Here is a 481,036-nt window from a genome sequence, read left to right as displayed (position 1 = left end):
ATAATGTGTCTTAGGGAAATGTCTTATTAGTTAATAGTTAGGGCTTTTTAACAGAATGTCGGGATCTTGGTTTCGTAAATGAGACTCCTCTCCCCACCCTGTTCTCACTGGTACGTGGATGGCTCTCTGCTTGGCACGGTCTGCTCTGAGCTCATCTCCGCAGGGGAGCACCTCCTGGGTTCAACGGCAGAACAACGCCACCGCGTCTTTGACCTTCACAGGTCGGGCAGGCGTAGAAACGCTCCCAACTAAGTATGGCCTCAGACTTTATTTAGTCCGGCCTGCCGCCCACCCGAGGCCGCGCTGAGCGGTTCCTCAGCACACGGAGGGCGGTGCCTCGTGGCTCACACCCCGCTCAGACCGCGGTCAGACCAGTCACACCAGCAGGAGACGCCACCTAACGTGGAGCCCGAATGTGACGGACCCGCAGCTCTCTCCTCCTCACTTACTTCAGTGCAGTTGAACTTGGCCGTTTCCTTCAGTTGCGCTTTACATCAGTCATAGCCCAGGAGCGGCAAGGAAACCAAGGCTGGCCCTCTTCCTTTCCCTGCTAGTGGAAATGAGCAATTCCTCCACTTAAAAACACTTAAACAGGCAGATCAGCAATTTCAGAGACGTAGATGCACAGTGAAGAAAATAAAGCAGGGTAGAGGGTGACTTAGGTGGGGGACTAGGTGCTAATATCCTTTTTAAAGTATGTTTGTTGGCTTTAGAAAGGGAGGCAGGGAGGGACAGAGAGGGGGGAGGTGGAGGGGAGGGAGAAACATCATTGGCTTCCTCTCACACGCGCCCTGACCGGGGATTGAACCCGCTACCTTTCAGTGTATGGGATGACGCTCCAACCAGCTGAGCCACCCAGCCAGGGCAGTGGTAAAGCTTTGATAATGTGGTTAGAGAAGGGCTGTAAGGAAGATGCATTTCCATTACACCAGATTCTAAAGGGGACGCAGGCCATGCCAAGTTCAGAGGGCAGGACACTACAACGAGAAGCCGTGGAGGCGTTACCCGCACTAAGCAGAGGTGGCACTAGTCTGACTGAATGCCTGGGGCCACATAAACACCCCTCTGGACCACCCTGCTCTTCAGGGGAGACGAGGGCTGAGCACCAGCGACAGACTCTGAGCAGTGCGGGCCACAGAGGTCTCAGCAGTCACGGCTGCGCTTAGTAACCTGAAGGCACAGCTAGCGTGCGTCATCAGCTCCTGACAACCCCGGCCCCCAGCACCCACAGGGGCTCCCCCCGCCTCTGTGGAGCCAGCCACATCTGACGGAAACACAGGGGCCCCCATACTTCCCATCTGGCGTCAGTACTTTGGTTTGCGTAGGCTACAGCCCCCCGTTCCGATTTCTCCTCTGTCACCGCTGCAGTCCAGCCGCCCAGCAGTTCTGTGTGCTGCTCGGCAGCTCTTGGATGAAGACGTTCCACCCAGCACAGCCAGAGGCGGGGCTTCGCGCTCCGCTCCGGGAAGCCCTCTCCCCCTGCCAGGGCCGCGCCACTGCCCGCCGCCCGTTCAGCACCCAGCCAGGGAGACGGTCACCTAACTGGTGTAACACGTGGTGTCGGCGACAGCTGACGCTCCGGCGGAGCCACCCCCGAGCCACGGGATGCGTGGCTCTCGAAGCCTGCTGGCACGGGACCTTCTCAGGCCACATGTTCTCATTTTCAAAGCCTCGCCTGAGACGACCTGCCTAGAGAGAGGCGACAAGTAAGAGACCCCAGGGGGCCCAAGAAAATCAGAAATAGCCCCACTTGCCGCCCAGCTCCGGATAAACATTGTACCCACCCTCTGAGGAAAGAACTGTCAGGGGCTGCCGGGGCCAGTCCAGACCCTCCTTACAGCCGGAGGAAGCCAGTACCACAAGGGAACGGATGGGGCTGCCCTGCCATGCGCTGCCCTGATCAATACTTCATTATCAGTTTGCTATTGTTTGCAGGAATTTCCCCTTCAGACTGCTAACAGCGGTCAGTACATCTTGCTGATCAGTGCAGCCTTCTGAATCATTGTTCCCAAAGTTGGTAAAATGGGCAGCCGTTCGTGTACCTGCTCAAGTTCTCCCGCTACCCCAGGCCTCGTGCAGAGCCCACTCAGTCCGAAGTCCGCCCGCGACCCTGCAGCCCTCTTCTGCGTGGGAAGTTACAGAGTACCGGGGACATCAGGTTGTCAAGAAATGTAGGGAGAAATGGTTTCACGTTGTATTTCCTAAATCCATCCATTTGTTAATTGATTTGACAAGTATTGAACCTGCTATGTGTCAGGCACTGTGCTGAGTAGTCAGTAAAAGAGAATGTTTACACGGATGGTAATAAATGGAGTTAGTGACTGGGATATGCAACGGGGGAACAGACACCTCAATCAGGCGATACCTTTCTCAGAAGAATTATAATTAAGTGATGACCTGCATCAACTATAGGAGCCAACCATTGAAAAAGAAGAAGAAAAAGAAGAAGGAAACCTAGGGAAATATTCCAAATAGAGGGAAATACAAAGGCAAAAGCCCAAACTCGGGAAAGAGCTTGGGTGATGTCAAAGCCAGACAGAAGGTCAACGGCAGTTGCTGTTTATTTCATGACAAGTCTTGTTTTTACCATAACAAAAATAACAACAAAAAACAACTTTTTCTTTTTGAACAAAGCCATGATTCCAAACATTTGTTAGGTCCTTGAAGGATAAGAGCGAGAGTCAAAGGAACCTGAGCTCCCAGGTGTCACCATGGAAACTGCCATCAAAGGGATGGGCCACAGGAAGGCAAGGTGGGTGCACTTTGAGAATTCTGCACTGATCAGGGAAGTGGGTGACGGCATCCTCTCATTACTCGTCCCGAAGCCACTGATTAAACATCCACCACGTGCCAGAGCCTGTTAACTCTTGAAGACACAGTGATGCACAAAAATGGTCAGGACAATATGGAACTCATTTCAGGCAAGCCTGTTTAAACTGCACCATGGATAATACGTGAGAGGGGGAAAACATTTTCGTGGACACTGCCAGAGTCCTTGGGGGCACATCGCAGGGACATACACGGGAACAAAGCTTACTCAGCAGTCAGGACACCCCGCACCCCCAGGTGGGAGAGCGTGCTGGCTAGACCAGGTCCACAGATCAGGGAGAAAACCCCCACAGTTGAAGATGGTCCCGCAGCTCAGTTTCAATGGCCGGGTTTCCATCACAGAAAAACGGGGCCTAGACACGTGCAGGACCAAGGCCAAAGGGAGTGAGTCAAAGACCGTGACACCTTTCAGTCGTCACAGCTCACAGGGCCCGTCTCTGGAGCCCTGAGTCCTGATGCTTCAGGACACTTCCTAATAAATTCAGCCTGTGTTGGATGTTTTGGGACACTTTTCCAGAAAAGGAGACTCAGGGGCTCTTAATGGTCTCTTGATGGGTATAAAATACAAGTAAGGAAAGGAAAAAAGTATATATATTTTTAAAAAACTATTCTGACTGATCGCTGGTTGAAGGCCATTTCTGATACCACACACAAAACCCGGCACTGGAATGTGCAGTTAAGACCATCGCAGTGGTCGGTACTGCGTGTGTGTCCTGCTTCTCCTGGCCAGTGGGTTTTTTATCATGTAGACATGTTGGGATAAGCCTTTCCCTGTCTGTCCTCCTTCCTTCCTGTTACAAAACACGCAGAACATCTGCTCCACATTCTGTGCATTTACTCCACTCGCGGACACATCCGATTTTTCCTCTCCCCTTCCCTTTAGGTAAATTTCCCCTCTGCTCTGTCCACTTCTGTAAGCCATCTTTGAGCGTCTGGGGATGAAATCCAGTAAAGAAGGAGGCAAGCAGGATACGGAGGGCAGAGGCAGGATGCAAGAAGAAAAACCACGACATTTTGACATAAAGAAATGGTCTGTGTCTATTCAAATTAGGCTTGCGGCAGAACTGTAGTGACAAAAATGTGATTGTAACAGATCAAGAATTAGAAAATAAATGTTCAGGAAAGAAAGGGCATAAATATGCGTCATTCCTAAGTGCACAAGCAGTGGTGCGAGCCCCAGAGCCTGGACTTCGCAACAGTTAACTGCCAAGACAGCCCCAGCTCAGCCAAGCAAGCCTCAGTGGTACCGGAGCTTGTGAGCATCTCATCCTTTTCTTCAACCTCAAGTAGGGGTGGTGGGCAGGGAGTTAGGGTGCCCTTCTTTGGCTATTCTGCAACGGGTCTGATGCTATGACGGGGGGGGGCGGGGGGAGGCAGCACCCAAGCAAGCACACAGAAGATGCTAGATCAAAAAGGTCTGTGTAAAGATGGTACATAACCAGCCCCCGGGCATGTCAAATATTTATAATTCTCTACATATTTAATCCTTAAGAGTTCTTGAGACTCTGTTTGCAGAATGTGATGCTAACACACTTGGCTCAGCACTGATACTATCAAAGCCATTGAAGAACCAGAAGGCGAGAGATGAAGGGAGTATATGAAAAAAGGCAAAATAACCCAAACGCCTGCGGCAGTCCACATGGCTAATCCATAGACGGACAGAATTGAAAGGGACCTTGGAAGTCCCGTGGGCTTGTCTCACAAGAGAACGCTAAGACATGGGCCGATTTCCCAGCATGTCCATAGTACTCAGAATTGTGTATCTTTGGGGACAGAACTTAGCTGCTTTCAAATGCGATACACAAACAGTGCCAAAAATCACAAAATATGAACCCAAACAGCCATCATGACGTCAGCTGGACTAGCACATACCTCTGTACTGCTGTGGGGGAGATATTAGCTATACAACACTGTCTGCTATAATCAGGAATGTACATCCACGTTATGGGTTCATCTCTGCATCACTTGAGTGCAGAATTTTCAAAGTGCACTTGATGAGGACACCACCCCTGGCTTCAGAGAGCTTCCATTTTGATTGGGAAGACGAGAGGAAATCGCAGAATAATGGAACAGACAGTTCACAGCTGTCCCACGATCAAGCTGTATGGTCTGTGACATGATGGAACTCATTCCATGCCACAGTTCATCTTGTCCAGTTCTAACTCTCTAAAGGCAGAAACCAAATCTCCTCTCAAAAGCCCTACAGGGGGCCATCCAGCACCTGCTTAATCTCCTGATTGATGACAGATTTTTCCCAAGGCAGCCCATTCCATTTCAGAACATTCTAAGTGCTAACAACAGCCCCCTTGTAGGTTGAGTCAGGACTCCCCTCTGTAATTCAGGGTGTATGGTCACATAGGAGAACTGTGTTTCTCCTTCTGCATGGCAGTTCTTTAGATAGTTTCAGATCCTCACTGTGGCTTTCTTCCATCCCCAAACTGAATTTCTCCCATCACTCCTGACATAACATGGATCCAGGTCCCTCCATGAGCCCGTGACAGGAGAGCTTCCCAGAACCCAACCCAACACTGCAAGTGTGGACCTGTTGATTCCACCTGGAGTGGGATGATTGCCTCTTGTTCTAAAGAGTCAGTTCTATTTCTGGTCTTGTTGCTTAAAATTGCGTTAGGGTTTTGGCAAGTACACAGTTGACTCATCCTGAGCTTAAAGTCAATGAAAACCCCCGTGTCTTTTTCACATGTGTTATTGATAAATTCCCCCCAATTATTCATATGTGAAATTGTTGGTTTTTATTTTCAAATTTAAATTTGAGTCTGCTAAACTTCATGCTATGTTCAGTACATTGTTGCAGCTTTTGGAATGTTTACTTTTTTAATTTTTTTTTTTTTTTTATTCCTTTTCAGCTCTGTGTCACTCACATGGTGATTGGGCCACATGTGTGCTCATCTAAGTTAAAAATAAAAAGGCTGATTAGGTGTAGGCCAAAGTCATGATTAAAGAATGTTTTTTTTCCCAAGGTAAAACCACTCCACTAGTTATGAGCCTTTGGGTCTTGTCACAGGAAAGACAGACTTGGACATGAGGCAGCCTGCAACTGGCCAACAGATCACAAGGAAGTTACCTAATTTGCCGATAATACTGGGACCAAGCCAAGCTACGTGTGGCCTTATTTGTCTGTTTACTTAAGAGTAGGTCCTCCAATGGTAATTTATAACAGGGGTCGCTTTTAGCTTGTTGGGGAAGGGTGAGTGGCGAGAATTACAAGGATTTAGTTCAGCAAATTAAAGTTGCTGAAGAACTCCAGTTGTTGGAGGCAGCTAGTGCAAATAAACAGAAAGATTAAAAAGGAAGAGGCAGGGGGAGCAGACGTGGGGAGGGCTGCAGGGTCTGCACAATGGCTCCCGAGTCTGGAAGGCAGCACCGGCGTGTGGTTGAATATACCTCCTGTCCTCAAGGATGAAGGTGCATTTGAACTGATACGTGGAAGATGATAAATAATAAATGGGCCCATATTTGATATTTGGATGAAGGAAAATGTTAATGGAGTTAGGGAAAGTTTGGCTCCCTCGTTCCAAACAGCTAGGCCTCGTTTATTTAGGGATTGACCAGCCAGTCTCCAGGGACGCTGGTGGGTATCTCTCTCTGCCAGAGCGTGGGGAAGGGCTGGTCACGCCGGAGGGCCTGCGAGGCGCGGTCCCTGGCCGAGGGTTAGCATTTATAGGTCCAGCTGGCTTCCGAGTCCCCACTTGTCCTTAGCAAAGCTCAGTACACGTGAGAGCACTTTTGCCAGCTTCCACCTCCTCCTCTTTCTTCTGAAAAAAATAATAGTACCTACTCAAAGTAGTCGTACGAGGGCCCTCAGCGGGCACAGGGACCTGCAGTGAGTATTCAGAGCCAAGGGAGTTGCACAGCACAAGCAGCATACGTTTTACTCCCATAAGTGGACAGAGCATATTAATTTCATAACAGATGTGAAATGCAACAGAAGACAGAAGTTCACACTAATTCTAGGAACGAAACAGAAGCATGGACGTGAAAGCACACACTTGGCCTCCACAGCCAGAGCCTGAGGCCATCTCCTGGCTCCCCTCTGCCCGAGGTCCCCATGGGGGGCTGAGGTGTCCGGGGAGCAGCGCCTGCAATGTCTGTGGCTGCCGTGTCGGCGTCAGCAAAGAAGTCACTGCTCACCTGTCATCTTACCCTTCCCCTTAAGTATTTTTAGTACAGAAAGCACACGGTGCTCCCAGTCTGCAAGGAACCGACTCGGGTTTGGAACTGGAGCTTCGCAGTGCGGGGTCGGGACCCCACGTGGGATCACGGAAGCATCTCTGAGACTCGGTACTTACTAACCAGGGCTTTGAGGAAGCGGGGCTGGCTCTCGGCGCGGAGGAATGAGCTCCTTGGCTGGCCCTGGATATATTCAATGCGCTGTGTCACCGCTGGTCACGAGCACTGGCTGGGAAGACAATACGTATAGGTGCCCATTCTGTAACTCAACTCATGCCCCTCAGCGGAGAATTCGTTTGGAAGAGTGAGCTAGAAAGGCAAGGAGCTTGGACTCTGAAAGACACCAGTGCCAGTGGAGTACTCTGGGTATAGTACATGCTCAATCAATGTTTGTTGAGCGAATGATTAGATTTTAATTTCCTAAGATAACATTACGTACACTTGTAAGATGTTTATTAATATTACAAGCAACATGCAATCCCTTACAGAATACATTACTGGCTTTTAAATGCTGCCTGGGAAAGAGATTAATTGCTCTGGGATACATTAACCTGCACAGCAAAGAGGTGAGGCTTCAGACACAGGACAAGAAACTACCGTAGCATCAACTCATACATTAAAAACATGCTAAAATGGAAATGCTGACTTCTGGAGGAGACATGCCAGCTTTCAGCCAAGTTCAAGCCCAGTTCACATCCTAGCTATCTGTCGGGAACAACGCTGCTTTCACCATGGCAACGGCAGAAGCCAGCCCTGGCCTCCCCCCGGTGGGAGCACGTGCAGTTTCCACGGGGGCAACAAACCTAGTTATGCAGAAACAGCCGCTGGCAGGTGGCGCGGCTTGGTTTTCCTATACGGCAGTGAACATGGGGGAAAGGCCATTAAACCTCGGGGTTTTCTCCATTTCCGTGCTTGGGGGCAACAGAAGAGGTGAGCCCAGAGGTTAGTCAGCGCTCACAGCCGACGATGCAAATACGTAAAAACGAAGCGCAGGTATCGAAATGATAGGTTTCCTCTAACCTGGTACTTGCCTGTGTGTTCCAAATTTTAGAATTGTAAGTGAAAACCAGAGATTTAAAATAACTAAACATTCTCTACGGGCAGCTGTAGACCTCCCTTCAGTATCTCAGCTCTGAGCTGGTCTCCCTGCACGCTGACACTGATTGGAAACGTCTCGGAGGCTGTCTGTACTTCGCAGTATTTGTAAAAATCTCAGTGAATGAACATCCAAAGGGGAGTGAATAGTTTGCTGGTGTCAGTACGTGTTTCCACCAGCACAGGGAGTCATCTGTAATTCGTACCAACTCTTCCTGCTGGATCCAGGGGGGACGCTGTGCAGGACAGAGCTGCTGACCCAGGGGGCACTCGGTGTCTGACTGCTGAGTGTGTGGCTGGCCGGTGACAGGCCGGCTCAGTGGGGCACCGAGCGCCTGATGGGTCAGAGATCACCAGGCCAAACCGGGGCTCCTGCCCCACCCCGCTTGCCTGTGAGGGGGCAGGTGGAGGCTGGCCTAGCTGCCAGTGGGGTTGGATCCGTGTTCCAGAGCGCAAGAGCTGGTTCTGCATGACCCACATGTGGATGCCCCCGTGACTGTCCCTGTTCATAAGCAACTGGGTTCTTTCAGAAATGTGCTAAGCCTGTGTTTCAATAATACATGAGCGTGGGTAAATGAACTGAATAATACATTGGTAACATCCTCTAAATCTTTGTGCAGCCAGATAATAACTGCCTTCACTATAGTGGCTGCTTTCTGTAAATGGATCCCTGAGCATGAACAGCTTTGGGAGAAGACTTGGCACTGGATTGATATCGTATGGCATGTATAAGAAACAAAGTCACCCAAGAATGGAACGAGATCTGCCCATCTCCCAGAGATCTGCCCACGTTCTTACTGGAAGCGACTTGAGCTTGGGCCGCACATCCAGCCTGACTCAGGACTGCAGGACGCTCTCCATCACTTGGGCTTCCCATAGTGATGAACATGTGTGCAATGGCTGACAAAAGAAATGGCTCTTTCCGCCCCTACTCTCTGCTTCCCCGTTCTCCCCTCCTTTCCTCCACCTCATGTGCTGGGACTTAGACTCAGAGCAGGCATTCGGGAAGCTCGCTGTCAGGTGACAGGGACCCACCGGAACTGCGATAGGAGCAGTGCAATTTAAAGAACTGCTGCTGCAGGTGGGTAGAGGAGATACCGAGATGCTTAAATGAACAAATTTAACTTACACATAATTTCATTTTAGTACCAGCCTCAACACCCACCCCCTGCAGCCACAGAAAACAATCACCACCCCTTAACGTCAGGGGTACGATCTGAGAAATCAGCGTTAGGTGACTTCGTTGTGCAAACGTCACCGAGTGCACGTACGTACGTATAGAGACCTAAGTGGTACAGCCTCCCGCACACCGCACTCTGTGGTACGACCCATTGCTCCCCGGCTACAGGCCAGTACAGCATGGGACCGAGCAAAGCAACCCAAGGTTAAGTCAAGCACAAGGGAAGATGGTGGAACCAAGAGGGGTGGTGACCCCAAGAAGGGTGACCTGCTGCAGGCAGCAGACTGTTTTACAGCAAGCTTTTTAAAAATACAGAAGTAGAAAGAGTATGCACAGAACTCAGGGTAAAAGGTATCGCACAGTGAATGCATAAGCCAGTCAGAGGCATCTGTTATAATCACCAAGTGTCACGCACCGTACGGAACAGGCAGGCAGGTTCGTGTACACCAGTACCGCCACAAACACGTGAGTAATGTGTTCCCACATTACGTCAGGACGGCTGCAGCATCACGAGACAACAGAGGTTCCACTCTGTTATACTCTTAGGGAACCCCTGTCACAGATGCAGTCTGTCACCGACCGAAACATTATGCCTCATATGACTGGTCTAGATGGTGAGATTTTAGGAGCATTTTTAACCTCAGGATAACGATTCATGGGATCTCTTTTTTTAGAAAGAAAAAAATTTCACAAAGATTTGTACAAGAACTTGTATCCAGTATTACAACTATATCATCTCCAGTGTTTAATTTGACACTTTCTTATTGTCTAAGTGAGCCGACCATTCCATAATTCATTCAGGAGGCCAGAAAGGACTTTTCTCCTTATTTCCTTTTCTGTGATTCGTTTCATGAACAGTCCATTATCTACGGCACCACCACCTTGAGCCTGAGCCTCCAACTACTGTGGAATTCTCCTCGTTAATTCCATGTGTCTACGTGTTTGAACATTTCAAATTACACCAGATTTTTAAAGAAGAGTCCTAAAGTCCTACAGACAAAGAATGTGGAAGAACATGTACACACACACACACAAACACACACACACAAAACCATGTGACTACAGAAACATGAACTCTAGGAGAAAGGTAATAGTTTCTCCAGATTCTTGGTTAGAACTCACAGAAAAGGGGGGGAAATAAACAGACTGTAAAACATCTTCCTACTATTTCACTCTGATTCCATCAGACATATTAACAAAGTATTCCCCCCACACCATGATGAGGGAGACCCACTACCCTTACTATTCAGATATGACAGCTGAGGCTCTGAGAAGCTGAATAGCTTTCCCACCAAAATTCATCAAGGACTCAGCAGACCTGGACAGACATCAGTCTTCTAACACATACACGCTGCCCCCGTATGTACGTACACATGTACGGACATGCATAAACAAAGTCACTTGGGTGAAACTCTAGTTTTTTTACCAGACAGCATCCTACATTATTGATTCTATGAAATCAGTCTCCAAATCAATCAATTTTGTTAAAAAACAAGCCGTGAGATTGAACCTTCCACTTTCCCACTGCTCTGATGACTGTGTACACATAAACACACGTCCCTGTAAATACATCCCCGTGTGGCCTCAGGTGTAACTAACAAGAAACACAGAGGAGAGGCAGAGAAGAAAATTAAAAAGTAAACAGAAGGCAACCTTGAGGAGTAAGGGAAGCAGAGAGAATGACCGTCTGCAGGGGATACAGCACGGGGGGCACCGCCCCCTGGGGTGCACTGAGAAGGACTTGGGGCAGGCCGGTGGGAAGGCTGACATCGGTGGGGCTCCTGTTACGAGACAAGGATGGTTAAAGCTCATTACACGGACCTCACCGTCCCAGCCAGAAAAACGCACACCATGGTTGTTATCCCGTTTGTAAAGATAAGGAAACTGAGGCCCAGGCGTGTTAAGCAACTTCCCAAGGTCATGAAACAGTAAGAGGCGAACGGAGGCTGTGACCCGAAGCAGCAAGTGTGTGGGTGCCTGAGCCCTCTTCCAGCATCTGGAACGAAACCCCGGGGGTGCCTGGCAGACAGGGCACAACAACATGGGGCTCTGGAGTCACCCGTTCAGAATCAGACTTGGGTCTGCCACGGACTAAGCACTGACTCTCTGGCCAGTTTCTTTACGTTTTCGGTCACACTGACCTTTTCTCTGAAATGTACATGAGACATGCATGCGTTAGTGTGTGCATAGTGTGTGCGGCCTCACCTAACAGCTCCCAAACCGTGAGCTGCAGAAGACGTCATGTCATCACTGTGAGAGCGTGAGCGCACGGCCCTCGCCATCCACAGGGCCCATGGCATCACGGGGACCAGGAACACGTACACGGGTGATCACAATGGAGCGTGACAGCTGCCCCGGGGAAACGCAGGTGCCAGCGTGAGAGGCAGACGCGTCCCTCCCACCTGCAGGCGTGAGACCCAGCCTTCCTCATTTTCACAAACCGCACTCAGGGTTATTGACACGGCCCCGGTGACAATTCAGCAGCCTCGGCTAAGCCTGAGGAGTGAGGGAGAGATTGCGCCAGGGAGTGCAAACCTGGCTCTCAAAGGGAGCCTCGTGTGGTTACATATGAATTCCATCAGAAGCCCGGGAACGATTTCTCAAGTTCAGAATTCAGGCCGCCTACCTGAAATGAACCGTTGTCAGACCGCGGCCTCCCTCACAAAGCGTTATTTGGCATTCCTCTCTCACACTGTAATTATCCTATTAATCCAAAATAATCCTTAGCTTAGCCTCACCATCCGCCCTGTGCACATGACAATTACTCGGGGGCTAAAAGGAGGGACTGTTTCAGAGACACGCCCTGTCGTGAGAGCAGACATCATGTCTTTATGGCAGCAAGAAAGAAATACAATTTTAACATGCATAAAAGAACTAAGATGCATAAGTTATCTAAGAAATATGATAAATTATAGGTTTTTAAAAGCCTTCAAAGTTCTTATAGTCTCAAGAAGCAAGCTGACTCAGTTACTGGGTGGATGAGGGCCTTTAGCTCCTCATTCCAGAAGCTTCTATTTAGTTAACTGAGGACCCTTATATTTTTACGCTTGGTAAAAACAGCTGGGGCGCCTGGTAAGGCCAATTCTGGAGCCAGACTTGAGGAAACTCTATTCTGAGTAGGTCTGCAGGGTGGTTCCAAGGCCCAGGCTTACAAAGCTCTGCAGGCGATGCTGAGGGCAAAGCACGGAAACCGCCACCAAACGCAAAGTGCTCACCTGGCTCCGTCCTGAGGTCACATGGGCTGGTAGTTAAATGCAGACTAGCAGGCGCCTCGCTGTACCTGAAACTCGGGGTTTGGGAACCGAATGCTCTACTTTGTCCACGGATCAGCCCTGGCTGCTGCTTAGTGTGAGCTCACGCATCGAGGCTCTGATGTCAATAAATCAATGATCTGACATTACAATCAGTTCATAAGGGGAGAGAGTTCTGAGTTTAATTCGGACACTTCCTTAACCACACAAAATCTCAAGACGACTCGACTGTGAAATAATCACAGGTTACTGCAAAGATTAAAAAGGAGAGAGTACAAAATCACTAGTAAAATAGCAGGTAGTGAAGACTGAATATTCGTTTCTTCACATTGAGACTTTATTTTACCTAATATGAACATAAATTCACAAATAAGAGGAAGTCTAAAACAGAACATTGTGATCAAGAAATTATGCAAAATAAAAGATCATATTTCACTTTTGCTATAGAATAAAAACTGAAAAATAATGATAATACACTCACACATTGCTATGAGCAATGTAAACTGGCAATGTCTTTTAAGATTTTTATATGCTTTTAAATTATAACAATGCTCAGATTTTTTGACGTGGTCATTTCCTATGGAAATTGCCCCAAAGATGGAAAACACTATTTTCATAAAGATGTTCATTTCAGCATTACTCAAAATAGTGGAGAATTTTAAAATGTCCTGAACGTCCAACCAGATATTTAAGACAAGGGACATCTATTTATATGCAATATATGAGGCCACTAAAAGTAATAATCAGGATTACAGAGCAGTAAGAAAGGCTGTCTGCCTGGGACAGGAGAGAAGCGGGGCCTAAAGCGGTATCTGTTCTGTGATTACACGGGTAAAATATTTATGAATAGCAGACATGGAAAATGAATAATTAAGCTATTATGAGACGGAGAAGTTGTGATTTTTTTCCTTTTATTTATACTGCTGTTATTGATATAGTATGTTGCACGACTACTTTAAAATATGGCACATTCTTTCTATTATTTACAAGAAAAAGACAGCTCATAGACATGGCTGCAGCCACAGGGCATCCTGATGTAAACCCCCTTCACTGGCTCTGACAGTTACAGGAGAACCTGGTCTGTCCAGCAAGGCCACCCCGGCATGTCGCCCACGCTTGGAACAGAAGACCAGGGTTCAGTGAAGGAAGCCCACACAGGGGATGCGTGTGGGAACGTGAGTTAGGTCCCGGTGACCAAGGACAGGCTGGCGAGGGAGGGAGTGTCAGTCTGCACGACCACCGCACCTGCGGGTGCTCAGAGGCGTGGACGCGTTTCACGGCACGGAGCTCCCCTGGCGCGAGAGCTCAGAAGGCGAAGCAGCAGAGGCCCATTGCCGTTTGCATTCTGAAAAGGGTCAGCGTCAAGGGCTGACCAGGCACTGCCCGGGTCGGTGCAGAGAAGAAGGGGTGGGGCCGCTGCGCCTGTGCTCCTTCTCCCCTCCCCCTCCCAGACCTGCCCCACCTCCGTGCCTGAGCCCGCTGGCATGGGTGGGACATCACTGAGCAGCTGCTGCCTTCGCTGGCTAGGGTGGGTGTCATAACGCGTGCCCCACACTGTGCGGCTTAAGCACAGACGCCTTTCTCACGCCCAGGCCCCCTTGCCCTGCCTAAGGACGTGTGCAGCGAGCAGTGGTCTGCACCTCTGTGTCCCCTCCGAGTTCGCGGGTTGACATGGTGGCCCCCAAAAGGGCCGGCATCAGGAGGCAGGGCCTTTGGGCAGTGACCAGGTCATGAGGATAGAGCTCTCGTTCGTGGGACCAGCGGATTCCGAAAGAAGCCCCGAAAGGATCCCCAGCCCTTCCCGCACGTGCGGAGACAATGAGACGTCTACGACCTGGGAGAAGGGCCTTGCCCAACCGCACTGGTACCCTGGCCTTGCACTTCCAGCCTCCAGAACCACAAGACGTAATTTTTTGTTGTTTATAAGCTACCCAGCCCTTGTGATCCTGTGATAGCAGCCTGAGCAGACTAAGACACAGCGGTCACCCCCTCCGTCTGTGACGGTTTTCCTTCGACGTTCACGCAGCCAGCTCCCCAAGCCTCACGTTCTCTCACTGAGGCCCATCCGGATCCCTTCATTTGAACTTGCAAGCCGTTGCACCCCCTTCTAATACAGTCTAAAATGTATCTACTTACTAGGTTTTGGTTTAGTGTCTGTCACCCTCCACTAAAATAAACACAAGAGAAGAAACAAAGCAGACACTCAAAAAAGTCTACTGGATGGATGGATGGTTGGGTGGTCTACCCGGCCAAAGCCGGGGCAATTAAGCACCATCTGCCATTTGCCCCAGTGTGCTTTAGTTCCCCAAGAAGTAAGGGTCAGAGGGAGAGAGGAAGAAAGAGAAAAAGAAAGGGAGAGAGGGAAAGAGAAACATTGATTTTGTCGTTCCACTTACTCATGCATCATTGGTTGGTGCTTGTATGTGCCTTGGCTGGGGATCGAACCTGTTAACTTGGCATATTGGGCTGACATTCTAACCACCTGAGCCCCCCAGTCAGAGCTTGGTTGGCTTTTTTGTCTGTCTTCTACATCATATTATGAGCTCATGAAATACAGGGATTATTTTTCTCCTTTCTCACTACCTAATACCAGGTGTGGCCCAAGTCGGTTACCTGTGACCGCTTGAATGATGAATGACAAAAAGGATGAAATGTAAGGTGACATGCGGGCGAAGGTTCAAATTACACGAACTACATGCAGGTATGTGCAGAGGGAAAATAATGCCCCAGTCTCCTATCCTCACAAGAACAGGTCAAGGCTGCATGCAGGTCCTAGCCCTGTGGCAGAAAGGGAGTCAAAGACCATCATGGAATTGGGTTCCGTCACTACAGAGAGGAACTAGGCGCCAGGACTCTGCAGAAGATGACGGACTTTGTGCCTCTAGCACTTGGGTGGGGGCTGCCAGGAAGAGGTAAAGACGAAGATGTCCTGCCCCCCTCTCCCAAGCTCCAGGGGGACCCTCACTGCGCAGCGCAGACCCCAAGAGGAGGCCCACGCCAATCACCACCTGTTGAAGAAGGCGGATTTATTTCTACGAAAGCCAATTCCAGGTCTGTTCCCATTAATCCCCTGCTTGATGAGAACGGCAGGATGTGCTGCTAATGGTTTCTGGTTGCTTGTGGGCTGATGTGAAATGCATGTGATAATTAGCTAATTAAATTAGTTCTGTTCTCATTATTTTTTATATAAAATGGTTTCGTAGGGACAACGTTTGTACAATGATTTCTGGTCTAATTTCTCCTGATCGCCATTGAAAAAAGAAAAACGGGTAACATTTTTCCTCCCATTCTCTAGGGTCTCTCTCCCACTCACGACTCTGAGACCGCCCCAGCCTGCCCGTGTGTGACCTGTTATGGATATTAAGCACCAACATCCTGGGGGCGCCTCCCTCTTCTGTCTGCTCTTTTGTACCATAGCACCAGTATCGATGTTGAATTTCCTCTTGAATATTCACAGATTAGTGGAGGTTTTTCTTCAGGGCTCTAAGTGCAGAGAGACGCCTGAGAGATGTACGAAGAGCTCTCTGCCAGCGGAAGCACTACAACTCCCCACCCCAACACGGCAGCGCCCCGGGCGGAGGGTGCGAGCCAGTGTCCGGAACCGCCCACCTGTTCTGAGTCCCGGCCGCCCGGTGATTAGGCAGGAAGAGCAGAATGCGGCCTGGCTGTCAGGTTCTGGGGCCTTACAGATGCCTGCACATACAACCTGCTCTGGAGAGGTCCCTGGAGGGTCTGCACAGAACCTTGTGTTGAACAGTTCTAAATTAGTCGAATTTGCACCTTCTTCCTTGAGGCGGTTTCGTATTTTTGAACAAATCAATAGTGGGCAGCCTTATAAGAGAGCAAGCATCTAGATAATGTGAATTTGATTACATGAATTCGCCTAGCAGCATCTCAGCCGCTTCAGCAAAATAAGATATTCTCTAGGATTCAATTACCTAAAATGGGGTAAAAATGGATGCCGTGTATAGTTTATTAAGACTCGATGTTCATACTAACTTAGTAACCATAGCATATACCTTTGAAGATGGCCGTAGATCCTCTGACATTCTTCCATTGACAGGTGGGGTCTAATTTCATCTGCTTTGATTTGGGCTGCCTTGGTGACCTACTTTACCAAAAGAAGTGACCTTCTGAGAGTTTTGAGAAGCCCCGCAGCCCAGGCTTCTTGGTCTGCTCCCTTCCCTGTCTGGTGGACGCCAGACACCATATAGACCCTGGCACGCCTCACATGGCCATGCTGTGGGAAGCCCATGGTCACCGGGTGAAAGGTTGCGTGGAGAGAGAGGTACCAGCCAGCCCCTGCCCAACAAGCCATCTCAGCTCAGACACTGACATGAGACTGCAGGTGCGCCGCCCCGGAGGTCCGGCTCTGTCGTGGGCAGGCAACATTATTAGCCCCAGACCAACCCTAGAAAGTCTGAGCAAGAACCATCCAGCTGAGCATATCGCCCCACAAAGCCAGGCGAGATCACGGCGAAGTATGCTTGTAAGCCACTACGTTTCAGGGGATTTGTGCAGCAGCAACCGTGAGCGAGCAGCTCAGTTTCCTCATCTAGGAAACAGGAACAATGGTGCCTACTCAGGTGAGTGTTGAGAGAACTGAAGTATGAACAGGTAACTTCCCTAGCACAGTACCTTGCAAGAGGAGAATCTTAATAATGTCCCATCCCCTTCCCTCCCAGCTCTAGCACCCTATAAATCTGTGATGGCTTTGCTGTACGTCAGTGTTTGGCTTCCCAAGGTCACCTGTCTGAAACATCCTCAGAAAAGGTAAACCCTTAAAATCATCTATTTATTTAATTAATAAGAGCTAAATGACAGCCATCCAGAAACTTCCAAAAAAAAAAAGAAAGATTAATCTAGATGGTCAACTTTTACAGAGAGCTCAGGGCACATTTTTGTAATTTTCAGAAGTCATTAAGTGTAATTCCGAAGAGAAACAGTATAATTATTTGTGAGAATTATCAGAAAATATAACGTTCTTTCTTCTTCTCACCTATAGATCCCTCTCATCTTTCATTCTGCTTAAAATTAAGTGGAAATCATTGAATAAATTAGAAAATTCCATAAATATCATTCAGACATCGTGTATGTATAGCTCATAATTTCTACTAAAATTTTCTTTGCCTATTTTTTTTTAAAAACAAAATCTCTTCACCCAAGCCTTAATTAAGCTTTAATTGTTCAAATGTTTGCTTTTCCTCTTATTAACCGGGGATTTAAAAATTATCCTGCCCTTTTATTTTGAGCCCTGGTCCAGTTTGCACTTCAGTCATGAACAGGCTGACCAGCCTACGTTTCTAGTTTTCGTTCCTTGAAGCCGTGGGTAACTTAGCTCCCAGGGGAGTCAGATAGCCCCCTGGAGAACTTAGTCTGGTTTTCTGCGGCACATGTGATATCCTCAGAAACCCCAATTTAGTAGGTTCACAATACAAAAACTGGAAGATCAAAATACAGATGCCGCTAACGATCAGAGTGTACAGCTAAGGATCTTCTAATTTTGTTTTATCCTGTGATTACACAAAAATGAAAAGTAATAGAGCAACTGCATTGGTTTTGAACTTCGGAAACCCTAATTAGGATGATTTAAAAACTGCCCTTGTTAACAGCAATGCTACCCCAAGGCCACTACTGCAGAGATCGCAGACAGAGGCAGAATCGAAGCCTTTAGAAAAGATGCTGTTTATTTTTTTCCCTTCACAACTTCATTATCCAGAGGAAAAACCATACCTGGCCACGGCAGCGAGAAACAGGGAGGGCAAGAGAAAGGACAAGTGAGATCCATGTATTGTTAAGAAATGCCTGGCTCTAAAAACAAGACGCCCAATTGAGAGTGTGGCAAAACAGAAGTGGCCTTCTAGGACACAAAGACAGGTGAGGATAGGACTCATAAAACTCTTAAGTGGAAACTCTTAAGTGGTCAGGAAAGCAGTAAGCTCGGAAGGGGTTAGTCAGGATTTTTAATCCTGTTATTTAATAGGCTCTGATGGGCCCAAACCTGAGGTTCCTCCTCCTTCGCCACCAGGGCTCTCAACGCAGGTTGTTTTTACAGGAATCCGAAGTAATCAGACAGCAACGAGAGGCCCACGGGGGCAGCTCCGGCGGGGAGGCAGGGCGTCTGTAATTCACAGCTCCCGGCTCCTGTGACAAAACCAGCGGCCTGGGGAGGGGGCCTTTCCCAGGCTTGTCCCTGGGCTTCACACGCCGCCATTTACTTCTGCCTTCTTCTTAGGAAGGGAGGGAGAAGAATTTCTGGTCTGAGTTCCAGAAGGAGCTCGGAGCAGCTTTTCAACGCGGTGCTGATGGCCCCCACGATTAAAGTCATCCGTCACGGAATCTTCCTGACTGAGCAGGGCCACAAAGCGGACTCTCATTTCTTTGCCCATGTAGGATTTTGTCTCCCGGGTCTGGCTGTTTTCTCTTTCCCTCTCATTTTAAAGGAAAAGAAGCATTATTGCTTAATTAAACCGAGGGTCAGTGTCAGAAACAGAATGTCTGTGCCGCTCCAAATCCATATGTTGAAGCCCTGACCTCGTGCATGAGGGTGTTTGCAGCTGGAGCCTCTGGGCGTTGGAGTTAGATGGGGCCACGGAGGTGGGGGTCTCACCGTGAGCTTACTCTCCTCACGAGGAGAGAAGACATGGGAGGATGGGGGGAGAAAGCACTCCCACAGGCACGCACTGAGGCCACGTGAGGACACAGGGAGATGGGGAACAGCTATCAGCGAGCAGACGAGGCCTCGGAAGGCTCCCTCCCTGGCGGACACCTTGACCTTGGGTTCCCAGCCTCCAGAGCTGTGAGCAGGAGACGTCTGCTCTTAAAGCCAGCCAGTCTATGGATGTCATCGCGGCACCCAGGCTGACTAAGACAGTCACTGAGAGGCCGCCTGCCAAGGAAAACGACAGAACAAAGATGCTGCTTTTGTGACCCCCGAGGACACTGTGATCTCATCCCTCTGGCCAGGATGACCGGCTACCTGATGAATCAGCTCGTGACTTGCAATCCATTTTTGGTGAACGAGATCCCGTTTCTCCCTTGGTCGTGAAGGAGGACAGCGGAGGCCCGGGATGCCGCTGGGGCTCCACGCCCGCGGAGAATAGCCCGCCCGAGGACAAGGCCCACCGCGGACGGGGAAAACAGAAGAATGGCAGAGAAACGGGCCTGGAGTCTCGGGACAAGCACGCCGGAAGTCTGAACTGCTGCTAGGTTCTCTCATTAAGTCATCCGAGAAACCCGCTACGTATCCCTCAGCCAGTCAGAGCTGGATCTTCTCTTCTCTGTGCCCAAAGCAGCCTGACTCACAGCGATGGCAGGAAGGCCGGCTAGGAGGCTGCTGCTGAGCCCAGGGAGTCTCCTGAGGGGCTCACGCAGAGGGTGATGGGATTGGGAACAAGAGTTTCCACGTGGACCTGAGACAATGCAGGGCTTTGTCTTGAGTGGGAAGGGAGGTCGAGCCTGTTGTGTGGATCAGGGATAGAAATAAACTCCAGGTCTTCCGATCGGGGAGACTTTGCGCTTGCTGCTTCCCTCCCAGACCCCACGTAGCTAACCGCATGCACACACTTTCTGTCTCTAGAATAACCCTCTTTCTTTCTTTGTTTTCAATTTTTAACTCCTGTCTGAGCCTCACCCTTTATCCATTTCTGGCCCACAATTTTTGCTGCCCTTCTTACATCAATCATCTGCCATTAAAAATAGCCGAGCAAACATATATAAATAAAACCCTAACAATCTAAACTTAGAGCACTGACAGAATAACCCTTTTGATAATTCTTTACCACAAAAATAATTGTTTTTTCAACACCGTCTATGACTAAAGGGCTGAGGATATCGAAATGAGAGAGAAATGTCAAGATTTTTCTGCGCCAGCACAAATGTCAATAACCTTTACCTCAGAAAGATGCTTTATGCCTTGTGGGCCATGCAATCTCTGTTGCGACGCAACTCAACTCCGCTATAGACAGTATGTACATGATGGGTGTGGCTCTGTTCCTATAAAACTTTATGTACGAAAACAGGCATCTGGTGAGATTGGGCCTGTGCGCCATAGTTGGCTGACCCTGGTCTGGACAGACATCTAGTAAGGAAATGAAAACGCCACATAGTGGGTGCATGAGGAGTCTCCTGTTACCAAAGTGGACTGAGCGCTTCTACATTGCTAGAGGGTACAACGGAGAAGCTAATTAAATAGTTTCATGTTGACTTGTTGCTGACCTTGCTTATTGGCTCCTGGATTCACTGGGCTGCTCAGAAACCAAACGTGTTAAGAATCGTTAAGGAATTCCCCTACCTCTTCAGAAAGTATGAATTAAAAGAAATATATGAGAAAGTAATTTTGTTATTTCTTACGACATATAGTAGGAAATAGTGGAAGCAAAGGATCTTGACTCCCTGCTGGGTGTCTCCCTCCCACTGTCCTAGAAGTCCAAGACCATCCACTGTCCTTGAGTTACCCAAACCCTAGAACGAATTTATGGGTGCATTCAAGAAGAACTGAACTCCTACAAAACAGAACCTTTATATCTGTAAAAGATGTGCCTTTCCTTGCTTTCAATTCTTCTTTTATGCCTCTCGGTAGAGTTTTATCATTTTCTTCCAGGAGACACAAAACATTTCTCCAGTTTATTGCCAGAGAGTTTATCATTTTTGTTGCTCTTGTAATGGGATCTTTCCTGCATTTGATTATTAACTTTACTATTTGTGTCTAGGAAGCAAGTGATTCTTGTATATTAATTTTTTAACCATACAATTTATAAAAATCTCTTACTGCTAAAAGTTTTCCAGTTAATCATATTCCAAATATATGATTATGTCATGGGAAATACTAATAATTTGACTATATTTAAAAACTGAATACCATAATTGAATTTCTTACTGCATTCATTTGTATTTCAAAATGAAGTAAAAGTTGGTTTGTTCCTTATTTTAGTGGTCACATTTCTTGTATTTCACTTTTCAATCATGATGCTTACCTCGATTTTATGTGTATTTACTGAATTTTTATTGGCAAAAGTAAATAAAGGATCCAGAAATAGATCCCTGTATACATGTGAATTTAATGTACCAATATTTATTCATCAAATCCGTGGATAATGATGGGTTACTTAGTGAATATTATCCATCAGAATAAAGTATATGCAGACCTCTTATTTTATACCATTTCCCAAAGGATTTTCAAGTGAAATAAACAATTCAATGTAAAAAGAAATGCAATATTGATGGGAAAAATATACCATTAACAAAGTCTATAGGTGAGAAAATCAATAGATAATAGAAATAATTTTTACTAAAATTCTTTCAATGTAGGTATTTGAAATAGCAGATAAAGCATTCATGTTTATAATGCCCAAAGAATATGTAAACTTACTAGAAAAATAGAATCTAATAGAAAACATCTATAAACAAGAACTAGGAGGCAGGAGGTGTGGGTCCTATTTGATATTAAAGATCAAGGCTGTGATGGGAATTAATGTGCGCCCAGGACAGCCAGTAGGTCATTACTGCAACCACCCGGGCGCAGGATAGAAGGGGTAGGAGCTGGGCCACTGACTCAGACTAGGATGCGTGCAAGAACGGTGAGGACGTCCTAGCCAGAGAGAGTGGCCGAGGAGAAATGACTGCTGAGTGCTGGGGAAGTTAATGAGAATCATTTCGGAGCCAGGTTCCTGCTTCGGTCTTGACTGCTTCCTCAGTAGTTTGGGGTTCTGGGTGTCTTCAGCAGAGGAGGCAATGCAGTGGTTGCCCACCGAGGTCTCCCTTGCTGAGACGGCAGCAAAGACAGATGATGGACACCCTTCCCTAACCTCACTGACGCTGCAGCTTGGGGCAAAAATGCCTCCGATCTGTGACTCTTAGTATTTTCTTTTCTTTTTTAAATTTCACTTATTTTTCTGCTTCAAATACCATGTGCTAATGACAATGGGGAAAAATGTTCTTGAATTGCTTATAATTTTTTTTCAATCACAGCTGACATTCAATATTATCCTGTATTAGTTTCAGGGGCACAGCATAGCAGTTAGACAGCCATATACTTTACGAAGTGGTCCCCCCGATATTTCTGTACCCACCTGGCACCACACCAGATACTACAATATTATTACCTATTCCCTGAGCTGTACTTCACATCCTCATGGCTATTCCGTACCTACCTATGGGTGCTCCTCACTCCCTCCACCTTTTCCACGCAGCTCCCCAACCCCCTCCCATCTGGCAACCGCCTGTCTGCTCTCTGTACCTGAGTGTTTCTGTTTTGTCTGTTTGTTTACATCATTCTTTAGATTCTACATGTAAGTGAAATCATACAAGTACTGGCCTTTCCCTGACTGTTTCACGTAGCGTAACACCCTCTAGGCTCATCCGTGCTGTCGCAAATGTTAACTTCTTTAATTTATATTTTCTCAGCTTTATGGAAACATAATCAACACACGACATTCTGTGAGTCAAGCTGTAAATGCGAGAATGTGATGCGTGTATGCATTGTGCGGTGTGAACCGCGACACCCTCCAGCTCCGCTACCGGCTGCTGGCTGTCGCGGGTGGCACAGGACTGTCGGGGGCAGTGAGCCGCAGGCGGCACCCTCCAATCCCAGGACCCATCCGTCGTGGAACGGGAAGGCAGACCCTTTAATTTCGTTTTTCATGCAGTACATTTCTGAGCGCTTTTTAAATTGTGGTTTCCATTTTGTAAATTACCTAGTAGCTGTCATACAAATTATTTGTAGGATGTGATCCACAGTGTTTTCATTTAAGAATGTGCTGGGAGAGTCTTATTGCCAGCCACGCGGTCAAGGTTTGTGGATGTTCTGCGCATGCCTGAACTGATGGCGCCTTCCTCTGGGAAGGAGGGAAGATGATTCTCTGTTGTCTGCCTTGTAAATTGCACCTCAGATTCTCCATATAATTTTGAAAATGTATCTATTGCATCAGTCATGGGATGGCAGAGAAGTTAATCTGTGCTAGTTAACATTTTTCTAAAGTTGACTTTCCTTCTATTGTCTGCAATCCTGTTGCACGTTTTAATTATTCTGCTATTTTGTGCACGAAGAGTCATGAGCATGTGACCTCTTATCTGTTTGTGTCTACTCTTTATAAAGCACTTTTGCCATTTATTTTTATCTTGGATTGAACTTTAATATTAATATGGTGACCTCTGATTTATGCTTTATTTGTGTTTTCCTGGTGTGATTTTATTTCGTCTTTTCACTTTTAGTCTTTCTGAGTCAATTTCAGATGTGTCTCATCTATATAGCATGTAGTTAGGTTTTATTTCTTGATATTATCTGAGTCTTTTTCTTTTAATGGGTTAGTTTATCCCACTGACATTTGTGGCTGTAACGGATAGTTTCGTTCTGAATTCTATCGTTTATGTTTCTCCATTTTTCTTAATGCTTATTATAGTATCTGCTATTTGCTCTGTGGTCTCTGTTCTCCTTTACTTTGTGTGCATGAGCATGGTTTTAGTCTTCATTGTTTTTAATGTGTATAGGCTATTACGCCATTGCCATTATAACTTAAATACCATAGTATATATAAAAGTCGTTATTAATCTATCAATTTTAAGTAGTATCAAATAAAAATGAGAACAGTAGCCTCTCTTCATACAGAGTGCGGGGTTTATAAAGTTACATTGTGACTTTCAAATTGTCAGGATTAGAAAGAAGCACCAGCCTGTGCTGAGACGTGGACGGCATGTGCTCGCCCACAGCCCTGAGTGTGACGGGACGCGCGCCCGCCGAGCCTGCCCCGCGCCGTCCTCTGGCCCCCCATTTGCTCCTCGAACGTCACCGACTTTACAAAACCACCCCCCCCCCCCCCCCCCCCCGGCGCGGCCTCCCTCCCTCGTCACCCTCAGGGTTTCCCCTTCCCGGCAGCCCACAAGCCGCAGCCCTGGGCGCTAGAGGCGGGCCTCCCCACCTGCGGGGCCCTGTGTGCACCCCGCACCCCGCCTCCCACCGACCCCTGCCCCGAGCTTCCGTCCCACGTGCGGGGACGGGGAGGTGCGCGCTCATCACAGCTCATCACAGCGCTTCACGGTCCCGGCCCCGTCCTCACTGCCAACGCCTTACCTCTCCTCCCTTATTTCCTGCTAATTCTAATTTATTCAAAAAACTCAGGTCACAATTTGTATTTCAAGCAAAGCTGAACTGAGATGTAATTCGCACGGAGCGCGCTACACATCCTGGCTGCCCGGCGGACGCCTCTCCCGCAGAGACACCCAGCAGCGCGCGCCGCGCCGCGCCACCCCGGGCCGGCGGAGCAGAAACGTCGGCCCGCACTTCGTAAGCTCTCCTCGGCTCTGGCTCCCTCCGCAAGGGTGACCACTGCCCTGACGAGTTATGTTTGCTAGTTTATAACACATATGCGTGGTAACATAGCACATGTGGCATCTGGCGTCCGAGCCCACGGACCCTGAGGTCTCTGGTCACCTGGGCCCCTCCGCAAGCCCCACCTGGCCTCTCAGTGCCGCCCCGAGCCTCACAGGTGTGGACCAAGTCCTCGGCCTGCGGGCCCATGTCATCTCAGGAGAGAGAAGAAAACCAAAGAAACAGAAAACAAGGAAAGGGGCGGGTATGAAGTTATTTTTTTTTTAAGATGACAAAAGAAAAGCAAGAAAAAGGAAAGATCTTATCTACGGCACTCTTATTTTGAGGTTTTGAGATTTTCAGTTAATTTCAAGTAATCACATATTATAGGCCGTCTGTAAAATTCTCCATCTTGCATTCTACTTCTCAACATAGTTAAAGTTCATTTGGTCCGTGTCTGGCAACTTCAATATCTGCATCAACAAGGGGTGTTTATATTGTCTATTTCTCCTCTCCGTTCTTTCCTGGGAATTCACAAGAATGTATAAAATAATGACAGGTGCTATTATGCAATGGCGCCCGCACTGTGTATACAGAGTCTCCGGACGGCATGTTCTTGTTTCAGATACTGTCTTCTTTAGGTTACATCCTGTTTCAGCAGCTGGCCATCAGTGTGGGACTGCACCCACTGAGAGTGATTTTTAGACAATGTAAGACAAGCTAATTCCTGTTGACCTTTCTAGCCTTTCCAGGGCCCCTATTTGAAATCATGGGGTGTTTACCAGGGCCCCTTCCCCTTGATATGCTCTGATCTAGCATATTATTCTCACTCATGCCATAAAGCGGGTTGTGGCCCTGTTCGACTCTGAGAGCCTTAGCGCCTGCTACTGGGTTTCTCCACCTTTTGGCCATGTAAGTTACACATCAGGGGATGCACCAGGAGAAAAGGTGTTCTCAGTTCTCCCCTCTTCCTTCTCTTTGGGATCATGGGCACTCAAGAAATAACCCATGAGCTCAGTCTCTTCTCCTTATCCCCGCGAGACTGCTGAAAGCCCTGCTAAGCGTTTTGGCCTTAAAGCAGCCATTTTTAACCTGGTTCTCCACAGAGCGTGTGAAGGAATCAATACACTGCTGGGGTGAGGACGAACAGTCAGGTATTGGACTCATGACTCACCTCCACACCGTTCCTTAGAGATCTGGGCATCTCACATAGTTTTTACAAATACATGTTTGCCAGCATTTCTAGCTGTTCTCATGGGGAGGGCTGGTCTATTTCACTCTAGTCCGAAACAGCCATGAGCAGCATTCAGGACAGGACTTTTAAGCAGGACAACGACTAACTCCACATCCCTCCTGAATGCACTCTGAAATGTGCACCATCTGCAGTCGCGGTGAACACAGCAAATGTCTGTGGTTCCCCTGTCTGAGACCCTGACGTCCCCAGATGCAGAGCTGGGGCTATACATCTAGTGTCCTCTAACAAGGGCCGCGCTCCCAAGTCTAAAGCGAGCAGGCAGGGTATAGAATCACAAATGTCCATTAACATCCATTCACCCGGGAGGCCAGAGCTGACTTATGGGTGGTCTGCAGTGACTGGGTCCTGCACTGAACTGGGTCCCCATGTGACTCCGACCAACAAAAATTACAGGTCCCGAGGGCACAAAGGGCATATTTCTTTTTTCTTTACAGCCAAGCTTTCAGTAATTGCTAGTTCAATTGTGTGCCCTCATGACTCCCTCAATGCCTAGTTTCATTAATGCGATAATTAATTTGTTTTTCTCATCAACTTAGTACATGTTGGGTGTGAGCTTCACCCCCAGGGAACAGCACAACCTGGGGAAGATAGTTGCCCACGCCCTGAGGTCGCCTGCACTCCTCCTGTAGGTGTTATAAACACCCCTTTGCGGGCAGATGCTCCGGGGCTAATCATTAGGCAGTGTAAGTGTATCAGAGCACCTTACGCCTACCCATGTTACATGTCAATTATATCTCAATAAAGCCGGGGGGTGGGGGAAGAAAAAAAGACAGAGCTATGAGAAAGAGGATAGATAAAATCCAGAATTGATTCTTTCCAAGAATCAATAAATTTGATGACATCTTCAGCCAGACTGATTAAGACAACAAGGAGTGAAGACATTTAAAATACCAAAAATGACATCACCAACATCTGTATATACACTTTAGGCAGGCAATAAGGGAATAATGTAACTTCATGCGTGCCTCCTGCTATGGTCTGAATGTTTATGACCCCTCCAAATTCCTGTGTTGAAATCCTAGCCCCTAAAACGGACTGTATTAGAGCGGCCTGAGCCTGGGATCCCCACAGAGGCCCTGCCGCTGCCATGAGAGAACACAGCCCTCAGTCTGGGACCTGGAATGCCTCACCCCACACCGCACGGACACCCTGACCTCAGACGTCCCGCTTCCGTAACTGTGAGAAATGAACCTCAGTTGTTTCCAAGCAACCCAGACTGTGGTGCTTTGGTACAGCGGCCAGACAGACTAAGACACCCATCAATTTGACAATTTAGATGAAATGAGCCAATTCGTTAAAATATATAAACTGCCTAGAGCTCACACATGAAGAAATGATAACCTGAATGTTTTACAGAATTAACCCTATACAATTTTATTAACCAACATTAAATTCAATAAAATATAAATAAAACAATAATTATTCAACAAACATTCCAGTTCCAGGCAAACTCTACCAAACATTGAAGTACGAAATAATACCAGTATATTCAAACTCTTGCACAAAGCTAACCAGCTCATTACCATAATACCAAAGCCAAAGACATTACAGGAGAGAAATTACAGCACATAGATGTCTAAGTCCTCAACAAAATACAGTAAATAAAATCCAAAGAGATATAATAAAGTAAGGTTTATCCTGGGAATGCAAGACTAATTTAAGATTTGAAAACAATCAATTGTTAATGCATCACTTGTGCCTGTGAAAACTATCAATTCTCTAATCCTTGAGATCAAGAAAGGGTGGAATAGACTGAGTGACACTCCACAGGCCTGAGAGGTAAAGATAAATATCTTCCTGTGTCAATTCTTGTCCAATTAATAAATTATTTTGCAAGCTCATTAAAATGTCAATTGATATTTTTAGATAGCATTCAAAAACAATTTGAGAAGAACCTGAAGCAATAAATTTACATAAGAGAAACAGAGTAACCTTAATAAAAGTTTGTCCTACTCCATGTTTCAAAAACTTTTTTTTTTTTTAATTTTCACCCGAGGGCATGTTTACTGACTGTAGAGAAAGGGGAAGGGAGGGAGAGAAAGGAGAGCAACATCATCTAAGAGGGAAACACTGATTGGCTGCCTCCCGCACGTGCCCTGCCCGAGGACCAAACCCGGAACCCAGGCGTGTGCCCTGACTGCGTATCAAAACCATGACCTTCCAGTCTATGGGACGATGCTCCAACCCACGGAGCCGCACCGGCCAGGGCCAAAAATGGTTTTAAAGAATAATATGCAATTTGGTGCTAATACAGGAAGCAGCTCCTGTAGCAAAGGAGCTCCCTCAGTTCTCCCAGACTGCTGGACAGCGCCTCAGCTTTCTGTGCACTTGGCTTGCGGCGCTCCCCAGAGCTGGCTTTTGCGGCGACACATTTTGTTGCGGTGGCTGCGCTTAACGGCTAAAAGGCACTCCCTGCATCACGGCCCTTCGGGGGTTCAGCTTCTTCGGACTGCTTTTAACATGAGATCCACTTTGGTATTGGGGCCATCATTTTCAGGGCCATGCTGCCTGAGATGCAGAAGTGCATCATGATTTGCTTTCAAGTTTTCTTCTTTCCCTTTCCAGGTTCTTTCTCTCTTTGGCTAAAGCTTCACCTCCAGGTAGTTTCTTCAAGAAAAAGTACACGTTAAAAACTGTTTTTGGACTTCTTGCCCATTTGAGCATGTTCTCAATCTGTATTCACACTTGACTTACTTTTGATAGATGTAGAATTCTAAGTGCAAAATTAATTATCCTCCCTCAATCTTTCAAAAACATTACTTTGTTTTCTGGCATAGAGTGCTACTGAAAAGAAGGGCAAGGTCTGTTTTCTTTTTTCCTTTGTGAGAAACACTATTTTGCTTTTAAAAAAAATTTGTTTGTTTTATTATCTCTTACAAGTCAGATGCCCCCCTTTCCCCATTTTAGTACAGATGTGGCTTTTTTCCATTCCTTTGACTTGGTAGTTGGGGTCTTGCAATATGAAAACTGGTTTCTTAACTCTGATATTTATTCCTTTAGATTATTGATTATATTCTCCGGTCATGTTCATTTTCTTTCTTAGAAACTGTTTTATAAATGTTAATTCTACTCTTAGCTTATTTCTCAAGTATCTTTTTTCTCTTGCCATACATTCTGAACTTTAAAAAATATTTAAAAAAAAATTTACTCTTCTAAATTAACGTTTAGCTTAAATGACATATTCACTGGACCTTCCAGGAAATCTTTAAATATGGTATGATTTATCTTTTCAATATTTTTTAGTTTTCTAATATATCAATTTGATTTTATCTTTGCAATTTATCACATTCTCTCAAGCTATTTAGTAGGGGGCTTAGGGGGAAAAGGATTTCTATTTCAAGAGTTAATTTTCATTTTCCTAGTTCAATAATTAATGAGCGCGTTTCTAAAAATATTTTTTTGCCTCCTTTAAGTCTTCACATATTTTTATTATTCTAGTAGGCATTAACATCAAAGCCTGTAACTGGGTATATCACTTTGTCTTTGATCCTAGAGCTATTTAGTGAACTATTTTAATATTTTTTCCCCAATTTTGAAGTTGGTATATATTTACTAAACATATTATAATGATCATGTTTTTATTATTGAAGTACTTGAGTCTCATTTTTTGTAATATTTCATCTTCTCCTTTACTATTGTTGTATTGAATAGTGAGTTATATCTCCAGGCCTAAAAATTCTTTCTAATATAAAACAATCTGGAAAATTAGATATGCAACTTACTATTTGAGTATCTAAGCCATGAAACTCAGGACAAAACTTAGGGTTTTTTTTTTTTTTTTCTGCCTGCTTCTAAATTTGGGGGACAAGGTCTAAATAAAATTCCACAAGGTACTTTCTTTTTTAAACAGAAAAACTAACTGTTGTTTTACTCACTGACTCAAAAATAAACCATAATTCAAACAGGTTTTCAAAAATCCAACCATTTGGGCCAAAATTAAAAACATGGTATCCTAAGAATAAATGAACTCTGACAAGAGTTCTGTCCTCCAGTCCTTTGAGATAACAAAATACGCAGTCAGAGAGGGGAGCCAAGGCTTAGCAGAGGCCGACAGAGAGGAAGCTTTCCAACACATCACTAAAATGGAACGGGAAAGGCTATGCTGTCTCCAGGGCCCTCCTCTATGGCTTTGCCTTCTGACCATTCAGTAAGAGCGGGCTTGTGGTCCCCCCGGAAGCTCAGGACTTGGAACTGGGCGTCCGGGACAGCTGCTCTCAGGGACCCTGTGTGCGTGGGAAGATACCCGATCTCAGCGGGAACTGGGCTTTCTAGAGAGACGCTGCTGTTGCTTTGAAATGGAAAACACAACCCAAAGCGGTCTGTATTTTCTTTAGTCTCACTAGTGTGGGAGGGTGAGTTTGTGGGATGAGTCTGAACTCAGGGCTTTGGTGACTTTGGCCTTCATCACACTTATCACTGGAAAGCCAGACCCCAAATCCTTCCCTTTGGATTCCAAGAGCCCCTCGCTTGTCTTATATTCATGCCCAAGTGTCCACAACAACCGTTCTCCTCGCCTTCTGGCATCCAGCCTGTTGCCTTTCTCCGCTGCCTACGTCTCGGCACCCGGTCCCTACGTGAACGTCACTCTTAGGTTTACGAATGCATCTCCTCGCGCCCAGTTCATGTCGGCTGTTGCTTTTATTTCTGTCTCATAATCACTGCCATTTTCATGAGCAGCCACGTCTCTGTTCTGCAGAAGCAGGCGGTATGTTTACCTACGCAGAATCACAGGAAATCCCACTGGAACAGCATCACGAGACCACCATCTTGCCCGCTGTCCTACAGGCGCAAAGGAGACGCGTGGCATCTGTAAGCTCCCAGGCGGCCTGCACACAGCAGAGGCCGGGCTGGAACCTGGCTTTCCTGGATTGACTCCTGTGAGCTCCCTTCTCCAGCGGTCAGTCTGTAAGCCCAGAACACTTTAAATACATTCCACTGAGTCAAAATATAAAACCCAATAAAGAGAGCTACATTAAAATAAATGCTGAACCAGAACAGAGGGTCAATTAATCTATGACAGAGGAGGCAAGAGCAGACAATGGGGTAGCGAGAGTCTCTTCAATAAACGGAGCTGGGAAAATTGGACAGACATATGCAAAAAACGAAACTACACCACTTTCTTACACCACATACAAGAATAAACTCAAAATAGATCAAAGATTTAAATGTAAGACTCGTAGCAATAAAACTCCTAGAAGAAAACATAGACAATAAATTCTTTGTCATTGCTGACAGGGATCTCTCTCCCTCTCCCGCCCTTCCTTCTTTTCTGCGTATGTCTCCTCGGGCAAGGAAAACAGAAGAAAAAATAAATAAATTGGACGACATCAAACTAAAAAGTCTTTGCACAGTGAAAGAAACTATTAACAAGATAAAAAGACATTATAGTGAATTGGAGAAGATATTTGCCAAAGATACATCCGATAAAGGGTTAATATCCAAAATATATAAGGGACTAAAAATACAACTTAACATTAAAAAAACCCAAAGAATACAATTTTAAAATGGGCAGAGGACCTGAACAGACATTTCTCCAAATGAGACATATAGGTGGCCAATGACATATGGAAACTCAGTATCACTGATCATCAGGGAAATGTAAATTAAAGGCACAGGGAGGTACCACCTCATACCTGTCAGAAGGGCAATCATCAATAAATCGACACACGGGTGCTGGCGGCGGAGAAAAGGGAACGCTCATGCCCTGCTGGCGGGGATGTAAACTGGCGCAGCCGCTGTGCGAAGCAGTGCGGAGGGTCCTCAGAACGTGACAAACAGAGCTACCACACAGCCCAGCAATTCCACTTCTGGGTTACTTATCAGAAGAAACCTAAAACAGTAACTCAGAAAGATATATGCACTTCCCTGATCACTGCAGCATTATTTACGACAGCCCAGACAGACGGATAAAGAAATGGTACACATATACAACGGGATATTACTTGGCCATAAAAAGGAATGAAATCTTGCCACCTGCGGCAACACGGATGAACCCAGAGGGCACTGTGCTGTGAAGTAAGGCAGAGAGAGAAAAACGCCAGACGCTTTCGGTTCTATGCAGAACCTAAGAAACAAAACAAAAGGGAAACAAACTCACAGACACGGAGAACAAACTGACGGCCGCCGGAGGGGCAGGGGTGCTGGGAGACGGGGGAAAGGGGGCAGGGGCTGCAGCACCGACCGCCAGGTGCAGACACGGTCACAGGGGAGAGAGTCAGTAACACCGTAATAACTGTGTGCGGCCAGACTTTAATGCCTCCTCACGTGCTGTACACATGAAATTAATATTATATGTCAACTGCAACTGAAAAATTTAAAAAATAAATAAAATAAAATAAATGCTGGAAAACTAGACCCGACTGTCGAACCTTCCCACCGCTTCTCCTCCAGCGGCCCCGAAGCAAGCTTGCGAATATTCAACTGCAAAGTTATTGCTACGGAAAACTTAAACACCAGGGGCAACTGTGAATGCTAGGACAGCGGAATGGGGAGGAAATGAGGACACTGAACAGGGCACTCAGGGCAAACGTCATTGAGAAGGTGACACGTGAGAATGATTAAAGCAGGGGAGGGCGCGACCCGTGTGGCCATCCAGCGGCAGAACATTCCTGGGAGAGGGAACGGCCGCTGCAAACCCCGAGGTGCACATGCATGAGAGGGCGGCTGAGCCAGATGTAACGAGAGCGCCCCAGTGACAGACGCTGCCGCTCAGCCACCTTCTGTATCAGCCGCATGGACGCAGCAGCCCCTCCCAAGCCTCTCACTGGACAAAGACTCACCCGACCTTAATTTCCTTCACTGTGTGTGTTTCCCCATAGATCACGCATCCAATAGCAGGAAGCTTGCCGCCTGGCTTGTCCTACATAATATCACCCAGTGCTACTGCTGTTCGACACCTGGTCATCACTTGGGCACCTATCAAACCCAGAACATGGACCTGCCTGGACAAAAATATTATATGCACACATCCAGGCAGGCTGCCTCCAAAGATGTAGCATCCACAGTAGGGCAAGCTGCTCTGAATCTGAGAAGCTGTGTCATTTCTTTGACCAGAGACGCAAAGAGGCCTTTCCCAGGAACTGAGCTTACTGAAGCGAACGGCTAGTCCATCAGATATCTGTCCCACCCCGGACTCCCAGGGCTCCTTGGTTGGCATTCTGGTCCTGCCTTCTTTGCGGCGCCGTCACATGCTCTCACGGCTGCATGAACATGCGTGTCTTTGTCCTCGACCAGACTGTGAGTTCGCTGAGGGCACATGCTGAGAACTGACGTGTAACTAACAAACGTGTGAATGAGTCACACTAGCTCATCCCTACTAGGTAGGTTCATGCTGTGTGAGCTGACAGTTTGGACAGCCTTGGAGAAAACGTCTATGCTGAAAATCAAAAACTGAAATCTGCTGATAGCTCTAGTCATTGGGATTATACAGAAAAATAAATGTTCTTGGGTGTCAGCCAACACGAACCGTATTTGTATGGGACCGTTTTTGATAATAGAGGCCACAGGTCTCAGAGACTATAATCATCACCCTCATTCAGCAGATGAGGTCCATATTTCAGGGAAATAATGTGCCGCACCAAAGATACATGGATTTATTTATCCATGCCACATGGTTACTGAGCTGTAGGCACTGTGGCAGTCACCTGACTACACCAGTGGGAAAAAAGGACCCAGACCTCTGCTGTTACGGAGCCTGCACTCCATCTGTAGTTAACGGAAATAATTCACTGATGTCTCTTTAAACAGAGCAGAAGAAGGGAAATCAGTACATCCAAAGGGTTAGGGAGCAGCAGATTTTAGTCTTAATAGAGCAGTGGGCCTAATTGAGAAAGGCGACTTTAGAAGAAAGTGTTAAAGGACTAGAGACCTCGTAAGGAACCCTAGCTCAGCGGGGTCTCCTGTGATCTAGCCCTCCTGTCGCAAGGAGCCCAAGGAGCGGCCTCGACAGCAGAGCAAACCCAGCCAACACCCCCGGCCCCGGTTGTTCAGGTCTCCAAGTATCAGTAGCCTGCAGAAATGACATCCATAAAATATTCTAATAGCACAGCCATCTCCAAGATGAATCCGGTCCATGCATTTTAAAGATAGCAAAAAACATTTCCATCACCGCAGTGCTTTGCAAATATTTTTAAAGATCAAGGAAATTGGCCAATTTGGAAATGCTTAAAATGAAACAGTTTTACATCACCTCGTATATTACCCTCCCCTCAACGGTGCACTTCGTGATGCCTGCGTCCGGGGTTCAGGTGTGCCCCACTACCGTACCACCTCCTGGGGTGACGGGGCTGAACACGTGCTGCTGGAAAAGGACCCAGTGATAACGCATTCAGGACGAGTTCCCCGGAAGTCGCTGCGCTGCTCCTATCAGACTTTGCCACTTGGAGAAAATTGACTTGGGCAGAGCTATCATTGTTATTACCATTATTTTATTCTTTCCAGAAACTGCTCTTTCAAAGTGTGTTGCCTTCTGGATTGAAAAACAAAATAATGAGCCTGCTTCGATTTCCTGCAAGGCCACATTCATTTACATTCACTTACTGTTTGGACTCCCCAGGTCTTGCAATTTGCACAGCCCTCCTAGACCCAGGCATGCGATCACAGCGGAGAAGTGAGTCCCCACCGCAAGACGCCTAGCTTGGGCTTACACTAGCTCACGGGCCCCGCTGCCTTCAGCACCGCAACCACACGGATGTGCTGGGACACCGCATGCAGAGCAGTCTAGGTCCCTGCGTGTGCGAAGTCTCTGCAGGGGCGGCGCCTCCCTGCTCAGAGGCCCGTCTGCGCAGGCCAAGCGCCACAGTGCTCTCTGCTGGATGGAATGCCGCAGGCCCTGACCTGGGAGATGTCCCACTTACTTAGGCACCCACTGGCCGCACCCTAACTGAAGATCAGACCCACAACCTTGGCATTTCGGGGCAACGCTCTAACCAACTGACCTGCCCACCCACTTTTTTTTCTTTTGTGATAGATTACTAACACTAACTTATATTTATATAGCACGATTAGATGGATAGTCTCTTTGTCCCTGACGGAATCAGGCTGGTGGGAAAACGTGACTCAGTAACAACACACTATTTCTTGTCTTTCTCTGGCCCCATAAACTCTGAGTACCAGGCCCCAGCACCCCTGCCTCTGGGAATCTGCACAGAAAGCCCGTAGACGTACCTCGCCCACTCGCTGCTGTGAGCTATGCTTGCTTTTCTCTGCCATGTCCTGTGACGACCTATGTCGGCTGCACAAACCAGCAGAGGGACCGAAGGATGGCTTCTGTCCCGGTTCTCTACTGCTGCCTAACAGACACACTGAAACCTGGTGGCTGCGAACGGCCAGCATTGTACTCGCCCACGACACTAGTTTGCAAGCTGGGCTCAGCTGGCCCTGCCCGTGCGCCCCGCTGTGACCGCGCTTGGTGAGAGGCCGGCTGCGAGCTGGCTCAGCGGGAGGCTGGCACGGCCGGCCGTCTCTGCCCCGGTGGTCTCAGAGCCCCTCCCGTTCCCCGCGGACCCTCCACTTTGTCTTCCTGGTGCTCTCGATGGTACTAGGATTCGGCCACTCGCTCAGGCTCCCAAGAGCACAAAAGCAGTAGCTTCCAGACGCTGGTGATTCAAGTCTGAGCGAGCGGACGCTTTACCTTTGTGCCCTGGGTACCTCCCTTGCCTGACCGCAGGCCTGGCCCTGCTGAGAAATGGACCAGGCATGACAATCATCAAGCAGCTGGGATTTACTGGGGACTGCTGCTAGGGGAATGCAGGACTTAAAGATTTTAGCTTTAGTTATAGGTGAGAGGCTTGGGTGACCATTGCACGTGGAAAGCTGTCATTCCAGGAACTGGAATGCATGATCTATGTACTCCAGGAGGTGGCCAAGCAGTTCAGCCTTCACGTCCCAGTGGGTCCGCGAGCCCTGGAGACGGTACCTGAGCCACGGAGCCCAGGGAGGAAATGTCCTTGATGCAGATAAAGAACTGCTGATCAGCAGATCAAGAGTTACCACAGGAAAATCACTGCTGAGCTGAAACGCTTATCGGAGTAACCTCTTCTGAAACCCCTTACCTACCGCTTCTTCTCCTTATAAAAATGTCGGCTTGAGATGAGGTGTTAAGACAGTGTTTAGGGTCCATAACCCGCCACTTTCTCAGATCACCAGCATCTGAACAAAGCTCCCCTAAAGAGTCAGTCCTTGTCTCTGCTTATCTGTCTGGGAGTGACAGGCAGCACGATGCCGACTCCTCTGCTTTCACCACCACAGCACCCAACCCTTCCTCTGGCCCAGTGACTCCTCCTCTTTCCCCACCTCCCACCCACAGGGGCCCAAACGGTATGACCCGCTGTCCCCACAGGTGGCAGTGTAGCCAAATGTTTTGCCACTAAATTCCTATATGTCTAATTTATCCTTCCATCTTTTAATCCATTTCATTAAAATGGACTCAACTGGAGTATTTAAACCATTTATATTTAATGTCATTAGTAATAAAGCAAGATTTAAACTTATTACTCCTTTGTTTTCTTGCCTCACTTATAATTTATTACTGTTCCCCTCTTTTACTTACTTCTTTTGGATTAACTGTATATTTTAATGCTCCAACTTTTCTCTAACTTTGACTTATTAGATATACCTAAGTTTTAGTGGTTGCTTTACCATTTAAGATAACATTTAAGCCACAGCATGGTACCTTCTGATATTATCATACCACTTCCTATACTTACAGCAGTATGTTTCTCTTTCCCCCTCCTTCCCTTTGTCCTGCTGTTACTTCATTTCTATATATGGTATGAGCTTCACAATACCTAGTTATTATTTTTACTTTAAACCCGAAGACACTGTTTAAAGAATTTTTGAAACAACACACCAGTCTTTTATATCACAATTGTCTTCTGTGACTCCATGTTTTCACGCGGCATAATTTTTCTCCTGTGAGAAGGGCCTCTGTGAGCACTTCCTTCAGTCCTGGAGATGCGGTCCTTCCACTCTCATTTGTCAGAAAAAGTTTTCATTTCATCTTCGTTTCTGAGACCACTTCCACTGTCTATAGAACTTGGTCTTTCAAAAAAATTATTTTCTTTTAGCGGTTTTAGGATGCTGGTCTTTTATCTTCCCCTTGCTTTGTGACAAGATGTGTATGCTCATTTTTCTTTTCATTTCCCTATAAAAATACGTCTTTTTTTCCCCCTCTGGATGCTTTTACTATTTTATCTTTATCACCGATTTTCAGAATTTCAATTATGATACCCTTTGGCGTAGCATTCTTTGACGTTTCCTTTCTTAGGATTTGACAAGTTTCTTGAATTACTGAATATATATATTCCTCCCCCCACCACCAATTTGAAAACTTTTTTCCATTTCCCCCAATACTGATAGGTCACAACAAAATAACACATAGGATTGAAATTAATTTTATCTATTTGTTTGTTCTTTCTTTAATGTGGCTGCCAGAAAAGTTTTACTTGTGCACTTAGCCCCCATCATAGCTCCAGTGGACGGCGCTGAGCCGGATTCGTAGCCCCTTTGACACCGGATGGGCAAGTATTGTGAGCAGGACGCACGGCACCGCCAACGCTGTCTGCGCTAGCTCCTCCTTGGGACCCCTTCACCACGTCTGTGAGTTTATCTCCACCCCTGTGCACGTCGCTTTTCTCCTCAGAAGTAAGGCCCTCCAGGCGGGCTGCTAGCGTGGGATGCGAGGGAAGGACAGTGGACGCGGTATTTAGGGCAAGCATCCTCGTTCAGCTATGCCCCCACTGAGCCTGGCAGTACGGCTGGTAAAATAATTCCTCTGCCAAAATGCTCAGGAGGGAGACGCACTGAGACACCGGGGTGCTCTTCTGGACCTCACCTGGCTCAGCCTCTGTAATGGGCTATAATCACATACCCGCTAATGCGAATGCTCCTTAACAGGGAATCATAATAGGTAACTCGCCTCGCTCTGATGTTGTAGAGAAACATTTTATGGCCCTAGGATACAGTTTCATCAGAGTTATTAAAGACCCATTACATCATGTTTTCTTCCAAGGAATGCCAAGTCCTCGAGGGACAATACTGCAGTCACGCTCACTCACCTCTCGGAAATAATTTACACAGAGTTGTGATGCTGCACATAAAGCCCCCGCTCTTCCTTCCCAGAGAGGTGGGAGGATGTGCGCGCCTGCCTACAATCACACAACAGGACTCGGCAGGGAGAACTGGGGTGGGATTAAGCACGCCCCCTTTCCCGTGAGCGACCACGCGTGGCCTTCCTTTAGGAGGACATGAGAGCTGTATATTGTCCTTGGAGATGAACAGGAAACTACCATTCGGTGGCCAAGTAAACTTCCATCAAGTGAATACAATGAGGTTTCTCAACATAATTTTGGGGCAGCCTCAAACCAAGCAGCCTATTAAAAATAATAATGAGAGAAATAATGATTATAGTACAGTGATCCCTCACTTATTGTGGGTATTATGTTCTAGACCACCCCCCCTGCCCCTGCGATAGGTGAAAATCCGCGAAGTAGGAACCTTACATTTATTATAGTATTTATATATATATTAAGGCTTTATAAACCTTTCCCACATACTTATAAACTGTTCCCATTCCCTTATTAACCTTTCCCACTCCCTTATTAACCTTTCCCAGACTTTTTATAAACACTACTTACGTTCTTAAACATATTCTACTCTTAAACCTACGTAACTTTAACAACATATGTATACAGTCCTGCAAAATCCCACAATATAGCGAAAAAGGCAAGATAATTAAATATAATATTTTTTAAAATCCCACAATACAGTGAGGCCACGATAAGTGAACTGCGATATAGAGAGGGACTCCTGTAGTTATTATTTATTACTTACTATATTTTGGGTAGATAGGAAGCATTTTTATAAAATGAATGACCACCTCTATAAGATAGATTTCATTCTTTCTCTGTAGGGACCCAACAGTCAGATGCTATTACTATGTGGAAGGTCACACAGCTGGGGAGGGGGCTCCCACAATTGAGAGCGAGCATGTCCATGTCCAAAGTTCAAGACCTCCCTGCTCCCCACACTGCGCTGGAATGCCTGAGCTGAGAATTCAGCAGAACTCTGTTGTGTTGAATCTACACAAGTCATTTAGTATCTGCCTCACAGAGTGAAATTCTTCAAATGAAGACAACACAAAACTCAGCGTGTCCTTTTGCTGTAACTAGGCTGAAGTCTTCTGAATGTGGTTGAAAGATCCAAGCCACCTCTAAGCAGCAGCAATCCCTGCTCCTGTTGCAAGTAAAGGGGGAGCTCAGTGAGCAGAGAGCCCCAGGCTCCACGCCCGAGACCTAGGACGCGTTCAACACCGACGGAAAGCCCAGTGAGGAAGAACAAAGACGGGGCGGGCGGCTTGGTCTCCCCCAGTCTCTCCACTATGCCAAACCTTTGATAACAGAGCACACATGTTTAAATTTAAAAGGTTTTTCTTATGATTATTTAATAAAATGAGGATGAAGCAAGCAAATAACTGTTGAGAAGCATCATTTAATTTCCAAGAGTGCCCTGAGAGACCTATCATGGAGTGAAGCCATGACAATTACTTGGAAATTCACTGGCAGGAACATTAAACTAATTCAGGCTACAGAAAAGTACCCAACAGGATCGTGAAGTAGGTGGAAGTGGCCCTGGTCAGAAAATAAACAGAGTCGCAACAGCGCACAGGGCTGGGGTTGAAGATGAAACGTTCCAAATCAAAGGCGAGGTGCCCAGCCCCTCATCTCCCGGCTCGGCACCATGTAGCACCCAGTGCAGGGCTGGAGGAAGATCTGAGACCCCGTTCTCGGGTGCTGGGCTCCCTCCAGGTAAGAATGCGTTTCAGCCGTGCTGAACTGATAGATTTTGATGTGTTTTTAATTTCAGCTTTCACTTCCTATTTAGCTCCTAGCTCCCCATCTCGTTTGCTCTCTGGCTCCAAAGGTCAACAGTATTGCTTCCTCATTGGCCACACGGAGCACGTTCAGGATGGGATTTGAAAGTGGTTCCTCCCATCTGAACGCCGATATCGGAAGGGAGAGTTGTCAGGACACGGCCTGGCGCACAGTCAGGTCCCCGGCTTCTCAATCCCCCTCCTGCCCTGGGCGTCATCGGTCTGCTCACAGGGGACAGCAAACAACTTCCTTCAAGGTCAGCCACCACCCAACTCATGCTGAGCCTCTCCCCTCCGACCCACCCAATAAACATACAGCGACTGAGGCTCACTGCGTACACGGTATGACACTTTTTCACCTGTACGGCTATTTTAATCCCTCCCCACCTGGGAAGAAAGCACCTCGGAAAAACAGTCGATGTGGAAATGAGCAAAATCAAGAGGTTATCTTTATGCTACCACATTCTTCTTGGAGTTTTTACTTTGAGCTGACCACTGATGCATTCATACACACACACACACACACACACACACACACACACATATATATTACACGGTTATATATATATATATATTTGTGCACACAGGCACAGTAAGAAACTAACATAAAAGGTCACCTTGATTTAAAACAGCAATCCTGAGTCTGTTCTTCTCAGCATTTATATTTTCAAATAGAACTATAAATATTAGAGATAGTAGCCTCTGTTGGGTCTTTTATAAACTTCAACTGAAGAAAATTAAATTGGCTATTGTTTTTTTTTTTCTTTTTTTAAAGTGTCATGGTGAGATAACCCTATAGAAAGTAAGTGGAATATGTACCAGCTTGTTCTCATCTGGAAACTTGGATGACTCTTTTATAGATTTTCTGCAAAGTAATTAAAGTCCAATTAATTGGAAAAATATACACAATGGGTATTCTGAATATTCTGTCTGCAATGGAAGCCAATTTTATGACCTTAAATGAGTGGCTAAGCCAGTGTTGCAAGTTTCAGTTCTGAGCTCCCAAGCAAGTATCACAGAAAACACACTCTTGCACTTTGGTGGCTACGAAACCATCTCCGCTGCGGGGCAGAAGCGCCTCCCCTCCCCAGGGAGTTGATTACAGCGCAGTCAGTCCGGGCAGCCCGCTGGTACCCTGTTCTCATCTAATGGCTGTACAGAAAAATTATGCTGTGAATATAATGATTTTCAGTGGAGAGAAGAAGTTGGCCACGGACAGGAATCTCAGGGGAATACACCTCTGGTATAAAAAGTTTACCGAGTAATTAATCTGTTGGCCTCTAATTAACACTTCCACCTTCTCCACGTACATAAATTCAGCTGCTGGCCCAGAGGGCCCCCCTTTTTTGGTCGTTTCTGTTCCGTTTGTACATAATTCTAGCTGTAGCTGCAGTTCTGTACTCTCCGTGGGTGAACATAGGACAGGTTTCTTTTTCACTCTGGTTCCACCAGAGACAGGATGGGGGTGGCCTGTGCTCCAGGAGGGACTCAGGCTCCTGCTGAGTGGTGGTCCTCAAAAAGGCAGTGCAGGGTTTCCCTGGCACCCCCAGCTGGCCCGGGGAAGGGAGGTGGGAGCACGCAGGGAAAGCAGACTTACGCATAACCTGCCATCACTTGCAAACAACAAACGACTTCCTCTAAGGCCCCATGGGCCAGAACGGCTCACGCAGGCTCTTCCGGGCAAGGGGGCCGTGCTGCAGTTTATCTGCACCTACGGGAAGAGGACCTGGGGTCGTCAGGGACCTCACCAGGCCTCTTCAACATTTTTTAGGCTCTGCCTCTGCTTGACCTGCTCTTTCTCCCTCCCTAGCTCTCTTTTCCTTCACCAAAGAAACCTGTCGTTGGAAGCTGATAACCCAAATAGTTTTCTTGTGACTTAAGATTCTTTTCTCTTATGAAGGCGACACGGATGCAATGTCAGACTCAACAAACGTCACTCAGAGACTGCTGCACAGCGGGCATGAGACAGAGAAATCACCGTCCACAGTAGGCTGTTTAATACAGAAACACACAGTAGGGTCTGGGTCTGCAGAGACAAACCTGAAGCGCAGGAGCCGATGCGCACACACACGAGAAGTGACGGCGGAGCCAGCCTTCCTGTTTGCGCCCATGACGGACTGATTTCTCCATCTGCCTGAGCTGCTTCTTTCACCAGAAAGCATCCGATGTTACTTTCTGGTGCCCAGTTGTTTTCTTAACTCCTCCCTGAGTTTTACTCACCCGTCAACTTTTTATCTAGTTATCTGGAAACAAAAACACTCACCGCTCCGTGTCCCCACTCATGCCCATCATGAACAACACCAGTGCCATCGATACATATGTATCAAAAAAGAAATTAGAAATAACAATCTAAAACTAGTGTTATCAATTTTTAAAGCTCTTCCAAAAGCCCAGAAGCCCAGAAACTTTCCATTAAAACTAATTTTCTTGAGGAAATAATTTAGTTTAGCAGTTTATTTTTCTCCCTTATTGGGGGTTCACACTGCTGTTGTTGTCTAATACGTTATTATGTCTGGAATCGCATGTTCTGGTATTTCCATTACAAATGTGTAGCATTTCGGCTGCAATCCCGTAGCAACTGCTTCCCTGGAAAAATTTGCTGTGTATTCCAAATGACTACCAAAACTATTTCCTGCACTGTTTTTTATTAAATGGACATCATCCCTGTGGTCCTACTTTGAATTATTTTTGTAACTTTGTCAACTGATTTCTACCTAACACTAAAGACTTGAAACTAACTTCCCACCTTCCTGAGAGCATGGTTTACAAAGACCATGACTCAGCCCTTCCTGACATTATTTCCTCTTGTATTTGGGGGCCACTGACACCCACCCATTCCACCTAACACTCAAGCCCTGTCTCATTCCTGACCCATGGAGCCAGGACTCACATCTGGGCCTCTCCTTTTCCCCTGCGCCCACTCTTCACAGGACCCAGCCTGGGTTTTAGAATCCTGGCTCTGTGGGATCCTGGGCAGGCTGGGCTCACTTCTCTGAACTACTTTTCCATCCCTTTGCAATGTGGAGTCATGGCTACATCCCAGCCTAAGTCACATGGTGCAGAACGGTTAAGACCAAATGAGTTTCCATACATCAGGGCCCTCTCTTCCAATGGCCTTCCTGTGTTAATGAGCTATTGCCACACAGCAAATTACGACCAACTTACTAGAGGCTTAAAACAATATGCGTTTATTATCTCTTTTCTATGGATCAGAGTCTGGGCCTGACTTCATTGGGCCCTTTATTTCAGGATCTCTAAGAGGCAACAGTTAAGGAGGGGGTCAGACCTGGCACCTCCTCTGAAGGCACCACGGGAGGAGAACCCATTTTCAAGCTGACGTGGTTACTGGCAGATTCAGTTAGTTCTTCACAGCCTCTTGGACTGATGGCCTCAGGCCCTAGACGTTTGTTAGACAGAGGCTGCCCTCAGTTCCCGGCCTCCTCAAGCTGGCAGTTAGCTTTTTAAAAGGTGACATGAGGGACAGTATGTCGAGAGAGTCTGCTAGCAATACGGAAATTACATGCTCTTGCAAACCATCACTGAGGTGATATCCCATTACCCTTGTTACACTCTGTTACTTAAAGGCAAGACACCAGGCCAGGCCACCTCAGGGACACGCAAGTGCACAGACAAGGGGTATCAGAAGGCAGAGGCCATCACAAGTCATCTGAGACGCTGCCTGACACACCTTTCTATGACATTTCCCCGAATTACCGCAGCAGATCAACACTGAGCTTCTACTGAGCTTGGCCAACATTTCGGTTATTTCGTATATAAATATAAAACGTGGTTCCCTGTCATTAAATAACTCACAGTCCAGGGGTTTATGTTACTTTTTCTATTAAGCCTCTTTTTAAAAAGGAGCAGAGATCTTAAGAGTGTGGTCTTTACGAACAGGCTTAATGGCTTTCTCTGTGCAATTTAATAATTGAGTACTGGGAACCCTCAAGAAAAGAAAAACCTAGCAAGTCAATCCATCATAAAATCAGACTCTAGACCTGGAGGAGACAGTCAATCAACCAACGAGCCAATGTCTGTTGTGCTCCTTCTATTCTCAAAGCCTTTGCTAGTTGCCAAAGTCCGGAGTCTGAAGGGGAATAAAAGCTGCAACAATTGAAAAGGAGCTTGATAAATTGAAACGGAGAATTAATTTATCCTTCAATTATTTTTATACATAAACAAACGTGGAAGCGGGCTCCTTAGGGGCGGGGGGGATTGAAGGAGAGGACACTTCAGGGAGAGGGACGGAGAAACACTGCAAGACTGAAAGAGTTCACGGAAGAGAGAGTTCACTGCCAAGAGGCCGCAGGGGCCCGGGGACTCTGACCGGGGAAGCTGCGCACGCAGTTGCTTATCTCGGAGATACCACGTGTGGCAATAAGAGGCAGGCACGCACAGTTAGCCCGGAGGGCGCTGTGGGAGCAGAGAATATGATTAAACCACATACAAATCATTTAAGTCCAGGAGAAGTCTAGTAGATGAGGGACTAGGTTCATTTAAGATGCATAATTGAGCACATACAAATTAAAAACAGCACAAAAGAAAAAAGTCGGCTGTGGGATTCTACTCTTCTTCCTTTCTTTTTTTTCCAACTGCACCTCTATAAAAATGATAAAGATTTTCAAAAACCATGTTTAATAATGAATAGGTTCTGTACATGACTTTCTCAAGGAAAGTTGAAAGCTGAATGTCCATTGAAGTATTAAGAGGGAATAAAAAGAGACAAGTGCTTTGAAGGCTTTTTTCATCCAGGGAAACAAGAAAACATCACCTGGGGCGAGACTGGGTGAACAGGGAGGGTGGGGCACAGGGGTCACGCTGCTTTTGGTCAGAAACTGCGGAACGCTCGGTGTGGTGTGGGCAGACGCGCTCCTACATCACCTGCCGTGAAGTGGGCGAACGCGCTGAGTCTTCAGGACAAAATTCACTGAAGCCGCACGCAGCCCTTCAGAACCACATGAGCTGGGACGCGGAACCAGATGGACTCCTAGAACGCTCACCCAGGGGCCTGCCCTCCAGCAGGCAAGTGCAATGTTTTTGGGTCCCCCCTCACACATACTGTATACCAAAACAGGCAAAACCAATATGGCAATTCGGGGTCAGGACGTCACCTGTTACTGGGAGGGAGGTTCAGTGACAGAAAGACCAGAAGGCGGGTCTCTGAGATGTCCGATCACATCCTGACTCAATACTAAATAGACAAAACCTTGAAAAGACACATCACCGAAGAAGCCTGAGAGATGGCGGCTACACATGCGGAAAGACGCAGCACCCTTCACTAGGGACAAAGCAAGTCAGAAGCATACTGCCATGTCAGGGCACACACCTGAGTGCTGAAGTGAGAGAGGCCGACAATGCCGCGTGCCGGGGAGAGAAGGAGCAGCTGAAACCCTCGCATACGTGGCTGCCGGGAGAGCCCGAGGACGCAGCCCTGAGCACACCGGCAGGCAGCCCCGAGTGAAACGTCAGCGGCCGCAGGAACCAGCCACTCCGTTCCCTGGCATTCAGCCAAGAGGACTGAGACCAGAGGCCCACGCAAGGACACGCACCTGCATGCTCCCAACGCCCTTGCTCACGATGAGCGAATCCCCGAGGCCACCCAAATGCCCGCCCACGAGAGAACAGACAGGCCCACGGCAGCACATCCATGCGGTGCAACACTGTTTCACAATAAAAAGTAGGAAACTCCCAAACCGCGGAACAACTGGACGAAGCACTATGACGAGCACAGGAAATCAGATGCAAGAGTACTTACCACATTCCCACTGATACCAAACACAGACAATGCAAACTCACGGGTTCTGGCAGAAGGCAGATCGGGGGTGCCTGTGATCAGCCAGGGACGAACTGCAAAGAGAACGACAACTTTCGGTCACGGTGGAAGGCTTTGTACATTTACTGTGGGGGTGGGGGGGGGGTTAACAGGCGGATGCACCTGTCAAAACCGTCATGTGTGCACTTTAAGTGGATGCTGCTTCTTGTATGTAGATCATGCTTCAATGAATATGACCAAAACGACATCATTAAGAAAATGAATATGCATGTCACTGACTGCAAACATATTTCCAGTATACACCTATGCATGAACCTCTTATATCCAGAATATATGGAGACGCTTTTAATAATAAAGACTCAGCTTAATTTGAAAAAATTTGTTGACAGACTTGTTAACGAGAAGATGCATGTGAATGACAAATCAGTACAAGAAGAGATCCCCACCAGCGTTAGTCCTCATGGAATGCAACTTAAGAATAAACTAAACCTACATGCTGGATATGGATTAACTGAAACATTCAATGAAGCACTCATGCATGTCTGGCACAAAGGTGACATCGTACAAACATATTAGAAATATAAAACACAGATTGACATAGTACAGTTACACACTACAGTTTTTAGATACAACCCAACAACTTCCCCTTTAGGTACATATCCAAGATAAATAAAAGCACACGCCTGCACAGAATATGTGCCCATACTGCCCATAAATAGTCAGTGTAACTTTATTAATAATTGCTAAAAAGAAACAACTTACCTGTCCATCGACAAGAGTGTGGGCACGCAAACTGTCGTGTACATTGAACTGCCACTCAAAGCTAAAATGGAACTACACGTCTACACAGGCAATGACATGGAACACTCTCAGGAGTACCAAGGACATGCTCATACTGTAAGATCCCATTTAGATGAAACCTGAGACCACTCAGGACTAACCTACAGTGACAGCTTCTGTAGGATGCCTAGGGCGTGGGCTTAGGAGAAGGGCTGCTGATTTCAAAAGAGCACCTGAGAACATTTTGGGGGTAATGAACATGCTCCATAACTTCATCACGGGCGTATAAACTTGTCAAAGAATATCAAACTGTAGCCTTAAACTACGTGCATTTTATTGTATGTAATTACATCTCAACAAAGTTGAGTTTAAAAAATGCAGAAGTGCGGTTAACATCGGAAGGAGAAAAGGGCATTAGGGGGCTTCAAAGCCATGGCTGGTGTTTTTATTGCCAGGTGAGATGGCGTGAGTGAAATACAAGGGTTTGTGTGCTGTTGTATTTTAAGCCTTTATAGATACATATTTATTCTTTGTATGGATGAAATACTTCACACATAACAAAACAGATTAGCCATGCTCTTGGCGATGATAGTGGCCGTGCATATAACTGACAGATATTTATACACTGACTATATTAAAAATTTCTGCAAGTCAGTAAGCAAAGATAAACAATCCAATAAAAACTGGGCAAGATGTATGAGTAGGCAATTCATATAGGAGGAAATATGAAAGTCAACACACATATTTAAAAAAGCTCCATGCAATAGTCACCATGGAAATGCAAATTAAAACCATAGTAAGACATCAGTTATCACAACCAGAACAACACTAATAAAATGGTGTGGTGCTAATAAATTCTGATGAGGAATATAAATTTAAATTGGTAGAACCGGACTGAAAAAAATGTTCAAGCCAAGCTGAAAAAGGGGCATATTCTGACCTAGAGAAACGTACCCACAGGTGCTCCAGGGTACGTATAAGTGTCCTTACCAGCAACGTTCACAATAGCAAGAAGTAGCGGAAGCAAACCAGCTACATGCCCATCAGCCTTATTCTTACAACAGAATACTATGAAACAAATATAAATGCAGGTAAATTCCAAACAATGTTGGGCGAAAATTTTGTTCCCTACTTAGGAAATCTGAAACATGTATATTGCAAAGCATCAAACCACCCTAAATATGGCTTAGGGTTCTATAACTCTGTAATTACAAAGAACTTCCTAGAGATAATGAAGCCCTTCTGAGGGAATCAAAGGGCATGTGATCAGCGTGACGTACACAGGGGCCTTAGATCTTCTGGTGGCGACTATTTAAGCTGCCTAGTCACTACGTGAGCATTTATCCCAAAGGCAATGGAGAATGTGGGAGCGGCTGTCTGGTCCTAGGGAGCGGCATCCTGGGGGGAAGATATGCTTCAACTCTGCCTCTCCTGAAAAACTCAGCTCAAAGAGCTCTACAAGACTAAGCCTTTGGAATGGCGATGGACCCTCTTTTGTTCTAAGACACCTTCAGTTTTCCTGGGCACAGAAGTTGGACTTAATAGAAAGCAGGTATTTTTTAATGGGAATTCAAAGGAAAAAATCAAGTAAAGACCATTATTTCAAATTCACAAAAATGCAGGTAGACCGAGAGCTTCAAAAGTATCCTACGTTGATGTGCCTAGTAACACAGAATCAAAATCCATGGCAAAAGTTTATACCATAACTATGTAAAGAATCCTTACAAGTTACAGAGAGAACACTGATACTAAGATACATAGACAAAGACAATAAACAAAATATTCATAGAATAGACACAAAGAGCTGAGACACACATAAGAACATTTCTTATAAGTTATTAAATCAAAGTCAGCTTTTCTATCCATCCGAGAGACAAATGTTAAAAAAGAATATATTTTTGCACGGGGTTCAGTAAGAATGACACCCTCCAATGTGGCTAATTGATAAAATCTTTCTGGAAAGCACATTGTTAAAATACATTGTTTTAAAATATTCATGTGTTCTGGTTAAGTAATTAATACGGTAGAATATATCGTAAAGAGAGAGTAAGAGATATGAACAAAGGTTTGTTTGCTTTTGAGTCTAACTTGCATGTTATATGTTTTTAAACATCATGGATATATTTTAAGAAAATGACCAGGGAAAAATGTAGAAGTCAGCTAGGAGGAAATTTTAAAAATTCTAAAGGGCTGCCTCTTTGTAGGTTAATATTCAGAAAGAAATGAAGAACATATATTTATGCAGAAGTTTTTAAAGCATCATTTATAATATTTAATAAGTAGGTAAAGCTTAACTGTTCATTAGCAAAATAAATTATGTTTATATAGCCACTGCTTTTTAAACAGTACTGTATGTTATAATTTTGCATTTTTTAATAAAATGGATCACTCAGGAATGAGTAAGGATACAAAATATGTGACGAGAAAAGCCTACAGCCAGATCCTGCACCTAGGATGGAGCTCAGTGTTGCGCTACATGTGAAGGGAGAACAATATTTGTCTGTATATGGGTGCAAGCTTCCTAAACAAGTCGCTCTAACATCACAGTTTCACTTTGCAATTTAGGAGAGGAGTTCAAAACCTCCGCGGAGACGCGGAAGTGGCTTCTGAACCATCATTGTCAGAGGATTGGACTTCAGGGGGGAGCTGCCGCCTGAGCTGGATTTTCTGGGCCATTTCCCCGTCACAGTTTTTGTGGCTCCTCTGCGGTTTAACTGACTCCGACATTCATGTACCCAGCGACCAATCCAGTTTTCTGAACGGCTCCCCCAGGTGGCAAAATCTCTCTGTCAAATAGCCCATTAAATATAGTTTAAAATTACAGGAGCGGAAAAAAAGCCAGCAGCGTTCCATTCTAACTCCTGGCCACCCCTATAAACAGGTGCTTCAATTCTTGTGCCAACCGATTTCTCAAGGGGTACTGGCGAACACACCCCGTCTGGTTTAAGAGGAGGATCGTATTACTGAGTTAAGCTGCTCTAGGAAGGTAGAAAATTCCAGGTGTGGGGTAAAGACAGTCATGATGAAGGTTTCTTTCTTTTAAGAAATCTTCCTCAACCTCAATACCAACCATTTTTCAAGCCATATTTGAAAATATGGACATTAAAGGAGAAAAGAAGGGAAAGTGAGAAATCACTCTTAAGTGTTAAGGTGATTTAATAGATCCTGGTGGAAACCTCTTAGAAGCCACCTCTGTGGGCTTGGAATGGAAGAGGGGGAGAAAGGGATGTGTATAGGATTGGGGGGGGGGGTCCTTCATGCTAAGATGGTTTCAAGTTCTTGCGCAAAGCGTCACCATGTTGCTTTTCATTATTGGCTCGCCTACCTGCGTGTTTACAAATCATCTTGACTCTACAGTTCCTCTAAAATGGCCTCGTATATCACATGTATTAAGATGACTTTGTAATTTGAGGCCATTTGGGAAAATATATGGGCTTTGCAGTGTGAATGCTTACGCTGCTCTATTAGACGTCAGCTGTCCCCGTGCCGATGTTGGCATTCTGAACGCTGCCCTTCATTTTCCATATTGCCAAAGGAAGTTTTCTTACAAAGAGGCCGAGTCTTCATGGTTTTATATGTTAAGTGCTCAGATAGAGATATGTCTTTCCATTCTGGCAGTTCAAGGCCAAGTGATGAAAATTTACAGAAATTGTCTGGTTTTCACGACAGGTTTGATGACGTTAAGTAACACCAAGCACGACAGGTCGGATGTGACCGCTCGGTGCTTCATGCCAACGGACGCGATGAAGGCTTCCCGGGCCCAGGACGCTCAGCCTGCGTGTTCCGCTGATCGCGCCGCCTGACGGGAGAGGCCCTGCGAGGAGCCCGTTCCCTCGAGATCAGCTAGGCTTTCTGACCCGAAGTGGCTGAGAAGTGACATGAAGTCAGTTGAAATTGCTACCCTAGTTCAAATGCCCTTTTAAGGAATTATATGTAAAAGAGGCTTCTCACCATCAAGAAGCTTCAACTGTTGGTGGCAGAGCAACGAACCACAGCTGATTAAGTCACAAAAGCAAGCCCAGGTCTCGGGGGCATGCAATCATCAGGGACCCGATGCTGCTCACAGGTCACTATGTTCGTTCTCCGTGGGGTAATTTAACGCCATGGGGGGTAACGGAAATGGCTCACAGACGCCGAGGGCTCGCGAACAGGACTGCCAAGCACACCACTTCACTACTTCATGTAATTTTTATAACACGCTTAGGATGTCGTTCATACTCACTGTTGTGACTATCTCACAAGCACCACGCTGAGCCTCAGAAGGTTTGGAAGTTCCCCAAAGTCCTACTACCGGAAAGTTGCAAAATGTGATTTATCCGATTCAAATTCTTTGCTCTTAACCCTTCAGCTACACTGTGGATGACTAGGTAATAATGAAAGGAACAGACGGGCACTCCAGAAAGTTGGTTCTGGGTGGACTTCATAAAGACACTGGATCTGCCATTGTTCAGGGAAACACAAAGAAGAAAAAAGAAGAAGGGGGTGGTGGTGGAGGAGGAAGAGGAAGAGGAGGAGGAGGAGGGGAAGAAGGAGAATAACCAATAACAACAACAGGAGCAGCAGCGGCACCACCGCCAGCAGCAACAACCACTACCACCAGGAAAATTATTTGAAGGGTTGTGTAAAAGTAAGTTTTAAGAAAATAAAAACTGCAATATATTGATGTAGGATACAAGCGAGAAATCTCCTAGCTTTTGTAAAACAGAATCATCGCAGTAGCTTGATCAGTACACTCATCCCCCGTAAGGAAAGGGGAAGCAGAGAAAACAAATATACATATGCTTGGTGATCATGAAATCAGAGAAACGCAAATGAGTTTTATAATTCAAATACTTAACGGTAGGCAGCCAAAAGCTCCAGGCATCGGTGCATAGAGTGAGGACAGCCTTGACAATCAGACCCACAGGGTCAAAGTTCAAAGGACAAGACTCCCCATTTCAAAATAGGGATTATACACTTAATAACATTAATACAATGAACATGCTTTAACTGAAGTAAGTATCTGTATTTCCCACAGATCACTCATCAACTAAGCCTGAATGAAATCTAAGTCTTGCTCTGGGCCTACATCAAAAGATGTCACCGCCTTGTGGGAACCGCCAGAATTCACCTCTTCATTGTGCGTGGGGACAACTCAGCCTATTTCAAGGGTGCCAGCTGCCGTAACTGTGAAGCTTCCTTCTCCTTTCCTTCTTGGGTAAATAATCTGTGACAGAGTTGGCAAGGGGGGTTCACGGCATGGGAACCCTGTACCAGCCCTCACTTTGTGACACACGTTCAGATGGATTCTGAGGAATTATCCGGGGGGGATGGAAAACTAGTATGATCAGACGGTGCAATTGCCCAGGGAGGGGTTGGCCGAAGTCCAGATTATTTATCATCTCTGCACTAAAATGGAAGTCTAATAAACTGACTGCTATAAGCAATGGGAGTCAGACAGAGAAGAGGAAAAAGCATGTGTTTTGTGTTCTTGGTAACAAACTGGATGCAGGGAGGGATACCAGCAACTCCTATTTTGTCTTTCACTTTCCTCGTGCAGTTTGGTGTTTGCTGCTTTTGCCTATTTGTTGAAAAAGCGCAGCCCCTTCCCGGACACCCGTGTGCCTGGGTTAGTAAAAATAATGGACGTGAGGCAGGATTTTGCAGCATTTTTGATGTATTAATACATCTTATGAATACCTCTAGGAATGAATGGATTATGAAGCATTTCCCAAGTTTAACCAGGCATTAAAGAAGTGGGTCCCTCGTGGACGATCATTTTGAATACTGTTTCAGAGAACACTCAAATCCAGAAGTTCGTCGTATGTGTGATCCCCATGCCCACCCCAAATCCTCTCCCCAGCTCCTATCCTGGTCCAGAGCTGGAAAGTCCGTTTTCACTGTGCTGAGGCTTCTGTGTAACGGGCCTGCATCTACATGTGTTTATAAACCTGAGTGCTACTTGCCCTTCTTTATGAAGACTGCCAAGCTTACTGGTTGGCTGTGCCCAGGATAATTGAATTTAAGAATTGAATTTGCAGTTTGTAATAGAAAATTGTAACGTCGTATGACTGCAAATAAGGACTCGCCAGCACATCACAAGAGGCTCGTTCAGTGTGTCCTGGGGAGACACGCAGCCAACGACGGCCTATCTTCACCTCGGGCTACTCGGATGTTCCGCTCTGCGGTTGGAATCGGGCCCTTCAAATGGCCGTGGCTGTTCTGTGACCCCTGCCGCCCCCTCCAGCAACTACCCCAGTCTCTGCGGTGCCAGAACTGCGTGTTAACTGACTGTCTGTACCCCCCGCAGAGTGGAGCTGCCGCGTGGACACCCACTGGCATTGCTGTGCTTCTCAAAGAGAGAAAGGGAGCTCCGACTCCAGGTGAATCTGTAAGGACAGTCACAGAGGTCATGACCCTGACCTTCCCTGTGTCCTCCCAGGGGAAGCCTACCTGGTGCCCTATGCAAACGAGGCTTCTCTCATTTCCTAAGACAGTGCTGAACTTGGTTCATCCGTTATGAAAATTCAAACTTGTCAGTAACACAGGATCGATCCAAGTGGGTAACCCTGAGTCCTGTGTCCACATCTGTTTAATGACTAAGAAAGTACTGAGTCAGACTATGAGGAAAGCAAGGTAAAACAATTCCCTGTGCTTCTTAGTTCTGTTTTACTTATTTTGAATTCAACACAGAAAGATTAAAGAAGTAGGAAGCCTCCTATTGAATTACTTAATTTCTTGGATATGCTGTCCACGGAGTATTTCTCGGAAACTTTGAGAGAGTTCTTGTATATCCTCAGAGACAATGCATTTACAGCAGAATTAATCCCGTGTCCCCCCATGAGACAGTGAAAGGGGCGGCGTGCAGCCCGGGGGCTGTGCGAACATGTAACCGGTGACCACGGGCGGAGCTCCACCCGGAAACGGAGACGTGAGGAGAGACCCACGTAAGGCTAAGGTGCCTCAGAATCTTGCCTGTGGGAGAAGAGGAGGCCGGGGAAGGGACAGGAGAACAAACGAGGACAGGGGTGAGCGTGCTGAGGTGAGGAGAAGAAGGAAAGAGCGAGGAGGAAGAGAGGAGACGGACTGACCTCCTGGGTTAACAGGGAAGAACAAAATAGTGCTGACTTTTCAGACGGCTGTAACCCAGAGCTTGAGCTTGGATTCGGCCCTGCCGGAGAGTTGCACAGTGAGAGGAAAGGAGGCTTTGAACCTGCGCTCTGGGATGAGGAGCGCATTAGCAAGCTTCTGCCAAGCGAGAGCGAGAGGATCCCTATGTCCAGTCCCGTCGGTACATACACACCAAGGGGGAACGCGGCTGGTGAAATCGGTGACTGCCCTGCCCCCAGGCACAGCCAGGTCTGTAGGACAAGGCTGTCAAGTTTCAGAACTGGAAGTTACGCAGAGGTGAGTGACTGTCCTTCAATGCTGTGACCATGCAAAGCAATTACTAAAATGCAAAACCGAGTGGCTGCCCACCCCCAAGAACATGCACCGTAAGCAGGAACCGGGCAGCTTATTCTTTAAAATAAGCAAAGGGAAACACCAATCTGGTATTTACCCCATCCATCTTCCCCATCATCCTTTCCATATTTAGCATTCAATTTGCAAAGAAACAGCAGTGGAGGATTTTTGTGTTCCTAGCTGATTAATTCAGCTCTCCCTTGCTAGATCTGAGCCCAGGCAGGGATGAGGTCCCTGAAAGAACTGGAAGCCTGAAGGAGCAGACACCATACCGATTTCTGAGTCATAAGCAGAGGGCATGCAAAACGTTGAATTAATGCTTAACTCTCTTTACTGCCCCCCCCAATTAAATTTATTAATAAATGAACAGAAGGCTTATAGTCTCATGTCTGAATTTATGGAAAAAAGAGATTAAGTTAATGCTTTAAACTACATAAACTAGCTTTAGAATAAATTCCACTTCTGAACAAAGGAAACCCTCAATATTACATTCTTACAAGTCAGTGAAGTCTTTGAATCATGGGAATCAAGTCAGAATTTTTATTAATTGCAGTGTTTTAATTTTCTGCTGATCAGGCAAGATCCAGTCTGCTAAGCACATCCCTTATGCACATGAAGTTTCAAGACAGAGTTTCCAGAGACCCCCTTCCAACCAAACAGCAGGCCCTTAGCACGGTCTATAACAAAATTTAGAATCACAACTAGTGACCCAGGATGACCCAATGAAAAGCTACTTCAAAAAATAAATTTGAACTTGATGTTGGGAGGTGGAAGTTATAATTCTAAGAAATTTCACTTCAAAATCTGTTTGACTTTGGGCGATTACATTAATTTTTCAGAAATTCTGATTCTGAAACTGTAAAATGAGAATAATACCTGTCTACTGTTGAGCAGATCAAGCCAGATAACGCCCAGGAAAGCACTGTAAAGCGAAAGTGATACACATTTGGGGAGAATTATTATTCTTTGACCCTGAGCTGCCCTTCAGCTGGATCCACTTGTAAAAACCTTGGTGAGGTACAGCAGTAATTGTTTAAACTACAGCCCCCCTAGACTGCTGACGGGGAAGAATGAGTCAAGCTAGAAAATTTAAGTACTGTAAAAAACACACACACATACACACAGTCTTACATTCAGCATCAGGCTGCCCGATTTTAATACACTATAGATGTCTCCCACTATCTTTTCCCTCACACTGTGAATGGAAATACATTCTTAAACTTTCTTTCCCACATCTTGATACATGGTGAATTCTCTCCATTGCATTAAATCTTCATAACATTATTTTATCAGCTGCTCACTATGCATCATTTTCCATGAGACTTATAATACCTATCTGTCTGTTTATTGCTCGCATTTGTTTATTTACTTTTCCATTGTGAAGAGTGATGTGACGTGCCACACGATACTCCCAGAGAAAGTCCCTGAGAGCAGACGGCCCTGTTTGCCCAGGACGGAGCCAGTTTACCCCTTGCTGCCCCCCACTCTAATTATTTACAGCACATCCTTTCACTTGCAAAAGTGCCATCCCAGTTTGCTCAATAACTTATGAGGTCGCTCTGTCTCAGCGATTCGTAATCATTACCCCAAGAAACACTCCTGAAAGTGCCATTGCCGAGCGAAAGATAATGATTAATTATACCTGCTTTCTAAGTAATATGAAACTTACATTCATCTCTTTAAAAAGAAAAAGCATTGCAAATATTCTGAGCACATATGTAGTAGGGATTAGGTATTCTTGGAAGATTTCAAATACTGTAGCGCTGCCTCTTCTTATTTTATGAATTCCACGTGCCCTCAACATAGCTAAAGCCCCGAGCAAAGACGGGTCCAATATAAAAATACCTTGGGACATATGTATCTCTCCATCATCAAGAACGATTTTAGCCCTGGCTGGGTAGCTCAGTTGATTGAAGCACTGTCCCCATACACCAAAAAGTTGCAGGTTTGATCCCTGGTCAGGGCACGTATGAGATGCAACCAATCCATACTTCTCTCTCACATCAATATGTTTCTCTCTCTCCTCCTTACTCTCTCTCTAATCAATTAAAAACATACCCTTGGGTGAGGATTTAAAAAAAGAAGAATGCTTTTGTGTTAGTTCCTTGACTCTCAGCCCAGTATATTCCCAAAGCGGGCCACGATTTCTCTGACATGCTCGATCTTTCCTCCCAGAGCGCACCTGCCCTCGCCTTTAGAGAAGCCCCTTTCTGACACAATGCTTCTTCACCGTGACATGCTGATCTTAAAGTCTGTGTGTTCCAGAAGCAGAAAGACAGAAGGCTGTCCACTCTCTACCAGACGCGGATTAAATGAATAATGATCTCATCACTGAGACAGATTTAGATTAGCCGGCACTAATGTAAGTGCTCTGATAAATCATCTCAGCTCGAACAACAAACCTAGGAGGTCTGTATTATTTTTATCATCATCATCATCATCATCATCCCCAAGTTACAGATCCACAAACCAAGAAGCTGAAAGGTTAAGTAAGTTTCTCTGAAAGAAGATGCATTTCAGAGCCAGAATGGAGGGGTGGCTGAGGAAGGTGGAAATGCCATTTGGACAGTCACATTCTAACCCTAACTAGCCTTTAGAATGCACATGAAACCACCACCTTCACGTCCTCTGAGGTCTTACTCCCAGGGTGGCTTTCTGCGACCCCACGGCACACCAGGAATGAGACGTCCTTCCTCTCCAGACTCGACACCAGCTACATGCCAACACAGGCTCTTGATGTCTCCATAAACTCCCTCCTGACAGAGCTGTCGATGGGAACCTGTGTCCCATTAGAGGCTGTGGTACTGCCTGGCTGGGGGCTGTGACCTCCGGAGTGGAGGGGAGAGGAGGACGGAGGAGCGGTGTGAGGCAGGACCCAGGGGCACCAGCCCTGGAGGCGTCCAATTTCTCTGCTGTCCCTGCTATGGGGCCGGAGAAGTACCTCCACTTGGCTAGCTGGCCTTCTGGCAGAGAATTTCCTTCTCTGGCTCCTCCTGAGCTATCCGTTCCTCTGAGCAGGACCGGCTGCCTACAGCACAAACAAGGGACTCACGCGTACAAGTAATTTCAGTGTCACCCGCAAAAGCGCATCCTCCCCCGAGGTAACTCACAGCGCCGTCCACATTACTGTCGTAGCTAAGTTCCTTGTAAAGCACTGAGCGACCCTCTAATCGAGCTCAGGGGTCACGCAAGACGGGAGAGGAGACAGAAAGATTGGATGGAGGGGTCTGCAGAGTCCAGGAGGACACCGGCTGAGTTCACTATCACGCCCGTAATAAAAAAGCAATCTTTTTTTCGGCCTGGAAGATTATAAAATAGGGCAAGACCAATGTGACCCAGGCTGTGGTGTAAATTTATTCTTTGTATTTTACATTTTAACTGAAACTCCCTGTTCGTCCAATTTATTATACCCCAATTTGGGGGAGGAGGGAGGGCGCACCCAGGAGAACAGTGCAGACCACCGGAGGGCATTTTCTTCGGCTCGCCGCAGTTCCCTCAAACGCAGGGTCTAGAACGTACTGACGGATGCGTGCAGAGCTCACTCTGGTTGTCCTGGAAGACAGAAGCCCTGGGACTGCCCTTACCTTGTACCTGGCACCCAGCAGGCACCGGCGACAACGACCTTTACTGTGTGCGAACCAGGACTCGGGTGCCGCTCCGCGTGCTGCGTCGGCTGGTGGGGGGGCTGCAGGTGTAGCCCTGCCTGCCCTGAGCCCCCCAGAGGTGCACACCGCACAGCCGGTGTCCCACAAATGTCTGCGTTAGCTGTGCGCGACTTAGAGCACACCCCAAGAGCTTTGGGGGTGGTTTGTTTCTTCTGCCACTTCCTTTCGACCTGCGTGCAGTTTAAGACGGGAGAAGAAAGTCACAGGAGGAGAGAGGCCACGCGGAAAGCACAGAATCCACTAGCTGCTTCGCCCTGCCTCTCCTTGGTCCCACTGAGGACGCAGGCTCTGCTCCATCGTCCTAAATGGGGGACCGCCAAAGACGTACCTGCTCTTAGGCAATGGGGCGGTGTGCGGCCTTTTCCTCACTTGAACAGCTCTCTACAGAGTTAGAAATCATAAAGAATAAGTTGTACGATGCCCTTATTTTGTCATGGAAACATGTGGTTAACAGCGCTCTCCGCTGCAGACACACTCGGAGGGTTTAACAGAACGCGAGTCTCCTTCCGGCGGTAAACTCCTCGGTTCTTCCTCGCTGGCTTGCAGCAGCTTTTAGCTGCATTTCTTGATTCTGACCTGTGAACCCGGATTTGGAAGGATAGTGGATGGAAAAGTGTCTATTACAAATATAGAGCAGGAAGACAACAGCCCTGTCTGATGACCGTCTTGTTTTGTTGCTGTAACTGAGATGCATCACAGAATCTACAGATGAAGGACATTGCAACTGATCTTGCCGAAATTGCTCAATTTTAGACTGGAAACCTGAGAGATCAGGAAACTAAGTCCGTAGAGCTTGCTTCTGACAGCCAGCCAGACTCCTTTCCAATGGAGCAGTTACTAGGTCAGGAGAGCCTAGGTATCTGCACTGCACAAGATACCAGGAAAGGCCCTGGAGCATGTGGAATAGAACTGATTTTTAAAGGAACCAGATACACAGGAAGTGGAGAGAGAGAAAGAAAACAGAGGCAGGCCTCTGGGACATTATGGCTGAGGAAAGGACACCCTGAAGGTCACGTTTAGAGATCAACTTGAAGGCCAGTCAAGAAGCAGTCTGTGAAAAGTCTCAAATACCAGAATTCAAGGCAACACTATATTGTTGATGATTCTATTATTATTCATTCAATTGCATTCACAAATTATGCCTCAATATTTAGAACATTGATTCGAACGTGGCTTTTAAAAATCACCATGGAGACCACAGCTGGCTAATAATTCTATTTCCACCAGGAAGGCGCTCAGAGTCAAGGCTATCACATTTTTCTGAGCACTTAAATACTAGCTTTAAAAAAAAAAAAAATTCTTTCCATCAGAAAGGAAATCAGCCTGGATTCGTATACCTAGACTTAATGGAATGAATTTTTTTTTAAAGGTTAATTTCCGCCTTCTGCAAAACTTTCATAGTGGGCCATTATACGGTAAACAGTGGGGCAAGAGAATGGGGAGCATGCCGCAGCTAATGCCTTTGTCTCATGGGTTCACTACCCATGATCCAAGTGACTGTTTTCCTCTAAAGACTGGTGATTTGATTTATTCTCAGTAACTCTTTTTCTAACAGTTTTCTGGCCTCCACTCCCATGCAAATCTGTTCACAAGAAGAAAAGGGAAATTTATAAATGCGCTTTTCACATAAGCTCTAGCTAGACCAGTGGTTCTCAACCTTCCTAATGCTGTGGTGACCCCCCACCCATAAAATTATTTTCGTTGCTACTTCATAACTGTAACTTTGCTACTGTTATGAATCAGAATGTAAATATGTTATGCAGGATGTATTTTCATTGTTACAAGTTGAACATAATTAAAGCATAGTGATTAATCACAAAAACAATAGGTCATTATATATGTGTTTTCTGATGGTCTTAGGCGACCCCTGTGAAAGGGTCGTTCGACCCCCAAAGGGGTTGCGACCCACAGGTTGAGAACCGCAGCTCTAGACCATCAGATGAGCTCCTCGTCCACACGGTTGGCATTATGAACTAAATGACTTGAGTGACGGCTCAATATCCCTGCCCTGCTTTTAAACGTGTGGACAGAGACTCAGGTTCATGGTCAGGGCTATTCTTGTTGTAACACCATGTTTAGAAAATTACTTGGTTGTTTAAGTGCATGTTCCGGACTTGTACACGACCCATTAGCAACAGCGGATGTAAACGGCTCTTGGGGTGCGTGTGTTGGGAGAAGCTTTGCACTAGGTCTGGGGAAACCTGGGTGAGTTCTGGTTCTTCAGCTGACTGACCACGAAGCTCAGCTTCGTCTGGCCTCCCTCCCTCCATCAGTAAAGTGTACAAGCTGGAAAAGACACATTTTAAACTCCTTCCAACTTCATAGATCTGCAATTCCACAATTACATTTACTTTGTCCTTTAGAATGCCAAGCACAACCGTAAATAGGCATTTATTAAACATCATTAGATAGCATCATGTAATCTTTTTTTTACTGCCTGGATGTCTTCCCCAAAACCATTCCAGATTTTTCAGGTACTCAGCTAAAGATTTCGTAAACTGTACATTTCATTTTGTTTATATATTTAGGCACCTGTGATGCCTTCAGGGTTACGGTTATAAACGATGCTATTGGCTTGTATTTAGGAAGGAAATAACTCCGGGAAAATGTGTCCCAAGAGAATTCAAAGTGTTTCCACCCAAAGTCTTCCCCTACCCGGACCACACGCACATACTTGGAAGTGTCAGAATATGTAAAATGAAGAAGTCACATTAGCACAGAGAGAACGCAACAGAACAACAAGATTACAAAACCCACCCTTCACCATGCTGCTGTATTTTTAACTTTTTTATGTGGAGGCTTCTTTTGCCTTTTGGTAATGAGATTCCGTCGCTGGCAGCAGCGGTCCCCCCCTCCCCCACATTCTTACACAACACTGTTCCACATGCCGCCAAAGTACCACTTCTTCTGCTCGTGGTGGCCCCACATGGGAGGCAGGACAGGGTTATCTTCACCCTGGAGAGCTCAGAGAGACTTAATTACTTGCCTAAAGCCACCCCACTTCTCATCCCAGGGGCGCCAGCACCATACTCTCGGCCGAGGAAGAGCGAGCCGGGAGCTGTGTCAGGCTTTGGTCACTTACGTGTGCCTTTCTAAATCCGCATGTAGGGCCGGGCAAACACAAGGGCTTGTGGCCCCGTCCCTGGCCAGGCGGGTACGACAGAGGAAAGGCGACCGAGGGCGAGGGCATGGGTTGCTGAGGTTCAGGCCGGACACGCTGCAAACACCGTCGCCTTTCTGCCTAAAATCGGGGAAGGGCAAGCAGATGGCATCAACCGAGAGGCAGCTGCTGGTTTACACTGTTTCTCCATGAATGCTACCACACCCAGGGCTTCCGCGGGACTCCGGGGGTGAGTGCTAATGACCGTGAAGGTGGCGAGGGTGGGGACTCTGCCACTTCCACGGTTGACTCGCAGGAGAGCCCGGGGTCCTCTGAGGGTCACTGTGCTGACGGGTGGTACCCAGCAGCTCGGAGATTTTAGAAACTCGTGGGTGTCGTGCTGGTTACCGGAAAGGTGCCTCTGGCCGCTGCTCTCACATAATTATGGGCCTTTTTAGACGGGGAGCGTATCCGCTGCTGGGCACTGGTATTACTGAGACGCTTCTCCCTGAGAGGAGGGCCACGCAGGCCAGTGGGGTGGAAACTCACGGCCAGAGTCACACCTCTGAGTTGATTTTGGAGGAGTGTGACCCACTGCAAGGATTATGACACCTAATTATTCCATTTTGCATGTTGTCCAGAGGCCCAGGAAAGGGCAGTGTGAAACTCCTTCCTTAATCATAACGTTCATACTTTTGTTTTTGTCCAGAAGCTCTTGAAAGAGTATCTCCATGTAGGATTTTCCCTGCTCAAAAAAGTGCTGGATCGTGTTTCCCTACTAATACATTTATGTGAGCTATTTTCTTAACAAAGAAAATGGTTCAAGACCTGCTCTGGGGACACAGGCCAGCGGTAAATGAAATGAAATAGGACAGGCCGTAAGTGAACGGCGAAACGAACAGGAGGGAGAGACAGACATTAGAAAAAACTCTTGGTGACTGAAAAACACAGGCTAAATTAGCATACACCAGCCTCACAATAAAAGATAAAACAGAACTGAAAACGTCATTGATTTCAGAAACACTGTGATTAGAAGAGGCTGGGAAAGACCACGAGACAGAGGGGCACATTTTAAGTTGTCAAAAGAAGGCGACAGTTCACACACACATGCACGCACGCATGCGCATGGAACATGGAAAACACAGCGAGGACCGGTGACAGGCACAGTCCTCATTCGGACGCCTCCCTATCTTAGCGCACGTCTGCAAAGGCTCCAGAACAAGCAGCAGCGAAGCCAGCCAGCCCTGGATGCAAACAGCCGTTCCCCTCTGTGTTAGCCGAAGATCCTCGGGCCAGCGGCCTGGCTGCTCTGAGCCTCAGGGAAAGCCAGGGCTGCTGTCAGGGCTGACAGGGACGACAACTGGGCGAGAAAGATCTTTCTACAAAGCGGGTACCTCGTGGAGCAGCTTCTGCCCCACGCCCCAGCGTGAGCTCAGTGCGTTCGGTCTCTGCTTTTCTCATCCCTGGAGGCTCAGCATCTTTATCCCTTCAGTCTGCATGTCAGCCTCCAAGGCTTCCCTTTGGGTTGCTGACTTTTCAAAACTCCTGTCCCCTGAGGCAATGATATCAGTATCGCAATACAAGTTCAAAAGGCCCACACAGGGATCAGCTGGGCCTAGTTTATCCTCTTCTTGTTTTGTTTTTGAGGTGTGTTTCTATCTTAGGACGTGTGACTAACATTAAAAAGTATGTGACTTTCAAGCGCCTAACATATGCATCTACGTCCACGTCTCTAGCTGCTCCATCTGTGACTAGACTTTGCTGCCCTTGAGGGAGCTGCTCACTTCAGGTCTAACAATGCCAACGGAAGGGTGAGGCTGTGTAACGCCACGATAGTGCAACCTAGAATTTTCCTCCCATCGGGGGCTTTGAGAGGAGCCACTGCGCAGATGTCAGTGACAGCAGGCCAACAGTGGCTGCAACCTCCACCGGCACATGGGTGCTACCGATCATGACGATCAATTCTGGATGATATCATTGATCTTTCACCTATTAATTATAGCCTTTTCTCTAGCTCTTACTCTAAGACACGCCTCCTGAAGAGAAGAAAGTAAAAGGGAACAAAGTAACGGCAGGGAACCTCGAGAGGAACGTGCAGTGCAGGGGAAGCAGCAGAAAAGGGAAGGGCAGAGAAATGGGAGGAATGAAGGCAAAAGCAGATACAGCGCTCTTCTTCCCTGCTGGGGGAGAGTTCTGCCCGCCCTGGCCCAGGGACAGACCGCTCTCCTCTTCAGTGGGAGGAAGGACTCCTATCAGTGACAGCAAGCCTGTCAGCACCAGCCTGGTGGACAGCGACTGAGCTACCGGAGCGCGAGGCACGGGTCTGATTGCAGGCGCATCTATCTGGGTACCAGAGAGGTGCCCCCTCCGCGTTCAGAGATACATACAACAGAATGCACTGAAACTGGAGTAGGAAAAATTACTTAAGATTGCTTGTAGGACAGGTTTCCTGACTTAGTACTATGATTCGTTTTATTGAAGGGACCCCAAAGTTCCTATGTTAGATGATCACACGTCATGTCTGTTAGGAGAATGGTTCTCAGAATGTGTTCCCTGGACCGGCAGTATCAACATCACCTAGGAACTCCTTAAAAATGTAAATGCTCTAAGTTGTGGGTTTGGTCCCCCATCCAGACACATACCATCCCAGGTCCGGGTCTGCTCTGGGCGCATATGGGAGGCAACCAATTGATGTTTCTCTCTCGCATCAATGTTTCTCTCTCTCCCTTCCTCTCTGTCTAAAGAGCAATAAAGAAAAATGTCCTCAGGTAAAAAATTGCAAATTGTTAGACCTCACCATAGTCCTGGTGAATCAAAATCTCCAGGAGTGGGGCCCAGAACTCTTATACTGTAACAAGCCAACCACGTGGGTTTGTTTTTTTTTTTTTAATGTAACAGCCCCACCACAGGGAATGCTGTGATTCTCACTATGCGTGTGGTAAATACCGTATGCCCAGAGGTAAAGTCAGGTTGTCCAGGGAACCTGTAAACGATCGGATCTGCTTTCTTCCCCATGGCTCCCTCTCTTCCTGCCAGGCCCCTTCTCACTACTAAAAGCCAACAGGTTTCAGAGACGCCTCGCCTCTCTCTCCTGAACAGGGAACAAGCAAAAACCTGAAGGAAACAACATGCCTGCTGAGCACTCACCTTGTTCATTACACTTTCCAGGATCACGACTAACAGATGAATGGACACCTGGATTTTCAATAAAGATTCGCTTCAAAGCTAGTTTCACAGCTAACAGAGCTCTACTTCAAATGCATGCGCTGGCCATAACCCTAATGAGTAAGTTCCGGGCACCCTTGCAATAAGATGGAGCCCTGAAGCATCCTGATAAGTTGACACACCCTTCCACCCCATACAGGATTAGAAGTTCTTCCTGTCTTTGCCAATGAAGACCATTTATTATGCCATCGGGAACCTGTGTACAGCACCTATCATGGTACACACCTATACATGCACCCATGCCTGTGTGTGTGCACATGTGGCATGTGTGTGTGTGTGTGTGTGTGCAGGCATAAACAGGCATTCTATCTTGGCATCAGTCTTGATTTGGGGAAACTATACCCTGCTATGATCATAAATATTGCATGGAATTTCAATACAATAACTGAAATATACTTACGAAGAACCTCTCTTATATTTATAATTGTTATGCTTTGTTTTGGGGTATCATCTCAGTGATGGGTCAGGAAGGTGTAATGATACCATGGCTTCTTCAGGGAAGCAGAGGATTTCTGCCCAGCTCATAAGGTTTCACATTTGGATTCTGCCACTTATCAGCTGCATGACTTAGGGTAGGTTCGGGATCCCCTCTAAGCCTCAGTGACCTAGTCTGTACAATGAACCTGAAGTCTTACAGTCAGCCTTTCTGAGATAATAATATTGACAAACAAACTGTAACGAGAGAGTGCTACAGACTGAGTGATGCTACAAACAGACATGGCCTCGTTCTCAGGGAGCAAACGACGCACTTGCAGGGAAACGGCAGACGCGCATGAGGGACCCAGCGGCAACGGAAGAGACGGATGGCAATTAGTGGGTCACGTGCCTAGTAAATGCTTTAAGGGGTCGTAGATGGGACACCAGGGAGAGCTCACACACAAGCTCGGATGGAAGGACAAAACTATGTCTAAGAGGACGCAGTTTTGATGCTTAAGAAATCCTGCATAAACCTAGATCCAAGTTTCTTAGGTTCAAATCTCCGCTCAACCACACACTAGCTGTGCACTACCTCAACATTCTGTACCCCAGTTTCCCCAAATGCACAATGGGGACAGTAACAGTACCTACCTCATAACGTGGTTGTGCAGATTCAGTGACTTAATATATGTAAAATGCTTGCACTTGGCAACGTTATATAGTATTTGCTAATATTATTGTTTGTGGCAAGCAGAAGTATAAAAATAAACCCAATGAGTCTTGCCCTTATGTAATATGAGCATGGGTAGAACCTGTGAATATGACGAAATGTCCTAAGATTAAAAGGAAGATGATCAGGGTGAGGCTAATCCAATCACAGGAGCCTTTTAAAACAGTTTCCTCCATCTGATAGCAAAGAAAAAGTCAGAGATTTAAAGCACGGGGCGTCCAACAGACTGTTGCTGGCTTTGAGGTGCCCAAGACCAAGGCATGCTGGCTGCCTCTAGGGGCTGAGAACAGTCCTCGCTAGCAGACAGCAAAGGAATGGGTATTTCAGTCCTGCAATCCCGAGGAACTAAATTCATCTAACAGCTTGACCAAGCCTGGAAGCAAATTCTCCCCCTGAGCCTCCAGCTTAGATCCCTGGCTGGCTAGAGCTCGGGTCTCAGCTTTGGGGCGTCTTCAGCAGATAGCCCAGTGCAGCCTCCCTGTCTCTGCGGAACTGTGCGGTGATACACAGACGCTGCATTACGCCACACTATGGAATACCCCTAAGACTTTGTCTTTCCACCTGCAAAATGGGGATAATGACAGTTACTAACCGCTCTGGGATCTGTGATAGATAAACTATCAGCCACCGACTTACATGGTAAGTGTTCATGGTAACTTGATTACTAAGTTATCATTAATATCATTTTCATACCCAAATGAAAGGGCTGAAACTTCCAGGCTATGTTGTGGGAACTGTAGAGCCCTAGAATCAAACTTTGCAAATTTCATGTTTCTGCTGAGTTGTCTTTGACAGCATTCACCCATAGACTTTTTATCCAAAACAGACCATCTCATCTTCCGTTGACTTAAAACATCACTGGCACCTGGCTATCTGGGTAGCAGACTTTTACTGAGGATTCCAGGGTGTAAGGAGAGGGGAAAACTAGACCTGGCAAGGCAGGAAACAACTTAAGCCCAAGGCATCACTTTTTTACGTGTCAGGATTCCTCACGAGCCCTCTTCTCCCTGGATTTGGACCTGTAGCCCTGCTGAAAAGTCCTCTCCATCTCTCATGTTCCCCCTTTTCTGCCAGTGCACAGGCCCCAAATTGTCACTATTTAGTGCACGGAGAGCAACTCTCAGGGCTTCACCCCAACAGTGCCCACGTTTGCAATCCCCAGTTTCATGCAACTGCTTCAACAAACCCTTAGTGGCTCCGAGAACCGAAGTGGCCGGCAGGGTGTGCCAAGGGGATTCCCCTGCGCCGACCTGCCCTGTGTTGGGTGTCCACCGGCCGCTCTGTCCCCGTTCGTGCGACAAGAACTCGCCTGGCCCCGTGGCTGGGACAGGAGACCATGGCCTGCTCCACGTCCCCAGACCAGAGAGTCGTTTTGACTGAAAGCCTGCACGTGTGGAAAGAGGAAGCCCAGCCCGAATGTGAGAGACAAGGTCGCGGAGGGCAGCTGGCCGGGCCCACGCAGAGGCCTGGTGACGGGACGGGGGTGGTTACGCAGCTTCCTCTCCTCTCGGAGACCCGCGACAAGGGGGCGGTGACAAGTGGGCGGGTCCTCCCCGCAGCAGAGGAGTGAGGCCCAGCAGGTCTCGCCCCCACTGCACTGGACTCCCCCTCTCCCAGGGCGCATCCCGCTCCCATTTTCAAGGGCAGTTCCAACGCCGGAGACCAGCCCCCCACCGGCCTGCAAGCCTGTAACTGCAGGTAAGAATGAGTGAGTCCCCAGCTCTGCTGACTCAATGCACACCCGCCCTCCACACACACACACACACACACACACACACACACACACAGTAGTCTTTCTGTGTAGGTTGCCACTTGATTTCATTATTTATTTTTAGTCCTGATTTGGAAGCTTTTTCTCTGCCGAGCATTGGCATGGTATCAACGGAATCAGGCTGGGCTCTGAAAAGGTTATTGTGCGGCCGGGCCTCGGCCCCCTCAGGGCACAGAGCACCAGTGTGAGCCACCTCATGCTGCCTCTTCACCCGCCTGGCCAGCCCAGGGCCTGGTGGCATCCCCCACAGGCTGGCCAGCACAGCGCTGACAAATATTAGAAATGAACGCGACCTTAAGTTTTATCTAGCCCAGCCTCTTACTCTGGAATGGAGAAACCGAGACCCGGAGCAATGAAGGATCATCCCCAAAGTCACACATGGCAGTCACAGAACCAGACGAACTCTTAATTTCTTGGCTAATGCCCTTTCCTATGAACTAGGGAGTGACTTATGGGGCAAAACCGTAATTTCCTACATTTCAAGATGGATGCCTGCTCCAGTCATTATTCTATATATTTTTTCTGGATTCTGAACGCACTTACATACAAGAAAAAACCCCAGAAGTCTACGATGTTAGTGAGAGCTCCTCCCACTGTATGAACACACACTCTATTTCCTTTAAGAAACACAAAAACACTTTTTGCAGCGAGACCAGCTCAGCGAGCCGGGGCGGCCCGCCTCCTGGGACTGGCTGCACCAGCAATGAAGAAGGCACATGCTTCAGTTCCCAGGACAATGGTCCCTTTGACTTGGAATGTACTGAAGCAGAATTACAAGTGTGCAAGGATACACAAGGCTGGAGTCCATCTACGGTTGTTTTACACTCTGTTGTATTAAAGTCAATGCGTTTCCGTTCCTATGTGCGGTGCCTAGGTTTGCTTAATTGTAGACACCCAGGGTGAATACTAATGAAGACCGAGGACAGCCCCAGACTGGAAACCAAGGCCCTTTTCTGACCTCTACAGGCCATCTGGAAGAAAACGGAAGCTGCCTCTGGAAGATTACAGAGCAGGCGGGCGCTGCAGACCAGGGGCTGAGGGGGACTTCCCGGGTGCTTCCTTGCAGCTCTGAGTGTGCTAGACACAAGCATGCCCTGCTTTTCTGCAGCTGTGCTATCTAAGTCCAATAGGTTACTGAGGCAACGGGTAGGAGGTCATTCTCAAGAGGCCTCCGGAATGGAAATTTAGATCTTCATCATGCCAAACATATTGAATAACGGCCTGCCACGCCCTGGGCACAGTGCTAGGCCCTCGAGATACAGCCGTGAACGAAAGTGTCTTTGTTCCCCAAGAATGGACAGTCTGGTGGAGGGACATAAAAGTCAAAAGGCAATACCACGCAACGAAACCTGCGGTGAGGTTTCTAAAAGATGCTATGGCAACTTCAATCATGGAAGACTACCTGGAAGAGGACACATTTACTCACACAATAAATTAGACACACAGGTAGATGTAAGGGAGCAAAACAGTGGCTGGAACAGGAAGGGCCCAGTATCAGGTTCCATTTGGTATTTTATCTTTAGGACCCCGGGAGGCCACTGAGCAGCAGAAATAGCAACAGATTTTTATTTCAAGTATTACCGGGCAGTAGAGGGAAGAAAGGGTTGGAAAAAAGGCACAACAAAGGGCAAGGAGAGCAGTGGGGAAACCGTTGCTGAAATCCAGGTGAGAAATAAACCAAGAAGAAGAAGTGATGGGCAGATTTGAAACAAAGCTAAGAACAAGGCTTGACAAGACCGGCGGACTCCTGTGCTCGGTGCATATTTCATCGCCTGCCCTGATCAGACACTGCGCTGCGCGTTAGGCGCACAAAGAAACAAGGCCACATGGACTTCCCTTCGGATGATCAAGGGCAGGAGTTTGGAGGCAGAGACTTTGGCAGGAGGATATAATGAAGCCCTGACGTTGAGCCTGCAGAGTTTGAAATGGGATGGAAGGCAAACGGCTGTCATGTAGGGATGTGCAGGTGCCCCTCTTTGACTCCAGGGCTGAAAACCACATCGTGCCACCCTAGACTCGGGGAATTGCTACGTGTCCTCTAAATGCCCTTGAAGTCTTTGAAGAGACACCTTTCCTTGGGGTGCAGGCTCAGGTGCCAGACAGTCTGTGTTAAAGTCACGGCCCTGCTACTCACTCGCCGTCTGACTTTAGGGAAGTCCTGCCTCCTAAACATCTCAGCACAAGAGGGAAGGGACACAGCCGGGGGTCACCCTAGAGGCTGAGGCTGTGAGCCTCCAATGCAATAATCCGTGCAAGGGCCTAAGACTCATGCATACATATGGTACGCGGTCATACTCGGCATGTTTTTCTTCATGGCCTGAGCAGGCTTAAAATACAGACATGCTAGATGACCGGTTCATGTCACAGGCTGATGAAAGAGCCCCCCGCTCTGTACCCCAAAGGCCTCCGTTTGATTTCTGGGTGATGGGGTGGCATAAAGTCACCACCACCTCCCTGGGCCCTGCTTTTATAAACGTGACTGACACCACGCCCTCCCTCACCTGCTTTGTTTTCTTGTTTACAGACTTGGGCCTGCTGTGTGCGGGTGCACGCGTGCGTGTTAGGGAACTCAAGCTCAATTTCAAGTCCATTGTGTTGGAATGTGTGTGACAGATGATTGTAAATTATAGATAATTGTATCTTTTTTTAGTATTAGGCACTGAAAGGCTATATAACACAATCCTTTTTGTCTAAAAATTTTTTTTCACCCCTCTCTTTTTTCTGAACAACCCAGTCGGGCGCAAGTGAAGCCAAACTGTTACACAATCCAAAGGCAATCTGCTGGGCAGAGAGCAGTAGGTTCCGGACTTAACTGTTTTTGCCCCTAAATGCTCTCACGGGGAGCGCTCAGACAACTGTCTGCATGTCTCTCCAAGACAGGGGCCTTCCGGGGGCTGGGGCAGCTGTCACAGCAGGGCGAAAGGATTCCATCACCCTGACACACACGCAAGTGTCCCGATGCAGCACGCAGGCCACCGCCCCAAGTCCCCAGCAAGGATGGCAGCCAGCCACCTCATAGAAGCACCCTCTTTTGGCAGAGGCCCCCCTGGGAACCTGAAATCAACACTACAGCTCAATTACCCAGGCTGGGGAATGGAAGCTGCACCTGAGATCTTCTCCACGTAGGAGAGGGATGTGGCCTTGCTCACAGTGGCCACCTGCAGTGTGAGCTTGAAACTCAAGTATCGGGTTATGTTAAAATGTTCTTTGTGGCTCTGACTCTTCCTCTGGAGGCCCAGAAGGAAAGGCAGCCAGAGGACGGAGCCCATAGGCCCCCACGGACAGGACTGCGGAATGCTGGCCCTGTGCACACGGACATGTGCCTCGTCTCCCCGAAGTGAGCCCGGGGCCCAGAGCTCTGGGGGGAGGGCGGCAGCCCCCGGAGACTCGCACACACTCTGATCCTCTGTCCTCACCATTGCAACTGAACATTTGCACAGTACGGGCAAGGACAAGGCCACCCTGCTCCTTGTCAAGCTCGCCGCACGCGGGGATACTCTTCCATGGCAACCGCCAGCTCGAGGGGCTGGGCTGTACTTACGCTGGGCACCCTCTGAAAGAGACGGATTTCCTCGTTAATAACACAAACTTAAATGAGATGGAAAATGGACGGGCAGAAGGGAGATAGATGCGCTTTCATTAACACACTGGATGTCCAGGTTTGAGGCTGGGAAGAAGATGCCCTTTTAAGCACCTCCCACGTGCCAAGGTGCAGGGACAGAGAGGGAGAACAGCAGGTCTGAGAATCTCAGCGCTCTCTCCTGATTGGCTGGTGGGGATGAGATTGCAAAAGCCCCCATAAATCAAGCTGTCTACTGCAAGCATGCTCTAAAAGGGGAGGTATAAACAGTACAACAGGGGTACAGAAGAGATTAGATAACGGGGCTAGGGCGATTAGGAAAGGTTGTACAGAGGAAAGGTGATATTTGAACTGGGTCTTGATACCCTGAAATGATGGAAGGGGAGATGCCTATCAAGAGATGGAGGAAAAGGTGGGATGGCTTGAAAACTCCAAGGCCATTCAGGCTCAAGAATGGGGTGTGCGCATGTGCACACATGTTCATAAGGATGATGAGATGAAATGAAGCTGCGTCCTGTGGAAAACTGAAGAGGCAGGAGAAGAGCAGAACTTGAGTCTGTAACCGAGACTGGGGCCAGGCTGCGACGGGACCAGCTGAGAAACCTGGACTTACACCTGCAGGAATCGTGGAGCCCAAGTGTCTTGCCCCAGGGGAGTGTCATGAACAGTCAACAGATTCTGCCCTTAAGAGATCGTGGAAGTGTGAATCTGCGCAGATCACGAGAAGTCTTGTGCTTCTCCATCTACAAGACCATCTTAGAGGTGAAAAGGTGAGCTCCCACCTTTGCATATCAAAGATGGTACCCAAGGCCGCCCCAGGGAACTGCGGGTCCCTCCGTCCCCCAGCCCTGTCACACAGAGCACCAGGCGCCGGCTGGGACAGGACATGGCCTGGCCCCAACGTCACGCCCGTAGACTCTCATCCCCTCTGCACACTTCAGACCACATCTGCTCCCCATTACAGCTGACGACTTCCTCAAACTCCCATGTAATCTCACTTGGTCGGAGTTTGGTAGAATCTGTTTTGCAGAACAACTCACCACGGTGTGGTTTGGTCACCAAGAGACCTACCAGGCCGGGCTGGGAGAGGTGCCCCTAAGACTGTCTGGGGTTGACGTGCGAGGGAGCCCTCCCATGCCCAGAATTAAGACTGCTGAGCTGTGGCCCAGAATGGCCTTCAGCCCCAGCGGGAAAGGGAGGAAGTCTGTGCTCCTTCCCACCCCCCGTTCCCTCCAGGAAAGGCCTTCTCAGCTGACTGGGACCGGGGCTCAGTCGCTCACGGCTTGTCCAGGTCCCCAGCTCACTCGGTACATCCTTCCTTTTCCTGCTTCTCTTCCTGATGTGCCTCTGGCTTCGGGGGGGTCCTCTCCATCTGGACATCCGATTGGCCCCCAATATTCCACATGGCCCCAAATGACACTCATCATCTCATTTCAGCACAAACCAGCCCCTTTCCAGATAGGAGAACACCAGAGCCAGGGTAACCCTCAGACTACTGAACAACCAGCGCAGCAAGGGCGCCCATCAGTGATAAAAACTGGGCACGGATGCTGGTACACATCTGCCGATACTGGCCTGGGCCCGCCTCTGCGGGGAATTCCATCTCCTGGCACGGTCGGAATCAAGTCCAGCCTTTTCATGGAGGCATGTCAAGTGCTACCTGATCAGATCGATGTCCCTCTTCTCCATCTCAACGCCCGACACTCTCCTACTTTCCCCACTCGCAAGCACATCTTTTGAACCAACAGTCCCCAACCTTTTTGGCACTGGGAGAGGGGCAGACAGGAGGCTAACAGGCTCCGTTTGGATCAGTACCAGGCTGCAGGCTGGGGGTTGGGGACCCCTATTTTAAACCAGTCACATTAAACATTTCATCCCCAGCTCTAACCTCATCAGAGGGCCTTTGCACAGATTCTTTCCAGTTCCTAGCATGTTTTTGCGTTTCTTTTTACCAGGAAATTCTTACCCATGCTTCAAGAATCACCTAACTTATCAGCTTCTCTTGGGAGGCCTTCCCCACTTTCATCAGGTGACCCCACGTTATCCTCTGTCCGGCTCCACAGGGGCAGGTGCTTCGGTATCAGAACAAAATGTTTTTTGAGCATCTCCCACCGCACTGTACGCAACCTGGGGACGCAAAGGGGGTCTTTTCTCTCTGCATCTTCAGAGCTTAGTAAAATGCATGACACAGGGCAGGGGCATAATATTTATTTGTTACATCGCTGGATCAAAAATAGTCCATGTTCCGGGCTTTTGCTGACCACGCCACCTAGAAAGTCCCCTGTGCCAGTCACTTTCTCTCGGGTATATATCGGATGCCTAGACGGTCATACCACAGAGTAACTGGAGCTGAGGTGCAAACTGGTGATCGTGAATTAGCATTATTTCTGTCCCTCCCAGAATTTACATTGTTAACAGTATTACCTCCCAACTTCACAAGGCAATGGGAAAAGAAAAAACCAACCAACCAACCAGAAGCACTATTCTATCTTCTGTGTAAGAGTGGAAAAAAAGTGTGTGGGAAAAGTTAAGGGATGCTGTCAGCTTGGATCTGAACTGTATTATTTCCCTGAAACCTCTTATGTAGGTTACAGAAGTCCGAACGCCTTAATACAAAGGCTGGACATGTGATTTCTGAACTACAGCCAAGAAATCTGGGAAAGAGTTGCAGAAAGAAGGTGCTATCAACAGTAACAGCAATGATAACAACTCACATCACAGCACCCATGCCTTGCCCCTAGGGACTGGCTCTAAGTCATGACAAAGTTTTTTTCTGTGATTTATTCACGGAAAAGAGTATAATTACAAAGCAGCCAGCCTCTGCGCTTTGTGAAAGCAGAACAAAACCCGGGCACAGGGCTGCCGGGCTCCCAGGGGCTGGCCTTCGGCACTGACGCTGTGTGCACACGCGTCTGATGGGGAAGAAACGTCGCTGCTGGTCCAACGGTTGCAGACAGGGAACGCGGCGTGAACCTCAGGTCTCCGAGGTGGCTCTTCTCCCCTGCCCTGGGCCCTCCTCTTCTTCCTCGCCCTCGTCCTTGTGGGAGGCCCACTCCCGGATCTGCCGGTCCAGCTCCAAGAAGCTGCCCTCCTGGTCTGAGCTGCTGTCTGTGCTGTAATCAATCTCCTCCATGCATGGGGGCTCATCGTCCAGCTCTGAGGCGATGCTGCTGCTCCTGCATCTGCCATGGGTCCCCGCGACACATGGACAGGACAGAAAGGAGAAGAAGGCAGGGACGGAGACACGAAGGAGACAGACAGCGGGGAGGGGACACAGAAAGGAAAATGGAGAGAGGAAGAGGAAATGAAAGGTTACCCAGAGGAAGGAGCAGTTAAAGAAGTCAGACAGGAGAGGAGGCCTCATCTTCGAGGAGCGTGAAACTCAAGAGTCCCGGCTCCTTTAACCGCGCTGCATGCCCAGTACCCTGTTCTCAAACACTCCCTTAAAGAGAGGCAGGGCCTCATACAACATCGATCGGGACTTCCTTCTTCCTTGCCAGCAGAGTCTGCACTTCTAAGTCCCAACGGGAGGTTTGAGGACGGGACGCAGACAGTTCTTCAGGATCCTTGAGGCTCAAAGGGAGCGATCAGAGGAGGCCCCCACGCAGGGTCTGGCATGACGGCGTCACCCGCTCCCAGGGAACGGTGGGACTGCAATTTGGCCAGGAAGGACTCCAAATCCCCCATGTCTCCCACGCTAACAGCATGATGGGCCATGTTTCATAGCTTTCCTTTGTCATAATGAACAGTTTATTGGAGTTAGAAAATTAATCCAGGTTGAAATTAATAAACAAAGAGCAAGCAGGAAAAGAGCAGTCTCCGCTTACGTCTGGGCTCACCCCCCATCCGTCCCGCTCCCTTCCGTTTATTCACAAAAGGAAGCAGCGCAGGGGTTGCCCAGTGAGAGACCCAAGGGGCCACAGCATCGGACAGCAAACCTTCACCACATATCGCGAACGAGGCAACTTTCCTTCCAAGGAACGGTCCCTTCTTTCTGCAAGGCTTTCTAGTCACTTCTTACTTAAGGCTTCACCAATGAGGCTGAACAGCGCACTGGGTTCCTACTCTGGGGTTTACAGAAGGTAAGCACTTCATAAATCAGACAGAGCTGTCGACCCCCTGCCTCGCCATAGCAATGGAAGTGGGTAACCGGTGGTGCGGTTACACGTTAGCATGGGAAGGGGATCGGGGCCAGTTTCTTGTCTACTGATGGGTGAGAGCTGCTTCTATGCTCTCCAGACCTTGGGACCCTAAACTGCAGGTCTGGGGGCACCCTGCCAAAACAGAGAGGAAGAGGAAGCAATGTGAGTCTTGTCTCCACACCAGCATGGCGCTACATCATCACACTGCCCAGGCTGACCTGTGAGTGACAAAGAAATTGAGCAAAGGAAGGTAAGAGCTGCCTCAGCTGCAGCATGAGTTTAAGTCAACAAGGACCCCGAGGGCCTGTGACTTCATGTCACCACGCAGGTGTGGAGCTGACAGTGCCGTGTAGTGCAAGGACCCGAGTCTCAGTGCCGGCTACGGGACCTTGGAAACACCCCTGCCCTCCTAGAGAAGCAATGACAACCCCCCAGGAGGCGGGACTAGGAAACGAGGAAACGCAGGGTGCCACCGAGCAGAGAGTCCGCACAGTAAAGGCACCGGCACGTTTTATGTCCCCCGCTCCGCTGAGGGCACTGGAGGCAGTGAACTGTGGTGCTGAAGGACACGCACTGAGATTTGCTGCTTTACAACCGGGTCACGGCAGCAGCTCCTGCCAAGCCTTCCAAACGGGCCCCACTAATAACGTCTCTGAGCCTGAGTGTTGACTGCACCGTCCCCAGACCCAGGAGCTGGCGGCGACTCTCCGTGGCCTACGAATGCGATGTGGGCGCCGGAGGACGGGCTTTCCACGGGGTCCGGCGGCAGGAGCCCATGAACAAACAAGAGGTCGTCAGTCTTCCCCCGGCCAGGCCCTGCCTTTCCTCTGCCGTGGACTTGGCACCAGTCACTCAGGGCCATGACTGGTCCCACTGCAGTCACGCTGTCAGCCTGTCCCTGTCATGATCATTCAAACACAGCAGACTAAGTTTTCTCGAAGCCTGTATGCATGTAACCAGTTTCTCATATCTAAGATGATCTGCCAGCTCAACATCCAACTAAACAAGGCGTATGTTTGAAAAACTCATCTTAATTTCCGCCAAAGGACCGTTTTCATACCTTCATCTCTCACTGAAATTTTCTTCCTCTAAATACTAATTTTCACATATTCCCTTAATTTGTTTTGATCCTTAGTAATGTTTATAGTCTTACTGTGAATAATGCCCGTGCTTCTGTCTGATTCATGTTCACGTTATCTGACAGAACAACTAGAATGTACTGAGAACATAGACCTACAATAAACAGTTGTCAAATTGAATATATAACAGGTATGTACATAGAACAATCTATATTTTGGACCATGTGCGTACTTTTTTGATATCATTTTCAAAGGTTTTGTAGACGCATTAAATCATAATTGTCATGTTAGTGCATTTTAGATATTTTAATCAAATAGTCTCCTAAATGTATCATTAAGATACATAAATAAATATAATGTATAATATAAATGGGATATATAATCAATATATAGGATATAGTAAACAATGTAAAATATATTCTAAAAGTATGTTATACATATTTGTTTTATAGATATTATACATGCATGTGTATTCATATATGTGTACGAGTACATGCATGTGTATATGACTAATACTACACATACATGTGTGTGTGTATTCATATCTTTATACAGAACCATGCAGCCATGCGCCATATAACAACATTTTGGTCAATGACAGGACGCATGTATGACTGAAGTCTCATAACATCATAATGAAGCTGAACAATTACTATCACCTAGTGACCGCACAGCCATTGTAATATCACAGCACAACACATTACTCACATGTGTGTAGTGATGCTGTGTGTGGTGATGCTGGTATAAGTAAACCTTAATGTAGTCATCAGGACAAAGGAGGTAACCAGAGACATAGAGATATATACAGGGTGGGCAAAAGTAGGTTTACAGTTGCTCACATGGAAAATACAATAATAAATAATATGAGAATAAACTCTGTTTTGCATACTCACAACTGTAAACCTACTCTTGCCCCACTCCATATGACAATAAAAATGTCAATACATCAAGAAGTGAAAGCGCTCCTGTGTGTGTATGCCCCAGACAGAGCTGCAAAATGTGCAAAGCAAAAAACTGATAGAACTGAAAAAACAATTGAACAAATCTATAATTACAACCCAGGACTTCAGCACTCCTTTCTCAATGGATGACCAAACAGCTAGACAGAAAATCAGCAACACACCACCAACCAACAAGATATATTAGACATGATAGAATACTGCACCCAGTAACAGCAGAATACATATTTTTCCAATGTACATGGAACATATACCAAGACAGACTGTATCCTGAGTCATAAATGAACCAAACAAATTCAGAGGTGAAACTGTGCCAAGTGTTCTCTGACCACAATGGAATCAAGCTAAAAATCAAAAACGAAGACAAAAAGAACATTTCCAAGCACTTGGAAAGTAAATAAAAAACACTTCTAATTAATTCAGGAGGTCAAAGAGGGTATCTCACAGGAAAGTTAAAATAAAACACAATGAACTGAATGGAAATAAAAACAGAACATCAAAATTTGTGGGACACAGAGCCATGTGGTAAGATGAACATTTAGAGCAGTAAATGTGAACCTTAGAAAAATTTAAAAATTTAAAACCTTAGCTACTACCCCAAGAAAATAGATATAATAAGAAAAAATAACACCAAAACAACTAAAAGAAAGGAACTAATAAAGAGCAGAAACCAATGTAAATTAAAACAGAAAAACAACAGAGAAATTCAATAAAACGAAGAGCTAAAAAGATCTATAACACTGATCAACTTCTAATAAGGCTGTCAGAGAAGAAAAGGAAGCCGGCTACTTACTGCCATCAGGAATAAAACAGGCGCTATCACTCTAGACCCTGCAGGTACCAGAAGGACAAGGGGTACCACAAAACGCTCTATACACAGATTTGACGACTCAGATGGTATGGACCAAACCCTCAAAAAGCAAAAACTATCATAATTCACTCAATATGAAAGAGACCATTTAAAAAGCTCTATAACGCCTCAGGAAATTGAATTTGTATTTTGAAACTCTCAGAAAAGATGGCTAGGCCCAGACATTTTCACTGGAGGGCTCTACAACACGATTGAAGAAGAATTAACACCAACGCTATACACTGTCCTCCAGAAAATAAAAGGGGATGCTTTCCATTCATTTTATGAATCAACTATTACCTTAATCCTAAAACCAGGCAAAGACAGCAGAAATGAACTACAGATCAATACCCCTCATGAATATAAATGTAACATCCCTTACAGACTATTAGCAAATTGAATTCAGCATTATATAAAAACAATTATGCACCCTGACCAACTGGAGCGAATTCCAGGACGACAAGACTTGTCCCATGTTCACAAATCAGTCAAAGCAGTCCACAGGACTAACAGAACCAAGCACATTAATGCACCAAATAGATTTGAAAAAAATCTGACACCCATTAATTATAATAAAAGCTCTCAGAAAAGATAAAAATGGGGGGGGGGGGGCTATCTCTGCTTGATAAAGAACATTTGAAAAAGCCTACAGCTAACAGTATATTTAATGGTAAAAACTGAGTGCTTTTCCCTTATGGTCAGGAACCAATCAAATATGTCTGCTCTCATCACTGCTATTATTCAACATCGTACAGGGAGTCCTAGCTGCATAGCAAGACAGGAAGAAAATAGAAAAGGCACATAGATAAGAAAGCAAAAAATAAAAGTAACTCTATTTGAGAACATACACGAATAATATAAGATTAAATAAAAATAACTTCTTCACTATAAGTGAAGTCAATGAGGTCATAGGTTACAAGATTAACATGAAAAACAAATCAACTGTACTTGTGACAATGACCACGTTAAAGCCACTAAGCATTTCTAATCATTAAACAAGAATGAAATGCTTAGGTGTTAATAGAAAACACATACCGTACTTGTATGCTAAAAAATATAAAAAGCTGATGGGAAAAATCAAAGAAAGTTTAAATAAATGGAGAAACATTCTTAGCCTAGAGGACTCAGCATTGTAAAGAAATCAATACCCCCAAACTGACATACACATTTAATACAATTCTGATCAAAATTAAAAAAAAGATTTTTGTGGATCCAGACAAGATTACCCTAAAATTTATATGGGATGGTGAAGGAATGAAAAATAGCTGAAATAATTTTGAAAACAAGATCAGAGTGGGAGAGATCACTCTACTCAACGACAAGACGGATTGATTATATGCCTGCAAAAGACAAAACTGCACGCTTCCGGCCAGAACAGGGAGCCCAGAAATACATCCACGCAAGGAAAACCAACAGATTTTGGACAAACGCACAGCAACTCCATCACTAGAGACGTAGGACGGAAGCTGGAGGAAGGGAGAAATGGACTCATGGGGCACAGTGTGTCCCTTCCACACAAAGGACTGCAGAGGAGCCAGCAGGACTGGTTTTCTTTGACACAAACAACTAATTTAGATAACTCGTCTTCAGGGACAGAGGGATGGAAGAAAGCGAACAGATCAAGATTTGCAACTATTTATTAGTTAGCATGGCAGAGTGGCAAATATAAATACTATATCGCCAAGCAGAAAAGACTCAGGACAAGGGGCTTTTTGTTTTGTTTTGTTATTCTGCCTATCCTCATTCATTCATTCATTCATTCATTCATTCAATTATTTAGTGATCAACTATTTAGTCAGCAGCTACTAGGAGATGAAAGATAAAAGATAAAAGTACATTTTTTATAGCTGAACAAATAAAGGTGACTAAAAATTACAGAAACTATAATCCCATTTAAGCAGTAAGAATTAGGAAAGAAACTACTTTAAAAAAAAAGGGAGGAAAAGGGGATGGATACAAAAAGGAAATAAACTGCTGGTGGCAAGTGTCCCTGGCAAGGGGTCAGGGCTGCCATAGATCCTGCCACCACTCAGTGCATTATCTTATTTTCTTTGAACAAAATTGCTCAAGTCTAGCAAAACGCAATAAAATTGTCTGACGCTTCTGCCGATCCTTCCCGTCCCGAAGGCAAAGCTGGCATCCCACCTCTTCCAGCTCTTCCGAGAACAGGAGCAAGCTTCTCTACGTTCTTTCCTCTGTTCAAGCGACTTCTTCGAACACCGTCTCTGACACGTTACTGATTTTGCCTGACATTACTGCCTGCGGTCATAAGCAGTTTTACGTGTGCTGACCTCTACCAGCTGTGGACTGTTAGCTGCGCTGCCCTCACGCCCAGGGCAGTGAGGAGCACCTAATGGGTACTGTTCTGTCCCCATCTTATCAGCTGTTTGCTCATGCCCGGCAATTCCCCGTCCTCCCACAGAACCGGCCCCGACATTACAGGCCAGAGCAGCCAAGACAGCCCTGGTGTCCAAGGAGAATCTTCTTCTCAGGGCAGGACATGGCAGACAGGAGGCTCGAGTTTCTGAACCCAAACTGCCAGCATCCTTCGGAGGTGCCCTCTGCGGCTGATAGATTCGGCTCCCTCCGGGTGACAGGCTTGCAGGCAGGCAGAGTAAGAGTAATGACAGCAGTATCCGGGGGTCTGCTATTCTCCCTCTTGGTCTCTCTCTCTCTCCTATTTTTCAAAAATGATGAACTCAATAAGAAAAAAATCACCCTATGCAACTTAAATATACATAAAAATATTGTGCAGAAATTAAACTCTGTCTCCAGTGACAGGGTGGCCCTTAATACCCAAATGTGTGAAACGTCTGGAGAAAACATTGGAAATGAATTTCATTTCCTCCTTTTCACCTGACTGCTTTGAAATGCTGTAGACACCTAGGCAAAACCCACTTCGGGTGGCGTTGGGGGATCCCATGTGCAGAGAGAAAACTGTAAATCAGAAACCAACTATGAACCTGGAGCCAGACAAGCGATTGAGGTTTTGAATCCTGGCTCACTCAGGTGGGAAACTGGAATTTGCCTTCTCTGAATTTCATCTGTAAAAGGGGCACGTGACTACCAGCTTGAAACGACATGAGGGAGAGAAAATGTCACAGCACAGGATGTGACACATTAGCTCAAATACATTTTTATTCCCCTGTCCTCCTCACAGCACAGCGTTCGGAGCCAAGGCTTGAAAATGTCCTAGGCCCGGCCAGTGCATCACCCTCCTCCTCAAATACAAACCGACCAGTGCGGCTTCCGGTTCCTCAGCAAAGCCCGTGAGAAGCCCTATCTCTTGCAGTTCCTCCTCCAAGCCTGCCAGAACACCAATTTGCAACTTTATGATGTGATAAATACAATTTCTTTGTTTTGATTTTTCATTTGCATATTTATTGAGATATGACGCTCTTAATTAGTTCTGCTTTTTTTGTTTGGCTTGTTTTCCTGGTTGGGGAAAGACAGCTTCCTATAGGGCACAATAATTCTGCATGCTAACAGGGTGAACAAAACCAGCCTGGGGCACACCTTGATGTTCACGCTGGTTAAAATGCAGCTTTATGAATTCTCTTCTTCACTTGTTTTCTCTTTATATGCTGAGGTAATGATCAGGACGTGGGGGAATGTCAGGCCTCAAGAGGCAGTCCCCATTGAGACGCAAGAGAACACTTAAAACACCAGACACCCGTCCACATCCAGCTTTCCTTCCAGCCTACCTATCAGCCATCTCCCTCCCGAGGAAGCTGGGCCCCTCCCTGGGCCTCGCCCCAGAGAAATGCAGCCCCCCTGCGCCTTGGCTGCGGTACAGCAGAAGGAGCGACTGTGGGGTCCTGGGCGGCTGCCTCCCAGGGCAGTGTCTGGACGAGCTGTTTCCACAGCGCTGTTCCTCCCCGACCCGCTCCTCACGTTCCGCAGGCGCAGAGCCCTGTGAACGCTGGGCCCAGCAGCCCACTAAGTCACGCGCCGATCCACGAGCTGTGAAGCGGTACAGACCGTGCCCACGACGACGACCTCGCCATCATCGCCCAGAGCAATTAGCACGGTTCCCTGGTGTTTCCTAGTTTATTCTCCCCCCCGCCTCCTTTTCCTGTTAACACCAGTAATGGTGCGTTTCCTGTATAGAGAGAAAAGAACTACACACTGCTGGGAAAGGGAAAGAACTAACATTGCTCCTCACCTACTGTGTGCCAGGAGCTCGCATTTGCTCTTCTTTCATTTAAAATAGGGACAAACAGACAAATCTACGGCATGATGTTGTTATTTGTATTCCACAGCTGGGAAAACAGAGACATTGGGCATTTACAACGGTTTCTCATATCTTACAGGTACACAAGCACAGATGTATGATAATCAGCTCTCTTGCCTAAGGAAGCCCTGGGATGGCTATTAATTCAGCCAAAATCAGTCATGGACTCAGTCACGAGGTCTAGAAAAAGTCCAACGTCATTCTCACCCTGCCCCCCAAAACATAGAAACACATGTCCTCTTCTTACTGAATGACCAACTCCATATGGTGTGGGGATGTGGAACTAGAAATATAGAATGAAAGAGCGGGAATGGGAGTCGGTGGGGCTGCGAGAAAGAGTCAGAGCAAAGTGTGGGGAGGGAGGCAGGGAAGAGAGGGGCACGGTCCAAGGACTCGGGTGCCGTCCCCATGTCCACAGTCACCTCCTGCTCCTCACTGAGCTCAGGATGCCTGTGCACAGCAGGAACTCCGTGCCTCGCAGGAGACCGCAGCGGACCCCAGCTGGTGGGGGCACTCAGGCAGGTCAGGGGTAACAGGCCTTAGCTGGGTGTGCCGCCTGAGTGGCTGTTAAAGAAGGTGTGTGTCTTTAAAGCTGAGACTGATGGTTCCAATGATGGAGAACTTCACAGGAACCTAGGACGCATAGACAGAAAGGTATACATATAGCAGCCCTTTAACCTAACAGAGTTTAAGCTCCCATCATCTTCTATGCTGGGGACTTGGCACTACATACCTGAAGGGAAAAAGGAGCTTCCTCTGATCTCTACTTATTTCTTCATCCAGGTTTCCTAACTCGATTCTCCTACATAATCCATTAAAGGTAACTTGGTCTCTCACCTCAGCCCAAACACGCCTGGGGCTTTGGTGTTTTTCTGAGCTGGCTGACGCCAATTCTACCTGCAATGTTGTCCTTCGGGCCACTGGTAATTTCAACCCCCAGAGGTCTTAAGATCAAGTCCAGACGCTATCATCTTTGGAAAAGCATCCACAACTACGCAGACCAGAAATGAGGACTCATCTGATTTGGGTGTATTTACTCACCGTTACGTTCCTCACAGGTCAGATTAACCCAGAACTCAGAGCTCTTAGCTCTTAGCTCTTGCCTTACACACAGAAAATACTCCAAATGAAGACTCATTTAGGAATGACAGAAAACTACCTTTCTTAACACAAGAAAAACACACTCTGCGCCCCAATGATGGATAACCCTACGTCTCTCCTGATTTCCACCAGACACACACGGAAATGGAAGCGGTGAGGTGTTTAAGAGATTTCACACTTTACATTTTGAAACTGCAGACAAAGTGCTGGAATGGGCTGTTTCTTCACAAGATCATTTGCTACAACTTTAAATTACTCGGTGTTTTTACGTGGGATGCTGCTTGCCTAGCCAGATACTTGTGTTCTCCGCCCTGGGAATGAAGAAGTATCAGTACTAAGAACAAGATTTACAGTAAAGATGACTCGGGCGGAGAAGGCTGGAGGATGGAGGCAGCAGGACGTGGCAGAAGCTGCAGAGCCTATGAGAAAGCCCAAATCGGCTCTGCTATGTAAAGACTCTATTTTGTTATCTTGGGCGCTGTCTCCCAAATTCTGTGTTTCTATCAGGCTCTCAGGGTTCAGATAAAAGGATTTTGTCTTGCTATTGTTACAGACTAAAAGAATTCTTTACACAGGCCTTTCTGTTGTAAGAACAAAATCAAATCTCCTTGCCTACAGAAGCACCCAGGGATTTCGGGCAGTTTACAGAGCAATGAATTCTCATCTCAGCTGTAGGAAGAACACCAGATGGCTCTTGGTTTCTCAGCCCAGAATCATGTACGCTGCCACCTACCATTGGGTCTGGGGTAAAAACCACCATTTTATAGATGTTGTATTCTATTCTGGTTAAAAGCAACACATTTATGGACCTCTACAGGTTATTACTGTGATCACACACATTTTTCCTGACAATAAAGTTACACCAAACATCACTGGCAGAAATCACTGGATAAATAGACAAAGAATGAAGTAGATGTGTTTCTCAGATATGAAATGACAAAGAGCTGCACTCCTCTTCGCCAAGCAGATAAATAATCAATATATGGCATTTGAAGAGACATGAGGTGCTCAGAACAGACTCCCAGGTGAGGCAAGCAGACTACTGAGGAATCAAGTCTGTACACAGGTGTGTGAGAGAAAGCTGGCCATTCCTTCGGAAGGAGTCATGCTAGCTCCAAAGATGCCCTTTTCACTTTATCCGCATTCACGTCTAAGGGAACTTAATGAATAGGTATTAATTGATAGAATCAATTTCACTATAAAGATGACTAATGACTTTCAAGAAACTATTTTGATTTGAGCAGTTAACTGGGCACAGCTTGAATGAATGAAAACAAGTTGCAATTTTAAGTGACAATTACATTTTCTGTTAAATATAAAAATAATAACTCAATAGAAGATAGCCTCTGTGGACCACAACTGGCCATGACAAGACATGAGATTGTGACTAACCTGTCAGGAACGGGTCAGAGAAAGTTTGTCACAGGGAGTCAAAAAGTAAAATAATCACCCTAGGAGGGGCTGTGATAATTTGGTGTATGCGTCATACTAAAATACTTATTGCATTATATAATAGATGTATCATCTAATAAGTTTAATGCAATGTAAAATACAACACATAATTTGGCCAAAGGCAACAGCAAATAAATATCATTTATCACACCTTGATACTGTGTTTTAAAAATTATCACAAAAGGAAGATGATCTGTAAGTAAAACTTAACAAATTATACAAATTATATTATGTTTGTAATTACAATGTCTTTCAAAAGCTTCTTTAATGTAAATGAAAAGAGCATGGCTAACTAGATGTGTTAGCATCATCTGGTAGCATCTATTAGGAAGTTTTTCCAGTTACTAATTAATGATAACCTACTGCGATCACAATAAAAAGTTATCTCCTGTCTCTGAAAGCTTACTGAGAGGCCTTTTGCTCAATACTTCAAGTGAAATACCTCTCTTAAGTCAATGGCAGCGCTACATACTTGGTTTCTAACTTTTGATTTTAAAATGTCACTACTCTAGTCCTGCTTTGATTCCCCATTCACCTGGGCTGTGTAAATCCTGCACTCCCTCACTAAAATGCTTAGAATTACGAATTCATTGAACCCATGACTCCTTCAGTAAATATTTACTGGTTGTCTAGGGACTATCTTTTGCTCATTTATCTGTCACTAATTTACAAAGAAAATAGGGGGAAACAGCCTCCCATCCACCTCTTCTGAGCCGGGGGTTACTGCTGGGGAAGCGGAGAGAGAAGGCCGGGGTGGAGCGGGGAGGGCGGTCAGAGGGCAGTCACAGCTTGCTCGCTGAATGCTCTAGACCCGCAGCAGCAGGGCAGCTGGGAGCTCAGCGGATGGAGTAAGTGGCTCTGTCAAAGGGATGTGGGGGACGGGGGGGTTTCCCTAGGGGAAAACAGACGAGGCAAAGAGGCGAGGGAAGAACACCCCAGGATGGAGAGTAACGTGCCGAACCCCCGCATCGTGGGAGAGGGTAGAGTGGGTGGCACGTGTCTGTCTTTGGAGTGTTAAGAGCATAATCTTGTACGCGACTGCGGATGGGCAGGAGGCTGGGGGCGGGCAGAAGCCGAGGGACCAAGGGAAGGAGATCAGGCTTTGTTTCACAGGTCATTATTTTGTATTCATAAGGAAGATGCTGGAGCACACTTTATCCCATTATCATCAGACATAATTACTTAAATGTAACTTGTTGGAAATTAGCTGTTTAATTTAAAAAACGTAATTGGAGCAATGTATTAAGTAATAATATTTGAAATCATTAATGAGGGTATAATTATGCGTGCTATTTAAAAAATTAGTGCAATACCAATATTTTCTCACAAAATGAAGCAAAAATTATTAACTACAAAGCAAGTTGACTAAATTCATTCTGGAATTTACATCACACAGGTTAAAAAATCCTATTTAAGATTTGCTCATGTACGTGCAAGAAAAATGCAGTCACATCGTCACAGGGAGTTTTTTAAAGGAGGGGTAGATGTAACTTAAAAAAAGACCTCTCCCTCCTCTCAGACTGAGGGTGGGGAGAAATTGGCCCTGCAGAGTTGTCATTTATCTGTAGCCCAGCTCAAGGGACAAAGGATAGTCTGGTCCTGAATAAACTGGTCTTGCATTGACCCAATGAGTTCGGTGCTATTAAGATGCCTGATTTTTATATAAAGGAAAGTAGAAAACTTATGTGATTTGTCCAAGGTCACCCAGCTAGTCATCGAGGCATCAGGACAGGCACTGAGGTTTTGGTGACAATTCCATACGGGGAGAAATGGAGTACTGACTTCAGAAAGGATGCAGCTCCGTTGGTAAAACAGGGCAACATTAAACGTGCGCAGAGATACACTGGACTATTTGATTTGGACACTGCCTTTTAATGGTACGCGTCTGCTCCCCGATGCCTGTTAGCTATCGAATAGTATCTACGGGGAATGAGGGTCGGGAACCCCACTCAGGCTTATTTAATTCTGGAAAATTAATCAAATACGAAGTATAGCAATTTCCCCTCAAGAAAACTGTCATCATGGGTACCAACACAGACTTGTGAGCTAGATGGTGACATGGGGTGAACTTATTAAATGGCCATTTTTTCCAGGTCAAGAGAGGTCCACTATGGGCAATCTTCCATGTTTGAACTTGATATGATCTCAGATCTATTGAAAGGGCACCTGGGAAGGGTGCGTAGAGTGCAGTGGGGGAAACAGAACAGGAAGCCAAGGGAGAATGCTCTTGCAGCGATGCACGCAAGAAAGAGTGCCTTTTCTTGCAGTGACTGAGGAAGAGCCGGAACTGTCTGCACGCTAAACGGACAGACGACCCAGTGCAGACGAGGAGCCGCTGCGTGTGACTCATCAGGGAGACGCCGAGACTGCCCATGAAAGCAGCAGAGGGCATTGCATGATGTAAGGTTTCTCCCAATCAAGAACTAGTTTTAAAAGGATCGTCTTCCTGTCACTGCAGTTTATTTCACATTCATGCCTGATCCCATGCCAATTTCAGAAGCACGTTTCTGCTTTAAAAACAAACATGCCAAGTAGTGACACACCCCGGACCCCCCCAAACTACAAAACTGAATGTAGCACTCCTGGTAAAAACGGAGGTAAGATGAGTCAGCTGGCCATACACACGCCCCCCTGTGTTCATCAGTGGGGTGCATGATGCCTCGCGTAGCAGATGTGTGACCAGCACCTACCAGGAGCCAGCCTGAGGGCCGTGTCTGGTGTCTGCAGACAGTTACACTGAGACGCGTGTGCTGCCACCGGGAAGGAAGGGCAGAGGCTGTGATCTAGTGCGCCCTGGTGCTCCACACGCATGCATGAAGACACAGGCACCAAAATACACCGCACACATGTGCACACGCAAACTCACCTACACCCATATAAATGCACACAGGCACTCCCCACACATACATGTGTGCACATACACCCACAGAGCACATGGGCGCACAATTCAAATGTACACCCCCATCCACAGAGGTATGCACACGTGTGCACACGCAGCCACACACATGCCACACCTGGGTACGCAGAAACACACAACTGCCACCACATGTAGGGTACCCCATATAGGAACCTTCTCACTACTGTTCAAGGAACCTTTTCCCCCTGCCCATCCTTGGCCTTGCTGACATGATGGTCTTCCCTAAATGCCGCCACCCTCTGAAGCCGTGCTTTGAACGCCTACAGCTTCCCACCCCTGCTCCCCCTTTGGTCCCGATGACCACACACGGCAGCTCTGAGTGAGGGAGCAACACTGCCCATGGAGGGCAGGTCCGAGTGAGGGGTCTTCAGCCGAGAGGGCGTGAGTCCTGTCAGTGGGCTGGTTCCTGACTCTCATGACTGATGTAATTCTGGAGTCTGCCTTCCGTTTTCCCTCGGGCCAAAGGAAAGTCTTCCTTGGTACCCACAGCTGAGACTCGGCAAACTCTGAAATCCCACTGTCTGGTTTCACCAGGGAGGAAAAAAAGTACTAAAAACGTTGTTCTTCGAGTTTCTCCCCTGTCTTCTCTAGCAGACGGAGGCTCTACCTGCTGCCGGGGCCAGTGGGAGCACGTCCCCTGACTTTGCCCCTAAAATCCTCTCAACATCTGCCGTCTGCTTTCCATGGCCTACCCCCAGATTCCTCCCAAGTAAATTCCTCCCTGGGGCGGAAAGACCGAATAAAATCCCACAGGTATCCTGTAACCTCACCCAAAGTGGCAAAGGTGATGAGGCGTCCACCAGGAGTCCTCTCACTGGCCCCAGGGCCGCCTCTAGCAAACACCCGAAATCACGCAGCCAAGCCAAGGAAACAGCAACTCCACAATCGTCCCTGGCAGGCTGAGCTACCCTCTCTCTCTGCCTCCTCAGAAAAGAGCCTGCTGGAACAGAAAGCCAAAGGAAAGGGGTAATTTATTGTGGGGACTGCATATTAATTACTTTTCAGGAGTTCCTTGGCTAATTACAACCTGTACCACTTGTAATTGATTTGGCCAGATTAAAAATGGATGCTTTGGTGCATCAGTGAAATTAGCAAGAGGCCAAGGAGAAGGAAGGGGGAGGAGGAAGCGTCTTGCCCAGGAGACGTGGAGCAACTGGCCTCGGGCCAAGCCGCAGATGACACCCTCTCTGGAGCCCGTTACAGCCGGCGTCGACACTGCACATTCAGCAGGTAACTCTTCCCCCTGAGAGACCATCTGCGGTGGGCGGCCACGTGTCTCCAGAGCTGCTTTGCTACAGCTGGAGGAGTGGTCTCAAGGGACTTGTGAAGTCAGGTATCTACCTCAGCCCTGGCCTGACACTGGTCTGTCCAAGAAGACCACAGAGAAAGGCGACGGAGTGGTCATGGGGCTTTCCTGCACTTGAACAGACCATGTGTCTGATCTCACATGCATCTGGGAAGGTTTTCTTAAGCCCAGCGAATGAAACAAGCGCGCAGAATGTCCCTGAAGGCTCCTTCTTAGCCCAGGACTGGGCAGTTACTATTAACAATGACGACGACGGTTATCACTGTTCTCAGTGCTACTATGGTCCCAGGCCTCACATCACAGGGGTGGCATCAGGCCTCTGGCCACTCAGACCATTCCACAGCCCCTGGAGACAAGGGGACTGAGGCTCAGGGAGCCCGGGGACACAGTCTCATACCAGCAGCAGATCGTGGCTGGTCAGCTGCACTCGGCCTCTCTGTCCCTGACCCAGAACCAGTGGCAACCGTTCCCAAGGGGACTGTGTCTGCCATAAGCAGGAGGACCCAGGAGGAGTCAGCTTTCTTACCCCTGGAACGGCTGATGTGAATATGATTGGGGGAGCCCACAGCATCACTTCCAGGCTCCCGGGTACCCCCGGCTCTCACACCCACTATGGCTCCCTGTCAGGTCTGGAGTCCTGCCTGGAATCACGAACCGGCTTACTGGGATGTGATCTCTCCGCTTGTCCCCCGTGGTGCCTTACCTGGGGTCCAGCACCTACCTACCTCATTGTTCCCACCTGCTGGGCAGAGACTTGAACCCAAGATGCCAGCTCCCCAAACACTGAATCTAACCGTTTCCACCTCTCAGTCTCTTGACTGCTGTCCTGGATCAAACTGAAGTTGGCTGCACTCCCAAGAGGACCCCCAATACTTATGGGCAATGAAACCCTGCGTCCTGTCTGACAAAGGTGCCCGGGCGCCTCTACCAGCTGCCCGTCGGTCCGTGTGAACCGGCTGATGGCGGCGGACAAGCGAAGAGAAAGGAGTCAGCTCTCCTGTTGAGGTTAAATGGCATCTCAGCCTTGATTCTCCACCCATGCTCAGTGGTACCCACCTCCCCACACCGGAGGCCCTTTCTAATCCGTACTTTTAATCCAGCCTTTGAACACAGAAGCCAGAAGTTAAGGAAAGCCAGGGGCTCTATATTCTATGCGATCGTTAATTTCTTCCTTGTAGAAAACAAATCTATATGGCAGCACTGTGCTAACATTGCATCTTTAACAGCATGGCAGCTGCTTTAGGCCAGGAAGCATTAATAAAACCAGCTGAGTGGAACAGAAGCAAGGCAGACCCTGAAAACCAAGCTACAAGGTTCAGTGCTCATTCCAACCACAAACTCATCCCCTCGTCTTCTATTATGGAAACTTCTATTAAGAAAAAAAACTTTTAATGCCAATTAAGTTGTCACAAAGAACACACTGTGTGTCTAAGGGATGCTGGCACATCTGTCGAGGACAATCTGGAGACAGAGATGAGCTCTGGCCCTGGGTCGGTCCCACATACATGAATGTTTGTAAGACCTTACCTTTCTCACAGTGGTTGGGGCAGATCCTGGTGAAGTGGGTGCCCTGAGCCAAGGGCCGGGCAAGACTGATTTACGTTTTTATTGCTATTAAAGGATTCTTAGCATTTAGCCTGAAGGAAAGCAGGGGACTCTTTTTCTGGGAGTCATTAAGAGAAAGCCCAAGAAAGAAAGAAGGTGTATCTTCTGTTTTCCTGTGTTGTATTTTTTCTCTCTTCTAAATTCACAGTCCTGGTTATGGCATCCTAGATTCTGATTTGCAGAACAGTAACAGTCATCCCTGTCACTGATCAGAAAATGACAGATGAAGTCACGGTCTTGCAGGTCATGCCTGAAGAACCTCTGAAGCTGTCTTTTTAAACCGTGGGATGGCTACCCCTTGTTGGTCACAAAATCTTACTTTTTAAAAGTCAAAGAAACAACGGACCAGAAAGTAGCATATCTTGTCAACAGCAAAAGTTGGCAATGTTTCGTTAAGTTTTGTCTTTGATTGCATGCATGTGCATGTGTGTGCTGGGGCACTTCATCAAGGTACTTTATAGTGAGTTACATGTTATAAAACATTTGAAAAATTCTGCTCTGAAGGTTAAGGCTAGGTCAGTGCTGGCCCCGCTCCTTTTCCTCCCTGTGGTTTATCTCACATTTTCCTGAACCTGAGGGAGCTGCCACTGCACCGGCCACTGGTGTCTCCAGCTCCTCTAACAAGGGTCTCTGCGTGTCCTCTGGGTCCGCCTCACTAAGCACCAGGGGCCTTTCTCACACCAGGAGCAACCAGCTGGAATAAACGGTGGAGGGAGAAGGAACTATCATACGGTTAGTGTTGACTATGTGTTGGTTATTGGCCCCAGTGCATTAATATATATGAATGTCACAACAATCATAGGGCAGGTGTTTTACTTGTTTTTGCACATAAGGAAATTGAAGCTGAGAGACAAAGCACCATGATTTTCCAAAAGCCCTTAATATCTAAAAAATTTTCAATTAGTTTTTTCCTCTTATTTAAGTAACTCCTGGGACTATTACCATGCCCTACGGAAATACTGCCAAAGCTGTGGCTCTCCATGAAGACGCGTTACATTACTTTATAGGAAACAATGGATGCAGAAATACCTGGTTTACCAGTTCACAGAACATTTCTCCAGCCTTGTCTGACTTGACCTTCAGCACGTACCTGCTGGGTGGAAGAGTATTATTCCCACTGTAGAAGTGGGAACACTGATAACAAAGCTGGCTGCTGAGTCACATGTGTAACTGGAGACAGAGCCAAATCCCGAAGCCAGGTCTTACTTCCAAGTCCACTCTGCCTTCTACTATAACTACGACTCTATGACATCGTAAAGACCCTTGTCTAGACATTATCAAAGCCAAGGAGTAGAGCTTTTTCAAACATCTTTAAAAGCCCTGAACAAAAGTAGATTCTTAAAAATTTTATTCTCCTTATGAATATCTTCTGGCACTCAATGGTAACTAACCAGATTACGAACTCCTTTATAGATATTATGAGAATTTTGCTCATAAATCAACTCATCTGGCTCAGCAGGGAAACAGGAAAGACCAACACGCCTTTGCTCCCACACAGCATCTGCCAAAGCTCTCAGAATGAAAAGCAAAAGATAAGGGTTTTCTCTGTCATTTTAAACAGGGTAAATTAATTGCTCCTGCGGAGATGAAAAATTTATGTTTGCATAAAAAACCCAGTGCAAAATGCTTTGTTCTTCTGGTTCCACCTGTGGAGACCTAGGGTTTGGCAGCAAATTGGAGCAAAGTCTCGCCACAAAGACAAATACCAGATCTCTTCCTAATTAGGAAATGGACCATCTGGTAGACACTGTGGCTGAAGTCTGACAGTAGGTAACCGGGAAATGAGATGAGATGTATAGTATTTGCATGTCTGAGAATGAGTATCTTCACATCAGTTGCATATATATATATATATACACACACACACACACACACACACATTGCTAGGTCTGCCTAGTGCACTGCAGAGTGAGTGGAAATGAAATGAACGAGGCTTGCTGATCACGTGGTTACAAATTTGCAACTGTCATAAGAAGCACTTCTTCGTATTCTAATGTTTTCTCTGCAATAACAGGCAACAGGCTTCCAATACCATTAGTGGCAGATTCCAATACATTAATTCGTGAACGCGGAAAACTTGGCCTGGGGATCAGTGTGGCCCTAAGATTCAGGACGTGGGGCTTCTGCTTTCAGATCTCTAACGGAGTTGTTTTAGTCAGGCCAGTCCATCCGTTTACGTCAGTTTCCCCCATCCGAAAAAACGGGAGATGGGCACACTGCCCCTGTGACTTCCTAAGATCTATTAAGCAGAGAAGTGCAAAGGGCCTTCGTGGGAATTCAGAGCTGCTGCTTGTGATCCAGACAAGCATCCGCTCTGGCCCGGCGACCTGAGCACTGCAGTTAGTTGTCTTGGCAGAACGCCAGGCGTGTCCAGGCTGCATGGCAGTTTGGAATCTGCTCTTGGAGTTCTACGTGTACCTAATATAAACTTGAGAAATCCATTTCAGTATCACTTACACCATTTTCCCGTCTGACAGAGGAGACTGGGATATGAGTACCCCAGGGTCGGTGGCAGTATCAGACGTGAAAAATATGAACCAAGGTACGTAATAACTGTAGCAGTATTCCAAAACTAAATGTGTCAGGTGGCAATCATTCAAATAAACAACCTGACCAACACGTCATTTTTTCCCTCTAAAACAGAAAGTCTGTCTCCATAGAAAGAGGTGCTCAAACTCTCTCAGCACAAGTCGGGGGACGAAGCCTGGAAGCTAGGACCGCGGGCACAGAAATTGTTCAGAGCTGGGTGTTGTCTTAAAGAGCAAGAAGGTAAAGACCATTTAACAGTCCAGATGGACCAAAGAACCCAAGCACTGGAAGAGGGTGCTGAGCAGATGGGAACCTCAAGTTCAGGACACCGGTGAGGAAGGGCAAGAATTGGGGGTCCTGAAGGACTCAGACCACAGGCATGGCAGCCTCTTCCTAAGGAGCCTGTGGGAAGGAGGGAAGAAGTATGGGAACTCACTTTGCTCCGTCTACAGAGATTTAATAATACCACTGGTCTGGCAAGCCAAGGAATTTATGCAGGCTTGTTATACGACTGTACAATGTTCTGGTGCTGGACAGAACCGCTGTCAGACTGAAATCAACCCTGACCCCTCTGAGGTGCTGGCCCTATACCCAAGAGGTAGCTGTCTCTAGGAACCATGGAAACCAGAGACACATTATTCTCTGTCCGCAATCCCTGCTCACAGGTCATTTAAAAAAAAAAAAATTAAAAAGCAAGATGACAATGACTTTCCTTGCCTTGACTTCTTGAGGTGGCTCCTTGGTTAATACAGTCAAGGAAGTTAGTTCAGTTTAACGGAACGGTGTCAACATCAAACTATCACATGCGTTGCTATGTGTGCGCCGGCCCAATCAGTTGCTGGGTTCGAAACTTAGGCAGCCTCTCTGTCGAGGCAACGAAGAGGAGCCATAATATAGATTTCACTTGAGGTTAAACAAACAAACAAACAAACAAACAAACAAAACAAGTTTGTTTGCAAACTTCTGATCGCAGTTCCTACAGCCAACTGGCCGAATAGAAAGATCTCATGCAGTATCTCATCTCTGACGACGTGGTAACCTCAGGACATGGGACGCACTCCCCGCAGCGCTAGCGGCACAGCACGCCGGCGCGCCCCACGAGGAATCGGGCTGTAAGCACACCGCGCCTTCACTCCTTGGGTCTGTCCCGCGCGCTTATTCACCAGATGCTTCTTATTTTTTGCCTCCTCTCCTATTTTTGCTTTCCATATACGCATTTGAAATAAATCTGAAATAAGTCCCAAGGCTCCCAAGAAAATTTCTGCTCATGTGAACATGTGTACAACATCCGTCCTCACATTTCTACACAAGCATGCTTAAATGCCAAAGGGAAAGGGGGTTTTCCTTGCTCTTTGTTTTCTTTTATGGGCAGATACGCTTTATTTTTTCTTAGCACGCTTAAGAGGCAGGCCCTGGCTTCTCTGTTAAATGCTGTTCCTGAGGCAGAAAGAGGCAATGGAAAAGCTACACCCCGGCTCTACCCCTCACTCCCCCTTTGACCTTCAGCACAGGACTTAAACTCCATAAGCCTCAGACGTCTTCCCTGCAAACTGAGGATGAAAAATAAGACAGAGCGACAGTACTGCACTTAGACAATAAAAAAGCACTGGGTGTAAGTGACTATAAATCGATTTTCTTTTCCTGCCTTTTCTGGTTAGATGATCTGAAGACAATTTAAGGTCATGCTGTTCAATTATAAACATGAATCTCTTGAAAATCAAAGCTGTGTGTGTGTCAGACGAGGGAGGCCGCTGTGGTCGGAACAGGGGTGCGTATCCACAGCAGAAGGGGGGGGGGGGGTCACTTCGCTGCTGTTGTTCCAAAGCAGGAGCTGTGGGCAGTGGGTGGCCTGTTTCCCAGGTTTGGGGGTACACGCCCAGGTAAGCAGCCAGACTATCGAGTCAGAAAAGGATGCTGGTGTCGCCTTCATGAGCTCCCTGAGAACGTGCAGGAGTCCATTTAGTGCGGCTCCAGAGCTGGGAAGGATGCAAGTCACGACTGGGCTGAGACCTGGGCCAGCGGAGCCCCGGCACGCAGAGCGCTCAGCACCCCGCAGCCTTGCCAGCGTTCGCAGCCGCCGGCGCGGGGGAGGCGGGGCTGTCATGTTACTGCCAGTGCTGTTACTGGGAGAGCTCGCCTGCGGTCAGATGAAGGCCGGGTGTGGCAGCACCTTCTTTCCCGTCTCCTGGTTCTACCTACGTATCAGGTCCACAAGGTCTAAGTCAACATCCTGTGAAGTGTGCCTCTCAGGACCGTTGGACTAGGCTCCGGGTTCTGCCAGCAGCGGAATACTGCGCCACAGAGTGAGTCCCTTCTCACTCAGCTTTATCGTCTCTTCCGCTGTAGCGTCTGCAACTCCTCCTCTAAAGGAGAGTGAAGGCCAGGAAGTGCCCGTGGTCACTCACGCAAGGGTGTTCCGAGGCTCCGACGCCAGAGGACAGACGGACTGCTGGGGAGCCCATGACAAGCAGGTGCGGCCACACCACGATGGTGTCAGGGGGTCATGACACTGACCACTGGGGAGAGGCAGTGGGTAGCTTTTGGGTCGCTGTGCCCTGACCCCCAAGTTCCTCTCCAGTATTTCTCTTGGCACCCCTGACGTCTCCAATGGGGAGTTTGGGAAACAGAGTATTAGAAAATCCAAGTACAGTTGCATTGAATTTCGTCTGCTAAATGAGAATTCAGAAGCATTTATCACCCTGCCACCAAGGCAGCTGACAGCTAGGATACAAATGCTCTAAAAATGCTTTTTAAATTATGCGTTTGCTTGATCCTTGAAACTGTGTGATTTAAAGGCCTTGCCTTGGGCGCATCCTGAACTGTGGGCCACGGTGGGCATGCCACTTCCTTCCCTTATCTTCTGTTAGAAGCCCAGGTTGTTTAAATAACATGCATGTTTTCCCTGTTCTTTATATTTTGAGATTGCTTTTTTCCCCCCAACATCTGCTTCCTGTCACCATCCCATTGATTTATGTCACCCCGCCCACATCTACTAATGGTTCACAGGCTCTACTTCTTAGCAGTTTTACTGGACATCAGCCCAGATACAAAACAGGCAGTGCGAAGTTTAAAAAAAAAAAAAAGACGTTCTTCTCTTTTTTAATGAATGCCCAGGGTGAGCTGGAATTAATTTAATGTGGTTCCAGATGATCAGACTCCCTTCCAACCTGCTTTTCATGATGCCTTTACACACCTGTCTTTCCCCAACCAGATTTTAAAGCAGAGACTTCTGTGACAGCTGACTCTGTGCCATGTATCCTACCCTCCTGGGGAACGGGGCCCTTCTCCTACATCTGCAGGAATTCCTGTGGCTCAGGGCCAGTAAGAAATGGGCTGAAGGGCTTGCTAACTGCTTTACAAACAAGACCTCTCATCTGAAAAGACCTGAGAGGTTGCCATCTCGTGGGTTTGGTTAGACAGGTGACGGTCTTGCACACTGAACTTGACACCACATCACTTTACCCTCTGGTGACTTGAGGCTTCTCTTCCGACCCACAGAACGAGGCCGCGTGCATTTGGTTTCTGTACCTGCTCCTTTGCTTCTGTGTGTGTGGGGGGGTGAGGGGTGTCCTTTTTCAGCCTCACCTGATGCTGCATCCTAATCGCTCTCTTTGATCACGTTCTGAATTAGCCATCTTAACAATTCATCACTGCGACAAATTTAAGACATCCACAATCTGACACCTCTTAGGAAGCGTCCTGAGAGCACGACCCGGATCTAGGCATGTACGGAACACCAAGGCACGTGCTCACCTCTCTGTGATGACTGTCACTTCCTTTGTGTCCCATCAGAAAAGACTCACTGGGCTCTGTCTAGCTGGCGTGCCGTGCAAAGCTTGGCTATGTACATTGAAGGAGATAAATTAGTGCCACAAATCTTTAAACTCAATTCTATCCATTTCCTCTGCTTTAAATCACATCTGCTGATTTATTTTCTCTGTTTTCACACTAACATATAACCTGCCTCTTTGGTATGCCTGTTCATTTCAGTGCAACGGCACCAAGAATAGGACTGAGCCTACAAGTCGCAGTAACAAAGCCCTACCTACCCCCTCACACTCTGCCACCTGATCGTTCTCCTGATTTTTGGAGCCAGCCCCATTCCACACGTCTCCCCCCACCGGAGGGCCTATCTCAGGTCAACCACCATGTCTCTTCATCACGGTATCAAAGCCTATTACTGAAAATAATGCAATGCGGCACTTGAATTTCTCTTTTAACTGTTTTCTTCCCTTGCCATATACAGGAGTTGTCATTCCCAGAGTGTTGGTGAGTTAAAACGTGTGTCATAGAACTCAGAAAGTTATTCTCACCTACCCAGTAGGAGAGGTGACTTACAAAGTATGGAGTGAGCATGCAGCCAACTCTGAGCGAGAGGGAAATTGGGAGCAGAGTAAAATTCCAATTAAGCCTATAAGGGTAATGGCAGGTTAGGATCAGGAAGTCGAATGTATCCACCCTAGAGTAATGGTGAAACCCAGGTCCTTACAGCATGACATGCGAGTGGAATGATGTGACCTTTCTGTCCCCTATCACTCCTCCCACTCCCAACTGCACCTCACAGGACACTGGTAAGTAACTGTCTCCCAGGAATTTTCCCTTCTCAGCTCTTTGCAGACATTATTTCATCAAATGGAGAGCCCTGCTCTCTTCCCTACCTACCATTTATCCATCCCCCCAAATGCTCTCCTGACAGCCCCCTTCCTGACTTGTGCAGCTCATGTCTCATAGGAACACAGCAGAGCTTCTGCCTGGTATACCGCTCTATCTTTTCCTTACAATAAAGCTCTTTCTCCAATACATTTCTCAAGAGCGGAGAGAACACTCTACCCCGTGCCGACTCATGAGCGTTTAGCACACTGCCTTCCGCGGCAAGTACGATGTGCTCAGTAACCGCCTGCCGGAGGACGTGTGAAAGCGGCAGGGGGCTTGCACCGGCTCCCCCTGTCCCGCCTGCCTCCGCCTGCAGAGACGAGGGCTGGCGCACACGCCTCCTCTGCGTGCGTCATCGCTGCTGCCTAACAGGAAGTAATTGCTGGGACCATCGCAGGATGACATTTGGGACTGAGAGCCAAGAAACAATTCAGGAACAGAGCCTGAGCAAGTGACAGAGAGGCAGTGATCCTGGTCTAAAAAAAAAAAAAAAAATCTATTGCCTTTCATTTGACAAGATGACCTTCCTAATTCTTTCAATGGCATGTATATTTTGGGCCATGTTCCAGCAGGGAGAGAGTAAATGGCCTTGTTCTTCCATTTAGAGTGACAATGAAAGGGAACTGGGGTTGGAGGATTGAGAAGGGTGGTGTCGAGGGTGGCAGAGGGGGAGGTTCCCTACAGCGCGACCCTGGGGGAGGGACAGATGCTGAGGGAGGCCCTGAAGAGTAGTACTAATCGCATGTATTCTTTCTGAAAGGTAAATCGTAAGTTATACGACCTGCCTATAAATGCTGGTCTTTTATGCAAGAGACTTCCCTAACAACGGACTTACACAGATGACACTGGCTAAGCACTTACTCTGTGCAGGGAACTTAGTTTATATTTTTGAACTCACTTAATCCCCAAAGAATTCTAAGAGGTAGATTATACTGGTATTATTCTAATTTCATAAAATGAGAAAACGGACTGCCAAGGGTAGGTAGGACGATGACCATGTCCAGCTTGAAGCATCTAGAGGAGCTCGAGACCTTCGCCCATTGTCCTTCATAAGATTATAAAGGTCTTAAGTCTGAGAGGGAGGGACTGTTATTTTTTATTGTTAAAATAATTATTTAAAAAAAAGAAGAATATATAAAAGGGTGAAGCGGGAGAGCTTGTATGTACAACCCATGGGCACAGACTTGGGGGGATTGCTGGGGGAGGGGGGTGCTGGGCGGAGGGGAGCAAAAGGGAAAAATCTAAACTATTGTAACAATATAATCAATAAAATATACTTTAAAAAATTAAAAAGAAATGAAGCACTTTCCATTTTCTTAGTTCTTCTTAGTTACCAAGCACTTCTTTATGCAATTCTTTATTTGACTTTATTATCTCTAATTAAAAAAAGAAAGAAACAACTGAGACCCAGAGAGGTTAATAAATTCTACAAGGTCAGAGGACTATGCAAATGACAGAGTTGGAGGTAAAATCCAGATTTTCAGATTTCCAGTCCAATGTTCTTTAAAAAACAGCCAAATAAATGGGCATGAGGGATCTTTTAGGGTAACTGAAATGTTTTAAATCTGGATGTGGGGATGGCTGCACCACATCAATTTTCTACAAATCATAGTACACTTAATAAACATGAACACTATGGTATGCAGATTATATTTCAATCAGCTCTGAAAACCTAAAGGTGGCCAAGTATAGGGAGTGAGCTTAGACTCTGCTGTCATTACGCCATGGTCCAATCCTGACGCCAGCTCTTATGTCCTGAGCAACCTTGGACAAGTTCCTTAATTTCTTAATATTATTCCAGTTTTAGAGAGATAAGTTGAGCACCAGCCTGTGAACCAAAGGGTCGCCGGTTTGATTCCCAGTCACAGCACATGCCTGGGTTGCGGGCCAGATCCCCAGTCAGGAGTGTGGGAGAGGCAACCACACATTCATGTTTCTCTCCCTCTCTTTCTCCCTCCCTTCTCCTCTCTCAAAAAAATAAACAAATAAAATCTTTAAATGCCTCATAAATCTAGTCCCTCAAACGAGTGATCAAAAGTCCTCCCAAACACATCGTACAGGCAATGTCAGAGAACTATTATTGATTTTTTTAAAGCCCAGTTCCCTTATCAATAAAACAAACACAGCAATAATGAATGAGAAAAGGTGCTTCTCATGGTATCTAATTAATATAAATGATAACTATTATTGATGTTTCTGTTGACCAAAAACAAAAAACTGTGTAAGTTTTAAAAGATTTTGAAATGCTTCTGTGATATGAAGAGTAATTAATGAGAGCTGCCATGTGGTATGTATAATATTATTTTAAGCACTTCACTTATATTATCTCATGTAAGCCTTACCATGATGTTTCAGGTGGGTAATCTTATCATCCCCACATTGTAGATGAGGGAAATGAGCACAGACAATGTAACTAACCATGCCAATAATTATTCTGTTTTAATAAAAATGGAAGACTCCAGAGGAACCGAGAGAAAAAGATGTGTCTTGGTGGAAGAAGAAGAATACGAAGCAGGTGCCAACGAAACAGCGAGCAGCAACTGATGGCAGGTGCGGCATCTGTGCTGTTATGGCAACAGGTACGTGGTTCTTTGATGAAGTTAAATTCCAGTCACAAAAATAACACGTGACAGGTGCTGTAGAAATGGGTGACAAATGGGGCGTGGAAAGGACAGAGAGAAGATGAGCAAGTGAAATGAGGCCATGAATGTGCCCTCTGCCTGCTAGTGTGGTTCCTTTGACATTTAGTCCATGCCACGTACAGACACTGTTTAATGGAATAACGGGTGAGGCAACAAATAAGTAACGTCCACGGCCTCAGGCAGCAAGTGTGGTGACCGCTTGCTTCTCCCCCAGCCCTGACACAGCTGCACTTCTGCATCCAGTTACCAGCACAGTGCAGCCCATGCTGGAGAGGCGTTCCGCGCCTGGGCTACAGCCTAACCGTCTCCTTACCCTCCGTGGAGCCCGACTGGCTTGAGAGACTGAGCATCTATGCAGCACACAGGTAGGTAAGTACACGCTATGAAAACTACAAAGCAGCCGCACTGAGGTCTCCTGGGCCTCAATGACTGGCTGCAGAAGCAATGGCAAGAGAAACAAATGCTTCTTTATTTTAAAAACTGTAAACAGACTGAAAGAGAAGCCTCTTCTATGACTTCTCAGTAAAATAACAGCATATCATGAACAGAGGCCCTACTCACTTCTCCTGAAGCATAGAAGAAGCCTTTCTCTCGTTGGATGAGGGAGATTCCCCAAATATTTGGAAATTTAAGAAACACATCTAAATAACTCATATGTTAACAAAGAAATCCCTCCACAAAATTAGAAAATACTTTAAACTTCTTGGAAAGGGAAACAATATATCCAAATTTATAGCACGCAGCTAAAGCCACGATTAGAGGGAATGCATTGCTTTAAATGACTGTATTAGAAAATCAGAGTCAAAATCAGCACCTTAAACTTTCACCATAACAAACTAGAAAAATACAAATAGGCTAACCTGTAATAAAGCTGAAGTCAGCAAATAATAAATATTCTGGTGGAAATTAACAAAACAGAAAACAGAAAAATAATGGAGAAAATCAGCATGCCAAAAATTTGTGCTTTGTAAAGATTCACAAAATTGGCAAATAAGCTATTAAAACAGAAAACAAATTACCAAAATCACAAATAAAAAAGCTTTAAAAACTTGAAAGGTGTTACTTAAAAGAAAAAAAACCCCAGCAATTTAGATAAAATAAACAGATTCCTTGAAAGACACAATTTACTAAGACTGACTCAAGAAGAAATATAAATTTGGACAGACCTGTAAAAAGTAAAATAAAAAATACGAGTAATGTAAAAACATTACTTATAAGAAAAGCTTAGGCCCAGATGGCTCTACAGGAGTTCTATCAAAATCTTTCAAATGATAGAGAAGGATGATGTATTTTCCAACACGTTGTATGAACCAGTATTACTATGATACCAAAACTGGGCAAATACATTATAAGGAAAATAAAAACCAAACTACAGATTAATATTTTTTGTAAACATTAACATTAAATTCTTAACACATATCAGCAAGCTAAATCCAAAGTATAAAAAGAGAAGCTTACTTCACGACTGAGATTTACTTTAAGAATACGTACAAGATTGTAACAAAAAGATTAATTTTACGTTCACAACTCCACAAAATAAACAATACAGTGCATTGTGTATAGTGTAGAATGCATTGTGTACAGTCCGAAGGAAGAGATAGTGCAGAAATCTCAATTGCTTCATAAAAACAGGACTGAACAAAACCCAACAGCAATTAATTATAAAACTCATCAAACTGGGAACGGAACTCCCTCAACCTGATAAAGGGCATTTATGAAAACCCCAAAGCTAACACCATATTTAATTGTTTAAGACTGAATGCTTTCCCTCAAGAACAAGGCAAGGATGCCTGCCCTGTGCCCCTCCATTCAACAAAACTAACGCAGTAAGGAATTTAAAAGCGCCTCTGGATTGGAAAGAAGATGCCTTTGTTCACAGACAACATGATCCTATGCATAGAGAACGCTAAGGAATCTGCACACACACACACACACACACACACACACACACACACGAAAAGCAACCTTCCTGGAATAAATGAGTTAAGTGAGCTCAGCTAGGTCACAGGGCACAATACGCAAACATTACATCCACCAATGAATAATTTAACCCCCTCTGCCAAAGCATCGTCAAAGCCAGAGGGAAGGAGGGAGGGAGGGGCGAGGGGGGAGGCTGGAGAAGGGTGAGAGGCAGAAAAGCCCAGCCCCATGTTGCCTGCATTTACACTCGAAAGGTCCTGCTGTTGCAACCGCTGTCTCTCTGTCCCCAACAGGGCCATCAAGCCCTCTGGGCTGAGTCATGATGACCTCTCTGCTCCAAGGTGTGACATCTGACCTGTTGGCTTAGTCCTAATCCCTATTCTGGGGACTCTCAGTCTAGTGAGGTCTTTCAAAAGCAAAGGAGAGGGAGTGCATCCCCTCATTGCTCAGAGGTCCCCAGGGGCAAGTTGCCTTCTGGCAGAAAGGCTGCCCCTCCCTCCAGCACAAATGCAGGCGCACTGGTCAGGCCTCACAGCCTCGCGGAAGGCTGCTTCCAGCTGGAGCGAAAGAACCGTCCTTCCAGAGACCACTGGAGGAAAGAATACATTTTCTTCTGGATCTAGTGCTAATTGGAATGAGCCCCATCATCAGCTCACCAGCATGAAGCAGAACCCCCTGCACTGCTGCGCAGGCTGAGCATCTCCCTGTATGACGAGTCCCTGGGGCCCCTCCGGCAACAGGGGGATTGCCCGCTTCTCCCTGTCTGGTCCATTTCCTCCAGCTGGTTCCAGATTCAGAAAAAGCCTCGTTACGTGGGAATGGAGATGGAAGACCAGGCCTGGCCGCAGAGCCCGCAGGCAGAGGTGTCTGCAGTATCCCAGGGCAAGTGTCAAAGGTTTGATTCGTTGGGGAGAAATCCATGTCTCTGAGGCGCTCAGAGCCCAGAACAAGGTTGTCGGCAATCCCTGCGCAGCCACTTCCACGAAAGCCTCCCACGCCTGAGAGCAGAAACACTCAAGAAGGGGAGGTCACACTTTCCTCATCACGGACGGCTGCGGTCTCAGGCCCTTCCTGAAATACACTTAATACTTGTGCACTGTCCATGAGAGCCGGCAAAACAAAACTGTTTGCTTCATGTAACAATTAAGGTTATACTTTTTTCTTCTGACATATCCAGAGTTCCAGAATCTTTTATGTTCCCACCAACATATCCATTCATCCTTGTCTTAACTGAGTGTCTTAACATGAGCCAGGCTGTATTAATTGATTTGTTTTACTTTATAGATGAGAAAACAGAGTCTCACAATAAGTTAAGAACTTGTCCGAGTCCCATAGCTAATAGGTGGTGGAGTTAGTATTTAAACCTCATTTGTCTCACCCTAGAGCCCGAATTCTGATATGTATGCTGAAAATGCATGGGCAACAGCAGACCCTCCATATCACCCTGCCCAGGCTCTGTAGCTTCAGCTTCACTGGAGAGGACACTCCAGCGTCATCGTAAGATGTCGATTCAACACGGGAGGAGACAGATACCGTGTCACTCCCGAGTCGGACTACACAGCCATTCTTGGCTGAAAATGCCAAGTTTCAGAGACAGCTTAATGAAAATTTAAAGTAATAAATGAAAAATACAACTTTTTTAAACAAAGCATATACAGGCCACTGAAGTCACTAATGTCACAGCAAAACATCCTCTAAAATTCTCACCTTCCTTCAGCATGCACCCACATTCTTCCACATAGAATTCTCTACCTAATGCACTATTATTTTCTGCCCTAAATCCTGTATATATCTCACATCTTAATTATTTTCTTCTTCTAATAAAAATATGATACTCCGCATAACGTAGCAGAATGTTGTAAACTTCCTGTGCAAGAAGATGTAAGAAAACTGTGACTTGCTTGGAGAGACAGTTCAACACCCAGCAATTTCACGGAAAGAAGACTGAGCGAAGGTTTGCTGTTTATACGCACCCGACTACGGTAAAGGGAACTTCACAGGAATACAAGTAGGACGGTCAGTGTGTGAAGCTGCTGGCTTGGTGGGGTTGAAGGCTTTTTGCCCTAGATTCTTGAAAGGAATCAGGAGGACTTTTCTCTTCCTTTCAGGCATCCATCCTGTACCCCAGTGGTTCTCAACCAGAGGTGGGCCTGGCCCCAGCAGAGGTTTAGGAATGCCTGGGCACACTCAGCGCTTCAGCCGTCACAGCCGAGAGAAGGGGCGTGAGCAGAAGACAGGGACGCTGCTGGGCCTCCTGCAACGCACAGGACAGGCCCTCACAGCAGACTAGCACCCGGCCTAAAACAGAATGTCGGCAGCGCTGAGGCTGAGGGGCCCTGCTGAACAGTACAAAGAGTCTGCAGTGAGAGACTCCAGAACTCTGTGAGTCAAACTGGTCATTTTTTAACATTTTAACATGCCATGGATCAAATAAGAAATGTGCTTTAAGGGGATCAGCATCCATCCCCACGGAAGGAAGCAGAAAGAGTGGGATTTAGTGGAGCAATCGATTGTCTGACAATGTCGAAAGCAGGAGTGTTTCAATAAAAGGTATGCAGAATATCAGCTTTGTAGAGGCCAGTACTGGGGGTATGCATCAGGATTTCCTGGAGAGCAGGTGCGTTACCCACAATGTTATTGTTTGTTTCTCTGTCTGTCCTCGGATGGTGAGTTCCTACACGGTAGGCGGACGCAGCTGGGTATCCACTGCCAACTCTGTTACCTTCTACCCTCCACGTGCCCCCGCTCTGCCTGAATTCCCGTGCGGCTCCCCCTACAGGAAGACAATGAGCTCACCGAAGAGATACATTTATTCTGGTCTCCTAGGCTGTTACAGCTCACAAACTGATTTGACGAACTGACATCTTCCTTCCTTTGTCAGATAAAACCTTGGAGATCTGGTGCAGCTCAGTCCTGTGGGAGACACCCCGACACCTGAGGACCAACCACAGACCACGGCGAACCCTCAAGGATAATGCCCCCCCCTTGCAGAGGCGGCCAAACATTATCCCCGGGCGCCACCTCTTCCTTAGCCTAAAAATTGCAGCGCCAGGAAGATCAAAGGGCTGAAAAGAACTAGTGTAATATTCAGTTCTTTCACACTTAAAAAAAAAGATCTAAAGAGAAGCTATGAAAAAAGAATAAGGGTTTACTTTGCAACCGCTCTGTAGAGCCTTTTATGTAAGAAGTTCAGTGTATACGACACTACATTATAGGTTAGTGATTTGTCTTTTTATAGGAAGAGTACCTTGTTCAGAGTAGGAAAAGAATGTGAAATGTTTCAAAGGGGAAATATGAAAGTAAGATTTTTTTTTTTAGGGTAGAACAGGGAAATTAGGGCTACATTTGTCAATCAGCCAGAAAACTCCCAAATGGCGTGGTGAAATCTTGTGGGAATGCCTTGAGGTAAAGCCAATTCAATTAGATTCTGTGCAATAACTGGCAGGACCCCAAAACTAGGTGAAATAATGAACTGATTAAAGCCTGTCATTGCAATTCGATGGAGGAAACCATCCATCACGAAGACAGGCAGCGTCCCCTCCACCCCAGGCGGCGGAGAGAGGAGACACAGGCAAAGGCAGGGGTCGCGGTTTACGCGGCCGGGAGAGTACGGATCTCTTAATATGGCGATGCGAGGCCAGCCTGACACGGGAGCTGGGGCTTCATCCAGCTAACTTCAGATTTCTGGCCAGACCACCGAAATGGGGGTTCCCCTCTCATGCTCTAATCCAAGACCGTTTTGAGGCTATACCTCTAACTTGGATTTTACCCAAAGCAAACATTAGTCAATGTTCTCAGTTTCCCCCTGATACTGTGCAGGTCTCTTTCTCCTGTAGTTTTTTTCTTTGAACATACATTCCTTTGTATCAAGGGTCGATTTTTTTTTTTTTTCTGTAAAGGAACAGATAGTAGACATTTTTAGTTTTGAAGGGGTCACACTATCTCTGTTGTGCCTTCTCAACCCTGCTGCTGTGTCCCAAAAGCAGCCATAGGGAACAACGTAAACAAATGCGTGTGGCTGTGCCCAATGCCACCTTCCTTACAAATACAGGCAGGGCATCAACTTTGACCCAGGGGCTTTACACTTATCTTAGTAAGATAAGTGTAAAGCAAATTAATAAGTAAATAAAATAAATGGCCAGCAAGCCATACATTCCTCAACTTCTTGAAAGACATGGGAGGTTTTTGTTTGTTTTTTTTGCACTAAATGACATTTTCCTCTGAAAGCTAAATAGACTTTTCGATGAGCCTATCATAAAAGCGGTAATCAATGCAGGAATCCTGGGAGTAATCAGACCATGAAATGAGCCAAACATACATCGGTTCATTATTTCATTCATTCATTCATTCATTCACCGATTCACTCACTCGCTCAGCAATGTTTGTTTAGGAAAGGGTGTGGGTGTACCTATGTGCTCCAAGCACTTTTCTAGGTTCTGGGGGTACGACTGCAAACAAAAGAAAAACGGTTCTGGTTCCTTTAGAGATCATGTTCTAATACGAGGAGGCATACAATACACAGGTAAATACATTAAGAACATAATTTCAGACAGAAAATTACTACAAACAAAATAAAACAATGATGTTAGGCAGACCAGATGTAGGTGGAATGCCTGCTACTAGAGCTGGAAAGTTGGAGAAAGTCCCTCTAAGATGATCCTTTCAGCTGAGACCTGATGATGATCAGCTCTGTTAATTTTTTTAGAATTGAGATCTTGGTAGAAATTGGTATTTTAAGGTCCATTCCATCTGACGAAGTTACTTCTACCCAAAAGACCAAGGTCTGGGTCTACTGAGAACTGGTTCTTTTGTTATCTTAACTCTTACATCATCAATGTTCTATTCTAATCCCCTCGATCTCATCAGTTTCTATTGAAAGGGTCAACCATGTGACCTACTGAACACATCAGCTCCTGGATTTCAGAATACAGTCCCCAGTATTTTCATCAGTGAATATATTTTTAACCCGGTCCTAATTTCCAGATTAAAAAAAAAAAAATTTTCTGTTAGCAGTATAAAATTGAACCCATCTGTCATGTGTTTAAGGTTGTTTCCACTGTAAGAAGAATAAAATAAATATAGTTTAGCCAAGGAATAAGCTAGAAGAAGCATGTTTCTGCTCAACAGCAGACTCAAGAAGAGGAAGATGTCATGGAAACAAGGAACAGACTGACAGTGACCAGAGGGAGGGGGGACGGGGAGAAGGGGGGAAGCAGGGGAAGGGTTTAGTCATGGAATGAGTTTAAAGGAGCCATGGAGAGTGTGGGAATCACTATGGGAGAGGGGGGAGGGCAGGGGTGAGCAATAGGGAGAAAATGGGACAGCTGTAATAGAATGACAATAAAAAAAAAAGAAAAAGTGCTTCCCTTTACCTTGTGGGCAGGATGCGGCCTATATGTCTGTGTAAGAGCATGTGGACTTTCCCTGATATGATCCAGACGGCACCTGGAGGATGTGCGCCTACGCATGAAGACGCATCCTGCTCTCCACCTATCTCAGCGCAAGCTAACGTCCCACACCTCTGCTCCCTGCCCAGATCTCCCATCACAGTTACTTACATGCCAGTTTTCACAGACTTTGCATTCATACCCTCCATATTCACAACTCAGCCTCCTTGTGCATTTCACCCACCAACATGTTAATTTTTTCCTTCCTCTGCTTCTTCCCTATCTTCTCTGTCCTCCTTGGGAAAAAACCCCTGCCTACCAAAGGCACCTTTCATTTCTCTTACAGATGCTTTTTCTACATTATTTGTATTTCACAGAATATTTCACTGGTCTATCTCCTGCAAGAAGGCGCTGGCCTTTTTGCAATCCCCCCGATTGACCATCATCTCTTGGTCACTTAAAGTGGGGCTGTCTTGGGGCAGCAGTTCCTCTTCACCAACACCAACACCCACACCAAGACGCTGTGCTAACCCACCTGTGAACAAAGCCCAAGTCCTCCTCTTCTGTTAGCAGGAGCAGGGGGCTGCCACAACGGCATGCGGATCAGTCAGAGCAAGGTGTCAATGCAACTGAGCAGGTGACATGCAGCTCTGAGCCAGCCACTTAAGTCACTTACTCATGCCTTTGGGACTAGCCAGTCCCCAATCCCAAATGTGCCATTTGCACCAGGCAAACAATTCCAACCAATGGTGTAATCTGATAGACCTGATCATAAGGGACAAGTCCAGTCACAGCGCACTTGGTGCCCGACCATCAGATGCTCAGTCCCCGCTGGGTCCCATGGAAAAAACTGTGCTTTTCCAGTGTGAAGCATTTCTCTGTCATGGAAGGGGGGATCCTGCCTTAGAACTCGGGGGGTGTGAAGCCTCTTAGTCTCAAACCTCTGGGAGAATGTTGGACTACCTCATACTCTTAGCGTCTGTCTCCAAATCTTTCACAAAGCTTTGTGATCCATTACCCCCACCCCCCACCTCGGTCCTCAGTCTGTACCCACTAAAGTCTGACACTTACCTCCCGGGGCCAGTCTTGCCTCTTTGCTTCAATTAGGTGCCTCGCCTGCATTGGTAACTCCTGGTAACGCAGTTTTCATCAAGGTGGTGATCCTGACTTACTTTTTAAGGTTTTAATGATTTTCTAAATCATTTCCTCAGAAATGATTGGCCTCTTTCATCTCTCTTACGCACAGATATTTTTCCTCCCAAAGTCCTTCTAGTCTGAAGGAAAATCTTAGAACATTTTGCAAAGAAAAATACCAACACCATGCTAGAAACTGGGAGTGAACCCTATTAATTCCTGTTCATTGAGCTACCCCAGCTCGGTTCATTTACTTGAATATTCCCAATTCAAAAATTAAAAGAGTAAAAGTTGCAAAGAGCTCCTAAATCACCCAGTCAATAAACATTTCTTGAGTCTCTGCTGAGTGCGAGGTACTGAGATTGTTACTCTGGGGAGATTAAAGTAAAAGACAGTTTCTGAGTCAATCACTTCACAAATAAATGTCAGTTATTTACCGGAACACAAAATGTTACATTACAGCACCCCATAATTCTTTCCAGGAGATTCACTGGTGGTCAGCTGCCACAGAACAAACAACCTGCTTCTCTGACTACCCTGCATTAATTACTACTCAGGGACACAGGAAGGTGAAGGAGAAAAGTCAACCAACACTTGTTTGCAAATTGCTACCACTAAGGGGCTGGCACTCTGCTGGGGACTTGAATGCATTTAATGAGGTAATCGTCACAAGAACACGGCTGGCACTTTCTATATCCATTTTACAGAGGAGCAAAATAAAAGTTCAAAGGCATGAGAAATCTCCAAGAACGAACTTCTAAAATAAGTCAACAAAAACTGGTTGTCTTCCGTGGTGGGCCTTGGGACACGAGGAGGGTAAAACAAACGCCCTTTGCCCTGGTGGGATATAGAAATCACAGTGGTAACAGAATCAGATTTGAGTCACATCACCCAGATGCCGGAGTTCTAACTCATCCTCTAAGTCATACTTTCTCCTCTTCTGTTCCTTTTTTAACTCCTGGAATAGGAGGAATCGTCTCCTCTAAGCTCCAGAGAATGCGTTTCTGTGATCTGGTCACTCCTAGCGGTGAGCACGTGTGTGTACCTGCAGCACAGGGAAGGCGCCGCTCAGTTTGACCTTCCTGTGTGGGTTCGGTCCTGGCCTAGTGATGCCCTTTCTCTGTTCCTGTCGGTCTGGCCTCAGGCTTCGCAGACAGGCTAGCGCTGTTGTCAGGGGAGACCGGCCCGCAGTTCCGTGCCTGGCAGGCGTTCACGGACAGTCAGGGCCCCGGGCCCCGCCCGGCCGGACAAGGACGGGGCTGTGTCTCCCTGTCCCCCACAGCAGAGGCATGGTTCCTGGGACCAGGGCGCTGTGGCTCAAGTCTCAGCTCGGCTAGTCTGTTTTCTCAGGAACTGGAGCTCCCTCCTGAATCTCCTGGGGTCTGACCAGCCCTGAAGCCTCTGCTTATTTATTATAAACTCCCCCTTCACCCCCAACCCTGGAGTGTCGTTTCCTGTCCAACAGCTGATGGAGAGCTTATTTCAATCTCAACAGAGCTTCTCAGAACAAAGATGCTTGCTGACACCCACAAGAGCCGAGAGCTGGGTGCGGATTCCGGGGCCCGCGAGTGTAGGCATGGAGGGCAGAGGGCGCATCAGGGTCCTGCCCTCGGTGTCCATCTGCCTTCAGAGGCAGCAAATAGATGGACCGAGGCTCCAGAGAACACCGTGACTCTTCTTACAAGGAGGCGACAGAAAACAGAACCACTTCCATCAGAACATCGATTCTGATTCAAAAGTGGTATTAGGACTAACTCATTAGTTGAGTTTGTATATTTAAAAATATTCACATTTATTTTAATGTACATGAATTGAACGGTATGTAAAATATCATTAGAAGAACAAGGATGGAGAGCCAGGCTGGGTGTAGACAAGAGCACAGCGGAGCTTCACAAATATTTTTTTTAACTGAATGAGGTACACAGAGAAAATAATTAAGTATAAATGTGAACAAACTACCATACGGTTAGGCTGGAGATCAGGAGACCTGAGGTTTTATCTTGGCTGTCATTAATCACCTACTTGCTGTTGATATTATAATGAAAGCCCTTTATTTTGAGAGCACACTGAAGTTTACAAAGAGTTTTTCCATCTCTTGATTGATCTGAGAAGCAGGGCAGACAGCTATACCCCCGTTTTCAGAGTTCTGGAGCGGGTAAGTGGTTTGAACACGGGTGGAGCCAATGAACCCGAGTTAGCATGCGTGGTAGAGAGAGGACTGACTAAATAAGAAACTTAATGTTTATGTTTTCTGTAACTCTTTCCAAACTTAATGATGGAACTTACTGAGTTAATTTAAGAGGACTCACTCAAAGTAGTTGTCACCTCTTATATTGACCTATGACTCTCTCTTTTGCGATCATTCTTCCAATACATAGTCCCAAGAAGGCAGAATTTGGGACTGACCTCACTCAAATCTAGGGGCCTAAGAATATCCTGTGATCACTGAAGAAGTGCCATGGACTTAAATATGCAACTATATTTATATAAAGCAGAGGGGAATTTAAAGAGCTTTTTCATGCAGGGCCTAAAAAGGCACAGAAATCTTGTTAGAACACAAGCAATACAAGTCCATTAAAGAGAGACGGCTTTAGCGTCACATGAAAGAAAACATTATAGAGCCATGAGGCAGGAACGTGTCTGCAGCAAGAACAGTCACATCTAAAGCCTCAGCTGCCACTATGCTAGTTATTTCTTATCTACACTTTTCCAGTAGCCTCCTGACTGACCTCCCCTCTTTCATGTCCCTCTGGGCTCCATACTTCTACTCCACCGGAGCGATGCATGAAAAGCTCACCTGTTACATCATGTTCAATGGCACCCCACTACCTACAGGACAAAGAACAAGCTCAGTGCTTCGCAGGTGACATGTCTTTATTGAGCTGGTCTCGATATTCATGTTTTTCATCACCCCACCTGAACCCCTACTCTAGACATCCTGAATTACATCAGCTCCAATGGGTGCTCCCAGAATTAGTCACAGACTTGCACACTGCTGTCTTCCTCTCTGCTTGTAATAACCATCCTTGGTCCTTCTGCTTGGCGAACAGAAGCCAGTCGCTTGAGACTTGATCACGGTGTTACCTGCTCTGGAACTCGAGGCAAAGTGAAGCTCTTTGTCTCTGTGTGTCCAAAACCCTCGCTCCCACAACTGTCCCTTCAAGCCTGAGAGCTCCTGGAGGCGAGGTCCAGGCGCCGCCAGCCGAGTCCTCACCAGCCCCATGCACAGCGTCTAGCACAAATCGGGAGGGTATTTCTTGATCAAAGGCACATTTTAGAGACAAGAGGTGCGGTTTAAGAGTAAGGACTTTCCTCTAGCAAAGAAAGGACACCAGTGACAGGAAAGCTTCTCCTCTGAGCTGGCCACTCACAAGCTTCAGTACAAAGAGAAACCTGGACTCTGACGGCTTCTGAGACGTGGGGCTAATTAGTCACAGCAGCGCTGGAGACTGAGACAACTCCGCGTCGCAGAGCCCTGCCAGGCTGTGATACCCGGCACAGTGTACTTCCTACCACACTGTCCCGCCGTGCAGCGGGGCCTGTCGGAGGCGGTGACTGGGAGGGTTTACAGGCAGGCTGCAAGAGGAGAGCTGTAGGGCAAGGAGGCAGGCAGCCAGACCACCGGCTCCTCCAGTCCAGAGGGGGAAACGGTCGTCCCCTGGAGGCTGTGTGCGGGAGAGGCAGGCCTGCGGCTGGCTTGTAGCCAAGTGACAGGGGAGACCCCTCCAGGCTCAGAAGGGACGCCTGCTGGTCCAGCGTTCGAGGCGGCGGCCTCACAGGTGGCATGCGCTGCTCTCGCTCACCACAGCCAAACTGAAAACCTACCCAGTTGTAAGGGAGAGACGCCAGTAGCTTCTTTTCTTTCTTTTTTTTTTTTTTAACAAAACCTTCCCACTTTTGAACTCATGGGAGACATACCCAGCAGGATTGCCACAGCTCTTGCTTCAAGACGGAGTGAACCCAGGGCTGAACTAACGCGGTGTTTCAATGAGCTAAACAACCATGACCTGGAATTCAATTTTCCATTCCAAGTGCTTTTTTTTCGTTAAAAGTAATTATTTATGTTGTTAAAAATTGGCCAATCCAACAGAGCCCTGGCCGGTCAAACAACATGCAAAACCTCATACCAAGGAAACAAAAAGGTCGGGTCCATAGTTCTCTGACCTGTTAGAAATTTTCCAATCCTTCCTGGGTGGCCTGAATTTTAATAATCAGACTAAAAATCTGTGATCTACCCATGTTCCATAAATTGTTGGGTCTGTGAAATACTGTCCATGAAAGTCAAACAGCCCTAAATGTCTTTTTTAAATGGTCTGGTATGACTGGAAGTTCCCCAAGTCCATGTGTTCTTTCCATAATTCGCAGGAACTGCCTGACTCTCAGCCACAGCTCTTGTGGGTTAAGGCACTGTCTCTGGAAGGTTCCAGAAATAGCGGTAACACCAGAGGCTACTCACAAGTTCGCCCACACGAGTCACTACTCAGCTAGTTTCAGAGTAAGGATATGAAGGAATGGGACAAATATCAGACACCGATTGGGAAAAAGAATCCTGGTTATGGAATGGCTCGGGGGACCTGTATGGGGAGGGGTGGCTTTTAAAGGTGTTACCCTTTGACAGGTTGAGGACAGCTGAGGACGGGGACTGTTTTGGGCAGAAGGAATCACCAAAGTCAAACTCTCGCAACCTCATAATCTGTCTAGGGAAGACCTTAGCAGCAAAATCTCTGAAGTAACCAGTTCTAAACAAAGAAAAATGAGAAGAACATGAATTATTTCACTGCACTCCCGCATTACAATGAACCATTGTGCTTTCGTGAAACAGATCTTAAATGGAATCATGAATCTCTCTCTTTCTAGGCAGTGACCTCAGGCAAGTTAATTATTTTTCCTAATCCTTATGTGAATAAGAATGGAATGAGATGATGTTATGCAACAAGCCTCTCCTTCTCTGTGTATTCATACATAATTATTTTTAATAGAGAAGAGTGATTCATTAAAAAATGAAAAGATTACACCTTTGTTCTCAACATCATTATCTCACACAGTGGCCCCATTGGAGGTGACCAATAAATATTCACTCAGGATGTTATTGAATGAATTATCCAAAGGAAAGAGAAAAAAAATCACCCAGGATTATTGATGATAAAGGACAGAGACCACTAAGATTGAAGTCAAAAACAAGAGAAGTAAAGACACTGTAATTCAGATGAGAATAGAATGAACTAAATAAACAATGGAACAGAGGGAAGGGAGGGAAGGAAGGAGGGGGTTTTGTGCCCACCCGGCCTGCTGAGGACGGATGCCCTAGCGTCCTTCTGGGTGGCGGAGACCACGGCCCCCGGTTCTAGAATAAGCTGACTGACCGATAAGGCTACATTCTCACTGTCTGAGTCATGGAACACCAAGTGTCGCCATAATGGATTCTCCCCAGAGAAAGCGCTGGTTCCAAGTCTCTGGAACATGTATGTGTGTTTCCAGAGGCCCCCACCCTTCCTTCGGATCCGTAACCCCAACAGTCCATCACCCCCCACCCACCCACCCAATCAGTAGAGCCACGCAATGAATATGCTGGGCCTGGAGCCGCGACGAGTTCTCTGGGGAAGGAGACCTGAGGCCAACATACATCCTAGTGGTGTTTCCCAGCCCCAGCTCCAGCACAACAGACTGTTCCAGTCGTCCCTGCTGCCAGGAGCCGGTCAGGAACTAAGTAGGACTAGCACAACTGAAAGGACTTTGGGGAGTCACAAATGGGTTGCAAGGTAAAAGGGTCAGTGTGCCAGAGTTGGTTATGGGAAGCCTTCCAATGCCTTTCCTGTGCATTGAGAGCAAAGTCAGCATTTCATTTGGAAGAACATACTCCTTTTCAAGGAAAGTTGAGTCTGTGTGTGTACAGGAGGGAGGCTAGGCATTTGAGAGAATAGTGAGAAAGTCAAGGAGCATGTCTCACCAACCCCAAGGGGCCACGTGAGGTCCTTCATTTTTTCGTAACAGCTCAAGATCACCCCAAGCGGTTCCTGCTCGTCTTCTAGGAGCTGCGTTTCCTGCCAGCTTCCTAACAGGCACGTGTCCGCGTCACGCTGGAAGCAGCTGCTTTGTCGGCAGGCTCAGCAGAAAGGTGAGAGGCTGGGTGACCCTCAGCACGAGGAGCTCTGTCCTCTCACCAGATGGGGGTGTTGTGCAGGGGTGACTGGGGCAGAGGGTCGGGGCTCTTGAAGGCAGGCTTGCAGGAGGCCAGGAGAATTCACAGAGGCGGCTGTGCGCTGCTCTTACTCAGTTAAGTCCCTACCCTGGGCGGCAAGAGACAATTTCAGCCTCCGGGGTCTATTTGTCTGGTGCTCTCCTACAGACATAAAATTGATTTTGAGAAAAAGGGGGAAGAAACCCTTCTTTTTCCCTTTTTTTTTGGTAAAAATAATGGCTTGTCATAATTTGTCATTGGCCCATGGGTGAGGCCGCCCTGCTCAGCTCACCAATTATTGGGGCCAGAAAAGACCACCCGAGTCTTTGGCAGTCATTTCATCGAATGTGCTGCAAAAGCTTGGCTCAGGGAGTCCCGCGGCCCTTCCCGTGGGACCCTGCTCCTTCCCTGAGGGCTCTGTCTCAACAGCATTTCCCTTGCTGGCTAATCAAACTTCTCCTGCCTTAGCTCGGAGCCTTTGGCTCACAGTCTGTGCAGCTCCTCTCTGTGAGGAGCCAGCTTGGGAAATAATTCTTCCAGAGTGGCTGGGCTACTTCAGATACCAGGATCCTCTAGGCCTTCCTTTCCACGTGGGCATAACAACTCAGGACCTTGCCTTCCGCCCACTCCTCCCCGTCCCCCTCCCTGTCCCCTGCACCGCCTTCGCCGCCGCACAGGAGAGAACGGCACGGTCCAGCTGCTGGAGGTGTGCCCCGGGGCCAGCGCCTGGACAGCTGCCACGCCCGTCATCGGCCAGTTCATGACTCCACCTAAGTGCGGTCAGGACCCATGCAGAGCGTTCACATTTGGTTTTGCATCTTTCCTGAGCGGGATTTGCTATTATTTTTAAATATTTTTTTCCCTGTATTCCTGCCTCCCTCATAGGCTTCATGCAGGAAATCAGCAAAGGGGGACACACGGTGAGGTAGAAACGGGTTAGAAAGCTCTGTACTAAATTCTGATTGTCACTGACCGTGTGTGTGTTTGCAAACCTAGTTTCACGAGCGGAAGTAACGCTCCTTGGCCAGGGGCCATGCTCTTCACCGAGGGTAGGCAGCCTCCTCCTGCCCGCCACCCAGTCCCCCGCCCATTCACTAACATGCGGATGACTCCTTTCGGAAATGCAGGTGAGTCTTTTCACTCCTTGAATATATTCCATTAATTTTAAGCACACAAAATTAATTTAAAATTTACTCTGCTGGATTTTCTGTCCTTCCCTTTGTCTTCCAGCCCACAGGTGGCACTGCGCTCTTAGAAGCCAGCTCCTTTTCTCTCCCTTTTCCTGAGATGTCCTCACAAATTACTGGGTGACAGACCTCCTATAACTCTAGACCACACACTTCTTCTCCACACCAGAGTCTGTCACCTGCGGCACTGCTGCCATGTTGGACGCGGTCATGCTGGGTGGGGGGCCGACCTGTGCACTGCAACCTGTTGAAAAGCACCAGCTCGCCCGGTGACGAGCCGGCAGCACTTCCTCCTGGCTGGGACTGCCTACAGTGTTCCTACGCGGAGCTCATGGCCCAGCAGGACACAGTCGCCCCAGGTGAGAACCAATGTGCCGCAAGACTTTTAGGGTAAATTTGCTCCGGAAGAAGAAGAAGAAAGGAAAAAGAAAGAAGGAAAAGGGAAGAAAGCAGCAGCAGCAGCAGCAACATCAGTGTGCTGTTTAGTAAATTCCAAATAGGCCAAAGAGCCGGGAAAACTCAAAGGAGAGACGTCAATGCTCTGACCCAGCTCAAATGGATCACCCACGAGATGGCTGAGTTCCCTGCAGTCTTTTCTGAAATGAGGCGCATTCAGCATTAAGTCAGTATATGTCTTAGCGCTACACAGACACTCATGGTGTGAGATCTAAGTTTCTCGCCTTTGAATTGCCCCTTCATTTGGCTGGTGTTGCCTACAAACCAAATATAAAGGACAACTCAGTTTCCCAATGAAACTTACCGATTTTGGGGTGACAGTTAATAATAACCCAAACAACTGGTCAAATTTCTGTGATAATATCTTACACCATGAAAACCTTACCGTAGCCTTGTGCAAAGTGCTTTATTATATCTTTTTAGGAGATAGAGAAAATGGAGCACAGAAGAGTGAAGGGACAATTACAATATATCATAATGAGTGAGTGACTGAGCCACAACTGAAATCCAGGTCTGTCTGGCCACAAATGCTGATTCTTAACCCTCTGCCCCACTTTATGTCCAACAGCTTCCTGAGTTACGTTTATGGCACAATATTGAGACAATCTGTTTATTCACCTGTGCCTCCCATTAGACTGTGAGCACCCTGAGGCCAGGGACCTTCCATATCTATCCCCAGTTCGTACCTTAGACACTGAAACTCTTGACTTGGTTTCCTGTGCTAAGCTGGCATAGGAAGTGCCAAGAATATGTTAAGACTAAAGAGAAAGCAGATGTGGCCACATCGTGTTCTCTAACATTTAAACATGGTGCTGCTTTGTGATTTAAGGAGGAGCTGCCACAGATGTGTGGCCGAGCTCAGACAGTTACCCACTGAAGGCACAGCGGGGCAAGGCTGATTATGGAGTCCCTGCCAAGTGCCAGGCTCTGTGCGGGACACTGGGGCACGAGGATGGACGGGCAGACACAGCCGCCGCTATCATCAATTTCTGTTTACTGAACACTGAAAAATTGGAAGAGCTTGTGGGAAAAGCATCTGGTTCGTTTGAGAATGAACCCAGTACAGCCAAGTCGAAAACAATGTAATTCAAGGCTGAGAGCTAGTGAGTCAAACCTGGTGATGGGAGACCAGATGCTGCCCACTGGTTTGGTTTGATATATGGAACCATTCAAGGGGACCATCAACTGAGTATTCCTCCAGAGTCACAAAAGAGAACTTGGACAGTTTAAATCCCTCATTATCATAAAAAGTGTTTTTAGGATTTATTTCTCCCGTCTAGGGAGCTATTTAACCTCCAAAGGAAATGAAGTCTAATTCTTCCGAAACTTAACAGCATCCATGGGCTGCCGGCAGGGCTTTGCCACTTCTCATCTTCAGCATGAACCGACCAGATTTCAGTGACCACACTCGGCAAGTCTCTAGGACATGCCTCCAGGTCCTCTGTGCAGTAACAGCAGCAGTGGTCTCTCCACGCACTGGTTTTTGCTTTTTCACCCACAGCACCTCAATGACTTCAATCATGAAGCCACCAAATCTTCATGTGACACGTATTGGGCGAGACTTTAAGTCTCTGCTGTGATGGAGAGACCTCTGGGATAAAGGCTAGAACATTGTTTTAGAGAGAGAGATGCAGGCACAGATACGCCAGAAGTTCCTGGGAATACTGTATCTTACACCGTGAGAGGTGTCCGAAGAGGGGAATCCCTTGCAAAGGACAGAAGTGCGATGCGATGCCCATGAGGACTGGCATCTGCAGGCAGATGAAATAAACTAGGAATGGCCCGTCAGGAGGTGACAGGGTGAAATTCAGACAAGCAGAGTGTGTGCTAAGTCGTGAGGGCTATCAGAGGGTTTTGTAGCACGTATGTAACTAGCGGGAAGTTATTGACGGTGCCAAGCTAAGGAAACACATGCTTATTTCTTTTTTCTGAGTCTCCTCAACATTGTTCCAAGAAAGAGTTTTGCTCCCATGCAGAATGTGAAAAAGGAACTTAACAGAAGTAAGTGAACCATGGTGACTGTTACAGCAGGAAGAAGCAACCTTGGAAGTGGGGAGACGGTGGATGTGAGGTTCACTTTCAGGTTGGGTCCCTAAGAGGCATTACACATGAAAGCCCCCCCCCCCCCCTTATTTTTGTCTGAAGATAATCACGCACCAAGAAGACGCATCTATTTCACACTAAATGGCCCTCTGTTGAAGAAATCTGCTTTAAAAAGTTTCCCCACACTAATCTTTAGTTGGTATTTCACTTATCTCACATCTTAAAATATCACCTTCTATAGCCTAATTCAGAAACGGCTGCTTCTGAGAAAAGGTTCTTGTCTTCACACAGATGATTCAGTTCCCTCTTTCTGGCCAGCCTTTCTCTCTTCGTTGCCTTCTATGCAGCTTCTTCCTTCGCAAGTGACCTTTCTTACAGTCAGCCAGGTAACTGTAGAGCAAATATTTTCAAAGAGGGTAGACAGCACGCGCACCATGTTCTGAAACAAACTTGCCAGGTGGCGGCTGCTAACATATGCTTCCTGCTTCAGTCTGGCCCAGCTTGCCAAATTCAATTTTTTACTCATCTCACTTAAAAAACGTTCCCTAAAATACGTAAGAGACCAGTTTTCTAAACCAAACTTTTAAACTAGGTATGTGGAATAAGAACGGGTGTAACAGGGAACACATGAGGGGAAGTGTTAATACCAAATTTAGTATGGAAAACATGTTCCTCCATTCCAGATTTCAGGTTTCTCTCTGTCCTAGAAGCTCTTAAAGGAAATGCTGACCCCATCTAATCACCGTCTTCAGGGTGTGCCATTTGCAACGATATAGAAGGGGTAAGAAGATGAAATAAAAAACATGTTTTAAAAACCTGATTCAAATGGTATGTCAAGAAACTCTAAAGTCTCTTTATATAATTTCAAACAGTATGTAGTTCTGTGACATATTTTTCTTTCTTGCCAGCTAAGGCCCATGAAAATGTCCCAGAACAACACAGGGTGGGGTAAAAGTACAGTAATTAATACAATAATAATACAAGAATAAACTCCACTTCCCACACTCACAACTCTAAACCTATGTGTGCTCCGCCCTGTGTGTGTGAATGTGTGAATAACAAGTGCCTATTAATTGCCAGGATTGATGACAAAAAACCATAATATCCTGTCAAATGATATCATTCCAACGATTTCATGACTGTGCAGGTGTTTGCTGAAGAGAAAGTGTCTGTCGCCTGGAGATCAGTAAACAAGCGTGATGCTGGCTACTGTGTGACAGACACGCAAACAATGAAGCATTACCTGATGTTCTCCAAAGGATTCTGCTATTTTGAGAAGCCATATTATTTGAATGTATGAAGCTTCCTTTTCTACCTGGGTAATTATATGGATATTCTTCTGTTCTTCACTGGAACCTTAATTTTCTGATCCAAACACTGTCAGTTACTTGGCAATTAATCCTTGAACTGTTTGATGACTTCAGGTATTATTAAGCAGTAATTTGCAAAACCATTTCATTTCAAGGTAATGATTAGTTTTATAGGCAATCCCCTAGCACTTTTCAGCTAAGAATTTCAAAATGGCTTACAGGTTCAAGATAAAGTCGCTGGGGCCTTATTTCTCTATTTAGTCTAAAGTCAACAACAACGACAAAGATAGAAGTGAAGGTCATTCCGTTTCTCCGCCTGCCTGAGCCTGCGGGGCTCCTCTAGTGCAAGAACTCTATAACGTAACTAATTCAATCACAGCATCGCTGGGCGCCTTTAAAATAAGACCGGTGAGCCACTCTAGAACAACTGAGAGCATTAAAACCCCAGTGTCTGTGGAAGGAGGGGACGTGTGAGCTACCCCGACATGACGAGGAGAGAAGGTTAGTTACCGCTTGTGTAATGGCCTCATCGGGATGAGTCTCTTCGCCGCAGCCCCTCTGCCCATCCACCCACCCTCAGGACTGGCCACTTCTCTATGGTCGCACAGTTTTGAACAAATCAGAGAGAGAATTTTCAATGAAGATAAAAACTGACTAAGAACCTCTGCCCCTAATAATAGGCCCTTGAGAGTTATAATAATGTGTTCCAATATAAAGAAACTGGAACTCCAAATCCAGATTTTGGCTCTCCAGACACTGAGTGCTGGTAAAACACCCTGGTGTGGAAAAAAGATATTCCCCAAGGAAGACTCGCCTCAGGTAAACGCACTTATCTACTTTTCCCCAGGGTCCCAAATGAAGACTGCCAAGCAAAGGAGCTAGCTTCTTTCCCAGCTCCTCATAACTCCTCAAAGTTGCCCCATTCAGAAGGTTTACTTAAACAACAATAAAAACACCAAATGGCAACAACAAAAAACCACGACCACCATCAAGTACCTGCTCTCCTAATTGCCGTTTTTAATTTTTCCCAACTCTCCAATAAGCAGGAGAGCTGAGACTCTGGGCTTCACAACACAGCGCTCTAGGTGCACACCTTGGAGATCTAGACATACTACCAAGCATGCATGTGGTGTAAACGGACAGGTTACTCAATTGTCTCTCCTTCTGCTTTCCAAGGCTAAACTGGAATAAACAGTATTTCTCTCGTGCGGTTTGTTATATGACTAATGAATGGCATTTAAAGTGTCTAATTTTATTGCTACTACAGAGCAGGAGCCCACTCAATGGATAGTAACTAATCTTAGTAACAAAGGAAAGCTTGGTCTTCTTGATTCAAATTTCCAAGAATGTCCAGGGATTGAGATTTCTCCTGGGATAAAACAAATGACCACGTGCACATCCCATGTATTCTGCTTATGCAATCTTCAAAATGTAATTAAAATTTGATAGATGTTCATATATTGACTCAGTGAACTTGACTCCAACACTCTTGCAACATGCACTCTAGGTGACTTAATACTGTAAAGCTAAAGTCTGAATTTCCCAGACTCCCTTGCAGCTAGGGCTATGCTGTCACTCAGGACTTTGTTGGCAAGAGATATAGCGAGGCAGTGGCTGCCTGGGCCTTCTGGCAACCAATGGGTTGAGGTAGTTGCTTTTTCTGTAGAAACAATGGAAGTTCAGTTCTACGGCTGATCCTGCAATGGTTATCAAAGGACTGCAGGGACAGCCTCGGGATTTCGATTGGAATAGTCTCACTGAGAGGTCGGGTGTTTCTCCTGGCTGCACTACTTACGGATGGGTAGCACTCAAGTTTAGTTCTATGAACCTCCAAGAAATTCTGGATAACTGTCTGTCCCTAATAAATCCCTTTCTGCTTAAACGGAACCCCTGACTGATACAAGAGCCAAATATCATTTGACAACAAGGTCACAGAAAAAATAAAGAAAAAAGCTTTGCCTCACATCCAACTTCTGATCTTATCTTCAGCCCTCCACCCCCATTACTCACTGGTCCAGGTTTGTGTCCCAGTCCATTTGGCTGACGGGTCTTTTCCACGGCTCTGCTTAAATATGATGCGAAACTCTCACGTGAAGGTCCTGGCTTTTAAAAATGCATCGTACACCTGCACGTGTGTCTGTAGACACTCTGCCATAAAAATATCTCAAGGGGGCCTCTTTGTCCTGACCCATCTCAATTCTGATTAGTTGGAAGGATCGCTCGGTAACCTGAGGTGGTTGAGCCAAAGGGAGAGACCAATAAGCAGGGAGCTATCAGTAAATAGCAATTGCCTGGTGCATTTTTTATTCATCAGCATGGCCAAGTTGAGATGCCTGCAGGATAACAGGTCTCTGGCATGAAAAAGACAAAGGAAAACAAGGAGAGAAGAGGCAATTCTACTTTTTAAAAATGACTCTGCTTTTCCAATTCCAGCCTTAGAGCTTGAGGCACACAGCCTCCTGGAGGCCAGCATTACTGGGATGTAAAGGGCAACCTGGCCCCTCAGCACACCCCAGGGACAGTGGAAGCTGGTGTGTGTACCTCCAAAATGCCAGTGCGACGGTGGTCGTCTCGATGCAGAGATACAGTCTTCGGAGAGTCATAGAGGAAATATCACTTAATGAGGTGCTGCCAACTATCCCACCCTAATTTAATCTTCAAACAGCCTTCAAGGTAAGAATTACTACATAAACTTCGCAGATGAGGAAATTCAGAGGAGCTGAGCGACTTCCCTACGCATGCAGAGCAAGAAAGTTATCATTTAAGTTAAGTGCTTTCTGATTACCCTGTACAGTTCACTCTTAGTGCCCTGGGAATTATATTTTGTAGTGAGAGGGCACCAGAAGGCTGTTCCCTCCGCATCCATGAAACTGGCCTTGAAAACTTATTTCTGCAAAGGACCACGTAGTCAATATTTTAAACTCTGTGGACCATACAGTTTCTGATGCAACCACTCCCCTCAGCCTGGTAGCACAGAAGCAAGCCTCTGTAGACGACCTGTAAATGAATGGGTGTGGCTATGTTCCAATAAAACTTTATCTACAAAAAACAGGCTGAGCCCTGGATGTGGCCCTTGTGCCATAGTTTGCAGACCACTGCTGCAAAACCAAGCAAAGCCTTTCAGGGTTGCATGAGCTGCTAAGTGGCATGAAGAGAGGACTTTACAGCTCTGGAGCCACAGCTAAATCTCTGGCCCTCCCTGATGCTTGTCACGTCCTGGGTGTGAGGTGCATGTGGTCAGAGGGATTCTGGATGGCGGCAGCTTTCATCTTTGCACCTTGCACTGATCTGATGCCAAAGGATGGATCAAGACCAACGATCGCAGGTGCTCAGAGCCCAAGTGTGTGCTTTTGGAACTCAGGGGCGATCCTTTATGACAGAAATGAAAGGACAGAGGACATTACGTTCAAAGTCAGATGGCATTTGACTTTCTGACAGATCAAATGTCCAGTCAGTCCCTTGTCTCTTTACTTTCCCTGATGTGAGGTGGAACAAATGTGCCCTTTTGGGTCAGAAAGAGTGAGACAACAGCGGTTCCGGCAGGCACCTTTTCTGGATGACCTTGGGCAGACCATTCCTTAAGAGAACGGGCGTCTGAACTGGGAGATAAGCCCACCAATGGGTGCCTCCAGGTTGGTGGGAAAACTGAGTGGTTTAAGACTACTGCACAGTCTTGGGCACGGGGTGGACAAGTGATATTTTCTTGAGCCAGTGAAACTGAGGGGCCATATCTTCAGGAAAGGAGTGTATTGATTCCTTCCACCACTGAGTTTCCTCTTTTGGCTGCAAGACCAAGAAAAAGGCAGGCTACTTGCTGAGCAGTCAGATGCCTGAGCGTGGCGGGGAAGAGGGGCAGGGTGGAGGGGGACTGGTCCCTTCCCAAGGGAAAGGTCAACTCCCAAACATCACATGGAGCTAAACCTCTGATAAGCAACCCCACTGTTGTGTTCCCCAGACCAAGTAATGGGAGCCCCAGGGAACGTTCAAGAAGCCTTTATCTCAAGGATAAACATCTCGGAGTGCTCCACAAGATTCCAGTACCTCTCTTAAAGCCCGGAGGGCTTTATAAAAGATTGGCTGTCTGATATCACGCCGGGCTCCGCCAATCAACCTGCCTCCATGCAATGACATCCCCCCGATGTCTCCTTTTCACCACCCAGGGAGCCAGGGAGGAGTAGGCAGTCGATGGGAAGGGATGAGCTGGCAATTCAAGCTAAGGATTCCAACTGCAGCTGAAGTGCCAGAGCCGGACCCACAACCGTCCCAGCCACGGAGACTCGATGTCAAGTTCTGAGGGCCACCTCCTTCACCTGACCTTCAGCAAGTGGCCCCCAGCACCTGGTCCTGAGGCTGATTAGCTGACTGTCCCTAGGCTGTGGAGTCCGCCCCTTTTCCTCCTGCGGCAATTTTCTTGCTCTCTGGCAGTTGCTGGTCCACAGGTGGCCCTGTAATTAGGAACTTTCCGTGATGTAATAACAAAACTCTTCCTGTCCACGTCAAAACTCTACAGAACTAGCAAAACTATAAAACTAGCTGTTCAATTGTCTGTGTCCACTCCTGTGCTCGGAGAAAGACTGGAACCACCCCCATTCAGCTACTAAGGGAGTAAGCTGAACATTGCCACTATATGGAAAACCGCCAGGTATGTATCTAAGGATGGTCCCGTTTCAGAAAATCACCAAATATAGGGTTGGGGGGAAAATACCAATGTGGAAGTCGTAACTTGAAACCCCATGTTTTTGTTTTCCATTGCGGTAGAAGTCACATAACGGTAAAAATAACCATCTTAACCACCTGAAAGTGTACAATTGGGCAGCTTTTAGTACATTCAGAAGGTTGTGCAACCATCCCCACAACCTAATTCCAGAACACCTGCCCCAAAGAAACTCCATCCCACCAAGCAATCAGCCCTCGCGCCCCCCTCCCCACAATAACCTGGCGATCACTGTCATGCAGAGCTCTCGAAACACATTCGCACAGCACGGCTCTCTCTGTCCGCCCTTCCCGACCCTCAGCTGTTAAAGTTAACACGCCGCATGGGCGCCTTTCCTGACGTTCAGTCACCAAATGCCTCGGTGGCATAACATCTACTGTGTCTTCCCTCTGGGAAAAACCAGTGCTTCCCACTCCACCCTCCACGAAACTCCTGTGAGCATAGGAAATGACTACCAAGTGCAAACTGCAGCTCTGTGTACCTTCTTCAGAAGGTTCTGCATTCCCTCGGGTGAGAATGAAGTCGAAAGAATGGATCAAAACCTACCAGAAATAACAACAAATAGATGCGTATCTTTAAATAATGCCTAACCTTAAGAAATCAGGTAAAAGAGGAAGTGAAGACAGAGGAAATCAGGAACGACAGTGTGTTGCTGATTGAGAGGTATGGTGTCTCTGATCTCCAGTGACGATTTTCATCACCAGAGACTATTCAGATGATTGGAGTCATTTAAGCAGAATTATGAGGCACAGCGAGAGATCTGAGAAGACTTTCCAGAGGAACTGCCAGGGAAGGATGAAATATCCGAGGCCCCCTATCATCAAGCAGCATGTCTCTGGTCAAGTGAATATTTCTATTCTTTCAAACAACAAAGAGGGGGAGTCTCTGCGTCTTATGAAAACGACTAACCCTCACACATGTTTAAATCTCCCCCTGGGGTGATGCTGAGAACTACTGAGACGGGCATCATGGAAACGCAGGCGGCAGGGGCTGGGCGGCAGCGGGCCGGGCCACTGGCCAGGAGGTATAATTTAAAGACCCACTGTCTGTTCCTCTTAGCTTTCTGAGAGGATGGAGTCAGCCCATTTGTATTCAGCTCTTTGTACCCCCAAATGAGATCATCTATAAACTTGGATGAAATATCTAGCCAAGAAAATTTAAACAACCAGCAGCAACTATCAAAGCTCAGGCATGATGGAGGCTTCTTTGTTCCCTTTCTTGACCTTTTACTTTCAAGGAGGTGACCCCCCAAAAGATATCCCACAGTCTAAGGGGTATTTTCTATGCAATGAAGCAGCAAAGATTAGTGTCCAGAATAGCTAAAGGATTCCTTGAAATTAATTATTTTATAAAGAAAAAATTCAAAACAGAAATAGGTATAAGATATTGATAGGAAATTCTTGGAAGAGAAAACCTGAATGGCCCAACCTCAGCAGTAATCAAGAAAATGCAAATTAAAACCACAGTCAGATAACACCTATCAAATATCCAATTGGTACAAATGGAAAATCCCATCAATACTGGTATTGACAAGGAGGTGGAGCACTGAGAACTCACAGTGTCTCGGGAGTGAAGCTGGTACAACCCTTAGACTATTTACCAATATCTAGAAGATACATTATGCCCAAGTACATTGTGGCCCAACCTTCTCCATTCCTGGGGAAACATCTGTACAGGGGAACAGGAGGCACATGCAAGAGTATTCTGTGCACCCGAGTGTTTAGTAACAAACAGGGTACCCTGTGACATATTTATACTACAAGAAAATTAAAGGGCTAGACTCACATTTATTAAGAAGTATATTCAATGTATATAAAGATATACATTGAATGAAAATGAAAGTAATAGATGAAAGTAACAGGAAGTAACATAAAGACCATTATACGAGATAAAATAGGAAAAACCATGTAACTGTAGTTAATGGACATGGAGAGGTAGTAAAGGTAGAAGCCAGGCCTTGGGATGGGAAAAGCTAATTCAGTGCAGTGGTCACCTTAGGTTGGACCGAGGACGATGTATTAAGGCACAGGAATAGAGATCATCCATTTTTTGTGATGTTTTCTCGTTTGAGCTTGATAATAAGTTCACGTGTGTCTGTTATATGTTTTACATAATTTTATATGCCCTAAATATTTTATTAGTAAGAAATCATTGTACTTGAAACAACCTCATAGATACAGAAAACAAACTGATGGCTGCCGGAGATGAGGGCAACGGGGGGCTGGGTGCGAAAAGGGGGAGCGGATTAAGAAGCACAAACTCCAGGCTATAAAGTCAGTCACGAGAATATACTGGGCAGCGTGGGGAATGAGGTCAGTAATACTGCAATGACTGTGCAGAGGGACAGATGGTTACTAGTCTTACTGTGATTACTTCAATAGGTAAATGAATGTGGGACCACTATGATGGAAAGCTAAAACTAGTATAATACCACATGTCAGCTACAGTTTTTAAATAAAAATTAGATAGATTAAAAAGTGTTGTGCCTGCTGTCCTGTGTACCTCTTGTCCCCTGGACAGGGTGTCTGGCCCCACCCTTTCCCACCACCAATGCGTACACACTGCCTGCTTCATGGGACGCGCCCAGCGGAGGACACGTCTGGGGACTGCTTGGCACGAGCCCTATCTGGTCATGTTCTCTTCCTGTAACTCAGAGGCCCTGGTGGTCACGAGGCTGCAGAGCCAAGGAAAGTCAAGTTTATTAGGCAGTAGATTAGCCTGGATCAAAGCCCAGCATAGGAGTCTTTAATGTAGAGTCAATGGAAACGTCCCGGTCACCCTGTGAAAGTGCAGAACCCTGACCTCCGAGGCTTCTGCGTTTGTAACAGACTTCCTGGGCGTGTTACTCCCAGTAAGATCTGAAAACCACTGGGCAGTGAACATAGCCTGCCAAGCTGAAATAAATGTTAGCTTTTATTTCTGGAATTTGCATAGACACATCTCCTGTTTGCAGTCCACTAGTTCACAATGCAAATTAACGTTCTGGCCATGTTTTTCCTGAATTCCATTAGTAGGTTGCTTCTGTGGGGAACAGTACTGTGTTCCACCATTATTAATATCATAATTAATATTTCACACGGCATCAGGGGTTCATCATGTGCCAGCTCTGTCCTAAACACTTTGAGTAAGTTACCTCATTTAAAATCAACAGCACCCGGTATGGCAAGTATCATTATCCACAAGTTACAGATGGGGACTGAGGTTAGAGACTGTGCAGACGTGCACAGCAAACACACACTGGGTCAGAGATTCAAGTTCATGTCCCTCAGACCTCAAAATCTATGTCCTTATCTCTATCCCAGCCATGTCCTCATCCTAAATCACAGTGAAATTTTCTCAGTGAACAGGACAGAGCCCCATTGAACCTCACAGTGGGTTCGTCTAATGTAATTTTTAGCTTTCAAAAAAGAAAAGCTTCCTTGTGGTATAATTAACAAATAAAAATTGTAATATTGAGGGAATAAACGTGTTTTGACATGGATACATTGTGATGACCACAATTTAGCGAATTGGCATATCTATCACCTATAATAGTTACATCTTTCTGCATGTGGTGAAAACACTTAAAATCTACTCTCTTAGTTCATTTCAAGATTCAAGACAGTCACTACTAGCTGTACATCAGATCTCCGGCTCTTGTTCCGCCTGCAGAACTGAAACCTTGTAACCCGTGACCAACATCTCCCCATTTCCGCTCTGCTGGGAATTTTAAAACAGAGATTCTAAGGAAGCTGATGGCAGGGGGTCCTGGACCCCGAAGACAAAACGGGCTGCCGTGGAGGGAGGACAGTTGTGCACATAGAGAGCACACCCTTCCTCCCTGTTTGCAGCGGGGCAACATACAGGAAGACTATTTCTACTGCAAACCGGCAAGAAAAGGGGAAAAACAAATAGAAAAGTACGTTTCTATTTATGATGCAAGTATGATGCAAGCTATCTCTAGAGAGCCTCAGACATCAGAAAAGTCCAGAGCCGCTGACCAGCATTAACTGAAGATGAGAAAGAGAACAGAAGAGAGGAGCAGAGCTCTGCCTTAGAACCTGCAGGAGGAAAACGCACATGCACCCAAGCGGGTTACCAAGAAGGGAGGTGGCAGTGGGCAAAGGGCAGGGGAACCAGGCTACCAAACAGCAATTTCATTTAGTGGAGGAACTTCCTTAAAAAACTGGAAAGCATAGTGATTTGGAAAGAATGAAGCAATTTCATGGATATGGATTCCCCGGAGACCCAGCTGTTTTTCTCAGCCTTTTAACTAATTACGCGTGCCATGGGAGCGCGGAGCATCACTTCAGGGAAACAGACAAGCAGCAAGAGGCCAAAGAGTGTGGTTACAGCAAGCGGAAACTAATTTCCCTTCCGTCAAAAGCTGACATGGAAAGCAGTTAGCTTTTAGAGCTTTTAGCAAATTTAGCGAAGATATCTCCACTGCCTTTCAATCTTAAAGCATTTCATTGCTGACTTTCATGGGAATGAAATGTCTGCTTTACCACTGTGAGTCAGCGTTCCAGAGGATCTCGGCACTTACAAAAATGTTTTCTCAAGCGAAGGTTGTTTTTTCTTACTGACTGTCCCCTCTGAGTCAGTCCTGAATCTGCTTGATGTACCCACACCGTAATGGCAACTTGGAGCGGAGATCCATGCAGGTGCTGGGGCGTGAGCCAAGGTGAGCTTCACTCACAGATCGGTTTCTAACCACCAAGCCTCATCCTGGCTTTCAAACGCTCACACCGAAGGGCGAAGCAGTTGTTCGTGGAGCTCGCTTTCAGCTCCCCCAACAAGATCAAAATGGACTTCGTTGTTTTTCACACAAATGTTTAAAAATGGGAAGTAGTACAATCTTACCGTCTCTCCCATAGAGCTGACCCTTCAATTGTCCTGTCTGCCTTTGCAGAAAAAATATATCTTGCAATGAGAGATCAGATCTATTAGTTAGCACTGAACCTAATGAGTCAGATATTTATCTAAAAGGTATATGAGTTAGGGCTCAGACCCTGGCTGGTTTGGCTCAGTGGATTGAGCGTCGGCCTGCGAGCTAAGTGTCACTGGTTCGATCTTCCAGTCAGGGCACATCAGAGAAGGAAAACTCTGACTCCAAAAAACCTCCGCTGCCTTGCGGCATACCTCTTCAGGGGAAGGGCTAAGGGAGTAAACCCCGACAGAAAATCCGGAGCCGGAGTCCCTAAGGCGGTTTGACGTTGTAGTCAACACCGGCAACTCCTGCGGCGCACCTGAAGCCAAGCTGTATTGACTCCGTCTTTCCCTTGGACCCTTCAGCTGCGAAGAGAGGGGGGGTCTGCTGCATGGGCAACAGCAGACCCTCCATATCACCCTGCCCAGGCTCTGTAGCTTCATCGCAAGATGTCGATTCAACACGGGAGGAGACAGATACCGTGTCACTCCCGAGTCGGACTGCACAGCCATTCTCGGCGGTGCAGATAGACTCTTAAGAAGCTACACCATCGTCTCTAGAGATGGACGGCTGCCGACGACGATATGAGTATTGACAAATAATCCTCAAATAAAAATAAAAAAATATATTTTGAAATGAGTCAAGGCCCTTTGATGCATTCCAAGATTATGTTAGGACTGATATCTGAATGAATGCAGTTATGAGACAGTGACTTTAAACTCAGGAGTTTTGGAGATTAAAGTGACCATGAAGTCCAAAATCTGTTACTGTGTCTCGGCCCACGAGACCCACGAATCGTGACTTTGGGGGCGGGGGGAGGGGCGCGGACTATGCGGAGCCAGGAGAAACCAGGCAGTAGAAAGGAAAAGGCACAATCTGTTAATGAACTAAAGCACCCCAATCAAAAACTTTCTTTTGGGGGTAGAAGCCCCTTTGCGCTTGTTCTTTCCAGTAGATGACCAGAGCGTCACTGTCACTGTGTTGAATCTTAACGTCACGCTTAGTGAAGGTGGAAGAACTGTGTGCCAGCACGTGCCAGCTATACTGTCTTTGGAAGCCATTCTTGTGTAGCTACTCCTGGTGCTTTTAGTGACTTAACTTCATTCTCATGATGAAATGACTCACATATTAGTCCTTCAGTTATTGCAGGTCAGATGCCCAGTCCCAGAAGGACATGTAGAGTGTGACAGAGAGAGATAAGAGTGATTTTTGTATTTTGATAGTATCTCTAAAAATCAGAGTACTACCTAAAATGGTAGTTATGACTTTTACATGCACATTATGGGTATGTACTCAGAATGCATGGCCTCATTACTGCTACTAAATTATCACATCAACTCTCATAAAGGAGGTATTACATTAAATACTAGGGGAAATCAATATAAGAATAAAAGCATATTGTCTACCTTCCAAAACAGTAAAGAGTAAACTTGAATAAGTAAAACTGATCAACCTTATGCAAGGCAGAAAACATGGAAGTACAAGTAAATACAAAATCTGTTATGTGAAAAATTCAAAACAGAAGAAAATAAATTAGCTCATATCAGTAATGTAAATGGACTAAACTTGTTAGTGGACAGAAATATCAACTTGAAAAAATATTAAGCTTTGTTGTTTAAAACAGATATGAAACATAATACAGCATTAACAAAGACAGATAATTTTTAAAAGATACAATTTATAATAAACCTGTAAGTTAAATTAATAACTTTTAAAGATTTCTGACATGAGGACTTTTTAAAAATTACTGAGAAGGAAACAATTAATTGGAAGGATGTTCTCTGTTCACAAAATGCAAGATTTCATCTTGTGAGGTTGCAAATTCTCCCCCAGAAAGTATTTTTTGTGTATCTTTACAAGCTAATTCTAAATTTTTTTATGAAAATGCAAATGTCCAAGAACAAGCAAGGTCATCTTGAAGAGGAGAAACAAATTTGAAGGACAGACCCAAGAAGATCTCAAGGCCTCCTGTAAACTATAAAAAGATAATGTGATATTGACCAAAATAGATCAGAGGAAGAGAAGAGTCCAGAAATGGTTTTGAACATATACGACCCTCTTACTTATGATGAAAGTGACATTTTAGTGTGTAAGGGCAAGAACAGTCTTTTCAATAAATGATACTGTGTCAATTAAATATCCAAATGGGAAGAAAATGTACTTTGACCCCTACATCACACTACATACAGAAAATAACTAGACGTGGGTCACAGAGCTAGATGTGAAAGGCAAGATAGTAAAGCTTTATGATGAATACATAAGAGAATAGCTCCATGGCCTTGGAGTAGGGAAAGATTTCTTTAAAAGGACACAAACAGCACTAGCCATAAAGGAAAAATGGTAAGTCATGTTCCATTAGATTAAGACAAATTTTTACAATCATTTAGAAAAAATACAGAAAGACAAATAACAAATAGAAAAATCAACAAAGCTCATGAACAGGCGACTCCTGCAGGAAAAAACTCAAATAGCTAATACAATATAGAAAGAAAAATTCTCAACCTAATTATAAAAAATGGATGTTAAAAGAATGAGATAAAATTTAACTTTAGGACTGTCAAAAGATAACTACATGGGCATCAGCCGGTTTTGATGAGGATACACTAGCTGACACAGAGAAACTTTTGTTCCAGGTAAGAGTAGAAAGAAAGTTACTGCCTCTGAAAAAAGGAGAGGGATCTAAAAACCGTGGTATCCATGCAATGGAATATGTACAGCTATTAGAATAAATGAACTGAATGCAATTTTATCAACATAGAGAAATCTCGAGGGCAGCATTTTGAATGAAGATGACAAGACAGGAAACGATCAAGTAATGTTACAATGTGAGATTTTAAAATAAACTATGTGTCGTTTGTGGATTCACATATTACCTGGTGAATGCAGAGGTAGATGGGATGACATTCGCTGACTTAGACTGATGTTCAGGATGATGAATAAACAGCAATGATGAGTTTACTGCACCTTAACTGCTTAAGGAAGACACAGGATATAAAGCTAACTCCCTAAAATATTAATGATGGCTTCATATCAGGTATCTGTTACTTATAATTAAAATTTTAATGTAAAATCGGCTGGTATGAGTTAAAAATATAAGAATCTGCAAGTGTAGCTCTAGCCCATTAAAATGCCCAAATATAAAACTTTATAAGTGGACTTTTGCACCTTAACCTGTATGAGGCTCTCCTCATGCAGCTGCCCAGAAATCAGCCGTGACCTTCTGCTGCCAGTATGGGACAGTGACAGCTCTCTCCAAATAGCAGTGTGGCCTTGGTTTTGCACGCCACCTCTCTCCACTGCAGGAGTTAGTTCTGAGGGGCACCGACTGATGTGCAAAGTTTGAGTGGGTTCTTTCTTCTCCGTGGGACAGACTGAATCCCATCATGTCACTCTGTCCAGGGAAGTTTATGGTCACCAGATCTCAGCTGCTTCTAGCCTCCTTCTTCATACACTTGGTCACAGTGTCCCGTGACCTCCAGTCTCTGGCGTCTCTGAAGTCACTTTCTTCCTCCTGAGTCCACAGAGCCTGGGCAGAAGTCACCGCCATCCCTTGATCCCTTGTGTAAGGTTTGCTGGCTCAGGACTCAATGGTGCCCCCAGCCTGGAGCCTCTTTCTCTTTGTGTTCCACACTGATATTGCACTGAGCCCCCAAATCACTGTGTAACACGGTCTCATATGCTCTACAAGGGCAGGGATCACGCCTGCTCCACACACTACTGCACCCCCAGCGCTCGGCATAGCATCTGGCATAGAGCAAAGGCTTAATAAGTATTTTCTTAATACAAATAAATCACTGAATACTTTCTATAGTACAAACATGAGCATGCCTCCTTTTCAGTTACAGCTGTTCTATGGTTACTCAAAGGGTACCATTATGACAACTGAGGCACGTGTTTGAAGCCCCCTTCATGACCTAGCCCTTGCCAACCCCCCCTTCTCATCCCTTACACTTCTACTGTAGCCCTGTGAACCCCAAGCTATCAGTAATTCAACACGCACGCCCACGTCTCCCGGCCCCGATACAGACCGTTAGCCCTCCACGGAACACCGTCCTCTCCTTTGCCCTCAGCATGAACCTTAATTTTCCTTACACGCTACCTCCCCGCCAGCCTTTCCTGACCCCTCAAAGGTGGGGTTACCCACCTCTTCTCGGGGTTCTCTGACTTAGAGCTCCCTGCACTTACGGCTCCCTGCGGTAGCAATTACCATCCTGCCCTGAGATGACTGCTGATCTCAAGTAGGCTTTAAGTTGTGGAGCACAGATACTCTGTCTTGTTCAATAATGTACCCCCCGTCTATTAAAAAAAAAATGGCTACATAAAATTTGTTCAGTAAATGAATGAATGCAACGAACGAAACGAAAGGCAAACTGTGTGAAAAGCTCTATTGCACCTGTTCTGGGTCCCAGCCATCCTGTAATGACCCTCATGCGTTGTTTCAATGTCCCCCCGAACCCATTCCTCGCTGGCACTCACGTGCCATATGAAAAGACCAGACAGGCTCTGAGTTTGCGTGAGGAGGGCGCTCCTGCCTGCGGGACCTGCTGGGCTGGGAGCAACTGCTCACCTGGGGGAGCGGGAACAGGGGCACAGACAGCATCGGCTCGGTCCGGCCTCTTCTCACGCTACCGCGCATGCCACTAGCATCTCCCACAAAGTCCTCTCTCAGGATTGGAGGTGCAGGTGCCTTGGTTACTGTTGCTAGGTAAAACCATCTGAGATGGAGCCACCTGCCCTAATTAATAGACAAATTTTCTGAATGTGGGTCATGGGGTCCCGCCAACACCCCCGTCTCTGGGAACAGATTTCTGTGACTGTGTGTGTCCCTCTCGGAGCCAATCGATTCCTTTTCCGTGGCTTGTTAAGTAGGTTCCCATCTGTCAGAGGCTTCCCCGCCGAGCAGGTGTATTTAGTTCTTAAACCCCCATGGAGAAAAGCAATGGAGGAGAGATTCTTTTCGGTACATAGCTATTGGCTCTTACCTTTTCCTTGGTCAGTGGACAGAGAGCCCCAGCAGTGCTTAGGTCACGTCACAACTATAAAAGTCAACTGACCTGTAGTTTTCTGTATACTTACTCCATTAAGTGCATGAAGGCTAACTGTACTGCCAGCCATTTCTTTTTTTATGAGTTGGCTTTATGTATGTTATATTTCCAAAGAGGTAAACTTACACCCTGTGTATCCTTCAAGACATGGTTCGGCCTTGGCTCTGCCCCTCAGGAGCACCCCCTCTGGATTCCTTCACTATATGACCCTGCTGAACAGGAATCCTGTCTTTGCAAGTCTCCCTCCCCATCCAGATCACCAGTTCCCCAACACCAAAAATCACGTCTTGTTCAACTCTATAATCCAGACCCTAATGCAGGGAATATACTTAATGATTTTGGTTAAACAAAGAGCCAAGCATAGAGGTGCTCTTGATCCTGAGAAATCTAGGCAGAGCTAACCCCAAATTTCAATCTGGCAAGCGTGCACGTAGCTGATGCCGGTCCCTTTTTGCCAGTGGAGGGCTACGGCCCCAAAGCACCGCTCATTGTAACCCGCCTCCGTTTCCTGCCCCTCCACTTACTCCTCAACCCACTTCATCTGACTTCTGCTTTGATCAGGTTACTGAAACAGCACCCAAGGTCACCAACGGCAGGTAAACTTCAGCGAACGACAGTGGCTAAATTTGATTAGCATTTCTCGGCTCTCGGCTCATGAAACCTGTCGGGAGCGATGAACAAGGCTGACTACAGCACCCTCAAACACCTTGCTCCCGTCTCAGCGGCCTCTCATGTTCTTTCTTGCTCTGTTGTGGCTGGGGACAGTACCAGCGATGGGGACAGACAACAGTGTTGGGTCACGTCTGGGTCAGTGCCCAGTCTGAGAGTGGAAGGTGGCGCTCAGCCACAGCTTAAGTTCAAGGACTTGGAAGCAGGACAGGTGGTTTCCCAAAGAGGTGCTGGACAGACGGAAAACCCAAAGGCACCTCAGGGTCTCCCAGCGTCCTTTCTCAGCCTTGGAGACCCTGCTGTCTTTCAAACGCGCCATACCGAAGACATACCCACGGCCCGCCGCAGCCTCTCAGCCCGCTGCTGTCCACACCAGAGCTGCACACGGAAGCGCTCACTTCCCTTAACGGCTCTGTTCGGCTACCGGTAACTGTCCCTTCCAGCAGCCTTAGGGACCAAGCAGCTCTGAGAGGAGTCTCTCAGGGATAACGGGCCCTTGAGCACGATGCTATAGGTGGGCACTAGACTTCTGGCGGCGAGCATCTGTGGTGCACACAGACGTCCATTTCTAATGCTGCGCTCCTGAAACTTACATAGTGTTACAGACCAATGTTACCTCAATACAAACACATTTAATAGATAAATAAATAAATAAATAAGCCATCAGATGAGTAAATGGCTGAAGAGATTAAACATTTAAAACATGGTGTTATGTCAAACACAGAAGGACATGAGGTTGGAACCCACTTGCCAGCTAGCACGAGACCTGCAGACCAGACATAAAGGCAGTTTATTGCTCACAACTGAAGCAGCCACCTGAGCAATGTGTCACATCAGCTCCCAGGGACCCATCCCCACAGGCAGAGAGGGCTTCGTGGCTCCTGCACATACAGAGGTCCCTTCAGGAGAGGAACCACAGGGTACAGCTGCCCATCCTCCCCCACTAGAGAGAGGGGGGCAGTAAGGGGGAGGGGGAGAGGAAGGAGAGGAGGGAGGGGAGCAGGGAGGGGTAACAAGTCTCCTCTGCATTTATTATCAGGGGACTTAATAATAACAAAAAGTATGTTAAAGCTCTTATAGAAAGAGGAATACAGACAAGCAAGGAGGAGGAAAAGGCTCTCTGTCTCTAGCTTAGCTTTACTTATTTCAGAATAATTTATAACTTATAATGACGCAAGACAGAGGCCAATCAGCCTATGCCCCTGCCTGCACAGGTCACGCCTGCGCTGCTCCTGCTCTGGGTGACTGACAGCCAGTGTGAGGGTCTCGGTTTCCCTAGATTTTCAGGATTCATCTCTGCCATATAGAACTATCTGAACTTTGCTTACATTGTTGGCTATGTTTTTTAAAAAGTGATCCTTGTTAATAACAACTAGTTCAAGGGAAGCAAACATTAGAAACCACTGGATACTACGTCACTAATTGTTAAACAAGCTTGCTACGTGACACAACATACGTTTCCTACTTAAATTTTCATAATCCTTTTTACTAACTTACTCTAATCCTCAGTCCGAGCTATACAGTTCCTTTTTCTACTCCATACAGCCGAAGTTCTAAAAGGGCAGATTGTCAGAGAAGAGTGTTCAGTATGTGTGTCAAAAATTTTTTTTGCCAAGATTTTTCTTTAAAGTAAAGGAGATTATTTCTTTTAAAGAATTCTCATCCTCTCTGACCATTTCATTTCACAGTCTTGGCTTAACCAAATAAAGGAGAGCCTCTATTCCTCATGCTTCCTGGTCCTCGCGGCCCTGTCTCTCCCGTTAGAGATGGTGGTTGAGCCCAAGTGACGAAGAGATCTCTGTGGCTTAGGAGCACGTCTTTCTGATGTTATATCTCTAGTCCACAAGCAGTGTCCAGCATAGTTAACGGTCAGGAAATTTTTGATGAATGAATGAATGAATGGATGAATGGATAAGGGAATCTCTGCACTAAAATATAAATCACTATGACTTGTCCTCCTATATTAGAAATATTTTTATATGACCATCTATCTTTTCATATAAATTTTGTATCTCTTATAATTGATGGGTCTAAGATGAAGTTAAAATGCTGAAGGGAATAATTTCACTATCAATGTATTTAATGATGGCCTCAATTATTAACATGTCTGAGACACAGACTTAGACCCATAAAATCCTCAGGTTAGACATCAACAGTTTTATTAAGAACTAAAAATTTTTTAAAAAGCCAGTATCTGGTCTAAAGGAAACAAATTCGAAATAATATGTGCACAATCACACAAGCAAAAACAGGCAATATCTTTGTAAATGGAGTCATGAAGTGGCTTCACTATAAGAGGTGGTAGGCACGGGAGCGAGAGACCTACCAGGTGCAACTGGGGTGTCTCCCCCTGCCCCCCGCAGCACCAGCGCACGACTAACAGCAGAGCTCAGCTGCCCTTTCTCACCAGACTGCGAGCGTCTTGATGACAGTATGTGGGTTGGATGTACCTCTGGGTGCCCAAGCACCTGTCACAGTAACATGATACTTATGAGAAATAAACTGACTATCTGGGGGGAGAACACATCACAGGGAAATAGGGCGAGGGAACTGGATACAAAGAATCCCAACTGTCAGAAAAATACAAGTCACATGCTTCCCTGCCCCTGCGTCTGCGTCAGCTTCAGATGTGAAGACCCCAGTGCAGTCCTCACTGGACGTGCACTGTGACGTGGGGTAGAACCGGCCAGAAGATGAACCCTGGGGGTCGCGCCCAGTTCCTTACCCCTCCGGCTTCTCCTCAGCCCCCAAGCCCGCGCGCCACCTTCCCACCCGCCCCCTGCAACGGAAGCACCTGTCTTGGGGACGCAAAGGCTTCCTAGAGCAACTGACTACAGAGGCTCGGTGCTCCTTATCGTTGCAGGTAGGTTCTTTAGAGTGGAGACTAATCAGATGTTTTCTGTATCATCAGCACTCACCCAGCTCAAAGCAGAACCAAGTGAACGTGAGAAGCCACACTCATGTTCACCTGCAAATCTTAAAAATTTTCATGTTCATAAATGGTTTAGACATGTCACCTCCTAATGAACCCAGCAGCTGAGGCAAAGCAACCTTAAGAAATTTAAGTTAAAAAGTCAAGGCTTTGTAGAGTAGATTATCAAATCTACAACAGTGTTATCATTATTCTTGTAGTGGATAAATAATGAATTTAGTTGTCTTTTAAATTTTATTTTAAAATAGTCAATGTTAATTTTTATTTTTAAAATAACTAATATAAAAAGAATATGGGGGACTTATAACAGGTACCCATCTGCCCATTTTATACTTAACCCGTATTAGCATTTTACATGTGTGTCTCAGATGCTTTTTAAATGCACACATGTACACACAGGCATGTGCGCACGCACATGCATGCACATGACATTAGACACTCAGTTAAGTATGTCCACTAATGATGTCTTCTATCTTGCCTCCCTGCTAACCTTATCTGGCAACAGCACGCTCCTATCTTGTCTGTGATTGAAAGGCGTCCATGCTGGAGCTGACAAAAGCCACAGCTACATTGCCCCTCCCTTTCCCAGGTCCCTTCAGCAGCCCTTTACCTAAATCTGTACCCATTTCTTTTCCTAAAGGGCTTATCAGAGAGTATAACGTTCAGGCCCCAAAGAACTTGGATCTTCCCTAAGCTACATGAGCTTAAGAAAACCACTTCTGCTAACACCAGGAATTTTAATCATTAAATTAGGAAGAGAATCCTTACTTCGTAGTGCAGTTGTGCAAATTAACTCCTTTACTGTGTGTCAGGGTTCTTATTCCAGCACTTGAGATACAGTAAGTACTCAATGGGCATGTTCTTGCTATCACTGGCCTCCTGGTCTCATAATGGCGGATAAGAACTTCTGAGTTCCCACGTCCACAATTAATTAGGGATCAAAGGTAAAGACCTGGGGTGCCTGGCTATGAAAAACAAACAAGCCTGAAATCACTTTGGGTACATACATTAGGATCAAAAAGTACATTGCAGAAGCGGAAGACAAGGCTAGAATCCTTTTTCCTCCTGAAAACCATGCAATGCAGCTGTCAACACATCACAGTTAAATCAACGTTGTTTTTAAGGGTGACCACTCCGCTTGTTCAATTAGTTGGTTCAGTTTTCCTGAGCTTCCCACTTGACTCATCGGTAGGCCCTACCAAACTTCCAGTGGTAGCTTTCCCTCTCAAAGATTGGGGGGGTGGGGCGCACAAATTTGGGGAGACCCAATTAGTTTCCCACAGCTGGTTGTCTCCCACTAACCATTCAGCTTCCTCACCCTCCATGTCCACCGCATGGTTATGATGATGAAGGAAAGGCAGCACTGTACACACACTGCCCAAGGAAGCACACCTAAGTGGCACCAGGCTATTTATTTTCCACAGGGAAGAAAATAACAAGAGCAAAGGCTTCTTGCTAGCATCTGGCCTGCCTAGTTATTGATCATTTTGTTCTTATGTGGGTCCATTTACATTCACAGGAGCAGGAGGCAAGAGGCAGAGGCATCTCTCAGTCCTGCGTTTCCATAACATCGCTCCATCCTTCACCCCCTTCCGCGGTTTTGCTTTGCGTTTAGAAAGTCAGTGAGAAATGTTAATGGTCTGAGGGAAATCCAGCGATTGGGGAATGACGAATGGGCCAGGAGCGGAATGAGGGTGTGCAGCTAGCTAATGATTTCCTACAAGTGATGATTAAACATCGTTCCTCCATCTCTCAGCACCGCGTGTTCCCCACGGCTGATTTATGGAAGACACCCGGACCCACGGTCCCTGCAGTTTTATTAGCAGGAACAATTTAGCCACGAGAGGTAGTCGGCCCTGCTTCTCATTTTCTTCCAGTCCAAGAACAAAGAAATGATAAAACGTCAGGAACAACCAGGGCCACATTCTCTTAAGACTAAAAGGACAAAATGGCATAATACAAAGACCACTAAAGAGGCAGGTAATCACCAGCGGGGTGAAGCTGACGACGGCAAAGTCACTACTTCATGGAAGTCATTTTCTCGTCCCAGACATAGAAGGTTCCTACAGTTCCTATAAATGGAAACCTGCTGCTACCATTTCAGCCAGTCTAAAAATAACTGCACGCCTCGTTTTTCCAAATGTCACAGTGCCTGCCTTTACTCTTTTAGGGAAGGTTATAAGGTGACCCTAAGTACCCAGACATAATGTGGGGGTGTCTGTGATTTTAAAAAGTGATGACAGAAAGTATTCCCACTGTAGGCCCCAGGAAATTAGAATCACGTGAGGATCATCAAAAAGAATATGGAGCCACCACAATTTTTACCTCCCCGAAAAGAATCAACTTGGTGGTTTTCTGTCACAGATTTTAACGCCTTTCAAGATTCTAAATCCCTATTTTCAGTGACTGTCGAAAATGTCATCCAGAACACAGAGCACTGTGACAGGTGCCAGAAGGGAAGGGGTCTGGGGAGGACTAGGTGGAAAAGCAGAAGGGACTGAGAAGTAGATTGGTAGCTGCAGAAAAGTCACGATGATGTGAAGTCCAGCCCAGGAACTACAGTCAATAATATTGTCTTAATTGTGTGTGGCGCCAGGGGGTACTAGATTTATTGGGGTGATCTCTTTGTAAGTTATATAAGTGTCTAATTACTATGTGATACAGCTGAAACTAATTTAATATAGTACATCAACTGTAATTAAAAATTTTAAGTTATTAAATAAATAAAATGGCACCTAGAATCAGGACTTTCTAATAGGACTGTTGCAAAAGGAGCCTCGGTGTGTGATTTTCAGAGGAATGACGAAGCGAGTCAACTAATATTTTTTACTTCCTATCAATAATTTAATAACATACAGTAACCCTTTAATTACGTCAGAGCTAACACTGACTGGACACTTATTTGACGCCCAGTACTGCACTATTCATGTTGCGAAGATTATATTGTTTTACCCTTATCATGCTGCGGTGGAAGTTTCTATTATTATTTCTGTCTTACAAGTGAGGAAACGAACTTAGAGGACAGCTGAGTAACTCACACAAGGTCGCATCCCGCTAAGCAGCACAGTCTGAAAAGTCTGATGCCAGATCCGGGCTTACGGCCATGCACACGCACTATGTAATTCTCCGTACGCCTCTCCTGTAACACTTACCTTCCACTGGCCAGCAAGCTTCAATAACCATAAATTACTCCCCTCCCAGTCAGGAGTTCAGAACTAAACATGAGTCCTGTAATATTTTGGATTCAGTACAGAGTTCTGAACTGATGTGAATACACACACAGTTCCATATGAAGACGCAAGTAAAAACTCCTTTAACTTACAGAAATCTGGACTCAACCTCACACTCTCTAGTCCCACACATTTATTTTAAATTCTCATAGAAGCGGATCCCGAACATTGAGATCAGAAGAATTCCAAGGGCAGGTGAGTCAGCCATGGGGAAACCCAGAGTACTCACGCCAACTTCCAACAGATACCCACTGACTACCTCCCTACGTGCCCGAGCTGACCACGGTGCCCCAAACCAGGCTCGGTCTCTACCACGAGGCTTACGAGCCACTGAGTCAGACAGACCCAAACCATCACACTACATGCAAATAAGCAGGACCACTGTTACAAAGGAAGGATACAGGGGCCCGTGGAAACATTAATAACCCTATTATTCTATTACAGAGGCTGGGGGATGCATCCTGGAGGAGGCAGCCACTGGCTGGCATAAGAATGAGTTGGGGTCACCTAGAGGGGTTGCAAGAGGCTTCCCGGCAAAGAGAGACCATGCAAAAATCTTGCGGCAGAAGGGAACTTGGAGTGTCTGAAAAATCAAATGGCGGCCAGTGGGGATGGAACACAAGAAACAAAAGGTCCCCTGATAGCAAATGAGGCGGGGGGGGGGGGGGTGCAGGAGTGTGGGCCATGATGGGCTTTGAAGGCCAAAATAGAGTCTTTGGTTTGAACCATGAGCCTGGGGAGGCCAGAGGGATACTGATGTGCCTTCGGCGCTCCCGTACTTTAAGTAAGGAGGAAGGGTGTGAGCCTCTGCGTCAGAGGGGCGCGGAAGCCCCCACGACGTGCAGTGAAATGCCCAGAATCACGTGTCTTACATTTCAAGATCCGAGCTGGGAAGAGAATCTGGGTTTCTGAAACTCAGACCTGCACTTTCTTTCTTCCCTGCTACCAAATGGTGAAAGGGCAGAGAGGCATCGGTGGCAGAAAGTCATGCTTCAAAACGAGGAAGGACACATCAGCCTAGAGAGCCTCCTGGGCCAGATTAAGAGGACCAGGGTGGGGAGGGGGAACAAGAAAAGCAAAGGAAAGCAAGCCCGAGGGACTAGGAGGGCATAGCCAAGACAACTTTCAGGAATGGAGAAAATGACAATTCAAAAAAGGAAACAAAGTGTGGCCAGACGAGACCACTGAAACCAAATATGTCCGTTTTCTCTCCCATTTACGGTGGGTATCCAGAGCTGTGTGAACACTGGACAAGTCACTTAACTCCACTGAGCCTTGGCTTTCCCCTCTGCAGCTCAGGGCTAATAAATCCTGCCCAGGACGGGATCAAAAGTAACAGCAGAGAGAAGTGCCTGTCACCTGCAGTTGTTTAGTAGAAATTAGGGCACCTCTCTAGCTCCTAGCGGGACATTCCAGCTGACAGCTAAGGAAGTGGTCTGTTTTCTCAGGTGCGAGAAACAGAATTCCAATGCTCCCTGCCCATCCCACCCGTAGCCACACGGGGAAGTTCAAGTGAGAGAAGGTGGAGGGACCCTGGTGCCTCGGATTCAGCGAGGACAGCAGCGAAGGCTCAGGTGGGAAGTGGGCCGGGGGGCACTGGGCTTTCTCTCTGCAGCTTCAGACGCCAGCCCATTTACTCCCTCAAAACCCTTCCATGGCTTCCAATGAACCCCTTGATAAAGTCTAAAGTCCTTACCTTTTAAAAAGAAGAATACACTTGCCTAGATACCTGGAAATGATATGAATTTATAAATGCAGGGCAATTTTTAGCCTGTTGATAGGTATCAATAAATTCTCTGCCTAATGAACACTTTTTTAAAGATATTTTAATTCGTTTTTAGAGAGAAGGGAACAGAGGGAGAAAGTGGGGGAAAGAAACACAGAGGCGAGGGAGAAACATTGGTTGGTTGCCTCTGGCGTGCACCGTCAACTGGGGACCTGGCCCACAGCCCAGGCATGTGCCCCGACTGGGAATTGAACAGGCAACGTCTTGGTTCCCAGGCCAGTGCTCAATCCACTGAGCCACACCAGGCAGGGCTAACGAACAATTCTGAAAACCCAAGATCTGATACTCTCTGAGAGCTGCTGCTGCATAATTAGTTACAGCAGAATGAATGGAGGGTGGAGAGGGGAAAAAAAAGATATGCTAATTGGATTCCTACTTGGTCAACTTGCCTTGGAGGAAGCAACAGCCACAGGGAGCTATCTGAACTGCGAATGTTCTTCCTTAAACTCTTCAGTGGCTTCCAATTACCCCCTTGGTAAAGTCTAAACTTCTTACCATTTTTATAACAGGAACTCTGCCTCTTTTCCAGTCACGACTCTTGTCTTCCTCTGTCTACCCTCCAAGAGCCAGCCACATTGAGCAGCCCTCCTTCCACGCTCCCATTTCACCCTCTTGTAATTGACGCCACTGCTTTCCCGTATCTCCAGATGCCTTTGGGGGATGGGCTGCTCCCCCCTGAGAAACAAAGGCAGAACACCTCCGGTATCTGGGCTCTTGGCTCAATGGTGTGGCAAAATCCCCACCTCTGGCCACTTTCCTTCATTGCCACTTTGATGGTGACCCTTTTTAGGAGCCACCTCTCAGGAAACAAGTCCATGTATGTTAGGACTGGCCCAACCCTGCCAGTGGATCCTTCTCCTGCAAGCTGCCCCTTCTGTCCTCAGTAAGGACAAAGTTCTGTGCTAGAGAGAAGGCAGTTAACTCAGAAAAGCTGGTGTGCATAGCAGCAAGCCAGGCAGGAGCTATGGAGCGGTGAAAGCTAAAAAAAAGCGAAAAATCAAAGCATTCAGTATCTGCCTTCCAACAGGCGGGGAGTCGGGGAGCATGTAAAGAAACAGAGGCACGAGAGAAGAAGTTGACATGCACACAAAAGTAAGAAAAAGGAGCAGGTAAGCATGGAGGTGTACAGAGGGAAAGACAGTCAATCCAGGAAGACTACCTGGAAGAGGAGAATTCTGAGGTCCATCTAAAACAAACGGTCATTTATCTCTGAAAAACAAAAGGTCTTTAAAGAAATGGCATTGGTGCCCAATGCCCCTTGGAAAAGAGAGGTAACAAGATTTGTTCTGGGATTTAGACCTTTTCTGTGCCATTTCTATATGTTTTTTTCTCACTTTAAACGCAAAAAGAAAAGGCTTGCCCTCTCATGGAATCTCAGTGCTACTAGTTTCTCTGCTCCTCAGCTTTAGCGATAACCTGGACTTGACATGAATCACAAGATTGAACTTTCTGCACTTTCCATTCTGCGGTGTACTGGATGTTTTTACTCTAATTTTGAACAGGGACAGGATGAACTGACTTCTTCTGTTTCCTAGAGAGGCAGCCAAAAGCTGTAGGCCATCCATTCCCCACTTGTATTTGCCTTTTATCTTTCTCGCTCCCTTCCTTTTTCACTTGTCTTCTCCATAGAGCTGACACCAGTATAAAAGTCCACCAACGTATAATACTTTCTCCATCTGGTGCCTCTTCCTCAGACAAACACATAGATGATGCAATTTCCCATGTCATCATTTGCAGGGAAAGGTTTCTGATAAATCTCAAACTCTGGGACACACAACCCCTGGTTCTCTTTGGCTGTAAAGGTCCCCTGTGCTACAGGGAGGAAAATGAAAGTCTAGAAGAGGGACAGAGAGTGTAAGAGAGGTGCGGAAAAAAGGGGTGACAGCTGCAGTCATGAGGTCAAGGGAAGGGCAGGCTGTTTCCTCTCGAGCTTGGAGAGGCCTGGAAGCTAAAAGGTCAGCAGAGCAGAGACAGCACTAGAAAGGGGCGGAAGGGTGGGAACCCAGAAGACACTTTATGAAGAGAAGTGAGTGCTGCGAACAGCAATAAAGCGACACAACCACAGTGGACCCCAGCATGGACGATGGCACTGGCAGCGGCCCGGGTGACGCTGCTGGGATGTGAGGGCACTTGTCCCATCGGGAGGGGTGTGCACGTCAAAGCCCTGCAGAAACGTCAGCCAAGGACCCACGGGGCCAGGAGTCCTCTGGCTGCAAGAACAAACACAGGAGAGTGAACATGTGTGTCCTCTCCCTGCCAACAACCCCACCCACAGGGCACAGGGACCTCAGTCCCGGAACGCCTGCAGAGCAAAGACCACACCCGCCGTCAGCACACGCCCGGAGACAGGACCACAACCGATCAACACCATGCCGGCACCCCTTTGTATGCCGGGATTCAAAGCCACATGGGCTGTGGAACCGGCCTTTCCGAATCCTGTAGTCTAGCTGGGTGAGCGAGACAGGCAGGCGTGGGAAAAAAAGGATGTCAGTATGAATTAGGGCCACGGGTCTCAAACCGGGAGTGAGCACAGATCCCTTTTAAAGATAAATGTTTCCTTCAAGTTGTTGACTTAATTTTAAAAATAATAGTGTTTACGTCTGCACAAACACGAAGCACAATATTTAGAGCTCTTACATGACGAAACAAACAGCATCTGAGCTTCTCATTATAATTCAGCGTGACAGACGGTGCCGTTGCGCTGACACGGAACCAGCGATGCCGTTCTCCCGATGCGGGTCTCCCTGGTGCGGAGGTGAGTGACCATTGTCACAGCACATGTCACGAGTGAGTCTCAGCCAGACTGTGCTCGGAGGGACAGCAAGCCCTGCTCTCCGGTCACTCCCACCCTGTTTCAGAGAGCACGGGGTCCCCTGAGCAGGCCTCAGGACACAGGGGCTGACTGTGCTTCAGATGTCCAGGGTCCTGACATGTGACATGGAACACGCACTGTGTTCTCAGAGGGAGAAAGCAGCACCCCCCCCCCCCCCGCCCACCCTTAGCAAAGACTCACCGGATGTGACCGACAAGGAGAAAAGCAGCCTGGCTGCCTGCCTCCGATTGCTCTTTTGTGTCCCTAAGCAAGTCTGTGACAACGGAACCCCTTGGAACTGACCTGACATTTATCTGCTGCCTCATCACGGGCTGGACTCCTTGGCAAGCACAGCCAGGGCGGAGACCGAGGCGGCAGATCCCTGTTCTGGGGCTCCCTGGGGCCACACTGAGACCATATAATACAGTAACATATTATCCACACAACACGGACACACGGACATCCTCTAAGCGCCTCTAGTCTCGGCTCCTAACAGGCCTTTAAGCAAACAAGCTCATGGAGCCATGTGATATTAAACTGAAGCTCTTGTTGGGGAGGGGCAGAGAACCATCTCTCATGCACGGTGGCTTGGTTTTGGAAGGACTGCAGGGAAGAAGGGAGGCAGAAAAAAGTTAGACAGTAATTCTGTACTTAGGAGATGTGATTGGTGAATAGTATAAAATTGTGTGTGTAAATATTGCAATATTCTGGTCCATTAATTTTGCCAATTCACTGTCCCTTATGTAATCATATGCCCTTGATGTTTAGCTCAGAAAATGCACTCAATGAAAAAAATTGCACAAATATAACCACTCCTCATAAAACACAGAAGAGAGCTGGGTTTCATGTTTCCTTTCTCCCCAAATACAGTTTCTAATATATCTGGTCCTTGGAAGGTGGAGTAAGGCCATGGCCCTTAATGTCAGTCTTTTAAAAAAAATTGTATATGTAACAGTCAAGGGGGCATAGGGAGCCCTCCTGCCTGGACGCTGAGCCCTGGAAATGGGACGGTCCCGGGAGCAGCTGCAGACCAAGGGGTCCTGCAAGGTGGTGACAAGGGGATGAATATCCCGCCTTCCTCTCCTGTCACCACCTCAGCTGAATCAAGCTCGTTCCCTGGCGAAGTGCTGGGAAACCCCTCTCACACCAAGAGAAAGATGGATGACCTTGTGCTAAAAATCTGGCTGGATGAAGACATATTTCGAAAACAGATTTGTTGTGGATCAGCACCCAGCACACCACGAACCCGCAGGCTACAAACGCCGGTCCCCAGGAGACTGGAAAGATGGATAAGCAGAAAGCCAGGAAAGCTGGAACAGATACGGAGGCGGGCGCAGAGCTCGGAGCTAATGGGGTAAGCACTGTGAACACTGAAGGCAGCGCTTCGCAGTTTGGTCTCCATCAAGGCCACGCCGCGCACACAGAGATCAGCGCAGGTTCCCGAGCTACCGCCTGCGGTACATTAACTCCTCCCTGTGACGGGCTGCCGGGACAGCGCGGGGACTCACAGGGCAGCACAAGGCGGGAGTTAATTTATTCCATACATCTAACAAACATATTGAACCGAGGTTATAAAAGTGCTGCTTCAGAAACATCGTTGCAGAACGACTCAGATATATGGACGAGAGTGTTTTGTACATAGGTGATCAGCCTTTTAATGTCAAGTGAATGCTTCTAAAATTCTAGGATCTGTGATTAAAACATGTTTGTTTTGTTTTGCTTTTATTTGAAAAGGTCTTTTCATTGTGTAGTCCTATCTATAATACAATATGCTTTAGAAAAAGAAAGCTATTGTTTGTAGTTGAGGCTAAGACAGCATCCCAAGATAAATGCATACCAATAAACAACAACAAAAAAAAAGATATGCAATGATAAAATATTTAAATAAAACATGAGCTACGATATTTTACCCATCAGATTAACAAAGATTCAATATTGCCAGAGTAGCTGCTGGAAACAGATCTGCTCCGACACTGATCAATGTGACATGAAGGATAATTGAGCAAAATCTTACAAAGTACAAAATTCCCATAAGTCTTAGCCAAATCCTACTGCTTAATATTTATTTTGGAGTTCCACTAGAAGAATTTTTTTAATTGACTGAATGACTTGAGAAAGAAAGAGAGAAACATCAATTTGTTGTTCCACTCGACGATGCACTTCACTGGTTGCTTCCTGTATGTGCCCTCATCGGGGATCAAACCTGCAACCTTAGCGTATTGGGAAGATGCTCTAACCAAGAAAGCCACCCAGCCAGGGCTTCCACTACAATAATGTTAATGAATGTTCCTGTCAGTATTGATTTTAAAAGTGAAAACAACAACAAACACAACTGGGGAACAATCCGAAGGTGAATTAGTGGGGGGCCAGTTAAAGAAATGATGCTATAGCCACAAAATGGAGGGCCACACAGCAGATAAAAAGAAGGGCGTTGGTCTGTGTGTGCTGACAGAGAAGTCACACGGGTGACCCCTCACATGCTCAGACTGAGAGGCCTGGAGCTCCCGGGTCTTTCAGGGAAGGTGATGGAAATGGGCGTTATTTCTGTCACAAACAAGAGGATTTAACTGCCTGAAATAAAACACAACTCGCCACCAATGCAAGGAAGAGGCTTAGAAAGACCACAGACCGGAGCTGCAGCTCGGGCTCAGCTGCGGACACGTCACGTCCCTCTTTACGTCTGTTTCCTTCTAGATAACACGTGGAGGGTGGGGGTGTCCAATCTGATTTCTGAAATACGACATGCACGGGGGAGGATTTTAAAAGACACAGCGCTGTGCGCCATCTCACCTGGACTAAGATTTAGTCCAAACGACTGGGTCCCACACAAGGTCCAGAAAAACACTGAGCTTCCTGCGAGGGTAGGTCCCAGCTTCTCGCAGCCCCTTGCAGACCAGAGGTATGTGTAAAAGAATGGACTCTGGGCCAGACAGCCCTAAGTAAAATATGCGTCACTTAATATTGTAGCTTCCACACGTGTGTGGCCCCGAGCAGGTCACTTACACTTACAGAGCCTCTCTATCACGATCAGTAAAATGGGTCTAATAATACTCCACTTCAAGGGCTGATACATTTAGAAAGATGTGGTATGAGCCTGACACACAGAGCTCAGTAAACAGCAGTTATGATTGTTATTTTTTCTCTTTATTTTTATTGTTGACACTATTGCCAATGTCCCCATTTCCCCCTTTTCTTCCGCCCTCCCCCCTACCCCTCTCCCTGTCCCTCTGGCCATCACACCGTTGTCCCTGTCCATGGGTTATACACATACGTCCTGACTAACCCCTTCACCTTCTTTCGTCCAGTCCCCCCGCCTCCCCTCTGGCAGCTGTCAGTGTGTTTCACATGTCTGCGCCTCTGGTTCTGTTTGGTTCATCAGTTAATTGTGTTCATTAGATTCCACATGTGAGTGAGAGCATACGGTATTTGTCTTTCTCTGACTGGCTAACTTCACTCAGCATAATGGCCTCCAGGTCCGTCAGTGCTGTCACAAAAAGGAAGATTCCCTTCATTTTTATGGCTGCGTAGCGGCCCACTTTGTGAATGCACCACGGCTGTTTTACCCACTCATCGGCTGGACCCGGACACCATTCCTTGGGTGTCAAACATACGTCCCGTCTCAGCTCTCCCGGGTACACTGCGATGCTACAGAAATAATAACTGGGCCAGGTGTGCAGCAACAGGGCCAGGGCTGGGGTGCCCCAGGAACGTGTCTGCACCCAGTGGTGTTCCTGGCCCCAGACACTTGGTGTCCCCACTTCCAGCCCCATTCCCAATACTGCCGGCCTCAGTAGAAGCAGAGACCAGTGGCTGCAGACAAGAGATGTGGGACGGGGCAGAGCTGCTCTGCAGACCACCCGGAGCCTTCGGGGGGGCGTCCACCTGGCCCCTGCAATAAATTCCCAGTCAAAAATTAAAATGATGTGAAGATGACAAGCAGTCCATCTCTCAAAACTACGTCTTAGCTTAATCCTAAGAAAACAGCAGCCAGTGAAACATCCTGTGAAGGTGTGATGTTCCCCCGGATTAGCTCTAGGACTCGGAGAAAGGTGGAGTGGGGGAAGGGAGAGGACCCATGTGAACCCTCCCTGCTGGGGGTGAGGGTCTCCCATCTCATCTTAGTCTAACGTCGACCTATAAGGAAAGGTGCCTCTGCCCTTCGTTTTTGGAATCGGTGGTCCTGGGACTCCACTGTTCCTGCCCCAGCTCCCTGCTAGGTCTCTTGATTTCCTTCCTTTATGTGAGAAAACTCTATCTGCTCATTATCCAGGAAGGTCACTGGAGGGGAGATAGTTCTCCCAGCTTCAGTAGCAGATCAGCTGGCCTTTTTTCATCTCTTCCTTGGCACGGCAGGAGCCTGTGAGACCAGGGGAGGCCGGGACAAACAATGAAGGCGGATTTATTCCTGAGCGGGAAGCGTAAAGCGAGAACCTGGCAGAAGTATAAATATGCAAAGCAGGCTCACCAGCTAGTGTCCTCTGTTTCTATTTCAACTTTTATTTCCAAAGCTAATTATTCTTGTCAATGGGAAGTCCTGCCTTAACCAAGGTGGTGGAGACCATTAGTCACCAGGAATGTTTCTGTGTTTTAGCCCAGACTTGAATTTCCCATTATATTTGTTCCCAGCTGGGTCCAAGGCTCACCAGATACTTTATATAAACAAGATATGGCATTGTTATAAAAACTATTTTTACAAGAAAATTCTATGTATTTAACTTCTAAATCACTTTTCCTTACTTATCCATATTAGTTTGCCTTTTCTTTTGGTCAAAAACAGTGTGTTTGTGTCTTTAACTGGACGCATTAGAAGTGCCATGTTATGCAGGTAAAACTAGGACTGTCCTGACCAATGAAGCGGCCATGTCCAACCCAGAACCATCCCGGTGCTGCTTAGGCTCATTCGGAGTCTCTCAGCGTAGCCTCATCAGAAGTCCCGTGGGTGCTGCTTACAACACAGTTTCCTGGGCCCGCTCTAGCTCTCCTGAGACAAGTACTTCAGAGGTGGGACCCAGGAAGCTGCACTTTAAACACACTCGGGATTGGGATCCACTGGGCTGTTCAGATACGAATTTTCAAATGAGTGCAGGTGTAGGGCTATTCCTTCATTTCATGCCCTGACAGTAGGGGGAGCACTCCTGCCAGCAGCACAGCCTTCTAGGAGAAAAGTGGATTTGCCTCTGGGGTCCCAGAAGAGTTCACAGGTTTGATGATAACCTTTAACCTCCTTCTGCTCCACTACAGACTCCATCAGAAAAACACTCTTCCTTCCTTTCATTATAACAAAAGTTGAGTCGAGTAAATGCAACATTAATGATAATGTATTTAAATAGATGAATTTGTGATACATAAGTTATACCTCCATAAAGCTTTTAAAATAAATTTTAAAATAATTTTTAAAAATTGAATGAAATTTGAGCGTGAATGTTTTTGGGAGCTAATATGTTCAAGCCCTTACTCTATTTGTAACAAAATCCTTTGGGGCTCTTCAAAATGCATCCATTCACCCAACTAATAATTACTGAGTCCTGCTCTAGGTACAATCTGGGACTAGGTGATACAAAAGAAAATTTAAAAATTTTTGAATAAATTGTATATGTTATTACCCCCATAGTGTCTGTGGAATATGTCCGTATAACAAGCATCTAAGTATGTTGATTTTCAGTTTGGTTTCCTCGTTATTTGCTGAACAAAGCAACCTGCTTTGTTCAAGGCAGAATTTAATTTGATGACTAACAGCCCAAAGCAGAGAGAGCAGCATAAGAAGACTTATATTTACCATGATTCTATCTATCAGAGGAACTACGGGGGCCACTGCAGAGATGGCCTTCTTTTCTACGACATTCATTGCTAATGGCACCAAAGTCAGGGTCCAGCTCCCTTGCTATGACAATCTGGGCAAATCCCTGGGAAAGGCCTAGCATGAAGGCTGATCTACAGGGTCAAGACTGGACAGGACATGCAGGGGCCATCGGCAGGACATGCAGAAGATAAGGGGCAGGACCTCCTTTCCTTTCCCAGAATCCCACAACGGCACAACGGCACCTCATGATGCTCAAAGCTCACGAAAACAACCACCTAAGGAAGTACCATCGGCAAAGAACTCTGAGGTCAGATTACCTGAGTAACAACTTGGGCTTCTGCAAAGGGTGAGCAGAGACGGGTCACCCCTGCCACTCTGAGGAGTCTGGAAAAGCTGGGCACTGATCACATTCATAGGGGCTTGGCAAGAGTGCAAAATGGAAACTCTCGAGGAAAGGAGCTCTGAGTCACTTCTCTCTATCTCTACCCATCAGAAGAAGGCCCGCGTCATCAGTGAACACGGTCTGCTCAGTGCCGGGCCGCTGGGGCTGAGCCGGCCACCCTCTCGGCCCTCCGGTCTGTTCCAGGAGCCTTAACCCATCTTCCTTTCATCACGTCTAGCAGGATATGAGTTTGAAACTACCCATAGTTAGAAAAAATTCCATCACATAAAGATGGACACAAACCTAAATTTAAAAAGATCAGGGGGAAATTGGCACTTATAAAACACCAAGCATACACTGACCACTACAGCGGGCGCCTTGCGTTAACCCTTAAAACAACTCTCAGACATAAACACTGCCCCTCTGTTTTCTAGATTAAATAACTAAGGCAAGAGGAGCTGAAATAAAATGCCTTCTAGCCAACAGGAACGCCAAATTTGAAACTTGAACCTGACCTCTTTTCCATCAAGCTGGAGCGTTTCACCATTCTGTACATAACCAAACTCTTTCCTCAAGTGCCAATTAGCACAGTGTATAACGTTTCTTTACATTTCTGCTCCATTGCCTCCCGATCTAAAATGTAAGAGGCTCCATCAGCATGCAGAATGTTAATGTGTGAACACACGTCAGGATTTAACATGATCCCTGCCATCATGGCTAACAATTCATCACCCCATTTTTTTTTTTTTTACATTTTATATTTACAGTGCTGTTCTCTTTCTAATCATTCATCATTTCCTTGAATTTCAGAGCCATTCCTAACGTGGCCGACTTCTTCCTTTTCAGCTGTGCCTTAGACCACAGTCCACCCCAGGCAGGGGATTCTCTTCACAGTCCCAGAGTTTCTGCCCTCCACATTCCCAAGCCCGGCGTGACATCTGGTACTCGTGGTGTCCGCGCTAGTCCTTGTTAGGAAACCTTCCCCTGGTGATATAAACAGCCTGCCTCCTGGAGCGGAAAGTGCTCTGTACTCTGGGACCCTTTCCCTGGACGTAGCTGACTAGACCCCCACGGGCCCCTGACTCAGGAGGCAGCGATCAACAGGGAGGCCTACGACAAATGATGTGAAGGGTCCTGCCCACAGGGACAAGGACTTCGTCTAAGCAAGTCTGAGGCTGCCATGTGGGCAGAGCCCTGGCAAGATAAAGAACTAGCAGTCTGCCCTGCCAAGGGACAGGAGAAGGGGTAGGCCCTCTGGAAGATCTATAAACAGACCTCTGAACGTCCCCGAGGGTTGGAGTGTCACCTCTGGATCCTGAAGACTTTCACTTCTTAGTTTCTACTCATGTAATATTTGGTCGCATCTCCTCCCCCTGTCCACCACCTCCCATGAAGAAGACCTGAACGAAGGCCCCTCTCTGTTTACTCATCGCCTGCAAGCACCGGCAATACCAGGCCGTCATCACCGCTCCACTTCCCATGGACCGATTATCTTCTACTTCAGTCTCACGTCCGCAGTCAGAGAGCAAGCTCCTTAAAATCGGAGGTGATTTAGGATCAACTTGAATCTACGTGAATGTCAGCAGAACCCCCAGTCTTATTCCTTCCATCAGATCCTCAGAATAAAAGATGACAGGAGTGTGGGTTACCCCCAGCTCCACTTTCCCCCGAGTTCCGGACCATGCTGGGTGGGAGCTCGGCCCTCAGGGCTCACTCAGCAGCGACACCTGGAAGGTATGGATGGGGCAATCCAAACACGGAAACTCCACACAGGGAGTTGTATTCCTTATACTTTATACTGAAAGAGACAGAGCTACTCATCTTTGCACTGGCAGACGGCTGGCTAGGCCACAGTGAAACTCACGACAGGGCTTCTATTTCCTAAATCACTAAGGCTTTGGCCAGGGCACTTGGAGTCTCTTAAAAAAAAAAAAAAAAGTAATGCCTTTTCAAAGCTAGGTTATTTTTATAGCAATAGAACTCTCAGAACAGTAAACAGAAGGTGACTGTGTGAGGCTTTAAAGGTGAAAGGGATTATTTAAGAGTGTTATCAGAACTAGCCAGGTGCAAACACACAGAGTATCAGAAACTATAAACCTTTCCCTTCATAGTTGGGCTCAATTATTCAATTGGCCACCCTGCTGCCGGCGGGGGGGAGGGTGCGGGGAGTTTTTATAAACTCAGTGTCACACAGCCTTTGAAATGTCCAGCCCTCTCTGCCACTCCACAGTATAGATTAAGGAGTAAAAGTTACTCCTGCCACCGGCCGAGTGTTAGGACAAGTCTGTTTTGCTTATGGGAAATGACAGAGCAAGTCAGTGGCAGGGCTAGGAAGTGAACCCAGATTTTTTGGAGACTGCAAACAGTGATTTTAACCTGGTACTCTGATATTTCTCATCTGTCCTGCCCAAGTAACTAATCTTGATTGCCCTGTGGGAAATTTTTTATAAAAACCAAGGAAGAGGGCTTCATGTCAAATTATCTGCTCATAACTTCTTTTTGGAGAAAGTCTGCAATAGAAATGTTTGCTTTCCTTATGCAACTCAGGTTCCCAAAATCACGTGACTTTCGGAACTCCGTTTCACGTCACCAGAGACGAGGTTCTATTGCAGGGACATGGCTCGAAGGCATGCCCGACAGAGCCTTGGCAAACAGAGTGAGAAAACCCCACGCAGCTAAAAATAAAACCCCATGTTCCTTACGGAGAAACATGAAGAGGGCAGAGCAGCCGCAGGTGGGGCCTGAGCAGCTGCGGCCCCTTCACGGGCAGCTGTGCTCTTTCTCCCGGGTTGGCTCCGAAATGTCACCCAGCCGCAGCTCCGTGCACGAGGGACCCGGAGCCCGGCTCTCACAGTGCACCGTGGTCACGGTGAGAGCAGGCTGCTCCTGGGTCTGCCTCACGCACTCACAAACTGAGGTATCATCACAGGCACTCCGGGTGGCAGCCGGGTTTTCTCATCTGTAACTTAGTGACTTGAAAGACACTGCTTGGTGGAGGTGCTGTGATAACTAGAAACAATGTGTCTTCCCAGCCCCAGGAGAATTGACGGCTTCCTGTTCCCACATCAACCACCCAGGGCTTTAGTCTCCGGGAGACGGTCGGCTCTTTGAGGACAAGGCGCGTGCCACAAACTCAGTGTCTTCTACACACAGTGCCCAGCCCAGTACAGGGCATTTAAAAGCCCAATAAACATTATGAAAAAGGAGACATAAGGGGAAAGTGTAATACATTCTTGCCTACAGGGCATAAGCCCTCTAACTCGGATGTGACCTGTGATCCATCACAATTGGTATCAGACGGGTGGTCCGTCCAGTTCACAGTGCTCGAAGGATACTCAAACATGTATAGAAGCCACATGTTAATATTAGAAACCTGCTCACACTCACATTGTGCACACTTTCTGTGCACTTATTCCACACGGAGATAGTGCCAGATTTTACATAAACATTAAGAAGAAATAACAGATGAATCGGTGTAGTATATGGTCGTTAAAAGAGACAGATGCTCTAAAAATAAGAGAGAGGGCATTTATCTGTGACCTTATAGGGACATGACCTTGAACTCCAGCGATGTCACTTAACATCTTGGTGGCACTGGGAAAACTAGTTAAGCTCTCCTCTCTGTAAAAAACTGCTAATGGAGTTGAAAAGTTGTTCATGGGATTAAATTGGAGAAAATAAAAACATTAAAAATGCACTAAGCAGTATCCAGCATAATACAGGTATTCGGTCTATTTTATCTATTAATAAGAGTCTACATCACCACAGGAATCCGTTCCCTCACTGCCAAGCACTGCACCAAGGACATACTAGCAATCGCATCCGTACCTGTCGCATAATTAAATGAACAAATGATGAGAACCAAGAGCACCCTGAAACATGAAATACACCCGATCGCCTGTCACCAAGCGTTATGAAAATTCTAGCAGCCACACCCGTGCCATGGGGCACCTCTGCTATTGTTCATGAAGCTGGGCTACAGGCCAAGACAGTCGCGGTTTTTAAAAATGTAACACATTTATGCCAAGCATTTTCGAACATTTACTCTCATTTGACAAAATAAGACACTCTTTCCCCAAATACAAAGAGGCAAGTATGCAAACAGTAAATACATATGAATTGTTTTGCAAAAAGAAATACATACTTTTTGTATAAATATATCTATCTACATACAAATCTATACGACAGTATTAGTAACAGGAAAAGGTGCAGTATGAGCATGAGAAGGGCATTAGATATATATCATATAAAATATATTTTCTTAATGATTTTTAATATATGTGTACATTTTCCTTTTAAATCTGCCCACTCACAATTTTTTCTTTTTTTTAATGTGTCCGTGTGAAACAGCTTTAACATGGCTACAAGCCAAGGAACAATGTCCTCATTTCAGACTGAATGTGGAGACAGGGCAACTAGCCCTGCTGTGCCTCGGGAGTTGCATCTGTAAAATGGAGTGATAATGAGACCGTCCTGGTAAGACTGTCAGGCAGAAGTTCCTCTCAGTCCTCATGTGACAGCCAGAGAGAGCAGAGGGGCTGCAAAGGGGTACCGTTGAAGAAAGTCTCTTGAGTAAACGTGGGCAAGGAGAACGGGCTGGAGACAAGATGGTAATGGGCTGGGACTTTTCCTTATCTGGGCCCAATGGCTAAACTAGTGCCCTGGACCACAGTTCCAAGGCTTATTTCCCTCCTAAGATTCTCAGATCCCTGGCTTCCAAACCCGCTGCCTTACCCACAAGCAACCTTGACTTCAAAGGCATCCAGAAAAACTCAGGCTACTCTAGGCTGCCTCAGGCCAATGACTCATGCCTCTGCCCCCAACTCCAAAGCCAGTCTCACTGAGGGGAAGGTCTTATGTGAAAACGATAGCTTTCTCCTCTATCTGTGCTTCTTGCTGGCTTTCCTCTGCCAGAATTACAGGAGGAAAGAAAACCAGCAAGATTTCCTTTGTTAGCCCTGCAGGATAGAATAGGGCCCCAGAAAAACAAACTTCGAGACTTTGCTGCTTAGCAAGTGACCACCTGAGCCATCAGCTAAAATCTCGCTGCAGAACATTTACTGCTGGTGATAATATAAATGGCAGAACAATCACAGCATGATTTGGGGCTCCCTGGTGTGGAGGGAAAGCCTCCTGCCTTTGGGTCTGAGAGGAGGAGAAGCACAGAGCCCCGCTCTCCCACCTGGGAAGTATTCCAGGAGAGCCTCCAAGGCGCGTACAACTTCATTCTGGGTCAGTCGGGGTAGGAAAGAAACCCCGCCGAGCCCACTGTCATTCCAGAAAGGCCACCGAAACGATTCTACGATTGGGGACACAAAATCACATCTTTCCTCCTTTCGACCCTCATTTTATTTCGATACAAGCACAAAGCCAAAGATGTTTGCTTTCGCAGAGACTTGGTAATTAATTATACACTCTTAAATTGGCACGACTTTTATCACTTATAAAAAGTCCAGTGTCATGTCTTTTCATTTATTCCTTACCAAACTGTGATCACCTTTAACACAGCCAGATGGCAAAGAATTTTATGTCCAGAAACCTGGGGAAACGTGACAAAGGCTACAAACTAAGCAGCATGTGAGCTACTCTGCCGTTAAAATCTAGGTTTTCACAGAATTCTTTTAAAGTCACCACTGTCTTCTTTATCTGCTTAGAATATTTCACCTGCCAAGACGAACAACTCAATGCTCAAAGATTTGCCAGAGCTTAGTTATGGGCTTAAGAGACTCTATTGGAGGGAACTTAAATAAAATGTGAGAACTTAAATAATAAAATCTGTAGTGTTTGTTGCATTTATTTATCTGATCAACAAATATTAAGTGGGCTCCTACATTCTGCTAAATGCTGTACTAAACTTTATGGAACAAAACCCACAAAACCCCTGTTTGGATGGAGCTTACATTCATGACGGCTTAAGTCCACTTCCTAATGCAAACTAAATCTGGAGGTGTCGGTTAGAGTTCTCCAGTAAGTAGATACAATGTATCAATTTTTATGTTAATTTTGACAACAATGAACCCAAAGGCTACAGCATATTCAGAGAAGCATGGAATTGTATCCAATCTAGAATTCCAGGCACAAAATTTAAGGGGGTGCAAAAACAGAAATCAGGATAATATCTTAATGCAACATTTTTAATGAAAATTAATGCAAAAATCCATATGTTTTATGATTTTTCATTTTAAAAAATAATATAATGCAAAATGTTTCATTTTAAAAATTAAAATTAACGCAAAAAAAACCAATATCATATGCAGCCAGCACATGACTATACTACTCCACACTATGAGTACACTGTCGAAATTTTAAATAAAGGCAAGGTTTTCCCATAGCCTCAGGCTTTCCTGTGATTCCACGGGGCTTTGGAAAGGGACAGGTAACTGATAAGGGGCAGAAAGGCAGACTTGGCCACAGCTTCTGGGACCACCTGCCTGGCTGAGGCCCCTGAAAGCACCTGCTAACCCTACCCCTCGGTAGCTGTAGCTGTAGCTAAACCTGGTTGACTCTTGCAAATGTAATTGTTTTAGATACAAGTTTAGCTCCTCTTGCAAGTGAAGAGGAGCTAATTTTGTCAACTCTAGTTTGCACGTAGTTAAATGATGTTACATGACAGACTGAAAAGACTTTAATTAAACAGCAGGAAGCCAAGGGCCACACATTCCCCAGCCCCGTTTGTTCCCTGTGTAAGTTTGGTGTTAGTTACGTGGCTTTTCTGGGCCTCATTTATCACATCGGTAAAGTGGGCACAACTTTGTCAGCTAGGTGGTGCAGTCAGACTCTGACAAACTTGCCCGATTGAGGTTTTCCAGAAACAAGAGGGTATCTACTTGCCTTTACATAATGCCTTTAGAACCAAGAACACAGTCACTTTTGTTCAGGTTCACCGAATATTTGGGGTCAAGTCACCCTGTATTTAATTTTTATACAGGGAAACCGAGGAACCTGCCTCCTGCAGAGGGTTCACATATGGGTACAGAATGAGTCTGCACAGAAGCTACAGGTTCTCGTCCTAAGTGCACTTGTCCTGTGCTGCCCAGGAGACTCACGGAACAAGCCTGGCCAAGACGCCCCGCCTCTCTGGACCTCAGTCATCTCAGTGATGAAATCAGAACACACTTCAGAACCTGCGGGGCCTCTGCAGCCCAGCATTCAGTGATCCTCCGAGTCCATCCTGTGATGGCTCTTTAGTGTCCTTAAATTGGGAAGTCAGAATCAAGCTTCTGCCTCAATGAAAAAATACCCCATTATTATTATACAGATTGTTTTTACTGTTCCAGTTGCACTGGGCCCTGATGAGCTTCCTTCGCATTTTTGTTTTCTGATAAGGACTCTAAAAACAATTAGTTAATTTGTCCTGGGAAATGAAAACAAGGTCTTGGGGAGCACTATGCCCATGGTTTTCTCTTACCCAGTAAAGACCTTTCTCCTTAACTGACAGTTTGTCTTCAGGGTCCTAAGCTATGGGAACTACACTGAAATGTAATTTTTTTAAAGTGACATCTTCTGAAGGTGCCTCCTTCGGAGCAGTGGTGCCTGGGACAGGTCAGGTGTCACCACTTGGCACCTGGCTGGCACCTGTGAATTTACACTCCCAGACAGTCTTCCTGAGTCTCAGTTCTGGCGTCACCTCTGTGGTGTGCACGGTCCCCGGGTAAGGCAGGACGTCCCACCCCTTCCCAGGTCTTCCCCTCGGTAGGATTTGAATACTGTGATCATAATCCCTCTTGGGCCATCGTGTCACCGATTTTGCATCTTGTGACTCAGTGTCATCACTGCTAGCGTCCCCATGATTCCCAGCCCTGCCGCCTCTCTCCCCCTTCTGTTTGGTGCAGCGCAACCTAGAAGGCAGCTCTCCACGGTCGCACCCTTTCTCTGCAAGCACCTTTTCAGCGGCATCCCATGGGCATGAGACCAATGGGAAGAGCCGTGCTTCCACCATTTGTTGTGTCCCTGACACAGACTGGGCCAAACAGGAGGCGCGGGGAGGAGGAGACAGAGGGGGCGTGGAGCGGGCAGAAGGTTTTCATTTTGAATGCCTACTACTGCACCATGTCCTCCTGCATAACCCTGATTTAAAGCTCATGCACTGCCTGTAACTGCTGTTTGGTACAGGTGAAGAAATGCTCACGGAAGCATGTTAACGTGTCCAAGGTCACACGGCGCATGGACCCAGTGCTGAGACTTAGAGCACGCTGAGCCTGACTGAGGCCCGCTCTCCTCCCAGCGACCGCACACTGTGAGCCCGGCTCTCTGATGCAGCCGACACGACGGCTGGCTTCCCTGTTGCTACAGCACAGCGGCTTCTCCAGGTCGCGCCCGAGCCCAGACCCAGGGGGCGGAGAACCAGAGATCTAGCCCCAGCTCCTACAAGTCTCGCGGCGGCCTCGACTCTCTCACTTACTCACAGAGACACCGTTTTACTAAAGCAGTTGATAAACATCCCCTTTAACTCAGGGCATTGTTTATGGGATCTAAGAAGTCAGTATGTTCTTAAAAGTCTTAAAATCTAGAAAGCGCAAAGTCCTCTTAGGCTAGTACTATTATATCTCTGCTCCTGGGATGCATGGGTGAAGGCTGGAGGTTTCTCAGGGCATGCTCTGTGCCAGACGCTGCGCTGGGTGCTGGGGGCCCAGTGTGAACAGGACAGGGGTCAACCCTTCACGTCCAACGGGCGGTGCCTGCAAACACAGCGATACTTACAAGGCTTCAGTGATACCCTCACGATTTGTGTGTGTGTGTGTGTGTGTGTATGTGTGTGTGTGTGTGCGCGCACCTGCCTTTGTTCTTATAGCTGATCCACCCAAATGGCAGCACGCACGCATGTGGTATAGACACCTACTGGTGGCGCCAGAACACCGTGGGGTCTGAGTTAGTGGCAGCTGAGATCACCCTAACAGGGAGGGGGGGGCGCTCACTTAACAAAGAACAGTTCTGAAAGAGTGTAGCAGCATCCGAAGAGGAAGGAACCCACAGGAAAAGTTGCCACACGTGTTCATACAGGCACACATGCTGATACACAGATGAAGGTCGTACATGCCAACAGCTTCGGCTACCCAGAGATTCACCCCTTTATCCGCTGCTACAACATGGGTAAAGAGACAGCCACAGCCCTCAGGCTTTGTGTTCTCTCATGCCCCCTGAACTCAACTCAGGCTGCTTCCTCTGCTCAACAGCCCCCCCAGCAATCGCTCCCTTGTCCTCAGACCACTCCCTTCCCTGGGAAACTGTCCCAAGCCTGCCTCGGGGCTCTACACCACCCTGCAAGGCGTTACCCTCACCTTCCTGTGTTCCTTAATACTGAAAACACGCTTCTGCTCCTTTAAGCTGAAATTACGGAGTTTCTCCTTTATCCTGCCACACACTGCAGTCTAGAAGGAATGTAATAATAGTTCCTGCTCCCTCATTCATTGATTCAACCCACATTTAACTTTTAGTTCTATTGACCGTCCTTCAAGGACACGGCCTCCTTGCAGCACACAGATAACGGCTATTTCCCTCTCACGTCCCATCTACCACTGACCCTAAAAGTGGGGGAAATATCCTCCTTGCTCCTTAGTATCAGCCCCAGGCCACTGTTCCTAAACTCCACCCCACCCCTGGGTGCACGCGTGTCCAGCTTCCCCTGTTGATGCCGGTCCACAGTCGCGCCACCTGCGCACTTCAGGTCACCTCTCCTCCTCCTTGGACGTTTCAGCACTGACTCAACCCAGGGCCTGCCGCAGTTCCTGAGGACTTGAGGGTCTGTATGGGTGACCCCTCCAACAGCATGGCCTCTTCCTTCCTTGGTTCCTTAACCTCCAATGGCCTTGGTCTTTAATCCCATCTATTCACTCCCAAGGCACTTCGTAAATTTTATTATCTCAACTTTCCATAATCTCATCCTCAAGTTTTTTTACATTTCTTTTCAATAGCCACCATCGAGAACCTCGACTCCAACAATTCTGCCAGAATGTCCATGCCTTGGCCATCACCATCTCACGTCCTTCATCCCTTTCCCATTCTCACTTCCCTTCTCGCCTAGCTTCTACTCCGTGGTCTGTCATTACAATCACACCCGACACTCACTCTCAACAACCCTGCTGCCTCCACCACACGTGGCTGGAAAACCCTACGGTTACAGGTAACTGCTGCCCACGGTGGGCAGGACCAGAGCAATGATACAAAGCTGACAGCCCTAGTCACATCTTATGTTCACGACCACACATGACAGAACTTGCTCCAAGTTACATGTCAAGGAGTGGGCACAGTCAACCCTCCGCAGAAGGAGGACAGGATAAAGAGTTTGGAACTTTGATACAATCTTCAGTGGTAGCAATAAAAATTAAGCAGGTTGGTTCAAGATACATTTTGATCATAGAAATAACAGAAAGAATACATGAAGGAAGGGAACTAGTAAAAAAAAAAAATGACTCCCTGGTTTTGAGCTATTATTTATCTAGCTTAAAGAAGAAACTAAGGAGGAAGAGGTCCAAGGTTGGGAGGTGAACAAAGAGGACTTTATCACCACTAGTTAAGCTAAGGGAGCTGTCACAGCGTGCCTGGCCACCTTTGATTGTAATCTCTGTAGCCCGTTATTTGAATACAATAAGATGCCTTAAGGATAGAATGGAGATAAGCAAACGCTGAGGCCTCAGGCTCAAGCCCTCAGGCAGCCCACTGTTTAGAGGTCAGGTAAGTAAGCCAGTGAAAAAGCCCTCATCCTCCCTGGGTCTGGGTGCCGCTTCCTTGTCTGCCCCCCACTGTGCTGCGCTGTGGGGCCGCCTCTGTGTGATCACAGGACGGGTTCCAGCTGAGCCTTTACCCGCCTGACCTCAGAGACGCATCCCTGGCCCTGGCTGGGGCCACTTCTGCGTTTCTGGGGAAGGTTCAGGAGAAAGTCTACAAAACGGGTCGAGAAGCTCAGATTGAGGGGGTGCATAAGGACTGCGATTGAGGAACTACACATACGTATTATGTTTACAATGACCAGAAAGTCATGGCTTCTGGTCTTGCTGGATCCCAGGGTGCGCTTCATTCACCCTACAAATCCATTCTGTGGTGCATTCTCCCCTGAGGTTAATAACTGAAACTGAAGATTTGTCAGGTTTCATGAGGCCCATATTAGCCCACAGCTTTGGCCTTGATAGATTATTGGTATAAGTGGAGGTTATGAAATAGAAAATATTTCTCATTATGCAATGCTATCCCCTCTGTTCTCACATTTCCTCTCCAATTCTCTATACCCTGCTCTTCCTTCCCTTGTGATTTCTTCATCCTGAATGATCTTGTCACCTTGGACATCTTCCCATCTTGCCTTGATACTAATAATTAATATTTGAACATTTGCCACATGCAAGGCAAGTGTAAAGCACTTCATATAAATTACTTCCCAAAATATCCTTTGTGTTAGGTTATATTATTATCGCTACTTTACAGGTAAATACAAAACGAAACAAAATGACATCCTGAAGCACCAAGAGATAAAATAGCTTTTCCCAACTCACACACCAAGTAAAGGGATTCCAACCCAGGCCCACTGACCTCAGAGTCGGCACTTGCTACCTCCCTAGTTCAATTATATTCCCATTCTAACTCATGAGGTCTTGATGTTTTATCCAAAAACTAACAATCTGTAGACAAAAAATAAGTTTGGTTTATACATCTACTCCAAATATTAACCACAGTGGCCCTGGGATGGTGGAGATTTAAATTATAAACTCTGGATAGGATTTCTTGATTGCTTCAGGTCTGGGAGCCTTTTCTGCTCTTGTATCTGGAAGCTGTAGTTTTTTCTGGGGTTATCCAGGGACCTTTATTTCTGCCAACCTTCCCATCTGCTTCCCCGTCCCGAGTCTTTTCTTCTTAACAGCTTTACTGAGACATACCTGACACACAGAACTACACACACTGCGCACAATCTGATGAGTCTGGACGTATGCACACACCCACAAAACCATCATCGCCATCATGCTGAAAACACACACTTATCACCTTCCAAAGTTTCCTCATGCCCTTTTATTTTTGTTCTGTTGCTACTAAAACCACTTAACTTGCAATCTACCCTCAACACATATCTCTTTGCCTGCAGCACTGTTAACTACAGCCCCTATGTTGGTCAGGTCTCGAAAAAGTATTCATCTTGCATAACTGAACTGTTTTCAAGTCCTGATTAGCTGTTTATTTCCTTTTCACCTTTGTCTGGGATCATCCAAGTGATGGAAAGAATAAACAGCGATATTTCTTAATGACACATTCAGCTCAAATGGAATAAACCTGGGCAGAACGTCACATGAAACGGGGTGACATGGAGTCCACCCAGTTCTGGGAGAGATGCCGATCTACACGGCATGAACTGAAGGCCTCCAGGGGACCCCACTGCCTGTGAGCGGCCTGTCAGGTGACCCTGTGCAGCAACACTAACTAAAAAAACGGACTGGGTTGTGTGTCTAGCAATCCTTATAGAAACTTCAACGCAAACCTCTTGAGAAAGACCCAGACTGGGAACGCCAGTGAGCTTCCAGAAACGGTGGGGGAGCTCTCGCACATGAGTAGAAGAACATACTCCATTAATATCACAGTGGGGGTTTAGAGTGGCTCTCGTGGGTATGAACATCCCCACTGGAGAAATACCTAACAAGATTGTATTTCAGAAGACTAAAAGGAAAAATAAAAATTACTCCTAATTGTTAGGTAGTAGGTGCTTCAAAGCATAGATTACTATTACTAGAAATAGGCTAGCAAACTAGGATGCAAGAGAGATAATAACTAATTTCTTTCTGATTCAAAGAACCACCAGCTGATCATATAAAACTTATTAAACAGACTTTCTCCGGTGCTGCACTTTCCTCTTTCTTCTGTTCTCTTAAGTTCTTACTGCCGCTTATACTTAGTAATACAATGATGCAAACTAAGTAACCGATCCACCAAGCTATCCTCTCTCCCGAGAGAGTTCAGAGAATGGGATTAGTACAATTTTCACTCCTTATCATCAGTGTCACATCAGCCAGTAACTATTTTGGTTGCTAAAGGCTCCAAGAAGGGTTAAGTGAAAACAAATCACACACACACACACACACACACACACACACACACACACACAAAGAAAGAAAGAAGAAAAATCAGTTTTATTACGTGTTAAGAGAACGGAAATTCTCATTTCTCTGCAGTGAATAACCAGGTTTAAACTCTCCCTCTCTGAGGAGAGCACAGATCGTAGCTGTGAGCGAGTACAAGCTGAAATCCCAAACAGCAGTCCATCAGAGCAGCTCCCCTTGTGGCTCCTCTGCTGTGCGAGCGATAAGGATAATTGCCCTAATAGGGATTCTGAACAACAACTATAAAAAGCACACAGGTCCCTGCCACTAATGCACTGTGCAGGATTTAGATTATTTTCCCCCATTTTCTGGCTTCAGAACTAGTGGGACACTCCATTCCGAGCATTTGGCTTTTTCAGGCTTAAATCAGCCACGTTGCTGGGTCAGGTCAATTTCCTGTGTCTCCTTTCCTAAAAGCGAATGAGGTTCAGGGTTCGGGACCGCAGGAGCGCTATGGGGGTGCACAAGCTTGGTAGGGGTGGAGGCCAGGCCATAGGGACCATCATGAAAGTACTGTACTTTGAGTGACTGTAAACTTAATAATCTCAAAGTTTCAAAAGTGGTGAACACAGAGCTTAAAACATTTGGAGTGCAGGCTGACTACATGCCGCCTGGAAAATTTCAGGCTAGGGAGGTCCCATGCAGGAAGGATGTTCAGAGGTCCCTCACCCAAAGGTTCCTGCTTAGTTCCTGAGAGAGAATCCTTTATGTCTTGATAGACTGGGAGGCAGTAGCTCCCAAGAACATTGGTTGATAAAGAGACTTTTTCTCTCTTTGTAATCTGTACTGACTTTCAGCAGACCCTTGACAAGGTCATGGCCCTTGTCCACAGCAGAGGACTTTGAAAGTTGGGCCATGCCTGCTCTGGGTGGCTAACACCAGCACTTGGGGGCTGCAGGCTACACATGAATCTCAGTGGCTTCCATTTCTTACAGACCCCACCATTCCCTATCGTCTCACACCCATGCAGACCCACCATCTGTTAACTCTTTGGCCTTGGTTATCTATACACACTGATGGCTTTGCTAAAACAGCCTGGATTATCAGTTTGAATCTGTGTTGTGCTTCCCGTTCTGTTTCCTGCTAACAGGGCTTCTGCCCACTGACATCCAGCCCCAGCTCAGGGTCTGATTTGGATATTGTCTAAGCCTCAAAACCCTTTATCTCTATCTTCAGTGAAATGCACCTGTACCCCGAACTCCACAGCATATGGGTTGTATTTCTTGGGCACCTTACCGTCGCTACATAATTAATTCTCTTTGCATACACCCCCTCCTCCGACACTGAGGAGTTCAGTGTAATATTTATAACCTTTGTGCCTCCCAGCCAGTGTTCAGTATAAACATGTTGACTAGGAAGAACAACAATTCAGCTCCTGACATAGGTTACTGCTCTCTGCTGTGGCGGTTGCCCCCAGCCTGTGCGTGCGCTCAGGGAAAGGCTCCCACGCACACGCACTGCGTAACTGCTCTCTAGCAAGGGCGGGCCAGCCTGGGCAAATGCTAATTATTTAGTAAACGCGCCACTAATTTCCGTCTGCTTTACAGCTCTTTCACAACTAATTTAATTCTAGTGGATTTCTTTTAGTAGTTCCACGGTAACAAAAGAAAACAGAAAAATCCACTCTCTCCGCTGTTCGCCTTGGCTCTTGTCCCTCGGGGGGCGGTGCGCCGTGAAGGAGCAGTATGTCTGGCGCCCACACCTCACCTCGTGTGCCCACCTGAGGCACCTGGGACGGTCCTACCTTCTATCAGGGCCACTGTGCCTCCCTACTGTTCATGGCTTATTTAAAAGATTCTTTAATCTCCACAACTTCCTAGCACTATACTGGGCACTGGGAATACCAATGTAATGCTTATAATTCTAATACCCCATGCAGTCCAGACCAAGAGTGGGGTTCTGTTTGAAGAAATGCACTTCACTTCCCACAAGTACGTAAAACGCAGCAGAACCTATGGGTTTATACATTTCAGAACTTCCGCAGGCCCCACTCACCAGCCACCGCAGGCTTCACAACATACACGTCCCACTCGTTCCAAAGGTTCCTTCCACTCCGCCCCCAACGGCTCTCAATAGAAACTCTCTATAAACATAGCGCCTGAATTTTCTATCTTTGTCCTTCCCCACTCTCTTTCATAATTAATGATGTAGCTATACTTAGCCTCCCTCCCTCCTGAAGAGGAACAAAAGGAGAAATCAAAGGGCAAAAACGAGACTCTGCAGAGAAGAGGGGGACCTGTAGGGTCCGGTACTGAGCATGTAAGTAAGATAAAGGCCCCGGCCTCAACCAGCTGACTGTCCACTGGAGAGGCCGACGCTCAGCACGCTTGGACCTTTTGCATGAAGGGCTAGCATACGTGCCATGATCACATTGCAGGGTAGTGTCTCTAGGATCTGGTCATGCAGTTGGGACCGAGCTCTCCTGAAGAGGGCAGAGCTGCAGCATAAAGTGAGGCTGCAGAGGGCAGGGGGCCTGTCCCACGGGTCCTTAGGGCTTTTGTTCAAGGGGCGCAGCTTTATAAAGCTAGAGCCCTTGCTGCGATCTTTACTCCCAGTCTTCAAACTCTTGGCGATCATTGGTAGCTCCTGGAAATAGACTTCCAACTCTTTTGTTACCTAATGAGTCCAGAATTGAACCAGAGGCCTCAGTGTGTTCTAATGAAAGCCGTACAAAAGGCCCGGCACCCCAGGACTGATAGAACGGCCCTCTGCAGACAAGCTGGCAGCACGGAGCTCTCTCCATCACCCGGCACCCAAAATGGAAATGTTCCGTCTCAGAGTGCACGCGGATCTTTTCTCTCTGCCATATTAACTAATTAAGCACCGTTTAAACTGTACTTAGCCCGGGCAGCATTTCTACCCAAATGCATCACTTTAGCCACATTACATCTCGTATGCCACTTGGAAGACCATCTGCCTAATCTCTCAGAGTTTGTCCTGTGAAATGGTTCTATATTGGTTTCTTAATATTCCCTTTATTTTAATGTCATTGTTAAGTATAAAAAATGTGCACATCACTTCTATAATCCCTCCTATTAAACACAAGTGAAACAAGACAGAAATACAATAAAGAGAAACTGACAATTCATGGCCACCAAATTTAAACCTAGGCTGGGGCACTTTTATTTTGGTGTGTGTGTGTGTGTGTGTGTGTGTGTGTGTGTGTGTGTGTGTGTGTGTGAGAGAGAGAGAGAGAGAGAGAGAGAGAGAGAGAGAGAGAGAGAGAGAGAGATTTCTGCCCTGAGGCCATGAAAGAAGAGAAAACGGAGACACTGAGAACTTAAATGGCCTTCTCATGGCCACTTAGAATGCCCATGGCAAAAATGTCAGTAGCCTAGTGCGGTACAAAGATCCAAGGCTGTGGAACAGGCCGGTGGGGTGGAGGAGTGGTGACCCTGAGCTCAGACACTGCTGAGCCCTCCCTATCCTTACAGAAGTGACTTCCCTGAGGGGTAGTTTCCTAATCTGGAAGACAGAGGAAGACCCACCCTGCAAAGGCTCTTAGAGGCCAAATAACAGCACCTGGAATGCCTAGTCCCTACCAGGCTTGTCTGAGAGTTGCTGTGATGAGGAGGGAGATGATATCACATTATGGATTCCCATCTTCTAAAGCAGGAGTGGACAACGACAACCTTTTTCTCTCAAGTCCCTGAGACTAAATATGCAGACTGTGTGGATCCCCAGGCCACATCCTCTGTTACTATAGCAGAAATACAGACACAGGCAACATGTGAGTGAATGAGGACAGCCTCGTTTTTTGCAGGGTGCTCAAAGCAGGTGGCAGGCAGAACTTGGCTGGTGGACCATAGTTTGCTGACTCCTCTTCTATACCATCAGCTATTACTTCATATTAAAAAAAATCGATGTGGGTGCCTACAATAAACTAGCAACTCTAAGGGCTTGAAACAAGATAGAAACAAATCTTACTCTTACAGGACCTACCTACATTCCTGGGAGAGGAGGCCGCGAATAAGCAAACACCTGAGGGAAGTAAATGAGAAGTCTCACAACAGTGCGAAGGCCGTGCAGAAAGTCATTAAGAGAAGAGAGGGACAGGGTGGGTACGCGAGGCCTCTTGCCCTACCTCACCGCAGAGCACTTCCATGGAGTACTACAGGAGTCATTTCCTCAAAGGCTTTCCTTGATGTTGCTGGAGCTTTCATCTTAGGATTTTTTTTGCAAAGATTTTCAAGCTCCTTGTTTCCAAAGAACTAAGCTGGGCTTTGCTGTAGTGATCTCTTGAACAGGTGTTTACAGAGAGGGAAACCCTTGAAATATATATAAGGTACCTAGGGCTCAAAGAGCGAGCAGAGCTCGAACCTTAATTTTACCCTTGCATCTCCAATGGATACTGAAAGCAGTCCCCTCCCCACGCTTCCTGGAGTCCTGTGTGATCAGGGGGAGTCGTGTAATCATAAAGGGCTGAGAATTAGGAGGGAAATATCACGGAAACCGCCAGATGTCAGGCCCTGAGCTGTACTCTTTACAAACCATCTAATTTGCTCTTCTCAACAGCCCGGGAAGAAAATTATGATGATCTTTATTTTATAGATGAGAAAATTGAAGTTCAGAAAGGTTGTGTGTGACATCATAAAGCCAATAATTGGCAGTGCCAATATCTGACCTCAAGTCTGTCTGCCTCTAACGCCCTCCACTTCTGGCATTTTCTGCTTTCCCAGCTAGTCCACGAAGTTGCTGTGTCTTTCTAGACCCTCACTCCGGCACCCAGTCTACCACCACTTGACTACTTACTCATAAACCAGCCTGAAACTAACCCGTATGCTTAACACTGGTAAGGAGTACTGGCAGCCAGTTGTATTGAATTTACTTGTTTCCTCTTCTATCTGGTCCAATAGCAATTTAATTTTAAAAAGTAATCAAATGTGTTTGACATGATTTATTTTCACAAATCTATGCTGTCTCACACCAATTAAATTCTGCTCTTCCAAATGTAATGCTGAGTGGAGCCTTTAAAGTATCAGCTCAAATTATCCTCCCATTGAAAGTAATAGAACCACCTCGGTCCACAGTCATTCACTCTTTATTTTAAAAAATAATGGGGGGTTATTTTCTGTTTTATATTCAATCACTCATCATATCTTTTGACTCACTCCTAAAAATAAATGTAATAGGTGTGACTAACTGAAACGATGAATTCTCTCGTTAGGTGCATCGCACCAGGATATCATCCATCAGCACCAGGTGTGCTGTCTCCTGTGTCCTTTCCAGAGCATTGTCACGCACCTGTAGGGCTGGCTGTCTCCTAGTTTCTCTTTAAGGAGCAAATAAATTGCTTCCCGTAGGGAAGATGAGTTTGATGGAAAGCGATTGCATACAACATTTCCATTCACTAATACCTTTGCTATAGTACATCTTCCCCATTTTTTTTTTTTTTTTGCTCCCATTCAAAGCCAGCAGAGGGATAGGTTTTAGAACAACTTTGCATACTGCTCATCTCTGAAGCAGAGAGAAGCTGGAGCAGCAACAGACATAGAAAGAATATGGGTGAAGACAACGAGGCTGTCTATACAGTGATACCCAGTGGCCACAGATAGCCGTTAGGAGATTCATCAGCATTTACTATGAGCCAGGCTCATAAACAGGGAAACTAAGGCTGAGAAAAGTTAAGTAACTTCCTGTGGGAGTACAGTGAGGAAGTAGATAGAGAGAAGATTCAAACTCAGTTCTGCCCAAAGCCCATATGGCTTTCATCACAGCATGCTGGCTCCCTATGTACTCTATTCAAGATCCTCTATCAGTATCACTGGTGAGCAGAGATGAGACTGTGTTGGATATTTTGGGGGGTTTTGAGCCCACAAAAGTAATACCATTATGCATTCAATAAACCGATCTACCATTTAAGTGTCTTTGGAGCATTGGACTCAGCTAAAAAAAACACAGAAGAGGAAATATGTTCTTATCCAATTCCATTTCAAGTTTTACAGAGTCTTGGTCACAGTAATCAGTAACTACTTGTAGGTTAGTAGATTTGTTGGTTAGTTTGTTAGATATCTGAACCATGCATTTAAGAAGTTTTCTTTACTTTTTTGAAAAAATAATGCTCCGTATAGGACAACTATGGGAGAATATGCAACCAAATAGTAAATAGTTTCCCTACTTCGCTTTCCACCTCTTGATCTCAGTACATCCTCGCAACACACACACACACACACGAACACATATGCACACGCACACACATGCATGCCCGCAATGTCTAAAAACACCAAATGTGAAACACATATCCTCTCTTTTCCCCTTCTCAGTGATAATTATTCCACTTCTTAACTTCATAAAGAGTAAACAGGCTAAAATCCCCCCAGCAGAATGTCATCATTGGCTTTTCAAAGCAGGCACAAAATTAAAAAGCATTGTGGGTAACGGATGCAAATGAAGCGAGGCTGACACCGCCTCAGCAAAGTTAAACTGCTAATGTGCACCTGGCATTCCTTTGGGGAGTGAGCCTGGGACCCAGACATTGAGCATCTCATCCCACAGCCTATACCCTGGGGGGGGGGGGGGTGGAATTGGGGGAAAGATGCTCAGACTCGCAGCATGGCAGCATCCCATGTGATTCCTAAGCCTGTTGACTCAGACTGTCCCTTGGGACTGTATTTAAAAGTGAATAAACACCATCTCAAACACAAATGTTTTCACTGGCATAAATCGATTCAACCTACCTTGAATATAAAGTTTGGTGACATCAAGGGATAAGACATTTTTGGTGATGAGCTAGACTCCATGCAGAAGCTCCCTTGAAAACAGTAAGGCCTGACAGGGAATGTTAGGAGGCCTTGAACCAAGGGACAGAACGTCAGAGCAGCACACTCCCTGCCTGTACCCCTGGCAAGTTGTTTGTTTGCTTTGCACTTGTTTTTGGTCCAGATTTCCTCCGGCTGAAAATTGCAGTTTGTGAGTATAACTTAAAAGTTGTTGCTGCCAAATGTGTATGTGTTTTCTAACGAAAGACTCTATATTGCTGTTTCAAGTGTTCCATGTTGACAGAAAGACCACTGTAAGAAAGGGTGTGTGTGTGTGTGTGCGCGCGCGCGTGTGTGCGCATGTGTGTGTGTGCGTCTAGTCTGCTAAAAGAGTAACATGCACACCTAACACTTAGATTTTAGTGTCTAAATACCATCTTTACAAACAGGACCAGAGATTCTTGGAAAAACTGTGATTTCACAGATGAATTGGAAAAAGTACAAAACAAACTTAAAACACACTGCTGTGCCCAAAATAAAGATGTGCTCAAAGAACGATGGGGCATCGATACTACAGCCAGTATAAAGGTATTCCCACTCTCCAAATTCAGGACCATTTGAGCCTCAAAATTAATCATGATAGTAATGTATTACAACTATAACTCACTGAGAAAATAATAATCAATGAATCTGTAGAAATTAAGTAATTAAGAAGGAATAGTTCTTCCTGATAATAGAATGCCAGCTAATAAGTACAGAAGGAATAACGGAACTGGGAACTAACCATTTAGCTTCCACCATAATAACACCGTTTTCAGGCAAAAATCATCAATGGATACTAAAACCTATGGGTGAATGTCTAACGAAAACAGAACACAAATATTCTCAGGGTGCCTTCCACAAGATACTTATTAATTAAAAAGGGGAAATAGTAACTTAATAGTGGAGAAACTTGTCAGGTCCTGCTTAAAACTCGTGATCAAAGTACAACATCATCAGTAATGGGACAAGTACGTATCATGCGTCTCCTGATATGAAACACAGAGAACGGTACATCACCACTTTGATGGAATTCTTGCTACAAGTACATATCCCAAATTTAATCCTGAGAAGACATCAGGCAAACCCAGGATGAGAGACGTTCTCCAAAATAACTGGCTTGAAATTTTTAAAACAATCTGAAGGTCATGAAAAGTAAAGGAAGATCAAGGACACTCAAGCAAGAAATTTCACAACTAAATGAGCCTTATTATTCTAAATTGGATCCTTCACTCAATTTTTTTTTTCATTTTGCTCTAAAGGGCATTACTAAAACCATTAAACATTTTAAAAATAAGATCTGTGGATTATTTCTACAGTATCGGTTACCACTGATTTTTATAATCACACTGTGGTTATAGGCAGGAACAGCCTTGTTTTTAGGAAATGGGTAAGGCCACATGATGACTGCGACTCATTCAATAGCACAGGAAAAAATAACAGCCCGTGGGTATGCACCTGCGCATGGCGGGTGGGGAGCAATGAGGAATTGCAATTAAAGTATATGGATACTTTTGGCAACTTTTTTGGAAGTCTGAATTTACTCAAAGATGAACGGTTAAAAGAAAATGTATAGAAGAGGTCTGTCACCAGCACGGAGATACCAGGACCACTGAGCTGATCACTGAGAGGGCTGCTGAGTGACCGTCGGGGGTGGGGAAGCATCTAACTACAGGGCGGACATGCTGGACAAAGCAATGATTCGCATCCTGGGCAGGATGGAGCAGGACAGTGTGCGATGTCACTTCGCTAGTCAAAACAACACATAATTTAAAACTTGTGAATTGCTCTTTCTGGAATTTTCCATTTAGTATTTTTGGATGGCAGTTGACTGTGGTTAATTGAAACCATGGAAAAGGGAACCACAGATAAGGTGCAACTACTCTGAACAGCACTTTAAATATGAACCTACTCATCTTTTTAGCGTAGGGGCCTTAGGAATGCAAACAAGACAAGTTTACGGATTTTACTAAACAATAGTCCCAAATCAGATATGCCACACAGGAGCTACAAAGTGCTTCCTGAAGTGAAGAAGTGGAAGTTATCAATTTAGCTAGGAAAGAAAAAAACTGTATGCGAAGGTTGCTAAGATCTCTGGTAAGAACACATCTTCTGTCCATGAAATTGTGAAGAAGGGAAAAGAAACCTGTCCTAGTTTGTGTAGAGAGAGGGAGAGAGAGAGAGAGAGACCACATTCACGTAACTTTTATTACAGTATATTGTTGTAACTGTTTTATATTATTATTACTGTTTTTAATTTCTTACTGTGCCAAATCTATAAATGACACTTTATCATAGTTATATATGTACAGGAGAAAAACATCATGCATTTAGAATTTTGTACTATCCATGATTTCAGGCATTCACTAGGGTCTTAGAATGTACCCCACCCCCCCATGAATAAGGGGCAACTCTGGGTTAAGGATTAGCAATAATGTTTCTCAATATTTTCTACAATAACCTAAGATAAAAGGAGGGAAAGAAAAGAAGCAAATGGATTTAATACAGTAAAACTCTATGCTTATTGCCCTTCCAGAGGGATTTCATGCCTATGATCTAATTTGCTTTCTTAGTTTTTACTTCAATAGATTGTATAATGTCTGAACCCCACCTTAATTTGCTCCTTGTTGCTGGCTTCTCCCCCTCCCTTGCCTCAAACATCTGGGAGCACTTGACAAGGCCTGCCTGCAATCTGCCAAACCCTGCTGCATGTGTCTTTCAGGAGTCCAATTTTCTCCAGCAAGTAATTGGCCAATGCAGAGAAACAAAGTATCATTTTATTTTACATAATGGCACTATGTAAAATGATTCACTAATTCAGTGCTGAAAAATAATAATCACAAGTTGGAAGATTTTAAAAACACATGTGAAAAGAGAGCATCCAGGGAAATCCAGGCTCTCAGCACTTCCACAAGCTCACTCTTGCCCCCTGCAGTCTGCTGAGCGACAAAAGAATATTTTGTAATTAGCCTTGTGTTTTGCTTGCAAACTTCAGCTGAAATGTTCAGCTGTCTTATAAGGAACTGGCAGGACCTCCAGAAAAACACCACACAATAGTAATATTCAGAAATGATTTTGCTTCCATATCATGTAATATATCTCTGTTCTTCCTTGTCTCTACTTCTTGTTAATAGAGAAGATTGTCTTTAAAAAATGCAGGCTACAACTTAGTATGGATTACTATGTTGCATATTTCTTACAGTTAAAAAAAAAAAGAAAAGGTCTACATAAAAGAAAGATACAACAATATCAAATGATCTTCCCTGGGTAATAATACAACTTTGAAAAAGAGAAAGCTTATTCTTATTGCCGGCAGTTCCGTTTCACTAACAAGGTTGCTGAGAAAACTTCCCTGGAAGGGTCTTACAATTCAGCACCCACACTGCTGGACAGCACCCTCTCAGCGAGCATCTGCATAGAAGCACCCTGCTGGCTGAAACTGAGGAATTAAGCATGATTTTCTGTGGTGACTCAGACCTCCATAAACCAGAGACCCTCTACACCCTACAAACTACTCTTTTCTGGCTTGGAAAAAAGTCTTTGTCTCCTAATGGTATAAGATTGAATTTCAAAAAGATCCTTGCCAAGCAGCCACTCTTCAAACCAATCTCTGCCGTGGGTTACACCGTGGGTAAGGAATTCAGGGCCCTGGCCAGGTATCTCAGTTGGTTAGTGTCATCCCGATGCAACGAGTTTATGGGTTCAATCCCCAGTCAGGGCACATAAAAGAATTAACCAATGAATGCATAACTAAGTGGAACAACTAATCAATGTCTCTCTCTGTCTCTAAAAATCAACAGGTAAATTTTTTTTAAAAATAAGAAACTTAGGGAAGAATTCAGGGTTTCACCTATTTGAAAAGGTGAATGGGCTAAAATCCCACCCTAAATAAATTAAATGAAAATGAATGACTTTATTAATGTTATGATACATTTCCATTTGTATCTCAGATTTGTTATGGATGCTAAACATGCTATCATCCAAGTACCAATTCACATTCTCAAGTCTGTCCTGCAAAGTCTCCAAATGCTCTATGTGCCTTAAGTCAGCAAGAGCTCATTCTATTTGGGGGAACCTCTGACAATCAGACAGGTCTTCTTGAGCAAACTAGGTGGTATCAGATATCAATAGACATTATTTCTGTGCTTCAAGTCAAATGAAGACGAGCTTTTTTTTTCATTAGGGAATATTTGGAGACAGCTGGCAGAATACCCACTGCCTACTCCTCTCCCAAGCATTATATGCCTTTCTCTTTACATCATTCTTCTCGCCACTCCGCCTGCAATCTACTGAAGCCACTGTCATTTTTATAAACTAGGAACGAACTATAATACTTTAGGTTTTATGTTGACCAAAGCAAAGGAGGAGGAGACCTATTCCCATCTAACTCTGCATTTTAGATTTCTACCACAGCCACCGAATGGTTACTAGCCAGTAGGTCATTAGAACGCTGGAAGATTTAGCGCACCGAGCTTTATTGCATTCACTCTCAATTATTCCAACCTCCATGTAAACAAAACAACCGTGGGCTCTTCCAAGGGGGTGTGCTCCTGGCCGGGGGCTCTTGGAGTACAATATATCCTTATCTAGTTTCATTTTTTAAGTGTCATCCATTATTTCACTTTGTAAATATATTTTAGAATATCAATTATTATTATGTGTTGGAGCTTCACATAATATGGAAAAAAAGAGCTGTTAGGTACAGCCAAGTGCTTTGTTACTTTTATACTTTTTCTAGTCTCCTTTTTTTGTTGTTGGGTCTAATCCCCTTACCGTTCTCACCCAGCCCTCCTACCCACCACTTATTATTTTAATATATAAAAATTGTGGGGCAGGATATACATTAAAGCCATGAATATAAACCCCCATTCAGGTTGAAAAATAGCCATTAGTCAGCATAATTTGAATGTATTCCTTCAACTGATAACAATCTCATTGAATTATACTATTAATCAGCTCACAGGGCTCCACATTTTGCCATAAACATGAGATGAAACGCTTGGCAAGGACCTGTTCGTTCCTTTATTGCATCAGGCTTGTTCCAGGTGCTAGGAATACAGCTTTAAACAAGACAGATCAAGTTCCATCTTTCATGGATTGTACATTCTAGCCGAGAGAGACAGATGATATCAAATTAAAAGTGTCACAGTAGCAGTGAGTAGGAATGTGACTTTAGGCAAGGCGCTCATAAAAAGTCTAGCTGAACTGGTGAAATTTAAGCCGAGATTATGACATTTAAGCTGAGACTTGAATGTCACGGAGGAGCCAGCTATGCCACAATCTCTAAGAAATGCATACCAAGCAGAGGGAATCACTCGTGGGAAAGAATTAAGTTAGGAAACTGCTTTATGGATATATGTTTTTCAGACTAATTTACGCACATTTTTAATTCAGTAAACTGCTTGCATCATGCATCACGGACCAGCCATACAGCAGCAGCTCAGCCCTTGTCATATCCTCAACACCCTAAGTGCCCACTGCTTCATCCTTAATGTAACAATTAATAGTAGTAATAATGACTTCCTAGGGCTTGCTTTATTGAAGATAATGAGTATCAATCAAATCCTTATCACACCTCCAGGCACATGGTGTTCTACTATCATTATTTCACCTTTTCATTGTTTATTTTGTCACACAGGGAGCTAGTACGTGTCCCTGATTCAAAGCCACAAAACACAATGATAAATACTAAGTCATTATAAACATATTAGCTGTAATACAGTTTCCATTCCCATCGTACTGAAACAATATTGGCTTATGCTAAGTTTTCTCCATTTTCCAATAGACTCATCTCTCACCAACAATAGAACCATTAAGTCTGTGATGAGTGGTCACATGACTAAAGACTTTTTTTCTTACTAGGACACACTTGAGGTCTGCGTCAGACACACTTGTCTACAGGAGTTCAAGGGACCGAGAAGTGAATCACAGGGTCTTCCCCTGAAGCCCCCGCCTCTGGCAACAGAACACAGTACATACTGCAATTTCTGTTAAGGGTATTTAAAGCTCTTCTTCAAGGTCACCTTGTACCAGGTTCTAGTTCCAACACTGGGCGGCTGGTTTCACATCCTTCCCCAATAGCCTCATCTAAGTTCAGTATCTTACAAACCAAAAAGGTAAATTTTCTGTAATTCTTTTATACATATTCAATGGCCCCCTCCTCTGTCAATGTGACTGCATATTGCTAAAGTCACAATCGGCATGCATATGCCAGCAATTATTCTGCTTGTTAAATTTATTAATTGAAAGGCTATCACAGAAAGTAAGAACTTGAGCCTTGGAGTTAGAACTGGATCCAAAGCGAGGAGTCTCTCACTAGATCATGACATTTGGCAAGCATCCTGACCTCCATAAACCTTCATTTCCTTGTTTGTAACAGGCAATGCTAAAAATAGCATCTATTTCACAGAATTGTTTATGTGATTAGGGAGAGAACACTTGTAAAACTCTTAGCACAGCATCTGATTCATGGTGAGGTTCTAATGAGTGTTTCTGTTATTATTATCTTATATATGCATTATAATACTTTTTATTTTCATGGTTTACAGTATTCTAGAAAATTAATCAACAATGTCCTCTTTTCTTTTTATTACTGCTAGGAATTTAGGTGATTTAAATTTATTTGGGGATTTATGCCTCATTGGTATAAATATGTACATATCAAATATTGTTTTCTGCTAAGTTTATTTTCTTGAGGGATATTCAAATGGGAAGCACAGGATGAAATGGGAGGTTTTTATGAACCTTCTTGCAAGTTGCCAAATTCCTCTCCAGAGGAAACTAAACCAGTTTACAGATAGCTGTATGACATTATTAAACTTCTTTCCTCACACACACACACTGATTTGGTGTTTTCATTACTTTCATTTACTTATTGTAGAAAATCAGCATAAAGTCAGACCCAAAATATTCAAATTTGCCTTTCTGTAACTAATTCAACTGAGGGTACACGGGGAACCTCTGCACTGTCTTCACAATTGTTCTGTGAACCTAAAACCGCTCCAAAATCATAAAGTCCTTAAGAAAGAGAAAGAGAGAGAAGTGTTTATAAAGAATTTGCAAAGAACTCCAATAATAGTGCCTAAAGGGATTATATACCTGTTTATTCATAGGTGAAAAAATAATCTAATTCCACCAAAACATTGACAATGGCTCTAAGAGGTGGTGGGATTATAGGTAATTAAAAGATAGGGATGGGGTGATCTTTAGGTTCACGTTACATTTTCTCATTCAGAAAGACAAAGCCGTATTTTTAAAAAATAAAAATCATGTATCTTTTTAATTATTAAAAATATAATTTGTTTTCTGACATCTATGAAACCATTTTTTTGTGTGTGTACGTGTTCTCTTATCAAACTAAAGAGAGGAATAAATTAACTTCCCTTGCTGCTAAGGAAAGCCCTGGTTAATTTGGGATGCTCATTTGGGAGAATAAGCAAGGTATTGAGCTATTGCAAAGGGACAACTAGAAACTCTGAGTTTTCTCTTGTTCTTTTTTTTTTTAATTGATTTGAGAAAGACAGAGAGACATCGATTTGTTGTTTCACTTATTCATGCATCCATTGGTTGCTTCTTGCATGTGCCCTGCCTGGGGACTTAACCCCCAACCATGGCGCACTGGGACGACGCTCTAACCCACAGAGCTACCTGGACAGGGCCACTTGTTCTTAATGGAGAGACAAATGGAGACAGGGAGCTCAGCTGAGAAGACCAAGAGGCAATGAAGGGATACCAATCGAGATGAGGAGCGGCTGATGCGCAGAACTGTTAAATGACTTCGCGAAAGGCCTGTCACAATGGATAATGGAGCCTCCCGAAGCAGCAGCTTAGAATTCCTGCAGTGCACACGCAATTAGTCCAGGGGAAGACTGAGAGGAAGGAGAGAGAAAAGGGGAAGGGAAAGAAGATCAAAAGACGCCTTAATGGATCTGAAGACTTGGCTTAAATGAGCAGGTGGGAAGGAGAGAACTGTAAGAGAAAAACCAAAACAAAGCGCGCGTGCCCTTCATTTCAAGCTTCAGCCGCCAGGCAAACACCCGCCGTTTCTGCTCTTCCTCGGGTTCATCAGAACTAGTGAGCTGCTCTGTGGACACGGACCACTCTAATTGCTTTTACGGTAAATGAGGCATGAAACCTACTGTCAAAAACAGGATGCCCTGAGAGTACAGCCACACTGTGTCTTCCCCGCAGATCACTCCAGGGGCTAACCCCGGCTGTGGGGCTAAAAGACTCAACACAGCGTGGCCTCCCATTCCTTTAAGGCAAGACCTTCAGGTAAGAGCCCCTCTTTTTTTCCTGAGCAACAAAAATATCTTTCTGAATTACATAACTGCTACACAGAATGATGGCATCACACCCAAGGAAGAGGCAGGAGGGGAGGGGTGGGCAAAAGTCTCTCTCCTCTTTAAATTAAGCCTATGCGGAGTTGCGCTGACAAAGATTAGTTACACCCCTCGCATTATTGTAAGAACCCTGGTGCTAACAGAACTCCCAGGGTTTGCTCTGCTGATTATGACATCTCACGATTGAGTCCTATCAGAAACTAATCAGAGGGCACTCAGCCAGCCTGTTGCTGGTTTCAAAGCAACAGGTTTCATTTTATGAATGAATGAATAAACAGGGCAGAAAAAGGAGGTTGTTATGGTTGTTCCCGTGGAAAGGCAATACAACAATTAATAAATAACAATGCAAGAATAAATTGTTTCGCGTATTCACAACTGTAAGCCTACTTTGTCCCACCCTGTACACTCAGTGGCTAAATATTTTGAGGGTCGAGACATTTCCAGGGCGATTTTCCTCTCAACTGTGCAGTTCCCAGGTCCTGTGGGCAGGAACCACCATGTTTTGGTCACTAGCCTCAGTGAACACAGTCACCCCGCTGCTCTCCTCTGGACCCCACGCCTCTCAAACTTACTTCAGATCTACTCGCTCGCACACATGAATCCTGCCCTATGCGCAGGTGGCCCGTCCCTAAGAGGCTGCCCCCGCCTCCGTCGCCCTGCGCTGGCTCCAGCGGAAAAGGTAGCAGTGAGTTGTGTGGGATGGCACTAGGGGCAGGGGATGCCACCTTGTTATGATAACCCCCACGGCAGCCATTGTACTTGGAGCCTGACACGGAATACTTTAGACCCAAATTAGAAAAGGCACTTCTTTGATAGATTTCTTCTTGTTCCCGTTTACAAGCAACTAATCCTCCCCACACTGGATCAAACAGACGGGCACGATCAATTCAGGCAAAGCAAGCAATGCCAGGTCTGCTCAATCTTCCCTCAATGAACGGCAGTGGAGAGGCGTGGGGGGCCCGGGAAAGGACAGAGAGAGAGAAAATTCAGCATGCCTGCACCCCAGACTGCTTAGCGACGGCACACACAAAAAGAGAAGCTGAAATATACATCCTGGCAGATGGGAGCCCCAGCGGTCAAGGGAGAGGCTGAGACGCCACAAGGACAGAACAGGCCCACGCCTTGGGGCGCTGCGGGTGTGGAACGGAGCAGGGGCAGGGGAAATGGTTGTGATGTCAGAACAAAAGACAGCGGAGGCAGCAACTCTAAGGCAGGAAAGAGGTCTGCATCTACTTAGGTTCCCATCGTCTGTGATCTAGAGCACAGTGTGATGAGCAAGTTAATTACTGCACTCAGGTAATTAAGTCTTGGAGAAACTAGTGCCTTCTGAAGCAGTATTAATTTATGCTGCTAGACCGTTCCAGGCTTACTGGCGATTTGGTGAGAAGTCTCACTGGAATGGTGGCCTAAAAGTAGGAGAAAAATTAATGAAAATGACCTAGAAATAAGGCGGCCCTGGTATTCACGGCTTTCTCCCTGCCTCTGCACAGGAAGTACATGATGAGATTTTACCCTTATTTATCAGTAGGCACTTCCTTCCCCGATTCAATTACTCCATCCATTCCCTCGCTCAAAACGTGGCCGATGTTTTAGCCTTGACTTCTCTGACTTTTTCTGATCCCTTTTCTTGTATAACCTTTATATAATCCCTTCTTGCCCCTGAATCTGTTATGGTCAAGTCTAAAATATGTGTCTGCAGTGAAAGCATCAGAAGGGCTTATGTGGATAAGGGTTCTCCCCCCCGAGCCCCCTCTCGCCCTGCCGTGGCTCAGTCAGCCTCTCCGGGCCCATGTGGTCATCATCTTCACGTAGTTCCTCTCATGCTTATATTGTTCCCCCCCTTTTTTTTGTGCTAAGTAGTGGCTCCAAAGTGATATTGCACATATATAAACATATCTGGCAAACTGGCAAATATAAGCATGTGTGGCACCAAGCAGTATTAATAATACATATTTATAAATACAAATAGCTTTGCATTTGCTTTTATCTGTACACATACACATCCTCCTCGTTTGTCGCAGGAAGTGAGGACGCGCGGGGTCTGGCTCCAGGAAAGCACTGCTATCACTTACCTCCATTTGGTGGCTCCCCGAGATGTCTTCTTTGTCAAAGATCTCTAGGTCCACTCGACTCTCCTTTCTGAGATATTCTCCCATGGAGACACAAAAGGACACACTGCCCCACACCCCGTGAGCACCCTACCTCTGGAGGTGGTGGTCCAGAGCCTCGTCCTCCGCGTTCAGCAGGGTGGCCGCACGGGTCAGGAGCTGACGGCTGCAGCTGACGGACTTGAGCTCCAAGATGAGGAGGCCCAGGCAGAACATGGCTCCCATCTCCTCCAGCTCACGCGTACCAAACTGGAGCCCCTGCCGGGAAGACCAAGCATCAGGGTGAGGAGGCTGAGTGCCGACAATGTGGGAAGGGGAGGCAGGTCTCCCGGGCCCGTGCCTATCACAGATACTGAGCACTAGTGGTATTTGTCAGTCAGTTCAATGTGTTCTGTTGTGTGCTCTGTGGGTCTCAGGCCGCATTACCTCGGCAGCTGGGGTTTCAGAGAAGCACCCCAAGGTAGAAGGGCACATGCAGATGGAAAAGTCACCCTCCCCCACTTCGGTCAAAGCAGCAGTGCTTTATCTGCATTTGTAAAGGGTTTCACTGCTAAAACCCAAGTTTGTCAGTCATCTTACTAAGAAATGCCCTCTTTTCTCTCATACTTTTATGAACCAATGGAGAAAACAAGGGAGGATCCTTCATAGGTAAGTACTAAAAGTAAAAAAAAAAAAAAAAAAAAGTCAGAACCACCTTGTAGCTGCGTCGCAATAATATATGAACACAAAGGCATGGGATGCACTCTATGCTATGATGTAACAGAGAGTAATAACAATTTTAAGACCACTTTATTGAGCATTTACTATGTGCCAGGTACTGTTCTGAGCCCTTGCCATGCATTAACTCAGTGATTCCTCATCAAAGCCCTATGAAGTAGGTGTTATTTCCTTCATTCCACACAGAAGGACATGTAGATTTACACTTTGTCCCCAGCCTCACGGTTAGTAACAGAGACTAGTCAGTGACGTTTGACTGACTACTCAATAGAAAGCACTGCACATGGACCAGGAGGGACTCCTACACGTATGGCGGACAGCGCGTGTCTTCTGAGAGGAGACAGAGACTGGGCTCACTAGTGTCTGACTGTGTGATCCTGGACTTAATGACCTCTACGAGCTTTGATTTTCTCATCTGTAAAATGCGATGCCAGTTCTTCCCTTCACATACTTAGGCATGTAGTTATCAGGAATAGTTCAAAGTCCTCACAATATTAATATTAGCTCAATTTCTCCCCTTCTTCTTCTCAGTAAAGATGTTTAAGAGACAGAATTCAATGTGGTCCTGAGGTCTTCAGGTTTATAAATACATTTTGCTTAAATGAGTAAGAATCGAGAGTTGAATAATATTCTTTAAATATTATTCCGCATCCAAAATACTAGCCATATAAAGAAGAGGACTAGGACAGTAACAATTTTTAAAGCTCGGTCATCAAGGCCCCAAAGGAAAAACAAAGATCCGAACAGGGAAACCAGAAGCCTCACAGAAGAATTTCCAGGCGGAATGATAAAGGGAAGTGGGAAATTTTCCAGCTCCTTTCAGCGATTTGAAAATCTGATTTGCAGCGTGTTTACACACCTGTTTTCCTGAAGAAAGGAGATGTTACTTCAGAGTTAAGGAAGCCTGTTCCTCTGTAAACAGCAGCAGCAGGAGGGGGAAACAGATGTTTGACATGTTATTTTTCTCAAGTCTAGAAAAAAAATCACTTTTAAAGAGAGAGAAATCTCAGAGTCTCTTTCCAAGCGTCGAAGCACTGGGGTCCAATCCTGTCCCTCTGCCCTGCTTTCAGGGCTGCTTTTCTGCGCTCTACAGCGGCTGGCGTGGCGGAGAGGACAGAGGTGACGTTCACACCCGCCTCCTCAGCCACTTCGAGTGGCGGCAAGGGAGAGAAGACAAGGGAAACGTGAGCAAGGTTCCTCGTGCACCGTTCAATACTAGAGACAACGACGCTAGAGGCACAGAACTGAGGACAGCGTACTGTGGCTCAGAAATGCTGCTCACACGTGAGGGTCTCCGGAGGATAAACCCAGAGGAGAGGAAGCGCTGAATATGCAACCCACATAGGTAGAGTTTCACAGTTCTTTTTAAAATATCAGCATAACCCTGCTATTTATAATAGCCAAGACACAGAAACATCCTAGTATCCATTAGTGGGTGAATGAATAAAGAAAATGAGGCACACACAGAATGAAATATTACTTAGTCATAAAAAAGAAATGCTGCCACTTGCAACAACATGTAGAGGCCCTGAGGATATCATGCTAAGTGAAGTCACAGAGACAAATACTGTATGATCTCACTTATCTGTGGAATCTACAAATAAAAATAAAAATAAAAAAAGGACACAAACTTATAGATAGGGAGAACAGACTGATGGTCAAAAGGTACAAGCCTCCAGTTACAAAATAAGTAAGTCCTGGGGAATATAATGACTACAGTTTATAACACAGTATAACAGATGTGAAATTTGCTAAGAGAGTAGATCTTGAAAGTTCTCATCACAAGACAAAGAATTTGTAACTGTGCACTGATGGATGTCAGCTAGGCTTACTGTGGTGATCATTTCGCAATCTACACCCGCACTGAATCATAGTATAACACCTGAAGCTAATATAATGATATATGACAATTACAACTCAATGACATAATGGAGGAAACTATTAGCATACCCTAATACAAAACACTAATCATTATATCACATAAGGCAGCAAGCCAAACTCTTTCGTGTATATATATACATGTATATATATACATGTATATACATATATATACATGTATATATATATCCCAATTTTTTAAGTTATTGATGCTCAGAAATAGGAATACATCGCAACAATTAGACAACATCATCTGGAGCGTATTTTTCTAAGAATGTCACGGGAACGATATCACTAGGAAATTTACTAACGTAAGCGGTTAGTACATGGAGACCAAAAGGCAGAGGCGGGAGAAACAGGAACTTCTGGATGATGCGCCCGTGTCTGAGGCAGGTCCAAGTGCACAAGCCCAACAGGACTCTTCTGACACCTGCGAGCGGCACTGCTCAGTGGGTGCAAACACAGGCCCCGAGCCCAGATGCAGAGGCCTCAGTCCCAGAGGTGCCACTTACTACTGGCTTGTCTTAGGGGAAGTTATCTGACCCATCAGTGCCTTAATTTTCCCATCTGTATAATGGGAACAATAATAATAAATACAGTAATGTCGCCTATTTCACAGAGCTGCTGAGATCATTCAGTGAGTCTCTCTCTCTCACACACATATTTAGATTAGTACTTGGCTGACTGCAAATTATCCAAGCTTTTATTGTCAAAGTGTCCAAGTATTGTATTTACTACCATTAATAGCAGCAAATAAATAATTATATAAAACCAATAGGCAAAATCATACTTGATATACACAGTTTTTTTTTAAATTATGGCCTGCTCTTACTACTGTCATTATTTGATAAGCTTCAAACAATTCAATAAGATAAAGAAGAATGAGTTATAAATATTAGGGAAAAATCACATTACATTATTTGAAGACTAATTAGGTACTAAAACCAAAGGAATGAAGTGAAACAGAAAATCTATTAGATATAAGGCAAGAAATGAGTATGTAGACATGTTACAAATTAAATATCCAAAAATCAATTCTCTTTTATTAACCAGCAAAATAAATTATTAAGTATAATAAAAAATCCCATTCACAATAACAACACAACTATAAAATATCTAGGAATGGAACTTATAGTAAATACCCCAAGGGGCTGTATTATGAACCCCAGGAGATTACCAAGAGATAACAAGGAAAGTTTAAATAAATGAAGAAATAGGCTGAATTCTGAGAAAGCGAGGGCCAATACCATTCAATGTCAGTTCTTCTCGTGCTAGTTTATAAAAGCAAGGAAATAAAAACGCCAATGGGGACTTTTCAGACTTGGCAAACTAATTCCACTTCCGAAGAATACATGGCAAAAATATCCAGTAATATTCTCAGAATAAAGAGTAAAAAACAATAACGGGATCTTCTCTTACAGAGAGGCAGAAGATCTTGCACTCTCTCACAGTAATTAAATGCGATGGTGTTATTGCTGCAAAACATGGCAGGCAGATCAACGGAAGAATACGGAGAGTACCGAAGACCAGAGGATGTGCAAAGGTTCGATAAAAGATACCCGTGCCTTTCAAGTCACCAGGAAATGGATTGTGATGGAGATGAAACAGAAAAAAGTGATTGATGTTTCAGGGAAAAATATCCACAAATACAAAATTATTCCATTTTGGTTAAAGGATTAAATGGGTTTTTTTGTTTGTTTTTGTTTTTTGTTCGTTTTGAGAGAAATAATATAGATTCATATGTTTTATCATCTCCAAACCAGAAGGTCAATGTATGCATATCCACCAATAAGAAACAATAAAGGAAAATATAAATGATCACATAAATAAAATTTAAATATATCCAAGTAGCCTGAAATACCACAAACTAAACTAAAAAGGGAAATGAGTTGAATCACAATAAAGGGAAAGATAACTTCATTTGATATAAAATGTAAATTATTGTAACAGAAATATAGCATGAATCGTTTCTCACTTCATTTTTACCCTCACTCCGCACATCCTAATGGTTGGTTGGTAAAGTGCTAAAAACAGGCATATCATAGTCTGTTATTGGTGGAAGTACATATTACTTAACTGTTTCCAAAGGACAATTGGATAATATAGTTCAAAAGCCTTAAAAATGTCTAAGTGGTTGGAGTTAATTCAAATTCCAAAAATCAATCTTAAGATAAATGATCATAAGATGAACAACAGAGAAAATCCCAAATGCACACAGTATATTACTAGCCAAATAAACTTGATTGTGTTCACATCACAGGTTATTAATATCAAGACCTGTTTTGAATAGGCAGCACCAAGGGGACAGATTCATGACCAAGTGTCAAAGTGTCAAAGTTGACTATAGCATAGCATATCCACTATAATCCCAATAAAATTTTTTAATGATATATATACACTAAAATGTTAACTGATTATGCATAGTGAGGACACATCCTTTAAATTTTCTTTGTTTTCCAATCATGAAAACTAAGTAATTGCTTTTTGCCACTCATATTTATGTAAACAATGCATATTAGCCTAGAAAGAGTAGCATATCTGAATCAATAGCCTATTTTTTAGAAATTTTATTTATTTATTTATTTTTAGAGAGAGAGGAAGGGAGGGAGGAAGAGAGGGGGAGAAACATCACTGTGAGGTTGCTTCTCGCACACCCCCAACTGGGGACCTGGCTCACAACCCAGGGAAGTGCCCTGACTGGGAATCGAACTGGTGACCCTTTGGTTCACAGGCCGGCACTCAACCCACTGAGCCACACCAGCCAGGGCTAATATGCTATTTTACAGAATATGTGATTTTAAACTTATAAGTAAAATTAAATTTAAAATTCACTTTTATAAATTACTAGTCAAATTAAATTAAAATTAACGATTTTAATTTCAATACTGGGAAACGATCAAAGGCAAAGTGAGAGCTGGTTAGACATATTTAGTGTCCTGGGGGCCTGCTTCCTGCATCACTCACACTACCCGGCACCCCCAGCTTCCCCTCAATTTCTTTGGGTCACTGGGCCTGTGCTTACTGTTCTTTAGAGGCAAGCATCCTACAGCTTCGGGTCTAGTAAAGGTAAAGCAACAAGAAATCTATTCCTTTGACATTGTCCCTAGAAACACTGTCGGTATCTTTTAGTTTTAAACAAGTTTGGAGAGTCTGTGAACTGAATTAAATTTGTGTTTCCTCCACATGGACATGCACCCAGCAGAGGAGTTAAACTAAGCCAATCCAGCCATGCAGATCTGCGAACGCTTAATAGGTGGCCGAGAAGAAAGAGAGAGGACGGGGCGCCTAGGCTTCCCCACTCCCCGACTCCATCAGATGGACTCTGATGCTTTCCACTGAGCACAGAATCAATCGCTGAGCATGCTGGCGTCCCTGCCAGACTCCATCTGATGGGTTTCTCTCGACAAAGTGCCTCTGTCCATCCTTTCAGCCCGGGCTCCCTAATCTTTTCCTGATGATTGTTTCCTTAGTAACTGCAAAAGGCCTCATATTCGTGGGAACAGCAGGGCTGAAGGTGTGGGCTGGGTTTCAAATGTGTCCTTTACTCCTACGCTGGACCTTCCCTGGGTCTTTTATTGGCGCATTTGAGCTGGAGCCATGAATGACACAGCAGACAGCTAAACCCTCTGTGAGTGCCTTTTCCTGTCTTTCTGGACAATGTACAGGAGGCTAAATATGAATCAGAGACTGTGCTTTCAGCGGTCTAGAATTTGAGCATGAGAGGAATCTCAGCAAGCTTAACTCTTCGTTTTACAGATGCATAAACCAGCAATGCCTTATTCAAGATGATGCAGCTAAGGCCCACCAGAACCAGGGCTCCAATAAATGTTCCCGGACACTAATCGAACGTTCAGGTCAACATGCAGGGCTTTAAACTTCACACATTGTTTAATAAAAGCTTTCAGGGATGTGGAGGTCATCTCTTCTTATAGATGATACGCTCCGCAAGTCCCACCTGTCCCAACCTCTTTGCCTTTCTCACCGAGAAAATGCAATGCTCATCCAAGGTGGCACCAAGGACATGCACATGCCCAGTCCTATCCTGCTCACTGTCTAGGCCGGAGAGTGGACATTTTCGATACAGAATCCTTCTCTTTCCTATGGGTGTAAGTCTAAAAATCTCTGGTTCTTGGACCCAAGGGTAGGTAGGACGACGACCATGTCCAGCTTGAAGCAGCTAGAGGAGCTTGAGACCTTCGCCCATTGTCCTTTACAAGATTACAAAGGGTCTTAATATCTGAGAGGGAGGGATAGTTATTTTTTACGAACCATGGGTATGGACTTGGGGGGGGGATGCTGGGGGAGGGAGATACTGGGTGGAGGGGAGTAAAGGGGAAAAAATTGGAACTACTGTAACAGCATAATCAATAAAATATATTAAAAAAAAAAAAAAGAATATAGAAAGGAAACTCAAAAAAAAAAAAAAAAAAAAAAAAAATCTCTGGTTCTGCTTACCAAATAAAGAGAACATGCTAATCCTATTCGCCCAAGAGCTGCCGAGTAGTGACTGCTATGCTTGTGGCTTCGTGACTCCCCAAGCTTTGGGTCTGTGTGGGGAGACCTTCCAATGCCATGAGCACAGAATTCATAACAGTAATAAAAACAGGAACAGAGTAGAGCTCTGTCAGGCTGTAATCACTCTGGCAACAGAGCAAACAGACCTACCATTGACCACATGGCTCAGGAGGGAAGGCCTGGAAACCTCAACAAGGAGGATGTGTACTAGCAGACTTTGCTCACGTCAAACGGGGAGAAATGTCTTCCTTTTTAATGGACCTCTTCCCAATCAGTCCTGTCTCCTTCCTCCCTGCCTCCAGCCCCGTTCAGCTGCCTCATTCATGCATGGGGCAGGGGGGCAGGTTAGGGACTGCTGTTGGCAAAAGAACGCGGATGTACTATCAATGAAAAAGACTAAGAAGGTCAAGATGGAGCAGGAGGTAGCAGAAGACGGGAGCAAGCTGCTGAAGTTCTGCTATGCTGGTCCTGATGCTGCACACGGGAGAGAGAAGCCGGGTATGGGGCGCGTACCTGCAGGTCTAGACTGCAGCACCTTCGCTGGAGAGGTGGCATTTTCCCACCTCTTTCTGTCCTACTCTGTCCTGCAAGAGGGTTCATGCGAAAGGATGGACCCTTCCAAGACAGCTAAGCCTTCAACAACACAGGTCCTATGCAGACTTGTCTATAAATACCTGTACTGTTCTCTGTCTGTAGTGGGGAGCCCATGGATGCATAGGCCTATGGCATTTTGTATGGCGGACTTAAGCACCCACAGATTGTGGCATCTGCATGAGGTCCTGGATCCAATCCCCAGCTGATACTGAGGGACAAAAATTTGGGGGGGAGGGTAAGTCAAAAGTTATACATGGATTTTCAACTGTATGGGAGGTCTATACCCTAACCCAAGTAGTTCAAGGGTCAGCTGTGCTCATTAAGGAGGCAAAAGAGCCACTGAGAACATTTTATTCTAAAAGGTTCCGCAATATGAAAGCAGGAAGCTAAGTTTTACATGCTCTCAGCCCTCTTCCACTTCCAGCACCCACATCCATTCCTAGCACTGCCCCCTGATGCTGAGCAATGCATCGTGAAGGGGCAGCTTCACAAGAGCTGCGGCAGGAGAAAGAGATATCTGCGACAGATAAAGGGGGAGGACAAGGCAGAGCGAGTCCAGGAGTGCCCTTCCGAGGGAAGAGTGCATATCCAGAGATCGGGATCGGCCCCAGATCTGTCCCCCCGGACGCCCCTGTACCGACGGTGCCCACTGATCCAGTCAGCCCTTCCCTCACCGCCCTTAGGGTTGAATGCACCCCTTCCGGGACCATGAGCGGGAGTGCTGGCTAACACAAGCCATCTTCCAGCTGCTCTTCTGTCATGCCGTCCTGAAAGGTAGGAGCTGTTGAGAAGATGTTATGTTGTGACAGAGCAAATCCAGACCGAGAGCAATTCCAGAGTGGCCATCAGCCGGTGTCTGTGGCCACACAGGTAACCTGACCCGACGGTTACTGGCATCAAGGGGTGTGTCTAATCTTTGTTCCTCCATAGCTGGCTGCCTGACGTGGCAGGGCCGGGTCATCAGAAAAGCCTTACCACGAAGGGGACTGGGAGCTCAGTGACTACTGTCCTCCTCAAAGGAGAACTGTAGCGACACCTGGAGGAGAAGCTTGAAATGAAAAGGGTCACCCTGGCACCTGCCATCTGAGGTCTCCCAGGAATGCATGCGGGTCCTAACGCAAACGTTAAAAAAAAGAAGTCACTGCAGTATACTCACTTTTACTGCTTTTATCAGGCTCCTGGGACTCATGGGCATCATAAGCTACTTCTTTTCTAGAGGATGCACGGACTGCAAGTCCAGGGTCAAAGAGTGGAGCCCCAGCTGGCGGCCCACAGCTGCATCCAGCCGACAGATGTGTTTTAGTTTGTTATTTTGGCCCATGTAATACTTTTCTAAATAAAATTACTTTCCATGTTACAAAAATTAGAATTGTTTACATTCTAAATAAGTATTTATCACATATCTTTGAAAAATGGAAAGATCTGAAAATGCATTTCTGCTTGCCAACAACTTGGCAGAGCTGTTGGGAGAGAGGTGGAGGCTGAAAGAAAGGCGTGAATCCAGATGATCAAAGACCCCTCCACAACATTCTTCCCACGTCCCCTCCTTTTCATTCATTTGTAACATCCGTTTGGCCCCCTGTGACATCTGAGCTTCTGGCTCAGAATAAAATGCGGGTGTTTTGATTATCAGTGAAGCCCTGTAGTCATTCTGCCCAAGACAAAGTTTCCCCCGTGAAAGGACTAACATTCTAAGTGTGGTTCCTCTTCCCTCGCTTTGGGGCATGCTTTCTATCAAACGACTCGCATGCATCAGTTCTAATCTGTTTCCCTTTATACCACAGACTAATTGCAGCTCCTTCAGAAAACAGGAGCTGGGATATGCAACTGACCGAACACTGAGCTTCAGGGTTTAGTTGTCACGTGTCCTGTCTCTGGGAGTGTGAGGCACTGGCTTGCCATGGCCCAAGGTGTTGGCACTTATTTGTCTGCAGCTACTGAGCGCCAAAAGGGAGAGTCAGCATGATTAAAGTCATGGTTGAAATTAGTTCCTCCCCCTGGTACTTGACATGCCTGCGTGTCTCTCTTCCATCTGGGAGCCGAGACAGCCCGTGGGCACAGAGACGGTAAAGGCGAGTCAACTCATTAGGAACAACAAAGGGACAACCCTGGTTCTCTTACTGCCTTGGATTTGTGCTGCTTTCAGGGCTCCTGTGTGGGGTTTACAAAAAAGCAGCAAGCAATTACAGACTGTCCGCTACTCTTCGCTATATTTGACATCTGCTGTCTGTAAGGTTTCTACTGGATTACTGGCAGCGTGTTTATTTGCCTGAGCACAAGAAGTCCTGTGAGGCCCTGAGAATAACAGAGAGAAGGGGCTTTGTAATATGACCAGACTTGGGAGCAAGTTTGCACCCAACACTCTGGCAGGTGAAGGGGAAACGAGAGGTGACCAAAAAGCACAGTGTGTGGACCGTAATTTAAGAGGAGGTCACTGAAGAGATCTGGAGGCTGCCCCCCACGCCAGAGCTAATGATTCCTTCATTGTGAATCATGACCCCCTGGGATATTTAGGCTGATTTAACTCATTTTGTTTATAATTGTTGGGGGGGGGGGGGTTATGGGTGGACAATGCAAAAACGGCTCCTCGGCAATATCCCCTCTGGCTGACAGGCAAACTAGCCCTTCAAGAAATAAAACACATGTATCACCGCCCAGGAAAACTCTAAGGCTCTGCACTGGAGATTTCCTACCTGAGCACTACTGACACTTGGGCTGGAAATCTCTCTGCTGTGGTGACTGTCCTGTGCATTACAGGGTGTTTAGCAACATCTCTGGCCTCTGCTCACTACATGCCAGTGGTACTTCACCTAGTTATGGAACCCCAAAAGTCTCTGGATAGAACCAAATGACCTTGGCGGGGGTGGGGTGCAAATTTTTTCTTGTTTAGACAAGTGCTTTACCTGAACTAAGTGTGTGTGTTCACGTGTTGGGGAGATATAATGAAGTTATTCAGACAACTCCATGAGAAAACTCCAAACACCTATTAATTCCATGAACTGATTTGCCTCTTAATATGTTCTGCCAATCCTTTGATTCCAAAATAACATTCAGATTGAAGGGCACTTGCTTTAAGCACCGTTGTCCAAGTTACTGTTTTGGCAGAGGTTTATCTTTCATCATAAAGGGGAAAAAGAGGGGGGAAATACTGTGCAGATCATCCATGTCTTACACTATCCCAAAGAAACTGTTCTCAGCATATAGAGTACAGCTGAGCTGGAGACTATTGAGAACCATGAAGGTCTCTTTGTAATTTCTCACTGTGATCCGTGTGATGTCAACCTCAGAAAAACAGATAATCCTGGGCCTCACCACCAGACCCACCAAAGCAGGAACCCCAAGGTTAGGTCATTTTTATTAACATGATTTTATGCCCATTAAAACTTAAGAACTACTTAAGTTGTATATTGGACGGATATAGGAAACAGAGGAAAAGAAGTCTTGAAAACACTTGAGTGAGTAGTATCAGCATTTCCTTCTCAGCAAGGGATAGCTACAATTCATCTGTGAGTTCCCCTGCAAATCCAACAATGACACTGGCTTATAAAAGAGGTTATTTCTCCTTCACAGTTATTTTGGCCAGAGTTATTCCCGCTGGTGCCAGAGACCCAGGTTCTCTCTATCACACAGCTTAAATCACTTCCACTGACATGCACTTCCACCTCATTGGCCAAACATGGTGCCACGGCCACACCTGGCTACAAGGAAGTTGGCAAACGGTCTCTATTTCGGGTGGCCATGCACGAAGCATGCCCTACAAATTGGAGGGATTCAATTACTATGAAACAATGTGAGAATATTTGAGGAAAACTAACTGCCTCTTTCACAAAACTAAATACCCCACGAAGAAGAACAAGTATATGTAACCTGTTATGAAACTAGAATATGTTAATTAGTTTTCCTCTTATATGTAATACATTAAAAACTACAATTACCATTGGAAGCAGGGAGCAGTCTGAGACCCATAACCTGTGGCATTAAATGCTAACTCCAGGTAGACAGTGCCCTAAATCGACCTGAGTTGTAGAATACACAGCTCGTGCCAGAAACGAAGTCTTCAGTGTGTACGGGGAAAAAATTTTTTCAGAAAAATAATGAAGGATTTTTAAAAACAAGACATAAAAAGAACAGATCAAAAAGGCAAAAATTGATAAATCTGTCTATGTAAAATTAAGAACTTCAGTTTATCAATCAAAATACATCCTAAAGAGAGGAGAATGTCAAGCCATAAATAAGAATATATTTGCAATGCTTATAATGACAAAAATCAGAAAAAGAGTGCTTGTGATTTCGTTAGAATTATTTTTTACCAATCCCAGAAAAATGAGCAAAACAATGTGACCACCTCTCAGAAGAGAAAAAACATGAATAACTCCAAACCATGTGAAATGCATTTTATCTCATTTAGTAACAAGCAAAATCATGATTAAAATCACACTGAACATGTAACATAGTTCACCATGTAAATAAAACTTCAAGCCAGAAATCCTAAATGCTGCCCAAAAGCAATGAAACGTAAAACTCCTGATGGAGGGGGAAGCCAGAACAACAGCTTGGTGCTTATGCAGCAACACGGACCATGATCCTATCCCAGCACTCAACTCTCCGCCTCCTCCATATGTCCCCACACGCACCAGGAGCCACGCCACGCGCAAGAACAGTCACCGCAGGATTATCCGCAACTGTAAAACGACTACGACGAACGCGCCGACCAAGCCTGAACACAGCGCAGACACCACTGCGCACACGACGAAGCGAGAACCCGCGGCCCCGGGACTTAGCTTTAGGGCACCACTGACGCACCTGCGGGCAGGCGAGGGCTGGCGTCGCCCGCAGCTTCAGGGCGTCCCCGGGCAGCACCCCTCGGCCTGTCGTTCGCGGTTGTGACTCGGCTGCCACAGACGCACTCGCTGCATCCTTGCGGGCACGGCCGGGCTGCAGGCCTCCTGGGGGCTGCTCGCAGCCATGTGCCGGCTGTGGGCACGCGCGTCCTGCTCCCGTCTTCTGCCCTCACATTTAGTCTTTTCCACTGTGACTGGCGCCCGTCACGCACTGGGGCAGTAACTTTTGCAGTTTGAGGTGCGACAGCAAAACTCGCACATTTCTTCTCCTTCACAACTTAAGGGAGGGAAGTTTTGTTCCTACCGCAGATCTTAGCAATGTCAGCACGGCCGTGTGGCCTCTCCTGAAGTCGACGACGCGTCGGTTCACCCCAGAAGAGCACTCGCCCGCTTCTCTTTGGCACGTCTGAGTTGCCAACGTCACTGCTTTTGCGTTTTGGAGCCATTAATAAGGAAAACAAGGGTTGCACACCCAAACCATTGCGATACCGAGAGCGAGCTGAGAGCGGACGTGGAACCAAGATGGCAGCTAAGTGCCCACCCAGCTCCGTCGCGCATGCGCCCACCACCACCTTGTGCACGGCGCGGAGACCCGGAGAAAAGGCCCGGCACGTCTCGGGCCTCGCGAGATTTTATCATGCTGCTCAGAAAGCCAGGTGATTTAACTTAAGAATTCCCCATTTAACATTTTAACACTGCAGTTGACTGAGGATAACTGAAACTTTGGAAAGTCAAAACTGCTGATAAGGCGTGACTGCTATATTTGGGTGGCCCCTGGCTGGTTTGGCTCAGTGGATTGAGCGTCGGCCTGTGAGCCAAGTGTCGCTGGTTCGATCTTCCAGTCAGGGCACAACAGAGAAGGAAAACTCTGACTCCAAAAAACCTCCGCTGCCTTGCGGCATACCTCTTCAGGGGGAAGGGTTAAGGGAGTAAACCCCGACAGAAAATCCGGAGCCGGAGTCCCTAAGGCGGTTTGACGTTGTAGTCAACACCGGCAACTCCTGCGGCGCACCTGAAGCCAAGCTGTATTGACTCCGTCTTTCCCTTGGACCCTTCAGCTGCGAAGAGAGGGGGGGTCTGCTGCATGGGCAACAGCAGACCCTCCATATCACCCTGCCCAGGCTCTGTAGCTTCAGCTTCACTGGAGAGGACACTCCAGCGTCACCGCAAGATGTCGATTCAACACGGGAGGAGACAGATACCGTGTCACTCCCGAGTCGGACTGCACAGCCATTCTCGGCGGTGCAGATAGACTCTTAAGAAGCTACACCATCGTCTCTCGAGACGGACGGCTGCCGACTATATTTGGGTACCAAAAGCACAACAGCTTAAAAATGATTATAATGTCCGATCCAAGATGGCGGAGGAGTAAGTGGAACCTACACTAACCTCCTCCCAGGACCAGTCTGGATTTACAACTTAATTTTGGAGAAATCATCTGGAATAACCAACCAAACACTGGCTGGAGATTTATGTTACATAAAGTAACATGTTTTCTGTTTTCATAGAGCATAAGCCTATGATCTCATTACCTGAGTGATTGTCTGCACGTATAGGCCTCACTTAATCCTGTCTGCATCGCTGCCTCCTGAGACTCAACGGTTTGGCTGAACTAAGTGGCTGGGTTGGTGAAGTATGGAGTGGTCTGTGGGCTTCACTTTAAAACTGGTTTCTCTTTTCTATCCTAATGGCTTGGACAGAAAGGGCCCAGAGGTCTGAGAGGGGAGAAACCAAAATATTCCCCTCAGCCCAAACTAAGTATGGTGGGCAAAAGGGTTTTGGACAGATGAGATGTACCTGGCATACCTTCCTCCAAAGAAGCCCTTCTTTTCCCTAATGTGGGACATTGAAAAATTAATACCTGCCTTTTGTCATCTAGGGGTTATGGATTGAATGATGCCTTTAACCCTGTTGCCAAATCTGTTGCCAAATCTGTTGCCCCTAGAATACAGCAAGGATGCCAGCCTGTTAAACCAAGCACGCCGTTGTCTGGGGACAGCCAACTGACCTGGAGTCTGCATGATCCCTCCCCATGTGGGAATGCCACCCTCCCCTTCACACCCCCACTCCTATTAGGGATTTCTGGACCCAAGGGTAGGTAGGACGACGACCATGTCCAGCTTGAAGCAGCTAGAGGAGCACAAGACCTTCGCCCATTGTCCTTTATAAGATTATAAAGGGTCTTAAGTCTGAGAGGGAAGGATTTTATTTTTTATTGTTAATTATTAATTATTTTTTAAAAAGAAGAAGAATATTAAAAAAATGATTATAATGTGATCATCAAAGAGGTTCAAGTAAGTTATTAAAGAGACTTTTTAATTAGGAAGTAAAACTTCAAGAATCCAAACTCAAGAAGGCAAAAGTCACGAATAAATCATTCACAGAATAAACAAAAATGGCCCAAAAACATAGAGAAAAGATCTCTCTTGGTAATCAAAATACAATGAAAACAAAAGTATATTTGTATCAAAACATCAGAAATATAAAACCAATAATATTTGATGAAGTTGGGGGTTAGAAGTGAGAAGCAATTCTACGGACTCCTTGAATGACGTAATCTGGCAAATTCTTTCCAGGAGAATGCTTTTGCCAAATTCATAAAAAAATCTTTTAAAGATATTTAAATACCATTGACCTAATGCAACTTTAAAGACTCCAAAGGCAATAACTAGAGTTGTAGACAATGGCTTATTACCAAATATTAACTGGAACATTATTTATGTTGGGAAAGAGGTAGAAATGAAAATCTCTAAAACACAGGTGGTTATACATGTCATTACTTATATCTGCATGGAATATCATGTGACCAGTGAACTAATATTTTTAAGTATTCAATAATGTAGAAAGTTGTTCATGACAGAGTATAAATTCAACAAGACATGAACTCTCTATATAACTGTACACATATCTGGGCATGTATATATAGTACATACATATGAATGTACATATGAATGTATCCACATACACACGCACGTATAAAGGCTGGAGAGAAACATGGTAAAATGTTGACATGGTTTCTTCTGTTTTATGTTACCACTTTTTCCTAAATTCTTTACACTAAACTTAAAAATATGTTGGCTTCTTTTTTTTTTTTTTTTTTTTTTTTGACAACCTAAGGGAAAAGAGGCCAGTGCCCCTGACTAAATAGTCAGGTATTGCATGTTTTAAAAATTCAGGTGGCACACGGGTTGAAAATTGCTGCTCTACACCAGCCTGATGAGATTTAAAATTTCTGACTCACGATGACTCAGTAATCTAATAATACTCCCACAGTGAGGACATTATGATGGATTTCTGTGTTGTTGTTTTTTTCAAAAGTGTATTTTATGAGAGAGAAAAAAGTTTTCATCTCTGTCCTGGCAGTAATTTCTTTTGTTTAAAGGTGGGGGATAGTCTAGGGAAAGTATCTTCATCAATTCAAGAGTACATTTATCATGCTGCCCTTTCTTCCCCTTCCCTCTACGTTGGAATGTTTCAAAATGTCCTGTGACGGTGTGCCTATAAAATTGCCCAGCTAAAATAAGGAAAATATATGTATCTGAACAGACATCTGTAAAATGTCTCTGAAAAGGGGGAGTCAGTGCAGACATATTTCTCATGAAGCTCAGGAGGCTGAAGCTTCAAGACCCCTCACTACTAGGGGTAGTAGTAAATTATTGTAACGTTTGCAGAAGTGAGAATTTTCATAGCAGCGGGCTAACCCTGCCCTCTGTCCCCTCTGACACTACCCGTTTCCCGCTCCCCTCTGTGACCTTTCCCCTCACGTGGTGTGGGATGGTGGTACCCGCGGCATTTTGAGCACCATACCCTGGAGGAATTGAGTTGAGGGTGTATTTAGTTTCTGTTGGCTGGTACCCATTTACAAGGTTCATTGTAAACCATACGTGTAGTGAAGTCACTGCTGCCATCCCAGTGCAGAAGGAGTGTCCCACGCCCAGCTATGTGGACTCATTGATGATGTGGCATGCTGTTCAAGACCAGGCCTATTGTTCCATCTTACAGAACTGGGTGGAAGGAGGAAGGGAAGACACTGTTTCAAATCACTTATTTTTTTAATTTTGGACTGGTGGGATTTGGCAGCATTTATACCTGTATGATTTATCAGATTTTTTTGTGTGTGTGTGGTGACTCTAATATTCACTTTTGTAACTAATGTTACACTTATTTGTCATCTTTTTCTTACAGAGGATCCCCCAAATTCAGGTGAAGTCCCCGCAGAAGCTGGGTTTACTCCCAGCACCAGCACACCCACAGAACTACCACCCCCAGTAACCCTCAAATGTGTCAGGACCGTTAAGTGACCGGTCTGGCAAGAACAGCCTGCAGGAGGCTGGACCTGTTCATCTGCCTCCAACTGAAGAGCTTAAACAATGCCATAAATATACCTGCTGTTTACATTTCCGTCACTGCAACCTGAATAACAATTCCAGACAACAGTGTTTTGCCCTTGATAATTACCCAGAAATATATTTTTTTAAAGATAATACCTTTACTATCCAAATATAGGGCAAGAAATAGAATCATGGCCTTAAACCCAGGAGCAAGAGGTGAGCAACCTGAATGGTTTGCTTGGTCCACATAAGTTCCCTTCGTCATGAGGGCAGCTACGCAAACCAAACAGACTGAATTACCTTTTAGATTACTAGAAAAGTGGGGAACCCCAGGGGAACAAGGGAGGGCTGATAGTTTCTGGAAATCCTCAGCAAAGGAAGAAGGAAGAGGGGTGAAGGCAGAAGCAGGGGAAGAAGATATCGGTTCTTTGCAAGGACAGCAGTTGAAAGAGGAAGAGATCCAAGAACTGGGGGCAGGTGGGAGAGGCCACTGGATCCCTTGACAGCCTTTTGTGCATCCATCTGGGGACTGTTGTGAGACCAAGAAGCTTCCCATCATCCCATGAGGGACAGTGTTCACACTTCCAACAGGTTCCGGTATCCAGGCCGCTGCACATATCTCATGGGAAATGGCCAAGAGATAAATAAAAGATACTAGAACACCTCGAATCAAACCATGGGTCTCAAAGAATAAACAAATCAGGAACAGCATTTTTTATAAGTAAAGGAGAACGGGCTGTAGGTCTTCCCAGTAAACTTGGCTTTGGGTGAGTGAATTTCTCTGCATCCCTCTAAGCCCTTCTGAATGCTTTTATCCTTGATCTATGTTTCTCCCAACCTGCTAAGGCTGTTGCTAAGAGTAAAACCTGAAGTGTTTGTTGAGCTTAGCTCAAAGAGTGCTCAATAAATGTGACTCCTTTTCTCCTCCCCAAACCCCAGTCTTTCCCTCCTTCATCCTGGGGGCCTGAGACAGGAGGGAGCCATTTCTAAAAAGACGTAACAAGGGTTAGGACGAGCAATGAGGCCACCTCTATTGTTATCACTACATAATTCATACTACTTCATTCTCTCACTGGTTTCTGCATCATAAAAAATAAAATCAAGGTGTTGTACTTTATGATGCCAACACTGCTATTTTTTTTTTCTAATGATAGTAAAGCTATGAGTTCCTCTGGAGTGCTCTGAGCAGGCTGTAGCTGTTTCAGAAGAAGCTGAAACTCATCCCTGGCCAAGGCAAGAGAAAAAGTTTTTACAGCAATGAATTCATAGGCCTAGAACATATCCATCTGCGGGAGCCTGTGTGTTCCAATCAGCTTGGGGACAGAAGTCCAGGTCATTCCTCTGCAGGTGGACGCCCGAGAAGCACTGCACACCCTCCCTTCACCTCGGCACTGCTGCTCCTTGTTTCCTCCGCTACATCTGGGATGGAGTCCAGAGAGTCTTTGTTCTGCGCTCTGAGCCTCCATTTTAATCCATTCGGCAGTCCCTGGCAGTTCAGTGGCGTGACCCATCAGGGCTCAAGTTCACAGGCTATTGAACAACGGGGTGGCTGGCCCTCTTAGTGCTTGGCCCACAGTCTCACCAACACCCAAGAGGAGAACAAGATAAGGGTGTAAAGTGATCTGGGTTCATGCTGCCCAAGGCCCACACGCAAGCCACGGTCGTGCTCCCTACACAGAGGCAGCTGGGCAGATGCACGGCCGCTCCCTCACACCCTGTGACCCGCATCCTGACCACACTGCCGGGGGATCCCCAGAAGGAGAACCTTTGAGTCTCTTCAAAGCACCAAGCTGAAAATTTAAAGATGCTGGATTTAGTACGCAGATGACAGCCATGCATTTGCCTTTGCAACAAGCATCCGCCTTGGTTGCCACGTGCCCTAGTCTCATAGTTATTAATGTAAGGCTAATGCATTATCCTGATGAGAGATGGAGCGGAAGGGGAATGGCCAGAGCCCCATACAAATTATTCTTCTTCATTTGTGTTCTTTTCCGTCCCTCTTTCTTTCTTTCCTTCTCTCCATTTCACAATGAATTGATTAGGGCCTGAAGTGAAGGAAATGCAGTATCTGTCAACTGCTATAAATACAGACGGGCAATTCTAAGAGGGTATTTTTTTTCCTGTTTCTCTGGCATTTGTTTCAATGCTGGGTGGATTTATTCAGAAGTGGGCTGGGAAGCCAGTACTATAAAAATGACTAAACACATAAGAACATAAAAAATTAAACCTTTGGACCTTGAATGAATCTGATGGTTATCTAGCTGCAGCCTCAGCTCCATTTTTATTGGAAGCAAATTACAGATCTATGTAGGATTCACAGGGTGCTTCCTGTTATTCTTCCCCATCTGAATGTGTGTGGTTAACTTTGTTCGAGCAAGAAGATAAAGCTTGCTTTCGGGTTTCCATGTCATGTCCTGCTCATACAGACAGACTGACGGACATATACGATTCACACCAACTCTGAAATCATCTGCTATTTCACAGAAATCCTATGATTCAGACCCGATCCTTTGCCTACAATCATTCAGATCTCTCCATTTCTTAAGCAGGTGAAACAAAAACATCTTTCTCTTCTATGCTGCCTTCTCAGGCTCCACTGGTCTCTGTCTTATTCACCAACTTGAAGTTCAGCAAATACAGTTTAGGTGCAGATGTGAGAGGTCTCACTTAATGCTCCTATCATCCCCGCCTTGTCGGTACAGGCCTCGTCCTGTCTACGGGAGAACAGGCTGGAAGCCCACCAGCACGTAAGGCAGAGAGCTGGGATCCAATGTAGGTCTTCTGATTGCATATTCAGGGGGGACCTTTTCACTAGCTCCCTGGTTCGCTGGGACAGCAGCACCAGCCCCCCGCCCCAGACCCACTGAATCAGAAACCCTGGGGGTGGGACCCAGCAGGCCACATAACAAGCCCACGGACGACTGGCCATGCCGTTGGTGACAGGCTGCACTAGCCCGAGCTGCCTCTGTCTTGCCCTTCAGACTCCGCAAAGACAGAGGACACCCGTGGCCAGCAAGCATTCACTGAGTGCGTTCATGGGCGGGGCGCTGTGTTGGCGGCCACGACTACGAAGGCATGTCTCTATGTTCAGAGGAAATGACGGCGAGGTCACAACGGCGCCCCTAAAAGGCCGTCCCAACCTGCTTAAGAGCACTCCCGGGCCTTTGTCTCTGTCCTCCTAGTCCCGATCCTCACTTCCACTCCATCCAGAGGCCGTCCCCAGGGTTATATTTGTCGCCACCTTTTTTCTCTTTATATACTTCCTCCTGCTACTTTCCGCAAAGCTTCCGTTCCCCCTGCTCCCTCTGCCGCGGCCATCTCTTTGGCCCATCTCAAAACCCCAGAACCTCTAATCAGAGGCAAGTCCTTAAGTTCGTACCTCGGCATCTCAAACATCTCTTGCTTTTCATTCCCGCTGCCACCAGGTGGGTTCGGGCCTTCCCGACCTCCAGCAAAGAGGACTCCACTAACCACCTGTCTGGACGTCCCGACTCCTGTGTCCAGGATCCAGCCTGGCACAACACAGTACAGAAAGAAACCTTTGTAAAAATTACACCCCAGCCTGCTTCAGCATTCCTACTAGTTCCTCCTGGCCCACCAAGCTCAAATTGGTCTTTTAAGAAGATCCTCTCCAATATGATTCCAAGTGAACTTCCCAACGTGCTTCGTAACTTCAATAAAACAGCCCACCAATAAAACTTTTCCAAAGGCCACCCTTTCATTTTCACGTCTGTCCACGTGTTAGTTTCTTTGTATTATTACGTGACAACCTTCACTGCTCTTTAAGTCCCAGTGCAAGAACACCTCCTCCATGATGCTGTCCTAGGTTTGCCAGTGAGACGAATCCTTCTCCTGGGATTCCATCAGGACTTGGCTTGTTCTGCCGGGTCCTTGGTTCCTCTCCTTTGCACATGGGTATTGGAATGACCCAGTTATTACCTGCCCTAACCAGTAACTATCTCAGGGGTGAAACTCATTCCATGTTGGTTGAATGTAACTGAAATTTCTTTGCCTTCTTCCATTTCTCCTTTATATACCAGTGGTGCATAATCCTGTTTTCCTCCTAACACTTGAATTACAAATCAAATTGAGTTTCTATCCCAAAGGTCTAGAACTTTACCTTTCACAGGGTCTAATTCAAATATATTGTCTGGACCTTTTATGTCATCACCCCTTAAATTGGGTTCCCAGGACTCACGGGAAAGAGGTGTAGGTGTGCCTTGCGAATGAACATCTTAATTATGGTGGATGAAAACGTCTACCCTGGGTGACCTTCTCATTACCATTTGCTAGGCTGTCAGACACTCGGTGTCTGAAAAGGGGGTTAATTCTTCCTCCCTTGGAGGCTGTCAAGGTCGAACAAGACAATGAAAGGGACGCGTTCAGCAAAATAACACAAGCCAGGTCAGTCGGTAAGGTTCTGGAGTGGAAATGATTCGCTTTCATTCCACAAAGAAACAGAGGCCCAGCGCTGTGGTCGCCGGCTTCAAGAGAGCAGAGCCAACACCAAAATCATTGGCTCTTGCCTCCCTTGCCAGATAAATGATGCAGATCCCTTCAGTGGCAAACTGCATTTGATGAACTAGACCTATGGGGGAGGCTGCCCCTCCCCCATGGGGACAGCCTCAGCATCAAGATGTCCGGCTATGCAGGGAGCCTCCCAGGCTGAGGAGCCATCTGGCAGGCATTCGGGCAGGATCTGGTACCGGTGATGTGCAGGACCATTTCTGCAGCTGCTGGGCTGACTCCGGGCTGACTTGCTCTGCGGGGCAGGCAGGAAGGGTGGCCATGAGACACTGCCGTCTGCCCCTCCAGACCTGCTCTCCTGAGTGTGTCTGGGGCAGCTGTGACACCCTGTGGCCAGGCTGGCTCATCACAGCAGAACATCCCTTAGTAGCGACAGTATATGGGACAGGGGGAGGGGGAGGGAGAGCTGCTTGCCTGCGTTCGAGGACGAGTCAGCCTTTCAGCTTCAACTCCTGCTCACGACTCCTCCACCTCCCGCCCCCACTTCCGCCTACATTAGATTTACTGGTGATGGTTTGACTTCGGTTAATCTAGAATGCCGCCCAGACAGAGGAGGTGAAAAGGATGTCAGAGGTCAAGACCACAGATGATGACTCAGAATCAAACCAAATGCCTCTGGAGGGCAGGGGCCACATCTTCCTTTCCACAGCTCCCTACCCAACCCATCAAAGACACTCTCTATGGCAGGCACTTAATAAATGTTACTATTACACATGTCTCATGCCCAGCAGCTTGCTCAGGGGCTGATCACTGCCCTGTGCTGCTGTAGTAATTTGGATCTCTCTATATTACGTTATTGTCATACTTTTAACCGGCTCTTGATACACAGTGAGCTTCGAACCGCAGCAATAGGAAGCTTTACCTCTCGACGCCTTCCTGGAGATGCTAGAGGAGACGACTTTGCTGACGTAGGAAAAGGCAACCCGCCATCATCAGCCAGCGCCATCCATGCATGTCCTCTGCCCAGCTTTCCCTCTGTCCCCTTCCTCCCGGTACTCAATCGCTCCCCCCTCGCTTTTCCAGTGGCCCCTATGTTCAGCTTTATCTTTTCATGCTTGCTCTTGTCCTGTGAGAAAATAGTTTTACTCAATAATTGAGCACTGCAGCACATGAGGCCGGAAGGCAACGAAACCTAACTATGGCTCTCCTGGGCGAGCCGCAGGTCGGCACACAGCGGAGCGCAGCCTCGCCGCGGAGCAGACGGCGACCACTGTCGGTGCACGTGACCCCACTTAGGACCGGTAATTTTCTGAAGTAATTTAGGAAGGCGTTATCAGGTCACCTGTACTGGAGGAACTGACTGACTGAATGCATCTTTTGTCATGCGCTGATTTCTGGGAGAGTCTCGGACTATAACCGTCTATTTCCATCAGAGGATAAGTGGAAAATAAGATAGAGCAAGAACAAACAGCCAGAGATGGGGACAGTCCCACGCTCGCACGGTCTGCACAGAAAGGAAAGACGGTGTGACGTGGACAACTGCCCCAGTGTTGGGAGAACCAGCTGTGGCAGCCTCGGGCGGCACTGCTGGCTGCCTTTCCAAACTGCGGCCAGTGGTAGCTGTCCCCCTGGACACTGCCTGCTGTCACACTGGATCTTACCCAGCACGTGGGACAGGTCCATTCTCAGCCCTGGCTTACTGGACGCTACATGGCCCGTTTCCTTCCCTATGCAGCGCTGCTTTAGATACAGTGCTGTGTCCAGTTTTTCCTCCATCTGCCTCAGGGCCTTGGCACTTGCTGCGCCCTCTACTAAGAATGCATGTCTCCCAGCCCCTTGCTTGGAATGGCGCCTTCATTTCATTCAGAACTTGCCTGCAATGTTACCTTTTCACAGCTCACTCAACCGTTTGCCCGACATCATCCTCTCGTTTTCCTGTTTTATTTTTCTCTCATTTTTAGAACTACTTGGAATTCTATTTCATATTTATTGGTATTATTTATAATCTGTCTTTCCATGCAGCCTGGGCTCTTGTCTCCTAATTTAGTCAGTGTTTAGTACTGAGTAGTTGCTCAGTAAATATTTATTGACCAAAAGAATTGGGTAGGCCTGCCTTACTTTTGAATGAACCCCTTCCACTCCAAAATTTCCAATTTATCTTGCAGATAAATTGTTAGAGGGAACCTATTTCTCAATTTTATATAGTAACAGAGCAATATATCTTTGAAAATTAACTTTCCAGCCTGTGAAATGAGATCACATTTGTTTTCTAAAGTGCCATGCCACAGCAGTAATTGGAATTTGGGGGAAGGGGTATTTCCTGATGGTTTACTATATGCCCACCATATTGCCAAGAACGTTCCAAATATTTTGGGATTTATTTTCCCCCTGGCTGGCAATATTGCTATCCTTATTTTATAGATGAGGAAACTGAGACTCAGAGAGAAGCAAAATAACTTGACTAAGGTTGTAGTACCTGTGGATGTGATCTTACTTGGAAATAGGATCTTTTCAGATATAATGAAGCTAAGGATCTCAGTACGATGTCATCGTGGATTTAGCCTGGGACTGAAACCCAATGACTGGCGTCCTCATGAGAAGGGAACACAAAGACACACAGAGGAGACAGCCATGTAAAGATGAACACAGAGACTCCCAGGATTGCTGGTCACCCCTGGGACGTAGGAGAGGCGCCTGGCACAGGTACTCCCTCAGAGGTTCCAGAAGGAACCGACCCTTGATTTTGGTTGCCTGAAGTTCTATGAAAGAATAAGTTTCTGTTGACTTAGGTCACTTGGTTTGTGGTCATGAATAACCCGTTTAGCTAACACAAAATCTAGAGGGGTAAGTGACAGAGCAAGGAATTGAACCTGGGTCTGCTGACCCCAGAGCCTGACTCATTCCCCTGTCCCAGTTGACTTCCGCAAGTAACACAGCTGGGAGGCCATCCTTGCTTGACACGTTATAATGATAGAGACAGACCTGAAAGAGGAGCCCCATGACCAAATGAAATCCGCAAGCGTGGTTGCTGCCTTTGGTCATATTGTCGTCGACATCCATGTCCAATGTGAAAAGGGGGCCTCGCGCTAAGGAAGCTCTCGGGTGATTCCAAATTGAAAGAGTTGCAAATGCCAGGGAAGAAAAAAGGACGCACGCAGAGAAACTTGGTAGCAGTAGCAATGGGAGCAGGAAATAATAGAGAGAGATTTCACTGGAGGGAAAGAACAGCGGCTCCCTTTGAAGAGAAATATTCAAAGCACAGAGCCAGCTTGAAAAGGAGCCGTGGGAAGAGCTACGCAGGCGGCAAGTCAGATTTAGACCGGCCACGCCACCCAGCAGCGGGGGAAGGAAGAGCGCGCGTATCATTTCGAAGGTCACTTTCAGAGGTGGAAAAACCACGCAGCTGGCGGTTTGCAATGTCCCTTTCGACAAGGCTCTAATGAGAAGAGAAATGATCTCGTAGTCACTGCAAACCAGAAGGCAGAAAGGCACCAGAGCAAGTAGGAAACCAATGAAAGGGTTAAAAGAAAGCGAGGCAGGTGGGGGACGGATGCACTTCTGGGGGCAGGATACAAGCACTAATCTGTACACTTGACAAGGTCGCAGTCGAGGTCCCTGGGGAAGCCCTGGGAGCTGTCTGGGGAGGGGGCATGAGGGAGCCAGCATGGGGACAAGGGTGGGCTGCTTTGAGAATCCCACCTGGCAGGCAGGTAGTTGACAGCAGCGAGGAGCGAGGGCAAACCCCAGAGGAGGGGGCAGTGCAGACTTCCGGGCAGTATGATGTTTATTGCGTCCCTGTGTACCTCCCATTTCAAGTGGCCTTTCGCTGCTGGTCCACAGATGAAGTCATGTCCTTTGAGGAAAGGTGCCCTACCAACATAAATTTAAGTGTCTGTGGGACCGAGGGCTGGAAAATAAATACATCCTGGAATCCTCCTGTCCCATCTTCAAGAGACAGATTGGCTGTGACCTCATAGATCTTTCTTTTCATCTTCTCCTGATGGGACTTTACCAACATATCAATTTGGTGCACCCTGTGCATCTGGGAAACTCACACATACGTGATCTTACTGGAGCCCACGGTGTTTTAATAAAAACGCGCTGGGTCAGGTGCGACTCAGCTCATCAAGAAGAACAGTTATGTGCCCAATACTGGGGAATCTGGAAAACCCTTGCTCAGGAAAGACTGGGTTCTGACACACACACAAAAATGTGGCTGAAGTCCATACAGAAATACTCAGGAGCAGACTGTTGCAGAAATCAAGAGTTTGCCCATTTTCTCTGCATGGGCATTTTCATCCCGGTTCCTTTGCACAGGCAACGTCTGGTGTCTGAATCGGCCTCCTTCGCATCATTTGCAAAAGCGGGGTCATGTACTCTATAAGGGCTTACTCCAAAGCCCCCTCCCCTGGGAAGCCTTCCCTGAATCACAGGCCAGTGTGAGGTCTCTCTCCTCAACTGCTCTCTCTCCAGAGGCAGATTAAGGTCGGTTGAGGCCCCAGACGCAGAAGAAAATATTGGGCCCCTTATAAAAAGAGAGAGAGGGAAAATAAAAACACACGTTTTTGCGGGGCCCTGCAGAAGTCGGGGCCCAGGGCGCCTGCCGTTAAATCCGCCTCTGTCTCTCTATTTTAGTGCCTGTCACTGCCTGGTCTCTGTCTGCCTGCTGCCCTCTGTAGCCCAGGGCCTGGGAATCAAGGTCAGAGGGGGGAGAGCCATACCCGCCTCTGTTTGGCCCACAGACCACGCTTCCCAGCAGCGTCTAATGACCCATAAATAAAAGAGACACTAAGGATGATTTTCTCCTGCCTGTGAATTAACTAAAAAGGTCACCCCAAAATGTGATGTTTTTTTCTCCCCAACGAATAGCCATATCAAAAGCTAATGAAATCTGAACTTTTTCATTTTCCACTGAACTTGTCATTTTGTTTTAGGATACTGAGAGGGAGCAAGAGAGAAGCATGGAGGTAGGGAAGGAATGGGCGTCAGTGGTGAGGCCTAAGAGGCTCCTCCGTTCGGAGGTCACCTTCAATATCAGGCCCAACAGGAAGTGTCACTGTGTCATCTACAAACTGAAGACATTGTAGGCCTGGCGGAGACAGAGGTCACATCTACTTTGAAAGATATATTGAGGATCTATTATGTGCTTGACACTGGAATTGGCAATAAATAGCTTTCGGGCCTAGCATGGTGCCTTGCTCCTAGCAGGCAGTCAATACGCATTAGCTTTGGCATGAATAAATAATCAGTGAAGAGGTCTGAACCCCAGGGGGTGCTAATTACAGAAAGGTTCACAAACTTTTCTGACACTTGAAAGTCATGTTTCTCAATCTTCTAGGACCGGATGGGTCCCTCATGGTATTTACTGCTTCCGACTGTTTTCGGTTCTGAAGGGAGGATAATTCTACCACAAAAGCAGGGCAGCCCGAGGGGAAGAGTCGACAGCAGAGGCGCATGGGCCCAGGCGTGCTGGGTGCAGCAGGGTCCCCAGAATGCGGCGGATCCACAGAGAACAAAGTAAAGGCCCTTAGAATAAACTCTAAACTCTTCGCTGCAGGTTGCAATAGATCCAGATATGACCCCGTTCCCCATTTTCTGACGGAGGAATAAAAGTTCAGCAGTTCAGTATGAAATAAACCTGCATGTCACCCTGGCTGCTGTGGCTCAGTGGATTGAGAGTCAGCCTGCAAACCAAGTGTCGCTGGTTCGATTCCCAGTCAGGGCACATGCCTGGGTTGCATATCAGGATCCCAGTTGGGGGCGCGTGAGAGGCAACCACACACTGATGTTTCTCTCCCTCTCTGCTTTCCCCTCTCTCTAAAAATAAAATAAACAAATATGTTTTAAAAAAAGAATACATATCAACCAACCCTTATTTAAAAAAAAAAAAAAAAAAACCTGTACGTCTTCTTCATGCCACACCCTCTGGTCTCGTGGTTCCCCAGCACGAGATGTCTGAGAATTAGCAGCCACAGTTGCATCACAGTATTAATATTCGTTTATACAGAAGTTAAAATATTGGAAAAGGTGGTTAAAATGCAGATTCCCTGGCTCCATCCTCATTCAGCAGGTCTGACACGGGAGCCCAGAAATGGTGTTTTGTTTTGTTTTTAATTTTTCCAATTTTTTTAAAATTTATTTTTGCAATATGTGTTTTTAATAAACATCTCAAGTGACTCCAAGGAGCGTGGTCCTGGGACCAAACCTGGAGAAAGGTGTTTTAGCTCCATTTGCTTAGTAACCTGAAAAGGACCTGCCTGCGTCATCAGCGATGTAATGCGCCTTATCGGGAGTGAGAAAGGGCCTTTTACTTTGTGTATCTATTTACTTTCTTTATCCAAGGAGTTTTGTTTTGTTTTTAATTTCGGGGGGGGAGGGACAGACGGGAGAGGGCACCAATGTGAGTAACATCGGTCATTCTTCTCCTTCATGGGCCCCGACTGGGCATCGAACCCACAACTTTCTGGTCTATGGGATGATGCTCCAACCAACTGAGCCGCCCTCCGGGGCGAGGAAGGGTCTTTCCAAGGCCCTCAGCCTAACGGGAGCCGTTGACAAATGAGAAAATCACGGTACAAAGCAGTCTGTAGTCCTCAACCAGAACTGAAGTTAAAGGCAAGACGATGCCAACATGGGTTTGTCTGCTTGTTTTGTTTTTACCTCTGTTTCTTTACTGAAGGTCTCTTCTCTGGCATCAGACACAGCCACGTGCACAGTTTAGAATTAAAGAGTAACTCTGTGATCCATAATTGGCCCCTTTATTGACTATTCTGTGAAAATTCAATTTCTAAGATATGCATAAGAGACACTATGTCACAGGTGGAAGCCTAATGTAGTGGTAAGCCTGGCTTAATCGATTTTCGCTATATGACACTCATTCCCTCTTTCTGAGCTGCATCTTCAAAAAGAGGGTTAAAAGGTTTACCTCGCAGAAATATTATGATTCAATCAAATATTTAAAATGATTGACCCCACAGGAAGTCCTCCATTTATATTAGCTTCACTAATATTGCATAACCATTGATTCAATGGCAAGAACATGATTCGTTTTTTTATTTTCTTTTTTTATCTTCACCTGAAGACATTTTTTCATTGCTTTGAGAGACAGAGGTAGAGAGAGAGAGAGAGAGAGAGAGAGAGAGAGAGAGAGAGAGAGACATCGATCAGCTGCCTCTCAGACATGCCTGGACCAGGGACTGAACCTGCAACCTTTCACTCTGCAGCACTACGCTCCAACCAACCGAGCCACACAGGCCAGTGCTCCATGCTTTGTTTCTTAAATGGCAGATCCACATTTTACTATCAAAGTTCTGTTGCCCAGTACTTGTATTTGAAACAATAATTCTCAAATTCTCTTTCTCTTCATATAACTTTGAATCATATGCAGGTGATGTTAACAACCCTTTTCAATCTACGAAAACAGCAATTTCCTACAGTTCCACTTAAAATATAAAATAAGTCTATGGTCATGATTTTGATGACACCGTATCTCATCAGTGAAACTAAAATTTAACAATACTATTCGTAGCTCTGATTGTCAGAGTTTAACATAAATTACAGGAGATCAAATCAACACTCATGCCATTAGTAGACGGAGAGAATTTCATGCAGTTTCTCCTCCTCAACGCTCTTCTAGAGAGTTTTCTATGTTTCACAGGAAGCTGTTCTCCCTTTAGTCTGAGGCCTCCTTTTCCCCACTGTCAAAGCCAGTTCTTGGGCAGCCCTTTCAAAACTCCCTGGTCCGGTCCTTAAAGCGAAAGAAAACCAACCCTAACTCTGAAAGGTCAGAAGGAATGTTGTTCTCAGCCATCAATGCTGACAGCCAAACTGCTGTCAGATTTCAGGAAACATCAGTCCTGTTGAGTGACACTAGCCCAAATCCCCACCGAAGGGCCAATAAATGCAGTAAAAGCAGGACCCCTTGCAGAAAGCAACCAGCGATCAGAGCTGAAGGCCACGGCAGGCCACAGGCAGCCGGCCCCAGCTGGGAAGGGAGGCTGGGTTCTCACCTTTGAGCAGACATTGGAAAGGTGACATAGTAAAACAATTTTTTTAAAAAAAGTGAGTATGATACCTATTAATAGTAAAGAATTACAACACAAATTCTGTCCTACCAGCAAGCAAGTGTCCCTGGTGACAGAGAAGGCAGAAGAGACAAAGTAGCAAGGTGCTTTCTCACAATGCAAAGAGCTAAAGATATAAAACCAGTCATTCAGATAGCTTTCACTCTTTTTCTTTCTTTCTCAAATCAACTTTAAGTATAATTTACAAGAAGATGGGGAAACTGGGGTAGAGATGAACAGACAATATAAATGTCCACAAGGTGACAAATTTATAAGTGGATGGTAAAAATTCATTAATGAACTTGGGTAATTTTTCTATATAAAGCCAAGATTGATAATACTCCTGAATCTATGAATCTAGAGAAATATTAAATGATTTGACATGACATAAACATAGGCTATAGCTTTGCCAGGGACAGCAGCAAAGTCAAGTCCATCCCAGTATGAGACGGTGCAGTGTCCTGTGCTTGTCCACTCCGGCCTCATCTCCCATTTGTCACTCAGCCCTCTGCACTTTGTGCATCTGGACTCGGCAGGGACCTCCGACACCACCTCAATCCAATGGCCGGTTTTCCTTTTCCTCCCTCACTCTCTGTGCACACTTACATAATTTATCACACTCCAATAATTTTCATGCTGTTTCCATCACCAAATTATAAGCTCCCAAGGGCAGATACCCGTCCTAATCAATTTTCTAGTCTAGACTAGCTGTTCTCAACTGTGTGTGTGTGTGCGCACGTGTGTGTGCGTGTGTATGTGTGAGCATCTCCTAGGGCTGGTGGAAACACAGGTGGCTGGGCCCCACCTTGAAGTGTCTTAATTCAGTGGGTCTGGAGGGGACCCCATACTCTGCGTTTCTAACAAGTTCCCAGCTGATGCTGCTGGGCCAGGGATGCCCTGACCCCCCCCACGCCCTTGGAGAACCACTGGCTTGGAGTATAGCATAGTATCTATTTTACATTATGACCTCTACAAATATTTAATGAAATGCAAAAAAGCAAGAGAGTGGAGAGAAGGGAGAAACAAATGTGCTGATATTGGAGGCCTCTTGGAATGTCTCAGAAGAGTGTGAAGTGGAGCTTGATGTTCACAGTCTAAATCAGAGATCTTTCTCCACCTCACAGATTTGCTGGAAATGGTTTAGGAACCAGATTCAAGTTTTTCCCATTTTAAACACTGACTGCCAACACCAGCGGGGAAAGTCCAAGATCTACTCTGAGAGGCAGGACTTTTTTTTAACTGCATTCTTTAGTTCATCTAGGAAACTTCATTAATTCACCTATTTCTCTCTGGGGCAGAACAGGCTAATTTTTGTAACTCTCACCATGGTACACGCCTCATTCCCATTCAGGAAAGTGTCTCTTCACAACTGAGGACCCGGGGTAGACGTCCCACGCCCACCTGCTACATTTGAACATTCTCGTTTTTCCCTAGGGCACGCAGCGCTGCTTGACCTTGACCTTGGGCGCCGCGTCCTGCGGACCAGGGAACCAGCGGGTTGGCTACACTTCGCTCTTTGCCGGCGGTTGTGCCGAGCCGGTGTTGGCACACCACCGACCGAACAGCAGGGTGCTGCTGAAACCCACTCGCCCGCATTCTCCCCGTCACAGTTCTGTCGTGACGCAAGCGGTGTGATGAATGCCTTCGACGGAGCTGACTGGGCCCCAGAAAGGAGACACGACCTGGGCATTAAACCATCAGTCTATGTTAGCTCCTAGTAGAGGAAAACATGTTTATGCCCCAAAGGGACACTGAAGATTTGCTGTGTTGCTGGAGCGGGGAGGGAGGGACACACACGGCCTTCCTTGATTTATGTGTCTGTCACTTATGTGCTCTGTGAACTTGTGTGAGCAACATGTGCATTGACATTTGGTCTTACAGAGAAAACAGGTATGATCAAGTTAAAATGAACACTGGAGATAGTGTTTGTTAAACAGAATGCAAACACCAGCATAGTGTTGGCATTTAAGAAGCAGTAAAGGGGACACCAGATGAGTTGCTAGGGTCTCCAGTAGGTGCCTGGGCTATTGTTTTATTTTGCTTTGCTTTGCTTTGTTTTTCCTATAAGCAACTGCCACTGAAATTTCCTTTTCCTCACAGGGTTTTTAAAAAGATATGGATTCATTGCCAATACGTGAAAATTAGGAGAATTCATATTAAAATCAGACTTGTGGTTTTCCTTGGAAAAAGCAGATTTGCCTCAGGACTAGGCTGAAGAGCAGGCGTCCTTCCCAGTGGGTGATGCTGTTCAGTTTGCTGCTGTCACAGGCTTGGGGACCTGCCTGGTGCCTGCCGTGACTCCTGCACTTCAGCCTCATGTCATGTAGAGCAGACCCTCAGGGAAGGCAGTTCAAGGCCCACCTGGCTCTTCCTCCACCTCCTTTATAGGTCTCAGGACCCAAATATTTCACCTTCCAATGAGAACTTACAAGAGTACAGAGTGAGCCACACTTCTAGGCTGAGAGCCTTGTCCATGGAGGAAAAACACAGGCTGTGTTTGGGCAAACACTTTTCCTTGCTCTTGCGTTCCCCAGATGAAAAACCTGGGACTGAGGAGTGCTCAGAGGGAAAGGGCCGAGAGCTGGCCCTCTTACCACTTGGCTATTGGTCCTCCAGCTGATCCAGTGCACGCTTATCTCACGGTTTATAGGCATCATCTCAAATAACGTAATAATTTGTAAACAGCTGATAACAGCCATGCACTACCTAAATTGTGTTTACCTTGATTGGAGAAACATGAAATTTGCATAACAGGAACTATAGCCATACCTCGGTACTCATTGGCTTCACAACTTGTCAAACCCTGTACTAGTCGTATTTCAATGAGAAAAAAAGTGTTTCAGCTCTTGGAGCTCGTCGGGACTCGTCGCTCTTGCTGGAACTTGTGTGAGTCACGGTGCCACTCCGCAAGACACAATGCTCATGGGAAAAATCCATTGGGTACTCATTGGTTTCGGCCCTTGTCACGAGTTCTGGAACAAACTAATGAGTACCGAGGTACCGCTGTGTTTCTCTATGGGGGACACTTCCTTTGAGCCACCAGAAATCAAAAGCCAAGCACATCTTGAAACTCAACAGTAAGAAAACAAACAACCCAATTATAAAAAGGGCAAAACGTCTGAACAGACACCTCACCAAAGATGATACATAATCGGTGAAGAAGCATATAAAAAGACGCTCCACATTCTTTGTCACTAGGGAGCTGCAATTAAAACAATAATAAGCGTGTACTCCTCACCTATAAAAATGGCCAAAACCCAAAGCGCTGACAACACCAAGTGCTGACAAGGAGATGGAGCAACAGGAAGTCCCATTCACTGCTGGTGGGAATGCAAAATGAGACAGTCGTGCCTCAACATGCTCTTACCATATAACACAGCAATTACGCTCTTTGATATTTACTCAAACTAATCAAAACTTATGTTCACACAAAAATCTGCCTATGAATGTATACGACAGCTTTATTCATAACTGCCAAAACTTAGAAGCAACCAAGATGCCCTTGAGTAGGTGAATAAATAAATAACCTGTGGTCTCCCCAGACAATGGAGCATTAATCAGTGCTAAAAAGAAATTAGTTATCAAGCTATACAAAGACATGAAAGAACCTTAAATGAATATCTCTTAAGTGAAAGAAGCCAATCTGAAAAGAATGCATACTGTAGGACTGCAACTCTATCACACTCTAAAAAAGGCAAAACTATGGAAACAGTCAAAGGGTCGGTGGTTGCCAGAACGGAAGGGAAGAATAGGCGGAGCACAGAGTGCTTTTAGGGGAGTGGGACTACTCCGTAAAATGCTGTAGTGCTACAGACACTTGTCCAGAGCCACTGAATGGACAACACAAGGAATGAACTCCAGTGCACCTCACTGAATGATAATGCATCAATATTGGCTCATCAGTTTTTACAAATGTACTAAATAATAGACGATGTTAATAATAAAGGAGGCCAGAGTGGAAGGTGAGTATATGAGAACTATTTATATTCCACTCCATTTTTTTGTAAACCTAAACTGCTCAAAAATGAATTACTTTAAAAAAATACAAAGCATACTAACTTCAAGTCAATTAGAGAGGAAGAGTCAAAGGCTGGTTCAAAGTCTTGTCTCCAAACACTATTTTATCTGGGCAAAACCAGGTAAATGCTATTTTATAAGTGAGTCATTCAGCAATTATTAGTGTCTAATATGTGTCAGACATTAAAATACAACCTCTTCATACTCCTTCCCCCAAGTCTTAATTCGATGAAGGTTACTTTGGCTATCTCTGTTCTTTAATGAATACTTTACCCAAACTGTTCACTAATTCACACAGAAAACCCAGTGTTGTTCAATGTGCCACTGATGTGCGCGCACACACCCACACACACCCCCCCACACACACCGCATAACTGCTGAGCCCTATTCAGTACACTATGAACTTTTTAACACATTCTGCAAAATTAAAACCTGAACTTCAACTAGAGACTAACACTGAACCGGCAAAGCTAACAGCAACTTCTGTATTCCGTCTGATGTTAGGAAGGGATCAGGTACATCAAAGATTTGCAAAGAGAAAAGAACTTGAAATAGAAAGTCCACTGGCTTCCAATCCCCAGTTTTTGTCATTCTCCAAATAATTCTCCCCAATGCAGAAGTTGATGCTTTGTGGCTGCCCTGCATCAAAGGATGGTTTTTCAGCTGCGACATACATTTGTGCAATACATCCACAGAAAAACAAGATTTAATAAGGAAGAGACGTAAGAAATCAAAAAGCAAATCACGCTGATTTCACAGACAACTTAAAAAAAGGGAGATCCTTTTTTGGCTCTTTAAAGGGGTTACCAACAAGACAGAAAGCCTGCAATGTCCCATTTGTCATGGAACAAACTTTACTTTGGAAGAAAAGGCTTGCTGCTAAAAGCTTAAAGAATGTTAGCTTCATGTCTTTCAAGCAATGCTGTTTACTGTCTTCAACCTCCGAGCTAGTTCTCTGAACTACATGTATTATCTATACGTTACCAGTTTGGGCTGCTTCAGATAAAAGGTAGAAAAGAGCCATCATTGCCATCCACTGATTATTTATACATGATTTTCACTATCGGGGCTGATCACCAACCCACACCACCTACTAGCATGTTAGCAGAGGTAGTTTTGCTTCCTCTTCCTTGGGGCGGGTAGATGTCAGCCCAAGAATGCAGGTGCTGCTGAAAGGTAAAGCACCAGGAGCTATGCCACAGGGAGAGAAAGGGCGTATAAATAAAGCAGAGGCAGTCTGGAAGCTTGATCAGCCTCCGAGTAATTGAGAGTTAGCTGAGGCAGAAATGATATTGCCTAATCTGATCAAAAGACACAATTGAAATTTCAACCCCTTCTTTCTTTTTTTTAAATTTATTAATTATTTTTTAAGGAGAAAGAAAGAGAGAGACAAATGTCAATTTGTTATTCCACTTATTGATGCGGTCACTGTTTGATCCTTATATGTACCCTGACAGGGGATCGAACCCTCAACCTTGGCATTATTGGGACGATGCTCCAACCAACTGAATTACCCAGCCAGAGCATTTCTGCCTCCTTCTCCATTAGTTGGGTGACACTGGCTTTCTCTGAACCCACTGAGTAGGAATATTATCTTTTTTTTTATAGGGCTGTCGTGAGAAATTATTATAAGATACATAAAAGTGAGTAGACTTGACATACGGTGCATACTTAATAACTGTTATCTTTAATGATCATGTTAATTGTCATCTAATTGCCTACACTTTCACATCCTAATTTTCTAATTTTTGCTTCTTTGCTTGTTTAAGTTTTTGTGGCACCGCTCCCACACAAAAATTTAAAATCGCCCACTTTAACATCTGTGAGGTGGTGCCCCACAGGGTTACTGAAGGACGGATGTAGTTTTAATACAGTTTGCACGGGTGGACGGATGGCGTGGTGCGCTCAGGCTCACCCGAAGTTTCAGGCTCTATGAACCTCAAAGTAGAAACACTTGAAGTTAGCTCAGCAGTCCTGTCTCCAGTGGCAGGATCCAAAACACCCTTCTGAAGTCTCTAAGGGACATTATGTCCTCAATTCTTCTTGGAAAGGAAAAGTGGAAATTTGTTACTCGGAGGCTAAAGAAGAAAAGAGAGAATAAAAAAAAAAAATGGCAAGCGGACAGCTGCAAGGTCCGCAGGGCCCTCTGGGTTCCTTCCACTAAAGGATAAGCTTTCACATTTTTCTGGCACTTTCAGTAGAAGTAATTAAACTTTGGCAACTTCCAAATCTCTCTGTTTCTCTTTTCTTCCAGATGGAGAGGGTGGGAAGAGAGGGAAGGGGTCAGGCTCCCCTTCTGAGAGACCTGATCCAGCACCTCCCCCGGAAAACGATTCCTTTTCTGCTGGGTGAGGTGCCAGCTTGGCCCCGTGCTGAGGCAGAATGCCCGTCTTGAAGGAAAACGGAGGGGAATGAGAAGTAGGGGCTCGGGAAGAGAGGAGCACACATCCTTGCAGCATCACATACACGGAGCCAATGCCCGGATTCTGGAGGTGGGGACTGCGGCGGGGGATGGGGTGCAGAGCTCCCAAAGTCAAGAGAAATCTTAAATGGATTTGATATCCTTATTCCTAAGTCAGCTTCCAACTATGCCTTAAATCATATACAAGGGGATGTTAAAGCACACATCAGACACTGGGTCTTCTCCAGGGGAGGGTTTATGCTGTAACTGTATTTGGAAGGACACTGCCAAGAAAGTCCTGGCTGCCAGGGAAGGATGAATGCCGAGGAGCAAAGAGATCCTCCGGGTCAGAGAATAAGCTGAAACCCACTCTCCCGGCTGAGCGATGCCGGAAATCACCGTGCGTTCCAAAGGGACGCTGCCCGGTACGGCTCCCACCCTCTCACAGACTTGCAATGAACTGCGACTGACCCGTTTCTTCACATCCAGTTACAGGGCGGGTCCACACCCTACAGTGTGTCAGCGGCCAGGGCGCGAGGCCTGACTGAGGACGTGTCCGCGCTGTGACGGGCCCCCGCGGGCCCGCTGCGGCAGGTGCAGTGACCTCGCCGTTCCACGTGGACGCGACGCGTCTGATGTGGACTCCAGGAGACGAAAATCGTGACTGAAGCCTCCCTCCCACTCCAGACTTATTTCTTTTCCCTACGGATGTAGTTAAAGTCGGCGTTCTCACTTTCTAATTCAAAAGACATTTCTTCAGGCAAGGCCTGATAGTTAAATCCCTTCCCATCTTGCTGATACAATGAAGGCTACCTAGTCCAATGAAGCTCGATTATGAGTCTACAGACATATTGGTAACTAGGTCATTCACGCCACACAGTTTCCAACCCAGTGTATGTCTGTTCACACACCAGGAAGATATCAGAATTGACTGCGAGTTGGCCACAAAGGGCCCTAAACCCATGGACACACTTGGATCTCAAACCACTGCTGTTACAGTCTGTGACTCCACTGCCGTCCTTTGAAATGAGGATGCACTTTTGGTCTTTTAAAAAAAAAAATTTCAATTTCGCTGTCGCTGGGTGAGCATCACACCGCCACGCCACCAACAGCTACCGTTTATTTATTGAGTCCTTCCATTTCACAATGTGCGAGGACTTGTGCTAAGCACTTCACATAATGGTCGCGTTTAATCCTCAGAATAATTCTGTGACGGAGTTATTTTTATACCAACCCTGCTCCTACCATACTCATGGGATGAATTAAGAATGCAGAGCTCAGGGTTAGTGTTTTTAAGTGTGGGCTTGGGAACTGGTTATTCAAAGCCAAATATATACATATATTTAGAGTGTAAAGCCCAAGCTAAGTAGCCGAGCTGCCATACAGAATAAGAAAGGAGAGATAGAAAGGTCTTATAAGCCCTGAGGGGTTCCTCAAAGAGATTAGTAACGTTTACTAATGCCCATCAGGGAAGTGGGGGGAGGAGAGAGAAAGAGAGGAGAAAGAGGGAGAGGGGGAGGAGGGACCCAGACATAGCTAGCTACGAGTGGCTTAAAGTGGAGGGACATCACTCCTGAACTCTGGGCAGCAAGGTCATGCACAGCATGTGCCCCCGCCAAGAGGCCCGGGCCGTCGCTTCCGTCCAGGTATTAACCAGCTGCGTGATTTAAGGCACATTCTGTGCACTGCCTGTCTCCATTTCTTTCTGCGTGGGATGGAATAGTAATGATAATTTGCTCAAATCACCTCATAATAAAATGATATGGTAAATGTAGAAGGCTCTGGAAAATTAAAACTGCTATTAAGTGAAATACATGATTACTGCTGATTCTGCATTAAATGCCAGTGAAAATACTTCCCTTTCTTTCCTTTTGTTACAAATGTACGCCGTTCGTGCCTTCTTCCTAATTAGCCAGGCAGAAATCTGTCTATCCTTCCACAGACAGAAAGAACCTTAATCATGTCTTTTTCCCCCCAAAAGAAAAAAAATTAATTTGAGCATTCCTTTTTCCATTCATTGCATTAATTACCCACTTTTGCTCAACTAAACCATGATTGAGGCTTAAGTTTACATACAAATTTTTGTCCAATCACTTCATGTTTTCAAGCCTTCAATTCCAATTCAAAACATGCAAATTTAAAGAAATGTGAATTAATTGTATTATTTTAGCATGTTCGAAAGGTTAATACGCTTTTTTGGAAAAATCAAATAATGGGCTGCCCAGCTCCTTTCACAACAGCTGGTTAAGGACCTGCGCGTCCTTAGCTGAGCCCTGGCTGTCTAGAGAAGACAGCGCTCATTCTTAGCCAAACCTCCGTACCCCTCATTTAACCCAATGGCAGTCAGTGAGCAGACCCAGCACCCTTGTTCCCCACACCATCCCTTTGGACAGTGGGCTTCCGTGCCAGTCGGTCTGCTCCACAGGGCCAGGCTAAAAATGAACGTAAATAAGCAGAGGGAAAGCAATGGTTTCAGCTGCTACCCATCTCGGAGCATTTTAACATCCAGCAGCGTATCACAAAAGGGGAAGTCTGCAGAAATCACGAACGAAGGCGAGCTGTCTGTGTGTCCCTGCAGAATGTCAGAACTCACAGGGAATACTGCTAAGGCCCCTTCTTCTGCCTGTGTCCTTGTTAAGTTAGCATCTGCTCCCCCTGCTCTGCTACAGGAGTGTCCAGCAGGTTTCAGATGTACGTACGACTCCTTGGCACTACGCAAGTCTGCTCAGTTTGTCTTTCTTCTACATTCTTTCATTATGATTCTGCTTGGTGATAACAGCAGGTTCAGGAGTTGCTTTGGGGGTGAAGGCAAGAATACTAGGAACAGTGCAGCCCAGCCTCTGAGTCAGCTTCCTAGCCAAGGAACTGGTCGCCAGGCTGCACATATCTCTCCCAGTCTACCCATAGAAGGCGCCTGCAGCTGGAAAAGAAAAATCAGGCTGAGTGATGATAAAATGCACCCCGGTACTGCCAGGCATGACCTTCCCCAGAACACAGCCTAGGAGGTCCTGTACAAAGGGGTCCTGACAGGATGTCACATAGCAGTTGAAGAAACCACATCATCGGGACCCATTACAAAATCTCTTAGAATATTTTGGGCCCTCCCTGAAGTGCATTTTGGCACTGTGAACATTGCCACAGGTACGGGTGTATTTGTATTGGTGGAAGGCTTCATTCATGGACAATGCTGAGTGGACAGTAGGCAAGTTCAAGTCTGTGTTGGAAAGAAGAGACCGTATCAGTTCGGAGTAATCACTTCTCAGGTTAAGCATATGCAGTTTCCAAGATGATGGATGATGTGCTTTCAAAACCCCTCACCGATTTGTTAACTTCCTCTGAGCCCATTTCAGTTTTTTGGTGTCCTTCCCCAAGGCTGTGACCCCCCGGAACTGAACAAAGCATTCTAGACATCCTCAGATGAGTAATAATAACAGGAGGGAAGCTATCAATTCTTACTATTACAGAAATAATTCAGAGTTAAATCTAACTAAGATGTTAGACACAGTGCACCATCATTTTGGGACCCAAAGTATAACCCTTTAAAAATGGCTGCTATCCTTATAAGTCAACCTGTGACTGAAATTGTAGGAAGTACCTTCTCATACACAGCTAGCACCCACTGAACCCTGACAACAATATGCAGAACAGATCCTAGGACACTGTCAATCAATTTGCGATTAACCAATTGGAAGCCGCTGTTAATCCCCACTGTTTGGAATATGTTTTGGATTAGGGCTGATGATTATCAAATGGGAACCTGTCTGAAGGAAAAAAGATACCTGGATGTGGGACAGTGGAGGAAATGGCCTGCGGTGACGGAGGCTGGCAGCTTACTAGGTCATCATCACCATCCTAGCTAATCTCACTTACCTAAAGGAGCGCTGATCTGCCAAGTGATTTCCTTATCCATCCATTCATCCATTTACCATTTCATTTCACAAAGGCTCTGAGGTCCTTACCAGAATGCATCATAAAAGTAAATTTCGAATAGAAATATAGAGTCAAGACAATGTCATTTGGAATAGGAGACTGAGACCAGGGGTGATCTGAACCTATACAGTTAAAATGTGTAACTGAAGATTTGCCCCTGGGTTTTACACCAGCAAAAATAAAAATGAAAACATCTTCAGTTACATGATGCACACAGTCTTTAAGGAGAAAATACACCAAATTATTAGGGGAAGAACATATGACTATAAAAATTCTATACAGCAGCTGAAACAACATAAGGCTAGTAAATTTTCCCTTTATAACTCTGGCTCAGAGACTAAGCAAGAAGTCAGTTCAGTGTTAAACCAATCTCCATTTCTTTTAAATTATTACCCTAAAATAAGTCATTTTCCTTTTCTTACAGCCGTTAGTCATTAATCAGCATCTCTCAAGAATCATTCTGAGTCACAGACTCTTAGCCCTGAAAGAAACATTAAAGTTAATCTATTTCAACCTCCCATTCAAAGGCAGACTATTATCCGAAGTCCCGAAGACATTGCTGCAAGGCTAACAGCTGCCTGAAAGCATTCAAAAACGAGAAGCCCACTACGCTCTCCAGGCCGTCTGCACAGTCCTGCTTACCACCAAATTCATCCTTACACTGCCATTCAACAGTGAGCCATAGTTCTACTGCCTGACGAGCAACAAAATCCAAGTTGAATGTTTATGTTTAAATATTAAAAACATGTCTAAATAAATCATCTCAAAATGATAGTCTTAGTACAGATGCTGCCATGGTTTAAATTGACCCGTTGTTTATGAGAACAGTTGGAGCCATGCTCCAAAGAGTGGAAGGCATACACATAAAAATAAGAACTGTAAAAAACTTATCACTAACTCTGGCAGAAGTCATTAAGGCTACTTTATCCCCCGAGTTGGAATATAGCTGATCTCACTTGTTGATGTGAATAGTGGAATATAGTCACACTGGTCTACAATTCTTGTGAGCCAGCCATGATGGCTTCTTTGTCATTGCTAATACTTTTTATGTGAACCAATACTTGGTTCACAAAGGCAAGGAAGAACAGGCTGAACTTTGCACTAAGGCTACTTAGATCTTACAGGGTTGGTCCCCATAGCCTCTGGGATTGGTATTCTTGGCAATTGGGGTCCGTGGGTCCAAGCATCTTACAAGATGTTTGTCACAGTGGTAATAACACTGGCCCACTACACTGTTCTCACCAAACAGCTGTCCAGCTGCCTCTGAGTCTCGGCTAAACACAAGGGATGGGGGCTGAGCTCTGCGCCCCAGCAAGCTCTGCATCAAGAGCCTCTTGGTCCTCATGGGGGTATTCCTCGTTTATGTCCCCAAAACACTAATCCCGCAAGAATCCGTCTTAGGTATGACACTGAGTTCTATTACACACTGTATTTAGGGATCACATGTGTGGCAGCTTAAACATTGGTGGTAGGAGGTATACTTCCCACGGTTCACTGTGGCTGGGGTCGGGGGATGATGAGAAAACCCGTGATTCATAGCACCTTCAGATGTCTGTGGGGTAAATGCTCTTACCACAGCCAGTTTCAAGCTATCACTGGTTTAATAACTGGCTTGTAAAAATCCTGAATATTTAGTAATCACTTCTAGCAAGATGCAGTTCTGTAGTTTTTTTCCTGTGTCTGTCTGTGCCTAACACAGAGTAAATGCTCCAAAACAAGTAGATGAAAACGGTATACATAGAGACATAGGTACAGGTATAGATATAAATATAGATATAGACAAGTGGATGATGGGTGGTTAGACACATGATAGATAGTAGTGTCTTGTTCTGGAAAATGGGAACAGTCTGCCTAAATCAACCACTCAATGTGAATTAATGAAATATCTACTATGTGTCAGTTTGTTTTAGGTGCGCAATATATCAGTGAACCAAACAGACCAAGATCCTGGCTTTTGAGAAGATTAAATTTTAACGGGAGTACAGACAATAAATAATACATATAACAAATAAATAATTTCTCATACTATTAGAAGATGCTGAGTGAAATGCAGACAAAGGCAGCTGAGTAAAGGGCACAGTAGGCACTTCAGGAGTCGCCCAGGGAGGCCAAGGCAGGCTGCGGCGCATCGGGAAGGGAAGAGCTGAGTGTCGCCTGGAAGGGGGTCGTCAGCGGTGCAGATGTGAGGAAAAAGGTGGAGCGGTAGGGCAAAGCCCTCAGATGCGAGCGCACCAGGGATTTCCAAGGACCGCAGGGAAACTGCAGCACCCTGAGACTGGGACAGAGGAGGAGGAGGAGACGCACCAGGGAGCAGACCATCCAGGCAACTGTAACCTCTTGTAAGGGAATCAGAAATCACTCTCAGTTGGGGAAGCACGGCCGTGTTCTGAGTAGAGCGTTGCCATGACTGGAATTAGGCTTTTAAGGGATCCTCTTGTGAATGTCAGAATAGCATTAAAGTGGAGAGATTTTTATAGGAGTCCAAGAAAGAGATGATGGTAGGAGACAGGGGTGGAAGAGAAGAAGAAAGTGATGGCTGGTTACAGCTGACAGTGAAGTGGTAAGATTCTGGATTTATTAGGAAAGGAAAGCCACAAGGATTGGAGTTTTGGTGGTATGTAAGAGACACAAGAGTCCCCACTGATCCAAGTATTCGGGGCTGAATAACGAGGAAGATGGAGTTGACATCGACTGAAATTAGAAAGGCTGTGGGGGCAGTGAGGTTGTGGAGAGTTCAATGCAGACCATGAGGAGTTTGGGGTGTCAGTCCGACTTCTGGAGTTAGAAGGTCTGAGCAATGATCAGTGTAGAGCTGGCACCTGAGTTATGGGACTGGTTGAGATTATTGAGGGGACAGAGAGATGATGACTAAGAACAAAGCCTTAGGTCGTTCAACATTAAGGGTTCAGATACAGGAAGCAGAACGAGCAAAAGACATCAAAAAACAGCAACCAAAGAGGGAAGGGAAACCCAAGAGGGTGGGGTCCTGAAAACCAACTGAAGAAAACATTTCAAGGAGCGAGTAATCAATTAAGTCATATGGTGCTGATGGGTCATGTGACATAGGGGCTCAGAACTTACCACTGGAGTTAGCAACATGGAGATAATCACTAAGCTTGGCATTAAAAGTGAGACCGGGGTACGCATAAAGGTCTCGATAGAGTAGGTTTAAAGAAAATGAGTATGAGTATAAAAGTGGAGAAATCAGGTAAATAAGTTGCCATGCATGTATAAAATGGAATACTCAACAGTACTCGTGTATTTACTGATGTAGAAATATATTCCAACATATTGTTGACTTTTGAAGATTAGATTTTTCTTTGTTATACTTCTGGTAATGAATGTATCATACTACATACCTGCCACCAGATTATAAGTTTCAATATTAAAATAAATTTAAAAAATATATATTTGATGATACTGAAGAGTACCAAACGCTTTATAGAGTTATTAAAAAAAGCATTCCCACCAAAAAAATCCCAGGCCCATATTCCATTGGTGAATCCTATCAAATAGTTGAGGAATGAATAACACCAATATTCTCCAAACTATTTGATGAAATATAGGAAGAAATAACATCTTCTACCCCAGTTTATGAGACCATCATTACCATGTGTGCAAAATTTATTGAAGACAATACAAGAAGTAAATGTTAAAATATATATACCTCAAAAACACAGATGCACAAGTCTTTAATCAATATTTTCAAAATGCCTCTAGAAGCATATAGAAATAAAATAAATCATAAACAAATATGGTATACCCCAGGAATGCAAGGTTAGTTTGTCATTCAAGAATCAATCAATGTCACACAAGAGGAAATATCTCAAAAGCATCATGCTGAGTACAAAGAGCGGAAACAGGAGCACATACTTTATGAACCCATTTCCATCAAGTTGCAGCAATCACAAATATAATCTACAGTGACAAAAAGGTGACCAGTAGTTGCCTAGAGCTGATGTCAGATAAGGAAATCAGCACTCAGACAGGGGACCGGGGAACGGAACATCTGTAGGAAAGCAATTGCTCCCGATAATGAGTGGTTTTGACCCACAAGGGGACAGCTGGCAATGCTTAGATACATTTTAGGCTGTCACGACTAGGGAGATATTACTGGCATCTAATGAGTAAAGGCTAGGGATGCTGCTAAACACCCTACAATGCACAGGACAGTCCCCTCAGCAAAGAATTGTCCAGCCCAAAATGTCAGTAGTACTGAGGATGACGAACTCTGAGCTAGCGAGATCCTCCGTGCTTCAGTAATGCTTCCAATGCCTTATGCTAACATATATCCACATTCATTGCCTGAGAACCTCAACGTGCAAATTAAAACTCATATCCCGTGTCCTCGAGCAGGAGAAGACCACTGGTTTCCCTTCATGGCCTCCCTTGGAAACCCCTTTCATGTTTCATGACTCAGACTACAAATGGTCTTACTTCTGTGCTGATGTTGAGCTAGTAGGAAGTATCTATATCAGAGATATTTGGGGAACAGAACGATTTTATTTCTAGGTTATATTCTGGGGTTGATCATGAACAGCTGTTCACAACCCATCCGTGGCTGACTAAGGAGTATCTGAGGCGTGTTAGAACACAAAATTGATTTGTTACAGTTACTGGCATGATTGACAGCGGTTAGTGAGATTTCATATGAATGATGAAATGATGATCCAATTTGGAAGTCAACCTGATGGCTGTTTCAATGGCCTCTTTTAGGATATTATTTCACAAAAGCTAAAAAGAAACTGGCAAACCCATGAATTGCTTTCTATGACAATATATATGAATCAGAAAACCTAAAAGCAATGTTGCCACTAGATCTTACCATTAGCTTATCTGGGGAGAAAAGAGTAAAAAGAATGCTATTAAAATTAAGAGACACCAAAAATTGAGAAAAATATTTAAAATAATTAAGTAGCTATTCCATTTCTATTCTGCATTCCTTCCTATCTTTAGTTGCCCATTATTCAGCTTACAGCTGTGAGTACGTGAAACAGAGAGTTTATTCTTATATTATTACTTATTAATTATTGTATTATTTTCCATACAAACAAGTGTAAACGTACTTTTAACCCACCCTGTATATGGTTAAACTAAAGCTCAAGTGGAAAAACAACTTCTCACACTGATCATGAGCAAGGGGTCAAGGCTACGCCAGGTTTTAATTTGGTGAATGCTATTTTTCTAATATTAAGTTCTATAGCATTTTCTTTTTTTAGAAAAAACAACTTTGACCTAGCAACTCCCCTCTGGAATTCTTACCTATTAATTGAAAATATTGGTGATGAGTTGGAATAAGTTTATACATGAAGATATTATTCCTAGGGTTGCACAAAATGACAAAAAGTTTAGAAGCACCCTATATTTTAACAATTTTCAGTAAACTCTACTTAAAATTGTAGAAGTAAATTTACTTAGAGTTCTAACAATTTTAAGTAAATTGTAGTGCAATACATGTAATGTTGGAAAAATGAAATTGTTAGAAGCATGAAGTCTTGAGAAAGATGTGGGAAATTCTTATAATACAATTTTATCTTTAAAATGAATAATCCACAAATATATGCACTGATTGACAGGTCTGTAAAAGGCATACCTATGACCAAAGTCTAGAGAGATACATCAAAATGATAAAAGCAATAGGAGACACAGGCCCACGCATTTATGGGCTATACTGTTTTTCATATTTTTTCCCTAAACTTCTCTATAAAATGGTTAGGGGAAAAATATACACATATCTACATATGTCTATATCTAAACAGTATACACATAGCAGTATATAAGATAGGAAATGTGAGAAATCGTCTTGCGGGCATGTGTGAAAGAATCAGGTTTGACCCAGCTCTTCCTTCTTCAATGAAAATAATACCAAATGGATAGATTTGCATTAGGAAGTTAGTAGCAATAAGGAAACCTGTAATAAGAATTTTGGAGTGCACAGAAGAATAAGCATTATAATTTAAATTAGGCCAGAAAGAGGATAAGGTCAGTTGTCTCGAAGCAGTAATGACTGTATTACTAGAAAGTCCCTCATAAGGTTAATGCAGCAATTTCACGTTCCTTCTATTAACGGTCTAGTCACAGAATCAAGCATTTCACAGAGGGAATTTGGCTACAGGATTGCTCTATCAAGCCAAACTCTGCTTCTTTAGTTTCTTCCTTCACATCCAAAGTAGTTTCCCTGACTGCTTCACTTCCCTTGCATATGTTCATCTTTTCTTTCTAACACATGCCTGCAAGATGATTTCTCCTCTTACATTTCCAATCCTGAATCCAGTGCAGAAAGCTGGGAGTCCATCCCCTGCTACCGCATCCAGCCCATCATTGGCTCTGGTCAGTCCCATCCCCTGAATATCTCTTGAATCGTCCTTCCTGCCTTCTTCCAACCAAGAACGATTACAATGGCCTCCGACTGGTCTCTCTGTCCCCAGAATCATCACAGTGGTTCAGAGACGGGAATGATCCTTTTCCTTCTCTCTTTAAATCATACTAACGCCTATTATCTTTGAAAACAAACCCATCTTGCTTAGGATAGTTCAACAGGCTCTTTCCACCTGACCAGTACATATTTCTACCATAACTGCCATAACTGCCTGAAAATCACATCACATTACTGAAGGGAACAAATTTATCCCAGCACAATTAGAGCAAGCTGGAAAAAGCAGGAATATCAGCTTTCTCAGGCTAAGCATTAACATCACTTTAATGTAATCTAATACCACATTCACATTTTAACATAGTTCACATTTTAATCATATCACATTACCAGTAAGTAAAAATCCCTAAATATTTTTTATGAACCTTGTACTTGAGTGATTTTTTTTTGTTTGTTTTAACCAAATGCAGCATTCCCTAATTATCCATATTAAGTTCCTCTTTTGATTTTTTGCCCAGGATTACATTTTGCTAAGATCTTTTGAGACACAAATTTGCCATGTAACACGATAATTACTTGTCGCAGCTTTGCGACACCTGAAAATTTCATAAACATGAGGCAGCATGGTGTAATTAAGGAAGAGAGGACTTAGTGTCATCTAATTCTAACTAGAACAGCTTAAATTCTAATCCCACCGCGGACCAGTTGTCAAGCATCTGGAACGCCACCTAAAGTGTTTTGCATCTTGGCTTTCACATCAGGAGGCTGAGTATCACTGTAATTAAGGGAGATGATAGAGGAGGAGGAGGATGGTCTGAAGGTGATGATGGTGAGGACGATGGTGAAGACGTGCCCAACACTATATGCTGAGAAAGGTGCAGTCATTGTCCCGATTGTTCTGGTGACCACACTCAAGGGTAAAAAGGATAAATCATCTACTGCAAACACGGTGGAGAAGTGATGGAACCAGCTTACAGAAATGCCGAAAGGCCGCGTGAGTGTCATTAGTTTCTGCCTTCTCCTATGTCATCTGCTGCTCAGACAGACAACTGTTAATTTCACTGATCCCCCAGCGATGGGAATTAAGGTGATTTCTACTCTTTCCTTAACAAGCAGTGACAGCCTTGTGCATGGATCTTTGTGTACTTCTGGAGTTAAATCTCTAGAAGGAGAGCTTTAGGTTCAAAAGTTAGGAATATTTTTGTTGAATATCATTAGTTTGTGTGATAACTCATAACTAAGCACATTAAAAGATTTTCTTGGAACTTGTATAGGACGTATCTTAGGCACCTCAAGTGGCGTCAGCTCCTGCAGACACCCTCCCCGTAGGGGCTTTTCTTCAGGAGCCACCAATTCCGCTGGGCCCCACGGTTCCAGAACCCGGGGCTGACAGGTGCATGTCCGGGAGGACTTCCTTCACTGCAGCTTCTGTGCAGCCAGGCCAGCCCACGCGCACCCTGAGCTTCTGGCTTCTCCCACCATTTCTGGACTTGGGTGAGTGGCTGCAGACGGCCCAGACTGGACGTGTGAGTTTATCTCTCTAGGGACACACTCTGACTAACAGGAAACAGGAAGGGTGCTGTGTGCAGCAGGCAGGGAACTTCTCTGAGAAATGGCTCCGCATACGGCCTGTCCAGACGCATCTCCCACAGCTGAGCAAACCTACCTGATGGCTTTGACCAGCACGGGAGGGCAACACGCTGCCTCACTTTCCACCTCGTCCCGGCTCCCCTTCCTTACCTCCCGCTGTCCCTTCCTCACACTCGGCCTGTGGTGAGTCGCTGACTCACCTGAGATACTGAAGTGTACGGAGTGCTTGGTGAATTATAAACCACGAGGCAGAAAAGGGAAGGTATTCACATGACTGTGACGTTTGTTGTTTTCAGGGATAATTGGGGGTGGGGTACAGCCAGAAACTCATTTCATACAATAATCGGGATTACCCTTATGTACATTTCACCCATCATTTCCAGTCTAAGAAGGACTATGAGATATGCTTGAGCATCCTGATTCTGGGTTTGCCTTCAGGGAAGGCTCGTTACGAGGAGTTCAGAGGTGGAGTTAACTCTGAGCGCCAGAGAAACACCGTGACACACAAATTTCCGTGGGCACCTAAGAACGGCACATGGGAAAACGTGCGTGGGTACCTGGCACCCTCAGACACGGCCCAGCGCACGCTCCCAGCGAGGCTCCACACGAGGCTGAGAAACAGGGAAGAGACAGAAGGAGCACGGAAGGAAACCAGGGTGAAAGACACGTCAGAACTCACTCACCCTGCCCTGCACTGAAACAATTACCCTCTACTTCCCCAATTTCACACACACACACACAGAAGAATGCGTGGGTGACTCACAGCCCACCCACCCAGCACTCAGTGAGGGCATAACTGATCTCGGCTGCGTTCTCTACCAGCGCCCAGTTGCTTCCATACGACTCTGCCGTTACTGCTTGATGAACGGCCCTCTGGCTCAACTGTAAACTCTGGGAGAGGAGGGAGCTGTCAGTTCTACTCTGTCATATTCCTGGCACCTAACATGTGGCCTAGCTTTTTTTCAAAATGTTTATTGAATGATAAATGAAAGAAAGAATGAATGAAGAATGAAGATAAATTGACCCCGTATCGGGACTTGGTAAGTGTTTTTAGGTTTCTGTCACAAGCTTCAGCTTAAAACAAAGTAGATCCCCTAATAAACATGTTAAGTAATTAATAAAACAATTATAAATTTATATAAAAATATCCCACGCCTATCTTCTAACAACAGGGTTCAGAGTACTCCAAAATATTCTCTTCCCATTTACATTCAGGGAACACGGCTCTAGAAACAAAATTACTGCTTAGTTTTCTAAAACAGAAATCTTTAAGGCGTCTCCATTGCAGCGAAGACAGAGTGGGGGATATTAAAAATTTGGCTGGAGGAATGGAACACGCGCCTGCTGCTCAAAGTCAAGGAGGGCACTGTGGTGAGGGGTCTCCTTCGTTTCCTTCATTTCAAAGAGAGAGAACACCCCGCGGGAACACTTTCACGACCTGCCGTTCTCAGCAAATCTGTAATGGACGCTCCTCCAAGGAACTCGGCCATACACCAAGAGCCGAAGACACTTATCTCACGTTTGGCAACAACTAAATAAAGCTCTGGATTAAGTCAGTCCTTTCTTTGGTTTCCTCTCTCCTCTTTTAGGGTATCTGGCCCATTGAATTCACCTTGGTCACACAGGGAGAGTAAGATTTACGGAGATAAGCCACCTCTTCCTCTTCTCGGTCCTTTGAAGCCAAATTATTTTTAAAGAACCAGAGGATTGCCCCAAGTGCCAGAGTCTGTCCTTACATTTTGATACAAGGACCCACGGCTTTGGCAAGCCGGCTTCCAACAGCTACAATTTCTGGGGATGGACACACAGGTAATGAGTGCCTGGGCCCTGAAGGAGATCTGGGAGGTGGACCACAGCATCCCCTCCCCACACACACCATGTGTAACGGCGGAAGCCCTTCTGTCTAATCATCATCTGTTATTAGGATGTGGCCCCATGACCGTCCACACCGGGACTGGAACCATCTTACCATGGGCAAGCGTCCAGCAGATGCTCCCAAGTCACGTATCCAGTGACAGGTTGGAAAGGTGTCAGCACTGCGTCCTTATGCATTTCCCTCTCACCCACACGCTTTCCAGCTCCACCCTTCAGACCCCCATTCCCAACGGCTTCCCTCCCACGTGGCCCACAATGACTCCTGTTCTGTCACCCACGGGCTGACAGGAGACCCTTCTGACTCTGCCTGGAAATCACCACTCGGTCATTTGTTCACTTCTTTATTCACTCACCTGTCAGTCATCACACACCTTTCACACCTACTTTATGTAGAACTAGGTACCGAAAATTAAAAACTGAATGAGGAGACTGTAAAAGGCCTACGTGTCATGCTAAGGGGTTGGATTTCATCGAGACATAACGAAGCCATTTGGAAGGATTGTGAGCAGTCCTGGGACTCGCACAGGTTGGTGGCAGAAAGGACGGATCGCTGCCGGACCCCCAACACAAGGGGGCAGGTTGTAGGCAGGGAGTTCAAACACAAGCTGAGTCATCCACCTCCTGTCCTTCTCTGACTGAGCCCCACTCGGCTGCCCCGCAAGTGAGCAGTGTTGCCAAGAAGTATGTCGACAGCCTCCTTGGGTGGGAGTTAGTCACGCTCTTCATCTAAGCCACAGGCAGCCCACAGGGCCCCGTCACATGCCTTTGTATGTGCAAACACACCACATATGTGACCGCAGATCACGAGCACTGTGTGAAGCGCGCAGCTGTCCACACAGGCTGGACGCCTCGAAGAAATGTGCCCCTGAAGGATACATCATTCCGGTTTTGCTTTTCTCTCAACAGCCTCAATAGCTTTGGGCCAGTCTCAAATAGCTAAAGTCAATCTCCCCATGGGTGGGACTTCCATATTAAATACAAATTATGGATCTAAGTACAAAACCTAGCAAAAGAGACTATATCCCAAAGAAACAAAAGCAGGAAAAAAAAAATTTTTTTTGAACTAGCTAACCATACACTGGAAAATAGGAGAGAAAATACCATATTAATAATAATTATTTGAAGGTAATAGCTTAGGTTCTTTAATGCGGTTCCAACATAAATGTCACTGTAAGAAATGATATTTCATTTCAATACTAACAGATCAGGTAGTTTGTGTGCTGGGGGAGAAACGATTGGAACGACTTTAAAGCCGCGTTAACCAGACAAACTGCAAAAATATTTATATTCTTATGAAGGAAGGAAGGAATGCCTCCCGTGGGTGCATTTAAGTATCCGCCATCTTTTGGATAAATGATAATGCTAAACAAAGAAGGGAAAGATGACCTTATAATAATAAGCTCAGGACTCAGCTGGGACTCAGACTCTCAATGTACAAAAGTCATTTGCAATATGTTCTGGATGGAAATTTCTACACTGTTTTATAGCTCACAGGCTTCACTACATCCCTCAAACAAAAATCACCAAGACACCTAACTCTGGGCTGGCTTCCTTCCCAGGGGGTGGGGAGCTGCCCCCTAAAGGTAAAATTACTCGGCATCATCTTGCGCACTCTCTGCAGTTCTGCTCAGTTACTCAACAGCGTTTGGAAGGACAGAGAAACAAAGGGAAGACGAAAACCAATCCGTCTGGAGAGGGGTTTAATCCTGGGAATGGGGCTGTAAAAGCAAAACCACGTCTAGCTTGATGAGGGCTTCCTTTAGCCAGCCCCTTCCCCACGTAGAAAACGTCTCAGGGAAAGTGTTGAGCTGAGATCTGAGAGCCGCCCCACTGGGTGAGACTCTTGCTGTCTGTCATTTCCAACAGCCACTGCGGACAGCGGGTGGAAGACGGGGAGCTGTTGCGGGCCTAAGCCTGTGAGTCCTTCAGTTCTCAAACAACCGCTGCAAAGGACTCGGGGTTTCCTGTTGGTTTATCATGAATGGCACTGATACTTACGCGACCAGAAGCTGGGAGCCTGTACTGGCGCTCGGAGGAACAAAGTCCGTGAATGTCACCAATGCAATAAGTCTTGCCTTTTAAGCAAGGAGCTGGCCCCTTTCCATCAGGAGGCGAACAGCTAGAGAGGCACAAGTCTAGAAACTTAAGCTCTTAGAGACACAATATTCCAGGCTTTTTTTTTTTTTTCTTTTCTTAATCCTATGGGTTTTAAATATCAAGAGAGCGAACAGATTCCTGATGATATAATCTCCAAGGACACTGACATATGCATCTCTTTTGGTCTTTACAAAAACCTTGTGTAACGTGGCGGGGAGGAATCCTTCTTAACCTCTGCATTTGATATGTGAACCATCTAGAGGCAAGTAGCTTGCAGTCCTGCTGGGAAGTTGAAGAGTGATGTCTTTTGACCCTCCAATGACCTCCCTCTTCTTATTCCGCACCAACATTAATATGGGTAAAGAAGGATTAATTCAGTTGAATGATTTAATCGAATGATTAATTGACAAAAACCAATAATCTTGCAAGCAACTGGTCAGACTAACTGCCTATATAACAGAATCAAAGGCTCAAAAATGGCCGTTCAGTAGCTCCGGGTCCAAAACCCTGTCCGGCCAGGTGGGAAGTCAGACCACGTTCATCACCTGCCGCTCCCCGCAGGTCCTCTGATCGCTAACAGATTTCCACAAGCACAGGGCTGCGTCCATGCCAAGAGTTTCCCGGCTGTTCCGGGACAGCATCACAGCCAACATGATGAGCTCCGATGCCAGTGAATTACAGGTATTCTGGGGCTTGAATGGAAGTCAGCAAGGAGCAGCCTGTCGGTGTGCCTAACAAATTTTTTAAAAGCCTATCACACTGGCACTGCCGCAGCATCCCTGGTTTACGCTCCTCTCGCCTGGGAGTGGGGACTGCGGCTGGAACAGCCCGCTGTAGCGGTTAGTTCCCCGGCTGCTCGTGCAGTTAATAGAGCTGTAGAGGGAATGTGATTTATACGACCCCTTCCCCGCAACAGCAGCTACAAGTCCAAGAGCCGCTCGTCCTGGGGAGATGCACATCACGCGCATACTTCTGTGTGCCCTGGTGACGGCAAGGTACCAGGGAACTGCTGGTGGAGACCGGCACGGAAGACAGAGAAACACAAGGCTCAGACATATCGACAATGTCGCTGCGCCCACCTGCGGCCTGTGTGATGCATGGGGGACTAGTCAGTCTGCTTGCGGTGAAACGCTCCCGTGCGTGTAACAGCGCCAGGCGGGGGTGCGTGTCTGAGGGAGGCTCCCTAGCGCTCACTGGCACAGGCCGATGACTGAGAAACAGCATCAGCACGCATGCCCGATGTGCTCCAGGATCAACACAGACCACTGCCAGGGAAGGCAGGCACTGAGCTGGTTTTCCGCGGGATCAGAGAGTGGGGCCAGACGGCTCCCCCCGTGGATGCGGCGCTGCTAGACAGAAAGACTGTGTGTGTCCCGCCGCCTCACATACCTTGTAGGGGCCCTGGTTGCACCCACAGTAGCTGCTCTCCATGGTATAGCTTCTGGACACCCCCATCTCTCTCCACACCACTACCCGGGCAGTGGAGGCTCGAGACTTTTCCACGATGAAGCTGCAGCTGCTCATTGTGAAGGCTGGCGCTAGCTTGTCAAGGATTTTGGGAAGAGTCTACAATTTAAAAAAAATCAAATTACAATGAGCTGCAGATGACTGGGGATAATAACAACTGACTTCTCAACATTTATTAAGCATCTCAATATGTCCAACACTCAACATGTGCAACCCTAAGAAATGAATATCATTTTAATAATCATTTTAAAGATGAGGTAACTGAGGCTTAGAGGTTCAGAAAGAAACAGCTACAAGAGGCCTGGCCAAGTCCAAAGACTGATCTTTCAACGTTATCTTTCTGCATCGCTGTGGACCGATGTTGCAAACATGTGTCCAGTCTCCTACACTGCAGACCTGAGCCCAGTGGAAAGCCACAGCCGTCACGGGGACCTGCCATTTACAGCCTCACTGTTCTCTAGCTCAAAGGGTCAAACTCAGAACTGTGCACTTATGTCCATCATACCGACTCTTAACGGCTCTTGAAGAGAAACACTTGTTTTTCTGGGAGAGTGTACCTCCTCAGTCTCGTCCTCTGGTCCGTAAAACCCAACCTGGACCAATTATAAAATTCCTAAAAATCCATTATTTTTTAGGTTCATATATGCCATTTTTTTCTCCCTAGGGTACAAAGCTTTCGGTGAGACCACTAAATCTCCATTTACCAGGCATCTAGCCCAGCTGGGTTGCTCAGCTGGTTAGAGCATTGTCTGGATACACCAAGGTTGTGGGTTTGATCCCTGGTCAGGGCACATACAAGAAGCAACCACTAAATATACAACTAAGTGGAACAACAAATCCAGGTCTCTCTCTGTCTTTTTCTCTCTGACACTCGTTCTCTCTTTCTCTCCTGCTTCCCCTCTCTCTAAAATCAATTTAAAAAAAAAAGAAAGCACCTGTACACCCTTGCCACTCCCTGAAGACAGAGAGGGCCTTGCTGTCACTAGACCTCCCCTTCCCCCCAAGGACAATGACTCTGAGTCTGTACACCAAGACTTTGGGTTAGCAGAGGCACTATACTTAGCCCGAAGCTTCTGTGCCATTAATAAGAAGGGTTCTCTCACTTCAGTGTTGACAGAATCTCCACAAACTAGCACGTAATATAAAATTATGTACATTAGGTAACAAACAGCAAAATGTCAGGCGTTTGGACAAACTGTAGGAAGAAGGTAGAGGAGCAGAACATACTGATGACCATATAAATTAAGGAATTACTGTTAAAGAAATGGAGTTTTGTTCATTTCTAGGACATTGAGTGAAGCTCTTATTATCTCTGGTTCTTCCTATCCTCATGCTTAAAAGCACTATTAATTATATTAACATAAAAATTAATATAATTTAGTTATATTGCTATAAAGATTAAAGCAAATGTTAACTATATTATGAGCTACATGACAGGTAAGTATATATTAACATAATTATTACTATAATTTACCATGGTCTCTAAGTCCCCACATCATCCAGACCTACAGCATCATTTGAACAAGGGCAATAAGATGCTCATGTCTCCATGTGAGTTTCTACAACTGCCTCCTAATTGATTTCTTCTGTCCACTCTCGTCCCCCTCCCCTGTGACCCCATCACCCCAGTTCCCCTTCAAAATGTTCTTCACAATTACCATTGTTATTATTTATATAACTAGTTGTCTATCTTCTGTCTCACAGCCTAGAAGCTCCATGAGGGCAGGTCTTTGCCTTGTTCACATGAAATTGCTGCATGTGAAGCCACGCCGCTCACAGAGGGTACATCCAGACCCCGAGGGGACTGGGTATTAGACGTAAATAAACTATTCAGAGATACTGCTTCTTCGGGAGAGCACGGACGGACCTGGAGGCCATTATGCTGAGTGAAGTTAGCCAGTCGGAGAAAGTCAAATACCATATGGTCTCACTTACATGTGGAATCTAATGGATAAAATAAACTGAGGAACAAAATAGAAACAGAGGCATGGACACATGGAACAGACTGATGGTTGTCGGAGGGGAGCGGATGGGGGGGACTGGATGAAAGAAGAGGAAGGGATTAGCTAAAGTACATATGTGCGTGACCCATGCACACGGACAACAGTGTGGTGATGGCCAGAGGGACAGGAAAGTGGGGGCTGGGAGGAGGGGCAAAGGGAGGGGAAATAGGGACATCTGCAACAACAAAAATAAAGAAAAGGTAAAAAAATAAAATTCTAATGATTCACTGAAAAAAATAAAGAATACTTGAAAATAATTTTAGTTGATCGATGTTTGACCTTGGTGGAAAAAGCTGAATGACATCATTTGAACGATCTCTTCATTGTCAGGCGAACTTGGTTTTCTCAGCGGGTGTAGCCGCTGCCCAGCCGCCCCGAGGACCACACGTTCAGATGAACGGCTTGTACCTTGGAGAGCTTCCCAGGCCGTGATCCCTGCCCCGGAGCCCGGAGGATGGGAGATTTACAAGGCGCCACTGAAGGACTGTTTACATCTCCATGGCGACCGTTCACCCATTCATGAAAGAACTGATTCCAGAACTAGGACATTGACACCAGAGTTCTCATCCCACCTGCCTTCTGATTTCCCACAAACCGATCCACACCGGGGTGGAAAATGGCGAGGATGACAGCTGGGATAACTGGGTAGTGCTGGTTTGGTCTGGTTCGGTGAACGAAGAGGAAATAGACGAGCTCTCTATAGGACTGGGGCTGTACTTCAGTGTTCCTGGAGTTCTCCTAGCTTGGGTAGGAAAAAGGCCTGGGACATTCAACTCTTGCCCTGGCCCTTCAGCTTGATCTGAGTTTCCAAAACTTGATATTTGTAATAAATATTTTTCCCTAGATGCGTACTATGAATTTTACATGCATTTCACTCATTTAATCATCATAAGTGTTTAAGGTAAATTCAGTTGTTATTTTGTAATAGACAGGCCTGACACATTATGTGGTCTCAGAGCTAGTAGGACAAAGCCAGAGTTTCAACCCAGATTCAGATCACATGAGCCTCAGGACAGCAAAAGCAGCTTCTTAAATGAGGTCTTATTCTCCCCCAGATTTTAAGAGCTTTAAATAAGGTGTCATCTGTTGAACGTGCAATAAACATCTAATATATTCTTATTTATAATCATTATATACAAATCCCAAGAAAAACTCACTTCTTGTGGCTCTTTTTCATTTTCTAAAAGTGGCCTTCAGAATGCTTACTAAAGACCACCGAGGAGCAGACAGCTGGAACCGCGACCCAGAACTCTGTCTAGACACTAAACACCACCCATCCTAGAACAGAAGTCAAGGAGCCAGACAGGTCAGGGCCAAGAGTCCAGTTCCCCGGGGGACTTGCTGAGTGACTTCAGAGAAACTCCTCAGCCTTCCTGAGCCTTAGGGTCCCTCATCTGGAAAATGGGAGAACTCACAGAATGAATCTCCTGCTTCCTAGCAGACCCCGAATCCCATTTGTCCGATGCAGTGGAGTCGGGTGCAGCCCTGACAGATGGGGGAAGGATTCTGATTCAATAACTCTGGTTTCAAGGCACACTGTAGAAGCCTGAATGGCATTTTAATTGATCTGCTTTTTGCTGACTCTTGTCAGCCCTGTCTGGTTTTCCAAATTCAAAAAAGATGACTGTGGTTATAGTTTTGAACTCATGTAAGTATTAAAATCATGTAAAGTTAAATCTTTATTCTTCTCTTGTAAAATCTCTTTGGCTATTCTAATTCTTTTTGCCTTTTCACATAATATCAACAAAAATGCCTGCTGAGATTTTGATAGAAATTGTATTTAATCTATGGAAAAACTTGCTAAGAATGACCACCTTTAAAATATCAAGCCTTCCCACCCACAAACTTAGTATTACTATTTCTCTATATATTTAGAGAATAATGTTCTCTAATAATGTTCTCAATAATGTTTTGTAGTTTTCAGTGTATTTTTCTGTGTATTTCTAATTGACAATCTTCTTGATACTATGGCAAATGGCTATTTTCTTCTTAATTTCATTTCTAGATTGTTTACTGCTAGTACACAAATAAAATCAACTTTTATATTGGCCTTGCTACACTTGTTTATTCGTTCTAGCAGTTTATTTCCTAGATCACTAGGAATTTTTCTACATAAATATTATAGTACACAGTTCTGCTTTTTTTCAATCTTCCTCTCTTTAATATTTTTTGTGTCTTATTGAACTAGCTAGAATATCCATTAAAATGAACAGAAGTGGTAAAAGCATTCCTGCTTTGTTCCCGATCTTATGGGCAAAACTTTCGGTCTCTCACCATTAAGTACGATGGTAACTATGAGATATTTTTAGATGCTGAATTTTAGGTTGAAGAATTCCCTTTCTGTTTCTAGTTTGTTGTGAGGTTTTATTTTGAATGGACATTTAACTTTGTCAAATGCTTTTTAAATCTATTGAGAGAATGATGTCGTTTTTCCACCTGTTTATTCACAAGGAGTGGCAGAGTATTTGATATTTTGTGTTAACATAATCTTACATTCATGACATGCACCCCACTCTGTCACAGTGGATAATGATTTTTGTACGCCGCTGGACTTGACTTGCTAATGCTTTGTAAAGGATTTTTGGATAGGTGTTTGCGAGAGATATTGGCTTTATTTTCTTGTGATACCTTTTCTGGCTTTAATATCAGGCTCAGAAAATGAGTTGGGGAACTGTTTCTACTCTTTTGAAATAATTTATTTATACTCAGTATTATATATTTCTTTACGATTTCAACGGAATTCACTAATAAGCCATTGGGCCACATTTTATCTGTGAGAGGATTTTGGTTGGCATATATGTCGTTTACAGTATTCTTTTGTATTTTGGAAGGTCGGTAGGGCTGTCCCCTTTCATTCCTAATTCTGGCAACTTGTGTCTTCTTTCTTCATCTCACGAAAGGGTTATCATTTTTGTTAACCATTTCAAGAAGCCATTTTGGATTCACGGATTCCCTAGAGTTTGCATATTTTCTAGTTTATAGATATTGCTTTGGCCTTTTCCTTTCTCTCTATCCAGATCAGCACTTCAGACTCACCCTGTAGCTGACATCTTCCAAGGCTGCAGATGCAGCCACAGCGGACCCTGCCTGCCACAGGGTCTCCTTGATGCTGCAGCCGTAGACGAACACGTTCTTCTTCTGGGAGTGGCCATGGAAATCACAGAAGACCTACAAAGGCCAAGCAAAGAACAGTAAGCTCGGTCACATCTATTGATTCCTTAAGAGTTGAAGCCCTGCCTGGTGTGGCTCAGTGGATTGAGCACCAGCCTGCACACCAAAGGGTCGCTGGTTCGATTCCCAGCCAGGGAATATGCCTGGGTTGCGGACCAGGTCCCCACTTGGGGGCATGTGAGAGGCAGCCATACATTGATGTTTCTCTCACTCTCTTTCTCTCTCCTTCCCTCATCCCTAAAATAAATAAATAAATAAATAAATAAATAAATAAATAAATAAATAAATAAATAAAATCCTGAAAAAGAAAAACGTTTAAAATGTCACCTGTCTCAGGTAGATAGTGTTCACTGAGCAGAACCAGCCGTAGGGGTATCATGGTGACTTTGGTTAAGAGTTGTGCTGGTCAAGTTATCAGGGAAAAGGTTATATTGGAAGGGGTTTAGGATGGAACAGGATGTGAGGAAACAGACTTGTGGCAGGAGAAGAAACAGGGTTACAACTAGAAGAGGAAATAGAAACAAAAGCCTTTTAAAAAGGATTTTACTTATTTCTAGAGAGAGGGAGAGAAGCTGAGAAACACTGATGTGCGAGAGAAACCTCTATCTACGGCCTCTTGTACGCCCTCAGCCTGGGACCAAACCTGCAACCCAGACACGTGCCCTGACTGGGAACCAACAACTCCCCACTTGGCAGGATGACACCCAACCAGCGAAGCCAGGCCTGTCAGCGTGGACCAAACGGTTTTTGTTGTTTTTTTTTTTTTTAATGAGAGTTTTAAATAATTTTAAAAGTCGATAGGAAATATTCATTTAAAGTCTCTAGAATGTTTACTCATATGAATGAAGTCAGCTAAATCCCGTTTGCCCTTATTAGTAGTTTTAAGACTCACAGAATTCATTCCAACACATTGCTCAGATTTCTGATGACATGTATTAGCAAAGATTTGCAATTTCTTTGGTGTGCAAGCTACTTCCTGCTGAGTCAGAGTGTTTATTTCTCTTTCAGGATCATACTTATCTTTGATCCTATTTATGAGATCTGGGAGAAGCAACCTAAAGTAGTGGTTGTGTATCTTCAAAAAAAAAAATCTCTTTCAAGACATTTGCCCCAGGTGAGTTTGTCATAGGCTGTTTAAGCAGAGGAAGACTAGTCTCCTCAGATAGTGTATCACTGAGAAGTGAGGCTCAGATGACTTGGGGCCCCAAATTGTCAGTTTCATTTGGTACGAACACATGCTCCCCACTGTCAGTTTAATTTAGAAACCTACACGGATAACTTTTTGTTTGATTCTCAGCAATACCAGGCCCTATGATTACAGGAAGTCAGATACTATTTTATGGCTGTCATAGAAGTTCTTTGGTTCTCAAACAATACACTGAATTGAAAGTTAAAAAACTTATCTTGTCAGTTTCTTTCTGTAACCACTCAAATGAATTAAAAGATTTATGGGCTGACAGTCCTCCTTCTGCCATAACGATTAGTTGTGGTCGCCACCTGGGCCCCCACGGCACTGGCCGAGTTGACACTTCTTAGACTCAACCAAGGATCGCTGCTTAATCAACTGTGACGGCACTGCCTGGCATGCCTTACTAGCACCCCGTTTACCATCGGCCAGTGCCGATCCGAAGGACATGACCCAACTCATGACCAAATCCCACCTTTCTATACACCCAAAACAGAAGAGCGAGGTGACGCGATTTTTAAATAGGCAAAAACAAAAACAAAACAAAAACTTGAATCAACATTTCACAAAAGAGAATGTCCAAATGGCTATCAAGCAAATGAAAATATACTCCACCCCATCAACATCAAGCAAATATAATGTAAACACCACAGTGTAATGCTGCTGCCTCTCGTGGACTGATAAAATCACAAAGAGAGACAGCGCCAGGTGCTGACCAGGACAGGGAGCAAGGGGAACCCTTGAACCCAGTTTGTGTGGCTATCAATTGATACCACTGCTTCGGAAAACAAATCAGGGGTGTCTTCTGAAGCTGAATATATACATTCTAGAACCCTTCCAACAGAAAAGCATACATTGGGTCCCAGAAGACATCAAGAATGCACATAAAAGCACTGTTGTTATTAGTCTAAAACTGGAAACAGTAGAATAGGTTAATTCATTGCAGTATCATGATTCAACAGAATATTCTCCAACACTGCAAATGAAAGAACAAGCTAGACCAAAAAAAAAAAGGTACATTTACATTATTTCCTCCATGTGATGTTCAAACACAGGCAAAACAAATATGGAGACAGAAATTGAGGTAGCATTTATGTTCGGGGGGATGGGACTGTCTGGTGTCTCCGAGCAGCTGGTAGTGCTCTTGTTCTTAATTTGGTTGGTGATTGCATGGTGTGTTCATTTTGCAAGACTCTGTCAAGCTGTATGGTTGTGATCTATGTATTTAAAATGAACATATGCTACAGCACATGTGTGTGTTTGAAGAGAGAGAAGTCCTAATATTTTAATGAGGTATTTAATCATATTTGTGCCTTAGCCTCTACCAGTGCAGTCTTTGTGTATTAAGTTGAGGACAAAGGTGTTTGTCAGGTTTGCTGATTACACAGAATCGAAGACATGGGACAGCGGAATAAACCAGGAGGAGTGGAAATCAGAAGCGGCAAGAAGAACAGAATTAGCAAGGACAGAAATGTGTGAGTTGGAATAAATGTGACGCCCTGCAAGTAGGCTCGGAGGGTGGCACAGGGAAGGGCAGAGGCTCTGAGCTAAGCGGGAGATGCGGAATGGGGTGTCTGACGGTTCTAGACAGCAGTTTGCTCAGAATGAATCAGCAGCCACAGACGTCAAATATTAATCTAATTAATCCGATCATAAATTGCGTCTGTAGAAGTAAAACAGCTATATATTAAGAGAACAATCGGTCCAATGTACCTCACACCGGGCAACTGATATGTGACATGGTGTTTTCTGTTTACAAGTGGGGCCCTTAAGAACAAACGAGGACACCTCAGTATGGAAGAACCAGAAAGCCAAGAAGAATAAGAATGTCTGTAAACCAAAACCAGCTAATGATACCTAATGACATGGAGAGCTTTATCCTAGAGAAAAAGAAGGCTCGAGGGATCCTGACAGCATTTCTCCCAAATTTCCACATGCTTGCCATTTTGAACATGCATCAATGTATTTGCTATCATTTCAAGAGCAGAGGAAGACCAAAAAAAAAAAGGGAGAGGGGGATAATATGGACTTTGATTCCAGCTCCATATTAAATTCAATAGCTGTCAAGTATCTATTACCGGCACGAAATAACTTCCTATAGTTACTGTGTGTGGCAATGCCGTGTCCCACTGTAAAAGACTTTCATTTCTGGAATGCTCTCGGCAGAAGCCAGGTGACTCGCTCTCAATGGTGTTGGTTCCGCACGGAGACTTCGAGGAGGAGGGGCCGACTCTCTGGTGTATGATCAAAGTCCCAGAACTCCTTTATGAACTAGGAAGCTGTTGATGGAAAGAATGGAGCCCAGGACAGCCAGGGTGCATGAGGGGGGTCATTTAAAAAACACACATGAAAGGAAACAGAAAGGACAAATGAGTGGAGGGTCTGCTCAGGCAGGACGGGGGAGGACGGCGACTTGGAACTGAGAAGCCACACTGCCCTGCTGGGGGACGAACATAAGCAGGGAGGCTTCCCGGGCATCAGGGCCGACTTCTGGGATCAAAGTCGCTGCAGATGTTGACTTGACCAGAAGGGAGCAGGCGGGTTTCTGGACAGACAAATACCTATGAGACGAGGGTTTTAAAGACTAAAGGACTCGAAATTGTTCTCTGTATGGACCTCCCACCTCCCTTCTCTTAATTGTCAGTACTAGGGAACTACTATTATATTGGGGGAAATTTATAAATTACAGTCTAAATTCCCTATGAGCAGGAAAGTATTTTTTTAAGTATATTTTCTCCTTAGTAAAAAAAAAAAAAAAAAAATTTATTTTGTGTGGTGTTCTTAATTCATTGTTTTCAAACTTGTATGAGAAACTAAGCCTCCCCAGCTTCCCAGTCTCACTGGCTTGTGGGCGTTGGGGCTGAAAGGCTCCACAGAGCTGGGGGGAGGGAGCTGGCCCAATAACAGGGGAAACCGAACAGAAGAGAAATACCCTAAGTGTGGAAACAGTGAATAAGCAGAAGTAGTTTTGTGAAGTGCGAGGTCATCAAGCAAAGGTGCAGAGAAAAGCAGAAAATGGGAAATGTGGCCACAGAAAGAGAAAAAAGAGAGATGGAAAGAATTGTCTGCGGTTTTGGTATTTTCCAGTTGCTGTAAGACCTTTTGGACTTTCTTCGTTCCAACCTCTGTATCTTCCTGCTTGGATTACTTGAGTGGGATTCTGTTATTTCCAATAAATACATTCTCCAGGGCCCTGCGTCTCCATCCTGTCTATGCATTACAATGTCCTGAGGAGATTTTAAAAATATCAGTGCCTGGAGCCCACCTCCAGAGATTTTGATTTAATTGGTCTGCAGTAATACAAGGATTATGGGACTTTTAAAAAGTTTTCCAGGAGATTCTAAGGCACAGCCAGGGTTGAGAACCACTGTTCTGATCTGGAGCCTAGATCAGTGGGTCTCACGTGCTACCAACAGTCAGAATAAGTTCGTCAGGATAAGTGGGAGGACTTATTAACGTACAGATGGTGAGCTACTCCCCCGGATTCTGTGAATCATGTAACTCTGGGTCGGGACCAGGAATGTGAACCTCTAATAGCTCCCAGAGGTCCGGACGCCTGGGTCCCAGGACCATCCTCTGAAAGCCTCCAGCCTAGAGAAAGCAATGACAATTACTTGAGGGTTATTCCTTTACCATCATGAATTCTCCACCAACCTGTCTCTCTTACCTCTGAGTATCTTTCGGTGAATTTAACAACTACCCTTCACATGAAAAATGTGCAAACAAATTAAAACTGTGCCCTAGCAACAGATTTCTCAATCAAGCCAGAAGCTAAACCAATGGAGTGACAAGTGCTCCCTGAACGCTGAACTCAAATGGAAAAAAAAAAAAAAGTTTTATTTTATTTTATTTTCTGATCCTTACAGACTCTGAAAGCTGAGGTAAATGACAAATTACCGACCTAGTCCTCTGCAGGAATAATGGCAGCTGGGCTTGAGCAGGTCTAGCGGTCTCTGAAGTTTCAAAATAAAGGGGATGAGACGTTATCTTGCTTGTTGCTCAAATGACATCCCTAAAAATAATTGCCTGTCAATTATAAAAACATGTGTTCCTCTGAATTGTAGGGGGCAGTTACAAGACAAATGATCAAGTTATTCCCATTGAGAAAGCTTGTTCTTTCCTACTGGAAGATGTAACAGATATTTCATTTCCGTAAGATTTTGTGCCAGATAAGTAGAAAGGGAGCCCCATTTGGCACTTCAATATCCACAGGTTATAACCAATGATCTTACGTTGCTTATTCATGAATTAGTCCAACAAGTATGTATTGCCCCCCTGCTGTGTGGCAGGAAAAATTAAAATCTGAATTTAACAGTATCGCCCTTAATAACAATGGCAACCATGGTTACTTTACCGAGGACTTGCGGTACTTCAGCTACTGCGCTGAAAACGTTCTGCAGATGATCTCATCATGAAGTAGGTGCCACACTTATCCCCCTGTGGTAGCCGAGAAAATTGAATTTCAGATCAAACAAATCCCTTGCCCAGGTGTACCCAAGTTTGCACTGCTATTAATATCTAAGTAATTGAACCTCCGTTTGCACTAATCCAGAATCCACATTTTAACACGTCTGCCATTTCTATACTGCCTTGTCCGGGAGATGTTTTGTGGGATGGGTCCCCAAGTCAAGAAGAAATCGTTTCGCAGCGAGGGAAGGGTGGAGGGGGCGGTCAGCACAGGCACTCTGGGAGGGAAACGAGAGTAGCCGGCACGGGTCTCAGGGTGCCCTTCACGATGCAATCCAAGGGACCGGCGACCCAGAGACGGGCGATGCGGTGGTCCTGCCTCTGCCTGGGGGGCCGTCCTGATAGTGCGGCTGAGTGAGCGCTGGCCGGGCACACGGAGGACGAGGAAGAGACAGCTCTGGGCTGAGGAACCGCAACCCCTCAGCATGAGACAATGAAGCGGGAGGAATGTCAGTCTTACTTAGGGGTCTGCAGCAGTGGGCAGATCACTCACGCACTAGGGTGTTTGGACCTTTTCCTGAAGGTGGTGAAGGGGCCGGCAAACTGGTCAAGCGAGGAGAAGCAACGTGAGCGGGTCACTGGAACAGGAGTGTTAAAAACGGGCTGGAGGGACTGAGACCAGGAGAGAGGGACGGCAGGCACCTTGCATAAGGCAGCAGGTGTAAATATAAGAAGAAAGGACGTTTGGTGAGGGAGGAAGAAAGTAAAATCTCTAAGTGCTGGAGACTAAATAGATTCTGGGGCTCAGGCGGAAGAGGCTCGGTTTAATACCTGGATTTCCGGATTAAGCAAGGAGACAATATGATTATGCTCTTCCCCAAGGCAAGAGGCATAGGAAGAGATGCAGTTTGAAGCTGCATTGAGGTTCTGTGTTCTTCGAGCTGGAGTGGTTAGACGTGATCTTGTTCACCCTGGGCTACAGGGGTCCCCCTGTGTCAATTTCTTCCTCAGCCAACTCCATGGGGTGCGATGGACGGTGATTTTGTAATCAGGCTCTTGCACATCTCCCTGGTACCTTTCCCAATGAATTCTGGTCTGAGCCAAATTCAAGGTTAATCTAATTCATGCAAACGTGAGCTCCATCCCTCCTTGCTCAGCAAAGAGGCTGTTCACAGCCACATTACTATGCTCCTCACATGCCTTCCCCCTCTCTCCCCTCCATTCCTTGGTCTCATTTTGATTCCTCTGTAAGCTAATTAGGCCCGTTGTTCAGGAGGTTACCCTTCAATCTCAAACACCCTCCCCTGGCCGGTCCTGCTCCGCACGGCTCACCCATCCCTGCATTCACGGCTCAGCTCTCTAGCTTGAAGCTGCTGCGTTTTCCATCCCTGACATCTGGGTCTTGTTCCTGCCTCTCAGCAGTGAGACCTCTGCATTATTTATACCCCTGCCACAGGAAAATGAAGGCGAGGCTGGAGCCGGGAAGAGGCAAATTCTGGGGAATGTGCTGGAAACCCAAAAGAGCAGTGCTTCCAATTAAACCAACCAAGCCTCACGAAAGCCCCGGAGACTGCTGCTTGTGCACGATATTTTACAAACGGCGTTCAGCCCGAGCTCCTGAGCGGAGTAAACATCTGTGAAGGGGGTGATATCAGCGGCATATTCAATTACCCTCCGAGAGCCCCGTTCACGAGGCCGCCCTTGCCAGTCGCGGCTGAGGTGCGCTACAGGGCAGGTGCAGGATGAATCCCTGTAACTACCTGAAAAGGGAGGTTACCCTCTGCTCCCTTTCCTAAGGTGAGAGACTTTCAGTTACATTGGGCCACTGTCGGCCGAAGTTCCAGCATGGCCGGAGAGAAGCAGCCCTTGCTTACAAATAAATGTTGACCCCTTCCAATGGCTAACTGGAGTGAAACTTTTCACGTTAAACTCGGAGGAGTGCACGGCTAACCGCAGTGGGAAACCTGGTTATGTTAGGAAATACCGGAGAAGCCTTCCTGCCATCCTGGTGCTGTATGTATTACGATGTCCTTCTTCCCCAAAGATTTCAATTACATTGAAAGTGCTCGCCTGGTCCTGGCTGGACGGTACCATGGGTTGGATCACTATCCCACACGCCAAAAGGCTGTGGGTTCGGTTCCCGGTCAGGGCACAGGCCTAGACTGCGGGTGTGACACCCTGTCGGGGTGCATATGGGAGGCAACTGATTGATGTTTCTCTCTCACATCCATGTCTCTCGGTCTCTCTCTTCCGTTATCTCTCCCTTCCTCTCTTTCTAAAATCAATGAGCATGTCCTTGGGTGAAGATTAAAAAAAAGAAAAGAAAACTAAGGTGCAGTTAAAGTAAATACTGCATACGAATACCTGCAGGCCCTTCAAGATAAGGTTTTAGGAGGGGACATGCCCTCCCTTCTGCCCGCTCTATTTGCACCTCTTTTAAAAGAAGCTGACAGACTAAAATCTTTTGCCAAAGGGACAGCATAAGTCCAGGAAAACCATTTAAGTAGCTAAAAATTCTGTTCCATTTGGCCCCAAAGAAAGATAAAACCAAAACAGGCCCACCCTGGGCCTTGGCAGAGGGCAGCCCAGTCGGGGTGACTTGTAAATGGAAATCAATGAGCTCTTCAGAGAGCACTGAATCCTTTTCCCGGCGCAGTGAGAGTCAAAAGGACGGGGATCCATACCTGCCCTGGTTCTGATGCCCAGGTGCACTGCAGTGGGGCAGAGGCCACGGGCAGAAGAGGCTGCTGGCCCGGCTGCCCGGGAGCGCCCTTCCTCGCCTCTGGGCCGCATGCCTCCTGGCAATGGAGGGCAGCTACCCCAAGGGCAACCTATTTGATGCCCCCTACTCGCTAGCTGCTGAGCCTGTCTGTCTGCTTTCCTGGGCCTCTCTGCTTGCATGCCTTTTCTCTGGCTGGATCCAAACAGATCTTATTCAGCAGCCTTTCCAGTCTGTTCTGCAAAAGATGTCTTCTTCAACTTGACTGCATGCTTCTATGAAGCCCCCCTCCTTTGGGGCAGCCCCCTTTGTCTCCGAGCTGCATTTCAAAGCTCAGAGACTTGGCTTTAACTCATCAATCTTTCATTTTCTGTATTTACGTAAGTGTGCACCTCTGCTGAAATGCACAGATCTTGCATTTACAGATCAATGAGTTTTAGTGTAACTGACTCTCTTTAATCAAAATATAGAATATTTCCACTGACCTGGAAAGTTCCCTCCCGGCCCAAATTATTTAATCTCTTCCAGAGGCAAATGCTGTTCTGAAATTTCTATCTTCACAGAGTTACTGATCTTGAACTTTACATAAATAGCAATGCAGAGTGTGTCCTCTTTAGTGACTAGCACGTTTCACTCAACATGTTTCTGAAACTCACCCATGTTGTTGAGTATATCAGCACCTTACTGTTGGTATTTTGTATTGTTCACCAGTGTTCCAATGTATGAATACATCCATATTGACTATGTTTCTGGGCTTTGGAGTCAACACCTGGGGCAGGTTTCCGAGCCTCTAATAAATAAGAGAGGCAGAAAATTGGGGTTCAAGAAAACGGGAAAGGGTCCATCAGGTCAGTGTGATATCAGACGAATCTCTGCCACCAGCTAATGAAGAGCTTCCTTCCCCTTATCTGACCCAGTGACCCCTGGCACAGAAAGGTCACCCGAACTCCAGTTTCACAAGGTGGAAGGTCAAGGGCCCCCTGTCAGGCCTATAGACCCTCTGAGCAAAGTATATTCTCAGCCTTACTATAATCAAAGCCAAGCAAAACTCATTCATCCTCCAAGTCCAGCTTACATGGCGCCTCCAGTCCCTAGATTTTCCATAGCCTTCAAGGAAAATGACTCAACCACTTATATGGGTCTTTGTTACAGTTTTTACTATTTGTACGCATTGGTTTCTTGGCAGATATAACTCCACTTTCTTACCAAAGTAAACTGTGGACTCCGTGAAGAAAAGGACAAGCTTTTTAAATTAAAAATTGGATTTTTACCCTGGGAACCTAGCACAGTGATTGCACACACATGGTGTAAATGAATAAACAGATGGATGCCTGTCCAGATGGTGAGTGGGTAGATGAATGGATGGATAGATGGGTGGGTGTGGATAAACAGATGGATGGGTAGGTGGGTGGGTGGATAAATGGATGGATGGCTGGGTAGGTGGCTGGATGGGTGGATGGAAAGATGGATGGATGAATGGCGCGTTGGATGGATGGATGAAAAAATATGCGAATATTGCCATATTGCCTATTGTCTGGTCTTTGGCAACCCTGTCTCACATTCTCATTGGTCCTGGAGTTTATATTACTCTACCCACCAACAGATGAATGCCTGAGCGCCATCTAGAACAGGTGGAACCTCCAAGCTACCAGAAGTGGCTTCCCCGTGCTTCAGGAGATGTGTTCAGGAGCGTCAGAGGCTGGGCAGTCAGTGCATCTGCAACTGCGCAGCCCGAGAGGCAATCCTGGGACAGTGGAACCCTTCCCGGAACAGAGCAGGCCTGGGTACGGAGAGTGGCAGGGTTCTGCTGCCAGCAGGCGGCTGCTTAAACACGGCCTCGTTTGGTAACGAAAAGGTGATGCTGAGCCCATTAGAGAATTTGTAACACTGTGAATAGCATTTAGTACTCAGCTGTTTATCGCCCACCTCTCAGATGGTCCCAGCAGGAAACAAGTCTGTGGCTGTCATGTTTATAGTTAATTAATGTTTATTTATATTTTTAAAGAAGACTTTCACCTGTCACACTTTAAAATAAATGTTCTGCTCTTCAATTAGAGATTGTCAGAGCAGAGAAGGATCCTGTTTGAGATGAGCTGAGTGTGTACCTGTTTAAACGGATGCCAGGTAGCGACCTCTTTCCCCGTAAATCTCTCTTCTCTCCCAGAGGCTCAGGCTTTCTACTCACGGAACACGCTCTTTGCGGGTCCCGGCCATGAGATAGACGCTCTGCTCTGCAGACCATGAACTTGCTTCTAGAGGGTAAACAGCACAGACTACAGTAGCTCCTTGGATGGGAGGGTAAGGGTTTGCGCAATTTGACCAGTCAGTGTAGAACAAGGCTCTCTTTGCAATAAACAGTTGACTGGAGCAGTCTGAAGTGTTCAAACCCTACAGATTCCAAAGACATGTCTGTACCTGATTGGCTCTTGGGAGGTCACCTTGACATCCTTAAAATATCCTGCTGGAGAAGAGTATCTTTATCTGGGGCCTTGGGTGCTGACAGGTGGTTAACTCTGACTTGTGATTTATGGTGCGGGTCTTGGCCACAAAGTATCTGTTTGATCCCTGCAGGGGCTGGAGTCTGAGTAACTACGATGAGCCATGTGGATGTCTACAAACTCACACCCAATAAAGATCCTGGACATCAAAGCTCATCTTAGGGGGTGTCCCTGGTTGGCCCCACTCTACACGTGATCACTTGTCACTGCTGGAGAATTAAGCACGGCCCACACCACTCGCTGGGAGCAAACACCTGGAAACATGTATGTGCCTGTGCCTTTCACCTCTGCTGACTTTCATCAGCACGCTTTCACTGCAATAAACCACAGTTATGAGCATAACCACTACTGTGAGTTCTGGAGTCTTTCTAGGCAATCACGGGACCCGAGGAGAGTCCTGGGGACCCCTAACACACCCTACCAAGAGTAACTGCTGGAGGAAGACGGGGTTGCAGGAGAGAAAAACAGATCAGCACTGAATCCCAGCTCCAGGGAGACCACTTGACCTCTTGGTCACTTTGAGATTTCAGTAGCACTCTGTATGAGATGTGTATCCACTGCTTCAGTGCACAGTCACTGACCGCGGCGCACTGCGCATGAGCGAACAGGGGTCGACGGTACGGGTGACGGAGCTGGCCCCCTGGGGGCTTCCCTGTGCTACTTTAAGTCCCTTTGGTAAGATATGCACTGAAAACTTGGACTTGGGCCCTCCAGTTTTACAGACAGATGTGCTCACAGTTTATCATCAATAAATGATTGTTTCCTCGCCATATTCTGGTTGCCATTGCCTCCTTTCTTACCTTCAGCCTAAGCCTCTAGATTCAAACAGTGTTCTTCGTCCACTGCACAGCTGCTGAAGGCTTGGGAGGAACACTCGCCTATGAAATATGCCTTGGGCACTGTCTGGATCATCTGCAGAATTTCATAAGACATCCCTCCTGAATTTTTAACCAACACAGGTGGGTGTGGGGCCAGCCCGTTCCATGTCTTTGCCCCTCCTGTCAGTCTTGATGTAGCATCTTCTATGTGTTCTTAGTTATAGGACTTCTGTTCAGCTAGACTTCAGGTGGTTCCCCATGGGGGCTGATCTGTAGCTCAGTTGCAATTTTGATGTGGTCATGGGAGGAGGTGAGCACAGCATTTACTTGCTCCACCCTCTTGACCACTAGCCTCACTGGGGAGACTTGAACCAAGGGGTTGCCTTTGTTGTGGGTTAAATTATGTCCCTCCCGGCAAAAGTGCTGAGGTTCTAATTCCCAGTGCCTGGGAATGGGACCTTATTTGGAGTAGGGTCTTTGCACACGTAATCAAATCAAGAAGGGACCATACTGAGTAAGAGTGGGCAGTAACCCAGTGACTTCTGTCCTTGGAAAAAGAGGAACATGTAACCACAGACGCACACAGCAGGGAGAGGCAATAATGTGTTCTCTCCTGGAGACTTCAGAGAGATCGTGGCCTGCAGACGCCCTAATTTCAGGCTTCCAGCCTTCAGAAAGATGAGAGGGTATGTTTCTGTTCAGTTTGTGGCCCTGGTTTACGGCAGCCCTGGGAAACGACGCCCGCCCCCACGAGAGCTCGTCACACACGGGTCTTTGGCTTCGGTCTGGTTTTCTCCCCTTAACAAAAGTCCTCTGCCTCCCGGAAGGGGGAAGAAAGCAGCCGAGAACGCGGAGGCAGAAGGAGGTGACTCACCACAGGACGGTGGCCGATGCTCTTCAGGTAGTGCAGGAGGCCTTTGGCGTGGTAAATGGTGGGCTGGAGCTGGGCGCTGGGAGCGAGCCACTGTCTGTTCAAATCCTCCCCTCGCAGCGAGCATCTGTGACTGCAGGGACGGACAACAAGCACGTGAGTACCCATTCAGAAGAAACTAACTCGAGAAAATTAACATCAACAGGACACCCAATTAAACGAATGAAACTGGCTTCCTTCTGACTTCTGTCCAGTTGGCATCAGCCACGGATGTCCCAAAGGCGGCAGGTCTGTCCCCTAAACTCCCAAAGAGTCATGATTATTTGTACAGCCCCCCAAAGAACTGGAAACCACAGTCAGCTTGGCAGTGGGTTAGCCCCGTGTTAAGATGAAGTTTGGGAAATGTAATTCCTCACTCTGTAGACCAGAGAATGCGTTCTGTAAAATTCTCTAGACTCCGGGACCTTTAATTCTACAAACGGAGACTGATCTATTATGCTGCGTGGGTGAGATAGGATGCTTCCAGCTGGCCCTACAACTCTGCCAGGTGAGTATTACTGCACCCCATGAAGAGACTGAAGCTTAGAAATGACTGACTGAAAGGGCCAAGCTCACATCGCTAAGAGCTAAGCTTTATACCCAAGTCTGTTTGCCCCTGACAATGTGGAAGGCTCACACTGCTTCTCCCTGTACTTACAGATGACAGAGAAAGCCTGACATTTACCCAGAGAGCCGGAGTATCTTCTCCAAAGGCACCACCACCACCATGGACTATTAGTGCCAGAAATAAGCTCAAAATCACACATTCCCTTGTTTGGGAAACGGAGCAACTTGTTTCACAAAGGCAGCGCCGCTGGGTAGTTGGTGGCGCCGGCTGCAGTCCAGAGGGGAGGGACCGGAGCCATCGAGCCACAGGGAGGGCCCCCTGAAAGCCCGTGCCCACCAGGGGTTCACAAGTGCAGCCCACGCTCGGGGAGGCTCCTGCTAAGATGCCACTCATTCAACAGGTGATGAAGAAGGTTCCACAGCCCTGCCCCCACCTCCTGACCCCTTGGCCGCCCCTAATCGAGCCCCAGCAAATTGCTCACAGTTCCCTCTGAACAGCCGTGTCTGCTGCCCTGCCATCGGGACCCCCGCAGCTCCGTCCATTCCCACTCCCTCGACTCAGGAGATGAGCTCTGCCAAGAAGCTCTCCATGGTCCCCAGGCCGTTGCATTCTGCTCCTATTTGTTGCAACAGCATCCAGAGATTCTCTTAATCAGAGTTCCTATAAAAACCATTTTGAATGAGCTAACCTTTCTATCCATCTATCTCTCTACCTGTTTTTTTATCATCCATCCATCCATGTTTGCCACTCGTCTTCCCTGTTCAATCAACTGTGAGCTTCCTGGAAACAAGAGCAGTCTCTTTGCTACCATCAAAGCCCTTCCATACCGAATGTGCCGGGGCTGGTATTCAGTAAATAATCCGGAATAAATAAATGCATTAGCATTCATATGTACAATCAGATATCTTTTCTGTTGTTGTTTTTTTAATGCCATTTTCAATACATCTCAGAGTTGGAAGAAAAAAAGGTTCAGCCTCTTCCTTTTACCACCTTTTTTATCTTCGTGTGTCTGAAATTATATTTAAATAGTGGTTTCCTGCTGCTTGTCAGCTCTACGCACGGAAAAATCTTTAGATTAATCACTGATCGCGATTTCACCATTACAATATTTTGACTTGAACAATGGTAGGGTTTTGTGCATCTACCTCTCTGACTTTTTTTTTTTCCCTGTTCTTTTCTTGCTTTATCCCCTCCCCCCCTTCCTCTTAACAGCAGTGACATTTAGCGACGGGGTTTATCGGCTCCGCCTGGTGACGAAGGGCGCAGGTTAAATCTGAAGCAGACCTGTCACGCGGACAGGTGCAGGAGGCGCCGGCCTCCCAGGGCCACCCGAGCCCGGCTGCTGCGTTTCCGCGAGTTTCTTTTCTCAAACCCAGGCGCTCCCAGGCCCAGCCTCCGAGGGCCTCGGGACTCTCTTTAAACCGCTCTGTTTCTCCTTGCCTCGACCTGGGTTCCCACCAACACCGGGGACGCGTGTTCTCTTTGTACCATCAGAAGTGATGACATCGGCGAAGGCCCCTCAGAAGCATGCGCTGGTGTCAGCGAGAACACGGGCATTTCACGCGTGCAGGGGCGGACCACTCCCCGCCACCTCGGCCGCCCTCTGCTTCCCGTACGGTCTCTGGGAAACAAGTCCAGGGGTGGCGTCCACATGCGAGAAATACCGTTCTAGATCACAAGCCCCGAAACATAAAAAATAAAGTTTTGTGCTGCAATCAGAATAAGCCTGAGTTTTGGTTACAAAGATCTAGTCTCAGCTCAGCTCTGTCATTAGAGATGGGGTGTGGGGACTCTCTTCTTTTTTTTTAATCCTCACTGGAGGATGAGTTTATTGATTTTGGAAAGGGAAGAAGGGAGAGAGACAGAGAGAGAAACATCAATGTGACTGATAAACATCGATGACCAGGGGTGGAACCCACAACCCTGGTATGTGCCCTGACTTGGAATCGAACCTCCAGCCTTTTGGTGCACGGGACTAGGTTTCAACCGAATGAGCCACCTGGTCAGTGCCGTGAGGACTCTTTCAAAGTTAATATTCTCATATGTGAAAAAATACAGGCTGGCCTAGCCTACCTTCCAGGATCATTGTGAGGATCAAATGAAATGATACTGGTTTTCGCTCTCCCCATGCAGAAATACATATGTAACCCTGCTTCTGCCTCCATCCATGTCTGCGTCATGGCCACACGGTACCGTGGGCACCGCCCGTCAATCAGTACCTGCACCTCCATCCTCACCCACACCCGCAACGCTCAGAGATGCATCACACCACTTGGGCTACATTCACTGTTTCCTTATTCCGCCCTAATTATTTTCCTTATGAGGAATAATCACAGAGCTATAGGCAGGTTGGTTGAAAAGGAGAAGAATCTCGCCTGGGGGCCCAGACAGGAGGCTGTGGTCGGTTTGAAGCGCCACCTGACCCGAGGACAGTTAAGGGCGGAGCAATGGGACCAAAGAAAGGGAAAAAGGGATCCCCTGAACAATGGCAAAGGAGCGGCCGATGTAAACTGCTGATGGGGTTTGGGGCTGATCAACAGCGCAAAGGGAAGGACAGAACCTAAGATTATGTAAGGAGCTGAACGTGGAGAGAAACTGGGCCAACGTGAGGCTCAGAGGAGCTGTCCGTCTGAGGCGAACGCCGCTGGCTTTGCAATCCTCTGATACACAGGGGCTGTGCGGATGGGGAAGCCAGATGTTTGCACTCACGTTCAGGCCTCAACATGTGGCTGGGACTTTAGAGCATGTGCCCGTGGGTTCCGCCGTTGCCTCTGTCCACGGAGTTGCAGATTATTATAATAGGTACTGCACCTACCTGGAGTGCTTTCCTTCTAAAGTGGATTCATTTGCTTCCAATCTCCAAATCCATTTGCCATTTTGTGTAAATAATATCAGAGACGCAGGCAGTCAAAGGAACTGCCGCTGCTCTGCCCAGGGATTTGTCTTACGCAGCGTTGGGGAAAACGCACCCCATCTTGTTATCTGCTGCAGCGTTTCTGAAATGACAGCTGCTCCCTCTGTGTGAAGAGAATTAGCAGATGGACAGCTATGACTGGCTGGCAATAAATCCAGGGCCTCTAATTTCTGAAAAAGAGGTCATCCCTCATATACTTTGAAGTCCTGCTTTGCTGAGAAAAAAAAAATAAAGTGGTAAGTATTGCTATTTTCTCCCACTGAAAACTGCAAACTTACAGGAGGGAAAGAACATACTTCCTTTTGGTTTTTGTAGGTTACATCATTTCAGGCAACCAGTCATCGTTTTTTTTTTAAAAAGGGATTAGTTTAACTACAGTCTACTTCAAGACAAAACATATGTGCACCAAGTGTGTCAGCTCTAGAGGACCGGTTACCCAGTCTGTCCAGCAAGGTTGCAGCTTCAGCCTTGAAATTCCTACATTTCAAGAAACCCTGTGCCCCCGGCACACTGAGACAGCGACTGCCCCTAATGCCAGGTCCCAGGTTCTAAGGGGCGTTTCAAAGGCAGGCCTCCTGACCAGAACAGCCTGTGTCACGCTGGCTTTGAACGCTCGGGACGGGACGTGCGCCGCCGCCCGCCTCACACACCGTCACTGCCAGCGCTGACTTCTGGCCGCCCTGCTGCTGCACACTGTGCTGTCTGCTGCCCTTTCTCGGCGGTGGCAGACCACGTCTGAAAGGTGTCTAAGCATTACAACTGCAGTTCTTGGTAGGACACACTCCTTTCCTTAAAAAAGCAAACACCAATCTCCCAGACAGAGATAACAGTGTGGCGGTGACCAGAGGGAAGGGCGGTGGGGAGAGGGAGTACAGGCGGGGGGAGGGTAAATGGTGATGGGAGGAGACCTGGCTTGGGGTGGTGAACACACAGTATAAAACACAGATGACGTATTAACGAATTGTGCCCCTGAAAGCTATATAATTTTATTAACCAATGTCACCCCACTAAATTCGATAAAAATATAGGAGTGAAGGAAAACAAAACATTATCACTTGGCAAACATCACAAAAGTTGCTGCAAACCACCACCCATGGATGCTGAAAAGAGTGGGTGAAGGTAAGACGGGTAACAAAATACTGACATCACTCCAAGCATCTCTCCACATGATACTTACTGATTCCAAAGGGAAACCCAGTAACTTCATGGGGAAGAAACCGGGCAGATACCACCTGAGCCAAGGGGTCAGAGTTCACATCGCCATCAGAGAGACAGGGCAACAGTACATATGCCGATGCAGCGAGCTGAGAAGGGCACAGCGTGACCTACATGCCGCTCCTGACAAGAACACACAATCCGAATGTCATCGCGAAGGTACATTCGACACATCCGAATTAAGGTATATTCTCCAAATATCAGGCCAACACTCATCAAGTACAAAGGAAAACAAACACGCAAAAACACTGAGGAACTACTTTAGAGTGGAGGAGGTGGGCAGACATGACCACTAAATGCGTTGTTGCGATTCTGGAAAAACAGATATTACTGCACAATCGGCACAATCTGAATAATATCTATAGGGTAATTAATACCAGTGTGTTAATGTTAATTTCCTGGTTTTGATCATTACACTGGGGGTAGGTAAGATGTTAGCCTCTGGGGACACTAAGTGAAAGAGATACAGAATTTTTTTACAATTATTTCAACTTTTTGACACGTAATTTATATCAAAATAAACACTTAAAAGATTTTTACAAGTCACAATTTTAACTGGAAAAAACTTGTAATTCATGAAAGAACAACATATGTAAGAATTAGAAAAACTCAGAAGGGATGTAACAACTCAATACATGATTTGAAAAATAAATTATATCTCAGTTAATGAAACCGAGGTTGGAACAACTCAAGAGTGAATAAATGCAACAAATAATAACTCAAGAGAAATACGTGAAAAGAAAAACACTTTCTAATCCTAAGGAAATAACAGAGAGAAAAAGGACTCAGGAGAAAGTGACAAATATTGAAGCCAGGCAAACAGCTCCCAACAAAGCCAAAGAGCAGAATAAATGCTAAGACCTATATTAAGGAAACTCATAAAACATTCCAAAACTTCAAAGCTACAAATTGAAATAGTTACATATCTGACAATATTGATCCAGAACAACCAACATTGAGACACAATCTAGCAATATTACTGGATTTAAAAAAACAAAACAAAAACCTCACTGGGAATCTAGGAAATTAAAAGCATGTGACTTAAAAAGGAATAATTATATTAACCCTTTTGGATAGCAATGCTTCCAATGACAAAAGAATAGTGATATTCAAAGTATTAAATAAGACATTTAATAAGACATAACTAGATTTTATCTACTTATTTTCTTCAAGTACAAACAGGGACAGACACATCGTTACCTGTATTCAGGAACCCAAGAAATAATATTCCCATGAACCTAGCCTTAGAAATATAACAAAGTCAAAGAAAATTACCAGAGAGATAGACATTTTCAGTTTTTTATCAAAGTAGACTGAAGCTATCTCTGCCACCGAATTTATCTTACATTATTATCATAGTTTTCTCCACCAACTGGTCAGCCCTTTGAAGATAAGATTATGTCTTGTCCCATCACTGAGTCCCCAGAGCCTGGAAGAGCACCTGGCCCAAAGAAATTATTTAATAAATGTATATTACCATCAATGCAATGGCATTTAATTATGCAATTTGAGATGGCCTAGATGAAGTGTCCTTCATAAATGTTTGTTAAATCAAAATCAACTGTAAAGCAACAAACATAGTTTTCAGATCTTCAGATGCTTTCTGACACCACAAAAGCAAAACACATTATTCTTAATGTTTATGATTATCTTAGTTATCATGTCTGTGATGTAAAATAAAATGTGTAATTATATATTTCATCTACTATTGATAGATTCTCTCACCATGTGACAAGCAAATGAGGTCCATTTTATCTTTTTGTTTCAGGCTAGATGACTACGAAAAAGCTGTACTTCCTCCTCCTCACCATTATCACCATCATCACCATTACCATCATCACCCCATCACCATCACCACCCCATCACCACCATTACCATCATCACCATCATAGATTTCATTCATGGAGTTCTTATTTTGTACCAGTCTTTTGTTAACAGCTTATATGTATTATCTCCATTAATCTTTATAATAACCCTACAGACATTTGTTACTATAATTCCTGATTCTCAGATGAGGAATTAAGAGGTTTAGAGAGGTTAACTAATCTGTTTAAGGTAGATTAGCTTCTGAGTCAGGAGTAAACTAACTAATAGTTCCTATAAGATGTCCCAAAGTCTTAACCACCATATCAGCAAATCAATCCCATGTCCTCATGGGGTGAAGACTGGGGAAGACCTGCCAAAGTAGAAGGCCTCTGCCTCCCACACCTGTGGGAACCAGTGTGTCTTCGCTTCTGTCTGATGTGTGTATTGAACTTGGAGTCAGACTTCATTTAGAGAAAGAATTTCACCGCTTATTATTTTTAAAATTGATGGCGTGTGAGTCTAATGCCATAACTTGATCACTAGCCTTCGAAGTCGTTTGACATCTTAGTCTCCAGTTTTCTCACATGTAAAATTAATACTCCCCTTCACACTTGACAAGTTGGTGTAAGGTATAAAATTACATTCAAGAGATAGGAGTATTATATAAAAAGATATATTATTAATTCACTAAACATTTATTGTTACCATAACTACTCTATGTCAGATACTCTTCTTATTCTGAGTAACACAGCGGTGAACAAGTCCAACTAGAAATTTCCATTCTGGGGAGTATCAGCCAGCAGCCCATGGCAAACACTATGCCCATATTATTCTGTTAAATTCTCTGCTCCAACCCAGTACAGTGACCAGCAAGGGACAGGCAACTAATTCATCATTACCCAAGGAATAAATAAAACCCAACTCCCCATTTCTACCACTGTCAGAATACTCTTCTCTGAACAGCCACCATCTAAATTAAAACTGCAACTTTTCTTTTCTTACTGTTAATTCAACAGATTTAATTACAAGATACTGATTTTTCCTGATCATCTCCAGGCCTGTGTACTGCTGCGATCTGCTCTGGATTAAAAACCACTGTACTTTCCTTCTCAGAGAGAAACCTTTGATTTAAAAAAAAAAAAAAAAAAAAAAATTCCATGCCAAGGTCAAAGTCATTAACAATGAGAAAAATAAAAATCCTTTTCTTAACATGGCAACAGGAGCCCCATTCTTCTCCCTAATGAAAGACAAAGGAGTTTACAGCTGAGATCTCCCAAAGAAACTCACAAGGGTCCCTTAGTGGACCGTGAGACTACATCACACCCACGTTTCTCTCCTCGAGTGAAAAGGACACACAGCTCTTTATTTGTTCCCCTTTGCTATGCCTCAGAGTCTTCTTTCATATTAAGGCAATTTTTCCTGATGGACCAGAAAGCAGGTCAGACACTTACATCTCCCTGATGAGTTCATCGAGCCAAAAGGTGTTTCTAGAGAGGAACAACGCTCCCCTTCCCTGCCGACTAGCAGAGGGAGCAGGGAAGATGATTGCTTCCTCCAGAGCACTTCAGGGTGTTTTACTCTGGTGTACAATATAACCCAGTGGAAAACACAGATGGAGAGAAACACCCCTGCTGCTGGGGGCTCTCAGGAGCTTGGAGACACTCGCTCCGCCGCCTGAAACCAATGCTGACTTCCAGGACCGTGCTCACTGAAGCCAGGGACGGACCCTTCGCGAGCTCTGAGTGCTTTTCCTTGAAGTCTCAGGAGGAGAAAGTGGAAAGACAGGAGTGGTAACACTTACAGTGCTGAAGAGAAAATCAGAAAACAAAGTGAGCTTTAATTTGGGTTTTTACACTCACTACCATGTGCTCTTAGGCAAATTCCTCAATTTTGTTTCACTCAGAGCTGTCATTTGTTTATTAATAAAAATAATTAAAAAATTGGAAGACATGATCTCTATCCAGGGTACCTTTATCCTTTAAAAAAGGCATAATTTTAGATAAAGACTTTCCAAAGAAAAGAGAAAGAGAGAGAGAGAGAGAGAGAGAGAGAGAGAGAGAGAGAGAGAGAGAGAGAGAGAGAAGGAGAGGAAGATAGGGAAGTGGGCTATATGCTTTCATTCTTTTGAAACACAGATTCATAAGGTGGAAAATTACCCACGCTGTATCACCTCATTCCTGACCTGCAGTTACTGCCTCTTCTCTGGTCGTCGCATCTCCTATTTCTCCTAACATTTCTCTCCCAATGTGCCGTAATCCCAAAATAATATTAAAATTCTCCCAACGGCTTCTCACGACCGAGAGGGGAGGCGTAAACTACCTCAGCTGGCATTCACCGTCTTCTGCAAACGGGCCCCGGCTCCCCAGTCCCGCCGAAGCTCTCACTGCTGTACCGCCCACACGGACTCCCCGCCACAGGCCAGCCGCGGTTCCTGGTTGCTCCCAAACTCTCTCAGGGGTGGATGGAACCGCGTCCGGAATTCCGCCCTTTTCTTCACTCTTTCCTAGTCTAGTTGTCTTTCAGGAAACTTCTCAAGCTCTGCCCCTTTCAGGAGACTTTAACTGACTCCTCCAACTAAGAAAATATCCATCTAATAAGATGGCCACAAGCTAGCCAAGCAGAGACTTCAGTGGCGACACATGATAAATCTACAGACTTTACAGAATTAGTTCAAAAAAAGTTACTAAACAAACAACAGCAGATGCTGGCATAGGGGAAGAACCTGGCTTTCATAAGTACAAAATTGTCATTTAAAATTTCTGTCAGCAAAAAAAAAAAAAAATATGAGACATGCAAAAATAAGTATGGCCTGTTGAATGAAAATAAAGCAATTAATAAAAACCATCCATGTAGAAGCCCAGACACTGAACTTACTGGCAAAGGTTTAAGTTAGCCATTGTAAATACATTTAAAGAACTAAAGAAATCTACATCTAAGGAACTAAAAGAAAGTAGGAAAACTACATCTCAACAACTATTTATCAGTAAAGAGATAGAAATTACATAAAAGAACCAAATAGAAATTTGAGAGTTGAAAAATACAAGAACTGAAGTGAAAAATTCACTAGAGGAACTCAAGAGATGTGGGCAGAGGAAATATTCAGTGAATATCAAACTCCAGGACAAATACCTCACACTCAAAATGTCAGAAGACACAGGGAATTTTGAAAGCAGCAAGAGAGAAACAATTAATCCTATACAAGAGACCCACAATGAGATGAACAACTAATTTTTCATCAGAAACAATTTTTTAAATGAGGTTTTATTCTACCTATTTATATACTGAAGCTTGGAATAACCTGTCCTCAGCTTTTTAAAATATAGCTTAAATTCCTACTTATTAATAATCTACTGGAAAAAAATGTAGAGGAACTTATGAATAATGTTAGAAATTCTTAAGCTATGCAGCTGGCTGCCCAAATTTTCTCCTATCTACCAAAGTCATAAGAATGATGCATTTAAATGCATCTAACATATGGAACACATTGAAGAACTACATTAATTTTATGCATCTTGTTCCTATGTGTTTATCTAGGGCCTTGCTTAAATTAATTCGGGTGCCTTGACTTGTTCCCAACTTCCTTGCCCACAGAGTAAATCCCCAGCTGCCTTTTTCAGAGGTTGGTCACAACGTGCAGGTGAGATCTTCTCTGAAACCTAGTGATTCTCAGGAAACCGTGAGACAAAGGCAAAGCCTTCCTCCGCTGACTGCGCAGCAAGGAGGAACTTCCTGGGCTTTCACCAGCAGCTGCCCCGTGACGCTCTCCAGTCCCACCCACGTGGCAGGTGTCGCACTGGTCACTTTCATCGGCGCCCCTTTGTGTCTGGCACATCAGCATGGCCACAAACCCTGAGATTACTCGGTGTTCTCATAACTGACCTAAAAATAGCTCCGAGCGGTGGCAGAGGGGCTCTTGAGATACCGAAGGGACTCACCTCTGAAACACTGCTAGGTGCTAGCATGTGGCACCCCCATGCTATGCTACGATGTTAATTAGTTTGATCTCTCTGAAGGGGAAGTACTCCCCTTGCTCCCCGTCATTTACAAAACAACTGACTGTTTCTGCCGCTGCCTGGAAACATGCACCTGCCTGCCGCTAACCAGGTCACTTCTTCCACTGAACACCCTGTCCGTGGTCTCAAGTGGCAGGATGATGTATTTACAACTTCACCCTCCTCGAATGCGTGTAAAACGCACGCTTCCCGCTAGCTAAATCCAAGTGCAAAGCCCCTTCCTGGCCTAGTGGGGAACGGAGCTGTCACACCGATGCCTGGGGGCCGCACTGCATTCTACGTGTGAAGTCTTAAAGTAAATGGAGCTCCATCGGACGCCCGTTCCTCCTTTTCAGTCTGAGTCAGCGCTTCTTCTAGAACTCCGACCTGGCAGTCTTGCTCTTGGGACCTTTTTCCTCAATTTGTAAAACATTCCCTTGTGTAATTGCAGCTTTCCTGCTGGTATTCCACTTTGTTCTAAATTATATGTGTAGCCACAAACCCCACCCCCTCGCCCAAAAAACAACAACAACGAAAAAAAAAAGAAAAACAGGTCTCTTAAGCCCTGGCTGCTGTGGCTCAGTGGATTGAGCGTCGGCCTGCGAGCCAAGAGTCGCTGGTTCGATTCCCAGTCAGGGCACATGACTAGGTTGCACGTCAGGTCCCCAGTTGGGGGCGCGAGTGAGAGGCAACCACACAGTGATGCTTCTCTCCCTCTCTTTCTCCTTTCCCCTCTCTCTAAAAACAAATAAATAAACAAACAAACAAATAAATTATTAAAAGAAAAAAACAGGTCCCTTGCTTCTTTTGGTTAGATCAGATAGGGCTCAAACTAACAAAGGCAATGGCACACCTCTCTAGGCAAAAAGGCTCATTACCCCTCTTGCTGACAACTATTCGTTGTGAACCTTTCTGTGGACGAGAACTTCTAGGGAGACCTTTAATTGTGTCTAACCATCTGTACTAAACCACCATGGTGTTCTCTACATGTAAAGAGATAAACTAGAGACCTCCTCACCCTCTCCATTTAAGATATTAGAGCAGATAAGCTTGAAGCTGGAGTCTTTTCCTGGTGGGGGGGTGGGCTTAGGGGACGTGATGGGGCCGTGTCTCTGTGAGGTCAGGGGCTCTACTGCACAGACCTGAGCAGGCAGACGTGCCGGCCCAACCAACCCTTTTCCTATTTCCCTGTGGAAAAAACAGGCATGTTAGCTGCCTCGCGGTGATGTTCTTTGGGGACAGAGTAAAATGGAAAGAAGAGTTCAAGTCTGCACTTCGGCAGCTGACATTTAATCCGTGCTTGATGACCTCTTTATAAAACCCATCCCAGGTTCCTGCCTTTGCTTTCCATCGTCCTAAAGAAAATAATGTTACATAGGGAATATTCTTTCCATTTTCCAAAACTGAGGATGATTCTCCCCACCAGTATCTTATATTCTTTGAAGGAATAGACAAGAACAGAACAAAATACACCTTGTAATTCTCCAATACTGCAGGGATAGATGAGGATTAAAACATACCTATGGGTAGGAAACACCTTCGACAATGAAAGAATTAGACAAACATAAAGTAATATTGTTCTTTTATCATTACTTGAAGTTTTAATCTGCTCACAAGGCCAGTTCCTCAACCCAATAATCAATCAAACCATGTAAGAGACCTAGGAGGAGAGTCTGGGAATACAGCAAACATCTGGTTCAAATTTTTTGCCAACGGGTGAGAAATATTCTTGTCATAACTGAAAGTTCTTGTGTTAATTCTGATTCTAAATCATTCCATTTTATTGAAGCAGCGATCAGGAGGCATCCTCTTTATACCGAGCACTGTGACAGGTACTATAGATACTCAAGGGCAGAAATGCCTTAAATACAATCCCAGCTACTTCACGGTCGAGCTGTTGAGTCCTGCCAACCAAAAACCATAAACACGCAAAGGAGATAATAACAGGGATACAGAAGCAATTAATTCTGAATTGGGGGTCGATTATGAAGAGGAAAGCATAACAGCCATTTATAATTATAAGTTAATGTGCTCTGTCTCCCTGGGATTTTTCTAATTATGAACTGAAGGACTCTATCTTCTGTTAATAGAATTTCCAATGTCTGTCAAGTCTTAATGGAAAAGATTTTTGTTTAAACACAGAAGACTGAATATATGCGCTCATCCATTATAGCTTCAGGAACCCCCTCCAGAATTACTGCAAAGACCTTTAAAAATATTTATCAATCTTCAAATACAGAGGAAGGAGAAGAGGGGATGACAACAGACAACAAATATGTAAATATTGGGAGATCAAAGCAGATGGTCCAGTGGCAGGTGCTTTAGCAGATCAGGGACCCCTAGGGGTGCAAACACCTCTTCTGTCAAGGACCAGGCAGTGTACACCTCAGGCTTTGGAGGGTCTTCCCTGGAACGTCACAGGCATCAGGCAGAAATGGGCATGTCTGTGTTCTGGCAAAACTTTATGTGTAAACACGGCACCCAGGCTGTGGCTTGTTGACCTCTGATCTAGACCCCGATCAGCCAGACGGGTGGTATGGCTGGTCGTCTGTGCCATTTCTCCTTCTGGTTCAAGTCTCCGCTTCAGGCTGACTGTTTATTTTTATGCTCTCTGGCTCCTGCACGGACGTGCAGGAAAAAAGTGACAACGTGCTAATAGTCACATCAGGCAAAATGATCTATGTTGCACCCCTCTGAAATGTTACAAATGGAGGGCATGACTATTAGCACCGGCAGATTCAACGAGATTGGACCGGAGTTCATTCATCCACCGTTCATTGCACAAGCGTTATTTTTAAGCCTCTGTCAGATATCAGGCACTGTGCGAAGCCCTGAAGACACAAATATCATAAATAGAAGGCCCCTTCTTTTAAGGAGCTGTTGGTCTAGCACAAAAAACTAGGCAAACAAGCCACAGAAGTGGAGTGCCACGGGCCCCCAAATGCAGCAAGCTAACGCTTTATGCAACCCCAGATGTCCTTTGCCTTTCTGTAACAGCTCCTGTGCCCCTCGTCTCCTGCCTCATGGCCCTACTACGAGCACTAGTTAGGACAACAGGCTGGCAGCACAAAGCGGGTGAGCTCCTAAGGGACCGAGAGCACCAAGGAACCGCTCAGCTTTTAAATCCACAGTGAAATGGCCGTCTTAAGAGCCAAATGTCAAGCAGAAGAAAATTGCCTACAGAAGTTGGGTTGTTAATCCCCTGCCCCCCCAATCAAGAACAGATGCTTGGAAGATGAAGTATAGAGACAGAAGGATGGAGAGCAGACGTAAGGGAAACCTCTGCTACAACAAAAGAAGAAGCCCGCTCGCTCCATGTTTGGGAGAGAAGTTTAAGTACTGTGAATGCTCTACCCACTGGAAGAGGCCCCACAGAGGAGGGGGATGAGCTGTAGCACGTGTCTGGAGAAAGGGGAGCATGTTGCAGAAAGGAGGAAAACTGGGAAAGAGAAGGGGAAGGAGGAGCGGGAGGGAGCGCGTGGGAAAGTTGAAGAGAGGAAACAGAGGCCGTGCTCTGAATCTTGCGGTTACCATGGCAGGCAGTGCTGGAGGCGGGAGGGGCTGCCTTGGTGATCCCCCACAAATCTCACTTTGGCCTGCATCTGAGTCTTATTTCCTGGTTTTACCTTATCAGCATGACCCCCTCAAACTTCAACTGATCTATCTTCCTGGCTTAATCCTTGGCTGGTTCACAAGTCTGGAGCTGGGTCAGCTCCTTAATCAGAAGTGAACAGAGCTTTGCGGGCTGGAAAAAGACTTCGCATTTTTGGCAGCTATCTGGGGGGTGAGGAAAAAGGGAAGTGCTTTTCAGTCGGGGTGGAGTGCATGATTGCAGGATGACAACACAGAATATATATCTTCTGGTGACTTCCCAGCTGCAGGATCCTGGCTGCAATTAGTAAACTCTGTGTCTAGTCATTTTATCATTTTTATCCATGGAGGCGCTTGAGTGTTGCTCCGGCAGGCTGCAGCTGGCGGGCCGTCAGCGCCCAGCTGTTGTTTAGCTGAAACCCCACGGCTGAAATCGCGGGTCAGTGTAACCGGAAACCAAATTGGGGGCCTGATAAAGTTCAGGATCAGTTAGCGATGTTTGGTGCTCTCATTCTTTGCCTGGACCCGATGAAATCCACTCATTTAGAAGCAAGCCGAGGAGGGGAGCTTGAGGCCCATCCAGACGCTTTCGAGAACCCTTTACAAGAAACAGACTCGCTCTGCTGCGGTCTCTGGGAGATTATTCAAATCCAGCACAAGCCATTCCATTAGGCAGGCTTCTGGTTTTCCTCATTTTCCAGGGGTCACCAATTCAGAGACTTAACTCCAAATAAGCTCGGCTGCTTAGAGAAAAGACAAACTCGATGCTTGACAACTGGGGTAATGTTGTTGGACGGGTCCCTGGACAACTGCAGGAAAAAATAACACTAATCATTCAGCTGGGCCTTTATAGACGAGATTGCGGGGCTGCCTGAAAGCATTAGCACTGCTGTCTGACCCAGGTCTGGGCCTCCTTGCCAACTGAACCTTCGTCTCCCTTAAGGTTGAAGTGACTTCCCTTTAAAATAACCAGGGGGCCTTTTCTTTTCATCTTTTTAGCTCATTTCATTACCAAGGGCATCTGGGTATCTAACAAATGTCTTGGTGAGACACATGTTCTGCACCGGTCCAGCCACCACACGATGTTCCTGAAGGGTCCATACACCACCTCATTCGTTCCTTATTTTCACCATCATTCTGGTCACTGAGTTAGACAAGGGTGAGTGACAGCTGAACGGAGGTGGAAAGATGCTGGTACTGAAGATAGAACACATGGCTGAAGATAGATCTTTAGGAGGCATCTTCGTAGAAGTCAAGTTCAAGTAAACAAGCCTCAATTAGGTATCTATGTGCCAGGCTCTGTAGAGATGTGATAGCAAAGTAGAGATAAGATCCAATCACTGGCCATGATGAGTCCATGCTGGTTAATGGCCTCAAGTTCTGTGCACAAAAATGTTTGTGTATGTGCATTTTTCTGGATGAAATCATTGATTTCATGAGATACTTGAAGAGGTCCATGATCCAAAAGAAATTAAGGACCACAGATTTAAAACCTGGTAGTGTAAAAAGTAATAAATGTTTCTTATCTGTACCTTGTAATAGATTTTGAAAAACGACACATGTATTTATGAGTTGTTTGTGCAGACCTGCATGGAAATGAATGTCAATTATTAAAGAGCAAAATCTCTGACTTCAGCATGGTTACTGAAGGAGTAACACATCATTTTAATTGTTGCCCAAAGACATACTCTCACAGTTTTGATTTAACTTGGAAGTTACATTTTCACACAAAATAGCAAATTATAATCTTCTCTGGCAAAGCAGAAGAGGCGAATGAAACAGAAACAAACAGCTGCACAGAAATGACATGAAAATAGATGACTCTGTAAAGAATAAGATGGAAATGTTACAGAGCATATTAAAGGTCAGAAAAAAGTTCCTTGGATACGAAATTAAGACTTCACACTGAAAAATAAGATTCCTGAGCCAACTGTTGACTAAAAGGAGTAAGAATTATTCTTATTTTTTGAGTATTCATTGTTCATATACAGTAATAGTTACACAAACCATAACCGAGTACTTCTCATGTGTCAGGGTCTACTGTTAGCAATTTACATGGATTTTCTTTTTTAATTACCACACTAATAGTTTCAGATAAGAACTTAATTTTCTCAATATTCTTGAGGGGAAAACGGAGGTGTGGCGGTTTCATGCACATGCGCTACGTTACCCAGCTGGAAGGCGGAGTTTGTGCCCAGCACTCTGACCCTAGAGCTCTTCACACGACAGCAAGACCTACGCGGCCATCAGCACAGACAGAAGCGGCCTGAGCCCATGAACTACCTAGGGGATCGCAGCACAGGAGCAAGGAGAACACCCCCTAAACCTTCACCGCTCAGACGCAGCCGGTAGGCCAGCGGCACCGGCATCACCTGTAGTCTGTATACATGCACAATCTCAGGCCTCATCCCGAACTGGCTGAATTCAAACCTGCGCTTTCACAAAATCCCCAGTTACCTTTGGGCCAAGTTTGAGGAGCGCCACTCAGAAGCCACATCCAAATAAAGGTAAGTCATTACCAGCCAATACTAGAACATTTCAACTTAGGGTTTTTACGGCTTATATATAAGAATTAGGCTTATTTTTCATGTATGTCAGGAGTGAAACAACTTTATCTCAAGGGCCACGAAGTCAATATTTTAAATATAGTGAATACTGCGGCCTATACAGACTCTGCTATGACTGTTCAATTCAGTAACCGACTTGTAAAAGCAGCCACCAACGCCACCTAACCAAACGGGCACGGCTAGTAGCTATTTCTACTGACACTGTATTTTGAATTTCATGTATCTTTCCTATATCACAGAATCTTCCTCTTCTTCCAATGTCCTTGCAACCAAGTAAAAATGTAAAAACGATTCTCAGCCTGGGAGCTGCACAGACAGATGACAGGTTAGATTTGACCTGAGGGCCACAGTTTGCCAACTCCCGATACATATTGATCTGTACTTAATTTTCATCCCATGTGCAGATTCAACCATTCACAATTAATTCTTATTCTGCCTTTATAGTAGAGAAGTCAATAACCCCGTGAAGTAGTTCTATGAACACAAAAGACACACAGTGAAAACGCAGAGATTCCTTTATCCAGAATGAACAGATAAATAAATCTTTTCCCAAAATGCTAAGTTCTCAGTTGAGTTCCTCTCTGAGAATTAGTTCCAGCCCCCCTACATCTGCCCTACCCTCGGTTACACCCCTTTCCCGGGGGCAACCTAGAAGGTGGGCTGAGCAGAAACTGAAAGGTTTGAGCTCCTGGCCTCGGGGCTCCGAAGAGGATCCCAGCTGCAGAGCCTAAGGTGACAGCAGAGGCCTCCGCTGCCTGCGGTTCCTTCAGCTGGTCCCCCTGCCCCTCCTGTTCCCTTCAGCACCCCCTCCCCCTGGTGCTGACCCCAGCACCACACCTGCCAGGAAACTTCCTGCCCACGCCTCTCTGTCTCCGAGTCTGCTTCCCAGAGAACCCAACCTAAGGCACCTGCTACTTGGGGCCACTCTTCTTCAGCTCTGCAAATGTGACACATCCCCCCCTCCTCGGGGCCTTGGAAGGTGCAGTCTTCTATCGGACTGGACTGCCCTGCCCGCTTCTCGTCCTTCCATGTCAGTTCGCCTCTCTTCTTCTGGGAGAGACGTTATCATCCACCAGAAACCATCCTCATTAACTTCAAAACAGCGGTTTTATTTTGTATGAAGACCATGTCGGTCTGGTCCACCATTGCATCCTCAACTCACAGCAGAATCCCCGGCCTTCAGGAAACATCCACTGGATAATAGGATCTAGCACTGCCTCTAATCACAGTAAAACCACTGTGTCATGAAATGAGAGACTGCAATCTCAGCTTTCTAGAATGTTATTATTTTCTTATGCCTGTCCTTAGCATGCCGCCATCGGGTCCAATCAACAGCTGATAGGATCTACCCTTGCTGGGTGGCTCAGTGGGTGGGGCATGGTCTTGCAAACGGAAAGGTCGCAGGACCTATCGCTTGGTTGCCTCCATATGCACACCAACCAGGGATCAAACGTGCAGCCTAGGCATGTGCCCTAACCAGGGATCAAACCTGCAACCATTCTGGTGTATAGGACGACACTCCAGCCAGCTGCCTCGCCCGGCCAGGGCAACTCCACTGATTCTTGTCTGGCCTCACCCATAGCTTTGAAAACATTCTGACAGCAACTTCATAGCATCCATCTTGGTTGAATAGCACGGTTGTACAGTTTGGAGGAAGCAGACTTCAAATTGAGGGGAGGAAAAAAATTGGAATTTCTTGAGAATCCATGGAATTAATGGGTAACACGCTGTCCTTTCAATGCCTCTTCTACTCAGGCAACAGTACCCCAGCGCACCACGGGGAGCGCGTTTGCATGGAAATGCAGAGGCAGTAAACCAATTTCTATTTTAACTTGCCGCATGCCTCCGTAAGAAGAAGGCTGGGCTCAGGGGAGATTTAGTTGAACCAAAACAATGCCTCCTGGATTCATAAACAATCCCTTGCATTTTCAGTTTGGAAAAAGATTAAGGTTTATGTGTCCCTTACTGTCATCTAATGAGAAAGAGGCCCAGGCATCGTGGGACGCATGTGACAGCACGTTCTCTACAGACGCACAGACGACACTGAGTCTCCGATCGCCTCCGTGCGGTTCTTCCCACCTCAGCCTCCCTTGCAAGCCGCACCAAGGCCAGCCCCACTTCCTCCTCTCCTCTCTCCGCTTCCCCTCCTGGGTCTGCCAAAGCCTGTGCATTTCTTGCAATCACAGGTTCTCCATTACACGCACTTGCTCCTTGCTCCAGGGGACAGAAAGTGTACTTCCTCTTTTGGCAGCTGTTCAGGCCAGATGTTACGACTGGTAAGCTCTGACTGGCTGGCAGATAAAAAAAGAGGATGGCTCTGCCCGGGTAGACAAGGGAAGAGAGACAAACAAACCCATTTCAGCCCTGAATCAGCAGGTCCTCGTTAACCCGACTGGAAATGTCCTTCAAACTTCTATTGGAACACGGGGGGGACATTGTCACAAGATCATTCAGCTGAATACCCGTGGCTTCCTCTCTGGTGAAAATAGCAAGAAGCTTCATTTGGACACAGCATTCGAGACGAGCTGGGAGTCATTGAAATGGCATCTGTGCTGGCAAGCGATGACTGTAGGGATGCAGAACTTCGTTTATTTTTACAGCTAAATGTCTGTATCTTAAAAACCAACGACACTCTTCTGTAATCACTTCTGAGATGCGCTTGAACCGTTCCATCGGCCCAAATCTTTCCATCGTGTTTCTCGGCCAGTGACAATAGACAGTGATTGGGGCAGTTAAACAGCCACCAAGGTGCCCCGTGCCTCCTTGGGGCGAGCGGGGAACCGAGGAAACATTTTGGCTTCACTGCCACAGCTTCCGTTGGCGTGGTTAAGACCGTTTAAAATACGGTGATCGATTTTCAAAAATAGTGGTTGAGGTTGACTGTATATAGACCTAAATGTACAATGTTCTGGGTGGCAAGAGCTGGCCCACTTGACACCAAGTAGGTGAAATGTGACACAGATAAAGGAAAACGACTCCCCCACCCCCCTTCCGCTCCTCATATCACAACCCACGAAGTCCCACTGCACTCCCACCCAAGGGTCCAGCCAGGGTTTAGTGTAGTTTGTGTTCATTCCACCTGCCCAGAGCTACCAGATGAAATAGGACAGGGGGTGGGGAAGCAGTTCCTTCAGAATAGATTATGGAAAATCATTATTCTTTATCCAATATAGAGTTAATCCATCTAAGGGATTAGACATTTATTGTGCACTGGACTGGCACCTGCGGCTGCACTCTGGGGACACAACACGGCGGAGACCATCCATCTCCATGACTCTGGGCAGGAGTCGATACTAATAATAATTAATAACCACTTGTGTTCTCTCTCTCTCCCTTCAGCTGGGATCTCAGAATATTTTACTAACGCAAATTCATTAAGCTTCAATCCACACCTGGGCATTCAGGAAGTGCTTGACAGTTAGTTCTGTTATTATTTTATATTCCTATTGCTTCTTTCCTCCAAGGAGCTCAAAAGAATTATTAATATATTACCAAAGTAGGTTAACTCATCACAGTTACGAGTCAGGAATCTATCTCTTCTTCTTCCTAAGCACAGGAGTTCATAAGCTGGATATAACACAGCAGACTCTTGGGCTTAGTTACAGCACTATCCATACATTACTTTTTCTATTACGTGTTTAACCTCCCTAGAAGCAAACATGACTTTCCCTCTTTCATTTTACTCCTCAACTATATTAAATGATGCATTCATGTTTAATGCATTATTCCTGCATTTCTGAAGCAGAAAACATCTGAGAGGCTGGAGGGGGATTTCAGTCGAGTGCACCATGAATCTGATGACCACTGCAGTTCCATCTCATGTTACAACGATGGTTTGGTGGGATCTGCAGAAAATAATATGCTCAACAGGTACCTCTGCCGGGCAGTCACTGTGTAAGGCAACCCAAGCCCACCCCACCCTGGGCCTGAGAGAGGAGTTCATAAGAGAGCCAGGAAAGGATGCTCGCAAAGTTCCCAGTATTTAGTGCAGGGCAGTCGGAGGGCAAGGAACCTGCAGGAAGCTCGTGTTGTTTCATTCCAAGCCCTACACACTGGTTCCGCAGAGAGATGCAAAGTAAAACCATGATGAGCTATCACCTCACACCTGTCAGAGTGGCCATCATCCATTAATCGACAAACAACAAGTGCTGACGAGGACGTGGAGAAAAGGGGACCCTCATGCACTATTGGTGGGAACGCAGACTGGTGCAGCTGCTGTGGAAAGCAGTGTGGAGACCTCTCAGAAAAGTTAAAAACAGAACTACCTTATGACCCAGCAATTCCACTGCTAGGTACTTATCCAAAGAAATCCAAAACACTAATTCAAAAAGATATATGCATGCCTCTGTTCACTAGGACTGCCGAATCCCTTCATGTTTCCTCCCATCTGTGGTGCACGACAATCTTTTAATGTCATTATCACTGAGTTACCAGCTAAGGAATTTACAGACCCTGCCCCTTGTTCTTTGGGGATGAGCTGCCATGAACGTAAATTCTGTGATTCGGGAGAAATGGGCCAGGAGGCCTATTGGTAGGCATTTCAGGCCAGCTTAGATCCCATCGGCATGGAAGAGCCTCTTCCGATACCTGGACCACTCGGACTCTCTGCTGGGCCCGTGAAAGGACTCTCCTCCGAAGAGAAGCGACAAGCCGACCTGTAACAGTGTCCGTGGCAGCTGTTTCCCACCTGAACCGCAGCCAGGCAGCCAGGTGCCGGGCGCGCAGACTCGCACGGCGGGGCCTGGGAAACCGCGCCAGAGGCTCACCGGCGCCGCCGGACCCTCTGAGCGTTAGCTGCCAACTTCCCCGCAGTAAAGAGCTCTTAGGTTTCCATTCTGAAAGCCAGACCCTGTGAGGTCTGTGTAAAGGTCCAACCTAAGACCAGCGAGGAACCAGTGGCTGACGCCTGGGTGTCCTGTCGGACGCTTTCTTCCTACGCAGCCTGCAGACACGCCACCTAGTAAGGCCTCAGTTCCCCACCCGCCCCACACTTTCAGGAGGTGACTGGGTCTCTGGCAGGAGGGATATGACAACTTAAGTCACATTCCTACCCTCCAGGGGTGATAGCCTAGAGGAGCAGAGAAACGCTAACAGAAGGACAGAAGGACATGTGTAAAGGCGGCACAAGCGAGGGGAAATGTTGCATTGAGAAACAAGTCATGAGGTCTCCCTGAGGGAGTCAGGAAAGATCTTTAAAAAGAGAAAGAGTTTCGGCTGAAATGTGAAGGTTTGGCTGCATCGCTGACGGATGATGACAAGAACACCAGTTATCAGGCAACAGGTACTCCACACAACACATGATGATCCACTTAATCCTCAAGAAAACTCAATACAAGAGGCTCGGCATGGTCATGTGCTTAGAAAACGGTGCCCCAGCTGGTAGCTCAGTTGGTTAGAGCGTCATTCTGATGCACCAAGGTTGTGGGTTCAATTGCCACTCGGGGCCCGTACAAGAATCAATCACTGAATGCATCAATAAGTGGAACAACACATCAATGTTTCTCTCCCTCTCTCTCTCTCAAAAATCAATAAATAAAATCTTTTTAAAAAAATAAAATGGTAGAATTTGAATCCAGATCTGCCTGGCCCCTCAGGGTATATTCTCGACTCCTATATGACACTGTCTTTTGAAACAGAGGCTGGCAATGCGGGCTACAATTATTTATTGCTCTGTTGACGAAGCACCTCGGAGCTTGCAGGCACCTGGCTGAAAATACCAGACGGCAGGGACACGGTGTGGACAAAGTAAGGGGGGCGGGACCGTCCGGGAAGGGTTCAAGCAGCGGATGCGGCCACGGCCGGACTAGCGTTGAGACACCTGCCGCCGGGAGCACAGGAGAAATGCGCCAACACAGCGAGGCTACGCACCGGAAGTGCGGCCCTGGGAGTTTCGGCCGTCAGGAGCGATGAAAATTCTCGCAAAGGGAAACAGAATGAACACCTGAACACAGAGCAGTGGAAGAAGGCGTTGAAAAGAAATGGTGATAAATGAAATCACACTTGTGTGTTATATATATGGTACGCGGATAATACAAATGTTATGGGATGTCAGTATTACGTTAGAAAATCCTATGGCACGTATGGATATTTTTAAAACAGTGTTTTCAACATTTATACATTGGTGTGATACTCCTGTGAAATCTTAAATAAAAAATCCGTGAGGATTAATGAGATCTTTAAACAAATCTGCTTGGTACGTGTGCTCCAGGGAGCTAGGTGCTATGCAAACACCAGATATTACAACGTGTTCTTCTCAGACGGGGGCTGGGGAGAATGGTGGCGAGGCACAAAAGGGGTTCCTTGCAAATTCTTCTCTCCTGGAAAAGAGGCTGGGTAGCAATATGCTACTTGGGCAGATTCCTTCAAAGAGGGCTCAGAAGTCTCTCGTGAAAGCTGTAGACCTGGTTCACGGCTTCCTACAACAGAGGATCTCCATCAGGGGGCACGTCAGAGGCCCTGGAAGGAGCCTTTAAAGACGGTGACATCCGGGCCACGTCCCAGATGTCAGAAGCATGGCAGGGGCGAGAGGATAATTCGTGAAGCTCCCCAGGAGATCCCATTCACGGTCAAGGTCCATGGACCTCGAATACATTTGCTTAGCCCACTTATCCCAAAACAAACAAGTAAGAAGATCAGATCAGATCGCCCATTACCCTCTTGTTTGGGAACTGAACTGCCAGCTCGCTCACGTGGGTCAAAATGACAGAAACAAAACTCAGGGCTCATCGCAGAGAGCAAGTGGCTATGACCCCAAGAGGCGGGCGGGCGGGCGGGCAAGGGCTCGAGAAGGTGCTGCTGTGGGTCCGTGGGAGCAAAGGCACTGACGGTGGAAAGAGGACAAGGACCTGCACGGGGGGACGGGAGACACTGCGTCACCCCAGGCCCGGAGGAGTCCAGGAGGAATTAGAAGCGATGGCTGGAGTACAGGCTTCTAACATGATCCTTTTCCTGCTGGCAGAAAATGAACCTTGATCTTGAACTTGTCAAAAGGGGCCAGTTGATGGAATCTGCGGACAGCCGCCGTAAGCCACCAAGCCTGCCTCATCCCATATAAAGGGTGAGTGCTCTGGGGAGGTAAGAGTTCTTTCAGACAGAAGGCTTGGCAGCTGGAGGGTCTGCATGAGAAGAGACTGTAAATATGCATTTGTTCTGTTTTCATTTTGTTTTGTTATCACTTTAAAGCAACGCTACAGAGGTTTAATTTACACACAGTAAACGGCACCCACTTGAAGGGTCTAGTTTGATTACGTCCATATAATCGCCACCACGATGAAAATACAGAACATTTTCATCACCTCAAAGGGTCCTTCATCCTGCTTTGTGGCCAGTAGCCCCAGGCACATGTCAATCTACCTTCTTTGACTTTAAATTGACTTTGCCTATTCAGTGGTTTTATAAGATAGTATCCCACCGCACGTAGTCTTTTTTGTGGTTGTCTCCCTGCGCTAAGCATAACGTTCTTGAGGCCCAGGTATGTTGTAGCATGTATCTGCCTCTGCTCCTTTTCAGGGCTGAACACTGTTTCATTGCACGGTTCTGCCCCAGTTTGTTTATCTGTTCATGGAGGGCGATGGTGGGCAAAGCCACGGTGAACAATTTTGTGGACACAGGTTTTCACTTCCCCTGGGGAAATACCTAGCAGTGGGATTACTGAATCATACGATAGGTACATTTTTTAATTTCGAGAATCTTTGAAAATGTTTCCCAAAGTGGCGGGACCTTAGTACACGCCAGCTCTATATTCTTGCCAACACCTGTGCGCAGGCAGACGGGATCCCCGTGTGGACGGGCTCAGGGCTCTGAAAAGCCCCGCAATCCTTTTCTGTGTGCACTTACAAAAGAACTTGTCTGAGGTTTTCCCTGGAGACTCAGAATCACAAAAAGCCTTTGGCAGTGAGTGAGGAAAGCAAGCAAAGGACGCATAGATAGATGGGTGGGAGAAATAGAGAAAAATATGGAAAGGTAAAAGTAGCAGACTATTCTACAAAAGGCAAGCAGCACCAATCAGCTACCAGCAGGGATGGAAAGAGAAGCTCCAGGAAAAAAAAATTTTTTTTTTTAGTTAACTGTCTATTCACAAAACCAGTAAGATGTTTAAAAATATGCTAGACCCTAACCTTGTTCCAATGTGTTAGACCGGGAGGGTTTCGCCGCTGTTGTTAGCAGGTTTTGCTCAGACATCTGGGGCCTGGATGGAGCTGCCAGGGCTTCTTCATTAACTTGCCACTATGAATGTAAACACTGAAATCAGTTATTTTAGGGTCAGGCACTGGAAAACATTCTAATAAAATAAATTGACCAGCTTCCTACAGATGAGAAAAGTCTAACACATGACGGCTCTTGGCTGGTAATTGCAGCAGTAAATTCAGGCAGTTCTGAAAAAAATATCAGGTTGCTTTCCGGGATAAAACGCCTCTATCAAGTGCCCCCAATATTATTAAGACGGGAAAGGGACCACTGGAGGGGACGGTGCGCAGGCCTCCTCCGCTCCCCTCCGCATCCCCCTCCCAGAGCAACGCCAGACAGCACGCATTCTGTATTATTAACACCTTTATGCCTGGATTGGATTTGAAGGGTCGGGAGCACGCATCTATATTTAATTTAGGTGTCTGTCTGTTTAGGGGAGGGGGCACATGGATGGCCGGGGGGATCGCTCCTTGTGCTCAGTAACACTGAACATGGCCGTTGTGCTTGGTTTGCTCTCCCTTGCGCATCCTTCTGTTTCTTCAGCTCATGTTCACCCATTCCATTCACCGTAACTGAGTGCCCAGGCGCTGCGCTAGGAGCTGGGGACAGGGCCGCAGACAGCCACGCAGGAGGACAGACCCACGGCCCACACGTCACTGAGTACGCCACGGCAGGAGGTGCGAGGTGCAACAGAAACAGCGAAGAAGCGCGAGGCAGACACGGAGGACCGTGCGGGGCAGCGCTTCCTGTGTCCGTCCGTCAGGAAGGTCTCTCCCAGAAGGTGACGCAGGAGCACAGACATCTTAGCAGAGCCAGCCACACAGATAACCTGGGCAGAGCGCCTGAGCAGAGGGGACAGCCAGGGCCACGGGGGTGAGCCTGGGACCAGCTTGGTGTGTCCCCCAAAAGAGCAAGGAGGCCAGCGTGGCAGATGCAATGTGAGAGGGTCAGGGACAGCAGGAGGAGATGGGGACAGGAAGACATGGGAGTCGCGTTTTGCAGGAAGTTCTGTGTCCCTCACTCAGTGCCCGGCGCTGACTGTGAGTCCGGTGTCTGCTCCTGCCTGACCTTCCTCTATGCACTAGGATGTGGCGAAGGTTAATCAAGGGACTTTTCCAATTAGACAAGTGAGGTTCGTGCCACCTCTGAACACCTATAATGACTAAGTGTGTCCCAAGTACAGGCGGCGAAGACCCAGAAGGGCCCGTTCCGCCATGAGAGAGTGTCTGGCAGCCGGGGAGACAGCAAGAGTCAGAGGGCACTTATGCTGCGGTGTCAGAAGTGAGTGTGCCCTGCGGGGTCCCAGAGGACAGGCTCCTCCCGCTCCCAGGGAAGCTCACGGGGCATTTCCCTGAGCCACTGTGCAGGGCACGGTGGTCAGTCCAGGGGACACGGTGGCAGGGCCCTTCCTCCTGCCCTGTAGACACACTTCTCACTGTGCCCTCAGGTGGCACAGAGCGGGACCTCAGGTGTTTCATCCACTTCTTACAAGGCCGCTAGTCCCATCAGGAAAACCCCACGCTCGTGATCTCATCTAAATCTGCCCCCCAGAGGCCCCGTCCCCAACCTCATACCATTGCACGCACTGGGGGCTAATGCTTCAACAGATGAACTAAGGTGAGGCACACACGTTCAATCCCTAACAGTGAATAGTGTCTACATTCTTCCAGAAGGAACGGGACCACTCGACCAAGAACACACAGCTGGTGGACAGAGATTCAAGCCCAGATCCTTCTGGTTCGCTAACGCAGGCTTTTCAAGGCCAGAGCCCTGCATCAGCAGTTTATGACCTTACACCTCGCTTCCAAGACAGCCCGTACAAGGTGCCTTAGATCTTCCCACGACTGATCTGTCCTCTGACCCTTTCTTCTTCACGTGGATAAAGAGATGCCCCCGATCTTTCAAGTGTATCTATGTCGTTTACAGAATAGTGTCTGGCACTTCACTGTCAGTATTGTGGTTGTTATTTCTGTTATTATTACAGCTACCTCTGTGACTAAATCATCTGTCCGTCTCTTTCTTTTACCCCAGAAACACACTCATGTTTTAGCACTGATCTTCATGCCTTCTCTCTCTACTGGGCTTTCTATTTACTCCCACGACGTGAGCTTTGTTAACTCTGCAGACACTGTGTCTGGAGCCTCAGCTGTGCTTGCATGTGGTGCACCCTCATGTCGCCGCCGTACCTGCCGGAAATCTCTCCCCACCAGCGACATGCCAGTCGATTAAATTCAAAGTATTTGACATAAAAGGTATTCTATTCCTCCAGCTAGTAGCCCCTCCGAACCTTTCTGTTTGCTTTTGAGTTAAATTTTAAACAGTGAAGTCCCCTCGTCAGGTTAAAATTTTCAAAATCACATCTGACCCCCTCCTTTGCCTTTCCCTTCCACAACCGACCAACTGGTAAATACGGGTGAGCCTTGAATATTGCGGGAGTTAGGGGGGCCAACCCCCTGCCTAGTCAAAGATTCACGTGTAACTTTGAACTCCCTACAGACATAACTACTAACAGCCTACTGTTGACCGGAAGCTTAACCGATAACCTAAACCGTCAGTTAACACACAGTGTGTATGTTATATGTCTTATGTATTGAATTCTTACAATAAAGTAAGCTAGAAAATGTTATTGAGAAAATCGTAAGAACGACAAAATACATTTATCATATTTGCTGGAAAGAATCTGCATCTAAGTGGACCCAGGCAGCTAAAACCCACGCTGTTAAGGGTCAGTTGTAGTCTTGTGTCTACCTGGCCTCCATACCAAACTGACTGCCCCCCGTTTAATCAGAGGCTGAAGAGATTTCAGCCTAGACAGTTGATGGATCTCCCTTTCTTCTGACCCAAATTTCTCTGACATACTGTAGACACACTGCCACATTTACATTCCCAGACAGCCCAGGACGTCACTCCCTTGCTAAAAATCCATCGTGCTGCCAGTTAATGGCTAAAGGGTGGGAAGCTGGGTCTTTAATTCAATGAGTCATATGAATAATGAATTTATCCCCTTCCCTGGACCAGGTACCTACCCAAGGCTCAGCTTGCTCAGCTCACGAGTGGAGGCACTTACTCAAAGGAGGCATGTCCGCCTCATCCTCTCTGTGGTCACAGAGGTCACCCAAGAACAATCCACTGATCGCTGGACGGTTCTCGGGACTCAAGAGACACACGGTCAAATGCTACCTCCTGCATGTAGCTTTGATCTATGCGACATCCCTTCATGCATAGATCGTATTTTTCTCTTTACACTCTCAGGATGTCTTATATTACTAGCTCCTTCTTTACAGGCATATGTCCCTCTCTTTTCTTGATCAGCTCTTTGAAGAAAAGAGCGGGACTTCACAACCTGTGATATCCCACACGAGTCCTTACAAGGGCTGGGCCCTGGCAGGTAGTACAGTGGCACCCACTGTGCGGCTGATGCTAATTTGGGTTCTCTACCTATTTGGAAGGAATTTAGAGCAGAATTTCCTAAATTTGGCCATCGGTAGCAGGTAGGACGGTTTTGGTTCTGGGTGATTTAAAGCCCAGCTCATACCGGCTGAAACACTTTTGCTGATCTTACTGAAATATGGAGACATAAATTTCCAGACAAGCCGGATCAAGAAGCTCAGTGCATTCATCGCGTTTCTGGCCGTCTGTCCACTCTGATTTCCAGGGTATCAGCTTCATTTTGAAGCTGCACAGGGCAGCCCCGGAGGCTGGAGGCTTTCCCTGGCTACAGAGCAAACAAAACACCCAGGGCAATTCCAGGGCAGCCTCTCCCTCCCAGGCCTTTGGAGGGAAAGGGTGCTCTGGGTCTTAGGATCCACCCTCTCCCATCGGCCTGAATGGTGTAAGGGCAGGTCTCTCACAAAATTCCCACAGGGTGGGGAACAGTCTGGGATAAATACACAGAGAGAACTGGTGGGCAGAGAAAGAGCAAACCGATGTTTACGTTGCAACCGATTGTTCGCTGTACTGATCATTAGAATCAACTAGATAATCTTTTACAAGTTCAGATTTACAGACCTTATCTCAAAACATCCAAAACAGAATCTTATTCTGGAGTCTACGATTTGCATTTTATAAAACCTCCCCTGGTGAGCCTAGGTGAGGGGATCCAAGCATCTCACTCCTGTTTGTGCCTTTCCTTACCATGATAACACAGCAAAGTAATCCTGATACAGATTAAAAAGATGAAACATAATACTCAGCAAGAAGTACGAGCACGGAGGAGGGTGCCTGCAAATACGGAAGTGGAGTTATTTTCAGTAAGCATCCCAGCCTCTGTTCTCATCTGAAGCAAAAGCATGTGCGCTCCCAGGATGTCTGGGTCTGATCTGTCCGACGGACTAACACAGATTTATTCTCTTAGAGAACAAGATGAGCGGTTGCATCTTTGAAGGCAGTAAGGAATCCATTTACGCTCCTGGGTGCGTCGGGCCCCATCCTGGGAAAGTTGCACACATAATGTCACGAAGGGAAATGTAAAACACGGGATGTTTCCTCTGATGACACAAAATAATCAGAGGCTTTGCATCCAAACAGGGAAGGCTGCGTCTGCAGTACCAGCAGAGGAAGGTTAGAAGGATGGAATGCTGAGAAGCCGGAAATGAGCCAGCCCTCCAGGCATGGAACCTGCTGGCAGACAGGGGTTCAGAGCATTCACCTGGCCCACCCTCACACTGCCTAGGGTGCCAGTGAGGTTGCAGAAGGCTCCGCTGAGTCTGTCTGGCCCCAGAGAGAGCTTACGCACTCCAGGGCGGTGTGTCTGCATCTGCAGAAGGAAAGGAACAGAAGCCCTGTACAGCCGTCTGCGACCCGTCCTCTGCCTGCGTGTTTGTTTCCTTCCCTCAACTCTCAACTGATCAAGTTTTTAAAAAATAAAGCGGACAGTCGGGACTCTGGGTAGATCCTCCTCCTGACTCGCTTCTGCCCTGCCGAGGTTAGCAGGTTATTTTCTGGTCTCCTTGCAGGTGTGTGCAGTCCCGCTGCCTCTGAACACGCCCACCCCTCTGAGCCCTGCCCACGTCCGTCTCTCTCCCTTCGTGCCAAGTGCTCCAAAGAAGCCGGCGTGATGGATAACAGATGTTGGTTGACATATTGTGTCATTTATCACACGGCAGCCCCGATCCTGCTAACGGGTCCCTTCCATATGTCACTGTCGGCTTTTCCGCAGCCCCGACGCGTCAGGAAGAAGCGGTCTAATACAATGTGCTGTGATGCCCGGGCCACAGCTCAACGGAGGGGCTCCTTTCCACCTGATGTACGTGTTCCAACTGGTTCCTGTTCCCGATAAATGGACGAATGAGCTCATCGGAGGCCAGATGGAGGGGAAAATGGACCGCAGACGTGCGCTCCAGGTTGGCAGGAAACGAGAAGGAACGTCAGGAGCGGCAGCAGGAAGCGTGGGCCGTGCCGCGTCACCACGCTCGCTGGCAGGCTCGGGCTGGTGTTCCCTGGAGTCCAGCCCCCGCTGTGTGGCCGTCAGGGGCCTTGGGCGGTGAAGGCCTAGCAACCCAGCTGACGCGAGAGTGCACTGCTGTGGCCCCGAAGGGAAGAGAGGTGACTGCATCAGCAGAGGTCTCCCTGACGCGGCCTCGCCTCGGGCTGCCCCGCTCTGGCCGAAGCCAAAGGGTTTCTTATCCAACTGACTGACTGGGGTGGGAGTCTTTGGAGCAACGTAAGTGGAGGGGGGTCGAGAGGGCAAGGAAAGGGCTAGCAAGACTGCCGTCATTCTCCTGCTCCCGGCCAAGGCAGGGCCAGGACAACCAACGTGTCAATCCAGCCTCAGAGGACGGAGTCCTGATCGTTATCCCAATGTCTCTGCTCTTGATCACCTGGAAGATTTTGACGAAGATACCCACTTCTGATATAACCAAACAGTAATATATGAGCCTATTATGAGAGTGCCGGGCGCTCTGTAGCATTTCCCCAGATGAGCAGATTTCTTTTTTTTTTTTCCCTTAAATTACTCTATGCCTCCCCTATGAAAAGAGCATTATATTTCCTAACCCCAAATGCCTCAGATCCTAATGAATGATTTTCAAAATATTATTTGCTCTTTTACTGTCATTATTATGCAGCCTGCAAACAGTGTTCCCATTTCATAAAAATATAATATGGCTGCACAGGAATCACAGACAAATTATGGTGGAAAATCAGTCAATAAAATTTTATTATACCGCTCCTTAATGTTTTTATTAATATTGAGGAACTTAAAATTAATTTGTTTCCAGAGCAAGATTTACTGCTGAAATTCCAGAGATGAAGCTGGCTAGGCACCTGCAAGAGGCCCCTTCAGTCTCTCGCTGGCGGTTGGCAATGGGGCTGTGAGCATTAACATAAAGACCCTCCCTAAGTAAACTGCGTTTGCTTCCATCCATGTAACCTCTCTGCCCTGAGCGCCCGAGGGAACCGGGCCGCTGTTGTAGAAAGAACTTCACTCATTTCCCAATGCCTGAAGGAAATGTGTGTGAGGAAGAGCCGGGTCAGAACAGCATCAGCGCTCTCTGGTCGTGGCTTCGAACGCTGTCGGTTTCTGTGCTTTGCTCAATCTTGCTTCTTATTTATTTATTTTTAACTCTGATTCGCAGACCTATAATTACAGTGAAACCTGGCTACACCAAACTGCGTCTATTCATTTATGTATTCGCCCATTTATTCATTCTTTCAACTAATAATGCATTATACACCAAGCCCTGGAGAATCAAAAATGAAAATTTGGAGTTTACAGTCTTGTTGGAAAAATCAAAAGCTACCATGAAGGGCAACGAACACCAAGCCATCAGAACAGGGCCGCCCATGGCGTTCAGCTTCTAGACGGTGCCGACTCTAGTCTGGGCTGTCGGAGGGTGTCTATAAGGGGAAATGCAATTATTGTGCCCAGAGTTTTCACGTTTGCGACCCATGGATAATTATTAACATACTTAACTAGTTCCAACATTTAAATACTGGCAGATAACACATGCTTTATTCTTTAAATTTCCAGCTCCTCTTGAAAAATTAGTCACACCCAGCAACAGGAGTTCCACGTTCCACATAGAAACGACCAGGGGGAGATGAGATGCCTCTCCAGATACAACCTCCTCTCCAGGCCCCTTTCACGGGGCCACTGCAGAGTCTGCCACTCCCCACGTCAGACTTCAAACAACAGACAGGGCTGCATAAGGCAGAAGGGAGTGCCAGAGGGAGACAGCTGACAGATACCATACAGACTCTCCAGTAACTGAATTTCAGATAAAAAGATAAAAATATTTTTTTAAAAAGATATCTCATTAAATATTGCATGGGACATATTTTCAAAAATGATGTGTCGTTTATCTAAGATTCAGATTTAATTGGGTGCCGTGGATTTTTACTTGCTAGGTCTGATCACCACGGATGATTTAAGGGAAGTCGTGGTGGTGGGAGGCAGGGGAAGGTCATTCTTGATGAAGCCAACGGTATAAAAAAGTAGAGGAAGGACGAGGCAAGTTCCTGAGCAAGGGAGTGTTCTGATCTGCTCAGAGCATGTGATTGGGGAATATTGGAAGAGAAGATAATCAAAAGAACTTGGCTATTTTCAATGTTATTTTGAATGTTTTGTACCAAATCTTAGGGAAGAGAGTTTACCTAGATTAGCTCACATGTTTCTCATGACCCAGCTACTAGAATGTAGGTCAAAACACCAAGGTACTCAGAATTCTGAACGTGATAGCAATATTGATGAGCCATGTTTCTTATCTAACCTCTCTCCTCATATGTGAACACATGCGCTCAGCATCCTCAAATTGAGCTGATTTATAAAATAATGAAAACTGTAATCCATCCAGTTTCCCTCTCTGCTGATAGTAACTAGGGGAAAGGATATTTTCATGATTGTTTTTATAGAAAATCACTATGAAGTTTGAAGTCATTTGATGGGGGGAAAAAAACTTGTTAAGACCTTAAGACCCCTCTGCACGAAGATGCTATTGCAAGATTTATCAAAGGAGTTTGTTTTCTTTGAGTAGAGTTACAGGGTTTGGGAAAAAAGGAGGAGAAGTCCTAGCGTTGGTGATTACTTATTCTTCATTCCCCAGAACCATCGGCAGGAGGGCCTCAGGTAGTCTCTCTGAAAACTGTGCATGCCCTTGTCCCTCAGGCTTGCCTTGGCCAGTTCATGAAAAATAATTAACTGGGGGCACCTGCTCCTTATCCTCAGCTCCTGCTCTGCTTTCTCTGTAAAATAATCATTTTGAGATCATGGTTGTCAACGAGGGTTAATTATCACGCACATCATTCTTTCCATTAACTTAGTGTGACTGCCAGTGCAGCCAAGGCCGTGCACCGGTGTCTGTCACTCGTATGATGCTCAGCACAGTGCTCGTCCCTTAATGGGAGCATGTCAAATAGCCGCTGAATGGATGGAAAGTCCCTGGCACTTCCTGACCCCTCACTCCTCCTGCACATAAAGCCAGTCCTAGACAAGACCATCGTTCTCAACAAGAAATGTGTTCCCACAGACCCAACGGACGGACACACTTCTCCCATTTTATGTCTATTTTTATTTTATTTTTTTTTTGGCCCCGAACCTAACTGCATGATTCTCCATATTTGCCTGCTTTTGTTACTTATCTTGCTCTCTGCTTCAGCCTACCCTTCCTCCTCTACCCCTTCGGACTCCAGTGATGCTCAGCTCGGGGCAGGTGAGGGAACCTCCACCGAGTTTAGCCTCACTGGGATGCCTCTAGACCCCCTCCCCCCAGACCCACTCTCCCAGCCACCACAGAGCACCGCAGACGGAGTAAGCGAACAAGCGTCCAAGTGCCTGCGAGGCTCAGAATTAAGGAGTCCGATAAGAAACGGACCAGCAAAGGGCAAGAGGGAAGGACTGGAAGAAAAAGTTAAGAAGCTTTCATTGAGGTCACCCCAGGGAGACACTCCAAGGACCATTTTAGGGGAAGAAATTCAATGTCTCCTTAGACTCTGATGCACCATGGGGAGAATAAACTTGAGCTAAAATAGGAAGCCAATATAGTTGTTGTTAACAGTTGTTAATGCATTGTTATTGATATTAAGTATAATAACAGTAGCTTAAAAAGCATAGAGCATATCTTATACGGCAGGTAGAGGGTCAAGCATGTTATCTGATTAACTCATTTAATTGACAGGTTCTATTACCTGTTCCACTGGAAGGCATCGGAGCCTCCAAGAGGTAAACTAATACGCCCAAGGCTACCAGAAATTTAAGAATTTCAGGATTCTGGCTCCAGCCTCCATCTTCCCCATCTCCAGTCTACACTGGGTTAGCGGCTGACCTGAAAGATAACTAGTCGCGTTCCAAATTCTAAGGAAGCCCATTGAATCTTAACAAAATGACACAGGGCCACAAATCTGGTTTGGTTTAAACTGATTCCCGTGAAAATGATTCTTTAAAAGTTAGCCTACACAGAACACTTTTCATGGCTTAAAACTTAGGATTCTTTAAAAATGTGAATGTATCCAAAGTCTGAAGAAAGGGAGAATATTGCGTCTGGCGGCTTCAGGGAGTCGGGCCCCGGCCTTCAGAGGTTCTCAGTTTTACGCAATGGCCAACCTGTGCTGCCCGGGCTCCGGAGCGGCCACATCTGCAGGATGTCTACGTTCGTGGGGTCCACTGGGCTGAGTTCCCAGAGTCAGCCGAGCCAAATCTCCTTTTACACAGATGGGGGATTCAAATTCAGAAACACCACCCTGGTCCTCATCTGGCAAGAATTAGCCTCCCCACCATACTTACTGGAGAATCTTCATAAATCAGTTAATTGAAATGTAAGCAAGTTAATCTTTCCCTGCCTGGTCTCAGTCTTCCCCAAGTGTCTGAAGCATATTCAGAGTAGCCTCAGCTCAGAGCTGAAATAGAAGGGGTTCGGGGGGGGGGGAGCATCAAGAACATAAATGGGAGAAGGGATAAAAAATTTAATACAGACATTTTTTTTTAATGGGGAACTCACGTGTTTATGTATGGATTTCCCTGTGTAGGTAACTGACTGAAAAGTGAATTCCCTTCCCTTCCTCATCCCCTCCTCCTAGAAACGATAAGAAGAACCACTGAGTGGGGCCATCAGTATGTCTCCCTGTCCAGCAGGTGTTTTTAAACCAAATAAGTTTACAGTAGCTCAAGGACCTTTCGGCATAGATATCCCATCAAGAAAACTTGCTATTAGACGCATACCCTAATTTATAAGCTTCGGTAATTGTCGTGGCTCTGTGAGCAAAACAAATCCAAAGCAACAGGACACAGAAACCCTGAATGTTATACGTGTTTGTTTCTTCTGTATCAATTACAGCTGAACTACAGACACCACTTCAGGGAGGAAGCCATGTCCCCCTAGCCAGGCTTTGCATACCGCCTTCTGTGTGCCACAGCTACTATCCGGTGAGTAACTGTCACCGTGGAAACAATACAGTGCCCCTGATCAAATCTCATTTTCTCTGGTGTCAGATATTTTGGCAGCAGGTAGAAAAGAAGAGGAGAGGAGATCTACTAATGGCCTCTATTTAAGAGCATCCGATGAAAATGTTGACTAGTCCATGACCGATTTTTGTTCTCTGTGCTTAAATGTCAGGCAATTTGAATGTTAATTAGTCATAATGACAAGGAGTGTCTCCTTTTAGGATCCTTTCAAAATGTATCCAGGGGCTAATAAGCAATGGGTGCACACCATAAATATAAAAAGTAAATAAATTAGCATCAGTTAATTTAAATGTAAGCAAACTGCATTGTGGGGTCTTTCCTATGTTCCTCCTGCATTTTGGTTATTTTCCTCTCTGCATGTCTTCTCTTTACCTCATCAAGTTCATGATCTAAACAACCTACTCTATAGCTGAGGAGCAAGGTCAGATTTCCCTGAATTTAGTGTAAAGCCAGAGGATCTTTTTCCACTTTTTAGACGCACGCTCTCAGATCACTGGGCACTTGGAATAAAGGTCAAAGGGAAATAAGACGTATAAAACTCTGTTTATGTGAAATCGCTGGTTTCAGGGTGGTGATTAACCCGGATCATTAGTACGGTCATCAAAAAGGTTAATTTGGTCAATTAACTACCCAGATTCCATTCTGTTTAAATGGTGAAATGATTAGGTAAGTTAATGACCAAATATTACAGGTCTTAAGGTGGCTGTAGAACTCCTTGCGTTTGCCCCACGTTGGATGGGGGAAAACAGGCAGGAAAACCTAAACATCTGGATCCTGGTGTTTACGATGTTTACGTTTCTGTAAATCACTGTCTCAGGGGAAAGGGCTGCAGAAAGCGATTCTAGGCAGCAGAATGGAAGGGAGAGTGACCTAAGAAAGATGCTTTGCATGTGCCCACCCCCTCCGCTGTCCTTCACGCAAGACTGGTTTTGGATTTTCTTAGTGGATGCAGCCTACCAACTTGGGGTGCTGAGTAAATTCTGAATTAAGGAAATGCTACATATTATAATTCAAACGTGAACACTGACATAGCGACTTGCATTTTGAGAGCATTCTCCCAATGTACAATCACATTAATATTACGCTGTGGTTTACAATGTCTCGGAAATGCAAAGATGAGAGAAGCCACAGCAGACACTTTACTCCCAGGGACAAAATGCTGGGGTTGAACCAGGGGAGACTTGACTGTCTGGATCTCTCAGGAGAACAGCCCCAACCTCAGTTACCGAAGGCTAAAGTGCGGACCGAACACAAGGCCAGTGTGGGCAAGAGCAAAGAATATTCATCAAAGTCCATGTATTGCTGCTGTTTGTTGCTACATGGATTTTTCTCCGTTTCGTTCTTATTTATGTGTCTGGCTATCTTGGCATTATACATAGCAGAGCGCCACGGCAGTGATAAGGGATGTCCGACTGTACAAACAACATGTCCTGTGAGGAATTCATTTGCCTGGAATAAGATGACAAATGTAGGCACGGTCCAAGGTTGCGCTCACCCACACGGTGAGAACAGAGCCTGAAATGATAGGGCCATGAGCACCCGGGACAGGAAGCCTTTTATGTTGATCCCTCCGAGACGGATTGAAGTCATGAACCCAGGCAGCATTTGCTCAACACTTGGCTGGGGTCCGAGCCATCGGATTTACATTTTGACTCTGCTGGGCCCGGCTATAATTTTAAGTTTGATAGTGTGGTTGACAGTCTATTACGCTCAACATATTTTTTTTTAAACTTTTACTTTCAAAGAAAAACCTCAGCTTTCTGAGTCTTTCCTATTTATCATGCATGCATTGCAAAGGTGGCGTTTTAGAGCTTGTTTTTTTTTTTTTTTTTTTTTCCCAAATTCAATGTGGTAGAAAGGACCCACCCCATAAAGCTTTGCCACAGGCTGGCTCTGGGGACAGGCAGAGCTCCACATCTGACATGTTTTAAGCCACCACCTAGAGATGCAAGTGTGTATCTGTTTTCTCATGGTCTTGAAGTAAGAGAGACACCTCCCACGAGAGAGAGCACCCTGCGTTCTATTCCACACCTGAGGGCCTCATGGCCTAGTGACCCAGGGAGCGGGTCCCCTTGGCAATGCCTATGTGAAGGGGCACAGTGAAGTGTAAGGACCCTGTCTATGGGTCACCACAACCTCTATGAAGTCATCAGCCATGTTTTCCCTCCTATGCCTGCTCCGTTTCTCCAACTTCACTTGTCCATAGCACTGTTCTCAATGGGACTAACTCCTTTACAATACACGGAGCCATCAGTAGCTCTTGGAGGATGAACCTTTCCATTGCTTCTTCTTCCAGTGACAGGTGACAATATGAGTCTCCAAAAGGGCCGAAATTACTTCACTTCAAGGCAAGAAAGGGCTTCAGGGAGCTCTCTGCTTTTAGAAAGACTTAGCTCATCCCTGCCTCATTTCAGGTAGGCAGGGATCCAAGGTGCTGTTATTGACCTTCAGATATTAGTCTGAAAACTCAGCTGTTAACCCATCCTCATGATAGACAACGCTATAATGAACATAACTCCTTAGTTCTTCTCGCCGTTTTCCCTATTACAGACTCTCTTGATTGGTTTTCTCTGAGGAACGCCAGTAGTCAAATCATCTCATAAAATAACAACTAAGCGCGTCCTAAAAACACAAAGTGTCGCCGCCACTGGGTAGTATCCCCGAACAGTACACTAAGAAGTAGATTATTTCTAACTACAGCAGTTAAGCAATTTTGTATATAGAGAAAACAGATAAGAAGGAAAACAGAGAATGTCAAAAGGCAGACTTGATTCTGACCTTCCCTGGATTATTTCTCCGAAATACATTTCCCCTTGTGTTAGGTACTTAATTGTGCTGTAATAGACATGGTTCCTCAAGCCAAGATGCTGTCATTGGCTCCAAAAGGCCTGGAGTCCCTCTTTGTCCTACTCTTTGTTTTATAGGCTTTCTACCCAAAGTTGTCCTTGATGAAAGTCCCAAACGTCCAGAGTTTTAAGTGGATTTGTATAAAATTCCACCTTCATGTGGGCTCAGTTTTTCAGATTCCTCGCTTTTAATGAACTCAGTTAAGACCCTTTTCTGGGTCTGGTAGAAGTGAAAAGCATGCTGGGATAGGGAACAAGCCTTTCACTGGCTGCAGGCAACATTCTCTGAACCCCAGCTTCAGCATCTACAAAGCAGGGAGCAGAGCTCTCTAGAGTATTTAAGATTCCTTCTCTTTTATACTTCTCTCTACAAGGTCAAGAATAAGAAAGGAAACGCGAGGTGGTCTTTGTCTTTGTGCCCTGCCAACTTCTATTATTATGTTCAGCACAATTGGATCCCAAGACAAGTCTGGGAACACGAGCTTCGATTCCCGGGGAAGACACAGTGAGAAGGAGCCCAGGCAATTGCAGGAACTGCCACTGCTGAAATTAAAGCCTAATAAGCTGTGACTCTGTTGAACCTGTTTAGGGAGCCACAAGATACAGCATTCACACTTTTGAAAATAAAAGGGTATATGACTGAATAATGACACTGAAAAGCCAGCTATTAAATGAGATTGCCCCATAAAAACTGGTAAAAACTGTCAAAATCATATGAACGGTCTCTCTTGTGAAATGCCAGTAGGTATTTTCTTAAAACCATGCACAAAAAAAAAAAAAAAATGGCAGAGCATTTTTTTATGATGAATTATAGGTCTAAATGCTTAATATAGACTGAAAAAAATAAAACAATATAAAAGACATTAAATGGCAGCATAAAGCTGGAAATGTCATTTAGGACTCTAGAGATGTCCTAGCTTCAAACTCATAGAAATATCGCCTAATTAATGACATCCAGTATGTCCAGAATATCTTATGAGAGACACTAATGTTCCTCCCTGGGCAATTTCTGTTTCTTGGTTATGGATATTACAAAAAGGTCTACTGCGTTTGCCATCACCCCTGTAAAATGAAACTTCTATCATTTCATTCCATGAGTTGCTCCTCTTTCTCCTCTTCCCATGAAAACTATTTCTATGCAGTGACAAAGAAAACATGGAATCAATTTCTTTCCTTGAATGATCGCCATGTGATTCAAACTAAATAAAATAAATACAGAGTACGTAACAAAACAGACAGAATAAATAACTAAGTAGAAGATTTGACGTACTGTGTGCATTTTCATTGTCTTGCATTCCCAGAGCAGAACGGGCCTCCTGTAGGCTGCAGTTAGTAGGAACGTAGACAATGATGCTTATATGTGAACAGAATCAGGGCAATTCAGTTTGAGTTCACTTAAGCAAATGGCTGATTATTTATAGTAACACACACAGAGTGGGGCAAAAGTAGCATTAAGTCAACAGAAGCAAAATAATTTGGGTTGGTGTCACAAAGAACTTTCTAGATGGAAATGCCTGAAGCCACGAAGGTTTCTGACCCATGTGTAACGCGTCGGTTCAGTGAACTAAGGTTAAGAGAACAGCTACTCCCACACCCCTGGACTAAGTCACCCACGTAGCATGGTGAATAATCTGTTCTACAAGCTCCAGGTTAGGACAGGTGCCTCCAGAAGTGTGATGCACCCTAAGTCTGGAGCTGAGGTTGTCTCTTCACTCCTCAAAGACTCTGACGGAGCCCACCCTTTGCTTGGGGCAAGGTCAGGGAACAACAGAGAATTCTGAACAAGACTAGAGATGAAGACATGCTCCATCCCCCGCGTTTTTGAAAAGAAGAAAATGGCAGATAAAATCAGTGAGCTTGACACTGATCTTCAGCCAAATTCTGGAACACATAAACAGGGAAGTCGCGGCCCCCAGAAAAGGGAGAAGAAATCGTAGAGAACAACTTAGGAGTCACTCAGCTGTGCCAGCTCATCATTTCACACTTGACAGGTTATTAGCTAAGGAGACAGAGTTTAACAGGCTTTCAGTGAGGAATCAGCAAGAGTCTTGTGAGATATCCTTACATATTATATAAAGAAAAATGGGCTCCATGGCAGGCCTAAAATAGGTTAGAAAGTGGTTGAATAATCATAACTCCATGGATCAATGACTTCAGTGGAATGTGTTACAGTAGACTGTCTTTGGTTCATTCAAGTTCAACACACATGTCAATGACACGGTCAAAAGATACAAGAGAATCTCGCCAACACTGAAGGCTCCGTGTAAATTTGGAGAGAACCGAATGAAATGGATGGCAGAGTCAAAATCCGAAGTGGTCTCATAAGAATGGAATCCAGCCGGCTGGAACTGGGATAAGTGTGAGTTCAAGCACTCGGTCCATCCAGATTAACTGCACATGTCGTCGTCGTCGGCAGCCGTCTGTCTCGAGAGACGATGGTGTAGCTTCTTAAGTGTCTATCTGCACCGCCGAGAATGGCTGTGCAGTCCGACTCGGGAGTGACACGGCATCTGTCTCCTCCTGTGTTGAATTGACATCTTGCGATGACGCTGGAGTGTCCTCTCCAGTGGAGCTGAAGCTACAGAGCCTGGGCAGGGTGATATGGAGGGTCTGCTGTTGCCCATGCAGCAGACCCCCCCTCTCTTCGCAGCTGAAGTGTCCAAGGGAAAGACGGAGTCGATACAGCTTGGCTTCAGGTGCGCCGCAGGAGTTGCCGGTGTTGACTACAACGTCAAACCGCCTTAGGGACTCCGGCTCCGGATTTTCTGTCGGGGTTTACTCCCTTAGCCTTTCCCCTGAAGAGGTATGCCGCAAGGCAGCGGAGGTTTTTTGGAGTCAGAGTTTTCCTTCTCTGATGTACCCTGACTGGAGACCCAGCAGGAAGCAGCCACACTAGCAGCACAGAGTGTGAAAATGGACTTGGGTTCTTCGCTTGACACTGAGCTGAAAATGAGTTAGCAATACAATCTGGCCATCAAAAGAGCATGGGTGTTCACGCCTCAGGCTTCATGAAGAGCACTTGGGTTTTCAGAATGAAAAGGGTGGTCACCTGGGACCCTCGCCTTCACGTAGACCTAGACATCCCTGGACACTGCTAAGTGTGCCGTTTCCTCTGTAGGAAGCTCTCACCTCCTGGCCTCTCTTCCTTCCGCGCTCACTGTAGATGCCACAGGAAGTTGTCCTGGATCCCAGAGTGAAGTCAGACACCCCTCCCTCCAGGCTCCCCTTCTCACCCCATATGACACTGTTTTTAATGGCCTGCTTCCACCCATACGCTGTGAACAGCTTGCTCTGTTCAACCTTACAGCCACAGGTTTACCAAGGTCTCTTACCACGTGTTCAACCAAGTTTTATCTAATATGTGAGATAATTCAGGGAATAATCAGGACAGCGGAAGGATCCAAAATCACATCACAGGAGCAGTGGGTGAAGGAGCCAGAGATGCTTACCCTGTGAAAGGAAGGCTCCCGGCCTGATATAAAAGTAGTCTTTAATTATGCAGAAGGTGCAAAGAACAGTAGTTTCCCTTATTCTACATGGCATCAAGGACAGAAGTTTCAACAAGAGATATTTTAGCAATGGCTCAAGAGATGACTTCCTAAGAGGGCTATCAACAATGGACAAAGTCCCCATGAGAGAAAATAAATTCACCCACTACAGATATCCTCCAGCACAGACCTGCTATATGGCAGGAATGCCACTAAGAAATTCCAAGCACAGGATGGACATGCTACGTTCCCTAAGATTCCATAGCTGTTGGATCAAGTCACAGAAATGTCTATTAGTGCGCTATATCTTCCTCGGTGGAATAATCCACTAGGGATCAAATGTCTGTCCAAGAGAAATCCCACCCATGGAAATAGCAGTAGAATAAGAATCTGCTGCCTTTTCATCTCATCTCTGCTAGGGAACTGGGCAAACATTTACAAGTAGCATCAAATCCCAAAGCTTATTTCTTGACCTGTACAATGAAATACTGGCTTGAACCTAATAATTCTAAATACTCTTCCAGATATATAATCTATTTAATGCTATGCAATGCATTTAAATGACCTACCCAAGGAAAATAAGTTGTTTTTCAGAGGATATTTATTACATTACAGGCATTATATGCTAAGCCTCTCGGTGGCCAAATCCGCTGAGTTGGAACATCCAATAACTCAGTGTCAAGATGGCTAGATTAATAGCTAGATGTTGAATTACATTTTCAAAAAAGTCTTTCCCACATTAGATCAGATGGATTTCAATGGCCTTGATTACAGTTGAAGAGAGTTTCGCTGTCCGAATTTCCCGAATTACAGCTATAAATGACGGGCATTAGCAAGCTGCAGCCTCCTTCTGCAGGCAGGCCCGGCCTCGGCAGGACTCACAAACGTCGGGATTCTTCGCCGTGACATTGCAAAGCGCAGCCTGAGCGGCGGACACGCATCCGGCACTAGAGAAGGGTCTTGGCTCGGACAGCGTTGCTTCAGGATAAGCCACCTCTTCCAGGGACACAGGACTTTTTAGATCAGGTCGACACTGTAATCAAGCTTGTTGGCTGTTGTCATCTGTCTGGCGATGTCTATTCAACTTACTTCCTGGCCTGGAGTCAGTTTCGTTTTCTTTACCGAAGGCACGGACTTGTCTGAGGGAGAGGGCTGCTCTCATCGCAGAGCCACATCGTCGGGGAAAGAACGCACCAAAAGGTGAAGGGACGACCTCTTTGTCTCAGCCCACGGAAGCTGCGGTGTGAACACATGGCAAAGCATAGGCACTAAAACTGTTTTTAATTCACTAGGAGTAAAAAAAGTATATTCTCTTCACGCTTTCACTTCTCATTGGTTTAACTGTAACTGTGAATTGCATAGTGGACAGTCGATATGCACGCTGAGTATTTTGAGATTAATTACTTTACCATAGACGGCACTCGTAAATACGGAGCACGTTGCACAGTAACTCATTTAATTGCAAGTGGCTTCACGGAGGAGCTGTTACTGTCCCCACTGTACCTGGGAGGGGAGTTAAGCCCAGTGGAATACGCTTCAGGGCCCAACGGCTTGTTTCGCAGCTGCTGTTGGATGCTGAGGCTCACGGCTGAGTGCCTCCCCTAGGAACGACCCTCAGCCAAAGGGGTCTTCCTGGCCCTAGGATGCACCCTGTCGCTGGAGGCAGCCACAGTAAATGATGGGTCACCGGTGGGGTGTACAAAAGACACACTTGTGCTGCTTTCTTAACTCAGGACATTGAAGGCTATCCCAGCTGCAGAGCGACCCAGGTCATGACTACCACAGTTCAGCCTCCGCTAAGCCCGGTCCAGCTTTTTCCACTCCCCGACAAGGGTTATTCCCAAGAACATGTCGCAAACTGACATCCCAGAGTCTGTTTCCCAAGTTTCTTGTTCAAGGCCACACAGCTCATAAGTGGCAGACTCAGGCGACGCAGGTCCGGAATCCATGTTCTCAGCCCCTGTGCTAACGCGCTTCCTCATAACTAGGCTTCATCGCGTGTCTGCGCCTCAGGGGAAAGCCTGGAGGGACACCTCCCGAGCTGAAGCATCACGAATATTCCTCTAGATTATCTGGGTAAACAGCAAAAAAGGTGACCCTGTTCCCATAAGTTCAGTAAAGGCCATATTTTGTAATCCCCTACTGGAGAGTCTGCATGGATGTTAATATTTCAATAGAACGGGTAAGTTATGCAATAAAGAAATTTATTTACACAAAATCTGAAATTTGTTTTCCAACCATGGTACCCTGTTTTAGAAAAACATCTATTACACGCATCTGCGGGTGTCATCAGACCCCTGTGCTGGCCTAAGGAAACCTTCGCTCTCCTCCCAGGGACCCTCTGCCCCCAGTTTCTGAATTCTCTTTGATATCTAGCCACTTCTGGGAAGCCGTCTTAGACAGGCTGAAGGGAGTCTCATATTTTTATTTTTTTTCTCTGCAAAACCCTGCATTCTGTCTTAAGAACATACTTACCTTTGCTTTGCGTGCTTGAATGTGGTAAGATTATGTATGAGATAACGTGTCTACATAGTTTGCAGATACATTACCCCTGCGTGCAAAGGCCTCTCACTGGCAGATTTCGGGGAGCCTAGAGTTCGGGGACCCTGGCCTCTAAATTCAGCTCTAACATTGTGAGGACTTAAATACCTACTGAACATTACTAGCACCCTTTTTCTCTTCTATAAATAGAGGGTGGGACTGGATGTGTTGAAATGCAAGAGTCCTTCTAACATGCGCATTATAGGATTTTATTAACTTCTGATTTCATGTATAATGTAGTGGTAAGTGGCAAGGTTCCAGAAACACACACACACACACACACACACCCAAATTCAAGACCTTCTTCATTCAATTACTATCTGTGTTCTGTGTGCTCTTAAGACACTTACCTTGCCCTTAAAATATTAGTTTCCTTCTGAGTAAGGCCATGTTAGTTCTTACCACAGAGGGCTGTCTTGAGGACTAAATGGCATAATGCATATAAAATAGTCAGCACCTGTTAAATAGTTATTTGTCATGTCCTTGTCACTGACGGTGGTGGTGGTGGTGGTTGGGAGAGGAGGTGGTGTAGTATCTGCTTAAACTGTGCACTTGTCCCGCGTCTCCAGTGTGTGGGTGACTAAGGCCAGTCAGCCGGAATAAAATTAGAAGTGCACACGGCCACGTAACGAATTAATAAGTGCGCTTGGTGTTGTGATGATGGTGTTGACAAACTCTGTGGAAAGGGTTGGTAAGGCTGTTATGCCACCTCATCTGCCTTCCACACCCAAGAGGAACGTGAAGGAAATTAAGGAAACCGGACGGTGGCAATAATAATTAAAAAACACCACATGATGGGACTAAACACAGACCACAGATGGCTTAAGTTAAAGAGAAGTGACTCCAATACCAAAAGGACTGGGAAAGACGGCTAGATCCTAAATAAAACAACAGCCATAATAAACGAAGAAAAGTAACGGTTCCCCATTCCCACTGGAGACCATACAAGAGCAAACGGACACAAGTCGCTTTCTGATAAAATTAGGTGGTTGGGAGGAGAAACACTTTAACCCCGGGAATTGGTTGTTTCCAGCGTGTTCTGGAGAGCAGTGCGCTGTGAGCTCTCCGGGGAGGGTCACACATGACGGTGAACACCCGCCGCTTCGATGGTTGTGGGCAGGGGGAAGGGTGCCAACTTCTTCTCTGCGGCTCCCAAGCTTTGATGATTATATGACTGAGCAGGCTAAGCGCCGCTGTTCCCAGCGCGGGGCTGCTGACAGGCAAATTTCTCAAGGGATTCCCTGGGCCAGATTTCCCCTTTAAAGACCCAAAGTGTAAGTCAGCGCGGGGTGGGGGTGTTCAAAGAGCAGTAACGACACCCTCTAATCAGACACCGTCTCCTAAGCGAGGCGTCCATACGACGGTGAGGCTGGCGCAATCGCTCCCCTGACGAGCTCTGTTCCTTAAGCTCCACTCTTGGTTATTTTTTATTTATTGTAATTACTTTAGTAATAAGATTTGTTTTCTTGTTATTATATATATTGCTGTGCAGCGTAACAAAAAGAAATAATAATAGCCAAAAAGAGTTATGCTTCTTATTTATCTCCTTGGCCGTGACTGGGCCGCGGGGAGGGGTGGGGGCGGGGAGAGGCTGTAAACAGAAGAGCAAGCGCTGCCTGCGGAGTGAGGACGTTTAGGAGCAAGAAGGAAGCAGCAGGGCCGTGGAGGAATGAGGCGAGTGACTCAAAGGGGCTGACGACTCCGGGAGATAAGTAAGCGAGAAGGCGACCTAGGAGTCCGCGCGGCCGGGGCAGCTCTGCGTTACCAAGGTTCCTACACAGCTTTCGACTTTCCTGTGTACGGACGCTGTCCTGCTGGGCCGGAGGAGCCGGCACTAGAGTGCAGAAGCCTCCCGGGCAGGTCCCCGCCCCATACCAGCCCTGGGGGGCGATTCCTCCTGGTTCCTGGCAAAGAGCCCTGGCTTCTGAGGCCGAGGGGGCAGGGAGGCTGTGAGGCTGAGGCCGGGTGCACCGGGCAGGCGGTCCTGCCCCTCGGCTGGGGAGACACACGCCACCAACTTCAGCCACTGTTCATTACAGACCCCCCCAAACACTCTTGGACAGACCCTGGCAGAAACTGAAGCTGATTCTAGGCTGGTTTCTGAAAGACAGGAAGCCGGGATTTTGTTCATTCCAATGCGACAGCTCAATCTGTTCATAGAGCCGGCAGGAGAGGGGAAGGCATCGGCTGTATTCCTCTGGCTCCCAGGCTTCTCCTCTGCCGGTGTTGTACATAACGCATTCAATCCTATACCCACGCTGTAATTTTTAAGTCACAATCACACCAAAGCTTTAGTAAGATAGATATAAATAACCTAAGATATAGTTTAAGTATATATTATGTATAGGTAATGTATTTCACATATAGAGCAAATATAATTATACCTACATGCAACAAAGGAGCCTTCCCCACCTCTGACCTTTCCCTCCCTCTGCAGAATTCCTACCCCACTGCCAACCTTCCTCATGCTGGGGCTCTTGGAGAAACAGACACCCAAGCAGGAAAGAGACCCTTAGGCCTGCCTGGCTGGGCCACTGAGCTCTGCAGGGCCCGCCCCTGAGATTCAGGTGCCAGAACACACCTCGGCACCTTCCCGTGCCGCCCAGCCATTTGCAAGCACATCGGTGTTTGGTCGCAACGCCGCCCAGGTGAGGTGCAGTGGCTGGGGTTTACTGGCCCCTTGAGAAGCTGAAAAGGCAGAAGTACGGAGGTTACACGACCTGTCCAAAGCCCATGGCTGGGAAGAGGCTAATTCTGACCGGAGCTCAGATCTCCTAATCCCCTGAATTCCCCAGACACAAAACAAGAGGGTTGGGGAGAACGAGAAACAGTGCCTATCGTTGCCTTTGAGAGGGCAGGAGGGCCCCAGAACAGGGGACGGACCTTCTCTCTTCTGTCAGGAGGACAGAGCGCTCCTGAGAGCAAATGACAGGAGACAAGTGCCCTGCGTGTGGGCAGGGTCGGCAGGGCTGGGCTTCCTGCTTTGCAGGTGTGGGCTTCCATGTCGCGTAGGGGGCCAGGCGGCACCCCTCCATCCCTGCTGCGTGGTAGAGGCCTGAGGTTGTTTTCTAAAGACATCTAAGGGTCTATTGGAAGCAGGCGCTAGGAGTGGGACGCTAGCTAAGAAGAGAGATGTCTAAAGGGGAAACTGAGAAAAAAACAGACTCATCACCTCTCTTCCTGCCTGCAGACAGTTATCAGAAGCCGTCCAGCCAATAAGGGAACCGAGCATTTAACAAAACAAGTGCATTTCCCCCAAGAGCCTCAGCCTGTACTTGATCAATGATTCTGCAACATGGAATCATTTTTAATTTAATGCTTCTGGGAAGTGAGAGGGGAACCCATCAACTGCAGGCACAGTTGGCAAGAGCTGGGTATTAGCATTTGGCAGCATTTATTATTATTGCTGTTTATGATGGCATAAATTAAGTTTATGCTGATATAATTAATAACCCTAAATTTAGGAATAATAAATAGCGGCATTTACTCGGAGCTGCAGTGTCTGAGGAAGGCAAAGGCTGGCACACAGGCGGCGGCAGGAGCGGGGTGGGAGCCGGGAAGCCCCTGGGACCCTGCGCCCCGAACTCCCAGCCCAGCACGGGGCGCCATGTAACACTATGCAGATGACTTAGCAGCAGGACCCGGAGAGTTCCCGGCGCAGATAATTTTCATTTTGATCTCTAGGAACACATCCGTCAGCAGGACTGAGTGTGCTGCGTCTCCCTCCACAGCCAGGCCCCTCCAACGTCCTCGCAGCCCAGACGGTCCCCCCCTGAGGTGTACAGATGCACCCAGGGCTCCGAGCACAGAGACACGCAGACAGACCCCGACTGACATTTTCATCCAATAGCCAACCTTTGCTCCAGGTCCAAAAAATTTAAATTTTCCTAAAACTCACACAAAAGCAAAAATACCCATTCACGGATAACTCTGATCTGTTCCAACCAGTACAAAACAGCAGAACCACGTAAATGTTGGAAGTATGGGACTGCAAGCTGCAATCTGTCAGCTCCCAGGAAGAGCAGCTGAGGTCCACGCTGAAGGAACACACGACGGGTACCAGCTAGTTTAATTGCTAAGAACTGTGATTTCTGGCCCCCAGACACTCCACAGGGAGACCGCACAGCACAGTCTGTAGGCTCCTGGCGTCGCTGAAGGGAGAATTTGGTGCTGAAACTCGGAATGAGAGCTCAGAAGGGTAGTGCCCTCATCTTGCATCATGTGGCATCACGGTGACCGTCGGCATTGTTTCTACAGACGATACGACCTCCACCACTCAGTCTCCCAGAGGCCACAGGGCGTGCAGAACATTCTCCTGGGGGGCTTTCCGCTTGTGACCAGCTAAGCCTTCGCTGAGCGGGCGGGAGGGAGAGACCCCCTGGGAGGCTGGCCAACTGACAGGGGTCTCCCTCTCTCGACCAGTCTCCCTAATTTTTCCTGCCCTTCCTTCTTCCCCACAAAGAAACTATCTAGACAATTTCTCATGCCATTTCTGCCTTGAACTAGCTATGCCATCTTGGATAACTCATTTGACCTCTTTAGTCTCAGCTTCCTTAGCCATTTCAAGGATTGGGACCAAATAATATGCAAGAACGCTCCCAGCTAAAATATGTTAAGGTCCTTTTATTGAAATACCCTTAAATCTCTACAGAAACGCAGTGCAGGGGAGACAGAAATTCTCTCACTGGACCTGAATCACCAGCTGTTAAAACTGCATCCAAGACGGCACCCCTGTGTAGTCAAGGTTTTTTTTTTTTTCCCTTATCTAGAAATTGGATAGAGGAAGACTACATTTGTTGGGTCAGAGTTAGGCTTAGCTAAGAAAACATATATAAAAGAACCAAGTTACTGTATGTCCTATAAAAGGTGCTGAATCCATTTCTTTCGGTAAAGTCTGTGAGTCTGTGAGTGTCCTTTTAGAGTCCAATAAAGCCTTCACAACCCACAGTGGCATAAGACTACTGGCACTAACTTTAAGCGGTCCCAAAGAGTTAAAATTGCAAGATTTTAAATCTGATTTTAAGTTTCACTTGTTCCCACTAGAGCATTCAGCTATGACTTCCTAACGCCTTGGTGTGCTTACGGACAGTATGTCAGCCCTTTGCTCTTCACTGTTGTTTCCATTCCACCACGGCCTTGGGAAAGGATAATCCAGTTTGTAAAACTGCATATATACTAAGAATAAATACACTCTAATTCTCCTGTGAATAAGCTGGGCTATCCAGCGCCTTCATAAAAAATATTTTGTCACTGCCAGGTACCCAACAAGCAAAGTCCAAATAGTGGGGAAGAGGCCGGATCGTTTCTGTCCCTCACTTACACGACGCATCTACCTTTTTAGTTCTGGAGAGACCCGCCTTCTCCCCACCACGCTCTAATGAGCCCACCCTATGAGTCTGCTCTCACCAATTTTACCCGACGTTAGAAAATATTGTGGGTCAGGGGGCCACTGCCTCGTTTCTCCTACTTACCAGCAGTCCAGCTCAATGCAAGCTACCTGGCTAGCAGGAAGGAAGGCTGTTTCTTTCGGAAACTATCTTTGCATTTTGTTTTCCTGTTACAGACGTGTGTTGCTAAGAAATCCATGGCTTGGCAAGACCCACTGTATTTTTGCTAGAAAATCCTAGCTTGGTCCCTCTGGCCACTATTATCAAAACCTCCCAGCCGTCCTTAGAGGCCCCATTAGCATTACCACAAAAGGAAATGACTACTTTTCCACATTCTTGAACATTCCATGATGGCCCACGACTACTTGTGAAAGAAAAGTACAGTCCAGTTAGTTAAGGACCATGTCAAGTTTAGGCTCTGTAATCTTTCTGCAAAAATTGCCTCTTTGCTGGTCAGACCACCCACAAGGCAATTTTGCTACCTTTAAGTAGCCTATTAACAGGAATGAGTCCAGAGAAAAATCAACGAAGGTCAGAATGTCAGAAACAATATCACATAAGCAATGTTTAGGCGAACAGCATCAAACTTGGAGAGGACTTCACATGGGGAAGTTAAGGCACGTAAAAGAATGATCAGATCTCATCCATGGGCTACCCCAAGGTGAGACGGCCTAAAATGTGTGAACACACGAACCTACCGAACTTTGCACAATAGACTGGGCGTGCCCGGAAACGGCACACAGCCCACAGAAAGCGTCCAAGTGCTATTTACACAAAACCACATGTCAGGCAGGTTATAACAAGAGCTCCTGAGCTGAGACGTCTAAGCCCTTTTACTACGTGATGTTATGCACCCATGGGAGTCTCTTGTTGATGATGTGCCATGGCCTCGGATTTTCCTGTCCACAGAGCAACACTAGGACTTCAAAGTCCTGTTCAGCCAAAATTGTTTGGGTGATCTGGTGACCTACCAAGTGCCTTGACCCTGTATGATGAAAGATGCTACATAAATAAAAAGGGTAATTTTAGTCCTAATAAGCAGATGAATGGCAGTGTCACCAAGAGGAAGCTGTCCATCCAGGAGGGAGTCCAAAGTGACCAGCTGGGAGCTGAAAACACTGTGTCCGAGCCAGGAGGATGCTCAGTGACTGAGACACGTGCTCAGGGGCCGGGATCACGCCTCTGGTGTGGACGTGTGAGCAAAGCAAAAGGAAGGAAGAGCAAAGCTCATTCTTGAGCTTGAAGACTGCGCGGGGCTTGTGGGACCTCTTCCCCAGACAGGTCCCCAGGGAGCACGGTGGCGTCCTCTTCCGCCAGAAGAGAAAACTGCAGGTCAGGGGAAGGGCCAGCATTCCAGAGTAGAGTTATGACTAACCCTAGTGCTCCTTCCGTCATCTACCAGCCCCTGAGAATTTCACGGAGGGAGGGACTTCAGGAAAGGGCCACCTTCCGGGAGGAAACACTGAAATGGACCCCGTCCCTCACTACGCCTTACTCAGCTGTTCCCCGTCGGTTAGGCTGAGAACACGAGCCAGGAGAACCCTGGGCCCTCGGCAGGGAGAAGCCACTCAGTGCTGTTCTGGGGCAGCCCTTCGGGGCCAGAGGAGCACCTGCCGAGTCCTGTGGGGCCCGCACAACTCCCTGGTTGGCTTCACGTCTACGCTGCCAGGGGCCCGAAGGGGGCTCCCTCCCCAAGGACGGGGCCCGCTGCCCACAGGGGCTCCAAGACCAGTCACTGCAGGCCAGGAGGCAGGGCCCCGCACTCTGTCCGCAAAACACTCTGCCAAACAAGGGGAGTCCGGGGGCTACAGAACAGGGGGGCTTGTTAGGAACACAAACACCTTATTTTCTTTCTTCCTTCTTTTTATATCTATTAATGTTTTAATTTCACAGCCTACAGCTTTGACTTGCATGCTGGCACTGTTTCCCATATTTTCCCACTGGGAACGTATTTGGATCCTCGTGTTATATATTACCATCTTTTAAGTGTTTAACCTTTTTAACTGACCAATATTCTTCGTGCGTCTCCTTTGAAGCTAGTCTATCCTCAGCTGTTTAACATTTCTTTGATATTTTTCTTCTTAAAAAATTCGTTTTATATTTCTTGAAACATTCTCGTAATTATTTGAAGTCATTTTAATTTCATTGAAATGTGGTTTCCTTTTTCGTGTTTCTTTCTAAGTCTTATCTCTTCTGATTAGCCTTTTTAATATTGCTTTATTTTCCCAGTTTTCTACACTGATGCTTTAGCTTCTTTGCTATGGATATTATCAATTGCAGCTCCTTTTCCATTTTTAGTTTTGCAACTATTTTTCTTTCAATTTTTGTTTATCTTGTGTTGCCCCGCCCCCCACGCCACATAGGTGTCCATTCCTAGACTGAAAATAAGAATTCTCTACTTACCGTCAGAAGAAGCTGTAGCCTCTTTTCATAAAGTTTGAGACAGGCGTTTGTGGATGTGAATCCTGCCACGCCACCCACTGGCCTTGTGACCTTGACAACCCGCCCCATCCTCCAGGCATGAGCTCACAGCCTCTGAAAATGCTGCCAGACCTCATCAGATGCTGGAATCCATCTGCCCCATGACCTGCTCTGAAGGCAGGGGGTGCCGGGCGAGGAGAAGCTCCACCTCCACCTCCTTCACCCACCAGCCAGTTTTCGGTTATGTCACCGTCAGCCAACCCACAGTCATTTCTCAACCACGTCAGCCTTTCCATGTAGAGAAAGTGACACCCTTCTTACAGCTGTATCCAAAATCCCATAAAATACATCCGAGAATAAGGAGGGCTCTGCATTAAGAGGTAAATAAAAGCTTCAGTCTTAACTGCGAGGGCGTTTTGTAGTTTGAGCTCGGACCTTGCTGCCCACCCACGATGTGACCTGGGCAAGTGACTTAACTGCCCTGGACACCAATGTCCTCCTTTTTAATAGAAGAGTGTTGAACTGAATAATTTCTGAGGACCCCGGCCTATGAATCTATGCCTTTCCATTAAAAAGGCTGTAAGACTGACATCGGTGAAGAGGACATTGTTTCTGGTACCAGTCAACTAGCCCAAGAGAATTTTTTCCTGCCAGAGTGCCCAGGCCTCACCGGTCGTGCCCCTCCCTCCACTGGCTGAAATACCGATGTGTTACTATGGCAACATAAATGCAGTAAGATCGGGCAGGCGGCCAACCTACTTGCCATTGATGACACCATCTGGGTTGAGCATGGGGATGATCTTGAAAATGAAGTTTTCCCTCAAGAGCCTGGCCACAGGGTCGCTGCTGACCAGGAACTCCAAGGTCCCCTTCATCACCCAACTAGAATTGCTTTCTCCTGGGTGAACGCGGGCGGTGATCACCTGGTATGGACGCTGCCCTGTCAAAACAAGACGAACAGAAATGAAATCTAAAACACCTTCCGTTTCCACCAAGATGAACTCCAGCGGGCGCCCTGGAGAATTACACTGGACTGTCGCGAAGTCTGAGAGAAGCTGGTTGTTTCTGACACATATCTTATCTGCATTTACACATTTTCTCCCTGCTTCTGTGGTCTGCAAGACTCAAAAGAGTGCGAAGTTAAAGCTCAAGGCTCTTGTGAAAAAACATTACTTGGGGGCATGAAAAGAAGCCAAGAAGCAGACTTAGCAAGACCACAAAAAATTAACTGAAGAACTCTCTGGAGTCGAATAGCAAGATGCTGGTTCTCTTCCTCACTATCAGTTGTGGCACATAAACACATGACCTGATTTCTCTATTTCATCACCTGTGAAATGGGGACAGTCATACTGACCCCGTGCGGTTGTTATAAAAACAGAAGGATGCAAACAGAAAGCACTGGGCACAATGCCTGCCGTTCAGTGCATGCCTGTGGGTAAGGTGGTACTGCCCGTTCCTCAGCAGGAGTCAAGTGCACAGCGTGCACTGGGCAGGTACGACCACAGGACGCTGAGCCCTGTCCTCGAGATGGATTTGTCAAAAGAGTGAAACACCTGGAAGCTCAATCTTAGGTCATAATCCTTTCTTCAGTTTGCAAAGGGCATCGGGCACACACTCGGCCCAATCACGGAGCAGTGACCTGAGTAGACCTTACAGAGGATGCTGCATTGGTGAGAGAACAAGAGCCTCTCTTTCAGCCTTTTTTCTTTTTTTTAATTGTTTGTTTATTTATTTTTAGAGAGAGGGGAAAGGAGAAAGAGAGGGAGAGAAGCATCACTGTGTGGTTGCCTCTCACTCGCACCCCCAACTGGGGACCTGACGTGCAACCTAGTCATGTGCCCTGACTGGGAATCGAACCAGCGACACTTGGGTCGCAGGCCGACGCTCAATCCACTGAGCCACACAGCCAGGGTTCTTCCAACCTTTTTTGATGGAAAATGTCTAGAGCCTCTCAGAGTAGAGACAGATTCTGAGACCACCTCTGGGGTCAGGTGGAAAATGTGTTGATTGGTCAGGGATGTCTGTCACCGTGCACCTGCAGAAGTGGGGGTGGCGGGGACATGGGGTCTTATACCAGCCATTCACCGTGTCCACTCTAACCCTTGTCTGACTTTCTGTCTGTGGTCTTTTTGTTCTGACCCTCTTTTCCTTCTGCAGCCTCGCCCGATTCCTCAGCACTCCTACACCCGCTCCAATGATAAGAACTCCGTATTTGCCACGCATAAACACCTCAGCCATTTAGTCAGCCTCCAAGTTAGACTAGTCATTTACTTCCACACCCTTCAGACCACTATGAGTCAAACACGCTTTACTTCCCTTAAACAGGAGCCTTTCTGAGGACACAAATTGTGTCTCTAATTCTGTGTAAAGGAAGACAACCGAATAACTTCCCATAAGAGATCTAAAGAACAGTTCATTGAAAATACAAAGAAATAAACTTTTAAATCATATTACTAAATTACATGACTATTATCAATCAAGACAAAAAAAAAAAAAAAACATTCCATCTGTTGGCCACCACTGAGATCTTGTAAATTTAAGGAGCACAGATCGGTGCATTTTTACTGACTATGTTGAGAACAGGTCACTTCAGTCCCTTGTGGATTATTTATACATTAGGGATAATACTCGGTTCTGTTTTTCCTTAAGCAGATATCTTGAGCATATTCCAGGAATGGCAGGAGGCACTGTGTAGAACCAGGTGAGTAGAAATTATAGTTCTGGTTCTATAAGAGGCCAGAGCATTTGTCAGTCATGACAAACATGCAATCACATAATGACAGGTGAGCTAATGAGGTAAGGGCGTTTCCAAAGATGTGATGCTATCTGGACTGGGTCCTGCAGGATAAGAATCATCTTCCCAGAGAGAAAGGGTGAGAAAGAGTCTTCTAAGCCATGAAAAAAGACGCACGCAAGGAACTGAGAGGGATAAGCATCGTTGTATTCAAGAATAAAGAAAAGCGATGCGTGGCTAATGCAAAGGACTGGGGAGGTCACCACGTGAATTTAGGAAGGTAGGCTGAGGCCAAGCTGGTAAGACCCTTCTTTCTTTTAGGGACCTGACTTTATTCTATAGATCAGAAACTCTCAACCATGGAGTCAGCATCTCACCGGTATGCTGTGATTAGTAATGAGGTTTATAAATAATCATCAGCTCTAATAAAAAATAAATGTTTGCTTATAATATATATGTATACATATATTATATATATATACTGTAGTCCCCCCCTTCTTATTTGAGATTTTGATTTCCATGGCTCAGATACTAGCGGTCAACCATGGTCCAAAAATATAAAAAATGCCAGACATAAACAATTTATAAGTTTAAATTGCATGCCATTCTGAGGAGCATGAAGAACTCTTGTGTGGTCCCAGTCCATCCTGCCCTGGACGTGAATCATCCCTTCGTGCGGTGTCCCCATGCTGTGTACACTCCCTGCTCAGCAGTCACTGAGTAACCGTCTCGGTTATCACGTCAACAGTCACGGTATCGCAGGGCCTGTTTTCAAGTCCCCTATTTTATTTCATAACGGCCCCAAAGCGCAAGGGCAGCGACGCTGGTCATTTGGATACACCACAGAGAAGCCAGAAAGTGCTTCCTTTCAGGGAAAAAATAAGCACAGTGCAATACTTTGAGAGGAAAGCCAAATTCACCTAACTTCTATTACAGTATATTGTTATAATTGTGCTATTTTATTATAAGCTGTTAATTTCTGGGTTGCTTAATTTATAAATTAAACTTTATCACAGGTATATATGTATAGGAAAAAGCAGAGCACATATTGGTATTATCTGTGGTTTCAGACACCCACTGGGGGTCTTGGAACGCACCTCCCATGGAGAAGAGGGGACTACTGCATGTGTTGAACAGCTTTAAAGTCACCCCTGTAATAATGTTACCGTGAATGGCACGCACCCAGGTACTCTTTCTGGGTTGGGGAGGGAAGCGTAAGAGAGAGACCTGTAATGAGAATACATACGGGGTATGCGTACCCCAGAAAAGAACAGTGAAGAACCACTCCTTTCGGAAAGAGTCGATCATTGTTTTCTCAGCAGAAACAACTCGTACCGAAGACCGCTTCTGACCAATAATGCTGATGTCACTGTTCATCATACACTTGTTCAGCCAGAGTGTGTGCGGCCTACCCCGCAGCAGAGAACACCTCCCAGAGCCGCATTTCCAGTGTCCCAGCTCCGGCCCCACCCCGCACGTGGCACCTGAGGTGAGTTACACGCACTGCCAAGGAAACTGTGCATTGAATTGGTGTTCGTCACATAAAACGAAGGGTTTGCCGACGGAATGTACTAAATGAGCACATCGGGGGGCAGGGAGGGGGAAAGACACGCAGTCGGTCAGCTGGCCGAGCACGGCTGAATTTAACTGAAGGTCAACTTTCCCATTCTGTCACTCGCTCGCGATCCAAAGCAAGCTGCATTGGCACTCCCATAAAACAGCCTGTTGAGAATAAAGAGGCTTGATGAATTTGCACCCAATCAGTAGCCCATTTTCGGTTCTATAATTCTGTATCACTCGCTTGGTGGTTTTTGAGCTATGTCCATTTACAGCACACTGAACAACAATAGTAAGTGCTCCCCGCCCAGCAAGAAGAAATAAAAAATAGCTTAAGCTCTTGTAAGTTTTCAATACAACTGACCGCTCTCCTTGTTTGCACCATCTGCCTCCCAGGGCATTAGTCAATAAGCCAAATGCTGCCCCTGCAAAGAGACGGCAATGACGTCTGTCCTCTGGAGAGCCAGGTGGGTAATCTGCTCCGCTGTAATGCACTGCAAGACCTAACAGGCTGTCCTGGGTGTTCTGAAGAAGCAAAGAGGAAAACCGTGGGTTCTCATGGAGATACCAACAGCATTTTAGCCATTTCTAGTTGAGTTTCCTCTCTTTCTCTCTGTGATTGAAGACAATGTTGCGGTCATAGTGATGGGACCATTCAGTTGAAGCAGCAGATAGTACCCCAGAGAACCCCTAATAGACAACATCTGTAAATAGTATGCAACACACATACCATGTGTTTTTTTCCCTTGTAATCGACAGTTTCAGTGTTAATAACTCATCTCTGCTTAGGGTAGGGCAAAAAGTGTCAGGTATCTGCATTTTTTTTTTTCTCTGCAACTTATTAAATACATTTCAGAGGTTACCAAAATCTATGGGGGAGTCATGGTTTTGCAATATTCTAATTCTTTTTTAAAAATATTCTAATCCTTAAAGCTGCATACTGACTTTATGTTCGTGGTGATGAGATGTGTAAGAAGAGGTCAGAAATGAGAAGAGGACCGTACAATGCCTAGGAGAGATCAGACTCAAGGCCAACGGGAAACCGAGTAAGAGCTGCAGACACGTGTGATGATACCCGTGAGTACCCAGCTATACAAACATCCATCCCTTTCTTTCAACGACACAGATTAAGCTCCTACTGGCACGCGGCAAGGTTCTGGAGATTCCAAGAGAAACAACAGCTTTTGCCCTCAGGGAACTAATCATCGTCTGGTGGAAAAGACAGGCACACAGATAATTATGATCCAATGTGACCAGGGACATCTGTCAAGACAATTTCAAAGCACAGTGAAACGCTCATTAGGAAATTATTTACAGTAATGCGAGTAACAGGAAGTGGCTTACATGTGCATCCCCGGGAAACTAGTTGAGGAAATGATACATAAAGCAGAATAGTATGCAATCATTAAAAATGGCACACTGATCCCCTTCTGTTGACATCAGGTGAAGTTGGAGAGGAGAAAACCAGGCAAGAGAATTGCCTCATAGAATGATCCCATGTGGGAGTGGTTGTAACATTTCCTTAAAGACATCTAAGCACAAAGACAGCTCTGCTCCGGGAGGTCGTCTGGGTAATATTTATGTCTTCTTTTCCTCCCTCTAGAATGTTTGCCAGTTCCAAAAATAATAACCACATGTTAGTTTTCATAAAGGCAAATTGTTTCAAGTAGTAGCAAAGCCCCGAAAAGAAAGAGAAAAGAAATGAATGTTCACAGAAGAGGTGATATTAGATCTGGTCCCTCCAGTTTGAGAAGAGTTGAGAGAGAACGAAAAGAAAGCAGGGAGGTGACAAGATGGGCCAGGTGTATGAAGGTCATACAGCAAAGTGACTCCATGTGACTGATGGGACGAAATGAAGCGACAAAGCTGCCACTGGGCCTGTCTCTGCCCGCCTGTGCAGCCCACGCCGAGGAAATCGGAACCGAACACAGATAATCACACAAGACGGGAGTTCTTGTCGGGGCTGAAGACTCGGGTAGTGGTGTGAAGGTGTAGGAGAAACGGCCAAAAGAGGACATTATATCATCTCTTTTTTTCTTGTACTTATGCGAATGGATTGGGGTTTTCTTTACCCATTGTTCCTTATTGCTCTATTGGCTTGGTAGTTATACATCCTTTAGTTTTTCTATAGTCAGTTACCTTAAAGATTATATTATGTACATTTGACATATGATTCACAAAAATTATATTGTTGTAAATCCAATATTAGTTTAGACTAAATCATATATTTACCCTCTTAAATACTCCTCACTCCCTACTGCATCTAAAGCTTCCATCAGATTTTATTTTCTTCTGCCTGAAAAATCGCCTCTCTGTATTCTTCTAGAAAAGGTCTGCTAATAGTGAATACTCGCACCTCTTGTTTGTCTGAAAATGAATTCACCTTATCTCCAGTATTGAAAAATACTTTTTCCTGCGATAAGATTACATCAACCGCCCTGAACTCTGTTTTCTATCGCTTTCCAAACTTAGCTGCTTTTAACCTCCCTTACGACTACTTAGAAGTGTGTCTTATTTTGAAGAAATAGAAATATGTGTTTTGGTTTTCAACAACACATGTTCTTTTAACATGGTTTCCATAGAAGGAAGAATGTTTTCAACAGAATTTCCAAGTTCTTGAACTTTGTTATACTCTTTTTTTTCATCTTTCTTGTTCATTATGTTGAAATTTCTAAGTAGATAATCCTAACATCTGCAAATAATGAAGCCTTTCTCTCCAAAGGTGAAGTCATTTATTCCTGACACATTGTGGATTTCTTGGAGTTTCAAGAATATGAAATAAAGAGTATTTAAATCCACTCACTGTTGTCACAATGGGTGGGTACCTGATAGCTTAACAAATAATTTTGGCCAGTTTGTGAAACATATGGAGTTATAGAGGAGCACAGTCGTGACATTTCTGTAGAATCTTATAGCAGAGGAGACGCCTCCCACCTACGTTATTCCTTCAGAATATACCTCTGAGCTAGGCAAAACAGGTACGATTCTCTTCTTGTTCATCAGGGCTAGAAAGAAGAGCAGGCAAGAGAAACCTTTCAGTGCTGTAAGTCGCAGTCCAATGTTCCTTTCATCTGATCGTACATTATCCTGTGTGTGTAATTAAGAGGAAGGTGGAGATGAAAGCTACTGGGACAAAAGGTGAAGATACCTGGAGGGGAAAGCAAACCCCACATAAATGCTGATGCAGGCACCCTGGGTTTCAGGCCCGGCACTGCCTCTCACTAATTGAAGGAATTGGAGAAAATTAAACTCTTCAGAAATTTCAGTTCCTGACCTACAAAGCAAGGCTCTCTTAGGTCTTTGCAGCAGTAAATGCAATGATTATCAACGGCAATGTGGAATGTGGTAGATAAAAGTGAAACGTTTTAGCCAATGGTTTTAATTCCCTTTGATCCTATTACATCTTCTGTATTCTTTTCACAGAGCTGCTAACAAGAAGCAAAATTACATGGAGCGTCATCTCTTTTTTTCAAAAATTCAGATGCAAGTGCTAATAAGCAGTAGAGCGGTCAAAATCAGGTGGCAGCAGAAGAAAAGTGTGCTTGTAATCAGCCTCAGAACCATCGGTGCAGACACTTCCGGCTGCTCCTGATAACTGCAGCCCGTTCCTTCCTGGGTGAGCACGGTCTGTCTGCTCACACGCCCTTGTTTGCACGCGCTTATGCTCTGATCTTTCTGGCCCATGCACGGCAGTCCCCCCTTAACCGCGGTTTCAGATACCCGCAGTCAATGGCGGTCTGCAAATACTGGAGGGGAAATTCCAGGAATAAACACCCCAGAAGACTTAAACTGCATGCTGCTCTGGGTAGTGCGACTCATCTTCCCAAGGCGTTCTGCCCAGGACGTGAATTATCTCCTCGTCTGGCACATCCACACCGTACGCTCTAACTGCCCATTAGTCACGCAAGCAGCCGAATCTGTTATTAGATCAACTGCTGCAGCATCACAAGGCGTGTGTTCCTCACCCTCTTAGTGGCCTCACGGTATCTGCATCTTGCATCTCATGTCACATCGTCACGAAGGCCCTGTATCACTCCACATCGCTAATGAAAGGTGAGTACTGGATAAGATAATTTAAGACAAAGAGAAACTATCTTCACATAACTTATTACAGTATATTCTTACAGTAGTTCTAGTTTATTAATGCTAATCTCTTCCTGTGCTTAATTTATTAAACGTTATCCTAGGGATGTATGTACAGGAAAAAACATAGTGGATATAGAGTTCAGGCCTATCTGCGCTGGAGGTCTTGGAACACACCCCCACGGACAAAGAGGGGGGCGGCTAAACCATCAGAATAAGAAATCGACCAGACTGCAGTTTCCAAACTGTTCTCATAGAGCCTACTAAGCGAGTCCTCATTGGAAGTCCGCACCATGGCCTCTGCCACACTGTCCGCCTATTTCCTGTCACTCCGGAACCAAGTATTCTTCACCTTGCATTTTACTGCTCCCAAAGCACAGCATGTCACTTCCCTTCCGTGGCCCTGGGTGGCTGTCCATGCTGTTCCCACTGCCCTCCCTGCCAACACCCTGAAGCTTTTCCCCGACTCCCCCAGGCAGACAGGACAGCTCCCTTCTCCTGTGTCCAATGTACGTTATCCATGCGTCTGCATCCAGCTCTTCAAGGGCCCCCAAATCCACTTCCTGGGTGGGCCTCTCTGACCCTGTCTGCTTCCGGCACCCACTTCTCTGTGCCTACAGCTGTGTGCACTGGGGGCCTTCAGAAAATGTTTGGCTAAGTAGATGGGTGTAATTAACAGTAATGAGCTCCTGTGACTAACCCCACCATGCCCAGTGGTATCACAATATGTTAATTCACTAATATTTTCAAATTCATTCATTCATTCATTCATTCAAGTATTTACTGAGTTCTTAAGATGCACCAGGCTCTATAAGAGAGAATGGAGCTAGAACAGTGAAAGAGGCTTACCTTCTGGGAAAGGTAAAGGCAGGCGGTAACACCATGGAAGCAGCATGAAGAAACATAAAGCAGAGGGCAACAGAGAATTCAGAGGAGGGCTGGGCCCATTACGCCAGAAAAGACCGTCAGCTCTAAGGAGCTGACATCTAAGCACAGACCTCCTTGGATTGAGGAAATTAAGCCTGTTCAAGAAGTAAAGTTAAGCCCTGGCAGAGCAGCTCAGTTGCTTGGAGCATCGCCCCGTGCACCAAAAGGGTTTGATCCCCTGCTGGGGCGTGTAGAGGAGGCAACCGATCCATGTCTCTGTCCCAGATCAATGTTTCCCTCTTTCCCTTCCTCTCTCTACCTTAAAGCAATACATACATCCTTGGCTGATCATTTTAAATAAATCAATGAGTCAAGTTACCTGGGGCTGGAACTGAGTGTGGGAGGCACAGAAGAGCCAGGTTACATGCGTTCTGCAGAGAAAAGCTGAGGCTGTGATGGACATCATGGAGGTTCTGAACAGGGCAGCACCATGACCTGATGCTTTGGCCCCACTGAAGATCATTTCCCACAGCACCGCCAGAATAATGTTTCCAAGTCCAGACAAGGGGGCCAGCGAGTCTCCTCTAAGACGACCACGCTGTTGCCAATACCGGAATAATGCGATCGCAAACAGATCAGTTTACATTATTTGCCTTGGATAGTGGCAGATTCTTTCACTTCATGTGACCATTAAGGAAAATTTTAAGCTCTGGCCAGGTAGCTCAATTGGTTAGAACGTTGTCCTGATACAGCAAGGTTGCAGGTTCAATCCCTGGCCGGGGCACATACAGGAGTCAACCATGTGTAGAACAACAAACCAGTATCTGTCTGCTTCTCTCTCTCTCCCTCCCTCCTGCTCTAAAAATCAATTGATAACTTTTTTTAATATTACAAAAAGAAAATGTTCATCCATGAAGTGCTGGCAGGACTATGACCCATTCATTGAGTATCCTCTCAGTAACCTCTGTCTGCCAAGGACTGTATCAAACGCTGAGGACACCAAGGAGGGTTAGACAGAGCCCCAGCTCTCCCATGGGACGTGGGTGTGTGTGGGAGCAAAGCAATTGTGGCCTTTCAGAAAATTTGCTCAGCTTAGAGCAGGTTTCTCAAACTGTAGTGACAAGATCGCGGGTCCACACGTCACACTTGGAGCAGCAAAGCTCTCCCATTGGACAGAAATCTAATGCTAGCCACGGGCATATGACGCCAAGTTTCACTTTCTCTACTAGCTACATTTTAATACATTGTATCTAACCTAGCAGATCAAAAATGTTACTGTTTCAATGTGTAGTCAACACCCAAAATGACTAATGGGATATTTCGCCTTCTTTTGTACTAAGTCCTCAGAAGTATGGTGTATATTTCTTACTTCTGACACATCTCCGTTCCGACCCCTCCCTTTTCTCTGCTCCGTGGTCTCCCGGGGCTGCTGACCACCATGGTGAACACACCGGCCCCAGGCGTCTATCAGCTCTAACTGAAAACCTTTACCATGCTTCATGGTAAAAGTTTATTATAATCCAATGGCATACAGCTGAGACATTGAGGAAATGAAGAAAAGAATAAAGCTCGCCTCCAAAAAAAAAAATCCAAAATTCCGTTTCATTGCCTTCTTTCTCATGAAGCAATCCAATTTTGAAAAATTACAAACACATATTTCTTTGCAAAGGGCACTGTCGCGTCTTATTCTGTACCCTTCTGGCTCTCCACTCTGAGCAAGTGGGTTTGGATAATGGGCATCCATGAAAAGAAAATCAGGAAGTCTATTCCTGGGCAATTTTCAGATCACCCAGAGGAAGTGGTGCAATCGAGGCTGAGATAACAATTTTAGACTCAGCATAAATACGAGCAAATTCATCTGCATCTCCTCATCTGAGTCAAACTGTACAGATTTTTCTGGAGATGGTGTTATATGATAATATGGTAGAAATAAAAAATAATACATCTGTGCTGTAATGACACATAATGTCTACAGTATGATAATGTAGTATTTGGATTGGGTTTGAAAGATTTCCTACACAGAAATGACAGGCACTTGGGAGAAGTGGGTAATCGCATCAGGGAAATTGCAAACAGATGCCATTGCACCCCCACCCTAGAATGTGTCGGCTGCTCTCAGTTAGGGGTGCTCATGGTTCTGCCTGGGACCTGCTGGCCCTCTGGGACCCAGGGCGCTGGCGTCTTTGCTCCGCCCTCCCTGGAAGAATTAATGCGGCCCAGAGGAAAGCCGGAGCACATTTCCTCAAGCTCCGGTGGTTCTCCGGATGGCTCTGGCCCCTGCAAGCACCCCCAGGGCAGGGCCGAACCACTTCCCACTGTTTCTGAATGGATGTCTTAGCCAAGGCTCAAGCCATTTTCAGCCAAGAGCTCCTGGCCTGAGCTCCCTCCCCACAGAGCTGTGCATCACAGTGGCCTCGAGAAACACTGATGACCAAAATGACATAAGACCTCTTCATGCTCCATGAACACTCATCCAGGACGGTGCCAGGTGGGTCCTCGACTTATCGAGGGGAATGCTGTGTGAAGGCTGCAAATGTCCAACCGCCAAGCTGTACACCGGAAACTAACACAACAGAGAACATCAACTGTCCCTGAAAAATTAAAATATTTTAAAAACAGACTCATCCCACACACGCCCCTTGCTATTCAATATTGCATCTGACCGCCTTTCGGCATAGCCGAGGCACCGAAAGATCATCTTGAAGAAAGAGATTAAAGGGCTATCGGCTTTGCCCAGAAAACCGTGAAATATTCGAGTGAGTCACGCTGCTCCCGGGTCACATACGACAGATTTCTCGCTTGGCTCTTTCCCCCATCATCGGCTCGGACGTGTTGGAACACAGAGAGGTTCCCAAGTCCTAGAGGGGACAGGCTGTAGGTTCCAGGAGCGGTTTCTCCAGAGGCCGAGCCCCCCACACACACACGCACACACAGTGTTACAACAGCTGGCCCCGGGCCCTTTGCAGGACGGCACCGCACAGCCGTGAACACGGGCAGGGGAGCAGTGAGCAGGCAAGGGAACCAAGGCGGGTCTCTGGTACAAACGCACGTTTGCAACAGGCCCCGAGGACGGCTCTGTCTGCGATGAAAGTCCGCGCACATCAGGGAGTATCTTTCGGGAACCTCCACCTCCCTCCCTCCCCACGAACCCTTCCGGTTCCAGCCACCCCTTTTCCAAGGGTCGCCCAGTTTTCAAAAGTTCTCTTTAGGCCACTTCGCTTTTATTAAAGAGCTACGTTGCTATCTGTTTTCACTAACCAAGAGATAAAAATCTGACTAGGATGTTTGCTGTTACGAATAAGAAGCAAAAACAGTGCCTGCAGGTGGATACGGAGGCAGCGCGCCCCTCCCCAGGCTCCTCCTCCACATCGGCCCCGGAGCTCTGAGCTGCGTCTGTGGGCACCGGGGCTGTACCTCCATTTCCTTAGCGCGCGCCTTCGCGAGGCGCGTCCTGCGGGAACAGCTTCCTTCCTGACCCCATTCTGGCTGAGGAAAGCTGCCACAGAACACTCTGCCTTCAGACAGTGGGGGAAACCTGTACTTAACGCAGCAGGGAAACCTCTCAGAAAAACGCACAGTGAATAAATGACGAGCTGGAATCGGAACGACCAAGAAGGTAGGGGGAAAAAATTTAAGAGTCTTGAGCCTAAAACATACGTCACCCCGACACAGGAGCGGAGAGCGCAGTTTCCAACGGAACCTCGGCCGGGAAACTTTGGTCGCTGCGAGGCGTGGCGTGGAACAGGCTGGCTGGGGAGCTTGGCGGTGTGTAAGGGCTGGGGGTAACCGGCAGTTGCAAAGTAATCTTGGTGTTTAGTGATTCCATAAACACAGCCAAGAGCTGTTCCAGACACAGACAGGCTGAAAAGGAGTTGTGCTGGGTTTTTTGTTTGTTTGTTTGTTTTTTTAATTAAGCCTGAGCCGCTGGTTTATGGTAAGGGAGGAAAAGGGAGGGAGCGAGGGGAGAAATGAGAGGAGAAAGAGGAAGAGGGTCATTGCCGCTGCTGCTCCAATCCAAACGTCTCCAGTGGTGACCCCCAGTCCTTCACTTACAGAACCTGACGAGGGTATTTCAGATGCCCTGTTGCTTGGCAACCTGCCTCTTATGTTGAAGCCATTTAAATGTATTCACCTTCCGAATTAGGGATATTCACAGATGACTGGGCAACGAGAAAGAGTCCCTGGCAGGCCAAGGGCTCCTAGGATGTGTGGAATCAACAGTGTGCGGGGAGCGGGGCTGGGCAGAGAGCCTGACGCAGAGTATCAGTGACACATTTACGCCTGAAAATGAGAAAACGAGATCAGCACACAAAGTCGTTCGCTGCTTCCAAACCAAGCCTGTGTGTGTCAGGGTCCAAGGCTGACCCCTGGCCTTCCTGAAAGGCCCCCGCAGGCCTTCACGACGCGGGCAGCAGCTGCCGGGTGCCTGCCCAGACACCTGGCCCCTGGGGAGGGGCCTTCATCCTCAGCTCCTCTGCTGTCTCTGGGGCCCCGCACTGCCCTGGGTGGAGCTCGGAATGGGGAGGTCTCACCTGACCCCCACGTCACAGTTACCCCACATGCAGAGTTACTGAGTCCTTTCTGCCTCCAAAATACCTTTCTGCATATTTTCAATGCCTGCTCATTCAAAATACTCTCTCGGTGCCTATGCGCCTGCTGCTCTTAGGGTAAGATGAAGAGTCACTAGGGCACAAGGCCTTTCGTGACCTGCTTTCCCGAGGGGCAGGGGTCACCCCATGCCACACCGGCACTGGCACCTGTGTGCGTACACCACGGGGCACGCCGGGCGGCCCTGGTCAGCATGCTCTGTTCTGCTCCATGGCCTGGCACAGGCTCTTCCTGCTGCCGGGACGCCCATCGCGCCTCCCTGGACTTCAAGTTCAGCCCAAGTTTCCCTCCTTTCAGGATAACCTCCCCCCTTACCACCGTCAGTGTGAATTATCCTCCTGAGCGTGTGGGCCCCCACCAGGAGGCACATAGCTTCGCCACAGCACGAATCCTCCGTGTCCACCCTGCCTGGTACCCCTTGCTTTTCTCCTCTGTCTCCAACTGAAACACGCCTCAAGGGGGGACGGGCGTGCCACTGTGCCCGGAGCCAGCATGCTTTGCAAAAACTCAGAAAAGTGTATGAGACCTGGAAGCATGTATACATTGGCTCCAAACTACGGAAAGGATCTACTAAATTAAAATAAATGTTTAATTTTCCAAAAATTAGAATATAATGTCAACTTCATTAGTTGTGAAATTTAGTATTCATAAAAATTTTATTATCTCTGAAAGTAATATCCAATTGTAGGAATATCCAATTATAGACAATGATGACTAAGGAGTCACAGCCAACCATAAATTAAGGATCAACCCTGGCCAAATAATTGCAAAGGCAAACACGAAATTGTTTCAACTTAAGTAAAAAAAAAAAAAAAAAAAGATACATAATGTTGGATGTGAGTATATTTTTTTATGTTTAATATCATATGTGATGGGGCCTCCAAGTCTTAAAGTGCCTCAGGCCTAACAGGATTTTAAAATGGCCCTGAGTATGCACACTTAATTCAGTTTTGTTTCCCCAGGAACCAGGGAATCAGCGCCGAGACCGGTCTGCACAAGCACGCATGCTCACGTGCATGGATGCACACACGCTTACACACGCCGCTTGGTGGAAACATGCACGGGAGGAACAAAGACTAGTGGACGTCAAGCGGCCACGACAAGCAAGAGTTTCAAAAGCTGTGCTGTGCAACCATTGAGACGTGAGTCCAGAGCAGGTGATCATGGGGATGAGTCGTCTTCAAAAAAAACACAGTGGGAAAGCTGGGGCTTGAAAAAAACAGATTTCTAAACCATGCCTGTGCACAGACAGCCTTGACAATTAAGAGGAGTTTAAGGAAACCCTCATTGTCCTCTTTGGGGGTTGAGAGACAGAGAGAGAGCGAGACAGACACGCAAAGGAACAGGCACGCACAGGCAGAGGCGTGTGCCCAAAGTACAGAGATTCTGCCATGTGAGAATCTCGGGTCATCAGTTTTCCTGAGCCGTGTATGGATTTAAAGGTCCCCAGAAAGCTATTGAATACAAGCCAAGTGACATCCCACTAGCGCCTGGCTTAAAACAATCCTCTACGCCATGCCGAGAGACGGTGTCAGAGGTGGGCCCCGCAGGCTGCATGTAAATGGGTATTTTTCAAAATCAAGTTATCACTTAAATTCACTTTGAGAGCTCTCTCAATGTTGAAGCCACCTGCTATGAATCTTTTTGAAAACTTAGAATTCTCATGGCTATTTTTTGAAATGAGACACAGCTACCTGGATAAAGACTGGCCTGCTGCAATGCACTTGAAGGCTGCCCTGGATCTGGCTGGGAAGTTCAGTGGGTTAGAACATCATCCCGATACACCAAGGTTGCGGGTTCTATCCCTGGTCAGGGCACAGAAGTTCTCTGGGCTTCAGCGTCTTATTTGAAAAATGGGGAATAATAGTACCCTGTGATAGTGGTTATCACTTTGCAACATATACATGAATCAAGTCATCATTTGTACACCTAAAACTCACATAATATTATATATCAATTATACCTCGATAAAGATGGAAAAAATTGTACTTCTCTCACTGGGTTATTGTCCAAATTAAACATGAAAATGCATGCAAAGCATTTTGCAAAGTATAAGGTACACTTTAATTGATCAATAAATGTAATTAATTAAGTTGTATAATTTTTAATTAAGGAGAATCGTATTATTATCCAGGCTATAGTAAATTGGATGAATGAATAAATAAATTATTGGCATGGCCACATCTAGCTTAAATGAGAAGCATTCAAATTTGACTTGAAGAACTTTTGTCTAAAACACAATGTGGAAGACGTGGATAGAGAAGCGTGTGCATTGTAGTGTTAGTTCATGTGATGTTATTATATTAAATCCCACTCCGGGCAGGAGAGGCAGTGGCATCAGATGAAGGGCTCTCAGCCAGTCAGACTGACTGGGATCTAAACCTGGGTGAGCAGCCATTCTGCTCTGCCCATGACGGCTCACGTTCCAGCCCTAAAAGTCGTGTCTTCCGAGGAACCCCTCAGTCCTAGCCCCACCATTTGCCTTGTGACATGACCTTGTATAACTTATTTACAGCCAGCTTCAGTGCCTTCAGCTGTCATGCAGGGATAATAATAACAATGATCCCACCTCAGTATGTGGCTGGGAGAACTAAAGAAGACACGGAGAGCCTGGTCTAAGCCAGACACGTCGTAAGTGCTCCATGAATAACTACTCGTACACTTCTGTAAAGTCAGCATCTCTCTCGAAGGCCAAACTGGCAGCTCAAGCTGCTCAGAACTGATGCAAAGCTCAGCATGGGGTGATCAGGGTTGGCAGGACATTGGCATCTTTTTCCTCTGTTCTAAAGAGACAGAAAAAGTCCCCAGGAGACAGATCCCCAAAGAGGGAGGCAGGAGGAGGAGGAGGCGGCTGAGGAGAAGGGAAGCGATTTTCACTGACACAGAAATATCTTCCATGGTAATCAGCATTGACGGGAAAAGGAAATAAGGGGAATTTATGTGACAGTTTAATAGGGTTTTGTGAAATATGATATTATTTTAAAGTTTGCCTGAGTGAGGCAGACAGCACATTAGGTGACTCCAGCTCTAAAGAAATGATGACACTGTATCCTAAACTCTGAAATTTGCCCCCCTGTTTCTTTGCTGTCCTGTGTTATGTATTTACAATATTGTTACATATGGATTACATCTCAGTAAAGGCAGAGAAACCACTGCTTATCTCAGTGGGTTACTGTCCACATTAAACATGGAAATGAATGTAAACCATTTTGCAGAGTATAAGGTACACATTAATTGCTCAATAAATATAATTAGGTTGTATGCACAGTCTACCTACAGACAAAGTGAAGCACGAAGCCTAGGTATGTATTGCCTGGATATTACACGAGAATTTGAATTTTTTTCCTTACCATTATTATTTTTTTCATGACCTGTTTTCTACCATGGGAAGAAGGGGGGTTATCGAGCATGATTCCCCCGCCCCTCAGGTAGTTATACAAAGCATTCACCTGCCCGCATATCTAAGGAGAATGGCGTGGTGGGCACAAACTTGGGCTGCCCGTCACCAAAGCCCCGAATCTGGGGGGGAACCAGCGAGCATGGCCGCCCCCTGCTGGACGGAAGCGGTACTAACCCGCGCCACTGGCTCATCCATGGGAACAGCATGCAGTGGCTCTGAAACATCACTTACAATTAAAAAGGCCTGTAAAGTGTAACATAAAATAATGCAGAGAGAAGCCTTTGGGGCCTGGTAAGGAATAATGAAAGTGGAGAAGTGGAAATTCGGGACTCCTCAGCACTGACCAGGAAAAATGGTCTCCTTGTTCCAGGAGAGTCTAGTACAGCTATTTAGACCAAAAACGCAGCTGCAGGGAAGGCTGGCCGTCAGGCCGTGAGATCCACCGTTGCTCTAGCGCCCAGCTTTCTCGGCCTTGGTTCTCTGCTGACCGAGCCACCTCCTGGGGTACACTTTGGGGTTCTGAGTGGGTGCCCCTTCCCTTCTCCTTTCCCGGCTATGCTTAAATTGATGGCGTTTATAATCTATTCTGCTCTTTTCTTTTTCTATTAGTTTCAAAATTATAGATTTTTGCCTCTGTTTGTAGAGGTTATCTTTATACTATAAATCTTCCGAACAACTTTTAAAGTGACCGGTAATGTATTTCCTCCTCCCAAACAGGGCAGGAATTTTGGCATATTTTAAGTGCCCATTAAACACTGTCCTCTCTTCTGTTCTTGTTGTCTAGACTTTATTCTGTTAAGCAATACATTCGTTTTTACAGCCAGACCTTATTGTAGTTTTCTTATAAAATGTATCAATTTCTATGATCCCCTTCATTTCTCAAATACCAGGCCTCCTACATCCTGACTGCTCTTCTTTCTGAGGTGCATCTGAGAATGGGTCTTTTATAGGGGGCACTGTTGGTAAAGTCTCTTCATAGTTTATTGATTTGAAATATTTCTATTTCCTTTATTCTCTTTTAAAACATTGTGTCTTGTTGCTGATCCATTTCGTTCCATCTAATCATGGTTTTGAAAGCCATCTGTCTTTTTTCCTTGGATAGTTTTTCCCTTGTTTCTTTTGTCTTTACAAGCAGTTGTCCTCTTGTTTCAACGCAGTGTGTTTAGGTGCGGATTTATCTTTATTTCTCCTCGTTGGCATTCAGAATGCACTTTTGAAAGACTCCAGTCTTTCTTCTCCTCTGCAAAAAGGCTAAGCTATCGTTCCTTGGGTGACTGTTTCTCCACCGTTCCCTTCATTCTCTCCTGGAAGTCCTACTGGAAACACGTTTGTTAAAACCCATGTGAGTGTATGTTCACTAAGTCCTGATGTGCCCCACGCTAGCCTGACCCAAGGCTGAGTGAGTTAACAGAAAGGGCCATTTCTCAGGCATAATCTCACGCTTCTCGAGTCCTCCTTAATTAATGAAACAAGCTGGATGAGGAAAGCGGGAAAGGCCCATGCCCCTGCCATGCTTGGACACAGTTCTTGGAGAGAACGAGAGATAAAACCTGAAAGCTACACATTAAATCAAGAAGTTGAGCGACGTTATGGAAATAGTTGGTACCAGCCTGAGGGACACAAAGTGCTTAAAAAATATAAGGTGACTTTTTTACAATGTGCATGGAATCCACTCTGCTTTGACTCACACTTCTCTAGGGGAAGAAAAAGGTTTTTTGAAAATTATAAAAAGGCACAGCAATCAGACTTTTCCATTATCACAGGGATAAAATATCAATTTCTGTCAGGATAAAACGAAGCACCGATTGGTCCTGATACGGAAAATTAAATTTCTGGATTCCGTATGATTTGATACTTATCACTCCTTTACCCCAGGAATGTTCTGTCATAAGACATTTAAAATTTTCATTCACAACCCACCAAACACATTTAAAGGTTCTTAGACCCCAGAGCTGACCAATAACAGGTGTGATTGAGAGAAAATCAAAGGATGGAAGAAGAAAAGGCAATAAAAACATCAGAAATGTAAAGAATCTCAGGCCGCTCTGCGAAGAGAAGAGTAAGTACAGAGAGACTGCAAAGATGCGTTTCATGTATGAGAGGGAAAATTCCCACCCCCGCTCAGCAACAGGGCTGCCCCATGGCAGTGGCAATGCCTTCCTGCAGACAGTTGCCAGGACGAGAGCATCTGTCTACCGGGGTAACTGAGATGCAGATCTGCAGCAAGCCGCCAAGAGCTCACCGCATCCCCCACGTCACGTTTCTCCACTCAAGATTTGGGGATCGCAGAACTCAGAGAACTCAGAATTAATTCCTCAAAATGAACTCTATCAAACAGCCCAGACTGTGCCCTGCCTCGTATGGGTCTGTTGGTTAAGCAGAATTCCGCAAAGCGAAAGGTCGCAGGTTCAATGCCTGGTCAGGACACACGCCTGGGTTGCAGGTTTGGTCCCTGGTCCGGGCGCATTCAAGAGACCACCAGCTGCTGTTTCTCTAGCATGCCAATGTTCCTCTCCCTCTCTGTCTCCCTCCCTGCCCCTCTCCCTAAAATAAATTAAATAAAATCTTTTTTAAAATATTCGGACCGTTACATGTGGACTTCAACAGCTCACATAAATCTCTACTGCTCACTGTGTGACACTGGAGAAGCTGAGCATCCATCCGGGACTAAGCTGCTTTCAACACACGGTGAGAATTGGTATCACCTTCCTTCTCCATCATCCTCCACGGAAGAGACTGCGGAGCTAAATGCCAGAGACACTGCCAGAAGGAACTCCACCGTGTCTGCCTGGGATAGAGTCAGCCCTAACACTCGCTCCAGCCCAAGCCTTGGTCATGAGAACTGTCCTTCCGCTGCAGCCTCTGAGATCTTCAGAATGGGGAACACGGCAGAGGCTCTGCGCCGAGTTCATACGATTCACCCTAAGAGATAACTGGGGTGCAGCTTCCAAGTCCCACCTGGATCCTAGAAGAGCCAGGAAGCTCGCTTCTTACTGCATCTCACCTTCAGAAAAAAACGAAGGCTACCCTCATCCTTTCTGAGACAGAAACCCAAGGTTTCGGTGTTAACTGATCTTCCAGGAAGGTGTTGGACTTCCCGTACTTTGGGTTTTCTTTTTCTCTTCCTTACTATTTTTTAAAAGATTTACTTATTTTTAGAGAGAGGGGAAGGGAGAAGGAGAGAAAGAGAAACATTGATGTGAGAGAGAAACATCGGTCAGTTGCCTCCCATACGCGCCCTGATTGGGGACCGAAGCCACAAGCCAGTCATGTTCCCTGTCAGGGAACCCAACTGAAGATCCTTGGCTTTGCAGGATGACACCAAATCAGCTGAGCCCCACCGCTCAGGGCTCTTCCCTATTATTTAAGAAAAAAGGCTTAATCTATCTCCCTAGATATACACCTACATGTTTTTCCAAGTTAATCCATTCAAGCCCCTCTCTAGGACAACTAAAAAAGTATATTCTAACCTCTGGCTTTATTCCCAATGAGTCCCCATATTCTCCCTTTCCCTCCCCATCTCACCAAATGGCCTCTCCCTCTGCTGCTGTGCCCCCTGTCACTCCAGCCCCTGCTTATCATCAGTTAGCATTTCGCTGCATCCACACCGAGACTTAAAACTCAGAAGGCCTCTCTGGTGACTGACGGGCTCAGGACCATTCGCAGCAGCGGTCACCTGGGGCGCTGTCCATGCACGCCGGTGCTGAAGAGGAGACCAGCACTTGGGGTGTTTGAGAAGAAAGAAGCGGGAGCTTTCTTCTCTGCATAAAGCCATGGGTAAGCTTTCACAGCGCAGGGCCTCACAAATAAGGGACTCATGCAGGCCACGTCTCTGTGCGAAAAGGTGTCCTCAGTGCTGACAGAAAACAACTCCTCACATCCTCCTGCACCTGCGATGCCCTGCCCACAGGAAGCAACAGTCTCTGTGTCCGCAGGGCTAAATTCCGGTTCTGTTCTCAATGCAGTAGGAAATTGTTTAGGAAAAAAAAAATATATATATATATATAATTACACATACACTATACACACACAAACCTACCTCTGTATATTGGCTGGAGAAGTTATCAAATTCAGCAAAGGTGTGGGTGAGGGTGAAGCTGAGTTTGTACTTCTGCCAATTTTTGTGAGCCAAGCGTCCTCAAAAGCTGATAATAGGATAATCTCACACATGGAGACTCTTTAATTACGCAGCAAAGAAGTTAAAAATGGTCACAGCGCATCCCACCCCCAAGACCAACCCTCGGTGGCGAGTGCCAGAGCATTTATCCACAAGGCTGCACATGCTCTTGAACTGGATTTATTCCAGGACGTTGGATTGCATGTGGCACTTTTGCTGAGATATTTGTTGTGTACATGCATTAAAAAATGATACATATATCTCTGCAATTGTACATGAGAGAATGTATTACTCTTTCTATTGCTACCATAACAAATTACCGCAACCTTTGAGGCTTAAAACAAAAGCAATTTGTCTCCCTGTTCCTAGTTAGAAGCTCCACATGAGTCTCACCGGGCCAAAATCAATGCGTCACCCGCTCAGGGCTTTCTTGGAGACTCAGAAAGAAATTCCCGCCTCCAAGCTTGTTCGGCAGAACTCAATTTCTTGCTGTTTTAGGGCTGAGGTCCCACCCCCTTGCTGGCTATCATTGTGGGGCCGCTTGGCTCCTTCCCCCATCTTCAAAGGCGGCAGCAGTACATGAAATCCTTTTCATACCAGTCTTTCTGACTACTTCTGCCTCTTTTCCCACATGATTCCAGCCACAGAAAGGTCTCTGCTTTTAAGGGCCCATGAGAAGAGACTGGGCCCACCTTAATTATCCAGGGTAATCTTCCTATTTTAAGGTCTGCAACCTTAATGATATCTGCAGGGCTCTCTCACCACGTAAAGTAACCTATTCACCGGATCAAGGGATTAGGGCAAAGACATCTTTGAGGGGCGATTATCTGACTTACTCCAGGGAATATACTATCTGAAGTATTTTTATATTAAACTTAACAGATATTTTAGGAATACAGTATTAGCTGATTATCCAGAATTATGCTGGTTACTTGAAGATGTCTCTATCCTTTGCTCCTATTTTCTCATGCTTGTAAGTCCACTTAAGCGTAGCTAGCCATCAGTTATCCCACCAATGAGTTCTCAGTTCCTGAGCCATTTCTACGGTGGCAGCAAGACCTGTGTCACAGTCCCACCAAAGTGAGTGGGCTGTGGCCGTCGCCTGCCTCTCACTCAGGAAGCTGAGAACTCGTGTTCACCCATCATCCACTGTCGGGGACCCAGCCATGAACTACTGAAGGCCTCTGACGGCAGGGCGCTTCTACCAGAGGACTGCACTGGCCCTCCCCTGGGTTCTCCCTATGTTCGCACCAATCACCAAAGGCACCTCCTCCTTCCTCGTACCCACCTGAACCACACCTCAGGGTAATTTTACCTTAACTCTCAGTCTAGCCGGACGCCCCTTGGGGATCAGCCTCAGAAAAACGGGGCAGATTCCGTTGCTCCAGGTGCTAGGGCTGGGCAGACCCCACCTCAGGCATGCGGAGGTCATGACAGCCTCGCCGGTCAGCATCTGCCTCTCTGGAGACCTTAGGTGCAGATCATCTGCCTCGTTAATGTCCCCCACCCAGCGACACGGTCTGGAATCAGAGTGCCATTCTGTGATATGATCGGTACCCTCTGTCTTGAGCCAGGCATGAAAGGGGGAGAAAAGGCAGGTGCTTTGTCACGGGCACATCAAGTCGACAGTAACAACTACAGCTGTTGTTTCTCGTCACCCAACACAAATCCAGCCTAGTTCCCATATGCATTGGGACTTCAGATCCTGTTTTTCTAATTGTACTTCCACGCTGCCCTGAAAATCTGGACTCTGTCCTTGAATAGTCTCTCTATCAGATCTTTGCTCTGTGACTGCTTAGATATTTCTCCCTCCCACTCAAAATTAAATCCCAGTGGCATTCATCCAGACGGCATGTCTTGTGCTTTCCAAAGCAAGCCTCTCTTACACCTGTATTTCTCTGCCACGTTCATTATTTCCCTTATCCTTCCGATGGTTTTTATCATAAAATCATGTACACTACAAAATAATTGGCAAAGCCTTCCAAATGTGAAGAAATCAGAATGACATTTCTTACTTTCTTTCTGGCAAGCTAAGGCCTTCCATTTCGGAATCACAATGGGCTTCATTAATGTTCTCCACTGTCCTCGCTTCTCCTTTCATTAGTAAATGAAGCTTGACCCACAGCTGGCCTCAGTGGCAGCCCGTCAGATGCGCCCTCACAGTCAAGAACGCTGCTTTGTATGGACGGTCTTTGTTTATAAGCATGCAACCAGACTGAAGCTGCAAGGCTGTCCTGATCCTGGCCAATTTAATTTCACAAATACAGAGTTCTGTGAAACTCTGCTTCACTCATTTCCTGGCAACAGCCTGAATATTTTCAAATAACCCACCAGCAAATGAATTCCCCCACTCAGCTCTTCTGCAAAGCATGGTGGAAAAGCTCGAATGGATCACATACTATTGGACCCAAGCACTAACTGAAAATCACACCTGAACCTTTTCAGTCAACTCTCTCTCTAGCTCCCCGGTACACACTGCAACAGATGCTTCATAGAAAGAATGACATAAGGGGGGGAGATTAACATCTCTTTTTAAAATAACCAAATAATAAGAACTTTGCATTTTTTCTGACACAGTTAAGGAACAGAGTGTCCAAGGCATGATGTTCTTATGACCACTAAGCCGCTTTCTTTCCCATGTAAGGTTTGTCTTAGCCTGAGGTCCAGAAAATAGAGCGCCTTGGGTGAGAACTCAAGGTCTTCCCATGAGGAAAGATGCAAAGCAATGAGAACATCATGCTACCATTGTATAAGTCTGCTTGGGCCACCATAACAAAAGACAGAAGACTGGGTGGCTTAAACAAAAGACATTTCCTCACTAGTCTGAAGGCTAAAGGTCCCTGATCAAGGTTCCCAAAAATCTGCTTTCTGTTGAGGGCTCTTTTCCTGGCTTGCAGACAGCCACCCTCTTGCTGTGTGCACATACATCTTCTGCACTTACAGAGTGACTGAGGCGTCTCTCGTGTCCCTTCCTGTACTTACAAGGGCACCAGTCCTATCAGATTAAAGTCTCAGCCTAAGAACCTCGTATAACCTGTATTACCCCCCTAAAGGCCCTCTCTCCCAATACAGTGAGGGTTTCAACATATGATTGAGGGAGGGGCACCATGCAGTCCCTAACAGCCATGTGGATGCACAGCCTCCATGAACAGTGAGAACAGGCTGCTCGGTAGGTGGGCAGTCCACAGTCTATGCGAAGGGGGCAAGGGACATACTTTCCTTTCCACTATGACGACCACCTCCCTCCTGCACCTCACAGGATATTAAGTTCTCCTCTGTATCTTAGTTGCTTTAGTGGATTTAGATGCCACGACCCACATCTTTCTTGTGGGGTTTCATCCAAGCCCAGAAATGTCTGGAAGAACCAGAAACTCCAGGCTTGCTGCTGGACAGCCTTCTGCTCAGGAGCAGTCTGAGAGCGAGGGCCTGGCCTTGCCAGAGCAAGTGACCAGTCAGGCCCCCACGGCTGCAACATGTCCAGGAGGTAGGCAGTACCTCCTACAGGAAGAAGGCAGGAGGTCTGCGGACTTTGCAAGTCATGGGTCTGATACAAGAGAGTTGACTTCTAATGTGAGTTAAAGCCTCAAGGACCACCCTTCATGTGTCTTCTGTCAAAACTAGATGAACCAGAAAGTATGAAAATATTTCTGATGTCACCATTCATACAGAAATAAATGGCATCCGCTTGGCGAGAAGGCAGAGGGTGTCACGAAGGAATAGAGAAGAATCCCGAAGCCCCTAGTCCCAGCGGAAGTGCATTGAGAAATATGCTTACATGGACTGTGCCGTGAAAGCTGGGCCTTCGAAAGGCAGGATCTATAATATTGTACCGTGTGTGTCAGGGGTGGCTTTCTGCCCTCGGGGGTACCAGTGGTACCACAGTGGAGAAAGACCGTGCTTCCTGCACATGTGGGCCTCCGCCATAAGCCTCCTGATGGCAAGTCTGGCATAGCTATGCAGAAGATGCTTAACTCAGGTAAGGAAAATATAAGACTAGCTCACATACAAAAAATTATTCACTCGGATATCACTTAAATGCACCGATTTGTTTTTTTCTTTGAAATGTTCTGTTGAAAACCTTTCCATGGATCCATATTGTTTTTTCCCATCAGGACACAGCCTGCCAGGACACAGTCTCACAGAGAAGCTGTCAAGGACATGACTTCCTAGTGTGACACATGATCATATGATAGATTAAAGCTAGGAGGTTTGGGATCTTCCTCTGCATTGTCACTTGACACCCAGTATCTTGTCCCAGACCTTGAAGCTCGTCCTGCTTTAGCTCTGAGACCCACCAATCAACCGGCTGCTCTGGGCAACTCCCGAGGCCCTGGCTCCTCATCATCTCTCTGTTCCAGGGCGGTAGACAACACTATTAACCTTCAACTACCAGGCTGCAGGTGAAGGCTGGAGGCCAAGCGGCGGTCAGCACTCACTTGCTAGTAGTAGTAGGGAAAACCCCCCAGGTATGTGGCACAGCAAGAGTGGGCCGGGAACGCTGTCTTCACAGGGGGACGATACCTATAAGCACACACTCATTTCATGTTACTTCTGTTCCACCACTACACGGGCCCGTCCCCTTTCTTTCACGTACCTAACTACCCCTGGGAACCTTTCCCACAAGCTTGGCAGGCGGCATGTACAGTCACAATAACAGGGACTTTGAAATCAAATCTCAGTTGCTACTGACTGAGACTCTGTGAGCTTCCCTTCCCTGATTGCACACTGAGAAGAGCAATTGCCACCTCATGGGGTTGTCCTGAGAATTAAGTGAGAAAATGGGAAAGTGCCCAGTGCGCAGGAGGTGTTCAGCACTAAGTATTACTGCTTTCCCCATGTGTTCTGCTTCCCAGGCAAAACTCAACAGCCCCGCCGTGCAAACGTTTCTATCTCCTGATTGTTCCACTTTCCTGAAACATGAAAAGATGCTCATCCCAGTTGTTATGTGGGCTATATATATACATATAGTCAGATTCATGAACATATATATATCTGGTGCCCCTGTCATGTTCTCTGTTGTGGGGTCTGCTGACTCCTCACGACAACTATACACGGTACAGTAGGTATTACTGATCTCATTTTACAGACGGGACATTTTCAGCTCAGAGGGAACATGTGAGATGTCTCACAGGTTGGAAATCCCACCCCTCTCCGGCCTCCCCGGAGACCACGCTGTCCCTACGCCCTGTCCACATCAGCCCTGCCCTGGGCTGGCGGGTTCCCCCTGTGCTTCTCAGACTCGAGGAGCATCAGTCACATCTTGGGAAAGTGCAACCTCAAGACCTCAGAATATGCTCTGCTGACGTGAGTGGGGACAGGAGCCACTGCACCTGAATTGTGTCCCGACCGTCTCTGTGCATCTGTTCAAGAAGCATTTATCGAGGTCCCACTCTGCGCACATCAATGGACTACAAAGGACTCAGAGCGGAAAACTCATGCCCTTGCCCTCTAAGAGCTGACAACTTAGTCGACTGGTGACGGACAGAGCACAAGAAATAAAGAACATACAGGATGTCCCAGACACAGAAACTGCCTCAAAGCAGACATGATAACTACGGTGTTCAGTGCGAGCTGCAGACCTAAGAGTTTCTCAACAGACTTTCTCAGTCTTGATACCGTCGACAATTTGGACCATCGAATTCATTGCTGTGGTAGGATGTCCTATGCATTATAGGATATTTATTTTTATTGCTCTTTAATTTTTGTTTTGTATTCTATTATAGGATACTTAATCATATCCTTAGAGCTACTATAATATTACATCACAAGATAAGTGGCTTAAAGCCCCAGACATGTATTCTCTCATAGCTGTAAAGGCACCAAGTCTGAAATCCAAGAGTCAGCGAGCCGTGTTCCTCTGAAGTTTCTAGGAAAGAACCTCCCTCACCTGGTTCCATTCTGGCGACTCCAGGCCATCTCTGGCGCCGCCTGGTTTACGGAAGCTTAACTTGGATCTCTGCCTCCGTCTTCACGTGGCCGTCTGCCCTCTGTGTCTGCGCTCTGTGTCCCAGTTTTTCTTTCCTTCTAGGGACAACAGTCATTGGACGAGGGTCCGCTGTAATCCAGTGTGGACTCATCTTAACGACATTACGCCTGCAAAGGCCTTAGTTCCAATCAGGTTACAGTCACAGGTGCCAGGCGGACGTGAATTTCGGGAACATTATTCAACCCTGTGCACCTGCCCCAGACCCACAACGTTGCCCTGCCCTCGGTTTATGGCCATTGAAAATGTCCACAGACACTGCCCAATGTCCTCTTGGAGAAAAATCATCAGCTATAATTGGGAACCACTGCTCGAAAGAGATGAAAAAAGAAAAATTCACATGAGCTGAGTTTTAAGTACAGGCTTTAAGGAATGAGGCAGGGAGGCCAGGGGCCCTGGTTTCTCTGGCTTTCCAGAGCTGTTCCTCCCTCTTAATTTCCCTCATCACAGCTGTTTCTTTCCTCGTCTTTGTTTTCTCGGTTACCTCCTCCGCCTCTCCTTTTCTCCGTGTCCCCTCCTCCCTCCCGCTCCCTGCAGGCACCTTCCTGGCCCCTTCCTTATGGGGACTCTGCAGGCTAGCATCAAGGGGAAAGGTGCCGTGGGAGGTGACAGACAGGCAAGGGGCAACCTGGGAAAGGGGACACACTAAGCGCACGTTTGTTGTCACATTGTGAAGAATGGCTCTCGCCCAGGCCTTCCTCTTTCCAGAGTTTATTAAATTCACCCAGTGAGAAAAAGAAGAAGTGTAACAGGGAATTATGAAGTCTTGAGGAAAATTACTTTTCTAAGGTTAAGTGGCATGACAATGACAGCTGACAGAGCAAATTAACTTCTAATGGCACCCGTGATTTGATAGATACCAGTCTGCGAAGTGTTACTGAGAGAAGGCCTTTCTGGGCACGCGAATCTCGGATGCGGAACGAACACTTGCCAATCTGGCGTCTGATTCAAAAAGGCAACGTTCATTCACGTAAAAGGAAAAGGGTCAGGTGGAAAATTGAAATTCGAAATACACACACAGCACGTTTCCATGGAAAACACACATGCAACATCGTGGGGATATTATGGATTTATTTAGTTCTGGGTCTAAAAAGAAGAGAAATGTATCACTTTCACATCCAGAATGATCATAGTGGTAGCCTGAAATAGTTCATTTCTTGGGTCGTTTGAGAAACACACATAAACTATGCTTGTCTCTGTGAACCCAACAAAGCTTGCCGGTAACTTGTTCATCCCGGAAAGGCACGCCAGTCACTTGGACATGGCCCTGTTGTCATGGGTGGCAAGATAAAGCCAGTAATGATTACAATTACTCTGTGCCAACCCTGCACACCAAGAGTAACTGGCCTACTGGGGCTTTCCAGTAAGCATCTAGTTATCATTTTAAAAAATGAGTAAAATGGGTGCTTTGAAATGTTCTCCATGAAATATTTATCCCCCATTTAGTAGATCACTTCTCCTAAGGCAGGGCTGGTTAAAAGAGTTTCAAAATCTTATTTTGCCTAGATGCAAGCAAGCAAGTCTGCCTCATTAGTGATCAATTACCAGCCAGGTCCACCCTAATAAGTCATTAATATATACCTTGTACTGTCAAATCCCTTAATTGGGCACTACATGTCCAATAACCCATCAGATGTTATTATTAATAAAGCCCTCAAAGCGCCACCGGGATCCACATTGTGTAAACGAGACACCAAATGGGGTCATTTTTCACTGCCTTCCAACTTGGCGGCCAATAGATCAACGCAACCCAGCCGGTGCTCAGACCCAAAGGCAGCGTCTCACTGCATCATTAGCATCGATTGTCAAAACCTCCAATGGCAGTGCCCTTTCTTCCGTGGACGGGAGAGCTACGCCTAACTTAAAGGGGCCTGCTTCTCAGAAGTCCCTGCCCGATTCTTCCACGTGCAAAACTGCTATGCAGAGGACAGTAAAGAGTGAGGTCACATCCTTTATCAATTAAATGCTCTTTAACAGGAGAAGTGATTCATACCCAGTTAAACAAAGAAGAAGGAGAAGAAGGAGAAGAAGAAGAAAGAAGGCTTGAAGAGAGAAGCTACAGCAGCTGGAAAAGGGCAAAGGAGGAAGGATAGGGAGTAAGTAACTTCCTGTTCGGAGCCTAGGGAGCTCCCAATGGCCCTAACCCAGAGAATCTTGTAGGGTTTTTGTCTAATGCAGGATTTTATTCATTCATATATGCATTCATTCAATGATATATTTATCCATTCACTCCATTATTTAATGAATATTTATAAAGCTAACCAATCATCAGGCTTCGTGCCAGACCCTTGGGGGGAAAAAGATTGCTTGGAAAAACAGCCCCATATCTTTACTCTTTCAGGAATGCTCAGATTTCAGAAACTGCTCTCCTCCTACCTGTCCTCCACCTGCTACTCGAAGGCATCCTCCACACCTCGCTTAAATATCACTTCCTCAGGAAAGCCTCCCTTAATTGCTTCCTCCCAGCTAGAAGGGTCACAGTATTCTGCGAGTCTTTGCACATTTGCTAGTATTTACGTCATTACTTTTAAACTTCCTACAACGTCGGTATTTCTTATGAACCTGTAAATTTCTGATGTGCTCACCACTGTGCCCAGCACAGCGCCTGGCACATAGTAGGTATGCAAGTAACTGCTGCTGACTGACGGTGCCACAAGCTGTGGGGGCACCCACTAATGAAGGCTTGTCAGCTCAGAGTTTCAAAACAGGGAGCAAAGAGCTAAGGTCTTTGACTAATAATTCTAGTTTTACCCGCCGTAAAATGTCTCCTCCCCTTCCTCGCTGTCCTCACCTCCCTCTCCCCTTTTCCTCTCTCCCTCCTATCTCCACCTCCATCTCTCTCTCTGTCTTCTCTCTCACTCTGCCTCCAGCTCTACATCTCAGTCTCAATCTCTACCTCCATCTATGTCTCTAACTAAATCTATATCTATATCTGCATCTGTATCTGTATCTACATCTACATCTGTATCTATATCTATAACTGTATCTGTATCTATATCTATATTTGCATCTGTATCTACATCTATTTCTGCATCTGTATCTATATCTGCATCTGTATCTGTATCTACATCTACATCTATATCTGCATCTGTGTACAGATATGTGTCACCACTTATGTTTGCTCCCGGAGCCGAAAGTGACGCCCGAGAAAGAGGAGATAATTACTATCCTTAGAATAAATGAATAGATTGAATAAATAATTAATTGATGGTGGGACAGGGATGCTCTCCTGTGCTCCCTGATAATGTTTTATGACTGAGGAGAGAAAGAAAGTCGACTGGAAGCTGAGGACTCTGAGCAGGGCATGGCAGATCAGGTTCCCTTTGTTGTCTCCCATTAATCATGACCATTTCTGGCCACGTTGGGGTCTGGGTCCCACTGAAAGCCTACACGTCAAATAATAGGTGCATGAATAGCTACCCTTTAGGAGCTGCTTATCATGCTGAGCAATGTGCCTTACTTGCATTTCCTGGTTACATAATCAAAACTGCACACAGAGATGTGATTATTGCTATTTTTAACGCGAGGGTGCTGGGGCGCAGGAAATGTAGAAGTCATGTCCCCGAGGGGGGCGGCAAGCGCGTCAGAGGTCTGTGCTTCCCCCCAGTTCAGTGCGGCCCACAGCCCTCGCTATGGCAACTGGACTCTCCCGCCGCCTCCTAGACGCGGGAGCTCTGAGCCCATGGCCGCCGTGTTGGAGCACAGACAACACGCTGCACGCCAGCGGGCCCCAGTCACACCGATCCCGATGAGCACAGCGTGTTCTTCCTTGTGTCGCGCGGTAGCAGGGGTCACACTGGAGGTGGTGCGGCCACCTGATGCTGAGCTATCAGCCTGATCCCTGGCAGAGGTTTAATACTCAACTCCCAAAGGAAGCTTTGAAAGGAGAGTTCCAGCCACTGCCTCGTCACACTGTTCAGTGATTAGTCAGGGTGACAATGACAGGGATCCTAAGGCCCCGGGGGCAATTCTGCTTTTTTGTCCAAATCAGCCTGGCAGAGGCGCCGCGTCCCCTCGCCGTGCTACGCCCATCGACATGCGTTAAAGTAGACTTCATCAAGGCCAGCGGTCCTCTGGTTAATTTACACAGTGCCAACTGACCTTTCCCAATGTGTCCCAGGGCACGGGAGGAGTGAAGAAAATTTATTGCCAGGAACCGAAAATATGCTACTTTGTGAAATACGGTTTTTTTCACGGCTCTATTTGAACTTCATACCAGAAACTGTGGAGCGGTTCAATGATCATTCACCGTTCGAGGGAGGGAAAGGCACTTCGGGGCCTTCGGGGGCCGCATTTCACAGCCCTCTCGCAAGTTCGCGCAGGTGATGAAAAGCCAGCGGGCAGCGGCCACGGCAGGGCCTGCTGGCCACATTCTAGGGAAAGATGGATGTCTCCAAGCGGGAAGAAACTTAAGAACCCACAGACGCTGAAAACGTTGGAACAAATTTCCCCCGTGAATTCTTTCAAGAAGGAAAAGTTCTCCAACTTTCCCTCCCTCTTAACCTTTGGTTCTTCCATAAAGATCCATCAAGGCCCCTTTAGTCTATGCTTTTCTGAGCTCAGACATGACTTCGACGGTGTCCAGATGTGTCTACCATGAGGCATCTACCCTGGAAGGAGATGCAGAAGCAAGAGAAATTTCTGCAAAGACAAGGGTATCAGTAAGGGCACTGGCAAGAAACACCACAGGAAACGGGGGGAATGAGAGAGGGTGGTATGGGGCCCTGGGGCCAGCTGTCACCACCTGCAGGCCTGAGGGCACGAGGGCGCACCCCCCCCCCCACAGGGCCGTGGCATTCTGTGACTGTCACCTGCGGCCCAGGAGGAAGCTGGGAGGATAAATATTTCAATCTCACTCTCTTCCCATTTTCCAATCTTTTCTGGTTTTCTCTATTGTCCCAGCCAAACCAAAGCCGTTCTAGAAAAGGGACCCCACTGGCACTGACTGTAAAATCAGCCTCCCGACTTGTAAAGTCTCTCCGGGGCTAGCGAGTGGATCTCAGGTGCCGGGGCAGTAAGTTCTAACTGTCCATCACACCAAGAACATCCTTAAAAGCCACCTTTATCCTTGCCCGCCAGTTCTCCCCTGAATCGCGTGAAGACCCTGTGTCCGCTGTGCAACGGGCCACTGAGCTGAAGTCGCAGAGCCCGCTGCTAGTTGCATGAATTTTCTTTGACTTCACAAAATGGTGCTCGCGTGGTCAAGTCTAAAATTGTTCTAATTACTTGGAGTTTCCCTTTCTTCTCTCCCATAATATAAACTCCTATGAGGCACAAAGGCATGGCTTGTTAACAACCAACATAAACTGAGCACCTCTTCCCAACAGGTATCCTATACATTTGTTATTTCACTTAAGCACCATAACAAACACACAGATGACGAAAGTAAAGCTCAGAGGAAGTAAGCTTCATAAAGTGAAACAGCTCCGATGGGACAGATCTAAGGTCTAAACTCAATTCTTTCTTCACTCCCAAGTTCAAGTTTTCAACCACCAGGTCCCTCTGTCTCTTACGCATTTGTGACATCACTACAACTCTTAGTGAGGGGCCTTGTACACGGCACGCCGCTATATGTTTGTCTGTTGGATGTATGGATGGATGGACATCGTCTGATTGAAAAAACACGTAATTCTCAGTCTCCATGAATATGCCCCCCGGCCAGACTGTCTTGACTTCCTTCTTCCTTCACTCATTTATTGGGCCTCCACTTTCTTAATCATCCACAAGGGGGAAAAGAAACAGGAGACGCAGCCCTGGGTCTCACAGAGCGCACAACGTTTCCAAGACAAGCAACGCACATGAGTCAGGGCGCACAATTGAGCCCATAATGCAACTATGGGAAGTGAATAAAGGACGACCAGAATTCAGCTAGTTCTCCAAGGCTCATCCCGAGAAAAGCTGAAAAAATGATCAAGAACACAGTGAGTGCTGGGCTGACAGAGACACGACCATAAGGAAAGGGTATTACATAACAAGGGGAGGACGGGATTGGAAAGGGGGCCGGTTTCAGGCAGTAGCCTTTGTGCGTACGAGAAAAGCGTGGAGGAGGAAGGAACACTGGTCCGCGGCCTTTCAAAACCAGGATTTCAATAGTAATCATTGATTTTCACATCTATGTTTATGAACACATTCATTTAAGCTGGAGAATATTTTATTCAGGCTGGAAGGATGTGCTTTTCTAAGAAATTCTATGGTTAAGAGAATTCTAAAATGAAGGCTCCCTTTTTAAAAAAAAAATGAATTAATTTCCCTTTCTCCTTAAAGCACTGACCAAGTGGCCCACTCACAAGTAAAGGCAAAGGAAAGTTCTAACCAAAATTTCATGAAGGGTCACGGTCCTCCTAAATTTAGGGGACTTCATTGGACTATGAGTTCATAATTAAAGTTCTGATCTAACACGATCTGTGTAGGGGCTGATAATGAGGCCAAGACAAGGCATAGGCCTCTGTATGTTTGTCTGTTGGATGGATGGACGGATGGACATTGTCTGACTGAATAAACACATTTCACAAGCCCACAAGAGAAAGGTACAAAGAGCCTTAACAGGGACCACAAGGACTCCCCTCCTGGGAGTGCAGGACAGGTGCGCCCCTTCCCATGCCTGCCACTAAGAACTAAGATCTCTGGCTGTTCTGCATAAAACGCACCTAAGACTTAAAAGAGAGAGTAAGGTGGATCAAGTAGGTACCGCAGGACCCAAGGAAGGACATGGGGGACGTTCCCTGGGTTATCTATTTGCCTCCCGCGTCCCAAACTTGGAGGCCAACAAGTGAGCAACACAAAAGCTCAACAGGCACAGCCAGAAGTAACAAAAGCCTGCTATGTCTAGTAAAAGGATCAAGGAAAAACGTGCCCACTCCACGCCAGCCAAACACCACAGGCGAAACAGAGGCCCCGCCCTCCCAGCAAATGCTGAGCAGGGAGACAGGGCCTCGTACATACCCCAAGGCCCTACGCACTTCCCTCTGCGGGGGTGTGTCAGAGAAGGCCCGGGAGGAAGGCTGCAGTGTCAGTCCCCTTTCACCTGTCTCTCCTCTTAAGGCAGGGGCCAGTCTGGCGTTCACGTTCAGAACCAGGAGACGCCCCCGTTAAGTCTCTGCCCCAAGGAGTTCAGGGGAGTAGGTTTTCCTCCGTCTGCAAGTGCCCTGACAATGGGCAGGCAGAGTCCCGCCTGCTGCTCCCAGCGTGGTACAAACCGTGGGTCAGAGCTGGGGGGTGCCCAGAGGATCCAGCAACCCTGCCCTGACACCTCTAACCCCACGCATGCAGAAGCCAGACCAGACCACGGGGCATGAAAGCACCACCACAGGCCCAGTCACACGCCGCAGTTGCTGTTCCAGACCAGCGCCTCGTCCCAGTCAGCCCAAGAAGTGGTGAGGATTATTCATTTAGCTCTAAACGCAATTTATTTTCTGAACTCGTTTCAGTCTGATTCTCTCACGTTTTATGCTCCATAATAAGTTTATGTTCTGTTCTACTTGAATCGGCGAAACCTCAGGGGCGTCTCTTGCAAGTTACAGAGAGGGATGATTAGCAACTCAAAACAGAAGCGTGTTCAAGACTTCCAAAAACAGAAACCCACCCCCACGGGGAAAATGCAGCTGAGAAAGGAGGCTGGAGCAGATGGAGCAAGTGTTGGGCCCCAGAGACCAGCTGGCACCTGTGCTCTGTGCAGGCCGCTCCTTCGCTGACCCAGAGCTTCGGCAGCGCCCTAGCAGCTGGGGCGGAGGGGGAAGCTGGTTTGGGCCTCTTTCTTGGCCCCTGCGCGGCCCTACGCTTTCTCCCTCCCACATCAGAAAAAAAAAGTATGTGTTATGAGCTTCATTTTTAAGATCGAGAAAAAACTAAGGCTTAAAAACAAAGGCTTGCTCAAGCCCATGTACCAAGAAGCCAGGATCCTACACCGTATTCCCGCGTCCTTTGGAGCAGACTGTCCGGGACTGTCAGAGACGCAGACCACAGCACCCCCCATCGGACCGTCGCTGAGGCTGCTCATTTCAAACGACTGGAGTGTAAATAAATTAGAATAGGTGTGGTTTTTTTTTTTTTTCCATCAGCAAGTAATTAGGCAAGTCACACCTGCCGGAGGTTCACTGCAGATACATTCTGGCTCCTTTATGAGTTTTATACCTGTCTCTGTTGGCAATTAACAGACTCAGCTGAATTTTCTATGACTTACCTCAAAACGCCATATGCTCACAAAGGTACGCATGTGGAACAAGCCGCCGACACCTCCAGGAAAACATAAGCAAACACTAAGTATACAAACATTTCTGCTGGGCACATACACCTACGATCTATCTTCTTTTATGTGGCTCCTGTCACTTCTTGAAATAAGTAAGGAAAAATAAACTCATTTCCAGTGACATCTGAATTCAGACCAGAAGGTCTGCACCCAAAGAATAAAATGCATTATCAGAGAAGGAGTCAGAGGTGGTCCTACCTTCAGCTTCCTCAGTAAAGGACAGCATGTGATCTAGTGTGAGGAATATCACGGATTCATCAGGTAAGAACCTCCTCAGCTCTGCGTCCGTAAGACGATGAGTGGAAGATCTCTGTCCCCTTTTACCCCTTGTCCTGCACATTGTCAACACGGAGTCAGTCCACCCATTAACGTTCTCAAAGCCACCAGACTCGCTGAGCACCGCGGGGAAAACTGCGGCACGTGCCCACACAGAATGAAACCATACAAATCTATGGTCCCCTGGCCACCGGTCTTGAAGCCCCTCTCTGCCACCAGCTATAAATCCCTGGTCAGCTCTCTCTCCCGGTCCCTTGAATGACCTTTTTCACTGTGACCACTCTCCTCCAAGTCTTCTCCCACACGCCCACCCATCAGCAAAGGCTCTCCTCCTCTCCACACAGAAAATCGAGGCTATGGGGCACGTCTCCTTTCGACTTCCTGCTTCCTGTACCCATAAAACGGTTTTCATTTGTTTCTAAAACCCACCTCCATCCCTTCCAGTTCCAGGCAGCAGTTCCTTTTCAATTTTTCATGGCTAACCTATTTTAATTTTCCTCCGGATTCTCTGCGATGTTTCATCATCAGTTATTCTGAGTTACGGCTGTGCTTTTGATCTTTTTTTCATCTCAAGCCTAGCTTCCATTCGAGCCATAACTTCAGAAGCTTCCTCAAACACTTCAATGTTTAGATAAAATAAGCAGAAAAAGAAAAATCAACAAGAAGTCAATGTATGCCTCCCTCCGTTCTAAGTCCTAATTACTGCCCTAATGGTCTCTTTTCCTTAACAATAACTTTCTCAAACAGTCTTCATTCCCATCAGCCAACCTTCCCAGGCAGGGAAATGCAGTTCCTCTGTTTTTTTTTGCACCCTCAACTTACTCGGCCTCGCTGCAATATTTGACACCTTATTTACATTGCAGCGTAAACTGAAAACCATCCTCTGCGTGCCTCTCCCTTCCATTTGGAAGAAAACAAGTCAATGAAAGAGACTTTAACAGAAATCATTTTCACACACACACACACACGCTCATAGCTAGGGGTGGCCAGTTCTGTGTTTCTTGCTGCACAAGGAGGCAAGAAAATATCTTCTTGACCGAAGGGGTATGTGCTGCTCGTATGAGACAGAACCGCGTTGTCCTGACAGAAAAGGACAGGAACGAAGGAACCACGCTGACCTTGCTGTCAAGTGCTGGCCACCTCGGCCACTGCGAGGTCTCTCCAGCACTGACAGACAGAGGGGCCGGAGCTCTCTCGGTACCAGAGCAGCACAAATCTCACTGGACCCGAGGAAAGCTCCCCAGCATCTGCCTGAAGTCCACGTGACCGGGCTTGGAAGGTACAGGGTGTGTCCACAGAACAGAACATCCTGCTTGTGTGGGAAGAGCTAGAATTTTCTCAAGAGGTGAGTGGGGTCCTGCCTGTGGGGCCGTGAGTGTGGGGCATCCTGGAGAAAACTGGAGGGAATTCAGACGTGATATTTAAAGAAAGCGATCCTTCCTCTGAGGCCCCACCCTTTCACAAACATACCTTCTGTGACACGCTTCCCATCTCGACCCCAGAGAGCACCTAAGGCAAAAAGGCACTCGTAGAGTTATTTTTCAATTCACAAATGAAGGCCTGAATGAGACATGCCGTGATTCTATTGTTTCTTACAATGCAGGAGACCTCGTAGTGTAGAGATGATCGGAAAGTCTCCTCTGTGCACATGGCCATCCGTTACCTGGGTGCTCAGATGAACGACAGCGTGACGTATAGGTTAACACCTAGCAAATTACACCCCTTCCCAAAAGCGAGATGTGACAGACTGCACAGAGAAAAGGAGAACCGTCATGAAGAGGGGTCAGCAGTAAGTCCATTACGTCCGCAAAACACTACGCAAAGCTGAGCACCAATGGTCCCTGACCTCAAATAGTTTCAGAGGTCACACTAAGAAGGAGTTAGAGGCATTAGCTTTTAGAGATTAATTTTACACCTGGATGAGGAGCATCACTATTAAACTCCGAGGCTCCAACACATTCAGAACAAAGGTCCAGGCAGAGCTTTACCTGGGCGGCTAACTTGCACTGCCCTTTCCTCCAGCCAGATCACCCTCTGCGACATCTGTCCATCAATGACTCTGTCCTGACAGCGGATGGAACTCTATCCTACAGTTAACATAACAACTGGCAACTTTAAGTCCCACACAGCCACTGTATAATGAAGTGCAGTTATCTGACTTTTTTCAGGGCATAATGTCTACTTGCTAATGTTATTCAGGTGTTTACCTAACTATGGAAAAGCCAAACATGTTATTGTTTCTGAAGCTATTGGGCATATATATTTTCTTGGTCCCCACAGCCACTCTGACAATAAGACGTAGTACGTATCAAACAGACCTCTAATTCTGGAAATATAGTAGATGTGATACCCTCAATTCACCCTCCCCACAAAAGCAACTGGACAGGTGGATAAAACGCAATGTGCCAGCATGGTGACCTAAGACAGGAATCGTACTTCAAAGCCGAGTAAAACCAGAAAGCCTTGAGGATAAGGGGTTCTCGAAGCCATCCTTCACCCTGAGAGTTTCCAGCCAATGCCCAAAGAACCCGAGTTTCTGCTTTGCTAAATGCATAGGGTCCAGGAGACAGAAAGAGCCCAAGGTCTGGCCACTGCAAAAAGCTGGTACTGGGCAGGACCATAGGCGTAGACAAAAGTGAGACAGGAGCAACATGCTTTCACGAAGGCAGAGCAGGAAACACTGCCCGATGCGACTCTGGCAGTGCTCTGGGAAGGGATCCGTGGACAGCCGGTTTTCTGCCCCAACTCACACTACCTATGGAGTTTAAAAGTCAAAAGCCAAGAATTTAACTTAAGGTGGGCCCAAGGTGAGAGTGCGGCGGGGAGACTGACAGAAGAAATTCTCTGCGGAGGAAGCTCAACCCAGATTCCCAAGTATCCCCCCAGAGGCTGATCCAAGTCACTGGGCATCTTACACTCAATATTCAAAAAGCATGCGAGAAACAAGATGCTACAAATGAAAACCAGCAGAAGCAACTGGCACTTAAAAAAAAAAAGGGACTCCAAATACATACGCTTTTGGAAATAAATACACCAGTCAAATTTAAGAAAATTTAAAGAACTATCACCACGAAGCAAACTTCCCTTTAAGGCAGTTGGGATCAAGAAATTACTACATAATGACCAATGTGTTTCCATTGATTAGGAAGATACTATATAATTCTAAATGTATACGCAGCTAGCAACACAGCCTCACAATAGGTAAAGCAAAATGTGTTAACTGAACAAGGAAAAATTACCAGCTCCGTTACTGTAATGGGAAATGTTAGCACAATTCTCTCAAAAATGAGAGGTCAAGCAGCCAAAGTCGTTATTAAGGATGTAGGAGATTCAAATGACACAAAAGCGTGTTTGAGCTAAGGCACATAGAGAGGACAGTGTACTCGAGGGTTGAAGAACACGCTTTCCTTTTGTGCACACAGGGGATATTTATAGAATGCAACCATGCCTCAGGCCATAAAGAGAGCCCCAACAGTTATCAAAGGATGGGTGGCAGGCAGACGACATTTTCTGTTCATAATAAAGTCGATTTAATATCGAAATTTAATAGGTGTCTAGACAAACTCCAAATGTTTGAAAAATTTTAAAAACTCTTCATTAATTCATGTGTCAAAAATGAATCACAATGGATTAATATGCTTCTAATGAAAAATCTTAGCACTGACAGAAAATTAAAATGGCACACAAAAATGCCAGCAGTATAGGACTAAAGCAATATTTAAAGGGAAACAGATTGCCTTAAATGCTTATATTGAAGAATAAGGTGTAAGTGATGTTAACAATGAAAATAAACCCACAACTACACAGTGAAAGGACATACGATCAAAGTTATGCCACGAAATTTTAAAACTGAGATTAAAGAGACACATTACCAGGGGGAAGAAAAGACATCTTACCAAACTTTTCTTCAAAAGAAATCGGTGGAGGGAAGTAGAAGAGGGTGAAAGAGGGATAAACGCTGACGGGAGACTTGACTTGGGATGGTGAACACACAGCACAATATACGGAAGATGTAGTATAGAACCGCACCCCTGACACCTATATAATTTTATTAATGAAGGTCACCCCAATAAATTCAATAAAAATAAATAACAACAATTGCATTAAAAAAAAGAAATTGGAAAACCAAAACACATTATTGCACCAATAAAGGAATTGAATCAATAAGTGAAAAACTTCTCACAAAAAAACGACCAGACCCAGAGAAATCTAGAGGCAAATTCCCCCAAATGCATAAGAAGGAGGTCACTGTAATGTTATACAACCTCGTCCGGAGAACAGAAACAAGCAAACAAAAAAGAATTACGTCCTCCATTTATTTTAAGGAACAAACATAGCTCAGATCACAAAACCAAAGACAGCAAAGGGGGACAAAATTACACGCCTCTCACAACCATGGGCATATATGCAAATCTTATATAAAATAAGATCAAATTTAATCAAGCAATATATAAAAAAGGTAATATGTTATGACAGATGGGTTTATACCAGAACTGAAAGTTTAGTTTAATATTAGAAAATCAATTAATGTGATTTATCTCAATAACATATTAAGGGGGAAAAAAACTATCTGATAATCATAATAAATGTGGAAAGAGGCATCTAATACAACTCCACATCAATTCATATTAAAAATCTTTTAGCACATGGGGAATAGAAAGGCACTGTCTTAACCTCATAAATAAAACACACACACACACACACACACACACACACCTTCAGTAAATGTCATTTTTAATGGTGAAGTGTTGAAAGCATTTCCTTTAAGATCAAAAACAATACAAAGATACCACCACCATTTCTACTAACCACTGATCTAAAAGCCCAAGCCAATGTATTAAAAATGAGAAAAATAAATAAGTAAAAGATAAAGCACTTAGAAACGAACAAGAAATCCCTATCATTTGTAAATGATATGATTATTCACACAGAAAACCCTACATACAAAAAAATATTAAAATTTAAGATGTATTCAATATTTTAAATACAAAATTTATATAGAAAGATACATCCCATTTCTTTTTCCCAGTAGCAATAATTTTTAAAAGAAACTTAAGAATATATATTATTTATAATAGCTCATAAATATATAAAGTAGTCAAGAATAAAACTGACATATAAGCAAGCTCTTTATACAAAAATCATGAAACTTTATGAAAATTACTGAAGAACCTTATCTAAATGGGGAAATGTAACTTACTCTTGGAAACTTCTTGGAAAGGAGCATTTGATATGAAAATGTCAGTTTTTTCCTATAGGTATATAATTCCAATAAAATCCCAATTAAAATCCCATTAAGTGGTTTTCTATTTCTGTTTGCAAATTACACAAACCGATACAGGTTTCCCCCACTTTTCAAAAGTGTACTTGATGCCATTTCTCTTCTATGGAAGCCCTACACCAGCACGTGGTTTTTGCTAACCCAAAGGAATCTGAAGAGGATTTTTGCTTTTATGGAAAAAAGCTAAAAGCAAAACTAGTGCGGGGCACTGATTTTGCAGTGAACCCTCAGAGAAGCAGTGTGCACCTCCCACCTGGAGCTGGAGGGGCCCCGCCACGCTCGGTCCCCGGGAACCACACCCGGCATCTCGGCATCGAGCCTCCGAGCTCTGAGCGTGTCTGTGGGCACTGGGGCTTTACTTCCACTTCCTTAGCGCGCCCCTTTGCGAGACATGTCCTACGGGAATAGCGTCTTCCTTGACGTCATGATAGCTTACAAAAGGTGTCATACGAACACTCGACTTGCCGAGCATGAAGGACACCTGTACTAAAATTTATTTACACATGGAAAACGCCAAGAATAGTTAAAATGCTCTTGAAGAAGCAAAACAAATGACAGGGCTTCCCTATTAGATATCACAATTTATTTTAAAAGACAGAAATTAAAGCAACATGATATGGATGCAGAGACGGACAAACAGAACAATCAGTCAGAAATAAGATGCTAGAAATGGACCCACATCAAACATGGACATGTGACTTCAGAGCTGGCATTGCCTTGGGTGGAGGAAAGGATCCCATACTGAATGTGGGGGCACGACCAAGCAACAGCAAAATGAAGAGAAAATAAATAAGTGCTTCACAAAGAAAGAACATCGAAAGGGCCCACAGAAACATATGAGGAAAGAATTCAACCTTGTTTATGGAAGAAATACCAGTTAGAACTCGGAGAGTCCGTCCCAGGCTCCTCAGGCCGGCGGAAGCCGGACGGCGGGGCAGCCCCGAGTGTTAGCCAGGACACGCCGCAAGAGTAACTGATCTGCAACCAGCCGGAAGGGACCTTGCTGTGACCGCTGCTAAAGCTAAACGTCTGTGTCCGGACGCACAGCCCAGCAGCCCGGAGGCCTCTTCCAGGGACGCATCCAGACTACAGAAACCCGTACACACGTCTGCAATGCGCACTGCAACAGTTTGTAACAGCAAACGCCAAGGAACAATCCCGATGGATCAACAGCAGAATGGGCGAGTGTTGCAATACTGTATAGAGAAAAAAATAAACTACGGTGATAAAGTTTATTTTAACGTCCCTCCTGGCAGGAAGGATGTAAAGGGGAAACTGATCATTTGGAAACCACAACTTACAGAATGTACCCTGACTCACGAGAAAAATAAACTCTGTCCAACTGAGCCATGCTGTGCATTACAAATCATATATATAAGCTAAAACGCTTTTAATAGCAGCTTATCCGGACCCATACATCCACAGACAAAATGATCTAAGTGTCTCTGCAGGAACTCATATGTCCTCAAGATATAATCACTGACTAGTCCGGCACCATGGTTTACAGATTCTGACCAGTCCCTGTCAACATTATCTGTGACCCACCCTGCAGTCTCCACCCCTAGAAATACCCTCCTGGGACTCCCCCTTTGAGATGCTCAGTGACCCTCCATTTATGAATTTGCTGCAAGTTTATCGATCTAACATGGTTTGACGACAGGTCTCGGTCTAGTGGAATTTGGCCCCCAAGGTTAGGCCAACAGCCACACACATCAGGGTGCACGAATCACTCCTGAAAGACGCATGTCAAAGGAGAGTGCTACACCATGATCCAGTCATTAAAAAATCGAAGAGGCAAATAAGCTACATTTTTGTTTTATGAAACACACATATGTGATTAAACTATTAAGAAAAGCAGGGAGATAACACAAAATTCTGAAGGAAAGAGAAGAAATGAGACTTGGGAAAAACACTCAGGGGACTTTGTGGGTACCGACAACTACTTTTTAAATGGGTGGTGGCCAAATAGGTGTTTATTTTATCCTTTCATACTCTCCTTACGCATATTATAGATCGTATAGGACATAAAATGTGGCTCATGATTTTAAAATTTTAATTTTTCAAATGAGAAAGCTGGGCTGATGTTGATGAAACGCTTTGCCCAAACCAGCACAGCTAATTAGAACATAAAGGTTTGGATGACAGAGCTGTGAGCTCTGCTAGATCCCCAGTGCCCAGAACAGACTATTTCACGAAGCAGATCCACAACAAATGTTTGCTGAATAAATGGAGAAGCTGGGACCCGTCTATGTAACACCGGTCTATTTTTCCACTCAGGACACCAGAATGCATGAACCGGGAAATCAATGATGCCACGAAGCACCTTTCCACTTAAATTGGGTGCTTACCACCTATAATTCTCTATTTAAATGAGTTTCTAGGGCCAAACCTGGCCCACCTCTTAGTTTTATGAATAAAGTTTTATGGGAAGACAGCCACAGCCATTTGTGGCCTAGCCGGTTTTGCATTACAAAGTCACGTGGGACAGATGAAACAGAGACCCTCTGTCCCACACATTTAGTATCTGTCCCTTTGCAAGACAGTGTGCCGGCCCTAGCCCAGCTTCAGTAAGAACACCAACTCAACCCTCCTCTCAGGGCGAGCTGGTGACGTGCCCCTGGCAAGTTTCTTAAGCCCCTGCAGTTTTATTTCCTCGTCTCCCATGTAGTTCATCCTCCCAGGAGAGCTGTGCAGATGCGCTGTCCACACGCACCACGGCCTTACAAAGGTGCTATTGCCCCACTGTACAGAACAGAACCCTGAGGTTCAGAGTCTAAGCCACTTTCCGAAACTCATGCAGAAAACCCTGGATTCCCACCCAGTTTCGGTGACAAACCCATTTTCAACCAAAAGGTCTCCTCTCCTGGAAACATGCGCCTTCTAATGGAATTCAGAGAAAATAAAGGATGGCACCTGAGAAGAGAGGCTGTCGCTTGCTGTGCTGGCCTCTGGGCCGGGTACTGGAGACCAGAGGGGTGTCCCCCCGGGGAAGCTGTCTCTCAGCAGAGGCAGCTGCTGCTCCGAGTGGGAGCCCGTTCGCCCCGGAGGGAGGGGCTCCCACGGAGCTAAGCGCCACACGAGGAGACGGCAGTGCTTCCCATGATGTCTGCAGTAACATCAAGCCCAGGTCCTTCAAGGAAGGCTGGAGAAAGTCTCGCCGTGTAAGAACGAGCCACGGGACCTCTCCACATCGGGTCTTCCTCTCAGATTTCACCCTCCCTTTCAGCACGAGACACGAGTTCACCGTGCTGCTGCTCCCACGCCAGCCTCGCAAACCTGTCCCCTCCTTTCATGCTTGACCCCAAGGGTGGACTCATGTCCAACCCCTCTCCCGGCTCCTCTGGCAAGGCTGACACAGGCTGAGGCTCTGAAGCAGGATGCTACTAACCAGCAGAAATAACCAAATGGAGCTACGCGAGGGAAGTGATATGCAGAAAACTAACCCAGTTACATGGGGTAACACCTCTTCCCAAGGCCTCTCCCTCTGAAGGACATAGCCCTGAATTGCTCCCACCCTTCCCATCTCTGTCCAGAAAAAGGTTCTCTCCTTCCACTAGCATCCCCAGATACCTTGGGCAAAGCAATTTGTCAAACACAAATGCACTAGACTACAGAAGAGCAGGCATGATAGGTATACATCCAGTGCCCCGCTACAGGTGTCTCTTCTGGGAACAGTTTTTGGTATGATCTGAGCTGAGAGAAGGTTGTCCCCAATGTCAGTTAGTGATTGACTAATACATTCCTTTGATGTTGGAAGTTCCACAGAGGTGTTCCTCTCCCAAAGTTGAGGGGTCAACTTTCACATGGCCAATTCGATTGTCCTCTGTGAGGACCCATCTCTTCCCCCACACAAGTGACAATGACGGCACCCATCCCCGTCAAGTGAGACCCTGCTCCCTACGGGCTAAGGCATGGTCTTGCTCAGTAAGCAGAATCCACCAGCTGATGAGGCCGACCTCAGGCACAATAGTCTAGCCCTTAATTCACACCACATTTTACTACACAGTGCAGGGCTGAGAAAGCCTAGCTCATTCTGACTGGCTCTGAACTCAAGATGATCCGACTTCATTTTTTTAAAAAAACCATCAGCTTTAGCTCTAAAGTTATTTCAAGAAAAGGGCTTGAGCATTTCATAATTAACATGTGGCAGCAGGTGCTTGTGAACAAAGCGGGTGCAATTATAATAACTTGAAGTCAATAATTCATAAACAATAATGTATTATTAATCAATTCTTGGGGCCCGAACAACATTTAACGAGATTAAGCTGACTGCCACACTGAACTGTTGGATACATATTGATTTAATCAGAGTGCTTAATTAAACTACGTAAGTTGCCCACCAATCATCATATCACAGCTTCCTTCAAAGGAGGACAGTTCCTATCCCACCTCTCTTTTTGGTGAATTAGGAATTGTTATGCATTGAAAAGAAATTAAGATAAGGATTCTTGCTTTTCATAACAATTTACAAACCTACCAGATGATCTGGCTACATTTCTTTCTGATCATAAGAATAAGTGTGGTCTGCATAGGAATGGTTTTTTCCAAAGTGTTCAGAATTTTAATAAACAGGGCTACATTATGTATTAAAGAAAGAAGAGAATTGCTTACAAACCTCCATTTAAAAAAAAAACAAAACAAAAAAACCTGGGACTCAAGGAAAGGAAAAAGCCTTGCAAGATACTAAGATGAATAATGATTCAAAAAATGTTTACTCCTATCCCAAAGAGATGTTTATCAACATGAGAGAGAGGAAGGATGGGGGGCAGCGAGGGAGAGAGAGACAGATCAATTGGTTGCCTCCCGTAAGTGCTCTGACCAGGGATCGAACCCACAACTTTTTCGTGTACAGAATCACACTCCAACCCACTGAGCAACCCACCGGGGCCCTGTGATTCCAGTGTGTGTCCCTTTTTCCCTTTCCCAACCTAAAGTGTCTCCATAACCTCGAATTGAGCTTCCGTCTCCTGAAGGGAGGTCTGCCCATTTAACTACGAGTTTCCAGGAGCATCTACTAGAAACAGAAAGCTGCTCCTCCAGCAGCTGAAATTTTTCAGAATCATTCGTCACGAGCACCACGCATAAGTCCTTGTCTTTTGACATGCAGGTCCTCCTTGCCCTTGTCACGCTGCTGATGACGGGAGTTATTTATGTTGAGCACTGAACAAAACGTTTCCTGCTCCGTGTTCCTGCCCGGTGATCCTGCCCGCAGGGAGACAGTGACAGCTCTGCTGCAGCGAACTGGGGTGCAGGGGGCCCTGCCGGTCTCCCAATGAGCGCTCCCCCTGGCAGCCCCACGCACGCCGCTTCCCACCTGGATGTGCCTCACCACGGGGCGGAGGCGGCCCTGGCCCTGCAGAGTTGCGGGATGTCAAAATCGTGGCAGTCAGCGGGCCACAGAAAATCAGCCTCGGGGATGGCACACACAGAACACGGGGTACCACCCCATCCCCTCAGCGGAGGCTAGAAGCTCCTGAGGCCCTCGTCTGAGCCCCACCTTGAGGGGAGAAGGCCATCATCGATCATTACCACGGTGGCTACAGACCTGTATTTCAATTAGAGCACTTCTGGCCGCCGTTAACCCCGTTAACCTACCCAGGGACTCATCAGCCCAGGATCCCGGATCTCTCCTGGGACTGGCATGGGCCATCCTCCAGCTGCGGCCTCAAGAGGCTCCCACCTACAGAAGCCTGTCTGTCCGCAGGACTCCCTTTTACAGCTTTGGGAGGACGGGGGCTAGGAATCGCCATGAACAAACTGGGAAGCGCCATGCCGTGTCGTTCGCATCAGTTTTCCTCACTAAATCCAGGCCCCGCTTTCAAGAAGGGGATGGGGTGCTGGAGCGCAGCCGCGATGCTCTGTGAGCCACGCTCACGCTGGGGCTGTGCCCTGCTTGGAAGCGGGAGGACGTCCCTGCTGTCATAACCCCACCTCGCCCACCGCTCGCCGCTAGGAACCAAGGATCCCGGCAGGTCCACGAACGTTCGTAACGGAAGAACAGGGTTCATCTCCACGATCCACGCCTTCGCTCCGCCCTGGCTTCTTGAGAGCAGCGACCAGCTGTGCCCAGAATCGCTCACCGTCCCAAAGGCACGAAGTGCATCTGCCCTGCACGTTGCAACTTCAAAACCCCGCCATGGGGACCCACGAACCTCCGCGGGCTGCAAGGGAAGGAGGGGCCCCTCCCACAGCAACAGACCCCCCGCGAGCCTCACGCGGCAGAACTGGGACGGGTTCGGTTAACCATCTTGTCGGGGCTGCTGGTGTTGAGAGCAGACAGAGGAGGGGCCTCCAGGTAAATTAGCCATCTTCAAGGCAAAAACGAAATTAATTAAAAACCACTCTTCCACTGCTAGTTCTGATGTCAAAGAATACAGGCAAGAAGCAATGGAGAAACCCTGGACCTCAGTTGGAATTTTAATTCAGAAATTGCAAAACCCCTCTTCACTAAAATTCTTACTTTCCCCGGGGGGGCGGGGGGGGAGGCGGGGTGTTCCAAGAATCAGAAAAGGCCACATATTCTTCCCGCAGCACTAACGTCAGCCGTAAATACAGACTGGCAGATGTGCTATTTCAGGTTCACAGAGTCTCGAATTCGTATTATCCATTATAGTAAGTCAAACAACAAAAAAATAGACTTCAATTTTCCGTTCTAATGGGAAGAAGCAGCATGTAAAGTGGAGAGATCAAGGAGTGAGAAGCTCCATTTCCAGCAGAATAACAGAATGATATTCTGAGCGATGCTACAAATGAAACAACCGACATGCTAAAATGAAACTTGCTTTTTCAAAAATCATTTTTAATGCATTGCTGATCTGGCCTGAAAAGATGCCAGAAAAACAGAGAGAGGCCACAAACACCCTGGAAGGTGAGCAAACATCAAAGCCCCTTTCCCCCCTACGGTTTCGGCCCAGCCCCGGAGGCGGTGGCTTTTGCTTTGAAGGCCGCAGGAGACCCCGGGAACTGGAGGAAGTTTGGGCTCAGCCGCGGAGGGCGTCCAAGAGGAGATCCCTGCGCCGCGCTGAGACCACAGGGGCCCTCATGCTCAGCGTGCGGAAAGGGAGAGCAAGAACCACTTCTTACCGCGCGTCTTCCCCAAGAATGCCGAATGAGGAGCACATCCCCGTGTATCGGCCCCGCCTGGCGGTCTGAGCCGGACCCCTTTGGGGCCTGGCAGGCTGGTGGGGGCCCACCCTGCGGAGCAAGCATTGGCAGGTCTGGAAGCTGAGGCGTGTGCATTAGGGTTCTGTGTTTCAGGTGCAGGCACCCAGAGAGAGAAAGGCGTCTCGGTGACACAGGCATCGGCTGCCACCTGGTCTCTGCCCAAGCTGTGAAGAAGGGGCTGTTGCCACTGGAACTGGGGAGACTCTGGGACCCAGCGATGGGGAGGAGTAGCACAAAGTTTCTGGGAGCGCTGAGCCCGTCTTTACAGAATCCCACAGCTCTCTGAAAACCCAGGACAGAGCAAGAGTCCCTTCAGCAGCTACACGCACAGCTGCCAACCACCAGGAGAAACCCGAGCGCCAGGGAAGAATGGAGTGACCCGTGAGGGGGACGGCGGCCAGTGGCTGCTTTCTGAGCACACTGGGGGGTCCCCTTGGGCACCCCAAGGAACACCTCGGAAGGAAGTAACTTTTCAAGAGAGGTTAAAGGCCTTGCATTACGGGTGGGAGCAAGAAAAGATGGAAATGTCAGCTACCTGCTCAGTAACTATTTAGTGTGGACCTGTTTCGTGCAAGACCGTTGGTTCCTAGACACAAAGGTGAAAAAACACAGCCTACAGTCGGGAGTCTCGCTGAGCTCAGAAACGGGAGCCACGAGGCGACAGGACCAAACCACGTGACAAAGAGGTTCTCACTGGTGGGGCGTTCGATACCGTGATCCAGGAAGGCTTCCTTCCCCCGAGCCAGGGTAGCATGACCAGGAGCAACCCACCAGGCCAAGGCACGGAGGAGAGGTGCCCCACGCACAGGAGGACCGCACGGGCAGAGGCCACGCGAGGCGGGGAGGCTGCTGTGCTCTAGGAACAGAAGGAAGATGCGCGGTTCAAGGTTACCGAGCGCAAAGGGGTCGGGCCCAGGGGCTAAGGCTCGCAGGGCCCTGCAGAGGCCGTACAATGTAGGCTTTACTAAAACTACAGGGTTACTCGCGTTCCCAGGACCAACTCCGTTCTCACACGCTGGAGAAGCCTGAAACAGGTCACTGGTGGAATAAACAATTATTTTTACGTTCAGAAATTGGATCTTAAAGGTAAAAGGTCTTCTCTGTTTGCACAGCTCCAAGGCTCAGTGTGGGGTTAGGGTCGCAGTGGGGGGTTCAGATTTGCAATTTTGGGACAAAAAGAGCTCTCGCTCTTCCTGGTCAGATGACTTTCTCAGGGCCTCAATTTCATCACCTAAAAATGGAGATAATGAATGTGGCTCTCTGTTTTCTTTACCTCACAGAGCTGTTGCATGGAGCAATTCATCATCTGTAAACACTCTGTAAATAGTTAATTACCTTAAAAGGCATAAATTATTATATCTCGTGAACACATTCACAGGACAAAGCGTCGCAGAACTGATTCTGAGGAAACACGATTCTCCTACAGTACCACGTAGAGTCAACCTCTAGTACCCTTGCTAATTGAGAAAATTATTCAGGCGATGCAAAATTTGTTTTATTTCCCTCCAAAATAGATTATATTTCATAGTATATTGGCTTTATAATTATGTTTAGCCTGAGTTCCATATACTTTGCAGGCCTCTGAAAATGCACGTTTCTAACGCCAAGCTCGTAATTCCTCCACGACGGCCTTGCTCTCCCCTACATTCCTCCGCTGGCCTGCAGCACCCAGAGCCCGACTAGCTCAGCTCCTCGCCCTCCATACCAACTCCCAACCCTCCGTCCTCCTCTCTCTAAAAATAAATAAATATAAACATATGTATATTTTAAATGCTCGCACCGCTGTGTTCCCACTGGTCCTTGTTTGGGTATAACGTTCGGTATTCTAATCACCTGCAGATTGTAAATACCTCAATGAGGAGGATTAAATAACATTTATATTTGTATTCCTAATATCTACTTATGGCTCCTACCCCTGGTTGCCTACGAAATGGGAATCCCAAGGCAAAAAAAAAAAAAAAAAAAAAGGCACAGTTCAGTTTCTGTAATTTTAAACCCTTTTACTAAAAATTTCCATCGAGTGAAGTCTCTGCACTCCTGTAGTACTGTTTTTCCTTTGGTTATGATATTTGTCAGAAGCAGTGCATTACAGAACAGGAAAAAAGTAGTTTAACCAGGAGACAAGAGTTCTAGGGGCTGGGGGCGGGGGGCAGGGACAAAAACCCCTGAAGTTTCCAGTCCTCACTAGCTTGTCTTCCTCGGAGCAGGGCTGTCCCTCCCAGAGCCCTCAGATGAAAAGCTCTGTTCACCATACCTGATCAGGTGTCTCCGAAAGGGATCAAGACCAGAGAGGATGGAAAATGATTTGCAAAGAAGCCAAAAGGCGAATTCTGTACCTGTGTCTTTTTCCACTCTGTTCTGATTTAAAACCACTTACCAGTGACAAGTCCCCACCCAGGCAGGTGCTGTGTGGTAGCTCATTACACCCTTGGGACCCCCTGTAAATCTTTTTTCTGAGAACAGCTATTGTCTTCTAAGGAACAGCTTTTAGCATAATGGCAGGCTGAATAGAACAGTGCTTTTGTGAGACTATTTTTAAGGAAAAGAAAAGGAGAGGGGTGTTCTGTAAGAACTGCAGATGCAGCCTGCAGCTTCCCCCACCTCAGCCCCCTGGTGTGGGAGCCCCGGGAGACCCGGCAGGGGAGGGAGGCCCAGAAAGGTTCCGCCTCCCCGGCAGGTGAGGACCAGCGCAGGCTGGACGTGTCTTCTGTACCAGAAATAGGAGAACCCCCCCATCCCCCTTTGTGGCTTCCTGGCTTCTCACCAGTGAGCCAGTGAGTGCCGTGCTTGGTGAGTAAGTTTCTAATAAGAAAATGACATTGTCCCTCAGAACAGTCCCGCAAACGAGGCCCTCCTCTCCGTTAGCTCTTGAGAGCAGCCGAGGCGGTGCTGCTAGAGTCTGAAGACGCAGAGGTCCAAACGGGGAAATTGCAGCAATAAGGCTGCTGAGAAAAATGAAGCAGCCGACATGGATGCTGTATTTTCCCCCAAATAAAAAGAGACCCCACTTTCTCTGGGCTGAAATGGTCCTTCAGAAGGTGAGACTGGGGGGCGGGGAGGGGAGTGCAGAGCAAATGGAGAAGGTAACAAAATAATGGGTGTCTTTAATGGCAGTGTGCTTTGATTGTGTGCATTTCTGGGGAATGTCCCGCTGATGGCTGAGCCTAGTGTGTGTGTCAGGGGGCGGGGTCCAAAAACTGCAGTGGGATCCTCCCTGAGCACCCACTTACTACCCCTTGGCCCCGGCTGGTTATTGACCTTCAGGAAGCCTTAACTGTGCATCTGCAAACGGGAATCATGACACGTTCAGGAAGTCCCGTGACAGCCAAGGCAAGAATCAGAAAGCAGGCATGTTTCAGGGACCGGCTGAGCCTTGGAAAAGGCGGACGCATCCCCTCTCTGGCTTTCTCAACCACTTTCCCCAGGGTGTAAGTAAACAGTGACGCCCCCTCCTGCCCCGCCCCCTGGACTTTCCTGACACTGATTTGCTCCCTAGTTCTGCTTAAATCCAGCACCTTTTCTCTCAGTTCAAACCCAAGCCTCAGACAAAGCACGCACACACTGTCCCTTACGGAAACTGGACTTGCCCACCCTCTACTTGGAAGATGCATCGTCGACGGGTCTGCCCTCCAAAGTGCCTGTTAGCAAAGAGCGTGGGAAAGAACTCGCTAGGCCACGACCAAACACCAGGAACAACTCCCCGTGAGCAGGAAGAGCTAATACATTTCCTGGTGGCCGATGTCGCGGGAGTCGCTTTAACAACTCAGCTAGCCTCTGACACTGTCAGGGCACAGAGCCGGGCAGAGGGAAAGCTTCCCTCCCAGCGCGGAGCCCGGTGGGGACACTGAGCGCTCATTCTGATGACCCCCACCAGTCAGTCAGCCCCCAAATCCACACAAATGACATTTTCAGTGTCCGGCAGAACGGGCTGGAACTCCCCTTGTGTGACTAGGAAACAGACAAGGGCCGCGTGGGAAGGGCACGCACCTTCATCGCTCTTTGGCTCTCTGGGCTTCGATCAGCCCCAGGGCCAGCTACACACATGGCAGGGCCCACAGTTCCAAGACGGTGACAGGACAGCATTAGACAAGGGGCCAGGCCCTTCAACGCACGGGACCCGGGCAGCTGTACTTATGGAGACGGTCCCACCAAGTCTTCTCTCCCGGTGTCCTCTGATCCAGCCCCAGGACTGTCACTCCCACAGCCACCACGTCAGAAAGAAAATGAGCAGCATTCACCGGCCAATGAATGGGCCCAGGATACCTCTGGAGATGAACAACTGCTGACGCATTAGCGCCCGTTTCAAGAGAGAAAACTGTACTGATTCCTGAGAGCAGATATCTGTGATAACTCATCTTGCAGAGCAAGCAGAAACCGGTCTCCTTTGATTCATAGCAGGGAGCACTGAGGGATCTTTGCTCTCTTTTTCTAAGTGAACTATTTCCTGATGTGCCAAATTACTTAGGGGCCTGCACCACGTCTCAAGCCCTCTTCTGAAAAGTAAGGATGCTCTCTGTGGTTACAATGCCAGCAAGAGCCCCAATGTCAGCACAAACACAAATGCAAAAGCTAAAGCAGCTCTCTGTCGTGCCTATACACTGGGGTGCTGCGCAGGTCCCATTTTGGAAACCGGAACTGCACAACGGACTCCCTTTCTCCAGCAGATAACCCTTCAGTGACGGCACCATTGTAAGGTTACTGTTCCCAACCTCCCAGCACCGTGCACCTGCAAGTGGAGGACTCCGTGACCCTTACAGAAATGGCCCTTAAATGCACAAAACACATGTGAGAATTTTTTGAAAATCCCTTATTATTCATTTAAGCGTTTGGGAGCCTCGTTAATTCAGGAGGGGTAATCAGCTGTTGATTAGTCAGGTTGCTGAGCATCCACTGTCAGAGGCTGATGGGGTGTGAGAAATCACATCTCACGGCCACCAAAGTCACCTGCGCACAGTTAGCACTTCATCAGGGGCGGCTGCATCTTCTGGGGATAAATTAGCTGGATGTTTAGTCCCCAGTCTTTTCTTTCATCTCCCAGACTTCTCCGTATTGCCAAGCACTCTCCATTCAGTTTGGTTTTCCTTGCCTATCTAAGGCCAGAAACTATGTCAGAAGTCGACTTGAAAAGCTAGCTGGTTACAGGCACGTCACACCTGTATCACGTGTGCGTGTGCGTGTGTGTGTGCCTGCGTCCGGGTGCGCTTTGCTTTGGTCTTACGGTTCCTGGCTACGGCCTCCTCCGCACCATCAGCCTCTCAGATCCCAAAGGTACCCCGGTTACAGAGAGGATTCCTCAGCCAGGGCCCCAAAGCTCCACTCCCTTCCTCTCCAAAACCTGGCTGACTGTGTGAAAGGTGTAACAGCCGTCAGCTCGCGAGGGGCGTCCCTGGACTCAAGGATGGAAAATGTGATGCACAGGAAGAGGGGCCTCTGGCTGACTGCTCTCGATGCCGACCAGCCACCTGGTCTCCCCGGCAGTCTGCAATGTCTTCCTTCTCCCTCTCACAGCAGAGTGACATCAGTATGTACCCCTTGTGTCATGCCGAGGAGAGTTGGGGGTGTTATTTCTACAAAGACGGGCCAGCCCCCAACGCTTTATGGGGCTTCTGATCTCCAAGGGGCAGAGCACTCCCAGGACCCTGAGACACCCCTGCCCACCGGACCCTCAAAGGAGGGGGCCCATGCTTTACTCACGGAACTGCTCTAGGTGGCCGGCGCTGGCGGACTCGGGCATGGCTGTGACGGTCACCAGCGGGCACGGGTTCCCTCCCAGCGTCTGGCACAGAGCCTCCTGCCGGAAGTAAACCTTCTGGGGGTCGACACTCCTTTCCAGGATATCAAGGTGAGTCTGGAGCAGAAACAAAACGGAAGTGTCTAGGCTTCCTATTTTTGACAATAATAAAAATAATAGAGAACAGCAACCAACGCTTGCATTTGTATAACCCCTTAGAGTTTACAAGTAATTGTGTTAACCTGATCTGCCCGATACTGGGTACGAAGTGATTAAAAAGGGGGCTATTCCCACAACCTAGGCGAAGGTCGATGAGGCAGAAAGACAGGGAGCATCATTCCCGCACGTGCCTGCCTAACAGAATATCCACTTTCAACTGGTATTGAAAGCGAGGGGACAGGGCATACAGCATCGCCCCAGCGTGGTCGCCGTGAAGAGAGCACACCCAGCGCACTCGAGAGCATGGGGCGGAGAGCCTCTGCAGCATGTAGCACATATTTTAGCACCAAGCAATATAAGGAGCATATTGAAAGAGAACACAAAACAATTCACCCAGGGGGCATGCTAAGCCAAGAGAATGACTTAACTGGTAGCAACTGCCTTTTCCTACTCTTCTTTCCCGCCATGGAAACTGGGACTCCTCGTCAACAATCTTTAAGATCCCTGAAGATATTTTCACTAACGTGAACATGAGGATTAGTCCTAACAAGTTTCAGAGATTGCCTCCCCCATAACAGGCCCTGATAACAGCAGCACCGTGACCTCAGTAATCAGAGGAGCTGCCTGCCTCCAGCACACGGACACCAATACACAAAAATCATCCTCTAGCTGAAAATATTAAGTTTTCACCACCATCAAATAGGTATTAACAGGGCCAGAGAAAAGCTTCCCACCTAGTTTTTGACAAAGAAGCCTGCTAGATAAATGAAAAAAAATTCTACAAAAACATTGATAAAATAGTCATAAAATATATTATGAAAAGGGGAGTAGCGCCCTCAAAAGGTAGAGGAAACGTTCACATGGGAAAAGTATCTGCTAGAGAAAGAGCAGGCAGAATAATGACTCGTCCAAAGACATCACAACCTGTAAACATGTTACCTTGCGTGGCACAAGGGGTCTGCAGACATGTTGAAGATGAAGGTCTACTTGTGATAGGGAAATCATCCTGCGTTATCCACTTGGAGCCAACCCAATCACACATGCTTAAAAGCAGAGAACTTTCCCCAACCAGAGAGAAAGCAGCGTGAATAGGACTCTGCCTGCTATTGCTGGCTTTGAAATCAGGCAAAGGGGTCAAAGGCCAATGAACATGGTGTCCTTTAAAAGCTGGGAAAGACAAGGAAATTGATTCTCCTCCAAGAGCCTCTGAAAGAAATACAGTTCCAACACCCTGATTTTTGGCCAGTGAGACCCTTTCTAACCTAAACAGCTATAAGGGAAAAAAAAAAGTTGTTTAAACCACCAAGTTTGTGATCATTGTTATAGCAGCAACAGAGAACTGATACCCCAGGAAACAAGAAAAAAAATTTCCTCAACTAAGTAGACACAGACTAAAACCTGCTTGTACTCTATTGAAATAATCGCAAAGAAAAAACCCCCCAAAAGGAAAAGATCATCAGATAGTTCTGTGGCCTTTTCTCTAACCCCGGGATACCTGAAACTTTCGCCTAGAGTCGTGACCTCCTTGAAACTGAGATCCCAAGTCACCTACCCTGACACAGCCTACTGCCTACATTAACACGACTTCATTATTCCCTGTCTGCACTGACATCACTTCACTATTCTAGAAAACTCTTTCCCAGAAAAATAGAAATTGCAAATAAGTGTACTGTTCGTTCCAGGAACATCTCATCAACTCTTCAATAAAAAGGACCAACGGACTCTTTAAACCAAGACCCTTTGAACCCACCTCCTCAAAATTCTTGCCTTACAGTGTCCACCACGAATCTTAGGCCATTATATCATGGCTTTACCTGATGCTAATCAAACCCCCACATTACAATACCTGCCTTCCAAGAAGACTTGAAAGCCTTAATAAATATTCCAGCTCTGCCCCTCCCCCTTGGAGACACTACCAAGACTGTCACAATCTTCCATATCAAGTACATTAGTGTCCTGACACCGCTATAAAAAACACCACAAATTTAGTAAATTAAGGCAACCCCAATTTATTGTCTTACAGTATTGGAGATCGAAAGTCCAAGGTGGATCTTCCTGGGGCAAACATCCAGGTGTTAAGCAGACGATCACTAGGCTCCTTCTGGCGGCTCCGGAGATAACCGATCTCCTTGCCTTTCCTAGCTCCTAGAGGTCGCCTGCATACCTCACCTTTCTCCGCCTTCAAAGCCAGCATTCACATCATTGCCACATCTCCTTGTCTGGCTCTACCCCTTGTATCTCATTCTTTCACTCATAAGGACCCTTGAGATTACACTGAACCCAATACGATGATCCAGGATAATCACTCCATCTCAAAACCCCTAGCTTAATCACATCCTCAAAGTCCCTTGTGCCACGTAAAGTAACATCTTCACAGGTTCCGGGGATTAGGATGCGAACAGTTCTGGGGACCATTATTCCACCTACCACACCAAGGTGAGCGATAAACTCAAGTCTGTCTTAGAAACAGATTGTTCTGGGGCTCTTTCTGGGAGGCACAATGCTAAGGAAAGTCATGGCGAGGAGCACCTTTCCCAGATTCAAGATGAGAATTCAGCTGAGGCTCACGTATCTGACCAAACCTCTGCACTCTATTCTTGTGATTATTTGAATAATGAGTGCCAAGTATTGTCGAGATGTACCTGCACTAGAGACTGGGAGGCAGTCTCATACCCCTGAGGAGACAGGGGCCTAGCTCACTGTCTGACGACTTTCCTGCAGCCTGAGCTCAGCTTCACACGTGCCCAGTGAGGATGACTAAGAATCCAGAGACCTTCACCAAGTCCTTCCCATGCAGGCTGTGCTATTGCTCGGTCTGTGTCCTTTCTCAAGGATGCGTGAATTTGGTTCTGGGTAAAGCCTAGTTTGGGCATGTTTGATTGATAATTTAATCCCAACACCACTGCTTCTTCTTGAGCAGAATGGGGGTTGCACCCTACAATTGAGGTCATTTTTTAAAAAACTGATTGTGTGTGTGTACATGTATAAACTTATATATGTACATGCATGTATACACCAAAAAAAGAAAAAAATCTTAGGTCATACTTCCTCTGCAACACTAGATAGATGCCAGAGGAAATGAAGTACTGCTCAGAGTTTGAAAGAAGAAAGGATTTTAATCCAGTAAACCTATCATCAGCCATGTTTTTGCTTGCAAATGTAGCTTCCGCATGCAAGAATTTAGAAACATATCACCTTATCATTACTGAAAATAAGAACTTGAAGACATAGTTCAGCTGCTCCAAAATCCAACCAAAGAATACTATAAAAGGACAGCCCAGTTAAACAGGTTTAAGTCTACATATCTACTGAAAATATGATTACTGCATTAGACAAACATTAAAAATTACTATTTAGGGAAAAACGCATATGATCAAATTGTAATGTCGTGATCTGTTCTATAATGAAATTTTAAAATGTGTGAAAAAGAAATAAAGTAAAACAAAATATTACCATTTTCAATTTACAGTAATGGACAGAGTAAAACGTTATTTAATTCTTGAAAATGGCAAGGCAGTATACACGTATATGGCAAGATGACCAGCAAGGCAGGCTCGTGAGTCAACCTGCCTGGGTTCCAATTTTCACTGTGGATTCTGGAACAGTTATGTAAATTCTGCAGCTCACCTCTCTGTGACTCGATCTTCTCATCTTTAAAATGTATATAAAAGCACCATTACTGAGTGGCTGCTATAATTTACCCGTATATTATATGTGAAAAGTGCCTGTCACATAGGAAACCCTCAATTTTAACTGTCATTATTGATGGAGAAATACAGGTTCAAATACATTTTTTTAAGAGCTAAAAGGGAAGCAATAGTAAAATTATAAACGCTTAAGGTAAAAATAAAAATGAAAGGATAGATGGTTGGTCCACTTTGCATAAGAGAAAGAGAGGGAGGGAGTACAGGAGGGGGGATGGAAGGACGGAAGAAAGAAGGAAGGAAAGGGAAAAGGCAGGGGAAAACAGTGTAAAATCAAAATTACAGAAGTCACATAAAACGCTGGTGTAAGTATAAACAGGTTAAACAGCCCTATTAAATAACAAACGTTTTAGATTAGGTTTTATAAAGTCCACTGCATGTTGTATATAAGAGATGTTTTTAAAGAAAGGAGGGAAAAAAAACCTGATGTATATGAAAACATGCCTAACTTATCTCTTTACTTTGCTTGCCTCTACTAAAATATTTTAAGAGAGAGATATTGAAACCAAAAGGATAAGCAAACATAAATTAAAGCAGGCACGGCAACAGTAATATATGACAAAGCCATATTCAAGAACAAGTGCATTAAATGGGATTTAAAAATCTTATTTTGACAAAGGGCACAATTCACAATGAACATATAAAACTCATAAATCTTAAGAATCAAATAACACAGGATTGAAATATACAATGCAAAAGTGGCAGGGGGGGAAAACATACTAGGAGTGAAAGGCTTTAAGACAGTACCTCAGTCTTAAATAAATCAACTGCACAAAAATAATGATATACTGTATTTGAACAATATTGTTCTTATAGATATATGTCAAACTTTATAGGAACATCCTTTTTTCCCTCAAGCATCTATGGAACTGCAACAAAAATTAATCATATACAGGGCTATAAAAATTCAATAACTTTTCAAACAAATTCAGAAATTGTACAAACCACATTTTCTGATAACAATTAAATAAAATTAGACAAGTAAAAATGGTCTTAAAAAACAGCAAAAATTTTTTAAAAATTAGGAAATAGAAAATCATCCTCCTACAAGGTCACTGAAGAAATTCATATATTAAAGAGAAAATCAATATTAAATCAGTGTAATTAAAGCTCTGATGGAAGAAGTGGACATCTGGTATTCCCGGAGAGATGGCACAGGACAGGAATAAAAATGTCCCTATCAGAGTGTCGGCCATCTTCATTTTAAAACAATTTAGCATCTCAGTTAAGAGAATGAAGACAATCCTGGATTTGAAGGATACTCTGTGATCATAAACAAATTATTTTAACTGCTTTCATAACATTCTTGGTGGAAGCTGCTCCTGGCATTGTTTGCTATTAAAACCCTGCCTCACAATTACTATCAAGGTCGCAGGCTCCCAAAACGAGGGGAGCAATACTACTGCAGCCTTTCCCAAAATGTACTCTGCAGGACGTTACCAAGTGCACAGGGAGGAGGAGGGGCGGCACACTCAAGCAGTGGGACCACGGCGAGTTTGAGGAAATGAGACCGTTTTCACGGCTGCAGAAATGTTCGGATTCTTTAATACGCCACTTCTTTAATATGCATTATAGGGTCTTAGAAGGAAACAGAGCACAAAGTACATGAATAGTACTTCATGAATATAAATCCAACCCACCCAACCCTTCTTCTCTAAAGACCGCAGGACACTGGCGTGCTACAGAATATGCTTCAGGAAACACTGTCTTTGCTGAAATCCTTTCATGTGGTTTGTTTTGTGTTTTGTGTTGGTTTTTGATATCAATGCTACCTGTGCCCATTTCATTATGGTCCATTTTATTATTTTATTATTTTATTATTTCCTTACATGAGGGGCAGTGGGGGAGAAGCGGGGGCCTTCTCAAGGAAAGCAATGACCATCATTCTGGGACGTCACTAAGTTGCCAACAGGCCACAGCTCTTTGGTGTCTGATACCAACTCTTTGAAAAATAATAAAATCTAGATTTTAGAAGTCAGATACAGGAAGCAGGTTTAGAGGCAGGTCTGTCTACAGAAGTCATTGAGCACAGTTAATAGGAGAGAAAAAAGTAAAAAAAAAAAAAAAAAAAAAAATAGGCCCATGAACATTGTCCTTCCAAAAGAGCACCTTAGCACAAATGCAGGACGAAGCAAGGTTTGAAAGTTTCCTTCTCCTGTTAGTGCTCTGTTAATTATTATTACAATACATTTTGATGAATGATAATATTACCACTTGGCCCTGGCTAGGTAGATCAGTTGGTTAGAGTGGCATCCCAATATGCTAAGGTTGGGAGTTCAACCCCTGGTCAGGGCACATACATGAAGCAACCAGTGAATGCGCCTCTCTAAAATCAATAAATAAAATAATACTACTACAACTCAATAAATGCCTAACATCTTTTAGCCTGAGCTCATTTTCTGTAAACTGTAACTGCCCCTGCAGCCCTCTGCCTGCTCCCCTCAATGTCCTCTCTGTCCATGCCACCTGCCACCAAAAATGTAACACCTCCATCCTCAGGGCGTTATGCTGGCTCGGCAGAAGACTTCCAGAAGGAAACCAATTATAAACCTGTGTTCGCTTTTCTTTCACCAAAATGGCTTTGTATGGTTCTTCTGAAAACCATTTTCAAGTGAATGCTAGCGTCTCAGACCCAGCAAGGACACGTCTAATTGGATACCGTTGGGGTCACTGGTGAGAGAAGCCGAGTGCCTGAGTGCAGGCGCCAACAACTGACTGCAGTGACAGCCCTGCAGAAGCCACGGGGGTGGGCTGCTTTCTAAAACTGGGAATAAGTTCAAGGCGACGATGGAAACACCCAGAGGGGTCATCGAGAGGTCACCTTCGTAAGAGAAAACCCTACCTATCCAGGAGAGGTGTCTGGCTGGTAACGAGCACTGCAGCCTCTGTGGCCCCCCTACCCCCCCATCTCCTTTGTCAGCTACTCCTTTAAAACTTCCACAAAAGACTTTATTTAACCTCAGCAGGTGATCCTGCTGAGGCCATTGATAAAGTGGAAGGCACTCGGCACTGAGAAATCATGTCGTATTGTTGTCCCCCAGTCTGCTGTACTGCCTGTCCCCCTAACTCAGGGGAAAGCTCGCCCCTAAGGAGATGGCCTGTTTTATTTGTGGACCACCTAGTTCTCCGTTAAATACACCCCTCAGAGAATCAAAGGCTTCTCGTCACAGAAAAGCAAATGACACCTTTAAATTAAAAAAACAGAACATAGCCCTGGCTGCTGTGGCTCAGTGGATCGAGCGTCCGTCTGCGAACCAAGTGTCGCTGGTTCGATTCCCAGTCAGGGCACATGACTCGGTTGCACATCAGGTCCCCAGTTGGGGGCGTGCGTGAGAGGCAACCACACAGTGATCTTTCTCTCCCTCTCTCTCTCCTTTCCCCTCTCTCTAAAAATAAATAAACAAACAAATAAATTATTTAAAAAACAAACAAACAGAACATGCTGTAAGAGGGTTCTAATGAGCTCCCTCAAACTGCCCGTCTGCCAACACCACCCCCCGTACACTAAACAGCCTTATTTTAAGGAGAGAAATAATTAGTCTCTAGGTCCTTACTCACAGATTTGCCAATTAGAAAGAAAAGATGATTTTAATATCCTTTTTCCATTAAAAATAAATGAAGTTATATTGCTGATGATTTGGAAAAGAGAGTAAAGAAAAAATAATTATCAACTACCTTAAGACAACTATCCCTAGCCACTGTATTTATTTCTTTTTGGTTATTTGGATTTTTTTTACAACGATCAGTAGCATTTATATTTATTTCTTTTTGGTCCTTTATCTGGATTTTTTGCATAGCTTTAGTTTTATTATAAATTATGGAACGAGTATCTCCTAGTCAGTCCAATGTAGAAAAGAATCACACATCATCATTTAAAAAGATAATAAATAGTCTAATGGTTACCATCTAGTATGGCTCACTAGTCACAGTCCCTTAGCAAATACCTCTCAGGTATTAAGTTCTTTAATTTTAATAACAACCCACGTAGTAACTGCTTTTGCATTCCTGACTTTACAGATGAGAAAACCGAGGCACTGAGAAGTTAAACAGCTGGCCCGGTGCTCAGACTCAAACCAGGCCTGTCTGACTCCAAAACTTGTTCTCCGTTTGTGCTCAGGACCCTGGAGCTCCAGGGTCCCTGTGGCCAATGACGTCCCCATTCACGCACGTCTGGGCTCTTCGTGAGCAGCCAGCCGTTCGCGTTCACCTCCTCAACATGAGGACCCGTGCCTGGTGCCCGTCCTTGTTTCGGCCCATGCAAGCACAGGCCCCTGTCTATTGACTACCTGACAGCACTGATTTATGACTTGGTTGCCGCATCTCTGATCTACTTCAGTAAGTTAACTTTCCCCATTTGGCACGTTTTTGAACTCTATTTCATTCTGAGCCCCTTTAGAAGGGACTGTGCTTATGGCATCCCAACTCTCCCCTTTCTCTCCCTCTCCCTCTCCCTGCCCCCCTCCCCTTCCCTGCTTACACTACACTCAAGTGCATCTCTAGACAACTAACGGTGGGGGTCGGCAGCACCTACCACAGCAGGGCGAGATGCCTGGTGAAGAGCCCTGCTCCCTCCTTCCAGGGCCTTGGGCTCTTCCAACATATGGATCCTGCTTGTGATCACTGTTCCTGTCTGTCCCCACTTCAGGCAGTGATAAGTTCTCCTGAGACCCCGCTGGGCTCCTATTTCCACCCAATACTACAGGCTTCCTAGGGGCAATCCATAACATAGTCCAAATACTTTTAACAAGTATTGCTAACAACACTTTAAGAATTATTGCAATTATTGATCGCCTGATATGGATGATTACAATAGAATTCCTTTTGCTTGCTTCATAGTTATAATAATATTGTGTTTCTTTCATTTAGCTTTAATACTCTAATTTGGATAATTATCCGACAGAGTTCCTGGCAAGCATCTGGAAGATATCAATTTGAAAGAACCAAATACTAATTCTCCTATTGTAAAAGAATAATAAAATGTTTACAGTTGCAAAATTATATTCATGTTGAAAAACATCCAATACACATGTCCTCTCTGTTATAAAAACATCTGTAATTATTAGACATAATCCATATCCTAAGAGATTTACAAATTGCGAATTCCACATAGAAATGTATTTTCTACCCCTCTGTATAATCCCCAAGTATCATATAGTTAATTCTTCCCTTGGGGTACCATTCACATTTATTTTATCACTGATCTGTTGGAAGAAAAACGTTTTCTCCTTAGGACATATCCAAAATGTTTTTAAAAGACTAACGTGCAATGAGAAATGCACTCATTCTGTCCATGAACGGGAAGGAGAGTTTTGTTAAGGGAAGTCATGTAGTCAATTATTGTGTAAAACATAGAACACACGACCATGCGGTTACTGGAAATGTAAAACCTTAAAGTGAGAAGACACATTGTTAGCTTTCAAATAACAAATTATCTTTCTCATTCTGTTCTTCTCATTTAGGATAAATAAAAAGATGCCTCTTTTCCTGTTTCCTTCTCATTAACTCTCCTCCCCCTCCCCTAGTGGGAAGACGTTCACGGCCCGTAGGCTACGGAACAACCCAGCAAACATCAGTTACTCAGACCGCGCTCTCCTCCTCATAGTGACCCACTGAGGAGGGGAAGAGAAGTTGTCTGTTCCTGTGTTTCTGTCCCCCCGGCAAGACGAAAGTACCCTGCAATGACCCCAAGTCTCCTGAACTATTTGCTCACTGTCAACGTCAGACCCTGGGCCCTGGTAAGTGGACCCCAGGGGTCCGGGCTAAGACGGACGACAGCGACCACGACTTCAGTCCACTTTTACAGGGACACGTGGTCCCTGAGTTATGTGATTATATAATCTCTGATGGTTAAGCTCAAGTCACCAGCCCATGAACTTTGCCTATAACACTAAGTTCCTTGGTTATAGTTTAGCTGGACAGTGTCTTTCCCCAAACACGGTCCCATTCTTATCGCAGGAGGGGTTCTTGCTAAGTGTCTATGAAATGAATCAAAATCGGAAATTCAAAGTAAGAAGCCAGACGCAGTCAAGGCCTTGGCTGAAGGAGTTTCAGACTTTGAATCAGCTGGTAGGGTCCTAGGAAAACCGGAGTGTCCTGGGATAAGAATGAGACCACGCTTCCAGGACCATGCGATCCGGAGGAAGCACATCCAGGGTGCTCAGGGCTACAGGAAAAGCCATGAGCTGATGAACGGAACCATAGGAGATGATACGATCACACAACTTGATGACTACATGCCCCATACAAGCAGACTACCTGGTAGCAGTTATTGTCTGTCATAGCAAGAACGCCACGCTGATCTGACCCCAAGCGCGGCTTCTAAATTTCTCTGCGTTCATCTACAGAAAGGGCCAGGATGTAAGATTTCTAGGCCTTGATATTTGCCTCTATAAATGACAGGCACAAATTAGACAATTTTCCAAACCGCTTTGCTTTCTAAAGTTTTTTTTCTAGCTGCACTGAGAGTCTCAGAAGGGTCTAAGATATTCTAACCAGGGACAAAAACAGTATCCTGGACCCATGGATCATGTCCCCAAAGGACAAGGCAAACACACAGGAAAAGGGGCGTCTCCCTTCCCCAGGAGAAGCGCACGTGCAGTGTCGCCCAGGTGAGAAAAGGGAAAAGCTGTGGAGGGGGATTATGCATGTGGCCTCTTCTGGGACCCTGGAGGCAAAAGCATGTTTTATGCCACACACGGCTTGTTACAGCCTCGCTTGTGGCCCTCATTTCTTGGATTGACTTCTTCAGATCTCTAAGTGTGACACACCAATAATACTAGTTGGCGCATCCCTTGCAATCTGGAAAACAGCAGAGCTCTTCCTTTAGGCAAGACAACACACGGAGAGAAGGGCAGATGCGCTTCAGGAAGCCGTTAGCCAAGTGGTTTAAGACATGCCTTCTCGATGGGGAAAAAATTTTCATTTGTACCCGAACATGCCTTTCAAAGGCCAAGACGTTCTTGGATATTATCTTTCCCAACTCCTTATCAAAGACTTAAAATGAAAATGCTCATCCTTCGGGCTAAGTGATATATGCGCTCATACGTACACATATTATTATAAATATGCTAATAACATTTTGCATTAACACAGAGGATGAAAGTGCTTTTACAGAAGATGCTTTAGCTCATTAATCCTCAGGATACCCGTGAAATAGCCAGGGGAGAGGGACACTTTGCCAGCTTTTTCAAATGGCAGGAAACTGCACAATTTAAGCAGTTTGCTCAATTTGTCTCGCGAGCCTTTGGCAGAGCCTGATAGCACGTGGTGCTGACTTCAAGTCTGGACTGACGGACACTAGACTCTTCTCATAAAAAGACAGGGGCCTCACTGCAGTAATTCAGTGTTTTATTCCATTCTCGCCTTGTCCACCCTGGATCCTTCTAACACCGGCAGCCCACGGCCAGGGAGCCCCAGAAAAGCTAAGGGGCTGCTCGCGCACGGACACAGGGGGGCTCTCCCAGCTTTACCTTCCCGCTTCCTGCTCCTCTCCCCGCAGGGAGTCCACGACCGCTCAATGTGCATCTCGGCTGACCACGTGCTTTTACCCCATTTCAGTCTGATAACCTCACTCCGAGCTCATTACTTTGTGTCTTCTCCTGAGGGCTTCTCAAAGACGGAGCCCCCGAGGCATGCCCTCCCTCCTACGCCCCACCTGCCAACGAGGCCCAGCACGCCCCCTGGGCCTTCAGAACGCCACTGGTCACGGCCTCAGCCTCACGCTCTGTCCGCGGAAAGGGATGGGGCAAATCTAAAGGCACTAAGCTGGGGACCACCAACACCGGCTTCCCTAGGATCGGGGTCTCTGGAACACGTCCCAGACAAGCTCAGAGAGCCCCCTCCGTCCTGTCAGGGCCGCGCTACGAAGAGGAAGTTACCATGAGGGCGGTGTAGGTGTAGGGGTAGTGGTAGGCCAGGTAGCAGGCATCCTCGTCGTGCGGGAAGGTGACCGCAAAGGTGAGGGTATAGTAGCACTTCCTAGGCGCTCCCCCGGTGACAGCGGCCCTCTCGCGATAATGGTTTCTACAGGAGAAAGGAGAGGAGAGGAGAATGAGGGAGATGCGAGGGAAGCAGCCACGGAAGCTTCTAGGTGCTATAAATCTCTCCTGCCACCTACTAGCAAAACAGTCACTCAGAACGCTCTGTGGGTGAGATTCAGACGACAGAGAGATGTGCCAGGGACCTTGCTGCAGGTCATGAGCCCATTCAGCAGTGTCTAGGCTGGTCCGTCTGGCTCTTCACTGTGGCGTATATGCCAGGGGCCTTTCCTGGCTGTGTCTGCAAATGAGGCTACAGAATCACTGAGATACAAGTAGAGGAAATTATGAAAAATTCTGTTTTTCCTGGGATTCTATTGCAGATATACACTTTTTTACTCAAATTTTGGTTTTCCCAAACTCCGCCTCTCCCCAGATTACAGAGTCCAGTTCTCCCTTCCCCTCTCACCTGCCAAGAGGGTGTATTAGCACTCACTACTACATACTGAGTTCCAGCTCAACACTGAACATACGTCGTTTGCTGTTCTCACTGCAACAGCCCATTATCCACAGCCAGTAAGCAAGTGGTCAAGACAGGGCTCGAACCCAGATCCGTCGGTCTGCAAAGCCTTTGTTCTTTCACCAGACAACACGTTCCTCCCAAAGGAATGCATTTCTCACCCTGAATGTGGTTCAGTGCCTTCTAGCCTGAGAGTGCATTATTTTCCTTTGTCAAAGATGAAGCACCAATTCTGAGCCCTCAGAGGACAACGTCAAAGTAAATCGCCCCCAGAAGTACATTTCGGAACAATATTTTCCCCACGTGCTGCCAGATGCGTGCTGGCCTTGCCTGCTGATGCTGAGACGGCTGTGCGGGCCTCCCTGAGAAAGGTTATCATCGAGGCTGCGCTGTCATGCGAAACGCAGCCAGACACCAAAAGGGGTCCTTTTACCTCGGAACATTCACAGTGTTATTTTACTTGTCCACTGTGCTTTGGGGTTTTCTTGGGTGAGAGGGTGGGGGGAGGGGGGAAAACAGATCATTATTCTGGGTGTTCTTGCGGAATATAAAAAACACGATAATTGTTTTCTGCCTTTTTCCTACCTTCATGCTGCCTCTCCCCAAAGCAAAAAAAAAAAAAAAAAAAAAAAAATTTTTAAAGCAAGCAAGAAAGGGTGAAATAAGAAATCTCCTGTCTTGTTTTTGTGGTTCTGTACATGTGTGCACGCGTACTCATGCATACAGAACACTAGAAATGGGAGTGAGCACAGCTGGAAGTCCCACGAACTATGGGTTAACACACTTCTCTTGCCTCAGTTTCTTCCAATGTGGCACCCAAGAGCCTTGGTCTTTCTAAGGAAAGAGGGGCCCCCCCAACAATGTGAGCCCCAGGTGAGTACCCCACCCAGCTTTTCAGCATCACAGTTACAGGACCCATGTCCTTTGTGCCTACGGGACTAGAATCCCTCTGAGTCTTGATGCCTAACTGAGTCCCCTTTATCCAGATTTCCCCCAAGTTCTGTAGCTTCTCCCGGCTAAAAAGCTCTGGTTATTAGGAACTAGTCAATGAAGCAGATGTCTGCTCAGAGAGCATGCAAGCCACATGTGCCCCGGCTTTTTATTCTGATTTCACTCCTAAAGGCCCCGCCACAAACGCACGCTCCGCTAGCCCAGAGCTAAAACAATCAATGACCCCTTTCTACAAGGGAAGGGCCAACAGAAGGGAAATGAGGCGGTCAAAATGGCGGAAGGTTTGACAACCAATCAAAATGTGGAGGTGAGTTTTACCTCTCAGCAGTTACGTGTGAGTACACACACACATACCACATCTACAAAACCATGAATGGAAAGGCAACCAGGAACACACATCTCATGCCTCACCATCCCCAGTTCTTGACCTACAAGCAAGAGAGACTGCCTGCAGCCTTCCTAAAGATTAACGGAGGCCCCTGATGGCCAGTGCGGGTGGTCTCATTTGGCATGAGCCTTGCTTCTGGTTAGGTTTCCCGCTGTACAAGAACTATGCTGAAATCACAGGCATGTTCACCGTAAACAAACGCAACCTTACCACACCAGCCACGAGAAAGAGCAAGACAGAGAGAGGAAGCGAGGATGTGAAATCCCCATCATTGGGCTCTTTCCACCATTCAAACCTAACCGGGACGCCAGGGAAGGAACAGTGAAATGGAAAGAGAAATAAAATGAGATAACTCTTAGCTTTTAAGCTTCTGTGGGCCCAAGTCCTAGTGATTTGAGAGAGGTAAAAAGAATCTGAATAATGGCTTTAATTTTTTATTGAACTCATTGGGGTGATATTGGTTAATAAAATTACATAGGTTTCAGTATACAATTCTGTAATACATCATCTGCATATTGCATTGTGTGTTCGCCACCCCAAGTCAAGTCTCCTTCCATCACCATCTAGGCCCCCTTCACCCTCTTCTTCCTCCCCCCACTCCCCTTACCCTCTGGTAATCACTATACTGTTGTCTATATCTGTGAGTGATTTTTTTTTTTTTTACCCCTTCACCTTTTTTATCCCACGGATAAGCCAGCCCTGTCCAGGATGGTTGCAGGCTTCTGAAATTTAAGAAAAATTGGTATCACCTCATTCAGGATGAGTTTCTACTAAAGGAGATCCAGTTGCCTCCCGAGCCTGGGAGTTAAACTCCAGCCAAACCTAAAGCAAGCGTCAGGGTCCCCCATGGACTCGCCTGGTGGCTGTATTGTAGCAGGAGGATCCAGGGACCCACTCTACCACCAGGGACCTTTAAACTTTCCCAAGACCTCCTTCTTCAAAGTGAAATGCTTGGTGTATCCCTGGAGTGAAACACGTGGCTTGCTACCATTCAACAAGTCCATGATACAGTGAGGGCCCATCAGAACAAAACCAATTATTTCTGTTTTCCCAAGTATGATGTGAACATATTGAAGAAGGTTTGCAAGGCAGTGACATTCATCCTCCCTGTTTTAATTGGGTCCCACGTTCTTTCTTTGTATGGAAAACCCTTTCTTCCTTCTTCATTCAGCCGAGCCAACTCCTCTTCTTCCTTCAAGATTCATCTCAAGTGTTTCCTCTTTCAGGAAGCCTTCCCTGATAGTCACCCTTTTATATAGTTCTTATCACACTGTGTCTCTACCTCACTGCTGACACTTTATGGCAGGGATTATGCTTACTCATTTCTGTATCTTCACACTTGGCACAGTACCTGAACTTCGCAGCTGTTCAGTTAAAGTTTGTAGGATTAAACAGACCTAAGACTCCAGGAGTAATAATTACAATGCTTAACATATTTTATTTCTAATCCTAATGATCTCTTTTGAAAGTATTATTATACATACTCTACAGATGGGAAAATTGAGGCTGATAGACGTTAAGTGTCTTGAGCAACTCCTTACAACAGGCAATTCAGTACACGGAATTCAATGCCAGGTCAGGGTTTACGTCAAAACCAAGACATTTTTTTTATTATATCACCTTTCTCTTAGGAATAGATAAAAGGACAAGAGGGTTTTTGGCTGAATTCGTCAAGTAAGAATTTGAAGTTTTGGTCTTCATAAATCAGGGCTGCATGTAAAGTGTAAAATAACAGAAGGAACGTAAAATAATCCAGATGAGAGCCAGTGAGAATGATCCATATCAGCATAATTCTTCGTGTCCTTGGTATCTGATGCCAGTATGCTGTTTCTGCTGTTAATCGTAACTGCTAACAGTCACGGACACCCTATGCACCAGACACTGCTCAGAGTTCTCCACGTGCCTTTTCTCATTTCATTTAATTTTCAGAATCAGTCTGTTAGGTAGATACCATTATTATCCCCATTTGACAGACGAGGAGCCCGAGGTTGGGAGAGGCTGGAATAATTTGCCCAAGGTCACACCATTAATGAAGGGGAGAAGTCTGAGTCCAAGAACTCTCCGTTCTTCACCTGTTCTAGGTGGACAAGAAGCGTGTCGACACCTAGCGTGTCCTTGGATTTGCCAGATCCCAGATAGGTCCTCTTGGGTCTAAGACGAGGGTGGATAGAGCCAGCCTCTCTGCAGTGAAAAGCTACTCCCTTGCTCTTCTAGTCCCTGAACCATTTATCTTCAGAAAGATCCGCGTTTTTATAATCATAAAGCCTTCAATGAAGCAAGGAGCAAAGTACACAAATGCAGAGTTATAAACTCAATCTACTTCCATTTGTACTTAAAAATATGCTGGGAAGTCATTTTTTGTCTGTGCATGCACGAAATGAGCAAACGGTAAGAGAGAGAGCAAATTAGATAATCTTATAATGACGACGGCCCCACTTAACGAGGGTGCATCATTTCATTTCACGTAACAGGATCTGACCGGGCTTCCCTCGGTGGCAGCGGCTCTGCGTTCTCTGTAATTCCCCATCGCCCCCCTGAGATCCTTGGAAGGAAGCGCGGCGGCGCGCTCCGGCACGACATTCATCTTCATGAGCGAGCCGTTCCAGCTCCTCTCACCGGCGGAGATAAATGTCAGAAGAAATCAGCCGTTGCGTGTTACACGGCCCCTCTCGGTGGGCCGCTTCCCTCCCTCTGCCCTTCAGCGCCACGATGACTTTAGACCAGAGCTGGGCGAGAACCTGCCAGGGTGCGGGGCTGTGCACAGCACAGGGAGAAGCAGACCGCGGGGACAACCAAGACTGTCCCTGCTTCTATGTGAGGCATGAAGGAATGATCCTGCCCATTAAAGTCTCTCCCTCTCGAGGGTCCCTGTTTATTTTCTGGCCCAGTGGTCTTCAAGGGGAGTGGGGGAGGAGGTCCTCCGGGAAGGGGCAAGAGGATCCACGGAGCCCAGGCAGAAAGCATTAGAATTCCTCTTCAAATCTGTTATGATCTAGGTAATAAGAAGGCGATTAAGTTGGCTGGGGTTTAATCTAGGGACGGAGCAGGCTGCCCTGACTCAGTCTAAGTCACTGGAATGTGATGAGCAATTAGAAACAAACTAGGCTATGACGCAGCAGTATCACCCACTCTTCTCTGTTGTCCAGGCTGGCACAGGAAACAGACACGCATCTGACACCTACGGTCCCTGCGTGTCCGACCGTGAGGTGTCCACGGCTGCAGAGGAGGCTTTCTGAGGGCGGCCTAGAACAGCTCACCTCCTCACTGCTCTTAGCTCCCAGAACGGCACTTAAGTTTGCAGAAGCCTACATTAGCGGCTCTACAGATTATATTATCTACATTAAACTAAACCTCACAATAGAAACAATTCTTTTTTTTAATTCTGCTTAGAAGCCATAGCGTGACGACAATATTAAATTTCAAGCTGAAATGACCAAGAAAATGGAAGGATGAACATGGTCTACTTCCTACCCTTAATACTAGTGCTTTTTAAAAATTCTTATGGGCATAAAAATAATCTAATTAGACCTGGGGAGTTAACGAAAATTTTCCAAAATTACCCAAAAGTTTATTTACATTCTATTTTTATGTTAAACCCTAAGTGTGTAGAATGCCCTAAGTTACCAACAGGATAAAAATGCTGTTGACAGTGAACAGCATGGATTTGAACTATGGGGGTTCACTTATACACGGTTTCTTCAATAAATATTTTAAGCATATTTCCTCTTCCTTATTACTTTCTCAATTTCCTAGCTTATCTTACTGTAAGAATACAGTGTACAATACATATAACATACAAAATGTGTATTAATTGACTGTTTAGGTTATCGGTAAAGCTTCTAGTCAACAGTAGGCTATTAGTTATGTTTTGGGGCACCCCAAAGTTGCATGTGGAGTTTTGACTGTGCAGGAGACGGAGGGATCAGCACCCCTGACCCCCATGCCCAAGGGTAAACTGAGTAACAATTAGGTAGACAGTTAAACTTATTATTTCATCTTTTTCTCTTCATTTAAAATTCTTAATTTTTTGCATGTTTTCTAACGTACATATTAGTGCAGTAATGTGTATATGATTGATTTAAAATGACTTATGAACAAATCTATATGAGAAGTACATGCATAAATATATCTTATTAAAACAGTTTGGATACCACGTTCTAACTGATGATAAGAGGATCCACAGAGAGGATCTTCATTGCTGTCACTTTTTGAAGTAAATAAATATATTACTTCTGAGTGTCTTTGACCCTTCCGTGTTATATACCAGGTACCATGGCTTCGGATTCTCCCCACAGTGAGCGCCCTGTCGTGCCCTTTAGAACATGGCGCTGAACCTGGGAATGTAACAGCACAACGGAAACAGGACTTCTGAGTTCCTGAGGACACGTGGAAGACAGAGAAATGAGGAACAGTTCTCCCAATTAATACGGTAAGTAGAACAAAGGCAGAGATGAAGCAAATACACACACACACACACACATCTTCTAAAAGCAGATCGACCCAAAGATCATGATAGGCAGAAGGGGAGAAATACATTGTATGTGGCAAAGCATTCTGCATGACGGAAGGGTGTTCGGTCATGTGGCTGAGCACAGCACACCTATCCTGTTTTCAGATCACATTATTGGAAATATGTTAACACAACGTGGTGAATAATTGCAAAACAAACTATACTATGATGTAGCAATCATCCATTTATCTCTGTTGTATTCATGGCTGGAAAATGAAGAATGAATTACATTATACATTCACGGTTTTCCTGTTACCCCTCTGTTCCTCTCTAATCACACAACAACGGTCTTGTTAATGAATCTAACAGCTATTAACATCCACGCTGGCTTTCCTCAGGCCAAGGCTGTGCTCTTGGGTGTGGTGGCTTCTTTCTTCCCTCGGCAGATAGATGCTCTGCCCCCTGAATCCTGCTCCTTATTCCCCGCCCACAAAAGGGCAGCCGCCAGGGAGAGTTACACCCCCACCAGCCGAGGAGGCTGAATGTTACTCACACTAACACGAAGCCCCAGACCCAGGCCGCTGCAAGCTGGGGGTTTCGTGTCTATTTAGGGTTGCCCTTAGCAGAGGGCACTAAAAGTTATTCTGGACACACTAAGGTCCAAATTTAGGCTTTCATTATTTTTCCCTGCAGCTGGGAAAAATATTACCTTGAAGGGATTTTTTAGTCTGAATCTCTCTGGACCGCAGAAAGATCCTGAGAGTTTCTAGGCAGATGGACCAGAGGGGAGTTGCTGTACAAATGAATGGAAAACCAAAAAAATAACCCTATTTTGCTATTGTTCTAAAGAATATAATCAAAATACTGCCTAGGTCCATATCCTACTGTATCAAGGTCTAGAGACTGCCAACTCGTTTGTGAGTCAGCGCAGCTCTGTGTTTTGTAGCCTGTGGATATCTCTATGGAGGTTTTGCTTTATGTCTGATGGAGCAGCATGACCTTGACCTCTCCTATCCGTGCCCTTGTCCCAACAGCCTCACAAGCCAAGAGGCCCACGTATATACACACTTTCTTCTTGACACTGACAGCAACCTAAACCCCAGAATGTCTAATTACAGTTTTTAAGGGGCCTCTTATAAGCACAGAAAAAGGTAAGACTTACTTTATCGAAGAAAATAAATATTAGTCTATCCATTTTTTTTAAACTAGCAATGACAATTAATTCTATATTTTCTACCTGTTCAAATAATACCCAGCCTTATTTTTCTTATGAATTTGTATTTTATTTTCTCACTTCCAAATGCACAAATAAGCAATTCATAGGTCTGGGATTCTTTTATCAAAAGCTATGGATAATTTAAATTTCATTACCATTTTACAGGATAAACTGATAAAAATGGTTGGTGCTCAAGGGTTGAAGACGAATTGTGAAGACCTTCCCTCTTTTATTTTTTCCAAAAAAAAAGAAAAATCATCTCACTATGTGTATTTGTCACATATTTACTTTCATCAACTTTGTAAAACTGAAGAATAAGATGGATAAGAACAGGCTAGAATTTCTCAAGACTTTCTGCTGACTGAACAAAAACGGACACGGATAAAGAACTGTAAAGCTTGCTGCACTAACCACAGGCTGAGTCTGTGCAACCTCTAATACCCAGCAAGGTCTGCAGGTGTTCACGTGCCCACATGAAGACAGACCATATTCACAAGTCAAGAGCTATTTCTTGTGGTCCGCGGAGGGTGCCATGTAGCATGCTTATGCTGCTGAAGGGCAGGGCATGTGCCGGAGGGACAGTGACAAGGAGAGCAGACAAGCACAGATTGCTGAGGTTTCTAAGAGCCTTGGGGGAAAGCGGGAAGGAGCGAACAGTATCCTAACTCACTTGTAGTAACAGATCTCACAGCCCGTCCGTACCCAGCTGGGTCTGCCAAGAAGAGCCTCCTTCACAGAATACATCGTTGGCTGCATCCCTGCACAAAATAAAGACAGGGTTAAACGCTGGGGCAGAAGAAAGGGGCAAAGAGTTGTAGGAGGCTGTAAGATGGCCCTCAGTGATACCCAGGTCTTAATTCAGGAACCTGTGAATGCTGCCTCGCCTGGCAAAAGAGCCTTTGCAGACATGATTGAAGGATCTTGAGATGGGAGGATTATCCTGGTGGGCCCTAAATGTAGTCACAAATTTTTAAAATTGATTTGAGAGAGAGAAACATCAGTTTGTTGTTCCACTTATTTATACATTCATTGGTTAATTCTTGTATGTGCCCAGACCGGGGATTGACCCTATGACCTTGGTGTATAGTGATGACACTAACCAACTGAGCTACCTGGCCGGGGCAATCAATGTCTCTATAAGAGTGGGACTTAATGAGGTTTGACTACAGAGGAGAAGCAATGCAACTAGAGCAGGGAGAAATCTGAAGATGCTATGCTGCTGGCTTTGAAGTCTAAGGAAGGGGCGAATAGCCAAGGAATGCCAGGAACATAGGCTCTAAAAGACAGAAAAGGACACAGAAAATTCACTAGCACCTCCAGAGGGAGCCTGGCCTTTCCAACACCTTGACTAAGCCCAGGGAAACTCAATAACTGTAAGAGAGTAAACTTGTCTTGATTTAAGCTGCCAAGCTTGTGAGAATTTGTTACAGCAGGCACACAAAGTAAATACCAGAGTCCAGGATCATATTTCCTGTTTCTATACCAGCAGGAGTCTATTTTTAGTATAACCTAGACATAGTATATCCTGTGCTTGAACCTGGAGATATGGGAGTATTTTATTCCTTGCTCAAAGCCACTCAATAAATTAGTATATGAGCCAGCAACAACACGCAGGATCTCCCATTCCCACAAATGTTCAAAATAAACCTGGGCTATTCCTTTGAATATCTCCTCTAAAACATACATGGGTTTTCAGGAGAATTTAAACTTTCCCGAGAGTTTGCTCGGAGTGTAAATCAGTGTTGGAGCGCACTGCTTGCCTGTCTGTGAGGAACAGGTCAATACATTTGCTACCGTAGGATTTAGGAGACAGCAGGAACAAATGAGAGGGGGCTCCCCAGCCTCAGAAAGTCCAAGGCAGGGCAAGGGAGGCGGGGAGGCGGGGAGTGTCCTGTGTGGTATCACATCCCACGGCAGAGCGGGGCTTCCCGGCCTCCCGTCCCACGGCAGCGATTTGCCATGTGTCGGCCACCGCCTTGTCACACCTGGGCACCAAAGTGTGTCCTTCAGGAAGCCCGCGGGGCCTCTGGTAATAACCCGAACGCTCCCAGCGCGACCTCGTCCCCAGTGTTAGGCAGAAAGGCTGGTCCCCGGGTGCTCGTACCGTAATTAAACTGGCTGTTGGCCTTCTCGCAGTTGATGACGTTGAAGCGGTAGGGGACGGCAGCCCTCATGCCGCTCACCCTGAAGTGGAACCACTGCTGGTACTGGGTGCTGTTCACATCGTTGTTGACCAGCAGGTCGTACTCGAACCTGCCAAGGCGGAAGCAGCAGTGCAGGGTTAGACGTCTGTAAGGGAACTGCCAGCACCCAGACTCTCCCCAGCTCGGGCTCCTGCTAACAGGGCTAAGACCCGGGCTGGTCAATGACGCTTACGATCCAGGGCTCACAATGCTGGTCACCGGCAGCGGGCCTGCAGCGCTGGAGGAGAGCAGGTCCTTCGTACTAGGAGAGTCACTTACACAATTGTAGCATATATATTTATTAAACTGCGATACAGTTTCTATCCAGCTGGGAAAAGGCAAGTCTGCGATTTCCCAGAGAAAATGTGCTCACGTCTGGTTGGCTCTGCTGTTACTATTTAAAGCTAGACGTGACTTTGAACCTCAGTTTCCTCATATGGAAAATGAGAATAGCATCTAAACTTGCAGTGCTGTTTGTAAAGATTAATTAATACAGCATATGTCAGTCCCCTGCAGAGCTACAAACATGAGTTAGGCTAACAATGCAGGGGCTGTTTATTTGTTATTCCCCTTTTAAAGTGATACAACTTACATGCAAGAATACAGTGCACAGACCTGAGGTATATAAAGCAATAAATTTAAACAAATTCATCAGGGTACACCCATTTGACAACCACCCAGATCAAGATACAGGACCCCATGAGGCTCTCGTGTATCCCCTCGCAGCCACTATGACTCCAAGGGTAATTAATTCTTTGAGCTTTAGCAACAGAATTAGCAATGCAGATTTGACTTAAACATTATTAGGGCATTTCATTTTCAAAAATATTATTGTCACATCCCCTTGGCATGTTCCTGGAGTTGCTTTTTAATGTTTTTTACCCTCCTCTGCAGTTATGGCTTTTCTTTACTATTGGTTTGAGAAAGACGGGAAGAGGGAGAGAAAGAGCGACGTGAGAAACATCAGTCGGTTGCCTCTTATATGTGACCCAACCAAGGATCGAACTTGCAACCTACATATGTGCCCTGACCAGGAATTGAACCCACAACGTTTTGGTGCACGTGACATCGCTGCAACCAACTGCGCCGCCCAGCCAGAGCTTGAATTGCTCTTTTAGAAAGGGCAATGCGTTTGCTCTGACTCGTTCATCCTCCCCGGCCCTGGACCCCCGATACTGGCCATCCTGTAGTGAGATCCGTGGAAGGGAAGAGCTTCAGGGGAGGCATACCAGCCAGCACAGAGGGGCGTGATCTGATGGAGCCCCACTCCTCACCCTAGCCGCTGAGGGCACCGTGACTCACTGAGCAGCACTCACGAGGGCAACTGCAGAAAGCCTCGGTCCATTACGTTGTCCCTTGTGCCTACAACGCTGGGTCCAAAGAGCAATCACACAAATTCCTTGCCTTGTTTTCTGTCATTTGACCATTAACCTGACCGCAGCGGGTTCATTTAGGACCCCACCCACTGGCCAAAGGCAGGTAAATGGAGAGAGAGACCTGCGCAAGGGCAGCAGCTCAGCCACACCCTGCGCGGATCACTGTGCCACTAGCAGGTCCCTAAGGAGGTCTCTCCTGGACCCTCTGAATGTGACAGGTGGCGAGAAGGAATACTAATGGCAGGAGCCCTAAAAAGCAGCGGCAGCTGAGCCGGCAGGTAAGAGAGAGACAAAGGCCACGAAGGGTTCTCAGCGGGACGGCGCTGCCCATCCTCGGCCCAGCGGGCTCACCTCGTCTTGTTTTATGTGTTGGGCTTTCCTGAAACAAGCAGCAGACATGGAAAGATACAGGAAGAGGGGACCCTGGCATCAGTGAAAGTAGAAAGGTCCCCACAAAAATGCTCGCGTACCCAAATATGGGCCCATTATTTGGAAAACAGGTGTGTTTCTAACTGGTCACCTCTGGTCTCCTCCATCCTGCTGTGACATCAGCTAGGGACAGGCTGGCCGATGTTTCACAACTGACTCTCAGCCTTCGCCTGTACAGTCTGCCACTCTGCATGGTGCAAACACCACCCCCGGGGTTGACGTCCAGCTGCCAAGCAAGGTGAGACCCCACAAAGGGCGAGGGAGGAGGCGGCCACGCCTGCGCCCGAGCTGCCCACGGCGACGTTCCTTACTTACTGCCGCACTTGGATGGCTTTGCGGAGGTTTCCTGACTCAAACTTGGAGGAGAACCATAAACCATCGGAAGCGGAGTCTTGCCTGTAATGAAAGAGGAACCGTACAAACATGCGTCATTGCTATTCCTGGGTACAGCTTGACAACACGAAGAGATTAGCTTTCTCTTATAGATTTTTAACCCAAGTGTTCACCTGGCCAGCTTTAGGAGGAGGGATGAATTACCAACAGGAAACACTCTCATTGCTGGAATTCTCCCTGCTGCACCCCCAACTCCTACTGATGCTCAACGCCACCTACCACGGCTCGTCTAAGCTGAAGGTGACTTTATTCATAACATCGCTGGGCTGGATGAACCTCCTGATATCCTCTAGTATCTTGATCCTGAAAAGGAAAATCAGAAACACTTTAAAGGCTGATCCTCGCTCCTTACCCCACTTGTCCTGTGCTCATCTGAGAGAAGCCTTGGGAGTCTTCAGAGAAATTGGAAAGAAAAGTTTATAATACCCCAAGCTTGCGCTAAACTAGCAAAGATACACTGCCCCTCCTTCCTTCTCTTCTTCACCAGGAATAAAGCCACAGGGTTTTGGAATATAGGAAGCAATAAGGCTAGACTTTAGTGAGAGAATTCTGACTGGAAGGAGAGCTTTGTCAAGAGCATTTGGGTGAAGGGACTTCTAAGTTTCTGGTTGTGTAGATAAGAGGGTCCTCTGCACTGAGTTTGAGGGAGATGTTGGGGTCACTGAAAGTTAGCATCCTAAGGTCTGGGAGGCCCCAATAAGCCTTTGGACTCTGTGTCCCTTATGTTCCTTGGGTTCTGTCTGCTCCAGAGACTGAGGTCAATCATCTGTCTGAGAAACACCAATATCCAGGAGATTTAAGGAAGATGGAGAAAAGCAGCTTAAGGGATCTTTCTGATTTTCTCCTTGAATTCCCAATCCAAGTCTCTGGGGAGGGAGAATGGGGAAAGGGAGGCACACGTGAAGCCCGGATGCAGGGGGACACTGTTGCCGGGCCCGCCCTGCTGGTGTGTGTCTCAGGAACTTGACATGACAGACAACATGCAGGGTCTGAGGCCAGAGATGTCAGCCAGGAGCCCAAGTGGGAGCAGCTCTTGGGATCCACCATCGATTTGCTAATGAAATGGAAAATAAATTAATGAAACTTTCTGGTATGCACACCTTGCTCCATTGACTTAGTGCATGCATACTAAATTTTTATTTTTTTCAAAGAAAATAATGTTTTCCTTGGCTTTAGTAATTTTCATTTTAATCTCACCTTGCTGAGCCAAAGGCAAAGCTCCTGTTTCTGAATTCTGGGAACAATCCATCACCCTGGTTCCTTCCCTAGGGAAAGCAGTGCTTTCATCCAGCCCTCAGTGAGGCAGAAAACTTCTCCCAGCCAAGCCAAGTGCTATGTAGTCGGGACTGTGGGATGAAGTACACACCCCCTCTCGTTACCAAAGGGCCCGACACCAACTTGCAATGAACAAGGAAGAGGAGCCCAAACAGCCCGCCCTTGTTTCCTTCCGAGCACTGTCCTGCGGAATGACACCAGTCCTGGCAGAAACTGCACTACCCTCTGTCGGAGCAGCCTGCCGTGGATATGGGGTAAGGGGTGGCAGAGAATCGGCCAAGGGATGCTTTTTTGGGAAACACATGCCTCCCACTACCGCACGCTGGCTCTAAGATGTCCTAGAAGATAGGCAAGCTTGTGCGTTTGGCCCAGGTTTCCCGAATGGCTTTAACACGCTCCCGACTGGTGCTCCCTTTTCTACCAAGAGCAGAACTACTGCGCACACCATTCCCCCTGGGAAAACATGAAAGGAGAGGACAAATACAGCTGGCGAAGCAGCGGCACCATCACCTCTGGATGCCACATCTGCGCTCCAACATGGGCTCCGGAGAGGGAGGCGGACGATGCCCCCAGAGGTCGGGAAAGGCCGCCATCTTGAAGTCAACCACCGACCGGGTTCCTCGGGCTTTGGCCATATAAACACAGGGGTCATGGAAGGGGATGTGCTGAGCGTGTGTCTGCAGAAGTTTCTCTACTACTTTGACGGTTTCTCTAGACCTGGTGGAGTTGGCAGAGGAGGCGCTGATCCTCGGGCAGAAAATTGTGTCTATGTCCCAGGCATCCTCTTTGAGGAAGGCCTGAATGTCCACGATTTCACTTCCAGAAGGATCCATCCCAAGCCCATTGGACTGGGCGTTTTGGTGCGGGTTCATTCCAGGCCCTGTTTTGGAGGCCAGGTGCACGGTGGACCTCCGCCTCTTCACCATGCTCAGAAGGGAAGTCTGGGCTGAGTCTTCTCTTCCTTGCCCCTGGGAGCTTTGGTCCTTATTCAAGCAACGCTGCTTCCGGGAGGCAGCGGTCGGAATGTGGTGGTGGTTGGCGTACTCGGTCTCCTCCGGGTTCAAGTCATCTCCAGGTTTGGGCTCCAGTTCCTTCAGGTTTAAAGCAGAAAAAAAAGACGTCAGTGTTCCCTTCCAGGCAGAGAGGGCAGCCGATCCCCATCCTCACTCTCTGGGCTCAGGGCTCAGCACAGTTCCTATGAACTGGGGAGCTTTTCCAAGGTCCTCCACGGAAAGACTAAGCTTCAAGAATCAAATAAATGGCAGAATCGCAGAAACTCACATCTGTAAGGGGCTTTTGGTGGGTCTAGTATAATCCTATCAAGTACATGAGTGCCTTCTGCATCACCCCCGATAAGGCAGTCTGGTTGAAGAACCTCATTTATAGGGTCTTCACAGCACGCCAAGGCAGTATCTTTTATTTGAGGATCATTCTGATTGTTTACAAAAAGTGTTCTTTGCACTGAACTGAAATTACCTGCCTGAAATTTTTACCCACCAATCCCTTTCTGCTTTCTGGAGTGAAGCAGATGACACTAACTCCCATCTACATGTGACACAGCCTGTACCAACAGATAGGGCCAAATTCATGATTGACTAAGGGTCATCGATAAGTAACCAAGATCAAAGACAAGTCTAAAACAGTGGTGGCAGCAACAGCAGTAGCAGCAGCCACTAGCCCCGAGGTGTCAGGTTCTCAGTTTGCTTCCACTGACAAAGCAAGGTGGGCCACTTTCCTTCAGAAAGCCGCAGGTACGGTGTGCCCACTCCACCCAGGCAGCAATGAAATCATCACAAATTTCCACTTGTTTTTTCCAGCACAGGGTGGCAGGGCCCCTTGCCCACCAGACAACCAGCTGGCAGCAATGCGTCCCTTCATCCTCTCCTTCCTTCCTAGGTGTCAGGGGTTAGACTGCAGGACTCTTGCCTGTACCCTGGCCTGACCACCTTTTTAAATCTTCCTCCTTAGCAATCTGCTTCCCTCTCAGAAGTGCGCAGAAGCAGACTGCTAATGGTGAGCAAGGCTCTCCATCTGGAGACACCAGCTTGGCCCCCAGGGTCTGCGGAGGGCCTTTCATGTCGTCAGGGTCGCCCAGGAGCGCAGCCACGGCCTGTATCCCACCTCAAAGCTGCGGCAGCGCTCAGGACACATCGCCTCGTACTGGGTCAGCTCCTCTTCGGGTCGGTCAAGGCCAGGGTTGGAACTCAGCTTGTTCACATCTGTTTCCAAGTCATCGTCCTGCAATGGAATATTCCAACACCATGTTATAGCCAAGAAAGCCCCCTGAGAAGCATCGAGGTGAGCTACATATGTGGCCCTTCACAGTCCTGGGACATGGTTTTCTTGCCTCCAAATCATAGTGCTAGCCCACACAAAGGACAATTTGATAGGTCAGGCTGTGTTTGTAAAATAAAAAGAGATACTGATGTTAGTATTTATCAGCCCACAACATAAGGAAATAGTAATTTATATGAAATGAACTACAGACACAATATAAAAGGATTCTTTATCTCACCACCACTACCATCAACATAATCATAATTATCATACCTATTCATTTACCTACCGTTGCCATTTAGGTCCTTCATTCCTATGGTTAATCCTCCCTGAGGATATGCTACTGATTTGAGACAGAAGACCAGAGAGGGAGAGAAACATCGGTACCTCCCATCCACACCTCGACCAGAAATCAAACCCACAGCCTAGGCATGTGTCCTGACTGGGAATCAAACCCACAACTCTTTGGTGTGTGGGACAACCTTCTGTCCAACTGAGCCACCCGGCCAGGACGGTCCTTCACTCTTTTCACAAATGTTTAATAAGCACCTACTAGGACCAGCTAGTCGTGTAGGAACTAAAGATTTGGTGATAATAGAATAGAGAAAGGTCCATGCTCCCATGGAATTTGCTTTGTCGTGAGAAAAGGGAGAGAATAAATAAGAAAGTAAATAAATGAAAAAAGTAATTTCGACGCGATAAGCACCATGAAAGTCATGAAAGGGGGTGACCGTAACTGAGACTGGGGTGTGGGAAGCTGCGCAGATTGGGTGACCTGAGAAAGCTTTGCTGGGGAGGTAACACTTTAGACCTACACAACAATGATCTCCAATTATGCAAAGACTTGGAGAGAGGAGTCACCAGCAGAAGGAACAGGTTAAATTTGCTTACAGAACAACAACAGCTGAAGGACAGAGACTAAGAGGAAGATCTGAGGAGCAGGTGTTAGGCTGAGCTTTACCACACCTGAGACGGAGTTTATAACCTCCAGTGACACCTTTGTCCCTTTGTGCATGTAACAGTCGACCAAATCACCACCAACCTTTTCTCCTTTGGGTTGAATAATCCCAGACTTTATTTTTTCTACTAGATCATCGTTTCATAATAGTGTAACAGTGATGGTGACTCTTCTCAAAATACTTCTGTGTTTTTCAAAGGTTATAGACTCTTACACAGAAAGGACTCCAGGAATGAAACCGCCCAGTCTCTTCATCTTTCCCTGTCTCTCCTAGATCAAGTTTCCCTAATAAACGGAGGAGAAACATCCACCCTATGTCTTAGGAATAAATTTGGTTGGGTAAGGAAAAACCTGGCAGTCCTGAAGACCTAGGTTATTCTTCCCTAAATCAAATAAATGTGGAAAATGCGTGATGATATTCCTGATCCAGGGGAAAAAAGGAAAATGCAATATTCCATCCATCTTTCGCAATTTTCCTCCAAAATTCAGATTAAAAGAAAAACAGACCCCGTGAGGTTGACCTAATGATATTCTCAGATACAGCGCACACCAGGCCCCCCCTTCAGCCTGGCAGTGGAGGTCCCAGCTTTATCCCTCGGCCCCTCCTGGCGTCCACACCCAGGCGGCAGCCTCGGCCGCGCCCCGGGCAGGCCCACTGGGAAGGCGGGCTGGTGCGTCTGCAGTGAGGAGTGGCATGGAACCTGCGTAACCCGCGAGCTGCTGCCCAGCTCATTCCACAGGTGGTTAGGTTCATGAAGAAAGTGACATGGCCAACACCTAGCGTGCATTTACACTCTTCTTCTCTCATGTTAACATTGACCATTTTCAACCAAAGAGAGCACCGGCTTTCCAACTCTGAGGACCCCTGACAAATAAAAAGTTCCCTTTAATCACTCTTTCTAACAATTGACTAAGCTTCCCGAATGACCAGCCACAAATGCCCCTGGCTTCTTGTCCACGTTTTTGTGCAGTAAACACAGCCCGGTCCGCCAAAGATGAAAGAGTTGGCTGCAGTGCAAGTCCCCTTGCTCTTGTGACACCCCAGAGTCCAGCCCCGACTCCGATGCCCCTCTTGTTTCTGCAGCTCATGCTCACACAACTGAATTCTCAGCTCCTTGGCTTAAAGGCCTTAATGAATGGTTTCCAGGCCATCCCCCAGGTGCCTGTGCTTCTTTCCCGACTGGATTTGTTCATTTGCTTCAGTTCCGCTCACCACAGCCTACCACCATCCGAAAAGCGGGGCTGTGGGAGAGCATCTGAACCTCCCCCCAGGCTGTGTGAAACGAGGCCCTGGCTCCAGCTTGTCCTTCCATATCAGATACACGAGGTGACTGACACTCTGCATTAGGCGCTCAGTTATCAAAGCACAAGCCCGAGGGGAGGGGAAAGTGGCAGTGATGAATGACTGTAGCAGCACAATATTATTCAAATAATTCAGCAAGGACTCCAAGTCCTGCACTGCCAAGTTACAGCAAAGAACCAATTTTCTACTGATGACTTCAGAAATGATTCTATTTATCAACAAAACCCTGGGAACACCAGAGTATCGATAGCAGGCTTAGCCTAGAGACCCAGCCAAGAGGTAGTCCCTTTACGTCTGCTCCTGTCATCAGCAAGGTGAGTGATTATCGTGACAGAGAGCTCAACGGCTTTTCTGCTCTCTAGATAGACAGATAGGTAGGCAAATAGGTAAGAAAAAAGGAAAGGGAGGAAGGGAGAGAGGGAGATGGATGGATGGATGGATGGATGCATAGATAGATATTTTTAAATGCAGGTTTCATGTCCAGAAATGTCATGAAGCGTATCATTTACTTCTCAGTCTTATTTTGCAAATGTCACAATTAAGGAAGCATAACTTGAAGGGGCTTGTCCAAGTTCATGTTTACCAACGGTAATGAAGACACAATTAGAACTCATGGATATATTTACCATTATTCTAGAGTAGTGGTTCTCAGTCAGGGGTCATTTTGTGCCCCCCACTCCCCCCGCCAGGGGACATTTGGGACTTCCTGGAAACATCCCTGGTTCATGACTGGGGGCGGGGGGGCAACGGAGTGGGTGCAACTGGCATCTAGTGGGTGGAGGCCAGAGAAGCCGCTGAGCCTCCGACAACACACAGACAGCCCCACAACAAGGAACCACCCGGTCAAATGCCACTGGTGCCAAGGCTCACAAACTCTTTCTGAGGTTATAGTTGGTAGACTCTGTCCCATGGCCTGGTTTTGTTTTTTGTTTTTTTTAAATGGGTTTTACTGGAACACATCCATGCCTATTCGTCATGTACCGTCTGGGAGCTTTTGTGCGATGAGGGCAAAGGTGAAGGGCTGAGCCAGAGGCTGAAGCAGTTACTGTCTGACTTTTAGTGGAAAGTGTGCTGACCTCTGTTCTACACCAAAGGTCATCGAGGGCTAGAGGCCTAAGGGTGCCGCTTCCCTGTGGGCCAGACAGCCTATGCCCTGCAACTCAAGGCAGCAGGGCCCACCCAGCCCCTGAGGGCAAGGGGCCTGCACAGCGCGCTGCTCCTGAGCAGAAAGGGTCCGCAGGGTGCCTCACAGAGGCTGGGAAGATGCGCCAGAAAAGGTGTCCTAGGACATCTTCCCATGGTCTCTGTCCGCATGTCATTCACACACTAAGTACACCAGCCCGAAGCACGGAGCACCCACCTAAGGCTCATCGTGCATGATGAAACATTAAGTGTCCTCATAACGGGTAGCCCCTGACTGTACAATGAGACACTGTGCTGGGCTCGCCAAGATGAAACTCAACCTGGAAATCAAGAACAGTAACTGTCACTTACTGAGCATAACGAGCTGCCAGGCACTGCGGTGGGAAAAGCAAGCCCTTAAAATTCACACTGGTGTTAGCTAAACACAGAAAGTGATATTTTCCTTTGTCCAACATGAACACAGAGAACATCAGAAGCAAGGGCTGGTGTACCTACTTCCTCTTTCGCATCTTCAGAATCTGAGTCTTTGTCTTCTTCTTCATCACCATCATCTTCAAAATCCTCTGGGTGGGGAAAAGGAGGGGAAATGGGTGAGACCTCCCCTTTGCCTTGGATCTGGATTAGCACTTCTTCCTCTCACAAATCAGCAGCTTGTAAGGAAGTGCATGACATTCCAGTGCCCCCTACGCCTCTCTATGGCACGTGAAACTGTGTGCACGCAGGCGCGTGAGAGTACTGTGTCATGAAGTCTGAACTGCCGCCCCATACTGAACACAGAAGGACACATGCATACCATTCTGGCCCCCCACCCAGCTTAGAAGAACTGCTGCAGCTATCATTGCCAGAGGTTAGAGATCACATACATGTAAACTTTGTTGCATGCTGACTGACTCCCTAATTTTGATACAAAGGAAATTATTTGAAACAAATGTCCATAGACACATCTAGTTCCGCTGTGGCAAGACAGATGATGCACCATGGAAGGAGGACAGGATTAGAAAGTGCTAGAATCTTTTGACAACAAAATTAAAGACTGGATAATCATACTTCCAAATATTCTAATATGACTAGCATGAGGTTTTAAATAGCAGAAGTTTTATTTCGATTTTATCCTGAGGGCAAATTAATTCCAGAACTAGTCAGTACAGTGGAGGGACTCAATCGCAGGACTGTGAAGAATTTTTTTTTAATTAGCTGAGATCACTGTACAGGCAATAGCTACCAGGCAAAGTGGCAACCCTTAATAATTACAGACAACATAAGTGAGCTTGGTATTTGTTCACTCAGTGCATGAAAAACCGGGTTTTTCATACATATTTCTAATAACCTTATTGGATAATCGTGGTTGGCCTAAAAAATAAGACTTTTAGTTTCATCTACATTCCTATGAAATACTGCCAAAATGCCAAAACTCACTGTAAAGCTCACAGGTCCCCACGCCCTTTACCTTCAGCAAGAGCAGGCGGAGGGCCAGAGGCGATGTTCCCGGCGGCTGGGAAGGCGTAGGCGCTGCTGGCCGTGGCCAAGGGAAGGGCGCTCCTCGGGAAGCACTGCCTCAGGACCTGAAGCGTGACACACGTGACAGGTTCCAAGCTTTCGTCCTCCAGGCAGTTCTGAGCAGAGGGGAGAGCGTGTCAGGCACTGCCCTTACGCAGAGGCCCTCAGTAATAAATGCCACCCAGGCAGGCTGCGTGGACAGGAAACGCCCTTTACGCAGAAAGTCTAACGTTGAACATTGTCGTGTAGGGCTGTGTCTAATGGAGAGCCTGCCTTGATCCAGTGTATCACCTGAACTGTTTCTCTTTCACGGCTCACATGTCGTTGGAATGAATTTAAATTCAGTCGGAATATAGACCTAAAAGTCGTTCAGGGGATGCTGCACCTAAGGGGACCCGTGTGGGATGGCTGAGGGAGGGGTGGGAGCATCTTCTTCAGCCACTGTGGGTCACTGGGCATGACCACCCACATTAGAGAATGAGGAGCTGAGTTGATGGAGGTTTGACTTTCATCTTTCAGCTATTATCCAAAGAGAAAAAAATAAGGGAAAAGGGTAAAACATGAAATCAGAAGAAAAGGCTAAGTGAATCCCAAGCACCTAAATTAAATAACAGGCCTCTTCTCAAAGCCCACTGTATCGATCCCTCTTGGCACGCACCCAAAACAAAGAAAAATTGAGTTTTGCAGATGTAACATTTAGATATTGATGGAACATGACATGACCCTTCTTTTCAGACACTGAAAAATGCGAGAACAAGTTTACTAAATTGGGAGGGAGAGTGAGGAGGAGTTTGGTTAGCTCTTTGGGGGCAGAAAATGGCTATTTTCTTCAGTCTCCTAGTAAATGTTTTGTCTACTGACTTGGTCCAGAAAGTCGGCTAGTGTGAGCCTCTGGCTTGACATCTCTAAGGGGTTTCTGGCCGGCTCTGAGGCCAAGAGTTCATGGTGGGAGGCCTGGAGGAGGCCGACAACCCGCTGTAGGGCAGACTGACTGCCTGTGGTGGGGTCCCACTGTGGCATCTGCAGGCCCGCGTTATAGGCTGTCCGCCGTGAAAGAATGCAAAGAAAAAACATTTAACAAAAATTAAGCTGTGAATTCAAGCTGCCTGAATGTCTCTACGATATGATGAAAGTAAGCCAACTTCAAGGCAGAAGTGTCTTGATATGATCAAGAATGCTGTCTTTCTTCCTGTGGGCTTACAGGGGACCCCTTAGAGGTCTCGAACCAACTGCAGGAAAATGAACTAGTTGAGGCTACTTTACCTCTGGGACTTCTCAGATGATTTCAAGTGCTTAGTGATAAGTACTAGTATTTAGAAGTAGAGAGAACTGAGCAGGGAGGAGAAGAGGGAGGAGGTGGATGGCCGATCACAGGCAATGTGCTGAGCTTCCATCTTAGGAGCTATCAAGCCAACCTGCAATTACCCATTTCTACCTGGAAAGATCCCTTTCCCCAAATTAATAACTATCTCAAACTGCTGCAGGGCACCCTTGTGGGGTTCTTCCTTGACCTTGAATTCAAATTGCCATCTTTCTTCCTCCTCCCCTATACAAAGCTCCAACAAGACCCCACTGCATTGCCCAGCACTCACTGCATGAAGGACAATCTGATCCTCTCAACATTTAAGGGACCCCTAAGCGTCTGTGCAAGACTGCAATCCAGGAAACAAAGAGGTGGGGTCATTGAGAGAGAGACCTGCCATCAGTGGCCTCAGCAGAAGGGCAAAGAGCAATACAATGGGAAGGACTCAAAAAAGGCTCCTTCTCGTGCCAGTAGGTTTGCAGTTACATCATCAACACCAATAAAAGTGGCTCAGGACAGTGGTTTTCAAAGTGAGATTTCCAGACCAACAGCATCAGCATCACTGAGGAACTTGTTAGAAATGCAAACTCTCAGGCCCCGCCCCAGACCTGGTGACTCAGAAACTCTGAGGACGGGGCCCTTGCAGCCCTCCAGGTGACCCTGTGGCACATTCCACTCCTGCTGTGGACAGAAGCAGGGACATCGAGGGAGACCACTGGTTTCAAATCCTTGAAAATGCTGAAATCAGAGAGTCTGTGTAAACTTCTGAGCCAGCATTAGGCCATAAATACAAATCTCTCCTCTTCCTCCTCCTCCTCTTCTTTCATTATCATTGTCATTACCATCATCATGACCATCATGATGACCATTATGACCCTAATCACCCTCATCACTTCATCACCTTCATCACTATCATCATCACCATCACCCTCAACACCATCATCATCACTATCATCACCATCATCACCGTCATCACTATCATCACCCTCATCATCATCACCCTCATCACCCTCATCATCACCATCACTATCACCATCATCATCATCACCAGCATCAGTCGGAGCAGCAGCAGCAGAGTCTGCAATAGCCCCTGAAATGACATGACTAGACCCAAGGTTCCCGAGTCGGCCGTCCTGTGACTCCCGCGCCTTCCCTGGAGGAGGCGGGGGGAGGGACGGTGGGCAGCTCAGACTTCAGCACAGCCGCAATGGTATCAGTGCCCACGGCCGGGCGCTGGAGGCTCTGCAACTGGGGAAACCCAGCCACAACGTGCAGGCGCTGCCTCCACTCACATCCCGCTTCCACTCCAAGAAGCCACTGGAAGCTCAGCACTTGTCAGCGCGCCTGGTGAGGCAGCTGAGGTCTTCAGGGACCTGCTGAGGAACGGCTGCTGAGATCACAGCCCCTTCCACACCTGGGCTTCCCTTGGTATCTTCTTCTCGGCATAGACATGTACCTCTCGGATCGCTGTCTTCTTCCTTCACTGCCTTTTCATTGTTTTCTGAACACCAGACAGAGAAACAGCCAGTGCTACAGAGGGCAGAGGGGCTGGAGTGGGGGGCTACCACGTGGCAGCAATGCAGAAGGCACCTCATTAGGGCTGGGAGAGGTTAGGATTTGGGGGGCACAAACATACAAAGTATGGTGAAGTGGGGGAAATTCAAAGTATTTCCTCGTCCAGAGGACAGAGTAGAAAATATGGCTATTTCATGACTGAGGAGCTCTGAGCGCTGCAATGGTGGAGAAAAACCCAGAGAGGAAAGCAGACAGAAAATTAGGTATGGGTTTGCAGCACGGTATTATGTTATTGTTTAGCGGGGGGAGAGAGAGGGTGTCTATCGCCTCGCACAGTGGAGTCTAAGTTAGCGCTCATCGAGGGAAATTGAGGAATCTGTTATTTGGGTTGGAATCCAGGAAACCCTAAACACATACCCACTGGGGTGCAGGTAAGCAACAGACCCTGCAGGCGCTGTTTCCTCTGCCTGGGAAGCTCCTCCTCTTAAACTTGCCATGAGCAGCTCCTTCAATAATTCACCTGCTCAGAGAAGACTGTACCTGTCCAATAGAACACCTCCGTCCTCTACCTATGGTAGTCACTGCAGACCTTTGACCTTACTTTACGGATTTCACAGAACAACATGAAATTACCTTCTTTGCTTCCTTAGTGTCCGACTCTCCCACTAAATGTTTGACCCACATGATCAGGAGTCTTGTCTGTTGTATTCACCACGAGATTCTGCAGTGCAAATTATCCCCATAACTGCTCACACTCATGCAGCAATTTTGTCATGCCAACAAGAAGAAGAAGAAGAAGGAGTAGGAGATGAAGGAGGACAAGGGGAAGAAGGAGGGGGAAGAAGAAGGAAGGAGAAAAAGAAGAAATTTGAGACCCAGAGAATTTGGGCAGCTTCAAAGTTTCACAGCTGTAGGACCTGGGATTTGAACCACATTCTCTAGCTTTCAAGTCAACACTCTCAACCTCTGCACCATAGTGTGTACCCAGTGTGTGCTGGATAAATGAAACACTGCGTGAGTGAATGAATGAATGAGGATTTGAATCCAGAACATCTGCCCACAGCAAGCAACAAGAGACGTGCTGAGGGTTCCCCAGCTCTGTTCCAGGGGACTCCCTGGGGGCGGCCTTCAGGAATCACCCAGGTGTCACCCGGCACAGAGGCCATCCCCACGCTGACTACCTGCGCGGTGCTGAAGAGGATCTCCATGCCCTGAGCAGCCAGGAAGGCCTCTCTGCCAGACCGGAGCGTGGTGATGCGCTTGAGGCAGAGCAGAAGCGCCCGGCGGATCGGCACGTAGGCACTGGCCGCATCGTGGCCGTGCCAGTCCTGATGCAGCCTGAGCAAGCCGGCGACGTAGCCCCTGTTCACCGCTCTGCGGCTGTTAGACTCTGAAACCAACGGGGAGAGGGAGCGTCAGTCACAGGCTCTCCCGGGGGCCCCAGCCTGAGGCTGTCCCGGTGTACCTCCCGAAGATACGTGTTTATTATAAAGGCAATGATGATAACCTTCCAGTGGAGGAAACTGACAGGTGTCCCCTTAACCAAGCGATCAGAGTGCATCACCAGATACGACACGCAGCAGAAGACACAGCATCACCGCAACGGTGTTCCTGCCCCAAATGCTCACGCTGAACTCAACCATGAGAAGTACCAGCAAACCTCAAATGAGGGACATGCTGCAAAATATCTGATCTATACTCTTCAAAAATGTCTAAGTCATGAAAGGTCAGGAATTAAAAAAAAAATAAAAGACTGAAGAATTGAGCTACAGGAGACTAAAAAGACATGACACTTCGTAACAATACATAATTATAATTTATATCCTGGGCCACAAAGCAGGTTTTTTGTTCTCTTGCTACAAAAGGCAATTGGTAAAATTTGAATAAGGTCTGTAGACCAGTCAATAGTATTGTATCAATGTACATTGGATTTTGATAAAGAGCAGTCATGTAAGAGAATATCACTGTTCTTAGGAAATTCAGAAATGGCGTATGGAAATGTCTGCCCTATTCTAAGATAGTGTAGAAAAATTATAATAGTGTGGGGGCGGGTAGAGAGAGGAGAGACTGATTTCCACCCTTTCCTATACCTCAGTGGACTTAAGATATTGTCACTGGGTTGAGCAAACTACAAGGTGCAGCCTGGGAAGGAAAAGACACGAAGCGAGACATAATTATCTGAAAGGTTGTCACATGTAGGAGATGCACTGGGTGTTTTTGCTACAGAAAATGGAAGCCCGTTCATGAATAGTCAAGGGTTTGATGCGTTTCAAGAAAGAAACCCTTGTGTAGTCAGGGCTGTCCAACAAGGGCACGGACTCCGTGTGGTGTGAGCAGGTGGGCCCTGAACATGTTCAGGTGGAGGGTGGGAATCCGCCCAGCAGGGACACGGGAGGAGCCCCCGGACACCTGAGGGAGGGCGGTCACACAGTGCTTTTATGGACCCTTCACCTCTTTGACACCATGATTTATTTCTCTTAGTTGAATGATCTTGGCTGAGCCCGCTCATGAGACCCGACTTATGGGGGTAAGTGGATCATTTTCTAATCTTCCCAAGACGTAGTTTAAATTCTCTTTGGAAAAACACAGGGAGAAGAAGAGGGCAAGATACCCCTTTCAACAGTTAACATCTGCCCCTTTTCATGTTCATTCCAGGGGCAACAGGATCGGTGGGCATACATGGCCCCATTCAGACTCAGTCAGCAGGTGCCCGGTCATTTGCAGGAACCTCCCCCGCCGACGCTCGGGCACAGATGCCCAAGTCTTGCAGCTCTGCCCTCTCAGGACTGGACTTCTCCGTGATCCCGTCCGTCCACATTGGTGTTTGAGGCAATATATGCAACTAGCGGAGTGTTTAAGGGAGTCCCTGAGCTGTGAGTGGGCATGCACATATCAGCTCACAGGCAGATTTTTCCTTCAGACCATGTAAGTGCACGGGTGAAAAAAATAACATGAAAACTCAGTGCTTTGCTCCAGAAGGGTTTTCTCATAATATTAATGAGATTCTTTTTTTTTCCTGTGTGTTTGTCAAATTCTAAATTGTCAGGCCTGACTGAGCCCCACTGAGATTTTTGACCCATTTCTTCAGTTGGTTTTACTTTTACTTTTTTTTTTTTTTTTTTTTTTTTCGTTTTTCAACATTTCATTCAGCCATGACCCGGAGCTGAGAGTGATGAGCTTTATTCACTCTGTGATATGTTTGTGGAAGGTTTAAATTGCCTTCATTACCTCCTTTAATGAATTATTCTTCTGTATCAAAAATCTTTCTCTCCTTGGCTAGCCTCAGCCACAAAGCACTAGAGTTCTTTGCCTAAATGAGGTTCCAGCCTACCCAATATCTGATGTTTAAAAGAAAATTAAGGATTAAGCAGGAGGTATTAAAGGAAAGAATCGCCTGCTGAAAAGATGCCAAAATGATAAAAAATAAAAGAAAAAAAAAAAACAGTGCACAGGGCAGTGTGAGGTTGAGGAGTTCTGTCTTTTATCTGTTTAAGTGTTATCCTAATGACCTTCATACTTTTGGGGGGCTGAGGAGCATAATGGAAAAAATCTTTCATTATCTGTGAGAAAAACCCTTTATCAAATCCTAATGAGTTTATTCATGATTTTCTGTTAATCCTCAATGAACTGTCGGGTGTACTAACATCTAAAATAACCACACCTCTGTCCCTGCCACCCCTGACCTCACATCGGTCAATCTTTCCCTGGGAATGGCTTGGGGGGCTTTGCAAAGGTCCTCACCTAAAACCCGACAAGAGGGCCCTCATCACACTGGGGAGGGCAAATGCACAGAAAGGCCAGAGGATGAAATGAGGGTTGCCGGGAGCACCAACTGGGAGGAATTCCCCCGAAAATGAGAGGAAAACGGGGCTTCTGCAAAGGAACCCAAATAGTGGAGGAAAATGTGAGGTTTCTAACCCTGTTCTGGGTGAGCTCAGGGACTGGGGGTGGGAGAGGGATTCAGGTCCCCCAACTCTCTTCAGACCGACTGCCCTTTAGTTGGCTTACAGAGATTACTTCATCCTAAGATTTTCTTGGGATGCGGGGGGTGGAGATCCTGTTTAATTTTTGGAAAAAAAATTAATTTTTGAAAATGTCCTAAGTAGATTGGTTTATCAGCTGCACAGCATAGATTCATCACTATCCCAAGAAACTCTCACCCAGAAAGATTCAGAGCATTACCACTTGCTTCAGGAACTTCATGAGAATCCATACACATGGACTGCTGACAGTTCAGGGAATCCTTTTCAGGAGAACAGCCCCTTCCAGAACAGAAGACCACTCAGCTGGGCTTACTGAACTCCCGTTTCCTCGCCGGGGTTTGCTTCCAAACCATCCCCTCACTCTGTCCCCCAGCCCTGAGCAAGTCCATCACGAACACTGTCTGGTCCCAACCAGGACAACCCCCACTCCCACCCCCACTGAAGACCCACTTTGAACCACAGCACCCACTCGCTATCACATGCCACCCTAGAACTGCCCCTTTGGACATGTCACTAAATTTCAAGACGATGGTGACTCTAGCTTCATGAAGCAATATACTGGCTACACATTGCAGCAGATTATTTCAGTGGCCGGCCCAGAAGTCAACATGGAAGATACACCGGACAAAGCAGACTTTCATCAAGACTCGCACACCACACCCTGTGAACAAGCCGCGGTCTACGTTGCCATCACAACACCGGGTGTAACTACAGAGCATTTACCTGCTGAGTGGCTCCTGCATGCTCAGCACCGGGCCAATCCTCTTACACCATTATCTCGTCCACCTCAGGGACACACTCTGAGGTAGGCATGACTGTCCTCCTTTTACAAAGGATAGCAGAGAGACGGAGAGCAGCTCAACGACTTCAGTCCCAAGAGCTTAGAAGCGGCATGTCTAGGATCCCATGGACTCCCCATCTGCCTCCAGGCCGACTGCCCAGGCTGTCGCCCCCAAAGCTCTTCATGCTGGTCAGTAGAGTCTACACATGTCCGTACTCTATAGATAAAGACTTGGAACGGCCAGCAGGAGAGCTGGCTTGTTGAGGAAGCCTTCTGAAAGGCTAATGGAGAGAAAGCCAGTGGAAACTAAGGCCCCAGGGGCTGGAGGGGGGAGGCTTGCAGCCAAATTGACCTTGGCTCAGTCCCTCCGCCCAGCCTCCCTCACCCATTTTCCCTGCCCCTCCAGGCCCCGCAAATGGTGGGAAGGGTTGATTTTTAACAGGAGGCTCAATAAGGCTTGAAGGTTCAAATGGCATCTGGTTCTTCGGGTCACTGGAGGAGATGCAGAGGAGGCTTCCAGACACCCAGGCTGTGACGGGCGCGGAGTGGCATCCCAACGTGAGTGCAACGCTGCTGAGTGACAGGGAATGACTCAGCCATCACTGCTTCCTCCCCCAGCGGCTCGTTCACAAAGGAGCAGCAGCAGTACCCGAACGGACACACAACTCATCTTAATGTCATTGGTAATGGAAATTACACTCGCTTATTATTAGCTCAAATAAGAATAATGATATGGAATTAGCTTGCAGGTATTTTTTTTTCTCTTTGTGGAATAGATGCATTTCAGTAAACATGACTATAAAGTAAATTTAGGTTTTGAGCAAGTCTTGTTTTCCCATTGACTGCCTTCATAAAATTAAAGATGCTTTTCCTGAGTTCCAGAAAGAGTGGCTAAGAAGGCTGAGATGATCTATCCTTCGTAACGCTGTTTTAAATCTAGACTCATCTACCTTTTCTTTTTTTAAATCACCAAGTCCTTTTAGTGCCTTTCCACTGATGGATCCCCAACCCATATGAACGTCTCCACTTTCAGGAAAGCCCCCAAAGCCACGTCTCTTCCTTCCTCCGCACACCCCAGCTCTTCGCGTCCTTAGCGTGTCCGCTGCAAGGCCACACACTCCGGGCTCCAACCTCCTCCAAGTCTCACCTTGCACCTCATCCATTCTAAGGCATATACTTTCTCACTCTGTAGCATTTCCAAAAGTAAGGTGCTTCTTATCAACGATGGTGTTTCACTTATGACTGGCAGGGTTTTTTCACTCTTTGTGGCGCATTAGAAAAAAAAGAGTACACCTTGACTAATGACATGTTACATTTGGGGAAATAGAAATTTTTAAATACTGTTGGTTTGAAAGTTCTCTAAAATGAGTTATTTCCCAGCAAGAGGTGATCACTTAATATGTTTGCTCTGTGTATACAAATAAGCAGAAACACTTAGTCCTAAAAGTCAGATCCTGCTGTGGCTAAGAATGCAGCAAATTATCTGCTCAAACCACACTCCTCCATCCAAAACCCAGGGCACTGCCACTAATTCATTCAGCACACATTTAGTGAGCATCTACTCTGTGCTAGTATGTGCCAGGGACTATTGAAAGCACTGGGGGGCAGCAGGGAACGGGACAGGCAAAGTCTCTGCAGTTAGGCAGCCCACAGTCCCCTGGGGAAGCTGGGAGATGCAGATCCAAACAGGCACACACTCACGAAGAAAAAAAGATTAGGTAATTTCAGATCGTGATGAGCACGTTAGTGAAAATAAAATAGTGATGCCAGCGTGACAAAGTGGGGTGGTGACTTCAGATTGGGTGGGTCAGAGACGACCCCGTGAGCAGGGGGCATTGAGGTGAGCCTTGAATGATAGGAAGGAATCAGGCTGCAGAGATCTGGGGGCAGAAAATTCTAGAAATCTCAAGAGCACAAGTGGAAAATCCCAGTCTTGGTGAGTGCAAATAACAAAAAGTCTGGGAGCTGATGGCAGGTAAAGGAGGTGCAGGGTGAGCAGGGATCAGATCGCATGACCCCTCCATGGTGACGACCATCACAGCAGGTTGTGCAAAAGTTGGGAGTTGGTCAGGTGGAGGTTTTCTCCCCCTTCTCTCTGGTTGCCTGTTTTTCACCTCCCTGCAAGAAAGCCCTTAGGAAGGAGCATCTCTGCCTAGACCTAAATGTCCCCAGGAACTTTCCTGGCCATCCAGAGCTTTCTTCTGCGTCTACACTCTTGACAGGGAAAAACGCACCTGCTGAGCCCCAGCACAAGCCACTGTCCTTTCTGAGTCCCTGCAGAAGACCTCCCATCGGGTTCCACTCTGCTGTTTCCACCGTGAGCTCGTCAGAACACGGCACATGAGGTAGAAAGCCAGGAGTTACAGCAGGGAGGAGGGGGACAGAGCCCTCCGCGCCAGCCTTCCTCTGTCTGCAGGTGGTATGTCCTGCTTCCGGCCCGAGTACAGACGAGCAACGTGGACCGCAGGGAAACCAAGCGGCACCGCTTTGCAAACGTCACCTGCACATTGGTTCCCGCTGCGTGATGCCTCCAGACCCTGCGTGTGCACAGAGGCAGCAAAGAGCCTCCGCCTCGGAGCTCCTGGCTGGCTGCCATGTCGGCCGAGAGCACAGTACCACACACTCAGAACGGCGAGCCCCGTGCTTCCTTCTTTCACCCCAGCTCCCCCCACTCGTGACCTGTGCAGTCCTCTCCTGCCACCTGGACTGTGCCAGCTGGGCCTCCCATGGGCCCCTAAGCCCCCTGCTCCCCCCCATTGCCCAGCACATCTTACTAACACCCAACTTGGATGCTGTCATCCCGTAAGGCTCCAGGGAAATCTGGAACATCTGAGGGTACCGAGGGCGGGGGCAGGGGATCAGGTGTTCTCTGGGGCTCACTGTAGGGGGGGGGGGCAGTGGCTGTCATGCTGTGTGCCCCTAGAATTGGGAGGGGGCTGCTAAGGAAGAGGCTGAGCAGAGTCTCCAGCCCCCACCATCCCCAGAGCAGCTTCACTGACTTCTGTTTACATGCATTGTCTCTGCAAAGGATTTCATTAAAAAATTAAAACTGCTTTGTTTCTTTTTGAAAAGAGGAAAAGATTTAAAACCCTCTGGTAGTGAAGTGCAGGGATGAATTTCAGCCCCAATGTGCCAAGTATATTTTACACAATCTTCTACAAGTCAGACAACCTCCCTGGGGCTCAGCATTTTCCCTGTAGAACAGTTTTTCAACCTTGCCCTGTTAGGGCAGGTGGGGGAAGTGGGCTACCCCGTGCATGGTAGCATATTTGGCAGCAAAATCACTCATGCTGCCCTGGCTGGTCTGGCTCACTGGGTTGAGCGCCAGGCTGCAAACCAGAGTCACAGGTTTGATTCCCAATCAGGGCACATGCCTGGGTTGTGGGCCAGATCCCCAGTTGGGGGCGCGTGATGTTTATCTTCCTCTCTTTCTCCCTCCCTTCCCCTCTCCCTAAAAATAATAATAATAATAATAATAATATAAATAAATGTCAAAAAAAAATCACTCGTGCTGAGAACCACTGCTGGAGAATATGTAAACAGTTAAATATTCACCTGTCTTGCAGGACTCCAGCAGAGACCCCATGAGATAATATATAAAAAGGTACACTGCAAACTGCTATAATTAGAACACCAGGCTTACATCTTGACGTGCACAAGTAATTGTACATCAGTCCTGAATGTGATGAGGAAGTGACTGGGCACCTTCACAGCTACGAGTTGTTTATCTTTTTTGTCTATCTCTTTAAATCTTTGCAATACTTTATCTTTGTCAATCCACAGCCGGTCATTCGTTATGCCAGGATGATAAGTTCTAAAATCGAACACGTTTAGAGCTCAGCCATCCTGGAGGTTAACTCCCGAAGCCCCGGAATGAAAAGAAAGTAAGTGCATGTGAGTCACCCCCACAGACTGAATCTGAATCTGCCACCCCCATTTATTTCCTTTTTCCTGCGAAGGAAACGCTTTCAGAAGGAAGACAGACACGGAAACAACTGTGTGTCGCTCAGCGCTCCAGGCGCACTATTTCCACTGCACGAGGATTCACGCTCTTGTGTGGCCAATGCCTGAAACTCCCAGGACTTTCCCAGTGGTGGCGACAATATAAATAGAGTTGATCTTCACAGAGATTTATTTACTCCCTTGCAGGTGCATCGCTTTGTTTCAGTCTAATCATCCGTGGAAGATATCATTTTTCCTGCTTGACTGATGAGGACACTGTAGCACAGTATTAAGGAATGCGCCCAGTGTGGCCACAATTTGGATCCACAGCCTCACGAGAGCCAACACTGTTGTCAAAGCAAAATCATGGCCGAAATTGACAGGCAGTTAGGGAACCGGGTCACCTGGTTAAAAGAAAGGATGCTGCTTGGGTGTAAGAAGCAGGATTGCTCCCAATCTTATTTCAATATTTCAAGTGGCCACGTCTTGTGTCAAGCAGGAGAAACTCAGCACTGCCATGTGCGGCTCTGGGTGGGGTCCTCTGAGTCCTGGCCGTGCTGAGAAGGGGGGTCACCATCCCATTCTACTGACCGACCACTCTAATCCCCACTCCTCGTTGAATTACGGCCTCTTTCATTAAGCACCTTAGCCCCCAAGAGACTCCAAAGCTATCTGGCTACGGCCTGAGGGTCAATACAATGTTTTGGATCTTTTTTTCTGAGTCAAACTTCACGAGCTTTTCAAACCACCTACAAGATGTGTCTGTCTGCTCATCTTTAAAATGTATCTCAGACGACAACAGACTGAGCTCTGGAAGTGCCCTGTAAGGCTATTTCGGAGGTTTTCAAACTGGATTCATCCGAGCCCTGAGGAACTTCTGCGGAAATGTCTCAGCGTCTGGCAAGAGCCAGGGAGCATGAGGTGGCTGCAGTCACTGGGGCCTTCCACACCTGCCCACCCGCTATCAGCTGTGAATGCGTCATCTCCTCATAAGACTCTTTTTCTTTTTCTTATAAAAAAAAAAAAAGGAGTTTCTTCTAATAAACATTTCTTGAACTACTCATCTTATGCAGGCCTCTCCTTTTTGAAAAATCAAGCTGAAGTCAGGCGCAATGACAAAGAATGAATTTAAAGTCACACAGCCCAGCAGAGTCCAGGTTCCCTGGCTCCGTGCAGAGGGTGGGGATCATCTGAAATACGAGGATTTTCTGCCTTGGAGACGATCTGAATTGCATCCAAATGTTAGCAGTTCGCTTAGTATTTGTAGGACATTGGGAAAATCATTAACCTCCCTTAAGTACACCTTCCTGGTACGCAAACTGGCAAGTGCCAATGCTCTATAATTAACAGTCATGATCACTATTCGCTGAAGGTGTCCTCAAGAACAGACATCTTCTTGCCACCCCTGCCCTCCTTCCCACTTCCTGAGGACTCGCAGGAAGCAGTTCCAGAGACATATTATCCAATGGAACGGGGGACGTGAGCGCGCTGTGGGAAGGCAGACAGGCGTGTAAGGGCTGCCTTTGACCTTGGCAGGGAAGGCGAGGAAGGTGTGGTATCAGAAAGGGGAGAGGGAGGTGGGGAAGGGTAGCTGCAAGACTTGCTGCAGCTGACCACAGGAGCTGCTGCCGGGAAGCCCTCCGCCCTCCCCGTCCAATCCAGCTCTCATCCCTGGGAACGCAATGAAGTCCAGAGGTTTGCCCAACACCAGACTCCACGCACCCGGCCTCCTCCCAACTCCCTTAAATACGGGCTGAGCAAATGCCTCTGAGACCATCTTCCGCTAATTTCCTTCAAGATATGCAAGCTGCTAACACTGGAAGCACAGATAGTGTGGAATACCAATATATGGCCAAAATTAGATTAAAATAACCTCCTGATAAACAAATTACTCACCCAAAATAAATACTGGGCGAGCACGGGCAAGATAACTAAAGGCACAGCACCACCACGTGGCCGGAAGACGAACGACACGGGCTGCTGTCCGGCCGTCGTGGTCGTCGGACAAAGGGGGCAGGGAGAAGCCGGGGCGACAGGCGTTTAGCTTGCACTTTTAAAAATATTTTATGTACTTATGCAAAAGACAAAAATATTTGGTAGAGAGGTCAGAACTGTCAGCCAAGGGGAAAAGTCATGTGCCAAGCTGAGCATGGCCGGCGTAACAGGAGTCTGTGCTGCTCCCCAGCGCCCCGCCCCCCCTTTCCGTGCTCCCCTTCACCCGCCCATCGCCCGCGGTGTCATCTGAAGCCAGCGCGGGAGCACCTCTGGCTGGGTCCCATTCAGATGCTTATAGGGGGTGCACTTCATAATGCTCTTTTCTGAAGCTCTAAATGACAGACGCTCCTGCCCCAACCCCCAGACCCTTCTACTGTCATACTTATTAAGTATTTATTCGGCTTCCTTTCAGCCTTTGGTCTTATCTTCTCTAGGAAAAAGAAAAAAACTACTCTCGTTAATCTTGGTATGCACAGGGCTCGGGTCCCATGACCTGGAGACGGGCAGGCCAGGACAGTCCACAAGCTGTGCATTTCTCACGCCGTCCAGACCTCAGCCCCTGCACCTGTAAAAGCAGGGTTTTAAAGCCTCCCCGACAGACTGAATGCCTATCAGCGGCTGACATACTAAGAGCTCAGTAAACAGTAGATACAACGTTGTCGCGCTGATCCCACCGTGTGATGGATGGAGGCTGCTATTCTGCAATTTTACAAAGTCCATCACGGCAGCCCATCTCCGTGTGACAAATGCAAAAATCTATCAATATTATCTGAAGCAGATTTCTGACTCATCCCAGAAATTGACTGCATGCTTCTCCAGAAGCTGCGGTGGAAGAAGAGTGGTCGGGCCTATAATCACACCATGATTTGATTCTTTCCGGGGCCAGGAACTGGGCTGGCCTCTTCGCTAAGGCATATTGAAAGCAAATGTATGAAGAAGCTTAAGTCAGGAAACTGGAACCCTTCCTTAGTCAACATGAATGTGTCAGCCGTTTCCCTGGGCACAGCCCAATGCGAGGCGTGGGGGCTATGGTAGGGACCCCAGCCCCTTGGGAGCTCTACCCAGCAGGAAAAACACATCTTTGCATAGACAAAAATGCATACATATCTACACTGATGGAAAAATTCATGAATCATTGATTTCAGCGCGGTTAGTTTATGGAAGTATACATGCAGGGTTCTGTGAAAAGGTTCCACAGGAAACCTAATGCAGAGCAGAGGTGGGGGGGCGGTGTTCAGAGAAAACCCTTGACAGAGATACTTACGTTGAGATTCAAGAAAGGAGCCGGCGGTAGCGGCGTTAGCCCGACAGGAAACCTGCAGAGATCTGGGTGGGTCGCTCCCTCTCTCTGATCTCAGTTTCCCCGTGTGAAAATGAGGAAGACGTGGATAAGATTGACACCAATGTTGTATTATGATTATCAAACCTGCTAAGAGACTATATCTTCATCATTCTAACCTCTCAGAAGTAATAATTATGTGACCTGATGGAGGTGCTAATTATCACTTATTATCGCTAATTATCGCTAAACGGCAATTGTACCACAAGATATAATTGTATCAAAGCAACATGGGTTAAATTTATACAATGTTACATATCAAATATGTTTCCATGTTTAAAAGATCGATAGTTTTCTAGGTTCTCAGGAACCCTCCATTTTTGTGAATGTCTCAGAGGCCACCAGGCAGGAAAATCAATGGGAGGGGGACAGACAGTGCTCTGAGCTCTCTATTAAAAGAAAAAAACAGAAGTGCGAACGCCATGCACTAAGCGCCCTCGAAGGTCTTTGCCAGCTCTGACAGTCTGACTCCACGGCCCTCCCTGGAGAGTGAAGGGGATAGGGAAGCACGCTGTGTGGGCAGAACACAGAGGCAGGAGGCCAGAGGCCAGGCCCTGGGGCACACAGTTTGTATACGCGCTGACCCACACTACCTGTGCATGGTCGTAAGATCTCGGAAATCACGATACCAGCCACTCTAACACGTAAACTACTACTCTGAGAACTCCTCAGAGCTCCTAGAGTTCCTACCAAAGTCTCAGGTGGGGCCTTTCAAAAACGGCCCCTTCCCTGACCCTTGGCGGCAGAGCTGGTCCCCCTCACGAACAGCCCTGCTGAGTGTCAGACCAGGCTGACATCTCTCCCCGAGAGCCTGCCAGCCAGAGCATTAACTCAGAAGACCCGTGAGAAGTCTCCGCTCCCTGCCAAACTTCCCATTAGCTCTCTTGAATCTCTCTCCTTCCTTTCTGCCCCCTTCCTTCACTAACTTACTTTCCTATTTATTCCAACACTCTCCCATGCCCCTGACTTCTGCAAACTTCCAGACTCCTCTAAATGCTAATTCTGAAACTGGAGAACAGCCTGAAATAAAGCCATCATCCCCTTATTAAGATGCAGGGTCTGAACCAGGAGGTGTTTCAGGGGTTTTCCCTGTGGCAAGACTGTGACCTTTAAATCTGGCCAAGGTTAACGCCAAGGCATTAGGTAAAGACTCATCACGGGCACCCACGCGAAGCGGGCGCAATCTCTCACTGTTGCACGTTCATTTAAATCATGCAGGCGCTGCTTCCAGGGTTGCGGTATTTCAACACGTGTGTATCCCTGCTGCTCATGGGAGGGGCCTTAGGGGGTGAAAAGAGAGAGGGAGAGGGGAGGGCACCATCATGGCACGAGAAGAGGATGAGGGGGAAAGGGAGAGGCAGAGGCAGAGACACAGAGGAGAGGAAAGGAGAGAGCAAGAGCCACGGGAAGAGGATGTTGTTTTGATTTTAATAGAGAAAAAAATGGCCTGCACTATTTCTTCATCAAAGCTTTAAGCTTTGCTAGTAACAAGCTGAATGTTTCGCAAGGGCTAAAGCACAAGCAGACAAAGCTGTCACTACAGGAGAGGACATGTGCCCGAGCGAGGAGGGAGGAGGGACTGGTGCAATGCAAAGGCGGGGGGTTTGGACCAGGCCATTCGAACCCCTGTGCACAGAACAAGGATCCTCAGCTGAGCAATGACATTTAAGACCCCGAAGTGCGGAGACGCTTGGAAAAAGAGGCCCACGACCTCCGAGCTCGCCACACCTGCCGGTGCTCAGGGCGGGGAGCGATGAGAGGGGCTCTTGGTTCACTCTCTCCGGCCGCCCCCTGCCCGTCCGACGCTGGCTTCTCACCTCGTGGCCACGAGGTCAGGATTCTGACCTCAGATCCCTGAGCCTAGCCATGCTAACTGTCACCAGAACACTGACTGTCCCCGAGGTCGCAGACATGTCCTTCTGTCTTTATTTGGACCTGGGAATGCTCCCCTTGGGTGACACAATTACAGAGGTCAGCTCCAAGGGCCAACTTTTATACTGACAAGCAAGCACCAAGGCCCGTGTAATGACCAGCTAAGAGGGTTGTGCTTTAGGAGCTAAAGGTTCAAAGAGACATTCGCAGGTATCAGGGCCACATGGTGAGCTTTTGGTTTCTGGACAGACTCTGACGTCCTGCGTTTAGGTTCGGCCGGCATGAACTCAGCTGGGATCCAGACTGGCATTCTATGTCGGGTCCTCAGTGTGCGTCACGGCCACAGAACATCAGAAAGCGACTACGGACTTCCAAGGGACTCCTCTCCCCAGCGGCAACCCCAGACTAGGGGTGGTCCCATCTACCCCAGCCGCGCACCCTCCCCCCCGCCCCCCATCACCCAGTGCCATGCAGTCCCCTGGTCAGGCTGGTAAGGCAGAGAAGGCAACTGCCTGGTGTGCTGTGTGGCTCCTCCCCAAATCCATGGCAGACTCTGCTGTTTAAACACAGCTACGACCTCAGAATCCTTCTACCCACACATGGGAGCCGGCACGGGTATGAAACCTAGTACCTCTCCGGCTCTGAGACCTTGTAGCTCGCCAAACCTGCTCCCTTCTGCACTTCCTAACAACTTGCTGCCATCAGCTTCTTCCCTCTTTGAACCTGTACAAATGACACCAACGCTGGGGAATTTAAGATCAGCTTTGCAAGGAGGGCCTGTATCTCTATGTAATGCCAAAAGGTACTTGGGGAGGGGTCATCTGAAACCTTGAATGAGCATCAGCTCATGTACGTGGTCAAATACACATCAGTGATGCTCAACAGGAGGCGATTTTGACCTCCAGGGCCACACTTAACAGTGGCTTGAGACAGCTATGTTCACTGCAACTAACATCTGGTGAGTCAAGACCAGGGATGCTGCTAAACACTCTGAAAGGCACAGCCCAGACCTCAACAATGAAGGACGATGCAGTCCAAGATGCAGGAGTGTCAAGGCTGAGAAACATTAATTCTGAGGGTTTATTTAGTGGTAGAAAGAATGTTAAAGAACCTCTCATCCAACGACCCTCTCATGTTATAAAGAACTCAAGGCCCAGACAAGGGTCCATATGGACAGCTCAGAACTAGCAAATAACCCTCTACCTCCTTCTCCTGGGACAAAAGACCTGGCCCTCAGGTCCCTCACAGTCTGTTAGCAGAGTTAAATAGAGATTAAAACTATGAAGGTTAAGATGACTGAGTCTACGCTCGGGTTGTTGGATTCAGGCGGTAAAGGGCTGAAACTGCAGGTGAATATGAGAAATCATTCATTCCTATGAAAGTCTAGTCTACCAATACTCATTTCAGGCTTCTTGTTGTACTGACAGGATCACAAAGATCAGCAAAGATGACCCTTTCCTGCAACGTCTGCAGTCAGTGGGAGGGAGGGACGGCAAGTTCAAGGCTGCGTAATGGATGATGAGACAGGAGGGCCCATGGGAGCCCAGCGGGGTGGGTCACCTGGGCTTGGCAGCCAGGGGACGTTCTCTCCGAGGAAATGACGTGTGAGCTGAGCTCCAAAGGGGGAGCAGACGTTAGAGGCTCTGACAGCTGAGCACTGCGCACAGCAGGCTCAGTTGGCCAAGCGCGGCCACTGGGCTCCATAGGCCGGTATTCGCACGGGCTGCTGGCGTCTCCAGCCCTGGGCCCCCTGTTTCAGATGGAAATAGCACCTGGCACGTGACTGCTTTCAGACCTTCGCAGGCAGGACACCCAGCTCTAGGCTGATGGGCTGGGAAAGGTGTGCCTCGCTTCCCATGAAGCCTCACAGCCTTTCCGCCAAGCCCAGGCGGGGGGAGCAGGAGAAACTCGCCTTCCCGCGGCACGGCACCCCCAGGCTGGCGCGCCCCGCCCTTCTCGGCACTTTTACCTCCTGCAGTCCAAGAACCCCCACACCCTGCTGCTCCGAACGGCAGGAGCTGTTACTGGGAGCACCAGAGGGAGCAGGTAAGAAGTGAGAACCCAGACGCCAAACCTGAGGCAAGTCTGGTCTTAACCCTCGACCCCCAGGCCAGGTAACACTTGTCCATCCGCTCCTGTCTCAAGGACTTCATTCTTTACTCCTGATTAACCGCCTGCAACCTTCCCTAAGCCCCTTCACTCTGCCTGCAGGTCCGAAAGCTGCAGGAAGGCCTGTGCATTGTATCGAGTTCCAGGAACGCACATGAACTCAGGCTTCCTTCGCTCCCTCCTGTGGTCTACTAAGAGAGGACGCACTGCGTGGTACCGGTCTCTCTCTGTGTCATCTCCGAGTTGACAGAGATGTATGGATGGGGAAAGAAGGTGTTTCTATTTTTATTTATTTATTGTACATTTTATTAAAGTTCACCTCTTACCCACAGACCTGGAGCTCCCCATAGAGAATCAAAGACCACAGCTGAAGCAGCTGGTTTCCAAACTGCCCAATTAAAATAGATGAAGACGTAAGGAGGGGGGGAAATAAAAAACATTAGGCTGAGACTTCTTCACTCCCGAGTGCCTGGTGCCTTCTGTTCTACTGCACACACGAAATTGACTCCCAATGTAATCAGACTGGGGTTACCGGCAAGGGAAAAAAAATTCTCAAATTATTCAGACTACCCACCCCAAGAGCTATACTTCTGCAATTACTCAAGTAACTCAGAAAAGCACCAGCCTTTTAATATAAATTTGTTATTAGCATCTACACCCTTCAAGAAATAGCCAACACCCCGCCTGCCCCAAAATGCAGAGTCATGAGTGCGCCGGGAACCAAACACAAGAATCCTGCCGCTCAGCCCCTGCCATCCCCTTTCTTCCCTAGGGCAGGCCTGCCCAGACAACGCGCTCCCTCTAGAATCAACCGTCTTAATGGCACTACACGCAGGCACGCGAGGGGGGGATACGAGCTCTCTTCTGCAGCCCTGAGCTTGGAGCAGCCCTCTCACCCCCCATGTCACCCCAAAGATCCCGGAATGGCTCTCCTGCCGCTGCCCCCCACCCCCACCCCCAGGGAGGAAATGAGTCACAGAGGTAGAAGCGGGCCTTCCACTGAGCGCGGAGGGGAGAGAAGTGACCGCTTTCCAAGGGAGGTGCTTACTGGATCTCAGCAAGGCTGCCAGGACCTCAGTGGCCACCCTGGGGAGAGAGAAGGAAAAGAGAAAACGTCAGTGTGCCACGGTCTCTCTGCCAGGCCCGACTCCCCTTGCCCGAGCGCCCGCGGCTGCCCCCTAACAGCCCCATCACCGACCAGGCGGCAAGCACCCCGCTGGGTCCACTGCTGCCCATTGAGGAGGTGTAAACGCAGAAATCACCCTGAGCGCAGCGTCCATCTTGCAAATGGGTCTCAGGGGTCCCCTCTGGGCTGAATCTCTCCCGCTCCTCGTCCTGCCTCCCACCTCCCACCAACTTCCAGACACCGAGCTCCTCCTTTTTGTGTGGCTCATGCCCAGGGCTCCTGATGTATCCGGGAATGCTGGGGCCCCTGGGCTGCGGGGGCGCGGGGTGGGGCCTGCAGGCTGAGGGGGAAGTGGTGAGGGCTTCCTGAGCCGCGGGCGGCCCTCGGGACAGGGCAGAAAACTCTCACAGGTCGGAAAGCGAGGCTGGTTCCTTGTTTCCCTCCGTGGAGGACGTTCACAGTCTTTGCAGCGGTGACAGGCATGTAGAATAAAAATGCCTTTGGCCCGGGTCTAGTGACCTTTCAGTCCGTCCCCTGAGCCTGGGAAGGTCCCACAAAGCCCACTCATGGGGCAGAAGAAAACTTCAAGGCACTGAGGGCACTGCAGTGTGATTCTGGGAGGGGGGGTCTTGGTTGCTTTTTTTTTTTGCTTTTTTTAATAAGAGAAGTATTTTGCGTGGCTCTAGTAACTTATCCTTAGGCCTGTTCACCTGACACGCTCCCGCCCTGACTCTGAGCACTGGGGAGCAGGTCACAGAGGCCGGGTCGCCCTTCCAAAGGGAGCCAGAGACACGTGAGCAGAGCGGGGACCCCGGACCCCAGAACCTCACTTCCCACCTGTGTTTCCTCCCCTCCCGTCTTTCTCCAGCATCTTGCACAGGCCTGCCCTGCCTGGCTAATGGGAGACAGCTCTTCTTGCACTATATTATCAAGTACTGAGTAACAGAGCCAGCAGACAAAAAAAAAGATAACAAAAGATAAGAACAAACTAAACTAAAATGGAAGCACAGCACGAGAGACATCATTGCTTCCCATAACCTAAAGGCGCTCTGGGATAGCAGGGCCGGAAGCTCACAGGCTCTGGGGCAAACCCACAGCGGAACGGCCCGTGGCTGGAGGACCCCCGCTCAGTGACAGCGCAGAGAAGGCGAGGCTAGTTGTCAGGGAGGGGCTGCCTCACCTCTCCCCCCCAACCACGTGTTCCCCTCAGCGACCTTGAGCCTCTGCAGCCCTACTCCTGTAACCCCGCACAGCGGGGCAGCAGGGGACTTAAGGACCAGCAGCTGGGGGTCCACACCACTGCGGAAAGGGTAAGAGGGCCGGTACATGGGGCCTGGCGTGGGCTGGGGCAAAATGGAAATCGGTCATCTGGCAGAAAACACAGCCGCCATATTAGGTTCACCAAAGGGGGTCAGCAGAGAAGAAGGAAAACGCAGAAGCAAGAAAGGAAAGGATGGGGATGTCCCCGGCAAAGTCACTAGCCCGTCCCTGATCCCAGGGCGGGTCTGTGAGGGCCGCCCTGCGTTTCTGATGTGCTTGGCACTCTTGTTTTGGGGAGTACAGCACTAGTTACCCACTGGGTAAGAGCGTCGGGAGGGACAGAATAGGAGAAGGGAGGGACAGGCTGCAGGCAAGCCAGTCAGGAGGATCAGCGGTGACAAGGACTCCGGCCAAGAGACAAGGAAGAAGGAGGGGAGAGAGCCTGGCTGAAGGGAAGTTCGAGTCAAGCTTTCAAAGCACGGGTCTCCCAGGAGCAGCTCTGCGTTCCTGGGAACTAAGCAGAAGTGCAGACCCCCCACCTCTGTCCTTGCTGAATCAACCTTCATTCCAACCCATCATTCCTATGCACATTAAGGCTTGAAAATAATTGGTCTGGAGATGAGCATCCCTATGGCTTGCTTGGTCACTCTGATGGTGAGAGGAGGGAGGATTCAAGGTGAGCCCCAGATCTCAGCCCTTCAGAAAGTACCTGATAGCACAAGAGCATAAAAATAAATATAAACCCAAACAGTGGCATTATGTGGCGGGAAACACATGGAAAGTGCCGTATTAGGCCAAAAGGGGAGACTGACTCCCGCGTGACCAGGTAAGATTCCTTTCTCTCCAGCTCCCACTTGGGAGTTCAATTTCTAATGCGGCGCAGGGCGCATTTCGGGCAGAGATGGAATGGACCTAAGTGTTGAGGCCACAGCTCCGTATTCTAAAGAGTTCAGATTCAATTCTGCAGGATATAGAAAACCACTCTCTCTCTTTTGAATCAATGGGGTATATTGGCAAGGATGGAAATGGGAGCAGCAGCCAAGAATCAACAAGACGGGATGACAGACTAGTTACGGACGGCAAAGGAAGGGGAGAGCGGGTGAAGGCCGGGGCAAATGGGAGAAGAAAGCGACTAGCAGGCCGCACAGCACAACTGAGGCGCTTAGAGAAGATCCTGGTTTTGATTCGGGACAGGCTGAGGTCAAAGTGATGGGAACAGTGACAGGGAACTATCCAGAATGCTACTGGAGATGGAGACAGAATCCCAGAGAGACTCCCGAGCTGGGGCTGTAGGTTCGCCCATCACCACAGCGGCAACGGCAGCTGCAGCCCTGGGACCAGGTGATCCGTGAGCGAATCCCGTCGGGAGCAGAGCCGAGGGCTGGCCAGGAAAGCGCCTGCGACAGAGGGAAGGACACCCGAAGGGACTCAGAGAGGGCACGGCTGGGAAGCAAGTAGGAAGACACCTGGGGGCTCCGGAGGATTGTTTGGGAAAGTGAAATTGCTAGATATTCTAGGCAAATCTGTTTTTCAAACTGCAGGTTGTGATCCGATAGTGGATTGTCAAATATATTTAATAGATATTGACTAGCCTTGTTCATGAAATAGAATAAATTGGGATGAAACAGAATATATTAGAGCCATTTCATGTAGCCAAGGTTAGCAGTAATCTGGGAAATTTATTTTCATGCCCATACACACTGAAGTGAGCCTACTGGAAAAGTGATGTAAAGGTTTCCCTTAAAAATAAAATTCCTGTAAAGCTATTGTTTAACGTGTAGCATCCACATAAGATCTGAACAGGAGCAGACATCTGGCAGCGACTCATGAACTAATGAGGAAACGGGAAGCGTTTGATCTCACACACGGTGCTGGGACCCCGGCTCTGGGCCGCTCGCTGGGAGTGTCACTAAGCGGGTCGTTATTCTTGGTCTAGTTGGTGAATAAACGTCTGGAGTCTCAGCGCACTCTCTGAGCACTGAGCCGGGCTTCTCTCCCGCCCCCCAGTGTAACACTGAGGTTGGCCATCAGTACTGACGCAACCAATGGCAAGACCTACAAAACGCAAGCATTTAAGCAGCAAATACTCAAACAAGCTACAAAATATTCAGTTACTTCCACTCCAAGAAACAAAGCCCACTGCGTTGAATGCGTGAACTGGGTGGGGTCCCAGAGTTAGTGCCCCTGGCTGCTAGACTGCCCCCTGCTGGACACAGACATCCAGCACCCACTGATTCTCCAGGACAGGGCTTCCTGAGAAGGTACTATTTTCTTCAAGTTTAAACCCATCCCATCATCCCACATTGTTTGAGCTTCCCAGGGGGACGTCTGTGGGAGACCAAAAGTAGAAGTGGCAAAATGTCCTCCTCCATCATCCTTTCCTGAGTTTATATCATGGAATGGGCCATTTAGTACATTTTTGCAAACATCCTACTCTTAGTACAACAGCACCCGAAGGCAAAGGCGAATGGCCCCCACCATGTACAATTGCAGAATGTGGGGGGATAACTCAGTCAAGATACTAGCGGCCACAGGTCACTTTTTCTCTCCTCCTCCTCCTCCTCGGGAGAGCTAAGCATAAACCATTGACGGAGGACCTTTACCGGGAGGCTTGGTGGGGGCGGGGGCACATGGCAGGCAGAGCCCAGCACCCAGAACACCATCTGGCGCAGTCCTGGCCACCTGCCTAGCCTGAGAGGGAATAGCAGGATGGCTACAAGTCTAAGTGTACAGACGCACACGCATACACGCATACACATGCACACATGACCGTGCAAACGCAAGACTGAGTTGCCAAGGAAAACGGATGACAAGTGGATCTTGCTCATCATCAATTTCAAGGGAGAGGGAGCAAACGGAAATGGAAACTGAGATGGGGAAAGGAAAGAAATGCCGTGAACACACGGTACAAAGGTTGAACCAGATCCTGCACCCAGCACGGCACTTGTTCATTTTTCTCTGGGAAAATAAGACCATCGCCCCCCCCCCCAACTGCCACTCTATCCAGAGCCTGTCAAAGGTGGCTTGTGGGAGCCATTATCATCATCATGGGAAGTTTTATAAGAGAAACGGAAAGCCAGGCCACAGACTGGGTGGTAACGCTCAGCAGGCATGTGACATGGGGCGGGGGGCAGGGGACACGGGTGACTGCCGCGGAACAAGGAGCAGGACACTGCAGTCAAGGCTGGGAGGGACTCGGTCCCACCCCGGCTTGTAACAAACAGCAGCTCTGCAAAGGAGACACGGTTCTGCACGCGGCCACAGCCACGGCCAACGGCATCAGACAAAGTTTTTGAGAATCCCCAAGACCAGAATGGGAAAGGCTAATGTGGGGGGAGGTGGCTGGGAGCAGAGCGGGGAGGCTAATAAGCTCTCACAAACTGGGGGGTGTCTTTCCACTCAGGGGTGTGACCCTCGAGGTAGCACTTAAGATAAAAATTCCCCTTGAGTTTCCTCAAATTAGTCATAGAGTTCCATGTACATGGATATGTGACTGCAATCCTATACTTTATATGTATATATAAATGTGTAATGAGCACAGTCTGTAATTACACATATATATGCAAAATAAAATGTTACAGAATGTTTGCTTTTTCCTGTAATTCTTGGAACAGTCGGTGTAGCACACATTTAGTTAAATCCGTATGAGTTCAATGCATGGATGATGCGATCCACTCTTGAAATACCTGGACTCACAGAAGGAAAGATGTGATACCGTCTCATCACACGGCATGGAGCAGGCAGACAACTGCTGACTCAGGAAGTGAATTAGAATGTATCTGATTTTGCTGCGGCTGAAGAGCAAGGAAAGGCAAGCCTGACCACTACCATTCGGCCTGCTGCGCTGAGGGGAAACAGGGCCCTCCACTTGGTACCAAGGCTCCAAGTCCCAAGCGCTAAAACCACCAGCACTTAAAAAGCTGGTCATTCACAAAACGACAAATATCGTATGACTCTTAGATGGATGTACACAGGCCCTCGTTCCAAGTAAACTGATAATGTGAATTCACTTTTCTTTTCTCTCAAAACTTTATTAATGTCATTGTGGAAATACAAGACTAATTTTATAACAGTGGAGATCATAGGAGGGGGAAGCCATTAGCCTATCAAAGGTTTTAATAAATTTTTGGAAGACAAAAAATGGAGGAAGTCAACTGACAAATTAAACAGAGTGGCAGGAGCCACAGTGAAGAAACAGGGATGGTGGAGCAGCAAAGGATGCTCAGGCGCAGGTGGGGGTCAATCCGTCACCCAGAAATGCAACCACCCACCCGCATTGGTGGGTAATGCAAAAATACCTTAGAAAGGAAAACAATATGCGGACTGCCAGCTTGGGAAACAATGATCTAAGAGTCTACGAAAATATTTTCAACTATAAGTTACCACTTAAAATACAAGTTTTGCCTTTAGTGTGCTTCAGTCATAGAAAGATTTTTAAACACCACTATTTTAAAATTCAATTACTATGAATTTCTTGAGAAGATAATTATTTTATATAACCAACAAAGGGCTGGGTTTTTGGGTTTTATTTGTTTTGGCATGTGCTTCTGTTTATTTTCCCCCTGTGGTTTCTCTTCTTTATGTCCTTGATATCATAATGCGTACAGGAAACTGTAGTCTGCTTAAACACAATTTTTTTTAAAAGACAAGTTTTGTGTGTATCTTAGGTAAGATAGTGCATTGTGACTTTCAAGTGTAAGCACATTTTTTATACCTGCGTCAAGCTCTCAGACTCGAGAATATGCTGACTCCTAATCGATACACACAGATCTATACCACGATACCTTTCCTGACCCTCAGGTTCAGGAGTGAGCTCCTCACTACTGTATTCCCCTCAGCATCTTGGTACCTTTTGTGGTGATTATTCTGGGCCCGTGCAGCCTTCTGAGGGAGCTGAGAGGACAGATTCAAAGTTACTGAAGCTTCACATAAACAATTTTGGCAACGAGAAGAATGGCCACGGCTTCCACGGTGGCCTGAGAGTTGGACACATTCTGCATTTGCAGATTACAATCTTGACAGTCTAATGCTTTCTAACGCTGGACCTCTGCGTTGCTCTTCCCTCACCTCCCTCCAGCCATGACGAGCGCTAGCTGCCACCACCTGGTCCCTGGACGTAGCTTTCTCAGTGAGGATGGACGCCGTGAGCTGCATGTCGAGTGGGATCAGATCTGCCAATGCTCTGCGACACAACCTTAAGTGACAGCATCATTTTTGTGGAGTAAAAGATTCTGAAAAGATGTTGTCCATTTAAGGATGCTCCTACTCTGTGGCTGAACATTTCAGGCAGAGGAAGGAGACTCTATGTGCTTGTTAGTTACATTCAGGTTAAAGGACTGAAATGATAATTGCCAAATGACATCATTAATCAGCACCTCACCAGGCAGCATACCTGGATATGAGAGCATAAGAAGCCCTTCCTCTGCATAGGGATGCAGAGATAAAGAGAGATAATTTGGAAAATGTCATAATACCCTCCACATAATTCCTCAATATCTTCCCTGGTCTTTGTTGACCTGTGAACAAGTCTATGACCCAGTAGACTGGATTATGCCTATGTCTTATTAAAATTACATTAATCACACCCTGGCTGGTGTGGCTCAGTGGATTGAGCACTGGCCTGCAAACCAAAGGGTCTCTGGTTTGATTCCCAGTCAGGGCACAGGCCTGGGTTGCGGGCCAGATCCCCAGTTGGGGTCATGAGAGAGGCAACAATACACTGATGTTTCTCTCTCCCTTTCTCCCTCCCTTACCCTCTAAAAATAAAAATAAATAAAATCTTTTTTAAAAATTACATTAATCAAGTAGTTGTGATGATAGTAATAGATATGCGCTTTTAAATCTTGTGTAAATAATCATACATGCTAGATATAATTGAAAATATACTTTAAGATACTTTTGATTATTTGTAGTAGTATAATTATACTTATTTTACCATTATTATATGCCATGCATTTTTATATGGAAGTGTTCGGACCAGAGTTTGAATAAGAAGGCTATTACTTTCTTATTTAAAGAATCCATGATTCTTTGAGGCAACACCATATGAGAGTTAGTGGGAAAATTGGTGGCTATTACTCTAGAAAAATAATATAATGAAACTAAAAAATGCTATTTAAAGAAAAGCAAAACATACTTTTAAACAACAAGGCCTGAAAACTATCTCAGCCGCCAGCATCTGAAATGTGGGTAATTTTTAAATCACCCTTGTCTAGAAAGACACCGTATATGACACAAATGAGGTGCTAAAGATTAAGTGGACATGGGAAAGATATTTTTGCTTATAATATTTTGAAACAAAGAAAAAAAGTTCATTTAAAAATTCAAGTCTCTGACCCACGAATTTAATGACTCTAGTTCCCTTTCTCTTCCTTTGCTTATGTGTGCTGTCACCTAAAATAAATCCAAGCCAAAACGAGGCTTTAAAAATGAAGACATGAAAAATTACACTGTTTGACAAGCCTTCCCGAACACTACATCTGGACCTTCAAGCAACTGAGTCAACAAACTAAGGAGCGTGCGTCACGATTCACAGCATTTGTATGGAAAATGGATTTGCAGGATAATCTTTCTGTTGGAAGCCAATCCAGTCCCCAAGGGAAGGTCATCTTTTGTCTATTTCAAACACAACAGTATCTTGGCTCTTGCAAACAGGGCAGTTGTGTAAACCCCCAGGCATGTTCGAATCACCATGCTTATTTTAACAACCCCACTAATAGGATTAAATGGATTCAAAGATTAAACGACTTTACTAGGGCGGATTTCCTACATTTTCAGAGTGTTTGTTGATAAATAGCATTAGAATCAAATAGCACAAATTATGAGAAATAATTTTCCTTGTCAACAGTAGACAAAATTTTTAAACTTTTCTAGGGAGGCCGAAATCTTTCATGTGGCCAAAATCCTGCCTCTAAATTCATTAGTCAGATTGGCTGTATTCACAGCTTGGAGGAGAGTTTGTCCAAAATGGAATAAGTCAGCTGTTGAGTAATGTCACAATTTCCGTAACACACAACATCATGCATGAAAGAACAAAGTGCAGGGTCCCCTAGAGGATGGTAAGGCGTCATCTGTGACGCACGGGGGCCAGCGGAGGACAATGCAGCCCACGCTCAGTCATTAGTGCCCCGTGTTACTGTACCTTTGGGTGCCCTCAGCCAACTACACTCCGCCACGGTTAAATGTCCTGAGAGCCTCAAGAAGTTAAGTCTTCTTTTAAAACAACAAACCAACAGAGAGAACCTGGAATTCTAGGTCAGCAGGTCCAAAAGTGTGTTGTGCTGAACACAAATCCCATGTTCAGGGAAATGTGGGAGCCACGTCACACAGCCCCCTCCTATACTGAGATGGCTGGCTGGTATGATACATCTACACAGCGTATCTGTGGAGCTCTTATGAGAAATGAGGTCGGGCTACAGATTTTGTTGAGTGAAAATAAGCAACTTGCATGACAGTAAGTAATACGTCAATGTTAAAAAATAAAAACCAAATATCAAACAAGTACGTGGGCACAGTGATATGTATGTGTGTGAGTATGTACACATTAACGTATGCACACGTGTGTGTATGCACACACAGTGGGTGACCATTAAAAAGACTGGAAGAGCACACCACCACCGGTGTCCAGTGGCACTTTCCAGGGATGCAACCGGCCTACGAGGGGAGCGTTCCTTGCTTTTCCTACAAACTTCTGTATTATTTTCATGTCTTGTCACCTTGATGTGTGCATGAGTTGGCTCAGGCTGCCATACCAAATTACCTTAGGTTGGGTGGCTTAATGACAGAAACTTATTTTCTCACTGTTCTGGAGACAGAAAGCCCTAGATCAAGGTCCGGCAGGGTTAGTTTCTAGTCAACATTCTCTTTCGAGCTGACAGCCAGCTGTCCTGCAATGTCCTCACCTGGCTTTTCCTTGGTGTGGGCACTCTTTCTCTTCTTCTTAAAAGGCCACCAGTCTTACCATATCAGAGCCCTACCCTTATGAACTTGTTCAACCTTAATTACTCCTTAAAGGCCCTAACCCCCAATACCGTCCCATTGAGGGTTAGGGCTTCAACCTGATTTGGGGAGGGGCCCCATTCAGTCCCCAGTAATGTGTTTCTCAAATGGACGTGATTAGTGGCCTGCCCAGCACTTACGTCCCCCTCACTCATACCAAACAGAACCTCAGTTTTGTGCAGGTACCTATCTATCCTATGTGCAGCCGTGTGCTTGATTGAGGGCTCAACCATCCTCCTCGCTGTGGATTTGTTCCGGAATAAAGCGAAGACCGGATTCCAGCCAAAGACATGGGAGAGAGTCTATTGGGAGAGTCTGCAGCTAGCGCCTTCTATGAAAAAAGCCCAAGAAGGAAATGGTCATTTCTCAAGGAGCTGCCATTCTAGGTGTGGGCTCTGTCCCTGCTGCAGCCCCCCTGCCAGCAGTCCGGGTACAAGCCAGCGCTGCCTGGGGCGGAGGCGAGGGGGGAAAACCTGAGCCTTTGATGCTGTCACTGAGCTGCGGAGCCACTCATCCTACGCCTGAACCTCCAGTGGCATGAAACAATGGACGTTCCTGTTGCTATCATCAGTGTAGGTCAGAGTGTGTGCCACATAGAGCTGAAATCATCATAAAGAATCCGATCTCTGAGAACTATTTAAAACAGATCTTTTAAAAGGCCGTGAAAAGTCCCTCTCTTAGAAATTTACAACATGTATTAGTATAGTCAAGACCCTGAGAATGCCTGCCCTATTGTATTTGAATCAGAGTGCCCCTAATTTATTTGATAATGGGATCCTTTATTTTCTCTTCAGTAAATCCTATTATCCTCCACAAAGGAAGGTGGTTTTGGAAGGACACCCCCAGGGCACAGCTGGGACAGACTTAGAAGCAGGAGAAAATGAGAGCCTGAAATGAAGAAAAAAGCAGCAAAAATCCTCGAGGGGAGAAAATGCTTGAGGGGCTTTTTAAAATCCGGGATGTTCAATGTCAGCTTTTTTTCCTCCTGTCCTGCCCTGTGGTTCCCGTCACAACCACCTTTTGCAAGAGTCCTCAATAAAGCTTTCCACAGGAACGTTTTCTGCTGATGGCTGGGGGGAAGGGGATGCTGGTTTTCCTGCCCCATTTGGAGTTCAGGTTCACTTTAACCTGAAGAATGCCGGGTCCCAACAACAAGCCACGTGATTTTCAGGCCTTCGGGAAGCTACCTCATGTCACACAACATTCTGAACACTTTCTAAGCATCATTTTGGTTGGGGAATGATGTTTGGGGACCTTTCATCTGATGACTGATGGACTACACGATGCTAAATATGTATTAAGGGCAAATAAAAACCGCCGAGCCCTATGAAAACTAGGCATTGCAATATGGCCTCGCCTTCTGAGCAGTCCCAGGGGAAGGCACACTTGCCAATGGGTGTCTCCTTTGGTCCAAGGTGACCACAAGCAGATTCGACCAATGAGAACTCCGGGACACGCTGCCACCCGTATGCCCTTCCTCTATTCCTTGCTGCTGCTGCGATTTTAGCACTATTTGTGGGACGCCGCGGTCAACACCAGTCTTTCCCTGGTAATTTATGAAACCCATCAGGACAGAAACGATACCTACTCCTAAGCACCCGCCCATCCCCAGTGCCTACTCAGCGCCCAAGCAGAGGTGTGTATGATGAAAGAAGGAATCCGCCAGTGAATGAGACATTTAAAAGCCCTCATCGATCAACTGAAGAAGTGCATCACTCATGCTTAGTGGCTGTAATAAAGAGTAAATTTATTCCCATCGTACAATAATGTCTACAAGTAGAAGAGGATATGTCAAAAACAGTATATTTGTACCAGGTTCTGCAGAAAGACCTAAATGACAAATACAGGCATCTCTCCTTATATACCTCTCCTGCCTGAGGCTTTGCTAGTGCTTTTCTTTCCTATCTTGACAGGGTTGGAACAACGGTGAAATCGCCATCAGTGGCTCTTCAGGCTCTGGCACTTCCCTAGGGACAGAGGGCTGCCTTCCCTTCGTGCTAACTCTCCTACATGAAATCAGACATTTGTTCTATAATTCATCTTTCCCTTGGGTTATCACTAAGTTGATCATAGGTTAACGAGATGTAAAACCGCTTCAGGAAGTGAGGTCTTCCGGTGTGTGGGGACATAACCCCAGAGAGCATCGATTTCTAGCCATGTTCTACTTCCAGAACCATCATCACAGAAATCCAAAAGCACATTTAACTCAACGATCTTCTTTCTTAGATACTGAAAGTGATGCGATAACCTGGCAGGGCAAACAGACGTGGGAGAAAGATCCCAAGACCACAGCCAAGCAGACACTGCACCCTCTGAGTACATAACCCTCTTCCATTTTTTGCAAACGGCAAACCATAGGCCAGACAGCTTGACAAATGAGCAGGATCATGGAGAACCCTGAGGAAGAGGATTAAGGGAGTGGAACAACTGATATACGAGGAGAGAGGTTTTTGAAAAATCTCATCATTATGAGGTGACCCAGCCAAACGAGGACTTTGCTGAGAAGGTGCGGCAGCTGTGCTTCTGCTTTGCACTTAGAAGCAAACCCCAGAGCAGCTTCAGAGCAAAATGAGTTGTTCCAACAGGATGTGAGTGCACGTGAAGGGGAAAAATTAAAAATGGAGAAGTCCAGGCCCAGTGCCGGGACAGAATTCCTCCCAGGACAAGGCGCTGCCGCTCTGTGAAGGTCCCCCCCGCTGCCCAGCGCTCTCATCTCCCTGCGACGCCCCTCCCTTGGCCTGGCAGGCTGGCCAGAGGACCCTGTGATTTCCAGTTAGAGGGCACACTTGTTACATGCAAAACGCTTTTGTGTTTTTGGTAGGGGTACGGTTAGAATAAACACAGAACAAACTCCAAAATGAACAGCCTTGGAACAACCTTCAAAGTCTGGCTACCAGGGTGATGGACCCTTGAGAGGGGGCTTCAGGCAGAGTCCTCTATACACTAGTCTCCCCCACGGAATGGAGAGACACAGCCCCTCATTCTAACATCCAACTACTCTGCCGAGGTGCCCAGCATCCCGCCCATCCCTGAAGGAGAGGCTCACCAAGCCAGTTACCCTCTCGGTGCCTGCAAGCAAGTCTTGAGTACCTCAACTTTGCCATGTAGCAAAACCTACTCAGAATGCAAAGGTGGTCTGATGAGCTGTAGGATCGATATTAAAAAAAAAAAAAAAGGCCATGAGGGCCCAGAGTGACACCGTGACACCTTCAGCTGGCCACCTTCAATTCAAGAAGGCAACATCTGGGTTCTCCAAACGAGAGAGAAAATAATAATTATAACTTTTTTAAAAAGCTATTTTTCTCTGAGTGCCTTGGAAATAACACCTCTATAAATATAACGTCATCTCATTATAACACTATATTATTAATATTTTAAGGAATGTATGCCAGTTGGCAGGTGTGGCGATTTGAGGTGTGATACCCACGGCTACCAAGAGAGGACACTGGGTGGTCCCTGTGCTCGGGATCAGCGGGTAGCGGCCACCTGCCCCGGCCTCTCCTGCCTCTCCGGCTCATTGACTCTTGGATCTTGTTTTCGAAACACTGCCTTCCATCCCTGCCATCGCCTGACCATTTCCCACATTCCCTCTTACCCTTTATTAGTATAACTCTGCCATTGCATTATTTAACTTCATAACGGCATCCTGTAATTGAGGACCTTCGTATTAACTCTGAAAAGTATTTGGGGGGATTCATTTGGCCTGGAACACGCCACATAAAACGGGATTGTGTTATGTGTGATGATGATTACGATGATTAGGGTGGGCCATTTTCAAAGACAAATTATTTCAGCCCGGAGGAAACAGAGGCCTGCGGCTGCCTCTTTCCATTTTCAAGCCCTCTGGCTCTAGTAAAACTGTCCACTGCACATGTTTTATTCATTCATTCCAGTCATTTAATCATTTCTGCTTTTAAATACGGAGGGGAAAAAGGCACCGAGCTGCATCGGGGAGTGGTGAAAAGAGACATGGATGTCCTTATCAGGAGAACTGGAATCTTACCTGAGCCCTGCTACCTGCTCCCTCTGTAGGTTACAGGAAATCACCTATTTTGGACTCCAAGGCTCTATCGATCAAGGGAACATAATGGAAGGACTGCCTTCTACTTTTCCTTCTGCATAAAACATGTAAAGATTCTCTGGAAATTTAGAAGGTATTACTATGTCACGGAGGGTAAAATTGTTTTACCCTTTAAAAAGTATTGTAGAAATATTTAAGTTGCAAAAATTTTAGCAATACTGAAAAAACAGGAATGCGACTATCCCGTTACCACCCATCTCAAATTTACCCATATTCAATAGCCAACTCATGGTCGCCCCACCTACAACAGTCTGTTTCTTGCTTCTATGCGCTTTCTAATTATTTTCTTTCTGCTCAGAACACCACCTCTGCCCTGTTCCCTCCATTCCTCCCCCCAACACTGGTGGGATAAGTCGCCCTCATCAGTCAGAACTCAATTCTTTTCTGGATGAATGGGTAAATGACCAATCTAATGATCAATGACAGTGCTCTTAGTTCCAGTGCACCCGTCTGTAGCCAGGCAATCAAATAAAATATTTTGTAGATGAGACATTAACTATTTCGGTTAGCTTTAATTTTAACATCATAAAAGTAAAGCCTAATAATTACAGAAATCATTTGGAAGTTAATTTATAGTCCCACCGCTCAGAAACATTGATATCCTTCTTTAAATATTTTCTGTGTATAGGCAAAGGGAATTTGTGGAATTTTTACTGATGCATTGAGATATAATTGGTAGACAATAAATTACACACTTTTGAAGTGCGCAGCTTGGTAAATCTGTCATATGTATACACCCTGAAACACCAACACAACCAGAACTGTGAACACAGCTATAACCCTGACATTTCTTCACGCTGCTGCACACACTTCCCCTCCCACCCCAGCCTTACCCCCAACCCGTGTCTCTAGATATGCACTCATCTGCTCCCTCACAGTATTTTATTAGAATTTTATATAACTGGAATCATACAGCATGCCCTCTCTGGTCTGGCTTCTTTCACTCAGTATAGTTATTTTGAGATTTATTCATGTTGTAGCATATATCAATAGATTCATCTTTTTATTGCTGAGTGATATTACATCATATGGAAATATTAGACATTATCTATTCGCTAGTTAATAAACATTAGGGTTGCTTTCAGTTTGGGACTATTACAAATAAAGCTGCTGTGAACATTTGTACATGTCTTTGTAGAGATAGTTACTATCATTTTTTTTATTGGGTAAATACGTAAAAAGGGAATGATCATATTTTAGGTGTATGTTCAATTTTTAAGAAACTGCCAGACTGTTTTCCAAAGTGATTGTACCATTTTTTACATTTCTACCAGCAGAGTGTATGAGTTTCAATTCATCCACACCTTTGCTAATGCTTATGATGGTCAGTCTTTTTAATTTTAACTAGTATAATAAGTGTAAAGTGCTAATATCACCTTGTAGTTTTAATATGCATTCCCAGAATATTAATGTTGATCATGTTCTATATGCATATTTGCCTGTATATCTTATTTGGTGACATCTCTGTTCAAATCTTTTGCCTATTTTTTAATTGAATTCTTCATTTTCTTACTATTGAATTTTAAGTGTCCTTTATATATGCAGGATAAAACTCCCTGATGAGACATATGACTGAAAAATATTGTCTCTCAATCTGCGTCCTGTATCTTCATTCTCTTAATAGTGCCTTTAGCAGAAATTTGTAATTTTTAATTTATTCATCAATACTTTATGGATTGTGCTTTTAATGTTACAACTAAAGAATTTTTACCTAGCCAACGGTCACAAAGGTCTTCCCATATGTTTTCTTCCAGAAATTCTAGAAATTTTATAGCTATAGATTACATGTTTAAATCTACCACCCATTTTATGGTCATCTTTGTTTATGGTGTGAAGTATAGAATGAAATTAATCTTTGCATATCAAACCATATATTGACCAGACTGGAATTTGCCTATGCCAAAAATCAATTGTCCCTACATGTGTGGGTTTATTTCTAAACTGTCTATTTGTCAGCCTTGACATCAATACCACACTGTCTTGATTACTGTAGCTTTATAGTAAGTCTTGTAATATAGTATTGTTAATCCTTCAACTTATTTTTCTTCAAAATTGCACTTGTTATTTATTCTAGGTCTTTTGCATTTCCATATGAATTTTAGAATCTATTTATCTATCTCTATAAAAAAAATCCTCACAACTTTGACTGCGAATGCAATCAATCTATAAATCAATTTAAGGAAAACTGACATGTTAACAACACTGAGTCTTCTGAGCCATGAACTCTGTCTCTCTGCTTATTCTGGTCTTCATAAATTTGTTTCAGCAATATTATGTAGTTTGCAGTATACAGATATTTTGCATATTTTGTCAGATTTATCCCTATTTCATATTTTTTGCTATTGTAAATTATATTTTGAAAAATTTATTTTTGGGTGATTTGTTGAACTACATAGAAATAAAATTTATTTTTGTATCTTGATTTTACATCCTGGGACTTTGGTATATTCAGTTAATAGTTCTTGTAGTGTGTGTGTGTGGGTTCCATCAGAACCTCTACACAGACAATCATATCATCTGCAAATAAAAAGTTTTACTTCTCTCTTACCCACCCAAACATCTCCCTCTTCTTGCCTCTTTGCCCCGATTAGAATCCCCAATACAATCCTGAATAGGGTGGTCAGAGTGGACATTCTAGTCTTGCTTCTGACCCTAGGGGAAAACATTGTCTTTCATCATTAAATTTGATGTTACCTAATCATTTTCATGGATATGATTTATTGAGGAGGTCTCTCTCACTTGTTGACTTATATCAGGAAATGATGTTGAATTTTGTCAAACGCTTTATCTGTGTATATTGAGATAATCATATCCTGGGTGTTTTTGTTTTGTTTTGTTTTTTATATGATAAATTATATGCAATGATTTCTGCATGCTAAACTAATCTTGCATTCCTGGGATAACTCCCAATTGGTCTTGATTAATTGATAAGAATTTTCTAAAACTGGGTTAAAGATATTTGTATCTCAATTCATAAGACATTTTAGCTAGTAGCTTTCTTTCCTTGTAAAGTCTTTTATCAGGGTAACGCTGGCCTCACAGAAAAAGTGAGGGAGTATTTCCTCTTCTTCAATGTTCTGGAACCGTATGTCTGGAATTGCTAATATTTACTTTGCAAATGTTTGGAACAATCACCAGAGAAGCCATTTGTGCCTGGTCTTTCGGTGGGGTTGCATGCAATTCATTTAACAAACATAGGGTTCTCTTGGTTATCAATTTCTCCTTGAATGAGTTTTGGTGGCTTATGTCTGTCAAGGAATTTTTTCCACTTCATCTAAGTTGTAAAAGTTATTGGCATAAAGTTAATCATAATGTTCTCGTATTATCCTTCTCACATCCATGGAGCTTGTAGCAATTTTGTCTCTAATTTCAGAAAATCATAATTTGTGTCTTCTCTCTCTTTTTTCCTGATCAATGTGTATGGGAGTTTATCAATTTTATTGATCTTCTCAATCAGCTTTTGATTAAACTAATTTTTCCCTTTTGTTTTTCTTATGCTGTTTCACTGATTTCTATTCTGATCTTTCTTATTTCCTTTCTTTCACTTACTTTGGATTTTGATCTTCTTTTTTAAAGGTGAAATTTGAGATCATTAATTAGATATCATTTTACATTTCTTCTATTCTAACATAGTTTATACTATATAGTTTATAAATTTCCTCCAAGTATGTGACATCCCAGAGATTTTAATATGCTGCCTATCATTTTCATTTGGCTCAAAACATTTTCTTTTTTCTTTTTTGATTTCTTCTTCAACCCGTTGTTTCTTTGGGAGTATGTCGTTTAATTTCCAAAATGTGGGGGCTCTTCAAGAGGTCTTTCTCTCACTGGTTCCCAGTTTAATCTCATTGTCGTCAGAGAATATCCTTTTATCACCTTAATGATTATAAATTTATTTTAACTGGTTTTATGGCCTATAATATGGTCTAGCTTTGTGAATATTTCATGTGCACTTGAAAAGAATGTAGATTCTGCTGTTTTTCTCTACTGATTTTATTAATTATTGAAAGGGGGTTATTAAAATCTTCAACCACAATTATGGATATATCTACTGCTCCCCTCAGTTAAATTAGTTTATTTTGAAGCTCTGTTTTTAGATGCATAACATACAGAATTTCATACTTTTAAAATGATGCTCCACTGCTTTTTCATCTGCATTGTTTCCAAAGAGAAATCTGTTGTATTGTCCTCTTTGTTCCTGTGTCCATAATGTTGTCCTTTCTTTTCCTGGCTGCTTTTAAGATTTTTTCTTGATGACTGGTTTTGAGCAATTTGATTATGATTTGTCTTAGAGGGAGTTTCTTCGTGTCTCTTGCGGTTTATTGAAGCCGTTATGTCTTCATATGTTTCTGCCTCCACCTCTCTCTTCTCACCAGGGACTCCAATTACACATAGTTGTATCAGGCTGTTTGAACTTGCCCCGTGACTCCCTGGGGCTCCTTTCTCTGCTTTTCTTTTCCTTTATTCTCTTTTACTCCCTGTGCTTCATTTTGGAAACTTTCTATTGCTATGTCTTTGAATTTACTTATCTTTTCTTCTGTGATGTCTAATTTCCTTAGTTCAATCCATTTTCTTTACCCCTTGCCCACCATAGCTTTCATCTCCAGAAGTCCAATTTGGGTCTTTTTTAATGTCATCTGTTTCTTTACTTAAACTCTGAACATATGAAATATAGTTAGGATAACTTTTTAATGTTCTTGCCTGATAATTCCAACATGATGTTCCAGTTTGGGTTGTTTCTGATTTAATGATTTATCTCCTCACTATAGGTAGCATTTTCCTGTTTCTTTGTATGCGTGACAATTTTTTATCGGATTCTAGATTTTGTGACTTTTACCTTGTTGAGTGCTATTTTTGTATTCCTATAAATATTCTGAAGCTCTATTCTCAGATGCAGTTAAGTTTCTTGGAAACTGTTTTATCCGTCCAGGCCACGCTTTTAGTATCTTACAGGCAGGACCAGAGCAGCGGTCAGTGTAGAGCTGATTGCTCCGCACTACTGAAGCAAGATTCCTCTGGGTATTTTTCTGTGTTCTCTGCCCTACAAACCATGAAGCTGTCCAGTCTGCCTTGCAGGATCACGCATTATCTCCAGGCTCGTGTGAGCACCAGGCATGGCTCCCCTCATTCCTTGAAGGTGGGCTTTCCCTGGCATTGGGGAGTTTCCCTCCAAGTACACACTGATCGATATTCAGCTGAGTATTTGGAGGGGAAGATATCCAGAGTCTTCTTTCACTGTGCAGCCCTCTTCCTTACCACAGTACTCTGTCCTATCAAGTCTAAACACCCGGGTTTCTCCAGACTCTCAGCTTTGTCCTCACCTGTCCCCTCAACTCAGGCCAACTACGAATCTGCACCTGGGGTGGCCCTCCCTGCACTTCAACCTGGATGCTCTCTTGAGACAGTAAACGAGAAAACTAAAGGTTCCTCTCCCAGTGCTCATCGTCCTCCACTGCCTGATGGTGATTATCTTTAAAAAAAAAAAAAATTTAATATATTTGTATCTGTAGCTCAATTTTTTTTCAGGTGGGAAGATAAATCTGAGCTCAGTTCTTCCATCTTGGCCTGAAGCAGAAGTTATGTGTATATTTTTATGAAGTTGAGATCACACTGCATTCTGAACTTTTGAACCTTACTTTTACTATTCAGTATTTTATCATAAGCTATTACCACTGGCAAACATCATCTCTAATCTATTTTTATGTGTTGCTACATAATATGATAATGTATAAATATATCACTTTTACTATGCATTCCCTGTTATCAAACTTTTTTCTGGTTATAATATTTCCAATTATAAATAAAACTATGATTGTAATATTTTTGTGCATAAATCTTCATCCACCTTTCTCAATGATTCTGTCAGACAGATTTCAAAAGTGATAAAACTGGGCTAAGAAATGAGAACTTTAAAAAAAAATCTTGATATTCATCACCGCATTGTTTTCATGAAGGTGTGATCAATCTACATGCTTAGAAACATGTGAGTGCCTGTCGTATTGAATCCTCACCAACAATAAATATCATTTTCCAAAACCTTTGCTACTCTGATTTGTGAAACTCGTGTGTTGATCTAAATTGTGTTTCTCTGATTACTGGCAAACTGAGTATTTTTATGAGTTGATCAGTTTTTCTAGTCCCTACATGTGAACCATATATTCCCATACTTTTACTGCCTGGTAAGATATTAGACTGTTCCAGACCAATTTGTGTGAGCTCTCTGGCCGTATTCCTTCGCCATATACTCCAGCCATACAGACAACCACTATTTTTTAATACTCTTTTTGTTTTTTACATTTGTTTCTGCCTTTGCCTGGAAGGTTATCCTTTTGGTACCTTAACGTGGAAACACCTTCCCTATTCCAAACCAAAAGCTGCCTTCTCACTGGGTCTCTGCTTGCCAGCCCCTGGGTAAACTAAGATCCTCCTTCTTTGAACACCCTGCCATTGCAGCATTTATCTTCCCAGTTTACATACTGATGTGTGCACACACCTGTAAACTCCGCAAGGGCAAGGACGATGTGCTTCCTTCTCAAAGCCCACACACTTCTGCTGTTAATAAGTGCCCCCCAGATACTTACTGAATGAATAAATGCTTAAAAGAGTACAGCTCAGACAAACCAAAATGACTGTTCATTCATTAAACTGGCATTTATTGAATACCTACTATGTACTACCTGAAAGAAATTCAAACCTAATTTATAAGAATTCTCTTCTTTTAAAAGGCAATCTATTGTCTCGAGTCGTTTTTGTCATTGGCTCTGATGAACATAATTAATGGCCACATGAAATGAACATTAAACTAGGACTGTAATTGGACTTAGACAGAAAGCCCCCAATCTATTTCCATCCGGCACTGACTGTCTAAATTCCTAAAAGCAGTGAGTTTCTGATGGCCACACACCCATGCGATGGCTTCCCTTTGACCCTCTCCTTGCCAGATACTGAGTTGGCTTGTCTCTGCTAAGTACATCTTCAGACACTGCAGCCACTCACAGCCCCACAGAAAAGCAGTGCGTTTCTGTCCCCATATGCATTATGATTTGTGATGCCTGAGTGTGGAATCAATCCCCGAAGAATTTGGTAAGGGCCTAGGAGAACAACCACCTTCCTCAAAGCAAAGGGTGAAGGTCAAGGTCACAACGGCATCTCCCGATAAGGGTCTTTCCATACCTCTACCCAGTTCTTCAAATCTCCTCTCCCACATATTTGTGGGCAGGAAATACTGTGAGGAGGATACGACTTACAGGAAGATATAATCCTTGAAAAGCTCCATGCTGAGTCAGGCTGGGCCAGAAAATGAACTTCTATGGCAAGTGCACATTCCAAAGAGCCTGACTCCAGGCTCCAGAGGAAAACTGGAGGCAAATCCATAGAGAAGTATGGAGAATACAGGAGTCAGAAGATAAAGATGGAACTGGGCCATTTGTAAAGAAACCTCACGAGGCCCTGGCCAGTGTGGCTCCGTTAGCTGGAATGTCATCCCGTAAACTGAAATGTCGTGGACTTCATTTTGGTTCAGGGCGCATACCTAAGTTGTGGGCTCGGTCCCCAGTCAGGGCGCTTCTGGGAGGCAGCTGATCGATGTTTCTCTCTCACATCAATGTTTCTCCCCCTCTCTCTCTAGAATCAATGAGCATGTCCTCCAGGGAGGACAAAAATTAAAAATTAAAAATTAAAAATAAAAACGAACCCTCACTAGGCAGGTAGTGGTACATGCAGGGCCATCCCAGAATGTGAAGGGCCCAGGAAGTTTTGTTGGGTGTTTTGGGAGCCTCTGTCTATACAAACAATTTGCCTCAAAAATCAGCACGTCAGGAACATTCTGTCCATCTCGTCTCACGTTATGCTCAGGAAGAAATAGCTCACCGGAGAGTAGGAATGATCTGACTGCCGGGCCAATTTCCTTGGATCAAGGACTGGCCATGGGATCTCAAGACAACCTCACACGCGTGAGACCCAGAGCTCCTCTCCCTCCTCAAGGACCCTGGCCCACCCCAATCAGGTGGCAGGAGGTCAGAGAGCACCGAGAGGGTGAGAAACAAGAACTAGAAGCCCCGCCCAAATGGCACAGCCCGCCCAGGCTCATCTCAGCCAACGGAGGAGAATGTGATGCATTGCAAGGAAACGTCTCCTCAGTGAGGGCCTCCTGAGGCACGGGGCCCAGAGGAAAGGCCCTTCCTGCTCAGCCTTGAGGGCGTCTCTGGATAAAGGCGTTCTGAGGACATTTCCACAGAACAGGAAACCAGCCCATTTCTCAAGCCCCGCATTGGGCCAGAATGGACCTTTCCACCGTTCTGCATTGTTAATGTTGCCACAAACTGTCAGCAGCACAAGGACAGGGTGCACCCTCCTCTGTCTTGAAGCCCCCAAGCCTGGCACCCAGACAGCACCGAGAATGTTGTCAAGTAAACTTAAGCATCCTAGTTCAGAGCATGTTCACTGTGCATCATCCCGTAGAGCGTCTTAGAGAAACACATGTCTTGAAATTAAGTTACAAGGCTTGGTTTGCCCTCTCCCTGTTTCAGCGACCTCATCTTAAGCAGAAGAAGTTGGACCAGCTTCCACCTTTAGATCCTATGACTCGAATATCTATGACTGGCTCTAATGAGGGAGAGATCACTGGCTTCCCAGGAAGATGAAAGGGATTTAAACCAACAAACCTTGCTGCCAAGGTTTAATACATGTAGGAAACTATTCATTCCATCATCGGCTCCGAGCGTGGAGTCAGGTGGCAGAGACTAATCACTGTCAGTAAGCTGAGCCCGTGTCGTACACCCCAACATCAGCACTTGGGCGGCCGGGCTGGAATTTTTTTGTTCCCGTTCCAAGGTATTTGAGCCCAAGCGATCTGGAGCACACAGATTCTGAATCCCCCATGCGAGCCCGTGCCCCGGAGCGCACAGAGTCTAATTATATTGAACAGAGAGCAGCAAAGTCACAAAGCCATTAATGAGGGTGAGGAGGGGAAAATGAACGCCCGGGGAGGGACTCAGCAGCTATTTTGAGAAAGGGGAAAATTTGCTTCTTTGTCTCAGTGACAAAGCAGCCGAGTCACCCAATCGCTCATGATCTCAGGGAACCCATTAGCTTTGGGTGAGTCTCCACTCATGTGTCAGCTACTAGAGTCAGAGAAAGAAGAACGGTGTGATGGTTGGAGAAAGCCCAGAAGGCTTGGAGAAAACACAGTGACTCGGAGGAGAGGGAAAGAAGGAGAAGAACAGTGCTTATAGCTCATAAATTGAAGATGAAATCGCCATGGAGAGTTCCCAGTGAAGCAATGCCCCGTAATCCGGCAATGGCAGAGCTGCCCTGGGATCGGGGCTTTGAAAGAAGATCATCTAACACTCTTCTAAGCTCAAGGAGCCATCGGGACAGACAACAGGGGACTAAGCTGAAGAATTTGCTTATAAGGCTTACTTAAGACCCAACAGATCCACCTCCGCCCGCTGCCAAGGGGTTTAAACCCAGTGGAGTACACAGACTCCATGACCCCAACGTAATCCAGGCCCCCAGGAGCCCCTGAGCCGAAACAGTGTAAATCATAGCATGAGCACCCTGCTGAAAACCTGAGAGGACATGGGGTGGGGGTGACAATCCTGGAGACCTCCTCCTCAGCAAGGGCCTGAGTGACACACTCCTGACCTCCTGTGGCCCTGGGAAGGCCGCAGAGAGGATGAAGGTGAGTGGCAAAGGTGCCGTCACAGCTTGCAGACCGTCCTGAATTCTCTCTCCCCAGGAGCGGTGCAATGGTCAGGGGACGCGATGACGTTTAAGGACCAGCCTCTTCTAGAAATAACAAGCCATGTCTGACTAAGTCTGATGCCTCTGAAGGCCAGGCAGCAGACTTTTAAGTCCTGGGAGATACACTAGTTATAAAAGTGGGAACCCAGCTTCAAAGGTTGGGTAAAGAGTTACGGCGTGAGGACCCAACGGGATCAGCAGGTATGTGGAACCGGTCAAGTGGGCAGGCAGCAGACATGGCTGTTATTACCAAAATCCTCAGGTCCCTCCCAGGAAGGCGGGAACAAGGGTGCAGCTCTCACAGAAGGTGTCAAGACACAAAACCAATGCAGCTTTTCTAAGGTCACAGATGAGTTAGTCACAGACAAGACATCCATCTTTGTCTCCGTAAATTTTCTTACTTAGTGAACTGGGCCAGCTTCAAAGACGGTTCAGGGGCGACAAACAAATTCGTCCTCAGTAGCTCACCCTGGCCCAGGATCATTTCTCCTTCCCCAGTTCTAAACAAAGCTTCCCCCTCCCTAAATTCTATAGCCCCAGCTGAATTGATCGTCAAACTCAATACTAGAAGTCTATCTCTAACAACGAGCAAAGGGTTCATGTGAATGCTGCCCTGGCATCTCCTCACATGCAGATCCTTCCCTTCTGTCCATCTCGTCAGTTCCCCAGACTCTAAGTACGAGACGGAAGAGTCTACATTTCCCTTCCCTCTGGTGAGTGAGATTTGTTTGCTTTCACACCAGTGGTCGCTGCTTCTCACCCTCTCAGAATGAGTTCCCAGAAGGCCCCTCGATCCCTCACGTGATAGAGCTCTTGGTAAGCCTGTGACATCATTTCCCAGACATGTTCAGACATCATGGAACCCCACATGTGGAGTCAGCATACGATCAAGGAAGAATAAGATAATTAACATGAAGTGTTTACTATAGCACCCACTCGGCTAATGCTTTTTTTTTTTTTTTAAGATTTTATTTATTTTTAGAGGAAGGGGAAAGGAGGAAGAGAGTGAGAGAAACATCAAAGTGAGAGAGAAACATCCATCAGGAGCCTCCCGGACGTGCCCCAACTGGGGACCAAACGCACCACCTAGGCACGGGCCCTGACCAGAAATCAAACCCAAACCAACGACCTTTTGCTCTGTGAGATGATGCCCAGCCAACGGAGCCACATGGGTCAGGGTGACTTTTCTTCATCTTTAGATAATCTATTCACAAAAAAATGTTTTTGAATGGAAGGATTTCTTTTGAATTGAAGAGCCAACCATACTGGCGCTTGGGTAGGCCCTGTGGAGAATAGCAAGATGAATACAATTTGACTTCAGCCTTTAGGAGGTTTAGAACTTAGGGGGAAGCGCTACCACTGAGACCAACGCAGCGCAGAGCTGAATGCAGCAGAGGTAACGGAAAAGGTGAACAAGGCCCTGGGGAAGCACTGAGGAGGGAAGACTCCTGCCGTCTGGTGAGGTGGACCGGGCACCACACGTGGGGCCTGAAGAGTGGGGAGCACGTCTACCCTTCAATCAAGCAGCAGAGCCGCTGCGCAGGATGGGAGGCTGATGAGGCGAGAACGGGGGCCATGCCCCGTGCGGTGTGATTAGCTAGAAAGGGAGATGAGAGGAGGAGGACAGGATGAGGACAGACACGGAGACTGGGATGCATTCAGGACCGCTCTAAAGTCAAGGAAGAGCAGCCGTCTGGCCGGAACTGCGCAGGCGGGGGAGACGGGCACGAGGAAGCGGGCCAGGCGACACTGATGCACGCAGGGAAAGCTGCCAGCATGGTGGGTGTCCGGGGCGTGAGGCGGGCCGCCTCCGTGGGAGCGAGGGCTGGCACGAGGCCACGGAGGGGCAGCGACATTGCTCTACATGCCCCTTCTCCCTGGAAGGTGTGTGCCTCTGTCATAAATCTTGCCCTGAGTGAGACCTGGAGACAGGGCTTCATCGGGGGACAGCTGCGTGACTAATTTTAGGTCTGTGCTGGGGAAGTAGGGCAGGTCTAATCCCCGGGGCAGGGAGGCAACAGGGGCCGCCCTGGGCATCTGTTCCTACGAATGTGCCCCAGAATAACTCCCACAGCCTGCCAGCACTCGGACGGTGGTCCTCAGGAGGGCCATCCATGCCCCCTGACGCGGTAGCTCATCCTTCCAATCCACTGGTTCCGGTACCCGAGCGGAGCTCAGGAAAACCCACCAGGTGCCTCTCAGCTATTCCTTGGGGGTGGAGTTCATGGGAGAAGGTGAGCACCAGCCACGGCACATTCTCCTCTAGCTCTGCTGCCTCCTCTGAAGCCAAGTCGCCGACAGTATTTGTACTAATAACAATTCACAACGTTATGCACATCAAAGCTTATGACATTTTTACCCCTTGTTTCTTCACGTCCTCAACCAGCCTAGGAGTTAGGACTTGCTGTTCACACTCTGAGGTGGATTTAGAAAGACGGCTACAGCACAGGTCTTCTGACTTCCGACCTGGCTGCTGGGGGCTGGGGCTGGGGCTCAGGTAGAAAACAAGGCAGCCCTGGGAAAGAATTCAAAGGCAGAGGAAATGCACATTTATTTAGCCTTTGAGAGGAAATTCAATTGAGCAGAATGACGCCCCTATCTTAAGCCAATTATTCCATGAGTATGAGCCATTTAGACAGTAACAGAAATTTAAACAAACTTTAACAGCCGATGATGGCCTTACATATGGTGGTTTAGAAATTAAAAGGCTGGAAGTAGACTGTGTAAGACACTCCTGGGGTGGCGGAAGAGCTAAGGTTCCTGTATCAGACAGGGTTTAAATCCCAGCGCTTTTACTGACATCCTAGCTAGCACGCTACTTAACTTCTTTCAGCTTCGATTTGTTTTCCCCTGACAAACTGGGGACAGTAACCGCACCTGCCCTGCGGAGTACAGAAATCGGAGAAGGCGAACCAGGAGTTCAGCACGGAGCAGGGCGCATCGTAAATGCCACCGCAGTGGCTGCACTGTAGCGGGTGGTGCCGGAGCCTGTGCCCCGTGGAGGTTCTGTTTCAGTCCGCCGTCTGGTTCAGGACGGGGAAGCTACCCCCACCCCAGCTACAGCAACCACGGATCTGTTCTCCGTCCCTGTCAACCGACCTTGCCTGATGTAGAGCTTCCGGAATGGAATCATAAAGTACGCATGCTTTTACAGCTTGCTTCCATTCACCCGGAGTAGCATTTGGGGGATTCATCCACATCATCCCTTGTACCAATAGCTTATCTGTTTACTGCTGACTAGTTTTTATTGTAGAGATATACCACCATTGCTTACCCACTCATTTGTTGATGAACACTGAGGTTGTTTCCAGTTTTTCAGCTATCAGGAATAAACCTTTTATGAAAATTCTTTAAAAAAAAAAAAAAAAACTGGCGGTGGGCGGGGGGGTGGGTGATCATGTTGCCCAAAGTTTAGAGAGAAATAAAAAGAAAGAAATGCAGAAATATGGTCCCTGAGGTTCCTTTCATCACTGGAAACATCAGTCCTCCTTAGTCCCTGGTGCTGCTTCCTATGATCCTGAAGCACCTGGGTCACATCTGTGCAGGAATTCCGCTCCCCTTTCAGAGACGAAGAGCGACCAACTGACACGCGTGACTCTCTGAGACGGGGATTTCTGGGCTTTGCCGCTCACTCCCCCTCCGCTGCCTGAATGCAGAAGACGATGTGGACAAAAACGGGGCCACGTACTAAACTGGACAAGGTCAGGGGAGGCCTGCATGGCAGCCTTACAAACTCAGAAACCAAAAGTAACCACACAGGATGGGCTAAACATAAAAATCCCTAACAAAAGCGAGGCACGGTGGGCAGTCATGTCCTAGGCCCGTAGCTTCCTTGACAAAGGTCAGTCTTTACCTAACGTGAGCCTGTCTAGTGTACTTTCACATCTACGGTGACATACCTTTGAAAGGTCAGAGGACTCTCTTTTTCCAGACCCCTCAGAGCACAATCTCCCAGCAGAGACCACAGAACCCCTCATTGGTATCCTGGTCCCCCATATAACATCTCTATGTGCTGTAAATGTTAGTTAACTATCCTGTACCCCCAATGTGGAAGAAGGATGTGTCTCTGTTTTATTTTTTTATCCAACTCCAGATGTTCCCTCAATTTGCTTTCTTCCCACCCTCCTGATCTAACACCAGTGCATGCCTCGGAACCCTCCTTCTGTCTCCTCCTTTGATTCTAAGGTATGAAATAAGCTGCAAACGGCCATTCTCCAGAGCGTTTTCTGAATTCACTGAGATTCTGCTTCCTGGCAACTGTTGTCAGTTTGGCTCAAATAAACTGATAACAGTGTTCTACAGGCTTGGACATTTCTCACGTGGACAACGTAAGGCGGGAGGCCCTAGAAGGAAGGGGCCCGGTGCCAAGCTGAGCTGGGAAGGGCTTCCTGGAGAAGCCCTGCAAACAACACAGCACCCAAGTGGGCAGAGAAGGATGGCTGATCAGACACACACATGCATGGGTTCAACAGAGATCCTACAGATTTCTCACACAATGTGGGGGAAGCTACCACATATTGCCGAACTGCCAAAATGATCAATGAAAACAGCAGCAGACCAGAACAGGTTATGTGAATAGGGTTAAAAGGCAAAGTTCATGGACTGGGGCCAAGGGACAGGTCAAGACTGCAGATGTCAGCTGTGAAGACCTGCACGTGATGATAAAAACCAGACGTATCCAAATCCAAATAGAAATCATACATCTCCACGTGGACATAGACGGAAGTTTAAGGTGAAAACGAAGTACAATTACAGAAAAGTCACAAATTAATTTTCGTTCTTGTCACTGAGTTTGTGACCCTAAAGTGTTGTTCTTTCTAGATGATGGTTACTTGGTAGAATTTAGTTGAATCCCATTTTGCAGGACATTTGCAGTTTGATGGGCAGTTTCTAACATGAGGTTCATAGAACACAGACTCCCAAACAATAGTCTCCAAACAAAAATAGTTTCCTGGCCAAATCAGTGTTAGAACAGGGTGTACTATGTACCCATGTCAGGTATTCTGAATGTGTGTTGGCCTGACAAAGGCGTTGAGAAGTCTTACCCTAAAGAAATCTACCAAACTTGGTTTAACCCAGTACTACTCAATACATTTGATGAGAATTTTTTTCTTTTCACTGAGATATAATGTATTTCACTCTAGGAAATGCTGGTGTAAAGAGCTGCAGGTGAGAATAGATGGTAACGGCAATACTGTGGTGACCCCAGGAGAAAAATATTCCTGTGAACATGAACCTGCGATTGATGCTGGGCTGCAGAGAATATCACGGCTGGGCACGGAAACGCTCCTTTGCCGAACGACCCCATCTATCTTGAAAATTGGCTGAATCGCTTCTAATATTCTTTCAAGGTCCTCGCTGAGTCACTCCCATAAATGACAGATCTTAATGGTTCCAAATATCCCCAGTGCCTTCAGGTCTAACCATCTCCCTTTTTAAGCCGATGATTCACCCGACCCCGGCACGCCAGGGAGAATGGTAGAGTTTCATTTTCCGATCATAAAAACCACCTGAAAACCAGCCCACGGCCATGACAGATGACTGTAAGGCCCAGAAATTTAACTGGCTGGCTCTTTAGGGACCCTGAGGAATGTCCCCTTTCCCTGTCATTTCTGGGCTGTCTTTTAAGGACTATACTCCCTGTGCTAGAGCCGCTGTGAGTACAAAGAAGAGCTGAAGTCTTCAGGCAGAAAGTACAGGCTCCGAAGGCAGAAAGACCTGAATACACACCCCAGCTCTGCCTTCCCTAGCACTGTGGCTGTGGAGAAAGCTCTTCCCACGTTCTTGTTTCCTCGCGTGAAAATGAGGGTAATCATATTCCACTCAGGGTTGTTGTGGGGATGAGGGGACATGATCCATGGGTGGGGAGCAATATGACTTATCATCAATAACATAAGGTCACTGTAGAGTATGTACAGGGTGTGGAAGTCATCCCTCAACAGAGCTGGGCTGGACGCAGCATGAGGATGTCTGTGAGGCCGCCTCCACCATCCCCGTCTCTGCATCTCTCACGCACAAATGGCCAAAGTACACACGAAAGCGCTCTGTACCTGATTATTCGGGTTCGCTTCCTGGTGTAAGGGGTGATGACCTTGAAAAGCAGCTCCATTGCTCCGTTAATCCCCAGCATGGCTCCCGTGGTGACTGAGGAGGACAGAAACACAACTGTTATTGGACTATCTGAACCAAGCGTTATTTTCAGCATTACAGAGTGAACCTAAAAAGTAGGGGAGGTGCATCGCCTTTCTGAACAGAGGCAACTTAAAAGGAGAGAACCTCTATGGTCTTTTCCTCACGGTTTGGAAGTAAAAAATCACCGAAAAAGCCCACGTTATCTGCTCACATCATCTTCTTCCCAAAGGGGGGTCCAAGCCATCAAATTATATTTTTTATTCTCTGCTGGCCCATGGCACCTCCCCACTGTATTCTTAATCAGAACAGTCAAGGCAATTGCTGAACATGAGATTTTTCTATAAGTAGACTTTTGTATTTCTGGCAATGACTTCAATTCAAGCTGTTTCACCAACCACCAACTTCCCATACAACACACGCATGTTTGCGCACATACTGGCATGCACACATAAAGGCATGCACACACACAGGCACACACGTATACACACTGCCAGTATCTTATAGAACACTTTCTTAAACATATGCTGTCATCTGCAGACCTCACAATGAAAAAACGTCACAGGTAGACAGACAGGTTAAGGCTCACTATAACTTGGACCCCCTCCTTTAAAGTGTTCAGGGGCAACCTAATAAGGAAGGCAGCACTTTTTCTTTTCCACCCATGTTGCAAATTCCCCTACAGCTACTGTGCTTGGATCTCCCATGACTGAAGCTATGACCGGACTGTGCCTCTATCCACCATTATGTCTAAGGAAGAATTAGTTCTTCCTGCTCAGAGGTAGCTAGCCTGGGAAGGTCTCGCCTTTTTGCCCAATGGGATGGTTACAAAACTAGAGCCACAGATCTGAATAACAGAAACTCAGAGGGGTTTCTGGTCATCCCAGTGGCTTCGACGCAAAGTCTCTGGATGTCACTTCCAAATCCAATGACACCCTAGCCTTTCTGCAGTACCCCATGCCACAGAGGTCACTTTAGGAAGAGCTCTGGTCACATCAAAAAAGACAGAGAGAGAGAGAGAGAGAGAGAGAGAGAGAGAGAGAGAGAGAGAGAGGAATCCACAGGACACAAAATGGAATTGGTTTAGCAGGAGTCAAAAGTTTCAGTGGGAGAAAGAAAGATGCTTATTTTCCAGGATATGACTCGGTTTTCTTTCCTCCACCACAACAGTCTGGCAAAACAGAAACAGCCTTGTTCCAGGGAATACGAGTTGGAACAAGGGGGCCATGGAGAGGCAGAGAGATCACGGGAGCCTTCCACTGGCCTGCTCCAGGCCTCGGGAAAGGAGGACAAGTGGAAGCCTGACGGCTGTAACGAAGGCCATCTCAGAGAGAGACTGAGGCCGATGTCCTAGCTACATGAGGAACGCATGTTCCTGGCACGTCCTCTGTGTACACGTCTCTCCTGACGCCAGTACCGGCTGCAACTGCCTGGGTCAGAACTCAGGGGCTGAACACCTCCATCCTGCCCCTCTGTCTTCCACTCCCACGGCGACCGCTTCCAAATCGGGGAGACATGCTAGCGCAACCTCTCAGCCAAGAACTCAGCAAAATGCTAGCATTGAGTACAGTTACGGAGAGGGGGTTAAGAGCAGAAGTTGTAACATGGAAGGCATTAGACTTGGAATTAGAGGAGGATAACAACCAGAAATCTTCACTGAGTTCTTCCACACTGGATGGCTGCCCAAGGTTAGACCTCTGACAGCTCTATAAATATCCCCATTGGCCATCTGAGAGCTGCCAAAGGCTTCACTGGCTGTCACAGACCCGTTCTGGTCCCAGCCAATTCCTTCTGCAGATAGGAGCTGTTTAGAAAGCCTGCTGGAACAGTCAACAGCGGCTAACAATTCACCAAAGAGACAGCAGTCTGTAGGCTTTATAACTCTGTTTGCCTCTCATCAGGAAAGTCAATGTATAGAAACTGGTAGTATAATTTTTAAAGTATCTGATGAAACAGTTCGTTGGTACAGTACATGCAGTCACAGAACGGGAGCAAGCAGCCACCTCCTCACGCCCACAGGCAAACGCCAGCATTTGTCAGAGCTACTGCTGAAGGAATTCTTCAAGATCTCTACAACAACCAGTATGTCTAATAAGGAAGATAAGTCATTCAGCCTAATTACTGCTTAGGAAGACAAAACAAGAAGCCTGAAGTTGTTGGCAAGCTTCAAACGGGGCGGGGGGGGGGGGGGCCGCCCCTTTCGGCGGCTCATTAAGGAGCGCTGTGCTTCACGTAAAGCCATAAGCTCCTCACTTCCACTGTCCTTTATTAGAGATGGGTTTACACTGATCCTTTCAGCGCTTCCCAAATATTCTCCGATTTTCTGTTCAACATGTATGAGTGAAAGTGCAGCTTCTACCCTGACTGGCGTGGCTCAGTGGATTGAACACCGACCTGTGAGCCAAAGGGTCACTGGTTCGATTCCTAGTTGGGGCACATGCCTGGGTTGCGGGCCAGGTCCCCAGCGGGGGGCTCATGAGAGGCAACCACACATTGACGTTTCTCTCCCTTCTTTCTCTGACCCACCCCCTCTCCCTAAAAAGAAATAAATTTTTTTAAAAAGAAAGTGGACGGTGAACATGGAGACTATAATCTATCTCATTATCCCCGAGAAATAGTTTCTCCTCATGGGTCCTCCACGCTTATTAACAGAATTCACCAAAGGAATATGTGTCTATTTCAGTAGTTCTGAGCATAGTTAGGGAAAAAGGCACCTATTGCACCCGCCTTTCTGCGTTCTTCCTATTATTTCAAAGGACTAAAGGAAAAGAACAGGGCAGGAAAGGGAAACTTACTCACCGAGTGAGCGACTACTATGTGACAGGCATCCCTGTGAACATTAGCCCACTCAGCCCACCCACCAAGTCTGCGAGCTCTCCTCACCACTGCGCTCTTACAGAGGAAGAACAGGTTAAGGCTGAACGGGTTAAGCGCCCACGTCACATCCCTCTTCAGAAATGAAATCAAACTGAGGTCTCCGTGGATCTGAGCCCATGGTCCTTCCTCTTGAGAGCATTACATCTAAATAATTGTCACTTTCGTTCTGCAGGAAAGGGGCTTAAAAAGGTGAAATAAAAGTCTGGACTCATTATATGTGAGATAGGAGGTATAGGATCTAATCTATTAATAAGAACTGTCTGCACATGGGGACTAGAATAAACATGAGCTTAAGAGTTAGAAACTAAGCCCCCGTGACTTATCTGTACAAACTCAAGCAATTACTTCACTCTTTCAAGCTTCATTTTTTTCTCTTGGCCATAAAATAGTAAGTCTAAATACGGGATTGTTATGATGATCAGAAATAATCCAAATCTGTGAATGACAAATAAGGATGTTTCATGGGCTGTGATATATCCAATTACCTTACGGTCTATGCTGAGATGCATCATGAGATGAAATTTGGTAAAGGCTGTCGTAGCCCATGAATAACTTCAGGGACACGGTGGGGAGATGTGTGACGGCGGGTTATTCTTGACAGCTGTGACACATCTCACTGTGCCTTGAATATGATAAGGACTGAATAAAGTCTGCCCTCTTCTGCCATAAGTCTTTTCCACCTTGCAGTAGTAATACAGAGGCTTAGAGCTCTTATTGTGTGTGGTTCACACGGGAAAATAATACTGAGCTCTAACTTTAGGAACACACTCAAGAGTTCTACCTAGGTATAGAGGAGATGAAGAAAAGAAACTCCTCACTGCCAGACATGAGGTTCCTCATGGTTAATTTTGGGGGGGGACCACATGTTCTCTACCCATACCCTCCTTTTTCCAACACCCCCAGATGGTTTCGAGGTGTCCTAGCCCAGGTCCGGAAGCCACCCCAGAAGACCACAGTTGAGTCACTTACCACTGGAGGCAAACACATGCAAAGCCCAGAGACAGTGGAGGAGGTTCTGGCTGTGGGACAGATTTTTCCTGGCCAGAATCAATGTCACATCCAGTGCTTCCAATTCCAGTGCCTTCTGTCCAAACTTTTTATCTGTGAATACACATCAATCCATCTTAGTTCTGTTGCACATTAATTCTGAAGGTTGTACAATGTGTGGGGGACAGGAAGGCAAAGGTGATGGTTAGAAAGAAGATAAACATAACCAATAAGACTTCCCAGATCTAGTAGAAAATGCTATTAAATATGCCCCCACTAGAACCAGATGGTTCAGAATAGCTAGTTCAGGGTACACATATGGCCCATTATTCTTCAATAACTATTTACATGAAGTCTCGCGGGTTGTTTGACTCATAACCCTTATATGCAAGGATGTTTCTGGTTGTCCTCAAACATGAACTCAGTTTGATAGGGTATAAATTCCTTCCTTTAAGACATTTCTAGAGTTAAGAGCACTTAAGTTACATAATATTTAAATACAATGCATGGATTCTTCTTTGAACATGTCTGTAAAAGACATTGGTGGGAACATTTGGAGAAACTAAAATGAGACTAAACTATTCATTCATTGCTAATTTTGTTAGATTTATAATCATGGTGCTGCGAGTATACAGGAAAATGTCTTTTTTTCAGAGACATGTACTTGACAGTATTCAGGAATAAAATGCTATCTATAATTTTTCCTAAAATATTTCAAATAAAAATGTTAACAGTGGTTAGATCTAAGTAATAGGTAAACAAGGTCATCTTTCTATATGATGGAGAACTTTATAATAAAAAGTGAGAACATAATTTCAGAAAATAACATTCTCCCTCACTTTCTCTAAATGATTGATTCCCATAACCTGATATTTAGTGTTGCAGCCTAGTCATCGTTACTTTCGTGAATAAAAATAGAAATAAGAAGAAAGTACCTTTTATTCCACAACATGTTCCTGGCTCTCACATTTGTTGCCGCCCTTTCCAAAGAGCAATGCCCAGACTGTCATGTTTGTTTTTGCAAGAACAGGATCACTGTCGGATTCATCCCCAGTGGAAATGCGGACGACTCGGGAAACAGCCTAAACCTGGTCTACCACCATTTAGCTCTGGACCAAAGGACAGCAGCAAAGAGACCCATCCCCCTCATCAGAAAAGACACCTGTCTGGTGCCCATCATGAGCACACCACCTCATTTGCTTTGTTCAGTCAGCCCCTGGCAACCTGAATGTTAATATCAAGGACTCCGCTTTCTTGAGGACAGAAGCTGTGCTGATGTGATTACGGAAATACTAATATCAAGGTCTGTGGCCTGAAAATACTGCCCTGCTGTCTCTCTTCTCTCCTGCTCCTATGAAACCCACGTGACTCTTGGCTGTCAGGCTCTTCACCCACATGTTAAACCCATGACATACAAAACCCCACTTAGCCCTTAGAGCAACCCTAGAATTAAGTGCGGGTGCCTCCATTTTGTAGATGAGGGTCCAGTGGCTCTCATCTTGTCCAAGGTCACACAGCTACTAAGAACCAGGGCCATATCTGAAGCCCGGGTCTGACTTCCTAGCTATTATTTCTGTTGGGGGTGTGTATGGTGTCTTTTTGGTCTTTTCCGAGAGTTCACTTGGCCCACTCTTTGCTTTGCTGACATCTCGTCCCTCAGGTTTGTGCTCAAATGTCACCTCTCCCTGGCCACACCTCACAGAGTAGCATCCCCCTTGTCCCTGACGGCCATCACCTGGTTAATTTTTGCTTACTTTCTGCCCTCCCTCCACTTGAACATAAGCTCCACGAGGGAGGGTCCCCTGTCTGCCTCGGCCGCTGTGGTATTCCTGCCGTCACCACCCAGGCATCACAGACCCTCCCGTGGCTTCCTCCCTGCACTTTCCCACAAGAGCTTCCCCAAATCTCACAATACCAAACAGAAGAGCCTTTCCGCCCTCTTCAGGCCTGGGGGTGTGGGTACCTCGTAGGCCAACTTTGGTCAGCAGTCGGAAGAGGGGCAGGAGGATGTCATAGTCTGGAGATGCTGTCCTTGCTGTGTTCACCAGGGTCTGCAAAAGGGCTTCGCTCCCACCTTTGCTGATCATGTAGCGAATTCTCTTGTCTGTGCCTACGGGGGAAAGCAGAGGAGTGCTGAGCCGTAAGAAATCACTCTCATTTCCCGGGAGCTAGCAGCAGAGCAAGGATTGATTCATTTCACCCCAGAAACCAAAATTGTGTAGTTCTTGAATCAAATTGTGTTAAAGTCATGCTATTAGGTAAGAGCTGGGGTGGGGGAGGGTGAAATGTAGAAATAACAGAATATTAAGTACCTAGGTGTATTCACCTGTAGCAGCTGTAAAAGATGAAGCCCAGAATCCACTTTCCTAAGGACCTATTGAGTCTTCGATGTATGGATGTACTTGTGTCTGCATGCATATAAACATGCATGTGGGCTTATATATAATCATATGCTTTAATAGAAGAGGGAATACAGTATCACTCTGCTATAGGTTTGAATGACCTGTAACAGGAATCGGGATGACAGCTTAGCCAGAACAACACCAGTGACGGTGCAGCAGTTCGGTAACTGATGGGGGGAAAACACGGAAACAACTGAAGTCATCCTTAGAGAGGCGAATGTCCAATTATCTGAGATTGAAGAGGGTCTGGGGCTCAGATAAAGTATATTGATCTTTCTACCTAAGGACAGTTTTGAACAGCGACCCCCCCCCCCCCAACACACACAGAAACACACACACGCACACACACACTGTCCCAGGAGAAGCTCAAAAGCATGATTACACTTCAACTTGGAAGGGGTCCTGGGTGATCCTCTGCACTGGACATGGTTGGCCTAACCAAGGTGGCCAACAGGGTGGGACATTATCAGCAAAGACGACCCTCTGGATTTTCATCCGAATGCAAAGTAGCGCCCCTACTAACGGAGCAATGCTCAGCGCCTGTATCACAAGGGGAACTGCAAGGTTTCATTCTGAGATCCAGACACCACTGGGCCAATGAAAGGCACACGACCCTAAAAGACAAGAGGGCACCTCACCCAGAGGGCTGCAGGGAAGTCACCCTGCCATTGGAGGGCAGCGCAGACTATGGGAACACCTCCTTGCGACTGGATCCCGCCTCCTGAAACCGTAGCCTGAGGCTCGGTGGCTTTGGAGCGTCAGTTCGTTTTGGTGTGGGCGCTTGGGGTTAATGTTTCTTTCTAAAGCAGTGCGGCTGGCACGCAGAATGAAAACTGAGTGAACGCGGGAACATCCACAAAGCTCTGTTTTCCAGGACTCTCACGTGGGAACGAGCTAAGACAGGCGTGCCCCAGTTCACGTAGTTGATTCATTCCAGTGTAGTCCACGCTGTCATCTTGTCTCGGAAAACCGACTGGCGGGCCAATGGCTGGGTCCAGCGCCTGCCTCATGTTTCTGTCTCCAGTGACGTATGGTGGGGGGCTGCCAATACCTGGCTCTAAAACGGGCCACAGTGGGGGAGGCGGCGGCAGGAGAGAGGTCAAGCTGCTGAGGGCAACTCTCTCTGGGAAGAGCTGGACACTCGGAGGTCCTCGGCCTCAGAGGTGAGATCCCATGGGGTCACCACTGGAGTCTAATTTCCTCCTAAGTTTGGGTCGCCACAGGGTGAGCGACAAGACTGAAGAGCTGAGGGTACAACCAGCCCAGTTTATACCAGTGCTTTTCGACCTTGGGGCAAAAGAAAGACGGGCCAGTGATTGTTCCACAGAAAACTTGAGCAAAACCCCAGGCCACCCAGACCCCCCACACACACCCTGTGAGGGGCGACGGCATGGCCTACTCACCCACAGAGAGCAGGTCCCCAAGGACCTGGAGGATGGCCAGGACGGACGCTCTGTCAGAGGAGCTCTGCAATGGAAACACAAGCATCTTTCACTCAAAATGCAGAAGGGACATGGCACGGTCGGGAGGTACACGTGGAACTGGCAGGACTGTGCGCTTCCTTCCATTGAGAAAGACTTCCTGCAACAAAAAAATGCCTAACAGGAGGCCGTGGCCGGGTAGGTCAGTGGGTTGGGGCGCCATCCCGATGCGCCAGGGTTGCAGGTTCGATCCCTGGTCAGGGCACATACAAGAAGCAACCAATGAATCTACAACCAAGTGAAACAACAAAATCGCTGTCTCTCTCTCTCTCTTTCTCCCTCTCTCAAATAAATAAATAAATAAAATTTAAAAATGCCTGAAGGGGTGCTCCCTAAATAACGTCAGTGCGGGACCTCACTGAGATAAGGGTCCCCGGGGGCTCTGCCTCCACATTTCACCGTCAGTACCCCTCCCCAAGGACCCGCTTTGTAGCAGTAAGACGGACCAAAGAATAAGCACTGGTGAGTTATGCAGACACAGCCAAGGGGCCTTTCAGAAATCCACTAAAATGTTCTGATGGAAAAACTTCCCTGACGGATAAGAAAGAGTTAGGAGTAACCCAGGGAAGATGGAAGAGACGCTGCGGGCCGGGTCAGTGGGAAGCCCTCCCGAGCGCACGTGGTCCCCACGCGGTCCCCACGCCTCCAGGTGTCACCCACCCAGCTCCCTGCACCTGCCCTTCCGCGCTTCTGAGGAGGCGTCACCACAGTAGCCCCGTTACCCACAGAGGATGTCCCAAGACCCCCGGTGGATGCCTAAAGCTTTGCACAGTACCGACCCGCGTATATATACATACACCATTGTTTCCTATGCATACGTACGTAGGATAAAGTTTAACTTATAAATTAGGCACCGTAACACTTTAACAATAATAATAAAAGTCATAACACTATATTGTAATGTTATGCTAATGAACTCTCAGAAATATCTTCTTTCACCACAGACTTGAGCAACCTCGGCATGTGATTTTTTGCTGTCACTACTGAGTGGAGCACTTGTCCCTTTAAGGAAGCACCTTGCAGCTCGTCTCCCACGTGTCAGGACGGCCAGCACCGCCCTTTCCGCTTTGCGGCCATTATTAAGTAAAATAAGTATTACTTGGAACCCAGGCCCCGACCTACGGCAGCAGTCAGAGCCAAGGGCGCCACCACGTGAGGAACGTCGGAAGTGTCCATAGTGCGGAGACGCGCACGGCGTGGGGACGCTCTCGGCGTGGGGACACGCATGGCGTGAGGACGCACTCGGCGTGGGGACGCTCGATATAGGGAGCGGCACACATGCACGACGTAGCAGATCCCGCGAGATTTCATAACGCTACTCCAAATGGCGCGCAGTTTGAAACATGAATGTTTTCTTTCTGGAATTTGACATTTACTATTTTGAAACCTGGGTTGCCTGTGGGTAACTGAAATCACAGAGGGCAAACCTGCGAATAAAAGATAAAAGCGAGTCTGTGCACTTGTGCAACTTGTGAAATGCCAGATCGGTTAGCTAATGAATGTAATGTATTAGTTATGAGTCATGAGCAACAGAAAGGAAAAGAGGACATGGAGAGATGAGAAAAAAGAGGAAAGAGAAACGCTAATAAAATAGAAACTGATTGAAGAGGAGAAAAAGATCCAGATTTAATTTCCTTTCATTTAATTATTCATGCGTTCATCCCGCACGCGTTCATTGGAAACCATCTACGCTCCCGTCACCAGGTTAGGCAGTAAAAACACAAATTGACTGAAACCCCATCTGCCTTCGTGGGTGAGCAGCCAGTGGACCGTGAGGACCCAGGGTGGGAAGGGCTGCAAGCAAGGCAGGCATCCATGCCGGGAGAATGCAAGGAAGGAGCATTTAACCCAGCCGGGTCCACGAGTGACGAACCTGAGAATCCACGCAGAACGGGGCATGCGGGGAGTGTTCCAGTGACACCGTGGCCCTGTGTGCTCAAAGCTTAGTGACCCTGGGGGTCTAACTGCTTCCGGGATGACCAGGTCCCGTAAAGCAGTTGGTGAAGGGATTGTGATTTTCTGCAGGCAAGAGCCAGGTCTTATTCATCTCTGTCATCTCATCTCCTAGGGAGTAATAGATAATCCATATATTTTATTATATTAATTTTTCAAGTTAAGGAGCTGCCTGCTTTATTACAATGTTCACTCAAACTCCCTGAGAACAAGCATCGTCTCATGTGCTTCTACTGTATTTGTCTGAAGGGATAAAGAGCTGGGCATGTGGGATGTACTTATCACCACCCCTTGGGAAGAAGCCTGAGCACCCGTGAACCATTCCTCTGTAACTGCTTTCAAGTTCGGGGCAGGAGTGGGCTGATGGCGTCTTCTCTCTCTGCCCCAGGAAGCGTCCCCAGTTCATCTCCAAGCCTTGTTCCTGTTCGTGTGACTGGTTTCGAGGCTCAGCTCTGGGTGAGAAAACCTGAGTAGAAGTCTGGTGAGAGATTCAAGAAAAGATTTTTCTCCAGGAATTAAGAAGAAATGTTTGACAACAAAGCAAAAAAACAAAAAACAAAGACTTTTTAAATATGCTAAGTGAAATGAGTCAGATGGAAAGTCAACAGACACATGCCTTCTCATATCTGTGGCATATAAAACTGAAAGCAAACAATGAACAAATAACACAAACAAAACAAAAACACGGAGGCACAGACAACAGAACGGTGGTTACCAGAGGGAAGTGGGGGGATGGAGGTGGGTAGAAGAGGGGGAAGGGGATCAAGTATGTGATGATGGACGGAGATTTGACTTGGGGGTAAACAATGCAGTAAAGAGATGATGTGTTATAGAATTGTACACTTGAAACCTACACATTAACCCATGTCACTCCAACAAATTTAATTAAATTTAAAAACAACTCTCTTTCCTGTTTTTGGACATTGCTGTCCTCAGGACATAATCCTCCGTCACTGGTGACATTCTTAAGCCACAGAACCAAGTCTCTGGAACCACCTACCTGTGAAGGTTCAGATAAATAAAATACTAAATATCCTCACTATAGCTACTCGTATTTGGATAGTTTGTTAAAGGATTTTTGATGTGATGGAGAAAGAAGGAAAATTCACACTTCCATATGCCCTCTTCCTAAGCACAATGTTCTTAATAAAGAGGAAAAAAATTGATTTCACAAGCAAACTATAGGGCTACGCACCAGGAGAATCCTGCCATCCCATAGAAACTAACAGACAGTATCGTCATACGGATGTTGAGTTCATGATGCTTCCAGGTCTGAGCCAGAATGGATCAACACAATATTGTTTTTCTCTAAGTAAAAATTGTGGCCACCAGTGGAGGAAAAAAGGCTCCACAAAATCCTGACTGGCATTAATTTATGCACTGCTATATTTACACTATTTCGAAGAGTAACACAAAGCATTATCTTACCTATAATAATAATAAATGAGCAATTAAAGAAGGCAGGATACGGTAGGCCTCGGTTTTCCGTTAACAATCCTTTTGAATGAATCATTAAGTAACCCCGTTGTTTAAGACTTCCCTAAAAAAAAAAATGGATCTGCCAGGTTTTCAGGGAGAGGCAGCCAGTTGGAAGAACAAACAGTGTCCACTGAACCCACAAACACAGAAGGCCTGTGATGTGCCAAGCACTGTGTTATTAAATACGGAACATCAATATCATCCCAGGCTGAACGTGGAGGAAGAAGACCCAATTTTACTAAACAAGGAACAAAGAATCCATCCACATCCCATTTTGGGTACCAGCCCTGATACCATGAAATAGAGTTCTTATATGCTGCTACTCTGTTTCCACAGATTGAGTGAACAAGCCCGTGAAATTCCAATTCTTGGTCTCCAAAGAATAAGTCAGACTCTCTTCCAAACTCATGAGCCAACAGCACAGGACACAGCTCATAGCCCAAGAAAACCATATTGCCAAAACGGAATTTGCTCTTCAAGTCATGCAGTGTGCATGCTCTCTAGAGAGGGTCCATTGGTTAAATAAGAGACATTATTAAATTTGGAGTCGGTAATGAATGGCAGAAGGGAGCACTAATCAAAAACGTCAATTACTAAAAACGGTTACAATGCCAAAAATGATGACCAGCAGCTCTCAGTCTGCACACAGGAGGAGAGAGGCAAAGGCGGCATCATTACAAATTTACGTGGAAGAACAACTTTCTGTCAAGTTGGCAATAAATTCAAAAGAAAGAAGTGTTTTAAAAAGTATGGATGGAGATATCTACAAATGAAATAAAATGAGATTTGTTTCAGTACGATGGGGGTTAGAGTGGAAATAGTGGAGCATATAGAAAAGAAGTTTGGCCTGGCGGGTGTGGCTCAGTGGATTGAGCACCGGCCCGCGAACCAAAGGGTTGCCAGTTTGATCCCCAGGCAGGGCACATGCCTGGGTTGTGGTCCAGGTCCCCAGCTGGGGGCATACAAGAGGCAACTGATTGCTGTTTCTCTCCTTCTCTTTCTCCCCCCACTTCTCCTCTCTCTAAAAATAAATTAAAATATTTTTAAAAAATAAAAAAGAAGTTTGCCATTATGCAAACTAGCTATGTGCCATGACCATGTCTAACAATAGCTGAATAATCTGCGTCTTCCTGTATCAATTTTCCACCCAGATCATGATGCTCCCAATTTAGCAGAATACTCCAAAGGAGGAGGGAGAAAAACCGAAACAAAACAAAACAAAAAAACAACAACAACTTATGGACAGAGTGAGGCCGTGTCCTCTGGGCAGACACACTTTGGAACCCTGGGCTTTGTCAACGCCCTAGCACTCTTGTTGTCATTAAGTAAATGGCAAAGAATTTGAGCCACAATAAAAATGACAGCAATCAACAGAATCACATCCCTGAAAGGTTCTCTGATTTCTTTTAAATGGCACTCAATGGAAAGCAGGATTCGTCTGTTTCTGAGAAGAATGTGACGTCTCTCCAAAAAGACGCTCGACAAATTATAGCACAAAACATGCAGGTTAGAATTAAGGATTACTGAAAAGAAGTGCCAAACAGTTTTCAGTTTCTCTGAATGGATGCTAAACACAGCAGATAAATAACACGTCCAGGTTCCTGCACCCAAGGCTTAGCACCAATGTGGCGGGAGTGAGTTGCTGCCTCCTGTTTCAACCAGCCGCTGCCCGTCCCTGCTTCTATTCTCTCTGAACCCGCCAGCCTCTGAAACGCACGGGAAAGATGACAAGTACCTGGGACAGGAAGGCTCGGTCCTACCTCTGTGAGGTCACTGAGCCAACCAGTTTCCAAGCACACTAAGAGGAAACCCTTTTTCAGGGCCTCTCTCCAGCTACTTCTTAGCGAGCTGGTCTACCACGGAATTATGAAGCAAGGAAAGTTTGTCTCTGGTATCTTCATGTCTCTCATTTCAGGGAACGCTGTTATGTTATGACTTTGTTCCATGGCTTGGGTGCTCTCTAAATAAGTAAGGAATGGCCTTCCTCACTCTGAAACGCTGCTTTTCAGAGATAGTCTATATAACTGGAGGGTTAAGAAATAGGCATCAGGCTATGAATTACTTGGCTTCCCATACAGCCAATAATACCATGATTATTACCACTGAGGCAGATATCATTTAGTGCTTTATCCTCCAAACCCTTTTGTAGTTGGAATCTCAATGTTCCTACTGTACTGATGAGGAGACTAAGGCCAAAAGAAGTTGTACAAGTTGCTCAAGAGCAAGAGTCACCACCAAGAGGTGGAACTGATGAACCTTGGCCAAGTGACTCTCTTATTACCAAATAGAATGCAGAAGTCACAATTCTTAGCTTCCATGGTCAGGCCTTAAGAAGCTATTGACTCCTGCCTAAGCCACTGGGATCCTGGTGTGGATCCCTGAGCCACCACGTGAGGGTACTGACTACCCACGGCAGCCCCACGGGGAGGAAGCCAGGCCATACGGACAGGCCCGTATAGTGCTCTGGTAGACAGCCCCGATCAAGCTCTCAACTCAGTTGGGATCACTTGGCGTCAGCCACAAACCACAAGAGAGAACAATCTTGAATGTCCAAAGCAGCTGACCCTGCAGATAACTGTGGCCCCAGCCAACTTCCAGGGCAATCACACAAGAGATGCCAAGCAAGAGACACCCTGCCAAGTCCTTTCCAGATTATGAGAAAAATCAAACAGTTGTTTTAAGCCACTGAGATCGGGCTAATTACTTACACAGAAATAGTAACTGAAATGCAAACCAATCTCAAAAGCAGATCAATAAAAAACATCAAAACTTTGATTTCTAAAAACTGAATTTGAAATACATGACAGTAAAAAAAAAGGAAAGAAAAAACCACCAAAATCTAGTCTAGACAAATCCTTTACACTGCAAAATACCACAAAGATTTTACTGAGTTTCTCTCTTATTGATTTTTGCAGAAGACAACATGATAGAGGGTAGACAAGACATCAGACTTGGAGGCAGTAAACCTTGTTCTAACCCAATTTCTTCATTATGACTTTAGATAAATCATTTAACTTCACTGGCCCCTACTTGTTTTCCTTGTGCTTCAACTAAGGAAATAAAAAGCAATGATTTCTCAGGCCCCTTCCAGCTTGATAACCCTGTGGCATCCCATGATATCAGCCTGGGGTCGATGGCAGATCTTCATGCTAAGAGGTCAACTTTCTAACTTTGGTGTCATGGCCCAGAGGTGGCTGCCTAGCGGTCTGATTTCTAGTTGTATGATCAATCACATTTTCTCTCTCTCTCTCTCTCTCTTTCTCTCTCTCTCTCTCTCTCTCTCTCTCTCTCTCTCTGTCTCTGTCTCTCTCTCTCCCCAGCCCCCCACTTTATCTCTCTCAAATACATACACACAGTTAAATACCAAACTGGTTAAATTTAGGAGACTTTGTTCCATAGTTACGTCCCCCATTCCCTCAATTGCTTGAAAAATAAATCAACACCCAAGAATTAAATTAAAGGTGCAGCTTTGGTCTAGCATGAGAAATTACATATATTTTTGAATGATTATTAATTTACGTTCCCTCTACAGCGATGGGTTCTTATATTGAAGGAGAGCATATAGCACATTCTAGACAGTAAAGATTAAGATTTATTCTCTGTTTCAGTGCCAATCGTTTGCCAATCGTTTGCCAATCATTTGGCAATGTTTCAATGCCAATCAGTCATTGAAGGCACTGAGTTAATATAATGGGAAGATATGTACTGGGTGTCTGCTCCATGTCAGGCAGGTGCAAGCAAGCCAGTCAAGTCTCAGGCCTCACGGATCTCTCAGTCTGAGGAGTGTCTGTTCATCTAAAGTTTTGATAATGGCAAGAGTAGTAGAGATAATTATAATATGCACCAGTTCCCTTTATTTTGCTATGTAAGTATTAATTGCTTCTCCAACTCTAGTAAATGAGCTCTTTTCACTCATTAAAAAAAAAAAAAGAGGGAGAGATAAAGAGAGGAATAAGGAAAGGGCATATGGATGAGTTAACATAACCTATATAGAAACATGTGGCCTTCATTAATATAATAATAACGCCCAAACACTATAAGGTTGGGTTGGGGGCCAAGGCTGGGGATCACCACATAGAGAGGGGCAGCGAAAGCTCAGAGATGGGTCCTCTGCCCCTGAGGAATCCAGCTTCCTCCCAAACTACTCGGAGAGCAAATTACAGGACCGGGACAAAACTCTGCACGTGACTCCAGCCGTTGTGTTAAGAGAAGAGGAGATGGGCTTGGCAGACGGCTGGCTTGGTTCTGACGTAGTATAGCTCCCATGTCTTCCGCTGAGGGTTTCCCAAGAGGTCTCACTTTCCACCACGCCCTTGGCCAGCCTCCTTCTGGTGGACGGCTCCTTTCCGGTGCTACCCAGGGTCACCCTTCATTATGTCTAGTCTTGCCAAACTCTAGGCCAAAGGGAGCAAGATGAGGAGACACGGGATTTATCATCCTGACATCTAAGGCAATTTTCCAAGTTCCTATTTTCTATATAAGAACCTACCTCATTCGTGAAAGATTTACTCTGGTATTGAGTACACCTATCAGGAGGAACCAGACCTTCAGTCTCAATAATAAGCATAATATTATCTATGGAAAAAATCAAGCAGTAACAAGAAGGTGTCAGTGTATCACATAGCCTAAGGCCAAGGTTGAAAACACAAAGCCATTATACTTCTAGGTGAGATATTTCACATACACATAGTCATTAACAGCTAAAGGCAAAGACTCCAAGGACTGGACATTAAACATTTCTGTAGTTCTTTCCTTGTGTGAAGGCCAGTATGCTAGTGAGCTTCTCGGAAAAATAACTGTCAATACTTAGCTGTGAGTTTCTATGAAAAAAGATTACTCATCCTGTCTGGACAACACACCCACTTCATCTCATCAGACACATCTCAGAAGAATTTTGAGCCATATCATGAACCTGTTGGACCACGTGACCCATACCAACCACTTCTGAGGAACCTCATCTGAGACTTACAGCCTAGTAATTTTCATCTTCAAAGCCAAACATTTCCAACCAAATATATCCAAGAATCATAGGGAGATGTGGCCAGTTTCCATGGGAATTTGTTACGTGATTTATTATATGAGTTATAACCACGATGCAACTGATAAACAGAAAGCCGTTTGGAAATAAATCGGTCATCCTAGTCATGTCCTAATACTCTACAGCTTCATTTCCAGGTCACTCAAAGACCAAAGACTTGGTTAATCACATATTTTTCATCTATATCTCTATAATAGGTCACTCCCTTTTTTAAGTGAAGGGGTTCAAAATTTAATCATCACTAAGTAATATGTATAGGTGGGTATATTTGTAAAACATCCCCCCAGAGAAGGCTCACTTCTCTCCAGCAGGAACTTCTGTTTAATGCATTGTCAAATTTACATAGACTCCTTGATGCCTCTTTGGATATGTGAACACCCCACACTACACCCATAAACATCCCTAGATGTCACAGTAGAACTCTACACTGATGCTGTACCTACTTGACGTAAATTTCTCTTGGTTGTGATAATTTCACACCAGGCTCTCCAAGCACCTAGACTATATTTCATGAACCAGAGGGAGCAGGTCAGAGAGCATTAGACAAAGATAATTGTTAATACAAACTGATGATATTTTATCTTTTTTATAGTTCAGGTTCAAGAAACCAGAAGATCCCAGAAAATCAGTGTTAGCAGGCTGATATAAAATGGATGCGAATGGAGAGGTTAAATAAATGGGAAAGATAATGGAAAAAAAAAAGCTTCCCAGGGTGGAGGTGGCAGTTCCAGTATGGATCAGGGCTTCAAGGGTCAGAGATTATAATGGGACAGGGGAGGAAAAAATAGCCTATAACAAAATTCAGCAACTAAGTTCTGAATGTTTGGCAGTTCGCCAGTTAAGTCACAATTTTAATATTCCAGGAAAGTGTCTCCAGCTATATAGGGTCACAGAACCCATAAGACATTGGGCAACTCTCTTCTGATTGGCAGGGCTCAAGTCCAAGAACGAAGGAGATAGTAATCTCTTAGTTCAATGCCCCCACTTACGAAACACAAATTTGTTTCAATTCTCCTTTCTGGGATTCATGTTTATGTTGAGTTGTCAAGTAAATGTCACGGTGATGGAAGTTTGCTCTTGACTATGACCCTTTCGATGGATCTGAGAGACAGGGCTGATAGACCAACACGCACAGACCCAGTGGCATCTGCCTGCCTAGGCTGAAGAGGGATGAAATGGAAATTACTGATTGAAAGTCACCAAGAAGTAGTCACGGAGAGCCATGACTTCCCTTATAAGCAATAACTTGACAGAATATTCATTTGCCTGTCCTTCTATCCATCCACTGAGTTATTAGAATTACTTGATACCTATTAATACATAACAAATGTATAAGGAAGGTGAAAAGTCTAGAAGTTCTCAATCCACCTAAATAAGCCAAAGAGAACACAAAAATATTGACAAGTTATGCCCATCAAGTCCAAACTGAATTTAACATATGAAAATGGTTCATGGGAAGTCCGGGAGAGGGAAAATGTAATCATAAAAGGCATTCTTATGAAAATAAAGTTAATAGAGATGGACAATGAGGAAGTGGGGCTTTCTTTCCAAACAGAGGCAACAGTTATTTGGGTCAGGAGCCACAGCTATCCAATTTCAGGATGGAAACCTCCTCTAAAACCCTTACGAATTATTTCTGGCTGTCTTAAATCTTGGCTCCCATCTTCCTGAAGGAGGTCAACCCATCGCGTAAATAAAGCACCAGATTCACCATGACTGAAAATCAAACTTCTCTCTCGCCGGGCAGATATGAATTGGCCGAATGAGCAAAAGCAAGAGCCGTCAATCAGTCAGAAGTGCTGCAAAGGCATTATTTCACTTCGGAGGGATGGCTGTTTAAATTGGTTCTAACGCCTTTTTTATTCCCTCCTCCACAAAATAAAGTCTACCACTTAAACATCACCCGTTTTATGTCCATGTAATACGGATAATTATAATTGTGTCGTGCCATTATACAGACTCCTGTGAGTGCCTTCGTACATTATTCGGTTAGCATATGAACCTCTTCCTTTCAGAGTCTCTATGGTCAACTGCCAAGCAGTTGATGATGAATGATTGCTCTAACCTTTTACTCTTAAGAAATACAATTCAAAAGTCTGGTGTTGGAGCCCTAGGACTGGAAAGGTAGATGCCCTTTGTAAGAAACATATGGATTTTCTTAAAACAACCTGCTGGGTCAAATAAGAGGCATGGACCAAGCCTCCTAATGAAATGGAAGGGGAAGTCTCACAGAGGAAAAAGAAAGCAAATCCTTGAAAACATTTAATAAACTTTTCATTTAGAATAACTTCAGACTGAAAAGTCGCCAAGATCCTTATCACCTTGTTTCAGCATTGTTATCATCTTACAGTAGCAGGGCACGTCTGTCAAACCAAAGCACTGGCATTGCTTCCGTACATTAACTAAACTCTAGATTGCCTTGGATGCCACCACTGTTTATCACTAATGTCCTCATTTCGTCCCAAATTCCCATCCAGGGTTGCACAATGCAGTCGGCTGTTACGTCTCCCTAATGTCCTCTGATCTGTGACAGTTTTGCAGTCTTTTGTTTGACAATCTTCAGGGTTACTGTGAAGGTTTCCTGTACAATGGCCCCCTGTGTGGGTTTTTCTGATTTTTTTTTCCTCATGATTAGACTGGGGTTATGAGTCTTTAGAGAGAAAGTACCCTTCCTGTCACTTATACGGAGAGCATGATACCCACATGACATCACTGATGACGTTGTCACTGAGTTCAACACTTGGGTAAGTGACATTTGCCACTTTTCTCCAAAACAGAGTTACTATTGTTCCCTTTCCATACCCAGTTTTTTGGAAGCAAGTCACTACATCTGGTTGACCCTGGAGCAGAAGGGGTGAAATTAATCTCCATTTCTTGGGGCATTAGGAGGAAATACCTACCTATATTCTTTAAATCCTCGACATTTGAGGGAGGACTACATTTAGTTCATTCAGCTTTTATGAGAGTCTCTATATGCTCTTCCATCCAGTTTGTCATAAGCACATGCCCATTATTTCGCTTGGAATAAGACTTCCTACAGCACTCCGTCTGTCAGTGGCTTCTGCCATCCGGTCAGGAAATGGACAAGGTCAAGTTGCTCTGGTGGCTGTGGATTCTGCCAGTGGATTCTGGCTGCTGGCAGGTAAAGTGGAGGGAACATGGAGACAGATCCTTGGAGGGAGAGCTCACCTTCAAACGCGAATCTGTGCAATAATTAGGTATGAAAGGCTGTAATTTTCCGACTTCCTTTTGCAAAGTAAATTGCACTTGGAGTTGAAACGTTCTCTGGCTTTCTTTTTCTCGACAAACGCCCTGTGGAAAAGTCCCCCCTTTTCCAAAAAGCCCAATTCATTTCATTTTATCCTATAACTAATTTAATGCTAATTGCGCAAAGGCCACATTAGGCATCACTAGACGCGGGGTGGAACAAAACCTCATCTGTCAACCTGGAAAGCCTAAAAGGGTGTTCAAAGATTAACCCCTGAGAGGCTGCCTTTGAGCTTCACGCTGGAGACAGGGCGGAAGAACACTGTTACCTTGGCTCTCAGCACAGCAGGAGCTTTGAGAAACTGAGTTCCCGTTGGAATCCGAGAAAATTCTCCTAATGGATCAGAATTTCAGACTTCAGAAGTTTTCTAATCCTGCTATTATCAAATGTATGCAAACAAGGATGTTTCTACTAATTTTTTTTAAATACATCCAAGACAGGGAACATAGCCTCTGCCAAAGAGGTGCACTGTTCGAAACTCTAATTTTAAAGGTTATGTGAAGGTTTGGCTATTTCTTTGTGATTTACACATTTACGTGTCTGCTTAATCTTTAAAACTACCCCACATTGATGGGTCTGTTTTGTTTTGTTTTGTTTTTGCATAGAAAAATATCTGAGGAAGCAGATGCTAATGGTTGTTATCCTGAGTAGTGGGTTTACGAATTATTTTTTTCTTTCCCATTTTCTACTGAGCCATTGATTGCTTCTATAGTGGAAACTGTCAAAGGTAAACCTAAGAGAAAGAAGTGGGGATTGAACCCGCAACCTTTGGTGTACAGGACGATGTTCCTACCAACTGAGCCACCCAGCCAGGGCTAGGGGACTTCTTTAACATTTTTCTTTTTAACTCTCTGCATTCATGAGAGATGGAGAAGCTCCTGGTGGGTTATAAGTACAAATTTAATTTCTGGCTCCAGCACACAGATAAGAGACGTGCTTGAGTCCTTGGTGTCCTTGTTTTGCTGCACTGGGAATGAAGTCCAAGAGTTGAAAACCCCCATGTCCAACTCCCGTCGCCTCCCTGGATGTCCAGGCCTCAGGAAAGTATTCGCCTTTACAGCAGCTCGGACAGAGAGCGAGGCGCTGGGTTCTTGATTTTGTCGAGGATATTTTTAACCTCTGCACCTGCGCTCCAGCCGTGAACTAGAGCAACCCAATAAATATTTAAAATGCAGCTTCTCGCTGCCTTTGTTTGCGAAGCGTAATTACAACGTTGTCATCGGCGCTGATTTGCAGAGGGCCCCCAGTTACGGGGTGCGGCAGAGCCCTCGCGAAGACGGCCTTTGTCCACGTGAACATGGGGGACACACGCCTGGCATATGACTTACGTTCTTTGAAACCCAAGCTGCCTATATGGAGCCTTTACACGTGTCTCCTCATCCTCCCCTGCCAGCCTTAACCCCGGAGCGCAGCGGGGGGAAGAGAAAGGGCAGGGTGGACTGGGAGCCCCCGGGGCAGGGGCAGCCCCTGTGAAAACGGCACTGAGCCCAGGAACAGGTGAGAGAATTCCTGGGGGCGGGCCTGAGAAGGAAGATGACAGCGACGCCCCCTGGAAGGGTGGTAAGGGTGTCAGTGAGCTGAGAAAGCCACAGATCGCTATTTAACGTGACAGCACAAACCCTGGAATAGGCAAGGCCTTTTTTTTTTTTTAATCCAAGAAGATACCATATGAAGGCCAGCAGAGCGTTTCAGGAAGGTCCAGTATTCCCTCACTTATCGCGGGCATCATGTTACGGACACCCATCACCCCCTGCCGCGAAGTGGCAACCTTACATTTATTCTACGCTCTTGAACCTACATCACTTTAACAACATACGTATACAGTCCCCCCAAATCCCGCAATATAGCAAAAAATCCGCGATAAATAATTAAATATCTTTTTAAAAATCTCACGCTACAGCGAGGCCGCAGTAAGTGAACCGCGATATAGAGAGGGACCTCTGTATTCCTCCTGTGCGAGAGGTCTCGCCATGGAGACACATACCAACTCTTTAAGCCACGGGTTTCTCAAACCCATCCGGACCTGCTAAATCAGAAGTCCCTAGGGATGGACTTCAGACATATGATTTTTTTTTAAGCTCTATGGTAGTCTACTGTCACTCTGGTCAGGTTGAGCTTGGTTTTTGTCCCCCTGTGAAAACTTCAACAAAGGGAAGAATGAAGGGTGAAGGCTCCCATTTGATAGCCAGGAGGGACGCTCTGGATTAAGACAGGGTGAGTGAGAGTTTGCACGCCGCGTGAAGTGCTCATCACGGCATATTGTACGTTGTTCAGTCGGGACTAACACATTTGGGGCCTTAGTTTTCTCACCTGTAAAACAGAAATAACACCTCTGTTCGGGACTTTAGGAAGAATTAAGTGAGAAGATTGCATAGAGCACCAGCCTTACCGAACTTATACGACCTGCCCAGCATAACAGAGTTAGTCACAGGGAAAGATGGGAATGACAGCCACTTCGACCTGAGGCCAAATCCGCCTTATTCCAGGCTTTATTCTTTATACGCTCACACTCCCACTGGGGGTGAAAGTCTCACATAATGCTGGTTTCTCTTCTTCCTTAGTAACAGGCCCAGTGTTAGTTGGGCTTGCCAGCAGCCGTCTCGGAACACAGGGTGATCTGAAGAGCAATGCCATAAACTTCAATGTCAGAGCAGAAAGAGTGCCAGTGTCAGGAGTATGGGGGTCCCCTGAGAGCTCAGGACTACTTACCTTTAGGTTTTTTTATGTGAGAAAGACTAAAACGGTGATTTTCCGTTTTCCATTATCCACAGCCCAATCTATTCTTAATCAATACAGTCATCCAGGGAAAGTCTTCAACAAGACCGTGATGATGACAATTGATAAATCATTAGGCAGATGGCCTGTGTAACAACACAAAGACCTCTCAGGAAGCACTCCTGGGGCCAGATGAAGAAAGATGACCAGTTCCAACCAAGTGAATGGGAAACACCAAGCAGATAACCCTTGGGCGACGGCACGAGAGAGAACCAAGGTCCTCATCCCGCTTTCACACTTACTAGCTACATGAGAGTGAGCACGTTATTGTCTTTGCTCTGGGCCTCGTTTTTCTTGCTGATTGGTTTGCTTGTTTTGTTTTGCTTTGTTTTAGCTGGAATAAACTGGAATAATGCCCACAAAAAATAGAGATGAGATGAAGCTTAAATTAAGTAACAGAGCAAATGCAAATAGCCTAGCCCAATGACACTCAATAAATTCTGGTTTCCCTGCTTATTTTGGTGGCAGAGTGAATTCTATTATTGTTCCCAGTTATTTACTTGCTTTCTTGTAGGAGGATTTTAGGCAAGGCAGTGTCATGATCTGATTTAAATGTCAACCTGATTACCATGAGAAGAATGGATTGTAAGGTCTGTCCAAGTAAGGGATGACTGGCTGAAATAGGATCGCCGTGGAGGAGATAGAACTGGGTGGATGTAGGATGCATTTTGAATGTAAAGCCTGTAGAGTTTATTGACCCATTAGATCAGAGAAATCAAATAATCAAGGAAAAGCACTAGCTAGCTGACTCAAGCAACTGGTGGATATTGATGCCTTTACCCGGGAAGAAATATGGGAATTGGATAAAAAATAAATTAAGAGCTTAGTTTCAGACATAGTAATTGGAAATGGCTGTAAGAGTCAAGTGAAGATGTCAAATTTCCAGAGGCGTGTAGGGTTACTTAACCAGGACCTTCTGGTTGAGAAATGGAGTGCGATGTAATTATAACAGGATAACAAGTAGAGGTGGGGCTGTCCCAGACAACCGGAATGTTTGTTCATCCCGGAGACAAGTGGCTGAAGTTTCCTGGGATGGTTAGGGCTAGAGGTACAGGTGAGGATGGCATTGACAAATGGAGGGTCCCTGACAGAGGAAGGTAATCTGGGAAGAGTATCCTGAGAACAGAAAGGGAGAGGAACCCATGACAGAGCCTGGAGCTTTCCAGTGTTGATAAGGCAGGAAGAAAATGAGGAGCAGCAGTGTCCTCACCCCGGCCACCAGATGTCAGAGGGCGGTGACTGAGTGGTATCCAAGCAGGAGAGCAAATCATTCTGCGCCTAACACTGCCTCGGGCTTTAACAAAATCACAACAGAGTCACTCAAAGGTTCTTCATTACAAAGGACAGTGATCACAATGGCTTTTCTGATATGATCTTTGAAGGCACTGAGAGGGCAGAAGAATTAATTTTATTTTTAAAGGAAACAATGAAAGCAATAGCCAGCAGAATGAAGGTTTACCGGGGACCACACTTCAGTGCTGTGTTTATACTGTAGCACAACCTAGTGGCAACGTATTTAACAGGCAGGTCTCGGCTAGGATGGTGCAGACGTCCCTGTCAAAATTCCATCCTTATAGTCTCAGTCCTCACTTGTGACCTCACGGTGCTCGTCTGGATCATGAGATTGGCAGTAAGATGGATGTCACAGTCAGCTAATGATAAAAAGCCAAAAAGAAGAGCGAAAAAGGTAGATGTCACGCCACCACCCAGAGGATGACTTGAGCATCTTTCAAGAACAATATTTTCAGGAAAATAGAAGCCAGTTCATTGTGTCATTTTGAGATAGCAGTAGCTATTATTTAGTAGCCAAGACATTACCCCAGGTCTTCCTTATGCCCCTCATTCTATATGCCAGGCAGCAGGTGTTTACCCATAATCCAATGGCGAACAGTGAGCAGAAAAGGCAGCAAGAATTTTTCCTCCCCTTCTCACATCATAGAGGATAATGGAGATCAAGAAAAGAGCCAAATGCATTACAAACAAAGGCCACCTTGGCTGTGGCTCCCATCAGAACAAGGGTCCCGGTGAATTCGCTGAGAAAGGGAGTCACTGAAGGGCCTCAGCATTGCTAAGACGGATGACAGAACAAATCGGCACAAGCTTCAAGCGTTCTGAAGTGGGCAGGCAAGATACGAGCTCTCATTTGCAACAAGCTTCGCCAGCCCACTGTTACCTTCCTGGCCCCGTTCCGGTACGTGGGGTCCCCAAGCACAGCACCTCTGAGCGCTTTCTTCTGGACCCCGGACGAGGCAGAGTGGGAACTTATCCCCACCCTTGCCCGACAGAACCGCTACCAAATAACCAGTTTCGGATTTCAAATATAGCATCATCACGACGTTTCAAACGGAAAAATGGCATACGTGTTATATAGAAAGAGTCCCTTAATTGGACTGTTCAACAAGAGTAGAAACAGTATCGGATTCCCATTTCGGCCAAGCTTGTAACTAATTTCAATTAGTCAAGCCTTAGTTATTAGCAAATATAGTCCTTGAAATGTCAGTGGAACTCACACATTTTATTTGTTAATGACTTACGTGAAGAATGTTAATTGTTTTTTAGCACTACAATAATTCTCCGCATTTCCCAAGAACCAGTATAACAGACGGTACCTTACATCCAAATATTAGCCGCCTTTCTTTTTGAATATGAAGAATGAGGAGCACTACTAACTTGGGTCATTTTGCTAAGACTACCCAGCAAAGTTGGAAGAAGGACTAGAAAATTCAAAATCTGCTAGAATCAAATGGCACTCCTGGGAAGTGGCATTATCTATTTACTTATCCCACATTAGATAGCACCTGTGATGAACTAGAAACACTTCCCTTGTCTTTTAGGAGCTTAAAACCTAGAATAGGATAGGATAACGCTCCATCTATCAGCGCTTAGGTGATATGAGCTACATAATATATACTACACTGTGTAATATAGAATATACTATATTGTACAAAGTATATCTATTTGACATAGATTCTCAAATATCTAGACTATAAGGAAGCCTCGGGTTATCCCTCTAAAAGAGATAAAACCGACTATATGGCCATGAGTGGCAAGTCCAAGGTAAGAGGTAGTAGTTGAGACAAAAAGTCTAAATTCTGCCCTGGGACTCATTGCTGATGGACTCCCCACTCGCTAAAGGGATACCATGTCCCCCTTTTATATGGTTTCTTCATTTTCTCCAATGGGAGGCATATTTTTGAAGTATGAGAACAGAAGACCATGTTTTATAAATCTGATCCTAGTATCTTAGGGGAGAGTTTCCTGAAGCAAGACATTCTCTTGCCCCCAAAGAAATAAACTGGCAATTTACAAAAGCAGAAATGCAAATGGATAGTAGGCTTATAAAACAAATGCTCAATCACATTAGTAATCAAAGACATGCAAATTAAAACAAATTACCATCTTTCCCCTTTCAAATGGGCACAGATTTGAAAGCATGATCAAATCTAGCAGTGTCAGGGTGAGAGGAAACGCATTCTTCTGCTCCGCTCAAGAGAGCTTAAATTGCTGCCGCTCTTCTGGGCAGGCAATTTAGAAATACTTAACCAAAAGCCTTTAAAACGTACAGAACCTCTGACCCAGAGATTTTCAAATACTGTGCCACAACAATTTTTAAAACATGCAATACCTGACTATTTAGTCAGGGGCACTGACCTCTTTCCCCTTAGATTGTCACATTAAAAAAATGATAACAGCCAATACAATAATAGTTGTCCAGCGTAAATGAATCAAAATTATACCTTTTCTGGCAGGTCGGCAAAATAATGTATTTTTTGGTGTGCTGCAGTGTTTTTGTAATTAGTTTATGGGTGCCAAGAGATGATAAAGGTTGGGTATGGCTGTTTTGACCCAACAATTTTACTACAATTATTCCCAAGGGATGGAGACAAACATCTGTTTGCAATGATCTTCCTTACTTTGTCTCTGTTGCTAATCGTGACAAAACTGAAAGAGCTCTGAATGTCTAACATTAAATAAATCGCCATAATACGACGGGGTGATATTCATTCATAACAATGTTGCAGGACTTTTATTAAATGTACAGAATGCATTTATAGCATGTTTGGGTTTTTGTTTAAACATGCAGATATATGGATAAATGCATAGAACAAGATCTGAAGTTAAATAAACACCCACACATTATTCCCAGGCTTTCTATCCACAGGCCGCCGGTATTTGCCCGGGACAGTTCCATGCATGCTTTTTGCCCTTCTACAAGCGGGGTTTATTCACCTGCGTGCATCAAAGCCCAATCAGACACAAACAGGAGTCTGCAGCCAAGAAAGTCAAGGAAAGGCTATTTTGAAAATTAGGCCTATAAAAATATTAAAAGTTTCTTTTACAAATATTAGCAAAAGGCTTTACCCATCTAAACAGGCGATCTTAACTCACTACATCTACCAGAAGCACAATTTGGATCCAGCTCGTTTTTTATAAACTAGTGAGTTTTGCCTCATACCTGTCTCATGGCGAAAATTTTAAAACAAAAGCTATAGATCTCTGTATGTGTATGCGTGTTTATGTATGTCTATGTATGTATATTACAGATGTGTGATTTTTTTCCTACCTCAAGACGGTATTGCCAAGATTAATTTGTAAAAAGCTCTATTTAATCGGCTTAAAGACAAACAAGCATTACATGGATCAAGTTCACTCTCAAATACAAAAACTAACCCAAAAGTTTTTCAAGTTCATGCCATGTAGAAGACTCTGGTAAATAAAAGCAAGTTTAAGTTTGTTGGTTTAATTAAAACAAGTATTGGAAAGTTCTTTAGAGTCATAGAATAAATGTAATTCTTTTATTCTATCTAGGTTTACTAGAAGTCAGATAGGCTTATATTTTCTCTGTTATAGAACTTGTCAGCAAGAAAGGTAACCTGAGATGGTGGTTAACTATTTAATGTCTCATAAAATTTTCATGAATAATCTAAACAAATGTTAAGAGAAACTAAACTAAATAGATGTAAGATTAAACTTTCTAAATGAGTTTTTCAACAATAGTTATATTTCATGATATATCTACTTAAAAAAAATAGTTTCCAAAATCTTTTCGGTAACTTGAAGCCTTAAAGGTATACTGAGATAAGTTAAATAGTGAATATCCACTGAGTACCTAGAACATTTCCAAATAAGATATAACACTGAGACATTGATTACTAAACATCGGTTTATCTACTTTTGGCTTTCTTTTACAAAGGAACTAAAGATATTTGGGTTTATTAGTAAATATGTTCTGTGCCACATTGGAAAATTCACTATGAGGAAAAACATCCTTTAGAAATTATAAAATTTATAAACTTGCCAGTCCTCAGGATGCCCGTATGGCAAGCAGGCCACCATTGCTTGCTTTTTAGTTCTCACTAGGAATAAAGGTTTCTAAGTGTGGAGAACTTTAATCAATATCTGTAATTAAAACTACTCAGGAATTATAAGGGTGGAAGGAAACAGCTATATTTGCAAAGTAGGTGAGAAAAATAGAAGAAAGAAGAAGAAAGCCATCATGGAGAACCATGATTGTTTGTAAAATTCTCCAGCTTCACCTTGTCCTGGGTTTGCTTATGGATTTGCGAACCCTGGGGCCTGGGGGCCACCTTCAGTTTTTGGCATGCCCGGACGCTGGCATGCGCACATCACCTGCTGAATGGTTTGGAGCCTCAGATGCTTCCCAGGGTGTGTTCTGTTTTTAATCAACTCTAATTGCTCTCCTCTCCTTTGTGAATTAGAATATCCTTGCCCTCCAGGCATGTGCCATTCACAGAGTCCAGCAATTTCTCCAGCCTCAGAAACACATCAAAGCAAATCACAGTGATCACTGGCAGTTGGTTCTCCTGGCTCAACAGCACACTGCAGGGGGCAGGGAGGAGGAGAGGGCTCTGGACAGGAAACGTCTGTCCTGGGATCCACTAGCCTGGTTCTTCTATGAGCAACTCCAACAACTGGCAAGTGCGGCACTCAGAGAAAGTAGTGTTTGGACCGAATTACACTGTGCTCTCTGGTATCCTGCCATCCTAAATTTCAGTTGAGATTAGTGAAACGAATAAAGGGCTGATTGAATACAGCAGAGCTCTAATCTTGGCACTGTGGACATTTGGGGGTGGGTAATTCTTTATACGGGGAAAGATGCTGCGTACTTCAGGGCATTTAGCAGCATTAGGATGCTAAGCATTATAGGGTGTTTAGCCAGCAGCACCCCCCACAATTATGACAAGCAAAATTGCCTGCAGACATTGCCAAATGTCTGCGAGGGTAGAGCCGCACCGGGCTACTCAGGGAAGGAGTGTCTACCTTCTATGAAACGCTCCTTCTTCCCGGGAGACGGAAGGTGTGAAACACTGGATTCCCGTTGCTAGTTGCACAATTATCCCTAGCTGACAACCACTGGAATGGAGTGAAAAGACGCATATTATCCCAAAATCAGACGGAGCTTTCCTAGCTCTGATTAGGGCTCCAGGCAGGTCCAGAGATCAGCATCATATCAGCCCCCCATCTTCATGCACCCCCACCAAGCACACTGTGCATGAAAGGTATTTTGGCCATGGGTACCTTGGATGCATCCAAATGCATTGATGTCCTTAGTCATGGAGACGTAGCCTTCCTGAAAACAATCTTACAAACACCAAGTACACACAGTATGAACCCCATTCAGTGACTATGGAACCATCTAGTTCTCTCTGTATGTCCAAGCACGTGACAAATAAATACAACAGAACGCCAGGTTACAATACACCAGAGAACCGAAGACACATCTATCAGCACATTGTTGTTCATATGAATTGTGTCTCTGTGCCATTTTCAGAAGTAACAGAATAGGGAGCAAGACATTTGGAAGGAAAGAGAAAACGCATTCTCAGGTGAGGTTTGAAGAGGCAGAGGACTGAGCTGCCAGGTCACTGTAAATACTGGCACAACGTCAGATACTCCACGTGACCTGTAAGTCACACCAAATAAACCTGTCTTTATAAAACTCACTCACTTCCACAGACCTTGCTGAACTGGGACTGAGGACTCTCTGCATGCCAGGGAGAGAGAGAGAAAGAGCCATAAGAAGAACTGAGATTGGGTTGGTCTAGAAGAGAATTAGAGATGCTAGTTTGCTGAGTCGCAGCTGAGCTCTAACACTTGAAGGATCCGGTCATCTCACAGAGGCCTGTGTATTCAGAGACCACTGGCCCTGCCCCTGTGGAAGGCAGAGCGGAGCGCCTGGAACATAGTGTGTGCTCAAAAGAGTCTCTTTTCTCCTTCCCTCCTCTTTCCATCCTCTTCTTCCAACTTCTCTCATTTCTCTTTACCTTTGTCTTCCTCTGCTATTTGGACAATAACTGTCACTACCATCATTACTGATATCCTGGTTTTACGAAAGACGCAAGGAGGCCTCATGGTCTCAGTCCCTGAGGAACTCTCGGCCTCTCTAGCCAAGTCAAATCTGCAGGGAAATCCGCCCGCTCAGTTCTTAGTTTTGTTTTATTTGTTAGCTTAAAATTTTCCATTTCATTTCTTTGCAAATCTGCTAGGTCAGTTTTCACAGATCATAGTTCACTGCTGAACTGTGGCCACGTACTGGTAACATGCAGGATAGCAGAGAAGCTCAACACAGCAACAAGACGTAAGAAAAAGAGAACACTATGGAGTGAAATTTAAATATCATTCAATATAGGAGTTAGATTGTGGGAAGAAAATACCTGGTAGCCAAAAATAACTCACGAAGAAACGATTGATAGAGTTGGTTATTAAAATGTAATTTAGGTAACATCAAAAATAAAAATAAAATCAAAGTCAAATTCAAGTGAAGCACTACAAGAAAATGTACTTCTTTTCATTTAAATTTTGGTGCATGCATATACTAAACCACTGTTTTATTACCATGAAAGATTACGCTGGGGTTTGAAAGATGTTTAATTAACTGATATGTTGGAAAAGCCAATTCTATAATAGTTTGTTGAAATGATAGAGATATAGACATAGTTATATAACAATAGAAATCTGTAGCTATATATTGCTATACGTGTATAAACCTCTAAAAGAATATACAGCAGACCTTGTGTGGTTGTTTTAGGAAGCAGGATTTCATGGGGGAAATTTTGTTCCCTATAATTTATATCTATATAGTCATTAGCTTTTTATAATAATGGGCTTGTATGCCTTCTTTAATCAGAAAAAAAAATGTTGCATGTTGAAAAGGACAAGGAGAAGGAAAAGCGAATCTGTAGCTTGATGAATAATGACAATGTAGCGTGAGATTGTGCCTGGGTTCAAATCCTGATTCTGTCACTTAAAGGCTGTGTGACCTTGAGTGTGACTCTCTTGTTCTTCGTCTGTGAAACAGAGGTAATAGTTCTAACTCACAGGAGGGCCGTGAGGATTGCTTGAGTTAATGCATGTGAAATGCCTGGCATATTTCCTGGCACATAGCAAGCGCTCAACCAATGTGAACAGCTCACAGCAAAAACACTCCTGAAGTTTAATACGCATTTGCCTTCAAATGTTGTCATCTTAGCCTCTTGCTCAGTCCAAGATTTCAGTTGTCCTCTGGAGAATTTTTCTCCTTTAGAACATATAACACATACGTCCTGCTACATACCACTATATACGGGGATGCGTAATATACAGTTTGTGATTACATAATGAATGTCAAGGAGAAAATGGGATTTGCTTATAACCTCTTCCTAATTTGGCTCCTGTGAAAAGTAAAAGATACCTGCATTGTCCCAGGAGCTGCTTGCATTAATTTGAGTCTTACCAGGGTGGGATCAGGATGCTGTAGGGGTTTGAAATACAGGGCACAGAGCTCTACTGATTGGTGGGAACCAGAGATAAGAGGTGTTAACACCCACTGGGGCTTTCTTTTTCGATGGGGGGAAGGGTGGAGAGAGAATTCATTACTGACATTTATTGGAGACACTGCCTTCCCTCCAAGTCCCTCAGGGAAAGCTTCATCAGATATCCCAAGTGTGAAACCGGACCCTGCCTTTCATCTGAAACCCGAGGCTGAAGCTGTCCTTATCACCATCTGGCCTCTGGATCAAACGCAGCATGGCTCTCTGCAGCCTCAAGAAGAACCTCTTTCCAAACCTCCACATCTGTCCTTATGCTCTTTCTTACAATCAAGCAAGCACCAGAATTCATGTCAACTCAAGGCTTACAGGGAGGCGGAAGGATCATCAAACCGTGGAATTCACCAAGCAGAACCACCCGAGATCTCCAACAGCACTTATCCTGCATCCATTCAGATAAGAATATTTTCTAGATGTCACTGGTCAGTTTCTAGACCAGGAGAAAGCCAACCCTCCTGTACAGCAGTGACTGAGGATGGCCTTGACCTATAACCATGGTCTCCCAAGTGGATTCCATGGGTCTCTAACGTCCGGTGTGATACTTGTGGGGTTTTGCCATAAAAATGATCCCATCTCCAAGACGGTTTGGAAATGCTATATAGCATATCCCCAACTTTATATACCATGTTACTCAAGCGACAAATAGTTACTGAGCACCCCCTAAGGCCTAGATGCTGCTTTAGGATACGGGGTAAACAAGACAGACGAGGCTCTACCCTGGTGGACAAAGGGAGGGAAGGACACAAACAAGGACAGGGAATAAAGAGACTCACACGAGAGATACGACCTGCAGCGACTGTCAGAGACGTCCTCTCCGAGCAAAACGCATTTAAACTGAGAGCTGAAAGACATACCTGTTTGAAACGATTTCAAAAGATCTTTCAGTGAAAAAATCTAGTAAATTTATTTATCCTGACATTTCAGCCCATCTGTCACGAAGACGTCTGTGAGTGGGACATCTGTGGGCCCCAGAGAAGCCCGTTTGAGACGTGCTGGTCTGAACGTGAGCTGTGCGGGCGCTGCTGTTGAATGCAAACAACACCTGCAAAACAGCCCCCTCTCACACCGATTAAAGCTGCCAGAACGATCTGAAAGCCCACCCCAGGAGCGCTGATGGATATAATCACCGCCGCCACCTGGGAAACCGGAGGTGACTCGGGAGATGACACGCTGAGCTGGGCATTTCAGCCTCTCTTAGGTCTCTCTCCCCATCCCATCCCCCGCCCTTCCGCCAGGCTCCTGCCCTGAAGGCCGCCAGGCCGGGAATCAACAGACTAGCTCTCCCTGGCCCAGTCCGGCCCACTGCCTGGGTTTGGACATAAAGTTTTACAGGAATATAGTCTTGCTCACTAGTTTGCATATTGCCTGCGGTGGCTGAGACAGAGATCCTGAGGCCGGAAAGCCTAAACAATAGGCTATCTGGCCCTTAATGGAGTATGCCAAGCCCTGCTCTAGTATCAGTTCCCTGCCCTCGGGGCCAGGCCTTTCAGCCTGGTGGGGACAGCTGCCATCCTCCCTGAACGTGCCAAGTAGGGGGGTCCCCACTGTCCCCAGCAAACGCTACCACCTGGGAGAACCTGTCCAGAACTTCCCAACGCCTCTCCCTTTCCTCAGAGAGTTAATACACCTGGCGAGGGCATGTTCATGGGTGTCAGGTTCTCTCTGCTCAGACTCCAGTTACGCTGCTTGCTTTGTGACCTTGGAGAAGTTGGTAACCTCTCCAATCTTCATGTTGGAGCTTTAAAATGAGGATAATGGCACTGTCTGTCTCATAGGGTTGTTCTGAGGATTAAGTGAGATGAAGCCCGACTTGCAGAAACCGTTTAATAATTGTCTGTTATTATTTTAACTATTTTATCAACACATAAAACATGAACCTGACCAAGTCCCTCCATGCAAAGAATTTCAAGCCACTTTGAACTGATAAACAAGGAGTCAGCAAGTTGGGGCAAGGGTGTGGAGCATCCAGAACTTTCACAAATTAATGGCATTTGTATGGCTAATAAGTGTTTATTTTGGAGCAACTATTTTTGAAAGGTGTCATTATGGAATAAAGCTGATGACAGGTGTACCTGTGGCCACTTCACTCCACTCCTGGCTATATACCTATGCAATAGATATGCATACATATGTCCACAAGAACATGTACCAAAATATCCACAGCAGCGTTACCCCAAATACCATCAAGCCTAGAATGAAAAAGTAAATATTGGCGTATACACCCAGCGGAATGCTCCCTAGCCACGAGAATGGGAACAGTCTCTACAACCACGTGGAACAACATGGCGGAGCTGCGCGATGCTGAGGCCAAGATGCCAGACGCAAAGGGGGGCTGGTTGTGGGATTCTGTTTGCAGGAAGGACAGGACATGCAAGACTGATCCATGGGGTAGAAACCAGGGCCGTGGTTCTACTGGGGGAGCAGTGACTGGGAGCAGAGGTGACAGGGACGCTGAGGGTCTACTCCTCTGGATGCTGATTACGCGGATGTATTTGGTTTGCCAAAAAGAATTATTTAAAAAAAGAAAAGAGGGAGGGGAGAAAAGAAGGGAGAGAGGGACGGAAAAGGGAGGGAGGCAGGGGAGAAAGGAAAGCTACGCATTGACCACCTACTCTGTGCCATTCTGTTTTCTTCCACACCCTTCTTTCTGCTCGTTCTTCCATTCCCAGCACCTCGGCTACCACTCTCCCCCTCATCCTGCACCCTCTTTCCTCTAGTGAGTACCTGGTGTGTGAATCTGCGCTATGAAGGAGCTGCAGTGTTCACTCTGTTAAAAAGCACAAAGCCCACAAACTCCCAACGTCCTTCCCGCCAGGTCTGGCAGGAGAACATGGAGGTCATGCTCCGGAGGATGAATTTCCATGCACGCCTTTCTGCGACACGCAGGGGCGCCCAGCCTGTCTGATTCACAGCTGCCGGGCCCACGCGCACACGGTAATCGGAAACCTAGATTGCATACTTTCCCAGCTCCCAGGAGTCGAACCGAGGTGGTGTTTGGCTGTCGGGAGAGCGGTTCCAGTTTTAGTAACTGAGTAAATTGTGGGGGGATGTTGCCAGGCAATGCATTTCTACTGTGGGCGTGGGTCTTTCTGTTGCCCATTCGCCTCAACATGTCACCGGCAACGCCAGGGTGGCCCTTCATCCCTCACCCCCTGCCCTGAGGAGGGGGGTGTCCAGGGAGACAGTCAGATCCAGAATCTGGGTTTGGAGATGGAAATGCCAACTGCTCTCAATTCCCAGGCGAGGGTGGGACTCTGCAGCTCAGTTCTCATCATGTTAATGCGGTCACGTTCTCAGAGCTGCTCTGACACGAGGACACATATGTGCTGCCTCTAAAATAATGTGTGTTTCTTCCGAATTAAAAACGGGGGGTTAAAACAGTGAAGAGCTAAAACAAAAGGCGGGCCCAGGATGGGGGGTTGTGGGGAACAGATCACATTGCTTGACCAGAAAAAACCAGGGATGTCAAACGCCCCCACTCCCAATGGCTTTACAGCGGTCACCTTGGCTGAATGTCCTGGATCTGCCATCACCAGCATTTAGGGATAGGCAGCCACTCCCCAGGGCAAGACTGGACCTGAAGTTTGCCACCCAAGACTCGCCAGCACGCGGACAAACTCGGATTTCCATCTCCTTCCTTCCCCTCCATGAACTTTCTGTTTTAATCAAAGTCAGTTCCACGGCAGCTCCCAAATACGCTCCACGCTTTTCTGACGTGGGGACGATCGCCACGGGCCCTCCTCATGCCAGTAACCACGCCTTTCCCTACTGAAATCTGACCCCCTTTCTGGGCCACCCCCGCACCCGAATCCCCAGCCAGGAGGAGTTGCCTCTCCCAACTGCCACAGAGTTTCTTCTGATGTTTACTTTTACCACGGCACTCATGACGTGCAAACTTTATCAACAATTATTCTTAATCTCCTCCCTTTTAACATTGTAGTTTCATGAAGGCAGGGACTGTGTTAATTATAATACTTACTGTTTACTGAGCACATAAACTATGCTAACCTTTTCACACGCATTTCCTCTAAACATATAATAATCCCATGTATAGGTATTATAATTCTCCTTTTGCAGATAAAAAATTTTTTCAGTAAAGAGAAGTTCAAGAGTTCGTTCTGAGTCACATATGCTTTGAGTGGCTGAGTCAAAGTTCAAGAGAACTTGCTCTTCTTGATATCATTCTCCCCAGCAGTCTTCTCTGAATCTCTCCTAGCACACAGGAAGCGATGGATGGATGAGGGGATGGGCGGATGGACAGATGGATGGATAGATGCATGGATGGATACTGAAAATATCCAACAGACCCAAATCAAAAGGGTCACCTTCATTTATCAGGAGTTTATTAAACCACAAACCAAAACAGAATGTGATACATTATTCTAATTCTAAATAAGCCTCCCCTCCATTACAGAGAACCCACCCCCCCTCAAAACAAAGAAAAAGCGGGTACTCCCTATATAAGCCATGCAGACCAGTGGGAAGACGTTGGAGCGACAAGACCCACTTCACATCCCTCTAGGGATGTACCAGGCTTCTGTCATTGAGTCTTGAGGGCTGGTGTCCTCGCCTGTGAGACAGAACAGCCACATCTTCCTCACAGGTGATGGAGAGAGCGGGCCCGGGTACAGACATGAAGCCTGGGCATAGCGTGGGCCCTCAGTAAGTGCTCAGTTTTCCAATCCCTAATTCCTAGGAATTTAAGAAACTGTGAAAGGCACAAAGTGTCAAAAAAAATAACAAAACACCAAATAAAGCCATCTCCTTGCTTCCAGCTGAGCACAAGCCTGCCTGCCTGCCACTTTTGTCCCCTTAGTCCCCCACTTTGACTGGCACCAAGTCATTCCTTACACACTGACAGATGCAATTTCTTGAGAATTTTGTCCCTTTTCCACTGGCCTTGTCCTTATGGGGTTTTTCTTTTTCTTGATTCTACTGATGCTTGAAATTAAGAAAGATTTCCATTTGCTTGCATGTTTGCATTGCGGTTGAGATGGGAGTCTCAAAAAAAAAAAAAAAAAAAAAACCCTCCAAAAGCCTCAAACTTCACCAAAGAGAGAAATCCTGTGATCTTTAAAGAGTCTACACAGTGTTTGCCATCTAAGAGGAAAATCCTTCTCTTCAGACCTTTCTGTTCCTGTCCAAGGAGAAAGCTCCCTTTCTGCTCCACCAGGCCCTATAGATGTGCAATAGATGGATATTCCCACATACTCCACGGAGATTTCTAGAAAGGAAAATTTCAAACACATGTTTCGGAAACACATCTCCCAAGTGCCATAGATGAAGCATACCAGTCATCATTTTCCTGCCCATCTCCTGTTGCCTTTGGAATGGGCCTTGGAGGAGCAAGTCCAAGGGGATGAGTCAGGCTGTCCCCCGACCCAAGTTTTCTATTACCCACGCTCAGTGCTGACCCCAGACAGGAAGCCCCACAGCTTGCAGCCTCGTTCCCAATCCATAATAGATGCTCTTCCTGGAGCCCAAGTTGAGAAAAGGAGTTCCTTGTGCACCTTTTGGCAAAGACACGGATCTGGGATTCAATCGGAGCAGCTATAACGTAAAACAATCAAGTATAAATGCAAACAGCAAAAACGGGCCCTTGTTACAGCTCAAAGTGTGCCGAGGCTGACCAAATAATTACAGATCCTTCACGTTTTCATAAGGAACTTAACCGACATTTTGCGGGATGCCGCTGGGTGAGGGCTCTCGGCGTCAGAGCGGGCACGGAGCCCACGTCCTGCCACCCTTGCCACTCCCCCTCCTCCCCCGTTGGATCAAAGCACACGGAGAGATGAACGCAGGACGGAATGAGGCGCCTTTATTTTTCTCCGAGCATATTGGAGTCCACCCAGGAAAAAAGCAGGGCAGGTTGATGAAAAGTGTAGGCAAATGTTCCCAGTCTTTCTTTCCACTGCATACCCGACTGGGGAAATCATGAAACCACAGCCATCTGAATAGCCGTTACAAGCACTTTCCAAATGGAGTCTCTTAAGCCTCATGCACAAAGCACCGAGGAACATATTTTTACTGCCCCCTTTTACAGACATAGAAATGAAGGCTCTAAGAGCTTGAGGGACATGCTGAAGGATATACCTCTGGTCAGTGCCAGGAACAAGGTGGGACATCTATTCCAAAGGTGACCTCAGGCTCCGCCAGGCCCCCATGGGTCAGTCTGATTGTCTGCCTCAAATCCAAGCTGTAAAAGTGAGGACTTGGAAGACGTCTGGGTAGGAATCTGATTCACATACCTTCAGGCCAGAGATAATGCTGTATTTAAATTGAGAGAGGAAAAATCACTTCTACCTTTCCCATTTGCACAGGAAAGCGTAATAAGCTGAAAATTGATAGTTTATAATGACCTGGTTTATTGGATCACGGTGCCCCGAAGGGGCAGAAGTGGTGATATTCTGTAATAAGGGGACTTCTATCATATCATGGGGATGTTTGTCATCCTTCTGCTTGATTTTTTTGGCTTTCTCCTCTTTTTCCCTCCCCTCCCTTGGCAATGTCCTGGGTTATTCTAGGGAACATGTGCCTGAGCTCCCACTCTGTCCAGACCTCACCACGGTCTTCCCCAGAGGTCTGAGAAGCAATACAAAGCCTTCCCTCACCCTTCTGCATAAGGCAAGAGAGACTGGCTTGAGTTAGTAAGACCTTTGGGATCTCCAGTCAGAAGGGTTTCAGCTAACCCCTCCTCAGAAACCCTGTGGGCTCTCCTAGCCCTTGGGGGCTGGGGTTAGAGCCTCAAACCCATCATGAAATATCCTTCCACTAAACATCTGCTCTGGGTTCTCTTGTTTTTAAAGTTATGTCAGAGTTCTGACTGTTACTATCAAGACAGAAATGGGATTCAGGGAAGCGCTCTGGGGACCTGACTCAAGGCGAAGTCAGGAACCCAAGTGTTTCTACAACCAGATTCTGAATAACTAGAGTGCACAGGAAAAGCGTGTTCCGGTTATTGTAATGTTCTGGTTAATTGGGGCTAAGTAGGGTAGGTTGAACGTAATTAAATCTTCCTTTGATTGAGAATCTTGCAGTGCCCTGGAGCGATCATTCTAAATATCAATTATAAACCCCCACTGGTGGGAATTCAAGAGATTGAGATCAACCAGTAGTGACTTCCCAGCCAACTGAAAATTTATTTTGGGGTTCACTCCCAACACTCCTAGCCCAGATGCATTCTTGTCCTTGGATAGAATAAGTCAAAAGACACTAAGTCAGCTGGATCTTTTTTGTTCATCCTCACCTAAGGATATGTGTATTGATTTTTCGAGAGAGAAAAAGGGAGAGGGAAAGAGAGAGAGAGTAAGGTTGATCGGTTGTCTCCCTGACCGGGGATGGAGCCCACAGTCTAGGTGTATGCCCTGCCCAAGAATCGAACCCTCCACCTTTTGGGATGATTCTCCAACCGACGGAGCCACCTGACCAGGGCTAAGTCAACCAGATCTTGAAATTGTCTGGTGCTTGTCCTACTTCCCTGACGAGGATGTTACATGGCCTTAGAGAGGTTATTTCATTTCTGAGACTCAGTTTCCTTATCTGTACACTGGAAGACTGGATTTACTCATTCTTAAATTCTTTAGGGATCCAGATTTCCTTAAGAATCAGAAGAAAACTAAGGCCATTTTTTACAGCAGGGGAAAATGAACATAAGTGCAAAATGTATACGCTCTCAATCAGAGGTCCCGGAAGTCCATCCCCTTGTGACCCTTGTTCATGGGCTTCCAATTCAGACAACCTCTTGGGCCCCCCAAACCCTGGCATTCTCTGTATCTGGTTAAGCTCAAGCAACTACTTTCCCAAGTCTACCCAGCAGTGGTTCTTGGCATTAGCTGCACATTGAGACTATCTGGGTTTTTTTCAAAATTTCAGTTCCCAGGTTGCTCCCAGACCAATTAACTCTGATTTTTGGTGGGTGGTCCCCAGATGATTCTAGGGTACAGAGGTCTTTGCAGGACAAGAGTTTTCAAAACTAGGAATGAATAGAATCACCCTGTGGGGTGTCAGACGACCAGGCCCCCGTCCCCGGCAATTCTGATTCCTTTCGGCCAGACCCCACCTGAGAAGATGCAGTATTAGCACGCACCCTAGGCAGTTCTCATGCAGACCCCTCTGTGGGAACCCAGTAGCAGACATGTAGCAGGAAAAGCCCAGAGAAGCCCGCTTCCCTGCTACCCCCTTCCTCCTGGGCTACGAACTCCTGCAGGGGTTCTGCCTTGTTCGGGAAGAGCTTCAACACGTCCTCGTGTGCCAGACAGGCTTTTTCTCCAGCTTCCCCATCTCTTCCAAACGCGGATCTTTTAGCCTGAGCCTCTAATCCCACCAGGTTCAATAATTTAAGCAGAGCACTCATCAACAGCGTCCCGTTAAATATTTAAACACCAGCGCATCACTTAGGTCAGCCTCAAGGTGAGAGCCGCTGCTGACTCCTGAGCTATTATTGCTGGTGAGAAAACCGGGCCCCCGGTGCCCGAGGGGCTGCGGCAGCCAAGGCTGGCCCGGCTCGTGGAGACCCCGCCCGCCAGGTCGTGTGTCCCTCTGCCACTTCCTACCTGAAGCGTGCCCAGCAGGACCTGCAGCCCGCTGCCTTCTTGCTCCGCCATCCCCTCCTAGGGTCCTGGGGAACTGGCTGCCTGCGGCCAGGTCGGGGCTGGAGAGGCAGCGGCTGCCAAGCTGACCTCGCGCTGCCCACCTCGCGGGACGCGGCTGCAGGGAGGCCTCAGCTGCACATGCTGCTGAGTGTGAAGTCAGCGCCCCGCAACACTAGATCTCAGCACGGGCGCAAATGCCCCCCGACTCCCACGGTGGGGATTAGGTGAGCCCAGCCTGGGGAGGGCTGAGCAGTTGGGCGCGGGGGGGTGGGGGGGGTGGAGAGGGCACCGGCGTGAGTCACTCCCACCTCCAGGCCCATGCAGGAGCCACCCTGGATGGCTGACAGGCATTCCCAGCTGACCTGCTCAGGCTCCCTGCAGAGGCCCGGCCCTCCCCGCTGTCCCCCCTTCCTTTATTTTGGTTTGTTGCCGGCTCCCGGGTAACAAGAGACCCAAGAGTGCTTGCACAACTGTGGCAGGGCAGGGCGCCGAAGCCCAGGCCCCTGAGGTCCCAGGCTGAGGGACAGGAGCGCTGGCTGAGACAGAAAATAACTGCTCTGCTCATTTTCTAGGGACTGGGTCCCTTACGGGATCTTGTCACCTTCACAATAACCCTACAGCGGAAGTACAGTGACTACCACACACCCCACCCCTGTCTTAGAGGGGAGAAAACCACCCAAGGCAGAGATGTTGGGCCCCACGAACAGAGCCCAGGCGTGCCTGCCAGGCCGCACACGGGCAGACGGGCACCAGAGCACAGCACTACCCACTGCTCCTGCTGCTCCTGCGCCGCAGCCGCGCGGGTCAAAGTCACGCAGGGCTGACGGCTCTGTGCTCGGCCTCAGGCACACCAGACGCCTGACCAACGCAGGATCTATTCTCGCTCTGTGTCGGCACCTAAGTGTCCTGTTTTCCGTCTGGGACTGGCTTCTCAGAGACGGTTGGGGACATCCTGGGAGCTGGTTAGGCCCAACGCCAGAGCCCCGACCCAGAGTCTGCATGTTCGCCAAGTCCCCGGGGGATTCACAGCTGGTTAACAAAATTACCGGAGGCCTGAACCCGGGGAAGCC

At 46.2% G+C, this 481,036-nt stretch overlaps 1 protein-coding gene across 1 annotated transcript; it reads right to left on the bottom strand.

The window, feature by feature from the left end:
* Window positions 1-72,649: 72,649 nt before the first annotated feature.
* On the bottom strand, window positions 72,650-448,041 carry AGBL1 (AGBL carboxypeptidase 1). The gene is made up of 22 exons (XM_090263733.1): window positions 447,957-448,041; window positions 446,115-446,261; window positions 444,134-444,265; window positions 440,209-440,302; window positions 410,998-411,035; window positions 395,110-395,318; window positions 391,061-391,226; window positions 390,109-390,176; window positions 386,054-386,170; window positions 384,443-385,023; window positions 382,877-382,960; window positions 382,580-382,660; window positions 380,381-380,529; window positions 378,947-379,034; window positions 370,653-370,797; window positions 358,876-359,029; window positions 305,626-305,806; window positions 252,912-253,041; window positions 240,275-240,406; window positions 235,158-235,334; window positions 182,174-182,337; window positions 72,650-73,638 (listed from the first exon to the last, which is right to left on the bottom strand). The coding sequence occupies exons 1-22, from the start codon at window positions 448,039-448,041 to the stop codon at window positions 73,431-73,433; spliced, it is 3,330 nt and encodes a 1,109-aa protein (XP_090119859.1). The 3' UTR covers window positions 72,650-73,430.
* Window positions 448,042-481,036: the final 32,995 nt, after the last annotated feature.

This window comes from Furipterus horrens, unplaced genomic scaffold (assembly GCF_987537825.1).
Source record: "Furipterus horrens unplaced genomic scaffold, mFurHor1.1.pri manual_scaffold_16, whole genome shotgun sequence".
Classification (NCBI taxonomy): Eukaryota; Metazoa; Chordata; class Mammalia; order Chiroptera; family Furipteridae; genus Furipterus; species Furipterus horrens.
Note: the sequence above shows the minus strand (reverse complement) of the source record. Positions and strands in the feature narration are given on the sequence as shown.

What these genes read in the sequence shown, in the direction of transcription:
- AGBL1 (XM_090263733.1), bottom strand. Translation starts at nt 448,041, where the DNA reads ATGCTTGTGTTTCCATTGCAGAGCTCCTCTGACAGAGCGTCCGTCCTG. An exon ending in TCCTCTTCAGCACCGCGCAG is followed by an intron (nt 391,227 to 395,109) that starts GTAGTCAGCGTG and finishes CCCTCTGCTCAG; the next exon opens with AACTGCCTGGAGGACGAAAG. An exon ending in ACACCTACACCGCCCTCATG is followed by an intron (nt 359,030 to 370,652) that starts GTAACTTCCTCT and finishes TTTCTGCTCCAG; the next exon opens with ACTCACCTTGATATCCTGGA.